The sequence below is a fragment of the Saccopteryx leptura genome, chromosome 8 (assembly GCF_036850995.1).
Source record: "Saccopteryx leptura isolate mSacLep1 chromosome 8, mSacLep1_pri_phased_curated, whole genome shotgun sequence".
NCBI classification, from domain to species: Eukaryota; Metazoa; Chordata; class Mammalia; order Chiroptera; family Emballonuridae; genus Saccopteryx; species Saccopteryx leptura.
Genome location: NC_089510.1, coordinates 8088273 through 8638989, shown reverse-complemented (window position 1 = coordinate 8638989; position 550717 = coordinate 8088273). Strand labels below are relative to the sequence as shown.

The following is a 550717-nucleotide window of genomic DNA, read 5'->3' as shown; positions in this document are numbered from 1 at the left end:
ATGAGAAGCAATGAATGAACAACTAAGGTGCTGCATATCTCCCTCCCTCAAAAATAAATAAATAAATAAATAAATAAATAAGTACATACATACAGGGTTGGACAAAAGTAGGTTTATAGGTGTTCCTTTGGAGAACAATACAGTATTTAATAAATAGTAATATTTTAAAAACTGTGTTTTCTTACAACCGTAAACCTACTTTTGCCCCCTCGTATTAGTCTTCCAGTTCAGAGGTCCCCCCAGAATGTATTTCTTTAATTTGTATAAGTGAACTTAATTATAATTTGGGGCCTCTGTCCTGCTAGATGTTCTACTAACTTCTGCTGGAGTGTCTGTCCCCGCCCGGCCCCCCTGCTCCGTCAGGGCTGCCGGCGGTGCCTCCACACTGCGCTTTGGTGTCGCTGATGCCGGCGGTGCCTCCACGCCCTGCTTTGGTGTCGCTGATGCCGGCGGTGCCTCCACGCAGCGCTTTGGTGTCGCTGATGCCGGCGGTGCCTCCACGCCCTGCTTTGGTGTTGCTGATGCCGGCGGTGCCTCCACACCGCGCTTTGGTGTCGCTGATGCCGGCGGTGCCTCCACGCAGCGCTTTGGTGTCGCTGATGCCGGCGGTGCCTCCACGCCGCGCTTTGGGGTCGCTGATCTGAGCCCATCAGGGCTGCACGTGCGCCTCCCCTCCCTGCAGCCTGCTCTGGACCTTGGGGCTTTATTCTGAGAAGAGCCCTCCTTCCCCCGTGCTTTTCAGAAAAGTATTCATCTCTCGTCTCAAATTTTGGTTTCAACAATGGTTTAGACTTCTGAAAATAAAAGCCAGGAAGAGAATGACAATAATACCCACCTCAGAAGGTTCTTCTGAAGGTTTAAATGAGTTCTGTATGAAATGCTTACTGACTACAGTGCCGGTCACACCAGACATTGATGCATTGTTTTAGGGTGTGTTTACATATACGTTTTTCTTGTTTTACTTGTGTGATTTATGACATACAGAATAAGGGACAGAACTTATAATAACTTACAAATAAGCAGGGCTGATGATACTGGTTTATGCCCAACGGGCATAGGAATTCTACTACAGGCTGTCCCTGAGTTCTGAATGAGATAGGCTCTGTAGGTTTGAAAACATTTAAGTGCATATATGCACAGAAAGGTAAAAATAAATACTATGGTGAGACAAACAGCTGTCTAAGCTGCAATCACTAGGTAAATGTACCTGTTCCAACTTATGTACAAATTCAGCTAAAGAATACAGAAGCTGTCTCGTCTGGAACTCGAGGCCTGCCTCCTAACCTCCATCCAAGCATGTAGGCACTGACTTGCATGCTTGATTGTGTGCACTGACTTGGACAGTATATTCTTGCCAGGAGAGAACTCCCATTTTGTCTCGGCATCAGTGAGAATCCAGCCTACCTCTTACAACTGTGCACATCTGACGGCTGGAAACATTCTGCAGAGACTAGCTTCGGGCTCTGTTTCTTTGAAATCTTGTTTCCTCCCACAGCCACACGCCCAGAACAAGGCGCTGCACTCACCCTCATACCTGGCTCTGAAGCTTTGTTTCACGGTCAGTCAGCCTGGTGGACAGAGGAACGTTACTGGAAGCCACCCCTACCCTGGGGTGGTTGTAAAACACTCCCAAATACTCCCTGAACCCAAATTAAGTGTAATCCCACCTTGCCGTCTCATTAGCCAGATCCAGAAAGTTCCCACAGATGCTGAATGGCACCTGACGTGCAGGAAACATGGTGAGAGAGGCATCTGAGTGGAAAGAAACAGCCAGGTTCATTGGTTAAAACATCACTTACTTTAAAAATTTTTCAAAAAAAAATATGACTGTGTAAAGTCATGTTTAGGAGCCCTCCAAGGACCTTGAGAGATGTCTGTACAGGTGAGGGGCCCTGAAGCTTCGCCTTGGTTAGTTTTGTGGTAAATCACAAGAATGGCGTGATTCTTCACGGAAAGGACCCAGGACGGTGTCTGACACAGTCAGTGAGTGTCTGCCATTGGTGGCAGCAGGAGGCAGTGGGGTGGGGGCGAGGTCTTGCGCAGACCTTGGCCCCGGGGGCCCTCTCCAGCTCCCCGGCCTTCTCTGCCCTTCCCTGGCTTGCTCTGCACCCGGGAAGCTGCCCCTTGCGTTCCCTCTTACAGACGGGTGAGTAGGAGGAAAGAGAGACCGGATGCTCATGAGGCCTCCAGCCCCTCTCCCCGCTGTGTTCTTATGGTTCTGACCCAGAGCGGGCGGCTGCCGCTCCTGGTGGGTGGCACCCCCTCCAGGGCTACAGGGCTTGGTGGTCCCAGGAGGACCACGCCCCCTTTTGTTCTCATCAGGCCCAAACAGAGTCTGTGTCGGTCAGCCCCTGGGTGCCCCCTACCCCTTGTCAGTTCCACTAACCTGTCTGCGCCTCTGTAACGAGCCCCTTTATCGTAAACCCTTTCCATCCGTCCTTTCGAGTGGGCTGTGTCCTGCTGGAGGCCCCACGGGTGCGTGGGTCTGACCACAGATACGGCGCCCCTCTGTCTGTCATTTGTGGCCGCATCACCTTCTCTTTCTCGTGACGTCCTGAGATAAAAGGTGTTGCTTATTTTCTTCTGCACAGTGAGTCCTGAAACATGTGCTGCTAACGTCATTCCCCCCTCTCGTTGGGCCAGTATAACGCTGTAGGAGGGATTCGTCTGGCACGGGGAACAGTTCTGCGCGTGGACCCAGCAGTTCATTTCCCCTGGGGGTGACACGGCTCTCCGAGCATTCAGCCTCTCTTTAAAATTTCTCCATCTCCGTATGTGTTTATGTAACCACTTAGCTCCGTCCTGTCCGGGGCAGCTCTAGGGAAATTTGCCGCACTCGTTGGAAGTTGAATCCTCCTATCCTGTTACATAAGCGGCAAGCCTGACCCCATTCAGCTGCCACGAGAGTCCCTGGAGGGACAGTCAGTGCGAGCGGCTTTCCAGTCCGGAGATCCTTCTCCGGCCCTGAGTCCCTTCAGGGCTGCTCCCAGCTGCACACGGGGCTATTTTTCAAAAGGAATATAGTTTTTATTTTTTGTTTGTTTGTTTTTTGTCTACCCTTAAGAAACCCTGGAGCTGGCTCTGAGCAGTGTTTCTGAGAGCGGGGAGGCACGCAGGAAGACCCCGCGGCCCCGGCTTGTGTCTGGGGGAGACAGGCGAGGTTGAGCGGACACAGCAGGGGCCCACGCCGTCTCCTTCCCACGGCCGGTGGCAGGCGAGGGCGTCAGGTACCCCCTCTCCAGGTGGGCCCCGGCCAGGCCCCTCTGTAACAAGACCGCCTCTGAGAAGCACTCGGGGCTCTCTTGCCACCTGAGGGGCACGGCCCCCCGCGGAGGAGCAGTATTCCCTGAGTGTTCCCGGGAAGCTCCTGCCAGAATCCGTCCTGGGCATCACTGCCGAGCTCCCTCCTCCTTCCGCCGGGATTGGGTGCGCGCCTGTGATGAGGGAGGCCCCGCGCCAGTGGCTAAAGGTGCTGCGCCAACGTGACCAAGTCCTTAGCCTCATGAGCGTACTTCTCCTAGCAGAGACGGCAAGGGAAGAGGTACCTCCATCCAGACAGACATATATATTGTCATGTTAGTGTTCTGTGCTCCATGATAGTGTTACAAAGTCAATTTATCACAACCCATAAATACCTTAATAATATCGGTACCCAGAAAATAACGAATGGAGCAGGCCCGAGGCTGCTGTGCTTAGAAAGGTTGCTGGCCGGGTCAGCCCTTAGCCGTGTCCGGGAACTGGAGTGACGCACAGTTGACAGCCAAGGAAGTGATGGAGCGGCGCCCCTGCCTGCACCGTGTGAACACCTGCTCTGCCTCCGGGAGCCCGGGATCTGGCTGCGTATTAGGCAGAGGGTAGACGCTCCATGTCTGCTGAGCTTCCCTGAAAGAAGAGTGTTCACACATGATGACACGGTTCATTGAGGGAACAGGGAAGTGCGTCCTCGGGGAGCCCGTTGGGAAAGGCCTCCCAGAAGCCTGGCTTTCTCCAGACTCCCTCATAGGTGTGCCTTTGCCCTCTGCCCACATCGCTTTGTATCTGTTCACCAGAATCAGTCCTAGCCGGGGGTGTGACTGTTTGCTGAGTCCCGTGAACTAGCGAGGGTCGTCTGGGGACCTGTGACGCAGTGGGGAACTCCAGAATGTCTAGAAATGAGGGGATTAAGGAGGAGGCCATCCAATGAAAAGATGTTGAGGGTGGGGTAAAAATTGGGATGGGTCTCAAAAAAAGCTATTATTTAAAACAAATACAAAATAACAAACAAACAAAAAACTAGGGTAACACCTAAGAGATATTTTAAGGGGAAGCTCACAGCCCCTCAGCTAAGAGGCATTCTGGCGTTGGCATATGGCAGCCACAATTTGTTCTCCCTGGATGAGTCAGTCAGCTCCCTGAGGGCGGGGAATGGCGAGATCTTGCACCGTCCTGCTCAGGGAAGGTCGCTTAGTACAATGATGAGGTGAACAAAATCTAACTTACAAAATTTTTCAATGTTACACGGGCTCAGAGAGCTTAGCAGAGGGCCATATAACCTGCCAGTGGTTGAAGAAAGTTTTAAACCTCTCGATTTGTTTTATGTGTGTGTGTGTGTAAGTGCACACGCGTGCTCGCACGCACACAAAACAGACCTGGCTTTGAGGCCTAGTGGTGCCCTGTTACGTTTACACGGAGCTTAGCTAACAAAAGGAATGGATGACTGGGGCACCACTGCCCACTTACTTGACACAGACCTTTTATCAATGTCACCCCATTAAAATTAATTAAAAAAAAAAAATATATATATATATAAACGCCTGGATTCCAGCAGCGGGATGGAGGGTGTGGGTGGGAATGGGCGTGTTTCCCCTCACCCCCAGGATTTGTGGCACCAACAGAGAGATTCACAGATGGGGCCCCAGGACCAGCTCCCAAGGCAGCTGGAAGGAAGAGAGGGTCTGATTTCCAGCCCAGCTTCCTGGGTCCGGAGCTGGGGTTACCCTTCTTGCTTTATTCCTCACTTTCCCTTCTGTAATGCTTCACTTTCTCTCTGTCTCAGTGCTTTCGAACACCTCCCTTCCTCTCTTCTCTCTCTTTCTAATTCCATTCTTTCCCTTTGTCTCTTAATGCTCACCTCTTTCTCGGTAACATCTTCTCCATGCACGCGTTGACCCTCCCCTTGGCGAGGCTCTGGCCCCTACCTTGCGCTTTGAGCTTCCCTGAAACATGGGCCAGAATGAGCACTTCCAGTCCGATGAGAAAGAAAACCCCCTGTGGTCAGAGCCTTCTTGAGCCGAGTATTACCTTCCTCCTGCTGTTAAAACTCCAGGAATGTACAGAAGATGACACAAAAGTTCGCCTGAGGTCTCTAGATGGTTAGGGCCTTAGAGATTACAGTGACACACGCTTTTTCACTAGGGCTATATTTTTAGCGATAGTATGTGCCATGCCTAAAGATAGTGTTGCCCTGTGCCCTGGTAAACGCTCTGCATATCTGCACCTGTGCCCTCAGGGTAGAGAAAGATCCCTCAGACATGCAGATGGACATCACTGAGGATTCCCAACCTCCAGCCTGAGCGAGGCCCTGAGGCCACTCAATAACCCTTGTGACAGGTCCTCAAAGAACCTCCTCCCTTCCAACCCAGTAACTCTGACAACCCTTCGCCACGTTCCTTGAGGTCTTTACTCTGAACTCACAGTTCTCACATTGAGAGCATGACTCATTCTCTACTTAATTAAGAAAGATGTTCGGCATAAGGATTTGACCTTACAAATTTACCTTTTCCCATCATTTTCTCCTCTCCACCATTCTTGGGAATAAAGAATTGCTTTTTCAGTTAGAGCCAGCCCCTCGCCTATACATCTCTGGCATCGTCTTCTATGTATTAATTAGGCTCTCTCTTAAACCTACATCACCAATTTTTCTCCTTTCTACTGGCTCTTTGCATGCAATCCATAAACAGGCTCCAAGACTTCCTTCTGCAAAGAGCAATCTCTTTTGGCCCTTTTCACCTCCCATAGCCTTTGGCTACTGTTCAGATTGCTGCTGCCTTTTCTAGCCAAGTCTCCGGAGAGAGAAAAATTCTCTTGCTTTCCCGTTTGCTCACCTGCCATGCACTCCTCTCAGCCCTGAGGTCTCACTTCTACTATCCATCCCCCTGCTGGAAAGGATTCTGGCAGAGATCTCTAGTGTTCTTCATGTGGACAAGCCCAATAGGCACTTTTCTTTTCTTTCTCTTTAAAAAAAAAATTCTTTTTTTATTAAGTGAGAGGTGGGCAGGCAGAGAGACTGCTGCATTTGCCCTGACTGGGATTCACCTGGCAAGCTCCCTACCAGGTGATGCTTGTACCTATTTGGGGCTGCTGCTCTGTTGCTCAGCAACTGAGCTATTTTAACACCTGAAGTGAGGCCATGGTGCCATCCTTAGTGCCTGGGGCCAACTTGCTCGAACCATTCAAGGCATGTCTGCAGGAGGGGTAGGGGAGGGAAAGAGAGAGACAGAGAGAGGGAGGGGTGGAGAAGCAGATGGTTGCTTCTCCTGTGTGCCCTAACCAGGATTCGAACCGGGGACATCCACATGCTGGGCCAATGTTCTACCACTGAGCCAACCGGCCAGGGCCAGCCAATAGGCACTTTTCAATCCATATCTTATTATAGCACTCTATAGTGCTGAACACTGTTGAACCTCTCATTCTTGCAATTTCTTGGCAGCGAGGACATTTCTGGTTTCTTTCCATGTCTCTGACTGTGCTTCTTGGACTCTCTATGGGACCTCTTACTTTATTTACTTTGTCAGTTGGGAATTAATAACTCAAGTATCTATCGGGGCCAGACAAGTAATATAAACAAATGAAGCAAGTATATGAAAGAGCAGCACCGGAGTCATGATTAATGGGAGTCGACACGCGCCGTAGTGTTACAAAGCGGGGGGCGGCAGAGGCCGTAAAGAACTGGAGAACATGTATCCCATTTTAAAGAGGAAGCTGCTGCTCCATTTGGGCTGAATGTTGCCTTTTGAAAATGCAAGCCCAGTGGGTCCAGGACTCCTGATTTTAAGGGAATCCGGAAATCTTCCATTTCAGGTGAAATTTGCTGATTTTTACATGTTGGCAAAAAGTTGAAATTTGGCTGTACCAACCGAAGGACCCATGCTGAACTTGTAGGTAAAATCTGCCTTCAAGATCGGTGCTCCTCACAGTTGTCCGCTGGTTCCCACGGCTATTTCTTTACGTACTTTTCTCAGACTTGCTCATCTGGTCCCACAGTTCTCACTCCTACTGAGGAACAAAGGCGCCATCTCCCAACCTGGTCTCTCCTGTGACAAACCCACTCTCCTGCACAAATCCAATTATTTTTTTGGACATTAAAATTGCATACTGAATAAGCAGTTTATTTTCCGTATATTCAAACTTGAACTCATGGAGCCGTCCCCTCCACCCTCTCAGATGACTGTATCACCTCCTGCTGGCCCTCCGGTGCAGCCTTCTCGTAGTTACTCTGGAATCTTTGTTACCGCTGGTCCCTGTCACTCACGGCTCTCCACAGCCAAGGCCGCCAATTATACCCAGTACAATGCTGGACCCGCTCCCTCCTTCTACCACTGTCCCCGTTTACACCCTCAACACCTCTTACTGGACCGACCACCTGAGACTGCTAAGTATTCCCAGCCCATTTGCTTTGCCCCCAGACTAACCATCAGAAAAATGTACTCTTTCTACTGGGGCCAGAGTGATAAAGGCAAATCTGATTACTCTCCCATCTTCTTGAAACACATCAGGGTTCCCCAGCGCCTGCTGAGTCAAGCCCACAGTGGAGAGCGAGGTTTGCAGCGCCCTCACCCCCCTTGCCTGGGTCTTGGTGCTCCAGCGTTGCCCAGTAACCTGTAGCCTACCCTCTCCCACTCCACGCTTCCTGTCTCCTTGACTCCGCCCTTTCCGGCTCCCACACGCTTCCCAGGACTCTCTGATTCTTACTGAATATTCAAATGGCTTCTCTTTCTGGGACCTCTTCCTTGAATTTCCAGTTTAGGTCGAGAGGGCCTCACCTGGGCAGCCATGACCACTGTGTTTCTATGTCGTCATTCTTCCTACATCACGTGGGAATGACGGGTACGGGCGGGTGTCTCCTCCCTCTAGCCCGCAAGCTGCCCTAGGGTAGAAATCACACCCTGAGCCATTTGTATTCTCTGCCCCCACCTTAGCATCTAATGCAATTCTTGGCACCCGGCGGTGACTCAGTAAAACATCACTAAACGAAACTAAACATCACTAAACGTCCCTCGGCTGAGGGACGGGGAGCAGCAATCGTGGCACTTGGTGATAAGAAAATTTCCAGGGATCAGAAAGAAGGGTGAGATTCTGCGCCAGACTGGCGAGGAGTTTCGCGGATGTGTGCAGTGGTGAAAGCCCAAGAAGGAAACAGAGCCGCGTGGCCGTTCACCGGGACCCCAGGCGGTGGGGGGACAGCCTCGGCGGGCGGAGGAGACAGACGCAGTCGTGGGCTGCAGCAGTTGTGTCCCCGTGTCCAGTTCAGAGGAGGAGGTTGTTCTACTGTCTTCCATCTCGGCCACCCCCACCGCCTAAGCGCTGTGTCCGGGTCTGGGTGCCACATGCTCGCCTGACCGCACGGAGCGCTGGGAACCGGCGTGGCCATGAGTCCAAAGCCCTTCGTGTCACGGAAGGGGGTGTCGGGTCTCAAAAAAGAGTGAGTGGAACCCTGGGTGGCCCATGGGAACGCGGGAAGGATCCTCACTCGAGAGCAGAAGTACCCAGCTCACGCGGCACCGGAGAACAGAACTGGGGCGCGTCAAGGCAAGTGACCTGGGCGCACGCGGCGATCCCGGGTCAGGGACGGAGGGCTGGGAATCGGGCCTGTCCAGACAGTGCGGAACTGCTTCGCCGAGCAGTAAGTTCCCGTCCCCAAGACTGCCAAGTGCTTCAGGGTTGCCGACTGCTTCGGGTGACAGCCTGGACCGGTGACCAGTCGGTGACCTTCCAAACTAAGAGCCTGGAATTCTGTGGGGCCAGAGAAACCATCTCTCATCCTGAGGAGAAGTGTAAAGCCCTTTTCTCGAGTGAAGATGGTGGAGAGACAAAAGAGCTGTCGTTCCATTCCAGCCGTTCGGAACCCTTCCTGGGACACTGTCCCTTCCACCGGAAGGCTGACCGCAAGCACCCTGGAGCCTCTGGTCATGTTCTCCCACTGTCCTCGGACTTGAGTCTCCATCCTTCGGTCACTCCCAGTTTGTCTGGTGCCCCCCCCCCCCCCATGCCGGTGGGGCTGCAGGAGTCTGAGGAACTTCCCGGGGGCCAGGGATGGCTCCGGAAGGCCACGGAAGTGTGAGTGACTTTCCGGTGACGAGAGGCTGACCTGTCCTTCATCAGGGCCTCTGCTGTTTGGAACCGGGTAGGAGAGAACTTCTTCAGAGAGGCAACAGCATATCTTTCTTTTAAGTTAACACCCTCCCATAGGAGAGGGGAGTCTTGGAGAGTCCCACTCTTAAAAATACAAGAATAGCCCTGGCTGGTTGGCTCAGTGGTAGAGCGTCGGCCTGGCGTGCGGGGGACCCGGGTTCGATTCCCGGCCAGGGCACATAGGAGAAGCACCCATCTGCTTCTCCACCCCTCCCCTTCTCCTTCCTCTCTGTCTCTCTCTTCCCCTCCCACAGCGAGGCTCCATTGGAGCAAAGATGGCCCGGGCGCTGGGGATGGCTCCTTGGCCTCTGCCCCAGGCGCTAGAGTGGCTCTGGTCGCGACAGAGTGACGCCCCAGAGGGGCAGAGCATCACCCCCTGGTGGGCAGAGTGTCGCCCCCTGGTGGGCATGCCGGGTGGATCCTGGTCGGGCGCATGCGGGAGTCTGTCTGACTGTCTATCCCCTTTTCCAGCTTCAGAAAAATACGAAAAATAAAAATACAAGAATAATAGACAAAGCATAAAGATAAGAGAGCATATGTCAGTGCAGCGGGACTAGAGTTCACCCCTCAGACGTGATCCGGAGCTGGAGGTAAACTTCCATCACAGGAGGATGTTGCGAGAACCTGGAGCCAGGCAGCTTCTTCCTGGCTGTGATTCCCATCGTCCCTTGTCTATTTGCTCTTGTGACAACTCATGGACCACTGGAATCCTGCAGTTGGTCTTGTAGGCAGAGGGGCAACCCCAGGGGACAGCGCTCCCAGGGGGAGAAGCAGCCAGGCCCCTGGGGGCTTCATCCTGGAAGGTGGGTTCCTCAAGTGGCCTTCCTGCCTGGTCCGGATTCTAGTCAGCTCCTGCGAACTGATCATCACGAACACTGCGGACCCCATTGTCCCCTGGCTGCCACCAGCCCTCTGCCATCCTGTCCTCTAACCCTGTCCCCCCACCACACACACACACACACACACACACACACACACACACACACACACCAGGCCCTGAACTGCTGCTGTGGAAACCTTAGGAGTCCGCTGAACTGAATCACTGTCAGTTTTATCATGGTCTCCACAGAGGCGGCTTCCTTCAGCCCTCATATGTCCTCACCCTAGTTGTTTCCTCTAATCATTCACTGGGGCCCCAACTCCCCTCCCAGGGGACCACACCTCCCACTTTAATAAGACTACTCTACTGCAGCGGTTCCATCCACAGTCAGCTCCCCTTCGGGACCACCCCCTGTTTACAGAGGGAGTGTTCTCTCAGGTCTAAGAAGAAATTCTTTCCCTAGGCCAGGGGTCGGGAACCTATCTATGGCTCGCAAGCCTGATGTGGCTCTTTTGATGGCTGCATCTGGCTCGCAGACAAATCTTTAATAAAACAAATAATAATGTTAAAAATATAAAACATTCTCGCCCTGGCCGGTTGGCTCAGTGGTAGAGCATCGGCCTGGCGTGCAGGAGTCCCGGGTTCGATTCCCATCCAGGGCACACAGGAGAAGCGCCCATTTGCTTCTCCACCCCTCCCCCTCTCCTTCCTCTCTGTCTCTCTCTTCCCCTCCTGCAGCCAAGGCTCCATTGGAGCAAAGCTGGCCCTGGCGCTGAGGATGGCTCCATGGCCTCTGCCTCAGGCGCTAGAATGGCTCTGGTTGTAACAGAGCAACACCCCAGATGGGCAGAGCATCACCCCCTGGTGGGCATGCCAGGTGGATCCAGGTCGGGCGCATGCGGGAGTCTGTCTGACTGCCTCCCCGTTTCCAACTTCAGAAAAATACAAAAATATATATATATAAAACATTCTCATGTATTACATTCCATTCATTTCCTACCGCTCATATTCATGGTTGCGGGTGGCTGGAGCCAATCACAGCTATCCTTTGGGACAACGCCAAATTTTTATTGGATAATGCCTAACGTACATGGGTCGTTGTGAGGTCAGGAAGTAAACTTCCCTCCTTTTAATCAAGTAGTCAGCTGGCTAATTGCAGAAACCCTTTTGATGAAGAAGATGGCTAAAAGAAAAAAAGATGAGGAGTATCATACTTTTCAGCAGGAATGGACAGAGGAATTCGCCTTTGTGGAGAGAGCAGGTTCTGCAGTGTGTCTAATATGCAATGATAAAATTGCATCAATGAAACGGTCAAATATAAAGCAGCACTTCGACACATGCCATACTACATTTGCATCGAAATATCCAGTTGGGGACAGCAGGAAGAAAGCATGTCAAGAGCTACTGTGCAGAGTGCAAGCTAGTCAGCAGCAACTCCATGTTTGGACCCAACAAGGTGACTGGAATTCGGCTAGCTTTGCTGGTGCTTTAGCAATTGTGAGAAACAAAAAGCCATTCACAGATGGGGAGTATGCCAAAACATTCATGCTTGATGTTGCCAATGAACTTTTTTGATGACTTTTCGGATAAAGAGAAGATAATCAAACAAATAAAAGACATGCCTCTGTCAGCAAGAACTGTTCACGATCGTACCATCATGATGGTAAATCAAATTGAGGCAACACAAGTGAAGGACATAAATGCAGCACCATTCTTTTCTCTCGCTTTGGATGAGTCAACAGACGTAAGCCATTTATCCCAGCTCAGCGTGATTACAAGGTATGCTGTTGGTGACACACTACGTGAGGAAAGTCTTGCTGTTTTGCCTATGAAAGAGACAAGAGGGGAGGATTTATTCAAGTCTTTCACTGAGTTCGTTAAAGAAAAAAATCTACTGATGGATAAACTTATTTCGGTGTATACTGATGGTGCTCCGTGCATGGTGGAGAAAAACAGAGGATTCATAGCAGTTCTTCATGAACATAAAAAGAGACCCATCCTAAGTTTTCACTGCATCCAACAGGAGGCGCTTTGTGCTCAGATGTGTGGCGAGCAGCTTGGTGAGGTGATGTCGCTGGTCATTCGGGTGGTCAACTTTATTGTTGCCCAAGCTTTAAATGATCGCCAGTTTAAAACACTGCTAAATGAAGTTGGGAATAATTATTCTGGTCTGCTTCTGCACAGCAATGTGTGTTGGTTGTCAAGAGGGAAGGTGCTCAGCCATTTCGCGGCTTGCCTGAGTGAAATCCGGACTTTTCTTGAAATGAAAAACGTTGAGCATCCTGAGTTAGCTAACACTGAGTGGCTCCTGAAATTCTATCTCGTGGACATGACTGAACATCTGAACCAGCTCAATGTGAAAATGCAAGGTGTTGGAAATACAGTCTTATCCTTTCAACAAACAGTGTTTGCATTTGAAAACAAGCTGGAACTCTTCGTTACCGCTGACATTGAAACAGGTCGTTTACTACACTTTGAAGAACTGGGAGAGTTTAAAGATGCATGCACAGCAAGTGACCCTGCTCAACATCTTGATCTCCAGCAGCTAGTAGACTTCACTCACATCTAATCTCCTGCAGTCATTTAAAGCATGCTTTGGAGAATTTCGTGAGCGCATTCGTCTTTTTAAGTTCATCACCCATCTACATGAGTGTGCAGTGGACAGCACCGACCTGAGTTACATCCCCGGTGTCTCCGTCAGAGATTTTGAGCTACAAGCTGCTGACCTGAAGGCCTCACACATGTGGGTGAATAAGTTCAAGTCACTGAATGAAGATTTGGAAAGACTTGCACAACAGCAAGCAGAGTTGGTGAGCAAACACAAGTGGGGAGAAATGAAAAAACTTCAACCTGTGGACCAGCTGATTGTCAGAACTTGGAACATGCTTCCCGTCACATACCACACACTGTAGCATGTGAGTATTGCTGTACTGACAATGTTTGGCTCTATGTATGCATGTGAGCAGTCTTTCTCATATCTAAAGAACGTTAAGACCAACCTACGATCACATTTAACAGATGGAAGTCCTAATGCCTGCATGAAGCTTAACCTCACCACGTAACAACCAGACCACAAAGCCATCAGCAAAACTATGCAGCACCAGAAGTCACATGAATGGTGAGAAGTACTTTATTCATCATTGGTTAGCAACAGCATAACAACATTATTAAAAAGAATTCAGAGACTTATTGTACTTTAAAAGTGTTGGTCTTACATAAAATGCACACATTTACTTGTATTTAGTGTTAAACATTCTGTATGGCTCTCATGGAATTACATTTTTAAATATGTGGCATTCATGGCTCTCTCAGCCAAAAAGGTTCCCAACCCTGTCCTAGGCTCTTGATTTAGACTCCTCTTGTCAGTTACCCTCCTCAACTCTGACTTCTGTCTTCAAATCCAGTTCTGTAGCCTTACTTGTCCACAGGACACGTGTGCTGGTGAGTCCCCTGACTCTGCATGTCCCAAACAGAACTTTTCACTCATTACAACCCTCCTCCAACATCACTGTTATCGTCACCATCATCAACACCATCACCATCACCAACACCATCACCAACACCATCACCAACACCATCACCAACACCAGCACCATCACCATCACCATCACCAACACCAACACCATCACCAACACCAGCACCATCACCAACACCATCACCATCACCAACACCATCACCAACACCATCACCATCACCAACACCATCACCACCACCAACACCATCACCATCACCAACGCCAACACCATCACCATCGCCAACACCATCACCATCACCAACACCATCACCACCACCAATGCCATCACCATCACCAACACCAACACCATCACCATCACCAACACCATCACCATCACCAACACCATCACCATCATCATCACCAACACCAACACCATCACCATCATCATCACCAACACCATCACCATCACCAACACCATCACCACCACCAACGCCATCACCATCACCAACACCAACACCATCACCAACACCATCACCATCATCATCACCAACACCAACACCATCACCATCACCAACACCATCACCAACACCAACACCATCACCATCACCAGCCCATTTCCTCACAGGCCTCTGTCCCTTGGAGTCATCTGGTCACCATGAGTGATGAGTATGACACATGCCAGGAGCACAGCTGAGTTGGGGCTCCCCGTGGTCCGGGCAGCTGAACCACGGGCAGCTTCCCTCCCAACTTCTGGTAATTGACAAAAAATATAAGGCTAGTTGGGGTAAGTAGACAGGGGGAGGCAAAAGCATGTTTACAGTTGTGAGTATGCAAAACACAGTTTATTCTTGTATTATTATTTATTAATTACTGCATTATTTTCCACACAAACAATGGTGAACCCACGTTTGCCCCACCCTGTGATGCTGGTATTCTTTTATGTGAACTAAACGTGGTCCAAACTTGAACATCAATTCCATTCAGCTTCAGAGCCAGAGTTCTTGCTGGTCTGGCTCCCTGAGACTTTCCACCAGAATTTAGGACAGCTCTTGACACGTGGCCTGCACTCAAATATCTGTTAATGGACAAGTAAATGAATGACTAAATTTGACATCAGAGTCTTTAAGAAAATTGTTTTTTAACTGATGTTAGAGAGAGGGGAAGGGAGAGAGACAAACAAAAGCATGATCTGTTCCCACATGTGCCCTGACCAGGGATCGAACCCACAACTTTTGTGTATTTAGAAGGATGCTCTAACCAACCGAGCTATCCAGCCAGGGCAAAGCAAAGCATTTTTAAAACAAACATTAACTGTTACAAACTCATGAGTAGGCTCCAAGTTTAATTTTATGTTTTATGGAGAGTGCCTAGAAGATTTCTAGTCTGCTAAATTTAAATATAAATACTCTTATGGGATTTTTTTTCTTTATGAATAGAGGCACTGATGAATAAATTTTGATTAGACTAATACTTTGTTCACAGCTACAAAAGGTTAGGAATTTTCTGGTCTGTCACAAAGGATTGTTAGGATTGAGTCTAAACCCGTTTTGTAAAGCCAGGGATTACTAATCAGCACTTGTTTTTTGGAGGTTTTTTTTTTTAGCCCTTGTTAGTAACTGTTCATTTGGCAAAATGCCAATGTGGTTCATCACATCCTGGTTTCCTAAATCTCTATGTTTTTAACAAGAGCTTCACTTCCTGGGCTAAGCTGCTCCACAGTGTTCGATAACTGAGGCATACAGAATGAGTTTACAGAGGAACGAGGTATTTCCTGACCAGGTGACCGGAAACGTGTAGCTGTCGGCAGGAGTACTTCATGCGGTCCAGCAGGCAGACTCCGGTGCCGGTGCCGAGAGGGGGGCTTGGCCGGAAGTCGCGTCCACGGTCCTCAAACTCCTTCAGCATTTGCCTTTGTTGAGGCCAATGTGGGACAGTGAAACTGATTTCGAACTTTTGCATTAATCAGAAATCTCATTATTTTTCTCCTTGGTTAACCTAATAATAAGGACATATTGTAAATTTACATTTTAAAATTTCTGCTAATAAATACTGCTTCATTAGTTTCTTAAGTTAAGGTTTTGTGACCTCCCTCCCTCCCTCCCTCCCTCCCTCCCTCCTTCCTTCCTTCCTTCCTTCCTTCCTTCCTTCCTTCCTTCCTTCCTTCCTTCCTTCCTAGCTCTTCCATTAAAAGAGTTGCAAATTGCTGAAAGGTCAACATGATGGAAGATGCTAGCTTAGGGAAAAGCAATATTCTCTGCCTTGGAGAGATGTTTTAAAGGTTAATCCAAATGATTTGTGAGAGTGTTTAGTACAGTGTTTGGTACAAAGGTTAATAAAGTTTAGAGGGCCTGACCAGGTGGTGGCGCAGTGGATAGAGCATCGGACTGGGACACAGAGGATCCAGGTTTGAAACCCCGAAGTTGCCAGCTTGAGTATGGGATCATCTGGTTTGAGCAAGGCTCACCAGCTTGAGCCCAGGGTTGCTGGCTTGAGCAAGGGGTCACTCGCTCTGCTGTAACCCCCTGGTCGAGGCATACATGAGAAAGCAATCAATAAGCAACTAAGGTGCCACAACGAAGAATTGATGCTTCTCATCTCTCTCCTTCCTGTCTGTCCCTGTCTGTCCCTCTCTCTGTCTCTGTCACACACACAAAATAAAGTTTAGAGCAGGGATCCCCAAACTTTTTACACAGGGGGCCAGTTCACTGTCCCACAGATCATTGGAGGGCCAGACTATAAAAAAAACTATGAACAAATCCCTATGCACACTGCACAGATCTTATTTTAAAGTAAAAAAAACAAAACGGGAACAAATACAATATTTAAAATAAAGAACAAGTAAATTTAAATCAACAAACTGACCAGTATTTCAATGGGAACTATGCTCCTCTCACTGACCACCAATGAAAGAGGTGCCCCTTCCGGAAGTGCGGCGGGGGCCGGATAAATGGCCTCAGGGGGCCGCATGTGGCCTATGGGCCGTAGTTTGGGGACCCCTGGTTTAGAGGAAGGAAAAGAAGGAAGGAAGGGAGGGAAAGAGGGAGGGAGGGCGGGAGGAGGGAAAGAGGAAGGGAGGGAGGGAGGCACTTGGTTAAAAGCAGGTTTACCAGATGTCTTTGGTTTGCCTCTCTCAGCTCTCCACCTTACTTTTCCGCTTCCCCAGAGTCTCCATCCTGTCCTTAGTCTGGAGGCTGGCCCACAGGGACTCCTGGCTTCCCTTCGTTTTGGCCAATAGGAAGCCCCAGTGGGGGTCTGGGAGGTGGGATGAGGGGGAGGTCCCTTAGGCTGGTTGCCTTTCTTCACCAGAGCTTGCTGTTCCCCTCCAGGCAGCCTCCTCCACACACTCTCCTCCTGGGCTCTGACACCGGCATCCTCCCCCTGTCTCTTTGGGACTAAGTGGTGTGGTATTCTGATTTATAATAAGAAATATACAGTTGGTCTGCCTTTGTTTCTGGCGCAGAACTCCCAAAACCCTTGAAATTCCTTAACTGCTGAGAAAGATAAAGGTATCTTGTGTTTTGTTAATGAAGAGACATTTGGAAAACCCGGAGGTAGTCTAAGAATGAGGGCTGGCGGCCAGGGAAGCCAACCAGTACCTGGGGGATTGGAACTGACCTGGGGAGGGGGAGGGGCTGCAGATTGAGTTCAGTCACCATTGGCCAATGATTTAATCAAGCATTTAATGAAGCTCTGACCACTAAATATATAATGAAACCTCCATAAAAAAATAAAATAAAAAGATGGGAGTCCAGAGAGCTTGTAGGTCAGAGAACCAGAACCCTTCCCTTGCCACGGCTGCCGGCCCCAAACCACGGGGACAGACCCTCTTGGGTTCAGAAGCGCATCCCAGGTATCTCTTCATCCAGCTGTTGACTTGTATCCTGCAGTAACCTTAGTAGTGAACCAGCAATCTAATGAACAAACTGGTTTCCTGAGCTCTGTGAGTCACTCAAGCAAATTAATCAAACCAAGGGATGGGTCTTGGCAGCCTCTGATTTATATCCCGTCATCCAGAGACACAGGTGACAACCTGGACTTAGAATAGAATCGGCACCGGAAGTGAAGGACATTGTTGTGAGACTGAGCTCTGTGATAACTGATACTATCTCTGAGTAGAAAGAGTCAGAATCGAGTTAACTTGTAGGACACCCAGCTGGTACCTAACAATTGCGTCGTGGTGTAGAGGGGAAAACCCCACCGCTGGAATTGGCATCAAAACCCCAAGGAGGCAACAGCTCCACGGCTGCTCACTCCCTGTTTTGGCACTGTCCTCTGTGGTTCCCCGCTGCATCCTGCCCACAGTTTTGCAAACAGCCGTCTTGTAAACGAACTCTTGATGAATCATTCTAACCGGGGCTTACCATTTGTTCCTGTTGAACCCTGCGGCTACAGTGAGTCGCTGGATGTTCCAGAAATATTCTTTACCCTATCCTCCCTCCTGACACACACACACACACACACACACACACACACTTTGTACCCTCAGGGACAGCTCTCTGGAGGACTGTAGTTGGGTTTAGCCAATGGGAGCCACCGTCAGGAGACACGATGGACTGTTTATTCCCTGCCCGGCTTTGCTTTAGAGATTGTATCCCTCTGTTTCAAACCACAGCGGCTGCCAGGCAACCCCTTTCCCAGAGCTCAGCTCTTACCGGGCCCATCATCTGGCCCTTCTAACTCTGTGGATGGTAACAGCTCCTCGGTGTGGCTCCTCCTGGGTGCTCAGCCATTGCTGGTTGGTTCCCTTAACTCCGGCCCATCTTTGTAGAATAACCCTTCCATTAAACTCTCAGTTACTCCTGAGGTCACTGAGTGAGTCCTCTGTTCCCTGCCGGGACCCTGACAGAGAGAGTGGGTTTTAAGACTTTGTGGCATTCAATGCAGATTGGAGTTCTATTCACTGCCAGCGATTTGTTTTTAAAGAAGTCTTAGTAAAGCTATGAGGTTGTGTAAATTCAGATACGTGGCAAAGACGATGTTTCCCTGTTGTCCACCCTTCTTCTCTCAAGATAGTTAAGTTCACAGAACAGAAAACAAACAAACAAACCAGGCATTAACTGGCTCTTTGCCCAGGGTGGACAGGGTGTGTCGTCAGGGAGCGGGAAAGGTGACAGTACAGGAATGTTAAACGCTTGCACCTGGAGAACCAGGCCCTGCGTCGTGAATCCACAGCCCGTAGCAAACAGAACGGTAGACCTTCAACTAGAGAGCGCGTTTGTACTAAAGAACATCGCATAGATTCACACTCCGAAGGACCAGAATGAGTGACATCTCCCTCCTGGAAATTCAGTAAGTCAATGACCTCCGTGGGAGGGAGCGTGAGTTTCTCAGTTTAGAGCAGGGGTCTCAAACTCGCGGCCTGCGGGCCGCATGCGGCCCGCTGAACAATTTTGTGCAACCCGCAGACTAATCCACGAAGTTCAAAATATTTTGGATAAAATTAAGTAAGCCTAGGGGCCTACTTGTATTTTTCATTTCTCTAGCATCCTAGCTAGAGATTAGCTTAGTTAACAGCAGTTGTGATGCGAACTACAGTTTCTGGTCGTTTTGTGACACTGAGTAAACTGCATGTACGATTGTGCTTGTTGTACTGATTTTTTTTTGTTTTCAACTGCAGTGAGAAAAGTGTTGCATAACAGTTGCCTTTTGTAGACCTAGTGCGGCCCGCCCAACGGCTGTTGACCTAGTGCGGCCCGCCGATCTTGCTCTGCGGCCCACATGCTGAGTTGAGTTTGAGACCCCTGGTTTAGAGTCTGGGAGCTGGGGGCCGGGAGGAACAAACAGGAGCAGCAGAAGCACACATCAGAGCTCCCCGGCCCGTGACCCCTAGGACAGGCCAAGTGAGAAAACCTGCTCTGTATTTAACAAATTCCAGAGGACATCACCTGTCCCTGCTGACCACCATCGCTTAACAAGTCGGTGCGATGCCACTTCGACTGGGAGCCCGCTCTGTAGGAAGCAGGGTATTGTGGATAAAAATAATGAATGAGCATGTTAGACGACTACACAGATGACTCCAAATCAGAGGACTGTGATGGTTGCCCAAGGAGACCTCTCACGGTATAACCAACACGGGGGGCTCGGGAGAATGGTGGCGGTCCTGCCGCATCCTTTAATCTAGCATTGACTCCTCAGGCTGCTGTTTAAACCCAGTCCCATTTCATTTCTAAGAAGAGATGGGTAACAGCTCTTCCTATCGTCTGTGGAATTGCATCTGAAAGGGTCATTTAACTCTGACGTCACCTCTCTGGTCTAAATCCTCCCTGCCACTCCGGCATTATCTCGATGCCGGGTCTTCTAGCCTACAGGCATATTTCTCTGGCACATCCCGAGAGGCACTGGAAGCTTTGAGTGGAGGTGCCCGCGTTTCTGTGTGACGGAGGGTAAGGACCAGAGCTCATTACAGCTCCGCATGGCAGGGGTGCTTCCTGGTCACTTCAGCTACCGACGCAGGGAACTGTAACACTTCTAGGCTCCCACTGGGCTAAATGCAAGAGCTTATTTGTGGCCAAAGGCAAAGAGCCCGAGACTACAGCGACTCCAGGCACTGCCTGACTGCCCGTAAGTCTAAGAGAATCTGTGCAGCCCGTTCACTGCACGGAGAGGGGGAATTTCTCTCTGTGGCTTATAGACTCAAGTTGAAACTTAAGCTGGTATGGCGGCCAAACAACAGTCTGGATGGGGGCTTGTTACCTGGGCGTGTCCACTCTGGACACTGAGCTCTAGACTGTCTGTCCAGTCAAGATACCCACCTACCACCTGGCCAGTGGTGTAGGTGCAGTGGGTAGACTGTCACCCTGGGGTGCTGAGGTCCCCAGTTCAAAACTCCCAAGGTTGCTGACTTGAACCTAAGGTCACTGGCTCGACTTGATCCCCATAGTCAAGGCACATGTGAGAAGTAATTAGTGAACAACTTAAATAAAACAAGTATGAGTCGATTCTTCCTATTTCTCTCTCCCTCCTTTCCCTCTCCTTTCCTGTCTCTCTCTCTAAGAAAAAAAAAAAAAAAGAAGACATCCACCTACAAAACCTCATCCAGAGGGGTCCTTAACTTGGGAACTGATGGAGATGGCACGAGATGGGGACTGGAGTCAGCTCTGGGATGAGAGCTCTCCAAAGCATCTTAGATAACACAGGGTTATATTCAGCTAAAGCTGAAGGGTGGTTGTTTTCTGAGTCTCTAGTTGATCCTCATTAAACTGGTAACAACTTTAGTGTCCGTCTGCCTGCTCCTCACTCTTTGATTCCTGTGTACCTCTGCAGGGACGCTCACTTTTTACCTCCGGCTTTTATTATTCTTGCAGATAGTTTTTAGTTTCTGACCATCAGCCTCAGGGATGGCTGGTTTTAGGCAAATGTGTTTCTGGACCTCCTGGGGTATGCAGTTCCCAGTGGGATTGCATTATTCGGGGCTGTAACAGGGGAGGGGGAGAGGGTGAATTAAACATCTTTTGGGGTGGGTCAAACTCTTTTTTTAATTTATTAGTTGTTAGAGAGAAAGGAGGGGAAAGAGAGAGAGAGACACACACATCAGCTTGTTGTCCCACCTACTTCAGCACTCATTGGTTGACTCCTGTATGTGCTCTGACTGGAGATGGAATCTGCAACCTTGGCGTATCATGACGATGCTCTAACCAACTGCACTACCTGGCCAGGACCCAAACTCTTGATTAAACTCTCTAGAGTGGGCTCTGAAAATAAGTCTCCCATTGCACAGGTGTTCGGTTGCCATGGCACTGTTTGTGTAACACCTTCAGCATCTTCTCTGGGTGACAGTGGTTCAGACGTTAAGCATGAGTCAGAGACCTCGCCAGCTGATGCCACTTGTTTTGCTGACTCTCTCTCCCTCCCACCGTGCATCCTGTTTTCTGGCCACGGCCACGTTCTGAACCTGCTCCTCATGCATTGTTCCTTCTGGTGAATAAATAAGTAAACCTCCTCAGTTTGACTTCCCGGTAGATATCTACTCATCAAGGTCTGTGAGTCCTTCCCCAACTCCCTGGGGAAGTGAGTTTGTCCCCTCCCTGCATTCTCATCTCATAATGCACACACTCCCTCTTCCACCGCACTTCGCGTGTGGAATTATAATAATAGTTATTTGTCTGTCTCCTTCCCCACCCCTGTGAGATCCTTGAGGCTAGCAGTGGTGGTTTATTCAGTTAGGTGTTCACAGTGCCCAGCCTGCAGCCTAGCTTGTTTTTATCAAATGAACCATGGTCAGGCGGGCAAGAGTTCCCGGAAATCCTAGTGCAATAAGTTCCCCCTGACCTTGAGTGCAATCCAGAGATTCTGTATCAGGATCCTTCAAGCTTCCACAGGACGTGGTTGCTGATTCCATGCCTGCGTAGGTAGCATCATACGATCGTGATGACACGTCTTTGATAAAAGATACGTGGTTTCCTCTGATTGGCGCATTCCTCCCCATGCCCACACCAACCCAGCCAGCTCCAAGGACCTCAGCTTCCTCAATCATTACACTGCATAATAATGGTCTTTTCATTGAACTTACTGTCTCCCGCTAAACTGTGTATCCAGGAAGACAGGATATGTGTCAGTTATGTTCATCATGGTATCCTTAGTCTTTCAGGATGCCTCGTGTGCAGTCCTTGCTAAATACATATATATTTTTTTGTATTTTTCCAAAGTTAGAAAGAGGGAAGCAGTCTGACAGACTTCCGCATGCGCCCTACCAGGATCCACCCAGCATGCCCACCAGGGGGCGATGCTCTGCCCATCTGCAGCATTGCTCTGTTACAGCCAGAGCCATTCTAGCGTCTGAGTCAGAGGCCATGGAGCCATCCTCAGCTCCTGGGCCAACTCTGCTCCCGTGGAGGCTCGGCTGCGTGAGGGGAAGAGGGAGATAGAGAGGAAGGAGAGGGGGAAGAGTGGAGAAGCAGATGGTTGCTTCTCCTGTGTACCCTGACTGGAAATCGAACCCGGGACTTCCATATGCCAGGCCAATGCTCTACCACTGAGCCAACTGGCCAGGGCCACTAAATATTTTTTGAGTGGACAGATGAGTGAATAAAGTGAGCTCCCAGTGTTGGCTCAATTGGGTATCTTTAAGAAAAGGGTAGCTAAATATTATCCAGTGGAGTTTCAATACCATAGTGCCAGCCTCTCTGAAAGTTAGCGGAGGGAGGCAGGTGAACAGATAAATTTGGAAAGGCTTTAGAACCTTGTCATAAAAAAGGCATTAGTCAGTGTAGATGACTGTAGCCAACCCTGAAGAAAATCTCCCTGCTGGCTTTGACATACTTACGTGAGAGCTCTTCTCACAATGATCTCAATGAGTCATTTGTGCTGCATCACACACCTTCGTGGGCAGGATGTCCTCTCAAAGCAGCTCTGAGAGTCACGGAGGAGCTCAGATGGGGTGACGCTGAGCCCTCGCTGAGGACACTGCTCCGTGAGACAGTGACCGAAGGGGAAACTTTCTCTGTCGCTACATCCCACAGAAGATGGTTGCCTTTCATTTGGCCACAGTCATTTCAGACTGAAAGGTTCTGAGCAGGCAATCAGAGAAATAATACAAATGGCTGATGCATGTCAGAAAACTGCTCCTTCCTTTTTTTTATTTTTATTTTTTTTGCCTGATAGGCAAAAAATTAGAAAGATTTCTGATAAATGGTATTATGAATGCTAATATCACTGCAGCAAGATGTGAGGAAATGGGCTCTCTCATCCCCTGTGTGGAGACACCATAGATTGGGACAGGCTTTTTATGGAGACCAATTTTGAAAACATCAAGATTCAAACTTGAATGGGCATATATTTTTTTTACCCAGTAATTTCACCTATAGGAATCTATCCTACTGATATACTCGCCTGGGATGGCTCCATGTATGCATGAAAATATTTACTTTCGCAACTTCCTTTCCGGGCAGTCATGTGACTTTGTGATTTACATGGAAAGAGCTGAAGCTTTGTGCACAGACCGACTGAGCTAAAAAGAGAGGAGCCTGGGAAGATCTGGGCTTGTGCATTGGGGTGAGGGCGGGGGTGGGCGTGGGAGCCGCGAGGAGTTTTAGGGAGTATTCCCTGTAGAAGGAAGAGCCACCTTCTGGACAGCCGAGGAATGAGTTAACAATGAAATCAGGGAAGAAATCAAACGATACCTTAAAACAAATAAAAATAAGAACACAACAGCCCCAAATCTGCAGGACACAGCAATAACAGTCCTGAGAGGGAAACTGATTGCATTGCAGGCCTACCGAAAAAAACAACAACAAGAACAATCTCAAATAAACAGTATAACTTTACACTTACAGGAAGTAGAAAAAGGAAAACAGACAAAGGCACATGTAGAAGAAGAAAGCAAACAATAAAGACCAGAGCAGAAATAAATGAGAATACAAAACAAATCAGGGAAACCAAGTTCTTTGAAAAGATAAGCAAGCCAGATGTGGCAAACTTTTCATCAGACTCATCAAAAAGAGAGAGAGAAAGAGAGAGAAAGAGAGACTGTAACTAAATAAAATCAGAAATGAAAGAGAAGAAACTACGAACACCCCAGAAACACAAAGTATTGTAAGAAAACATCATGAACAACCAGATGCCAACAAATTGGACATTCAAGATGAAATGAATAAATTCCTAGAAATATAACCTTCCAAAACAAAACCGGGAAGAATCAGAAAATCTGAATAAACTGATTACAACTAACGAAATTGAAGCAGTAGTCAAAATAACTTGCAACAAACGGAAGTCCTAAACTGAATAGCTTCACAGGTAAACTTTACCAAACATTCAAAGAACAACTAAAAAATATTCTTCTCAAACTATTCCAAAATATTAAAGAGGAGGGTAGACTCCCAAGCGCACTTTCTGAGGCCAGCGTTATGCCAATTCCAAAACCAGATAAAGACACTACAAGAAAGAAAATTATAGGTCTATATCCCTGATGAACATAGATGCTAAAATCCTCAACTGAGTATTAGCAAACCAGGTCCAGCAATACATTACAAAGATCGTACACTATAATCAAGTGGGATTTATTTCAGGGACGCAAGATTGGTACAGTATCTGCAAATCAGTAATTGTCAAATACCAAATAAACAAAATGAAGAGTAAAAGTCACATGATCATATTAATAGATGCAGAAAAATCATTTGATGAAATCCTAGTACCCATTTATGATTTAAAAACTCTCAGCAAAGTGGGAATAGAGGGAAATCACCGCGACGTAATAAAAGCCGCAGATGACAAACGCACAACCAACAGCCTATTCAGTGAGTAAAGAGAAAAAGTGTTTTCCTTAAGGTCAGGAATAAGACAATGACGTCCACTTTCACCACTTCATTCAACGTAGTATTGTAAGTCTGAGCCACAGCAGTCAGACAGAAAGAAAAAATAAAAGGCATCCAAATTGAAAAGGAAGAAGAAATACTGTCATTATTTGCAGGTGACATGATACTGTATGTAGAGAACACGAAAGATTCCAACAGAAAAGTCCTAGAACTGATGAGTTCAGTAAAGTAGAAGGATTCAAAAGAAATATCTAGAAATCAGTGGCCCTTTTAAACACCAATAATGAACTATCAGAAAAGGGAACTAGGAAAACAATACCAGTCACAATTGCATCCAAAGAATGAAATACCTAGCAATAAATTTAACCAAGGATGTAACAGATTTGTATTGGAAAATTATAAGACATCAAAGAAAGAAACTAAAGAGGTACAAATAAGTGGAAGCATATACTATGTTTATGAATAAAAAGCATTAACATCATAAAAATGTTCATGTTACCAAAAGCAACCTATAGATTCTACACAATTCTTATCAAGATACCAATGGCATATTTCACAGAACTAGAACAAATATTCCGAAAATGTATGTGCAACCACAAAAGACCCAAGTAACAACAGCAGTCTTGAGAAATACCAGAGTTGGAAGAATCATGCTACCTGATAGCAAAGTATGCTACAAGGTCATAGTAACCCAAACAGCAGAGTACTGGCATAAAAACAGAGATACAGAAAAACAGGATGAAATAGAAACCCCAGAAATAAATCTATGCCTTTAAGGTTAATTAATACTTAACAAAGAAGACAAGAATGTATAATGGGTAAAGATAGTCTATTCAATAAATGATGTTGGGAAAATTGGACAGATACATGAAAAAATAAAACTAGACCACCTTCGTACACCACACACAAAGATAAACTCAAATGGATTAAAGACTTAAATATAAGACTTGAAACCACAAACATCCTAGAAGAAAACCAGCAGTAAAATCTTGAACATATTTCCTCTGGCAAGAGATACAGAAGAAGAAATATACAAAAGAAAAAATAAACAAATGGGACTACTTCAAACTAAAAACTTTTACACAGCGAAGGAAACCATCAACAAAATGAAAAAACAGCCCACTGAATGGAAGGATGTATTCGCCAATGATGTACATGATAAGGAGTTAATATCTAAAATTTATAAAGAATTTATACAACTCAACATAAAAAACAAACAAACAATCCAATTAAAAACATAAGCAGGCCCTGGCCGGTTGGCTCAGCGGTAGAGCGTCGGCCTGGCGTGCGGGGGACCCGGGTTCGATTCCCGGCCAGGGCACATAGGAGAGGCGCCCATTTGCTTCTCCATCCCCACCCCCTCTCCTTCCTCTCTGTCTCTCTCTTCCCCTCCCGCAGCCGAGGCTCCATTGGAGCAGAGATGGCCTGGGCGCTGGGGATGGCTCCTTGGCATCTGCCCCAGGCACTGGAGTGGCTCTGGTCGCGGCAGAGCGACGCCCTGGAGGGGCAGAGCATTGCCCCCTGGTGGGCAGAGCATCGCCCCTGGTGGGTGTGCCGGATGGATCCTGGTCGGGCGCATGCGGGAGTCTGTCTGACTGTCTCTCCCCGTTTCCAGCTTCAGAGAAATAAAAAAAAAAACAAAAAAAAAACCAAACAAACAAAAAAAACATAAGCAAAGGACCCGAATAGACACTTCTTTAAAGAGGACATAGTTGGCCAATAGACACATGAAAAGACGCTTAACAACACTAATTCTCAGAGAAATACAAATTGAAACCACAGTGAGATATCATCTCACACCTATCAGATCGGCTATTTTCAGTACATCAATGAACAAGTGTTGACAAGGATGTGGAGAAAAGGGAACCCTCATGCACTGTTGGTGGGAATGCAGACTGTTACAGCCACTGTGGAAAGCCGTGTGGAGTTTCCTCAAATTTTAAAAATTGAATTGTCTTATGACTCAGAGATTCCATTTCTGGGAATATATCCAAAGAAACCTGAAACACTGATTCAAAGAAATATATGCATCTGTATGTTCATTGCAGTGTTATTTACAATAGCCAAAAACAAGAAGCAGCTAAATACCCTTCAGTAGATGAATGGATAAAAAAGCTGTGGTACATTTACACAATGGAATACTACACAGCCATAAAAAAGAGAGAGAGAAAGAAGAAAAGAAAATATCTTACCTTTTGAGACAGAATGGATAGACCTAGAGAGTATTATACTAAATGAAATAAGCCAGTCAGAGAAAGACATGTGCAATATAATTTTATTCATGTATAGAATCTAATGGAAAAATAAACAAGCAAAACAGAAACAGGCTCATAGGTACAGAGAAGAGACAACCGCGGTCAGAGGGGAGGGATTTGGGAGCCCTTGGTGAAAAAGGTGAGGGGATTAAGAAAAAAACCCCAAAACTCATAGACACAGACAACAGTATGATGATGAGCAGAGGGATGGGGGTGGGGGAGGGAGAAGAAGGTAGAGGGGGATGGGCGGTGATGGAGGAGACTTGACTTGGGGCGGTGAACACACACAATGCAATCTACAGAGGATGTGTTATAGAATTGTACCTTGAAACCTATATAATTTTATTAACCAATGTCACCCCAATAAATAAAATAGAAAAAGGAAATAAAAATGGTCTCCCTTGCTCATAGATTGTACTTTCCATTTTCTAGCAAGATTTTTTTTTTTTTTTGTGACAGAGTCAGAGACAGAGAGAGACAGAGAGAGGGACAGGCAGACAGGAAGGGAGAGAGATGAGATGCATCAATTCTTCATTGCACCACCTTAGTTGTTCATTGATTGCTTTCTCATATGTGCCTTGACCAGGGGGCTATAGCAGACCGAGTGACCCCTTGCTCAAGCCGGCGACCTTGGGCTCAAGCTTCTGAGCCTTGCTCAAACCAGATGAGCCCACACTTAAGCTGGCGACCTTGGGGTTTTGAACCTGGGTCCTCTGCGTCCCAGTCCAACACTCTATTCACTCTGCCACCACCTGGCCAGGCTCTAGCAAGATTTTTAAAATCAATGTTTGATTGAATTCTTTATTTTTTCTTATTGGTTTGATAATTTTTCTGTCCTGACCATTTTATTTTCCTTTGTTTATCTGAAAATTCTGTTTGTTTTGTTTGTTTGTTTTTTAGTATGCTGACACCTTCTCAACTCCCGTGCTCTTAAGACATTTTCTCTAGTACCTGAAAGCTGGCTGACAATTATCCCCACAAGATGAACCGTGAGCTAGTCCTGCCGCTCGGCCCTCCTCGCCCCTCTGTTCTTCCGGGCGGCCTTGGCAGCGCTGGGTCCTGCCCCACCCCACTCCCCAAGGTCCTGGACTGGCTGAAATTCTTCAACACTTTCATTTGCAAAAATGAAATAGCCTTTGCAGCATTCTGTCCTAAAGCCTTTTTTTTTTTAAACACTTACATTACACGTCCCCAGAGGGTCTTTCATCCCATTAATTGATACTTATCCAATACTGCATGTCAGGCACAGTTTAAGAAGTTTATTTGTGTTATCTCACTTAATTTTTACAGCTCTGTGAGGCAGGGACTGTCGTTATCCACACTTTATAGAGACTGAAGCCCGTGCAGCCTGGATTAGGTAGAGGCAGAGGTTCAAACCCAAGGGTCACCGGGGAGGTGGAGCCTGCGGTCCAGGCTCTGGCTGTGGGAGTACTACTACCTGGGAACTTGGGGGAAGGGTGCGAAGAGGGACAGTTATAAGGTGACGGGAAATGATTTGGCTTTAGGTGGTGGATATACAACATAATTGACTATTCAAATAATGGACTGATGTTTGCCTGAAATCTATGTACACTTATTGACCAATGTCACCCTGTTAAAATTAATTTTCTTTTCTTTTTTTTTTTTTTTTTTTTTGTATTTTTCTGAAGCTGGAAACGGGGAGAGACAGTCAGACAGACTCCCGCATGCGCCCGACTGGGATCCACCCAGCACGCCCACCAGGGGCGACGCTCTGCCCACCAGGGGGCGATGCTCTGCCCCTCCGGGGCATCGCTCTGCCGCGACCAGAGCCACTCTAGCGCCTGGGGCAGAGGCTAAGGAGCCATCCCCAGCGCCGGGGCCATCTTTGCTCCAATGGAGCCTTGGCTGCGGGAGGAGAGACAGAGAGGAAGGAGGGGGGGGGGTGGAGAAGCAAATGGGCGCTTCTCCTATGTGCCCTGGCCGGGAATCGAACCCGGGTCCCCTGCATGCCAGGCCGACGCTCTACCGCTGAGCCAACCGGCCAGGGCTAAATTAATTTTCTAAAAAAGAAAAAGAAAAAAAAAGACTCTCTGAGCTGCATTCCAGATGGGCTGAGCTGGAATCTGCATTTTCACAAGAGTCTCAGGAGAGTCACTTTCAAGTTGAGCACCACAGTTCTCTGCCTTAGGGCATGTAGATTACACAGGATCTTCATGCTCTGAGCTCAGGCACCCTGTAAGCACACTGGCTGCCCAGTCTGGTGAATGAGGACCAGGAGAGACTGGGTTCTTGGGCTGCCAGTTTCTCCTTAGCTGTCTTAGCTGTCTACACAGCCAATGGGAAGTACTGTGAGAGTCTTAGTCCTTTTCTTCTGTAAGAAAGTTTGGTTCTGTTTTTCTGTCTAGAAGCACGCACAGTTGTTCTTTTTCTCGTTAAAGGTCGGGAATTTTAGCAAGCTGTGTCTAAACATGTATGTTTGCTCATCAGTCACTTCTGGAACTCGCTGAGACCTTTCCATTTGCAGATTCAGAGTTTTATTCATTGCAGGAAAATGGTCTCCTAATTTGTTTAATTATTGCCTCTTCTCCATCTGTTCCTTCATCTCCTCTGGAGCACCTATTGTCTGCTGGTTAGGTGCCCTTGATGCGCCCTTCCAAGTCTCTTACGTCTTCCCCAATGATTTCCTGGTCTTTCATTTTTTCTGTTTTGAGGTCATTGTTCAGTTTGATTAGTCAGACCATTAGCGACTCTCCTCCAATTTATCTACTGGATTGTTTAGCTGGGAGGTCGTGCTTTTAGCTTCAGAAAGTGTGGTATGGATGTGTGTGTGTGTTTGATTACTTGTATCTCAAAGCACTCTTCTTTGATCAATTTTTCATCTGCCTCTTTGAGAAGCTTGACTTCATTGGATGTGTGTTCTGGGTGACGTGAGTGGTCTTTCTCTCTCTGTTTGCTAGACCACCTTAAAAAAAAACAAGAGGCACTCAGGTAAGGTGACTAATCGTCCTCCTTTAGGGAGGACAGTTCTTCTTTTGTAAGTTCCGTTCTCCCTTGAAAAGTGTCCTCCTACATGTCCTCCTTTCTGATATTGGAAGACTAATCTTAAATGTACGTATTTGATTGATGCAGAGTCCATCCATTGCATGTAATGTGACATATTTGCATCTAAATGAGTACTTTTTCCTTACAATTATTATTAAAAATTAATAGGCATGTAAGCATAATTACAATATAAAATATTACAAATGTTTTTATTATGCATTTATCATATTGTAGTGTATTATTGTTGCAATGAATAAAATGTTTCTTTTATTTAGGATATTGTTTTCTTCAATTTATTTTTGTCCTCCTTTTCATTGTAAAAAAGTTGGTCACCTTAGCTCTGGTCCAGTCCCTGGGGCCGTGTCTGGTTTGGGGTAGTCGTCAGGGAAACAGTCCTATAGGTGGTGAAAGATGGAGCAGTCTTTCCTCCAGTGAGGCTGCAGTCCAGTAGCCAATAGACCGCCGCCCCCCGCCCCCCAGTGAGCTGGGAACTCTGCCCACTGGGTCAATCTCCACTAGGTCTCCTGGGGACCAAGGACACAGGGCACACTTACAGGGGACTGAAGTCATTGCCCCTGAGGGTGACAGGTCTCTGAGGTTAAGGTCTTCACAGGATTCCCTACTTTGCACGAAGGTCCCGGGGCGGTGACCATGAGGAGGAAGAATTCTCCTGTTGGCCTCACCAGTCCCCAGAGTATAAAGTTGTCTTTGTGGGAACTTTTACAGAACTTTGTAAAACTCCGGAGATGTGAACAGATTGGAGTTGAGGCGTAGAGAAGAAGTGAGCCCTGCTCTCTTCCCTCAGCCGCCCACAGTCACCCCTTGCGCTTTGCCCTGTTTCTCATGGCCAAAATACCAGAAATAACTACAAATGGAGGATGACTGCATATTTTATAGACACCCATATACAACATGCTGCACAATCAAGCGCTGAAAGGGATATGTAGAATGATGTGCGTGATCCATAATACAAAGGGAAAATATGGGTCTTCGAATTACCCATTCCTCCAAGAAGTCCTGCTGGCCTTTATTGGAGAATGGTGTTCGCAACCAAGATCTTAACGAGGCATGGTTTTTTTCTAAAGTGTGGAGGAAAATTCCCAGCTTCATTTGGCTTCTCCCCCGCTGAGCCAACCGCCAATTATCAACGTTGTTTAGCTCATCCTCTGCTACCTGGCGTCTTGCAAATTTACCCTTTACAGGAGCTTCTCCTCTTTGTTTCTCCTCAATAAATTTAGATTTTTCAAATTGCATTGGAAGAAAGAAATCTTTTTTTCCCCTTTATATTGTGAATTCCGAGAAACTAAGAATTTACTTTAGCATGTATACCCAGTATCTTTAGGTGTCCTAGTATGTTAAATTTTAACTGTTTTTTTACTCATCATTAATTTATTGAGTGGAAAATAAAATGATATAGGTTTCAGATGTACAGCTCTACAAAACATCATCTGTATATTGTATTCTGTGTTCACCGCCCCAAGTCGAGAATTTTTCGGTGACCATTTATCTCTTCTTTGCCCTCCTCTACCTCCCCTCTCCCACTCCCTTTCCCTCTGGTAATCACCATACTGTTGTCTTCTCTGTGGAGTTTTTGCTATTTTTATTTTTTGCTTAATCCATTCCCTTTTTTCACCCAGTCCCCACCATTCCCCTCTAACAGCGGTCAGTCTCTCCTTTGTGTCTATGAGTTTGTTTCTATTTAGTTTGTTTGTTCGTATTTTTTTTTTTTTGTATTTTTCTGAAGCTGGAAACGGGGAGGCAGTCAGACAGACTCCCGCATGTGCCCGACCGGGATCCACCCGGCACGCCAACCAGGGGGCGATGCTCTGCCCCTCCGGGGCATCGCTCTGTTGCGACCAGAGCCACTCTAGCGCCTGGGGCAGAGGCCAAGGAGCCATCCCCAGCCCCCGGGCCAACTTTGCTCCAATGGAGCCTCAGCTGTGGGAGGGGAGGAGAGAGACAGAGAGAGGAAGGAGAGGGGGAGGGGTGGAGAAGCAGATGGGCACCTCTCCTGTGTGCCCTGGCCGGGAATCGAACCCGGGACTTCCACACGCCAGGCTGATGCTCTACCACCAAGCCAACCAGCCAAGGCCTTTTTGTTCATATTATGCATTGCGTTTCACATATGAGTGAAACCATATGGTACTTGTCTTTCTCTGACTGGTTTATTTCACTCAGCATAATCCTCTCCAGGTCCATCCATGCTTTCTCAAAGGTAAGATGTCCTTTTTTTTTTTTTTTTTTTTTTATGGCCAACTAGTATTCCATTGTTTAAATGGACCACAGTTTTTTTATCCACTTATCTATTGATAGAGACTTGGCCGCTTCCAAATCTTGGCTACTGTAAACAATGCTGCAGTGAACATAGGGATGCATATATTCTTTTGAATTAATGTTTCAGATTTCTTAGGATATCGTTTCAGAAATAGGACTGCTAGTCAAAGGGCAGTTCCATTTTTAAAATTTTGAGACAGAGCAGTAGACAGAGCATTGACCTGAGACACTAAAGTCCTCAGGTGGAAACGCCAAGGTGGCCAGCTTGAGCATGTGTTCATTGGCTTGAGCATGGGCTCATCAGCACGATCCCAAGGTCACTGGCTGGAGCAAGGGGTCACTGGCTCAGTCAAGGCAGTTTTCTAGGAGTTTCTACATTTCTTCCAGATTATTTGATTTGTTGGCATACAGTTGTTCATAATATTTTCTTACAATTCTTTGTATTTCTGTGGTGTCAGTTGTGACTTCTCTTCTTTCATTTCGGACTTTATTTATGTGGGTCTTCTCTCTTTTTTTCTTGATGAGTCTGGTTAAAGGTTTGTTGCGCTTGTTTATCTTTTCAAATAATCAGCTCTTGGCTTCTCTGAGCTTTTGTATTGTTTTTAGACTATTTCATTTATTTCTGCTCTGATCTTTATCATTTGCTTTCTTCTACTGACTTTGGGCTTTACTTCTTGTTCTAGTTCCTTTAAGTATAAATTTAGATTATTTGAAAATTCTCTTGTTTTTTTTTTTGTTTGTTTTTGTTTTGTTTTGTTTTGTTTTTTTGAAGAAAGCCTGCAATTCAATCAATGCCCCTCTTAGGACTACTTTTGCTATGTCCCATAGATTTTGGGCTGTGTTCTCATTTTTATTTATTTCAAGGTATTTTTGGATTTCTTCCTTGATCTCATTGCTAGCCCATTCATTGTTTAGTTAGTAACATGCTATTTAGCCTCCAAGTCTTTATGTGTTTTTTTAGTTTGTTTCTTATGATTGAATTCTCATTTCATACGTTTATGGTCAGAAAAGATGCTTGATATGATTTCAATCTTCTTAAATTTATTGAGGCTTATTTTGTGTCCTACCATGTGGTCTATCCTATAAAATGTTTCATGTGCACTTGAAAAGAATGCTACTTTGTGGTAAGATGCTCTGAACGTAATTAAATCCATCTGACCTAGTTTCATTTAAGGCTGCTGTTTCTTTGTCGATTTTCTATCTTGGAAATCTATTTATTGATGTCAGTGTTAAAATCCCCTACTATGAATGTATTACTGTCAATATCTTCCTTTATCCTCATCAAAATGTGCTTTACATATTTAAGTACTCCTATGGTGCATATATCATGTTTACAAGGGTAATATTCTCTTGTTGAATTGTTCCCTTTATCATTATTTAGTCTCCTCCTTTGTCTCTAATTGTAGCCTTGGTCTTAAAGTCTATTTTTGTCTGATATAAGTATTGCTACCCCACCTTGTTTTAATTGCTAGGTGCATGAAATATCTTTTTTTATCACTTTACTTTTAGTCTGTGTGTGTCTTTCATCTCCAGATGGATATCTTATAGACAGCTTTTATGGGGTTTGTTTTCTTATATATTTAGCTACCCCATGTCTTTTGATTGTAGCATTTAAGCCATTTACATTTATAGTGATTGATAAGTACTTATTTGTTTCCATTTTATTCTTTGCAACTATGTTCTTGTGGGGTTTTCTCCCTTTTTCTTGTTCTTAAAGATGACCCTTTAAGATTTCTTATAACACTGGTTTGGTGTAAATAACTCCTTTAGCTTTTTCTTGTCTTAGAAGTCCCAGTACAGTCTTTCCATTTCAAATGATAGCCTTTCTGGGTAAAGTTGTCTTGGTTGTAGGTCCTTGCTTTTTATCACTTTGAATATTTCGTGACAACCTTTTCTGGCCTGAAGTGTTTCCTTTGAGAAGTCAGCTGACAGTCTTAGGGGAGCTCCCTTGTAGGTAACCTACTGTCTTTCTCTTGCTGCTTTTAAGATTACTTCTTTGTCTTTAGCTTTTGCCATTTTAATGATGATGTGTGTTGGTGCGGGCCTGTTTTGGTATCTTGTCAGGGACTCTGTGCTGCCTAAATTTGTGTGTCTTTTTTTTCCCTCACTAGTTTTGGAAAGTTTTCAATCATTATTTCTTCAAATAGGTCCTTCATTCCTTGCTTTCTCTCTTCTCCTTCTGGTACCTGTAGGAGGTAGATGTTGTTATCCTTTATGTTGTCCTAAAAGTGGCTTAAGGCATCTTCATTTTTAAAAAATTGTAATTCTGTTTGCTTCTTTGATTGTTTTCTGCTACCTTGTTTTCCGATTGCTGAAAGATTCTCTGCTTCATCTAATCTACTCTTTATTCCTTCTAGCGTAGTCTTGATTTCAGATATTGTATTCTTCATTTCTCTCTGTTTCCTTTTTATAGGTATATATGTCCTTTTTTAGGCTGTTGAAGTTCTCGCTAAATTCCTTGAGCATCATTAGAATCGTTCTTTGAACTCTGGATCTGGTAAGTTACTGACTTTTTTTCACTTTGCTCTTTATCTGGAGATCCCTCCTGTTCTTTCATTCGGGGTATGTTTCTTTGTCTCCCTGTTTGGCTGTCTCTTGGTGTGCTTTTTCCCCCCCTATGTATTGGGTAGATCTGCTATGTTGGCCTTGTGTAATAGGTGTGCTGTGTAACCCAGTGGCAAAATCTCCTGGATCACCTGAGCTGGGTGCTCCAGCGATGTCCCTTGTGAGGGTTATGTGGGCCCTCCTGTTGTCATTGAGTCTTGATTGCTATTGGCCCATTTGTGCCTGGGATCAATCACCTGAGCTGGGTGCTCCAGCGACGTCCCTTGTGAGGGTTATGTGGGCCCTCCTGTTGTCATTGAGTCTTGATTGCTATTGGCCCATTTGTGCCTGGGATCAATCCTCAGCCAGGGGTCCCCAAACTTTTTACACAGGGGACCAGTTCACTGTCCCTCAGACCGTTGGAGGGCTGCCACATACAGTGCTCCTCTCACTGACCACCAATGAAAGAGGTGCCCCTTCTGGAAGTGCGGCGGGGGCCAGATAAATGGCCTCAGGGTGGACGCATGCGGCCCGCGGGCCATAGTTTGGGGATGCCTGCCTCAGGCTGTCTGTGAGTTTGACGCCGATCATAATACACAAGGTACTGTGTGGGTGCTGATCACATGAGGCAGAGTTCACCCCTGGAGGGCCTGGTGCCTGCATGGATCTTCCTCTGGATGTGTTGTTTGTGAGTATGACCAGACCCTGCACTGATGTTGTCTAAAGCTAGCCATTGAGTGTGTTGGTTTGGGCGCCTCTTGGGAGGAACCTGGTGCAGGTCAATGTCAGAGACTGCTTATGGCTGGTCCTGGGCAACCTTTTTGGAGCTACAAAGTGATCCCTACTTTGTGTCCTCTTCTGCTGGGCCTGGGAGTGTGTGGGAATGACCAAGCTGCACACCAAAATTGATTTCCACCAGCACCATGCCTGGGGACAGGTAAGTAAAAGGCCCCAGGTACCCCAAGATCTGCTTCCACCTGCCTCTTCCTGCCAGCTGCTCATGAGGCTCAGCCACTGAAAGACCCTCTGGTGGCATTCAAGTTACACAAAGTAGGTTCTCAGGGAGTCACCAGGTATGGAAAAGTGGTGTTCACCAAAGTGCTACAGGTTTCACCTTGGTGCCAGGGCTGTGTCTGAGGCCGCGCAGCATAATTCCAGGGTGCCAGGGATCTAGCTGCCAGGAGCCCACAAACCTTTGCAGTGGGGCCGTGTCTCCGGGAGTCACCGGGGAGGCCAGCAGAGTGCGTCAGGCCCCAACAGACCGCGATCTGGCCGTGTGAAGGGAGGGCTCTGCACCAGTTGGGCACGAGCGGGGAAAAACGGTTCCAGCCTAGAGCCACGCAACGCGTTCTGTCCCAGAGTCGGCCTGCACCTCCCGGAGAGCTGGAGCTCAGCAGGCGGCAGCTGCCTGGAGCCCGGAGGGTGAGGCTCATGGAGAGGTGAGCAGATGGCCCCCACCGCAGAGCCACACAGCTCAGTCACTGACACCCCCTGAGTCTGCCTGGCCCAAGCAGCTGACACCTCCGCAGGGCGTGAGCTTCACAGTGTGATATGACAGCGAATCTGGAGGGTGGGGCTATTGCTCCCCCCCCCCCCCCCCCCGCCCCGGCTGATGCCAGAAGGAGGGTATTCTCTACCCAAGAAAGATGGCGTCTGCAGTGTGGGAGAATGGCTCAGCACAGGGTCCTGGCGGCTGTCTCTTCAGCTTTCTCCCCAGAACCACAAACCCCAGTTTCTCCTCACACGACTTTAGTTCGCTTTTCCCTTCCTCCACCAGAGCCTGGAATGAGTGGCTGTAGATGAGAATCGGTGTGCTGGCCCTTTAAAAGGGCGCCTATGTCTCTGGCAGACTTCCATTCCTCCCTCCATTCCTCCCTGGTAGACAGAACTGCTGCTGATTTTCACAGCCAGATGTTATATGGGAGCCTCTTCCTGGTTCTGGTGCTCTGAGCTGGGGAGCCCAGCTGGGGGCCCCTGCTGAGGGTTGAGACTCCACACTCCCCAGCAGAAGCTTTGCAGCCCAGCTATGCCTGCAGGACCTCAGCTGGCGCCCACGGGGCCGGGGCCAGCCCTCTTGCTTCTCTGCCCTTCCTACCTGCCTTGATGTGGCTTCTTCTGTAAATCCTCAGTTATAAGGCTTTTCTGTTCAGCTAGTCTCAGTTCATTATCCTGGCTAACTCCTCCATATTATAGTTGTACTTCCAGTCTGGTCCTAGGAGGAGGTGAGTGTAATTTCTAGCAACTCTGTGGCCATCTCAGAGCTCCAAAAATTCTTATTTTGACAGTTAAATAAGGTTATCAGAGTATAGCGAATTAACACGTCACTTTTGGAAAAATCTAAGGCATCAAGGAGAAGATTGGGCATTACAGAAATCCATTTGTATTTCCTGTCAAATGTATCACCAATTTGCTTCAGATTTCCTGTGGAGAGCAGAAATAAACGCATCCCATCCTGCTCCTGTGATTGCATGGGGGCAGTCTGACTTGGTTAAGATGGAGATCCCTATCTTAGAATTTTTTAGTTTATAGCTCCTAAAAATAGCATGTTGAAAGTTAACCCGTTAAACCAAAAGCAAGCAGAAAAGGGCTGAAAGAATAGTCCTCACAATGATGAGACGTCTGCTGTTAGGTTGGAGAGTAAGTTCTATATCAGCGGTCCGTGCCCATCCTGGCATCCACTGCCGCGCCTGGCACAGGGTGCCCGGGGCGCAGACATTCTTATGGGACTTCCTCCGTGAAACCACCACGAACGTGTCGTTTCCTGTGTCGATCCCCACAACCTGCTCCCTTCCCTTTTCCCAGGCGAAGAGTCTTTGCCCTCCTTCTACTCCACGAGGACTCTCCTGTCCCTTCCCCGTTACCCCGCCGGCCCCTCCCAGGGCTGCTCTCCAGCTGCGGAGCCATGGGGCTTCGGGGTTGCCTCACAGCCTCTTCCCCTCATTCTGACATGCCCTCAGTTCCCACCTCCTTCCTGAAACGGAAGCAGAGGAACTAGAATTGGGAAACATATTCCCAGCAAGTATCTCTCACAGTTTACCTTGATTCAAGTTGCAAAAAGAAATACCGTAGTACAAGGTGAAGATAGTATAGCCTACCCTCAGTGAGAACTGGATCTCTTTTCTCATCAGAACCGAAGCAGGTGGGACCATGCGTATACGGGGCTATAAAAAGGCTTTGGCATCTGTAGCACTGGGTTTGAATCGGAACCCAATCACTGACTACCTGTGGGATCATGCGCAAATTATGTACCTCTCTAAGCTAGTTTTTCTTACTCATAAAATTGAAATAATGCCCGGCCAGTGGTGGCACAGTGGATAGCGCGTCGACTTGACATGCTGAGGACCCGGGTTTGAAAGTGAGAGGTTGCCAGCCTGAGCATGGGCTCACTGGCTTGAGCAAAGGGTCCCCGGCTTGAGCATGTAATCATAGATATGACCCCATGGTGGCTGGCTTGAGCCCAAAAGCCACTGGCTTGTAGCCCAAGGTTGCTGGCTTGAGCAAGGGGTCACTGGGTCAGCTGGAGCCCCCACTCGTGTTCAAGGCACATATGAGAAAACAATCAATGAACAACTGAGGTGCGACAACTATGAGTTGATGCTTCTCATCTCTCTCCCTTCCTGTCTCTCTATCTCTCTTTTTCACACAAAATAATAATAAATAATCATAATTAACAATAGTGATAACATTCTATCTCACAGTGTGGTTGTAGAATTGGCTATTTAAGTCATATGATAAGAGCTAATTCTTTCCTCCTTCTCCTTCCTAAGAAATTATGCATGAGAGAAAAGTTTCTCACAGGTTACCCAATCTTTGACACTACTCTTCAGCCTACTGTTTCTTTCTAGTGTGGTTATGGGAGTCACAGACAGATAACAACCATCCGTGTTTTGGGTGAGGAAACTGTGATCCATAGCAGGGCTGTGACTTGACTAGGTCGGGCCCTAGAAGACCAGGATCTAATTCCAGAAGTCTTCTAATTCATTCATGGGATATTTATGGATAATCTGTCACATGTCACATGTCACACTAGGCACCAGGAGTATAGAACTAGAAAAGGTATAGAGTTCAGAATCTTCTAAGAGAGATAAACACATTCAACAAACCATAATATGATGTTAAGTGTGGTAATATTCTTCCTGTCAAAGAAATTTAAGGGCTCAGGGCTGCGTTCGTGCCAGTATGTGGATGTGAAAAGCAATTGATTTTGTTAAAGAGGCTCCAGAATGCTTCAGGTTAAACCCTAATGGAATGGAAGTGACTTATTATAGAATTCCCCCTCACCCTAAAGCCTCACCCCATCATTCATTTACTTGTTAATCCAACAGACATTTATAGAAAACCCACTGTGTATGTGACATCATGCATGCAACCAGGGTTACAGAGATGAACACAATAAGATTGTGGCCTTGAAAATCAAGAATTAAAGAAATGTAAGTTGACAGCTTTCTGGATCTTTGATATGTTTACATTTTAAAGAAAGCTTATGCCTGGCCTGTGGTGGCACAGTGGATATAGCATCAACCTGGAATGCTGAGGTCACTGGTTTGAAACCCTGGGCTTGCCTGGGCTGGACACACACAACAAGCAAGCAATTAATACCTAGAGTAAAGCAACTAGGAGTTGATACTTCTTGTTCCCCCACCGCCTCTGAAAAATCAATCAATAACAAAAAAATCTAAAAAAAAAAATAAAAAAAGAAAGCATAGGAGTAGTCTAAGCTTAAATGTAACATTTTAACACAGATACTTTTAAAAAGTACTGCAATTAGAACCTTATTACTTCAACTACAGGGTGAGAGAGCAAAGGTAGGTTTACAGTTGTTAGTAGGAAAATAATACAATAATTAATAACTAACAAGAATAAACTCCGTGTTTTGCATACTTACAGCTGTAAACATGCTTTTGCCCCACCCTGCACAGGAAGTCCTCACTTAGCATTATTGATAGGTTCTTGGAACTCTGGCAAAATGACATATAACAAAACCGGTATCACCATAGTTTATATACACAAGAGTTAAGCTCCTAAGGTATCTTTTCAACAATATAATGAAACAACATTCAACAAAACATTATTCGAGGACCTGCTACATAGATCTTTGCTATAGAGAAATCTTTAAAATGCAGGATAAAAAGGATGAATCTTATGACTTGGTCAAGATTCATATTTGCTCCTTAGCAGTCTGAATTGCCACGGCTGAGAATTGATTTCTAATGCATGTCAACATCATTGCAGCTGACTTTCAAACCTCAAACCTTTCCTCTGACCCTGAAATGATAAACTTGACAAATGCATGTGCATATTATATATATTATAGACATAACTTTTCACCAAGTCATACTAACACAACTAAATTCACCACTGTTAAAATACAGTTGCAGTTATCAAACTAATGTTACAACAAAATCAATACCTATTGAATGGGGTTTTCTTTTGTTTTTTTTTCTTGCATCTTCTAAACCATTTTCCCTTAAAATAAGCCAACCTCTCAAATGCTAGGGTGTTAGTGTCAGCACATAACAGAACTGATGGACTAATCAATTTTTTGCTTCTTAGCATTATCTGCAGGGCCTAGATAAGCATTATTTATTCATTTTCATTTGGAGCCAGCCTCGAGGAACTTTACCGAAGGGATGTGAGAACTATTTTATTTCTATAAATACCTTCTGGTAGTGGGTGTAGCATACAGGAGAGAAGGGTGGCTTGCAAAGATTTATAATGACCTCAATTACAATACTTCGAAAAGGAAGTAGAAGGCCCTGGCCGGTTGGCTCAGCGGTGGAGCGTCGGCCTGGTGTGCGGGGGACCCGGGTTCGATTCCTGGCCAGGGCACATAGGAGAAGCGCCCATTTGCTTCTCCACGCCCCCCTCCTTCCTCTCTGTCTCTCTCTTCCCCTCCTGCAGCCAAGGCTCCATTGGAGCAAAGATGGCCCGGGTGCTGGGGATGGCTCCTTGGCCTCTGCCCCAGGTGCTAGAGTGGCTCTGGTTGAGGCAGAGCGACGCCCCGGAGGGGCAGAGCATCGCCCCCTGGTGGGCAGAGCGTCGCCCCTGGTGGGCGTGCCGGGTGGATCCCGGTCGGGCGCATGCAGGAGTCTGTCTGACTGTCTCTCCCCGTTTCCAGCTTCAGAAAAATACAAAAAAACAAAAAAAAAAAAAAAAAACCACACACAAAAAAAAAAAGAAAAAAAGAAAAGGAAGTAGAGAGAATACTGAATCTTCCGTTGATGACTTTCCTCCACGCCTTGTTTAAATCTTTTCCCCCCCAAAACATTGCTGGTATTGAGTAGACAGAAGAAAGGTCTGTGCTCTTTTTCTAAGTTTCTTTTTACAATATCAAGTGGTCTGCAATGGATGCTAAAACCATAAAAACAATTTGTGATAAAAAAAAATTAAAAAAAAGAAAAGAAAGTGCTTTTAGAGCACAGTGTCCTCATACAGTGTTTCTGCCACTGAATCCGAAATCACCCATTCAAGTCAGGACGCCTCTCCACCCCAAAAGAACACCACAGCACGTGCGAAGCGTGGATTTTACAGACCGTACAGTTTTGATACAGAAACTGGTGGTGTTTGTTAGCAATAACATCTTTTCTAAAGTGTAATCACAGGAAAGTCCTTCTTAGGTAAACGCCCCAGGGAATGGCAACCGTGGATTGCCTCGTACAAAAGGTCTTTCCCGAAAGGTCAACTCCACTTTCACTATAAAGTGCGGAGAGTTATTTCTAGAGAGTCGTTCAAAAGTGGTGAGGCATACACCACAGCACCTTTTCCTTCCTTTAGTTTGTAAGTACAGAGTCACCTGTAAAAGTCACATACCTCTTCTTGAGGTTTGTACATAAAGGCCAAGTGGGGCCACTGCCCTCCGATCAAGCTCTATCAGCGATACTTGCACTATGGAAATGGGAGCGTGGATCACTGGTATCTCTTCACATACTCTGTTCATCTCAGTGCTCTATAATGCCACACAGCATGTCCTATTATAAAAAAAAAAAAAAGGAAAAAAAAAGAAGGTGATATTATTCCTGTTGTAAAATACAGTTGTTGACAATTACCTCTCTTCTCTTCTTGCAGCTCAAATTCTCCTCCCTCTACCTTCCTTGTATTGCTATTTCTGCCTCACATGCATTCCACTGAATGTCTGGGGGTAGCAGAAAATATCTCCGTCAATACCGGAAAAGGAGATTCTTCCCGGGGTTGGTGGTATGTTAATGCACTCCACTAATCACAGCTGTTGGTGTAATTCTCTCGTGCATATTAGGGTAGCAGAATTAGTTAAAGTAGAATAAAGTTGGCATCCTTCTGTGCCAGCTAACAGCATTTGGAAAGATTTATGCCTTATCTAACGAGGCTTCCTACCCTGATTGCTTATAAAATCCCATCTTTTTTAACAGAAACTGCTACCCCAGATCATATGGTCTTTATAGACTTGATTTATTTTTTATTTTTTGGCCCCCAAACCAACAAGATATTTTCTCTTAAGCTGAACCACCTCGTGACACATTATAACAAGCCAGTGTGATGTGCGTGCTATTATGCTCTCGAGATGTGAGCAGGCAGGTTCCATATCTGAATTGTGTTCTCAGAGCCCTGCCACCTCGGGAACAATGAACCCAGAGCAAATACTTGGTACCTTTTTTCCCTCTCCAACGGAAAAAAGGAATTCAAGTCGACTGGGCCCGGTGTTCCCATGAGGCCTTCCGAACGATGTGTGGGAACCTCCCTGCCCCAGCCTGGGCCTCCCGCCCCTCAGAAAACCCCACTCTTCTGCCCCCATCTCGAGCCCTGACTGAGCCTCTCACTTCTGCGTCCTCACCCTCAAAGCCACACCTCTGCTGACCCCTTCCAGAGGGTCCGAGCACCTCCTCACCCACCAGAGACTTGAATTCTGTGGGAATAGTAAGCTTCCCAGCTTGTGACCACTGGGAGCAGCAGACGTCCACTCTTTTCTGGCCACTCTGGAGCCAGCGGGATCCTCCTTTCCTTCCAGGCCCTGGCCGGTTGGCTCAGTGGATAGAGCATTGGCCTGGCATGCAGACATCCCAGGGTTGATTTCCAATCAGAAGACACATGAGAAGCAACCATCTGCTTCTCTTCCCTCTCCCTTCTTTCTCTCTTCTCCTGAAGCCAGTGGCTCGGTTGGTCTGATCATCAGCCCTGGGCTCGGCTGATCGAAGTGTCCGCCCCAGACAGGGGTTGATGGGTAAATCCCAGTCAGGGTGCATGCAGGAGTCTGCCTCTCTATCTCTCTTCATCTTACTTAAAAAAAAAAAAAAAAAAAAAGGTTTAATTTACAAAATAGTCACAGTAAGATATTAACAACAATAACTAATAATAAAAGAGAACAAGGGTAACAATATACTGTAATAAAAGTTATATGAATATTATATCTCTCTCTTTCTCTCTCTCCCCCTCCCTGGTAACTAATCTGGTCACCGAGATGGCTTCTAAGTGACTAATGGATGGGTCACATGTCCAGTGTGACTACGCTGGACTGAGAGAGGGCTCATACCCCAGCCAGGATGCAATGAGATTCTTCCCCTTACTTGGAATAGCACACCATTACAACTTATGAATTGTTTCTTTCTGGAATTTTCCATTTAATGTTTCTGAACCATGGTTGACTGTGGGTAATTAAAACCATGGAAAGCAAACCTGGGATAAGGGGAAATCCCTGTATGTGCCTCTCTCTGGCTTGGGCCACAAAAAGCTTTCACACTTAATGTCCATGTCTTTCCCCCTTTAACTGCGTGGAGACCCCCGAGTGGCCTTGGAGAGAACTTCTGGAACACACCAGAGGCACAAGCAGAGAGCAGCGGGCGTTCTCTGTGGGAAAAGCTGCCCAGCCAGGAACACCGCGTCAGCCCCTGATATGGGTGCGGGGGCGGGACTTCTGCTGCGTTAAGCCAATGGGCTTTGGAGTTCACTCGCTCCAGCAGCTCAGCAGTTGCCATAAGGAACATCCCTTGTAGGAAGCACCTTCCTGGCTGCACTTGACGCACTGCCACCCCCCCCCCCCCCCCCGCCAGGGTCACAAATCATGAATTTCCCTTTTCACCTCAGCTACTCTCTGACCCATAGCTTCGACTCCTTTTATATTTTTCTTCCACTAAACTCATCTGGAAAATCCCTGACTTTGTTCAAATCTGGTTATCCACATTTCCACCTTTCTGCCCAGAGGGCTGGAGCTGCTGAAAAGTCCCAGACCTCGACCCCGACCCTGACCCTGACCCCAACCCAGACCCCAAATCCGACCCTGACCTGACCCCAACCCCACGGCAGGCAGTAGCCTGGGCAGACCTCAGGGCCACCAGAGTCCTGCTGCTGTTCGTTAGCCACCTCCCTTGTGCCCTGCTCTCCCCAAGCCTCTGACTCTGCCCAGCGCCAGCCCAGTAGTGTGCCACCCGGCTCCCATAGCGTCCTCCGTCCATCCCACCCCCCACCCCCGCCTCCGTGGAAGAACCAGACCACCCTCCCTCCGCGGCACATCCCTTCATGGTGCGCGTTCCTCCCCCTCTAGCCTTCTAGGCTCCTTGTCTTGAGCAAAGTCCTTCTTCTGTGGCTACAAGCATCCCTTCTCTGCGATCTTCACCGTTAGCACTGCGCGCACGCACGCGCGCGCACACACACCCTGTTGTTCTCACCATCCATCCCAACCTTTACGATCCCCTCCTTCCCGTCCCAGACACACTTCCTCAAAGAGGGCTTTACCTGGAATGCTGTGCCATGCAGGTCAAATTTGTCCTGTTTTGTTTTGTTTTTAATCCCAGAAAGTTTCAAAACTTGAATATGACACACGCCAAGCACTTTACTGACACCCCCGCCCCCCAGTGAAGTGATGTGTGGCACACCCTGCTGTAGCCTATATACAAATACTCCGCTATTTTATATAACGGACTTGAGGGGCCTGGGACACCCCCCCCCCCCCGTGGATACTGTGGGATAGCTGTAGCAGCAAAGTTATTATTATTATTATTTTAATTCATTTTAGAGAGAAGTGGGGTAAGGAGCAGGAAGAATCAACTCCCATATGTGCCTTGACCTGACCGGGAAAGCCTGGGGTTTTGAACCGGTGACCTCAGCGTTCCAGGTCAACGCTTTACACTCTGCGCCGCCACAGGTCAGGCAGCAAGCCTGACGCAGACAGACTTAATAAGCAGGTGCACTGGAGTGTGTCTCTGGACGCCTGCAGCTGGTTGGGTGGGAGAAGCGGAGGTCTGAGGGGCGACAGGTTTATTGCAAACTCTTTAGAAATAATTGTTTTTTTAAATCTATTCACATTCAGGTAAACATTGATAAGTCTGAAAATAAGCATGTAAAAAAACCCACAAAGCCAAGTACACGGGGCCTTTCTCTCCTCAGTCTCTCAACCTTCTGGGATTCTCAGTCTTCGTATTACGTCCACTGTCATCAAGAGACACAGACTTCTAAGTGGCACCAACAGGATCGAGAAGGAGGGTGGAAATCACCATGCACGTGTTCATTTCTCTTCTTTTTATCCTGTCTCATAAGTAAAAAAATCATTGTTATTATGGCTGAGTGGGTAGTAGTGGCTTGTATCTCCATGTCTAATTTCATAAATATGTGCTTCAATTAGCTTTTGCAAATGAAATAACTAAATCCTCCCTCAGTTTTCTGTTTGAGAAGAACCATTAATCTGGAAAGCAAATAAAAAGAAATTAATTTTAGTGGCTAATGTATGTTTTCCCAAAACGAGATTATTAATATACTGTATTTCCCCATGAATAAGACGCACACTTTTTCAAAAAGCTTGGGGTCTAAAAACTGGGTGCGTCTTAGACAGTGGTTGTAGATTTTTTACTTTCATTTCCCGCTTTTTCGCACTTGTTTTTGTGCTCATTGTTGAAGACAGTGATTCGTCATCAGACACAGACAAGGACAAGCTAATAGATGGGAGTTTTGACAGGGATGAGGAGTTGTATGAATTTTATGATGAATAAAATGAGTTCAATAACTTTATGTAATACTTTTTTCCCTCAAATTTTGGGTCCCCAAAATTAAGGTGCGTCTTCTACATGGGGAAATACGTCAGCTTTATATAGAAACTATAAGACCCCCAAGTCTTGTTTTCTCTCTTCCTGAGCTGGTTCTTTTGTGCAGCATATCTGAGGGTCAACGTCAAGTAAAGTCGGAGAATCATTCAAGAAGAGGATGTGATTTTTTTTTTCACCCATTCTCTTTTTGTTCTAAAGACTAAGAACACTCTAATCCTCCCTAAGTAGTCTGGCTCGAGGACTACACCTTTTCCGGCAGTTTCAAGAAAGCAAAGTGCAATCAAAGCCCGTTTAATGGAACTGTTTAGGGGATGAGTAATTCTGGTTAATTAAATTTCCTGGTTAACTAAAAATTAACCCAACACCCTTTGTTCAAATCTTTTCCTAGAAAACAATCTTTCTAAACTGCATTAGACCCTTTAACACCTTAGGAAATATAGGATAGTTAATGTAATTGAATCTTTGAAGATCGAAGTCCTCGCAGAGCCCCCAGGAAGATCATCATGAACATAAATACTCACTGTACTGCGTGGTAGCTGCAGACAGTCTAGAAGATTGTGTTGAATGGATAATCAGCTCAAGATAGAATCTGAAAGGAAGTGTGTATGTGTTACACATCACATGTATTCCATTTGTCTGTGTACCTTTGTGCTTTTCTCCTGAAATCAAAAGTAAACAATAACCAAGTGTCCGGGTTAATTGATTTAAGTCAATTTGGGTGTTTTTGTTTGCTCACAATTAGATTTTTCAAGACCGCTCTAACAGGATCATGGTGTGGTGCCCCATATTATACAAAGTTATGACATGGTTGTAAAAAAGGTCCCTTTTGCCTTGACCTTTGCTGTTTCAGCTTATAAAAAACCAATATAACAATATTACAGACAGTGTAAAACTACAGCTCTTTTCAGCTCTACACATTTCTGTCTAGTCTTCACCATATACATACAGATTTCTGCAAAGCTGTGATTGTAGCCCAGTTTTGATATCTCGCATTATAAGAGACACATTCAGTGTTGCCCCACAGTCTTCATAGTCATTCGTTTGTTTAATCACTTATTCAACAAATATTAATTGACTGCCTAAAATGTGCCATGCCCTGTTCTAGGTGCTGGGTACCTAGCAGAGAACAAAAAGGACAAAGATCTCCACCTTCTAGAAGCTTACATTATTGCAGAGTATTGTTGTAAATATCTGCATACTTCCTTTTGCTTTTGATATATTTTCATGCTTGTTGGTGATGCCCTTCAGCCTCAGAACTGAAGGGCTCTTGTGTTGCCTCTGCCATGTTCTCTATGGGAACTAGCTCTTTAGGCTAGGTTATTAGGATGCTGTAAACTCACTCACTCTGAGGTGAAAAAAATAATAGCAGCTAGCAAAGCACTTACTTAGTTCTTAACCCTGGGCTAGCAGGGTGCTACGCACTTGCGTAGCATTCCGATTGCACAACAACCCTATATGAGACAAACACTATTAACAGCCCCATTTTTCAGAAGAGGAAATAAGGCAGAGTTGAACAAAGATAGAAACAGCATGTTTGAGGAACACTGAAACAATGCTACTGACAAATAATAATAGTGGAATCTCACTTCACTTGAGCTGTCATTTTGTCCCAAGTAGTATTTTGAGTTTAACTTATTTAATTCTCAGAAAAATCTTATTTTTAAAATGAGGATAAAACTAAGGCACAAATTAGTAAGTAACCTGTCAAAAGTCGCACAGTTTGTTAATGGTAGGGGTAGGGTGTGAACTCTGGCAGTCCTGCAGATCATAGACTCCCAGTTACTTGCCTCTCACCAAGTACTATTTTAGTGCCTTATTCTTCCAGAGGCTGTTTGTATTATAAGAGTGGAAAGGAAAACTGTTGCACCTCTCACATATAACTCCTGAAGAAGGAAATTGGGATCCTTTTCCATTGACAGCATCATTTGGACTCTGCTGTTTTTACCCCAAGGACAATTTGACCAAATCACTAGCAGACATTAGACTTGTGAGAAATAATCAACTGACAACAGCTAATGTTTCTCACAAATAAAATTTATTACAAAAGCAAAAACTTGCTGAGAATTTATCATCCTGGTAATAATGAAAACTAAAAGTTGGTATGGAAAATCAGACTCATTGAAATCCTCAACACAAAATAAAACTCCAGACATTAATCCTTCTTAAAAACATTTGGACATGTCCAATTTGACCCCAATAAAATTGGAATTAGTTAAAATGAGGGCAACAAAAGAAAGCCCAAGGTTGCAAAAATATAATCAGTAGAAGTTGATATGCACAGCTTGACTGGTGAATCTAATTTCCGTTGAAAATTCGTTTTTCTTTTATTCAGTGAGAGGAGTGGAGGCAGAGAGATAGACTCCCACATGCACCCCTACTGAGATCCACCCAGCAAGCCTGCTAGGGGGCAATACACTGCCCATCTGGGGCATTGCTCTGTTGCTCAGCAACTGAGCTCTTCTTAGCACCTGAGGTGGAGACCATGGAGCTATCCTCAGTGCCTGGGGCCAACATGCTACCATTGAGCCATGGCTGTAGGAGGGGAAGAAAGAGAGATAGAGAGAGAAGCGAGAGGGGCAGGGGTGGAGAAACAGATGGGTGCTTCTCCTGTGTGCCCTGACCGGGAGTCAAATTCTGGATATCCACATGCTGTGCTGATGCTCTACCACTGAGCTAACCAGCCAGGGAGAAAATTCTACATAAAGAAAAACTAATCCCAATGAAAATAATTTTAATAAGATGAAAGTGGAAGTATAAAACAAAAATAGAAATAGCTTCAGTACAATGCACAAGAAATTGATCAAGGACTTAAATCATCATAATGACACATGCCCTGGAAAACTTATATCAACTCGTTCAAGATGAAAATTAATTAATTTGAATGCCATTGTGAAGACAATATCTTATTCATGCATCCTGAGACAAAACGCTCTTAGTGTCCAATGGTGAAAGCCCACCATCCTATAGGAAACATACCGGGGCAAAGAAATGAGCTTGTTAGTGTCTACCCAGAACCCATTCCCTCTTTTCTGTTCGGCTATCCACTGCCAATAGCTTATGTTATACATCATTTTAAATCAATTTAGTTCTTTTAAACATTCTGTAGAATTTACTTTGAACCTCTAACTTAACTTGGCATTTAGACTTCGAAGCAATAAATAAACATTTATTGATCATCTACTATCTGCTTCTGCTTTGTTAGCAGCTGTGGGCATTCATCCAAGAAGACCCAAGCCTTGATTTCAAGGAACACAAAACAGAATGAGAGAACAGAGACTCCTGATGGCATAATAAAGAATAGGTACAAGAGAATATGTGATCTATAATAAATGAGCAGCGATTCAGGGCTGGGAAAACACCATTTCTTTTTTTTTTTTTTTTTTTTGTATTTTTCTGAAGCTGGAAACGGGGAGAGACAGTCAGACAGACTCCCGCATGCGCCCGACCGGGATCCACCCGGCACGCCCACCAGGGGCGACACTCTACCCACCAGGGGGCGATGCTCTGCTCCTCCGGGGGCGTCGCTCTGTTGTGACCAGAGCCACTCTAGTGCCTGGGGCAGAGGCCAAAGAGCCATCCTCAGCTCCCGGGCCATCTTTGCTCCAATGGAGCCTCGCTGCAGGAGGGGAAGAGAGAGACAAAGAGGAAGGAGAGGGGGAGGGGTCGAGAAGCAGATGGGCGCTTCTCCTGTGTTCCCTGGCCGGGAATCGAACCCGGGACTTCTGCACGCCAGGCCGACGCTCTACCACTGAGCCAACCGGCCAGGGCGAAAACACCATTTCTAATGGCCGCTCAACACTAGGCATGGGGCTGAACATTAAGTAGGCATTCGGCAGGTGACTGCCGAAGAGGTCAGTGTTTGGAATGCTTTGGTTTGGAAAGCTGAATAGGATTTCTATCACAGAAATGGAGGAGGAGCTTTTGAGGAGAAGGAGGCAAGGGTCCAAATGAAATGCTCTCTTAGCACTTCGCCTTTTGTTGCAGCGTCGCCATTGCATTGTTCATACTTGGATAGATAGCTGTCTCTTCCAGCAGACCCACGCTGAAGGCAGGCACGATGTCTTACTTATTTTTTGAAACCCCAGCATTTACCCTAACACCAGTGTCACGATGGGCACTCAATAAACACTTGGCTAAACTAATAAAAGATTGAATGAGTAAATAAACAAATAGAAAAGCCCAAAGGACACTCCAGGGTGAGTGAGGTAACGAGTAGGGGGTGGAAGGTGAACTAATCTGGAGGCTGTTGCCTGTCAGTCGACACTGGACTTTGTTCTGCAGATAATGGAAAAGCATGGTTGATTTTCAGCATGGTGTTGAGGTGAGCCTGCTAACAGCAGCAGCAGCCCTCATTGACGGGACAACATGCTTTGTGTGTTACCGTATTTCCCCATGCATAGGACGCTCCCAGGTATAAGACACACCTTAATTTGGGGGCCTGAAGTTTGGGAGGGGAAAATGTATTATGTAATGTTACTGAGAGCAAGTTTTATTCATCATAAAATTCATACAACTCCTCATCACTGTCAAAACTCCCATCCATGAGCTTGTCCTCATCTGTGTCTGATGACGAATCACTGTCTTCAACAATGAGCACAAAAACAAGTGCGAAAAAGTAAGAAATGCACGTAAAAAATTCTACAACCACTGTATGAGACGCACCCAGTTTATAGACCCCAAATTTTTTGAAAAAGTGTGAGTCTTAAACATGGGGAAATATGGTAACTTGTCTAACCCTCATCATTCTAAGCATTTGGTGATATTAACTCCATTCGTATGAGTTACGAATCTCTGAGGCTAGGAAAACTATTTTGAATCACACGGTTAGCAAGTGGCCTAGCCAAGGCTGACCATTGTGTTTCATTTCCATTCCCATGTCTCCCACCGTGGCACAGTGCCCCCCTTGGAGTTTCACTGTTGGTGGCAGGGTACACCAACTGGTCAACACTTGGACTGTTTACAGCTCTTACACTTGAGTCTCTGAAATATAAAAATGCAGGTTTGTCATTGTGTGACTCAAGCAGAGATTGAGTGATGAAGAGAGATACATGTCTCCTTGTCATGCGCTTTCAACAGCATCTCTCCCAAGCCTGGAACCTCTCTCGGATGAATTGTTCGGAATACAGGGACACAGAAGTGATCTGTCTGTTATTACTAGATCAAGTGTAGCTTCATCTCTGTTTCCTATTAATTATTCTCCATCAGATAACTCAAAGAAGTGTCAGGTTTTGCTTAATGAACTCAAAAGGAAAATTTCTGTTCCCTCACCTCTTATGACCTTATATAATTATCTGAATATTTGCATTTAGTATTTGACAAATGTTAATATCAACTGTTGCGTGTTCATGATAGAAAAGCCACTAACTCTTTCCATCTTCAGAAAAACGGTCCACTGTAAATTAATTTTGACTCATTTTAGTAGCAGCGATAAGACAATATTTGTTAACTATTCCAGTAGCTATTAATTGCATCTTGACACACAAAAAATTACTTTATAATTCAGTCTTTATTTTCTGGTTGCCTGAAATAACATCTCCAGTAGGTAAGGCCTTTCTTTCATCAAGAAATTACCGCCAGATATTCTGTTCTAATGCCACCTTATTTCCTTCAGAGCAGATTTTAGTAGACTTGTGGAAGATTCGCAATCCAATGTCTGTCTACTGCTGACGTACCAAGAGCAATAAATGACCTTTTTCTCTTGGTGGGCGATTAAGTGTCACAGTACAGCTGTGCTATTTCATAATCACCAGCCCAAATCACTGAATGAGTTCCCTGACAGTAGGAGAGATCTTTCTACTACATAGGAGGAATTGAGGCGAAGAAAACCAGCCTTTCAGAGCTTCATGCCACAGAAGGACCCTGACTGTTGTCTTCCTCAGTGACCGTTGACTTTCCATCAAGGTTGAATTACTGCTTAGCTGACTGGGTCTGGGAGGAAGAGTCTAAAATCCAAATGCTGGTTGAAGAGCCCAACCTATGGAAAAAGGCACTGATTCAACTGGACAATCATAGGTGAGGGCGTATAGGTTTGGTTTATTTTAAATGGAGAGTGATTGAATCTTTTGATCTCCTAGTGATCAAGACATATTCTAGGGAAAACTGTCATGTTTGGGGCGCCTTCCGGCCTGACGATTCAGGAGAACTCCTCCTCTCTAATTCCACCTTCTCGTTCCATCTGTTTCGAATGGAAAACCGACCCTAATCATCTGCAATGGTGGAGGTTGGTGCTTTCTGTCAGTTTCTAATATTCTGAGGGAACTGTGGTTCCTTAAAAAAGTTAAATAATAAAGTTAGGGATATTTCTCACTGAACGTTCATCTCTGTGGCTTATCAGTTGTGACCCACAAGCGCTTCACGTTGGACCAGCTGCGTTTGGCGTTGCCTTTAAACGTCTTCGACTCTGGACGCAGGCTCTGTTCGCTGAGACCTTGGTCCTTAGTGCGTCCCTGCATCAGCCTGCCCTGGGGCTTGTTACAAATGTAGAAACTCGGCCCTGGCCGGTTGGCTCAGCAGTAGAGCGTCGGCCTGGCGTGCGGGGGACCCGGGTGCGATTCCCGGCCAGGGCACATAGGAGAAGCGCCCATTTGCTTCTCCACTCCCCCCTTCTTCCTCTCTGTCTCTCTCTTCCCCTCCTGCAGCCAAGGCTCCATTGGAGCAAAGATGGCCCAGGCGCTGGGGATGGCTCCTTGGCCTCTGCCCCAGGCGATAGAGTGGCTCTGGTCGTGGCAGAGCAACGCCCCAGAGGGGCAGAGCATCGCCCCCTGGTGGGCAGAGTGTTGCCCCTGGTGGGCGTGCCGGGTGGATCCCGGTTGGGTGCATGTGGGAGTCTGTCTGACTGTCTCTCCCCGTTTCCAGCTTCAGAAAAATACAAAAAAACCCCAACAACCCAAAAAAACCCCCAAAAAACAAATGTAGAAACTCCAACCTACTCCATCAGATTTTGCTTTTTTTTTTTGTATTTTTCTGAAGTTGGAAACTGGGAGGCAGTCAGACAGACTCCTGCATGCGCCCCACCGGGATCCACTCGGCACGCCCACCAGGGGGAGATGCTCTGCCCATCTGGGGCGTCGCTCCGTTGCGACCAGAGCCATTCTAGTGCCTGAGGTAGAGGCCATGGAGCCATCCTTAGCACTCGGGCCAACTTTGCTCTGATGGAGCCTCAGCTGCAGGAGGGGAAGAGAGAGACAGAGAGGAAGGAGGGGGGAGGGGTGGAGAAGCAGATGGGCGCCTCTCCTGTGTGCCCTGGCCGGGAATCGAACCCAGGACTCCTGCATGCCAGGCCGACGCTCTACCACTGACCCAACTGGCCAGGGCCAGATTTTGCTTTTTAACTGGATTGCCAGGTAAGTCATTTGAACATTAGATTTTGAGAAGTACTGCCCAGAGAGAGGGTGTGGAAGGAATGTTCCCGGGCATTTGAGGGAACATCCAGACTCACTAGGAGGAAGATTTAGGGGAGGGAGGAAAGGAAGGATGGAACACTAGCATGCAAACCGGGAGGAAAAGTTTCTCAGAAGCCCAGAAGGGACATTCAATAAGGACACGCTTAGACCCTGATGTCAAATACTGCCGAAAGCGTAGGGAGGGTATCTCTGCAGAATCCTACTGGATTTGGCATGACACAGGTTCTTGGAGCAGAAGAGGAAGCCAGATTGCAGAAAAGTTTAATCAGGAAATAGTGGCTGCAAGGTCTGACCTGCTTGAGACGTCTGACAGCTTTGGCGTTGAAAAGAGGTTAGAGAAACCGCTTTGGGAGTTAAGAGCAGCTGGTGAAGGCAAAAAGCAAGGCAGGGATGAGGGAGTGATCGGAGATGCACACTGCAGAATAACCCTGTGGATGCTGGTGGAGGCGGAATTCACAGCACAGGGAGCCTCTCACGGGAGGAGGACCCGTCCTCCTGGAACGGAGGGAAGGGACTGGGAATAGATGAGGAGTCTTATGCCATGTGAACATGTGAACAGGAGGGGATCCCACAGCTGAGAACTGATAAGAGAACCTAGAGAAGGGTGACAAGATAATGTTTTTTGGTTTTTTATAAAACTCTTATAGTGATGAAGTGAATCTTTTCATTCCTCTACTTGCGATTACTGCCTATCTTTCATAAACAGTATAATGGGTGAGTTGATTAGATTTCCGGGTTTGGGATTTAATAGGTTGGGAGCTATTGCATTACGGCTGGTCCACGCTGGGTGTGAGCCAGAATCCAGCGCTCCCTGGATCCAAAGCAGCTCAGTTCATTCTACATGTCAGGTATTCCCTCCTCACATTCCAACAGTTTCATGTCTGACCCTCCAGTCTCCTGATCTGGAGTCTTCAAACTCTCCGTCATCCCCGACTGACGGAGCCAGTGACCATTTTCCAAGGATTTTCTCCCTGCCTTTATGCCAATTTGAAAACAGAGACACCACCTCACACCTGCTAGATTGGCTATTATCAACAAGACAGGTAATAACAAATGTTGGAGAGGCTGTGGAGAGAAAGAAACCCTCATTCACTGCTGGTGGGAATGCAAGTTAGAACAACCATTATGGAAGAAAGTATGGTGGTTTCTCAATAAATTAAGAATAGAACTTCTGTATGACCCAGCAATCTCTCTGCTGAATATCTACCCCCCAAAACTCAAAAACACTGGTACGTAAAGACACATGCAGCCCCATGTTCGTCACAGCATTGTTCACAGTGGCCAAGACGTGGAAACAACCAAAATGTCCCTCAACAGAGTATTGGATAAAGAAGATATGGTACATATGTACAATGGAATATACTCAGCCATAAGAAATGATGCCATATTGCCATTTACGATAACATGGGTGGAACTTGAGAACATTATACTGAGTGAAATAAATAAATCAGAAAAAGCTAAGAACTATATGATTCTGTACATAGGTGGGACTTAAAACTGAGGCTCATGGACATAGATAAAAGTTAAGTGGTTACCAGAGGGAAGGGGCTGTGGGGGAGGGGATGAGGGAAGGTTATAAAGAGGGACAAATATATCGTGATGGAAAATGATTTAACCTTGGATGATGGGTACACAACATAATCAACAATTCAAATGCTATAGAGATGTTTACCTGAAACCTATGTACTCTTATTGATCAATGTCACCCTGTTAAAGTTCATTTTCTAAGTAAAACTTAAAAACTAAAAAAAGAAAAATATTGACCTTTCCCCTTTCCATAAAACTTCCTAATATATATTTAAAACAATAATATTGAGGCATAACTTATATTTAATAAAATACACCCCCTTTAAGTGAGTAGTTTGTTGAGTTTTGACAAATATCTATATTCATATTACCACCAAAACAATTAAGATATAGAATATTTTTATCATTTCAAAAGATCCCAAGGGGACCACAGGAATCTTCTATAAGTACAATCACACAATGGGCTTTCCTTTTTTTAAAAAAGGTTTGATTTGTTGCCCTGGCCGGTTGGCTCAGCGGTAGAGCGTCGGCCTAGCGTGCAGAGGACCCGGGTTCGATTCCCGGCCAGGGCACATAGGAGAAGCGCCCATTTGCTTCTCCACCCCTCCGCCACGCTTTCCTCTCTGTCTCTCTCTTCCCCTCCCGCAGCCAAGGCTCCATTGGAGCAAAGATGGCCCGGGCACTGGGGATGGCTCTGTGGACTCTACCTCAGGCGCTAGAGTGGCTCTGGTCGCAATATGGCGACGCCCAGGATGGGCAGAGCACCCCCCCCCGGGGGGGCAGAGCACCCGCCCCTGGTGGGTGTGCCGGGTGGATCCTGGTCGGGCGCATGCGGGAGTCTGTCTGACTGTCTCTCCCTGTTTCCAGCTTCAGAAAAATGAAGAAAAAGAAAAAGAAAAAAAAAAAAAAAAAGGTTTGATTTGTTGATTTTACAGAAAAGGAGGGGTTGGGAAATGAAGTACTTGCTTTACTCTAGCTGTTCACTGGTTGCTTATCTTTGATTGGAATATTTAAGCTATTTACATTCAAAGTGATTATTGATAGATACATATTTATTGTCACTTTATTCTTTATAACTATGTTCCTGTTTCTTCTTATTCTTATTTTAAAAATCCTTTAACATTTCTTATAATGCTTGTTTGGTGGTAAAAACTGCTTTAGCTTTTTCTTGGCTGAAAAGCTTTTTATTTCTCCTTCTCTTTTAAGTGATAGCCTTGCTGGGTAAAGTAGTCTTGGTTGTAGGTCCTTGCTTTGCATCACTTTGACTACTTCATGCTAATCCCTTCCAGTCTGAAAAGTTTCTGTTGAGAAATCAGCTGACAGTCTTACGGGAGCTTTCTTGTAGGTAACTAACACCTTTCTCTACTGCTTGTAAGATTTTCTCTTTGTCTTTAAACTTGGCCATTTAAATTATGATGTGTCTTGGTGTGGGCCTCTTTGGATTTATCTTGTTTGGAACTCTCTGTGCTTCCTGGATTTGTGTGTCTTTTTCCTTCACCAGGTTAGAAATATTTTTAGTCATTATTTACTCAAAGAGGTCCTCGATCCCTTGTTCTCTCTCTTCTCCTTCTGGTTTTCCTATGATGGTGGATGTTGTTTTGCTTCATGTGGCCCCAAAGATCACTTAAGATATACTCATATTTTAAAATTCTTTTTTCTTTTTCTTTTTTAAAAAACATTTCTTGGCCCTGGCCGGTTGGCTCAGCGGTAGAGCATCGGCCTGGCGTGTGGGGGACCTGGGTTCGATTCCCGGCCAGGGCACACAGGAGAGGCGCCCATCTGCTTCTCCACCCCCCCTCCTTCCTCTCTGTCTCTCTCTTCCCCTCCTGCAGCCGAGGCTCCATTGGAGCAAAGATGGCCCGGGCGCTGGGGATGGCTCCTTGGCCTCTGCCCCAGGCACTAGAGTGGCTCTGGTCGCGGCAGAGCGACGCCCCGGAGGGGCAGAGCATCACCCCCTGGTGGGCAGAGCGTCGCCCCTGGTGGGTGTGCCAGGTGGATCCCGATCGGGCGCATGCAGGAGTCTGTCTGACTGTCTCTCCCCGTTTCCAGCTTCAGAAAAATACCAAAAAAAAAAAACCCCAAACAAACAAAAAAAACATTTCTTTGTAAAATTATTTATTTATTTTATAGAGAGAGAAGAAGGGAGAGAGAGAGAGAGAGAGAGAGAGAGAGAAAGGTAGCTGTTGTCCCACTTATTTATGTATTCATTGGTTAATTCTTGTATGTGCCTGACAACGGATCAAATTCACAACCTGGATGTACCAGGACAATGCTCTAATCCAATGTTTTTCAACCAGTGGTCTGCAGACCAGTGCTGATCCACCAGAAATTTCTTGTCAATCTGCAAAAGAGTTAACCATCCTGATGTTGTATGAAGATTATTGAGTTTATCATCATTGGGTCTATAAACTTCATACAACATCAGGGTGGTTAACTCTTTTGGAGACTGGTGAGGATCAGCACAAAATTTCTGGGAGACCAGCACCAGTCCATGGACTGGCAGTTGAAAAATACTGCTCTAAACAACTGAACAGAAGAAATCTCCAGAAAAAGAGCTAAACAAAGTACAAGCAAGTGATTTACCAGATACAGAGTTCAAAAAAATGTTTGTAAGGATGCTCAAGGAACTTAGTGAGAAATCCAACAGTATATAAAAAGGACATAGGGGCCCTGGCCGGTTGTCTCAGTGGTCGAGTGTCAGCCTGGCGTGTGGATGTCTGGGGTTTGATTCCTGGCCAGGGCACACAGGAGGAGCATCCATCTGCTTCTCCACCTCTCCTCTTGCTTCTCTCTCTCTTTCTCTTCTCTTCTCCTCCTGCAGCCAAGGCTTGATTAGAGCAAGCTTGGTAGCTTCAAGCTACCCAGCCACGGTTGACACATTTTTTTCTTTTTGCTGCTGTGATGGGTATTTTCTGCTATTTTGTCTTCCAAATTCCTGATCTGATATTCTGCTTTATCTAATCTACTCTTTATTCCTCTTATTGTATTCTATATTTCAGACATTGTATTCTTTATTTTTGACTGGTTCTTTTTTATAGTTTCTATATCCTTTTTTTTTTTTTTTTTTTTACATTTAGTGAGAGGAGGGAAGGCAGAGACAGACTCCTGCATGCACCCTGACCAGGATCCACCCAGCAAGCCCACTAGGGGGTGATGCTCTGCCCATATGGGGCCCTTGCTCTGTTGCAACCAGAGCCACCTGAGGTGGGGGCCGTGGAGCCATCCTCAGTGCCTGGGGCCAACTTGCTCTAATCAAGCCTTGGCTGCGGGAGGAGAAGAGAAGAGAAAGAGAGAGAGAAGCAAGAGGAGAGGTGGAGAAGCAGATGGATGCTCCTCCTGTGTGCCCTGGCCAGGAATCAAACCCCAGACATCCACACGCCAGGCTGACACTCGACCACTGAGACAACCGGCCAGGGCCCCTATGTCCTTTTTATATACTGTTGGATTTCTCACTAAGTTCCTTGAGCATCCTTACAAACATTTTTTTGAACTCTGTATCTGGTAAATCACTTGCTTGTACTTTGTTTAGCTCTTTTTCTGGAGATTTCTTCTGTTCTTTCATTTAGGGCATGTTTAATTGTTTCCCCATTTTGGCTGCTTCTTTGTGTTTGTTTCTATGTATTAGGTAGATCTGCTATTTCTCCTTGTCTTGGTAGGGTGACCTATATAATAGGTGTGCTGTGGGTTGTTCCCAGTCTCCCTGATCATGTGAGCTGGGTGCTCCAGAAATGTCCCTTGTGTGGGTTATGCGAGTCCTTCTTTTGTAAATGAGTGTCGATTGCGATTGGCCAGTTCATTTATGGAGCCCACCCCCTCAGGCTGGCTGAGTGTGCGGATCGGATCGACGCCACCTAGAGCGTAGGAGCTGCAGTGCAGGTGCTGACCGCAGGAAGTGGTATTTGCCTCAGTAGGGTCTGATGCCTGCCGAGATCTTTGGATATGTTGCTGTGGAAGCTAATCTGACCCTGCTCTGATATTGTCTAAAGTAGGCAACTGGGTGTGTTGGTTCTGGGTCTTCTTGGAAGGAACTCCGGTGCAGGTTGAGATCAGACACTGCCTGTGACTGGCCCTGGACAACCTGTTTGGAACTACAAAGTGACCCACAGTTTGTGGCTGCCTCTGCTCAGTCTGGGTGTGCATGGGAAGAAGCAGGCTGGACACCAAGGCTGGCTTTTACCAACATCAGGCCCCAAGGTAAGTCAGCAAAAGTCCGAAGGCACCATAAAATCTATTTCTGCCTGCTTCCACCTGTTTCCACCTGCCCCTGCCTGCTAGCGGCCTGTTACGCTCAGTCACTGAAACAGCCTCTGGCAGTGCTTGAAATACAGGAGGTACGTTCTCAGTAAGTCACCAGGCACTGGAAAGCGATGTTCACCAGATTGATACAAGTTCAAACTCGCTGTCCGTGCTGGGTCTGAGGCCACGCAGCAAATGTCCCAGGGTACACCAAGACTAGCAGCTGCCCACGGTGTGCTCCTACACTTTTGTAGGGGCAGGGTTTCAGGCAGTTGTCATGGTGAGGCCAGCAGTTTACCAGGCCCAAAGAGACCAAGAGCTCCGCACTGGCCTGGCTTGCGAAGAAAAAACAGCTCCCATCCTAGAGCCGTACAGCTCAGTCTGTTGAAGATCCTTCTAGTAGCCCAATCTAAGTAGGGCAGGGCCACGGGCAGTCAGGATTATGAGTCCAGTGGCTCTCTGGTGAGGGGAGATGACTGTCAGCCTTGGGGGATGATGGAGGGAATGACCCTTTGAGCAGAGCCACACAATTCAGTCTGTCCCAGATCCTGCTCAGACCTTGGCCCCGGTGGAGCCACCAGGAATCGGGAGGGTAAGACTGCCTGGGTGTCCTGAGGGAGGAGCCACTGCATTCCCCCAGGCGGAAGCCATAAGGACAGGTGTGCTCTGCCCTCGAAAATTGCGTCTGGTCTGCGGTGTGGGAGAGTGAGTCAGCACAGGGGTCCAGGCGGCTGTTCCTTCAGCTCTCTCCCCAGAGCACAAGCCTCAGTGTTTCCTCGCGTGAATCTAATCCAGTCTTCCCCTCTCTGCTGGAGCCCAGGGTGAGTGGCTGTAGATGAGATTTTGTGCATTGGAGCTTTAAGAAGGGGCCTGCGTCTGTAGCTGACTACTGTCCCTTTCTGGTGGACAGAATCCTGACTGATTTTCCCAGCCAGCTGTTATGTGGGCGCCTGTTCCTGGCTCTGGTGCTCTGAGCTGAGGATCCTGGCTTGGGGTTAAGACCCCACACTTCTCTGGGGAAACCTTTGCAGCGGAGATATCCTCCGAAATCTCAGCCACGTTCCGTGGGAGAGTGGCCAGCCCTTTTTACATTTCCACCCTCCCGACGGTCTCGATGCGGCTTCTTCTGTAAATCCTTGGTTGTAAGACTTGGTTCAGCTAGCTTTCAGCTGGTTGTTCAGGTTGATTGTTCTAGAATTCAGCCGTAGTTTCCGTTTAGACCTGAGATGAGGTGAGTTTAGCCACCTACTCCACTGCCTTTTTGAATACCCAGTCTTCTTTGGTGAAGTATTCACAAATTCAAATATTTTACCTACTTCTAATATTTTCTTACGATTAAGTTGTGAGAATTCTTTATGTATACTTGATTTCAGTCCTCTGTCAGATATAATACTACAAATATATTTGTCCAGTGTGTGTTACCTTTTCAGTTACGTAATGTCCTGAAAGAGCAGAGACTTTTAATATTGATGAAGCCTGATTTACCAGTTTTTCCTTGTGTAATTTGTATTTTGTGTGTGCTATCTAACAAGTCTTTGCCTACTCCAAGATGGAGAAGATTTTTCTCCTGTAAAACTGCCTCGTACTTAACCTGACTGCAGCTTCGCTTTGCGATATTAAACCACATTAACTTCCTTGTAGTAGATTTTCTTTATCACTCCTCTTCTTCCTATCTCTTAACCACGGACATTTCCAAGCCATCTCTCCCTTTGATAATCAAAGAATATTTGGAAAACAAAAGAAGTGCAGTAATTATAGTAATAATAGCAACAGTCTACAGTGCCGTACCTACCTACCATATTCTAGCTCTATGGTGGTGGGACATGATGGTTAGGAGTTCCATCCAGGAAGTCAGGCTGCCTGGGCTAGACTTCTGTTTCCAGCACCTTCTCATTGCATGGTCTTGGATAGTGTTTCACTCGGTGAAAACTTACAAAACCCAATACCAGTAAGATTTTTGGTAAAGAATACAGAGCAAAAGGATCAGAAAAAAATATGTGCATCTTCAAAGCACTGGGACTCGTATGGAGTGTCTCTGCCCACAGAAGACTCTTTGAGTCTCAGGGCCCAAGACCTTCTCATGGGGGCCTGAGTAGCTTAGGCATTTCATGCTACAAAATCTGCCATGGCAACTAAACCTCTGGACCCAACAATAAAAGCAGATGTACACCATCAGACAGTATTAGTGTAAACCAATCAGACAAGCCAGCAGGGTACGGTCCATTGCTCCCGGTGTATATAACAAAATCATTAATTGTTAACACAAAGGACTCTCCAAGGGCTACATTCCTGGGATGGCCAACGGTCAGTCATGGTTCCCTTGGAGAAAGCAAGCTGTTAGCAGCCACACAGCTGTGTTCATCTTTCCTCACAAGCAGCCTCACTTTATCACCTGTAAAATGGGACAATACATGTCCTTCCTTCACAGGGTTGCTGTGCAAATTAAATGAGATTATACATGTAAAGCTTTCAGCATTGTTTTTAGAACCTTGTTATCGCTCGGTAACTATTGGCTATTATGAATAATAAGCATTTCCTCTTCTGTCATATAAGGATGGCAGTGCTTGTTTCATTGCCCGTGGCGAGAATAAAATGCAGGTCTAGTAGGTGGAGGGTTTAGCCCTCAGATCTAGAGGCCCTTAGGTCCCCACTAATCTCGGTGCCTCCTGTAACCCCATTATCCAGAAGCAATCAGAATGAATATTTTCTCATCCACGACTTTTACAATTAACTTACACTGCTTTTTCAATAAGCAGTGAAAAAAAAGTCACACTTTTTTTTTTCTCCAAAGTATACACACAGAATTGTCCTCTGGGTGGATGATGACGGCAGGATCCATGGCAATGCGACCTTGAAGAGTTGGGTAGGTCACCGTAGTGCTGGGAGGTGTACGGCTCTTACAGCCCCGTGAAATGAGGCCGTCACTCAGCTTCCCCGCCTCCCTGGGGCCAGGCAGGGCTGCGGCTTGTAAGACTGGGCTCTGTGAACATGGACCCCTTAGCTTTCACGCCTTCGGCCACCACACAGTTCCTCCCTCTGGCGCAGCAAACACAACGCCAGGCACGGTGGCACCACACCGGCAGAGTCCCTGCCCTGTGGCCCCCGCTTTCCCCGTATTTCATGTGAGAACGCTCACTTTACATTCAGTGCCTTTGCATTCCTGACCCTGTTTTAAGCATTCACCTTGTTGGGTACAGTTGGAACTGAATGAATGGCTCTGGTCTTTTTCTTCATCGTTTTCCTCTTCCCTGGTTGAAGTCATACTGTATTCAATATTTTATACTTATTTTCTCCACCACTCCTAGACCCAATCTTGATAATGGTTTGTAAGTAGTTTTCTGTGTCATTAGACGTTTTTCATAAATATTTAGGTGGTTTTGCTGCAGCTGAGCAGGAAAACTTTGGGCTCATGTGGTACCCTCTTGACCCGGAGGCATCCCGCTTTTGTAAACTGCACTCCACAGGGGAAAATGCAGTATGCATCGTCCCTATACGAAGACGTATGAACCCCTGAAGCAGAAGTTCCATGAAACACCCTTACTACATGCTATGCACTCTGCTAGATCTTTAATTCATTTGTTTTAATGTTGGTCAAACATACCAGGGGAAATGGGTTACTACTCTTAATGTTCTTGGATTCCCAAAGTTGGGTGACTGAGAGTTGGTACCTCTCTTTCTCTTCTCTGCTCCCACACTCCGTCTGTCTGCTGGCTTGCCGCGGAAGTGGAGCCTGAGATGCAGGTTATTTATCTGGGCAGTGGAATCCGGAAACAGGGCAGAAATGAGAAGGAAAGGCTGAAGCAAGGAGTGCTACTGCGCCGGTTGCGGCTGAGGGTGACTGGGGCTCCCTCCTACGGGGAGCCTCTGGAGAACAGGTCGAGCTCCCTCCGAACGGCTCCCACAGAGGACGGGAGTCTGCGACATGCGTCCCCTGACGCCCGCCCTCCATTAGCTGCGTGAGTCTACCCCACTTCCCCACGTGGCTGCAGAAACATGGAGAGAGGGAGCGTGGGCCCCGGGACGGGGCGGTCGCTGTGCATAGACGCCCCCGCTGAGACCCCAGTGGGGCGAGAGCGTGTGGGCCGAGCACGCGGAGCAGCTGCTCTCCCTCCGAGCAGGCGCGGGCAGCAGCAGGCGGCGTGTCCCCGGGGCACCGTGTCCTCCTCCTGACCTAGGCAGCCCGGCTCAGGGCCCTGCTACCGCGGCAGACGGGCACAACCCGCACAACTCACTCCTCCGGCCTGGGCTCTTCGCACATAAACGTCATTTAGAAAAGTCTTCTGCCCTTCTCAGCCAAACTATTTTCTGGCCGTAGACTCAGATAAAAATCGAATTTCAGTTGTGGCTAGAAATGTCTTCCGGATCAGAGGGCACCTACTCATTGCATGGATGCCCCTCATTGCTGCCGCGGGTGGGGGTGGGGGTGGGGATATCGAGGTACATGGGAATAGCCCGAAAACTAGTTCCAAAATCTTCGGTCTCTCACTTGAATCTTGCTTTCCAAGTATTCATAATACAGGGTGGGTATGCTCTAATTTATTGATAAACTTTCCTAAAATCGGATATTTAGTGTTTCCATTCTCTCAGCATCAAAAATAATATTGTTACAAACATCATTGTGCATGATGCTTTGTCTGAGTTTCCTGTTGTTTTACCAAGAGAGATAAGTCAAGGCGGGAAGAGAGAGTTCAAGAGTCTGAAAACTGTAAAAGCTTTTCATCCATGTTTACCCGTTGCTTTCCAAAAAGTGTGGATTTAACATATTTATACTCTCACCAGTCATGTGTGTGTGTTGGGCAATCTTAAAACATTTTTAAAAAATTCTCAATGTTGAAGATTTAGAAAGCATGGAAAAGTGTAAATCATCCTAGTAAATAAATAACCCACAAGCCTGAGACAGCCACTACTAACATTTTAATATATTTTAGTCTTTTTCATTCATATACAGTGTGTCCGTAAAGTCATGGTGCACTTTTAACCGGTCACAGGAAAGCAACAAAAGACGATAGAAATGTGAAATCTGCACCAAATAAAAGGATAACCCTCCTAGTTTCTGTAGGATGATGTGGCAGCATGTGCGCATGCGCAGATAATGACGTAACACCGTGTATACAGTGGGGAGCAGCCCACGGCCATGCCAGTCAAGATGTGGACGGTACAGAGGAAAGTTCAGTGTGTTCTGTGGCTCGCTAAATTTGAATCCGTGACCAAAGTGCAACATGAATATCGGTGCGTTTATAACGAAGCGCCACCACATAGGAATAACATTATTCGGTGGGATAAGCAGTTGAAGGAAACCGGCAGTTTGGTGGAGAAACCCCGTTCTGGTAGGCCATCAGTCAGGGATAAGTCTGTATACGGGATAGCTACCTAAGGAGCCCTAAAAAATCTGTGCATGAGCCCACATCAAACTGCACTGAATAGGTATGAAACTGGGAGAGTTTTCCTTTTATTTGGTGCAGATTTCACATTTCCATCATCTTTTGTTGCTTTCCTGGTGACCAGTCAAAAGTGCACCATGACCTTACGGACACCCTGTATAATGTAAGAGAGTGTATAATTTAGAACACAATTGAATGTACCACATATAGAGTTTTGTATTCTAGCTTTCTTGTTTAAAGTCACAGTCTATTTTTCAGAAAAATGATTTCAAATGGTTGCAAAATGTTTCACCTGTGTCAGTTAGGAATCGTGTTCAGCTGCTATGAACAGAGTCTGACTAGCATAAATATACGATGGTTTATTTTTTCTCAGGTAATGAGACATCTGAATAGGAGCAGTGGATGGCTTTGTTACAGTGGTTCAAGAATGTCTGAACTGCAGTCACTGTAATTCTCCTGGCTTTTTCCTCATTGTTCCCAAGTGGCTTCTGGAACTCAAGCCATCATGTTAGTTATCGGAACAGCTGGGTCCAGGCAGCGATCCAGACAGTGGGAAGTCCCACCCAAGGACATCTGCTTATAGCTTATTGGCCACCCTTATCTTCAAGGAAGGCTGTGAAATGTAGTATTTTTGAGCTAAGGACACTTCCTGGCCGCAATAATACAGGGTCTTGTTAATGACAAGGAAGAGGAGAGTGGCTATTGGGCAGCCAGCGATCTGTGCCACAGCATTCTATGGGTGCCATATTTTATTCAACCAATCTCCTGGGGAGGAGTATTTCGTTTTTTTTCTTAATTTTTGCCATTGACCAATCGCCTTGGTAAGCATCTTTACCCAAACATCTTTATATCTCCGATTATTTCCTTGTGATAAATCCCCAGATGGAATTAATAAATCAAATCTTGGAATGCAAAATTGCTTTCCAGAAAGGTTCTGCCAATTTACACTCTTCCCAGCGACATACAAAACCGTTGGGCAGTCATTATGAGAATCATTCATTGAATACTTGCTTTCCGTCCAACTCCAGATGGTCCCTTGCGATTCTTTTTTTGAATATTAATATCACTCACAAATGTTAGAAAATGTAATCAGTCCTTGAATAGAATATGTCAAAGTGGCAATTGCTAAGCAGTAGTGGGTCTTCTATTTAATTAAATGTAGACCAGGAGAAAATGTCCTTGGAGATGGAGCCTGCAAGGTGACACACAGTTAGACTTGTATGTTCTTATATTTCGATTTTTGAAGAAGTCCCAAAAGTGTTTTTGATACCAATAAGGACATGGGGCCACAGGAGAAAGGGTGACAAGGAAAAGACCTATCTGAGAACCTCTCAAGAAATCTAAATCAATTTAGGATCTTTAAAGTTTAATATTAAAAGCTAATATGGAAGATACGAATCTGAACACAGCTGTAGCTATTCTGCAAACCAATGCAATTCTGGCGAAGTTTGGACGCTCCATCTCCTGAGTTGCCCTCTAATGGAACTACTGTGAGCAGAAACAACATGGCTAAGTCGCGGAGCCAGATTCCTGCACAGACACGAGCTGGAGCCAAAGTCTGCGATCTTTATTGGCGCATAAGTCAGTATGTTCTCAAAAGTTTACACTTCAAATGAATTTCTGGTAAATTAAATTGAAAATGTAGCCCTGGCTGGTAGAGCAGTGGATGGAGCATTGTCCTGGAGCACACGGGTCGCTGGTTCGATCCTGGGGTCACCGGCCTGATCCCAAGGTCACCGGTTAGAGCCCCAGTTGGGTCACACATGAGAAGAAATCAATGGGTTGTACAGCTAGGTGGAACAAGAAGTTGATGCTTCTCTCTTTCCTTTCCCTTCCCACCTCCCTTCCTCTCTCTCAAAAAAAGGGAAGAAAGGAAGGCAGGGAGGGAGGAAGAAAGGAAGGAAAAGAGGAAGGAAGGAAGGAAGGAAGGAAGGAAGGAAGGAAGGAAGGAAGGAAGGAAGGAAGGAAGGAAGGAAGGAAGGAAGGAAGGAGGGAGGGAGGGAGGGAGGGAGGGAGGGAGGGAGGGAGGGAGGGAGGGGAGGAGGGAAGGAGAAAGGGAGGGAGGAAAAAGAATGGGAAGGAAAGGGAAGGGATGAGAAGGGAAGAGAGGGAAGGAAGGGCAGGGCAGGGCAAAGGCACTGTGAGACTAAGTGAAAAGAACTCACAGTAACCTCCACTCAGTTAGTGTAGTAAAGGTAAGAAGCAACAGCAGCAAATTCTCTCGTAAAGATCACTTTTTAAATAAGAATAATCACCCAATTGTTCATATTTTGAGAGTTTGATCTGTACTTCAGGTTTCTTTAAAGCAAGTCAAGTGTAAAGCCAGTAGGCACGGCCACCATCACAGCAGCCCAGCCCATGCAGGTTCGCATTGGATTCGGACAGTCGGCAAAGAAACAGCAGAGCCAAAAGCTGGTGGGCCATCATTTTCATTCTAGCTTGCACCCGGTGGGCAAGTAAAAAACACACACTGGGCTCCAAAACCCACTCACATTCAGTGCTCACAAAGCTACTGACTTATCCGAGTTTCCTAGAATCAAAGGTTTCTAGCTCACTAGCCTTATTCACCTCTGTTCCCCATCTCCTTCCCTCTCCTTGCACAAACTCTGCACAAACTGGCTTCTCACTCAACACTCCACCATCTTGGCTGCTTCTCCTGGCCACATGGCCTCTTTCTGCTCTCCTCTCTGCTCTCTCCTCTAATGATAATCTCAGGAACCAAGAGCAAGTTCCCGTTCTGCCCCTATTTTATAGTGTAGAAATCCAAACCTTTAATCCAATATACAAAATAGGGAAGTCTCTAATACAAAGTCACCTATCTGAGGCATGATGGGATTGTACCACCCCACATCAAAAAGGGTGGGAAAGGCTTAATCCCAAAACCAAGCCCCAGGCTACAAGGATTCTGCCTGCCCACAGCCTGCCCCCAACACACATTAATATCACCTGGGCAACGGCCTCCACGTGGGCAGCGCCATCTTTAACAAAGTGAGCATAATATATTTTATCTGCCCAACAATCCACCCCTATGCTCACTTTACTACCCACAATCTACACCACTGGCATCCCTGTGCAAGGAAATGAGGCACATTACACAAATTACAACAGCTTTCCATTCTGTCAAAATTTCCATGGTCTTTACCCTCTCTTGTTCAAGCAAAAATGAAAGCCATTGGGGGAAAAAAGTTACATTTGCATTGTGTGGTTAGATTTTATAGCCTCTGTTCTAAATAGTGCTGTGAATGGTCCCGAGAGTCCTCAGAATATCACATGCGTGGCTATTTTATGGGTAATATGGCTCAGCACTCGGGAGCAGATTTTACAGGCCACGTCTCACAGCCCAGAGCAGGGGCCAGAATTCTCTCAGGAGGGAGGAGATTAACTACACAAAGGTTCTGCCCACCTTCCCGGGCACGAGCAGTCCTGGGGCTTTAACCCTGGACCTGGCACAGAGTAGGAGGTCAAGAAATATTTGTCAAATCTTTTAAATATAGTAAACCCAAATGTATGTCTAAAGGATAGGATTAGATATGATTTTCTTTCTTTTTGCTTCTTTTTTTTTTTTTCTGAAGTTGGAAACGGGGAGGCAATCAGACAGACTCCTGCATGTGCCTGACCGGGATCCACCTGGCATGACCACCAGGGGGCGATGTTCTGCCCCTCTGGGGCGTCGCTCTGTTGCAACCAGAGCCACTCTAGCACCTGAGGCAGAGGCCATGGAGCCATCCTCAGCGCCTGGGCCAACTTTGTTCCAATGGAGCCTTGGCTGTGGGAGGGGAAGAGAGAGACAGAGAGGAAGGAGAGGGGGAGGGGTGGAGAAACAGATAGGTGCTTCTCCTGTGTGCCCTGGCTGGGAATCAAACCCGGGATTCCTGCACGCCAGGCCGACGCTCTACCACTGACCAACCAGCCAGGGCCTCTTTTTGCTTCTTTTATAGTTAATGAATTTCCTGCATAGCATAGCTGGGATATTTGTGATAAGGTAAATAAAACAAATGTATTTTCTTATAAGCCGTGCACATAGCGTTGTGTTTGGGCATTACAGTATGATTCCTGGAACATTTTTGCTAACATTTTTGAACTAGATGAGGTAGATTTTTTTTACCATACTGAATTGAGCATCTTTATTAAATATACTTAAACATTTAGTTTTTATATTTAAATTAGACATGAGGTTTGAATTCAATTTTTATTTCACAGTATAAATTAGGTAAGGAACAGAGACTAAAAGAAAATTAGTAAATGAATCAGTCAACTGAACTATAGTTTTCTGCTTAAACTAAGTCTTTATAACCAGCAATGGATGACAACAATATATGAATTCTACATTTTAGACTAATAATTTATTTATATAATTAATGATTTAGAATACCAAATTTGTTCTTTCTATTTGTGATTTTCCTGTTAAGCATTTACTTTTATTTTATCAATATTAAGAAAATTATGTAAAAAATGTAAACCAAATATATTGCATAGGGCTTAAACCAGGGGTCCCCAAACTACGGCCCACGGGCCACATGCGGCCCCCTGAGGCCATTTATCCGGTCCCCGCCGCACTTCCAGAAGGGGCACCTCTTTCATTGGTGGTCAGTGAGAGGAGCATAGTTCCCATTGAAATACTGGTCAGTTGGTTGATTTAAATTTACTTGTTCTTTATTTTAAATATTGTATTTGTTCCCATTTTGTTTTTTTTTTTACTTTAAAATAAGATCTGTGCAGTGTGCATAGGGATTTGTTCATAGTTTTTTTTATAGTCTGGCCCTCCAATGGTCTGAGGGACAGTGAACTGGCCCCCTGTGTAAAAAGTTTGGGGACTCCTGGCTTAAACATTCTCTTTGTTTGCGAGAGAGAGAGAAAGAGGGGAGACGGAGAGAGAGACAGGAAGGGAGATGAGAAGCATCAATTTGTAGCTGCATCACTTTAGTTGGTCCTTGATGGTTTCCCATACATGCCTTGACTGGGAGGCTCCAGCTGAGCCAGTGACCCCTTGCTCAAGCCAGCGACCTTGGGCTCAAGCCAGTGACCTTAGGCTCAAGCCAGTGACCTTGGGGTCATATCGACGATCCCACACTCAATCTGGTGATCCTGTACTCAAACCAGATGAGCTCTTGCTCAAGCTAGTGACCTCGGATTTGAAACCTGCAACCTCAGCGTCCACCAATCTGTACTCTGTATTTATGAGTCTGTTTCTATTTTGTTTGTTTGTTTATATAGTTCCTTAGATTCCACATGTAAGTGAAATCATATGGCATTTGTCTTTCTCTGACTTATTTCAGTTGGCATAATGCTCTCTAGCTCAATCCATGCTGTCACAAATGGTAAGATTTCATTTTTTATGACCGAGTGATAGTCCGTCACATGTATGTACCGCTTTTTAATCCACTCATCCATTGAAGGGCTCTTGGGCTGCTTCCATAACTTGGTAATTGTAAATAATGCTGCAATGAACATAGAACTGCATATACTCTTTTGAATTAGTATTTTGGGTTTCTTCACATATATCCCCGGAAATGAAATCACTGGGTCTTAAGGCAGTTATAGTTTTAATTTTTTAAGGCAACTCTGCACTATTTTCCGCAGTGGCTGTTCCAATCTGCATTCCCAACAACAGAGCGCTAGGTTTCTATTTTCTCTACACCCATGTCAACACTTGCTGTGTGTTGATTTATTGATGATAGCCATTCTGACAGGTAGGAGGTGGTATCTCATTATGGGTTTTTTGGGGTTTTTTGTAGTTTTCTGAAGTTGGAAACGGGGAGGCAGTCAGACAGACTCCTGCATGAACCCAACCGGGATCTACCCGGCATGCCCACCAGGGGGCGATGCTCTGCCCATCTGGGGCGTTGCTCTGTTGCAACCAGAGCCATTCTAGCGCCTGAGGCAGAGGCCATGGAGCCATCCTCAGCGCCCAGGCCAACTTTACTCCAATGGAGCCTTGGCTGCAGGAAGGGAAGAGAGAGACAGAGAGGAAGGAGAGGGGGAGGGGTGGAGAAGCAGATGGCTGCTTCTCCTGTGTGCCCTGGCTGGGAATCAAACCCGGGACTCCCGCACTCCAGGCTGACACTCTACCACTGAGCCAACCGGCCAGAGCCTCATTATGGTTTTAATTTGCATTTCTCTGATGATTAATGGTGTGGAGCACCTTTTCATACATCTATTGCCCAACTGTATGTCCTCTTTGGAGAAGTGTCTATCCAGGTTCTTTGCCCATATTTTAATTGGATTGCTTGTTTTTTTGGTGTTGAGTTGCATAAGTTCTTTATAAATTTTGGATATTAACCCCTTGTCATATGTATGACTAGAGAATATGTCCTCCCATTCAGTGGGTTGTCTTTAATTTTGTTGATGGTTTACTTTGCTGTGCAAAAACATTTTAGTTTGAGGTAGTCCCATTTGTTTATTTTTTCTTTTGTTTCTCTTGCCCAAGGAGAAACTTCAGTAAAAAAAAACATTACTCAGAGAAAAAGCTCTCCTTCTAGAATTTTTATAATTTTGAATCTTAATATTTAAGCCTTTATTCTTAATTTATTTATTCAGTTTATTCTCATATATGGTGTAGGGAGGTACTCTAGTTTCATTATTTTGCATGAGTCTGTCCAACTTACCCAACACCATTTATTGAATTGGCTGTCTTTACCCCATGAAATGTTCTAGCCTCCTTTGTCAAATTCATTGGCCAGAAAGGTGTGGGTTTATTTCTTAGTTCTCTATTATGTTCCATTGATCTGTACGTCTGTTTTTATGCCAATATCCTACTGTTTTGGTTACTATGGCATTGTAATTTGAAATCGGGTAGCATAACTCCTCCAACTTTGTTCTTTCTCAATATTGCTGTGGCTATTTAGGATCTTTTGTTATTCCAAATACATTTTTAAATATTTCTTCCAGTTCAGAGCAGTATACAATTGGTATCTTGGTAGGAATTGTGTTGAGTCTATATATTGCTTTTGGTAGTATGGACAATTTAATGGTATTACCTATCCATGAGCACATATATGCTTACATTTATTTGTATATTTTTAATTTTGTGTGTGTGTGTGTGACAGAGACAGAAAGAGAGACAGAGAGAGGGACAGATAGAGACAGACAGACAAGAAGGGAGAGAGATGAGAAGCATCAATTCTTTTTTTTTTTTTTTTTTCATTTTTCTGAAGCTGGAAACAGGGAGAGACAGTCAGACAGACTCCCGCATGAGCCCGACTGGGATCCACCCGGCACGCCCACCAGGGGCGGTGCTCTGCCCCCCAGGGGGCGATGCTCTGCCTATCCTGGGCGTCGCCATATTGCGACCAGAGCCACTCTAGCGCCTGAGGCAGAGGCCACAGAGCCATGCCCAGCGCCCGGGCCATCTTTGCTCCAATGGAGCCTTGGCTGCAGGAGGGGAAGAGAGAGACAGAGAGGAAAGCGCGGCAGAGGGGTGGAGAAGCAAATGGGCGCTTCTCCTATGTGCCCTGGCCGGGAATCGAACCCGGGTCCTCCGCACGCTAAGAGAAGCGTCAATTCTTTGTTGTGTCACCTTCGTTGTTCATAGATTGCTTTCTCATATGTGCCTTGACTGAGGGGTTACAGCAGAGTGAGTGACCCCTTGCTCAATCCAGTGACCTTGGGCTCAAGCCAGCGACCCTGGACCTCATGCCAGTGACTTTTGGTCTCAAGCCAGCGACCATGGGGTCATATCTATGATTCTATGCTCAAACCGGTGACCCTGTGCTCAAACCAGTGACTTTGGGGTTTTGAACCTGGGTCCTCCACATCCCAGTCCAATGCTCTATCCACTGTGCCACCACCTGGTCAGGCTCTTTTTAAATTTTTTTCTTCAATGTCTTATAATTTTCTGAGCACAGGTCTTTTACATCCCTGGTTAAATTTATTCCTAGGTATTTGTTTTATGTATTTGTAAATGAAATGGGGTTCTTAGTTTTAATTTCTAATAGTTTATTATTGGTGTAAAAAATTGCAACTGATTTCTGGATATATATTTTTTATATCCTGCTAATTTACTGAATTTGTTTAATCAGTTCTAGTTGCTTTTTTGTGGAATATTTAGGGCTCTCCATACAGAGTATCACGTCATATGCAAATAATGACAATATTACTTTTTCCTTTCCAATTTAGATGCTTTTATTTCTTCTTGTCTGATTGCTGTGGCTAGGACTCCTGTTACTTTGTTGAATAAGAGTGGTGAGACTGCCCTGTCTTATGCCTGATCTTAAGGGAAACACTGCCTCTTTGTGTTTGTTTTTATGAATTAAGTGGATCTGCCATGTTTTCTGGTCTTGGTAAGTTGACCTGAGGTAGAAGGTGTCCTGGGGCCCGGTAGCACAGTCTCCTTGACCTGAGCTGGGTGTTCTGGGAATGTGCCTAGTGTGTGTTATGTGAGCCCTCCTGTTGTACTTGAGTCTTGGTCACTATTGGCCCATTCATGCCTGGGGTCAATGTGGGGCAGATAAAATGTATTATGCTCACTTTGTTAAAGATGGTGCTGTCCACGTGGAAGCCCATCACCCAGGTGATATTAATGTGTGTCTCTGAGGGCTGTGGGCAGGCAGGATCCTTGTAGCCTGGGGCTTGGTTTTGGGACTAAGCCTTTCCCACCCTTTTTGATGTGGGGTGGTATAATCCAATTATGCCTCAGATAAGTGACTTTGTATCAGCGACTTCCTTATTTTGTATATTGGATTAAAGGTTTTGATTTCTACACTATAAAACGAGGGCAGAACAGGAGCTTGCTCTCTCTCGGTTCCTGAGATTAATATTAGAGGAGAGAGCAGAGAGGAGAGCAGAGAAAGGCCACGTGGAGGAGGCCAGGAGAAGCAGCCAAGATGGAGTGTTGAGTGAGAAGCCAGTTAGTGCAGAGTTTGTGCAGGGAGAAGGAAGGAGATGGGGAACTGAGGTGAATAAGGCTGGTGAGCTAGAAACCTTTGATTCTAGGAAACTCGGATAAGTCAGTGGCTTTGTGAGCACTGAATGTGAGTGGGTTTTGGAGCCCAGTGTGTGTTTTTACTTGCCCACCGGGTGCAAGCTAGGATTAAAGATGATGGCTGTAAAGCCAGCAGCCAGGGCCAGAGCTACCATCACAGCAGCCAGGCCCATGCAGGTTCGCATTGGATTCGGACAGTCGGTAAAGAAACAGCGGAGCCAAAAACTGATGGGTTATAGCCTTTAATCCTACCTTGCACCCGGCGGGCAAGTAAAAATACACACTGGGCTCCAAAACCCAGTCACACTCAGTGCTCACAAAGCCACTGACTTATCCGAGTTTCCTAGAATCAAAGGTTTCTAGCTCACCAGCCTTCTTCTCCTCAGTTCCCCATCTCCTTCCTTATCCCAGATACAAACTCTACACAAACTGGCATCTCACTCAGCACTCCGCCATCTTGGCTGCTTCTCCTGGCCTCCTCCACGTGGCCTCCTTTAGCTGCTGGCTCTACTCTCTCCGCTCTCTCATGCTAACCTCAGGAACCCAGAGAGCAAACTCTCGTTCCATCCCCATTTTATAGTGTAGAAATCCAAACCCTTAATCCAATATACATAATAGGGAAGTCTCTAATACAAAGTCACTTCTCTGAGGCATGATAGGATTGTACCACCTTACACCAAAAAGGGTAGGAAAGGCTTAATCCCAAAACCAAGCCCCAGGCTACAAGGATTCTGCCTGCCTTTAGCCCACCCCAACACACATTAATACCACCTGGGCAACGGCCTCTTTAACAAAGTGAGCATAATACATTTTATCTGCCCAACAATCCACCCCTATGCTCACTTTACTACCCACAATTTACATCACCAGCATTCCTGTGCAAGGAAATTAGAACATTACACAGATTACAACAGCAAAAATCATACAGTTTCAACAATTACAAAGGTACATTTCACCAGTCTCTGAGTACTTAGCCCAAAGCGCAAAATGTCCTCGGTCTTCTTTCTAGCCACGGGAAAAGCTTCCCGGGGTAGGGGAGTGCTTCCAGCAAAGCCACCCCCCACCCCCATCAGGGTATTTTACATTGTCCAAAATCCGTAATCCGAAAGTCCATCCAACAAAGGAGCCAATGCCCACTCCGGTCGTAGTCCAGGAAATCAGTCCAAGCACATGGGGCATCAGCCACCCCCCTCATTCCTGCCATCCTGGCAGGTCTTACACTGTCCCAAAGAGGGCCACATGGTAATGGTAGTCAGCATTTTCATCTCTGCTCCAGATAGCATGTCCAGCCCTATGTCCCAAAATCGCAGACCTACCGGGGCCGCAGTAGGTGCTCCTTCCAGCTGGGCTTCCATCTTCTGGAGACTGTAGATCACAACTCCAGCTCGATTATCCTCACCTTCCAAAGAGGAACTGAAAACACCAGCTCCGGCTGCTGGGCTCGAGCCTCCGTCCGCTGCCGCCTTCTGCTCTGCAGACCTTGCAGCTCCGGACCCGGCCTCCGCCTCAGCCTCAGCCCCGGCCTCCTGCCGCTGCTGGCTCTCCACAACATCCAGGGCAAGCTGCAACTCACGAACCTCTGAATCCTCCTCTAGCGTTTGCTCCATTTCCAGGCGAATCTCGAACACCTGGTTGGCCTCCTCCTCCAGCATTTCCTCCAGCTCCAGGGTCAGCATCGGTTTCTCCTGCGTTTGCTCCATCTCCTTCCACTGCTCGGTTTGCAGGTCCCGGGCAGCCTCTTCCATAGAGCTCTCAGTTTCCTCACACATGGCTGTAAAAGTCAGCCAGCCTACAATCCCCAAAAGGACAGCCATGGGGAACCATAACACTAGCCAGTCCTCTACTCCACCGCTCAAAGGCTCCTTGCCCATCTGTATCGAATCCTGCCGACTACGCCAAATGTAAAGCCAGCAGCCAGGGCCAGAGCTACCATCACAGCAGCCAGGCCCATGCAGGTTCGCATTGGATTCGGACAGTCGGTAAAGAAACAGCGGAGCCAAAAACTGATGGGCCATAGCCTTTAATCCTACCTTGCACCCGGCGGGCAAGTAAAAATACACACTGGGCTCCAAAACCCAGTCACACTCAGTGCTCACAAAGCCACTGACTTATCCGAGTTTCCTAGAATCAAAGGTTTCTAGCTCACCAGCCTTCTTCTCCTCAGTTCCCCATCTCCTTCCTTATCCCAGATACAAACTCTACACAAACTGGCATCTCACTCAGCACTCCGCCATCTTGGCTGCTTCTCCTGGCCTCCTCCACGTGGCCTCCTTCTGCTGCTGGCTCTACTCTCTCCGCTCTCTCATGCTAACCTCAGGAACCCAGAGAGCAAACTCTCGTTCCATCCCCATTTTATAGTGTAGAAATCCAAACCCTTAATCCAATATACATAATAGGGAAGTCTCTAATACAAAGTCACTTCTCTGAGGCACGATAGGATTGTACCACCTTACACCAAAAAGGGTAGGAAAGGCTTAATCCCAAAACCAAGCCCCAGGCTACAAGGATTCTGCCTGCCTTTAGCCCACCCCAACACACATTAATACCACCTGGGCAACGGCCTCTTTAACAAAGTGAGCATAATACATTTTATCTGCCCAACAATGGCCCATCAGTTTTTGGCTCCATTGTTTCTTTACCGACTGTCTGAATCCAATGCGAACCTGCATGGGCCGGGCGGCTGTGATAGTGGCCGTGGCTTCTGGCTTTACAGTCAACCCTCTCAGACTGGCTCACTCTGAGGGTCAGGCTCTACCCTGACCACAGTGTACCAGCTGTTGTGTGGCTGCTGACCTCCTAATTCATCTCAGCGGGGTCTGGTGCCTGCTGAGATCTTCCTCTGTATATTCTGCTTGTGAAGCTAACTGGATTCCACTCTGATTTTATTTTATTTTTTTACAGAGACAGAGAGTCAGAGAGAGGGATAGATAGGGACAGACAGGAATGGAGAGAGATGAGAAGCATCAATTATTAGTTTTTCGTTGTGACACCTTAGTTGTTCATTTATTGCTTTCTCATATGTGCCTTGACTGCGGGCCTTCAGCAGACCAAGTAACCCCTTGCTTGAGCCAGCAACCTTGGGTCCAAGCTGGTGAGCTTTGCTCAAACCAGATGAGCCCACGCTCAAGCTGGCGACCTCGGGGTCTCAAACCTGGGTCTTCTGCATCCCAGTCTGATGCTCTATCCACTGCGCCACTGTTGGGCAGATAAAATGTATTATGCTCACTTTGTTAAAGATGGTGCTGCCCACGTGGAGGCTGTTGCCTAGGTGATATTAATGTGTGTTGGGAGTGGGCTAAAGGCAGGCAGAATCCTTGTAGCCTGGGGCTTGGTTTTGGAATTAAGCCTTTCCCACCCATTTTGATGTGGGGTGGTACAATCCCATCATGTCTCTGATAAGTGACTTTGTATTGGAGACTTCCCTGTTTTGTATATTGGATTAAAGGTTTTGAATCTACACTATAAAGTGGGGGCAGAACAGAAGCTTGCTCTCTTGGTTCCCGAGATTAGCATTAGAGGAGAGCAGAGAAGAGAGCAGAGAAAGGCCACGTGGAGGGGGCCAGGAGAAGCAGCCAAGATGGTGAGTGCTGAGTAAGAAGCCAGTTAGTGCAGAGTTTGTGCAGGGAGAAGAATGGAGATGGGGAACAGAGGTGAATAAGGCTGGTGAGCTGGAAACCTTTGATTCTAGGAAACTCGGAGAAGTCAGTGGCTTTGTGAGCACTGAATGTGAGTGGGTTTTGGAGCCCAGTGTGTGTTTTTGCTTGCCTGCCGGGTGCAAGCTAGGATTAAAGACTATGGCCCATCAGTTTTTGGCTCCGTTGTTTCTTTACCGACTGTCTGAATCCAGTGCGAACCTGCATGGGCCGGGCTGCTGTGTTGGTGGCCCTGGCCGTGCCTCCTGGCTTTACAGCCACCGCCTGGTCAGGCTCCGCTCTGGTTTTATCTGAGGCTCAGCCACTGGGGGAGTTGGTTCTGGAGCCTCTTGGAAGGCCTCCGGTGCAGGGCAATATCAGATGCTGCTTGGGACTGGCCGGGCAGCCTTTTAGGAGCAACACAGCAACCCACAGTCTGTGGTTGCCTCTGCGGGAGGGAAGAGCTGTGCACCAGAGCTTCCGCCAGCACTGGGCCCGAGGCAAGGTCAGCAAAAGGCACTGGGCCCGAGGCAAGGTCAGCAAAAGGCACTGAGCCCGAGGCAAGGTCAGCAAAAGGCCCAGGCCCCCTGCGATCTGTCTCCACTTGCCTCCGCTTGCCAGCTGCCTGTTAGGTTCAGTCACTGAAAGAGCCTCTGGTGATACTGGAGTTGCATGAGTTAGGTAATCTGTGGGTCACCTGATAGAGTGAGTGCTGGCCACCAGATTGATACAGGTTCATATTTGTTGTCAGTACTGGTTCTGAGGCCACTCAGCAGAAGTCCCAACATATACCAAGTCTAGCTGCCATTCACTGGGTGACAGCAGACCTTTGTTGTGTAACAGGGTCTCAAGGAGTCATTACAGTGATGCCAGCAGAGCTTATCGGGCTCAGACAGACCGATATGTGGTCACGTGAAAGGATGGCTCTATGCTAGTCAGGCACGTGAAGAAAAACGGCCCCAGTTCTATAGTTACACAACTCAAGTCTTTCCCAGGTTCTGCCCAGACCTCCTTGAGAGCCTCAGCTTGGCAGGGTGGGGCATCCAGGAATCCTGAGGTTGGGCTAGTGTGTCTCTAGTGAGGAGGAGGTGCTGGTCAGGCACACAGGAAGGTGGGAGTAATGGCCCTCAACTCAGAGCAACACAACTCAGTCACTGCCACCCCCGAGTCTGCCCAGAACTCTACACCCTGGGCCCAGACAGCTGACTCCTCCCCAGGACCTGAACCTCCCAGGGTGGGGCAATAGGGAGTTGGGAGGGTGGGGCTATTGCATTCTTTCAGGCTGATGTAGTGAGGCGGGGAGTGCTCTAATCTAGGAAGTATCTTCAGTGTGGGAGAGGAGCTCAGTGCAGGAATTCTGGTGGCTGTCCCTTGAGCTCGTGCCTCAGAGCCACAGACCTCACTCTCACACAATTGTAGTCAGCTCCCCTCTCCCCTCTGCCAGAGTCCAGGGTGAGTGACCGCAAACATGCTTTTGTCATTGGCCCTTTCGGAGGGTGCCTGGGCTTCCAGCAGACTCCTGTCTCTCCCTGACCAAGAGAATCCCCACTGATTTTCATAGCCAGTTATTACGTGGATATGTCTTACCAGCTCTGGTGCCCTGGCTGCGGGCCCAGTCTGGGGTTGAGACCCTACGTTCCTTAGGAGGAAACTGCAGCTGAGAGATCCCTCTGGGTTCTCAGCTGCCTCCTGTGGGAGTGCGGCAGCACCGTTTGCATCTCTGCCCTTCCTTCCAGTCTCGGCGAGGCTTCTATAAAGACTTGTGTCAAGCCAGTAGCCACAGCCACCACCACAGCCGCCTGGCCCATGCAGGTTCGCATTTGATTCGAACAGATGGTAACGAAACAATGGAGCCGAGAACTGGTGGGCCATTAGCTTTAATCCTAGCTTGCACCCAGCAGACAAGAAATACACACAGTGGAAAAACACTTCCCTTTCCATTCAGGGCTCCCAAAGCCACTGACTTGTCCGAGTTTTCTAGAATCAAAGGTTTGTACCTCACCAGCCTTATTCACCTCTGTATCCCATCTCTTTCTCTCTGCACAGACTGCACAAACTGGCTTCTCCTTCAGAACTCCACCATCTTGGCTGCCTCTCCTCTCCTCCACGTGGCCTTTCTCTGCTCTCCTTCCTCTGCTCTCTCCTCTAATGCTAATCTCAGAAACAGAGAGAGAGCAAGCTCCAGGTCTGCCCCATTTTATAGTGTAGAAATCAAAACCTTTCATCCAATATACAAACAAGGAAGTCTCTGATACAAAGTCACTTAGGGTGGGAAAGCCTTAGTTTTAAAACTAAGCCTTGGGGTATAACGACCCTGCCTGCTTACAGCCTGTCCTCCACACCCAATGCAAACTATAAGCGAGCAAACTTATATCATATTTACAAACTTATTCGACCAACAACTTGGTTATAAGACTTTTCTGTTCAGTTAGTCTTAGGTTGGTTATTCAGGTTGATTGCTTTATATTTTAGCTGTAATTTCAGTTCCTGGGAGGAGGTGAGTGTAACATCCACCTGCCCTGTCACCATCTTGGATGCAATCCATTATAACTTTTGAATTCAACTACTGTGTATGTGTATATATATATATATATATATATATATATATATATGCGATCATTGAACTGTAAATTCCTCTATTACATCGTCACTACTATTATGATCATTTTTATTTATTATTATTATTAGCATCCATTCAGTGTATGTTTATTATGTGCCAGTCAGTATGTTAGTTGTTTTCATGTAGTTATTATCAATATAATAACTCTACTAGTTGCCTATTATTATTTCTATCTTAAGAAATTAAGGCACAAAGATTGAAGTGGCCCACCCAATATAACCCAGCTACTTGTTGAAATTCAATGAAAGAATTTGAACCCAAGCCCATATATTTCCTGATCCATATTGTAATCACTATGTTCTACTGTCTCCCAATTTCACACATTTATTTTCACACTAAGATGTAAGTTCATTGAGAGCAAGGCCTGCCTGACCAGTGGTGGCCCAGCAGTAGAGCATCGACCTGGGATGCTGAGGTCCCAGGTTAGAAATCCCAAGGTCCCTGGCTTAAGTGTGGGCTTATCGGGCTTGAGCGCAGGTTCAGCAGCTTGAGCGTAGGGTTGCTGGCTTGAATGTGGGATCATTGACATGATCCCATGGTTGCTGGCTTGAGCAAGGGGTCACTGGCTTGGCTTGAGCCCCCCCTGGCCAAGGTACATATGAGAAGCAATCAATGAACAACTAAAGTGATGCAACTATTATGAGTTTATGCTTCTCTTCTGTCTCTGCCTCAGTCTCCCTCTGTCTCTCTCTCTCCCTAAAATAAATAACTAAATAAAAAGAGCAAGAACCATGTCTTACTCACACTCTGGTGCCCAGACCCACAAGGAGGACGTGGTAGATAGTGAAATAAACTGAACTTAGGTTTGAAGTTTGGTCTCTAACTTAAGTGAAAACAACGACAAAGGCCCTGGCCGGTTGGCTCAGTGGTAGAGCGTCGGCCTGGCGTGCAGAAGTCCCGGGTTCGATTCCCGGCCAGGGCACACAGGAGAAGCGCCCATCTGCTTCTCCACCCCCCCTCCTTCCTCTCTGTCTCTCTCTTCCCCTCCCACAGCGAGGCTCCATTGGAGCAAAGATGGCCCGGGCACTGGGGATGGCTCCTTGGCCTCTACCCCAGGCGCTAGAGTGGATCTGGTCGCGGCAGAGCGACGCCCCGGAGGGGCAGAGCATCGCCCCCTGGTGGGCAGAGCTTCGCCCCTGGTGGGCGTGCTGGGTGGATCCCGGTCGGGCGCATGAGGGAGTCTGTCTGACTGTCTCTCCCCGTTTCCAGCTTCAGAAAAATACAAAAAAAAACAAACAAACAAACAACCAAAACAACAACAAAAAGCTTCACAAAACGGTTTCTTCACTAGTAATGTTCAGTTGTTGCTGATTTTCTTCCTGGTCTATATTGGTTATGAAGTTAAGTTTGTTGCCCCAGAAAGAAAATGGACAAAAGACAGAGGCAGACAATTTACAGCAACAAAAGAAAGAGAAAATGACTCTTAGCATATGAGAAGATGGTGACTTTTCCTAAAAGTAAAAGAAATGAAAATTAAAACTACAGTTGTAGAGATAAGATTTTATAATAACATCAATGAAAACAGAAGGGACGGCAAGGCCGCTGAGGAGGGGGCAGGCTAACAGGGTCCCCTCAGAGAGGTTTGGGAAGGCAGAGAATGATAAACCCCCATGGAAACGAAGCTTTTGAAACTAGCAAGTCATTTATTTGCTTTCTGACTCATCAGTCCAGCTTTTAAGGATTTCCTGTAGGAGCCTCTCCACTTCCGTTCGCTTCCTTAGCACCTGCTCTGTGATGATGGAGTGGACTCGAGTGTTCCTCCATAACGGAGAGTGTGATGCTTACCTTTGTCAGTAGAGGGCGCAGGAGGAACAGTCCAGGAGGACGGGGCCCCCGGGGGGTTCTAGGGTGCTGCGTTTTGCTTTTCCTAGCTCCCTGCTCTAGAGTCTGTTAATGGTGTGCCGTGGGAAGGGAGGGTAAAGGGGAGAAGGTGGCAGAGTCCTGGTCCCTTAGTGATCTCCCAGCCCCAGCCTCAGCCTTGAGACCAGCTTGCTGCGGACCTCCTGGTGGGGACCCCAAGCATTCCCGGGGGACCCTGACCAACTCTGTGCCTGTGCATCAGAGGGTCGTTTACTGCTCGCCCGTCAACTGTGGAAAACTGTGACCTGGGAAACCCAGCAAACTCTCCGCCATCTGGTTGCTAATACCACGCCTTCTCCAACTAGGTTTTAACCTCATTGGAAGGGTTCCTCCCTCCCCATTCTGTCCTTTCTTGAGTTCTGTCCATTAGCCCTAGGACATTCTTCAGAGCAGTGGTTGACAAACTGTGGCCTGCTGGTCACATCCAGCTCACCAACTGTTTTGTAAATAAAACTTTATTGGCACACAGCCATGTCCATTTATGAGTGTGTGGAATGACTGTGACAGAGACAGCCCGGACTACAAAGCCTAAAATATTTACCATCTGTCCCTTTTATAAAAAGGTTTGCCGAGTTTACTTTTGGAGTTCTCTTGACATCTTTATGCTATTCTCCTATCATGGTTTAATAATTTTTAAAGCTAAACATATTTAAATTGTGTGGTTTCTGTGTCCAGACTGAGAGTACCTATAGCAACACAAAAATACCTATACACAAGGTTACTGGGGTGACTTTCAGGATATAATTATTACATTTTTAAAAAGCACAAAAGTATATATAGTATGCCATATGTATAAGAAAGCTGCTTGTTATTATTATTATTCTTTAAGTGAGAGGAGGGGAGATAGAGAGAGAGACTCCTACATGTGCCCTGGCTGGGACCCACCCAGCAACCTCCCTCTGGGGCACATGCTTAAATCAGCAGAGCTATTTTTAGTGCCTGACCAACTCTGTGCCTGTGCATCAGAGGGTTGAAGTGTTTGGACCAAGTGAGCTATACTCAGCACCTGGGGCCACAATCGAGCCACTGTCTGTGGGAGAGAAAGAGGGAGAGAAGGGGGAAAGGAAGGAGTAGAGAAACAAATGGTCGCTTCTCATGTGTGCCCTGCCCAGGGAGTGAACCCAGGATGTCTGCATGCTGAGCCAACACTCTATCCACTGAACCAACCAGCCAGGGCCCAGATCTTGGTTGTTAATCACTATACTAACAGAAACTAGGGATCCTGGGATAAATGGCCGATCCTAGGGCTGGAACAGGTGAGGTACAAGATGAGCCTGGGTCATCTTATGGTGCCAGAAAACAAGGACATGCTCAAGAAATTATGGGATCATTCCAAAAAAGATAGGGAAGCTGGCTTGGAGGGGATTTCTACTGGTCAAACTGGTTGATCATGGTCATTGTGTATGTGAATATCCAACAAACGATGATGTTAGCTATGGATTTATCCATTCCTTTATTTTTTCAGCTCTTTGGCTAAGTGCCATCCCAGTGTTACTCTATTTAATCTTTACAAGAATCCCGTGAAGTAGATATTATGCTTCCATTTATATATACACGTGAGACAATGGGAGCTCAAAGAGGTTAAGTGACTTGCCCCGGTTGTTGGTGGTAAATTACAAAGCAGTTATTCAAACCCGGGATTCCAGGTCCAGCGTTTATGGCACCTTACTGTGGGCCTCCGGGCCCCTGGGGCCGGCACTGTGACCCTCAGCAGATGCTTTGGAATCAGGACACACAGCAGTAAGCTCTGAAAGGGGAGGGGGCAGAGCCTAGGAACACAGCCTGCAGCGGGATTCAGCAATTAGAAGACAATTTAAAGTGGCAACATATGCATATCTAAAGAGTTAACATTACAGTACTTCCTTAAATGTCCTTCAGTTTTATATTGTTTTCTGTTCGTCAGACTACAGGCTAGCCTCACCCATGCCCTCTATTATTATTTTCTGATACATAAATATCCTTTAAAAAATTTTAATATGCGTATGTTTTTATGTAATTATATGTTATTAAACTTTCAACTATATAGAAACATAGAGAAGAAACAAAATATTTCCAATGTTATTTTAAAAAGAAATATATGAACATGGTTAAGATATCCAAAATGTTGCTTATTTTCTTTTTCTTTTTTCTTTTTAGCAAGAGAGAGATAGGGAGAAAGATGAGAAGCATCAATTCATAGTTGTAGCACCTTAGTTGTTCATGGATTGCTTTCTCATATGTGCCTTGATGGGGGGGGGGGCTACAGCAGACCAAGTTACCCCTTACTCAAGCCAGCGACCTTGGTTTGATCCAGCAACCTTTGAACTCAAGCCAGTGACCACGGGGTCATGTCTATGACCCCACGCTCATGTCAGAAACCCTGCACTCAAGCTGGTGAGCCTGCGCTCCAGCCAGCGACCTTGGGTGTTACGGTAATGTAATGTACAGATATGATAGGCAGACTCTATCATATCTATACACATTAGATTAATTCCTGTCCAGACGTCATAGCCTTATTCACTTGCCTTAATGGATTTTAATATCACATCCTAACTTATTTCTATATATCTTCCAGATTTTTCTATGTCTTTCTATATTTAACTACTATAACATTATATTACTGTAACATCGGGGTTTCGGAGTCCCAGGTCAACACTCTTTCCACTGCGCCACCACCTGGTTGGGCTACTTTCTTCCATTTAAAAAATATTTGTGTTATTGGAATGTGCAGCCAATCACATTCCTGTTTAGCAGCTATAAGGAATTCCCTTGTAAGGGTGTTATGGGTCCTTATGTGTATGTGCATATGTTTGTGTGGATGTGTGTGTGTGTGTGTGTGCGCACGCGCGTGCACAACTGCTCCCTCCTACTGGTGACTGGGTGTGTCTGTCGCCTGAGTTTATTATACGCTCCTGAAAGTACAAGTAACATGTCGGGTTGACTTTCAACTCTCAGCATCTTCACAAAGGAACTCGAGTTAGTGTTTACCGAGACATAACTTTTATTGGCTCATAACATGTTCTTTATATATGAGGAGCAGTGGCAAAGAGCAGAGGCTCAGACTCCCGGGGGACAAATCATACCTGTACAACTTACTGTGAGGTTTTGGACAGTTCTTGGGAAAGTTCCTTGGCTCCGTGGCCTGTTTGCTCACTGTAATGGGGAGAGAGATTGACAGCTCAAGCCCAGCCAGGCTCCCTTGCCAAGAACCAGAGAAAGGGTTGGGGGTCACGTGACTGATTGGGGGCGTCCCGGTAGGGAGAGACCCGGGACAGGGCAGGGCTAAGTCAGGAAGTGGTCTCAACAGGGTCTAGCTTCCGTCTGATCCACAGGGAGCTCATCAGTTGGACCACAAAGCACAAAGTTAGTTCCACCTTAAGGCAAGGGACTAGCTTTTTACACCCTGTGTCCCTTGGTCATTGGCTGGCCGGAGTCACCCAGGGCTGTCCTACAGTGTAATCCCCTAGAGCAGCTCCTGTTGAGCTGCAGGCTTTTCTCTGGAGGAAATGGAGTGCTGTAAACCGTTAGTAACCAAGGCTCACAGCAGCTGGGTGTGGGCGCACCTGCCTGCTAAAGAGATGAGGGGACCATCACCTCCCAGGGCCATTGCCGGGGGTAATATTCAGGGGTGGGATTCAGCCGGGTGGCGCCGGTTCGTTCGGCAGAAACGAGACCTAATTTTCTGTTGATTTCAGCGAACCAGTGGTTAAAATGGCACTTTCGGTCCTGGCCTGTTGGCTCAGCGGTAGAGCGTCGGCCTGGTGTGCGGGGGACCCGGGTTCGATTCCCGGCCAGGGCACATAGGAGAAGCGCCCATTTGCTTCTCCACCCCCCCCCCCTTCCTCTCTGTCTCTCTCTTCCCCTCCCGCAGCCAAGGCTCCATTGGAGCAAAGATGGCCCGGGCGCTGGGGATGGCTCCTTGGCCTCTGCCCCAGGCGCTAGAGTGGCTCTGGTCGCGGCAGAGCCACGCCCCGGAGGGGCAGAGCATCGCCCCCTGGTGGGCAGAGCGTTGCCCCTGGTGGGCGTGCCGGGTGGATCCTGGTCGGGCACATGCGGGAGTCTGTCTGACTGTCTCTCCCCGTTTCCAGCTTCAGAAAAATACAAAAAAAAAAAAAAAATGGCACTTTTCATCGGGGTTCTCTCTCAGGTGGACGCTGGGCAGCTGCCCAGTGTAGACATCACACATGGACATTCCTCACTCTTTTTTTTTTTAATTAATTTATTTTTTTTAAGTTGGATTTTTCTTTTACGTAGTATTTTTTTTATTATTATTAATTTTAATGCAGTGACATTGATAAATCAGGGTACATAGGTTCAGAGAAAACATCTCCAGATTATTTTGACATTTGATTATGCTGCATACCCCTCACCCAAAGTCCAACTGTCTTCCGTCACCTTCCTCACTCTTGTTTAACGTTCGTCTGCACAACGTGCATTCGAAGCGCCCAGAGTCACGTTCATTCTCCGTGGGTGAGAAAATGCAAGTGAGGGCGCCGATCCAGAAGCGGCATGGAGCTGTCTTAACAGTTTTATTGCTTGTTGTCAGGCATTAATATTATTTCATTACTCTTTGAAAACTTTTTTTTTTATAACATAATCTAGTTTTGTGTATCTCTTGTCTTATTTAAGTATGAAATAATAAACTACCTTCTGGGATATCTTTTTTTAATACTTAAAACGGTCATGAGGGCAGAAAACCGGTTGTTAAATGATTTGAATCCCTCCACTGATAATATTACCCCCCAAAAGGCACTTAGAACAGGTAATATGTATTGAGTGCTTAAACCAAGCCTGGTTCTAAGGGCTTTGCCCTGAGAAACCTGTACAATATAAAATAAACCCTCACACGTCAGCTAATGTTATCACCTCAGGTAAGGGCAGACTTCCTAACACGTGGTAGGCGCTGACATCTGAGGGGTGGGTCACATGTTCAGCGCAGACGGTCTCCTCGCCCCTGCGATTCGCCTCTCCGCTCCCCACTGTCTTTGTTCTGTTAGACGTCAGCGCTGCGGCTTGGACCTCGTGTGTCCTGTGCGTGCTGACTTCACATGACACATTTCAGCTGCTTGAAGAACGTCCATACTTCTGTTTTTACTGTCATGCAAGGGGCACCTGAGTGAAATTGGAGGAGGACCCGGGAGTGGCCTGGCCTGCTTGCTGATCACCCCCACCCCGGCGCGGTGATTCCTGAGGACGAGGGGAGGGGAGCATGAACAAGTGTTTCTGGTACCTGTGTGCATAGTTAGGGCCCATCGGAATCGTGCAGAGCGCTCCCTTGTCAGTGGCTGACCGCAGGGGGCTAAGCTGCAGAGCTGCAGGAGCCACCTATGTGTGCCTATTGGCTCTGCTTCTGGTGCAGGCCCATGGGCAGGGCAGGGCAGGCCCTCGGGCCGGGAGGGAGGGACAGGGGGCACCAGGTCGGTTCCAGAGGCCTCCAGACCTCCCACTGTGATGATAGGGACCCTGCAGGGAAAGTTGGTGCCTGCCATAGAGCCACACAGCCCGGGCTCAGGAGTCAGAGAAGCTGCCGGGGGTGGGGCAGCTGGAGGAGCCCAGGCCTGGGAGGAAGGCTCCGGGTTCCTGGGAGTCGCCAACCATTGTTAAGAGAAACAGAGAAGGAAGGCGGGAAGGACGCAGATTGGTCAGGAGAGGCTGGGCTGAGCTGTGGCAACCACCCCAAACTCCAGGGGACTAACACTACATCTCTCACTCACTCCTGGCGCCCTTCACAGGGCAGAGGTCAGGGCTCTGCTCCTCCGAGCATCTCAGGGCCAGCCTGATGGCACCGCCACCGTCTTGGGGCCACCCCGCCGGGTGTGGCGGATGGTTAAGGCGGTGGTCCAGCTGGGATCCCACCCCCTCCCGCCACCAGCACCGGGTCCCCTTGCTGTGTAACCCACTCATCACAGAAGAAGGAAAGCGAGCCCTGAAGTGTCTCACTTCTGCAATTAAACTTGAGTGACACTTGTTACTTCTCACCACAATTCGTTGGCCACAACCAGTCATATGACAACACCCCACTGTAGAGAGGCACAAAGTGATTCCCTATCAGGTACACAGAGGGCAGAATATCCAGAGAGAACCCCTGACTCCCAGAGAGACGGGGTAGGGACACAGAGTGCTGTCCCCTCAGGACCTCGGAGAATAAATGACAAGGACCCAAACTATCCCAGAGTCTCCCCTGATGCCTCATCCTACACTCAGACAATGCACGGCTGTCCCTACAGCACTGGTTCCTGAGGACGAACTCCTGGCCCCAAGCCTTCATTTCCTCCTCAGCACCCGCAGAATAAACTATCATATAAACGCCCTTTGCTGTGGTCCTTCCCGATGCTGCTCTCACTGAGCCCACAGAGCGTTCGGGCGGGTCAGGTTTGCTAGGGGGACAGGTGGTACAGAGCTTCCCAGGGGCCACAGGGAAAAAGTAAGGGGTCCCTTTGGGGAAAAAAGGCCTGTGGTCTCGGTCCAGCACCAGTGCCTGCGTGCGGCCCTGTGCTTGCCGCTGCGAAGGGCCTGGGGGGGCTGGATCCCCTGCCAGGGCGCCGACTACAAAGATCCAAAAGAGTTCAACAAGATCCTGCGGCTCAAGAAGCCTTGTTCCGGGACGTGGGGGTTGGAAAGGGTGGGGAGAGAGAGGGCCTCCCTTCAGAGGGAGCCAGCCTGCTCGCTGCACGGCTGGCCGTGATATCAGGGTCAGCGGTAGCTCAGGCTTGGGCCCAGCTGAGCGACTTTGGTGCAGTGTGCTTTGGGAAGATATGGGCGGGAAATGACACTGGGCATTAATGATGGCAAAGGGGGCGGCTGTGCCTTCGCCCGGGTGGGAGGTGGCCCACAGGCCCGCGGAGCAGTGGCGCAGGTGGAGAGGAAAGTGGGCGTGCCCAGGCAGCCAGGGAGCTGGGCTTCTGGGGCCACAAGGGGCCACTCTGATGGTGTCCGGAGGTAATTTATTCCTCTGTCCAGGAGCTCCTGGACACCTACTAGTCAGGTAGCAAACAAAATGGACCAAGGCCCTGGCATCGTGGAACTTAGGTGCCAACGGGAGAGACTGGCAAACGACAATGTGACATATACGTAAATATTCAATAATTGCAAAGAGAGGAAGGTGCTTCCAGACGATAAAAACGTACACGCACGCTTTTTTCCTATTTACGATTTTAATGTATAAGGTGAGATGCTTTGCATGTCTCCGCCTGAGTCAGAGCAGGATTACATTAGTATGACCCTGACTTTACTACTAGGCTATTGAAGCTGGGAGATCTTCAAGGCCATCTGCTGCCACAACTTCTGTAGACTCCACGGGCCTTGACCGTAAGGAGTGACAACAGGTCTTCGGTCGATGGGGAGAAGGGAGTAGGCTGAGACTGAGGAGGGGCCAGGGGATTCATGATGTTGTCCTCAAGGTGGAGATACGAAGTCACCATTGCAGTGACTGAAGGGACAGTTGAAACCTTGTCCTAGTCCAGGCAGGCACTGGAGTCCAGAGTTCCACTCAGGCAGATACACCGGGAACCGTGGTGACAAACGGTGGAGCGTCGTGGATCTAACGAGGTCTCTCCCGGGAGAAGGAGGACCATCTCGACGGCGGCTGCCCACAGAAGAGTCCAGTAATCTGGAGTGTGGGCAAGGGCTGGGGAGGTCGTCAGGGACCCCTTCATTTAGTGCCTATTTGTTAAGGCCCTACTATGTGACAGGCTCTGTGCTGCGTGTTAGGAATACGGGGATAAACTGTCAAGGACCCTTCCCTTCTGGGGCTTCTGTTCCACTAGGTCTCAGCCCAGAGAGCCGTAGAAGTGGAGCACGTTCAGGTGGTAGAGACTGGTCACATATTCTGGGTGGCATCTGCAGTTTGGGGGGGCCCGTTGAGAGATGCTGGGAACTCTGTGGGGGTAAAGGGTCGAGGCGGAGGGTGAGGATGGCCTCGTCCTGACGCCATCAGAACTGATTTATATCCACTCAGAGAAAGAGTGGCGATGTATCTGCAGAGAGGCTGAACGGCAAGCTATCCTTGGCTGAACGGGGTGGGGGTGGTCGTCAGAGTCCCCCCAGAGTCCCTGCATATTAGCGCTGCTCCAGCACCCCCCCCCCGAGCCAGCAGCCAATGAGAAGGAGTCAGACACTCAGCCCGAGTCCCCCTACGAGCCCCCACACCCCCCAAATCCATTGCAGGAATGTTCTTAGACGAGGTGACTGCATTCTGCTGCTTCGGTTCTTAACCCTTGGCTCCTTGTGGGATTTAGCTTGTCCTTATTTTCAGACTCTTTAGGCCTTTGATTATTTGGGATAAAATTCCTACCCCGAATAGTCTTGGCTCCAGTCCTTCATGTCCGCCCAACTGCCCCTGCATCCTGGTCAAACCCACATCAGCAACCTTTGAGAGAGGCCTGATGATTTTGTCATGAACCCATGTCTCCAGGGGCAAGTCTGTTGCTATGGCAACATGGATGATGTATCAGGCACAGGCTGTCACTCAGCTTTGGGACTCTGAGGGCTCCGGGAGGGGAGCAACAGCCTCCTGAGGGAGATGACAACCCTTGTGGGCCAATTACCAGAGGGGAGCACAGAAGGCCTCCCTCACCTGCCCCGGGGGGCCTGTGGCCCACGGTCCCTCCTCCGCCACCACCTCTATCCTCTCCCCCTGCCCCCCTCTCCCCGGAGCTCTGGAAGGAATCGGAGACATTGCCAGGTTTCATTATGCAGCTCGGAACCTGCATCTTCATCTCCAGAGGAGCCGAAAGGATGACACGTCTCTCTTCTTGCCCAGTTGAGGATGTGGGAAGATGGTGTCCCCTCTCGGGCACCCTGGCCGTCCCTCAGGGAAGGTAACGCTGCTTCCTGTCCTCAGAGAGACTTGGGGATCAGATCCATCACGCCTCGTGGTGCCGTTTGCGTGGGTCGAGGTCTGAAGTGTAAGCTCTACCCCCACGCCCATTCGGTCACTAGATCCACTTCCACAGTCATCCTCACGAAGCTTCGTGCATCCTTCCGCCTCCGCCTTCCACCCCCCCCCCTCCTCGTTCTTTTCCACCCGGGCCTGTAACTAGCAGATGGCCCTCCCCCAGTTCCTGCTGCAGCCCACCCTTCCCTCCCGCCTGGTGGAGTGCCCTCCGCCTTCCCTGAGGGCGTTGCTTCTCAGGTGCTAACCATACGCATCCCTACACTTCTCTTACCCACTTTCCCGTTTTCCAGAGACGGTGGGGACCTCGCTCCTTTCCTCAAGCCTCCGGTTTCTCTGCTCAGGGAAGTTGTTAGAGGCACGATTGGAGCTCTCAGATAGGAGCACCCTCGGCCTCCTGAGTGTGTCTGCACCTGCCCTGTGGGTGCTGCTCTCTGTTCCAGCAGCAGAGCTGTCCTACATCCCATCTAAGGACAGTCCCCTCCTGCTGCCCACGAACCTCACACTGTCCACTATGGCTTGTTTCCTAACTGTATAGTCAATCGTTTATTTGTGTGTGTGTGTGTGTGTGTGTGTGTGTGTGCGCGCGTGCATGTGTGTGTGACAGAGACAGAGAGACAGAGAGAGGGACAGAGAGGGACAGACAGACTGGAAGGGAGAGAAATGAGAAGCATCAATTTTTCATTGCGGCACCTTAGTTGTTCATTGATTGCTTTCTCATATGTGCCTTGACCGTGGGGCTACAGCAGACCGAGTGACCCCTTGCTCGAGCCAGCGACCTTGGGTCCAAGCTGGTGAGCTTTGCTTAAACCAGATGAGCCCACACTCAAACTGGCGACCTTGGGGTTTCGAACCTGGGTCCTCCACATCCCAGTCCAACGATCTATCTACCGCGCCACCGCCTGGTCAGGTTCAATCTTTTCTTTTCTTTTTTTTTTTTTTTCTCACCTGAACCTTTCCATTTTTATTTATACATTTCACATTTCTCTCATTTGTAACATTCATAATCCACTTCCAGTTATTACTTGACCTTTCTTCCTACCGACACAGGTCAAATTCGGGAGAGAGCTGTCTGACCTGATTTCTGTGCATCCCAACCTCCGTCCCCCCCAGTCCGCCCCCCAGTCTCACCACAGCTTCCGCTGGACCTGTGGGTTCCTCGCATCCTAAAACCAGTGCTTCAGTCTTTCTTTCTTACACATTGCCTACTTTAGTTTAAACACCGTCTCCCACTGCCTACATGATTCAGCTTTCTCCTGGCTTCCTTTCTGCCTCCCCAGCTGTTCCTTTCTATCTCTTTTGCAAACTCATTCATCTCAATTTGGCCAGTACATTGCGGAGAGACCTGACTTGTTTCAGTAACCTTTCCTCCTTCGCCTCGGACTTTCTTCCTATTTGCCTAGGCACCTCAAGTTTCTACCTGCTTCAGGCTAGACTTCTCTGGGTTCGACCCACAACACCCAATTTTCTTTCAACTTTGTAAATGTCAAATATATTAATTATTTATTGCTCTGTAACAAAGCAAAGCCTAGCACTTAAAACCACATACATTTCTTTTTTTTTTTTTAATTTTTTTTACAGAGACAGAGAGTCAGAGAGAGGGATAGACAGGGACAGACAGACAGGAACAGAGATGAGAAGCATCAATCATCAGTTTTTCGTTGCGCATTGTGACACCTTAGTTGTTCATTGATTGCTTTCTCATATGTGCCTTGACCGTGGGCCTTCAGCAGACCGAGTGACCCCTTGCTCGAGCCAGCAACCTTGGGTCCAAGCTGGTGAGCTTTTGCTCAAACCAGATGAGCCTGCGCTCAAGCTGGTGACCTTGGGGTCTCGAACAAGGGTCCTTCCACATCTCAGTCCAACACTCTATCTACTGCGCCACCGCCTGGTCAGGCAAAACCACATACATTTCTGATCTCCTAGTCTCTGTGGGTCAGGAGTCCAGGTGGGGCGAAGGGAGACCCTCTGGCGCAGGGTCCCTCGGGGGCTGCAGACAAGGTGCTGGCTGGGGCTGTGGTCATGTCAGGGCTTCCGTGCAGAGGACCCGCTTCTGAGACCACTCAGGTGGCTGTGGGTGGGTGTCATGTCTGCACAGGCTGCTGCTCGGAGACATCAGTTCTTTACGCCCGGGCCTCTTACCAGGGCTACCTGCAGCATGGAGGCTTGCTTCTCTAGAGCGAGGGAGGGGTCAGAGGGGACTGGGTGGGGGAGGGGAAGATGGGAGTCAAAGCTTCTGTATAAGGTCATCTCAGAAGGAACATCCCGTTACTTCTGCTCTGCTCTATTCATTAGATGCAAGACGCACACTCACCCGAGGGGAGGGATCGCAGGTGTATGTGGACACCAGGAGTCGGAGTCACGGGAGCCATTGTGGGGGCTGCCTGCTCCATGACCTCACATTCACCATTGTGCCCAAAATTAGACTCGTGCCCCACCCCACCCCCACCCCAGAACCAAGGCTTCGCTCTCTCAGGGACTGACGCCGCCACAGCTCCTGTTCTGCAGCCCAGAAACTTGCAGTCATTCCGGACTCTCTTGTCAGTCTCATTCCCACCCACCCCCCATACCTGCTCATAACTAAATTCTGTCGCTTTATTTCTCAAATATGACCCAAGTCTGCTCGTTTCTCTCCACCCCTACAGCCACCACCCGTCCATCAGGGGCCAGCACCATTTCCTGCTCGGACTTGCAGTCACCTGCCAACGGGTCCTCCCTCACCTCCTCTGACCACTTTCCGCCCAATATGCACTCGGTGTTGCAGACACAGTGATCTCTTCACCATATCCATCTAACTGCGACCCTCTTCTGTGTAAAAACCATCGCATGGTTTCCCACTCCCTACTAGATACGGACAAAACTCCCCGATAACCTCCACGCTTCCGCCCAGTCCGGCCCCTCGGCCTCCCAGCCTCCCCTCACACCTGGTCCGCCTCCCAGCCTCCCCTCACACCTGGTCCGCTTCACCCAGCCTCCCCTCACACCTGGTCCGCCTCCCAGCCTCCCCTCACACCTGGTCCGCTTCACCCAGCCTCCCCTCACACCTGGTCCGCTTCGCCCAGCCTCCCCTCACACCTGGTCTGCTTCACCCAGCCTCCCCTCACACCTGGTTCGCTTCCCAGCCTCCCCTCACACCTGGTCCGCTTCACCCAGCCTCCCCTCACACCTGGTCCGCTTCACCCAGCCTCCCCTCACACCTGGTCCGCTTCACCCAGCCTCCCCTCACACCTGGTCCGCCTCCCAGCCTCCCCTCACACCTGGTCCGCCTCCCAGCCTCCCCTCACACCTGGTCCGCTTCACCCAGCCTCCCCTCACACCTGGTCCGCCTCCCAGCCTCCCCTCACACCTGGTCCGCTTCACCCAGCCTCCCCTCACACCTGGTCCGCCTCCCAGCCTCCCCTCACACCTGGGCCGCCTCCCAGCCTCCCCTCACACCTGGTCCGCCTCCCAGCCTCCCCTCACACCTGGTCCGCTTCACCCAGCCTCCCCTCACACCTGGTCCCCTCACACCTGGTCCCCTCACACCTGGTCCGCCTCCCAGCCTCCCCTCACACCTGGTCCCCTCACACCTGGTCCGCTTCACCCAGCCTCCCCTCACACCTGGTCCGCCTCCCAGCCTCCCCTCACACCTGGTCCGCTTCACCCAGCCTCCCCTCACACCTGGTCCGCCTCCCAGCCTCCCCTCACACCTGGGCCGCCTCCCAGCCTCCCCTCACACCTGGTCCGCTTCACCCAGCCTCCCCTCACACCTGGTCCGCCTCCCAGCCTCCCCTCACACCTGGTCCGCTTCACCCAGCCTCCCCTCACACCTGGTCCGCTTCGCCCAGCCTCCCCTCACACCTGGTCCGCCTCCCAGCCTCCCCTCACACCTGGTCCGCTTCGCCCAGCCTCCCCTCACACCTGGTCCGCTTCACCCAGCCTCCCCTCACACCTGGTCCGCTTCACTCTTCCCTCCAGGTCCGCGGGCTTGCTCTCAGTCCCACCAGCCACAGGGTTTCGGCACAGCTTGTTCCTGCTTAGACCGTTTTTGCTCCCCTTTTGGCCTAATTTTTATGTTTTAGACAATTAGCTCAAGCATTGATTCCACAAGAATCCCTTTCTAAGACCTCAGGGACTCATATCCTTCTTCTCAAAGCTCTTGTCACACCTGCAGTTTTCTCCCAGTTTGTGTGATTATCTTGCCTGTGTTCTTTAAGTACCAACAACTGAGAGTCACAGCACTGCTGGAACCCCAGCATTTAAACCACCTGGTCCCTAGCAGATGCTCAATAAACATGCTCTGAGCACATGGAATTTCTTGACCACAACTCTCCCCAGATGGGTGCAGGTCTACGTGCTAGGCCTGGTGGGAGCCGTTGCGCCAGTGTGTGATGAGATTCCACCCGCTAGCTCAGAACCCTGGGCTGAGATCCCACCCGCTAGCTCAGAACCCGGGCTGAGATCCCACCCGCTAGCTCAGAACCCGGACTGAGATCCCACCCGCTAGCTCAGAACCCGGACTGAGATCCCACCCGGTAGCTCAGAACCCGGACTGAGATCCCACCCGCTAGCTCAGAACCCTGGGCTGAGATCCCACCCGCTAGCTCAGAACCCTGGGCTGAGATCCCACCCGCTAGCCCGGAACCCTGGGCTGAGATCCCACCCGCTAGCTCAGAACCCTGGGCTGAGATCCCACCCGCTAGCCCGGAACCCTGGGCTGAGATCCCACCCGCTAGCTCAGAACCCTGGGCTGAGATCCCACCCGCTAGCTCAGAACCCTAGGCTGAGACCCCACCCGCTAGCTCAGAACCCTAGGCTGAGACCCCACCCGCTAGCTCAGAACCCTGGGCTGAGATCCCACCCGCTAGCTCAGAACCCTGGGCTGAGATCCCACCCGCTAGCTCAGAACCCTAGGCTGAGACCCCACCCGCTAGCTCAGAACCCTGGGCTGAGATCCCACCCGCTAGCTCAGAACCCTGGGCTGAGACCCCACCCGCTAGCTCAGAACCCTGGGCTGAGATCCCACCCGCTAGCCCGGAACCCTGGGCTGAGATCCCACCCGCTAGCTCGGAACCCTGGGCTGAGATCCCACCCGCTAGCTCGGAACCCTGGGCTGAGACCCCACCCGCTAGCTCAGAACGCTGGGCTGAGATCCCACCCGCTAGCTCAGAACCCTGGGCTGAGATCCCACCCGCTAGCTCAGAACCCTGGGCTGAGATCCCACCCGCTAGCTCAGAACCCTGGGCTGAGATCCCACCCGCTAGCTCAGAACCCTGGGCTGAGATCCCACCCGCTAGCTCAGAACCCGGACTGAGATCCCACCCGCTAGCTCAGAACCCTGGACTGAGATCCCACCCGGTAGCTCAGAACCCGGACTGAGATCCCACCCGCTAGCTCAGAACCCTGGACTGAGATCCCACCCGCTAGCTCAGAACCCGGACTGAGATCCCACCCGCTAGCTCAGAACCCGGACTGAGATCCCACCCGCTAGCTCAGAACCCTGGACTGAGATCCCACCCGCTAGCTCAGAACCCTGGGCTGAGACCCCACCCGCTAGCTCAGAACGCTGGGCTGAGATCCCACCCGCTAGCTCAGAACGCTGGGCTGAGATCCCACCCGCTAGCTCAGAACGCTGGGCTGAGATCCCACCCGCTAGCTCAGAACCCTGGGCTGAGCTCCCACCCGCTAGCTCAGAACGCTGGTCTGAACTCCCACCCGCTAGCCCGGAACCCTGGACTGAGATCCCACCCGGTAGCTCAGAACCCGGACTGAGATCCCACCCGCTAGCTCAGAACCCTGGGCTGAGATCCCACCCGCTGGCTCAGAACCCTGGGCTGAGATCCCACCCGCTGGCTCGGAACCCTGGGCTGAGATCCCACCCGCTGGCTCGGAACCCTGGACTGAGATCCCACCTGCTAGCTCAGAACCCTGGGCTGAGATCCCACCCGCTGGCTCGGAACCCTGGACTGAGATCCCACCCGCTGGCTCGGAACCCTGGACTGAGATCCCACCCGCTAGCTCGGAACCCGGACTGAGATCCCACCTGCTAGCTCAGAACCCTGGACTGAGATCCCACCCACTGGCTCGGAACCCTGGGCTGAGATCCCACCCGCTGGCTCGGAACCCTGGACTGAGATCCCACCCGCTAGCTCAGAACCCGGACTGAGATCCCACCTGCTAGCTCAGAACCCTGGACTGCCTGGACTCCAGGTCCAGCTCCAGGCAGGTCTCACTACAGATGACCTGCCCCAGACCACGGATCTCCGCAGCCAACCCTGCTTAACGGATCGTTGCATCCAATTCCAGTCAGAGCGTCACAGGCTTTCCGACCGAACATTCTTGCTCACTGCACCTGGCGAGGCACGGCTCCCTCTGAATGGGCTATTGAGGCTTGTTGGGGGAGAGGGCATCTATTTCCTTTTTCTGTCCTTAGGAGAGAGCCGTTATGGGTCCACCGTGGCACATAGGACGGCCTCCTTCTTTGTCTGCTGGTAATGGAGAATGTGACACTGCCCAGCAACCTTGGCCTCAGCTCCCTGTCACAGCGGGAAACGCAGGCTCTGCGGGAGCTATGGCGGCCTCACAGTGGTACCGGTATGGGGACACGTCTCACTCGGTCCCCTCTGCAGCTACTGTTTTACCCTGGCGTCAGCCACAGCTTCCCGAGGCCCCCTCTGGGGCTCCTGCACTCTTATTTAAGTAACAGGGGCAGGGGGGTTGGAAATGGCTTCCTGGTGAGAACAGCTTAGGCAGTTGCCCCACAGTGCGCCACACGCTCAGGAAGGGGCTCTAAGGAGGAGCAGGGCAAAGCATCCCCAGACGACGTCCTCAACTGACTCCCCAAATTGAGTCCAGAGCACCCCTTCCCCCAACCCCCACCCCAGTCTGCACATGACAGGAAAACCTTGATTTTCAGATCGAGGCATTTAAACTGTATATTTAAAGTCACAGGGATTCAGCATAGAGTCTTCAGCAAGAAATAATACTTTTTTGAAAGAATTATCTAATAACCTTGTGCATTCGTTTTCAAAAAGACGGGTCATTGGGTCAGGGAGGCAAGTTGGGGTATAAAGAAATTCAAAGCAGAGAAGTCACAGGCTTGGACTAAGGCGGTCGCTGAGAGATTACTGAGGCCCGGCTGGATCTGAGAGCTTTGGGCCGGAGCATGCATCAAGATCCCGAAGGACTCTCCACCAGGAAGCGGGCGACGCCTGCCCTCTCTGCACTCCGGCAGGCGTACGCCCTGCCCTCGGAGCGCCCACGCTCCCTGTCTCCCACACTCACCATGGCTGCCTCCTGCTCACCTGCTGACTTGACACACTCCTCCATCTCCACGTGCAACAGCCTCTGAGACGTGCTGTCTACAGTCAGTCCCAGCTCCCCGTACCAGCACCACCGCTGGACCCAGAGCTGTTCTCCCTCCTCTCCTGACCCCCGGACCACAGCCACCTGGTCCTGCCCTGCCTCCAGGAGACACGGGCCAGCTGGGGGTGCAGTGACAGGCAGGGAAGACCTAAGGTGAAGTTGTGGCGTCTTTGAGCAGCGGCAGCCTGGACTGGAGGGAGCAGGGGACAGAGACCGGTTGGCAAGGCTGACAGCAGAGCGGGTGGAGACGTGAGGACTGAGTGTAGCTACAGAGAGGGAGGCAGAGGGAGAGGCTTCACCACATCACCTGCGGTCAGCTCTGGCTGAGCCCAGCCCCGGTTTACCCTTCCGAAGACCTAACCGGGTGCTGCTTCTCTTCTCTCCCATCCTCTTGCTGACCATCGTGGCTGACTGACCGCATCTCTGCCGCAGGGTGGGCAGGAGAAACAAGGCAATGGGGAATCGGACTGGTAAACCGACTTTCTGGGAACCGCTCTGGGAAAGGCGCAGTGCGGAAGGTGTTGGGCAGCACTAATAAAAGGTGCTGTTATACACAGGCTCGTGCAATCGATTTGTTCCCTGCTATTCCCCAAATGCTACTGAGACCACAGAGTTGGCAGCATTAGTTTTTTTATGGCTTCTAATTTAAACTTTAGATTTAGCAAACAGATCACCAACTGCCCTTTATATGTTCAGTGGGCTGGGAAAATATCGTGGAATTTAGTGTATCATTTCAATCCTGTCAAGCTAGTTGGTGTAATATCCAGATCTGCATTCCACTTTATTTTCCATGCTTACCTGTTCCATGTGAAAAAGAAATAATCCTCTGAGAACTGAAGTATTTTTCATAACTAATAAATATAAGATTAACTGTCATCGGCTATAAACCACCCTAACAGATGATATAACTGATAGATGATGAAGACTAGAATCTTGACTAGTTAACAATAAGAAAGTAGTAACCTACTAATCACATAAGAAACGAATCTGAGGCCAGACCCGGTTAGGGGAGGGATCTGTAGACTAGGGGTCTCTCTCTCTTTCAGGAGTTGCTGGAACTGGCCAGGTAGACTGGCCTTTTGAGTGGGGGCTGCTCAGGTGGGGCTGTGACATCAGGCCACACTCAAAGGGGCACGTCTGCCTTGCCTCAACAGATTGGGGCCACACTGAAAATGTGGACCCAGCCTTTTCTAGAGAGTCTCGAAGTGACTGGGCTGGCCCCAAACAAAACAAACCTAAAAACACCTGCTTGTGGACCACCAGGAACCCCTGGTAGGAAGTAACTAATAAAGACATTGAATAGTAACCACCTGTCCGTGTACCCACCGAAGGGACCAACGAGCAGAAGTGTGGCATCTGCCCCATTCCTGCCACATGGGAGGTGACTTCTACTGTGGGGCAGTCTGAGCACACACTCCTTGGAGATTATTCGATTCCCTGTGCTGTAATGTTATGATCACCAGAAAAACTTCTGCATACTAGTTTGATTTTACAACAAACTTTAAAATGAGCCAGGGTTTGCTCTGAATAAGGGGACATCCTGGTTTCAGTCCCTGGAAAGAGCTATTCCTCTGTATCAATACAGTAGCATTCTGACTTTCTACCAAACTCTTTCTCGAGTTTGTTGAACGTGTGTTTGCCCGGTAGAGCCTTGGACAGCTCCGGGGAAGCTAACACTCTGGTTAGTAAAGCGAGATTCTGGTGCTGAAAAGCTGACTGTGTGGCCAGCAGCTGGCCTTCTTCTTCTCAACGTGGAAGGCACCGTTTTGTAAACGGGGCAAGTCTGGCATTGGTTCAGCTTGGTAATTCAAAAGTCTCTTATCATATCTTTCGATTTTTTTAAATTTTTTTATCTTTTTTTTTTTTAGTCCCCAGAGTTCTCTCTCCATGTCCTTGACCTCCTTGACACATCCATCTGCCTCACGGCTAATTGCTCTTTGCGTGTCCACTGTCCTTGCAAGTTGTCTCTACTCTTCTTCTTTACGTCTTCAGCATTCCTTTATTTTATTTCTTTCATTACTTTTCTGTTGGTTTCATTTGGAAATGCACCTGCTTCCTCTGTGATCTTGCTAGTACCCCGTATGTTACAGGTGCTCTAGGACGGACACAAACCTCCCTTTAGAGCTGGGCGGACCCATAGGGTAGTTGCTAGCTACCACCTTTTTGAACACGTAAAATGTAGCTGGCCTGAAATGAGATGTGTCGTAAGTGTGAAATGCACACTAGATTTCTAAGACAGCAGGTAAACAGAATGTAAGGTAGTATAAATAATATATTACAACATCCATTGCATGTTGAAATGACTATATTTTGGCTAGATTAGTTTGAACAAATGCATTTTTAAAATTAAGTTCATCTATTTCTTTTTACTCTTAACAGGGTGACTAGAAAATTTACTAATACATATGCGGCTAGTGGTATAACTCTATTGTCAGGGCTGCTTTAGGGAGTCATAATGTATGTATTCTTTTTTTTTTTTTTTCATTTTTCTGAAGCTGGAAACGGGGAGGCAGTCAGACAGACTCCCGCATGCGCCCGACCAGGATCCACCCAGCATGCCCACCAGGGGCGATGCTCTGCCCCTCTGGGGCGTTGCTCTGTTGCATCCAGAGCCATTCTAGCGCCTGAGGCAGAGGCCACAGAGCCATCCACAGCGCTCGGGCCATCTTTGCTCCAATGGAGCCTCGGCTGCGGGAGGGGAAGAGAGAGACAGAGAGGAAGGAGAGGGGGAGGGGTGGAGAAGCAGATGGGCGCTTCTCCTGTGTGCCCTGGCCGGGAATTGAACCCGGGACTCCTGCATGCCAGGCCGACGGTCTACTGCTGAGCCAACCGGCCAGGGCCTATATGTATTCTTTACAGTTCTACAAGTAGCCTAAAGACTGTATTAAAAATTCCTTTGGGTTGGAATGCCCAAAATGAATACTTCGCTTCTTTTTCTCCATCCCAACCCATCTTCTCAAAGGCATGATCATTTTTCCCTTTTGTATAAAAACTAAAAGAAAGGCGGAAATTTTCTTGATTCAGAAGTAGGTCCAAAGTAAGTACATTGAAATGGAATGAAGATCTAAGGAAAACTGACGGTAAGCAAGACACCAACAGACAATCAGTTAACAAAACACAGAAGTGTCGTATATTCACCTGGACCAGCGTCAGTCCCGTGGGAAAACCCAGCAGCTTGAATCCCTCTACCTACAGGCCCCACACCGAGACCTGTTTCTTCCCACCGGAGGGGAAGTACGCTGCATACTAGAGGGAGTTGTTGGGAGTTTTGTCTCTCTCACGCCACACCTGTCTTCCAAGGTTCACTTTCGCATCTTATATGAATCAGTGTTTTTCAGCCGCTGGTCCACAGACTGGTCTTCCAGAAATACCACGTCAGTCCACGAAAGAGTCCACCACCCTGATGCTGTATGAAGAGGACAGACCCAATGATCTGAGTTGAATTCACTTACATTCAGGGTGATTTCTGCCTTATTGGTCCCTGAAATAATTCTCCTATTTTCACCGGTGCCTAAGAGTAAAAAGGTTAAAAACCACGGATGTAAATGATAATTTACAATAATGAGGGTAGGTTGGGGAATCAGAGGAATCTAGGTTTGGTCCTGGCTTTGCAACTTGCTAACTCTTGTGCTGGTTACTTTACCTCTAGAACTTCACCTGCTAATCTCTAAATTAGGGACCATAGGGTCATTCCTCCTTTCCCAATGGGGAAACACCCTGCCTCTGCTCCTAGCCATTCTCTACTCTTAGTTCTTGAAATCGGCTCTGCAAATATGATTGTGCCTTTGCCTTTTGCTAAAGAAACTGTATTCTTCACCCCAAGTCTCAGGAAAAGAGCTTTTACGTCTGACCTGCGGTGGCGCAGTGGATAAAATGTCGACTTGGAACGCTGAGGTCTCCAGTTCAAATCCCTGGGCTTGCCTGGTCAGGGCACATATGAGAGTTGATGCTTCCTGCTCCTCCCCCCTTCTCTCTCTCCCTTTCTAAAATAAGTAAATAAAACCGTTTTTTTAAAAAAGAGCTTCTTAGAAGACAAGTGCTTGGGCACTTGACATTTGCCCACTGGCCCAGACTGGAGAACGTTCTAGGGAACGGAGTGCGGCTTGGCAGGCAAGGAGATTAGGCTGGGGAGAAAATGCCCGCACAAGAGTATTTGCAGACAAGACATCTGTGTGTTTGCTGCAGTCCAAACACAGGGAGAGGCCAGCCACGAGCCATCTTAAAGGGGCTTCGCTCAAGAGCACAAAAGGGGCCTCATCTGAGAGGGAGCTCCTGAAGGCCAGGGCTTGCGGGGGTGGGGGGGGCGTCATCAGGTAGGGAGGTCACTGAGTGGTCTTTGAGGAGCCCTCGGATCTGACCGCGGAAAAGGGTCAGCTTTTAAACACTTGTCAACTCACAGAAGCAGCCCTGGAGAATTAATTTCACATTTGGGGGACAAAATCCCATATGCTTAAAATGATTTATAATTCCTCCTTCTCCCACCTCACCCCCCCCCCCCCCGGGAGCTGCACTAAACTTCCCCAGGTGTCTGGACTCATCCCCTCTTGCTAGGCTGAGCTCTAGGCTGGGAGCCGTGGGGGGAGCCCAGGGTTTTCTCCAAGAAATCCTGTTCTGTGCAAACTGTTTGCAGGCCCAAGGACAGGAGCTGTCATTAGCCTGGTGAAGATCAGATGCTCCTTATAGGGACCGGAGGAAATGAGACTCACTTCTCAACAAGAATCTGTGCTTAGCAACCATGTCACCCAGCCCCGCTGTGGGAAATCGAAGCGCAGCCCAGAATGCCCACTGGCGGTAGGCAGCTTAAAGATCAACTCAGGGGCGGAAGGGGGGAGGGCAAGAGGGTATGACAGGGGTGGGGAGACAAGACTGTTCTGTGTGGCGTATTTGAATGCACGCCAAGAAAATAATGAGGTGTTAAAAGAAGAGAATAAAAAATATGTGCTAGGAAGACTGAGAAAATGAACATTCATCCCGTCCCGCAGGCATCTGGGGGAGGCTTCATGGAGCCCAGACCCGGACTGCACTGTACCCCTATCGCCAGGTGGCTGCCCGAAAATGAAGGCCTGGGAACTCCCTATTTGGAAATAGGACCGGGAGCTAACTGGGATGAGGGATTAAGGAAAACAGTTGCACTGGTGGCCCGGAAGGGGGTGGGTGGGCTGGATTGTAAAGAGCACAACAATGTCAGGGTGAGGGAGCAACATGCCCATGGGAAGGCGTGTGGTGAAAAACAGTTTTGAGGAATTAAATGGTATTTGAGTGTATTACAGCTCTTTCTCTCCCTTAATGTTAAGAAGGCTAAAGAGTCCACGCCAGACTGTCTCAAAACAAGGGGGGACTTAAGAAAGTTAGGAAGGAGACCAATACAGGGAAAGCTATCCCCATCCCTTTTTCCCAAGCCCTAGAGACTCATGAACACATTTTGATTTTAAAATAAACCCTTTATAGTTAGCTAAGAATTTGAGTGATTCAACAGTTTTTCCTTCGTGGAGGCCAGGGGGAAGTTGTTCCTAGGTATACAAGAGAAGACTTGAGGTTATATCTTCCATCAGACGAGGGTATTAGCACAAAATATCCCCAAAGTATCATTAGTGATCCACACACGTATCCACCCAGCCATCTTCCATCTGATAGCAGCGAACAAACATTTTTTTTTTTTTTTGAGTGCCGATCGTGTGCCAGGTTCCATGGTCTGCCCAGGCTGAACAATGATGAACACTGTTCTCTCCAGTGGATGTCAATATATTGGGGGAGGGAAAGATAAAACAGGAATGGTAAAACTTTGATAACTGTCACAGCTGGGAGATGACTACTTGGGGGGGGGGTCATTCGAGCATTTCTTCTGCTTTTTGTTACGTTTGATAATTTTCCTAATAAAGTTAGATAACTTTTTTTTTTCCCCTCACGGAAGGAAGCTAGATCTGACCGATGGCTGCCACAGGGGCAAGTTCAGCTTAAAGGGTACACCCAGGGTATTGGCGGAAGACAAGTCCTCAGTGCAGTGTGCAGCAAGTGGACCGGAAACGCCTCCAGGTGGAGGATACCTGCCCTCTACGAGTACTTGCCCACACTGAGTCAATATGCCAAAAACCACAGGTGTGACTCGGCCTCAGGAGGTGTTGGTAGGTGTAATAGGTCAAGGTAAGGAGTGAGGAACTAGCCTCTACCACATTGCCATGGCCTTATCAACAGAGGTAAAACATTCAGATTTAGCCAACATCTCCTGCACACCTACTATGTGCCAAGCACTGTACAAAGTCCTTGGATTAGACCTAGCACCAGCTTGGAGAGCAGAGAACCGGGAGCCCAGAAATTCCTCTAGGTGTGGGGAAAGAGCCAGTCAGGCAAGGGCAGTTCGGGAACCCCATCCTTCCAATCCAAGTCCTGGAGAATAGGTCAGAAACTTTGGATCTGGCAACGTGGCCTTGAGCAAGTCACTGGGCCTCCCTGAGCTGACTCAGTTTCTCCATCTATACGAAAGGTACAGTAAAACCTTGCACGGTTTCTTTTAAGGGTCACAGACCTTTACTGTCAAGATCCTGGAACCATGCGAGGGCTCCGTAAGTGGCAGCCATCATTCTTGGCCGAGTGCGGGCTCATCCAGCCGGGCGCGCCTCCCGCAGGGTCCCTTGGGACAGGCCGGTTCCGCCCCCGCAGCTCCGGGCTCGCAGCGCTCGCGGCAGGTGGCCCAGCATCTCTGTGCCCACGCCCGGGAGCCCGCGGGGAGCGCGGGCGTGCTGGAGGACTGAGGTCTCCCCTGGAGGGTCTCCTCCCTCCCTCCGCACAGCCGGCGCAGGTGAGATTTTCGGCCCAGGCCACGGGGACAGCGACCTTAGGGGAGTGCGAGGCGGAAGGCGCTGGCCGCGGCCGGGAGCGGGGTCCTGAGGGGCGTCCCTCCCCTCGCCCACATTCACCCCGAGGCCGGTCCCGGCGCCCAGGCCCGCGGGCGGCGCGCGCTGCGGCTGCGAAAACCCGGAGCGGCGGATCGGAGCGCGCTCGCACCAACTCCTCCGCGGTCCGGCCGCCGAGCTGGGCATGCTCAGTGCGGCCGGCGCGCCGCCGTCCGCCAACTCGGAAGCTCGCGCTCCCGGGCGGTGGGGGCGAGAACGCCGGCGGCGGCGAGCCGGCGTCGTCCGCCGCCCCCAGACAGCGGCAAACTTCGCGGCGTCCCCGGGGCTCGCTCGGACCATACCGATACCTTACAAATAAAATCAAATCCGATCCCCCCATCCCAACCCGAATCATGGAGGCTGCGGCCGCTGGAGTGCCGCCGCCGGCCCCTGCCCACTAGCCGGGGACCAACAGGTAAACCGTTGGGGAGGGGAGAGGGAGGTGGGAGGAGGAGCGGCGGCCCGGGGGGGCCCGAGACGCCTGCTAGCTGGCTGCCCCCGGGGCGCTCACCGCCAGCCCTCCTCACCCCTCTTCCCCAGCCCCTGGAGGGGCAGCAAAGGGTTAAGTCGGCCCCGCGCCACCGTGAGCACGGCCCCCTCCAGCCGCCGCTATCGCCAGCTGCGCGACTCGGCGCCTGCCCGGAGCCGCCGATGCGCCACCCGAGCCCAGCGGGCGTCTAGGAGGTGTCCGCCGCTCCCTCTCCGTCCGCATCCCTGCCTCCCCCATCCCCGCCGGGCCGCTCTCTCTCTGCCCCGGCCGGCTCGGCGCCCAGGTGGCGGGGTCTGCGGGGCGCGTGGCGGCGGCGAAGGATCCTTGCCGAAGAAAAGGGGCGGGGGCGGGCCGCTTCGCGGCCTCTGCTTCGGGCCGCAGGGCCACCCTGGCCTGGGGCAAGCACTTGGGTCACCCTGCTGGGCGCCGAGAAAAGTTTTTTGTCGTCCCCCCCCCCCCCGCGCCCCTCCCCCATCCCCTGCCCTGCGTCCTGCTGGGGTGGGTTAGGGTCCATTGGTTTAAAAAGTCACACGTCCCCATCAGCAGCTCCTTCCCCTTAGGGCAGGGGAGGGTGGGGGGGTGGCTGGAAGCAGGCGCCGCGGGGAACCCGGGCGAACGTCTAGTCCCTTCGCCGCCGCCGCCACCGGAGCGGTGCGTCCTGGGGCTCCAGCGCAGCCTGGTGCCCGCCGAAGGCTGTCCTCATCAGTGCGTGTCTGCGTGGCTGGCAGCGGCAGCATCCAACCTGCTTTATTCCTTTCTGCAGCGCCACGGCGAGCGAGCGCGCAAGGAGGGGGAGAGCGGGAGTCTGTCTGCAAAGTGCTGCTCCCTGGTGCTCAGAGGCGGCGGCTCCAGCTCCAACTCTCATTCATTTCGCCGGTTAACATGAGAGATCATGGCCGCCTTCGGGCTTCTCAGCTATGAGCAGAGACCGCTGAAACGCCCCCGGCTCGGGCCGCCCGATGTCTACCCGCAGGACCCCAAGCAGAAGGAGGTAAGAGCGCCGGCGGCCTCCTCGGCAGCCGGGGCCGCGCTCCGCAGCGCTGACCCGGGGCCAAGTTGGCCCAGCGGGCATCGGCGGCGCTTCTGGGGAAAGGTCGGGGAGGGAACCGGCGGCGGGGGCTGGGCTGGGGCTGGGGGACCCCCGGCGGCGGAGAGCGAGCGGCTGTCAGTTCCCGCGCTCCACCCGGGCGCTTGCTCTTCGGGTGCAGGGTCGCTTGTCGGTGAGTGGGCCTTGCACGGCATTGCTGGGCGCTTCATCGTGTTCTTCTTTCGTGTCCCTCCAGGTCGCTCTCCCCGGCTTCTGCCTGCTTTATTTTTCTTTGCGCCGCTTCTGTAAATCCTCATAAACTTTTTGGAAAATGTTGGAATGCGATACATCCGACATGGGTCTCGTGTTTTGCGCTAGCTGAGCAGGGACTGTGTGTGTGTGTGTGTGTGTGTGTGTGTGCGCGCGCGCGCGCGTGTGTGTCGGGGTTGGGGCTTTTCTGTTCAGAATTTCCAGTTGGAGTGAAGTCGTTTTTATTGAGGTGATAAATATTGAGCACTTTGAACGTACTTCTTTCTGTATCCCCCCCGTCCCCTTTAAAGATCAATATTAAGGGGAAACACTGATTTCCTCCCTAGAGGCGATTGGCTTAATTGCTGGAGACTGTTTGAGACTGTTTGTATATGTAAAAGCAGTCGGGTTACCTTGGAAGGGAACAGGTCTCCGGATCACTTTTTTCTTTGAATGAAATTAATTGGAGAAACCTTGACTGGTGCACTGGGTATACTATCTTCAATGGCTCGAGTAACCATGGCATTTCGTAGCCATGTGTGTGTTTGTCACTAGTTAACAAGTAATTATATAACAACTCTCCAGTTATAACGAACGATCACCCTTGGCTACACAATTTGCCCAGGGATTTGCCTCTCTTTTTTTTTTAAAGATCACCTGCTACCGGGCTGTGCTCTCTGAAACGGCCAGTTGCAACCCGCCCACCCTCTGTTTTTTTCAGCTAAATGCGAAGTGAGCATATTTCAGAATTTCTCTTTCTAGGAATCTAAAAACCCTCTATTATAAAAGTTTACAGGTCCACTGACATCACACAAAGGGCTTTGTAAAGAAGGCAAGGAGGAGCCCTTCAGACTTCCCCTTTGATAAATGTATCTAATTCAGTCATAGATACAGAACGTTCTGGTCCAACTGTGTGGTTAATAATGTTTCTGAAAAATAAGGAGTGACAACTTCTTGTAGAGAACGTCTGAGCGTCCAGAGGGTAATTCAGATCGAACTAACTGACAAGGGCTCACTGGTGGTTCTCAGTGGAGGCTTAACACGAAGGTAGGAGTTTGGAGAGATTTTTCAGAATTCTCTCCTACCCATTGTTCTTGACGCAGAATAAAGTTAATTGTTAAGGACTGCAAGTAACATGTGAAGGACCAAGTGTAAAGAAAGTTAATAACTTAAGAATTAGTGGCAGGAAATTTTTCTTCTTTAAAAAAATTTTTTTGATTGTTTATTGATTTTAGAGAGAGAGGAAGGGAATGAGAGCAAGAGAAACATTGATTTGGTTGTTCCAGCCATCTCCACCTTCACTGGTTGGCTTCTCCTGCATGTGACCTGACCTGGAAACAGAAACCGTGACCCTGGCTCGTGGGGAGGGTGCTGCCGCCACTGAGCTGCCCAGCCAGAGCGTGGCAGGAAATTCTGCAGGTTTTGTTTGAGACAGCTACACTGATTGGCAGCTCTGTATCATTTTGTAATTAATGTCTTGCTACATCTTTCTAGGTGGCAATGTCACTGATAGCGTCATCCTAGTTAAGGGACAGTAGCCCGGGATGCCATGTGCCCATTCATTTCTCAGGGTGACATTCATTCAGAATTGGGGCCTCTATGATTCTGGAAAAAATAACTTGGGAATTTAGGCTCTTACAACATTTTATGGAGTCCTAAAGCTGGAAATGACTTTGGAGGCTACTTTTTATAACTTTCTCTTGATAAAGTGAAACTGAGGCCCAGGAAAAGGGGACCTGACTTAATCGAGGTGGGTGGTAACTAGGCAGAGGAGTTGGACCACCAAACCAGTCTTTCTGTCAAGACTGGTCCTGTGTTCAGGGTGACTTATACTAAATTGTGCTGTTCTGAAGTTGTTCCCTTTCCCCCAAGGCAGCCACATTTTTATCTCTCTGGAGCAGAGTCAGAGTTCCGTGTGACTGTCGCCAAATTTGAGTACAATATGGAGTAGGTGCTGGGCTGTTCCTGGGCGGTGGCTGCTAAGCAGTGTTCCTCCAAGCCTCCGTGATTTACGTATTGCCTCAGAACTTCTACCCTACCTCGGGAGCGCCTGTTCTTTTAGTCTACTGTTTTCTTTAAATTAACTTTTAAGGACCTCTTTATGTCTCATGTATACACATGAAGTCATGGATGTGATGTGATAAATGTATCATCTGTATAAAATATAAAATTTTTATCATGTATATAATTTAAAATTTTTATTTACTTGATATTACACATGCACACATGATTATATGTACTAAAATTGGACCATGATATTAAGACTTAAAAACATTCAGCTGGGCACCTAAAACCATCATTCATTCCATCAGAGATCTGTGTCACACAGGCAGGAGACGTTGATTTATGGGAAAGTGTGGACTCGCCGGCTGGGCACATCTGGGTATGGAATCTGATTCAGTCTATTTGTGGTTGTTCGCCTTAGGCAGCATACGTACAGAACTCCTCATTTGTAAGTTAGAATTGTGCTTTCCAGAAATATTTGAGAATCGGGTACTGAATTAGCATTATTTTGTGTGAGAAAAACCATCCTGTTAAAAGGTATTTTTGTTACTGTATCTGTAACTTTTTTTTTTTTTACTTAAAAATGTTTTTTTCTATTGATTTGAGAGAGAAGGGGAGGCATCAACTTGTTCCACTTAGTTGTGCATTCTTTGATTGCTTCTCATACATGTCCTGACCTGGGATCTAACGGCGACCTTGGCATGCTGGGACGATGCTTTATTCACCGAGCCGCCTGGCCAGGGCTGGTAGCTGTAACTTTTCATTGTTGTTAGCCAGTGCCAATAGTGTTCTGGAAAGCAGCTCCCAGGGGATAGGACGGGACCCTTGAATGTAGACCCGTTGCAGAGAAGTGTCAGGGGAGGGGAGAGCTGGATGCTTCAACCTGCTGATGAATTAATTGTAATCACGGAGAGTGTGGTGGGACGAGCACTGTGCAGACTTCATCACATATTGTGTTATAATATTTTGCCCTCTGGAAACAGACTGTCCTTAAGCTTTGAAATCAGGGAATCAGAAAACTAGGAGTCATCCTGGATTCCTTCTTCTCCCTTACACCCCATCATATAGCTGTGAGGATATGTGGTCTAGTCTAGTTCCCAAACATATTCCCAGTCTGTTCACTGCTCCCTAGATTCACCAGTATGCTTGACTCCCTTTCTGCTGCAGGCTGACTTTTCTCTGCCCCAGGACTCTTACACGTCCTGCTCTGTCTGCCTGTCGACCTGCACCATTCCACCCTAATCTTCTCACTGTAGCCTGTGGTCAGGAGGGTGAGGCTCTGGACCAGTCTGCCTGGGTTCAGATCCTGGCTCTCTGTTCACATTCTCCTGCCCCCCCCCCCCCCCCCCCCCCCGTGTCTCAGTATCCCTTCCTGTAGAACGGTGCTGGGAATTCTGCCTGCTCCACAGGGCTGTTGAGAGATTATCTGGGTAGTACTTGTAAAGCACGTAGTCTGTAGTCCGGTGTGGAGTCAGGCCCCAAATATTTGCTGTTGTAAACCACTATCAGGCCGGCTTCCTCTTCATCATTCAGGTGTCAGCCCAGTGACCGCCTGAGAGGCCTTTCTAGTGTAAGTATATACTTTGTGAATGCGTTTATTTGCCTGTTGCCACTGGCCACTAAAGGGTCAATTTCAAGGATGAGAGCTGTTTCAGGAATCACCGAAGTACCTGGCACCTAGTGTGGTCAGCTCCTGGGATACAAGGGCATGAATACTTGGAACGTATGGAGGTGGGAGTGAATGAATAGAAAGAAAAAAACCCGGTGACTGACAGGCATCAGGGCAAGTCTAGGGTAAGGCAGAAAGTATCCTTGATCTCCACCTCAAAGGCTACAAGGCTGAAAGTGAAATTAAACTCTAGAAGTAAGAAGGAGGAGTTTTCCCTGGAGAAGAGGCCTAAGCAGCTGAATAGTAAATATTTTCAGGAAATCGAGTTAGTTAGAAGGATAGGTGGGGGCAGTAGTGAGAGTCCAGGCCAGGAGCCACGGCACCCCAGCAGCGGCGTCCGGGGCAGGATGGTCTAGTGTGCAGTGCAAGCTGCCCAAGGACACACATGGCGTGCCTTGGGGAGGGGGGGGAGGGGGAATGAGGTGGCGGCAGTCGTGGAGGAAGTAGGGTGTGGATAACCCAGCACAGATGTAGGGCTCTGAGGAGCAGACGGCTGGGTTTTGCAGATTCAGTAGGTCCAAGGTGGGCTCCATAACCTGCATTTCTAACGAGATGGCAGGTGACCTGATGCAGTGGATCTGGGCCCCACCTGGAGGACCCTGACCCAGAGAGAAGACGCCCAGCTCTGCCGGGCCTGGGGAGTCCCGCCAGTGCGGGCAGGCAGGGTTAAACACCTGAGTCTGGCGGACGGGCGTGGTAGTGCTTTGGTTTGGCATGCCGCTCAGCCATGGTTGGGTGGGCTCTCCCCAGAAGATGTGCCCCCCTGTTAACTCAGATCTAAGCGCATGAGTCAGGAAGTCTCAGTCCCCTCCAATGGCTTTTTGTCACAGTTGGAATAAGTACAGACTCTTACCTGGCCTACCAGCCTGGCCCCTGCTCACTTCCACAACCACTGCCGGCAGCCGGACCACCTGGCTTCGAGTTCTGGCTCCATCCCTTCCCGCCGGTCTGACTGAGAGCTCCCCTGTGGCATGGGGCTGTTGGGAAGACGAGATGAGATCTGGACCGTGCCTGGCACACAGACAGTGACGAGTACGGGACAACCACTATTAGTATACCCCTGCCCCACAGCCACTGCACACACACTCCCCTGCTCAGTGGTCCCAGGGCTTTCTGTTGTATTCCTAACAACACCCGCAAGACCCTGCCCTTGGTCATCTGGCCTCTGGACCTTGAGTCACCCTTTCCTGACTTGCTCATCTCCGTCCTGGCCAAGTGGTGGGGCCGTTGGTCACCTCTCTTTTCTTCCAGCACATCCAGCTCTCTTGTGTCCGCCCAGGTTCCTGTCACTTGCTGTTCCTGCAGCCGTGTTTTCTGTCGTTTGGCTCGTGGGTCCCCCCCCCCCCCGTCTTCCCTGTCCTCGCTCGTTCATTTGCCTTGTCAGTGTGTTTCGTAGTGCTTGTCACTGTGTTTGAAAGTCCACTCCGCGGGTGGGGCCGCGCGGGAGTGGGGCCTGTCCACGGTGTCCGGCTGTGAACTGCTAAGTGCCTGGGTTAGTGTGGGTGCTCAGGACACAGTTGCGGGAGAAATGAAGGAAATGCAGAAAGAACCCTGACCGAGCCGTTGTATTTGGAGCATTTAGCTGTCCAGCCCAGTGCGTATTTTACGTTGGCAGAGACTGTTCTTAGCATCTAAAACTCTTAAACATTAAACCTTATTTTAGAGACAGCTGAGGAGGTGGGGGGAGCGCAGATGAAAACTTGTTTCTTTACTGTCTTTGAGGGGGAGGATGTTGATCAAGTCGCCTGGGAGGGGGGCCAGGTTGGCCAGTTGCCTGGGGCACCAAGACAGGTGGCTGGGGAGAAAGTCCCCTGAGAGGAATTGGTCCCATCAGGACCGGCCTGGGTATCAGTGTTCGTTCCTGGAGGGGCATCTGCATATTTAATCCCCGTTTAATGAGTCTCTGAGGCCGGAATCCAAGAGGAGGCAGAGCAGCAGGTCTGAGGCCCGCTGCAGGGAAGCGCCACTGCCCAAACTTTGTGGTCAAGTTGGGGGAACTCAGGTGGTTGTCATTGCCCAGGCACGGGCCAACTAGTATCGCTTGTGCAGTAAGCCAGTCAGAGAAAGACAGGTATCGTACGCTCCTGCTTACATGTGGAATCTAATGAACAAAATGAAATGACAAATGAAATAGAGGAAAAAAAATGCAGATACTGTGCCTGACCTCCACCCCTTCACCTGCGTTGTCAGAGTTTCTGGGGAGGAGGCTGAGGAATCTGCATTTAAAACAAGCTTTCTGGGTGGTTCTAATCACAGTGTGAGAACCATTGCTTTAACTTGTGGCTTTATCTGTCGGAAACCTTGGAGAGCAGTCCCCCGTGCTTTGTCCTCCTCACTATTGGACGTTTCAGATTCTTTAGAGAAATACACTGTTCACAGTACTGGTGTCTTTTGGTACAAAATAGTGCAAATGAGTTCAGCGGCTTTGCCCCCGGAAGTTTTGCTCTAACGGGTTCCCAGCAGGGTCTTGTTTTCTGTCAGCTGTACACGGTTTGTGGCGGAATCGAATTCTCTGCCTTGGTCTTGAAATATCCATGGCTCCCTCCTGCATGCACTTGGCTAAACTGGGACACAGGGGAGCACTCTTGTTGTGTCCCATGGGGATATTCTTTGAACTTGTTTTGGGCAGCAGAGTTTTATGTTTGACTCTGAGTCTGAGTCTCAACTGGGTACTTTGGGGCCTCAATCAGAGCTGTTCATTTGGGGTACAGCCACCATGCTTCCTTCAGTCTTTTGGATATTTGGCTTGGGCTGGCATCCGTGGAGATGAACGCGGCCCTTTGGGAAGCGGAGGGACCAGGAAGCAAGGTCTGGCAGGCAGACTGCGTTGGCTGAGGACTAAGGGAGGGGAAGAGGCAGAGTTTGAGGATGTTTAGTTAATCCAGTTAGCTGTCCTCTTGTGGGTGTGTGCGTGTGTGCGTATCCGTGGAAACGAACCAGAAGTGGGAGAATGCAGTCAGTGGAAGTAGAAGACTGCTCAAGGTTTGTGAGGTATTTAATGGGCTTCTGAACCCCACGTGTTAGGCTTCCTGATGGACTTGGCAGGGGCTGGGGAAGTTGCAGGCGTCCATGAGGAGAGTGAGCGCGTTAACAGTTCTCTCCGGTTGTGATGTCCACGGAGCCGTGCAGGGAGGAGAGGGCTGACTCAGCCCGCAGCAAAGCCGCCCCGGGGCCTGAGTGGGGACCGCCCCAGGGACAGGCCTGCCTCCCACATGGTCCTCCCGGAGAACGGAAGTGGAAGTTTTTCATTGTCTCCAGATCGTTCCCGAAGCTGAGTAATGGCAACAGCAGAGTTCATCATACCAACATCCAACCTGTTTCTCTGTGTTTGGGGAAATTTACATAATAAAGGAAATGTCATTGTGTTATAAAACAGCAAGATTTCTTTTTTTTTTCCCAAGTGAATGTAGAGGAGATGAGGCAGACTCCTGCATGTGTCCCCACTGGGATCTAGCTGGCAACTCCCATCTGGGACCATGCTATGCCCATCGGAGGCCACTTGCAATGGAGCTATTTTTAGTACCTGAGGCAGAGGCTCAAGGGAGCCATTCTCAGTGCCTGGGGCCGATGCACTTGAATCAGTCAAGCCATGGCTGTAAGAGGGGAGAAGAGAGAGAGAGTGAGCCAAAGAGACAAGGGCAGAGGGAGGGGTGGAGAAGCACACCTTCTGTGTGCCCTGACCGGGAATCGAACCTGGGACCCCCACATGCCGGGTCGACACTCTACTGTTGAGCCAGGGCCAAAGCAGCATGATTTCTACTTAAAAAATATACAGGGTGGAGCCAAAGTTTACAGTTGTGAGTACAGGAGACACACGAAACAGTTTATTCTTGTATTGTTATTTATTAACTGTTGTATTATTTTCCATATGAATTGTAAACCTACTTTTGCCCCATCTGTATGTCTGTATAATCTGGAAGGATTATCACCCACGTGCAAACAGTTATCTCTTGAGGATGGGATTAGGCGTGATTTTTATTTTTATTTTTTTGTGCTACTCTGTTTTCCAAGCTGTAACAATAACCGTGTACTGCTGTTGTCATTGGAAGAAAGAACTTAGATTAGTTAGGCAACTTTGCCTGAGGACTGGGTCTTTGTTGTTCGTTCCAAACCAAGCCGGAGCCCCCTCTGGTGGACGGGTGGACGCGCGGGCAGGGGCCTTGCAGGATGCAGGTACAGACACGTAGGCACCGGATGCTGCGAGGGTGTGGGAAGGTGGGGGTGGGGCTCTTCTGGGAGCCTTTCAGCTCTGCACTGTGCAGGATGCGTTGGCGTGCGGGTCCTTTTCCTCACCTGTGAGCTGAGCGATCATTACCGAATCATCTGTCTTAAGTGCAAAGGAGCACTGTAAATTTATGTTATTACCAAATGCGAAGTGTGCAGTCAGCGATGTGCTGGCGTGGGCTCATCCCAGCTGCGTATTAAAATTTCAGGAATTTGGTGAGCTGATTAATGTTATGTTGGTGGCTTGAAATCTGAGATATAATGGGAGTATTTACACCAAGGACATTGGCAAATGCTAGCTAGTTATAAAACACTGGCCAGCACACCCTGCCTCTAGTTGCTTGTAGCAGACACGTGGCTGGCTGCTTCACCATCATTCTTATTCCACGTTTCTCTTAGCCACTTCCCACCAAAGAGGTTTTTTGTTTGTTTGTTTTAAAGCCAGCTCCTCTTTCTTTCCTAGCCTTTCTTGCATCTTGGAGCGAGCAGATGACTGACTTCTGACTAAAGACATTTAGTGGAAATTTACTACAGGACTTCTGGCCAAGAATTATAGCTCCTTAGTTTCCTGTCTTTGGAAAAAGAAGCCAGCGGGTGAGCTAGTGGGAGCTAGGGCCCCCTCTGTGTGGCCATGAAGCAACAGGTCAACCCCGGAGGAGGCAGCTGAGTGGCTTTGTGAAATGGCTCGAGCTGCTGAGCTGACCTCAGGACCGCCTCTCCTGGGCTGCTTGTCCAGTGACCCAGTGACGTCCAGTGGTTTGCGCTGCTGTGCGATCAGCTGTCAGCCTCTTGTAGCCGAAAGCATTCTCCTGTCGTCATGGTGCTTCCCGCTCAAATGTGGGCACCCTCCTGTCATCACACGTGAGCAAGCCGCTTTTTTCAGAGACGGTCCATTTCCAGAACTCCCTTGCTCTGGAGAGCACAGCAGGAGACACAGTGCCTGGGCCGCGTCCCAGGCCGCCCTGCAGACCCGCCCAGCGCCTCTCAGGTGCCCAGGGGAAGCGGACCTGGCTCCTTTGTTCGTTTGCGCTGTTGGCAGAGAGAGCTGCAGTGGGGAGGCCGGCTCTGTTCTGTCTGGAGAGGGCAGTCCTGTGGGTCCGTACCGTTTTAGGGGGAAGCCAGGTCTGTTTCGAGCTAGAATGAAATTTAGGGGTATTCCAACTTTGTCATTCAATACAGAAGGAAATGGCATCCCCGAGAGGTGAGGGTGACTTGTCACAGCAGATGTGGGCCAAGCACCTGTGTGCCCTGACCTGTTCTGCAGCCTGGCGTGGCCTCCCCTGTGTCCACAGCTTTCGCTGCCGTCAGCACCCTGTGCTGCCCGTGTCGCCTCTGTGAGCGCTGGGCACTGTTCAGCTCACCGCCTGATCTTCTCTGAGCTGTGTGGCGTGTCCTGGACAGAGGGGCGGGTACTCGGGAAGCTCAGGCATTCTGGTCTTTGTGGGTTTCGGTGGGCTCGCTCTGGCATGGGCCTTTGTGGGCTGTGTGTGTTGGGGGGTGGCGTTCCTATCGAGTTTTCGTTTCATTGGTTGAGATTCTCTGTTACTCACAGGTAACTTTCTTGGGGTGCAAACATGTCAGCTGTGCCAGTTGCCCACTTCCCGGGGCGCAGTCCTCACGAGGCATTCTGTGTAAATGGCTCCCCTTCCTTGTGCAGTGTTGTGATCTCAAGAAGAGGAGGAAAAAATCAGCCTCTGGGTTTTGTTTTCCATGTTTTGAGCGAAACATTACTCTATATGTCTAGATATCTATGTCTACATGTACATCTGTCTGTCTGTTTGCTAAAGAAAGTCATTCAACCAATATTACTGAGCACCGTGTAAGCCCTCTGCCGGCTGTGGCTTCATGATCACAGGGCCCAAGACTTTTATTTTCTGCTGTTTGCATGGATTTGAGCACAGTGCCTGACCCGTACTCAGGACTCAGAATTTCTTCTGTGAGTGAATGTAAGAGTAACGGAATGCTAGGAGCATCGGATGTGGCCCTCGGCCCCCAGAGACTTCCTTATAGAGCGGTGGCTTCCTTCCGGGTAGATGCAGCCCCCACACACATACATTAGAACTAACTGTGTGTGTGTGTGTGTGGGGGGGGGGGTGTGCACGTGCGTGCGTGTGGGTGTGCACATGCGTGCGTGCGTGCCTGTGAGCACGCACATGCGTGTGGGCATGTGTGTGTGTCTGTGGGCACGCACATGCGTGCGGGCGTGCATGCGTGCGTGCGGGTGTGAACATGCATGCGGGCGTGCGTGTGTGTCTGTGGGCACGCACATGTGTGCGGGCGTGCATGCGTGCGTGCGTGTGGGTGTGCACATGCGTGCGTGCATGCGTGTGTGTCTGTGAGCACGCACATGCGTGCGGGCGTGCGTGTGTGTCTGTGTGGGCAAGCACGCTGCCACTGGTGTGTGGTTGGTAGACGCCAGGCCCTCTAGCCTGTCCAGGGCTGTCGGCAGCCGGCCACAACAGAGGTTTATCTGGCCTCAGATGTCAGTCGTTGCAAGGCTGAGACACCTGGTGTGGAGGGAGCGAGCCCCTCGCGAGCAGGGACTGGGGCGTTTCAGGGGTTCTGGAAGAAGAGTGTACAGGAGCGGAGGCCACAGCGGGGTGTGGCTCGGTTTTGGGCGGGACCTAGCGGAGGAGGGGACTTCTGAGTCTGGGACTCGGAGGGTATGTAGGAGTGGATGGGGCCGAGAATGTGGGAGAAGGCTCGTTCTGGGAAAGGAACCAGCACGGCAAAGGGTCCCAGGCCCCGAGGGACGTGGAAGGCACTCTGGGCTGTGGGCCTGAGGCACAGGTGGGGTGTGCACGTGCCCCCGAACTGGGCTGGGGTGGCAGAGAAGGGGGCGCAGGTTGTGGGACCCTGTGTGCTCTGTGAGGCGTATGGATGCTGTGGTAGATAGAGGCCCTGTGTGGTCCCCACGAACTCCCTCTGCATATCTGTGTGCAGCCAGCTCTCCTCCTCCCCCTCAGCCAGAACAACATGTAACAGACTACAGACCTCCATGTGAGAATCCAGGCATTAAAGAGAGTTGCGAAAATGGAAAACAATTTTCACTATTTTGTTTGGAAAAACGATTATTGTTCATTACAAAATTATTTTTAACTTTAAAAAAAAAGATTTTATTTATTGATTTTAGAGAGGGTGTTAGGTTAAGGGAATGAGATTTTGTGTGTGTATGTATTTTTCTGAAGTGAGAAGAGGAGAGGAAGAGAGACAGACTCCCACATGCGCCCAACTGGGATCCACCTGGCATGCCCACCAGGGGGCAATGCTCCGCCCATCTGGGGCGATGCTCTGTTGCAACAGTAGCCATTCTAGCACCTGAGGTGGAGGCCATGGAGCCGTCCTCAGCCCCCCGGGCCAACTTTGCTCCAATGGAGCCTTTGCTGCGGGAGGGGAAGAGAGAGACAGAGAGGAAGGAGAGGAGGAGGGCTGGAGAAGCAGATGGGCACTTCTCCTGTGTGCCCTGGCCGGGAATCGAACCCGGGACTTCTACACACTGGGTCGACGCTGTACCACTGAGCCAACCAGCCGGGGCCAAGGGAATGCGATTTTAGATGACTGAGGTCACTGTTTGAGGCGACCATGGATCTGAGGGTTATGCTGTGGCAAAGACTGACTAGCTATGTGGGCACTGGCGTTCCAGGCTTGGTGGTCGGTGTGTTAGTTTCTGGTGGCTTCCATGACAAGTAACCACAGCCCAGGAGGCTTAAAATGATGGAAATTTATTCTTGCGCAGTGCTGGAGACCAGCAGTCAAAGTATCTGTAGGGTCTAGGGTCACACTCCCCTGGAGGCTCTAGGGGGAGAATTCTTCCTTTCCTGTTCCTCTTTCCACCTGTGCCTCTGGGGGACACAGGTGTTGCCTGGCTTCTCTGTGGCCACAGCGGTCTGTCGCCTGCCTCCATCTTCACGTGGCTGTTCTTCCCAGTGACTCGTAGGGACACTTGTTACTGGACTGAGCGCCCACCTGGATAAGCTAGGATGCTTTCCTCTCAAATCTGGAAAAACCCTTTTTCAAATAAAGCCACGTTTACAGGTTCCAGGGTTTGCTGTGGACCTCCTTCTGGGGTCCATGTTTTGGCCTGTGGGCGTTGGGAAACTTGGGGAGGAGAGGAGGAGACTTGAGAGAGGTTATTTGGATGGTGGTCCTGTTCATAGAACACAGCCAGGTCTTTAAAATTGTCTGTGGGGTGATGGGAACTAGTGAGGGAGGGGTCAGTTCTCCCGAGGGATGAGAACGATCTTCGGAATGGTGGGTGTTGTCCAGGTGGGAAGGACACAGGGATGGGAAACAGGACAGCATCGTCAGAGGCATGGCGCCAAGTTCAATAAAACCAAGAGTATGCTGAGTCTGTGACCTTGGACGTGTGTACAGGTTTTGGGGACAGTTGAGGGAGAGGGATGTCTGCTTGGTCCTGGGGTCAGGGGACCAGGACCCAAGGGGAGTGATGCTGTTTTGAGGGTGTGTCCTGGGTCGCTGCCTCCGGGGAAGAGGGGAGACGGACTGAGGTGGGGCTCTGTTTACCTTGAACTTTGTGCAGGAATTCCCAGAGTCCCTTTGAACGTGCAGGGATTTTCCTCAGCGGGAGTCAACTGCCTTCAGCCTCCATGCAGGGGCCACAGCTCCGCGATGCGAAGGCTGTCTTGTCGATTAAAACCCAGTAGAATTTGCTGCCACTAATGAGGTTGTGGAGATTGGGACCATTGAAGGCTCTGCCCGCCGTGCAGAATGAAGAAAAATGTGTTTTTCTGAAGTGGTGTTGGAATTTTTTTTTTTTTTTTTTTTTTTTTTTTTTTTATTTTCTGAAGCTGGAAGCGGGGAGAGACAGTCAGACAGACCCCCGCATGCGCCCGACCGGGATCCACCCGGCACGCCCACCAGGGGCGATGCTCTGCCCACCAGGGGGCGATGCTCTGCCCCTCCGGGGCGTCGCTCTGCCGTGACCAGAGCCACTCTAGCACCTGGGGCAGAGGCCAAGGAGCCATCCCCAGCGCCCGGGCCATCTTTGCTCCAATGGAGCCTTGGCTGCGGGAGGGGAAGAGAGAGACAGAGAGGAAGGAGGGGGTGGGGGTGGAGAAGCAAATGGGCGCTTCTCCTATGTGCCCTGGCCGGGAATCAAACCCGGGTCCCCCGCACGCCAGGCTGACGCTCTACCGCTGAGCCAACCGGCCAGGGCCTGGTGTTGGAATTTTTTGCTAAGATTCTGGTTTACGTAAAGATACAAGGTTCCATCGGAACTATGTCCAAGACAGAGCTAAATAATTTACCTTTCTCCTGAGTTCTACGAGGAAGTTAATATTGACGTTGCTCAGTTTTTTGTTCCTGTTTTTTTTGTTTGGTGTGTGTGTGTGTGTGTGTGTTTAAGCTCCCCACAGTGCTATATTAGTAGACAGTATGGAAAATGTTTTCCGGATCAGAGCTGTTTTTACTCTTTGGTCAGTTTTAGACTAAAGGTCAACTCCTTCTTGAAAGAAAAAAATCATGAATTAGAGACACGGTTTACATTTCTCCTACTCACATGAGATCTACTTTTAAGTCATCACTCAATAATCGAAATGTTTTTGAAGTTATATTTTCATTTCTCAGTACTTGATATCTGCGTGCCTCCCCCACGGTGCTGCGGGGGTGTAGAAAAGAAATAGGATCCTATCTGTCCCCTCTAGAGCAGTGTTTCTGAAACTATCTGTGGTGAAGGAGTTTTCTTTTTAATACTAATTTCCAGTCGGTTGCACTGGTGTAAATATATGAGAACGTGAATTATTAGAAACATGAAATGCCGATGGAACACAGGGGCCAGAGTCTGTAAGCGCTCACGTCGGCTTGTAAGCGCTCACGTCGGCTTGTAAGCGCTCACGTCGGCTTGTAAGCGCCCACGTCGGCTTGTAAGCGCCCACGTCGGCTTGTAAGCGCTCACGTCGGCTTGGGCAGTTCTTCCGGTGGGTGGGGTAAGGGTTCCCGGTCACAGTCTGAGTAGCGCTGCTCTAGAAATGCACATCTGGTCTCTGACACACACAAAACAATTTAGAAAATGACTAGTGTATTAGTTTTATAATGGAGGAATAATAAACATTCAGCACGGTGTATAAATGCCTCTTTTTACCATGACAGCTGATGTTGACTGGGTTGCTTGGTCTGAATGTTTTCTATTTTTTTTGCGGGGGGGGGGGAATTTGTTGTTTTGATGTTTTTAGAGAGAGAGAGAGAGAGACAGAGACAGAGAGGCAGGGACAGACAAACAGGAAGGGAGAGAGATGAGAAGCATTAATTCGTGGTTGCGGCACCTTAGTTTGCTTTCTCATATGTGCCTTGACCAGAGGGCTCCAGCTGAGCGAGTGACCCCTTGTTCAAGCCAGCGACCTTGGGCTCAAGTCAGCAACCTCGGGGTTTTGAACCTGGGTCCTCAGCGCCCCAGGTCAGTGCTCTATCCACTATGCCACCACCTGGTCAGGCTCCATGTTTGGTTTTATGCCAGCCTCACAAACACCGTTGAGGTGGGTACGATAGTCTCCTTTCTACAGATGAAGAAACTGAGGCACGAGAAGGGGGTTACTTGACTTGCCCCAGGTCATTCAGGTGCTGACTGATGGGGCTGGAGTTGGACCTGGAGGGCTGAGCCCCTGCTGGAGCCGTTCCCCTGTGGGTGTGCTGAGGCTCACGGTGCTGGGTGAGGTCAGAAAGGAGAAGGCTGGAATACTTGGAGTTTCACCAGAGGCTGGAGGCTGTGGGGGGCAGGGTCTGAGTGAGTGGGGACCTGTTGCCCCCTTTCTTAGTAAAACGCTGTGAGGAAGGCAGGCCCAGTGAGGCCTGGGGAGAGGGCGGGGGTGCACAGGTCAGGCTCGGAGCCCCAGCAGCAGGGGTGTGCGGGCAGTGGTGAGCGCATGAGGCTCTGCCATCAGATTGATCTCCCTAGCTCTTGTCTAATAAACCCAGTGCGCTGAGAGGGAGCCCAGGGGGCGGCGAGGGCGGGGCTGCGGTAACCAACGCCCGAAGGAAAAGGAGCCGACCGATCAGGCTTTAAACAGGGCTGGGAAGAGTGGGAGCCATGTCCCCCTGGCCCGTGGCGCGAAGGAAAGGAAGAGAGGACTGTGGGAAATGCTCTGACTTGGTCGCTGTTCAGCCAAGAGGGTTGGCGCTGCCCAGAGGACCCCAGGCACACACATTTCTGGGCCCCGGATTTAGAGGTCTGACCACGCATCCAGGGCGGCTGGATCGCTGAGTTGGGAGAAGTGTGTGGGCTCCCTCCCTATTCGCCCCGTGACTTCCGGCGCGGACTGGTGTGGAGAGCTTGTGGCAGAAAGGGTCATGTGCCTTTGGGTTATTCCGCTTGTCCGTGCCCTCCGTGGGCCGCCTTGGTGGCGGCTCATGGCAGAGTGGCTGGCTGAGCCTGCGGCGGGCTCCTGAAAATAGAGAGGGTGAGACCTGTTCGCAGAGGTGGGCGCACACTCTGCACTTTCGGAGGCAGCCTAAGGGACATCTGTCTTCTTGGCTCAGAGTTGTAGGGTCAGCCTGTTTTCAGATGAATTAACTAAAACAAATGTACAAACTTGCTGCTACCACCACCAACAAAAAAGGAGACATTCCCAATTTCCATTCTCCCTCTCCCTCTCCTAAGGAGGCGGGGTTCTGCGTTTTTACCTGTTTTTCCTGCGCCCGCTTTATCCTTATCACCCAGCATGTTTTATTTTTTTATGAATGTGCAGTTTTTTTTGTTTTTTTGTGGAAGTCGCACAGCATGCCTTTCTGCAGGCCTGTGCCAAACGTGGGGGCCCAGCGGAGCGGGTCAGGGATGGAATTCGACGGGGGTGGGCGGAGGTCAAAGGATAAAGAGAAGGGACCAGGGCAGGGCAGGGTGAGGGTGTCACTTCCCGGGCAGTGAACTTCAGAGGACGGAAGCGTGGCTTGTGTAAGTGTTTCCTGTGCCCTTGGATCACCCAGCACAGTGGCAGGGAGTTAGTGCTCAGTGAAAAACATGACTAACAGGAAGAGTTTACATGGCATGCGACCATAGTGCCAGCATTGTGTGGGACAGGGGCTTACCTGGGCGGTGGGGGCTCTCAGGAGAAAGCCACCTGCTGAGGCAGCCTGCAGTCACATTCCGGGCGGGGTAAGGGGCAAGCCAGCGGACGCCCTGGGTCCTCCCTCCTGCTTTGTGACGATGGGGCTCGGGAAGCTCAGTGCTTTTCTCTGCCAGTTTTCCTGCAGTCCTTCTGAGAGCCACGTCCAGAGGCTGAAGAGCGGAAGCTGACGGGCCTTTGAAGGCGGTTTGAATATGAATTAATGGGATGCGATAATTTAGATAAGAGTGGCACAGATGCTGTGACAGTATATTTGGATGTCATTTGAAGGCAAGTCTCTCCCAGTTTACAGTGGGGAGGACGGGCTGGCTGTCTCACCCACCCACCACTGACCGGTGGGGTGAGGGAGGTTATGGGGTGCGGGGGTTGGCCTGACTGACAGCGTGGCACCCTCAGTTCATTGGCCAGTCACGTGTGCACAGTCTGGGCCTGTGTGTGCAGTTACAGTGATGGGGACAGCCCCAGTTCTGAAGTACGTAGTGTGTGCCAGTGTTGTGCTCGGGGGCCTCACCTGTGATTTCCACATACTCTTTACAGTAAGCGCGTGTGAGTGGGGGCGTCTCCATCTTGCAGAAAAGGAGGCAGCCAGGATTCCAGTGTAGGTTTGTTGGGGCCACACTGAACCACGGGGCGAGGCTGGTCGGGGCCACGCCGGACCACGGGGCGAGGGCGGTCGGGGCCACGCCGGACCACGGGGCAAGGCTGGTCGGGGCCACGCCGGACCACGGGGCGAGGGCGGTCGGGGCCACTCCACACCACGGGGCGAGGGCGGTCGGGGCCACGCCGGACCACGGGGCGAGGCTGGTCGGGGCCACGCCGGACCACGGGGCGAGGCTGGTCGGGGCCACGCCGGACCACGGGGCGAGGGCGGTCGGGGCCACGCCGGACCACGGGGCGAGGCTGGTCGGGGCCACGCCGGACCACGGGGCGAGGGCGGTCGGGGCCACGCCGGACCACGGGGCGAGGGCGGTCGGGGCCACTCCGGACCACGGGGCGAGGCTGGTCGGGGCCACGCCGGACCACGGGGCGAGGGCCGTCGGGGCCACGCCGGACCACAGTGTAGTTTTGTTGGTGCCACACTGAACTCCTCAAAGATCTTGCTGCATGGAGAGTACACTGGACCTACTGGGGTGTGGTTCTCCCATGCCCCTTAAGCATTTCACTCTGCCCACCTCTCAGCCTCAGTTTCTCACCCTGCACAATGGGGGCCACTTGGCTCTTATGAGGACGGCATGCATGTGCTGCTTAAGGCCAGCGTGTGGGATTATCGTTACTGTGAGTTTCTCTTTTTCTCTTTTTGCCTGCTTCTCAGGACAGGTGTGAGGACAGGACTGGTTTTGTGTTTTGTGTTGAGTTCATATCCTTTTGGTTCCGGCTTCATCCCCATCATTAGAGATTGATGGCCTGCTGGTGTGGTTTGGACAGGGCTGATATTAATAGCTGTGTAGATGAGCTGAGTTTCACATGTGGCTTTGATGCAAATGTGGCCCTGGGGGAGGGGGGGAAGGAGGAGGGAGAGGGGGAGGAGGGGGAGTCCTGTCTTCCCCCAGGTCAGTCTGGCCCATGCCCCTGGCCGTCCTCAGGAGGGCCTCCCTCTTCCTTTATCCGTGAGTGACACCTGCCTTAGAAGGGATGCAGGTGGAAGCGTCTCCCTGCCGCTGCCGCTGCCGTGCGGCTGGGTGTCAGCTGGCACAGAGCCGGGCTGCTGCTCCCCGCTGGGCGCTCTGCAGAGACGGGCCTCTTGCCTCCGCTGCCCTGTGGCCCGGCCCTGATTCCAGCGGCTGGCCTTGCTCTGAGGGCAGAGCAGAGCTTCCCTTTCCACCTCCCCTGCACGTGTGTTTTCATTTCCCAGGGCTGCCGTGACCAAACACCACAAACCGGATGGCGGAAAATCGTGGAAATGCGTAGCCGCACAGTTCTGGAGGGAACAGCCCAGTCCCAGGGCGGGGCCACACCTGGCAGGCTCAGAGGCGGGGCCACACCTGGCAGGCTCAGAGGCGGGGCCACACCTGGCAGGCTCAGAGGCGGGGCCACACCTGGCAGGCTCAGAGGCGGGGCCTTCCCTAGCGGCTCCAGCTCTGCAGGCCCTGAGCTTGGGCGCATCCTTCCTGCCTCTGCTGCTGTCTTCCCTCCTGTGGCTTCTCCCCCAGTAAGGGCACCAGCCGTATTGGATTGGCACTCGCCCACGTTCAGTGTGACTTCCGCTTGGGGATGTCTGTAGAGACCCTGTTTCCAGATAAGGATGCCTGCAGAGGTGCACGGGTCAGGACTGGGCTGCACTGGCGGCCTGCGACCCTGTGCCCCTCAGCTTTCCTTCCTGTGCCCTGGGTTTGTCTAGTGTGGCACCTTGCCTCTGGGTCCTCTCCTGTGTTCTTGGAAACGCCACACTCCTAGCCGTTGCCGCCTCCTCTTGTCACTGTCCCCTGTTGCGGGCAGTGGATCCTCTGCTCAGATCTCAGGCTACCCCAGGACCCCCCTCCCCTCCTCCCTCCCCCACGCTCCCCCCACTGCGTCCTGTGTGCTCACTGTCCCCCTCACGTCCGCTCTGCCTCTGCTCCTTCCCGCCTGGCAGCTGCCCTCGTGACCACACTGGGACCCTCTCGGGTCCTGAGTGACAGCGCGTCCCCAGCAGCACTGGCTCCTGTCGCCCTCTGGGGGTGCGGAGGGCCCTAGCTCGGCGGCTGGGGCCCCGCACTCCTGGCTCCCTCTCCCCTCTCTGGCTGCCGTCGTGGTCTCCTCTGAAGGCTTTTTTCCCTCTACCTGGTTGTGACCTCACTATTACATTGTTTTCTGGATCTGTCCTGGACCCTGTCCCCTCTCCCTTCAACCTGTCCCCAGACCCCAGTTCCGGCCATGCCAGTGACGCACAGCTGTGTGGCTTCAGCCCAGCGGACTTCTCTGCACTCTGGGCGTGTGTGTCCGAGTGCCTGTAAGAAACATCTTGTTCTGTTTGCCTGCTGCCTCAAGCTCCCATTTAGCACTGAACTTGCGATCTTCCCTCCCCTCCCCACCCCCTCCCCAGCACTGCTGTACCCTGTCTTCAGCTGTCACCGTCCCAGAAACGTGGGGGACGTCCTTGACAACCTCACTCTCCGTCGTTCCATCTAACATGTCAGTTCAAGCCCTGTTGAGTGGCCCTCATAAAGATCCCTCCGTACACCCCCTGTTCTCCCCCTCTGTCACCACCACCTCGATCTTACCCGCCATCCCCCCACCTCCTGACTCACAGAGAGCCTGCTCACTGGTCCCTGTCCCCTTGCCCAAGTCTCCCCTCGAGCCTGACCCTCCTCCCGTCCTCTGTTCACACTGCAGACAGATTCAAGGTGGGCGATGTCATCCCTCTGCGTGAAAACACTATACTGTTCTTATGACAAGGACAGAAGTCCTCCCCTTGGTCCATGACCTTGCGCGGTCTGTCCCCACCCTCTGCTCCGCCTCCTCTCACACCTGCCCGCCTTCCGCTCCTGCTGCGAGAGCAGCCTTTCCTTGGTTTTCCCAGCCCTGTCGCCTCGACACGCGCTCTGCCCGTCTGTCCTCACGTGAGGGACACGCGTGCCGTGATGGCGGAGCTCTGACGTCCCGAGGTCCACCTGACCGTGTTCGCACGGCCTCTCCGGCCCTCGCCTGCTCGCTGCTGGCGCGGTACATTTCCCATCTCCTGGCAGCTTACCTGTCTTCATATTTAAAGCAATCAGGGAGTTGGATTTGCAGTTTTTATCCATTCTGAGAATCCCTGTCTCTTAATTGGAATCTTTGTCCATTAACATTTAGTTATTGACATACATTAAATACAGACAGTTGGGTTTAGATACATCATTTTACTATTTGTTGTATCATTTTACTATTTGTTTAAACTATTTTAATGTCCCTCTTGATGCTTTTGTTCCACCTCTTTATGTGGTGGTTTTTCTGGGATAACTTTTGGAGTTGCAGTGCACATCCCTAGTTTCCCAGTCTTCTGCGAGTTCATACTGTGTTACTTGATGTGAAATGTTGGCTTTGACCTTTAAGGGTCTTCCCCCGGCCTTGGTTGACTACTGACTCCGAGCTCAGCTCAGAGGTCACTTCAGGAAATCCTTGCTTGACGTCTCAGACCAGGTGAGGCCCCCGGTCAGTGCACTCTGACTGGGGGTGGGGTGGGGTGTGCTCCCTCTTGGGGCATCGCTCACCCTCGCGGTCTGCGCACTGCGGAGTCCCCGGTACTGAGCACAGGGCTGTCTGCTTGGTTGTCTGCTGCTTGAATGAAGGGGAGCCCTGGCCTGTGGTCGGAGGAAGGCGCAGGATTTTATGATGGTCTTAGTACTATGTAAGGCTGCGAGGTCGGAAAGACAGTGGATGTAGGAAGGAGTGTCAGAGTCAAGTAGATTAAATGCAAGTTAAAATATAAAACTAAAGAGTAGCTCTATGTTTGTGTAACAGTAGCCACCCTGTAGAAGAGCATCTTGTGGGCCAGGCCCTGAGCTAAATAAACTCTTTGTACGTTTTATCTCATGTAATCTCAGCCCTGTGAGTTATTCTTGTCTCATTCCAAAGGCAGCGCCTGAGCTTTAGAGAGGTCATCACCGCGTGTCCCGTCCCAGGTGAGGGCTGTGCGCTCGCACTGGGGTCCCTGCGGTCCTAAGACTAGAACAGGAGCAAGGCTGGGAAGCAAAGCTTAACCGTCCGAGGCCTTGAATGCCTGTCCCAGGTAATGGGGTTTGATCCGGGCCAGGTGGGAGGAGGCTCACAGATGTCACTGAGGGTCTGAAACCGGTATGTCGAGACTTCTGTTCCTTATCCCCTTCTGGAAATGCAAAAAAATAGTGTGAATCCCTCTCAGGCTTTTGAAAAGGGGCGTGCAGGGAAGAAAACGCATTTCAGGAAGATTCGTTTGGGGGCCCCGGGCAGGCTGGGTCCAGGCGCAAGTCTGAGAGAGGAAGGGCAGTGTGTGAGGAGCGGCAGCCACAGGCCGGGAGATGGCTGTTGTATTTTAAGGGAAGGATACATGTGAGGCCTGTTTTGAGAGGAGTATGGGCGGAATTGGTTAATGATGAGGTGTGAGGAGAGACAGGCTATTTCCTTATCCTCTGGGTCATTTATCTCTGCTCACTCCTAAGTGCTGCCTGCAGATCATTAACTGTATCCACGAGGGGGGTTATCGTAGCCTCTTTTCTCAAATTGGGATCCGCAGACCCACGGGGATCTGAACGGATGTTCTATTCAGGGAGAGGAAAAATAGTTACAAAGCTGTTTTCTAAAGTTCCGTTCTTTGGGGGAAGACCCTAGCCAGCACAGCCTGCCTGACATAACGCACAGACAGACATTTTCTCCTTCTGCGGTCTTGTCATCCCTGGTGGACATTCCCCTTCTGGTCACTGGCAGGTACTGAGTTGGTTTGTTAGACTGAGTCAGTGACTGAGTCCGTTCAGTGTCTGTGCCCTGCTCTGCGTGGGAGGTGAGTGCGGAGGAGGTTCGGCGGGCGTGTGTGCCCCTGTGTGTGCGTGTGTGCCCCTGTGTGTGCGTGTGTGCCCCTGTGTGTGCCCCTGTGTGTGTGTGTGCCCCTGTGTGTGTGTGTGCATGTGCACTCCTGGCCTGCTTTTCTGATGGTCACTGAACATTGTGCCGAACTGACCTTTTTTTTTTCCCCCTTAAGTGAGAAAGAGCTTAACCAGTTTCCAAACTAGCATCAAAATGTTTTCACTTTTCCTGAGGAAACACTTTATTGAAATTAAAAGATTGCTTTGAAAGAGTTCCAAAACATGAGATCATTCTCTCAAGTTCAAGCTAAATGCATGAGATTTATGGATGCATTTGGAGTTCACCCAGAGTACCGGGGGTCTATTGTATCCAGTATTGAAGATGAGAATGCACAGTGAACAGGGCCCTTCCATGTGGACATGGGCCAGTTTCTAGGCTTTGGTTTGCTTTTGACTCGGGGCACCCGGCTCCCTAAAAAATGCTTTAAGGCTTGTTATTTTAGTTAAAACCAATGACAAGAGGCACGAGAGTCCTCGTTGACTCCGTGTTGAGGTTCCCTTAGGATCGATTCTGTTTTCCTCTGGCAGCTGTAGCCACGGCCAGGACGGGAATGCATCTCCTCAGCTGGCACTGCCTCTCTGCTAACTGAACACCAGGTCTTGCACATGGTGTCCAACCTTCCCTGGGTGCATGTGTTAATGCTGCACAGATACATGTAACACTTCTTGAGTTCATTATCGTTCCTTCCCCTCCCCAACAGCTATTAAAGATACTCCTTTTCCTCCACATGTTATACAGCAGGAACATTTTAAACCTGTAATAAGGGGTCCTTTGGCTGGAAAAGGTTTGGCACTGCTGGTCTAGTGCCCGGAACACGGGTCTAGGAATGAGACTCTGATTAAGAGCTGGGTGTGCCCCAAGTTCTCAAGGGTTTTAGTTTTCTCACCTTTGCAGATAGGCAGAGTGGCAGCTGCTGGTTCTGTCTCTAAGGACCATTGGACCAGGCAGGGGTAGTGGAACGGGTTGAAATAATCTCTGTGAGGAGCACTGTAGGCATTTTGGTGGTCAGCCTCTTTTATTTAGAAAATCTTCGCAGAGGTTTGTGAAAAGGTAGACTGGGGCATATTAGCATCTTAGGGATTTGAGCAAAAATCAATGCCAGTCGGGCAACGCAAAGCCCGGTGCGGTCAGAGCACTCCACTGCCCGGCCCAGGAGCGACGTGTACAGCACAGAGGTGGATGGAAGCAGAGCAGGAAGTGAGTGGTTGGAGCTTAAACCCTGGTTGACGGTCTGTGATTTGCTGTCTGTGTGTCTGGCGTTTTGTAGCACCAGGCCCACTTCAGTCAGATGGCCTGCTTGTTGAGTTAATTTAGCAATTCCCCATTTTGGTGACCCTCTTATACATGAGACATCGGCCAGCAGTGGCATCAGTGCCACTCTGTCACCACCAGACTTCAGTCGCTCTTTTCTCGTTGTGAAACTCACAGGTTACGATGCCGTTGATGAAAGAAGTGTTTTTGCTGTTTATCCTGGTTTTCATCCCGTTTCTGTTTCTCCTGAGTGCATGGAGACCATCTGATGTGTTGCTGATGGCTGCAAACATGCGTTTAAAATCTTTCAGAGAACACGGCGCTCCAGGGAGACTGTGCCGATGACTGCTGGGGGGGTGATATACCGACAGGCGGAAGCCTGCTTCGTAGCCAGGGCCCTCGTGAGCCAAACCAAGAATGTGCCCGGTGAGGTACCAGCCGGAATTAGTGAGGTACCAGCCGGAATTAGCCACTCGGCTTGTCTGATAAAATGTTCTGTTTGTGTTTCTGCAGTCCCAGAGGTGTTCATGCAGGGCCACAGGAGGCATTGCTGCAGCGCGGACGCCTCCCTGGGCAGGGAACCAGTGTTCCAAGGCAATTGTATTTCAAACCGCGTGGCAAGCGGGCCTGCGGACTGCTGTGCTGCCGTGGCCTTTGCAGCCGGCTCAGCCGTGGCGGCCAGAGTCAGGGCTGGGCCTCTCACGGTCTGTTTGTCTGTCCCAACTCCAGTGCCGGGAAGAAGGGACTGTCTCCGTGACCCCATCCAGAGGCTCGGGTTGCTGTCTGCGGTAACCTCCTTTCTGGCCGACAGCGTCCGCACGAGGGAGTGGACCAGGGCTGAGCGGCGGAGGGGTTGGAAGGGGCGGGGGAGCGGCAGATACAGCGAGAGCGCCTTGCCCTGTCCTCCATCCGCTGCCCAGCACAGGGACCATGACCAACCCCCACACGGACACGAACAGGAGCAGCCAGGAGGTCACTCCCTCTGAGTATCAGCATACCAGTAAAAAATACACCCTGTTGTTTTGGGGGAGATATGGTGTCATCAAATATTGGAAGACCCCCTAAGTTCACAGACCTGACAGCCCGCTGCCGCTGGTCTGATTTGCACTGCCGGTGTCTCTTCTGTAGGTGCTCAGCGGGTCTGGTGTTCCCATCCCGGGGTTGGGTTAAACCGAGACGCGGCCTGGGGGCGTGTGGATTCAGTGTTTTAACTTCAGAAAGGAGACCTGCGGAGCAGCTGAGGCATGCAGTGGGCGTTTGGGATTCTGGGGGAAGTCTGCGCCCGTGGACTAAGCGGCCTCTCCCTTCAGGGTACTGATTCTGCTTTAGATCGACAGGTCCAGCAGTTAAGTTTCCTCCAGTCACTGTTGTTTGTGAAATCCCAACTAAAGTGTCGTCTTCCCACGTTTTCACAGAGAGAAAGTGGGTAGCAAGTAGGCAAAAGAGATCAAAGTTTCATTTTGGAGGTGAAGGTTGTGATTCATGATCTCGGGAGAGCTGTTCACCTCGAGACATTGTCTTCTGGGGAGGAATCTCCCGGTCAGTTTGAACTTGACGTCTCTGGCTCTGCGTGTTAAGAGGCCGGAGAGGTGGACCCGAGGTTCAAGTCCCGCAGTTTGGCTGCTGCCGGGTAGTGAGGAGGACCTGGTCTGCTCTCTTCCGGCCAGGCTCCAGGGCGGTCTGTCGTAGGCTTTTTCAGAAGAGCTCCTCTCCAGGGTTCACGCTGTGGAAGGTTCCACTTTCTGTAGGAGGGGAGGTCCCAGAAAGCTTCCTTTACCTGGTGGAAGTGGACTTTGACACAATGCATTGATACAGCTTTACAGCACTGAGCCGTGTCAGAATTTATGAGTACAGAGAAAACACGTGGTTGTGTCCTCAGAGGCATAGGTCTTCCTGTTCCCATTTTGTCTTTTTATTTATTTATTTATTTATTTATTACAGAGACAGAGAGTGAGTCAGAGAGAGGGATAGACAGGGACAGACAGACAGGAGTGGAGAGAGATGAGAAGCATCAATCATTAGTTTTTCATTGCGTGTTGCAACACCTTAGTTGTTCATTGATTGCTTTCTCATATGTGCCTTGACCGCGGGCCTTCAGCAGACCGAGCAACCCCTTGCTGGAGCCAGCAACCTTGGGCTCAAGCTGGTGGGCTTTTGATCAAGCCAGATGAGCCCACGCTCAAGCTGGCGACCTCGGGGTCTCGAACCTGGGTCCTCTGCATCCCAGTCCGACGCTCTATCCACTGTGCCACTGCCTGGTCAGGCCTGTTCCCATTTTGTAAGCTGTTATTCATGCTCTACCAGAGGTGTTGATTTAATCGCCACCAAAACCAGTGGCAGAACTTTGGGCCAGGCTGGTTGATTCAGTTCATTTAGCCAGCTTTACTTCTGTTACCATATGTCTGTTCAACTCTTCCAGATGACTGAGGGTGGTAAGGACCATGGTAACACCATTGTGTCAGCTGCACCTTATTTAATTAATATGTCCAGTAAAATGAGTTTTCCTATCACTGTAGATTTTCTGGGGCTACCCCAATAAGGAAATGTATTTTCCAGAAATTTCTTAGCCCTGTTTGTGGTATCAGCCTTCCTGCCCGGGAGTGCTTCAGTCCATCCTGAGAACGTACAGACTATTCCACGGGCATTGATGACCCACGAGGAAGGCAGTTGAGTGGAATCAGTTTGTAAGTGTTCCGATGGCCCAGTAGGTGGTGGGAATGCTCTAATTAATACTTTGGTGGTCTTTTGCAGACAAGTCAGACATGGGTTGCAAACCACTTTTGGAGCAGTCACTGCACCAGACACTTTTTCGTAATTTGGACCATTTCGTCCATCCGTGATGAGCTGCAGAATGTAGAGATAATTAATGGCATTTTTTAAAGACTCGGGAAGAACTCTCTGGGTCCCTAGTGAGTCCTTGTTTAGTGCAGGCTGGGGAAAAAGTAGGTTTTTAGAGTTGTTTGTATGGAAAGCAATACAATAATTGATAAGTAGTAATACAAGAACAAACTGCTTCACGGCCTCACAACTAGAGCCCACGTTTGCTGTACCCTGTTACACGTGAGACCGCCGTTGGTCCCAACGTTGTTGCTGCAGCTCAGGGGCCTGATTATGCCTTTTATAGAAATTGTCAGAAATGGTTTGGTTGGAGCCAGTCGCATGGAGTTTAAGCTGCATGTTGGCAGTTTCAGTGCTGGCTGCTGGAGGTGGAAGTCAGCGGGGGCGTTTCCCTGACACTCGAGGTCTGTTTTCCTTGTAGGAGCTTTTTAATTTTAATGCTTGTGATTTGGTTAGGCAACAGAATGCCAAAAAGCAGTTCATTAACTTGGGGCCCTTTAAAAAAAAATTTTTTTTTTCTTATTTGTTGATTTTAGCAAGAGAGGAAGGGAGAGAGAGACAGAGACAGGAACAGGGATTTGTTCCCGTAAGTGCCCTGAGCGGGGATTGAACTGCGAATCTTTGTGCTTTGGGACAATGCTGTAGCCGACTGAGCATCTGGTCAGGGCAACTTGGGGTCCATTTCTGATTGGGGTTCTGCTAGAGGTGAGGAACGCCAATCAAAACAGAAGTTTCTACAGCATGGCCAAGTCGCAGACCACCCAGAGACACACCTGCTGTGGACACAGGTGCTGGCTGGTTTTCCTGTGGGGAGCGGAGGAGCTCGAGGGAGGACCCCTCGCAGGCGGTGGAGCAGACCTACTCCGGGGGCGTGTCGCCCCTTCCCGGAGCTCAGCCGAGAGGTCACAGCGCGTCCTGCGTGAGCCTTCCCGCCTCCGTTCTTAGCGTGGACGGAGAGTATCCAATCTGGATTTTCTAACAGTGCCCATAAGTCAGCGTGAGGGTCAGTGACCGGGACACCACGTCTGCTGTTTACGGTGATCTTTCCCATTGTCAGGCAAGGTGGCCGGCGGGCAGGTTACAGCGCTGAAGATGGGTTGGAAGGCCTCGTGGGGGCAGCTTACTGCCGCACTCTTCCAGCCCCCTCAGTGCTTCCTACTCATTCTGGTAATCAGGGTTAGAGACCCCTCCCTGTGGAAAAGGTCGGGACTGCTAGGAGAGGTTGGGGGGCATTCTTTCTTCCAGTGCCCGGCTGTTCAGTGGAGGCAGATGTTTCGGGGCACAGTATTTCCTGAGGGGTGGACATCGAGGTTCTGACTTGAAATGGTATGAGGAGGTCCTCTCGGACCCTGGAGCTGTTGTAACCGCAGGGCCATGACTTTATCGGTTTTGTGAATTTAATCTTGTTCCAAGGTTATGTTCAGAATGCTCAGCCGAGGCTGTAACTTCTGCAGGAGGGGGCTGCCTCCCAGTTGGACTTGGATCGCTGCTTAGTTTGCGCTGCAACCCAGTAACGAGTTAAGGAAGTCAGGGCACTTGTTTGTGCCTACGTTGATTTAATAAAAGAAGTCCAGAATGTTTCACAAAAAGGGTTTCCAATTCTTCTGTTTTAGTTTTTTGTATTTTCTTAAGTGAGAAGCAGGGAGGCAGAGACAGACTCCCGCATGTGCCTGATGGGATCCACCCGGCATACCCACGGGGGGGTGATGCTCTGCCCATCTGGGGCGTTGCTCTGTTGCAACTGGAGCCATTCTAGTGCTTGAGGCACAGGCCATGGAGCCATCTTCAGCGTCTGGGCCAACTTTGCTCCAATGGAGCCTTGGCTGCGGGAGGGGAAGAGAGAGACAGAGAGGAAGGAGAGGGGAAGGGGTGACTGGGAATCAAACCCAGGACATTCCCCGCCGGGCCGACACTCTACCACTGAGCCACCCGGCCAGGGCAGGGTTTCCAGTCTTGTCTTCCTCTTTTGTTTGTTTGCAAGATTGAAATGGGCCAGCCAGTATTTTGAGGAAATAACCTCATCAATACTTTCGAGTGAGTCGGCTAATTTTCTCGTGTGTTCTGGGCCATCCCTGGCAGAGTGATGATTATGTGGGTCTCAACAGCCACTCTTGGGCTTTTCTCATTGGGTTTCAGCCGTCCGCATTTGAGCATCGCCAGGTCCCACTGTCATATGAATGAATTGGTAGAGATCTGGGAGTCCTGGGTTGGAAACTCCAATCCTCATAAAACTTTTGAATTTGGAAAATCTTTGACGGCTCCAGGTTTGGCCTTTGACCATGGAAAAAACATGGTTGAGCCTGGTATTCCAGCAGACGACCTCCCTTTAAAAGGCATTTTTTAAACCTCTAGCTCATCTTCAGTGAGGAGACGGTTGAGGGAAGGTTTTCACAGGTTCCAGTATTTTGGGAGAGGGAGGTGAGGGGAAGGAGCAGTTGGGGCAACGGACACTTTTAGATTCATGATCAGCTTGTTGTTTGAGTTTTCATCTGCCTTGTAAAGACTCTTTTAAAGAGGCACTTTTTTTATTCATTTAATTTCTTAGGAGCTTCCACATACCAAGAAATATTAAAAAATGCACCCCACTGTTTTGGGGGAAGTATGACCCGTTTTTCTCCCTCCAGAGCACCTCATAGATTGACAAGCCTACCTAGGTGACAGGTCCCTGCTTGGCCGCCGTAGCTCCGGACTGTCTTTGGTAAGGTTAACCGCCAAGTTCAGAAAAATACGGGTTCTGGGGCCGTAACTGTTCTACGTATTCTTAGCTGGGGTCCCAGGTGGAGGGGTCCCAGGTGGAGGAGTACCAGGTGGAGGGGTCCCAGGTGGAGGGGTCCCAGGTGGAGGGGTCCCAGGTGGACGGGTCCCAGGTGGAGGGGTCCCAGGTGGATGGGTCCCAGGTGGACGGGTCCCAGGTGGAGGGGTCTCAGGTGGACGGGTCCCAGGTGGACGGGTCCCAGGTGGAGGGGTCCCAGGTGGAGGGGTCTCAGGTGGACGGGTCCCAGGTGGACGGGTCCCAGGTGGACGGGTCCCAGGTTGTCTGGCGTCAGAGGAATTGGTTTGTCTCTTTATTTCCTACTTGTTACTGGAGGCCTTGCGCTGGACCCAGTCTAACTTAAACCTGTAATGAACCCAGTCCGACCTCAGAACCAGTGCGGGTTCTAACTTGGACCCAGTCCAGTTTAAGTCGGCTGACCTCCGACCCAGTCTGATGGCAGAAGTGCTCACATAAATTCGGGGCGCTCCTTTGAGTGCAACGGTTTTGGATCTCAGCCCCCTGCTGTGCTCGGAAGCAGCGAGAGGGGCGTGGCTCAGCGCTCAGTAGGCAGCCTCACCCGGCTGCCGCTCCTTGCTCCTGGGGCCCTTGAGGGTCTCCTTTGGGCCTCATTTCTATCCGATGTGTTGAAAGATAAACTGAGACACAGTAGACATATTAGCACCTCCGGAACTCACTTGAGCAGGAGCAGCGTTAGGTCAGGCACAGCACACGGAGGGCTTCGGAGCTCCCGTTGTCCGGAGCTGGGGAAGACCACAGGGAGAAGGCACGAGCACAGTAAGGAGAGTATTGGCTGTGGCTTCAGCTTGTGATTGGCCGGCCGTCCTTTGGACTGGCTTTCGTAACCTTGCGGCAAAACATGGCTTAGCTTGCTTTGCTTATGTAGGTGCCACGACATTAGAGCCGCCTTGGTCTAAGGCCTCCTTGTTGAATTAATTTAACCACCCGATGGAACTACAGACTCCAGAGTCGTGAGGCAGTGGTTCAGCATATGCTGATTATGTTAAGTATTCAAACAGGTTGTCATTCACTTACTGATTCTTTCCACAGTTGCTTATTGCATGCCTGTGTGTGCTGTGTGTCGGGTCCCGGGCACAGCTCTCTGAGCTTGACCTGCGTCTGTGAACGACGTCAAGATCTTTGGGCTCACAGACTTCCTTCTGGGGGAGGGAAGCAGACAGTGCATGCTGTAAGTCAGTTACAGGCTGTGTTCGCTGATCAGTGCTACGGGATATTGGCGATGAAGGGTGAGCCGTGTGTGTTAAAGCAGGGCATCAGAATTTCTCACTGAGAATGTGAAATTTGAGCAAAGCCCTAGGTGGTTGTGGAGCTGCCCAGTGGATGCCACGCGGAAGAGCAGTCAGGTGAGGGGACAGACTCCGCAGTGACCCTGAGGCTCGAGAGCACCTGGCTGGCACGCCAGAGGACTGGCAGTGAGAACGGAGAACCACGTGGTTGGTTTGGGGTAGAGTGGGCAAAGCGGAGTGTGGTTACGAACTTGGTCAGAAAGGTATTAGGCGCCCGGTCACATGGGGACTCCTAGGACATCATAGGGCCCTTGCTTCTACTCTGAGTTGGGGAGTTAAGGTAGGTTTTGAACAGGAGTGACATACTCTCTCATAGTTTAAATGCCCTGTGGCTGCTGTGTTGAAAATGGTCTTCAGGGGTCAAGGGTGGAAGCAAGGGGGGAACCGGATAGGATCCCAGCTAGGAGCCATAGCAACACCCCAACATGAGAGGCTGGTGGCCCGACCTGGGGAGCTAGTGAGTAGTGGCCAGATGCTGGATGCATTTTCGTGGGATTTAGAATGCAAGGTTTAAAAGTTGTCAGAATTCAAGGCTCCCAAGAGCGCTGTGTGAATGTTGTTTGAGGAAAATCTGACAGATGTGTACATGGTTCCATGTTTTCCTTCTGGGGATGTGTGTGGGTGCGTGTGGGTGTGCGTGAGTGTGTGCGTGCGGGTGTGCGTGAGTGTGCGTGCGGGTGTGCGCGAGTGTGCGTGTGTGCGCGCGCGGGTGTGCGTGTGTGTGCGCGTGCAGGTGTGCGTGAGTGTGCGTGTGGGTGTGCTTGAGTGTGCGCGTGCGGGTGTGCGTGAGTGTGTGCGTGTGTGTGCGCGCGCGGGTGTGCGTGAGTGTGCGTGTGGGTGTGCGTGTGTGTGTGCGTGTGGGTGTGCGTGTGTGTGCGCGCGCGGGTGTGCGTGAGTGTGTGCGTGCATGCGTGCAGGGCATGTCCCTCCAGGCCAGTGGTTAGCAGTCACATACAGTAAGCAGCTAGCTGAGCTGGTGTTCGTGCAGAATAGAAAAGTAAGCACTACCTTCCAACTGGTCCTAGAAGCCACACCCATTTCCTCTTGATTAAGCAGGAATACGTTTTGAGTAAAAACACATGCTGTTCCTCAATTAATGCTTCTTGTAACCCTCTGACGGTAAATGGAAGCTCAGGGTTTCGTTTTCTCATTCCACTCCTCACGATCCCATTTGCTTCCCTCCCTGCTCAGACTCCGAGACCGCGGGAATTCCGTCGTGCAGTTCTGCCCTAGATTTTCAAATAATTAATTTGAAGATGCGGTAGCCAGTGTGAGACGTCTTCTAATATGCATGCAGTTCATTTTCTGTGCAGATCGTGACTTAGTCGTCTTCCGTGCTTGGAGGACTCTTGATGAGATGAAGGCAGAGCATGCTTCCTGTCCTGGGGTCAGGTGTGAGCTCGCCGGAGGGGGGCTCCCCAGGGGGTCAGGCAGAGTCCGCACAGGGAAGTGGCGTTACAGGCACGTCTCCAGCTGACCTCAGTCCTCAGCCAGGGTGACCACTCACGTGCTTCTGTGTCGTGAACTCTTTCGTTCTAATGCTTCCTGCCTACTCAGAGCAGTGATTTTGGTCAGTTTATTATTATTACTTTTCTTTGTTTTATACTTGGAGCAGTTACTTCCAAGGAATAAGTGTATGCGGTCATTCTTGTGCTGTGGACACCATTCCCTGAATGGTTCTTGAGACTGGACTGTTTCTTGGCTTGGAGCAAAAAGTAGCTTCATTTATTCAAACCTTTCCCTTCTATATTTTCGAGTCTGTATTTTAGGAACTTCTGGATCTAGTTCTATAACTCAGTAATCTGGGCAGGGCAAGCTTTTTTATTTTTATTTTTCTTAAAGCCCAGGCTATTTTTGATGAGTTGTGACCTTGGGAAGAAAAGTTCCTGCATTTATCTAGTAAGAGATCTTTTTAAGGAGCGTATGAGTTATAGCCATGTATTTTTAGACTACGTTTTCATGTGGCATGTGTACTTTGGTGGCACGGTGTCAGGGAAATTTCTCTTCTTAGTCGAGGCTTGGGAAGATGGTATTTCAGTGTTGGCTCTGGCCATGTGCTGTCACTGGCCTCGTGAGCCTCACCCTTCTCATCTGTAAATGGGCACAAAGTGACCCACCAACCACCTACTACAGAATTGGGAAAGGTCAAGTGAGCCAGGATGTATGGAAGAACTTCGCAAGCTCTGCACGTCCCTGTGGTTGCAGGCCATTGTGTTGTGTTGCCAATCACAAAGCTTGTGCCCAGGAACCTTGCGTTTCTGTCTTGAACTTGCTATGGGGTCTTGGGTAAGTTCAGTGAACCAGTTTCCTTGAATATAAAATAGGGGTGCACATGGGGCTGGCGAGGAAGGAAGAGTCGAACTGGGAGCCCCCTAGGAGCAATTCTGGTTTTAAAATTCTACGAGTTTATGTATTTACGTGTAGGGAAATTTTTTATTATCCCCCCCAACTTACTAGCTAAAAATTTTCTGACTTACAGAAGAATGAAAAGAATTGTATAATGAACAGCCATATATCCTACAGCTAGAATCAACAGTTGTCAAACATTTTGTCACATTCGCATTCTTTCTCTCTACACATTTATTCATTGGTCTTTTTTGTTTTAGATGAGAGGAGGGGAGATAGTGGGGCAGACTCCCACGTGTGCCCTGACCGAGATCCATCTGGCAACCCCGTCTTGGGCCGATGCTCAAGTCCGAACTGTTTTTAGTGCCTGAGGCTGATGCACTCAGATCAGCCGAGCGATCCTCAGTGCCAGGACCACACTCAAAACAATGGAACCACTGGCTATGGGAGGGGAAGAGAGAGAAAAGGGGGAGGGGAGAGGAGAAGCAGATGGCCGCTTCTCCTATGTGCCCTGACTGGGAATTGAACCTAGGATGTCCATATGTCGGGCCCATGCTCCACTGAGCCACCTGCCAGGGCCACATTTATCCAATGGTTTTTAAACTTCAATTTCTGCTTTCTTTGGTGTGTGTTCAATTGTTCTCTCCTACAGAGTGTAGCAGAGTTAGTTGTTGTATAGGGTTAAGTTGGAGCTTTTACGCCCTTGTGATTGATCAGTTTCTTCTCTCGCACAGGATGAACTGACCGCTGTCAATGTGAAGCAAGGCTTCAACAACCAGCCCGCCTTTACCGGGGATGAACATGGCTCAGCCAGAAACATTGTCATCAACCCGTCGAAGGTACGCTCACTGTCTGTGTCCCAGAACTTCTGGAAAAGTGTGTGCAGGTGACACCGTTGGTAGTTCATGATGACGAATCACTGTTACTTCAGCCTCAGTCCACATTTAGATTCTCCCAGGTATCCCATACGCCGTCCGGTCCTGGGGTCGCGTCAGGCGTCAACCATTGCCTCGATGGTCCTGGCTCTGGGGTCTCCTTTCCTGCCACACAGGACTGCCCTCCAGCGTCCCTCCTTTTGTCTTCATTTTTTGGAAGAAGGCTTGTAGGACTGCCATTTTAGAAGAGTCCAGTCCAGTTATTTGTCTTATATTCTAGTTCTTTATTCTAGATTTGTCTCGTTATCTCATGACAGGATTGAGGTTGAATGCTTTTGGCAAGAAGATGATGTTACGTCTCATCAGAAGACACACAATGCCAGTCTGCCCTGTTATCAGTGATACCCAGTGTGATCACTTAAGGTGGCACCTGCTGTTTCTTTACATTGTCAAGTAGCCATCTTTTCCTTGTAGCAGCCTCAATACGGTGATACCTGGAGACCATGTGAATATTCTGTTCTCTATAAAACTTTATCATGTGATTTTAGCATGAATTGGTGATCCCTGCCGAAGGGTTTGTTTTTGCCAGATGTATGCAGAATGCTGGTTTTCGAGTGATTATTCCTCAGACCTTTACTACTTGGCATGCTTTTGAAAAGGACACCCCATGTTTTTAGCATCACTTTTAACCCCTGGACTCTTTTTAAAATTCTGATGTGTTATTTCCATTTCTCTTTCTGATGCTCGGATTGCCTTGCATTTGCCAGCGGGGGTGCCTTTAACCTGTCCTCTTCCTCACATACCCCACACTTTGGACACAGTGACGTGCTCCAGGCTCGTGCTCCGCCCCCACCGCAGCCCAGGTCTGGACGCGTGGCACAGCCTTTGCTCCTGGGGTATCGTCACTGCCAGCCTTTCGCCGCGGATACAGATGGGAAACATGTTTAGATGTTTTTCTTCCCTCCCTCCCTCCCTCCTCCATCAGTTGTAACTCAATCCCTCCAGGTTTTTTCTTTTTTCTGTCTCATCTTTGTATCTTCTTTCTCCCAGAATGAGAATCCTGCATCTCAGCAATGTCAATGTATGTATTCATTTACTCTCCTGCAAGACACATAAAAACGTTTCAGAATAAACCGTGTCAGTGTCTCAACAACAAAATTACTATGTAAAATTTTCCATCTTTCTGCGGTCCTTTTTGTCCAGAAGCTGACTTTGATTGAGGGTATCCAGTTAGCTGGAGCCCGCAGTCCCTGCCGGTTACTAGTCCGCCCCGCAGTCACCCACGTCTTCGTCCCTGCCACGTGACGGCCGCCGCCCCTCTCCGCTCCGTCCACGTGACGGCCGCCCCTCTCCGCTCCGTCCACGTGACGGCCGCTCCTCTCCGCTCGGTCCACGTGACGGCCGCTCCTCTCCGCTCCGTCCACGTGACGGCTGCCGCTCCTCTCTGCTCCGTCCACGTGACGGCTGCTCCTCTCCTCTCCGCTCCGTCCACGTGACGGCCGCTCCTCTCCGCTCCGTCCACGTGACGGCCGCTCCTCTCCGCTCCGTCCACGTGGTGGCCGCTCCTCTCCGCTCCGTCCACGTGACGGCAGCTCCTCTCCGCTCCGTCCACGTGGCGGCCGCTCCTCTCCGCTCCGTCCACGTGACGGCGGCCGCTCCTCTCCGCTCCGTCCACGTGACGGCCGCTCCTCTCCGCTCCGTCCACGTGACGGCTGCCGTTCCTCTCCGCTCCGTCCACGTGACGGCCGCTCCTCTCCGCTCCGTCCACGTGACGGCTGCCGTTCCTCTCCGCTCCGTCCACGTGACGGCCGCTCCTCTCCGCTCCGTCCACGTGACGGCCGCGCCGCTCCGCTCCGTCCACGTGACGGCCGCTCCTCTCCGCTCCGTCCACGTGACGGCCGCTCCTCTCCGCTCCGTCCATGTGACGGCCGCTCCTCTCCGCTCTGTCCTGGCCAAGGACTCCTGGCCAGCGGAGCGGCTGCGGCCGGCCGTGCCCGTGATGGCGGGCGCGCCCATCGAGCGGGTCCAGCTACTGCCGCGGGGGCCGCGGGTCGGGAGGGAGATGACCGCAGACAAGCAGTGCAGGGGCATTAGGGACTGCCTGGTTCCCGTGTCCCCAAGGAGCAGGGAGTCCTGTCCCCCTGGCGTGGTGACAGGCCAGGGTCGTCAGATCTCTCCCCACCCAGCTTTGCCTTCAGACAAATATTAATACATGGAGAAGCTCTTCCTGGGTGGCGTGGACGGGAGGACCCGGTTCTGGAGCACTTTGCAGGGACTCCGGCACCAGGCGGTGCTGTTGGGCCGCCTCCTGTGTTCTGCGGCCGCTCTCGGTTCTGCCCGTGTGGGTCTCGCAGCGGGTGTGGGCGGAGCTGGAGCTGAGAGGAGTGAAGGCCTCGGTGACGGCCTGGCTGAGGTCAGAAAACCCGGTGGGGTCGGAGGCCTGGCCTGGGCCGAGCTTCCCCGGGCTTCCCCGTGTCTGTGCAGGGCGTCCTGACCCGCCGAGCGGCCGCTGCAGCACCTGGGACACTGCGGAGGGCGTGCGTCCCGGTCCCAGAGGACCAGCGTCTTCCTCAGCTGCACGGTGGCCCAGTCCGTCCTGGCGGCGGTGGCGCTGGGTTGGCTTCCTTTCCGTGTGACGCTGTTTGTCCTGCACAACGATGCGGGGTGGGTGCAGAGGAGCTGGTGTGTACAGGGCACGCTTGGCTGCCGGGGCAGATGCTCGTGTGCAGGAGGCAGAGCCTTTTCTCAGGGGCGCAGGGCCCGTGTTCCCTGAGGCCCGGCGCGGCTTTTGTGCTTGTCTTGTTTGAGGAGGTCAAGAAGTTCACGTCAATGATTTCCTGCCCCCACCCCGCCCGGGAGCAGGCATGTTGTATTATATGGCACACTTGAGCATTCTTGGCAGACCGTTGGCTCTTTATCGACAGCAACTCTTGACTGGTTGACAGTGGAAGCAGTAATACTCATCTGACCGGTTTCTTCTTAAAGCCGTTCCCATGATGACAGTGGGACTCGGTTACGGTTTTATTTCAGTCACTCCTGATAAACCACAAATTGAAGAGCTAAAAAAAATGTCAGGAATAAAAAAGTATACTGTCAGAATGTTGTGTTAAAATTTTTCTTGACTTAAAAATAAATTTCCTTGAATTAAATTTTTTTTTCTGGGGTCTGGCCAGCTGGCTTAGTGGATCGAATGTCAGCCTGGTGTGTGGGCATCCAAATGTCCCAGGTTTGATCCCTGGTCAGGGTACACAGGAGAAATGACCATCTGCTTCTCTCCCACCCACTTATCTCCCTCCTCCCCTCCTGCAGCTAGTGGCTCAGTTGGTTTGAGTATCAGCCCTGGGTGCTTAAGATAGTTTGGTTGGTCTGAGCATCGGCCCCAGATGGGGGTTGCTGTGTGGATGCTGGTTGGGGCACATGTGGGAGTCTGTCTCACTATCTCTTCTCTCACTTAAAATAAATAATTTTTTCTGTGCAGTTGTGTTAATAATTAGATACTTAGATTGAATGCTTTGTTTCTGTTTATATTCTTTGAAGGTTTGATTTTTCAGTTATTTCTGTTTTTGACTTATTTCTATTTTACAAATATTAAAATACTTTTATTAAATTGAAACCATCATACATACAAATAGAAGTAGTCAAATAGACAAATTCCATACTTTCCCCTTCCTCCCCAGAGATATCCCATTGTTAAAGGTTTGTGTATCATTCCAGACCTTACTGTGCACATATATACACACAATCACATATGTACTTAACACTTTGCTAAATTATCAATTGAAATATTATTTAAATGATGTGAAAGAAAGTAGAAGCATCTTCTACAGGTGATCCTTTCGGCCAAACACAATGCTTTCAGTTTTGTCTTTTTTCCAATCGTGAAACTTTTTATCACTACAGCCACAATTACATATCTTGTAGTTTTGTTCTTTTTATTTTATTTTATTGTGGTAAAATACATCACGTAAAATCTACCATTGCAGCAGCATTTGAAGTGTACAGTTCTGTGGCATTAAGTGCATTCACATTGCTGTGCAACCATCACCAGCATCCGTCTTCAAGACTTTTTCATCTTCCCTAACATATACTTTTGAAATATGAAACATGTTTTGTATGTACTTACCGTTGAGGCCGAGGTATTTGTATTTATAAGAATTGATGGATAGGTAACGTTTCATCATTTATATTCTATAATGGACCGAAGCTGCGAGCACATACAACTAGCTGTTGCCAGTTTTTTACGGTTACTAATAAAGAGGTGGTGGTTGTAGTTGAATATATAGCTTTTGTTCTTTAGGATAAATTCATAGGAGAATATTGCTTCCCCAGAAGGTGCATTCATCTTCTAGAGCTGCCGTAAGGAAAGACCAAAGACGTGGTGGCTAAAATGACAGAAATGTGATTTTTTTTTTTCTGAGAACATTTTATTTTCTCACAGTTCTCGAGGCTGGGAGTCCAAAATTGAAGTGCCAGCAGGTCCGGTTCCTCCCGAGGCCTCTCTCCTTGGTGTGCACATGCTGCCTGCCCTCTTTCTCTCTTCTGACAGTCCTTCCACCGTGTCCGTGCATCTCTGGGGTGGCCTCCCCTCTCTATAGGGACACTGGCCCTATCGGCTTATTTAACACATCTGCCTCTTTAAAGGCCCTGTCTGCAAAGACTGGCAGGGCTCCACATCTGAATTTTGGGAATACACGGTTTAGTTTGTAACAGAGAAGATGCATGTTTTAGGCTTCTTCATTTGAACTGCCAGATAGTTCTCAATTGTATCAAGTTTTATGTCAATTTAAATAACAAGGAATAGAAATATCACCCATGACAACTTCTGCTGCTGTCACCTTCCCTGTGAAATTGACTCAAGGTATCAATTCTCAGAGGGGAATTTGATCTTATAAATATTAAACTATATGAACTATAGTGTGTAGCCCTTAAACTTTTCACAATTTTTTTATCGAGTAAATTATTTTTAAAATAGATTTGGAGGGATGGGAACAAGTTGGAAATTAAACCTTCTCTCTCATACCTTGTCCGAGAGCATACAAATTGGTATAAACCTTGTGGGGAGGGGGGCTGTCTCGCAATATTGATTAAAATGCAAGAATTTGGAAATCGGAATTCTGGAGCTTTATGTGAAAGCTAATCACTGTCCCTGTATGAAATAATAAATAGGGAAGGCTGTTCATTTTAAGGGGATTGGTAAGAGCAGAAGTTTGGAACGAGCACTCCAGCTGTCCATCAGCAGGCGCTTGATTCAGTAAAGCGTGGACCCTCCATGCAGCAGTGTTGTGTCCATAGACACGGAGGGGGAGCTCTTCATATGCAGATGTGGAAGGCTCTCAGACCTGTGCTCATTGTGCAGGAGGAAGTATACATATGAAAAGGAGAAAAATGATTCGCTCCCGTTTGTTTGTGCATATTCACATAAAGAAACACTGGAAAGTCTTAAACTAATCCTGTTTTTTACCTGAAGGTAGGCGTTATGACTTGGGAATGAGGCTCTTGATTGATTGATTTTTTTATCTTGGAATACCGTGAGTGTATACTGTTGTTACAATAAAATTAAAGGTGTGATTATGTTTTGATTTTTTGGGGGGGTCCTAATGTACATTTTATTCTCTCTGGCTGTTTTGGAAATGTTGGCTTTGTTTGGAGTGTGCAGTTCACCAGGTTTGTTAGGAGGTAAAGCCCATGTAATACAGTCACTGTATTCTGTTGCTGTCAAGGACATAGAAGAGAGTATAATTGTAAAACAGGTTTCTCTGACTAGTTTACTCGTTTTTCTTCTTCTTCTTTTCCCAGTGAGAGGAGGGGAGATAGAGAGACAGACTCCTGCATGTGCCCTGACCATGATCCACTCGGCAACCCCATCTGGGGCTGATGGCTCTGCCCATCTGGGGCCATTCTTGCAACTGAGCTATTTTTAGCACCTGATGCTGAGGCTCCCTGGAGCCATCCTTGGGGCCTAGAGCTGATATGCTCGAACCAATCGAGCCATGGCTGTGGGAGGAGAAGGGGACGGGGGTGGGGGGTGGGGAGGAGCAGGAAGCATCAACTCCCGTATGTGCCTTGACTGGGCAAGCCCAGGGTTTTGAACCAGCAACCTCAACATTCCAGGTAGATGCTTTTATCCACTGTGCCACCACAGGTCAGGCAAGAAACCTATTTACTCTTATTGATCGATGTCACCCTGTTAAATTTAATTTTCCGAATTAAATTTAAAAAAGATTTTAAAAATTGCATCACGTTATTATAGAATTTCCAGGGAATGACATGTGATATTTTGATAGGACTCTTGGAAATTCCAATGAGATTTTTGTTTTTGTTTTTTTGTTTTTTTGACAGAGAGAGAGGGAGAGATAGGGACAGGTAGACAGGAAGGGAGAGAGATGAGAAGCATCAGTTCTTTGTTATGGCATTTTAGTTCATTGCTTGCTTCCTCATATGTGCCTTGACTGGGGGGGGGGGATTACAGGAGAGCTAGTTACCCCTTGCTCAAGCCAGTGACCTTGGGCTCAAGCCAGTGACCTTGGGCACAAGCCAGTGACCTTGGGCTCAAGCCAGTGACCTTGGGCTTCAAGCCAGTGATCTTGGGGTCACGTCTATGATCCCACACTCAAGCCAGCGACCCCTCAATCAAGCTGGTGAGCTGTGCTGAAGCTGGTGAGCCCACACTCAAGCTGGTGACCTCGGAGTTTCAAACCTGAGTCCTCTGCATCCTAGTTTGACGCTCTATCCACTGTGCCACCAGCTGGTCAGGCGGTTTTATTTTAATGGATTCATTTAATTTTTAAATATTGCGTTGTCTCCTTCCTTACTGTCTTTCCGTCCTCCGTCCTCTCTTATTTTGGTTGAGGTGAAAAGGCGGCCGTTGCCACTGGGCTGCTGTGCTGCTGGGCTCCGTGCAGAGCAAACAGCAGCTTTCTCTTGAAACTCTTGTTCTCCCATGATTGGCAGCCCAATCAAAAATACTGAATATTTAATTTAATTGACTCTTGTAATTTTCCATTTAAATCAATTAAATTTCTCCAGATTCTTTTTAAAAAGCACTGAGTGTAAATACAGAGTTTTCCTTCCCAAAAATACATGCTATTAAGATGAAACAAGAGAAAATGATTATTAGGGTAGATGCCTCACTCACTGGGCTTTCTCTGCAACACCTCTCAGGAAGAAGATTCCCTCCGAGGAGCCGAAGGGGAGAGTGGAGCCCTTTCTCTTGACATTTATTCAGGACGTAATTAATTTGATCTTACCAGAGATTTTCAGAGGCTCTTCTTCTTCTTTTTTTGGGTGAAGTACTGTTAATCGCGGAACAGAGGTGCTGTGGGATTTCTGCGTTAAGTCAGATTAAAGAAATCACCGCTCTTGATTTCAAGGACTTAAGGTGCCGTTTTATTTTCTGACGGGCCGTCTGAAGATTTTCAGCTAACATGTAAAGAATGAAATACCGACATACACTCCTGACATACTTCCTGTCTTTAAACCTCCTCTCTCTCTTTTCCGTTGTCTCCTCAGATTGGAGCTTATTTTAGCAGCATCTTAGCCGAGAAGCTGAGGCTGAACACCTTCCAGGACACGGGGAAGAAGAAGCCACAAGTGAACGCGAAAGATAATTACTGGCTGGTCACGCCCCGGTCGCAGAGCGCCATCCACAGCTGGTTCTCCGACCTGGCGGGAAATAAACCACTTGCAGTTTTGGCAAAAAAGGTATTAAAATTTTTTCTTACCTTGTGTTAACGACGGCCTTTTATAGACATGAAGATGTTTGAAGTGACGTTTGAAAGTGTATTTCTTTTCTCCCCGATTGTCTCCAGAGCTCAGCGCCCAGGGGCGGGTACACTGTACCAGGTGTGTGCCCCTCGTTGTGCCCTGGACAGCCATAGACCTAAATGTGCCACACTGCAAGTGGTTTTTGTGCACAAGCTTTTAAAATCAGAAACAGGCAACGCGACTTCATTTCCCTTGCGTTTCCAGCGATCTTAGCCCAGGATGTCCGAGGTGTCTGTGGAAATCCTTGCTGTATGTTACTTCCATGCCTTGAAACCAGGTCTCTTTTCTAACAAGCAGGAGATAGTGACAGGTGATTCCGTGTGCACTTGAAAAACTTCTTTGGAAAAGTTTAGAGCAACATGGGCAAGTTTGCTTAGAGCTCCTGGCTTTTTTGGGGGGGGTGGGGGGGAAAGAGATGAGAGGGAGGATTCTCTTAACTCTTTGCCTTTGGTCATTTTCCTCAAATGGGAAGTAACACATAGATTGAACAATCTTAATATAAAATGCCTTTTGAACTCGAGACGAGGGCTAGAAACGTCCCTGTGAGCCTTGATCTCTTATTTCTTGCTCACCTTTCAAATAATACGACAGCACTTTCTTATCCCCTGAAACCCTTTAGTTCCAGGCGGGGTGGGGTGGCATCTTCTCCTGATTCTGAGTTTCCGTCGCCCGGCTTTGTGCAGGCCCCGCTCAGGGGAGAGCTCCTTTGTGTATTTGCTCGTTTCTTTGAAAAGAGGGCCGGTAGCTGCCATTGCCTTTACTTCGCTGTAGTTTCATTGTGTGGCGTTGCCTTTCATAGATTTGCGGGGTTAAAGGCAACCAAGTCCGTGGGAAGCGCAGTAGGCGGCCCGAGGCCTCCTGTCTCAGCCCAGGTGGGGCCACGTGGCATTTCTTGCCCAGTGATGACCCTGTCCCACGCGGGCCCACCGTGGCCTGTGAAAGGTATCCGGAGGCCACACAAGTCAGAGGGCACCCATCGCTGTTTGTGGGCTTTCTAACAGCAGTCCGTATCCTCCACGCTGGTTAGTACTTTCAGCTCCCATGTGGGCAGCCTGATAGCTTCCTTGTTAGGCTTTCCTTTTTAAAATAAGCTTTTGGAATGCATTTTGTGGACACTTCCTGAAAGGGAGTGCCTGCGAGGAGCCGATGCCCTTGCCTGAGGGGTGTAGTGGTCTCATCTCTAGGAGGGCGGTGCATTATGGTCTGGTGTATTAGCCACTGTTCTTCTCTCTTTATTAGGAGCTGCCTCTGGCCAAGTCAGGTGTTCCTCAGGTAAGCCCTGATGTTATTTATTTTTGCAAAGTTAAAGATGTGTTCTCTATAAAACCATTGACTGTGCCTTGAATTATTCTTTTCTTGGGCATTTCTGAAGTTTGTCCCCTCCCTCCCCCTCCCCTCTTCAGCATACCATCTTCTTGATGTGGAGAAATCTCTTGCTGAGTCGTGTAAAAGATTACACTTTCTGTGGGTTCTTCATATTAGAAAGCTTAAGTGTTTCTTTAATTTTGGTATTGACCTTTGCGATGGCTTAATGCAGAAGACCTTCATTTTCCTGCTGAGATCCTGAGTCATCTTCTGGCTTTGATGGAGAGTTCAGAATAGTTCCCTGTATGGGACGGGTTTCTAGTCCTGGCTTCCTGTTACTAGAGAGCCCCAGGCGCCCACGTGTGTAGCTGCAGAGAGGTCGAGCAGTGCCCTGCAGAGGGCCCTTAACTCAGTCGCGGGCATAGCTGGGTTTGGAGAAGGGGGCTTCTGGCCCCTGGCGATATCCTAGCTATTGAACAGTTCACTAGGTATCACGTGTTCACATCAGGGGACTTGGATTAACGTGGTCCATGGGATTTCCTTTCGTCTGCATCCCTGCTTCGGAACAGAGGATGCGGATGGTGTGTGCATCCGAGGGGAAAGGTGAGCCAGGGGTGGAAAAGCATCGCAGGCTAGGTATCTCCGTTTCCTCTTGGCACTTACACACGGCTCGGGCTTGATTTGGACACCAGACAGCCACCAGGGATTGCTTGGGTTCAGCTACCCGGGGACGTCAGGCGATTTCTTCCCTGAAGATAGAATCCGTCACTGTAGGGAAGTCATACTTCAGTCAGGACAGACATTTCCCTCCGGAGTTGGCCCAAACCGTCAATTTGACAAAACCATCACTGTGTGTCTTTTCCTGAGTTGAGTAACTTTCTTCACATATGTTCTTCTGAACTCCAGAGCCCTTGACTTGGGCCAGCCCTTGGCTAGGGCTCCGGCCCAGGTGCAGTGAGCTAAGCGAGAGGTTCACCTTCTGCTGCCCGTCCGGGACCTGTGGCTGGGTTTTGTTTGCTATTCCGTCCGAACATTTCACATAGTCAGAAGGTTTGTCTCCCCCTGTCAGTCGCTGTTAAAAAAAAATCCTCTAGGCATCTACTAAAGATATTGTTAGGAATGTTTCTTTGGAGATGCTAATTTTACTTTTTGCATCTGCCTATCTTTCCTGGCCTTGGTATCATACAATCTTTTGATATATCTGATTAAGAGGCATCCTGACCTTGACTGCGGAACCCGAACTCCCTGACTCCGAGCTCTGTTCTCCCCGATACCACATGGAGGTGGAGCGCAGCACCTCGGGTCTTTGTTGGGTATTTAAATCTGTGCTTTTCTTACCCCTGGCTACAACGACAGGAACTCCAGAGCCCCGTACTCCACCAAAAGATGTGGGTCGGAAGCTCAATTTTCCAGTTTTCCTGTTAAAATTTTATCGCTGCGGTTATGGCTTTGGCCCACGTGACCTTCGTGACCCTTTCTGTCAGGGGTGGACGGTGTCACTGCCTCTTTCACGGGGGCTGTGCTGTAGAGTCAGCACCCAGGCGGGGACTCTGTGGTCAGAGGTCTGTTCCATTGCCCGTGGGATACAGCACGTGGACACACTGCTTCTCGGGGCCACCAGCCGGCTCCTTCCTCCGCTGCTGGAGCAGCCTGGCATTTCCTGGGTGAGAACCGGGTGATTTCCAGTGAAACCAGGTGACAGTGCTTTGGCTTATTAAAAAAAATAACCCACTGATCTTTTAAATCTGGGATCACGCTTTTGTACCAAATATGTGGATAGTCAAATTTTATAACACATGTACAACTAAGCGTGGATTTGGTTAACTAAGAGAGAAATGCTGTGTTATATGAATCTGTTACCTGATTTGAAGCCTTGCTTTCCAACTCAGGATCGAATAAGAGTGTGGGGCGTGGAGCCTAAGGCTGTAGATGGCCGTGGCTGTGGGCCCTTAGGGGTGGCTGTGGGCCCTTAGGGGAGGCTGTAGATGGCCGTGGCTGAGGGCCCTTAGGGGAGACTATAGATGGCCGTGGCTGTGGGCCCTTAGGGGTGGCTGTGGGCCCTTAGGGGAGACTATAGATGGCCGTGGCTGTGGGCCCTTAGGGGAGGCTGTAGATGGCTGTGGCTGTGGGCCCTTAGGGGAGGCTGTAGATGGCTGTGGCTGTGGGCCCTTAGGGGTGGCTGTGGGCCCTTAGGGGAGGCTGAGGGCCCTTAGGGGAGGCTGTGGGCCCTTAGGGGTGGCTGTGGGCCCTTAGGGGAGGCTGTGGGCCCTTAGGGGAGGCTGTGGGCCCTTAGGGGAGGCTGAGGGCCCTTAGGGGAGGCTGTAGATGGCCGTGGCTGTGGGCCCTTAGGGGAGGCTGAGGGCCCTTAGGGGAGGCTGTGGGCCCTTAGGGGAGGCTGTGGGCCCTTAGGGGTGGCTGTGGGCCCTTAGGGGAGGCTGTGGGCCCTTAGGGGTGGCTGTGGGCCCTTAGGGGAGGCTGTGGGCCCTTAGGGGTGGCTGTGGGCCCTTAGGGGAGGCTGTGGGCCCTTAGGGGAGGCTGTGGGCCCTTAGGGGAGGCTGTAGATGGCTGTGGGCCCTTAGGGGAGGCTGTAGATGGCTGAGGGCCCTTAGGGGAGGCTGTGGGCCCTTAGGGGAGGCTGTGGGCCCTTAGGGGTGGTTGTGGGCCCTTAGGGGAGGCTGTGGGCCCTTAGGGGAGGCTGTAGATGGCTGTGGGCCCTTAGGGGAGGCTGTAGATGGCTGAGGGCCCTTAGGGGAGGCTGTGGGCCCTTAGGGGAGGCTGTGGGCCCTTAGGGGTGGTTGTGGGCCCTTAGGGGAGGCTGTGGGCCCTTAGGGGAGGCTTTAGATGGCTGTGGGCCCTTAGGGGAGGGTCAAGTCCATGGCTTGGAAACACTTTGGCTGGCATGGAGAGATCTTTGGAATTGTCACTGTAAGACAAATTGCTGTACTTTTGACACATGTCGTTCTTTTGCTTTGCCCTTCGAACCGGACCAGGTTGGTGGTTGTCACATGGATAAATGAAGAGCCTGGTGGGACGGGTTGGACTGAGGGGCTGGTGTGGGGGACGGGGCGGGGAGGCACTCGTCCCGCCGCTGGGGGTGCACCTGCTGCCCCTGTCCCTGCCTCTGTCCTGCTGTGTCACAGCCAGCAGACTCTTTGTCCAGCCCGCTTGTATTCAGAAATGGGGTAGATGATCCGTAGATGAGGGAGCTCGGTTTAGGATGTTTATGAGGAATTCTAAAAGAGTGCGTTAACTCTTTGAAGCCGGGTGGTGCTGCTTGGGATGACTAATTTGCTAAATAGTCCCTCTGTGGTCCAGAGGAAGCAGTTAGCTGCCCCAAGTGCCTACTTTCCATCAGTGAATTAATTACCCGGCTATTTCTAGCTCAGGGTTTATTAGGCAGATTCCCTGATTCATCATTTTAGCTTTTATTTTAAATTTCAGGCTAAAGGCACTTTTTAGCAGCTTTGTGGAAGTTGTTCATTCTCACGAAATGGTGCAGTTGAAAAGCTTTATACAGAAAGGTGTTCTTGGATGAATTGTAGAGTTGGGCAGCTTTTCAACGTGACCTGTCCCTCCCAGGGTTGAGATGAACTCGGAGCACTGTCATGCGATTATTTTTTCTGTTTTGTTGCTCTGATGGGTAGCTTTCAGCATGTGGGAATTTGCAGATAATTTGTTTTTATAAGAAAACACAGCTGATAAAACTGTTGCCGATGTGCTAACATGGTTTCTGTCATTTTTTCTCTTAGTGAAAATTTGCATAAAATCTATTAAGGAGATACTTTTTTAAAAAAGGGTATCCTTTCTTAGAACTAGCAGAAGTAACAGTCTCTTTGGCCTAGCAGTGCACATAGTACGCGATTGTTATAAATATGTTATTTCCTTTCCAGGTTCCCATCCTTAGTAAAAAAGAAGACGTTTTTGCATATTTAGCTAAATATTCAGTGCCAATGGTCCGAGCAACGTGGCTGATCAAGATGACTTGTGCCTATTATTCTGCTTTCTCTGAAGCGAAAATGAAGAAACGCCAGTCGACGGACCCCAACCTGGGTAAGCGAGACAGTGGGCCGTGGTGTGTGTGTGGCTGTCGCCTACACCCTCTGCACACGGCCCAGCGAGGGGAGTGCTGGGGGGTCATAGTGAGGATGGAGAGGCTGTTCCCCCACACCCAGCCCCGGAACCCTGACCCCATCAGCAGGCCCCGTTGACGTCACCTCGGCCGTGCCCTGCACCCGAGGACTTTTTGCAACCACGGTTGTTGAAGTGCTGGTTCAAGCCGCCAGCCTCTCTCGGCCGGATGCCGTGACAGCTTCCTAGCTGGTGTCCCCGCTTCCACACGTGTTCCTCCGCCATTGCCACACTGACCACTGAGCCTGCGTCAGAGCCCTTCACACCCCTATCTATGGCTTCACCACCGTGTCTTACTGCAGCAGGAGGCACAGCCAGGATCTCCCTGTGGCCGTGGAGGCCGTCCCTGCTCCGCCCCCGCTCCGCCCCCGCTCCCGGAGAAGTTCCGGCCGGCTGCCTGCCTTCTCTCGCCCCCTCCTTTCCCGGGAGTCTGCATCGGCTTATCCCTGTGCCCGGGCTGCTCTGGAGGGCTTTTCTGTGCCTGCTCTGCCCTGAGGCCCTGGCTCAAGTGTCCCTTCCTCGGCAGCCTTTCTGTGGACCCCTCTCTGAAGAGCACTTCCTGTCTCCCCCCACCCCCACCCAGTGACGGCCTCACGGGTTGCTGTTTACTTCACAGCACATTGCACTCTGAAATTATCTTTGTGTCTGTCATTCCCCCGGCGTACACCTGTGCGCATGTACGGGCGCGCGCGCGCGTACATGCACCCTCGGTCATGGTAGGTATTTGTTGAATGAACTGAGGGAAGGTATTTTTAGCCACAGCCTTCACCCTCTTGGTGATTAGACAGCGACTCCTTGAGGCGACGCTAAAACATGCTTTATAAAAGGCCTGTTGCCACATTAGCAGTGTGCAGAGTTATATACAGAGAGGTGCCCGTTTAACAATAGGGTTACAAGCAGGTTCCTATGAAATGAAAGCGCGCTTATGATTTTGTACAGGAGGACCCAACTCGGAAGCTCTGAGGAGCAGGGACAGCCGGGTGTCCTGCGATCAGGCAGGGTCTTCGAGAAGCGGCAGGCGGGGCTGTGATATGGCTCTGAGAGCATAAAAACAACAATTCAAAACAAAACAAAACATGAATTTTATGGCTGTCACTTTGAGGGTTAGCATATCTCCTGTATTAAAACAAACAAGCAAAAATGAACTCCAGTGAAGAAAACACCCCGTGTGAGTGAGTGTGTTGTGTGTGCGTGTGAGTGAGTGTGAGTGTCTAGGTGAAGCTGGGGCGGTCACGCCTGCTGACAGTGGCTGTCTTTGAGTGTGGTTCTCACGGTCCTCAGTTATGCTGCGCTGAGTTTAATTTTTTTCATCAGCTTCTTATTTCCTCGTCTACTTATTTAATTGGGGGACACAAGAAGTGCCCCCTTTTTATTACTAAAGATATGCTCTCATTTCTGTATTTTCAAATGGGGCTGCAGAAGATGCAGGATTTGAGTTCCTCTTCTCCGTGTTGGTTCTCCTTCCTGAGCTCGCCTTCATTCACACATGTGCACACACACACACGCTCACACGCATGTGCACACGCACACGCTCATATATGCAGTTCTTGTTCCGTGTCTGCCTCTCGACACTGACGGCCTCTGTGGCTCTCCCCCGCGGCCCTCCTGTCCGCTGCTCGCCAGCCTCCTGTACTTGCATGACGGGTAGGCTCCTGAAGCCTAAGGCACAGCGGGTGCTCATCCTGGCACCTCCGGCCCGGCCTTTGCTCCTCCCGCAGGCTCCCCTCGCAGCAGACCTTGGTGTCTCGTCCCCGGGTGGGCGGAGGGAGAAGCCCTCCCCGGGTGGGCGGAGGGAGAAGCCGCGTGTGTTGTCGCCCTGGGCTTTTCTCCTTCTTCCGGAGCGCAGCGTTCAGTCCTGCGGCCGTCCTGCGAGCTTCGCTTTCAGAGTGCGGCCAGCAGCTGACGGTGTGTCCCTCCGCCCACCGCAGCCATGCTGGCCCCCAGTCCCAGCCCTCCACCGCCCTTTCTCGTGTCGTCACGGGGCCAGTGGCCCATCTGGGCCCCATTCTCGCTTCTCTAATGACGGCTTTCTACTTTGTCACTAACATGTCAGCGAGGCCATACTCCTGTGCTCAGAGTCCTCCTTGTCTCACTCAGATTTCTACATCAGCCGACAGCAGCGACAGCAGTGAGCTGCGGCACACTGTGGCCTCAGGGCCTTGGCCTGTGCTATGCTCGCTCCCACCCACAGCCACACCCATGGATGGCCGCTGTGCCCTCCCTGCTCTGCCAGCAGCTCTGATGGCACCTCCTCTGGGAAGCCTTCCCGGACCTGTCTCTGTCACCTTGTCTTCTTGCCCTGCTTTAGTTTTTGTAACAGCTCCTTTATGTTTTTTTTTGTTGTTTTTTTTTTTGTTTTTTTGAGGAGAGACAGACAGACAGGAAGGGAGAGAGATGAGAAGCATCAACTTGTAGTTGCATCCCTTTAGTTGCTCATTGATTGCTTTCTCACATGTGCCTTGACTGGAGGGCCCCAGTTGAACCAGTGACCCATTGCTTAAGCCAGCAACATTTGGGTTCAAGCTGGTGACCCCACACTCAAGCCGCATGAGCCCACACTCAAGCTGGCGACCTCAGGGTTCTGAACCTGGGACCTCAGCGTCCCACATCGATGCTCTATCCTGGTCAGGCTCATAAGAGCTCTTAATACCATCTCATGTTCCACTTGAATTAATTGGTGATCGCTTATCTCCACCCTCTCCCAGCTATAATGTTTCTCGTGAGAAACATTAGATTTGTTGAGTGCTGGATCCTGTAAGACAGCGCCTGGCATACAGAAGGCGCTCAGCAATCTGAGAGAAGTAAATGACTACTTAGGCCTGAGGGGCGCGCGTGTGTGTGCATGTGTGTGTGTGCGTGTGTGTGCGCGCACGTATGTGTGTGCGTGTGTGTGCGCGCGCGTGCGTGTGTGTGCATGTGTGCTAGTGTGTGTGTGTGTGTGCGTGTGTGTGTGTGTGCGTGTGTGCATGCGCGCCGTTTGCCCCCGTTCATAATCCTGGGAACTTCAGCCCCCGCTGTGTTGGAGAGTTGACTCCTCCAGCCTTCAGATTCTCTTCATATGCTTTTGTAACTTGTTCCTGTCACTGTTTTCCTCGATGCTTAGTTTAATCTGATTTTAACTGTCACAGAAAAGCAAAAAAGGGTGATTGTGCAGGAATGAGTCTGCCAAATGGAACATAAAACAATTCTGGGACAAATAAACGTTTGACAGGCCCTTATCATTTGTGCAGAATGCGTGTGGACGGAGTTGTCGGGGATCCCAGATGCGAGTGTATCCCCAGGACCACATGCTTTCCTCCACCAAATAGACGGAGGGAAGCCTCGCTCCAGTTTCTAGCGAGCATCATGGACTTTCTGTGAGACTCATTACATCTGCCCTTCATTTTCTTCCCAGTGTAACCAGTTGGTATTTTGATGGGGTTACTTTCTGCCCCACAAACCTGAAATTTCTACTGTTTGCACATCCACAGTGGATGGTGGGTTAGATTCACCCACTAGGTTGCATTTTTTTTCTCCCTATAAACCACATAACATGATTCTGTGTTTTGACTCGGTTTATTTACAGAGTGTTACAGTTCATAGGTCTCTATAGTTATTCATGTTTATTAAGAAGTGTGAATTTTTGCCTGGCCTGTGGTGGCACAGTAGATCAAGTGTCGGCCTAGAACACTGAAGTCGCGGGTTCGAAACCCTAGGCTTGCCTGGTCAAGGCACATATGGGAGTTGATGCTTCTTGCCCCTTCTCTCTCTCTCTTCTCTCTAAAATGAATAATAAGTAAAAAAAAAATTAAAAAAAAATAAAAAGTGTGAATTTTCAATCCATGAAAGTCAAGTGCCTACTACTATACAACATCTCGTGGTAGAGTAGAAAAGCTTTGACCTAAACAGTGTTTAAGGCTAAAACTAGAAGTATTTCTAAGATGCAGGCGTGTCTGGGGTCCAGCCCTGGCCTCTCAGTCCAGCATCTCCTCGAGCTTTGGGCCTCCCGTTCCAGGGCTGCCCCTCGGGGTCTGCGGGTCTCTAGTCGCTGTGGACAGTGGTCTTTTCAATCTTGACCCACAATCTATACTGCCTTTTTTATTTTTATTTTTTAGGTGAGAGGAAGGGGGGATAGTGAGGCAGACTCCCACATGCATCTGGCAACCCCATCTTGGGCTAGTGCTTGAGTACAGAGATATTTTTAGTGCCTGAGGCTGACTCCCTCAGACCAACCGAGGAATCTTCCACGCCTGGGGCCACTTTCAAACCAGCCAGAGCCACTGGCTGTGGAGAGGAAGAGGAGAGAAAGGGGAGAGGGACAGGGGAGAAGCAAATGGTCAGTTTCTCTGTGTGCCCTGACCGAGAATCGAACCTATGACCTCCACCCGCCAGCTGACGCTCTACCACTGAGTCACTGGCCAGGGACCCATATTGCCTTTCTTTTCATGTCTTTTTTTAGTCTGTTTTACATCTGTAACAGTTCTTCTGCTTAAAGAGAACAGAGCAGTTGTTTTGTAGACTGTCCCTTGGTTTGCGTTTGTCAGTTCCTCGTCATTAGATTCAGGTGACGACGCCCTTTTTGCTAGGAATGCCGGGAAGCAGTGCTGGAGGAGTCTCAGTAGATCGTGTCCCGTGGTCTCTGGTCTCCATACTGGTGGTGACATTGTGATCATTTAAGTGAGGTGGTGCCTCCCAGATCTCTCCACAGCAAAGTTGCTATTTTATCTTTCTAACTAATAAGTAACTGAGCTACATAAGTATCCGGTTCATCCCCTGACATGTGTTTTTGAAATGCAGGAGTAGCATACTATCCATCCTATATGAAATCACATGCTTTGGAATATCTTGGTTTACTGTGGGCCTGCTGCCCCTGAGAGCCTCCCCCTTTCCGCCTGTCCTCAGCGCCTTCAGCTTCTGTAAGCAAGGTGAGCGGGCGGTGCGTGTGGAAGCACTGGGCTGCGCAGACGTAGCTACAATGTAGTGAGTTTCACTCTCCCCCCAAACAGTACAGCCAGGCAACTGCACACGTATCTATGGGTTGAGTTGGATTCCAGTGCATACATTTCAGAAGATTAACTTGCAGTCGTAGGTTCCGTGTTCTGGCTTTAATCATGGAAAGGATCACTCCGCACATTTGGGGCAAGATTAACTGTCGGTGTCACCCTTTTCTGGTGTTGGTTTTATGATTGGGTTGTTTTGGTGATTGTTCTTAGGATTTGTGAAGTTTTTATTTTATTATGTATATATACATATATATAGATATATATATAGATATGTATGTATGTATATGGATATGTATGTATATATATTATTCTTTGTAATAGGAACATGTTTCATTTTCAGTTCCCATACTAGAGCACGGCTGTTTGATTTTACTGAAGAGAGTTTCTCCTGAAGTTAAGTGGGCTGACTGCAACAAGAGGTGTGTAAGTTCTTGAAACGTAGCGACACAGAATGCTCACTGTCACTGTGTAGCTCAGAGGGGTTGCCGCCCGGGGAGCTGGCAGTCGGCAGACACACCGCAGCGTGTCCCAGCAGTGCAGGGCGGGGTCCAGGCTGAGGGGTGAGGTTTTGTGTAATGTCAAGGAGGGTAAAGAAATATTTGACTTGGGTGAATTCTAACACCAGGGCAGAGATTTTAAAATAGAAGTGAATTAGGGAAGTGTGCAGGAAGAAGCTGTAGTTTTTAGACCTTGTGGGACCTAAAAAAAAAAAACCCACTCAGGAACTTGGTGAGAGAGATTCTTTGTTCACAGATGAGGAGGCTGGTGTGTGGATGGTGTGTGGAACCTCGCCATCTAGTCTCTGAGGCCTGTTCAGATATTGAGCTGGTCTGGGGGTGGGGAGAGGCAGAATGCAGCTGTTAGCCCTTCCTTCCTTCCCCGACCTTTGGAAGGCTGGGATATAGGCCCTAGGGCTAAGAGTGAGATAAATAAACTGCAATGGGCGTCCCAGGGAACTTGGGAAGTCCAGGGAGAGACCCACAGGAGCAGTGACCAGTGACGTCCGAGTAGCTTGGAAGAAGAGCCATTTCTTCCCAGGAGGAGAGCGTTGGGGGTGTTGTGCTAGGAGAGGCATTTCTGTCAGGACAGAATTGGGGTCATCAGGTAGTCTGACCAGGAGTGGAGCTGCCAGGACCCCCCAGCTCAGGCATCAGTGACCCGTGGGCGGCCACAGGAGGCTGTGGCTCCGGTGGGATGTGCGAGTTCTGGGCGCTGACAACGGGGGCCGCAGGGAGCCTCTTAGGACCACTGGTGTTTCAGTAGGCCCTCAGTTTCTTGTCTGAAATGAGGGTGGGTGACGGGCCCTGTTAAGTATGAAATGAGTCAGTACTTGTGAAGTGTTCACAGCTGCCTGGCCCACCGTAAACGGCCCGTGACTGGAGACTGTTAACAGCACGCTCGCGTCCCCACCGGGGCCACTGTCCCGGCCAGCCAGCTCTTCCCGTTCTGTGCACTGCGTCGGGAGCCTGGTAGACGTGCTCTGTAGCCATCAGCAGAGCCTCGCAGCGTGCGTTTTATTTTGTTTCCTGTGTGAGAGACTCGAGCCTTGGACTCGAGCCTTGGACTTGGGCTTGGACTTGGGCTTGGACTTGAGGTGGCTGGCCGGCACAGGGAGGTGGACTCCCTCGGGGCTGTTTGCTCTTTCCTGCCAGTGACGTGTTTGCTGGGCTGTGTGCGTGTGGTGGGCCCGGGCCCCTGGAGGCAGAAGCATTGCTCGCTGCGGCTGCGGGATGTGGGGGCTGTAGGTGGGCCTGGAGGTCAGGACTCTGGTTCTCAGGAGGACCGGGGAAGGCAGAGTGCCACGCAGGCCCGGGGGCCGGATACCTGAGCAAACGGGAAGGATGAAATTGTTTATAAGGGGAGCAGCCCGAATTCTGGTTGGAACTGTTGGGTCCTCAATCTGGTGAGGAGTGACAAGATGTATCGTGGGTGTGAGGTCTCATTTGGGCGACCCAGAGAGATCAGAAGAAGTTAAAATGCTTCCTGGTTCCACTGCCCGGGACCCGGTCTGCTCACCCGTGTACCCCGGGGTTTCGCTGGGTTGGCGGTTAGAGTTGGACGAGAGCCTTCTTGGTTGATTGTAGTCTTGGAAGCACTGTCCTTATCTATCCCCTCCCTGCCCCGCCCCCCAATACAAAGAAACAGCTACCCTTCCTGCACCACGGGTAGTTAATTTGCGACATATTCACTGAGCCATTTGGACTGCAAAAATAAACCCTGCTGAACACACCATTGACAGTCTGGGCTCTTATCTGAGCCAACCAGCTACTTTCAGTTTGGGTCCTAGCTTTTTTTGATTCCAGGCACAAGTGAAGATTGCCACCACTTGTATCTCATTTGTTGTAAAACATGTCTGCCTTGCATGCCATAGAAATAACTCTGAAGATTGGACGGAGTGCTTGTCTAAGTGTAATTTAAATTCATGCTTTACCTAGGCAGGAAAATTGGGTTTTAATTGAGGGGGTAACTGGCTGTCTGTTAAAGAGCATTCTCCATCAAGAAGGGAACAGGGACCGTGGGTGAGTGGGCCCGCAGCTGTCCCGACCCCAGCCGCTTTCCCTCGGAAGTGTTGGCATTCACGGAGCCACGCCCGAAACCGCGGTAGCATGGGCGACGGCTAACTACTGACGTTCTTCTGTAAAAATAGGCTTTCTTTTATCAGCCGTGATAAATCATAACCCGTTCTAGAAAAAGGCTGAGTCAATGCTAAACGCATTTTTCTTTAATTATCAATCTTCACAGTGAGAATTGCTGTAATTGCACCTTTACTGTGGGAAAAATGAGTTTCTCTATTTTTTAAAAAACTTCTCTTTGGTCATTGTTACGGGTCCGTGAGTTTTTATTGATTCGGTATTCTACGTTAAGTGACACGTGTTGTTCGTTTTGGTGCACATTGTCCCAAACAGAGGTGGCCAGTGGGAGACACGGCAGGCTCTCCTGTGTCCTTTCGCTGTGACACTGTTTACCTGGCGTCTGTTTGCTGCTTGGCACAGGAGGGTGGCCAGGCGCCCCTTGCACGATTTCTGCCTCAGGTCCTCAGTCGGCCATCTCTCTAGGGACCCTGCTTCTTCTGGTGTCTTGACAGCCAGATCTGGATGCCGAAAGCGCCATTGCTCTCAGGGTGCACGGCACCTTGTCCTGTCAGTGGGCGGGTGGAGACTCACACTGCATGTGTGCCCGTGCATGTGGGAGTTTATAATCCTGTTATTATTCATTTCCTTTGAATTATTGGGGTGACATTGGTTGGCAAACCCACACAAATTTCAAGTGTACAACTCAGTCAAACATCACCGGCATACTACACTGTGTGCCCATTGTCCCAAGCAAAGTCTCCGCCTCCATCTTCACTGCCTTTGCCCACCTCCACCTCCCCTCACCCCGTTCCCGCTGGCTCTCACCACACTGTTGTGTGTATGTGTATGTTGTGTGTGTGTGTGTGTGTGTGTGTGTGTGCGCACGCGCTTAATCCCTTCACCTTTTCACCCAGCCCTCCACCCCCTCCCATCCGACAGCTGTCAGTCTGTTCTCTGTGTCTATGAGTCTATTTCTATTTTGTCTGCTACTTTATTTTGTTCATTAGATTCCATATATAAGTGAGAACACCCATCATGTACTTGTTTTTCTCTGACTGGCCTGTTTCACTTAGCATGATACTCTCCAGGTTTATCCGTGCTGTTGCAAAGATAAGATTTTCTTTTTCCCTCCCTTTCTTCTATGGCCAAATACTATTCCATTGTGTAAATGTACCACAGTTTTTTTTTGTTTTGTTTTGTTTACCCACTCATCCACTGATGGGCACTTGATCTATTTCCAGATCTTGGCTACTGTAAATACCACTTCAGTGAACATGGGGTGATTATATTCTTTTGAATTAGTGTTTTGAGTTTCTTCAAATATATTCCCAGAAGTGAAAATTAAAAAACTTTTTTTTTAATTTATTGAGGAAACTCCATACTGTTTTTCACAGTGGCTGCACCAGTCTGCATTCCCACCAATAGTACACAAGGATTCCCTTTTCTCCACATCCATGCCAACACTTGTTTGTTGATTTGTTGATAGCCATTCTGACATGGCTCTATTAGAGCCAGCTGGCCCGGGCACTGAGGACGGCTCCATGGCCTCTGCCTCAGGTGCTAAAGTGGCTCCGGTTGCAGCGGAGCAACACCTCAGATGGGCAGAGCATCACCCCCTGGTGGGCATGCGGGGTGGATCCCGGTCAGAGCGCATGCGGGAGTCTGTTTCTGCCTCCCCACTTCTCACTAAATAAAAAGAAACATCATTCAGACCTCATTCATCATGGAATTAAATGCCCATGCAAAGTGTAAAAAGAAAATGTTAATTTATTTTGCTGTGCCAGGGCCCGGAGCTTTCTGCGGCGGCCTGCGTAGCAGGAGCAGGAAGAGGGGTGTGCTGTGAAGTGCCCGCTGTCACGATTCAGGCAGCGGCCTGCAGGCAGGGTCTCCTCCGATCTGGCCCTCGTGCCTGCACCTCCAGCAGGTCCCGGGTGAGGGTGGTCCTGGCCTTTGTGCCCAGGGCTCAGGAGAGCACCGGGGCGTGTCCTCGGTAGGGCTGCGGTCGCAGGCCTGCTGTCTGGCTAGACGAGTTAGTGTCTTTCTCTGGCTTCCCTCTCCCTGGGCAGTACCACCCACGGCATGGTCTCCGATGGGGACGGCGGTGGGGACTTGTCCTAAGGGGTTCATGAAAGGTACCAGTGTCATATTTGTCAAAATAATGTCCCCGTTATTCATGCTGGGAATATCTCACCATGGGCAAGCCTCACTTGGGTTTCTGCAGAAGCTGGAAAGACCGAGAACCTTCCTGGAGGACAGCATGGTGGTGATCTCAAACCGCTGACAAGGTCTGGGGCCCCTGCGGCCGGGCTTGGTGTGGGCCCCTCCACGAGGAGGAAGCCCCCAGGCTGTCCTTGTGCCAGGAAGCTGGTCGTGTGACTGACGTGTGGAAAAGAAATTCTTGTTCAAGGGGCTAAAATTGGATTCTGTGGTTGCCCAGAGCCTGGCCGTCAGAGGCATGGATGGGGTTGATAGGGAGAAAGACACCTAGAAACAAACCCCCTGATGAGCGGTGAGCGTTGTCTACACTGGAGCGGAACAGGAACTGGGGACTCGACAGCAAGAGGGGGGGGAGACCAAGGAGAGTCAAATACTCTTCTCCTCAGGCCTCAGACGCCGCCGGGGCCTGCAGGCAGGGCGGGGCAGTAAGGAGTGGCCGCTCTGCGGGGGGCACAAGCCCCTCTGCCCCTGCCAGCCCCCACCCCCCGTGTCAGCTCTTCTTGCCCGCTCTCTGCCTGAGATTGCCACCCTGGCCACTCTGGTCTCTGTTTACCTTGAAATCCTCACGCGTGAACTGTCACAATCGTGCGGTTATCTGTACATCCCGAAGAGTGGCACTTGTCCTTTCGGGGGCGTGTGTTTCCTCTCCTCCCTCGGCTGTGTCATTCACCCTGTGAACTGAAGGCCCTGTGGTCAGCTCCTGACCTCTCTCAGGCTCCTGCCCTGGCTTTCACCCTTCCCTCGAGCTGGAGAGGGAGAGACGGGCTCGGCCAGACGTCTCCCTTAGCCACCTGCGTGCTCCACCTGGACAGACTCACCTGTGCTCCTTACCGGCCTTCCTGGGTGTGGCCGGTGAGACCCTGCCTTGCCCGCCTTCCCTCCGTGGGCCGCTGCCCGCCAGCCCTCTCAGTGATGCAGCTTTGCTTCCTCCTGGCACACATCACAGCTCTCAGAACGTTACATATCACTTCATTCTCAAAACAGCCCTGTAGGCCAAGTACACTTACCAGCCTGTTTATAGACAAGCAGCTGAGGCACCCGGGGGCAGAACGAGCTGCCCAGGACCCCACAGCTGGCTGGCACCTGGCGTGGGACAGGACTCGGGCCGCTGGCTGGGGCTCCTGTGGTCTTCACCACCAAGCCAGCGGCGTGCGCCCGGGCTCAGGAGGGGGCGGGGCGCCCCATGAGCGCACAGTGACGTTCTTCCCTGCAGAGTAAAGCTGCCTGCCCCTGGGACCGTGTCTGCTGGACATGTCCACTGAACCTGCTAGGAAACGGTCCCCACACCACGGCCTCACCCTGACCCTTCTTCCGGCCGTGGGACCCGTGTGTCCACCTGTTTGCCGTGACTGTGCAGTACCCCACGTTCAGGGGATCAACTCCGAGCTCAGGACCAGGAAGCCGACGTTCGCGTGCTGGGTCGTCTCCGTGTCGACCCTGGTTGTGACATTATGTGCTGCGGTTTTACAAGATGGTAGCCTTTGGGAAAAGTCAGTCAAAAGTTGGTCAGAGGTATGTGGGATCTCTCTGTGCTGTTCTCTACAATGGCATGGGTCTCTGTAATTATCTCCAAATAAGAAGCTTAGTTAGAACAAAAAGCTAATGAAACCTGACGTAGTGGAGGCAGCCGGTTTGGCCTCCTTCCTCCCCCGTGTGCTGCCTCTGTCCCACCTCGCAGTGCACGGCCCACGGACCCGGGAGTGCCCAGCCCTCCGTTTCCTCCTCTTCAGAACCAGGACGGGTCTGTTCCGCCCGCTCCTCTTCTGTTCCCGCCTCCGTGGGCTCGCCGCTGCACGGGGCAGCCTCCTTGTCATTTGTCTCCCAGACAGCTTTCCCCAGAGTCTGAATTTACATACCTGATTTCTTTGCCTAAAATCCTTTTGTGGCTTGTAACCATTTGTGATTAAAAAGACCAAACACCATAGCTTGTCATTGCCTGTGTTTGTCTTCAGGCATCTGGTTATAAAAGCAGGTTTCTAGACCCCTTGCCAGCTACCGGGTTGAAACCTCTGAGTCGTAGCGCCCTCTGGTGACCATTGTGCATACTAGCGTCTGAGGACCTCCGGCCCTGGCCGCCTCCCTAGCCTCACTGGGGACCCTTTCCCCCGCTCTGCTCTGCCTTCCTCCCTGCTGGCTGCATTGTCTGTGGACCTCCTTGGTACCAGCCCTCAAGACGGGGCTGAAATGCCCCCCTTGCTTCCTCTCGGGGTCCCATGATGAGTCAAAGCACTAATCACATTGCTGGCAGTGTCTGTGTCCCTGTGTGCCTCCTCCGCTCAGGGACGCACGGCCCCAGCTGGGGACTGCTCTCTCCTCAGCTGTGAGCCCCAAGCCCCAGGAGAGCACTGGCCCCACAGTAGGCATTTAATGCTTGGTGCTGAATACCCATGGTTAGGCTGTCTTGAGTGGTCACCGGGTGATAGATCTCCAAGTAACAGTCACTAGAGTCATCGCTCAATAAGTAAAACCAGAGAGGTGGCCAGTTCAGAGTAACGCGGCTACTGGTCCGCACAGAAACAGACACTCAGTATTCGCCAGTAAACTCCAGCGTTCTCCAGGCTGTCCTGTGTTAGAGAGTCTTTTTTCTTTTAAGCATTAAAAAAATGCTTCGGTCATTTATTTATGCCACCACATTCTCACCGGTGCCAGCAGCTGTCAACACCTTCCCTGGACAGGCTGGTCTTACTAAGTGACCACTCAGCAGAAGACGCGCTGGCCAGTGGGCTGACCGTGGTCTCCGTGCACGGAGGCGGCAGTTGCAGTTTGGGCTGTTCTGTGTCCAGGCTGCTGGTCAGCCTCCTGACCACCCCTGCCCTTCCCCCAGGGCGCAGTGGCTGGATGGGGGATTTCGGGTTTTCATAGAATACAACTGATGAACTTCCAAAGTCTTTTATTATGGACATCTCAAACACAGACACGTGTGGAGGATTGTAATCAGGTCCGCTGACCCTTCGCCTGGTTTAACCGTGAGCTCCTAGCCACGCGTGTTTCTACCCTTCACACTCCTCCCTGCTCCCCGGCCCCTCAGAGGCCTGTGGTGTACAGTGAATTACTGTTGGTCAGTGTGGAATGGCCTGTTACTTCATGAAGTGCAAATGCTTTCTTACCAGTGGTAAAGTATTTTAAGGAAACATTTTTTTAAAATGTTGTAACAGCTTACAAAGATATAATCCGCCTGCTTTAAAATTCATTTAAAATGTACAATTAAGTGGTTTTTAGTGTGCTTAGAGTTGTGAAACCATCACCATATTTTAAAAAATTTTCATCACCTTTACAAGAAATCTTGTAGGCTCTGGTCAGGTGGCTCAGTGGATAAAGCATCGTCCTGGCCCGTCGAGGTCGTGGGTACAATTCCCAGTCAGAGCACATGTGAGAAGCAATAAATGAGTACACAACTTAGTGAGACAACTAAGTGGAACAGGGAATTGATGCTTCTCTCTCTCCTTCCCCCTCCCCCTTTTTCTCCCCTCCCCCTCTCTCCCCTCCCCCTTTCTCCCTGCCCCCTCTCTCACCTCCCCCCTCCCTCCATCGCTTCCTCCTGCTTCTCCTTCCTTGCCCCCCCCCAATCAGTGGAAAAATTAATCTTATAGCCATTAGCAGTTTCTCTTCACTTCTAGGCAGTGTAAATAGCATTATAGATTTGCCTTGGACATTTCATATAAATGGAGTCATAAAACATTTGGTTCTTTGAAACTGGCTTCTTTCGTTGGCACAATGTCTCCAATGTTCAACCATGTTGTAGAATGTCAGTCTGCATGGTGTCCATGGTGTGCACGTGACGCATTTTATCTGTCCATTCGTCAGTGGATTGCTTTCACCTTTTGGCTGTTATGACATATGCTGCTACAAATATTTGTTTACAGCAGGGGTCCCCAAACATTTTACACAGGGGGCCAGTTCACTGTCCCTCAGACCGTTGGAGGGCCAGACTATAAAAAAAAACTATGAATAAATCCCTATGCACACTGCACATATCTTATTTTAAAGTAAAAAAACAAAACGGGAACAAATACAATATTTAAAATAAAGAACAAGTAAATTTAAATCAACAAACTGACCAGTATTTCAATGGGAACTATGCTCCTCTCACTGACCACCAATGAAAGAGGTGCCCCTTCCGGAAGTGCAGCGGGGGCCGGATAAATGACCTCAGGGGGCCGCATGCGGCCCGCGGGGCCGTAGTTTGGGGACCCCTGGTTTACAGGTTTGTGTGTGACTGTGTGTTTTCATTTTCCTTGGTATGTAACTAGTTGTGGGATTGGTGGGTTCTATGGTAACTCTGTTTAATCTTTTGAGGAACTGCCAACCTTTTCCACAGTGGCTACGTAGTGTAATTTCTCCCAGCAGTGACTGAGAAATTCTCATTTGTATGCGTTCACCAACACTTGTTATTATCTGTCTTTCTGTTTATAGCTGTCCTACTGGTATCCCGTTGTGGTTTTGCTTTGCATTTTCCTAATGACTAACGAGATTGAGCATCTTTTCATGTGCTTATTGGCCATTTGTATATCTTCTTTGGAGAAATGTCCGTTCAGACCCTTTGCCCATTTAAAAAATTGGGTTATTTTGGTGTTCATTATTTATCATAGATCTGAGTCCCTTATTAAATATATGACTTGCAAATATTTTCTTTCAATTAACAGATTGGCTTTTTTCTTTGTTGATGGTATCCTTTGATAAAGAAAACATTTTAACAACAAGAATGTGAGGAAAGTAGTAGAAAACCTTTCAGGTATTCTTACTGAGTGTTCAGAATGGCATGTTACATGGATTGCGATTTTCTCTCCCGTTCAGTCTGCACCAGAGCCAGGCTGGGTAAATCCTCTGAATCCTGCAGCTTTGTGCAGCAGGCTGTTCTCACCGTGCAGAGGCGGGGACCTTTTGTTGTGGTGGTGCAGCCTTAGAAGGAATCTCCCCTGGTGGCTTTGAGACAGGTTTTCTTGAGGAGGGCGTCATCTTTGACTTAACGTGCTGGAGCAAATGGGTCTACAGAAAGGTGTGTGTGTCAGTCTCTGGACGTGGTGGGAGCTGTTAAAAAAAATGATCACTGTTCTATTTATTTTACAGAGCGGGTTCCCCACTGGCTTTGATATCAGGAAAAAAATGTAGCTAGGGAAATGAACCTTCATACTGTGTGTGTGTGTGTGTGTGTGTGTGTGTATGTATTTACTGCAAGTTTATTAAAAAAATAATTGGAAGTTCAGTATTTGCATGGGCCTTTGTAACACACTGATTAATAGGTGCTTCGGGTTGAGTTGGTATAATAAACACAGTGTATTAGAGAGAGAGTTTGGCATATTCCCTGTAGGGTGTTTGAAGCCTTCAAGGTATATATGCAGCCTGACTAGGCGGTGGCGCAGTGGATAAAGCATCAGACCCCGACGTCGCCACCTTGAGTGCAGGCTCATCTGGTTTGAGCAAAAGCTCACCAGCTTGGACCCAAGGTCGCTGGCTCGAGCAAGGGGTTACTCGGTTTGCTGAAGGCCCGCGGTCAAGGCACATATGAGAAAGCAATCAATGAACAACTAAGGTGTTGCAACACGCAATGAAAAGCTAATGATTGATGCTTCTCATCTCTCCTTTCCTGTCTATCCCTCTCTCTGACTCTCTCTGTTTCTGAAAAAAAAACAAAAAAAAAACACACCAAAAAACATAAAAAAAAAAGGTATATATGCAATGATGAATTTAAACTGGAAAGCAGAGATGTTTGTATGTAGACTTGAGAGGCAGAATGATTGGGAGGAACTTGATTTAGTTTTTTGGGAGAACCTTGGGGTGCATTGATTCAAGTCAGTACTTGATGGTTGACTATGTGAGGCATAGTTTTGTGGGGATGAAAGAGAGACATAGAGGAAATTCTATTTTTTTTTTCTTTATTTTTCTTTATTGATTTTAGGGAGAGAGAGAGAGAGGAAAATCAGGAACATCGATCTATTCCTGTATGTTCCCTGACCGGGGATCGAACGGGCAACCTCTATGTCAGGCGTCCCCAAACTACGGCCTATGGACTGCATGCGGCCCCCTGAGGCCATTTATCCGGCCCCCCGCCACACTTCCGGAAGGGGCACCTCTTTCATTGGTGGTCAGTCAGAGGAGCACTGTATGTGGCGGCCCTCCAACGGTCTGAGGGACAGTGAACTGGCCCCCTGTGTAAAAAGTTTGGGGACCTCTGCTTTATGCTTTGGGATGATGCTCTAACCAACCGAGCTATCTGGCCAGGGCAGGAAATCCTAATCTATCAGAGACAAGAGAGAGAGATGCCCGCTAGGTGGTAGGGTGGTCTCCAGGGACTAGAGAAGGCTCCATGTCGGATGTGACATTGAATTCTTACACGTGAACGCAGGTGCGTAGGGAAGGTATCGTGGGTGGAGGCTGCATCGTGGGCCTGAGTCAGAAAGGACCGTGAGCTAGTGGAGTGTGTAGTGCTCGGTGGCAGAGTTTTACAGGACTCGGATTCCTAGCTAAGGAGGTTGGCCTTACTGCATCAAGGGTTGCTGACCTGTGGAAGGGTTTGGAACCAGAAAGGTGACATTGTTGTGGCAGCCCTCCCTCAGGCCATTATGTTTGTGTTGGCAGCTCAGGTCTGGCAGAGGCTGGGACTGACGTCATCGACGGCGAGCGCTGTCCTCTGTCCTCTGCCAGCGAGGGCCTGGCCTTTAGTTTTCTTTCTAAACCCTTTTCATCCTGATGATGACGACAGCCAGCGACCAGCTTATTGATCAGTTTCTGCATTACGTCCTGGGTGCCAGGTGACTCGTGCTTACAGTCGCTTGGATGGTGTGCGTATTGATCCCTGCGGTAGAGCTGAGGGGGGTGAGACTCAGCAGAGTTGGGCGCGTCCTCCAGGTCGCGGGGCTCAGTGACAGAGATGTGGGTTCAGGGCCATCCTGTTGCCGGTTCACTCTCCCAGTTCCGCTAACGCGGCCTCTCTTGCCCCTCCGTTGATGGGGCGCTGGGGGCACCTTCTCCGTGAGCGTGAGCCTTGCTGCGTTTGGGGGCTCTGTGTTTGCCCCCAGGGTGGGTGTCCTCCCCGCTGAGCTTCCAGTCCCCTTACTGATACCACAGGGATCAGTATCGCAGGCCCAGAATGCAACCAGCACTCCTCTGCGCCCCTCCCCCACCCGTTATGCGTCTGTGCTTTGTGTCTTCACGTACCAGAGTGGGCGTCCCACACCTGGGCTAGCCGCATAACCACGGGGAAGCCTACGGTGCCTGGATGTGGATGATGGTTGGTCGAGCTGCACGACCTCGTTTGGGGGTCTCGGCGGTCACAGAGAAGGGGTGGCGGCTGCGGGGTGCCTGGGTGCCGGGAGAGCCTTCTCCAAAGGACCGGGCATGCTCGGCAGCCCTGACCCCTCTCGCAGTGACACCCGAGCCCAGGCACTGCCTGGTAACCCGGTGTCGCCGACCCGAAACCCTCCTGCGCGCCCAGGGACGACGCGTGGCCCCTTCCTTCCAGGCGCTGGGGTTCGGAACCACCCCGTTTCCAGGGTCGCCTCCTTGGCCTCTTGCTGCATCTTTCTCCCTTTGAATCCCACCCGCCACCCGTCTTCCCTGTGCGCCTGACGCATTCCCGTTTTCTTTTGCCTCCGGGAACTGGGTCCCCCACTGGAGACCAGTTAAGCCTGCACCCGCCGGTGGGCTGGAGCGCTGGCCTTGGCGGAAGCTCCGAGGGAGCTGGATTTTACGTTCAGGGCTGAGACAGCCGCCCGTCCTCCCCCGGCCCCTCCCCCGGCCCCTCCCCCGGCCCCTCCCCCGTGCTCCCTCTTGGCTGCCATGCTCAGTAAGCGCGCAGGGCCAGCGAGTCCTCGTACTTGTCAGGAGCTCGGCGCTATGGACATCTGTTATCTTTGTTTTAGGTTTCTAGTGAAACTTTTGTGTGCATCCTAATTTGTTTATACTAGTGCACTCTGGACTGTCTTATGTCTCAGACCTCTGAATCTGTCTGCTTGATCTGAACACTTAATGTTGCCTGAATACACTTAAAATTAAAATACACTACTAAGGGCTGCGTTTGAATTCTGTGCCAAGCCTGGCCTGTGGTGGTGCAGTGGATAAAGCGTCAACCTGGAATGCTGAGGTTGCCGGTTCAAAACCCTGCAGTTGTCCGGTCAAGGCACATATGGCAGTTGATGCTTCCTACTCCTTCCCCCTTCTCTCTCTCTTTCTCTCTCTCTCTTCTCTAAAATAAATAAAATTCTTAAAAATATATTAAAAATAAAGAATTCCATGTCAGTTCCAAAAGGAGTTGAAATTGTGGACTGTTATACTCAGCAAGTTTATTTTGTTTTAAAGGCATGCATATGTTAATGTATATAACATTCAAGCACAGAAAGGAAGCTGTATATTGAAATATTGAATCATTCTGAGATGGGATTCTAGCTCTTACTCTGTTTTTACACTTGCACCGTACACTTTCTACAGCGACCATATACATTTTCTATATTAAAAAGTAAAACCTGAAAAAGAAAATATACTGTTGACAAAGTTAGGGGTGTGTTATTTTTAGCCTTTAAAAAAAAAGATTTTATTTATTTATTTTATAAATATAGGAGAGAGATAGAGGGAGAAGGGGGGAGGAGCAGGAAGCATCAACTCCCATATGTGCCTTGACCAGGCAAGCCCGGGGTTTCGAACCGGTGACCTCAGTCAGCATTTCACGTTGATGCTGTATCCGCTGCGCCACCACAGGTCAGGCTATTTTTAGTATTCAGTGGGAATACTGAGACGAGTACCCTACTGAGAGTGAGCTACTAACAAGGCTTGGCCCACGGAAGCTAGGATTTGGATCATTGTTATTTTATTTATTTTTTTGCTTATTAAAGCTAAGCTAAACCCATCTCGTCTGATAGCTGGCATTTTGCTTTGTTGAACAAGTGAGTGTCATGAGACCCGGGGCCCCAGAGGGTTGCTGGCATCGAGGGTCTACTCTCTTTAGTCAGCACGGCTCCAGGTGCCACTGTCAGGGAATTTCATGGTATTCACCACAGGAATACCCAGGCGCTCGTCTCGGACGTGCTGAGGGTCCGTGCTCTATTTTGTCAGCGCGGCTCCCGTGACAACAAGGCAGGAGAACACACTGGCGAGGCTGCGGGAGACGGCATTGGTGTGGAACTGTTTCAGCTGGATACTTTCTTGGGAAGCGCTCTTTGGCGAATCCTTGGGGAAGTTTGCCTGGTGAGCGTGCAGTTATGTTTCTATCCACGGAATGGGCTGCAGTCGGCGTCTCATCCCTCGTGGTTGCCAGAGGCAACGTGCTGATTTAATCTGTGCCCCTGTGGCGGACATTTTTGAATAATTTCATTGATTTTTTTGTTTTTATGCTACTTTCTCTATATCCGTCACAGTTCCCTGCCTTTCGTTCTGCCCGCTGTTGCTGACGGCATTTCGAGGCATCCTGTGTGGGTTGAGGATGGTGGGATGATCGAAGGTCCTGGTGGTTGTCTGAGAAGACAGCCATGCTTGGCTCGTGTCCCTGGCTGGTGCTGGGGGTTGTGCAGGTCCCGATGCTGTCACGGGCCAGCCCTCTCACAGACCCACCAAGACAGAACAGATCTTAATTAGGAATGTCTGAGACTTGGCTTGGACCCTGAGAGACGTACCGTGTGAGGGCTGCACTCGGGGCTTTTGGATTCTCTGGGTGTAGACTTGACGTCGCCTGGACGCTTACCGCATTATTTCCTGCCCGAGCCTTTGATATTTTTGCGACACTGACTATGGTTTAACACAGAGGGTCCCCGATGCACCAAATTGAATCTGAGCGTAGCTGTCTTCTCCCAGATAAGGGGCCTTTTCCACTGGTCAGCTGGCTGGACCCGTGCCGGCGTGGGGGGCAGGTGGGTACGCTGGTGTGTGTCACCTCAGGGCTTCGGGCGGGGTGTGCCTTTCTGAACAGCTCACGTGCAAAAGCCATTTTCATGTCACGGGTGTTTGTTTTGTAAGCACATCCTTAAGATGATCAGAAAGCAGGGGAGGAAATGTTAATTCTTACACCATTTTCTTTTTTAAATGCAGAGTGGACACAGATATCTACCAGGTACCTTCGAGAGCAGCTGGCCAAGATTTCCGACTTCTACCACCTGGCGTCCAGCACGGGTGAGGGCCCGGTGCCCGTGCCCCCGGATGTGGAGCAGGCCATGCGGCAGTGGGAGTACAACGAGAGGCTGGCCTTCCACATGTTCCAGGTGACCGTCCCCAGGCAGCGGCTGCCAGCGGCCTTCTGGGGGCGAGCAAATTCCTTCTGTTTCTTTTCTGGGGGGTTCAAGTGGCTCTTTCTATGAACCACTACATTCAAAGAAAGCAGTCTGACAGTTCTCACCCTGACCTGGATACGAGGGAACACCTTCAGCCCCCCCCCCCCAGATGACAGGTTGTCATACACGCGGACGAGACGGCAGCTCTTTTTAAGGCTGTTAACTTTGTAATTGCACTATTGCATGGAATCCTTTCAAACCATTTATTTTGCAAAAATTGGATGTAGTCATTAACAACAAAAATCTTTGTGCGGACGTCTCAGCGTAGATCTCCTTTCGAGTTGAGCTCTTCCAAGATAGGGCACCTTAACGGGGCTCGGCTGCAGGTTGAGAACGCAGTGGAGCGGGCGGGGCGGGCACTGAGGCCCGACAGAGCTGTCACCCAGACGCGCGGACGGGAGGCGCATTGGCCAGAAGAGGGCGCCTGTGCCGTCCGCTGCCTCCTGGGTCTGTGCTCCTGGCCAGCAGCGGTGTCGCGGTGCCTTCAGCTGAACTGGACTGCTAACCTAGCCTTGTTCTCCTGACCGGAGAGGAGGGGGATGAGAAAGGATGTGTGGCTTCTGTTTTTCCCCTTTCAAAGTTTAATTGTAATTTCCAGCGTGTAAGTGATACTTTCCCCCGAGAGCTCACAGTAGGAAAAGGAAGGGCCCCTTTGAAAAGCAGCATTGTGTCAGTCATTCAGAACAGCTCTTTACAGATTCTAGCTCCACTCATTCCCGGACTCCTGCAGTGCCTGCCCTGAGCTCTGGAGCTGAGGAAGTAGTCTGCACCTTTTAAAGGGTGTCTCAGCATGCCTGCTGTCATTGGAAGGGTTTCATTATGCATCAGGAGCATGGAAATCAGTGTGTTTTTCATAGGAGGCGTTTAGGTCGTAAATTGATTGGAATCTAATTGGACCATTGATGCTAAAATTTGAAAGTTCATTCTAGTTTTGATTTGCGATATTCTGAAACGTGAGCCGATGATAGTGTTCACACGTGCAGAAACGCGCACAGACACACAGCCACCTCCGGGGCCCAGACTGCTGTGCAGTCATTGGCCATTGTGTGAAGGAAGAGTCTTTTTTTTTTTTTTAGAGCCTTGCAGTCACCATATATCTTACAGGAAGGTTATAGTATCCTACAATTTCATTGTAGGATAGAGGAGACTATTACAGGGGCATTTGATCTGATGGGATTGTCAGCTTCTGTCAGAATAATGGTATGGTGGGTATTTCTGGTCTTTATAATATCCCCTTGGCCAGTTTCCCTCCAGTGAATGTGAGTTCATACACCCCCAAGATCTAGCCGGGCACTTATGCCTTGGGAAGTCTTTTGAATTTTCTTTCTTGTAGGAATTAAATTTTGTTTTTCAATTTAGAATGAAGCTGATTACCAAAAATCAACAACAACAAAACCCCCAAACCAACCATACAAAGTACTATGAGTTCTTTTTGTTTGGAGTCTGGACTGTAACGTATGAGTTTTACTACAACAAACACGGCTGTAGTAAAATCATGCGTAAGCACGAGACCGCCAGTGCGTCTGCACTTTGGTTGGTTTTGCTCTGGCGTTGCGTTGCTGGAGCAGGTTTTACTGGAGCAGGTTTTACTGGAGCAGTTTCCTCTGTCCGTTTAGGAAGGGATGCTAGAGAAGCACGAGTACCTGACGTGGATCTTGGTTGGTTTTGCTCTGGCGTTGCGTTGCTGGAGCAGGTTTCCTCTGTCCGGTTGGTTTTGCTCTGGCGTTACGTTATTGGAGCAGGTTTTCTTTGTTCATTTTAGGAAGGGATGCTAGAGAAGCATGAATATTTGACGTGGATCCTGGACGTTTTGGAGAAGACCAGACCAATGGACGATGCTCTCCTGAAGCTCTTGTTGCCGCTAGTGCTGCAGGTACGGTACCCACAACCAGGCGCTGGTTGGCATGACGGGCAAGAAATGAATCCGATAGGAACGGTTAGGTAAGTAGAGGTTGGGAGAGAAAAAAACTATTCATTTTGAAATGGAAGGGGAAAAAATGTCTTCGTGCTACAACAGGTGACGTGACAAGAGGCTTCATAGGTTTTAGAAATTGTTCTGGCCAAGTTCATAGCTTTGTTCACATGTCCTTTTTAAGTATTCTCACCCACATTGACTCCTCCCGTCACTGAGCTCAGAAACTCAGGGTCCCTTTGCTCACATGGATTTCTATGAAAACAAAACAAACCATCTCTTTTTAAGGATACAGAGGATCTTCTACATTCATTTGACATGCTTTTGAGCCACTGATGGTAGGAACTTCTTACTGTAATGATTGGTTAAAATCTGCTTATTTTTAGGTTATCTGGATGACATTTATTAAAAAAAATAAAATTTTCTTGGAAAGGTAATACAGGCATCTGATTACTCAAACAATACAGAAGAATCTAAGGAAAAGTCACTTTGTTTCTCACCCCATACACCCTCCCAGAGACCGCCCCACGCTGGGTCCTGTGGGTCCTCCCTGAGACGGCTCTCCGTGGTGTCCCCTACAGCAGCCACCAGCCAGAGGTGCCCTCCGAACTCCTGAACCGTGACAAGTGCAGATTGTTCTTAGTGATTACACACAGGTTTTAGATGTGTAATGCAGAAAAAAGAGAGCGTGTGTGTGTTTGTGTGTGTGTGTGTGTGTGTGTGTGTGTGTGTGTGTGTATATATATATATCTCAATCAAAATCTTAATGTGGGTTTTTTTTTCATATTTTTCTTAAGTGAGAAGTGGGGAGAAAGATAGACTCCCACATGCGCCCCGACTGGGATCCACCCAACAAGCCCCCTACAGGGCAATGCTCTGCCCATCTGGGGCCATTGCTTAGCAAGCGAGCTATTGTAGCGCTTGAGGCTGAGGCCATGGAGCCATCTTCAGCGCCCGGGGCCAAGTCTGCTCCAATGGATCCCTGGCTGCGGAAGGAGGAGAGAGAGACAGAGAGAGAAGGAAAGGGGGAGGGGTGGAGAAGCAGATGGGCGCTTCTCCTGTGTGCCCTGACCAAGAATCGAACCCAGGACATACACACACTGGGCCAATGCTCCACAGCTGAGCCAGTTGGCAGGGCTAAAATCTTATTGTTTTGATTACATGTTGAAACGATAGCATTTTGACTATATGAGAATGAATAAAATGTATTGTTACCTAAATTTTACCAATGGCTACTAGAAAACCTAAAATTCCATTTGTGGCTTGCAGTATGTTTTCATTAGACAGCCCTGGTCTATAAAGTACCTTTGAAGGTTTTTTTTTAAATTAAAAAAAAAAAAGTCTATTGAAACAGTTCTCTCACCACACGTGACTGAGCCTGGTGCCCTCTCGCTCCTCAGTACTCCGACGAGTTTGTGCAGTCGGCCTACCTGTCCCGCCGCCTCGCCTACTTCTGCGCCCGGCGCCTCGCCTTGCTCCTGAGCGACAGCCCCGGCCTCCTGGCCGCCCACTCGCCCCACGTGATGATCGGAGCGAACAGCGCCGGCGGCCCCGGCGTGCCCGGCCCCGGCATGAGCCCCGTGCAGCTGGCCTTCTCGGACTTCCTCTCCTGTGCCCAGCACGGCCCCCTGGTTTACGGACTTAGCTGCATGCTGCAGGTGAGTCCCGCGCCGTGCTGCCTGGCCTTCTGCTTTGGCGTCGGGACCCAGGAGGTAGGAACGGCGTCCTCGGCGCTCACGTCCCCGCGCTGGGGCACGCCTGAGACAAGGTGTTTACAGGTTGAAATGTCACGATTTTATTTCCTTATGTTAAGTCATGCCAGGAGGTCAGTTGCTTTATCCTAGAAGAAAGTTATTGTAGTAGTTCTCCATCGGGGCCGCTTAGTAGGTCAGAGACGAGAAATCCCGACGGCCTCGTAGACGGAGCCACTGTGTCACTGCCCCTGGAAGGGCAGCTCCCGCGGCGGCATCGGCGGCTTCCTCTGTCTCCATCTTGGGTTGGTTGCCTCTCCTTCCTGTCCTTAAACCCAAACAGTTCACCACGCCCTGCTCTGCGCCCAGGGTCACTGCCGCTGCAGCAGGGGCCGGTGGTCGGGCCAGTCCCGTCAGGAGTGACAGACAGCCTGCCCCCCGGAACTCTTGGGTTGGCGTTCAGGTCACATTTCCAGGGCTCTTCTGTGTCCTGCTGTTGGCTAAGGCCTTGGGACCCGGCCTGGCCTTGGAGACAGGGTCCCCACTCTGGCAGAGTTGGCAGAGTAGGAACGGGCAGTTTCTGTGCCCTCTGACAAGGGCTGGTGGAGGGGTGCACAGGGAGCTAACGCAGTCGAGAAGTAGAATTTCTGGTCCCACCTAGAAATCAGGGAAGCTTCCTGAAGGAAGTGGTTCTGACTGGTGCTGACGATACGAGTTTAAAAAAAAAAAAAGAGAGGGGCTCAGAGTGTTCCTGGCAGAGCTGACAGCACGGGCCGAGACCAGAGGGCTGATGGGTCCTTTGTGTGCAGGTTGGAATTAATGGGACTGGGAGTTATTAATGGGACAAGAAGTACTAATGGGACTGGGAGTATTAATGGGACAAGAAGTATTAATGGGACTGGGAGTATTAATGGGGCAAGAAGTATTAATGGGACTGGGAGCATTAATGGGACAAGAAGTATTAATGGGACTGGGAGTATTAATGGGACTGGGAGTATTAATAGGACTGGGAGTATTAATCTGTTGGGGGTCAGGGCACGGAAGTCCCCTGTGTGCCTTATGACTGGGATGTCCCTGAGGGGTTTTGTGCAGGGAAGTCACAGTCAGTTGTGTGGGTTGGCTACATTGTCGTAGTGACAGCAGGGGGATGACTTGTGGGGGGACAGACAGAGACAGGGCGAAGAAATGAGCTTGGGAGTGTCGAGGGGAGTTCAGCTTTGGACAACTCGATCCCTTCGGGTCTCCGAGCGGGTATTTTCAAGATACTACATGGCTGACTCTCAGGAGCGGGGGACACCCAGCCAGCGTGTGGACTTGAGTTGCTCGGGGCCATTTGGCTGGTGTCTGGGAGGGGGTGAGGTGGCCTAAAGAATGACCAGTGAGGGGGGGACCCTGGACCTGGGGCACGAGGGGTAAGAGCCGGCAGAGGGAGCTTCACAGAGGGGACCAGGACAGTTTGGCCAGGCTGGAGGGAGCACAGGCAGAGAATATTATTTAGAAACAGAGATGACGAGAATAAGAATAATGCTGTCGTCTGTTATATATAGTAATAGCACGTCTTATGCTCCAGCCTCTGTTCTAAGCCATCCTGTGTATTAAGTCGTTCTTTCTCAGAACCATCCTCCTATGAGATAGGAACCTCTATTATGTTTGCAGCCCTAATAAGGCAGTGGTGGCCTGGGTCACACCTCAGGTACGTGGCAAGGCTGGAATTCAAACCCAGGCGGTCTGGACCTAGCGTCCACCCTCTTAACAGTGGCGCTAGGCTGCTTTTCTAGGTACTGTGCGAAGTTTCAAAGAGGAGTTAGTAGTGGGCAGTGCCCAGTGGAATAGGAAAGTCTGGTAGGAAGGTGGCTGAACTTGTCCTTGGCAACATGGCGGTGTCAGTGAAGGTGGGGAGGTTGGTGCGAAGCCAGGTTGAGGTGGGTTGACTGGTGATTCTGAGTGAGGTGAGACAATGCTCCTGGGATTTCGGGAAATGTGTCTGTGAAGGGAAGAGAGAAATTGCAGCTGGGTGAATAGAGGTTTTTTTTAACTTGTTTTTCGACAGGTAGATTTGAACATAATTGTAAGCTCGGCAGCCTAGTGGAGGGGGGGCTGAGAGGAGCAGTGGGGTGGGGGGGGCGGTGTTCCAGGTCGGAGCCCCGGGCGTGGGAGGCTTTGGGGTTGGGGACGCAGGGAAGAGCTCCGGCGTGGGCAGAGACGGGAGCCTGGCACCGCTGACGGGACGTGGGTAGGGGTGGGCGCCCGTGGGGACAGCTGCCTCGGAGGGTCAGAGACTCGACGGTCTTCCTGCCTGCCACTTGGCCGCCACAAGCACGTCTCCTGGACCTCAGACTCGAGTGTTTTCATTTTTTAGTTCACTTTTTAGGGGAATAAAAGGAAAGAAATGTTGCCTTAATTCTCTGAGCTCTCTTCATTTGCTTTTGAGGGGCATGAGAGCGTCACTGTGAAGACATGTCCTTGAAAATCCGTTCAGACTCGATTTCCGCCTCTGTTCTGCCCGGTCAGTGACTTGGACCGTGAGGCTCTGTCCCCCGGTGTGAATGGGGGACGATGACAGCTCTTAGTTATCACGTGACAGGGCTAAGGCTTTGAGGACAGAAAGCACCAGATCGGTGCTCAGTGCAGAGTAAGTGACTAAGTGTGAGCTGTCGTGTGCAGTTTGCATGTGGGTGGCAGCAGGGTGAGCGTGGTAGTTCCCAGCGTGTGTGCGGACATCTGCGTGGGCCTCTCTGTCCCATGGTCCCGTTGTGCAGCTGGGAATGACAGTGCCTCCCTCGGGGCTGCTGTGACACGTAGTGGGCTGGTCGTAGCGGTGGCCCCGTGCATGCCGAGGGTGAGCAGGACAGGTCTGGAAGCGGCCGGGCCCCGTGCACTGAGGGTGAGCAGAACAGGTCTGGAAGCGGCCGGGCCCCGTGCACTGAGGGTGACAGGACAGGTCTGGAGGCGGCTGGGCCCCGTGCACTGAGGGTGACAGGACAGGTCTGGAGGCGGCTGGGCCCCGTGCACTGAGGGTGAGCAGGACAGGTCTGGAGGCGGCTGGGCCCCGTGCACTGAGGGTGACAGAACGGGTCTGGAGGCGGCCGGGCCCCGTGCACTGAGGTTGACAGGACAGGTCTGGAAGCGGCCGGGCCCCGTGCACTGAGGGTGACAGGACAGGTCTGGAGGCGGCTGGGCCCCGTGCACTGAGGTTGACAGGACAGGTCTGGAGGCGGCCGGGCCCCGTGCACTGAGGGTGACAGGACAGGTCTGGAGGCGGCTGGGCCCCGTGCACTGAGGTTGACAGGACAGGTCTGGAAGCGGCCGGGCCCCGTGCACTGAGGTTGAGCAGGACAGGTCTGGAGGCGGCTGGGCCCCGTGCACTGAGGTTGACAGGACAGGTCTGGAAGCGGCCGGGCCCCGTGCACTGAGGTTGAGCAGGACAGGTCTGGAGGCGGCTGGGCCCCGTGCACTGAGGGTGACAGGACAGGTCTGGAGGCGGCTGGGCCCCGTGCACTGAGGGTGACAGGACAGGTCTGGAGGCGGCTGGGCCCCGTGCACTGAGGGTGACAGGACAGGTCTGGAGGCGGCCGGGCCCCGTGCACTGAGGGTGACAGGACAGGTCTGGAGGCGGCTGGGCCCCGTGCACTGAGGGTGAGCAGGACAGGTCTGGAGGCGGCTGGGCCCCGTGCACTGAGGGTGACAGGACAGGTCTGGAGGCGGCTGGGCCCCGTGCACTGAGGGTGACAGGACAGGTCTGGAGGCGGCTGGGCCCCGTGCACTGAGGGTGACAGGACAGGTCTGGAGGCGGCCGGGCCCCGTGCACTGAGGGTGACAGGACAGGTCTGGAAGCGGCTGGGCCCCGTGCACTGAGGTTGAGCAGGACAGGTCTGGAGACGGCCGGGCCCCGTGCACTGAGGGTGACAGGACAGGTCTGGAGGCGGCCGGGCCCCGTGCACTGAGGGTGACAGGACGGGTCTGGAGGCGGCCGGGCCCCGTGCACTGAGGTTGAGCAGGACAGGTCTGGAGGCGGCCGGGCCCCGTGCACTGAGGGTGACAGGACAGGTCTGGAAGCGGCCGGGCCCCGTGCACTGAGGGTGACAGGACAGGTCTGGAGGCGGCCGGGCCCCGTGCACTGAGGGTGACAGGACAGGTCTGGAAGCGGCTGGGCCCCGTGCACTGAGGGTGACAGGACAGGTCTGGAGGCGGCTGGGCCCCGTGCACTGAGGGTGACAGGACAGGTCTGGAAGTGGCCGGGCCCCGTGCACTGAGGGTGACAGAACGGGTCTGGAAGCGGCTCGGCCCGGACTGCCAAGCCACCACCTGCGGGCCAGACGCAGCCGAGCTGCGACCGCCTCGAGTTTTCAGCGAGCTCGTAGTGCACACAAAAGAGGAGACTGTGTGACAGGAACTAGAGACGGCCTGAAAAGCTCAACCCTTTATTGTCTGGCTTTTCATAGAAAATATTTGCCGACTGCTCAGCCCAGCTGCGGCCTGCCCAGCGTGATGAAGTGACTCACTGTGCCATTATTTCAAATATTAAAAAATTTTTTTCTTTTTGGAGTTCATGACTTTAGAAATTGCATATTTGACCTCATTTTTTTTTAAATTTCATGGAAAGAATTGTTTTAAGCGATGATGACTTCATTTTTATTAAGATTCCTAGGTTTTCTGTGCTAGAGAATCCCTCAGTAGCTGCACTTCCCCCCTTTCTAGTTAATAACGCTGTCTTAGAGTTGTCTTGCGCTCGAGAAGCTGAGATGGGGTCGGACATTCAGACCGAGCCTCGCTGGTGAGAAGCTCCTCACGCCGACAAGGCGTCAGCTCTGCCCCTGAGCCGGTCGTCCTTCCCCTCTCAGCCCTCCGATGCCCCTGCTTTGTTTCCAGACCGTCACTCTCTGTTGCCCAAGTGCCTTGGTGTGGAATTACTCCACCAACGACCACCGGAGCGCGACGCCAGGCTCGCCGCTGGACCTGCTGCCCGTGGCGCCCTCCCGGCTCCCCATGCCCGGCGGGAGCTCGCCCTTCAACCAGCAGGTGGGCGCTCCCTCGTGCCGGTCGGCCGGGGTGCTCGTTCTGGGGCGGCATCGGCATGGCGGGCTGTACACCCTCCCAGGCTTGGGAGCCACCGCCCGCTCTCTGCCTTCTCTCCGGGTGGCCTTGGGGGGGGGGGTCCAGCCTCTCGGAGCCTGAACCGCACAGGTCACGGTCACAGTGCCCCCTCGCCTCGCACCCCCCTGCGGGCAGTTCCTGCAGAGGACTCTCTCTCGCCCGGACGGTGGTGGTGGTGCAGGTTCTGCGTGGCCGCACCTCTCAGTCGTGGTTGGGATGCTTAGTCACTACATGTTTTTGTTAATGCTGGCTCACTTGGTTCAAAGACTTAAGAAACCTGAGACAAAGAATGGTGACCGATGTTTAGAATATGGTCCCTGGGTTTTGCCAGGCAGCCTTAAGTTAATACACATGGCTGGTGGCTTTCGTAGGGAGAAGAACGGCTCACAGGTAACATTTGGAACTGTCACCTCTGTAGATGAGGTCCTAAAAGGTTTTGTTGGCAAGCAGTTATTTTTGTGAGCATTTTTTACCATGTTGAAAACTGGCATCGATTCAGCCCTTGTAAACTTTAACTGCCCCGTGGGCAGCAGGCTGACTGAATTCCCTGTGCCGCGGTCAAGACCGTGGTTCACCATAGTACGCGCTGTTCACGGGGAAGGATCTGCACATACGGACAAGCACCAGGCTTTCCACGCATGGGGTCATAGGAAGGGGTTGTTTTTCAGGTTCGGGCGAGGATTTACGAGGCGGAGCAGCAGATAAAGCAGAGAGGCCGTGCGGTGGAAGTCCGGTGGTCTTTCGACAAGTGCCAGGAGTCGACGGCAGGTACGGACGCAGCGCTGCTGGAGGGGGCTTTCTGTGCCGTGCTCCGACTCCGTAAACCTGTCCGCGTGCCGGTAAGGGTGTTTGGGGCGGAGCCACCTCTTGAGCTCTGAGGACGTCCTCTAGTTGATGCCCGTGGATCCTGGCTGGCTGGGGCGTCAGGTCTGTTCTTTTATCTGTCTGTCTGTTTTGGCGACGCGTCTGTGCTGAGAATGGTTTCTCACGATTCCTCTTGTGCCCGTGACAGTGCTTCTGCACTGTGCTGCTCTGGCTCCGTGTGGCCCCTCACCGCACGCCTCCTTTCCGCTTCCAGGGGTGACCATCAGCCGGGTGCTGCACACGCTGGAGGTGCTGGACCGACACTGCTTCGACCGGACGGACTCCAGCAACTCCATGGAGACGCTCTATCACAAGATTTTCTGGGCGCACCAAAACAAGGACAACCAAGAGGTAGCGCTTTCTTCCTCTTTCCCTCTCGGTAGCATGTCTTCTTCTTTCTCCAGTCAGGGGCTTTTGCCAGAGCCTTTCCTGTGACGCGGACTCCCTCATGCAGGGTCTTCACCCTGAAAGCTCTCTGCCGTAGGACTAACATGCCCCCCCCATCTGTGAAAATGAAGTGTCCGTTGTGCTGGTTTACCTAGGGATCGTGACTGGAAGCATCTTCTTTGTCTTTTTCTCATCATTTCCCATCATGTAAGTTTTAGCAGGAAATCCTCCTTCTAGTGATTGGACTTTATATGGTGGTTCGGATTTACGTTAGGGGGACTAGATTTAGCGCATCAGAAAGCAGTGAGTGAGTACTTGTGGTTACAATCTTTGAAAAATCTGTAGACAGTGTATTCTACAGGATTCTCCAGAGACACAGAACCAGTAAGAGAAAAGTGATATATGTATTTACATTTATTTATATATCTATATGAGGGAGAGTATTTGCAGTCCTTCGCTGAGTCACGCTTTTTCAGACAGTGCCAGACTGTGTATATGACGGTGGTCCCATGAGATCATGATGGAGCTGAACAAGTGTTAAGAACCTCGTGACACTGTGGCCATCGTACTGTCATCACACAATGCGTCACGCCCACCTTTGTGGTGATGCCGGTGGAAACACTCACGTACGAGTACAGCACAGAAGTACAGCACGTTGATACGGGATAGGGACGATGATATGACTGTGTTACCGGTTTCTGTATTTACTATCCTTTTTATTGTCATTCTGGAGTGTGGTCTTTCGACTGCCAAGAAAAGCTTGCTGTGAAGCAGTGTGCCACGTGCAGCGGCAGCAGCCTCACGCGGCCCGGGGTTACCGTGTCTGGCTTGCCTCATTGTCTCCTGTGCCTGGTTTCGTCTCAGGTTGGTTTGTACGGTCCCATGTGCACAGGCCGCAGCCGGGCACGGTCGCCTGGGTGGGCAGTAGGCTGGCCGCCGGGTCGGCAGATGTGCGCTCTGTGGTGTTCGCGTGACGACAGGCTTGCCTGCTGGTGCGTTTCTCAGAACACATCCTCGCCATTCAGCGGGTGACGCTGTGTTTTAAGGAGTCGGCTCACGTGGTCATGGGGTCGGCAGACCTGAAGTGTGCAGGGCAGGCAGCAGGTCGGGCATCCGGGGGAGGAGAGCTGATGGTGCAACCTGGGTCTGAAGTCACCCTGGAGGCAGAATCCCTCTTTCCTGAGGGCGACTCACAGCTCCTCTGAAGGCCTTTAACTGATGGAGTGAGGCCCACTCATGTTATGGAGGATAATTTCTTTTTTTTTTTTTTTACAGAGACAGAGAGAGAGAGAGTCAGAGAGAGGGATAGACAGGGACAGACAGACAGGAACGGAGAGAGATAAGAAGCATCAATCATCAGTTTTTTGTTGCGACACCTTAGTTGTTCATTGATTGCTTTCTCATATGTGCCTTGACCACGGGCCTTCAGCAGACCGAGTGACCCCTTGCTCAAGTCAGAGACCTTGGGTCCAAACTGGTGAGCTTTTTGCTCAAGCCAGATGAGCCCACGCTCAAGCTGGCGACCTCGCGGTCTCGAACCTGGGTCCTCCGCATCCCAGTCCGACGCTCTATCCACTGTGCCACCACCTGGTCAGGCGAGGATAATTTCTTGTCTGCTGATTTAAATGTTATTCCCAGCAGCATTTAAATTGGAGTTTGACCAAAAAACTGAGTGGCATAGCCTAGCCAAGCTGACATGTGACATTGACCATGGCAAGTAATTTTTATCATGTGCTTCCCTAGCAAGAGACTGTTTCATTACTGAACTGACTGATAAAAATAGTATTTTCAATTATTTATTTTTTTTCAACTCTAATTTTGGGAGAAATGAAAAGTTTGTGCGTCCCCTTTACAATAGAAAGCGCCCACGCTGTGTCCGGTTGAGTAAGGCACCGGGAATTCAGAGGTGCGTCTTCAGGGGCGGTACCCACCGCCAAGCACCGTCTTAGTTAGCTGACTATAGAATCTCTGGTGTTCACACCAGCCCTTGGAAATGCGTATGTGGAAAGAAGAGCTAAAACACAAAGCCACCGCCACAGCCTCTTGTTATCCTACCTCCATGTGAGCTTTCTTCAGATTGTTTCTCTTTGTGAAATATCTGTGAGTCAGCACTCCACTTCTCAAAGATGAGGTTCGAGACCGTTGATGCGGATAAGATATGAGAATGTTGAGAGCGAGTGTGGTGGCTAACTCATGTGAACCCAAGTAGACATGCTCCAGGGCTTCGGGAGAGCGATCTGGTCACAGAATCTACATCGTTCTCTGCTTATCGACACAGGAGAGAGTGTCCCTGTGTTCTGTTTTGGGGTGGACACCTTGGAGTCTGTCTTTTACATTCACGGCGTGCTTTTGGGTCCCTAACCTGCTGGCTCTAAATGTTGAGTAAAAGACTCGAGTTTGGCCTCGCCTGCACAAGCCTCTGCAGTTTTGTGGTTGGTGTGATCATGTAACTTTCTAGTGAATGAAATGGCCGACTTCAGAATGCTGTGTATGCCTCATTCACCCGCAGAGACTTAACGTTACTCACGGGCACCCTAGAGAGAAGACCGTGAGTGTCTCAGCAAGGGAAGAAATCAGGTTTGATGTTTCTGAATAAAATTATATTAGCAGGTTCTCTCTCTCAAGCACAATTGTCTCCAAGGCGGCTGCTTGGCATAGCCATCGGGGTGCAAGGAGGAAGGATAAGAACTTCTATTTAGGTTGCGTTTTAAAACAGCCTGCCCCCTTAAGCAGTTCTGTTTTGTCTTAAGTTTGATAAGGAACATAATTGTTATGGTAGTATCCATATAGGAATAAGTATGTCTACAGTGAGAGTGTTTATTTAATAAGAAAATGCTGAGCCGCTGCGGAGTGTGAGTAATGTTTGGAGATCCCAGCTGGAAGAAGCTTCCTCTAGTGAGGGGCTTCGCCCAGAATGCAGTAAGTGCGCCCACCACTGGAGGGCAGCACGCGCTCAGGGCTAGAGTCCTGGGTGCTCTAGAACCCGCACACTCCATGGGAAGGAAAATGCCAGGGTTGCCCATTTTGGAGTAAGTATGTTGCATGTTGACTCAACTTCGGAAAGATTTAATGTGAGTGAATGGTTACTTTGTGGTTACTATTTTGTTTAAGGAGTAAGACAAAAACTACATTTTAACCGTAAGTTAGACTAGTCCCTTTTTCTTAATAATTGGTCAGAAAGAATAACTAGATAGAACCTTCTGAAACATTTAACATGAAATGACTTTTTATGCCATGGCCCTGGTGTCTATTTGTGTGCCTGTGTATCAGTGTATGTGAGTGTATGCATGCGGTTATGTGAGTATGTGCCTGTGTATCAGCGTATGTGAGTGTATGCATGCGGTTATGTGAGTATGTGCCTGTGTATCAGTGTATGTGAGTATATGCCTGTGGTTATGTGAGTGTGTGCCTGTGTATCAGTGTATGTGAGTATATGCATGCGGTTATGTGAGTATGTGCCTGTGTATCAGTGTATGGGAGTATATGCATGTGGTTATGTGAATATGTGCCTGTGTATCAGTGTATGTGAGTATATGCATGTGGTTATGTGAGTATGTGCCTGTGTATCAGTGTATGGGAGTATATGCATGCGGTTATGTGAGTATGTGCCTGTGTATCAGTGTATGTGAGTATATGCATGTGGTTATGTGAGTATGTGCCTGTGTATCAGCGTATGTGAGTGTATGCATGTGGTTATGTGAGTATGATCCTGTGTATCAGTGTATGTGAGTGTATGCATGCGGTTATGTGAGTGTGTGCCTGTGTATCAGTGTATGTGAGTATATGCATGTGTATCAGTGTATGTGAGTGTATGCATGCGGTTATGTGAGTGTGTGCCTGTGTATCAGTGTATGTGAGTGTATGCATGTGGTTATGTGAGTATGATCCTGTGTATCAGTGTATGTGATTGTATGCATGCGGTTATGTGAGTATGTGCCTGTGTATCAGTGTATGTGAGTATATGCATGTGTATCAGTGTATGTGAGTGTATGCATGCGGTTATGTGAGTATGTGCCTGTGTATCAGTGTATGTGAGTGTATGCATGTGGTTATGTGAGTATGATCCTGTGTATCAGTGTATGTGAGTGTATGCATGTGGTTATGTGAGTATGTACCTGTGTATCAGTGTATGTGAGTATATGCATGTGGTTATGTGAGTATGTGCCTGTGTATCAGTGTATGTGAGTATATGCATGTGGTTATGTGAGTATGTACCTGTGTATCAGTGTATGTGAGTATATGCATGCGGTTATGTGAGTATGTACCTGTGTATCAGTGTATGTGAGTATATGCATGCGGTTATGTGAGTGTGTGCCTGTGTATCAGTGTATGTGAGTATATGCATGTGGTTATGTGAGTGTGTCCGTGTGTATCAGTGTATGGGAGTATATGCATGCAGTTATGTGAGTGTGTGCCTGTGTATCAGTGTATGTGAGTATATGCATGCGGTTATGTGAGTGTGTACCTGTGTATCAGTGTATGTGAGTATATGCATGTGGTTATGTGAGTGTGTGCCTGTGTATCAGTGTATGTGAGTATATGCATGCGGTTATGTGAGTATGTGCCTGTGTATCAGTGTATGGGAGTATATGCATGTGGTTATGTGAATATGTGCCTGTGTATCAGTGTATGTGAGTATATGCATGTGGTTATGTGAGTATGTGCCTGTGTATCAGTGTATGGGAGTATATGCATGCGGTTATGTGAGTATGTGCCTGTGTATCAGTGTATGTGAGTATATGCATGTGGTTATGTGAGTATGTGCCTGTGTATCAGCGTATGTGAGTGTATGCATGTGGTTATGTGAGTATGATCCTGTGTATCAGTGTATGTGAGTGTATGCATGCGGTTATGTGAGTGTGTGCCTGTGTATCAGTGTATGTGAGTATATGCATGTGTATCAGTGTATGTGAGTGTATGCATGCGGTTATGTGAGTGTGTGCCTGTGTATCAGTGTATGTGAGTGTATGCATGTGGTTATGTGAGTATGATCCTGTGTATCAGTGTATGTGATTGTATGCATGCGGTTATGTGAGTATGTGCCTGTGTATCAGTGTATGTGAGTATATGCATGTGTATCAGTGTATGTGAGTGTATGCATGCGGTTATGTGAGTATGTGCCTGTGTATCAGTGTATGTGAGTGTATGCATGTGGTTATGTGAGTATGATCCTGTGTATCAGTGTATGTGAGTGTATGCATGTGGTTATGTGAGTATGTACCTGTGTATCAGTGTATGTGAGTATATGCATGTGGTTATGTGAGTATGTGCCTGTGTATCAGTGTATGTGAGTATATGCATGTGGTTATGTGAGTATGTACCTGTGTATCAGTGTATGTGAGTATATGCATGCGGTTATGTGAGTGTGTACCTGTGTATCAGTGTATGTGAGTATATGCATGTGGTTATGTGAGTGTGTGCCTGTGTATCAGTGTATGTGAGTATATGCATGTGGTTATGTGAGTGTGTCCGTGTGTATCAGTGTATGGGAGTATATGCATGCAGTTATGTGAGTGTGTGCCTGTGTATCAGTGTATGTGAGTATATGCATGCGGTTATGTGAGTGTGTACCTGTGTATCAGTGTATGTGAGTATATGCATGTGGTTATGTGAGTGTGTGCCTGTGTATCAGTGTATGTGAGTATATGCATGCGGTTATGGGAGTGTGTACCTGTGTATTAGTGTATGTGAGTGTATGCATGCGGTGCGGTTATGTGAGTATGTGCCTGTGTATCAGTGTATGTGAGTATATGCATGTGGTTATGTGAGTGTATGCCTGTGTATCAGTGTATGTGAGTATATGCATGTGGTTATGTGAGTATGTACCTGTGTATCAGTGTATGTGAGTATATGCATGTGGTTATGTGAGTATGTACCTGTGTATCAGTGTATGTGAGTATATGCATGTGGTTATGTGAGTATGTGCCTGTGTATCAGTGTATGTGAGTGTATGCATGTGGTTATGTGAGTATGTTCCTGTGTATCAGTGTATGTGAGTATATGCATGTGGTTATGTGAGTATGTGCCTGTGTATCAGTAGTGTATGTGAGTATATGCATGTGGTTATGTGAGTATGTGCCTGTGTATCAGTGTATGTGAGTATATGCATGTGGTTATGTGAGTGTATGCCTGTGTATCAGTGTATGTGAGTATATGCATGTGGTTATGTGAGTGTATGCCTGTGTATCAGTGTATGTGAGTATATGCATGTGGTTATGTGAGTGTGTGCCTATGTATCAGTGTATGTGAGTGTATGCATGTGGTTATGTGAGTATGTGCCTGTGTATCAGTGTATGTGAGTATATGCATGTGGTTATGTGAGTGTATGCCTGTGTATCAGTGTATGTGAGTATATGCATGTGGTTATGTGAGTGTATGCCTGTGTATCAGTGTATGTGAGTATATGCATGCGGTTATGTGAGTATGAGCCTGTGTATCAGTGTATGTGAGTATATGCATGTGGTTATGTGAGTATGTGCCTGTGTATCAGTGTATGTGAGTATATGCATGTGGTTATGTGAGTGTGTGCCTGTGTATCAGTGTATGTGAGTGTATGCATGTGGTTATGTGAGTATGTGCCTGTGTATCAGTGTATGTGAGTATATGCATGTGGTTATGTGAGTGTGTGCCTGTGTATCAGTGTATGTGAGTATATGCATGTGGTTATGTGAGTGTATGCCTGTGTATCAGTGTATGTGAGTATATGCATGTGGTTATGTGAGTGTATGCCTGTGTATCAGTGTATGTGAGTATATGCATGTGGTTATGTGAGTGTATGCCTGTGTATCAGTGTATGTGAGTATATGCATGCGGTTATGTGAGTATGAGCCTGTGTATCAGTGTATGTGAGTATATGCATGCGGTTATGTGAGTATGTGCCTGTGTATCAGTGTATGTGAGTATATGCATGTGGTTATGTGAGTGTGTGCCTGTGTATCAGTGTATGTGAGTGTATGCATGTGGTTATGTGAGTATGTGCCTGTGTATCAGTGTATGTGAGTATATGCATGTGGTTATGTGAGTGTGTGCCTGTGTATCAGTGTATGTGAGTATATGCATGTGGTTATGTGAGTGTATGCCTGTGTATCAGTGTATGTGAGTATATGCATGTGGTTATATGAGTGTATGCCTGTGTATCAGTGTATGTGAGTATATGCATGCGGTTATGTGAGTATGAGTCTGTGTATCAGTGTATGTGAGTGTATGCATGTGGTTATGTGAGTGTGTGCCTGTGTATCAGTGTATGGGAGTGCATGCATGCGGTTATGTGAGTATGAGCCTGTGTATCAGTGTATGGGAGTGTATGCATGCGGTTATGTGAGTATGAGCCTGTGGATCAGTGTATGGGAGTACATGCATGCGGTTATGTGAGTATGAGCCTGTGTATCAGTGTATGGGAGTGTATGCATGCGGTTATGTGAGTATGTGCCTGTGTATCAGTGTATGTGAGTATATGCATGTGGTTGGCACTGTCTCCTCCCTGGGTTTACTCTTCGCAGAGTTTGCTCTTTACTTTTCTTTTTCCTTTTTTTTCCTTCCCTTTCCTTTCGTCCTTCCTTCCTCCCCTCCCTCCTTTTCTTTCTTTCCTTCTTATTCAGTGAGAGGAGGAGAGGCAGAGAGACAGACTTCTGCATGCACCCAGACCAGAATCCACTGGGCAAGCCCCTCAGCCCCACCCATCCAGGGCATTGCTCTGTTGCTCAGCAACCAAGCTCTTAGCACCTGAGTGGAGGCCATGGAACCATCCTAAATGCCTGGGACCAACTCACTCCAATCTAGCCATAGCTGTAGGAGGGGAGGAGAAAGAGGGAGACAGAGAATGGGAAGGGGGAGGTTGAAGAAGCTGATGGGCGCTTCTCCTGTGTGCCGTGACCGGGAATCGAACCCAGGACATCCACATGCTGGGCTGATGCTCTACTACTGAGCCAAACCATCAGGGTGGGTTTGCTGTTTTCTTGACTTGAGTCACTGCATATTTTTGGAATTCATGGAGCTGCACTGACTCTGCTCAGCTGTGTGACCTTGAACTGGTCACTGGTGGGCTCTGTGCCTTAGTTTCCATGCTGAGCTGCACAGAGCACTTTGTCCACTGCTGAGGAGGCATAAGCACTTGCAGAATTGTGAAGCACTATGTAAGTGCAGGTAAAATTGCTATTGTTAATAATAATAACTATTATTAGGATTATTTTAGAAGAACCAATATAGTAATCTGTTAGAAATTTTAATCTGTGATCAGGAAGCGTTGCAGAGCGCTGTGGGGCGCATTTAGAAACGGATCTCACTTCTTTAAGGTGGACTTCCCCTTTCTGCTTCGACGGCAACGTGACAAGTCAGCGTGGCCACGTGAGCAGCCTCTGCTGAAGCTGTGTTCAGGGCCACCGGGGCCCGTAGGGCCTAGCCTCTTTCGCTTGCGTCTGTTTGGGGAACTTGACCTTCACTTTCCGCGATTCCCTTTTCTGTGGAACTGCAGAGGGAAAGCGCTGTTCCCCCCACTGTCTCGTGGGGGGAGGCAGCGGTGCAGGTGGACGAGGGGTCAGAGGTTAAGGTGTGTTGCATAAAGTCTCAGTATCCAGTGAACAAGCCCCTGAAAACAGTGATGCGTGGAGGAGGGACTCGAGGCCTGGGTCCTGCCCTGCGGTCAGACTGCGGTCACGGGAGTGACAGGGGCAGCTGACACTGTGCCCAGGACCGGGCGGGCAGGCCTGTGCCATGCTGTCACTCACTGCACATGGGATGCCTGTGCCTTTCTCCTCCCCCTCCCCTCCCCTGTCCTTCTCCTTCCCCCTCTCTTCCCTGCTGCCCCCAAATCCTCGGCCACTGCTCCTGTGTCAGGGCTTAGGTACTAGTGGAACGGAGTGAAAATGCAAATCTCAAAACCTTTAATGTTTATTCTAGATCTGTGCTGCTTGGTTTTCTTTTAGTGGAGTGTGAGAAGTGGAAACGGCAATGCTTATTAGGATGGGGCCGTGTCACATGCCGGCGGACGGGCTGGGAGCTGGTGGCGGGCTGCTGTGTGCGGGCCCGCGGGGGCCAGGGGGACTGAGGGGCCCAGAGATGGGCATGCCTTTTAGGAACGTGTGCCCTCTCTCGGATTCTGCTTGGGATTGCAGAACCACTGCTATCTGATCATCCAGAGTTCTGAGAGAACTTGGACATCAAGTTTTGTCTGTAAACTTTGTCAACCGTACAATGCTCTGGCGGCCGTGTTTGCTGAGATGCCTGTCGCAGTCCAACCCTGGTATGAGTTTCATACCACATTTACTCGCTTAATTTGCCGGTTTAGTATTTGAGGACCATTTCTCCTCTCGGGGATGGAGGCAGAGAGGTCGGCATCCATGAGTGGGGTGCGAGGGCCCCCTGATTCCAAACCTGAGTGAGTCTCACTTGGGACCTCAGCTCTGTGCAGCAAGTGTCCCCTCCACCCTCCGGAGCCCTGGGACTTCCTTCCTCTTGGCATCTCTCCTTGGCTGCAGGCGGGAGGGGACAAGCAGCTGGCTCCTCGGGTGCTGGGGGATGTGGGCAGAAGGTGGCAGGAAGAGCTGCCTTCTCACTTCTCTCTCTGGTGTCCCCCCCGGGGGGGGGCATTCTCCTGAGTCCCTGAGAAAGCTGAACCAGCTGCCCCGGGCAGAACAGCTGCGACCTGTGGGTTTCTTCTTTCCCTGCGATTAAGTGACACAACCACACGCCCAGACCCTGAAAACCTACGTGTTTGTTTGTGTTTGTTCTGTGATTAGAATATTCGCAAAGCAGACTGTGAGCCACCGTGATGATCGGAATGGGAGTCCGAAGTCCCCAGCCCGTGCCCGACTCTCACTCTGGTGCAGCCTCCAGAGTGGCTGGGACCCCGTCTGAGCCCGCGACCCTAGGGCGAGCTCTCGGGTTCCCTGCCTGCTGTGCTTGTCCGTCTGTCTCCTGCAAGCCTGCCGTCCGCATGTCGGGCTGCTACTTCTGCTCCGGAGCATGGCCAGCCCCAGCCAGCAGACCGCGCCGGGCTCACATACGGGTCCTGAGGAGATGCTGAGGAGATTTGTGTTTTGGGGCTCATAAAAGTGCTGTTTGGCAGTGAACTAGATGGGGAGACCCCTCTTAGATTCAGCCTGGAAGGCGGGGAGGGAGTGTGGGGTGAAACCTGTATGGAATGTCGGCTTCACTGCGGCTGCCCATGCGGGTGGGTGTGCGGGAGACGGCGGCAGGGGCAGGTGAGGGCGCTCAGCTCTGAAACCCGCAGGTTCATTGTGGCCAGTTCACTTCTTTCTTCATTGTATCCGCTGCGCCACCACAGGCCTGGTTTCTTCATTTGTGAAAGGACACAGTCTCTCTCTTGAAGTGACAGTGACATGAGATTATAGGACCTGGATATAAACCCTAGCTGCTGTGATGACGGATGATGTAGTCTGGAGAGACGGAGGGAATGTGGTCCCTCAGGGCTACTGTACACGCTCGCTCCCCCAGTACACACAGCAGCCATCAGACATGGAGAGACGGAGGGAATGTGGTCCCTCAGGGCTACTGTACACGCTCGCTCCCCCAGTACACACAGCAGCCATCAGACATGGAGAGACGGAGGGAATGTGGTCCCTCAGGGCTACTGTACACGCTCGCTCCCCCAGTACACACAGCAGCCATCAGACATGGAGGGACGCAGGGAATGTCCCTCAGGGCTACTGTACACGCTCGCTCCCCCAGTACACACAGCAGCCATCAGACATGTAGGGACGCAGGGAATGTGGTCCCTCAGGGCTACTGTACACGCTCGCTCCCCCAGTACACACAGCAGCCATCAGACATGTAGGGACGCAGGGAATGTGGTCCCTCAGGGCTACTGTACACGCTCGCTCCCCCAGTACACACAGCAGCCATCAGACATGTAGGGACGCAGGGAATGTGGTCCCTCAGGGCTACTGTACACGCTCGCTCCCCCAGTACACACAGCAGCCATCAGACATGTAGGGACGCAGGGAATGTGGTCCCTCAGGGCTACTGTACACGCTCGCTCCCCCAGTACACACAGCAGCCATCAGACATGGAGGGACGCAGGGAATGTCCCTCAGGGCTACTGTACACACAGCAGCCATCAGACATGGAGAGACGGAGGGAATGTGGTCCCTCAGGGCTACTGTACACGCTCGCTCCCCCCAATACACACAGCAGCCATCAGACATGGAGGGACGGAGGGAATGTCCCTCAGGGCTACTGTACACGCTCGCTCCCCTAGTACACACAGCAGTCATCAGACATGGAGAGACGGAGGGAATGTGGTCCCTCAGGGCTACTGTACACGCTCGCTCCCCCAGTACACACAGCAGCCATCAGACATGTAGGGACGCAGGGAATGTCCCTCAGGGCTACTGTACACGCTCGCTCCCCCAGTACACACAGCAGCCATCAGACATGTAGGGACGCAGGGAATGTGGTCCCTCAGGGCTACTGTACACGCTCGCTCCCCCAGTACACACAGCAGTCATCAGACATGGAGGGACGGAGGGAAAGTGGTCCCTCAGGGCTACTGTACACGCTCGCTCCCCCAGTACACACAGCAGCCATCAGACATGGAGGGATGCAGGGAATGTGGTCCCTCAGGGCTACTGTACACGCTCGCTCCCCCAGTACACACAGCAGCCATCAGACATGGAGGGACGGAGGGAATGTCCCTCAGGGCTACTGTACACGCTCGCTCCCCCAGTACACACAGCAGCCATCAGACATGTAGGGACGCAGGGAATGTGGTCCCTCAGGGCTACTGTACACGCTCGCTCCCCCAGTACACACAGCAGCCATCAGACATGGAGAGACGTAGGGAATGTGGTCCCTCAGGGCTACTGTACACGCTCGCTCCCCCAGTACACACAGCAGCCATCAGACATGGAGGGACGGAGGGAATGTGGTCTCTCAGGGCTACTGTACACGCTCGCTCCCCCAGTACACACAGCAGCCATCAGACATGGAGGGACGGAGGGAATGTGGTCCCTCAGGGCTACTGTACACGCTCGCTCCCCCAGTACACACAGCAGCCATCAGACATGGAGGGACGCAGGGAATGTGGTCCCTCAGGGCTACTGTACACGCTCGCTCCCCCAGTACACACAGCAGCCATCAGACATGGAGGGACGGAGGGAATGTGGTCTCTCAGGGCTACTGTACACGCTCGCTCCCCCAGTACACACAGCAGCCATCAGACATGGAGGGACGGAGGGAATGTGGTCCCTCAGGGCTACTGTACACGCTCGCTCCCCCAGTACACACAGCAGCCATCAGACATGGAGGGACGCAGGGAATGTGGTCCCTCAGGGCTACTGTACACGCTCGCTCCCCCAGTACACACAGCAGCCATCAGACATGGAGGGACGGAGGGAATGTGGTCCCTCAGGGCTACTGTACACGCTCGCTCCCCCAGTACACACAGCAGCCATCAGACATGGAGGGACGGAGGGAATGTCCCTCAGGGCTACTGTACACGCTCGCTCCCCCAGTACACACAGCAGCCATCAGACATGGAGGGACGCAGGGAATGTGGTCCCTCAGGGCTACTGTACACGCTCGCTCCCCCAGTACACACAGCAGCCATCAGACATGGAGGGACGGAGGGAATGTCCCTCAGGGCTACTGTACACGCTCGCTCCCCCAGTACACACAGCAGCCATCAGACAATCTGCAAATCCATGAAGTGCAGCCAGGAGCTGTCAGGCTTTTTACCCTCTTGGATTTTCACAAAGGCTCTCACCCTCGGTAGGGGAGCCAGAAGACGGGGTTGGCCCAGCTAAGGTGAGGTGGCCACAATGCCATGTTGTAAAAGAGTCATGCTCATTTCAGTGCTGAGGGGTTTTTTCTTCATTTTTATTTTTATTTTTTCCCCTTCTTTAACAAGTGAGGGGAAGGGAGAAAGAAACACAGACTCCACATGCACCTTGACCAGGATCCACTTGGCAAGCCACTTACTAGGCTATGCCCATCTGGGGCTGCTGCTCACAACTGAGCTATTTTTAGCACCTGGACCAATGCGCTGGAACCATTCAAGCCATGGCTGCAGGAGGGGAAGGGAGAGAAGGGGGAGGGGTGGGGAAGCAGATGGTCACTTCTTCTGTGTGCCCTGACCGGGAATCAACCTGGGATATCCACACACTGGGCTGACGCTCTACTGCTGAGCAAACTGGCCAGGGCCCTAAATAATATTTAAGTTAGAAGTCCAAACCTTTGAGTTCCCGTGGTCTGGCCTTTGTGGTACAGCACAGACCTGAGGCCAGCTCAGGCCTGGGTTCAAATCCTGGCTTTTTTGCCGAGTAGCTGAGCAGCCTCAGACCAGCTGCTTGCCTCCCTCAGCATCCTTCTGTCTCTCCAGCGACCTCCAAAGACAGTCCACTTTGTGTGGTAGCACGGATCAACAGTAAGTGCACACTGTTATCTTCTTGGCTGGGTAAATGGTTGTCAAGTCCATAGAGCCCAGCACCATCTTTTAGAAATTCATATTTCCCTTGTTCTCAGCTGTATGTTTACTTTGTTATTTGTAAAAGGCAAGCAGTACAGTTAATTGCAGCATACAGCAATGGCTTTAGGAAATTATGTCGAATGTTTTCTTCTCAGAATTGTAGACGTGGTACTTTTCTAGGACTTTCAGAGGGATTGGCTTGGTGATTATAATTTATCTCATGTCTGACTCTGGTTAGCATGCAGTCAGTTGTATGTTTCTCAAAACTGTTTCCCCCTTTGTATTAAATGCTGATTTAGCAGAGGGAGAGCAAACTTGTTCTTTGGTCCAGTGAGTGCAAATGGATGGCAATTAGTTGATACAAATGCTCAGAGGAATGGTTTTAATTTTGTTTTCTATTTCTTTTCTTCTCAGAACGGTACTATTTTTAACTGCTGCTTTGGAAAAAAATAAAAGGAAGTCTTTTTTTGCTTTCATGGCTTGTGTTTTGTTTGAAGACTTAAAGGCCAACCACATTGATTCTGAGGGTGTGATACTAGGGGGAACTGGCCCCTTCCCCATAAAAAACCAGCCACTGCCAAATATCTTTTGGAAATGTACATATGAAAACATTAATATATATATGTAAATAAAGGCTTTTCAAAAATGAATACTATTTATAGTTATATAATAAGTCTGTGAGCTTGTGGTTAGCAATTTTGGGCTAATTCCTTTATATGGTGATTCTGTTAGAATTACTGCTTGTGACTGCGTTCAACAGGCTTCTGCCCTGTGGCACTTCAGACCAGTATTTAACTTGTGCACACTCGTGAAGAGTCACCCAGATTTCCGGGATGTGCCTCACGCTGCAGACCTTATGGCTGCTGATCTCACGACTTATGTACGATTCCACATTATTTACTGGTGCTGCTGTATGAATAATGTTTTTGTCCTCATATGACCATTTTGTTTAAAGCTGACAAAGAGTGATTAATTATATTTATAAACATTTCCTTTTAGTCTCAGATTAAATAGCTATTGAAGAGCCTTATTCAGTATCTGATCTCCAGTCAAGTTTGCTGCTGACAGTAATGAGTCACTGGTATTTCCTTTTCCCTTTTAGGGTATTGTTTTGTAAAGTAGGTGGTATATGTAAAAATTCCTTATTTTATTTTTTATTTTTATATTTATGTATTTATTTATTTATTAATGTGAGAGAGGGGAGACAGTGAGGCAGACTCCTAAATGCACCCTGACCGAAATCCACCCAACAGCCCCATCTGGGGCCGATGCTCAAGTACTGAGCTATTTTTAGCATTTGAGGCTGATGTGCTCCTATGGAGCTATCTTCAGTGCCTGGGGCCATGCCCTAATCAATCAAGTCACTAGCTGCAGGAGGGGGAGTGGGAAGGGGGTGAGAAGCAGATGGTTGCTTCTCATGTGTGCCCTGACCGGGAATTGAACCTGGGATTTCCTTACGCTGGGTCAATGCCCTATCCACGAAGCCACCAGCCAGGGAATTCCTTTTCTTAAAATGGTAAACAATCTCACCAAGTATCCTCTAATTCCAAAGAAAGTCTGCCTCAGATATAGTTGCCACTTATTTTTCTGTTTATTAAAGAATACAAGACCTGTGGTTATAACCTTTCTATGTAGATACCATTCAGTTATTGATGTAAGAATTAAATTAGGCTTTATCTACTGGGTTTGTGCCACCCTCCCCCAGGAAACAAAAATGTGACACATTCCCCTGATGATGAAGAATTGCATCACATTTGGAATATCTTTACCCTACATCAGGGGTCCCCAAACTACGGCCCGCAGACCGCATGCGGCCCCCTGAGGTTATTTATCTGGCCCCCGCCGCACTTCCAGAAGGGGCACCGCTTTCATTGGTGGTCAGTGAGAGGAGCACAGGATGCGGAGAACTGTATATGGCAGCACCGCAAAGCGCGGAGTCACTCACGTACAGTACCACTTCCAGTGACACGGGACGCATGCGTCACGGCTCCAGAAGCACGTCATATCACTTGTTACGCCTAGCAGTGACAATATGGAACCTGACATTGACCATCTCATTAGCCAAAAGCAGGCCCATAGTTCCCATTGAAATACTGGTCAGTTTGTTGATTTATATTTACTTGGTCTTTATTTTAAATATTGTATTTGTTCCCGTTTTGTTTTTTCACTTTAAAATAAGATACGTGCAGTGTGCACAGGGATTTGTTCATAGTTTTTTTTTATAGTCCAGCCCTCCAACGGTCTGAGGGATAGTGAACTGGCCCCCTGTGTAAAATGTTTGGGGACCCCTGCCCTACATGTAGATAGCACCCTTAATGATGATTTTTTTCAGTGGAATTAATGATTTCAGTATTTTACCACTACAGATGTGGCCCAGGTTCATGAGGCCAGATGAACAATGCTCTTATTTAAGGGACCTTATTGATTTTTCAGTTTTGTGCTTATTTATGCTCACTTGTTCTCATTATAGAAGTTATTCCTCCTTGTGATTGTTATACACACAGAACATGAATACATTCTTTTTTTTTCCTTCTGACCTTCTCTTCTCTGCGTTCACTTGTAAGCCTCTGCTGTCTCCCTTTCTTATTTATGTGCCTTCACTAGGTAATGAAATAGCACCATTTGTGTGAAGAAGAATAGATACAAGAACACCACGACCCCCACACAACTTCTCATACTTCACGGGACCCCCACACAACTTCTCGTACTTCACGGGACCCCCACACAACTTCTCATACTGCACGGGACCCCCACACAACTTCTCGTACTTCACGGGACCCCCACACAACTTCTCATACTTCACGGCTGCAGGCACGCGCTTTCGCCGGTGCGGACATTTTTCTCCCTGTAAGGTCCCTCTGCTCCTGTTTGATTTGACCCACTGTGCTCTCTGTCCCTTTTCAGAAGGAGTTCTGTCATTTCCTGGGGCTGGACGGGAGTGTTCTGGTGGCGTGCTTCTCGATGCCCGGGGCCCTCACAGCTCTTTCCTGCAAGAGAAGCTTCCTTGGGCTGTATTCTCGGAGACTGACTTATTGGAGCAAATAGTATGCACTTTTAAGACTTTGGTTCTGTAACAGAAATTACAGCCAGTTTTTGTTCCTACGGCGTAATCTGTGAGACTCTACATCTGGTGCCTAGGAGAGGGTGTGGCAATAGCAGGGCCTCAGTACGTATTATTGAATGAATTAGTGGTCACTGTGTTTGAAGATAGATTTTAAACTGTATTAACTTGTCATGGGCACAATTAATAGGAATACAGGAAAAATTCAGTGATTATTTATTTTTTTGAGAGAGAGAGAGAGAGACAGACAGGAAGGGAGAGAGATGAGAAGCATCAACTTATAGTTGTGGCACCTTAGTTGTTCATTGATTGCTTTCTCATATGTGCCTTGACCTCAGTGGGGGGGCTGCAGCTGAGCCAGTGACCCCTTGCTCAAGCCTGCGACCATGGGGTCATGTCAATGACCCTATGCTCAAGCTGTTGAGCCCGCACTCAAGCTGGCGACCTCAGAGTTTTGAACCTGGGACCTCAGTGTCCCAGGTTGATGCTCTATCTGCTGCGCTACCACTGGTCAGTCAGGCTGTGATAAAATTTTGAAAACTCAGTCTTTTAGCAGAATTTTCCTCTGATTTTTATTAAATCACTGAATTTCTAGTAATTACAAATTGAGACTCTGACTGCAGGTGGACCGCAGGTGGTCTCAGGTTTAGCTCCTGTGAGCCAGGCCCACGATGCCCACCTCCTGTGTGACAGGGACGGGCTGACGGGCGGCTCAGCAGGCCCCCCCTCCCTGTCAGACATCCCCTTGCCCACCGACCGGGCGGCTCAGTGTGCCTCCCTCCCCCCGTCAGATGTCCCCTTGCTGACCGACCCGGGGGCTCAGCGTGCCTCCTCCCCCGTCAGACGTCCCCTTGCTGACCGACCCGGGGGCTCAGCAGGCCCCCCCTGTCAGATGTCCCCTTGCTGACCGACCCGGGGGCTCAGCGTGCCTCCCCCCCCCCCCCCCGTCAGATGTCCCCTTGCTGACCGACCCGGGGGCTCAGTGTGCCTCCTCCCCCATCAGACGTCCCCTTGCTGACCGACCCGGGGGCTCAGCAGGCCCCCCCTGTCAGATGTCCCCTTGCTGACCGACCCGGGGGCTCAGCGTGCCTCCCCCCCCCCCCCCGTCAGATGTCCCCTTGCTGACCGACCCGGGGGCTCAGTGTGCCTCCTCCCCCCGTCAGATGTCCCCTTGCTGACCGACCCGGGGGCTCAGCGTGCCTCCTCCCCCCGTCAGACGTCCCCTTGCTGACCGACCCGGGGGCTCAGCAGGCCCCCCCCCCCGTCAGACGTCCCCTTGCTGACCGACCCGGGGGCTCAGCGTGCCTCCCTCCCCCCCCGTCAGACGTCCCCTTGCTGACCGACCCGGGGGCTCAGCGTGCCTCCTCCCCCCGTCAGATGTCCCCTTGCTGACCGACCCGGGGGCTCAGCGTGCCTCCCCCCCACCCCCCCGTCAGATGTCCCCTTGCTGACCGACCCGGGGGCTCAGTGTGCCTCCTCCCCCCGTCAGATGTCCCCTTGCTGACCGACCCGGGGGCTCAGCGTGCCTCCTCCCCCCGTCAGACGTCCCCTTGCTGACCGACCCGGGGGCTCAGCGTGCCTCCCCCCCACCCCCCCGTCAGACGTCCCCTTGCTGACCGACCCGGGGGCTCAGCGTGCCTCCCCCCCACCCCCCCGTCAGACGTCCCCTTGCTGACCGACCCGGGGGCTCAGCGTGCCTCCCCCCCACCCCCCCGTCAGACGTCCCCTTGCTGACCGACCCGGGGGCTCAGCGTGCCTCCCCCCCCCCGTCAGACGTCCCCTTGCTGATCGACCCGGGGGCTCAGCGTGCCTCCCCCCCCCCCCCCCGTCAGACGTCCCCTTGCTGACCGACCCGGGGGCTCAGCGTGCCTCCTCCCCCCGTCAGACGTCCCCTTGCTGACCGACCCGGGGGCTCAGCGTGCCTCCCCCCCCCGTCAGACGTCCCCTTGCTGACCGACCCGGGGGCTCAGCGTGCCTCCCCCGTCAGACGTCCCCTTGCTGACCGACCCGGGGGCTCAGCGTGCCTCCTCCCCCCGTCAGACGTCCCCTTGCTGACCGACCCGGGGGCTCAGCGTGCCCTCCCCCCCCCCCCCCCCCCCCACCGTCTGACGTCCCTTCGCTTTACGACTAGTTGTCTTTCCTACTCCAAGCTGAACTTTTTGAGGAAAAGGGCCAGATCTTTTAAACTTCTGTTTCCCAGCCCGTACCTTCTCATGGGTACTTTGTAAGTGTTCTTGGAAGTGAATTGACTCCTTCCTACGACTTGTTTTCAATTACATTACTCCAGTGTTTGTAGCTGGATGTGTTTGAAAGAAGTTTTTTCCTTTATTTGTTATTTTCTATACATCTCTGTGCCAAACAGAGCCAGTGACTTAAATTGGGTAAGTCAACTGTTTATCCTTTTGTTGCACATTTTTCAACCGATTTATATGATGCAGAGGAAAGTAAAAACTTGTATAAATGAGGGTATGATGCATGTTAGTTACTAGATTCATTTATCAAAAACTGGTGGCAGTATTTTTAAGGTACCTTGTTTTGTTTTCTTTAATATTCTGAATGTAAACAAGTGGTGCTTCACTGGACTGACTTTTATATTTTTACTTGTCTGGATTAGGTCAAATCCAGGCATGGATTTCTCTCAGTTTGCTTTCTTTTTTAAATGTTATGTTCAATCTTTGTATATTTTAATTGAATTATTTCTCTTGTTTTAAAATTGAGACCCAGATCTCCTTTTGAAATGTCTGCCCCAGATAACGACATTCTTATGTTTGTTTTGAGTCAATGTATTTTTAATGAAATTTAGCCTAAGGTGTGGACAAATCTTGGGATTAACTGATTTTTATGACCTGAATTGTTGACTAGTGTCTGAAAGCTGATAAGGATTCTTATCCTCGGATTCTTGGATGTCTTCTCAGAGTTCACAGACCTGAAATGTGCTAAAAATGTGTGTGTGTCTGAACACACACAGACATACACAAAGTTTGGCAAAAGTAGGTTTATAGTTGCGAGTACGCAAAGCACAGTTTACTCTTGTATTATTGTTTATTCTTGTGTGATGCATTTTCCATATGAACAACTGTAAACCTACTTTGCCCCCTCCCCGCCCTCCCCGTGTAGTCTTCCAGGGGATGTGCTTATAGCTCTCATCATCATAACTGAGCTGGTGGATTCTAGAACGTTAAGAATATCTCATATAGTATGTAAGTACAAACACTGTCTCGTTCTCTTGGCCTAGAGCTTACACAGCTGGGCAGATATTAGAAACTTGCAGTTGACGTCCCATTGGTTGGCATGGATCTTCTAAGAAGAAAGGCGGACTGCATAGGAGGATGGTCCTCTGCCGCCGTGCCCTCTCCTGTCACTTGGGCCCCTGGGACTCCTCCTTAGGCCTCTCCTGGCCAGTCCCTGGTGCCCATGGCTCGGCCCCGGCAGCGTCCACTCATAGTTCTGGTGCCGTGCTGAGTCCTGCATGGACCCGGGCTACTGTCCTTGGTTAACTGTGTCCGCTTTTAATTTTTGTTTCATCTTGAGAGTTTTTTTAATTTATTGTGTTTACTTAGATTCTAGTGTCTCCCCGATTGCATCCCCCCGCCCCCTTATTCCCTCAACATCTCCCTCCCCCTCCCCATAATGCCCTCCCCCCTTCCCTTCAGGTTTAATTCTGTTCCTCAGTTCACATTGTTCCTTGGATTCCTCTAATGAGTGAGGTCATATGATATTTTTCTTTCTCTGCCTGGCTTATTTCACTCAACATAATAGTTTCCAGGTCCATCCGTGCCTTTTGTCCCAGCCATCCCACTCTTAGGAACATCTCCCAAGAACACCATGTCCCTGATTCCTCTTGAGAGTTGTGGTGTCGTGTTTTTACGTTTGCTGTTTCTAGCGCAGGGGGCCTCCCCCCACCCCCACCCTCGGTCTCTCCCCGTTCCTCCCGGACGGGGCCGTCCGTCCGGTGACTGGAGAGAAGCTGTCACTGGGCCCGCGGGGTCCGCAGTGGCGTGGAGGGCTCGAGGGCTCGGGCTTGGTCACGCTCGTCTTGGTATGCAGTGGTCCGTCTCGCTCTCCGTCTGCGTTAGAAATCGAGTTCTGGAGGGAGGATGGGGCCAGGTTCTGATCCTGTGTAAGTGCTGGCTCAGGACATTCTGATTCTCCTGGAATTGACCCAGTTTCCCGTTCTAAGTAAGTGGTTTCCTTCCTGATGACTCAAGTTTTACTCTTTATAATGTATATTTCAATCACAAAAGATTTTCTAAGATGACTAGAATGTTATATAGCAAAGCTTTCAAGCCTTAGATACTGCACTGCCCTCTCTCCCGGATGCCCACCAGTGCCCACTCCGTTTGATCTGGCTGGTACTCGTTTCTCCCGGTCACTAGGTGGCGCCTAACGACGAGGCGGTGGTGACGCTGCTGTGCGAATGGGCCGTGAGCTGTAAGCGGTCGGGCAAGCACAGGGCCATGGCCGTGGCCAAGCTCCTGGAGAAGAGGCAGGCGGAGATCGAGGCCGAGGTAAGGTGTTCTTCCTACTTGCTGAACGCCTCATTCCAAAGTAACGTTTTGGGAAGAATTCTTTCTTCTTATCCTCATGATGCTATTTGTTTTTCTTCTGAAGGAAAAAGTAAGAATGTTCAAATCCACCTAAGCACTTCATAGTAGGCTCCTTCTAAGTGAATGAAGCCAAGAGTTTATATGTATATATTGGACTAACTTGTCATCATCTTTTTATTTTTCTTAAGTGAGAAGCAGGGAGACAGTCAGACAGATTCCTGCATGCACCCTACTGGGATCCACCCGGCATGCCCACCAGGGAGCGATGCTCTGCCCATCTGGGGCATCGCTCTGTTGCAACCAGAGCCATTCTAGCACCTGAGGCAGAGGCCATGGAGCCATCCTCAGCACCCAGCCAACTTGCTCTGACTGAGCAGTGGCTGTGGGGGATGAGGGGTCATTATCTTTTAAAATAAAACTTTAATATTTAACTAAAGACAAAGAACTCTCCCTTTGTGAGGTTAAGATACCTACATTCACACATGTACATATATTATATGTGTATATATTTATATGTTATGAGTTTTAAAGTTACATTATATTTTAGTGGAACCAGAAATACTTTGTGCCTATGAGATTATAGAGACCAATGTGTACTATTATTTGTGATTGTGTTTTGGCCCACGAGAAAGCAGTTAGAGCCTCAGGGATAGATTATAAAGGGAAAAGCAAAGCTAACTTCATAATCATTAGCTTTCATCGAAGGGAGATTTTTCAGTGGGCCTTCTTTTGTGCCTGTGAGATTCAGCGGGGACGGCCGGAGAGGTTGTGAGTGGCCTGACCACCCTGCCATCGCTCACATGGACACTGGCGGGGACTCCCAGCCTGTCTCTCTGCAGAATTGCGTCTTCGCACAGTGGAAGCAGATGCATCATCCCCTTGCTGAGCTGCGCGACGGCTCCTGCCGCGGGGCGTGCGCAGAGCCTCCCAGGAGCTGCCCCGGCCGCCATTCCCGCCGTGCCTGCCCCGGACACACAGCTGCGGCCACCTCGGTCTCCCTGTCCCCCCATCATACCAGACTCACTGTGCTCTCCGGGCTGTTGCTCTTCCTGTTCCTGCTGGTGGCACGCTCTGCTCCCCAGTTTTTACATGGCCTGTCCTTTCCACCGTTCCTGTTTCAGAAAGTGTCACTTTCTTTGTAACATTCCGAGCTCAACACGTGTCACCTCATCAGGAGGTTCTTCCTGCGCCACCGTATCTGCAGAGACTGGCCGCCAGCACCCGCAGTCCCCCTTCTCACATCACTGTTTTCCTCTCCGCACTGGCCACTGCCTTCCTCTGTGCCTCTCTGTGCCTGCCTCCTCTGGAATGTCAGCCTGACCCTGGGGACCTTGCCCACCCTGTGCTGGGGCCCTGGCACTCAGAACAGCGCTCGGTGCATAGTAGATGCTCAGCAAATGCTGCACGAAGGGATGAGCACTTAGCTGGGTCTCTCTCACTGATCACGCACCTGCTTCCTGTGAAGCTATTAGAACATGGAACGGAGATTATTTTCATTGACGTCTCTGTTGGGAAAGCACTGTTCACCAGATAGAAAATGTCGTGTCGTTGAAATTGAGGCTTGAAGATAGCCATGTTAAGGGATAAAACGTGAGCCTGTTTTGCTATGTGCAAATTAGGAAGTGTTTCATTGCTTTTTTCCTACACATTTATGAATAGCTATAGGCTATTCTACTCCAGGGAATTGCAATGACCAAGCTTTCGTAAAGTTGAATTTCTGGTTTCATTGTTGCTTCTGGATTGTTGTGATTCCATCCTTCCCCACTGTGTCCCGGAACACACACACACACACACACCACTTTCAGAAGAGATTCACACGTAGGTTACCATGTAATTTTAATAGGTGTAAGTGTATTATTTCAGAGATGTTTATGATAATTGATTTCTAATAAACATCGTCCATTTTTGAAATTTGACATTTGTAAAAGGAGCTATCTTAGAGAAATAATATAGTAATATCTTTAGATAATTGATAGATAATTGATTTCTAATAAACATAGTCCATTTTTGAAATTTGACATTTGTAAAAGGAGGCTATCTTAGAGAAATAATCAATATAGTAATATCTTAACGATGAAAGGGATATCAAAAATAATAGAAGCAAGGATCTGATTGCTTCTAAAGTGTTTCTTTTCTGGTCTTCTAGTCAGTTCGGTCTTTAGGGTGCACAGCTGCACAGCTTCTGTAGATGTGTTTCATGAACTGTGGAGACTCCTGGCATCCTCCTGGCGGATGTGATGACTAAGGAAGAGAAGCTACTGGAGAAATGACCTTAGCTTTCCCATTCGACCCTGCTCTTCCCACTCACACGTGTCAGAGTCCCCGCCTGACGAAAACACACGGAAATCAAACTCAGGGATACCCGCCCAGGCCTTTCTTGGGAGAAATACAGTTAAACATGAGCTACTTAAAATTGAAGACAAGCGCAATTTATTTTTAGCAATTTGCACAAGGATAATGAGTACTTTATTTTGTATTGTGTTGTATCATATATTCAGTGTTTAGAAGTCACATAAATATTGCTTCTCTTAGGGGTGTTTGAAATTATTGAATTGCTCTGGGGTAGTTTCCTTAACTTGTAGAGATTATATTTACTTTACACGGCCCACAAAGATATACAGGAATTTATCTAGGAACTTAAATAAATGTTAATTAAGAAAACACATTCGTGACCCATTGTGACTCTACTTGTCCTTTTTAATTAACTGTGTGTGTTTATTTTTAATCTTAGAGATGTGGGGAATCAGAGGTCTTAGATGAGAAGGAGTCCATCTCTTCAGTGTCTCTTGCTGGATCTAGTTTGCCTGTTTTCCAGAATGTTCTGCTAAGGTTTTTAGATACACAGGCCCCCTCATTGTGTAAGTAAAGCTCTTTGCTTCTAGATCTTAAATAAGAGAATGGTCCTTTTTTAAAGAACTGAGTCTTCATCTTTTTTTTCCCTTATTTGTATCTTCTCAAAAGTTCCTGTCGATAATTATAACGTATATTTTACTGAGTTAAAAATTGTGGCATGTTTTCAATGGAAACTTCCATGCAATTTTAAAATCGGGTGAGCTTCAAAGGCTTAACATTTTGTAGAGTTTAAAAAACAAAGCATCCCTTCCTTTATATTTAGTGGGCTAGCTTCCTCTTTCTAGATCTTTCTTACCAAAGTAAAGAAGTAAGGTCTTGTGATGTTTCCGTGTATTATGTTTTTGGACTTTCTCTTTTTCAAACCTTTTTCTGAATTTCTTATTTTCTAACTTTAGATCTGACACCGTGGGGTGGGGTGCATGGATGAAGCAATAGTATTTCCTAACCAGGTCCTAGAAACAAGGAGATGATTTGTCAAGATGGTTGGCTGCTTGCCAGCTCTCCTGGCTGTTCCTGTCCTCTCTCGTTCCGTAGTTGGTGGGAAGTTGAGGGTTTGGGGCATAAACAGCCACACAGTAGGTTTATACTGCGTGTGGGTGCCCACTTTAAAAAAAGTCATTTGTGTGAGCTAAGTGGGCTGGATCTTCCTCAGAGGCCTTTATATGCCGAAGTGCAGCAGGGCGGCCCTAGGAGAGATTACGATGGAAGAACAGAAAAATGGCAAAAGGGGGGGAAAATGGAGGTGGGGCCCTGGCCAGTTGGCTCAGTGGTAGAGTGTCAGCCCAGCGTGTGGAAGTCCTGGGTTCTATTCCTGGCCAGGGCACACAGGAGAAGCACCCATCTGCTTCTCCATCCTTCCCCCTCTCCTTCCTCTCTTTCTCTCTCCTCTCCCCCCACAGCCAAGGCTTCATTGAAGTCAAGTTGGCCCGGGCACTGAGGATGGCTCCATGGCCTCCGCCTCAGGCACTAGAATGGCTCAGGCCACAATGAAGCGGTGGCCCAGATGGGCAGAGCATCGCCCTCTGGTGGGCATGCCGGGTGGATCCAGTCAGGTGCATGCGGGAGTCTGCCTGCCTCCCAGCTCTAACTTCGGGGGGAAAAAAAGAATGGAGGTGGGGAGAGGGGAGCTGTTTTATAGAGAAGAAAGAGGTAAAGCAGCAAGAAATAGAACTGCTTCCAGTTCCTCTGAGAAGGGCCCCGTTTGGACTGAGTGAGGCCTGGAGGTGGCGGTCTTAGTTACTTGATGGCTGGTCTAGGCTAGAGGAGGGGACAGAGCTGGAGTCAGGCTTGGGGTTGGAGTGTGGGAGCACTAACGAAGCATGGGAGGTGAAGTGGGAAAAGGAAAAGACAGAGGAGATAGGAATAGGTGGTCGGCAGTGGAAAGGAGCTGCTCTGTCTTGTCCCTGCTCTCCTCACCCTTTCCCCCCTGTTCTGTTTCTGCACCTTTGCTCTGCGTCCCGTCTGCTGTCACAGGAAGCTGTGTTGTTGCTCTGTGTAGAGGTCGCCGTCATTGGATTTGGTGGTGGTGAAAGCCTACGTCTAGGCTTAAGGTTTAGGGAACTGAGTTAATGTTCCTGGGTCCTCTTGTGTTTGAGTGTGACCGGGCCAGGCACCGAGCTTTGCAGGGTTAGTCTTAACATTTTGTAACCTCTCAAAGTATAGATACAAAGTTACAATATTAAAAGTTATGAATTTAAAAAAGCCAGAATAACTCCTGTTTGTGCCCTTTTAATTGCATTTTCCTTTTTCTGTTCAGTGGGTCCCATTCACTTTTTTTTTTAATACCATTTGGTGGTTCTGTGTGAAATCTCCTTTGAAAAAGTGCACAGCGTGCTCCACAGATACACAGACACACTCAAACTATAAAAAACAGTTAAGAGGCCCTTACGGGGTAACCTGGTTGGTTAGTGTTGTCCCAGTGCACCAAGCTGGCAGGCTCTATCCCTGGTCAGGGCACACAGAGGAGTTAGCCAGTGAGTACAGGAATAAATTGAACACAAATCAATGTTCTGCATTCTGTCTCCAAAATCAATTAAAAAACAAAAATAAAAGAAACAGTCATGAGCAATTTTAATAGTAAAGCCAGAGGACAGATTAGGCCATTATTTTTAAACCTGAAATTTTATGTGTTTATATTATGATATCCATTTGCCAAGGACCAATATCCTAAAACGTGAGATTGTACTTATCATACTCGATAGTATCTTTTTTTTATTATTATTTTTTTTATTTTTTATTTAAGAGAAGCAGGGGAGGGAGAGAGAGAGAGACAGGAGCATCGAGTTGCCCCTGTGTGTGCCCTGACCAGGGAATCCACTGGCACCTCCACACCCCAGGATGACACTCCAGGATGACACTCCGGAGCTGTCCACCAGGGCTTCACTTTCATTGATTTTCAGAGACACAGAGGAGGGGAGAGACGGGGGAGGGGACGGGGGAGGACACGGGGGAGGGGACGGGGGAGGACACGGGGGAGGGGACGGGGGAGGGGACGGGGGAGGACACGGGGGAGGGGGGTCATTTGTTGTTTCACTCAGTCGTGCATTTTTCGGTTGCTTCCTGTGTGTGCCCTGACTGAGGATCAAACCCAGAATGGCCATAGGCAGGGAGGCGGCTCTATCCACTGAGCCAGCCAGCCAGGACCAGTGTTTTTCAGTGACAGCAGGACAGTCAAACCTGTGTCATTTCTGTACTAAACAACAGTGCCACATAGTAAATTTTCCAGTAATCTTTTATTTTATTAAAAAAACTATACAAAATGGTGAAAATGTTGTTAAGCCTAATGGATATTTTTAAAAATTAATTTATTTTTGTTCACGGGGTCAGGGGACTGAACCCCTGACTGAATTGTTTCTCTGTAGCCGACCCGAACAGTGAATGTGAAAAGGTGGAGTTCGTGAACCTGGTGCTGCTCTTCTGCGAGTTCATCCGGCACGAAGTCTTCTCGCACGACGCGTACATGTGCACCCTCATATCGCGTGGGGACCTGTCCGTCACCGCCTCCACGCGGCCGCGGTCGCCGGCGGGAGGGAACACAGACGAACACTATCCGAAGGACCATGAGGTGGCCATGGAGGTAGGGCCCTGGGCGCCTGCGCCTGCTGCCCCCTGCCCTCCCCGCCTGCCCCTCCTCCTGCCCACCCCATCCCTGTCCACCCCCCTCCCCCCTCCCCCCTCCCCCTGCCCCCTCCCCCTGCCCGCCCCATCCTACCCCCTCCCCACCTCTCCTCTCCATGCCTGCCCGCCACCCCTTCCCCTGTCTCCACCCCACCCCTCCCCTCCCCCTGCCCTATCCCCTGCTGGCCCCCTCCCCTGCTGGCCCCCTCCCCTGCTGGCCCCCTCCTCCCCCCTCCCCCCACCCCGCCACTCCCCCACTCCACTGGGGACCTGCTTTTGGAAGGACAATTCTGTGGTAGAAGGGTGACCGCTTTTTAATTGTGTTCCCTTTGTTGTAAAGCTCAATAACCTTGACGCCCCACTCAAAACACCATTGGACTCATTTACGTCTTCCAGACTTTTCTTTTGGATACTGTAAAACGATGGCTGAAAAGATCTGACAAGCCGTGCAATTTTTCTTTGGATTGGAATGAAATTCCAGGTTTATGTATTTCCAATCCCAGTTTTACTTTGACATCGTGCCTCAGAATTGGACTTGTTTGGGCCCTGAAGTACCGGCTCAGTTTTCATTATAAGGAACCCCTTCCCTGGTGCCTGTTGTTTGTTCATTATTATTATTATTATTATTATTATTATTAGTGAGAGGAGGGGAGGAAGAGATGCCAGCATGCACCCCAAATGTGATCCACCCAACATGCCCACTAGAGGGCGATGCTCTGCCCATCTGGGCCACTGGTTGCAACCCGTGCCATTTTTAACCCCTGAGGCAGAGGCCATGGAGCCATCTTCAGTGCCCGGGCCAACTTTGCTCGCATGGAGCCTTGGCTGCGGGAGGGGAAGAGAGGAGGAGAGAGAGAGAGAGAAGCGAGAGGGGGAAGGGTGGAGAAACAGATGGTCGTTTCTCCTATGTGCCCTGATTGGGAGGAGTTGAACCTGGGACATCCACACTTCCGACTGATGCTCTACCACTGAGCCAACCGGCCAGGGCCATGTTGTTCATTATTCATTAACTCTCTTAGACGTCCTGGGAAATTCTGTTCCCTTCATTCATCATAGGCTCATTTCAATTGATTAAAAATTTAATATTTATTTTTGAAATGTTTTAAAATTGTTTTTTTCAACAAATTATGCTGTGATTATGACTTTGTAATTTTCTGCCAGTTTCTGATATTTTTGACATTGCTCCAGATACTTATGGAAATTTTCAAGGCAAAAAAATCCCCATGAAATTGGTGATGGGAAATAGTAGAAAATGGTGGAAGATTATGATGATTCCTTAAAAATAAAGCCTCATATTGGTTCTGTAAGAGTTTAAACATATTTTTTTTAAAAAACAGTGGCTTTATTTGTAATTTAAAAATCTGACATTAGAATTGCATACATTGGTTCATTGTTTATACTGTTAAGATTTGGTGACTAAATGGTACAGGAATTTTTTAAAAATTATTTATTTAATGTGTAATTACTTTTGTTTCTGAATTTGTCCACAGTAGAAGTTCTGTAGGGTAGAAAAACTAAAATTACTTTATCTCTTCAGGCTTTTTCTGTGTTTCCTATGTTTTTTCTTTTAATTCTTGGAGATCAAGGTATCTGGTATCTTGGAGATACACCCTGATTTTTCTTACCAAGAGCAGTTGGTGAGCATGTGACTGGGAATAGCCCAGAGAAGGAATTATGGTCAGTTCGTTTGTATCAGAAACTTTGTATGCTCTTCCCTGAAAATATCACAGGAGTTAAATCGGTCTCATTATGATGATGAAGCGGAGCGTGACTTTTCAGAGCAATGTATGTCCTAAAACTTCTTTATTTTGGGGGGGAAAACACTAGGAGGAGGAAATAGGACGTGGGACAGTTAATGGTGTTACTGTCATATTTCAGCTTTGGTTCCTTAAATGAACTACAAAATTTACAATGTGACTTTCCTTGGCAGTTACCGCACATGGGCAGTGACTCAGGAACTACTAATATTTTTGATGAGTAGACAAGGGTGACTTTAAAACTGACTTTGGTTTAGAATTTCCAGTAGTCTCAACCTTCGAATTCTTATTTACTATTAACTCTTCCTCCCACCTCTCCCCTATTTGCCCCCATCCTACTGTTTCTTTCTCAGGCACTGGGGTGACTTGTGTACCTGCGATGTACCTGTGCTCCTACCCTGTTCTGCCCTATAGGACAGTTACTCCTCTCTGCGGTTGAGAGAGCAGTTGCCTTCGGGTCACCGGCGGTGTGGGCCGCGCCGCCTTCCGGGTCACCCGCGGTGTGGGCCGCGCCGCCTTCCGGGTCACCCGCGGTGTGGGCCGCGCCGCCTTCCGGGTCACCCGCAGTGTGGGCCGCGCTGCCTTCCGGGTCTTCCTCGGTGTGGGCCGCGCTACCTTCCGGGTCACCCGCAATGTGGGCCGCGCCGCCTTCTGGGTCTTCCTCGGTGTGGGCCGCGCTACCTTCCGGGTCACCCGCAGTGTGGGCCGCGCTGCCTTCCGGGTCTTCCTCGGTGTGGGCCGCGCTACCTTCCGGGTCACCCGCAATGTGGGCCGCGCTGCCTTCCGGGTCTTCCTCGGTGTGGGCCGCGCTACCTTCCGGGTCACCCGCAATGTGGGCCGCGCCGCCTTCCGGGTCACCCGCGGTGTGGGCCGCGCTGCCTGCTTTGGAAATGATGCCACTCCTGTCTGCCTCGCTGTCTGTGACTCTTCTGTTCGTTTTGAGATCATCACCTCTTAGGAATAAAGGAGTGTAGTAGTTTCATCAAGACAGTTCATGCTGTTTGCTGTGTATGTGTAGCTTCTGAATAATAGCTTTCCTGGCTCTGGATTTGCTATACGTTGTTTGATTTTAGGTATAATTGTGTTCTCCTACATCAGTCTTGAAGAGTAACTCTTTATAAAGAGTACCGTGCGAGGTACAGACTAAAACCTCTGTGTCTGTTCATTGGCTTTATTAGCTAATTATTTCCTGTATGTGTTCGTGTAGGAAACGGAGCTCTATGAGGAACACACTTCCCTAGAAGTCTGGTTTTCTCTCTGGTCCTGCAGGAAGTGTGGCTGTCACTGTCTCATCTTCAAAACAGGATGACGGTGACAGCTTCCTAGGGATCTCAAGTGGATAGAAATGAACAGAATTTCCATCTGTGTTTGCTCAGTGGTTAAATAAGGAGGAGATTGTTACTGTGTGAGTGTCCCGAGTGTATTTGAGGCTGGCGTGCAGTGGTGGTTGGGGTCCTGTCCTTTACAATCTCCCACGTTTGTTTTACACGACTTAGATTTTTTCTCCCATGCCTGGAGAGCCCTGTGAGAATGCCAACCCTTCCTTGGGCAGAAGACTGTTGGTGAACGGCGAGAAGGTGCTGAAGAGAGAAAAGCCGAGAGAGTTAATTTTCCCGTCTAATTACGAGCTCCTGCGGCACCTGCAGTATGCAACACACTTCCCCGTCCCTCTGGTGAGTACTGCTCCCGGCCACCGGCCATTTCATTCTAGGAGTACTAGCCGGTGATGGTTCCACGACTTGCCCGAGTGATACACGGATAGCAGGTGAGTGCTGGCGTTCATCGCTGCTTGTGTAATAATTCTGACCACAAGGCGTATGTACTGATGTCGTTCAAATCTGCGGTGTGATACTGCTGGCTGACAAGACTTAACAGAATTTCCTATAATAGTGTCCTTCTATAAGGAGCATTTGAGTCATTGCCAGTAATGTCAAAATCGGTTTTCCTGCTTCAATTTGAAACTTGTGTATCGAGGAGCACTTGGGTGCGCTGTGTGGTGGCGGGTATTTTTGGTAGTATGCAGAGGAGTAACAATGTTGGGGCACAGGAAAGATGAATAAGAAAGGAGGACACAGATGTCTGTGAAATGATGAGCATTGCAGCTAAGTGCAGGAACCAGGTAAAAACCCAGCTGCCCACTGCACAGTGACACGGTGGACTTTCCTGGGTCTCTGCCTCTCCAGAAGGAGGTGTTGGAAAGGAGAGAGCACGTTGGATTGAGAAGTGGGTGAGGGCTTCATGGAAGAGGTTGTGTGAGGGGGACTCGGATTGTGACAGCCTGTGACGGCTGAAGCCGGAACTGGATAGCACGTGGGAAATACCGGGAAGTATTAGTATGTCACTCTCAAAGAGTGAGTGTTCAATTCTTAAGAGAAACAAGTTTTTTGGTAATAGTAATGAAGATTAAGCCAAGATCTGTCAATGTTTTAATTCTTATTTTCACTATCATTTTCTTTAGAATTTTAAGTTTGATTTTTAAGAGTAATTTTCATTGAAGACTATTATTTTAATAAAAATGTAATTGTGAAGTATATAGCATTTCTTGGATGTCTTTGAATAGTTTTGATGTGCAAAGTAAATATTTTCTGACATTTGTCTGTTTGCTTATTTCTTGGTTATTTAGGAATTTCCTGTGAAATCACTACTATACACATGTATTTTTTTTCCTTATTTCAATTAAGAATGCTTTTTATGTGTTAATTCTTCTATGCCCAGGGTATGTCAGATGTTGCCATAAGTTTTTCTTGTTTACCACTGGCTGAATATATCAACATTTTAAAGCTGTTATCTATAAGTATCACTCATTTCTAATAAAATGCAACCATCTCACATTGACTTAGGGCAGCAGAAGGAGTAGCCTGGTATTGTAGAGCTGTAGCCTGAAGAATGTGTGAATGAACTGTCATGATATCAGGGATTTGTTTTAAAATAGAGTCCACAGGAGGGGTGGGTCGTCGACATCTGGACTTAGCCGGCAGCGCTGCGTGGCTGTCAGTTTCCCAGTTCTGACGAAGGGGCTGTGGTTCTGTAAGACGTTCATGTGGGGGGCAAACTTGGGTTCTCTGTACTCTATGTGTATCTTCCTTATAAATTGTATATTGCTTCAAAATAAAACATGTTTATTTTAGAAAAGAAAGAAAAGCGGGGAGGGGAAATGAAGTGAATATGGCAGAATGCTGGCCGTGGTGGAAGCTGGTTGAGGGTCCAGGGTGAGCAGGGCCTTGCAGGCCGCCCTCTCCCGCGTGTCCGTCCCGGGTCAGGGCCGGCGCCTCCCAGGCGTGGACGTCTCTCTTCCTCCTCACGTGGTCTTTCGCTGGGCACTGAGTATTCTAAAGACTGCCCGCTTCCTTGGAGGAGAGGACGTGAATGATTTTTAATGGCTAAGTCTCAGGATGGATTATGTCATAATTCAACACTGTCATAATCGTCAAAAGAACTAGAAAATCGGTGAGGGAAGGGTAGACTTAGTAACCTTCATCGTCAGTTGCCACCCCCCCGCCCCCCCCACCTCCCCGTTACCGGGAGAGTAATTTAGAATAAGCCCTCAGTAAAGGGAAAGAGAAGCATATAATAATATAACATTGACATTAGGAATGCTAAGACGTCTGGTTCTCTTCCTTACTGAAAATAAGGAAAGTCTGACTAACTTATCAGGCCTGTGAGGAGAATATAAGAATATGATTTTTTTTTTTTTTAAAAAAAGCCTGTTTTTACCCTTCTAAGATGCGGCTCTTGTGAGTGAACAGCAAGGAAGACTAAGGGGGCCTTGACCCAGAGCTTCTGAAAATGAACTGGTTTCATGTGTGCTCTCACAGGAATAGTGTCTCGATCTGCCCATCAGTAAGAACGTGCTCTAGACTGCCAACAAGCACGGGTTCCAGGGCACAGGACCCTGTCAGTGTCAGGTAGGTGATGCCAGGGGGGCTCCTGTCATTACCACCAGCTGGCGAGGATCTGTGCAGCACTTCACCACATTGTGAGTGTAACGGGCACTTTTCTGTGTGCATTTTCTCCTTGATCATTCTCTTTAAATTCAGAGACTGTATTTGTGAAATTGTGGACAGTTGCTGCTTTGGGTCAAATAATTCTCAGTGCATATCTGAAAAGAGGTCTGGAATCAAGCTTGTTTTGTGAGCTTCCAGGAACACAGTCTGTTAATTACTGCCACTAATGTGGACGGATTACCAGTTGTTTCCATAGGAGCTTTTACTACTTAGATGGAAAAAGCCCTTCAGAATCTCCTGTGTGCTTATCTGAATTTTCCAGTCGTCTTTCCTCTAAATTAGTCTTTTTCTTTCACCATCTGTTGAATTCTTTCTGCATGACTGGCAGTAGGTAAGATCAAAGGGTGTGGCCCTGAGGTCTGACTCAGCCACACTTGAACCTGCGGCCTGGGTCGGACTCCTCTTCGGGATCTGAGTGGCACCAGTCGGTCTAGCTCCGCTGGCATCCTGCCAGGGCCTCGCTGTGTGTGTGTGTGTGTGTGTGTGCGTGTGTATGTGTGTGTGTGTGTAGTCAGCGCCTCTGTTTTTAGACCATCTGACTGGCACTGTTTTTCCATACCTTTAATGTGAGTTTCTAGTTCCAAAACAGTAGCGCGGGCGGGCCGTTAGTATAATCTGACAGCTCCCCTTGAAAATGATACAGAGTCTATTTTATATTGCTACAAAAGAAAAATAAGAAACCCCTGGATTGGTCATTGCAAATAGAAAATCTTGACTGTCTTTGAAGTGGTGAGTGAAAAGTAAATCAGGCCCGGGAGGTCTCAGGAAAGAATAGGCTGGCTTTCATTTTTAAGTGAGCTCAGGGCTTTCCATTGTGTGGCTGAAGAGCTTCCTGACTGCTTAGGGAGTGTATGCATATCCCTGAGACAGTGAGGGTGTTAAGGGCTCTGATGCCCCCAGTCAGAAATCTGCATATAACTTTGGAGTCCCCCAGAATTTAGCCTTTAATAGCCCACTATTGACTAGAAGTCTTATTGATAACATCAATAATTGATTCATACATATCTCATATGTTATATGCATTATACACTGTATTCTTATAATGAACAAAGTTAGAGAAAAGAAAAGGTTATTGAGAAAATCACAAGGAAGTAAAAATGCATTTACAGTACTAGACATATTTATTGTAAAAAATTTGCGTGTAAGGGGGACCCATGCAGTTCAACTGTCTGAGGGTCACCTTATTTTGCATATTTATATCAAGAAGCTAGTGCCAGTATTTAAATGAACACGTCACAAATACCTGTGTTTGTGTCATGGAAGTCATTTGGATTTCAAGGATAGTGCAAGGTTTTATGTTGGTCCAACAAGAACTTTTAGTTTTTTTGGTACAAATATTTAGCTTATGGAGCATGAAACCACCAAGGAGCACTGCTTGGTTTGCATTTAAAAACGTTTTCCCAGCCAAGTGGGCCACAGTTGCTGGCCATCCATATTTTTACATTCTGAAGCCCTCTTATTTCTTCTTTTTCCCTTTTCCCAGTTGTTTTGTATTTGTTGTCCAGGAGGGAGGAAGTTATAAAGTTATAGCATAATCCCAGAGTCTATGCACCGTTTTCGCAACGTGATGTTTTGCTTTGAGCCCTGCTCTCCTTGCGTGAAGCCAAAGTCTCGGTGACCTTTAAGCGGAATGCTCTGGAGAGGTGGTAGCACAGGAGGGGGTCGAAGCACAGGTTCGACACGGCCAGGAGCAGCGTGGCCTCCTTGGCTCTGAAGAGCGAGATCCTCGTGGGGCAGTCCGAGATGACCTCGGTCTGGCTGAGGGTGTACGGGATCCGCACGACGTGGTAGGGAACGAAGCAGACGATGTAGGCTGTCGTCACTAAAAGGATGTGGAGGAGAGCAGTTTTCACGTTGGAATAGTTTTCATTATCTCTGTTCCTGTGGAGTTGTCGAATGACAAGGCAGTTGGATATTAAAATGATGGCTGAGAAATTTAAAAATATAGCGATGCAGATGAAGTTTGTTAGCAAGTGCCAGTTCCTTCCGAGCTCCGTTTTGAATTCCACGCATCCCACCTGCGGCTTTTCCTCGACGTCTTGGATGGGAATCACCATGTTCGGCACCATTATGAGGAGGACCATGACCCACACGACGGCCGAGATCATTTTGGCAAATCCAGGTTCTTGTATTCGATAGATCTTGTAGCTGTGCGTCAGCTGCAGGCAGCGGTCCATGCTGACAAAGGCCAGGAAGATGATTGACAGGTACATGTTGATGTAGAGGAGGCAGGCGGTCACCTGGCAGTGGAATATCCTCAGCTTCCAGGGCGCCACGCCCAAGTCCACGACGATTTTCACGGGTAGTGCCAGAGTGAGCAGGAGGTCGGCCGTCAGCAGGTTGACTAAGTATATGCTTACACACCGATGAACCGTGCTCCTCTGAACGAACGCCCAGATGGTGAAACCACTTCCGATGATTCCGATGAGGAAAACGAGGTAAAAGAAATAGCTGAACGGCTCCAGGTCCCTGTACACGGGGCAGGCGATGGAACTGTTTGTCATCTTGTGGGAGAGGAAGGGAGAGGACTCTCCTCCAAAAAAAATAATAATAATAATTCTTTTTTTTTTAAAGAATCTGTTAAAAAAGAAGGGAAGGGAGGTTAGTATTGAAAATTAGAAAACAGTTTCTTTAAAATATTCGCACTCACAGTATCACAGTTAGTCACACTCTTTCTAGTTCTTAGGTGTTTGCTGGTGAACTTACTAGATCATGTGGACGGGTGGGAACATCTTAGATTACGAGGAAACCTGGGCTTTCCACAGTCTGATTTTGTGTTTTCAGAAATCCCACGTGGGTTTGCTTCTGGAAGGGATAGTTTGGCATCACCGTTTGCATGCTGCTTGCGCTTGTTACCAATTGGTTGGGAGGTTGGTTTGCAGAGGAGATAAGCAAACTGACATTCTGAGAAACAGCGGGAGGAAACTGGGTGAAGTGGCTGCTTGTGGCTGAGCCTGAAGCGCTCTCATTCAGCGAGGCTCCTGGCTCTCTCCTTTCAGAGGTGGGCAGACTGCTCAGAGGGAGGCAGCCCGCCTGCGGGCTGGCCAGCAGTGACCAGACTGGGCGGACATTTCAAAGAAAGCATTTTAATTAAAAGTAGGCCCTTGACTGTCTAACCGACTAGAACATTTTCACAATCAAAAAAGGTTATTTTTCTTTTTAGCAGAATGACTTGAAGGATTAGAATCTGGTCTAGAATTGATGCTTATGACTTCCCTTTCCCGGCCCGGGTTCACAAAGGTGCCAACTGGCGCCGCCCGCTGGGGTAGGCTGCAGCCATGCGTGCCCTGTGCGCACCTAAGACATGGCCAGTCTAGACTCGTGTATTGTCAATGTGAAATGCACACTGGGTTTCAAATATTTAGTACAAAATGTATTATTTTAGATAGTATAAGTAAAAAAAATAGTACAGTAGTAAAATTGTATTAGTTTATACAAGTAATACAACAGTTAGTAAAACATCTCAATATTTTTATACTGAGCATGTGTCAAAATATTTTTGATGTAATAGGTTAAATATGTTATTAAAAAATTAATTTGTTGGTCCTGGCTGATTGACTCAGCGGTAGAGCGTTGGCCTAGTGTGTGGAAGTCCCAGGTTCAATTCCCAGCCAGGACACACAGGAGAAGCGCCCATCTGCTTCTCCACCCCTCCCCCTCTCCTTTCTCTCTGTCTCTCTCTTCCCCTCCCGCAGCCAAGGCTCCATTGGAGCAAAGTTGACCCGGGTGCTGAGGATGGCTCCATGGCCACTGCCCCAGGTGCTAGAGTGGCTCTGGTTGCCAGGGAGCAACACCCCAGATGGGCAGAGCATCGCTCCCTGGTGAGCATGCCCGGTGGATCCCGGTTGGGCGCATGTGGGAGTCTGTTCATCTGCTTCTCACTTCGGAAAAATACAAAAAAAAATTAATCTGTCATCTTTCTTTTTGCTGTTTTAAATGCACCTGCTAGATAATTTTAAGTGCCTGTGTGGTTTGCATTACATCTCTGTTGAGCAATGCTTGTATAGGTGTTTCTGTGTTCTCAGTATTTTTGAGACATTTCACCAAGAATATATTTTATAAAGCTTCTAGAACAAGGAGGTATGACGTCAGTAACAAAACTCTCGAAGAGAAGCTCAGTTTGTTATATATTGTATTAGTATTGAAACATCTAACGTTAACACGTGTTTGTTTCTTTTTTCTTTTTTCTTTTTCCTCTTTCACTGTGGTTTTGAGGTAGTCAGTCCCAGAAGTAGAAGACACAGCCTTAGAACCACGGTGGCCCCACCCTGTCCTGTCCCCTCCTGGTGTGGGCTGGGGGAGGTGTGGAAGCGCAGGGTAAACAGAGGGGCTTCATTCATTTCCATCCTTTGACCTGGTGTGGGCTGGGGGAGGTGTGTAAGCGCAGGGTAAACAGAGGGGCTTCATTCATTTCTACCCTTTGACCTAGTGCCCTCAGACTTACACTGTCACGGCCGCAGCGGCTACATCCGGCGGTGCTTGATGGCTCTCTCCTCAGGCATAGTCAATACCTTTCTTTTGTTTAAACAGATAATTTTTTTTCCCAGGAAAAAAACATGTCATATTTTCCCATGTATAAGACACACCTTAATTTTGGGGCCTGACATTTGGAAAAAAAAAAGTATTACATAAAGTGATTGAACTCCAGTTTCATTCACCATAAAATTCACACAACTCCTCATCACTGTTAAAACTCCCATCCATTAGCTTGTCCTCATCTGTGTCCAATGACGAATCACTGTCTTCAACAATGAGCGCAAAAACAAGCGTGAAAAGGCGGGAAATGCAAGTAAAATATCTACAAGCACTGTATGAGACACACCCAGTTTTTAGACCCCAAATTTTTCAAAAAAAGGTGTGTTTTATACATGGGGAAATACAGGTGTATAGTTTTCTAATTGTAGTAAGTATAGTGGCCAAGAAGGCCAAATAAGTCCATTCACTTAAACATCCCTTTAAAAAAATTTTTAATCAAAGCCAACATCTTCTGAAGCCTTTCTGAATCTTAATTCTTCTAATTATTAAGGGGTCCGTGTGTGCATCTGGGATGAAATGGTCTGCAAGCGTGTTGATGAGCAGGTGTACATACGTCTGTCCAGGTGGGTGTCGTTGGGAGGGCACAGACATCCTTCCCCTCTGCCTGCCCGAGAGAGGCCTTCTGGCTCCGTGAATGGTGGTGGTCTGTACTGAGCTCAGCGACAACAACTCAGCACTATGTGTCTGGCACTGTGCTAGTGGACTTAACGTCTACTTATTTAACTTCCATCGTTCCTATTCTGTAGGTGGTGTTATCCCTGTTTTACAGACGACAACTTGGAGACACAACCAGGTTAAATTAAGTAACACCGGAGGCTATGTGTATGTATATCTGGATATAGAGCTAGGATTCCAACCCGGACCATCTGACCTCAGAAGCTGTGTTCAAAACCACCCCAAAAGTCTGCCTCCATCACGATCATCATAGTAATAATAATAATGATGACGGTGATGGTGATGATGATTCTTATTATAGCAGCCAACCTTTACTAAGTGCGTACTATGTGGCAGGAACTACTTTTGAAGCAATTTCCATTCTTAATATTTTTTTTCTACATACTAATAAAAATTCTGGGCTTCACGCATTTTGATGTTTATTTTGCAATATGTATGTGTATGTGTATGTTTATGTGTATATGTATGTGTATGTGTATATGTATGTGTATGTGTATATGTATGTGTATGTGTATATGTATATGTGTTTGTGTATATGTATGTGTATATGTATATGTATATGTGTTTGTGTATATGTATGTGTATATGTATGTGTATGTGTTTGTGTTTGTGTATGTGTATGTGTATGTGTATATGTATGTGTATGTGTATATGTATGTGTATATGTATATGTGTATGTGTATGTGTATATGTATATGTATATGTGTTTGTGTATATGTATGTGTATATGTATGTGTTTGTGTATGTGTATGTGTATGTGTATGTGTATATGTGTATGTGTATGTGTATATGTATATGTGTTTGTGTATATGTATGTGTATGTGTATGTGTATATGTATATGTATATGTGTTTGTGTATATGTATGTGTATATGTATATGTATGTGTATGTGTTTGTGTATGTGTATGTGTATGTGTATATGTATATGTACATGTGTTTGTGTATATGTTTGTGTATATGTATGTATATGTGTTTGTGTATATGTATGTGTATGTGTATGTGTTTGTGTATGTGTATGTGTATATGTATATGTACATGTGTTTGTGTATATGTATGTGTTTGTGTATATGTATGTGTATATGTATGTGTATGTGTATATGTACATGTGTTTGTGTATATGTATGTGTATATGTATGTGTTTGTGTATGTGTATGTGTATGTGTATATGTATATGTACATGTGTTTGTGTATATGTATGTGTTTGTGTATATGTATGTGTATATGTATGTGTATGTGTATGTGTATATGTACATGTGTTTATGTATATGTATGTGTATATGTATGTGTATGTGTATGTGTATGTGTATGTGTATGTGTATGTATATATTTAAAAACCAAACCCAGCTGGTGTCCTGTCAGTCTGGCCTCCTCTACTCTCCAGCTCCCGTGGCCCAGTCCCCACGTCCCCACACCACCTCCGCTGTCTTGGTCCCGCCTCCCTCCTTGAGATCGGTGGGCCCTCTGCCGTCCTGCGAGCTGTTTCTTTCAGCCTTTGCACTTCTGGTTGGGGTAGAATTCGGGGATCGCAGGCCTGTGAGGTTGGAGGGAACCTTGACTGACGTCATCTAGGTCAGTCCTCAGGTCAGCAGAGGAAACTGGTCTGGTCCTGGGCCCCTCCGGGTCTCACAGCTCGTCAGCGCAGGCTGGGACCCGACCTTGTGGACCGCTGCCTGGGCTGTCTGCCCGTCCCTTCCTGGGCCCGAGTCCCGCCTGTCCGCAGTGCCTGCAGAGGCGCTTGCCCTCGGAAGTCTACCCAGGCTTCCCCGACGTCCTCACGACGCTGATTTTTCAAAGGTCCCGTTTCTCTGCACCGCGGTGTCCGGAGCGTCCGTTCCTCCCTGGGCCACACTCTGTGCTGGTGCCAGCTGAGCCTCTCCGCCCACCTCTGCCCACTGTCCGTGGACACAGGGGCTAGGGTTTGGGATTCTGCTCTTGTATTTATTTCAAATGTCACATAATAATAACAACAACATGATATTCTGCAATTTTTAGTGCCCAATGCTCAGCTGCTCATAGAATTATATAATAAATCCTCCTTTTATGAAAGAATGTGTGGTAAACAGAAGGATTCGAGAATGATTTGTATTGATCAATTAATATTCTCTGTAACTGACCTTGTGGACCACCCCTGGGTAGTTATTTAAAAGTAGACAGTAAGTGTATTTATTCGATAATGCTTTAGAAGTGTGTATATAGTATCTTGCAATAGGTTTTCACGAACCTCAAATTGCAACAAAAACCAAACCTTCATTTTTGGTTATGTCATTTCCAGGTTAAATGATACTATAATAACGTCTGTGCTCTCTGTCATGCATTGGAAAACTAAATACTTGATAACATGTTTTGTCGACCATTTACTGGCCTGTGGAAATTTGAGGTATCAAGAGCCACTCCAGCGAAATCAAGATTCCAAGTGTCTCCTTTGCTTGGAGTGAGTGCCCATTGTTTAGAAAATAAACAAACACTCTCTCTCTCTCTCTCTCTCTCTCTCTCTCTATATATATATATATATATATTTATATATAAATTATATATATAAATATATATATATAATTTTTTTTATGGAAGTCACCATGGAATTTTTTGAAATTATCTATCATAATGGTGTAGAAGAAAGTCATTTTAAGAGTCATTTTGCCCTGTTGTAAAGACCAACATTGCCTTTATTTATCCAGCTACAAAATTGAGTTACTGAATAATTATCTTAGCCTGTAAGTAAGTGTTCAGTCTTGTACGGAGTACGCAGTCGTTAGAACAGACGGGGTCTTCAGATAGAAGACTTACAGTCTAGTTTACAGGGAGAATCCAGATAGAAGACTGTTACAGTCTAGTTTACAGGGAGAATCCAGATAGAAGACTGTTACAGTCTAGTTTATAGGGAGAATCCAGATAGAAGACTGTTACAGTCTAGTTTACAGGGAGAATCCAGATAGAAGACTGTTACAGTCTAGTGTACAGGGAGAATCCAGATAGAAGACTGTTACAGTCTAGTGTACAGGGAGAATCCAGATAGAAGACTGTTACAGTCTAGTGTACAGGGAGAATCCAGATAGAAGACTGTTACAGTCTAGTTTACAGGGAGAATCCAGATAGAAGACTGTTACAGTCTAGTTTATAGGGAGAATCCAGATAGAAGACTGTTACAGTCTAGTTTACAGGGAGAATCCAGATAGAAGACTGTTACAGTCTAGTGTACAGGGAGAATCCAGATAGAAGACTGTTACAGTCTAGTTTATAGGGAGAATCCAGATAGAAGACTGTTACAGTCTAGTGTACAGGGAGAATCCAGATAGAAGACTGTTACAATATAGTTTACAGGGAGAATCCACTCAGCTTAATAACCGGCGCCCTTTTCTCCAGCAACCTTCCTACGTGTTGTTGTTTCCAGTGACATGGGTTAAACACTGGACACGGTGGATTCCCTTCCAGGGAAAGACACCGGGATATAGTAAGTATTAAAAGCACCTACCTGGGGTCTGTTCTCGAGCCTCGGCTCCCTCCCGGCCTCAGAGCAGCTCCAGCAGCTGTGCGCTGCAGCAGGGCACCCGCCTGCGGGGCTGCTGCTCTACTAAAAATTTCCTTTCCTTTTGTGTGGTTTTTAAAATGTTGCATATTGACGTAGATGAAACTGTGGTTTGCAAATAGTTTAACTGTATGCAAGTCTCCTAAAGAAGTTCTTTCCAAATCTGTCTGTACTTGAAGCAATTCAGACTCATCTCGTCTAATTCTAGAGGGAAGCTATTTGTCCACTGTAGTACTTAGCTATTTTTTTTAAATACTCAAGCTGTGTTTCCATTGTAATGATTTTAAAGAATATCAATGTTTTGTTTTGTTTTTGCCTCGAAAGGGGTTATGAGTTAAAGATACTAGGTGTTCCAGTAACATTTCTTTATTTCTACAAACTGATACTCATCAGGCCTTCAGAGTTAAATCTTAAAAAATCTGTTGCAGTTTGGATCCTGCTGGAGACATCTGTTAATAAACAAACAAGCAAAAAAAGATGTGATTTAACATAGCCTGATAAAGCACTGTATATTTTATTTCTCTTTATTCTTTTTTGTTCATTGTAGAAAAATCTGGAAATAGAAATAGAACAGGTAAATCATTATGCAGAGAGATAACTATTGTTAACATTTTTAGCAAGTGCATCTAAAATTTTTTCTGTGTGATACACACCCACTTAAAAATGTTACTGTATTGCACGTACTGTTTCATGGTTTGTACTTTTCTCATTCAGGAATGTACTGGATCTGTTTTTCTCAGAGTAGACCTGCAAGGACTCTTGTCAGTTTGGGCCCAGACCGCTTAATGAATTGAGACAGGTATTGAGTCATTATTAGATTGTCTGTCACGATGCATGTATTTGTTTGGGTCGTCGTTCGTCCTGCCCGTGGGCGAGCACACATTCACGGAGTGTCGAAGGGAGCCCCGCATGGCCAGGGACCTGACAAAATGCCGCGCTCTCATCTGCGTCACCAGTGAGGTTATGCTTCTTGCGTGAGGGTAGCTTTTATAAAGAAGAAGAGCTTATGTTTGAAGCATATTTTGGGAGTCCTACGTCTGCCGGCACAAAGGTGACCTGTATGGTGAGACGGGTGCCTGGTCGCTGTGGTCCCGTCTCTTGGATTGAGTCTTTGGTTTGTTCGGTAGGCGCTTTGGTTTCATGTCTTTTTCTCCTGACAATTCTTAGTCGGTTTTCCAGATAATTAGAAAAAAGTCAGAAGGATCCTCTCCAGAATGTAAAATTGAATCCCTTTGGGTATTCCCTTTTAAAAAGAAAAATCTCTGGAAAGACTGAGTGGGAAATGACAAGCCAGAGGGAAGGAGTTTAGGGAGAGTCTAAGGGAACTTCTGAACCAACGCAGCGGAGGATGCTGACGGCGGCGAAGTAGCCGTCTGTTTCAGATCTGCTGTTCCCCCAAACTGTCATGATTATTTTTATTTTGCAAAAGAAGGTTTTTTTTTGTTTTTTATTTTTTTTAAAAATACACATACCCACTTATAAATTAAAAGGAGAAAACCCCAAATCTTCCTCAGACTTTGAGTTTTGATGAGAGCCGTGTTAACTTGCATCATGATAGTGTTAGGAAGCAGCCTGTCTCTTAAGATTGGTGTGCATCGTCGTGGGGCAGGGCTCACTGACACGCAGGTGGGAACAGACGAGCCAGGGACTGCGCACCCAGAGCTGACCTCCTGAGGGATGGGCGGGGCGGGGGCGGGGGCGGGTCCGGCCAGGCGGAGGGTCCGGCCAGGCGGAGGGTCCGGCCAGGCGGAGGGTCCGGCCAGGCGGAGGGTCCGGCCAGGCGGAGGGGGAGGGTCCGGCCAGGCGGAGGGGCCGGCCGGGCGGAGTTGGCTGCCACCCCACTGAGTGGTGGGCGGCTTGAACGTGGTGCGGTGCCAAGGAACACTGACCTGAGAAGGTTTTCGAGAAAGCTTCCCTTTCCTTTTTTTTAGGTTGGCATGTTATGATGTCTGCTTCCACCTTTACCTTGAGGGTGTGTAGACTGAGTGAAGGACATTCAGCTGTTGTTACAATCCTCCCGTGGCCAGTCGTCGTGTCTGGATCGCTAGACTGAGGAGCCGAGACGTCCTATTCTCAGTGTCCGTTTCCTCTGGAGTGGTGAGAAACCACTCTCTTCATAGTGAAACTGAACCGTGCTCGTCCTTCTGAGAATGCGTTTCAGGCAACCTGGCGGGTTGTGGAAGTTCATGCACAGTGGGAACATGCATTTTGGGGCTATGGTCCCTGTTTTTGTGTTTGTTATTAACAGGCGTTCCACTTGAATTTCCACAAGTCATTATTTTTCTGTTGCATTAGGACAAATGTTTTTCAGATTGTATCTGGTTAGTGTTCTAGGAAATTACACATCATCACTAACCCGGTATTTCAGAAACCCCAGGGGGAAGAAGTGGGCTGAAGTTATTTTTTCCTTATCTTGGTCATGGCGATACTTAGTAGAAATGATGCATTAGTAACTTAAATGGGTATTTTGTGTGTTTGAAGTAAAAACTGAAGCCAAATGGCCTCATGAATTGAGAAAGAAAACCTTTTCCTTATAGTTAACCTCTGCTGTCCACTCAAATCATGCTTTTGGTTTTATTGGATACAGATGCCAAACAACAGTATTTCAGTAGAAGTATCATTTTTAATGTTCAACATTATTAAAACTTGCCTTTTAAACATGGGATGGTAGTCCCGTGGAACTCCTGATGAGGGCCAGTGAGTGTTGGGTGGGAGGCCACTACCACTGCCAGACACGCCTGAGAGCTTCCTTTCCTGGAGAGCTTCCTTTCCTGGAGAACCCCGCGGCCTGTAGGAGACTCCTCGCTGGCAGCTGACAGTTGACTCCAGCGTCTGATGGACCCTGCACTGGCCGGTGCCTCCCTCGTAGCACGACAGTGTTGGGCAGAAACCATGGTTACAAAGGAGGCCAGCAGGGCAGCCCTGGCCCCTCCCGTGCTGTCACTTCAATGTTCGCATCGACTCAAATGTGAGGCAGTCTTCCATGTTGCCCCTGCAGAATTTGCAGTCCGGGATGCTCTGAACTCACAGCAGTTTGCATTCTGAAACTTTTGACGATCTGAGCTCAGAGGGCTATTCCTTGGTCAGTTTGAATGCTGGTGGTCAAAACTGCTCTCTAGCAGCTTGTATGGCTCCGGCCCAGCCTCCTCTCTGGGGCCTCTGGGCTTATGGTTTGTGTTTTGAAAATTGTTGTGTTTTTTTTTTGAGCACCTAATCCCCTTTCCCACCTGGATTAGTCCAAAGGCGTTTTTTCCTGACTCTGAGATTAGTAGCTTCAAATTTGTGAGTGATGGACGTGCTCGGACAGTCGTTTTAAAGTAGGGCGTGCACGCAGAGCTTCTGAGATGCCGGTCTCTGCAGGGTCTGAGCGCTGCAGCAGCTGTCACTTCTGTAATGCCAGAGGGTGGGAACTGGAGCATGCTGCGGGCAGCGTGTCTGCGCGCTCTTGGGACGGGACGCCGGCCGTGAGACGGCTGAGCGCTGGAGCGTGCTGCGGGCAGCGTGTCCGCGCGCTGAGACGGCCGAGCACTGGAGCGTGCTGCGGGTAGCGTGTCCGCGCGCTAAGACGGCCGAGCACTGGAGCGTGCTGCGGGTAGCGTGTCCGCGCGCTCTCGGGACGGGACGCCGGCTGTGAGACGGCCGAGCACTGGAGCGTGCTGCGGGCAGCGTGTCCGCGCGCTCTCGGGACGGGACGCCGGCTGTGGGACGGCTGAGCACTGGAGCGTGCTGCGGGCAGCGTGTCCGCGCGCTCTCGGGACGGGACGCTGGCTGTGAGACGGCTGAGCAGGCTCCCCCATTCTCCTCGCCCTGCCTTTTGGTTTTCTGCATTTTTATTGATTGTACAGTGTTTTTTGAGTCAACATAGAGTCCATTTTACTTTTCCATTGTGAGGTGTGACTGCTATGGTTATAAAATAATAAAGGGAAATCCTTAAAAAAACGCACCTTTAAAGTTTATCTTCTTAGTTTTTAGTCACTGAGTTCATTTTTTTTCCTTTTCCACCTCAGTTGTTGTGGTCCACTTTTAATAAAGTTCTGAGTAACCCATTTTCAGAGCTCAGAACACATTTCGTTAACTCCGTTGTTCCTTTCCAGGAGAAAAAGTCCTTTGGAGAAAGATTCTTTGTGTTGCCGTGTAAAGCTTTGGTTTTTGATGAAGAAAAATTCTCACAACAAATATTTAATGACTGCAGGCTGCCTCCTTCGCTCCCATCCTAGTGAATGTTTTTGTGACTTTCAGAAGGTCACCGTGTTGGAGGGGTGACAGGGACTATGCAGACACTGCAGGGACACACATTTTCTCCTGGCTGTTAGGACCTGTGGCATCCAGACAGTGCCTGAGGCTGGGTACAGTGGTGCTTCTGAGACGGGGGGAACGGTGTCCTGCTCGGGCACGACAGGTGGCTGGGCTGCGGGGAGTGTGTTTGGGGGCTCTCGGGCAGTCTGGGCATTTAGAGCATCCGAGCAGGACCTGTGTGAGGACAAGGAGGAGACAAAGTCCTGGATCCATCTGGTCAACCCCGGAGGCGTTGCTGAGTAAGGGGGGAGAGCTCGGGAAGGCTACGAGGGAGGAGCGGTCGGTCCTGCAGCTGGGTGCCCCTGTGGCGTTGGAGCAGGTGGTGTGGGGGAAGGTGAAAGACAGGACACCCGGAGAGGATGGTGCTGTCACCGAGGAGAGAGGCAGTGAGGGTCTGAAAGGGAGGTGGGCAGAGGTGGGCAGTTGGCACCCAGGGCAGAGGGGAGATCGTGTCCTGCGACAGGAGGGAGCGGCCGGTGTTTCCATCCTGCGAGGGGAGGTCGCGGAGAGAGAAGGGGCTTATTGGCTGGCTGTCTTCAGTGCCATCTCGTTACTTGCTATAGCAGAGACTGCTGTTGACCCCTTCCCAGTCAGTATCAAACACTCCTCAGTGCTTTCCCAGTCACACCGGGGCGTCTTGCACGTCCCTTTGTAAACACTAAAGGAGCTCTTGTTTTAATAGCATTGATGAAAACACTGGGTTTCCTACTGAAAAATAGCTTTTTATTCACCTAGATGCTTTCATCATGTTAAACAAATGAGAAAATACATTTTTTTAATGATATGAAGTTGAAATTGGCTTTTAGTTTACAGACAAAATGAGGATTAACTTGTCATTTCAGTCAGATGTCAGATACCTGGTATTTCAGAAAGTGGAGGGTTTAAAGTAGAACAAAAATGATGAACACCTTGGAACAAGCTGCAAATTACACGTAGAACATCTTCTAACTTAGAAAAAGGATTGCCAAGAGCCTGTTTTAAGTAGTGTGAGGTATTGTGCGGAGACGGTAGGGCCGTCATTCGGTCCGCCTTTGTCAGGGCCTGGAATGACAGGCAGGCAAGCCCGGGGACTGGGCCCTGTGCTTCGAGGGAGGCTGGGCAGAGCCCCGCCCACTGCGGTCTGGGAGGGGCGGGCAGAGAGCGTGGCTCTGGGCTTCCCCGGACTACTGCTCCATGAATGGAACAAGATGGCCCTGACCCTGAGTCCTCATTGCAGGTCCCTGTGCTTCGAGGGGGGCTGAGCAGAGCCCCGCCCACTGCCGTCTGGGAGGGGCGGGCAGAGAGCGTGGCTCTGGGCTTCCCCGGACTGCTGCTCCATGAATGGAACAAGATGGCCCTGACCCTGAGTCCTCATTGCAGGTCCCCAAAACACTGAGGGTCTTTTTTTTTTTTAAACGAGAGAGAAAGACAAAAAAGGAGAGATGAGAAGCATCAACTCATAGTTGTGGCACCTCAGTTCATTGATTGTTTCTCACACATGCCTTGACTGGGGGGCTACGGCAGACTGAGTGACCCCTTGATCAAGCCATTGACCTTGGGCTTAAGCCAGTGACCCTGGGCTTCAAGCCTAGCAACCTTAGAGCTCGAACCAGCGACCATAAGATGTCTATGACCCCGTGCTCAAGCTGGCGACCCTGCGTTCAAGCAAGCGATGTTGGTGTTTTGAACCAGGGACCTCAGCGTCCTGGGTAGGTAGGTGCTCTGTCCACTGTGTCACACCACAGGTAGGCTGTAGATAAGGTTTTGGAGGTGGGGTGAGGTGGCTTGGGAGAAGGCCTTAAGGTTGGTCATGAGTCATAGAATTATTCAGCAAGGTCCTTCAAAATGTAACAAGTCGTCCCATAAACTCTATTAGGGCAAGTGCTTTTCCTGTATTTTGTTGTTGAGACAAGCCTGTTTTTATGACCCTCTTCCCATGCCGTCGGCCAGCCTGTACTGGAGGTGGGAGGTGGGAATGGGGTAACTTCTGCCATTTCCTCTCAACCTTGAAACCTTGTTTCATGGAATAATTTGTTTCTTTTCTGTAGCCAGTTCATAAATAAGGTTTAAAAATATATTTACTACTGGTCAAATAATAGAACACTTAATCATTTTGTACAAACAGTACTATGAAATGGTTAAAGCATTTTAAAAAGGTGCATATGAGAAAGGAAAGCTACATTTTGTTAAAGTGGTTTTTTTGAGGTCTGTCTTGTCATGTGATGGAAGTGTGCGTGCCATTGATCACCTACAGGGAGCAGGTGACCAAAAGGAAGCAGTGGCTTTGACTGTCAAAGACCAATTGGTATCGGTTCTCTCCCACCACAAGCACGCTAACCCTCACAGCGCTGTTAACCCAAAGGACAGCCTGTGTCACTTTTGGGGTGGGGGTGTTTGTAACTATGATAATATTATCTCTTGGTGTTACAGATGTTTTCTCCAGAATCTGTTAAGGATTTAGGTGAGTTAAGGACTGGAACTACTGGCACACTCGTGACTACATGCGAGAGAAGCACAGCTTAGTGAAAATGTGTTTCCTAGAGTTCCTGGATTCCTTTTTTAGCTGAAGCCAACGTATCACAACATTCTCATTTGTAGGTAGCAAAGAAATATACTTAAAATAGTGCTTATGCAATGGAAGAGATGTATTGGCTGACAAACCCGGGAGCCCAGAGTTGTGGGTGTGGCTTTACTTGGGGTTGGGGCTTTACTCTAGAGGAAGGCGGGGTTTATACCACTTGCATGGTGTTGGTTTCAACTCTCCCAGAGAGCCGTAGGCTTTCCCTTTGTGGTAGCAAAAAATGAAAGCAGCACTTCTAGACTTGACAGGTTGACAGTAGGCCCTCTAGAGAATTTCTTCAGAAATTTGGGGCTTGCTCTCATTGGGTCATATTTCATCTCAACTTGTGGCCTGTGGGATTGGACATGCTGATTATCGGTTATGGCCTGACCCTGATGTTGGGGGCAGGATGGGCTCTAGGAGAGAATATGGTCAAGAACAGGGAAAGGTGAATTTCCCTAAGGAGTATTTTTACTGTGATTGCTGAGAAAAGAGAGTATGGCAGCTGAGGAGTAACCAACAAATGAGCGTTATGGATGGTAACATTTCGTAAGAGACAATTGCAGGGTTCAGGCATCTATGCAGGTGGCCTTCATGTGTAATCTTTTTACATGATTGTGATTTCTTTATTTCTTAAAGTAGAGGAGGGGAGATCACGAGACAGACTCCCATATGTGCCCGGACTGGGATCCACCCAGCAACCCCATCTGGGACCAATGCTCAAGTACCAAGCTATATTTAGCACCTGGGGCTGATGCCTCGGACCATCCCAGCTATCCTCAGTGCCTGGGCTGATGCTCAACCAATCAAGCCGCTGGATGTGAGAGGAGGAGAGGGAGAAAAGAGGGAGAAAAAGGGAAAGAGAAGCAGATGGTTGCTTCTCCTGTGTGCCCTGAGCAGGAATCGAACCTGAAACGTCCATATGCTGGGCCAAAGCTCTACCCACTGAGCCAGCTGGCCAGGGCAATTTCTTTGTTTCTTGATTCTTGTCTCAAATGTTTCCTTTGTAAAGATACTTTGGGCTATTTTTGTAGAGCTTGTTGAATCAAGTAGGCATCCTCATGGATCCTCAGTTTAGTTAAAGAGAACATAAGGATTCCTAGTAGTAAAGGTTTTTTATCTCTCTTGGTATTTCTCACTCCTGGCTCACTCTTCTCTCTTTTTAAATTTTTTTCAAGTGAGAGGAGGAGAGATAGACTCCCGCATGCGCCCCAACAGGGATCCACCTGGCAACCCATCTGAGGCCGATGCTCTGCCCATCTGAGCTATTTTTAGCACTTGAGGCAGAGCCATCCCCAGAGCTGAGGTGATATACTTAAATCAGTCAAAACATGCCTGCAGGAGGGGAAGACAGACAGACAGACAGAGAAGGAGGATGGGGGGGGGTGGAGAAGCAGATGGTCACTTCTGTGTGCCTTGACTGGGAATTAAACCTGGGTCACCCACACGCTGGGCTGACGCTCTACCACTGAGCCAACTGGCCAGGGCCAGTCCCTCTCCTCTTTAATAGGCCCTCTTTTCCAGTTTCTTACCACCAGGTGTCCATTGCCTTCCTCGCCACACAAGCACCTGTGTCTGTATAAGCCCCAGGGGACAGCCTGAGAAGACCTGCAGCTTTATCTACAGAAGGACCTGGGAGGTATTCCCGTTTCCTACCTGCACTGGTGGTGCCGGGACCTCCAAGGAGACTGAGTGCAGCCATGGTTGCCAGTGCCCTGCCCCTCCCTTCCTTGTGGTAGTGCTAGTAACCGTGGTAACCCTTGTTATCACCTCTTGCTTCAGAGCATCCTTATCTGCACTGCAGGCTGTTCCCTGAGAAGCCTCCCCTTTTGTTTTGCCAATAGGTTGCAGCTCAGTGGTGCAGAGAGACATTGCTCAGGCAATCTCTTCTCTTTTCTACTTTCCTTTTCTCCCGTGGCCCAGGAGGGGCCTTTAAAACACTAGCATTTAGTGATGTGTCCTGGCCAGTGGAAATGGTGAAGAATAAATACGGTTTCTTTTGCAAACATATTTAGTCCAACAGATAGAGCTAGCTTATATTTTTTGCCTATCATGTTTACAGTACGCTGGTGATGTTGTGGGTTTTTTTGACCCAGAGTTGGGAGCAGGGAGCTTTTTACATGGGTAAAAAGTGGACACGGGGTATAAAACCTTTCCCACCTCTTCTCTAACTTAAAGTGTGTTTTCTGAGTTTTGTTCTAAATCTGATGAGGTCCTCACGTATTGTGATGTGTATTTTGAACACTCAGCAGTAAATGGAATTTACAGGTCCTTATTCACATGCATGACAGAGTGTATCAAAGAAACCCCCTCGTGTCTTACTGTCAGAAAATCTGGTAATGCCTTTTCATGTTTTCATTATTTAAAAAGAAATGGAGACTATTAAAAATAATTTCTTTATTGGTACATATACAGTAAAGAATGAAATAGATATAAACATTGCATACAAAAGTATTTGACAAGAACTTTGAGAGATGGGCTGGCTGTCTTATAGCCCATGAACAGCAGACAAAGAATCGTTGGTGGCTCATAGCCAGCAAATTTGCCTGTGTCTGCACATGTCAATTCACTTGTTTCTCAGAGACTGGGATGTGTACATCTGCACTTTATATATAACTTCTCACTATAATTTCAGATTTTTTTTTATCAAGTCTAGTAGCTTTCTGTGGAAACCTTTTCCTCTACCCCTAGAGAGAAATGTATATTTCCAGCCTGAGAGAGAGAGAGAGAGAAAGAAGGAGAGAGTGAGCCTGTGTGTGTGTGTGTGTGTGTGTGTGTGTGTGTGTCCCTGTCATCCACTTTTCTGCCCACATCATTGACCAGGGGAGTTGCTGGCACACCTGGCGATACCCAGCATCCCTCAGTAGAGTCCACCTGTAAAAATATCCTAACACCAGAGCGCCAGGCTCATTAAGTGGCTAAACAAACCCTTGTGGTGACTGTATTTAAAATGTATTTTATATCAATCACAAAATACTACCAGAAAAAAAAAGTACATTCTTTATTGCCAAGTATGTAATTTGTATCTTCTTGTCTTTGAAATGCTGTGAGATAAATCAGAAGGGGATTTTTATGTGATTTTCCGGACGTCTGATTTCTCCTCCTTCAAACTGGAGAGAACTTGGCGCTCTCACTACAAACAGCTTCCCATGCCCGCCTTTAAGTTGGTCTTTAGTGATCTGGGTGAAAAAATTTCCTTAACTTCCTAACTTAATTCTTGCATTTAGAGAGGGAAGACACACCTGTGATTGCCTTCTGTTTTCTTATTTGTATTTAAAAGTTCTACACTCCCTGACCACATTAGTGATGAGACATTTAAACCTTCTATTTTGACATAATTGAAAAATGTACGTGTTATTTTTTCCTTTGATATTGCAGAAGAGTATGGAAATGTCTACTTTAATTTATTCTTGTACTAAGTCGGCTAGTAAATGCTCAGAGAGGATAAGTGTTGTCACGGCCGTCTTCCTCACTCACCGCTCTCCTCTCGTAACTGAAGATGTCCCACGTGCATGCCGGGCCCTTGTGCGGAAGGCGGCGGGGAGTCACAGCGTGTCTGTGCTTTCCTGCATTGCGTTTTCCCTCCTGGTTCTGGAAGTGTCTGAGTCATGCTGTGCCTTCCGTGGGACGCGCAGTTTCTTACACAGGACTTCCCGGAACGGCTGGCACAGGAAGAAGTAGATGATGGGGTCCAGGCACACGTTTGCGGCCGACAGCAGCAGAGTGAACTCCTTCACGTGGAGCAGGGTCTCCCTGGAGCGGCAGCTGTAGTGCGCCCCCGTCTGGCTCTGCGTGTAGGAGATCCTGGCTATGTGGTAGGGCACGAAGCAGACGAAGAACACCAACATGATGCTGAAGATGTTGCGGCTCGATTTCCTCTTGACCGCGATGGAGTTCCTCCGGGACTTGAGGTGGGACTTGAAGATCTTCCTGGTGATGGCCGTGTAGAAGACCACCAGCAGGAGGAGCACGAGCCAGAAGATGCCCACGAAGATGTAGTTGGACGCTTTGTGCCACTTGAGCCCCAGTTCGTTTTTCAGCTCCATGCATCGGACCCGCGTGACGTCCCTGACGCTCCGGTCGGTCAGGATGATGTTGGGCACGGCGAGGAGCAGCATGAGCGCCCACACCGCCACCGACAGGAGCTTGCTGCCCGGCACGGACTGGACGGCGGAGCTCAGCAGGGGCCTCACGATCTTGCAGTACCTGTCGGAGCCGATGAGCCCGAAGAAGGCGATGCTGACGTACATGCTGATGTAGAAGAGCACGGCGGAGGCGCGGCACACGAACACGCCCAGCTGCCAGGGGCCCAGGCCCGAGTCGCTGAGGATCTTGAAGGGGAAGGTCAGGCTCATCAGGAAGTCGGCGACCACGATGTTCTTGAGGTAGACGATGAAGCTCTTCGAGCTGGGCACGTGGACGAAGACCCAGCCGGACACGCCGTTGAGCAGGACTCCCGTGGCGAAGACCACCAGGTACAGCGCGGGGACGATCTGCCGCGTGATGACGGTGTTGTGGGGGCAGGGCTCCGCGGGAGGCTGCGCGGTGCTGGAGTTCATCGTTCCGCGGCGTCCGAAGGGGGGGCCTGGGGAACAATGTCAGAGTCAGTCAGGGCACTCGTGGCCTCCAGCTAACCGCCAAGTGACCACCAACTGCCAAGCGACACAGCGAAAGGCAGAGAGTATGCTCAAACCGCTGGGTCGTGACTTAGTCTGTTGTACGCTAGGCACCCCTCCCTCCTTACCTCTATTATTATTTTTTTTTAAGGGAAACAGTACTCAGATGACAGGAAAGAAGAATTAGACCTGTAGGTGACAAGGAGAGCAGCACGTCCCCTAAAATGACGGCGCTTCCCTGTAAAATTCTAGAATTCTAGATCTAGGCTCATCTACTCACTTAATAGAGTCTCACAGGGCAAGAAAACTGTGAAAACAGAGAGTCTGTCTCATTTTTATTCAGAACTTTAAGACAGTAGCTTAAGAGCTGTTGGTGCAGACCTCCCACGTGAGAGAGCCTGTTCTCCATGCATTCCGGGCGTGGTGCAACGTCTTACACGCACACGTCCTCATGCAACCAGCGTTCTCGATGGGCATTCTGGGTACTCCCTTTCAAAATAGAGCTTTTCTGTACCCCCTCCCTCCGTTGAAAAATTGATTGGCAATCTTTTTATGAATTGGAAAAGAAACACAAGTGGTAAAAGTGCCTTAAACATGCCAAGAAGTGCGTCCAGAAGTACCGTCTGGGTCTGCACTGTTCTGTGTGGCAGCCGCCAGCCTCGCGGGGCTGCAGGGCACTTGAGTGGTGGCCCGTCCAGGTGGCAATGTGGCGTGAGCATGAAACGCACTGGATTTTATAGACTTAGTACAAAAATGGGAAAGTACAATATCTTAATGTTTTTCATGTTGATTATATTTGAAATAATATTTTAGAAATATACTGCATTAAACAAAATATATTCGTCATCTTAATTTTATTTTTTAAGAAGATGGCTATTAGAAAAGTTGAAATTATGTGTGTGGCTTGTATCATATAATATTTTATTGGACAACAGTATTTTCAATATTACCTAGAACCTTCTTTTGTTAAGGAATCCTGCATGTTCTTTGCTGATGTTAGACATAGATACATAGGGGCACAGGGAAGGTTAGAACTGTTCTGAAAGGTTTTTGGATACATCAAAGCAAATACTTATTGCCCATCGTGTATGTCATAACATCCTGCTTAAAGCCCTTCAGCGGTAGGTCCTCGCTCTCAGAATGAAGTTCTGACTCTAACTCTGAGCCCCCTTCACGGTCTCATCCCTGCGTCCTCCGCCCCCAGCCGTGTTCCTGCCGTCCTGAACTCTTCTCACTCCTTGTAGGCGCCGTGATTTCTCTTATTTTGGACCTTCATGCTGAAAGAAGTGTGAAAAAAAAGAGCTATCTTACCGCGTCTACAGCAAGTGAGGCCAAGTTTGTATATTGAGACCAAAAGGCAGGAACATGTGTTGGATGAAAAATGGGGCAAGATGATGAGGTGTGTATCCCTTTGACCTTGAAACGTTCACCCAGTGCCCTCTCCTTACCTTTGGGATAAAGATGGCTTAATGCCCCGATTCTGGGACCTGCTAGAACTTCAACAAATCATTTCAAAACTGGAAGAAATGCTGATTTTATACCATAGCATAAAAACAAATAAGCACCGAGTGAATCAGAAAGAGAACAAAGAATGTCTCGGTGTGGTCCAGTAACCCTCTCTCCTGCCTGGTCCCAAGCTGTCATTTGACCGACTATTTCTGAGCTGCTTGCCCCAGCCCATTAAAGATAAAAGACAGGCAGAGGGAAGGAAAGCAAAACAAAACAGAAATAAATAAGTAAGTAAAAAAGAAAAAGGAAAAGGACCTCTGGATGATGATCAACCAAAAAAGTGGGCGGGCCAGCCTGGGGGGTGGGGCATGTAGCCAGCCCTGCCCAGCGTATTTAATTCTGAGAGTCTGTCTGAATTTCTATAGCGGAAGTGGTCTTTCTATTAACTGTGAGCCTTCAGGGAGGCAAGCACTGCTCCCCAAAGATCTCTGTATGTGACAGAACCTTTTAAAAAGGACATGCTAACAGTGTATGTCCTCAGCTCCTCTTCAGTGGGACTCTGCCTTGTCCACCAACGCAGGGGAGAGAAAGAAGGGAAGGCCCGGAGGCGTGAAGTGTCTTCGTCTCTGTGCACCTTGACTTGGGGTCTTTGGTGACATAGTTAAAGAGCATGGTAGAATGGGATTCATGAGCTCGAAGGACAGCTGTTAATAAGAACGTATGGATTACTTGCTCTCAGGTTTTTTTGCACAGCTAGACTCGTTCCGAGGTAGGTGGTGAGTGCACCTGTGCAGTGTAAGGTCTCCAGATGTTCTGCCTGAAGTGTTTCAGTTGTAGAGAACTCCATGGAGCCGTAGGGCTCCCTCTGTGAGCAGAACTTAGTTGATTCAGGGCCATTCAAAGCAATGCTCACCCCAGAAATGCATCCAGCTTCATAAAACCAAGCTGAGCTCATTACTCGTCCTCCGAGTATGGCAGGGACCTGTCTTCCTCTCCCGTGTGGGCCACCTTCCACCATTCTAATGGTGTGCTGTAATTCTGCTTTCTCTGAAGGAGGGAAACTGTGCCTTTATGACATTATGATGAAATGATTAAAGCTCGTGATGACACTAGAGGGTTTTTTCAATCACCTTTAAAATTATTCTGTATGAAGTTTCTTCTCAGTGAAGTTAGCCCAGTGAATGCTTGTCATCTTGGAAGTGGCCAAGTGTTTCTTTACTAAAGATCTTATGCTGTAGGAGGAAATGGAAGAATTATGTGGACACCATCATGTCTTCATGAGAGAAGTGTGTATGGTGGCAGTGTAATTACTTCTGAGATTCAGCTTGTAAAATTGAAACATGTCAGCATGTGTGCTGCTGTTTTACTGTACTGGTCTTGGTCATCAATATTAATGATTATTGATTTGGTATTGGCATGAATTTTTTTTTTTTAAGCAAGTGAACTAGAAAGAGAAGGACAGACAGACAGGAAGAGAGAGAGATGAGAAGCATCAATTCTTCATGTGGCACCTTAGTTCATTGATTGCTTTCTCATACTTGCCTTGATGAGGGGGGCACAGCCCAGCCAGTGACCCCTTGCTCAAGTCAGTTACCTTTGAGCTCAAGCCAGCGACCCTGAGCTCAAACTGAGAGCTCGGGTTTCAAACCTGGGTCCTCAGCATCCCAGGCCAAAACTCTACCCACTGGTCTCCCACCTGGCCAGGTGGTATGAATTCTTGTGGAAAACTTACATATTCTTTACTTGAGAGTGTTGGACATGAGGTTTAGTTACTGGTTTATTCCCCCCCCCCTGTGGAAGCAGATGCTGACATCAGTACATTGAATTACTGAAGTTAACAATTGATTATTTTAGCTCAGGGTTTTTTGTTCTTTATTTTTTAAACCTTCACACTATTGACATCTTGGCCCAGAGAGTTCTTTGCTGTGGAGGACTGCCCTGACTGCCCTTGCTTTAGGCACTGTAGGATGCTTAGTCGAGCCCCTGGCTTCTGTTACTAGATAGAAGTTGTGACAGAATGTCTCCAGACATTGCCACATGTCCTGTGGGAGACCACATCACACAGTCTGCGTGCTTTTCTTAAGCTGGGCTGCGGACACCAGAGAGCTTCCTCTTTGACCAAAGCATAAGCCCAGCTCCGTCTGGACTGCCAGGTGTCCTTCCTGGGCTCTCCTTTTCTGACTCTGGGCAGTGCGTTAGTATGCCCAGACTGAGCCTTAACTTGAATTTACAGCCACTTTCCTTAAAACACCTTAGCAAACACAAGACTGGCACCGTCTAGCTTGGATCTGTCTTCAGTTCTAGTGGCTGTACAGGTGCATCATGGGAGCGGCTGGCGGAGGGTGAGGAGGCGAGTGGCACAGGCACAGACTTTTGGCGCGCGGCCTGTCACTAGCCGCTGTACCAAGAACTGCACCTGGATTGTCAGGACGGTTTCACGGTGATTTTTTTTTTGTCTACAATTTTTGGTATAGCCCGGGGCTTACCCAGCTTGGCAGTGCTGACACATTTTTGGTTGCTGGTTTTCTGTGGGGGAACCGGCTTGTGCTTCGTTTGGCTGCATCCCTGGCTCTGGCCAGTAGGTGGCAGCAGCGCCCCGTGATCTGTGACAGCCAAAGACGTCTGCAGACGGTTCTGAAGGCTCCCAGGTTGAGAACTGGAATAGACCCTGAGTGGCCGGTGTATTTGATATCATTTTGATAAAGAGTCAGCCCTTGTAACAGTGCTGAACCTTAACTGTACTTTGAGTAACTCGTGGGCAGTAGGTAATTCCGATGCTGAGGCTCTGCGTGCCGCCCCGTTGGAGTGACGGGCAGAGAGTGCGGCAGCCTGGAAGGCGTGCGTGTTGGATGCAGAGGACCTCAGTTAGACGGTGGCTCAGTGTCTTACTACCCGCGCTACTGGGATGTTCCTGAGGATCTCTGTGTTTCACTTTTTACGTCTCTAGCCTGAGGGGTGTAGTAGTTGCCGCATCATGGGGTTCCTGTTCCAGTGAGAATCACAGACCCCGTGCCCGGCGGGGTGTGACTCAGGAGCCCTGGGGACTCAGTGAGGGACTCATGCAGTCGGATAACCAGATGTCCCCGGAAGGGTCGGTCTGCCAGGACTTCTCAGTGAGGGACTCAGATGCACTCGGATAACCAGACGTCCCCAGGAGTGTCAGTCTGCCAGGACCTCCCTGGGCAGGCCCCTCACAGGCCAGCAGATGCCCACATTTCTTTTAGGCTGGTGTTCTGCACTGTCACTCAGGGCTGCAGGGGGCACAGCTCTTGCCCTGTCCTTCAGACCTTGGGGAGTCCGGACAGCAGAGCTCCCGTGGGGGAGGGGAAGGCTGTTTCCTGTGGTCCCTGCGTTCCAGTCACAGAAGTGGCCCTCAGCCAGGGGAGCCCGTGTGAAGTCCTGTCCAGCAATGCCATGCAATCCCGAACCTTTGGTTGGAGAGGTTAAAGCTGCAGAACTCGCATCTTCAGAGCTTTGGGAACTGCTTCCTGTCTCTGTCTGGAATCAGGTTGAGCCACTTGGATTTCTGACTGTTTTTCCAGGCTGTTCTTTAGCAGCATTGGAATACATGCTCCTGGTCCCTGGGGCCAGGCAGAGAAATGCACCTCTGACCTCTGACCTCCTTCTGCCTCCTGGGATGGCAGGCAGCACTCGAGTCTCCAGATCTTGGGGCTTAGAGCTTTAGCGGTGTCCCTGTGCCGTGGGGACAGGGACGTGCTCATTTCTGAGAACCCCGCAGCTTTCGCTACTAAGCTGAATGTGAGCCACCTGTGTGTGTCCGGCTCCAGGCTTGCATGGCCAAGGAAGAGAAGAGAAATATTCAGGACTTGGGGGTGGGGTGGGGATACTGCAGACGGGTGATTTTCATGCACTTTAAAACCTAATTTTTTTTTTAAATTTCCTACCTGTTGGAGGACTCAGTAACTTTTGATTTTGATAAAATAATTGTGGCAATAACTTACACAGGGCAGTTCTCTAAGTGGATTTGTATTTTGGTAGACGCAGCAGGTGACAACAAAGCAAATGTATTCATTTCACAACGAGTAGGACTTAAATGCAAAAGGCACATTTTTTGCAGCTTAAAGATGGTGCTCAGAGCACGTGTGAAAGCAAAGACCTTTGCTTTGTGTGACTCCCGAGCCCACAGCTTGTCCAGGGTGCACGTCCTTCTCAAACCGTCCCATTTCACGTGGGTCGTATGCAAGTTTTTTCCAATAGACGCAGCCAGCCTTTGCATGCAGGGGTTTCACATCAGTGGGTTCCCACAGCCATGGGTTTCAGTCAGCCGCCGGGGGAAAGCAGTATTTTCACATTCCTAGCCCTGGTTTTCAACCATGGACTGAAAATAGGTTTTTGATCTGCAGTTGGTTGAATCCACAGACGTGAAGGGTCAGCTGTAGTTACTGGTGAACCACAGGTCATGTATACATTGTCAACAACCCCCACATTGTTCAAGGGCCAGCTGTAGGTACTGGTGAACCACAGGTCATGTATACATTGTAACACCCCCACATTGTTCAAGGGTCAGCTGTAGGTACTGGTGAACCACAGGTCATGTATACATTGTCAACAACCCCCACATTGTTCAAGGGCCAGCTGTAGGTACTGGTGAACCACAGGTCATGTATACATTGTCACACCCCCACATTGTTCAAGGGTCAGCTGTAGGTACTGGTGAACCACAGGTCATGTATACATTGTCAACAACCCCCACATTGTTCAAGGGCCAGCTGTAGGTACTGGTGAACCACAGGTCATGTATACATTGTCACACCCCCACATTGTTCAAGGGTCAGCTGTAGGTACTGGTGAACCACAGGTCATGTATACATTGTCAACAACCCCCACATTGTTCAAGGGCCAGCTGTAGGTACTGGTGAACCACAGGTCATGTATACATTGTCAACAACCCCCACATTGTTCAAGGGCCAGCTGTAGGTACTGGTGAACCACAGGTCATGTATACATTGTCAACAACCCCCACATTGTTCAAGGGCCAGCTGTAGGTACTGGTGAACCACAGGTCATGTATACATTGTAACACCCCCACATTGTTCAAGGGTCAGCTGTAGGTACTGGTGAACCACAGGTCATGTATACATTGTAACACCCCCACATTGTTCAAGGGCCAGCTGTAGTTACTGGTGAACCACAGGTCATGTATACATTGTCAACACCCCCACATTGTTCAAGAAGGGCCAGCTGTATTTCATTTTCCACAGATTTCAGGGCGGGTCAGGCAGGGACATTGTCAGAGTGTCATCTTAGTTCCTGCTGTGCCCATGGGAGCTATTAAATGCCATTTCTTAATTGCTTCCTGCGTAATGTCTGTCTTACAAGTCGGGATGACCGTACGCCTTTCTGCCTCTGCCACGTGTGGCACTGTCAGGGTCACCACTTGCTTGGACCAGGACCAGGACCAGGGACAGTTTTGTTTCACTCCATGATTCTTTTCAATTTATTTTTTAATGTACCTTATACCGACTTTCTTCTAATGTTTTGTCTTACAGTATTGCTTTCCTTTTTTGTACTTGCCGTATCTCTGTCAGGGACCGTTTCCCTTACAGGGATAACCTTGTACAGCCCTTAATAAAGCGGTAAGCACCCAGTATCTGTGAACTTGCTCAAGCCCTTTCCGAACTTAAATAACAAAAGTTTAAAAAGTACACGAAAAAGTGACAATTCCCATTGTCAGCGTCCTCTTCCTGTTTCTGAGTGTCACTCCCACTAAGCGGAGCCGAACCGGGGCTCCCTGGAGAAGCAGCTGACGGCCCAGAGGAAGTCCCGGGCGAGGGGCCGCCCCTTGTGAGCAAGAAGAAGGGAGCGCTGAGACCAGCGGGGAAGCGTCAAGACAGGACTCGGACCCATGTCTGCAGTCGCCGATTCGGACGTCCACAAGAGTGACAGCAACAGATGAAATGACTTTGAAGAACAAACCAAATTCAGGAAGTGGATAATGATAGTAAAAACATGATTTACAGACGGGAGGGAGAAGGGGGCAGTGCTCTCCTACAGGAGAAGGACAGCTAGGAAGTGCGGAAGGGGAGGAGCCTTCCACAGTCGCCATTGGCAACGTGGGTGTAACAAGTGATCCAGGCAGCGTTGCCCTGTGAGAAAGCCTTGTGGTGGAAGGCTGTGAGAGAACAGGGGAGTCCAGCACAGGAGGACCCCTCCCAGGTCGTCTTTAATAATAAAGAAAACACTCTCCCATGTCAGCAGGGGTATCGAATGGCCATACTTATCAACAAGGAGATCACGTGGCATTTCCGTGCCCCCTGACGTGATTTACTCGGATGTACACAATGTACCATCAGAAAGCTAATCACGGATCAACAATCGGACAGATTCAGAATGTGAGACAGCCTATAAAACCACCAGCCTAGACTCTAAGAAAATCAAGTTCGTGAAAAGCGAGCAGTTGTACTGGGGTGGGAGGGAGCAGGTGCAGGTCAGAGGAGGCCCGCGAGAAATCCCATGAGCTGTGGGTGGTGGCGGGAGCACGGGAGAGGCTATGGAAACGGTTTTGGGACAGTTGTTCGGATTTGAATTCAGACTATATTCAATAGCATTGATGAGTTGATCTTTCTAGGCACGATATTGGTGTGGTTGAAGAGGAGACCCTTCATTCCTCAGATGCATATTGAAGTATTGGGGAGGGAAGGGTCACGGTGGTCTACAGCAAGGGTCAGGAACCTCTCTGGCTGAGAGAGCCGTGAACGCCACGTATTTTAAAATGTAATTCCGTGAGAGCCATACAACGACCCGTGTACGTTACGCATTATCCAAAAATTTGGTTTTGTCCCGGAGGACAGCTGTGATTGGCTCCAGCCACCTGCAACCATGAACATGAGCAGTAGGAAATGAATGGATTGTAATACATGAGAATGTTTTATATTTTTAACATTTTTTTTTAATTAAAGATTTGTCTGCAAGCCAGATGCAGCCGTCAAAAGAGCCACATCTGGCTCACGAGCCATAGGTTCCCGACCCCTGGTCTACAACTTGTTTTCAGACAGTTCTGTGAAAGAAAGTATAAGTGTGTAATATATACTTGTGTAGACATGCACTTTTGTGCTGATCTATTACAGTACTACGCGTACCTGTGTGTGTGTGTGTGTGTGTATGTGTGTTTTGAGGGAAGGGCCCCGAGCTCAGGGCCTGACACACAGCAAATGCTACCTGCCCCTCAGACCTCTCTGCTCCCCTCCACACCTTTTCTTAGTCACCTCAGGGCGCTTTTCTGCCTGTCCTTAAACTGGCCTTTCCTGTTCTGTTCTTGGCCATCATCTTGACTCATTTTCCCTTTTCTCCTACACCGAAGCAGTCTTTGTTTAGGACAGTGTTTGAAACCATTGTCTGTTAAACAGGTGCTTCCTTCCCCCTATGGGGCATTGGGCATTCTCCAGCACCTGCCATCAGGCAGTGTGCTTGGTGTCGGGGAGCCTACCCTCTCGGAGCTTGGAGGCTGGGGGTTCGGGCTCCCAGGCAGCCTTACCCCCTTGCCTGCCCCGTGCCCCGCTCGCTCACTGCCCCCCTCCCCAGCCAGGTTACTTCACCTCCCAGGTTTGGCTCACCGCCAGCCAGCTAGTTGTGCCTGGTGAGCCACCTCCATGTCTGTCCTTTTTGCTACCCTCGTCCCCTTGTATAGGGTACCTGCTCCTCACTGGGGACTTTGCCCTGTACCATGCATGGGCATTGCTAGTTTTTCAAAAGCTTCTCTCTCTCTTTCTTTCTCTGTCTCTCTCTCTTTTACATGAGAGAGAGTCAGAGACAGAGAGAGGGACAGATAGGGACAGAGAGGAAGGAAGAGGGATGACAAGCATTAATTCTTTGTTGCGGCACCTTAATTATTCATTGATTGCTTTCTGATATGTGCCTTGACCAGGGGGCTACAGCAGAGTGAATGAACCCTTGCTCAAGCCAGCGAACTTTCAGCTCAAGCCAGTGACCTTACACCCAAGCCAGCAACTTTGGGAATAAGCCAGCAACCATGGGTTCATGTCTATGATTCCGTGCTCGAGCCAGCAATCCTGAGCTCAAGCCGGTGACCTCAGGGTTTTGAATCTAGGTCCTCTGTGTCCCAGACAAACACTCTGTCCACCGTTTCACTGTCTGGTTAGGCAAATTTTTTCTCTTTTTTTGATATTTGATACTTTGAAAAGAATTTAACATAAGCTAAAGCACAATAAAAAGAACACAGGCCCGGAGCCCCCTCCCACCCTTGCAAAAGTGGTAACCATGTTTTGAATTTTGTGTTTTGCATTTCCTCCCTTTGAAAACAAATGCTGTTGATCCCTGTGCACACACACACATTGTAAAAATTGCTCATGCTGAATGTGGGCTTCCAGGGCTCTTTAGAAATTCCCTGCTCAGCATGTTTCTAAAGTGTATCACTCTGTAGAAGGAGTCAGAACGATTTGGAGAAGAGAAACGAACGTTCACTCTCCCTGCCGCTGAGCGTTTTGGCTCCTAGGAGTATGCCCTAGAAAACTCACAAAAGCGTATCAAGACCACATACACAGGTTCTCACAGAGACACTGTAATAGCAAAAATGTGGATATAGCTCACATGATTATCAACAGGAGAATGGATTAAAAAAGAACTCATTTCATGACAGTTTTTTTGGCGGTAAAAATGAATGGACCACAGCTGTGCACTTTTAAGTCTGCCTGTCGTCCTGATGGGACAGAAGCAGCCCCCTTTCATAGTCAGGGAAGCTGAAGGCGGAAGAGCTTGTCCACAGTGTCGCAACTAGTATGTTACAGAACTCAGATCGGAAGGCAGGTCACGTCCTTCGAAAGCCTTAACTGCTAGAGAACGTTTCTTGTTGAAAAGACTTGTGTTTATTAGCTGGTCTCTTCTGCACAGAGAGAGGAGCTCTGTTCCCACCTGACCCAGCCTGTGGTCCACGGGAGGAGTTGTGTGAGTGTCTGCGAGTGGCCTAGCCCCTCCTTCGTTTACTCAGCAAGGAAGCGGGGCCGGGGGCTTCGTGGCTTGAGCCAGCGTCTGAGGTTGCAGTCGGAGCACCTGGGCGTGGAACCCCACTCTTCCAGGCCCCACAGGGGCGTCTACCTGCTGTGCTCTTCCTGTGGGGTCCTGTGCCCCTGCCAGTCGGTGGCTGCAGAGGCCTGGCCGGCGGGTTGTCAGCGTGACTTCACTGTCTGATCCTGCTCCCAGGGTCCTACCCAGGTGCCGGCGCCCATCACATGAAGCCGTCCAGCCTGGCGCAGTGCAAGCTGTCTCATCTCCGACATGACTCAGTGGTGGGAAAAGTCAGGTGTGTCTGTGTGTGTGGAGGGGGGCGGGGAAGATATTTCTGTGCTTGCAAGTGAATCTGTAGTAATTGAAGATGATTGTGCTTAGCTAGTTTGGTCCCATGGAAGAAAAAATAAAAATAAGACCAAACGCTTCCCTGCCAGCTCTCCCCTGAGCTCGTCCCTGTCTGCCATCCCTGCTGGCAGAGCGGAGCGGGTACTGTCTCTGTCCCGACGGGTCACAGAGGGCTGTTGACGAGGGTCTGCACAGGGGACCAGCGGGCTTTGTCGAGCACTGCTAGGAACAGCAGGCCTACCCAGGGGACTTTGCGTTCAGCTGTTGCCATGGTGTTCTTGAAGCCTGAGTGTCTGCGAAGATGTGAAACACACTTCATGGGGGGGGGGGGCTTGGAGTCCTGGCCTCTGTCTGTGGTTGTCTGTCTCCAGCATCTTAGTGTGGTTGCCTCATATTGGTCCCTGTTAAAATGTCACCTTCCCGGTGACAGAGGACAATCTGACTTTGGGTGATGGGTATGCAACATAATTGAACGACAAGATAACCTGGACATGTTATCTTTGAATATATGTATCCTGATTTATTGATGTTGCCCCATTAAAAAAATAAAATTATAAAAAAAAAAATGTCACCTTCCCCGTTCACGACATCGGCAGCCAAGCCTCTACCCAGCCCTTCTCAACCTCTCACCGTCTTTTTATGTTCTTCATACCTGTGACATTATTTAAAATTGTATTTGTTTTCAAACGTACTTCTCCCATCACCACCCATCCCCTCTTTCTTGCCGGGCATGTGGTAGAATTTCAGTAGATACTGATTGAATTGATGAATGAAATTCTCTGCAGCTTTGGTCAAGATAAGGACTCGATTTACTTAACTGTCAAATGACCAGTCTATTTAGGATTTCTAGAACTTTACAAAGTCTATGTGTGTAATAGGTTAAAATATATCGATATCTTTTTAAATCTTTGGTACATAAAATTGGATTAACCATAATCTTTTGACTTATTCTTAGGATGTCAAGTTGATGCAAGGTTGATGGTAAAATTTCTTACTTTATATTTTTTTTATTTTTATTTTTTTTCATTTTTCTGAAGCTGGAAACAGGGAGAGGCAGTCAGACAGACTCCCGCATGCGCCCGACCGGGATCCACCCGGCACGCCCACCAGGGGCGACGCTCTGCCCACCAGGGGGCGATGCTCTGCCCATCCTGGGCGTCGCATGTTGCGACCAGAGCCACTCTAGCGCCTGAGGCAGAGGCCACAGAGCCATCCCCAGTGCCCGGGCCATCTTTGCTCCAATGGAGCCTTGGCTGCAGGAGGGGAAGAGAGAGACAGAGAGGAAAGCACGGCGGAAGGGTGGAGAAGCAAATGGGCGCTTCTCCTGTGTGCCCTGGCCGGGAATCGAACCCGGGTCCTCCGCACACTAGGCCAACGCTCTACCACTGAGCCAACCGGCCAGGGCTGAATTTCTTACTTTATTACTATTATTATTTTTTTGAGAAAGACAAGAAGGGAGAGAGATAAGTATCAGTTCATAGTTGCTTCACTTTAGTTGTTCATGGATTGCTTCTCATACGTGCCTTGACCAGGGGGCTCAGGCCAACCCGTGACCCCTTGCTCAAGCCAGCAACTTTGGATTCAAGCCAGTGACCTATAGCAGCGGTTCTCAACCTGTGGGTCGCCACCCTGGCGGGGGTCGAATGATGAAAACACAGGGGTCGCAACCCACAGGTTGAGAACCGCTGACCTATAGGATCATGTTGATGACCCCACACTCAAGCTGGTGACCTCAGGATTTCAAACTTGGGACCTCAGCGTCCCAGGTTTACGCTCTATCCACTGCGCTACCATCGGTCAGGCTATTTTATTATTTTTAATCACATTAATACTTCCCTTCAAACTCTGTAACTGAAACAAAAGCCAAAGCTTTGACAGTAATAAGCTACATGTCACTGAATGTTCAGTCTTCCCTCCCCCACGCCGTCTCTCTGCCCGGAATCACATTTCTTCATTCTCTTGCTGTCCTGTTTTCTGTTGTTTTGTGATATCCAAACGTATTGCTAAAAGTGTACGTGTGCATGTTTGTATGGACGTGTGCATGTTTGTATGGACGTGTGTGCATGTTTGTATGTACGTGTACATGTTTATATGTACGTGTGCATGTTTATATGGACGTGTGCATGTTTTTATGGACGTGTGTGCATGTTTATATGGACGTGTGCATGTTTATATGTATGTGTGTGCATGTTTATATGTATGTGTACATGATTGTGTGTATGCACGTGCATGTTTGTATGTACGTGTGTGCACGTTTGTATGCACGTGTGTGCACGTTTGTATGTACATGTGTGCATGAACTGTGACTTTCAGAAAGCGCTGTGTCTGACCTTTCAGGGGTTAGGTCCATTGTACCACGTGTCTTCCATTTTGTCAGGTGTTGCTGTAACCCATTTGTTTTGGTGAGTGTGACATTCCATTGTCTGACCATACCACAGTCCACTCGCTCAGTTTCCTGTGTTTGGGATGTTTCCTGGTCACAAGTATGCCCTTGTAAACCATGCTCAGACATAGATACCTTATTGTCTCTTGTTGAACATGTGAGTTTCTTATGGGTGTAAAGCTAGGTTAGGTTGCTGAATCAAAGGGTGTATGAATGTTAACCTATAGGAAACAAAGCCAAATTATTTTCCAAAATAGTTTCACCAATTTATACTCCTGTCAGTAATGAGTAATAAGCCTATGGACAAATCTCCATATTTTGCATTAAAATTTTTGCTTGGAAATGTTATTACATTGTTTTGATTTGCATTGTTATGGTAATTGATGATATAGACATCTCTTCATAGCCTGACCAGGCGGTGGCACAGTGGATAGAGCGTCGGACTGGGATGCAGAGGACCCGGGTTCATAACCCCAAGGTCGCCAGCTTGAGCGCGGGCTCATCTGGTTTGAGGAAAAGCCCACCAGCTTGAACCCAAGGTCACTGGCTCCAGCAAGGGGTCACTCAGTCTGCTGAAGGCCCGCGGTCAAGGCACGTATGAGAAAGCAATCAGTGAACAACTAAGGTGTTGCAATGTGCAATGAAAAACTAATGATTGATGCTTCTCATCTCTCTCTGTTCCTGTCTGTCTGTTCCTGTCTATCCCTCTCTTTGACTCTCTCTCTGTCTCTGTAAAAAATAAAATTAAAAAAAAAAAGTTAGACATCTCTTCATATAAAAATTGTTTACTTCCATGAAATGTCTCATATTTTGCTTATTTTTCTAATGGGTTGTTTGTAGTATTATTGATTTGTGGAAATTCTTCAAATAACGTTGATATCTGCTTTGTTGGCTATATGTGTGGCGAATAACATCTCCCAGATTGTCATTTGTCATTTCATTTTTTTTTTTTTTTTGTATTTTTCTGAAGCTGGAAACCGGGAGAGACAGTCAGACAGACTCCCACATGCGCCCGACCGGGATCCACCCGGCACACCCACCAGGGGGCGACGCTCTGCCCACCAGGGGGCGATGCTCTGCCCACCAGGGGGCGACGCTCTGCCCTTCCCGGGCGTCGCCATGTTGCGACCAGAGCCACTCTAGCGCCTGGGGCAGAGGCCAAGGAGCCATCCCCAGCGCCCGGGCCATCTTTGCTCCAATGGAGCCTCGGCTGCGGGAGGGGAAGAGAGAGACAGAGAGGAAGGAGAGGGGAAGGGGTGGAGAAGCAGATGGGCGCTTCTCCTGTGTGCCCTGGCCGGGAATCAAACCCGGGACATCTGCACGCCAGGCCGACGCTCTACCACTGAGCCAACCGGCCAGGGCCTGTCATTTCATTTTTAAAAGTATATTTTGATAACCAGGAGTTACTTATTTTAATGTAGCCAAATGAGTGCTTTTTGTATCAAAAGAAAATTTCCCTATGTCACAGTCTAAAATTATGGTTCTCACAACACAGTCAGGAACCATGGGGGTTCTTGACACCCTTTCAGGGGCCTTCACGTCTGGGAAAACAGAGTATTTTCCAGCACTGAGACTGAGATCAGCGCCAGGATTCCTGCAGTGTTTCTGTATCACATCATGAAAAGTGTCTGCCCTTCAAAGTTGTGCAGGAGTGCACAACTCTGAATGACCAGTGTCTATATCAGGGGTCCCCAAACTTTTTACACAGGGGGCCAGTTTACTGTCCCTCAGACCGTTGGAGGGCCGGACTATAAAGAAAACTATGAACAAATCCCTATGCACACTGCACATATCTTATTTTAAAGTAAAAAAAACAGAACGAAAACAAATACAATATTTTAAATAAAGAACAAGTAAATTTAAATCAACAAACTGACCAGTATTTCAATGGGAACTATGCTCCTCTCACTGACCACCAATGAAAGAGGTGCCCCTTCTGGAAGTGCGGTGGGGGCCGGATAAATGGCCTCAGGGGGCCGCATGCGGCCCGCGGGCCGTAGTTTGGGGACCCCTGGTCTATATGATGCTGTAAAATCTAGCATGGGTAAAAGTGTCATTTGAAGATCATGTCAGACTAAAGCTTATTTTTTGTTTGTTTTTAAATTTTATTTGTTGATTTCAGAGAGAGGAAGGGACAGAGAGAGAGAGAAACATTGATCTGTCCTTGTCTGTGCCCTGACTGGGGGATTGAACCTGCAACCTTTGCATATCAGGATGATGCTGTAATCAAGCTATCAGGACAGGGCAGATGAAGGGATTTTAATATAAAAGAAACAAAATCATTGATAAGGGTTTAGATTCTACATTGCGGCTCATCTCGAAGAAACTGTCACTTGCTGAGCTTTGGTGTGGCACCAAAGAGGAAGACCCGGAAGGCGGTTGGAATGCCGCTTCCTGTTCCTGGCGTGCGTGTGAAGGAGACTAGATTGTCTTCAGTGTACCTTGACCAAAACGACACCCACAACAGCTGGAATGTAGACCTGGCCGGGTGCTCAGTGGATAAAAGCACCGTCTCGGCCTACCGAGGCTGTGGATCCGGTAGCCCTGGCCGGGTGCTCAGTGGATAAAAGCACCGTCTCGGCCTACCGAGGCTGTGGATCCGGTAACCCTGGCCGGGTGCTCAGTGGATAAAAGCACCATCTCGGCCTACCGAGGCTGTGGATCCGGTCCCGGGTCAGGGCACACGCGAGAAACAGTGAGTGCACAACTAAGTGGATGCCTCTCTCTCTCTCTCTCTCTCTCTCGTTCTTCCTCTCCCTCCCTGCCTTTCCTCTTTCTCTCTCTAAAATTAAAAAGAAAAAGAAGGGATTGAGTATAGATAGAAGTGGATATGAGAATATCTCTAAGGCCAGTTGTTAAAGAGATACGTAAAAACATAGAATGGTATCATATTTGTAACTAAAATGGTTTTCTTAAAATATAATAATTTTTCATAAAAATGTGTTATTCTTGTTAAACTTGGATGCTATTATTTAAGCCCATTAAAATACGTACTTTATAAATTTTACAATTGTAATTTCTAATAAGTGTTGCTAGATATAACCTAACAGAGGCAGGAACCCCTGGGCCCCTCAGTGATGTGAAAGGGAGCTTGAGGCCAGAAGTTTGAGAATTCCTGGCTACAGCCTATTTCAGTGTATTTTCCATTAAGATTTTGGGGGGTTAGTTTGCTTTTTTCAATATATTAGCCCTTCCTCTGCACATGCACTGGGCCGTCTGTGGACTGAAAATACCAGACAGGGACTGACAACGATTGTGAAGAGTAATTCAATTTGAAAAAATGTAAAACTCCCAACTCTTACAGATCAGATAGCTTTCATTTTTTCTTGAGGTTTTTGTTTTTTATAAGGTTGCCTGGTTATCCATCTATCCACCAAACATGTGAATTAAGCAAATAACCTTCATTTCTTTCTCCACCTCCTTCTGCATAGAACCACCGTGGGCCCAGGTCTCTGGCCTCACTCGCTGTCAGGCCCCTGTCTGGCCAGGAGGGACGGACCTGCTTGTGCACAGTGTGGGTCACTTAGGGTAGCAGGCACTCAGGGGGCGTGTTGATAGATACTTGCATGCTGGCACGACGCCCAGCTTTCTGTTGGTGTGATAGGAGCTAAACTGGGAGAAGTATCCATTTCCCCTCACTTTACAATTTCTTTTTTGGCCCCATCAGTGTCAGATTTTAACTCAGAAGTTTTTCTGGGTGTGGGATTTTACCATTGCCAGTACTGCTTCTAACTAAGTCTCTAGCAAGGATGGGGAAGGGAATTCCATCTTCACTGTGTAGCTGCTGTGTGCTAGGGACTAGCATGCATATTATATCTTAGTAGCTCTTTGGGATAATAGCTTTCTTATGATGTTTTCTAAAAGAAGAGGAAGGTCAAAGAGGCAAAGAAAACTAAAAAACAAAACAAAACAGAATGAAGCTGGGTGTCACAATAGATTCAAACTCAGCTGTTTATCTGCAAAGTCCCGCCTTTTCCTCCGCACAAGATCGCCTCTATAAAAATCTGAGCCGCGGTAATACTGACTCTTACATCCAGTGTGATTATTGCCACTGTTGTGTAAACAGCTCGTTAAGGGGCAGAGCAGTCTTGTGTACCCTAGCATCTCCAACTGGTGTTGGTATAAAAGTCACAGTTTTTATTGGGCACATCCCTCCGGAGGTCAGAAACAAGACGGGGCACTAGCTGTGAGACCGGACCACTCTTCCCCAAATACCACCCTTGGCCTTTCTTAGCTGAGTTACTTTGCTGGAGTCACTGAACCTCTCTGGACCGTGGTCTCCTCATCTGTAAAATAGAGGCAATCACGGGTCTTTCTCAATATAAGTTGGCTGCTGGACCCCCCCCCCCCATTTTGATAGCAGTATTTGTGCAAAGGCTTTGAAAGCAGAGGACTGTCCCAATGGGGTTAATTAGAAGTCCTGGATCTTGCCATCATAAGAAAACTATGTAAATCGTCATGATTAGTGTTCTCTTTACCTCTTGATTTTGGGGCTGACATTTGAGACTATGACTTTTTTTGTTAGGTTGAGTTGAATGAAATTGCTGATGTTTGACTTTATCTACAAAAAAAAAAGGCTCTTTTATAGGGTTAATGCTAATACTACACATTTCATAGTTATTAGTAGAATTAAACATGAATGGTTAGAAAAAAAAATCTGTAGGATTGTACCAAAGGGCTCTTGTCGTAAGAAAGTAAGCCTAGGTCTTGGCTCTTTTTCCAGAACAAACTTTTACTGTGGATTTTCTCTCCGGGCTATCTCGAGGACACATGGCAATGCCCAGCGCCAGTGAAGTGTTCTGTGCCGAAAAACCACTCAAGGCGATGAAGCCTCTTTTCCTAGAATTGGGGGGGGGGGTGATGGGTGATGTGGAGAGTTGGCTAGAGCAGAAAGAGACACCGAAAATGCCAGTCTGTTCATTTTCATTGCGTTAACTGTGAGATCTGTCTGTATGTAAATGTCTGTATGTCAGCGTGTCTTTTTTGGAGAGTTATTTTCTTCTGTGCATGTTTTCTTTATATTTAACAATTTTTGAATTTATTGGGGTGACGTGGCTTAATAAAATTATACAGGTTTCAGGAGTACAGTTCTGCAGCGCATCCTCTGTATATTGTATCGTGTGCCCACTGCCCCAGTCACGTCTCCTTCCATCAGCCTCCCCCCCCGCCCCTCCTGCAGTCCCCACACTGTTGTCTATATGTCTTTTTTCTTTGCTTAATTCCGTCACCATTTTTACCCACCCCCCACCCCATCCCCTCTGACAGCTGTCAGTCTGTTCTCCGCGTCTGTGAATCTATTTCTATTTTTGCTTGTTTATTTTATCAGATTCCACATATAAGTGAAATCATATTGTACTTGTCTTTGGCCGGCTTATTTCACTTAGGAGAATGCCTTCTTTAGGGAGGATGGGTGAGAAAGTTAGTAGGTATAGAAATGAACTGAACTTGAGGTTGTGGTTTCTTCACTGTTAGAGTCATTTGTTAAGAAGAGTCACAGCTTGTAAAAAAATGCTAAATTTAGTGGTTTTTAAATTTTTTTCATGACAGAAGGTGAGGTTCTTGTGGTTGATAAATAACCTTCTAAAACTCTGTCTTTCTCTAAAAATGGGGTTCTTTAAAAAATATTTTTTGTTGTGACTGGAAAATAAATTCGAGTGGATTCTGAGCATAAATTAAGTTGTTCAATTACCTATTAGTCTCGATTTTTATGGAACTGACTATTCAGTTTCTAGAAAAACAAACAATAAGACAAGCTCACAAATTATGTTCTTGGTCCTTGCTATCCACAAATTAGAACTAAAATGCTTTCAGTGCTTGATATTTAAATGTTTGTCAAATCTCAGAGGAAGAAATCAGAAGTTAAGTATCAAGAACATGGAAATCAAAACCTAAGACATTAGCAAAAGCTGACAAACAGCTGCCGGGCGGCTTATTCCCAGCGTCTTCCCTTTTCCAACCCGTGTGACTCACCATCAGACGCACGCCGGCAGCCCAGGCTCGGAGCGACTCAGGCAAGGCTTTGAATGCTTCCCTGCGTGAAGTGTTCCATGTCTGGTTTCAGTTTTTAGTGAGGTTGTGGCCTTTTGTGCTCTTAAACCAAGCCTTCTGGTTTTCTTCCTTTTTTTCCCCCTCTAGCATTTTGGTTTTTTATTGGACTGCCTCAGCCCTGAGGGTTACGTCACAGCCCAGCTGTATCGGGCTTCTTATCGTTTGCAAAACTGATTTTAACTGACTGTTCACATAGATACAGTCCTCTCTTATATTTTACAGGCAATATGTTTGTTAATTTTTCTTTTCTTAAGTAGGAGTTTTCTAAAACGTAATGCAGAAGCCCACGGTGGGGGGGAAGCCTGCTTCTTGCAATTAAAAACAGTATTTACAGGGAAAAGTTCATGTCCTCTTTGAAGTTAGGGAGGAGTCTAATCTCACCTGTAAATCAGTCTCCTTGTCATTCCATCCATTAAAAAAAAATTAGGATGTTAAAAGCACAAAAAGCCATTTTGCATTCAAATCACAAACGTTCGTTCAGCATGCTCTGCATTAGGTGGACTTTTCTTACTTACCAAGTTTTCAAGTCTCTGTGATCTCTGCAGGCAGGAGCGGGTCAGCGACTGAGTGTAACGTGATGTTGAGGGAGATGTGCTTTGCTTTCTGCCTGGGCTGCTTGTGTTGACGGATGGAAATGCTGCATTAGCTCTCAAACCAAAACATTGAAAGCACTCCGCGAAATGTTGACATCGTGCCAGTGGTTGGAATGTCAAGTACTACAGACGGCCTCTTTGGAGCCCAGCTCGACGCGGTGCTTGTATACGCTGGACGGATCTGCTGCGTGTGTAGGGTCACAGCTGATGGGGGTCTGGCCGAGCTGTCACTGGGCTGACAGTGGGTGCCAGAGGAGGGAGTGGCCCCTTAGGTGCTGAGAGGAGGGAGTGGCCCCGAAGGAGGGCTCCCGCTGTGGGAGGCTGGACCAGTCGGTTCCCATGCCTGGCTGTGACCTCTTCCTGTGAAGCTGCTGTAAGAATAGCTTCTGTATTTATCGGGAAGTTATTTCGAGCCGTAATTCACACGGCTTCAATGAACTCCTTGAAACTTGTTGGAAACCCAAAAAATATTTGAGAGTAAAAGAGACCAGAGCCTGTCCCTGGTGTTTCAGCACCAGGGAAAGAAGTGCGTGTGTGTTGGGGGTCACCTGAGAGCCGTGGTCAGCGTAGGGCAAGGTGCCGGTCAGAGGAGGAGGAGGAGGAGGAGGAGGACTGCAAGGCCCCAAGGCTGTTCTGGGTGGACTTGGTCCGTTCCAGCTGTGGTTCGGACATGTTCCTCTTGAATTGGTGCTTTGGGGACTCCTGATCTTCCTTCGGGTCAAGCGCTCTGTGTGACTCCAAGTTCCTGGATTCCTTTTTATTTAACAAACTGTTGCCAGCACTCTGTACTCTTATCACCTGGCACTCCGGGTTCACGCACTTGGAATTCGTCCCTCAAGAGGAAGGGCACGGTGCCTGTGCTGTTTACTTCGAGGTCACCCAGTGTTGGGCCTGTCTCATCACCTGGACCTGTTCTACCAGCTGCTCGCCCTGCGTATTGGGGTAGCTCACTCACTCTCAGTCATGCTTGTTACCATTAGCACACAGAATAAAACCCCTCAGAACTTCCCCCTGACCGTGAGCTCCTCTTGTTTGACGCCCTCGTCTGCTGGTAATCCGAGCTATGAACCACTGCATTCTCCTCCCCAGTCTCCTGCACTCCTATCCAGTCAGTCACCAAAACCGGGTGGTTTTTTAACGCCAGAGTTTTTCTGGTCTATGATTTCCTCCAAACCCAGGTCATTTCCTGCCCTCGCTCCCTGCCTCCAGTCTGTTCCCACTCAGGGCCTGCGCTCCGGCCACCCTCAGGAGGGGTCCCTCTAAAGTACAGCATGGCCATGTCCTTTTTGTGGGTCTTTGTCACCTACAAGATTAGCTGATGCTGTTACATCAGGCAGACTGGTGTGGTGTGATTTGACACTGTTCACCTTCTGCCATAACGTGCCTTGAATTTTATGTTAACAGTAGCACTGACTTGTTTGAATTTCTTGCAAGTATCAATAGTTCCTGCCTCCGTGCTTGGGTTGTGCCTTGTCCTCTGCCTGGACTCCCTCCCTCGGCTAATTCTCTTCTTTCATCTGGTTCGTCCTGAGTTTAAACTGTATTTCTAGAATGTCAGCCATTCATGTACTCGCTTCTCACTTTTTTATTTATTATATCCACATACATCAGTTCTGTTTATATCTGACTTTTGTTTACATGGAGTCATCTTAAAAATGAAATGTTTAGCTTCAGCCTAAGCAAAAAAAGGTTTGAAAGTATTTTATGTGTCTCAGCAGTTAATCAACCAAGTAACACGTATTTGTCACCTTCTGTAGGAAGGTGCTCTGGGGCTTGGGGCCCGAGGGGTAGCCCAAGGTATGTAACCAGTGTTTTTGAATGATCTGTTCTCTGTCTCTCTCTCCTAGACTGGGAACTGTTGAAGACAGGAGCACTGTCTTGTCAAATTTATTTAACTGAAAGGAGAGATACAGAGACAGACTCCTGCATGTGCCCTGACCAGGATCCATCTGGCAAGCCCCCTAAGAGGTGGTGCTCTGCTCATCTGGGGCCCGTTGCTCTATTGCCTAGCAACTGAGCTACTTTTAGCACCTGAAGTGAAAGGCATGGGGCCATCCTTAGCACCAGGAGCCAACTTGCTCGAACTAATTGAACCATGGCTGTGGAAGAGAGAGAGAGAGAGAGAGAAGGGGAGGGGGAGGGGTAGAGAAGCAGATGGTCACTTCTCCTGTGTGCCCTGACTGGGAATCGAACCCCGGACATCCACACGCTGGGCCAATGCTCTACCACTACGCCAACCAGCCAGGGCCTGTTTTTGTCAATTTTTGATCTTCAGAGCCTACCAGAGCCACCTTCACTCGTAGAATTAAAATAATACGAAAGTAAAGATGTGTTGATTTCTTAATGTTCTAAGTTTTACTTATGACACTTGGTTGCTTTCATAAATGAGACTCTTAAATATTGATAAAGAGCAGAGTAAAAGTTAATAAACTCACTTTTTATTTTGGAAAGCTTATGATCCATGATATAAAAATAAACTTTTTAAAATAAATATGCAGTTTGATATGCAGGAATCTGTTTGTTTGTAATGCTGTAACTGCTAGAAGTAGCTCAGATACAAGGAAACCTTGAGTCAGACGTGAATGTGTTCATCGAAGTCAGTACCTGGGCTTGTGCAGATCAAACTTGGTTCAGTCTCACTGAGTTAAGTAATGATGGTAATATGGAAAGTAGCAAATATTATGCAGGAATGCCAAAGGGGAAAAATAGTTTTTAACGGAACATGTGCGTTCACAATGGCGTTCCATCTTGTGAGCTGGAGGAGAGCTACGGGAATAATGAGAAAGTGCGTGGACAGAGCCCGCCGGCACGAAGCTAGAGGGTGCAGACGGCGGCGGCCGGGCGGGGACCCCGCGCAATGACATAGTGTTCGTCTCTGGGACTGAAGAGTGTGCGATGCAGCACAGGCCAGGTCAGCCAGGAACGGGGTGTTCCTATAAATGAGATAGTTTCAGAGGCACCCCTTTTCTTACTGTACTGACGGTTATCTCTGTCGTGTTGCATTGTGCCTGAAACCACGAGCTCCCTCCCAGCCCTGCCCACTCTCTCCCGCTGACGTGGGGCCGCGGCACAAGCGCGCTGAGTGCAGTGTTCTCCACCGTGTCCTGTGTCCAGACGCACCTGCCTCTGTCCTCGCGCCCCCAGCCTCTGGCGGATTGTTGCCTCTGGTGCGTCCGGAACCCGGCGAGGACGCTCCGCTCCTGGCTCTGCTCCTTGTCTTCCCCTGAGCAGTGCGTGGCTTGTCCCCTGAACCCCTCCCGTGCTGCTCCCTGTCCTCCCCTGAGCAGTGCGTGGCTTGTCCCCCTGAACCCCTCCCGTGCTGCTCCCTGTCCTCCCCTGAGCAGTGCGTGGCTTGTCCCCTGAACCCCTCCCGTGCTGCTCCCTGTCCTCCCCTGAGCAGTGCGTGGCTTGTCCCCTGAACCCCTCCCGTGCTGCTCCCTGTCTTCCCCTGAGCAGTGCGTGGCTTGTCCCTCCGAATCCCTCCCGTGCTGACTGTGAGTTCTGATCCTGCTTTGGGGGGATGGTGGGTCTTGTGCGAGTTACTCCCAGTTCTGTTGTTCATGTTGCCACTTGGTGTGTTGGGCAGGAGGGCGGGTGGTTTTCTGCTCCTCCGTCGCCCGAGAGTGCCAGGCTGCCCGACTGTCTTCCTGGGCTGGCACGTTACCCCTTCCCTTAGCAGTCCATTGGCGCCCGGATTAATGAGTGAGGACCTTCACTATTTTCTCTGCTGCTTTTTCTAGCCCAAGAAATTTAGACATCCTTCCAATTTTGATTTCTTTGTATTAGTCATTCAAATTAAACTAATTTAAAATTTTTATCGAAGTCACACACCTGTGTCTTTGAAGACACCAAACAAGGATGTGAAACTTAGGATGAACTTAGCCATGCCGCCTTTTCCCTGTGTCCAGGGGCCATCTCTTGCACGTTTTAGCGATTATTTTTAGGGTGTCAACCCCTATATTCATACATAACCGATGTTTCTTGGCTTTCAGAAGTGTCTGTTGACTTCTTTTTGTGGAAAAATGAAGATGTAGATCCCTTAACCCTCCACATCTCTCTTTGCCTAGATCCGTGGTCAGCAAACTCATTAGTCAACAGAGCCAAATATCAACAGGACAACGATTGAAATTTCTTTTGAGAGCCAGATTTTTTAAACTTAAACTATATAGGTAGGTACATTGTTATTAACTTAATTAGGGCACTCCTAAGCTGACCAAAGGGCCGCACTCAAGGGGTCAAAGAGCCACCTGTGACTCGCGAGCTGCAGTTTGCCGACCACTGGCCTAGATGATTACTCGGATCGTTGAGTGAGGATCCCTTGCTTGTATAGTTAGTGCTATGCAGTTATTATTTACAGCCGAGGCTCCTTACTGGTACTGGATTGTGATGCCTCAGCCTCCTCGGGTGACCAGGAGGAACTGAGCCCTCTGGTCTGATGGGGACAGGCTTCTCTCTGGTCACAGCTGCTCAGTGTTCCGTTCACAGTTAAGATATGTAAACACGCTCTGTAAATATTAGCTCTTATTATCACTTTAATGTTATAATTTGAGCCAAACCTCATTTTGTCCACTTCTTAGTTGTGTGTGTAGAATAAATCTGGAAGTACTTTGCCAGCAGCTGCGCTTACAGACGTTTATGAAGTCCAGGTGTGTGTTCACAGAACTTGTGCCGAGTAGAGTTCTCAGCCCTGCCCCTCGACGGGCAGACCAAGTGTGTGTTGACAGATTCTTATTAATACTTTTCTGTTAGGTTTCTCTGGAGGGCCCTTCTGTTTATGAGGTTGGGAATGTTGCTTTTAGCAGCTTGCAGTGACTGTCTCCAGAAAGTCACATCTACACTTCCAGAGCTGTGTCTTTTATTCCTGTCTTTCTCGTTGAAACTTACATGCTACCGGAAGGAAGCCGAAGTCAATCCTGATTCTGCGCTTGGCCACATGCTCGCAGTTTTCCCGGAAGCCTTACGCTATCCTTGATGAGCAGGGCCCCTGATTTTATTCATTTAGAAATGCAGACAATCACTGAGAAGATAAAAACATCTGCGTCATGAATAGGCAGGCAGGGGATTGGCTGGTGGAGACTGTTGGGGGCAGTTTCACATCAGTATAAGCAATTTGAGAAAAGAGCTAACCGCCCAGTCACGGGGTGCAGGCGGAAGACCGTGCCTCTCATTTGTTCATCAAAGTACTATTTTGGGGGGTCATCTGATTGGTAACCCTCATGTGTGAGAGAGTGACTTATTTATCCACCTGAACTTCCATTGTAGATGCGAAGGGGCGTGCAGCCGAGAGCAAGTTGCGGCAGTTGAGTATCGCGCAGCGGAGGGGCGGGAGTGTGAACAAACGCACACCCTGCTGTAGCTGAGGTGCTGCCAGGTGTCTTCCGTCCGTCGGTCTGTCTGTAACTAATCCACAGCCTTTCGGTCTTCCCCTGGGGGTCTCGGGCAGTCCACCAGAGCCTGAGCCTGCCCCCGACATGAGACCTTTGGCCGCTTTTGGCCGGAGATTCATGCAAGACAAAATGAAGAAAACAATTACAGCACACTGTCTACTGCAGTGTGGAGCTGGAATCGGGGTTAGAGGATCTGTGGTTTTTCTTTTCTTTTCTTTTTTTTTGCAATGAACTCTGCATCATGTTTTTAGAGTTACATTTGGAACAAAAGTGTGCTCTGCCTGTTAGCAGCCTGGGGACCTTGGCTGGTTCTGCAATCTCTCTAAGTTTCCGTTTTCCACCTGCGAAGAGAGGGCTGCCTCTGGTGTTACTTACTCCACTGAAGTCTGGAAAGTGTCAGGGGAGCCGAGTGCGTTGTCTGTCTGCGGTGCTCAGCCCTCGTAGGGGTTAGTAAGTGACAGGGGAGCCGAGTGCGTTGTCTGTCTGAGGTGCTCAGCCCTCGTAGGGGTTAGTAAGTGTCAGGGGAGCCGAGTGCATTGTCTGTCTGAGGTGCTCAGCCCTCGTAGGGGTTAGAAAGTGTCAGGGGAGCCGAGTGCGTTGTCTGTCTGAGGTGCTCAGCCCTCGTAGGGGTTAGAAAGTGTCAGGGGAGCCGAGTGCGTTGTCTGTCTGAGGTGCTCAGCCCTCGTAGGGGTTAGAAAGTGTCAGGGGAGCCGAGTGCGTTGTCTGTCTGCAGTGCTCAGCCCTCGTAGGGGTTAGTAAGTGTCAGGGGAGCCGAGTGCGTTGTCTGTCTGAGGTGCTCAGCCCTCGTAGGGGTTAGTAAGTGTCAGGGGAGCCGAGTGCGTTGTCTGTCTGAGGTGCTCAGCCCTCGTAGGGGTTAGTAAGTGTCAGGGGAGCCGAGCGTTGTCTGTCTGCCGTGCTCAGCCCTCGTAGGGGTTAGAAAGTGTCAGGGGAGCCGAGTGCGTTGTCTGTCTGAGGTGCTCAGCCCTCGTAGGGGTTAGTAAGTGACAGGGGCTCGTGTTGGTATAACCACAGGCTCGCTGTTGCTGTGTAATCTCGAGATGGGATTATTACTGAATATATGGTAGATACAGAGTGCCCTGCCTTGCAGTTTTAGTTAATGCTGATTTTTATAAAAGCATTCCAGTTTGAGGAGGTTTCAGGCTCAGTCACGATGGCTGTGGGGAGGCTCTGGCAGGTCACCCAGCCCGCTGTACGTAACCCCGGAGCAGTAGTTACAAAGTATTGGCATGCCTCTCAGGAGGAAGTGTGCAGTGTAGCCGGGTGCATTCAGACCCGGGAAGATGGGCGCACATCCGGGGGTTGCTCTTCCGCCAAGCTTCTGCGGACCCCTAGGTGAGGATGCTGGCTTCTCCTGTCGCGCCCCTGGTCCCTGGTTCTGCTCGGTCTCCGCAGGGAGAGTGGGTGAGCACACTTCCTCTCTGTTCACTGTTGTCAGTTTGAGAAGTGTTTAGGGTCTTGCTCTTTATTTTTTATTGGTAGACAAAAATGTGTGGTCCTGAAATCCCTCTCCACGTGCAGAACTCACATCTGACTGCTGTCCCGTGGCAGAGGCCAGAGCTTACCATGCTGTCGGCCCTTCTAGCACCGTCTGGATGAAGAGCTCTCTTAGTGAGGCCGGGACGTGCCACATCACAGTGAAGGAGAAACGTGTCTCTTTAGGTAAGGAGAAAAAAGTTCACACGAGTGGAACATCCCGTAAATATTCAGTCAGAGCAGCTGACCGGTCATATTCCTTACTTTGTTGTTGTGGGAAATGACAGAGGGTTTTCTTGTTCTTGTTGTTTTTTTGTAATGGGCCGACGGGGGGAAAATGTTTGACTTAGCTAAGTGATCTCTTGTCATTTGCCATCCCAGTAACCCTTATCCGCTTTGCATACGAAGTGTGTGCTATTTTCCGAGAGGCAGGGCGCTTACCCTGCCGTCGGGGACACTGAGTTTCACAAAACAAAACGAAAAGCAGCACATGATGACAGCTGCTCCTGAACTCTCAGCCATGGTGTGGTTTGAGGAGGAAACATTGCAGACATTCTGGCCCCACGTTTTCTCAGAACCGTTTGGGATGGTTTTCCCGTGACCCGGCCCGAAAGGCGTCTGTGTCAGATCCTCCCCTGCAGACCTTACTCTGCGGCTTCAGGCTAATCCTCCTCCTCACGGGATGCCAGTTGGCACATTGTAGTTAGTCTAAATGTTTATAGGATCGAGTCTTCGAGGCAGTTGAAACATTTGTTGACCTTGTGGTCCTGGTGGGGAGTGTGAGAGACAGTTTGTCTGATTGGCTGAAAGTAATGTCTCCGGAGTCATTACTTAGCATTGCCTTACTTAGCATGTTGGCTGTGTGTTTTGGGGCTTGTTACTTAACCTTTCTGTGCCTCAGCATTCTCTTCCTAAGGATGATACAAAAACAAGGATGATAGCTACTTAAATATTTCTCTGAGTTCCTGGCCCTTAGATGAGAATTAATGTTGCCTGCCATAAGTATTATTTTATTGATGGAAATAACAAGTGAAGGAAACCTGCATTGTAGGGGTTTCTCATTGCCTCTGGAAGATACTGATTGCCTAGAGAACACACGGTTTCGAAATGGAGCTTCCTGGTCCTTACGGATCTGCCTTTTATCATCATTTTCCCTGGCCTGTGTTCAGACTATTTTTCTAAGGGACATTGGTGTAGATGAGATTCACACAAATATTTGAATTTCAAATCTCTTTCCCCGTGCTACAGAAGTTGAACGGTAATTGATAGTGGCCATGCCCTTCTCATCGTTCCTCTGTCGCTGGCTCTAGGCACTTTGTGTGGAGATAACATAAGAGTCAGTTTGTGCCTGACCAGGCGGTGGCGCAGTGGATAGAGCATAGGACTGGGATGCGGAGGACCCAGGTTCGAGACCCAGAAGTCGCCAGCTTGAGCACAGGCTCACCAGCTTGAGAGCGGGGTTGCTGGGTTGGGTGTGGGGTCATAGACATGACCTCATGGTTGCTGGCTTGAGCTCAAGGTCGCTGGCTTGAGCAAGGGTCACTTAGTCTGCTGTAGCCCCCTGGTCAAGGCACATATAAGAAAACCATCACTGAACAACTAAGGAGCTGCAACAAAGAGCCACCACAAAGAATTGATGCTTCTCATCTCCCCCTTCCTTTCTGTCTGTCCCTATCTGTCCCTCTCTCTGTCTCTGTCACAAAAAAAAAAAAAAAAAGAGTTTGGCTTCAAGGTCAAAGTTTCTGGCATGAAGCTCTATTTATTTTCTAGAAAAGAAAAGAGTTAGTGAGGGTGCAGCTCCGGTGTTCATCCGCTTCAGTCTGTGGGTCTTGTGGCACTCTGAGGCGTGTGCAGGCCGGCTGTCGGGACTCGTGTTCATTCAGCCTGTGGGTCTGTGGCACTCTGAGGCGTGTGCAGGCCGGCTGTCGGGACTCGTGGTCATTCAGTCTGTGGGTCTGTGGCGTGTGCAGGCCGGCTGTCGGGACTCGTGGTCATTCAGTCTGTGGGTCTGTGGCACTCTGAGGCGTGTGCAGGCCGGCTGTCGGGACTCAGGTTCATTCAGAGGACAGGTGAGGCCACCCCGAGATGGGCTGGAAAGATCTGGGTGCTACGTGGTCAGTAGCTCAGGGGCGACATCAAGCGCTCCGACCCTCACCACCCATTAGTTCTGTCTGTGGGCCTGTTGTGAAGTGAGCATTGTCAGTATGCCCCGGCCCGGGTGCTGCGTACATGCAGACAAAGCAGAGCAGGTTTGTGCTGCAGTTTTGAAGGAGAAGAATAAGGTTAAATTCCTCAGCCACCGCCTCTTGGAGCACAGGAAGGAGAATTTTCACTTTCTCAGCTGCTTCTACAGTGACTGCTAGCTCTCCCGAGCGATCATGCATGCTGGGGACATTGGGAAGCTTTTATTTCTATCTTTGTTCATTTTAGATCTAGCATCGAATGCTGCTGTGCTTGGGCCCCTTAGCATCTTTTAGGGCAGGTGTGTGCTTCTGCCGACCGTGAGGTAGGGGAGAGGCGAGCAGGGCGCAGGTGGGTCTGGGCCGCTGGTCTCCCAGCTTCCCCCCTCTCGCTGGGACCTGGTGCTGGAAACGGCCTCTCCATGATGGGGCTGCCGCGTGGAACAGCTGAGACGGTGCACACGGACTGCACATAGCGTGCGGCACAAACGCTGGCTGGGAATACCAGTATTCTAGTATTACGGCATCTCTGTCCATTTCTTCACTTTGAGAGAACTGTATTCTGCGCCCACCCTGCCCCTTGCTAGGCGTCTCTTAGAACAAGACTTCAGCGTCCCGGTTCCTGGAGCCTCCAGCGGCCGGTACCTGTGTCCCAAGGCTGCACTGTCATTGGAGGTTGTACAGATAGGGTCCGGACGTCCGATGGCGGTGGTACGGTGTGGGAGACTGGGAGAGAGCGGGCAGGAGTGGGTGGACAGCGAGGATGGAGATGGTAGTGTGAGGGGACGCTTTCTACTGAAGTGCTCAGTGGCTCATTCCTTCCTCAGTTTGAATGAGAGTTGACTCAGAAGTTGATCTAAGATCCTGTCCTCCTCAAACATTTCAGGCTTTCTCTCGTAGTTCTTAGTGTCTCTCTGAAGTGTTTGTCCAGACTCTCGCTCTAGCAACAGGTCCTAAAAGTGTGTGTATGTTTTGTTTTGTTCTGAGTGGCAGAGCAATGGAACCCATTTTTTCTATTGAAACCTTAAACAGAACCCTGATGGGTGAAACAGATGAAGGGGTCCCTCCGAACTCAGAGAGACACCGACAGCGGCTGCCCCCACCCCATCCCTGCCTGTTGCCCCCCAAAGTCTGTGGTTCCCTGTGGCTAAGGAAGACAGTCTGAAATCACATCGATTTAGAACTGGGGTCTAGAATAAGCTTGTCCTGCCTCTTGCGACTACGGGCTTCGCGGATATTTTAGTCATCGAGTCAGTGGGACTCCACTTGTTTGTTTTCGCTGCCGTGGTCTTCGCCTGAGGAGACCTATCCAGAAACACTGTGAAGACCGATGTCAGAGTTTATGCCTATGTTGTAGGAGTTTTGTGGTTTCTGGGCTCGCGTTTAGGAATTTAATCTGTTTTGAATTTGTTTGCATGTCGCTGTCCAGTTTACCCAGCACAAGTAACCTGAGTGTCCATTATAAACGGATCAAGATGTGATTTATATACACACATACACACATATATAAATATAGTAAAATATATTCATATAATATGTAATGAAATATTAATATATGTAAAGATGTGCTATACATAAGGAAATATTATATATACTGAAATAGGTATATAACATATAATAAGATATATATATATATCATGTATATATTAAAATATTACTCAGCCATAAAAAGTAAATGAAATTTTGCCATTTGTGACAACATGTTTGGCCTTAGGGGGTATTATGCTAAGTGGAGTAAATCAGACAGAGAAGGACAAATATCATGTGATCTTACTTATATGTGGACTCTAGAAAAAAAAATGAACAAAAAATTAAACAGAAACAGACTGAAAGTCATAGAGACCAAATGGATGGTTTCAGAGAGGAGGAGTGTAGGGGGAAAAGCAAAAAAGGTAGAAGGGAATAATAGATACAGATTTCCAGTTAGTTATAAAATCAGTAAGTTATGGGACGTAACATACAGCATAGAGGATATAGTCGTTATTGTAACAACCTTGTATGGTGTCAGATGGTGACTAGACTTATTATGGTGACCACTTTGTTATGTATATAAATATTGAATAACTATGTTGTACATTTGAAACTAATATAGTATTGTATATTAACTGTATTTTTAGTAAAAAATAAAGTTATATCTAGAACAGCAAACAAGAAAGGAAAACCCTGATGAATTGACAGAAGTTGATGGAGACCCTGGATTACTAGGAGGATGTTGCTGCTTGGATATGGGTCCTTTCCTTTCGGAAATTACAATATAAGGACATACAGCAGCAGGGTGACAAGCAGTTAATTCACACCTGGGCTTCCTTTCTGCATAGAAACCTCCTGGACCATTCGCGGTCTGTTGGTGTGGCGCCGGCAGGCCTGTGTGTGGCTGTGCCTGGACCAAGAGGCCGGATTTCAGCCTGGCCTGTGGTGGCGCAGCAGATAAGGTGCTGACCTGGAATGCTGGGATTGCCAGTTCGAGCCCCGGGCTTGCCAGGCCAAGGCACATACGAGAGGCAACTATGAATTGATGCTTCCTGCGCCCCCCTCCCTGACTTTCTCTCTCTCCTCTCTCTAAAAATCAATGAATAGAGTCTTGAAATAAAAACAAACAAACAAAAAAAGCAAAAGAAAATAAAAGGGAAAAAAAACATTTCCCTTTTACCCCAAGCACCTGAGACCCTTCCAGGGACAATGTGAGATACTTTCTGGGTCAGATATCTTGATAGGCTAGAGCAGGGGTCTCAAACTCAACTCAGCATGTGGGCCGCAGAGCAAGATCACAGCCGTTCGGCGGGCCACACTAGGTCTACAAAAGGCAACTGTTACGCAACACTTTTCTCACTGCAGTTGAAAACAAAAAAAAATCAGTACAACAAGCACAATCGTACATGCAGTTTACTCAGTGTCACAAAACGACCAGAAACTGTAGTTCGCATCACAACTGCTGTTAACTAAGCTAATATCTAGCGAGGATGCTAGAGAAATGAAAAATACAAGTAGGCCCCTAGGCTTACTTAATTTTATCCCAAATATTTTGAACTTCGTGGATTAGTCTGCGGGTTGCACAAAATTGTTCCGCGGGCCGCACGCAGCCTGCGGGCCACAAGTTTGAGACCCCTGGGCTAGAGTATTTAAGGATGAGACAGGCTCCAGGACTCCAGACTGTCTGGTAACTTTATATTCAGTGCTGTGTTTGAAATGTTCTCCATTGGTGTTCCCCTTTGGTGGCTTAGTTAGATGTTTCTGAGGTGGGCCTAGGACAGAGAGAGAGCCACCGGGCCCGTCAGTTATCCACCTGCAGGCCCAGGGCTGGAGAGGCAGCGGAGCTAACGGTGGACGCAGCCCCTGAAGTGTGTGGCTTTTCCATGGAAGATGGTGCTGTCTTGTTTTATAGGCTCTTGGCAGGTGCATGTGTATGCTTTATGCAAATGACTTCTATTTTTTGGATGATGATACTTATTTCTCTTACTGACATATATACTTATGAATACCTAAGCATAATTATATACACATATTATCAATAATACATCAAATAAGTTTATGCCCCCATACTTGGCAGTGCCTAGGCACGGAGGGACATGGCTGGAAGGTTCACATGAGCACATGAGGTGTTTCACCTGTTTAACTCCTTTTGTTTGTGTCTGATTAGTTAGAGTCCTTGGGCCCGGGGCCCACAGCCCTGAGAACGGAGCCGTCTGTGCGGAGGGGACGTCTGGCTACCCTTCAGGCATCGGCTCGGCTCTGGATCTGTGCCATTTTCTCCTTGCCTTGAAGACGTGAGGGGGAGCTTTCTGATCTGAATGGCACTGCCCCAGGAAGTACTTTGGAAAAGATATTCTTGACCAAAGGCCTAGCCCGCACAGGTGGATAGGGGGACCTTGTATTGTTATTTAAGCAGAGACCCTGTTGAGAGTGAGAAGGGGCATTAGTGAAAACTGCATAAACTGGGACCACCGGAGTGAACTAGGTCTGTCCCGGGCAACGGGGACACAGTTCCCACTAAAAGAGGTGCACTCTGAATCGCTTGACCTTGCGAGCATGCGCCGTCTTCCGAAATCTCAGGGTGTGCCTGAACCTGCCGGGCTCCCCGAGTCTCTCTCTGTAGTGGATGCCGCCGTGATGTGGGGTTGCCGTCTGCTGTGAGCCAGTTTATTGAGCACCTACTGTGCACAGACCCTCCGCTCTAGTCTTTAGGATGCGTCTCCCCGCCGCCACTTAAAAGAGCTCAGTGCTTTTCCCGGCAGACTTCCTGGCTTACAGCTCAGCCCCAATGTTTTCTTTCTTTTCCTGGTCTGTTCTTCTCTGTTCTAATTCTGGTTCCTTCATGATGCCCCTGACTAATTCATCCTGTTCTCTCCCTTCTGCGATCCCTAGATGTTAATTCTAAGTCATTGAGACCCAAATCCCTGTTTTGTTACATGATAAATGTTCCACATTTGTAAGCACTTTAGGGGGAGCTCAGACATTTTTCGTTTTTTGGTTATTCCAGCATCCAGCTGGCTGCAGGGTCCCCACTGTGTTAGTGTGTGTGGCTGGGAGACCACATGGGAGTGGGGATGGGGTTTAACGAGTGTGGCTGGGGGATCACATGGGAGTGGGGGTGGGGTTTAACGAGTGTGGCTGGGGGATCACATGGGAGTGGGGGTGGGGTTTAACGAGTGTGGCTGGGAGATCACATGGGAGTGGGGGTGGGGTTTAACGAGTGTGGCTGGGAGACCACATGGGAATGGGGGTGGGGTTTAACGAGTGTGGCTGGGAGACCACATGGGAATGGGGGTGGGGTTTAACGAGTGTGGCTGGGAGATCACATGGGAGTGGGGGTGGGGTTTAACGACGCACAGCGTGCTTTAAGCCTAAGAACAATGGGGCCTATCCAAATTAGTGGACGTGGTGTTTGGAAATGGTGAAAGGCTCCAAACCTCATCTTATCTAGCTTAAACCTGCTTGTGTAAGAGTTGATATTACCAGAACGCATAGTGAACGTATGTTTACCTCTTACTTCTTAACGTAGCTCTACTAACATACGTATAAAACTAGTTTTTAATGACAGTTTACTTAATAAGGACAACTCAGTACTGATGAACTTTATCCCTAGTGATCACTTTCCTGCATATAGAGGCATTAGGACCTAGTCTTAAAAGTGTAATACACTTCTTGTCTGTCTAAATGACTAATTATTTCCCCTATGCAGAAGAGCATTCCAGCCGCAGCTGTGCTAAGACAGCTACAACAAACTCAGTGTTTGTACCCCGAGGGCACCACACCCCTTACCCTGGCCTTCCTTTCTCCCCAGACTCCCCAGAGTTCTGTAAGGTCCTGGATGTTTCTGGGCCCCTTACAGTCGAGCATTGTCTGGTGGTCCCTATGTGTTCATGAGATACATCGGCTTTGATTCTTCTGATGGGAGCAGAGATATGTTTTCTTTGTACATTGAATTCTGAAACAACAGAGAGGTGGAGTTTTCAAAACTACATTATATTCTCTCTCAGCCTCATTTGAAAATGCCTGAGAGATTAGGGAGGTGTCTTGCATGTATGAACGTTGGAGAGAGACCCCCCAAAAGAACGGCGCGGCTGGTGTGGTGTAGGGATACGGCAGACACTGAAGCAGTAACTCCCTAGCGTGCAATGGACAAACGGCCATTAGTTTTCCTGCGTGGCTTCCATTAGGGGGGTTGGTTGCTTGCCTTAAGGAAAAAGCTATAATGCTTTTTACATAATTCCTTAAGCCACTGGTTCTCAAAGCGGATCCTGCACCTAGACCAGTGGCGTCAGCTGAGAACATGCTAGAAATACAAAGCCTCAAGGATTACCCTAGACCACCCCCATCTACCCCCAAAACATAGAAAGTGTGAGAGTGGCCCAGGACACAGGTTTTAACAAACAGGTGAAAGTTTGAGAATCACTATTAAACCAACAATTTGTAGCAGTTTAAAGATGTCAAGATCTTTCAGAATTTGAGGAAAGCCAGAAGGCTAGAAAAATGTACACATTTTATACGGTAGTGGGGGGTTTGGGAACCCCTGACTAAGTACTCGGCTATAAACTACGCATTTTAACTTTCCAGATTTTATCCTATTAGAATCATTAGATTCTAAGGCACATGCCAGTGTTTGTTTTGAGAATTTGATTATTCATTTTTATTGTTAATTTTTAATTTATTATATTTACATGGATTCAAGTGTCCCACTGAATATAACTCCCTCACCCCCTTGTGTCCCTTTTTATACCCCCTTGTCCCTCCTCCCAATAGCTCCCTCCCCCCTGATTATTATTCATTTTTAGTAGCATGTGTAGCCTCTGCCTGTGGTTTGCCCCCAACTGTTTTCGTGGAGAGCTCACGCCCTGAGATGTCTCCAGACATGGATCCCGGGCCCTGAGGAATGTCACATGGCCCTTGCGGGGTGGTCCTGACCCCCACTCTCTCAGCCATCGAGTTGACATGGTGGACACTGGCGGTCTCCAACCCAGCCGGGAGGGCGGGACAGGAACTCAGTGGACATTGCTTTACTTTAAACAACTTAATTTAAAGGAAAAAAATTACTGAGGAATGCATGAGAAAATTAGAAAACATAGAAAAGTGAAAAGAAGAAAGTAAAGGTCTGGAAAATGTATCCTTGGGAAAGCAGTTATTCTGTTGTAAATGGAAAAATAAGAGGCAGAGGAAAGAGCCTCTTGGTGACTTTGACGCCAGAGGGGAATTTATGCCTCCTCGTCATGCACTACGATAGTAATAGCGATAATTATGCCTAACATTTGCTGTGTTTTTATAAGACACCGGCTATTTTTCTAAATTCCTTATTTATATTAACTCATTAAAACCTGATTGCTAGCCTGACCAGGAGATGGCACAGTGGATGGAGCTTTGGCCTGAGATGCTGAGGACCCAGGTTTGAAACCCCGAGGTCACTGGCTTGAGTGTGGGCTCATCCAGCTTGAGCACGGGCTTTCTGGCTTGAGTGGGGGGTCATAGACATGATTCATGGTCACTGGCTTGAAGCCCAAGGTCGCTGGCTTGAGCAAGGGACACTGGCTCGGCTGGAGCCCCCCAGTCAAGGTACATATGAGAAAGCAATCAATGAACAACTAAGGCAGTGCAACTATGAGTTGATGCTCCTCATCTCTCTCCCTTACTTTCTGTCCCTCTTTCCTCTCTCTCTTTTGCTGAACAAACAAAAAAACAAAAACAAATTGCTAGTGTATAAGTACTGTTCATTTACACCAGTTCAATAGGGATCGTGAGGCACAGAGTGGTTAGGCATCTTGCCCAAGGTCACACAGCTAGTAAGGATTTAAGTTGAGGTGGGGAGAGGTTACAGCTCTGTCTTAAACTTGGACCCTCTGCTGGCCCTCTAAGATGATGACACTGCTGTGAATTATTGCTGGTGGAGGTGGCAGTAGGGGGGAGGAGACAGACCTGTGCATGAAGGCGTTGGGGCCGGGGGAACAGGAGGGGGACATTTCTGCACTGGTCATGTGGGTGTAGAGACAGACGAACAAGTCAGGGCTGTGCACAGCTCTGTGCTTCCAGGATAAAGCAGAGCCCTTTGGTGGTTTGGCTTATCATTATCAGCTTCACTCTGCAGTATCTCCCATTCCTTTGTCATCGACATGCGGAACCGCTAAGGAAGGTCTGCTGACTGGAGCCTTCCTGGTTTGTCTTAAAATGATGAGCACTGTTTCATTGTAAACTGGATAACATGACACTTCCTGTGCCGAATGTTCAGACACAGCTGGAGCCCGAGGGAAGTGTGCACACATGGCACTCGCAACGTGCCGCTGTGGGGAGGGCCAACAGCACTGCGGTCTCGCTGATCCCAAATGACATTTGTTTGAAAAGTTGCCTTGTACTTTGGTCTTGGGTTTAATGTCATCTTGGGTCATAACTTTCCAAAATGTCACGAGCCTTGCATGTTTCATCATTAATTTAATTTTCCTTAAAATTATTTCCCAGAACACTAAGTGGAAAGTTTTTTCTTTAATGTTATTTGGAAGGAAGAATCCAAGAGCCAGTTTACATAATACACTAATACACTCCGTGAGTAAGGACTTCCCTCTAAGGGGTGAGTGAACATAGAGGTTAAGAAAGTGGGCTACAGGGTTGGAATTCCTTCATTCAAATCCAAGTTTACATAATACACTAATACACTCCGTGAGTAAGGACTCACCTCTGAGGGATGAGTGAACATAGAGGTTAGGAAAGTGGGCTACAGGGTTGGAATTCCTTCATTCAAATCCTGCCTCCCCCACTTACCAGCTGTTTGAGTCTGGCTAAAAGATGTAATTCATCTATTAGTTGGGAATAAGTGTACCATAGGACTTTCGCAAATTCTCAGTGAGAAGTTACAAGCACTAGCGCACTGTGTGACGTGTGGAACGCCCGCAGGAAATGTTAGGTGCTGGACAGGCAGGGGAGTGGGAAGCGTCCCTGCTCCCAAAGCCCACTCAGCTAGCAGCGGCACATCCAGGCCACTTTCCCACGGCAGGTGTGAAAGCCCTCCCTCTTTCTTCAGAGGATTGCATGCCATCTTATTGAGGGAAAGAATCGTGATGGAATGATTTCCCTGCTAGTGGATATTCGGATTCTTTCCTGTTTCCCTCATCGTTATAAACACTGTGTTCTCTTGCTTTCTCACTTTCTCCTACTTTCCCCTCAAAACTTGGAAGGCGGTGTTTTGAGGTTGGTCTTCGTTATCACTGCTGTAATTTTTTCTAACGCGCTTTCGGTGGGGCACCACGAAGAGGTTGTGCTCACTTAGAAGAAAACTAAATGATTATTGGAAATGCTGTCCTATACACTGAGGAAATGAAGTCTTTCCTGAGGGCAGTAGGAGCCTGTGTTGTGGGATAAGAAAGAGGAAACTGCCTACGAACTTCTATTGGAAACTTCTTGCGGCCTTTTTAGGTTTATCAACTAATAACCCTAAACTCATTAGTCGATGCATAGTTGTGTAAAGTGCACATAACCCCATTATGGAGAGTTTTTCATTTATATTTGATGGTTTGATGGGCTGCCTTTCTCCCTGAAATTGTTTCTCCGCAATTGCAGTTTGTGTATTTAAAAGGAGGAGCCCCCCCCCCCCAGTCTCTTCTCAGCCATCTGTAAGAGGGGCTTGGTACTCCTTTGTTCCAACCCCCTGGGGGAGGTGGGGAGAGGGAAAGAAGTCCCTCTGCACTTAGCGCTCCCGCCGGCTTTCAGGCCACGCCCCTGCCCCTTTTCTGGGCTTCTTGGCCCCACCCCACTTCGGGCGGGCTCTGTCCCGCTGCGCCCCTGTCTGCTGCAGCTGTGTTGGCCTCTTGCTGTTGTTCCTCCTCCAACTTATCAAACCCATCTTTCACTTAAAGTCACAGAACATATTGAAGATGTTAAGTGAGGACTTAATGTAATTGGGTTTCCTTTGATAGCCTCAATTTCCAAGGCATTCAGAACCCTGGATTAAAACGAGAACATGAACTTGTCAGTGTGAAAATGTAAGCAAATTTGTGAAGTATTTGAACTTCTCCTAGAATGTATCTGGAAATCCCGAACATAAGACACTTGGGCTCATGCTCACAGTACCAGCGAGTGGGAAGCAGTTTGTTGCTGACAGACTGAACATAACATTAAACATCAAACAAAGGTTGCCTAGACTCAAGTTAAAATCATGTTTGTTCAAGAGCACTTATTGTATAATAGCATAATTCCTTTTTGCTTTTTGATTGCATTTTTGATTTTCACATTAGTCTTAGCTCTGTGCCCCGAGGGAGGGGTCCGGAAGGGGGTTACTGCATGTTATTTTCCTTGAATATTCTTCTGTATTCTAATATTTTGAAGGTTTTAAGTAAATGAAGGAGTGAAGGATCTGTTTCATGAACAAACCAGTGGGAAGGAATTCCAGCCCTAGGAGAGAATCTTTGGGACTGAGTGGCTTGGCACAGGGAAAAAGACAGCAAGCCGCATATTGAGGCTATCAAAGGAAACCCAATTACATTAAGTCTGGTGAGAGGAAAGTCAAGAGTCAGGACCAAAAATGCTGCAGAATTTTCTGAAGGAAAAGCTCTCTTCTCCCATGCAGGGAGTGGTGTGCTCAGGCCCCCACCACCATGCCAGAGAATTCTGTAACCTCTATAAACTCACTCCTTACACGAAATCAGTCTAAATCTCTTATGGGGAGCTTTCAGTGTGGTTTCAAGTGGATTTTAGGGGAAATTGGGATTTATACTTCTCAGCTAATATTGGTGAGTTATTTCGATGCTATAAAGTATAAGATAACTTTTCTAATTAAATATTGTCTGGGTAGCTCATTCTAGAATGAACTCCTTGCATTATAGTGTTTCGTACATTCTTGAAATGAAATGTTAATTTGGACTATTATTGGAACTATTAACTAAACACTTTATGAAACATAAGGCTTAAGATAGGGCTTACTGGGAAGGTTTTGTTTTTTATATTTTTCTATTTTTTGACTTTCGAGTGTGGAAGAATTGTGCATTTAGGAAGACAAAAAAAATAATGCCTAGCTATTAAGGAAATGGGGACCAATGAAATACTGAGAAAAGGAATTTAAATGCATAACTTAATCAGATTCAAGTAGCTAGATGCAAAGCCTTCTTTTCTCTTTAAAGAGAAACAATATGACATTGATACAGTACTTTCTTATCTTCTATATTGCCTTACATAAATTTTAAGCAACTATTGGTCATTATTTCCAAGAAATGCTAGCTGTGAATCTGAGTAATTATTAAAAATAGAGCCATGTGCAAGCTACAAGCCAGTACATACCTTCTTGTTCAGGTGTAAATACATTGTTTCCCTGTGGCGGGTCCTCTGCTGTGTTGACAGTTTAGCACTCAGGCAGAGTAGTAAGGAAGGAACCTTGCTGGACAAATGAGCACCTTTGGCTCAGCACTGTCAGGGAAGCAGAGCCACAATACAGCCCTTCAGGTAAGTCTCCTCATTTCTTAGTATTTTGGTTGTTGTATCAGCTGTAATCCTCAGCACTTACAAAATTCTCTGTGGTCATAGTGAATATATTAAATTCCCCAAACCCCAATAAAATGGAAGAGATTATTTTTACTCTTCTGAGTCTTGTGCTTTTTAGGAAAATCTCAAGGAAATAGCTGGAAATGCTCCATCTTAAGATGCGTTAGCCTTTATCTAAACAGCGAGAATAATTCTCTTTTATGTTTTGAGTGGACCTGCTTTCCAGAAATATTAGTAAATATTTTTAGTGTCATCTAGATCTTGTAAAATAATGCAAATTGTTTAGACATTTAGGAAATATGTCCCCTGAGTGTAGTATTTTTTTTAGCATTTACTATTTATTTTAAAGGTGGTTATTAACAGAGCTGCTGTGACGGACTGTTTTTATAGAGTCTAATTCATTAAGGAAAATTTGGTTTATACTAATAACATGGTAATTGTTCTGATGTGGTAATTGTTCTGATATATAGTCAGATAAGGAAATGATTGTGAGTGAACTGGTCTATTTTCTCTGCTGGGGTAAGCTGCTGTTTGTACAGAAATCAAAACTTCGGGTTAGCCCCGCCCTAGCCTGAAGCTTATCATAGAGCAGGGCCATCCCGTGAGTGCTAGGTGAATGCCTTTGTGTTGCTCCATGGGGTCACATTTATGACTTCACTTCTGTTCGGTTTGCTAAACAGGATGCTACCACGACTGCACACGGGCCCTTCTTAGACTTTTAGAACGCCTTTCTTTTGACCTCTGAGGCGTCTGTGAGTGAGTCAGCAGTGTTCAGAGCCCTGGCCTGCTGCCTAGGTCCGCTGCCAGATGAGATGGGGGGTCAGAGGAGGTACCTGAGTCCAGATGAGTCTCTTCCTGAGTAGGAAACTGAAAACACTACAGGTTTCAGAGGAAAACATAGACCATCTTCCCAACCTTAGAGCCAATAGTTTCTTAGAGCAGTGTTTTTCAACCAGTGTGCCGCGGCACACTAGTGTGCCATGAGACATGGTCAGGTGTGCCATGGGGAAATTAAACATGGGTCCCCAAACTACGGCCCGTGTGCCAGATACGGCCCGTGGAGGCTATTTATCCCGCCCGCCACCAGCCGCCTCCATCCGAACATAAACATTCCCCTCACAATCCCTCCAGCTATCAGCGACAGGAAGGGTGGAGGCACAGGGAACGCTCACTGACCAATCACCTTCTAGGATTCAGCCCGACCACTAGCGATGAACCAATAGTAGGCCGCCTCTCATCCACACCCAGGAAGGTCCCTGCTGGGGCTGCCGCACACTTGTCATTGTGTGGCCGTGGTAAGTAGTTGAAGCTGCTACTCCTCCCCATGGTCCCAATTTCTAATCCTGGTCAGGACTGGAGGTAAATGTTGCCACCACTAGATGAAGCCTCAGCCTCAGCTGGTTATGTCTATCCTGATGGTGTATATAGATATTTGACCTTTTTCTTTTTAAAAGAGGCCCCCGCAGAAGGTGATATACAATGCATCACAATGTTATCTATATTGTATATGGCCTCCTGAAGGATCATCTTCTTAAAGAGCTCAAATCTCTATATACACAATCAAAACAGACAGAACCAAGGCCCCTGCACCCAGCTGACCATGGGATTTGAACCCACAACTTCAGGGAGAACTCTAATATTTATCAGAATCCTTACCTAGAAAGCAAACTTCTCAATCTGACAGTAGAGATGCTCTGAGGACTTATGATGTTACACAAGTACCCAACATTTTCTAAAATTGATTTTGTCCAGTCTCTATATAGAGAGAGTATTTGCCAAATTGATTTGAACCCACAACCTTGATGAAAGCTCCAGTATCTATTAGCGGGACTGTATATATAAGGGGATACATGGGACTGTATATATGAGGGGTTACATGGGACTATATATATGAGGGGTTACATGGGACTGTATATATGAGGTTACATGGGACTGTATATATGAGGGGATGTTATGTGGGACTGAATTTATAAGGGGATGTTACGTGGGACTGTATTTATAAGGGGATGTTATGTGGGACTGTATTTATAAAGGGATGTTAGTGGGACTGTATATATGAGGGGATTATCCTTTTTTATTTAACTTTTTTTTTTAATAAATGTAATTTATTTAAACTTTAAATAAATTCTTACAGTTAGAGTGTCATTTTGTGTCATTTTGGTAGGTGGTGTGCCCCAGGATTTTGTAAATGTAAAAAATGTGCCGTGGCTCAAAAAAGGTTGAAAATCACTGTCTTAGAGTACAAAATGCACTCACCATAAAATTAAAAATTAATAACTTGTACCTTATCAGAATTTAAAATTCCAGTTTTTATTAGTTATTAAGAAAGTGAAAGGTAAGCCACAAGTTGGGAGGAAATATTCACAATACATCTCTCTTTTAAAGGACGTAGACTATCTAAAGAACTGTCAGAACTATAAAAAAATACAAAAAGCTCAATTTTTAAAAATGGCTGGGCCCTGGCCGGTTTGCTCAGCGGTAGAGCGTCGGCCTAGCGTGCGGAGGACCCTGGTTCGATTCCCGGCCAGGGCACACAGGAGAAGCGCCCATTTGCTTCTCCACCCCTCCGCTGCGCTTTCCTCTCTGTCTCTCTCTTCCCCTCCCGCAGCCAAGGCTCCATTGGAGCAAAGATGGCCCGGGCGCTGGGGATGGCTCTGTGGCCTCTGCCTCAGGCGCTAGAGTGGCTCTGGTCGCAACATGGCGACGCCCAGGATGGGCAGAGCGTCGCCCCCTGGTTGGCGTGCCGGGTGAATCCCGGTCGGGCGCATGCGGGAGTCTGTCTATCTCTCCCTGTTTCCAGCTTCAGAAAAAAAAAATGAGAAAAAAAAATGGCTGAAAAATATGAACAGTTTACAAAAGATGTTTGACCAAAGAACCACATGGAAAATGCTTAGAATCATTATGTAACAAGGAAATGCAAATTAAAATGGTGAGCTATTACTTCGTACCCATGAGAGTGTAAAACAAAGACGAAAACAGAAACACTGACAATACTGACCTTTGACAGGGAAAGGGAACAGTTAACACTTGCGTACATTTTTGGTTGGTGTGTTAAGTAATCAGTCCACTTCGGACAGTGGGTGCTAACTTCTTAACTAGGCTGAACATGTAGCTTGCAACCTCAACCTTATTTAGATCTTAGGTGTTTATCTAGAAGAAATGAAAGCCTGTGTCCACTAAAAGACTTTTATTAGAATGTTCATAGCCAGTTTAGTCATCACAGCCAAAAACTGGGAATGACTCAAATATTCATCAGCAGATTTAAATGAGTAAACAAATTGTATATACTTAATGGTGGTATACTTATAGATTTCCACAGTGATCATTAATGGTGGTATACTTACAGATTTCCACAGTGATCAAGAGACATGGGGCATGCCAACAATAAGGGTAAATCTCAAAAACAGTATGTCGAGCAAAAAGAAGTCAGACACACACACACACACACACACACACACAAAAGTCAGACACAAAAGGGGTATATGCTGTGCGGTCCTATTTATATGCAGTTCTACTCTGGGTGAGACTAAGCTCTAGGGACAGAAATCAGGCATGTGGATGCCGATGGCTACAAAGGAACACAAGGGAACTTTTGTGAAGGAAATGTATTAATTGGAGTGGTAGTTACATGATGTCAGAACTCATTGAATTTACATTTAAAATCTCCCCCCTCTTTGTTGTATAGAGTTTATACCCGAGCCTGAAGTGGGGGAAAGTTAAGAGCACACCCCTAGCCTTGGAGCAGGAAGAATGTGAGCAGACGGGCAGCAGATCATAAACTCCCTGTTAAGCGGTGGAGACATTGGAGAGAGATGGCAGGGCTGGCAGGGCGTGTGCACCACGTGGACACGCAGAAAAAGGCGGGTCACACGGGACAGGCTTTCTGGGCAAGAGGTTTTTTGTGTTGTGTTTTGAATATGGAAGTTGATGAATGTTGTCAGAGGTTGGTCACTGGAAGGGAAATGTTTCAAATAAGGTCAAGTTGAGGGGTCAGGATAAAAGAAGACGTGCTCTGGGGGTTAATAAATACGTTCGTTGAAGTCGTTTCGGTACCCAGCGCATCACTCCTCACTCGTCCGTAGCTGTGTCATTTTCCGCTTTGAAGACTCTGCCCCGTTGCCTCGAGCCCACTGGCGCCGTGGTTTTTACAGACTCTGCTGTCTTCGTGCTCCATCAGGGTGGTTAGCGGATCCGGTCCGCGGACCGGGGCTGAAAACCCTGCACTAGAGGCACCGGCACCGCCTTCTTTCCTTGTTCGGAGCTCCGACTTGAACGCCAGAGTGTAGCCATTATTATTATTATTATTTATTACTATTGCTCAGATTATATCCTATATGTGAAGTGTGTATCTTCTGAGAAAGTGTTTCCTGGGGGAAGTTAGCTCCGCCTCCACTGCCACAACTAAAGTGCGGAGTCACCAGTCCCAGGCTGGTTACCCAGCTCGGGTTCCAGTTCCGGCTGGAGGTTTGATAGGCAGCTGGCTGTGCAGGAGAGGGGTGGGGCCTGTGGGAGTGCGGATCTGCCCTGGAGCCCCCCCCCCCCCCCCCCCCCCCCCGCACTATGTTCCAGATGTTAGGGTACCTACTACGGCAGTTCTACTTAGCCAGGCTTTTCTGCTTTTCCCCAGAGGAGTAAGCTGAGCGGGCAGGTGAAGTGACAAGCTGGAGTTTGAATACATCTTTTTGGCTCTCCCTGTTCTTGTCATCAACCACTGTCCTGTGTGACTGAGAAATGAGATGAGCATGGTGATGACTTCGGTAACACTGGTTTTGCTCTTAGGCCAGTCATTTGGGGGGGAGGGGGCACTTCATCCGTATTAGTTCATTTCATTTCCAGGATAAGCGATGGAAATGAGTCCCAGGCAGGGATGAACTCACCAAGGTTGTCACAGAGGGAGTGGTGTGGAGGCAGGTTTGGAAACCAGACGGTCTGATTCCAGAACGCAGGCCCTTGGCTTGTTGCTCTCACGCTGTATCACTTGGCTTGGGCAAGGAAGGTCTGGTTGTGCCCCTCAGTGAGAGCCTGGCACCCCCTCTGGTTAGGTGGGACAGGAGTGCATTCAGACGGAAACCAGTGGGGCGGGGTATTGCTTCCACAGCGGGTTTCTTTTGCTGAGATCCTCTTTTTTGCCCCCCATCCAGCAGACGCTCGTGGAGAAACTCCACTGTGCCATTTCCTTGCTAGGCCGGGACGGACTCGGTTCCTGGGAGGACTCGAGAGTCGAGGTCTGGGTCTTGGTTATTTTTACTCGCGTGGCTTCTCAAGTATTTAAAAAAGTATTTCAAATGTCTCCTACGACTTGAGCTAAACTAACAAACTGGACGTGGCCAGCAGTGGGGTGAATTTATGGTCTACAAAGAAAAACTGTGCAGAACTTGAACCCACAGAACCTCTACTCAGAAAGGCCTGGCTACAGCCTAACCCAACGACTAGGCAGTAAGCGTACATTATGTACTTCACGTTAAAATGTTTTCAGTTAAATAAGTTACTTTGAGGAGATATTTATCCTTTTCTAAAAATACTTCGGAATCTTTTTTTTTTTTTTTTTTTTTTTTGGAGGGGGGCGGTGGAACTGACCAGTGACTTGCCTCAGTGGCCCCGTGATGAGGACTGCTTCAGTGTTCAAACTCTTAGACTCAGTGACAACAGGGACGGTTCATCTGAGTCCTGGGATGTCTTTTCATCTCAGAACACACCCTTTCCCTTCCTATTTTCACTTCCATAAAGATGGTTCTCGCAGAGATATTTATAGTGGGGAAAGAGGCCGGGAGATCCTGTGCGTATCACAGGCAGGCACTTCCAGGCGCCAGGCAGGGGAGACGACGAGCACAGCGGTGCAACTCCTAAGACCCTTCACTGAACTTAGTGTTGTTTCCCATATTCCCCTTGGCCCTCAGTACACGCAGAGCTGTCGGCTCCTAACTAGGGCTCGGTTAAGAATTTGTGCCAAATCAGTAAGTGTTGGTTGACTTCTGATGAGAATAGGATCCCTTCCTCATTTCTACAAAGAAAATAAAAATGTAATCTATTAAGTTATAATATGCCCAAAGATGGTTCTTATAACTAAGTATCATTTCTTAGAGAAGGAAGGTGAAACACAAAGGTTTGTCTTGGCATTGGTTAGAAAGCAGGTTTCCTGACATCGGGTGCAGCTGCATGCATAGTGTCCCTGACGTCTAGCATCATGGCTGCCACATGGTTAAACAATCCGTGTTTGCTGAACAAACGGACGAATGAACGAACAAATGAATAAAACGCCTCTAGAATGAAGCTGAGATTTCATTCATCCTTTGTAGTAGGATGGACATGCTCCTTAGGTGAAGCCTCCTGTGAGCTCACCTGCCAATCTTTGACCTAAGGGCTGAACTCACTGTGAAGGCCCTATAAGCAGCAGGTTAGTCCTACCTTTCCAGCCAGGTAGCTCTCCTGCAATAATAATAATAATAATAATAATAATAATGATGATGCTAAAGCTAACACATTGCACGTCTGCCTGGTGCGAGTCACTCCCGTCGTCAGTGACGTGGTGAAGATGAGCGTGTGTGGGCCTGGAAGTCCGAGACTCAGATTCCTCTCCCCAGGGACCGCACCACAGTGGACACAGTTGACCCTTGAACAACACAGGGGTTAGGGACACTGACCGTCCCCCTCCTGTAGTTGGAAATCTGCATGTAACTTCTGACTCCCCAAAAGCTTAGCTACGAGATACCTGCTGTTGACTAGAAGCAATACCAGTAACATGAACAGTCAGGTAACTCATCTTTTGTGTGTATGATATGCAGTATTCTTAAAACGAGGTAAGCTAAAATAAGAAAATGTTATTAAGAAAATTATAGGGAGGACAAAGCACACTTACTGTATTTATTGAAAAAAATTGCATATGAGTAGACCTATACACTTGAAACCGGTGTTGTTCAAGAATCGACTGTAATTTCCTTTGGGCCAAGCCTGAGCAGCTAGATAGCTGATCTTTTTCTCTCTTCTTTGAGATCCTAACTTCCAACAGCAGATGTTCTATAATTGAGCAGAAGCCACCTCTCCTCTCTGATCTGAAAGATGCTTGGTCAGAACATATCGAAGGCCTTTGATGTTTTCCAGAAACAGCAGATGGAAGACTTCAATGAAGAGTGAAAAGGCAGTAATTTAATTTAGGGGGCATGAAGACAAAGATTTCAAAGGAATTGAAAATAGATGAGACCCAAAAGCATATGACCACTATTTCACTTTGCCTTTAAATGAACAGGTGGATTGAGAAGCTTTGTGGCAAACTTGGTTTTTCTGTGAATTAACAGAACCAAGTTATGAATATAACAATAAGACTAGTAAGTTTCCTACTGGGTTTCTGCTTTTCCAGTGTGCTAGTCAGGAAAAGAAAACTCCCTTAGAGGAACCAGAAGATTTTAGAAAGAGGATTTTAAAGACTCGATGGAGGAGAATTCATCCCATGTGCTACTCAGTAAGCTGGGAATTAAAACTAGATTGTATATAGTTTGTCAGCAGGTCCTTGTTTGTAAAGATATAGGATAGGCTACCTCTATTGAAATTAGTGTGTCCAGGCATGCTCCCTAGATTTTTATGAGGCAATACATCTTTTAGCATTCAGGGACGCTACGGGTTCGTGACTAGATATAACAGCAAGAGTTGAAGCTAGTTTGCAACTCTAAGCAGTAACTGGAATCCAACCAGTGAACCCCCTTTGTAGCATTCAGTCTGAACTGTAAGGATGACCGCATAATTTATTATCCAACCCAGGACACTTTGAGCTAGAAGGGAGGACTCTATTGTATGTCCTACAGCGGGCGAAAACTGGACCAGACGCAGGATGTAGACGCACCTGACCCAGTTCAGAACTGAATGTGCAACAATTCTGATAGAGGGCTTGATAAAGCACAGATTGCTGGGCTCCACCCCCGAAGTTTCAGGGTCAGTAGGTCTGGGGTCAGAGGCGCACGTCTAACAGGTTCAGTGGTGGTGTTGGTGCCCGTGTCTGGGCGTCTCGCTGAGAAAGAACCAGTGCTCCACCTGAGCCGGCTTGGCACTCTTTTACTGATGATGTCGTTTTCAGTTGGAAGAAACTCCTTATTGTCCGGCTCTCCCCCGCTAGACAGCAAGTGAGGCAGGCTAGCCTTGAGGAGGATGGGAGAGGAAGCTCTTATTGTCCGGCTCTCCCCCACTAGACAGCAAGTGAGGCTAGCCTTGAGGAGGATGGGAGAGGAAGCTCTTATTGTCCGGCTCTCCCCCGCTAGACAGCAAGTGAGGCTAGCCTTGAGGAGGATGGGAGAGGAAGTGAAGGTGGGAGAGGAAGCTCTTGTTGGCTGCACCCTGTGTCTCTCTGGACGGGTCTGTTCTCGGTTTTCCAGAGACTGCTCACAGGGAGGCTGAGACAGCTCACCTGGTTCCACCCTGACTTTCAGGGAGATGCTGAAACCAGAAGGGAGTGAATGTGACCTCCGGTTTCTTGCCATAGAGACTTAGGCTTAGGGAAGCCTCAATACCTGAATTCACTTCAGAGGTATTTTATAGAGTTAACGCTGTCTGGGCAACAGTATTCTTCTGTTCAGCCATGGACTTCGGAAGCATCGTAGATCTAATTGAAAATCCCCCCCCCTCCCATCAGAAGGAACTTGACGGGCCTCTCAGAGGCTGGATCTGGAGTGCTCTGCTGCCTGGTGGACCCACTTGCTGTTTCCATGTGTCTCCGTGCCCTCAAGTCTCCTGGTTTTAGAGACTTCCTTTTCCTACTACTCTTCCTCCCTTGTATTCTGGTTGAAAGATATCAGGGGATAATTATAATTTTATGTTTTTACTTTAACTCGCACCCCCCAATGTTATGTACGTGACACTAGACCGAACATTTTTATAGCGGAACTTAGAAATACTACCCTATAAACACATGATTGGGGATGAAAGTAATAGAAGAGGCTGGAAGGACATCCTGATTGCGGGAGGGGCGGCGGGGAGGGAGGCTGGGCTGCCCAGGCTGGGCCAGGGAGCCGGGAGCCGGGGGGGGGGGGGCGGCGGGGAGGGAGGCTGGGCTGCCCAGGCTGGGCCAGGGAGCCGGGGGGGGGGGGGGGGGGGGGGGGGGGGAGGGGCGGCGGGGAGGGAGGCGGGGCTGCCCAGGCTGGGCCAGGGAGCCGGGAGCCGGGGGGGGGGGGGGGGGGGGGGGGCGGCGGGGAGGGAGGCTGGGCTGCCCAGGCTGGGCCAGGGAGCCGGGCCCCTGGCGCGGGCGCAGTGCCTTCCTGAGCTCAGGAGGCACCCCCCCCATGAGACCAGCTGGTGGCCTGGTCCTGGTGGTGTGCCTTCTACCTGCCGGGAAACGGGCCCTGTAACTTCCCCACATCCTGCCCACTTCCCCTTCTGAGTCTTTATGCTTTGAGTGTTTTCCTTACAAAGCTGTAACAGCACCTGCTGTTTGTTGTTGCGTGTATGTGTGTGACCAGTGTGCGGCTGCATGTGTGTGTGCATACTTTTATGTGTGTATTTTTAGATTTTGTGATGTATAAAATCTATTTGTATGATCACAAGTCATAAAATCTGTTATTTTGATATTTTATGGTGAGGACATTATGTTTGCTTATTTTTTAACTTATTAATATCTAGGTTTTTGGTGCCGAAATGGTCTTCAAGTCTGTATGTTTCTTAAAATAAAATTTTTTTTCAATTACAGTTGACATACGTTACATATTTTTTGCATGTAATACATAGTAATTAACATGTAATTTACAAAGTGATCAGGCCTCTAAGTCTAGTACCCATTTCCCATCGTACACAATCATGCAAACCATGCTGCATTTTCTGTGCCAGTGTGACCTTTAATTCACTTTCTCTGTAGGATAAGTTGTCCTTAAAAAATATTTCTGGACGAAATGGATTGCCTAAGAGTGGTTGACTATGCTGACAGGGTGGAGCTGTCCTAATTCCCATGCATAATTTAAATTTATAATGTTTAAAGTATAGCTCAGAAGCCATCAATCATAGTAAGTAACATATGAACTCAGATGTTTGCTATGTATAGGATAGATGTTTTTGCAGCTTATAATTCCCTTTAAAGGTAAATAAATAACTTATTTGGTCATTGAAGGGTTAACGTATCCCAATAACAACAAAGATAAAGAAGCTTTTTACCTATATAGAATATGTACAAGTAGATATTAACTAGATATTTTTGCACACATGCAATTTTAAACAAAAGCATGTTCATAAGGACATGTTCAAATATTGTTGTAATAATGTAGTATTTAGAGGCAATTTAGATGCACATTTACAAGCTTTTGATATGTTTGTCCTGGATGAATACCTTATAAGCATTTTCTTTGCTATCTCTTCATCACAGATCTATTTTGACACCCACAGTTGGAAATCATAAATAATCATCACCAATAAAATTTCAGGTTTGGATCCCAGAATCCACATGAGCAGATATAAGACCATAACCACTGATTTCAGTTCTGAAACAAAAAGTGAGAGAAGGGGGACAGTCCAGGGTTCCTCAGCACCGCCGCCGCTCGGCTCGGACGTCCCCTTGTCCACGTGCACGCCCTGCGCATGCCCCGCGCACGCCCCGCGCACACACGCTCAGCCACGCACACGCCCCGCGCGCACACGCTCAGCCACGCACACGCTCAGCCATGCCCAGGACAAGCGGCCCCCTTACCTGCCTCTAGCCCTTCACCTGCAGGTCGGTCAGGCGGCACTCATGTCGGAATGTCCCGCTGTGGTTGTGGTTGTACACAGAGTTCTTGCTCGTCTTCTAGAACAAATGAAATCAGGAACTTGGCAGAAGCCACGAGATAGTGGGTTGAGTTATCACGGCCGAGTTGGCCAACTAGAACGTACTCAAGGCTGGGACGTGGAAGGAAGAAGGAAGAGAGATGGTTAGATCGCGGGGAGGGGGTCAGGCGAGTTTCTTTTCTTCAGTGATACACTTCCTTGAAACTTTCTACTACTTTTTCCCATCTTTGCGTCAGCTAGCAAATAAACAGCCAGGCAACGTCCTAAATGTGTTTTCTTTTAAAACGTTGCCATTGCCAACTTGGACATGTGGTTAGAGGTGGAGAGCTGATAGTGGGTAACTGAGGTGGGTGAGGCGTGGTTCTCACAGAACACCCTCCTGAGAGGAAGCTGTGAGCAGTCACGTGGTCTAGCATGTCTGCAGACGGGGGGGGGGGTGATGGGGGCTGATGGGGGTTACCTGGAAATGTGGAATTGCAGTTTGAGTAAGGAGGCCTTGTGCCACCGCTGGCCACAGGTGCTAGATTAGAGATGCTGCTCTCGTTGGATTTATTTCCGCATGAATTTTTCCTTATTTGAACATTCCAGACAAAAAAATCATGAGGAGGACTTCAGATAAACTCATCACGTGTGAATCTCTGGCTCTGTTCGTGCTGCTTATGTTAATTGTTTTGAAAGCGAGAGTCAGGACCCCTTCCTCTTTTTTAGTTACTTTCAGATTCTGTCCAGTACTTTGTGGATGTCCTGCAGAGTGCTTCTGGGTCCCTGCCGTTGAGTAGGAGTGTGCACTTAGCTTTGAGGGGCTCGCAGTGTGTGACGTGTGACTCAGGACCAGACAAGGACCAGGTAAGAAGGAGAACCGCTCGGAGAAGCTCTCCTGAGTCCCCTGCCCTCAGGTCTGCTCCCTCAGGTTGTGCCGTTGCCAAATTCTGGGCTAACGGCTGAACTCGGGAAGTTCAGTGCGGCTTAAAAACATATTGAAGTTATAATAATTGGTAGAGTTTATTCATATGCTTATGAGACTGCCTGCCAGTGTCCTAGACCCTTATGTGTGCCTACTGTGTAGTGGGCAGTGTCCAGACCCTGAAGGTGTAGTAGTGACTAAACCAGGCCCTGTCCCGTCCCTCAAGAAGTGCGTTTTCTTACTTTGTGTCTCACAAACCTAGTGGTCACTGCTGGTCTATTCCCTAGACTCAGCAGAGGTCCCGATGGACCCACAGCTGGCTCAGAGAGGCTCCCAGGGGTTCCTTCAGGGCCCACGTGGTCCGCGTGGCTGCTCGGACAGGTGGGGCAGAGAACACTAGTGTGCACACAGTGGCTTGCTGGTTTCAGCTACAGTGAGACGGGCAGGTGAAGAGACACAAGGCCAGATGCCAGGATGAGCCACCAGAGCCTCGTTATTCCCAGGGCACATTCCAGAGTCCTCTACACGTCAACATGCAGATTAAACGGGTCATGTGGCAGGACCACTGGTCTCCAAGTTGCGGCTCTCTCGGCTTGCGTGGCCTATAGCAGGAGGCGCTGTTTATTCTGACGGTCTCAGAGACACCCGTTAATCTTCCCCAGGGTCCGCCTGTGCTCCTGCCTTCCCCACGGGGTGCTCCGCGGGCTGCTGACGTGTGACTGGGGAGGGAGCGAGTTCCTTCCCTGGAGCTGTTTTCCTCTTGGCACCAGGAGTTGCGAAGTCCAAAGCCAAAGGGATAGCCTGTGGGGTCCATGGTTTTCAGCCTTTTTCCACGTGGAGATAGGTGAAAATAGGAAAACTGTTCAGGAACCGCTAAGGCAGAACTCACCCTGAGCCTAAGCGGATTTGACTAAGATCACTGGTCTGTCATCTTCACGCAGCATCAGGGGAGTTCACTCCTTCGGGGACTGGCACGAAATTCTGGTGGACAGGTCTGCGGACGATGGTTGATAAACGCTGTTACAGGTGGTCAGCTGATGGCACATGGTCCAGGTAAGTGAGGTAGAGCCTCTGTGAGCCCTTCAGGGCGTGAGGCGTTAGGGAAGCTCAAGGCCCACCCAGCGAGAGCTTGTTTGGCAAGCCAGTGTGATCAGAGCCCGAGGGCAGAGTGTGTGTTTAGTTGTTCTAAACACTTCATGTGTTTTAAGGCACCAGGCTCTCACAACAGCCGCACGAGCTGGGCGAGTTTCACAACCATCACCTCCCCTACATCCTTATTAACAGTTGAGGAAACTGAGGCACGGAGCTCTGAGGTTCGGCAGCACAGCCCCTGGAGCCGTGGCACTCCGGAGCAGCCCGAGCCGTGCTCTGCGTGTGCGGGTGGCATCTGAATCAGACGCTGTCCTCGCTGGTGGACGCCTGACGTCTGTGCGCCAGGACAGAACCTGACCGAGCAGAGCGTCTGGCTTGCGGGAAGTCCGTCTGTGGCCTCTTTCTTGTGGTTATGTTGGAAGTAGTGGGGCGGGAATGACGGAGGGGACAGCCAGGGGACTGGGAGGTCACCTGCAAGGAATGGTTCAGAACACAGCTGTGTGTGCTCTCACGCGTGTGAGCTCTCACGCGTGTGAGCAAGGAGCGCTTTCTGTGCATTGTCTCCTTTTGCATCCGGTCTACACAGGAACCGTCTGAGGGGCAGCTGTTTCAGTTTTTACAGATGAGAGGCTAAAGCTTAAAGTTTATCACAGTTGCCCAGACTGGACTTGGGAGCTGGTCTTTAGCTTCAGAGTTGAGTAGTCCTTCCCCGGTCTAGTGACTCACTCACTCTTCAAACCAGACGAACAGTGAGCCCTAGCTCATTGGTGCATCGAGCATCTGAGAGTCGGTTCCACGAGGCTAGTCCTTGTTTGGGAACACGAGGAAAGTGTATTTTCTCATAGAGAGATGCTGATTCTGTTCTGTGTGGTTCAGACACAGAAAGCTCTAGTCTGAGGTGCAGAGTGGGGAAAGGGTGTTGATGGCAGGCAGAGGAAGTGGGGCAGGTGACAAGGATGAGAAATGTCAGGGCAAGCGGTGGTCAGTGGCTGCGGCTGCACTGGCTTTGGACTTGGGGAAGGTGAATAGGCACGTATCCGAGACCTTGGTGAATCATCTGTTCATCTTGTGTTCTCAAGGCTACAGGTCTCAACACAGGGTGTTGGCCCTGGAGTTTTGGGCCATAGGGCCGTTCTGACAGGGCACCAGGGGCAACCCTCCGTGATTGGGAGACTGTTAAGTACCTGGGACTGCTGCCTCTTCCTCCTCCTCTGGGCCTCTGGCTAGTCTTCCACAACCCCTGCTTCCCTGGGGACTCTCTTTTAAGGTCATTGTTTATACCTGGCTGGCCATCAGCATCACCGAGAAGCTTTGAAAATGCACAGTTCAAGACCCTATGTCACATGAACTGAATCAGAGTCCTTGTTTTTGTGTTTTTTGTTTTGGCGCAGAAATCGATCTTTTCAAAAGCATCTGGGTAGTTCAGAAATGCAGCCGGCCGGGTGTGAGCGTCCCTGCGTCTCTGTTTTGGAACCTCTGATCTTACAACGCTCGGAGGAGCTTTCGCCCGCTGGGTGGACGCCCTGCCTTGCAGCCCACTTTGCTCAGCTTACCCCACTGCCTGGGCACCGTGTCAGCTGCCGCCACAGCTTCACACAGCGGAGCAGACCTGGGCCTGGGAGCGGGGAGGTTGATGATCGAGTATTAGAAGGTGGTTTGATGAGAAGAGAGGTCAGTAGAGAGACCTAGAGGGAAAGGCCAGAGTGGCCGCAGATTAGATAAAACCCAAAGAGGAAGGAAGGATGTCAAAAGGGGCTCGTGCACCAAACAGTGAAGTCTGACTTCTCCCGAGGCATCTAGCTCTGCCTTTCAGACTGTCTGATCTCGTTGGCTTTTCCCGCCACTGGGTGCCGATGAACGACACAGGATAGCTGCTTCCACCCTGTCTGCCGATGAACGACACAGGATAGCTGCTTCCACCCTGTCTGCCGATGAACAACACAGGATAGCTGCTTCCCCCCTGTCTGCCGATGAACGACCCAAGATAGCTGTTTCCACGCTGTCTGCCGATGAACCACCCAGGATAGCTGCTTCCACCCTGTCTGCCAATGAACGACACAGGATAGCTGCTTCCACCCTGTCTGCCGATGAACGACACAGGATAGCTGCTTCCACCCTGTCTGCCGATGAACGACACAGGATAGCTGCTTCCACCCTGTCTGCGTCACTCCCTCCTCTTAGCAGCAAAGTCTTGGGGGTGGAGTCTCTTGATGCACCTCACGCTGTCACCCAGCTTTGGAAAACTGACCCCCGTTGTCCCACTCTGTGGACACAGGGAAACATGGGTGGACATACTTGTGAGGAACCCAGACACATTTCAATGTGGGTTTTAAAATCGGCCCTTCTAACATTTTGTATTTTCTTGAGGCTTATGCTGGGCATTTGGCAGCGGCGCTTAAATGTGAAGATGAGCTTGTACACGTGTTTCTCTATTAGAATCGGAAATAAGCAGCGATGATGTTTGCAGAAGTGTTTTATCCTGACAAGCTATTTGTCGATCACATCTCCTTGTATTTTTTAAATGAAATGTTTTCTTTAGCAACATAACCCAGCTTTAGTGAATAATAAATAATAAAATGATGGTGATGATGGTAAAATAACAAACCAAGTAATTAAAAAATTTTAAACATAGTAGACTTGTTTCCCACTTTCACGATTCTTCCTCTCAAAAAAGAGGAAAAAGCTAAAATAATCAGTGTTCTGTGTTCTTTATTCCTGTGATGTTTCAATTTTTGCTAAATAGTGCTGTGTTTCCTCAACCCCTTCCTTTTTAATCTTGTTACCGCTTAGATGAAAGTGCTTGGGTTTGGTCCTGATTAATCTGTTCCCGAGAGAACCCTCTGCTCCCCCGGATGTGACTGCCGCCCCGCCCACGTGCAGACAGATACACATGTTTCATTCCAGGCGGGACTCAGCCTTGTCCATAACAAAGCCGGTTCTATATAAACACCCCTGTGTATTCATACCACCAGCAGAGTGAGTTTAACACACATAATCCCCTGGTATGTCTGTTCCTGTTTCCAGTCACTTTTCAACCAGCCTGTCATCAACTGCCCTTCAAAGCTGGCGTTCTCCTTGGTGTTCTGGAAATGTTCTCACTTGTTCCTTACCGCAAATCATTTTTAAAGTAAGGACAAAAACAACTTCTTGTCATTGATGTATACCGGACTCCCCCTGCATGCTTCCCGGGACAGTGAGCCACACTAGTGCCCTGCTTTCCCTCTGCTGCCTCCTGCTGATTCACGCTAGCCTGTAAAGGTGCACCTTGTTCATTTTTCATGAGTCTGTAGTATTCTATACTGTATTTAATCAGCCCCGACTGCTGGACATGTTGATAGATAGGAACAGTTTCTTTTTTTTTTTTTTTTTTTTGTATTTTTCTGAAGCTGGAAACGGGGAGAGACAGTCAGACAGACTCCCACATGCGCCCGACCGGGATCCACCCATCACGCCCACCAGGGGGTGACGCTCTGCCCACCAGGGGGCGATGCTCTGCCCCTCCGGGCTGTCGCTCTGCCGCGACCAGAGCCACTCTAGCGCCTGGGGCAGAGGCCAGGGAGCCATCCCCAGCGCACGGGCCATCCCCGCTCCAATGGAGCCTCGGCTGCGGGAGGGGAAGAGAGAGACAGAGAGGAAGGGGGGGGAGGGGTGGAGAAGCAGATGGGTGCTTCTCCCATGTGCCCTGGCCGGGAATCAAACCCGGGACCCCTGCACGCCAGGCTGACGCTCTACCACTGAGCCAACCGGCCAGGGCCAGGAACAGTTTCTTTTTATTAACGTGGATATATTGCCTGACCAGGTGGTGGCACAGTGGATAGAGTGTTGGACTGGGATGCAGAGGACCCAGGTTCGAGACCCCGAGGTCACCAGCTTGAGCACAAGCTCATCTGGTTTGAGCAAAGCTCACCAGCTTGGACCCAAGGTCTCTGGCTAGAGCAAGGGGTTACTCGTCCTGCTGAAGGCCCGCGGTCAAGGCACATAATGGAAGGCAATCAATGAACAACTAAGGTGTTGCAATGCACAACGAAAAACTAATGATTGATGGTTCTCATCTCTCCGTTCCTGTCTGTCTGTCCCTGTCTGTCCCTCTCTCTGACTCTCTCTCTGTCTCTGTAAAAAAAACACCCCAAATTGGATTTATTGGGGTGGCTCTGGCTATTAAAATGATATGGTTTCAATTCTGTGGTGTATACTTCTATTTCATCTATATATGGTATTTCCATGAGTTTATGTTAAGCATGGGGTCTATTTACTGGGCTATACTATGAAAAAAAAAAGGTTTGCTGGCAAGTGGTGTGTGTGTGTGTGTGTGTGTGTGTGTGTGTGTGTGTGTGTGTGTTTTGGGGGGCATGGCTGCAGACAAGATTCCACTGGACATTGGGACATATATGTGGATGAGAAAACAGGATTTTAGTACAGGCCTAATGTAAACGTTGTAGGAAGGCACAGGGCTACTGAAAGGGTGTGGGCGTGGCCGTGGCCCTCTGAAGGATCTGTGGAGGGGCTGGTGTCTGAAGTGGTTCTTACATAATGGCGCCATTATTTCTGGGGCGGTTTAAAGTCCCCCTGGGATTAAGAGAATGGTGTGAGCAAAAGTAAGCTGGGAGGAGCCCACAGAGGCTGGGCAGGGTGTGCCTCCCGCGGAGGGTCCCCGTCTCTGTGCGGAGGAGTTCCTGATGGGGGCGCCCCCGCGCAGCGAGTCGTGAAGTCACCGGAGATGACTTCAGAAGCGGATGCCGGCGCGAGAGTGTGGAGTGCGGGCAGGCGTTGTGTTTCTCCGTGGGGTGTGTTGGTTCAGTGCGAGGCCAGTGCATTGAATGAAGAGTGGAGGAGGGTGGCACGGATTATGTATTAAACATACTATTGTAAAATGGTGCTCTTTTTTTTTTAACTTCTGGAAACGAGTGACAAGCACAGGAATTCATTGGCAGTTATGTGCTTATCTTTACTTGAGAATTATAATGGGGAAACAAATGTCTGGTACAAAGTCTCCACCTTCTGGTAGACTGACAGAGTAACGGTTCATAGAATGAATTGAGGGCAGGGGGAGAGAAGCAGGTGGTCGCTTCTCCTGTGTGCCCTGATTGGGGATTGAACACCGGATGTTCGTAGGCTAGGTTGATGATGCTGTATCCACTGAGCCTACTGGCCAGAGCTATTTTTTTTAAAAGTGACATGTCCCTTCTTCTCAAAAAAAAAAAAAAAAAAAAAAAAAAAAAATGAATTGATATACGCAGTATCTATACAGTGTGAATCCAGCTTACAGAACCTCACTTTGGCATAGGCACTAACACTGAGTTAGGAGTTCAATACCTAACCCATCTAGTTGGAAATATTCAAACAGATTTTTTTTTGTATTTTTCTGAAGCTGGAAACGGGGAGAGACAGTCAGACAGACTCCCGCATGTGCCCGACCGGGATCCACCTGGCACGCCCACCAGGGGCGATGCTCTGCCCACCTGGGGGCGATGCTCTGCCCCTCCAGGGCATCGCTCTGCCACGACCAGAGCCACTCTAGTACCTGGGGCAGAGGCCAAGGAGCCATTCCCAGCGCCTGGGCCATCTCTGCTCCAATGGAACCTTGGCTGCGGGAGGGGAAGAGAGAGACAGAGAGGAAGGAGGGGGGGATGGAGAAGCAAATGGGCGCTTCTCCTATGTGCCCTGGCCGGGAATCGAACCCGGGTCCCCTGCACGCCAGGCCGACGCTCTACCGCTGAGCCAACCGGCCAGGGCCCAAACAGATTTTTTGTGTTGCTTGGATTGGATTTAACCGTTAGAATAAAAAGAAATCTATTTCAGTTGATGTTACTGGCCGCAAATCAGAATTGAGAGCTTTGTTACAAACCCAGAAACTTGAGTGCACATATTTCCTCTTTTTTGTGTGTTTTTTGGGGAAAGATGCCGAGGAAGCAGAAGAGGCCTCGGAACCTATGCAGGAGACCATGTATGCAGGAGATTATGTATGCGGGAGACCATGTATGCGGGAGACCATGTATGCGGGAGACCGTGTATGCGGGAGACCGTGTATGCGGGAGACGGTGTATGCGGGAGACCGTGTATGCGGGAGACCGTGTATGCAGGAGATCGTGTATGCGGGAGACCGTGTATGCAGGAGACCATGTATGCAGGAGATCATGTCTCATCTTCCGTGTGCTCTTGAGACTTGGTTCCAGCAGCAGTCACTCTCTCCAGAAGTGTCCTGATGCTGTGCTGGACCCAGTCTTCTCCCCACATGGACTGTTTCTGCCCCCTGCCCCCAGCATGGGGTGGCTGTCCTTCTTGGCTTTTTTTGGTATTCCCTGTGCCTACTGCCTGTGGCAGCTTCTCAGAAAGGTTTGTTGAGTGACTGTGTTAGCAGTATAAGGGAGAGCAAGAGACTCTTCCTTGCCGTGTGCTCTGGTCCTGTGGTTCAAGATGTGTGAGATGGTGGAATTCATGTGAGAACAAGGACTGAATAGTTCTAACACAGTAATGTTATCCCAGGGGCATTGAATTGTCTGATCGATTGTGTCTGCACACGGCCGAGCTCTGAGCTCCTGACCCGCGCCCTGATTCCGTTTAGGGCAGGTCGCTTAGGGGAAACCGCACTGCTTTGTCAGACCGTTGACTTACTGAGCGCTCCAGCCTGCTCAGCTGTTCGGTCCCTCGTTAGAGCACGCTAGAAAAACTGGTCTTATTGATAAGAGTGTGGTGGTTACGGGGGGAGAGAGGGGAAAGGGAGAGGGAAAGGGGGAGGGGGAGGGGCACAAAGAAAACTAGATAGAAGGTGACAGAGGACAATCTGACTTTGGGTGATGGGTATGCAACATAATTGAATGACAAGATAACCTGGACTTGTTATCTTTGAATATATGTATCCTGATTTATTGATGTTGCCCCATTAAAAAAATAAAATTAGTAAAAAAAAAAAAAGAAGAAAAACTGGTCTTGAGAAATCACTGAGAGACGCTTGAGCTGGAATGAGACTTAAGAATGTAGAGAATGACTTCATTTTCATTAGATCAACTTTCCCAGAGTGGCTCTGATAAACAGACGCTGCTCCTGCTGCAGGGCGTGTGGGAGGAGCCCAGGCCAGGGCCTGGGGAGGGCTTTGTGGGGTTGGGGACTTCCGGGAACTTCAGGGAGGTTAACTGAAGTCAGAGTCTCATGCAGTTTCTCCTTTGTTTTAAACCCCAAGAGGCAGCCACACAGACCTGAGAGCTGTGGAATCTGTCCTGGTCCAGCAAACAGATGTTAGCTAAGCACACGTGGTTTGGACTTCCGCATTTTGTGTGGGTTGTCTGGTTGTCCTTGGCAACTTAGTTTCCTTGGCGGCCTGATTGACAAATCCTCTGTGGTTTTAGGCAGTTAGTGCTGCGAAGAACTCATGTCTCTTCTGTGCACAGCATGAGACCAGCAGGGGTTGTGCGGCCATTTGGTGTGGACCAGCTGGCCTAGTCAGACGACGACTCAGCCAGGTCCAGTGTCACTTTCAGTCCTCGCACAGGCTGTTCCAGGAAGGGTCTGTGTCATGGAGGTGGGTTGATGGAGGTCTGTGGTGACGCCCCGTGACATCATCGCGGCAGAAAGGCTGAATTTGGACCCAGATTTTCGAGCAGGGCAGGGTCTCACCAGCCTTTCAGGTGCATCCCATCCCAGACTCCTGTCCTGGGCTGCCTGGGTGACCCCCTCGCGCCCACCCCACCACGTGGCGGGCGACCCACCAGCGCCCACATGTGGCTCCGCCTCCTGACCAGCTTATTTGCTTAGCTGTCTCCATTCTCCATGGAGGCCTATGCCTCGGAGGAGGAAAGGGCAGATGCAGCCTCTGTCTCTAAAATCTGTCAAAATCATACCATGAGAAATCAGACACTTAGCAGTTAATGACATGAAGAATAACCGTGGTGGTTTCGTGTGGAGAAAAGAAAGCATTTAAGTTGGAATTGAGATTGAGCCTTACTTTCTCCAGGAAGCAAAACCAGACAAAAATATTCAGTCTGGGTGGGCTCGGTTCTTTCTTGTGGCTTTAAACAGAACCACTAGCAAATGGCACTGACCTGCAAAGCATTCTCTGCGCTCCCAGGAAGCCGCCGTTGGAGGCTGGTGCTGCGTAGCTGCCAGCCCAGCGTCCAGGGGCTCCCGGCTGCGTCGGGAAGCTGGGGGGAGGAGCCTCCATGGGGGGCTTCCCCCCGGTGAAGGGGCTGGATTCCTTGAGTTCTTTGTCCTTGTCCCAAGGTGCTTATTTAAGGAGGTAGCACTACTGCAACGTGGACAGCTGTGATTATGTATGTGCTGTGAGAATGGGGGGGCACAGGTCAACTCTGGTTTCCCATGTCTGGCCCACTGTACACTGGTGGTACCCACTCAGTGACACTTTCACTCTCAAAAGTGTCCAGGTTGATAATGAATTACACGGTCGTCCTAAGTGTAAGGGAATAAAATGATCAAATATGCCGGATTGACTGACTTAAATTAATGACCTCTCAATGGTACCATCTTTGACGTTTAGCCCAGCCTTTTCCACAGGGAGTGATGTCATTATTTGCGTTAACAGCACCTGGTAACATCAATTGTTAGCCAGGCTTTTGGCAGTATCGGTTATACCCCCAGGGACGCCTTGCGTTTCCTTGAGCCTCAGTCAGAACCGGAGCTCCTGGAGCCGCATCGCCTGAGTCCGGACCCCAACGGTGGTTCGTGACCTCGGCAGAGGACTGGCTCTTCCTTTCCACCCTGAGGCAGTGCTCCTGCTTCCTCGGGGCTTTGTCTGGGGGTGGAGTGGGTGGACACACCCCGGACCTGAGCACAGAGCTCAAACCTCAGCTGTTTTCATTTCATTAGAGAACAAGCAGTCAGCATTAAAAAGCTCTGGAAGAGAATGTGCGAGGGCTGGGAGGGAGCAGACGTGGACCTCCAGCAGTGGTCCCGGGGTTTAGGGTCGTGGCAGCCCGTGGGTTCCCTCCTCTCAGCATGACACACAGTGAGAGGTGGGGTCCCGCTCTGTGCTACGCCCAAGTCCACGCCCACCCGGGAGACCTCCCAGCCTGGCCCTGGGCAGGGCAGAGGCCTGGCTGGTTCACCATTTCTCAGGGCACATGGGCAGGTGAGGTGCAGGGTGGCTAATGGGGTGGCGGGGTAGAGGGGTGCGTAGAGTGACGTGGATTTCCAGTCAGTGCCTGGGTGGATGATGGTGCCGTCGACTTAAGTTCAGGGTAAGGAGTCTGCTTGGATTGGGGTTGGGAGAGGAAGCGATGTAGTCCAGGTAACAGCACGGACTCCCTGGCTTCATAACCTGCCGCCCTCACGTCGCTTCCCGGCCATGTTCCCCTGGCTAGTGTGTCTCAGTTTTCCCACCTGTGAAATGGGAATAATATCGGGATGCATCCTTCATAGGATTGTGTGGACTAACAAGTTTACTTATGTTAAATGCTTGGGATAGTGACTGGTAAGTACTACATAAGATTTGATTATCATTTAATTATCTTTGTCTGTTTTTCCCCATAATTTCAAGGGTATCAGTGAGGTATATAGCTGTCTTTCATTTATTCATTTATTTTAGAGAGAGAGGAGACAGAGAGAAAGAGATGGGGGACAGAAAGCATCAACTCCCATTTGTGCCTTGACTAGGCAAGCCCAGGGTTTCAAACCGGTGACCTCAGCGTTCCAGGTCGACGCTGTACCCACGGTGCCACCACAGGTCAGGCTGTGGCTGCCTTTCAAATGACATTTGTGGGAAGCATGTTAAACTTTAGAGCAGGTAACTAATGAAGCTTGTATATCAACTTTATAGAAATTTCTTACTCTGTTTACAGTTTTTATGATTATAGAGAGGTGGGAATAAAAGTTTTTTGCCTTATGGTTTATTCATTTCTGGTTAATGGCATACCCCACACCAAATTTATCTAGGCCTTACTGAATTAGAGGCTTGGGTTCTGTATTGCTTGAAGCCTTGGACATATTCTTCTGTCTGCAGATGGTTCAGAAACCTAGATCAGCGTTCTCAGTGTAGTCCCCAGCGGAGAGTTTGTTATATCTGGAATATTTTTTTTGCCCAATATTTGGTGGATGAAGGATATCTTGGAAATTATGAGGCAGTCTTGTACAAGCGAGAACTGTCCCATGCTTCTCATAGAAGCAGCTCATTGAACTTTACCATGAGATAAAAACTTGTTTATAAATATCTAAGCCCAAGTATCCATGATGGCAGTGGAGTCGGAGGGAGCTACACCCACCTCCTCCCAGGACTGGACTGGAATTACAACTGAAGTATAGAGTAATCATCCTGAAGAACCAGCTGAGGACTGGCTGACGAGAAGCCTTATAACCAAGGATTTACAGAAGCAGCTGCATCGAGATGGGCAGGAAAGGGCCCGCCCTGCTGCCACATTCCAGAGGGATAGCTCAGCTGTTGTGGGGGGAGAACTGGGGTTCCCCTGATCAGTGTGGAGTCCAAACCACACGCTGTGCTCCCCAACCCAGAGCACCAGAGCCAGGAAGAGGTGCCCACATAACATCTGGCTGTGAAAGCAGTGGCGTTTCTGTCCCCTAGGGAGACATGGAGTCACAGAGACACAGGCACCCTCTTAAAGGGCCAACCTTACAGAATCTCATGTGCGGCCACTCACCCTGGGGCTCTGGAGGTGGAGGCAGAGTGGAGTAGAGCCGCATCGGGGCTCAGGTTGGAGGCTCTGGGGAGACAGCTGGAGGGACAGCTGTGACCCCCGAGCTGAGTCAGCTCCCCTCCCTGCAGGTGCCATCTTTCTCGGCTGGGGCACTCCCCTCCATGGGGCATAAGCCTGGGAGAAAGCACGGCCCCACCCCGTGGAGCTAATGCCCTGCTGAGGAGGGCGGTTAGAGGCGTTTTCAGTGGCTGAGCCCAACAGGCAGCCGGCAGGCAGAGGCAGGCTGAGGCAGATCTCGGGTGCCTGGGGACTTTTGCTGACTGCCCTTGGGCCCGGTCTGGTTAAATCTGGCCTTGGTGCACAGCGTGGCCCTTCTTGCACATACCCAGGCCCAGCAGAGGTAGCTTCAAACTGTGGAATGCTTCTGGCTCGCACCACGTTGCCCAGGACCAGTCACGGGCGGTGCCTTACATGGGCGTGCACCAGCGTCCTTCCTCAGAGGCCTAGGAGGCCCAGAGCCAACACGCCCAGTGGCCGGCTTCAGACAACATCAGAGCAGGATCCGAGAAGCATCACAAGCAGCCTGTCCAGAGAGAGCTCAGCAGGCACGAAACCCCACAGAGGCGGATTCCACTCGGTGCGGTCAGCACCTGCACAGCAGCCACTCACGTGCTGCAGTTGGTAGAGCCTCACAGCCAGCCAGCCTGGGGGGCGACCCCATGCATGAGCAGGCCGCAGTAATCAGTCAGGCCTCAATTACAGTAGGAGCACCCACACAGTACGCACAGGGGACGCTACTGGAGCGCCCAGCATCGGTGATTATGGAGACAGTAGTCCTGGAGCCCACAGGACACCAACTACATAAGGCCACCCTGTGAGGACAGGGAGTCATAGCTGGTCTATCTAACACACAGGAACGAACACAGAGAGGCAGCCAAGATGGGGAGACACAGAAACAGACCTCAAATGACAGAACAGGAGAAGTCTCAAGTAAAAGAGCTAAATGGAATGGAGGCAAGGGGTTTATCAGATACAGAGTTCAAAGTAATGGGTATAAGGATGCTTCATGAACTTAGTGAGAACCACAACTGCGTGAAAAAAAGGTCATGGAAACCATAAGAAATAACCAGTCAGAAACAAAGAACACGGTCTCTCTCAGCAGCAGTACACAGTAGGTTGGATGAAAAAGAGGACTGGATCAGTGATTTGGAAGACGAGGTTTAAAATAAACACCAAATCAGAAGAATTAAGCCTGACCAGGCAGTGGCGCAGTGGATAGAGCGTCAGACCAGGATGCTGAGGACCCAGGTTTGAGACCCTGAGATTACCAGCTTGAGCGCAGGCTCATCTGGCTTGAGCAAAAAGCTCACCAGCTTGGACCCAAGGTCGCTGGTTTGAGCAAGGGTCACTTGGTCTGCTGAAGGCCCGCAGTCAAGGCACATATGAGAAAGCAATCAATGAGCAACTAAGGTGTCGCAACAAAAAACTGATGATTGTTGCTTCTCATCTCTCTCTGTTCCTGTCTGTCTGTCCCTATCTCTCCCTCTCTCTGACTCGCTCTCTGTCCCTGTAAAAAAAAAAAAATGAAGAAGAAGAAGAGCTAAGAGAAAAAGAAATTTAAAAGAAAAAGGAGATTTTAAGGGCCCTTTGGAACAATATGAAGTATAACAACATCTGCAACATTAGGGGTACAGGAAGGAGAAGAGAAAGAGTAAGGGATTGAGGACCTTTTTGAAGAAATAATGACAGAAAATTTCTCTCATCTGCTGAAGGAAAAAGACACACAAGTCCAAGAAGTGCAGTTCCAAGTGATGCACCCAAGGAGGCCCCACCACGACGCATCACAATTAAAACAGTGAAGGCTAAAGACAAAGCAACTCTATTTATTTACTTATTTAAGCAACAGTAGGGGAGATACAGAGACAAGACTCCATTGGGCCCCAACCAGGATCCACCTGGCAACCCCCATCTGGGGCCAGTGCTCTACCCATCTTGGGCTGCTTGCAACCAAGCTATTTTTAGTGGCTGAGGCAGAGGCTTGATGGAGCCATCCTCAGCACCCGGGGCCAATGTGCTCGAATCGATTGAGCCATGACTGCAGAAGGAGAAGAGAGAGAGAGAGAGAAAGAGAGAGAGAAGCAAGAGGGGAAGGAGTGGAGAAGCAACATCTTGCTCTGTGGCCAAAAACCACAAGTGTTTCCCTTAAGATCAGGAAAAAGACAGGGATGTCCGTTTTCACCACTCTTACTCAGCATAGTACTGGAAGTCCTAGTCACAGCAGTCAGACAACAAGAAGAAATAAAAGGCATTCCAGTTGGAAAGGAAGAAATAAAACTTATTATTTACAGATGGCGTGATATTGTATATAGAGGACCTTAAAAGTTCCACTAAAAAACTGCTAGAGCTGATAGATGAATTTGGCAAAGTATCAGTATACCAAATAAATATCCAGAATCAGTTCCATTTTAATACACCAATAATAAACTATCAGAAAGGGAAACTAAGAAATCAATTGCATTTCAGTTGCTTCAAAAATAATAAAATACTCAAGAATAAATTTAACCAAGGATTTAAAAAACCTATAGTTGGGAAATTATAAGACACTGAAGAAGATATTGAAGAAAGTACAAATAAGTGGAAGCATATATCATGTTTATGGATAGAAAGAATTAGTATCTTAAAAATATCTGAACTATGAAGAGCAATCTATAGATTCAGCACAATTCCTATGAAGATACCAATGGCATATTTCACAAAACTACAACAAATAGTCCAAAAATTTATATGGAACCACAAAAGACCCGGAATAGCAACAGTGATCTTGAGAAAGAAGAACAAAGTTGGAGGAATTACACTACCTGATATTAAATGATACTAGAAGGCCATAGTAATCACAACAGCATGGTACTGGCATAAACACAGACATATAGATCAATGGAACAGGATAGAGAGCCCAGAAATAAACTCATACCTTTATAATAAATTAATATTTGACAGAGGAGGTAATGACATACAGTGGAGTAAAGAGAGTCTATCCAACAAATGGTGTTGGGAAAATTGGATAGATACGTGCAAAAAAAAGAGGGGGGGGGACTAGACCACCTTCTTACACCATAAACACGAACGAAATCAAGTGGCTTAAAGACTTAAATGTTAGAATCGGGACCATGAAAATCATAGAAAAAAACATAGGCAGTAAAATCTCAGACATTTCTCAGCAATATTTTTTTCTGACATATCTCCTTGGGCAGGGGAAACAAATAAATGGGACTACATCAAACTAAAAAGCTTTGCACAGCAAAGCAAACTTTCAACAAAATGAAAATGCTGCCCACTGAATGGGAGAACACATTTGCCAATACACCTGATAAGGGTTAATATTCAAAATTTTTAAAGAACTTAACTCAACAGCAGAGATACAAAGAATCCAATTAAAAAATGGGCAAACGACCCAAATAGACGTTTCTCTGAAGAGGACATACAGGTGGCCAATAGACAGATGAAAAGATGTTCAACGTCACTAATCATCAAAGAAATGCAAGTTAAAAGTATGATGAGATAATCACGTCACACCTGTCAGAATGGCTCTCATCAATAAACCAGCCAACAACAAGTGCTGATGAGGGTGTGGAGAAAAGGGAACCCTTCTGCTCTGTTGGTGGGAATGCAGACTGGTACAGCCACTGCAGAAAGCAGTGTGGATTTACCTCAGATAATTAAAAGTGGAACTGCCTTATGACCCGCAGTTTCACTTCTGGGAATATATCCAGAGAAACCCAAAACACTAATTCAAAAGAATATATGCTCCGCTTTGTTCACTGCAGTGTATTCACAACATCCAAGATCCAGAAGCAGCCAAGTGCCCACCCGTCGATGAGTGGATAAAAATGCTGTGGTGTACTTACACAGTGGAATACTATTTGGGTGTAAAAAAAGAAGGAACTCTTATCCTTTGTTACAGCATGGATGGACCTGGAGACATTATGCTTCGTGAATAAGCCAGTCAGAGATAGACAAGTGCCGTATGGTTTCACTCATGTGGAATCTAATGAACTATTATAACAAGCAACATGGAAACAGATTCCTAGGCAGACAGCTGTTGGGGCAGGCGGATGAGAGTAGGGGTGGTGGAGGGATTGGGCAAAGTGAGGAAAAACTCATGGACATGGACATACCCCGGCGGAGGAGGGGATGAGGAATAATTGGTGACGGACTGAGAATTGACTGGGTTTGGTTGGGTTGTGAAGCACCAAGCTAGGTGATTCCAAGTTTAGATAGGATATGCCTGATACTCATTTCCTATGTACTTATTCATTCTTTTCATTGTGGTGACACTTCTCTAGCTGCACAAAATAACATCAAAATTTAAAGACACATGATATGGTTTGAAAAACACATATAAGTATTGGAAGTCGATAGACGGCTTCAATACTGAAGTATTGAAAATATTTTGGTTTAGGTTAGTAGTAACAAGATGAAGCACAGAAAATAATGTTTAAGACTATTTAAAATAGTTACTAGATTAAGGGGCTGAGTGAAGTTTGTCCTCAATCTGTCAGCCCTCGTTTTACATGGTCCGTGTGGGTCTGCATGTGTGTCTTTGTCAGTGTGTCAGAGCTGGAAAGTTTTGTTTATAACATTAAATCTACACTTAGACTTGGAGGCTCCAGAAATCTGGTGACTGCTCTGAAGCCTCTTGCTAAGCAAGGTGACTCAGTTAGACACGCGGCTCTTTTCTAAGAGTTCCTGTGCAGACCGACCAGAATGCAGCCAATGGATATCGGTTATTCAAAGAGAAATGGGCCACTTGACTTGTATTAAGAATGTTGACTGTGAAGCTCTTTAGAGATAAAGATACTTCCAGTTTATTTCCATATTTTGGGTTTCCAAACGAGGAGGGAAAAGGATGTGTGGTCTAAAATTCGTAATACACCATTTTTATAATTTTAGATTAAGTCTTATCTCATTATTGCAGTTTATAAAAATAAAAAAACTTTAAGAATATTCAAAACAAGTCCTGGCCGGTTGGTGCAGTGGTAGAGCGTTGGCGCAGCATGTGGAAGTCCCGGATTCTATTCCCGGTCAGGACACACAGAAGAAGTGACCATCTGCTTCTCCACCCCTCCCCCTCTCCTTTCTCTCTATCTCTCTCTCCCCCTCCTGCAACCATGGCTAGGTTGGAAGAAGTTGATCTGGGCACTGAGGATGGTTCCATGCCCTCGCCTCAGGTGCTAAAATAGCTCAGTTGCTGAGCAATGGAGCAAGGGCAGAGCATCGCCACATAGGGAGATAGACGAGTGGATCCCAGTTGGGATGCATGCAGGAGTCTGTCTCTCTCACTCCCCACCTCTCACTTAAGAAAAAAAAAGAATATTCAAAACAAAAGTTGGCATTTGAATCCCATAAGTTTTTTGATAACTAAAACTTTTTTTTTTTTTAATAGAGACAGAGAGAGAGTCAGAGAGAGGGATAGATAAGGACAGACAGACAGGAACAGAGAGAGATGAGAAGCATCAATCATCAGTTTTTCATTGCGACACCTTAGTTGTTCATTGATTGCTTTCTCATATGTGCCTTGACCATGGACCTTCAGCAGACTGAGTAACCCCTTGCTCGAGCCAGTGACCTTGGGTCCCAGCTGGTGAGCTTTTGCTCAAACCAGATGAGCCCGCGCTCAAACTGGCAACCTCGGGGTCTCGAACCTGGGTCCTCGGCATCCCAGTCCGATGCTCTATCCACTGCGCCACCGCCTGGTCAGGCTGATAACTAAAACTTTTAACACAATCTTATTTCCTGCTCTTCAATACTAATACATGTTTCTTGCATACTTTTGAATCTGTAGATATAATTTATATTTTCATGTATGTGAATTAGGAAAGAGGAGTCAGTAATTCGTAGCATTTCCCCATGAAATTGGAGACTAAAAGTTTTTGTTCTTTTTACATCCATAAGATAACTTTATGTAGGTCTTAATTATTCTTTCTTTCTTTCTTTCTTTTTTTTTTTTTTACAGAGACAGACAGAGTCAGAGAGAGGGATAGATAGGGACAGACAGACAGGAATGGAGAGAGATGAGAAGCATCAATCATCAGTTTTTCGTGCTGTTGCGACACCTGAGTTGTTCATTGATTGCTTTCTCATATGTGCCTTGACCGTGGGCCTTCAGCAGACCAAGTAACCTCTTACTTACTCTAGCCAGCGACCTTGGGTCCAAGCTGGGTTGAGCTTTACTCAAACCAGATGAGCCCACGCTCAAGCTGGTGACCTGGGGGTCTCGAACCTGGGTCCTCCTCATCCCAGTCCGACGCTCTATCCCCTGTGCCACTGCCTGGTCAGGCTAGGTCTTAATTATTCTTTCCAAACATTTGCATCTTATGTTTCTCCAGGTAGCTCCGTGACTGCTGTGTGTGTGTGTGTGTGTGTGTGTGTGTGTGTGTGTGCATATGCGTGTATACATGTGTACTACACATTAAGCAGCAGGAAGATTGGGGAAGGGCTTGGCCTTGTAGGACGCGACTCCTTTTCTTCACGTGTTTCATGAACTTGACCACAAGATGGCGGTGGAGGGCGAGGGGGGTGTGCTAACTATTGTGCATCTACGAGATGCTTACATTTCGTTGAAATTTGAAAAAGTTTGATCTTAAGAAATATTTACTTTTAGAATTGACTTAAGGATATTTAAAGATGACTTTAAATGTCACATTGAGCACAATGCTTTATTTTTTACATGGTGAAGTGCCTAGAAAGTATTGATTTGTTAACTGTCTTCTTGTGGTGTTTAGTCTGCGGAAAATATCTGTTTATAAGATTTAAGGGAGCCCAAAGTTTTATTCTCTTTTTTTTCTTAATATATTACATTTATTTTTTTTCCTTAGTATATGACGTTTCTCTGTTGATATAATAAAATTTCTTTATGTTTAGGCTGTACTCTCTTGGGCTCACACACAATTTTGCCTTATCTATTTAGTCTAAATTTATGGATTTTTCTAGTTACCATTCCCATAAAGCTTTAGTTGAGAAAAACAATACTAGTATACTATAGTATTTGGAAATAAAATAAAATTGTATGGATAGTATAATGTAAAAAGAGATTAGTAAGGTATACACTGAAAAATTTTCTACACGTCACTTTTCTTTGAATGTCAGTTTTAGAAAGAATAGGAAAAAAAATTTTTTGAAGTTGTCTGAATATGTTTTTTATGTTCCTCATGTGCATAAAGGAAAAATAACTATGTTATTTATTACGGCCTGAGACGATCCTGAAATGCTGACTATAATCCAAAAGCTCCATGTAAGAAATTTTAGATTTCAGGTTATTTCCAAAGTATCAGTTAATTAAAATTTTCTTCAATACCAATGTAGTATTTTGTATTAACTTCCAACACTAACACAATATTTAATATTATTCCTATTGGTGACATTTTACTCAGGTAATTAATTTATTCTTGGTTGACCAGGATAAATCACTTTTGAGAACTCAATGTGGGTGTTGACACAACACATGAACTGTATGATTTTGATGTTTCTTGTACACAACATTTTTTAACTAATGGCAGTGCCCTTTCTGTTTTTCCTAAGTCAATGTTTTAAGATGTCCCATTAGTACAATAATGTAATTTCCGAGAATAAAGCACTATATAGCATTAAATGGGCTCACTATACAGTGATTTGATTTCTACATTAAAATGGGATTGAAACATCTTAAAGATCTCTCAGAGTCGAGGTCTGGGTGGGAGTTGAGGTAGAGAAGTGTTTGGTACATTCCTGAGAGTTCAATGGAGCCATGTGATGCTATTAGAGATGGCAGAGTCTCAGTTTTGGGGTTCTCAGTGCTTGTACACCCACATGTGCATATTTGTACACGTGCAGTCTCACAGTGAAGCGGGCAGTACACTTCTGAGGTAACTGACGGAGCTGTGACGCCGTGGAGAGAAGGGGACAGCGTGAGGACATGTCATACCATGGGTACGTCCCCGGCACAGTGCTGTTCCTCCAGGTCACATGGGGTAGCTGTTACCCACTGAGCCTGGTCGGAGGGGGAGGGCGGAGCAGGGACTCGGCCTCTCAGAGTCTGTTCACAGTGGCTGGAGTACATGCAAGATGGCTGTCTACACCTGGCTGCCGGCACACCACTGGGGGAGGGAGCGGCAGCCATTCCGGTGACACAGTGAAGTGTCTGTGTTCACGCACTGGCGCTCCTGGGATCTGTGGAGTTGGGACCCCGATGGGGAGAGAGGGGTGTTTCGGTAGAGCTCCTCAGATTGTTCTTTTCACCCCTCCACTGCCAGCCCTCTGGCAGAGCCGACTCACCCGCTGGACACTCAGCAGCACCCCCGTCCTGTTCTCGCGCTCCCCGAGGGTTCTCCTGTGTCTCTGCGTCCTACCCACTCCTGTGCCCTCATTTCTGCTCACTTTACCATTTTAGAATTTTGCAGAGTTTCAGAGAGTCTGCATAAAGTATTATGCTTCCATATACAGGGGCGTTCTTTGTCTCTGTTACCCATGATGCCGTTCTGCCGGCAGGCATGCCTCCCCCACTGCGCCGTGTCCCTGCTCCGCGCCCCACTCCTCACCCGGTGTCAGCATTGCACCGGGTGCTTGGGCAACGCCCCAGCTGCCGAAGGCTTCAGGAAGGAACAAGGGCCCACAGGTTTATCTTCAAGAAGGACAAAAGGATTGAAAAGGTCATTTATATTTTTGACACTTGATTATAACCTATCCTTCAACTAAAGGTTATCTTTTAAATGCATGATATCATTGTGAAAGGTGGGATAAAGCTTAAAGGGAAGACTATTTTACCAATAATTGTTCTAAAATGAAGGCTATTAAGTGGCTTTTTGATAAGCTACACGCACTCGATTGTTAGCCAAGCTTCCAGGGTCTCCCCACTTGAGGACTTAAATGCAGAATAGGTGTATAATAACGGCCAGTGTAAGCCCACAGTGTTCTGTCCCAATACTCGGTCATACTTTCTTCCTCTACAAGGGCCTAAATTTAAAATCAGCTCATTGAATTCAGTGTTTCAAACACATTGCTTGGAAATACGGTTGAGACTCTGTCTGGTTGGCTCAGTGGTAGAGCATTGGCCCGGCGTGTGGAAGTCCTGGGTTCGATTCCCGGCCAGGGTACACAGGAGAAATTCCCATCTGCTTCTCCACCCCTCCCCCTCTCCTTTCTCTCTGTCTCTCTCTTCCCCTCCCGCAGCCAAGGCTCCACTGGAGCAAAGTTGGCCCGGGCCCTGAGGATGGCTCCATGGCCTCCACCTCAGGTGCTAGAATGGCCCTGGTTGCAGCAGAGCAATGCCTCAGATGGGCAGAGCATCGCCCCCTGGTGGGCATGCTCGGAGGATCCTGGTCAGGTGCATGCGGGAGTCTGTCTGCTGCCTCCCCCCATCCCACCCTGCCCCCCTCACCCTGCTTCTCACTTCAGAAAAATACAAAGAAAAAAAGACAAATATGGTTGAACCTCCTCTCACCCAACCTCACATTACATAAGTTTGTTTGTTTAATATGCATACGACATCTATGAACGCAGCAAGAAACAATGGCCAAGAGTCCTCCGTATTCACAGATGGACTGCCCCTGTCCCTGCCCCAGCTCCTGTCTCTGTCCCTGTCCCTGCCCCTGTCCCTGTCCCTGCCCCATAGGCCTCGTAATCGGCATTCACTCAGTTATCTAAATGATAAGTATTAGAAACAGCATTTTCTTTCCCTCATCATGAACTTCCAGACTGGATAAGAGTTCTGTTCTCTGTACTTTTTGTTCTCCCTGGAGTGACTCCCAAGCAGGAGCCTTCCTGGGAGACGGCCACTGTGCCTGACCTCACTGGGGCTTCTCTGCCCCTGCCCCTGTCCCTGTCCCTGCCCCTGTCCCTGCCCCAGCTCCTGTCCCTGCCCCTGTCCCTGCCCCTGCCCCTGCCCCTGCCCCTGTCCCTGTCCCTGCCCCAGTCCCTGCCCCAGTCCCTGCCCCTGTCCCTGTCTCTGCCCCTGCCCCTTTCCCTGCCCCAGTCCCTGTCCCTGTCCCTGCCCCAGTCCCTGTCCCTGCCCCTGTCCCTGTCTCTGCCCCTGCCCCTTTCCCTGCCCCAGCTCCTGTCTCTGTCCCTGTCCCTGTCCCAGCTCCTGCCCCTGCCCCAGCTGCTGTCCCTGTCCCTGCCCCTGCCCCTGCCCCAGCTCCTGCCCTTGTTCCTCCCATTGTCTCTGCCCCCGTCCCTGCCCCTGTTGTTGTCCCCACCCCTTCAGCCCAGAGTCACAAGCCCCGCCACTCAACCACACCCTACCTCTCCGTCTCACTTTTTGGTCTGCCTTAATGTTTCTCAGACTTTCAAATGACATGCAGATGCTGCACCATTTGAGTTCTCCATTTATGCCTGTTTTGACGGGCTGAAGCAAGGGTAGTCAAAAGAAACATTTATTTACAGTTTATACACGTTGATTTCACCAGCAAGGGAAGGCTCGGGGCCCTGCACCCTACACGTCGGTGTAGTCGTAGTAGATGCGGACCTCCGACCGCCTGACGCTCTGCAGCGACCTGATGCTTTCGCTCCTGGTGCGGATGTTCGACTTCTTGAACAGCCGCCTTGAGAACGACCGGCACATGAAGAAGTAAATGATTGGATCCAGGCAGACGTTGCACGCGGACAAGAAAAGGGTCATTTCTTTGCAGTAGTACAGGATTTTGTGTGCAGACTCGTCTAAGTGCTTGTCTAGGTGGCTGAAGGTGAAGGGCATTCTGCACAGGTGGTAGGGCAGGAAGCAGGTGAAGAACACGGCCACCACCACTCGGATGCTCTGGTTGTGCTTCCTCTTGCGGCTCGACTGGCTGATGAACTGCCTGCTGGACCTGTGGATGTACCGGGAGATGGCGATGTAGCACCCGATCAGGATCGCCAGCACGGCCACGAACAGGCAGCTGTTGACGTAGACGACCGCGTGGTGCCACCTGACCCCCAGGGGGCTCTTCAGCGCCTGGCAGTCGTGCATGTTGTCGGCCGTCGGCGGGACGTCGGTCAGGATGATGTTGGGCAGGGACAGGACCGCTGTGACCCCCCAGACGCACACAGACAGCACCTTGGTGAAGGTGAGGCTGTACATGCGCGAGTCCCCAAATGGCTTGACCACCTTCAGGTAGCGGTCGATGCTGATGAGCCCGAGGAACACGATGGACGTGTACATGTTGCCGTAGAACAGCACGGACGTGTACCGGCAGAGCACGGCCTTGAAGTACCACGGCCCGAGGCCCGCGTCGTGGACGATCCGGAACGGGAAGGTCAGCGTCATGATGAGGTCGGCCACCACGATGTTCTTCAGATAGAAGATGAAGCTGGTCTTGTTTCTGATGTGGAAGAAGATCCACACAGCCAGGCCGTTGAGCAGGAGGCTGGCCACGAACACGACGAGGTAGAGCACCGGCAGGACGATGGTGTCGAACTCGCTGGGCGCCGTGGCGTTCCTCCCGGCGGCCTGGCTGGCGTTGCTCGGAGTGGGGCCCTGGCCTTGCAGCTCGCCATCTGCAGGAGAAGTGGACACGTCAGGCCCTGTCTCGCAAGCAGGCCACGGCCCCCGGCTCCCTGGCGGGCTGAGCCATCACTGTTCTGAGCGAGTTTTGAAAGCGTCTTTTGTGACGTGAAGAGTCAGTCTTGGTGCAGTGTTAACGTTCTGCGGCTGAAGGACCGCTGGTCTCAGCCCTGTCTGCCCCCCCCCCCGGCCCTGAAGGACCGGTGGTCTCAGCCCTGTCTGCCCCCCCCCACCGGCCCTGAAGGACCAGTGGTCTCAGCCCTGTCTGCCCCCGCCACCGGCCCTGTAGTCCCTTGAGTACAGTGTGAGAGTTCTGGTTCTCTGTGCTAACCTTTTGAAAAATGCAGATGACTATGTTAGTGAAAGTTATCTTGAATTTTAATTCAGTGTTTGATAGCATTACCAATAGAATCAATAAAATCTGGAGGCAGAAAATGAAGATTTCATATAATGGGAAAATAAAATGGCCAGCACATAATGCTATGTGCTATATGTAGTCTTTGTATGTAGTCTTTGGCATGCTCTATGAAATCTCTCTCTCTCTCTCTCTCTGTGTGTTTTAAGTTGTTTAGTCATCAAGAATTGACTAGTAAAACTAGTGGCTCATTTGGATTTTTTTCTTTTGCCCGTGACTTTCTTATAGTACTTAAAAAGCTTTAGGGACTGGTTTGAGGAATGAAAATAGTTGTTTTCAGTGTTTTAGTTTATTATTATCAAGGAGGACGACTTGTTAAAAGAGTTGTAGGCCAGACTGGTTTTCCCCGGATGGGAGGAGGGTTGGGACGCTGGGGGGGGGGGGGGTAGGACGTACAAACTGGTGGTGACGTAATTGTCCCAGGGATGTAGAGTTAGCAAAGGCAGTGCCGCCCAGTAGTGTGTTAGCTGTGTGTGGTACCAGTGGTGACGTAATTGTCCCAGGGATGTAGAGTTCACGAAGGCGGTGCCGCCCAGTAGTGTGTTAGCTGTGTGTGGTACCAGTGGTGACGTAATTGTCCCAGGGATGTAGAGTTAGCAAAGGCAGTGCCGCCCAGTAGTGTGTTAGCTGTGTGTGGTACCAGTGGTGACGTAATTGTCCCAGGGATGTAGAGTTAGCAAAGGCAGTGCCGCCCAGTAGTGTGTTAGCTGTGTGTGGTACCAGCGGGCACTATAGTAATTGCGGGGATAACTGTGTAAGTTACACCAGTGTCTAACCGCTAAGTTGCACACCCAAAACTAAACTGACATCGGACGTCAGCTGTAATTGAGGAACGTCAATAAAGTAGCCGTGGGCTGCTGGTACCTGTTTCATTTACTAGACTTTACCTCTTGCATGTAGAATATGTACTCTGTAACCTTTTACTTTTGGGGGATGTTTTTGGATTTTAGTTCAACATGTTGTTGAAGACGTGTACTATACCACCCACGCCATGACGGAAATGGTTCATGAGCGTGGATTCTGTGGGCGCCACGGAAGGGGCCGCTGGGGTGTCCCGGTGCAGGGTCTGACTGGTGGGCAGCGCCAGCTCAGGGCTCTGAACCCGCCACCACCTGCTTGCGCCTGCCGCGGACCGCTGCCCACCGGTAACAGCGTGGTAAGGATACTGAGAAAGCCCGTTCCCCGGGGTGGGGGCGGGAGGGGCGTCTCTGAAGAATGAATGCCTCTGGCTGTGGGGGCTCCTGACGGGTCGGAACCTGCCCTTTCTCACTGCAGCCGGACTCCCCGACTTCACCCCATGCCCCCTGCTGCCCCCCAGGGCGGACCTGCGCACACAGCCCGCGAGCCCTGCCTGCCGCAGGTCTCACGGGCAAATCTCGGCCATGCAGTTGCGTTGTGTGCCATCTGCCCTAGTTGAAGACCAGGGAAGGGACACGATTTTAAAGGTGCAAGGGAGGCCATTTCTGAGTTCTCACTTGTCCGTAATGCATAGTGCCTGCCATGCTTACAGCTGTGCTTTGGAATGATTCTAGTCCAGAGGTCACAGCGGGAACGTGTCCCTGTTTCTCCACCGGACAGGACTGCAGGGTGTATGCTGTTGTTAGTTCCCTTCTTTCAAGAAAGGAAACGGGGAAGTTCTGGTGATTATAATCCAAAAACAGGTTCTTAAATTGCTGCCTGAGATGAAAGCGTGAGCTCCTCCCGTTCACTCTTGCCTCTTTCTACATAATTCGGTCCCTTTCATTCCCTGCTACAAGTGCTTTTAAAAACTGGTTTTCCTGGCTTAAATATCTTTACACAGGCTCGTAATGTATACCTGAGCTAGCCTGCGAGGACGATGCCCATAGTATCGTTAAGCTTTACGAGTCCAGGTGCCTGATTCAGCCGTCCCCTGTGTTCCTGTGGCCGGAACAGGTCCGTCCAGCCTGTTTTGATATAAGGGGGTGTGACAGTGTTGGCGGCTTCCACACAGGGTCCACGCCAGCACCCAGTGCCGTGAGAAGCTGCCAAAGATGTGCAGTTGTACCTGGGTGAAGCTAGCTACTCAGGTTAACTTTAAACCACTAGCAGTCACTGTGTCTAACCCAGAATACAGCCCTCAGGAAAATGGAGGGAGGAGACGGTAAGTCTTAATCAGGGTGAGGGTCCAGCTGAGGGACCTATGCCGAAAAGGGGCAGCTGCCTCATCTGAAACGGTAGCTGTGCTTGAAACGGGTCGACGTGTGGCTCCCACAGCGTTGCAGATGCAGATAGGAAGGGACACTAACTGGGGCGTGCGAGGCCTGGGCTCTCAGACCTTGCTGCTCACTTACTGGGTCCAGTCTGCGTATCTGGCGCGGAATGGGAGACCCGCACACCCCTAGTTGCTTAAGCAGTGTGTGCAAGTTCTGTGTGTCATTATAGCGTTTCAAAGGTTTTTTTTTGGGGGGGGGGGTTTCTTGTTTTTTTTTTTTTTTTTTTTTTTTTAATTTTTCTGAAGCTGGAAACAGGGAGAGACAGTCAGACAGACTCCCGCATGCGCCCGACCGGGATCCACCCGGCACGCCCACCATGGGGCGACGCTCTGCCCACCAGGGGGCGATGCTCTGCCCATCCTGGGCGTCGCCATGTTGCGACCAGAGCCAGTCTAGTGCCTGAGGCAGAGGCCACAGAGCCATCCCCAGCGCCCGGGCCATCTTTGCTCCAATGGAGCCTTGGCTGCGGGAGGGGAAGAGAGAGACAGAGAGGAAAGTGTGGCGGAGGGGTGGAGAAGCAAATGGGCGCTTCTCCTGTGTGCCCTGGCCGGGAATCGAACCCGGGTCCTCCGCACGCTAGGCCGATGCTCTACCGCTGAGCCAACCGGCCAGGGCGCGTTTCAAAGTTTTAATTGTATAAACAAGCGTTCTTATTAAGTGCCAATGTACTGATTAATTATGGATGGTATTATTTTTTAAAGATCTTATTTATTGATTTTACAGAGAGAGGAGGGGGAGGAGTGAGAAGTATCAGCTCATAGTTGCTTCACTTTAGTCATTCATTGCTTGCTTCTTGTATGTGCCTTGACCGGGCAAGTCCAGGGTTTCGATCCAGCGACCTCAGCGTTCCCGGTGGGCGCTCAGTCCCCTGTGCCACCACAGGCCAGGCTCAATTACGGGTATTATTAAAAACAGAGTCTTCAGTCAGAATGCTAAAAGTAATCCTTCCGTGTACTGCGTCCCATGAAGGGTGAGTGCCCAGCACAGGTGTCCTCGCTCCCCAGTGGGTACTGAAATGCTGTGGGGCTCAGACAGTCTGGTGGTCAGCTTCTTGGCTGTGTGACCTCACAGTGTCAGCTTCCTTGCTGGGGGTATGGGATTAACATTTCAGATACAGGACTTCTGACTTCCGTGGGGTAGGCATGGGCCTGGTCGTCCTTCACTCACAAATTCCACGTGTACAGCAACAGCTTACGTTATTGAAGTCTGTTTGGGTCATTCTTAGGGAATGAGCAAATAGAGAGAAAAGTGTGGTTTCTACAAAGCAGGAAGAGCCATGTAGGGGTTGCTGTGGGAAACTCCAAACAACTTAGAGAGAGTTTCGTCTGAATGTCTTTAGAGCTGAGTCTGTGGGATTCTGGTCTGCACACCATACCCTAGCCCCTTCTCCTCCTCTGCCATCGCCCTCGGTTTCCCCAGGCTCCGGGTGTGCCCACAGTGTTTTCTGTACCGTTTCTGCTCAGGTGCGATGGCCATTGAAAGGGAGTGACTTGCATGGCCTGTGGTGGTGCCGTGGGTAAAACATTCAACCGGGAATCCTGGGGTCATTGGCTCGAATCCCTGGGCTTGCTCAGTCAAGGCACATACCGGAAGAACTACTATGAGTTGATACTTCCTGCTCCTCCTCACCCCCCTTTCTCTGTCTCTCTCCTCTCTCTGAAAAGCAATAAATAAAACCTTGATTAAAAAAAGTGAATGGCTTCCTTCTCCCAGGCCATTTTATCGTGCTGTTCTTTGCCGTCAATGAAGAATGTGGCCAGGTTAGGGGACATTTTTCATGTCTGGTAACTTGGTGTGATTCAATTAAGAAAAACCGGAAGCTGTTTTTCCGGTGTCAAGGCTGTTTTCTCCACGGAACGTGTTTATTAGGGTGTTTATTAGGGTGTTATTTCCTGTATCACTGAGTGCAGACTTCGCAGAGTGATGATCGGGGCTCGATTTCTGTGTTACCCTCCCCCCTGCCCTCCCTCTCCCAGCTCCTCTGAAATTCACAAAGGCAGTGACATATGCACCCCTGTTCCATAGTGAATCATCATTTTGTGCCTGGATGTGTGTGCGAGTAGTGTGTGGCGTGTGTGTTGGGGGTCTGTGTGTAATGGAAGCTGTACGTCTGTGTGGAGAAGGCAAGGACTTTGCAGCCAGACAGAGCACTAACCACCCCTGGCTCCTGTGTCAGACGGTGTATGATGGGTACTTTCATCCTTGCAGAAGGTCCTGTTGGACACTGCTGGTGTCGTCACTTTGTGACTTTGTAACATGGAGTAACGTTGCTGGACCTTCTGCAAGTTAAATGTTCTGCAGACATCTCGTGCACAGTCACTAGGACTAAGCAGGGGCTCGCTCTCTAACTCAGGTGCGAACTGCAGTTTGTCTCGTGAGTAGCAGTCATGCAGTGGATGGTGGAAAGAATGAGGAACAGCCTGAGTCCTTTTGCTTTTGGCGAAGCTGCATTATTGCTCATCGGGGCGTGTCACTCTGGCACAAAGTGTGGAAGGTATTTAACAGTATGCCACTGCTCTTCCTGCCAGATGGGAATGAAATACTGAAGTCGTACAAATTACAGGGCATCTCCTGTCACGGCACAGCTATCCTTGTGTGGTCATCTCGTAACTAGTTACCTGATCAAGTAGGCAGGTGTTGCCCTTGGCCCCCTGGGGAGCCTTAGTGAGTGGGTACTTTAGTTAGGTATAAAAATCTTCCTCATGTTATTAATTTAGTCTTGTTCTCTTAGAGACGGTCTCTAGATGAAGCAAAGCTTAAAATGAAGTGATAGTAAGTTATGTTCACCTCAGTGATGCCATCCTGCCTGTTTGCTGGTGTGTGTGTGTGTGTGTGTGTGTGTGTGTGTGTGTTTCTTACTGAGAGGCAAGGCTAAATGCTGGTTTATTTTGTTAGTTGGTTCGATGGCCGATAAAACTTCCAAATTGCCACATAGTACACGTAATAGATGTGGATCAAGGACAGTGCTCCGTGCATTGTCCCCTGTGGCATACCTGGTAATTTCGCAAGGGTCAGGTTGAGCCCCATTCTTTGGTTGTGATGGTCTGTCAGCAGAAATCCGTGTCAGGAAACACTCGGGGACGGTTGAGGCAAGGGCTCAGCATAGGTTATTCCTGGTTTAATTTCTGGGTTAAAAAAGAAAAAAGAAAATGCAACAGTTGGAAAGGAGTTTGAATAGACAATATTTTGATCATTCCAGTTAAATACACATATGCATGCCACTGTGATTCAGCAAATGTATTCTCTTTGAATGGGAACAGCTTTGCCACACAAGAGTTGTTCGTTTTGGTGTCCTCATTCAGCCTGCCACGAAGCACGAGCCATTTCTGCGTGAGCGTGCCAATCTGAATGCCGCTGTGCGGCTGTGGGAAAGTTACTCAACCGCTCTGACCCAGTGCCCTCATCTCTGAAGTGACAAGGTTGATCATCTTGCTCTAGGGCTGTAGTCGGGATTATCTGAGATAGCCCATCAGGCACTTACAGACCCTGGGCCCAAGGGGCCGCTCAGGACGTGTCAGTTTATGTCTTCCTATTCCCCCCATGCGGACCTGAGCATATATGACAGGACCTTGTGCAATTGGACATTGTTCAAAATACTTTTAGAAAACTGGCCCTCATATATGGAAGAGTGTTATACGCTCAGGTGCATTCAGCACCCTGTTCCTGTAATCTCTGGGGTTCCACTCGGTCTTTACTTGACCAGGTGTGTGCCCTCCATCACACGACCTGCCCTTTCTGGAACTGGACTTTCGAGACTGCCAGGCTTTAGAGAACTGCTGTCAGGATTCAGATTTATGTGAGCTTCTGTGTTTTCTTCTCCGACATCACTGTCCATTAAGAATTTAATATCATTTGAGTGTTGGTCTGTATTTCTTCATGATAACTGCCATATTTCTCCATATATAAGATGCACCATTTTTCAAAAAATTTGGGGCCTAAAAACTGGGTGCGTCTTATACAGTGGTTGTAGATTTTTTTTTTTTACTTGCATTTCCCGCTTGTTTTTGTGCTCATTGTTGAAGACAGTGATTTGTCATCAGACACAGATAAGGACAAGCTAATGGATGGGAGTTTTGACAGGGTGAGGAGTTGTATGAATTTTATGATGAATAAAACTTGAGTTCAATAACTTGATGTAATACTTTTTTTTTTTTTTCAAATTTCGGGCCCCAAAATTAAGGTGTGTCATATATGAGGGTGTCTTAATACATGAGGAAATACATTATATTCCACTCAGACTCAGAAGTTTGAAATTGGGCAGATAGTGTTTATCTGAATGACTGGTATGTGATTTTGGCTACGTACCTTAACTTTTCCAAGCTTCGGATTTCTCAACATTTTTACAAAGATTTACAGATCAGGCCCTGGCCGGTTGGCTCAGTAGTAGAGCATCGGCCTGGTGTGTGGATGTTCCTGGTTTGATTTCAGTCAGGGCACACAGGATAGGTGACCATATGCTTCTTCACCCCTTCACCTCCCCTTTCTCTCTTTCTATCTCTCTTTCCTTCCCGTAGCCATGGCTTGATTGGTTCGAGCACATCAACTCTGGGTGCTGAGGATGGCTCTGTGGAGCTTCCGCCTCAGGCGCTAAAAGTAGCTTGGATGCAAGCATGGCCCCAGATGGGCAGAGCATTGGCCCCAGACCGGGGTTACAGGGTGGATCCCATTTGGGTCACATGTGGGAATCTGTCTCTCTACCTCCCCTCCTCTCATTTGGAAAAAGAAAAAGAAAAAAAAAGATTAATAGGCTCTGGCCAGTTGGCTCAGCGTTAGAGCATCAGCCTGGCCTGTGGAAGTCCCAGGTTCGATTCCCGGCCAGGGCACACAGGAGAAACACCCATCTGCTTCTCTACCCTTCCCCCTCTCCTTCTTCTCTTTCTCTTCCCCTCCTGCAGCCAAGGCTCCATTGGAGCAAAGTTGGCCTGGGCACTGAGGATGGCTCCATGGCCTCTGCCTCAGGTGCTAGAATGGCTCTGGCAGCAATGGAGCAACAGCCCAGATGGGCAGAGCATCGCCCCCTGGTGGGCGTGCCAGGTGGATCCTAGTCAGGCGCATGCAGGAGTCTGTCTGCCACCCACCCACGTCTCACTTCAGAAAAATACAAACAAACAAAAAGATTAACAGATCATATGATGCTGAATAATGTAAAACACGACCCCCCCCTACACACATACCTCCTCAACAGTCATGTCTATTTCCTGGTTTCTGGCTTCCCTAGATATTGATCAGAGAGAGAAGGAACCTGGGAACTGTTTAGGAGAGTGTGCTGCAAAGGCAGACGTGCTTCTGGAAGGGTTTGCTGTGGGGGAGTCACATGGTTCCTCGTGAAATGAAACCACATGAGACTCCCACTGGTGTTGCTCACGTCCCACCCAGCTGCCAGGGGACCTCGAGTAACCTCGTCCCCTCCAAGGTCAAAGCACTTTCAGGCTGGCGTAAGCAGTTGCAGTTACTGAGTCGGCAGAGAAGGAGCACTTTGGAGGCAAAAGTGTATTTCAGAACCGGGCAGCCAGGGCGGGAGGCACTTCCGGTTTTTCTGTCACCTCGTCTGTCTCTTCTGTTCCCTGGGGTCACGTGAAATTTAGGTGCTAGATCTGGGGTTTGGCAACAGATGGAAAACCTTGTTTCTGAATTTTCCGTGACTCCCCCCGCCCCCAAGTTATATAGTATTTTTTGAGAGTTTAGATATTCTGTCTGTGCCTCACTTTCGGTGGCTGCAGTATGTGGTGCGTAGCGGGTATTCAGAAGGCATTTTGTCGTTAATGGCAATGGTTAGGGTATGTACAGCCCCTCTGTTTGGGGGCCAGTGTCCCAGCACTTCCTAAAAATAAAACCAGGAGGCAAAACCCGATTTTTCTTTTATTAATTAAAGCCATCTGGGAGAATGATTGAGGCAATTAATTTTCTAAATTTCTTCTTAATGATCCTTAAATTTCAGGTGAGACTGGGCGTGGTCAGGGAGGTATGGCCATAAACACATCCTTGGATTTCTGTAGATTTTATTTGAATGCAGCCTCTCATGGAAAGGTTTCAAAGTGTTTACTAACAAACACAGCTTGAACTGGGTGCCTCTCTGTTCCCAAGTTATGTGGTTTTTCTCCTCTTGGCTTCACTCACACCTTACTTGATGCCAGGACTCCAGTGGGCTTGTGCCACCGGAAGGGAAGCAGTGCCCAGAAGGGGGTGAGCCACAGGCAGCCGTGAGAGAGGGCGAAGACTGGCAGCCATTAAGGATGACGTGGAAAATAGCCTGGGAGAAAACATTTGCACATCGCATCTCTTTTCCAAATGAGGAGATAGACAGCCTCCCGTATGCACCCTGACTGAGATCCACTCAGCAGCCCCCATCTGTGGCTGATATGCTGCCCATCTGGGGCCATGTTCACAACCAAGCTACTTTTAGCACCTGAGGCAGAGGCACCATGGAGCCATCCTCAATGCCCGGGACCAACTTGCTTGAACCAATCAAACCATGACTGTGGGAGGAGAAATGAGAGAGAGAGAGAGAGAAGGGGGAGAGGAGGGATGGAGAAACAGATGGTCGCTTCTCCTGTGTGCCCTGACCGGGACTGGAACCCGGGACTTCTGCACGCTGGACTGATGCTCTACCACTGAGCCAACTGGCCAAAGCTGCATATCACACTTCTGATAAAGAATTTATATTCAGAATATGCATACAAAGAACTCCCTAAGAAAACAACCCAAGTTCAAAAACATAGTCTACAGATTTGTATAACATTTCATCAACAAACATGACAAAATGCTCAACGTCATTAGTTATTAGGGAAATTCAAGTGAAAACCACAGTGAGATACCATTTTACACCTACCAGAATGGCTGTAAATTAAACAATAACAAGTGTTGCCAAGGACACGGAAAAATGGGAACCTTATACATTGCTAGTGGAATTTTATAATGATGTGGCCACTTATTTATTATTTTATTTATTGACTTTTAGAGAGTGAGGAATGGAGAGAGAAAGAGAGACATCAACCTGTTGTTCCATCTGTCCATGCATCATTGATAGTGCCCCGACCAGGGACCGAACCCGCAAGCTCCAACCAAGCGCCACTGGGCCCTTCCTGGCCACTCTAAAAACAGTTTGGGAGTTTCTTAAGAAGTTAAACTCGGCCCTGGCCGGTTGGCTCAGTGGTAGAGCGTCGGCCTGGTGTGCGGGAGTCCCGAGTTTGATTCCTGGCCAGGACACACAGGAGAGGCGCCCATCTGCTTCTCCACCCCTCCCCCTCTCCTTCCTCTCTGTCTCTCTCTTCCCCTCCCACAGCCAGGGCTCCATTGGAGCGGGGTTGGCCTGGGCACTGAGGATGGCTCTGTGGCCTCTGCCTCAGGCGCTGGAGTGGCTCTGGCTGAAACGGAGCGATGCCCCAGATGGGCAGAGCATCGCCCCCTGGTGGGCATGCCGGGTGGATCCCAGTCGGCGCATGCGGGAGTCTGTCTGACTGCCTCCCTGTTTCCAACTTCAGAAAAATACACACACACACAAAAAAAAAAAAAAAAAGAAAAAAAGAAGTTTAACTCAAATTTGTCTTATGACCAAGCAGTTTCACTCCTACTACCCTACCCAAGAGAAACGAAAACATGCCTATGAAAAGACTCATACAAATGTTTATAGTAGCATTATTTGTAATGCTCAAAGTAGAATTAACTCAAATGTCAACCAATGATGGATAAACAGAATGCATTGTAGTCATAAATAGAATCCTACTCAGCAATAAAAAGGAATGAAATGCAGCTATAATATGCATGAACCTCTAAAAAATATTTTGCAAGATAAAGACTCAGTACAGAGGATCACAAACCATTCATATGAAATGTCCAGAAAGGGCAAGTCTGCAGAGGCCGAGAGCAGGTCAGCGTTGGCCTGGCTGGACGCAGGGTGGGCGTACTGTGGGGGTGTGGAAGACGCCCCGCCCGGGTGGGAGAAACTGGGTCATGGTGATGGCTGCAGAGTCCTAAACATTTACTGCAGTCACTGAATTGTACACTGAACGCGGATAACCATCATGGTATGTAAATTATAATTCAATAAAGTTAAAAAGGCAAAAAAGGACACAGAACAGAAACAAGAGTAGAAAGAGGCTAGCAATTCACTATGCTACAATGGATGAGTCCTCGAGACTAAGAGTAAAGGTCATTGCAAGAAGACCCCCTGGCCCCTGCTAGAGAAGGGAACAGAGGCCAGGGACAGTTAGCGAGCGCGCCCCTCATGAAGCAGGAGAGTGGCACTGTGTAGTGATATGTATGACTCGTCAACAATGCTTTTCTTTTAGAATTGGGTGATGATTTGTACTGTTGGGGATCCATGTTTCCTTTTTTTTTTCCTTTTTTTTTATATTGAGAGGAGAGGAGGCAGAGACAGGCTCCCGCATTCACCCCGACCCCTGGCTGGGATCTACCCAGGAAGCCATCTACCAGGCAATGCTCTGCCCATCTGGGGCCACTGTGCATGAGGTGAGGGCATGGAGCCATCCTCAGCACCCAGGGCCACCTGAGGCCAACTTGCTCCAATGGAGCCATGGCTGCGGGGGTGGGGGAAGGGCGAGAAAGAAGCAGATGGTCACCTCTGCTGGGGGTCCTGACCAGGACTGGAACCCAGGACATCCACACACCAGGCTGACCCTCTACCACTCAGCCAACTGGCCAGGGCCCCCGGTTTCTTAATTCTCGTGGAAATTTTGTGGAAGGGTTGGGATTTAACTAGTTCAAACATGATACACGGATTTTCTGGGATCAGATTTGGTAGCTGAATTTGAGAAATGAGACGTTTATATTCTCCTCTGCTGGCTTCTGAGAATTTCCTCTTGCCTTCATCATCTCATTTCTTTACCACTCCCCCCCCCCCTTTTTTTTTGACAGGGACAGAGAAAGAGTCAGAGAGAGGGATAGATAGGGACAGACAGACAGGAACGGAGAGAGATGAGAAGCATCAATCATTAGTTTTTTGTTGCAGAACCTTTATTGTTCATTGATTGCTTTCTCATATGTGCCTTGACCAGGGGACTACAGCAAACTGAATGACCCCTTGCTCGAGCCAGCGACGTTGGGTCCAAGCTGGTGAACCTTGCTCAAACAAGATGAGCCCCTGCTCAAGCTGGCAACCTCGGGGTTTTGAACCTGGGTCCTCTGCATCCAGGTCCGACGCTCTAACCACTGCGCCACTGCCCCGTCAGGCTGCTCACTTCTTTAAGTGAAATGCTTCCCTAAACTTCGGCCACAGCTCCTGATTCTTCTGTTCCCTTTATTTTAGTAGTGTTCACGCCCACGTGGACGCTGGGTGACTACCTCTCCAGCATCCCGCTCTGCCTGTCCCCAGACTTCAGCCCAGTGTGTACATCGGCGCGCTCTGGGTCGGCATCCCTCACACTCACCACCTCTAACCGACGGCGTTTCCCCCTCTGCAGCAGAACCCGCTTTCCTTCCCTCCCTGTGGATGCGCTCTTTCCTCACCTCTTGGTTGAAAGAGTTCAAACCTCCGTACGTGCTCTGCTGGGTCCTTGTCTCTCTCTCTCTCTCTCTTTTTTTTTTTTTTAATTTTTTTAAAATTCATTTTAGAGAGGAGAGGGAGAGGCAGAGAGAGAGAGAAGGGAGGAGGAGCTGGAAGCATCAACTCCCGTATGTGCCTTGACCAGGCAAGCCCAGGGTTTCGAACCGGCGACCTCAGCATTTCCAGGTCGACGCTTTATCCACTGCGCCACCACAGGTCAGGCCAGTCCTTGTCTCTTGCCTGGTCGTCTGGCAGTCACTCTCCTTGTCTTTCTCGTTCCCCTCCTGCTGCTCCTCCCCCTGGCTGAGTCCCCGTCTTGCTCTTCCCTCCGCCGTCTCCCAGGCTGAGGCCCTCCTGGTCTCGTGTGCTGGCCGCAGGGTCGGCCTCCTCTCTGGTCTTTCCGCCTCTTGCTCCATTCCTTCCTTCCAAATCTCACCTGCTTCTTGTGGCTGGAGTCCTCTTTCTGAATAACCCGTGTAGTCCTGCCTTCTTTTGCTCCCTACCCTGGGTTACTCCATGGTAGGGAAACTCTTTTCTTTTTCTAATTGAACTTATTGGGCTGACACTGGTTAACATGATTGCACAGGCGTCAGGTGCCCCATTCTGCAACACGTCTCTAGACACCGTGTTGCGTGTTCACCCGCTCCCCGCCAAGTTGCATCCCTGCTGGCAGGGAAGTTCTTGAGTTTCAATTACTAATCAAATATAAGGAGTTATTTTTATAGTGTTGAAGGTCATGGGGTGTGGAAGCCAAAAGATGCTGAATTCTGATTAAAAGTTGGCAATAGACTTTGGGGAAATCTGCCTATCCCATAACTAATCTTTTGGATCATGGGGACAATAACACCTACCCTGTAGCAGCCTTACGAGGCTCAGTGAGAACATGCATTGATAAGTACTCTGTGAGTGTTAGTTGTAGCTCGTCTTGCTTTCATTAACCTCTGCCTAAATGACACTCAAGATCATTGCCGCCTGGTTGGAACTCGCAGCATGTACCCGACTGGCCGCCTCTCGGGGCGTGCCTGGCGTTCAACCCCTGCTCCTCTTCCGTCTGCTTCTGCTCCCGAGGGACGTCCCTTTCTCCCCCCTTTCCCTGTCCTGAAGCCTGTGGGCTCGGCCAGCCACGATCTGAGCTGTCCCATAAGGTGTCCTGAGCGTCAGCTCACGGGCCAGGCTCCAGGGTGCGTGTCTGCCCTCAAGGAGGTTGCGGTCAGGTTGAGGTGCAGAAGGAAACCGGTGGCTGAGTGCAGAGGGAGGTGTTTGGGAGCCCCCGGGAGGGGAAGCAGGGGTCCCAGAGGCTCCGCTCCGTGTGGCAGCGGGGCAGCTGGGTTGTGACACGTGTGCAGAAGGTCCGGTGGGAAGGGACACGTGGAAATGCCGAGCGTGGGGAAGGGACACGTGGAGGTACCGAGCGTGGGGAAGGGACACGTGGAAGTGCCGAGCGTGGGGGAGGGACACGTGGAGGTGCCGAGCGTGGGGGAGGGACACGTGGAGGTGCCGAGCGTGGGGGAGGGACACGTGGAGGTGCCGAGCGTGGGGGAGGGGCGCGTGGAGATGCCGAGCGTGGGGAAGGGGCGCGTGGAGATGCCGAGTGTGGCCAAAGATGAGATGCGGGGATCTGCTCGTGAGATGATGGTGGCACATCTCATGGAGAAAGGTGACACACTGGCAGCTCTAGAGGAGTTAGTGCTGAGGGAGGGGGAGGGGCATGGGGCTGCCCTGCGTGTGGCAGTGGGGGGTGGCACAAGGGGACAAGCCCATCAGAGGAGGGATTGTTGATTTCAGAATGCCTGTCTGTCCGGGGGGGACGTCCACCAGGTCACTGAGGGTAGTGGTCTGGAGCCTGTGGCAGCGCCCCTGGCTGGTGGGGGGGGTGACTTCAGAGTCCACAGAAGATGAGAGGTCTGAGAGCTGGGAGGCTAATGTCATGGGAACCTGCAGAGAGCCTAAGCGATGAGAAGGATGAGGAGTGGTGACTGGCTCGATCCTGCAGGGAAGTCAGGTGACACGGGACGGGAACAAGCCACTGAATGGGAGTCAGCAGCAAAAAGGGCATCGTTCATCTGTGCCCGGGCTGCATGTGTATGTCATGTGTGCCGTGTGTCACGTGTGCTGCATGTGCTGTGTGTGCTGCGTGTGCCGTGTGTGCTTGTGTGCTGGGTGGGGGGGGGCGAGGCAGGGCCGCAGCAGAGGGCTGATGACACAGGGCCGAGGAATGCTGGTGAGGTGAGGAAGTAAGGGAGAGATTTCAGATAACTCAAAAAAAACCATGCTGGCCCTGGCCAGTTGGCTCAGCGGTAGAGCGTTGGCCCGGTGTGTGGAAGTCCCAGGATCATTTCACAGCCAGGGCACACAAGAGAAGTGCCCATCTGCTTCTCCACCCCTTCGCCTCTCGCTTCTCTCTCTCTCCTCTCTCTAAAATGAATAGAAAATTTTTAAAAAATTAAAAAAAAACATGCTTGTGATGGGAAGAGGCTGAAGAACACATAGGAACCATGGAAGGCTTTGTTAGGCTTCTCATTTAACGCTTTGTATTTAAAACGACATATTACTGGCTTGGCTTAAGAAAACAGAGAAACACTTGCCCGTACTCCTAGCCGAGCACGGCGGCGTTGGGCGGCACGCTGGGCTCCAGCCCCAGCCCTGTCCCCGTCACCCTCTGGCTCTCTGACCTCCCGTGTCCCCATGTATCAGATGATACGGCGACGCGTCCGTTATCGTACGTGGACGGAACAGAAGGCTGAGGCTAAAACGAGAATGTCCGCGAGGCAGCTGGCACGGCTTCCCAGCCGGGCTGGGCCGTGTGTTCTTGCGCATTTCCCAGGTGCACGATGGAGTTTTGTCTGGGGGCCGACGGGCAGCACAGGCTGAGAGGGTCCCTGCCTCCCGGTCTGCGGCCTCAGCTGCGCCCCGAGGAGCCTCTTGGCCGATGTTCCCGCCCGGAGGCCTGCCCTCCCGCCCAGCCGTCCCTGAGCCTCTGCCCGCTGCCCCTCTCCGCCAGGGCTCCGGGGCTCTGGGCTCCGGGCTCCCGGGCTCCGGGCTCCCGGGCCATGTACTGCAGGGCAGCTGCGCGTCCCCCGCGTGTCCCCGCGCCTGCTGGGTGTCGGTGTCGCAACGGGGATTGCCTCAGCAGCGTGCTGGGCGGGGTCCCAGGCCCCGTGCCCGGGCGGGAATCCTGTCCTGCCCCCTCCTGCTCCCGGCAGAGAGCTGACGAAGCCGCCCAAGAATGTGATGTCTGCGGTAGGCCCAGGCCTCACAGCCATTCCTGGGGTCAGATGGTATCGCTGCTCAGAGACCTGATTGGTTGCTGTTCTTTTTCTTTTCTTTTTTTCCCCAGCTACTCATTGATATCATTCTTTGACTATTTTATTAACTGAGTTGCTATGTTGTTGGTTGTAAGATGTTTCTATAAATGAGGATGGTGGGAAAGGATTAACATGTTCTCGGTGTTTACTTAGACCTTAAACTTGGTGCCTGATGTCTCCAGTAACTCTCAGAGCGGACCTGTGCCCTAGGTGTTCTGCCCCCCCCCCCCCCCAGGTGGGAAGACGCAAGGTTCCGACGCTTTAATTACTTGCCCTGAGTCACACAGCAAGGAATGGGTCGAGTCAGGGCTCCTAACAGATCTGGTCTAAAGGGAACCTGCACTTTCTGCTGTACTGCCCTGCGGTCAAAGAATGCAGCCCTCCTGCCGGGGGTTCACCTTGGAAGGCAGGAAGTGGGAGGGGGGCAGAGGGGCAGCGGGTTTGTCTTCCTTGAAGCTCCTGCGGGAGCTGCTGGTCTTCTAAACTAGAGACCTAGATCTGTTTGGCCTGACAATGTAAGGAAATTTCACACGAGAATTGAGATTCGAGTCCTGCCCGGAACCTTCAGCTGCGCCCACACTGCGCACAGACAGGCCAGCGGCGTTCACTGCCTCTCCCGGGGGGCCGTGTGCTCCCGCCTGCCGCTCACGGGACTCCTCGCCCTGAGTGCTACCTGCCTGGCCCTGCAGATACTTGATTTTGCCAACTTGCTGTTTATCACTGCATCTTGTATGGCTACATGTAAACTACCAAATGTTCTCCTTATTTATAAATGTATCTTTTCTTCCTCCTCCTCTGTCCCCTCCTGACCAGCTTCTGACTTGTCTTGCTTCAGTGACTGTCACTTAACATTCTTTACAAATGATTTTCCTGGTACTCATGGTGACGCTCCCCAACCCCCTGCCCAGATGGTGGCAGGAGATCGTGTCTAGTTCACGCCTGCGAGTTGTCATCAGTTGTCACCATGGCACTTTCTCTTCTGCGCCCTGTGCCCTGCGGCATTCACGTGCGCACCCTCCCGGCCCTGTGGGTACACCGCTGTTACGGAGGGAGAACTGAGATCCCGGGCTGCAAGCCAGGAAAGGTTGATCAGCCTGTGGAATAAGGAAGGGCTGGAACCCAGGGTGCTGAGTGCCCCAGCTCTGCTGGTCCCCAGGAGGGGCAGGGGGAAGACCAGGGGAAGCCTTGACATCCAGGGCCCCTAAACTGCTCCCTCTGGCACGCAGCCATGATTTTACCATTCCCTGGGCCGATCCCAACACTGGTGGGGGCCACCTGTGCCCCAGGGGAAACTCCCCGGTCAGCACGAAGCCAGCAGGTGTGCCCGCCAGGCCTGTAGCAATGCCTCCATCCCCCCGGCTTCCCCGGGAGCCCTGCAAGGTCCGAAAGCTCCATTACCAGAGGGGAAACTCCCCGGTCAGCACGAAGCCAGCAGGTGTGCCCGCCAGGCCTGTAGCAATGCCTCCATCCCCCCGGCTTCCCCGGGAGCCCTGCAAAGTCCGAAAGCTCGGTTACCAGAGGTACAGGTCTCCCTCCCCCCATGCAGTGGGGCACCGGCTTCCGACAGATTTCAAGGGGGGCGGGGGCGGTGGTTCTCAAACGACAGACTTGTGGTCTCTTCCCTCTCCTGCTGTCCTCCGCATCCCAGTCTGTTCTCTAGGAGCTCACAGCCAGTGATGAGAGTCAGGTCTGTGGGTTTTCTGTCGTCACTTTCTTACAGAAAAGTTACACCAAACTGCTAAACTGCTAGCAGCTAGAGCCTGTGGTTAGTGACAGGTCACATTGCTGTGGTCCTTAAACTTCCCAGGTGTCACAGAGCCATCCGAGCCACGATTTCTGGTGAAAGGTACAGCCTGCCTCGCGTTTTGCAATCACCTGTCACCTAAGAATCTTTCTCAGTAGGAGCCTGAGAGAGAGAAGGAGGGAGGGAGGGAGAGAGGGAGGGAGGGAGGGAGGGAGGGAGTGTGTGTGTGTGTGTGTGCCAGCCCTATTAAGTAAGATACAGCTCTGCTGAAGGGCTTGGGAAAGAACGAAGTTGCCTCACTGGTACAACTCACTGCGTTCTGTGATGGAATTAGGTCACTGCATTCTTGGGCTCCCTGAGTGCGTGCTTGCAGTCACACCGCAGGGTGTTGGATGCGAAGCTCAGGCCTTCATTCAGGTTTTTCAGGTACTGCCCTAGAGCCCTCTTTTCAAAGGTCTGCCTCCTATAGCCTACAATGCGCATGTTTTGGTTCATCTTTATTTAAATTTAACTTTTTTTCCGTGACCTCTGATTCCTTGTTTATGTGTATACATATATATGGGGTGATACACACTGGGTTATAAGTCCCTGCAAGGTTGTGTCTGACGCTTCTTTCTAACTTGAAGCCCAAACCCGGTTATTCCCTTCATACAGGGAAAGAGCCCCGGTGAGATGGGATGGCTTCCCGCCATGCACAGACGGGAGCGGCAACGCCAGCCCGTCCGCCCGGTCTTTGTGACCAGGAAGCAGCTGCCCCTCTGCCGAGCTGCTTGCCTCGTTCAGGGGACCCTCACCGGCAGCTGGCCGGGCTCCAAGGCCTCAGTTCAGTGGGTGCTCAGCTTTTGACTCAAGTCTGTGACCCTGGGCAGAGTGTTCTACCCTCGGAGCTTAAGCAGGCTGGTTGGCGAAGTGAGGAAAATTATGGCCTCGCTCCCAGAGGTGCTGTGAGAATCTGGTAAGATGGTGTAGATGAAGTCAGTTGTATCTTGCAAGTGCTACAATAATATAAAGGTGTAATTCCTGGCATATATATTTTTTTCCACTTAATAATAAGTCTTACTACTCATAGTCATTGTACAGTAAATGTGTGTTTTTATGTTCTCTTTAGGCAAAGCCTAATTTATACAGAGCTAAATTCTGAAGGGGCTGGTCAGGGGGGGGGCTTGCAGTCCCCGCAGCCAGAATAGTGGCTTTGGGTGTCTGTGTTCTAAACCAGATACACAGGGGTGGGCAGAGGTGGTTTGCAGCTGAACTGTGACATCCTTTTGAGTTAAAAAAGCTATTGCAATAACCATAACATCTGTTTCTTTTTCCCAAAAAAACTGTCAACCTACTTTTGCCCACCCCTGTATGTTGAGTGACTGCTGGTTCTTTGAACAAATTTCTCAGAATTCGAGGCCCCAGGGAAAGTGTTTAGTTGTTTGGTGACCATTATCAGACAGGAAGAGTGCTGTCACAGGCTTGCAGAGATGCGCCTCCTTGCTTTGGAGTGGCCGCGCATGCCTGAAGCGTTGTATTTGGGAGAAGGAATTTCTCTTCACGGCGATGGTGGTGGTCACCTTCACCACTCAGGTGAGGTCCCTCTGTGGCTGTCTGAGCTGTGTGAGGGGCTGGGTACACGTCTCTCCCAATAGAACTGTGTCCGATTTGCTCCTCTTATTTCTTCAAATCACAGTTCAAACAAACTGTAATGCTACTAAAATTAATGAAGCAAAGCTGGGACCAAAGAGATAAACCTTCCTTTAGTTTCATCTCTGCATTGGTAATTTAAAAATCCTCTCATGAGGCCTTCAGTACTAGTGAACGTTTCATCATTTTAATCAACACCAAACCTTCACGGTGTCTCATTTCCTCTTTTCATAAAAATAAGAAATAGGTGCTCTGCCCCACTCATGTGTAGTAAAAAGATCTGGCCTGACCAGGCGGTGGTGCCGTGGCTACAGCAGGGGTCGGGAACCTATGGCTCACGAGACAAACCTTTAAAATAATAACATTAAAAATATAAAACATTCTCATGTATTACAATCCATTCATTTCCTACCGCTCATGTTCATGGTTGTGGATGGCTGGAGCCAATCACAGCTGTCCTCTGGGACAACACCAAATTTTTATTGGATAATGTATAATGTACATGGGTCGTTGTATGGCTCTCATGGAATTACATTTTAAAATATGTGTTGTTCATGGCTCTCTCAGCCAAAAAGGTTCCTAACCCCTGGGCTAGAGTGTCAACCTGGGATTGCTGAGGACCCATCTAGGTTTGAAACCCTGAGGTCTCTGGCTTGAGCACAGGCTCACCAGCTTGAGCATGGGGTCATAGACATGACCCGATGGTCGCTGACTTGAAGGCCAAGGTCGCTGGCTTAAGCCCAAAGTTGCTGATTTGAGCAAGGGGCCACTGGCCCAGCTGGAGCCCCCCGGTGAAGGCACATCCGAAAAGCAATCAATAAACAACTAAAATGCTGCAGCTACGGGTCGATGTTTCTCATCTCTCCCTTCCGTACTCCCTGTCAGTCTGTCTATTTCTCTCCCTCAAAAAAAAAAAGAAAAGGGTTTGGAATCACTTAGAATTCATTTCATGTAAGAGATTTATGTCTATGCACAATATATAACATTTTCTTTAAAGTTAATTCCTGCTATCAACTTCATTGGCATTAATCATCTTATTGTTAAAACAGTGCTTCTCAAACTTAATGGGATTATTTGAATCAAAATGCTTCTGGATTGATGTATGAGGATGGTAACTTGCTCAGCGAGGAGGAGCAGTAGCCAGTGTTTGTATTCTTGTTCCCCACGTGTCTCTCTCCTGCCTGTCACATTTCCTTATGGAACATTCCCCTGGACGCCGGCTCCCCGTCCTGCACAGGCCACAGCTCCGGCCTCCGCTCGGGCAGCCTCGTGACCTGACCTCCGGTCTCCCTGCCCACTGCCCAGCTCCCCGTCCTGCACAGGCCACAGCTCCGGCCTCCGCTCGGGCAGCCTCCCCTCGGGCAGCCTCGTGACCCGACCTCCGGTCTCCCTGCCCTCCGGTCTCCCTGCCCACTGCCCAGCTCCCCGTCCTGCACAGGCCACAGCTCCGGCCTCCGCTCGGGCAGCCTCCCCTCGGGTATCCTCGTGACCTGACCGCCGGTCTCCCTGCCCACTGCCCAGCTCCCGCCTCCTGCCCTGGCCTCTCTGTCCACCGAGCCCTGCTGTCCTGGAACTCCATCTCCCACTGCTCTGCCTGTTCTCGGCAGAGCGGGGTTTCCCGGTGCCCGGCGGACTGCCTGGCTGCCCGCACCCCCAGCTGCATGGCACTGCCCTGGTCTGCCGGCTGCCGAGCCCCTGCCTCTCCCGTCTCGAGTCCAGCACAGGAGCCCCTGCCTCTCCCGTCTCGAGTCCAGCACAGGAGCCCCTGCCTCTCCCGTCTCGAGTCCAGCACAGGAGCCCCTGCCTCTCCCGTCTCGAGTCCAGCACAGGAGCCCCTGCCTCTCCCGTCTCGAGTCTGCTGAGCCCCTGCCTCTCCTGTCTCGAGTCCAGCACAGGAGCTCCACGCAGAGGGAGCTCAGAGAGCAGGGGGCTTACTCTTGGGCTCCCGTGGATGGCTGAACTTGGTGGGCATCTATTCACCCCCACCCCCACCCCCGAGTATCCTCTCTGCCTTCTGAAGTGGAAAACACAGTTCTGGAAGGTCTGAGAAAGAAGGAGCTGTTCTTGGTCGTGTGTAGACATGGCCAGAGACCAGACACGGGCCGTGGGACATTTCGGGAGAGCCCACTGTGAGCTGTGCTCCACGCACGACTCCATAGGGAACGTCAGCGAGGACAGCGAGCCCGGTGTAGGGGGAAGGTCAACAGGACCAGCCTGCCAGTGGAATACAGCTGACAGCTCAGCATCTGAGGGGACGTCAGGAGGGCTGGGGCCGCGGAGATGTGGGGAGGGTCCCCCACCCCAGGCTCTGTTTGCCATACAGGTCGGTGGGCATATTGCCACCAGAGCATTTGACTCACAAGAGCAATCGATTTTTAGGTGAAGTCACATGGATTTTAAATTCTGGTTTAGTTTTGTTAAAACAGTGGGCGGAGCAAACAAAGCTCTCTGGGGGGTTCCATTTTCTACCCCTCGTTTCACTGTGGGGCGCGCCCAGTGTCGCCTCTGGGCTTCAGCCTCTACCTCGTGTGCCCTGGGCCTGCTCCAGACCTCCGCCTCATTTTGACTCATTTCCCCTCACTTTGGTGTATTCCTTTCTCCCCATATCGATAAGCTTGGAAGACAAGCTTTGGAATAATTTATAGGATTTTAGAACTCAGTGGCATTGCCTGTAATTTGGGACGAAGACTCCTTCAAACGCTCTGGACTCCCCTTCCCGGGCGCGGATGTGCCAGGCTGACCCACAGGGAGGTGCTTTCGTGGGTGGACACGGTGTCTCCATGCGGCTCATCCTGCGGGTGTAGCCCTCGGGCAGTTTTCACGATCAGAATCGGGTCTACTGGGAGGAAGGCTGCAGAGATCTTCGAGTCATTGTCGAGGAACAGTGTGGGGTGAAAATATTTAAAGGGTGCCCCGACGTGGACCCCTGCGTTTTCGCACCTGCCCCATCGGTCGCTCTGCCTGGACCGAGGTGAGGAGTTGAGCTGGACCCTCCAGGCGTTCAGTCCTTCTCAGGAGGCCTGCTCTCGGGGTATTCAGCACAACTGCAATTTTCCGCGTGACAACTCATGAGAGAAAGGTCTTTGAAATGTACATATTGAGGCTAATGTTCCTCTCTGCCTGCCCCTGATACCAAAGCTGAATCACTGTGCCTGCTTGTCTTCCTGGTGGAATGTTGACATGAGGTAGATCCATCAACAGATAGGAACTGGGGCATTCGTTGGACATCGAATGGGTAGGAGTTACGCCTTTGCTGAACTCACCTCTGACATAGCTTTTCATTTTCCGCCACTGGTTTTTCCCCCAGGCTTTGTTTTTTTCTTGTTTTTAAATTCATTTGAACTTACTTTGTATTAAGCATCTCTGTAAACTACCTTACATCTTTTTTGGGATGGGGAGCTAGGCAGGGTCTAAACAAATAGCCCTGTGGATACATTGGAGAGAGTGCTTGTCTGGTGTGAATGCATCTGGCTTGTAATTCATGGGAGAGGAGAGAGAGGCAGTGTGGGGAATGCCCCCGCCCCGGTCTCCTGATGGGGAGACAGTGAGGGGCAGAGGGCCTCGCTCTGCCACCCTGGTTGCCAGATTACCATGTTGCTGAGAATACCTCCCAGGAGCTAGAAGGAATGGGGAGGCCGTCAGCAAGGGGGGTGTCCCGTGGCCCTTACCCACCGGGCGCCTTCAGTGTGGAGCACTCACACTGGTTTCTGCACTGGCCGGTGGAGTCTGTCTGACTTGCAGTTTCATATAAGCTGTGACCTATCGACCAGTGTGCCTTCGTAAGGGTTGGCTGCATATCTGAGAGTCCTTATTTCTGGACCTTAGAATGAAAAATAGAGATGATACTTGTAGTATTATACTGTTGTTTGCAACACGAAATTAAAACGAATGTTTTAGAGTAAAGGGAATATTGATGTTTAACATAAATTCCTGTTTTGTTTACCCAACAGTGGCCATACTGTGCTAATACATTGACTGGCAGTTTGCTTTTGTGGTGACATCCACTACTCTAGCACTCATTCATGTTGCTACGTAAAATGTGGGTACTACATAGTGTTGAAACAAAACTTTATCTTATTTATTTATTCTTTTATTAAGTGAGAGGCAGAGACAGACTCCCACATGCGCCCTAAGATGGATCCACCCAGCAAGTCCCTACCAGGCGATGTTCTGTCTGGGCTACTGCTCTGTTGCTCAGCAACCAAGCTATTTCAGCGCCTGAGGCAAGGCCATGGAGCCATCCTCAGCGCCCAGGGCCAAGTTCGCTCCAGTGGAGCCTTGGCTGCGGGAGGGAAAGAGTGAGAGACAGAAAAGGCGAGAGTAGCTCTACCACTGAGCAAACTAGCCAGGGCCTCAGAACTTGATCTTATTTAAAGTTTTCATTGTTCAGGTCTTTAAAATGCTGGTTGAAACAATGGAAAAACAATTGTACCTGTGGTTGTTAAGGATCGTGTGTTATTGTGAGCCATGAGTAGCCACCTGTACTCAGGCACAAGATGAAGGACTGTCCTCTTTATAAACCCATCTGGTGAATAATTAACTTTGCAGCCGTTCCAGATTGTCTTTTCCCAGTTTGTCTAGATTGTTTTCAGAAGCCCTCTGGTGGTTTATCATTGGGACCATCTGAGTCTGGCCTGTGGCCGGCCCCGCGGTGCCAGCTGGCGCCCTGGCGTGATGTTCCCGGGTCTCTTCTCTCCCCTTCGCACCTGAGCGCTGTAGCGCAGTGACTCCCACGCGGTCTCGTGTTACAGGTTCTCTTTCTTCAGCTAGGTGACAAGGTCCTTGGCAGCGCAGGGACCTTAGAGTGACTGTGACCTGCTGTCTGCTGTGAGTACTGGCTCTGCGTTGGGAGCAGCCGTGACCTGGGTCTCTTTCGCCGAGGGTGCCCTCCCGACTCGGGGTTCCCCTCTACGCCGTGTCCCTGGAGGGAGGCTTCCATGGCTGAAAGCCACTGATGTCTGTACCCTAAGCGCACGTAGAGGCTACAGGCAAGCCTTTCTGTGGCAGCTGGACAGGCCGTGTTTCTATCTTGTTAGGTACAACAGCAACAACATTAGTCAGAGTGAGGGTTCAGCAAATGCTGCCTAGTGTTACCGTTTTCCTAGGACTATTCTAAATTATTCAGATATATTTTAATTGAATAATAGGACGTAGGCCTCAAACTGCCGATCTGTCAGTTACGTGGGCGGGTGACCTCACCCCCTAGGCCTCGGTTCCTCTTCTCTAAGACACTCATCGTTGGATCTGTTTGAGGATTGAACGGGGTCTTACTGCAGTATTACTTCACTCAGTCCTCACAGGTCTTTTTCTGGAGCTTGACATGTAGTAAAAACTCAGTATTTGTAGTTGATACCTGAGTGGTAGTAAGAATTAGTAGCCCCCCTTTTCAAGTGAAGACACTGAGGCTTGCAGAGGCTCCTTCAGCAGACATGTGCTCCTGCTTCCCGAGAGCTAGCGCTCGCCCAGGTTAGTGCACCGGCAGGGGCGGGGCCTGGCGGCACACAGGTCCCCCGGCCGGCCGGCTGCCCAGGGCTGCTCCCTTCTGCCTGTCTACACACGGCATCGTCATGCCGATCACTGCCTGCCGTCTCCTTTGGGACGGCTGGGAAGCAGTCCCAACCTGCCTGCAGGGCACAGTGCTCCCAAGGCAGCTTGTCTAATGCCATCAGCTAGTCCAGTGAATAAATCACAGATCTATATAATTTTACCCATTAAACTGGCCCCACAAAAGAGGTCACTACCAGCAAACAGTTGACTCAACACAGAGCCTTGGAAAGGGTGACTAAGAGCATGGTTGACTGCAGGCAGTCATGGTTCCAGGTCAGAGCGCCGTGTCACGCTGTGTACCCCCTAAGTCTCCGCTTGCTCAGCTGTAAAGCGCGGGGAAAGCAAGTATGCACCTTAAGGTTGTGTGAGAGTTTTGCTTCACTTTAAATAATATATGTTAACATATTCAGTAATCTTGGACATGTATTAAACTATCAATGTGTGTTAATAATTGTTGCTTTAGCATTAAGGCTAGAAGGACAGTTTGTGCCTTGTGAATTCTAATATATCAGAAAAAAATAATTTAAGTAGTTACTTTTTCCTTTGAAAATAACAGGTATTATTAGTGTTAGAAATTGCCTTACAAGCAAAATTTTGGACTCATTGATATGAATGACTTTAGTGCTCTTCTCTAAATGCATTTCAGTGTAAATTTTCTCATGTCTGGTTAGTAAGAGTGTTGATGAAAGATGGAATATGCTAATTAGGTATGAGGTGGAGGCCAGACGGGCTGGTCTGCCCGTGTTCGCCATGTGAGGAGGTAGAGAGCTTAGAAACCCGGCCAGGTCAGAGAGGAGCCCGGCTTTCACCGCCGGCCTCCAGCAGGGCTCACCTCCGTGTCCGCCCACATGACTCGTCTCGCTCACAGTTTGATCTCCCGGCCATGGTGCCTCTGCTCTCCCCCCGCTGCAGACGTTCACCGTGTGGAGCTGCAGCTGGCCTCTGCGTGGGTATTAATGGAAGTCTTTCCACCAGAGGAAGTGGAGCAAACCCTGTTCATCTCCACCGTGCAGTGGAAGAATCTGCAACCTGGAGAGGTCGAGGGGTAGCTGGCTGGTGACAGAAACGGGGAGGACCAGTTCTCGCCACCATCTTTGGCTTTATCCCGTGTCCCCTCCAGCATTTCGGTGTTTGGTCCCAGTCTTGAGAGTTCTTGATAACTGACCCTAGTGCCTCAGGGCCGCGCCCGAGGCCCTCTCCTGCCCGTGCAGTCGAGGCCCCTTCCTTCGCTCTGAGGGAAGGCCGTGCGCTCGCTCCGGGGAAGTGAGAGGCTTGCCCAGGCCCCACTGATGACTTCTGAGACAGTCGGCACACACGCCCTGCTCCTCTGGCTGTGAGTCCTGGGCTTTCTGCCCTCAACCAGCTACTGCCCAGAGACGGCGGGTGCTCCCAGGGATTCCACAGAGAGGTCGCCGCGCTCCTGTCCTGCCTTCCTCACCGGCCCCGTTTGGGGCTTGCAGGGCGGCTCATGCATCTTCCTAGTGTCTCTTAGTTTAGAGGCATACGTGAAAAATCAAATGGCTATTCTCGCCTCCCCAATTTAAAATTTCTGCAGCATTTTCTCATAATACAGTATGACATTTCTTGTTGTTGTCCTTAAAGGAAGTGAAACCCTTAGATAGCGAGGGAGGAAGAAAAGCAGGCCAGCGCTGAAGCGCACAGACACCACGCGCCTACATGCAGACACCACTCAGAGCCTGCCTTCCCCGGCCCCGGCCCCTGTCCCTCTCAGCACGCTGTCTGCGCTGGGAAACCTTCTCCTCATTCTCCACGTGAACCAGGCGCAGTTTTCTGACTGACTACGTTTTCCCTCTAGGCTGCACTCTTACACGTGGTGTTCAGCGATCTAACTGCTCCGGCAGCCGCTTAGCCCGAGCCCACTCATACCTGGGTTGCTTTTCAGGGAGGTTTTGGAAACAGTAAACTCACGCAGGGTTCTGCTGAAGGACTAAGGACACATCTGCTGAATGCCTAAATTCAAGGGGGGAAGCGGAACCGCAGAGTGGCAGAAAGAGTCATGAAACAGACACCACCGAGCCGGGCTGGCTCCTGCCCGACCCCCGCTCTGTGTGATAGTATAGAAACAGACCCTTTGCTCTTCGTTTTGCTAGTACATTGGAGCCTTTCATTAGAAAGGAAGTTGTTGCTCATCATGGTCATGTCCCTGACGTGAAAGTAGGTTTGGCTTGATCATGATACGAAGTTCTGGAGTGGGCAGATCTTAACTAATCACTCAAAACCCCGTTCTGCCTGCGGCTCGCCTGTCTTTCCAAGTCCTCCCTGTGACGCAGAGAACGCAGTGCCCTGCTTGCTGCTCGTTTCCCCAGGGAAGCGAAGCCTTCCCTACGACTGACTGGCAGACAGAGCTGAACCGCTCCTGAGCCGTTCGTTTGTCGGCGGCCGGGCATTCTACCCGGGCCCAGCCGACATGTTTTAACACGATCACTGGAGGATTGAGAGTGAGGACTGCCCTGTTCTTCAGGGTGCAGTGAAAAGACCGAGATTCTTTTATCAAAACGAGGCAATCGAGATAGAAAAATCTGTTTTCCTCCTCAGGTCTCCTCTCTCAAAATAAGATGTAAGGGGAGGACTATGAAACAAATACCAGTTTGGGGTCTTGGGAAGCACGACGATAAGGAGCTTTGGGTCTGACTCATCTAATAAAGTGCGCAGGATAAAACAAATTCACTTCACAAATGATTTCCCAAACATCATCTCCACGTCCGCGGACGCAGGCCCCACCTGACACCCTCTGCCTGCCTGACTCGGCAGAGGCGACGCCCTACGGGGGCATAATGCCCCCCACCCCCCACCCCCGTCTCGGAGAGGGCTGCCTCCCGGGGGACCTACATAGCCCATTCAGTGAGCCTTCCATTCCCTACTTTTCTTCAGACCTTGGGTTTCAGACGAAGTGCACTTAGGCTCAGTCAGTGCCGCGTCCCACCAACCACAGCTTTTAAGGCAATTAAAGAAAAAGGCTTTTTGGTTACCTCTCATTGCGGTGGCTGGCTGTCCATTCACCTGTGGCCGGCGTCTCCAAGTTGAAACAGGCGTCTCCGCTCCAAGTGAGAACAAGCCTTGAAACTAAGGTCGGCAGGGATGTGGCTTTTCTGGTGAACCAAGAAAAATAAGCATTTTTCTCCCCTGCCAGAGAAGGCCTGTGGCTCTCTCCTGCCTCGCGAGGTCCCGTGGGCCACCCTCGCAGTCTCCTGCTCAGGGACAACTGGAGCGACTTGCTCCCTCCAGGGTCAGTGACTCACATGGAGGAGCAGGAGAGCTCTGGAGACGAGGAAGGCACTTCCTGAACCTGCAGAAGGCAGGCGGTGAGTCACCTGCAGGAGCCCAGCGGGCTGGCCCCGGAATGCCCCAGGACTCTCCCAGGAGGAGGGGTGCAGTCTCAGGCTGGACCCCACTCAGTCAGACCCCGCCTAGAGTTCCTCCTCTTCTTCCTTTCTATTGGGGGGGGCTCTTCCTATTACTAATTAAAAATATGTGTTTACAGCCTTTTTGATAAATTTTAGCTAAAAGGAATCAAAATATGTTTTATGAAAGACAAATCTTGATTTTGTTGTCCATATTATTTAAAGACTAAAAGTACATGTTTATATTAGTAATTGATAACTTTGGGACCCTGTAGTCTTATGCAAGAATCGGATGAAATCTATAGACCTATTTTCACAAATACACAAGTATAAATGTTCAGAATGTTTTAAATAAAGTTATTTATGGGGTGAGTTCACTGGATCTTTTGCATTGCACTCTTTGGGTGTGTGTGTGTGTGTGTGTGTGTGTGTGTGTGTTTGTGTGTGTGGAGGGGGACATCAGTCCTATCTTTATGAAAGAGATTTAGAAAGAGTCTGTGCCTGGCAGCCCAGGGGGCAGGTGCTGGCCAGAAAGGTGGGGTGGGCTCCAGGCCCCGGGGGTTCCCAGGCACCCCGGGAGGGGCCAAGGGGCCCAGGTCCTGGCAGCAGCTGCGGAGATGCCTCAGGGTGAGCGCTCAGGTACTGGGGGGGGGGCTCAGCTGGTTCTGCAAGGGTGACAGGGTAGCTGGGTTGGCCTGGACTCTCCCTGAGGCCACCTGCTTGTCCTCCTGGGTCATCTGCTGGTCCTGAGCCTGCTTGTGGCCTTCCACGGTGACCTCTCCACTGTCAGGCGACTTACTCTCATCATCAGTCTCATCCCTGTCCCTCACATCCTCCTCCTTCGGTCCTCTTCACCGTCCTCGTCACGTCCTCAGCCCCTCTTCCTCGCTGTCCGCATGCTCAAAGGCCAGCCTGCCAGGAGGGGCCGGGCTGTTCTTTCTCTGTGACGCTCCGGAGCCAGGCCCGGGGCTGCCGTTCCTTCTGCCAGGGCGGTGTCTCCTCCGCGGGGTCGGTCTGGTTAAACCAGAGCCTCGGTCACATGGGGGAGAGTGAGGGACACGGGGACGTGGCTCACAGACGCGCCGGGGGCCACAGCCGACAGTGGCCCGACGCGCTCAAACTTCATTCTAAAACACAAGACAGCTTGTTCATTCTTCTTTTAACAAAATCTTCCCGTGAGGTTAAATTTATATAATCAGATCCCTTTTTCTTATTTATAATTAATTTTAGAACTTTCAGATGAAAGTCTCCAAAAGATTCCAAGAGTTTCTTGAATGCAGCATTCAAACAAATGAGTAAAAAGTAAAAATACAATTTCCTGACATGGAATCAAAACCTTTCACCATCATGGAGGGCAATAAATGAAAATAATAATCAAAGAGGGAAACTTTTTAGAATGTAGCAAGCTATCAATAATAGTTTTACTTAGTGTTTGTTTATGCCTTAAGGAAATAATGTGTGTGTAGTTTGTTTTATTTTAACTCTTTGTGTAGAGAAACAAATGTGTTTAAATACCAATAGTTGAATATCAAAACCGTGTTTCTTCTCTTGCCTTTTCCTAAACAGACACAAACAGAAAACCACAGTTTGAATGATTTTTCGTTCTGTTCTTTTTCGTGTGGATTTGGCACGTTGTGTGTGAGGAGCTAGCTAGCCCTAGGAAGGTCTCTGAAGAGAAATGAGCTGTCTTAGAAGAACTGGCCGATGTGCAAACAGTCCTTCATTTCAGTCTGACCGCGCTCTGTGCCGTTGACTGCTTTCCCGTGGATTTTGCTCTTAGCATTTGAAGGCGGCCCATTCGAAGGTGGTGGCATGCCGACCCTTTGAAAGACTTGTCTTTATCTTGTGATCGCGTGTCACTGTGATCCACAAATGAGTGACATCCTGCTCTTAATGTGAATCCTAACTGCCAAGTCTTTAAAAGCATCAATTCGGAGGGAGGGAACCTCCCTGGTAGCTCTTGTAAAGGATGCTGAGCAGAGACCTCGGGGAGTTCTGAGGCTCGTGGCCCCCAGTTCTCAGTGCCGTGTATAGAGTCGTCTCAGGGAGCTGGCTTGGACACATATTTCACAAGCTTCTGTTAAACGAACAAAAGCAGTCTGTTATCTGCCTTAAGTTTTAATGCTTGGGTTGACTTGTCCTCTTGGGGTCAACTTCTTATATACTGATCTCTCACATCATAGAAAATCCCTTGTTATGGAACTGCTGAAAATGTTTTTGATATTCTTCCCTATTTTGAATTTGAAGGAAAACTGTGTTGATAATTTAGGATTGTATTACCTGATTTTGAGAGCCTTTTAAAACGACCCTGAGAAAAGGCCGGTGTGTGAATAGATTACGGTCGACCTTGACAAGTTTAAAGGACCTGGAGTTTGAAGAAGCACCTTGACTTTCTATGTGTTGTTTTTTTCTACAAAGGTCTCCTCCTGGAGGAAGGAGCTGGCGTTCCGTCATCAGTGCCGTTAGCCGGAGGGCTACAGGTAGAATAGGCTTTTCCCTCCTTAATAGAACAGTGGGCTTGTCATCCTTAAAAGTTTCTGTGATCCGTGATGCAAATTAAGTCTAGTAGTGAAAAAGTTAACAGGAGGCGTATGCATCCAGAGTCTCAAGCTGGGGCTTGTTGAAGCCGGTTTTACTTAACATTCTAAAGGGAAACATTCTAAAGGGAAACATAGTACACGTTTAGTCACGAAGAAAGTATAACGCTTTGATGAAAGGCACAGCTAAAACCAGCTCATGGCTTTATTGTTCAAATTACTGAAAGGTTAACCTGCAAAGAATTTTTGTCCTGCTGATTTTTTATAGCAAGTCTCACATTTCAGAAAAGCCACAGGAGACTTTACAACAGTAATTATCTTGTCTTTCGTTGGAAGATCCTATTAAATGCAGGGAAGCTCCTTTAATAACATTGTTTAGCCATTACAAACCCCAAGTTTATTTTGAATACAGGACAGCATTCTGGATATGTGTGTGTGCTTCTCTACCACTATAATGTTTAAACAGTTTTTTTTTTTAATTTTTTTTGTATTTTTCTGAAGCTGGAAATGGGGAGAGACAGTCAGACAGACTCCCGCATGCACCCGACCGGAATCCACCCGGCACGCCCACCAGGGGGCGACGCTCTGCCCACCAGGGGGCGATGCTCTGCCCCTCCAGGGCGTCGCTCTGTCGCGACCAGAGCCACTCTAGCGCCTGGGGCAGAGGCCAGGGAGCCATCCCCAGTGCGCCCGGGACATCTTTGCTCCAATGGAGCCTCGCTGTGGGAGGGGAAGAGAGAGACAGAGAGGAAGGAGAGGGGGAGGGGTGGAGAAGCAGATGGGTGCTTCTCCTGTGTGGGGAGGGGTGGAGAAGCAGATGGGTGCTTCTCCTGTGTGCCCTGGCCAGGAATCGAACCCGGGACTTCTGCACGCCAGGCCGACGCTCTACCACTGAGCCAACCGGCCAGGGCCTAAACAGTTTTTTTTTTAATTACAGATGTTTTTTTTCCTGCCATTGTTAAAGATGTTGAACCTTCACACAAGTTAAAAGTAATCCTTCAAGTAAACTGGATCTAGACTCACAGATAGTTTCTCCCACGTTCCCACATGTACACGCCCACGTTGGGGACCTAGCTGAAGTTGCAGCAGTTGGGGTGAGTGCTTCCTTCCTAACTGCTTCGGCGTGGGTCACAGGATTCACGGTGAAACAGTAATACTTTTAAACATTCCATCTTCATTAAAATTTTAACAACTTCCCAATAATACCCTTTAGAGTTACTTTGTTGGTGTGGAATCCAGCCAGTGGTCACATATTGCATTTGGTTTTCCTGTCTTTTTAGACTTATTTATTCTTTAGAACAATCTCACTGCTTTAAAAAAAAGAAAGAAAGAGAAGGAGAGAGGGAGGGAGGGAGGGAGGAAGGGAGGGAGGGAGGGAGGGAAAAATATTTTCTTTATTCTCCTTGGCTTTTAAAAATTGCGTGGCTCTATATCTGCTAGGTCCGTCCTGTGGGACCTGCAGTTAGGGGATGCTTTCCAATGGTTCTGAGGCAGTTTGTGTGTATTAGCCTAAAGTCATTTCAAAGTTAAGTGTGAATCTCTACAATCTTGCTTTGGACAGAAGCTTTGCCTCATGGATCACTAATGACAAAGTCTGTAGATCCAAACTCACCTTTTCCCCCCTGGTATATTGGATGACTTATTCAACTGTCTTTGCTTCAGTGTTCTGTAAAACAAGGATTCTGGTTTAATCACAGAAATTTAGATGGGAATCTCATAACCTTATTGATTTTTCAAAGTATATTCTTAAAGAGACTGAAGCACGCACAGAAAGGATGTGTTTGCAAGGTCTTACATGGAATGAACAGGAGGTAATATTATTGGAAAGTCTAACTCCTGGAATGAACCCTGTTTCTACTTCCCACCATTTTAGTGGGAGTCATTGGCAAATGTATTACCAAGGTTTTCCCTGGTCCTGCAGTCATTTCTCCCTTGCATACGGCCTCTTCCTCCTTCCTGATGTTGTTTGGCTTCTCTGCATTGATAGGGGTCTGTGCACGATAGCCCCCCCTCCAGTGTCGGTAGGTATAGCATTTGTATCATCTTCATCTTTCTCTGTCACAGTGTTCTCAGATGGATTCATTTCTTATTAAAGGAAAATGCACATGTAGAGGGCCCCCCAGGCCTCTGTAGTTCACTGATTCGTTGTTACACAGCAAAGCCAAGCGGGGATCCCACTGAAACATAGCTCACGAGGCTTCCTTGAACGCCATGTTTTTCGCACATAGCCAGACCATACGACAAGCATGGTAGTATAATCCTCTCCAGGTCTCACCGGTCCACCTCTCTGCGCAAGAAAGTCACTCTAATTGGGGCTCACATGCAACAGCTGAGAATTTGTGCCGAGTGTAATTATTACAAACCCTTTAATGTTCCCTCGCCGAGATTGGTATCTTCAGTCCCTGTGCTGGAATTACTGTGTTTAATCTGTCATTTGGAATGATTTGTATCTATCAGGTCTTCTTTGCACTTAGCTTTTTCTGGTCTGAGAACTTCATGGGTAGTGGCTGATTAAAGAGGAGGGTGGTTTGAGATTGAGTCTGGAGATAAGCCACCTCTCTCTGCCTCCTGTTCCCCTCTCGGTCCTCTGTCCTGTGCAGGGCTACCCCTCCTCACTCTGGAGATCTCGCTGGTGACAGGCAGCGCTGGCTGCGATAGGAGCCCAGTAATGGGCCAGGTGGACGCCCGTGTGGACCTCAGCCTCTCCACTTGGTAGCTTTTGCTTTTTCTTTTTTTTTACTTTGGGCACATCATTAATATGTCTGAGCCTCAATTTCTTCTCCTGAAAAATAGGCATGAAAACGGCTACCTTGTATGATTGTAAAACTTAGAGGAGATGATGTGCAGAGTAGTTAGTAAGCTACTCAGTGAACTGTGGCTTTGGTTTGGTTTGGTTTGGTTTGGTCAGAAGGCAGAAGGAGAGTGAGTAAGGGGGTGTCTGTCTGAATGTAAAGTGAGAATGATTAAAAATTGAAAATACTTCCTAACTAAAAAGTCAAGGTAAGTCTATAATATTGTGGTAGCCCTTAGTAAGTTTTTGGATGTCTTTTAATGGTGACCCGGTGATTGCTTGAAATACTTTTATGTTCTTTCACTATAAATTTCTCTTCTGAAAAGAAGGAGACTAGGACTAGCTTATTCCAGACTATCTGAAATTGTGGGGAAGAATAAAATCTGAGGCCAGGCTCTGCAGCGGGGGGAGGGGGGAGTCTCAGCCAGGCCACTGCATTCAGGTTGATGTTTCATTCACTTGGAGCTCAGGCATTAGGCATTTTTTAGTTGCAGAGTTAAATAGAATAAAAATGATAAAATCACAGAGTAATATGATACATTATCGGGGAATAAATTTGATGCAAAAAGCTAATATTTTTTAAAAGCTAAAAGGTATTCAGGTATACATCAGATGAAATTTCTGAAGATGACTACAAATCCGTAAGTTACATGCATTTAATATTTAAGCTTAATTTAAAAAAAAAATAAAGGTAAGCATTTTATTACTATGCCCCAGGGTATATACATTTGTGTTATTACCAAAGTGGCAAAAGTTCACATGCTGAGTGAGGTATGGAATTTTTTTCAAAGCACTGCTTGACCTACTTACTGTAAGTCTTGAATGCAGCTTCCTTTCTGCGTTACATTCTTGCTTGTGTCTTTCCTCTTTGTCATCCCCACCGCCCGTGTTTTCAGCTCACGTCGCAGCCACGTTGCGTCCCATATCCTCCCCACCCCCTTTTGCTATAAATACTTATACCAGAATGGGTAGGGGGCTGGGAATCGGAAACCCAGGTGATGTGGCGGCTGCAATGTCGGCACACCCACTTTCTGACCCAAGCCAGTTTCTCCTGGTCGTGTGGCTCCTCCCCCCGTTGGGTCTGCACCCCTGCCCTGTTGGCTCCCTCACACAGCACGTTAAGGCTGCGCTGCATGGGAAGCAGGGGAAGGAACGCTGCACCTGCTCTTAGACACCCTCAGGAAAAGCCAGTGCTGCAGCTGCTGTTTTTGTCCTTGGGGCTTGTGTGAGCTGACTTGTCCTTTACGGCAAGATGAGAGTGGCTGGTGTCCCCTCACTTCCCGCCTGCTTCTTCAAGTTACCCCTGACCTCAGAGCTGTGCATTCAGCACACGTGACCTTTCCGGAGGGTGTGGTTCCGGTGCAGATTGCTTTCTCCTGAAACCGGTCCTGCTCCTGGGTTTCCAGTGCCTCGGATCTGCTGCTGCTCGTTTTAGTTCACAGTCCCACCCCGCCTCAGTCCCCTCACCCCCCCCCCCCCGCCTTCCTGGAACCTCTCCTTGCAGCAGTGTTCCCTTTGAGTGCTTGGTTCTCTCCTTACGGGTTCAGGCACACTTCCATTTCCTGCGAGCCCTTCCTCAGTTTCCCCATTTGCAGTTAGCTACCTTTTCCTCTGAGCGGCCATGGTGAGTTAGTTATGTCTCTCCCTCATACCGCTCACCACATTTGAGTTCATTAGGGTCTGCGTGCATGAGCAGGTATGGCTTCCAGAGAGGCCAAGCGGTCTGTGCTCAAGCGTTTGGGATCTTGCTCCTCTCGGGAACTGTCAGTGCTGGAGGGTCCCCCAAGGTACTCATGGGGTCCACGATCGAACTGTCCGTACCCCTGAGGTTCTTGAAGCTCACTTGTGTTGAGGCCTCCGTCTCCTAGTATTGCAGTGAAAAATGGAAAGGGAGTAACCCTTGTGCAGCACGCAGCAAGCAGCACAGTGCCTGCCATAGGGCCAGCGTTCAGTGCGCAAGTGCACGCCGTGGGGGCGGGGCCAGGGCCTGGGAGGAGCTTCTGCGTCCGGGTCGGGCCAATGAGCGATGAGCTGTTTGTACCGAGCCAGGTGGGGCTCACACAGGAATACTGCATTGTTTCTGTGGGGCCAGGGAATATGGAGGTGGCCACGGACGTTTGAAAATCACAGAAAGTATAGGAGACTGGACTTACGACTTCTCCTGAGAACGTGAGGTCTAGCTTGTGAAAACCGTGTTGAAGAAGCTGGGCTCAGAAGCAAGAGTTTGGATTAGAGTCCTCGCCCTGTACACAGGCTCCCTGCCCTCGCTGTTTCTCAGCCTCTTCCGTTCTGAAATGGGGACAGCAGTGGCATGTCATAGACTTCCTGGTAATACTAAGCGGGACAATGTGGTTAAAGCCCTTGGCACAGTGAGTAGTAGGTGGTCTTGCTTCTGGTCAGCCCCCTAAACTCCAAATCCTTCCTGTGCCAACAGCTGGCCCTGAATAATAGATGTCCCCAGAGTGGGGTGTGAACTTTTAAAGTCGTCACGGTCCTTGCCATGGCCTGTCACCTGGTGTCTGCCCCACTCTTTTAATAACAATTTTGTTTGTTCCCTATTGACAGCGGACCCCACCCACTCTTGGACATCCACGTCCAAGATTTCTGGGCTGTGAGTCAGTCTTCACGCAAGAACAAACCTCAAGGAACATTTTATTTTAACATGTGGCCCAGATTGATAGCATCAGCATCCCCCCGGAAACTTGTCCCGGGGCCTTACCCCCGACCTGCTGAGTCTGAAACCCTGGGGGTGGGCCGCGCCAGGCCTCTTAAAACGCCCTCCGGACGGTCCTGGACCAGCTCAAGTTTGAGAACTGCTGCTTTGAACACCAGTGTTCTGTATTCATCCTGCCTGCCCCTGTGGGTTTCCGTGTGAAACTGAGAAAGTTGTGTTTTGTGTGTGGGCACTTGAAACGGTTTGTGAATTCCACACTTCCCTTAGTGGAGCTGCTGGCTCCTACCCACGCGCTTCCCTTGGTGCTGTGGGTTAGCGGGTTCTCCCCTAGGGAGGCTTTGTTCTGTGAAGAGCCCCTGTGAAAGTTGATCTTGTAATTTGCTGGAGAAATACAGTTTACCTGGGGGTGACAGTCATTCTTAGAAAGTTATGGAAGGATCTGCTTTTTTAAATGGACATGAAATATATGCAGGCCTGGGTTTAATAAGATCAAAAGGCTCTTTTATAGATTCTAATTGGTGATGACTTGACCTCAGCTTTCTAACTTCTGTGATTTGGGAGCTCACTGTGCTAGTCTGCTTCGTCCTCCCCCACTGACAGTACTTATTCTTGGTTTCTCAAGAATTCTTCATTATGGGGCAATACCCTTTGACCCTTCACCTGCCCCGGGGCCCTTCAGAAGGCCTCACCCAGGAAAAGTAGTTACATTTAGCTTTTAGCTAAAGCTCTTAGTTGTGCTCTAAGCTCACACACTATATCAAAGCTAGATTTTTTTCTTTTTTCTTTTTTTTTTTTTGGACTCTTTTCTCGGTGTCATTCATGGCTGTGGTATAGCATTCTGTTCTACCACTGTTCTAGAATTTGCTATCTGTGATTGCCAGTTTGGGAAGCTCTTCTCAAATGGTTGTTTTGTGTTCTGTGTGATTTTTAAGATGGCTTTCATATGCCTCTTCTTAAGTTCTTATTAGATTATTTTTTTCTACACTCTGATTTTGATCATAATGTTATTGATAGAATTAAATATTTGTATTTATGGAGGACAGATTTGCTATGGAAATGTTGTTATCTTGAGAGAGCTTTGTGAAAACTGTATCCTTTATCTAGACGCAGTTATTTGTAACAGCGTTAGCGTGTGCCCCTCCCCGCCCGCCCCCCTCCCCGCCCCGTAAACGTGAAGTGGACTGAGTGAGACCGCTCGCCGTTATCGTGGTTTACTGCTTTTCTCTGAGAGAATGAGAATCATGTTCAAGGACTTGCTGAAAGGAGAGATTCAGGGACTGTAATATGCTGCAGCCGCACGTCTTACTTCACCGGAACCAGCGAGTGCATCGCTGAGCATTTGTCAGTAGCTCTAAAACAGAGTGTGACACGAGCCCCCACGGAGCCACGCGCTGTGGAGTCGTCCTGCGTCCTCCTCACGAACATTCACTAAAGAGCCCGGGAGTGCCCCCCGCCCCGTGCCGGGGCCCCGTGTTCACGCCACGCGCTGTGTACCTCCTCACGAGCATTCACTAGAGAGCCCGGGAGTGCCCCCCGCCCCGTGCCGGGGCCCCGTGTTCACGCCACGCGCTGTGTACCTCCTCACGAGCATTCACTAGAGAGCCCGGGAGTGCCCCCCGCCCCATGCCGGGGCCCCGTGTTCACGCCACGCGCTGTGGAGTCGTCCTGCGTCCCCTCACAAGCACTCACTAGAGAGCCCGGGAGTGCCCCCCGCCCCGTGCCGGGGCCCCGTGTTCACGCCACCACAAGGCGACTGAAAAGAGCTTGAGCTCTCAACAGATTTATATCATTTTCCGATAATAAAATTGTCAGTGAGAATTGACTTGCCCTTTGCTTTTCTAGTCTGTACAAATAAAACCAGTCTGGCTTATTTGTTAAATATTTATTGGTTGCACAATGAGACACAGCCTCGGCCCTCAGAAGTGTGTGTAGGCGTTAAATAAGTAAAAGAGTAGGTGCGTGTGAGAACACGTCATCACCGAGCAGGGCAAGAAGCCCAGTAACGGAGGCATGACCGGGGTGGGGGTAGTGGGGTGTGAGGTGGGGGGTCTGGCCACCCGAGATTTCATGGACTGCGGGTTGGCAATGTAGGGTTTCATGGGTGGGTCAGAGGTAAAGGTACACGTGCCATGGCACAGGGACAGAAAGGAGCGTGGCACACTCCTGCAGTGACACATTTGCACGAGGGGGTCAAGTTCCGGGGACAGGAGTGCAGGTGGGGGCAATGCTGGAAAGGTTGGCAGGCTCTGGGCTTTCAGGGCCCTGGGTACCTAGAAAGAGGCCTGAGGCGTGCCCCTCGGGGATGGGGTGGGAGCTGGAAGCCCACTGCAAAGAGGCCCGAGGCTCGCCCCTCGGGGACGGGGTGGGAGCTGGAAGCCCACTGCAAAGAGGCCCGAGGCTCGCCCCTCGGGGATGGGGTGGGAGCTGGAAGCCCACTGCAAAGAGGCCCAAGGCTCGCCCCTCGGGGACGGGGTGGGAGCTGGAAGCCCACTGCAAAGAGGCCCGAGGCTCGCCCCTCGGGGACGGGGTGGGAGCTGGAAACCCACTGCAAAGAGGCCCGAGGCTCGCCCCTCGGGGATGGGGTGGGAGCTGGAAGCCCACTGCAAAGAGGCCCGAGGCTCGCCCCTCGGGGACGGGGTGGGAGCTGGAAGCCCACTGCAAAGAGGCCCGAGGCTCGCCCCTCGGGGACGGGGTGGGAGCTGGAAGCCCACTGCAAAGAGGCCCGAGGCTCACCCCTCGGGGACGGGGTGGGAGCTGGAAGCCCACTGCAAAGAGGCCCGAGGCGCACCCCCCGGGGACGGGGTGGGAGCTGGAAGCCCACTGCAGAGAGGCCCGAGGCGCGCCCCCCGGGGACGGGGTGGGAGCTGGAAGCCCACTGCAGAGAGGCCCGAGGCGCGCCCCCCGGGGACGGGGTGGGAGCTGGAAGCCCACTGCAAAGAGGCCCGAGGCTCACCCCTCGGGGACGGGGTGGGAGCTGGAAGCCCACTGCAAAGAGGCCCAAGGCGCACCCCCCGGGGACGGGGTGGGAGCTGGAAGCCCACTGCAGACGCAGGACTTTCCTCTGCGTTTTCCCAGGAGCGCTAAGTCAGCCTCCGGACACCAGGTAACCCCTTTGTAGTCGGGGTTTTTGTTTGTTTGTTTGTTTTAAACCATGAAGGTATCCAGGATAAACTATGGAGGTAAATAAGTACAAGTAGGGCTCCCTTCTTTGGAAAATATCCCAGTATGGATATTATTGGTTGTGGGTCAGCAGTTCCATCTGTATCTGCACCAAGAATAGCATCATACTGACATATCCTATTTAAAACATTTGTAACCCAAGGTCTTTAGGGGGAGGATTATGGGATTTACCAAGGGGGGGAAAATGACACGTTTTGTGTCTTCAAAGCATGTTTTCCTTTGAGAAAGCCTACCCATCTTTGGGGGCTGTAGTCAAGAATACAGCGACCTCGTAAAGGGCATCTTGACCGCAGGGCCCCGCCACAGACACTGGGAGAAGTGATTCCTTTAACCAGTGAGGTGGCGCACCCAGGCAGGCTTCCCTCAGCAGCCGGCATAGTCAACCACCACTAGAGTATTTCTGGGCAGAGGGGGAGTTCTAAGAAAGAATAATATGGTATTCATTCTTGCCCTTGAACTGTACACACTTGGTCTGTAAGCAAGTGTAGCAATATATTGATAGTATTCTATGTGACTTACCAGCGGTGCTTGTGCCTCCTGTGGTGCAAGAGGTTCTTGTAAATGTGAAGGAGAGGCTCCTTCAGCAGGGTTTTCAGCGGCCTTTCGACCACCTTCAGCGCCCTGGATGGGTGGGATGTAGCATCCCTTTCAACCCCTAGACTTCAGCTTTCACTGAAGAACTTTCAAGGTGTGTGGTGGGTTTTTTAATTAAATCAACAAGTATCAACATTTTGGAATACAAAATCGGTAGTGTTGTGTGAATTATGTGTCATAAAAGAATGTGAGAAGGCGTTTTGGAGGGGAAGTTTTCACACACCCACGTTCTTTTATCCGCAGTAAATCTTTCCCAAAATGTTGTGAATGTTCTCGAAAAGGTGACCTCTAGTGGCCGTCTGCTTTCTGTTGCATTCTCTTAATGATACTTCCTTCCGTTTATGAACAGATACATGGAGTTAAATTTTATATAATCCTTTCTGTACATCAGGATAACAATGTCAGAAAGCATTTGTTTTCATCCTTCTTTATTGCTTACATGTAACTTCCAAAGAGAGTGTCTTTGGAGATCTAGTCCATAAATAAAAGTTATCAGGCTAGGGTTATATTTTCTGTCTGACTGGTGAAATTGCCCTGAATGGGTGCCGTGGACTTTCTCCCTCTCATACATAATAGCCGTCTTGTGAATTTTTTGCATAAAAAGATATATATTAAGGGATCCATGCAAATGTTGGTTGTTGCCAAAAGGAGAGTTGTTTCTTTAGCTAGAAACAGTTGATTCTGCAGCCTGCAGCTGGCCGTGCTGCCGGTCTGGCTGTGCGTGTAGGGGACTCGGGCGAAGTGGAAGGGCGCGAAGCAGAGGAAGAAGACAGCCACGACGAGGAAGACCTTGCCCTCCAGCTTCCGGCTGCCCCTGCTGTCCTTGCTCTTCGACTTCCGGTACGAGTCGTACACTTTTTTGGCGATCACCCCGTAAAACAGGAGCATGAGGGCCAGCGTGGTCCAGAAGATGACCTGGCACATGTAAGTGACCCCTTGGTGCCACTGCAGCCCCAGGGGCCCCTTCAGGGAGGCGCACTTCCTCACAGAGGACGGCGTCGCTGCCTTGTCGCTCAGGACGACGTTCGGCAGGGAGACGAGGGACAGGAGGGTCCAGACCAGGGCCGACACCGTCTTCGCAAAGGCCGGTTTCTGCACGGAGAACTTCCCGAAAGGCCTGACGATCTTGAGGAACCTGTCCAGGGCGACGAGGCCCAGCAGGACGATGCCCGCGTACATGGTCACGTAGAAGATGACCGCGGAGTAACGGCACACGAAGGCCCTGAGCTGCCAGGGGCCCAGGCGCGCGTCGGAGAGGATCTTCAGCGGCAGCGTCAGCGTCATGATCAGGTCGGCCACCAGCATGTTTTTGAGGTAGACGATGAAGGTGGAGGAGCTGGGGATGTGGACGAACACCCACAGGGCCAGCGTGTTCAGCAAGATGCCGGCAAAGAACACGGCCGTGTAGGCGGCCGGGAACAGCAGCTGGGCCACCCGTGTGTCCCGCGGGCACCGCTCAGACCCGTTGAAGCCCTTCGCCTCCGTGGCGTTCATGATTTCCAGCGTCAGCTGTCCCCAGGAAACACATACACAGAGTAAAACAAACTGCTACTTAAAAACGGAAGACCAAAACTTACTTTAGGTTTGTAGCCTATTAACACCTGATGTATCGACATCAGCTCATCCGGTGGCTCAGTTGAGAAGGCACACATTTCTGACTAGCATTCTTAGAGTACATGACACGTTTTTTTAGTCCTTGTCACTGTGCCATTTGTTTCACACCGTTATGAAATCTGATTAACAGACCCCACATCATTCACAAGTGTTACTTCTACCGTGGCAGTAAAACAGGAAACCCCATTTAAGAAGTAATAATTCATGTCAGATTGCTGTACGTTATATAATTCCCCACGCCATAATCTGTGGTTTAGAATGTTAACCTTCCAGCCTTTCTCCCTGTAGAGCCTGCCTTTGTAAGCAAGCACACTTACAGTAGAAGTTGCAGTTCACCTGCGTTGGGGCGGACACTCGGCTCCGTCTTCCGAGCGGGGCAGTCACAGGCCAGCCTGCAAGGAGCATGAGAAGCAAGTGTCCTTCTTTCTTGTACCCGGTTTCCTTCCTCATTTCACGGGTGTGACGTGATCCCTTGGGCTCTCTTCACATGCAGGCCATTGGAGCATTTTCTGAGAAGAGACCTCTTTGACAGCTCATGTGCTGTGACTCGCATAAACTAGCTGCTGTTAAATTTTCTCAGCAGTAATTTTCCTGAAGCTTCATCCCCTTCACTCACTTGCTTAGTGCAGTTTTCAGGGCGTCTTGTAGTTAGTGAGGCAGAAAGGTAAAGAAAATAGCCCCAAATTACAGCCAGGGATCGGAGTTGACTCCGAAATCACAGAAATAGAATCATCATCCGCACCCCTGTAGTGTTTGCCCCCAGAAGTTTGTGTTCGGTGTGATGGTCTGTGTGTAAACATTTATCTCAGTCCTATGCTCTTTCGATCTCTGAGAGAGAAAATGACATACTTGCTACAAGTTAAGGGCCAATAGACCCAGTTTTTTTGAGTCAGAATCCCACATCCACCAATGATTGGGTTCTAGATTAGAGACTGATAATTTAGTGGCCCTGGACCACAGTACATTCACCTGTGTAGTGGGTTTAATAATAGCGTATACATCTCATAGCCTTGCTCAGAGGATGAAATGAGAGCCTACAATAGTGCTGGCTGTATAAAAATGTACTAAAAATGTTAATCACTCACTACTGTGGTGTTTAAGTTATAGATTTAAATGGAGGTATAAAATCTCACTAGTTAGAAAACCATTTTTGAAAACCTTACCTGTTTTTGATGTTATATAAATATACGAAGTGCTAAAGACTTAAGGAATGTCATCAATCAGTCTTGGGCCAAGATCTATCCATTCTCTTCTTTAAATTCTCTTCAAGTTTGAAAGACTGTAATAGCTGCCTTTGTACAGACAGAAGCTGTGACAGAGTTGTTTTCTTGCCAGATAGGTGAGAGGAAAGGGGAAATTTAGAGATCTTATGAGAGAATTTGGAGTTCTCTGTGGTGAGTTTCACTTCATATTTTTTTTATAAAAGTTTTACCACAGAGTTGGAGTAGACTGTAGGGTTGGGTGTTGATCGAGAATTTTTCGATTACTTGGCTTGGGTTTCTGAAATAAAATTCCATAACCCACTGGACATTTTTAAGCACGAAGCAATGGGATGCCTGATGAGTTTAGTTGAATCTACCCAACGGTGATACAGTTTAAAAAATATGTGTTTGACTCAAATTGATTTTTGGAAATATAGATACTGGATTTCATTAATGTAATGGAGCACAATTTAAACATACCATATTTCCCCATGTATAAGACGCACCCTTTTTTGAAAAATTCAAGGTCTAAAGATTGCGTGCGTCTTATTACAGGGGTTGTAGCATTTCATTTTTTTTTTTTTTAATCTTTTTTTTTTTTTTTCTGAAGCTGGAAACGGGGAGAGACAGACAGACTCCCGCATGCGCCTGACCAGGATCCACCCGGCACGCCCACCAGGGGCGATGCTCTGCCCACCAGGGGGCGATGCTCTGCCCCTCCAGGGCGTTGCTCTGCCGCAACCAGAGCCACTCTAGCGCCTGGGGCAGAGGCCAAGGAGCCATCCCCAGCGCCCGGGCCATCTTTGCTCCAATGGAGCCTTGGCTGCGGGAGGGGAAGAGAGAGACAGAGAGAAAGGAGGGGGGGGTGGAGAAGCAAATGGGTGCTTCTCCTATGTGCCCTGGCCGGGAATCGAACCCGGGTGCCCCGCATGCCAGGCTGACGCTCTACCGCTGAGCCAACCGGCCAGGTGTAGCATTTCAAATGCCATAGATGGAGCTGAGGACGAGGCAATAGAGGAAGACAGTGATTCGTCATCAGACACAGATGAGGACAAGCTCATGGATAGGAGTTGTGACAGTGATGAGGAGTTGTATGAGTTTTATGATAAATAAAACTTGAGTTCAATAAGTTTATGTAATATATTTTTTTTCAAATTTCGGGCCCCCAAATTAAGGTGCATCTTATACATGGGGAAATATAGTATATGCTTTTTTGTGTGTGTGTGTGTGTGTATTATTCTGAAGTTAGAAGCAATCAGAGGCAGTCAGACAGACTCCTGCATGCGCCCGACCGGGATCCACCTGGCATACCCACCAGGGGGCGATGCTCTGCCCATCTGGGGCGTTGCTCCGTTGAGGCCGGAGCCATTCTAGCTCCTTAGGTGGAGGCCATGGAGCCATCCTCAGTGCCCAGGCCAACTTTGCTCCAGTGGAGCCTTGGCTGCGGGAGAGGAAGAGAGAGACAGAAAGGAGAGGGGGAGGGGTGGAGAAGCAGATGGGCGCTTCTCCTGTGTGCCCTGGCCAGAAATTGAACCCAGGACTTCCTACCGCTAAGCCAACTGGCCAGGGCCACAGTATGTGCTTTTGTTTGCTTCAGTAGAGAATAACAACAAGCAAACATTTATTTTTATTTTTTAAGTAGAGGGATTTGACCTACATAATTAAATGTAAATTTCCCAACAGGTTTCAAATCCATTACCTCAGGCGTCCCCAAACTACGGCCCGCGGGCTGCATGCGGCCCCCTGAGGCCATTTATCTGGCCCCCAGCCACACTTCCGGAAGGGGCACCTCTTTCATTGGTGGTCAGTGAGAGGAGCACTGTATGTGGCAGTCCTCCAACGGTCTGAGGGACAGTGAACTGGCCCCCTGTGTAAAAAGTTTGGGGACCCCTGAAGGTTTGGAATAGTTTCAATTCAAACAGGGAAATGCTGTACGAGGTAATTTCATAATGTGAAAACTGGAAACTCAAACATTTCAAAATGCCAAAGTGTGAGAAACTTTCAAAAGAGGAACTCAAATAGTGTCCATTTCTAAAGTTAAGGAAGCTTACTCTCTTTCAAATGTGGTAGGTTTCAAAATGTTTCATCATAGTAACATATTCAACAGGTCACTCAGTATTGTATGTTCATGTGCTTACCATGTATCAGTTGTCCTTCTCTTTGTTCTCCTCAGTTGTCCCTGGGGGAGGTCTCTTGCCCTTGATAGTCTGGTGTCTCTGAGCTGCTGCCCCTCACAGCAGATGTGAGCATTTGCTTAGGAGTTAGAGCTCCTGGGTGCAATTCTTTATTCTAACTCTTACTTTTCCTGTGACCCTAGGCGAATTATTTATACTCTCCATGAAACCATTGACTCCTCTTTACATGAAAATAAATGATAGTATCAGCTTTATTGTGTTATAAAGGGAATAAAATGGGTGAACATTCACCAAGTGTGGAGGAGGATGCCTGTGACATTTGTTAGTATGTTTTTTTTTTATATTTAGTGAGAGGAGGGGAGGCAGAGACAGACTTCCACATGCGCCCCGACCAGGATCCACCCGGCAAGCCCTTGAGGGGGCAATGTTCTGCCCATCTGGCTCCTTACTCCATTGCTCAGCAATGGAGCTCTTCTTAGCGCCTGAGGCAGAGGCCATGGAGCCATCCTCAGTGCTTGGGACCAACTCACTCCAATCAAGCCATAGCTTCAGGAGAGGAAGAGACAGAAAGAGAGAGAGAAAGAAAGAGAGAGAAATATGAGAGGGGGAGGGGTGGAGAAGCAGATGGGCGCTTCTTCTGTGTACTCTGACTGGGAATCGAACCCGGGACATGTGTACACAGGGCCAACACTCTACCACTGACCCAACCGGCCAGGGCTTGTTTTGTTTTTTTTCTTTTTTTGTTTTTTTTTTTAAGATTTTATTTATTGATTTTACAGAGAAAGGAGAGAGAGGTTGGGAGTACAAGAATTACAGTTGCTTTACTTTAGTTCATTGCTTGCTTGTTGCATGTGCCTTGACCGGGCAAGCCCAGGGTTTCAAACTAGTGGCCTCAGCATTCCAGGACCATGCTCTGTCCACTGCGCCACCACAGGCCAGGCTGTCAGCACGCTTTCTGTTCAGTGAAATGGAAAGGAAAGTGGGACATTGTGTAGAACTGCTGGAATATCTCATGAAAGACAAGGGAAGAAGCAAAGATGCTGAGTGAAGGGCCCAGAACCGAGGTGCCTGCCAAATGGGATGAAACAAAACATTTAAAATCCTGTTGGGCTCCAAGGAAATAATAGTAAAAAATTGTAACATTACACCAGCTATGCTGTTCTATGTGACATATGATCTTTCTTAATTCCTACAACAGTACTCAGAGGTGGGTCTCGCTCTACAGACAAGAAAATAGAAGTGCAGAAGTTAAGCAGTTGGCTCCAAATCAAGCAGCCCGGGCCCCCTGCAAATATTCCCACCCAGTCTGGGTTCCCCAGCCCGTACTCAGAACCTGCCTCCCTCTCCTGACTGTCGGAAGGCGCACAGATAAGTTGAATGTGAAATCATTTGCCAAATTCTGGAGCTTTTGAGCTGGGTATAACCAACTGATGAGTGAGGTGCCTTAAAGTGAGGTGCCAGGGTGAAAACAGAAACTGGTTCAAAGCAGTATGATCAGGAAAGAGTTGAAGATATAACAGAAGTTAGGAGTCTGCAGAATGGGAATAAGCTACTTTTATCATTGGTAGTCTCCTTCGGGATTTTCCTTTGGATCAGAGATCGCAGTCTGAAGGTTCCTGTCGATGTGGTAACCAGTCCCATATAAATAATATGTGAGACGATGAGGAAGTGTTTGCTTTCATTCGGAATGCAAGTCCGAAGGGGAACTCCTGCACTCACAGAAGAGCCTGTTACTTCCCGTCAGAGTATACCATGGTACTTTCTCAGGTTAGATGAAATAGTTTTAAAAATTCCACACTGGATTGACCACGAGTGGTAATAATAAACTTAAGTTATGCAATTTAACATCAAATGTAGCGATCTGTGCCTATTATTAAATTCAACATTATAAAGTCTATACATCTAACTAGGAGCAAGGAATCAATTCACAATATCTGAAACATATTTGCGTGAATATCCAGTTACATATTTTTATTGCAAAAGTTTAAAGAATTCAAATACAGGCATGCATGTAGTAGGAATTGAAAGTTAATCCTCCTCACGTGTAAATGGCGAGGAAGTATATGAATTTACATTTATTGATATTGGGTCTTTCATTTCATGTTAGTGAATGATGACTTCTCTCATTTTTAAAAGATGTTAAACTGTGTAGTTATCATAGTTTAGCTGTTACTGATGGGCATCTTTCCCCATTCTTTTCTCATTAAAAACAGTACTAGAGAGCACGCACGTGTCCATATGTTTTTGTGCGTTCTGACATATTTATAGTAAGTTTCCTAGCAGTGGAATGCTGGATCAAAAACTACGCATCAAGTGTAGAATGCTAATTTCAGATAACTTTCCAGAAAGATTGTGCCAGTTTACGGCCTCGCTGAGTGGAATTCTACAACACCGCTATTAAACATCTTTTAAATCAATTCTAAACGTATAGGTGCCAAAAAGCCATGTCATTTAAGAATATATTGATTTGCTTATTAGTGGTATATAGCTTTTTATATTTTTATTGTCTATTTGTATTTCTCCCAGAAATTTATTTTTCAAGCCCCTTTTTCATGTCTTAAGAAGTTGGGCTGTTTCTTATATATATACACTTTTTTAAAAAGATTTTATTTATTGGTTTTTAGAAGGGGAGAGAAAGGGGGGAGGGGGATAGGAAGTGGAAGCATCAACTGTTAGTTGCTTCTCGTATGTGCGTTGACTGGGCAAGCACGGGGTTACGAACAGGTGACCTCAGCGTTCCAAGTCGATGCTTTATCCACTGTGTCACCACAGGTCAAGCATCTCTCTCTTTCCTTACTGACTCGTAAGTGTATTTCCACTGTTCGGTTCCCATTGGCGTCATTGTGCCCCCACTGAGGGCAGGACCGGCAGCCACGGTCACCTGAGTCAGCCCCTAGAACCCGCCCTTGTTTGCAGTGCGGAGCTGCTGACTCAGCCTGGTGCGTGAAGACTGGGCATTGCACTGTGTGAGGGGTTTCCTCCCATTTGTAAAGTTCTCGCCCGGGGCTTGTCAGTCTTCTTTTCTAAAGCACCGGTTCGTGAGCATTTAGGTTTTGCCACCCTATCCTCTCCAGCTCAACTCCGTACTCAGTAACCCAGTTGCTGCTGCAGGGAACTGGCCAGACATAAAACCCGGCTGGGCGCGGCTGTGTCCTCATAAGCCTCGTTATGGACACGGAAACTTGAATTTCATATCACTCGAATGCAACACGAGCTTTTTGACTCTTGATTTTTATCCCTGCAAACATTTGGAAGGGTGAAAGCCGTTCTTAGGCCACAGACAGTGGGCTCGACCCGGCGGGCAGGCTGCGGGTGCCGCCCCTACCTTAGACTGCTTCCAAGAGAGCCCCTGGGGGACACCGCCCATCACCAGCACCGCAGGACTGCGGGCCACGAGGGCGGGTGCCGCCCCTGCCTTAGACTGCTTCCGAGAGAGCCCCTGGGGGACACCGCCCATCACCAGCACCGCAGGACTGCGGGCCACGAGGGCGGGTGCCGCCCCTGCCTTAGACTGCTTCCGAGAGAGCCCTGGGAGACCCCGCCCGTCACCAGCATCGCAGGACTGCGGGCCACGAGGGCTGTGGCAACGGTCCATTGTGTCTGTCTCATTTTTGAACTTGATGACTTCTGGAGTGCAGCCTACAAAACTTCGCTTACTTTTTGTTTTTTAAAGTTATTGTGAAATGTGGGATATATTGTGTGTATTAAAATTCCTGAGCTGGAGATAGTGACGTGCTCTGTGTATAATGCACACTCCATAGTTACTGATCTCTCAGTCTGTCTGGAGGGGGTTCAGTTTGATATTTGATATAGGAGTACATCCTGTCTAACGTCTTTGAAAAAGAATTTCCAATAAAGTGTGATTTAGAGTTCAATTAAACTTTTTATATTATATATAAAAACATAAGTAGTTTCAAACACTTTAGTTTTTTTGTTTGTTTTTGGGTTTTGGTTTTTTTGCAAAAGTACCATCATACCATTAGCGTTCCTGGTTTCCCTTCTCTTGTGAAAGTTGTCATCTCGGTGAAAAGGAAAGATGATTCGGGTCAGTCTTTGCCCACCCTGCGGTCTCTCCGCAGGCACTGCATGCGGTCCTGGCACTGGGGTGGGTTCAGCTTAACCCACTCTTGACCCCGCCTTGGGTGGATGGAGGGGTGGATCGGTCAGATATGTGAGCTCTCGTTTCTCTTCCGGCTCAGAGGCCCTCGTGTTCTTACAGAACATACACACGTGTGTACGTGCCATCAGAGCAAACTGCCTTGGTCTGCGTGGCCCGGACAGCTGCTGTCCCAGCGGGACGCGGGGCACTCATGTGTTGTGACCCTGTCTGGGTGCATCTCTGCTGACACCCCGTGCTCGCCGGTAGCAGTGCCGGAGAAGGAAGTGAAGCTGCTGGAGACCAGACCCATGGAGAGAGTTAAATGAATTTGGTTTTGTACTGAAATTCCGCTCCACAGAACTCACGGGGGGCTTGGAGGCGATCCATTGTTATCGAAGTTCAGTGAACTTCTTTCTGCGGCTGCTCGCCCTCTCTTACTGTCTCCGAGAGTACAGACAGCCACCGGGACCCCTGCCTTCTGCTTGAGCATCACCCCTGAGGGGCAGAGACCAGATACATGAGGTCAGACTCACAGTGTGTCGTGTATACTGCTTATACAGAAAATAGTGGAATCAGTCACTTGTTTGGAATCAGACATTTTAAGTCTGACCTGTTTTGTTTTGTTTTTATTTACATATGATCTAATTGATGTGAGATGTCACCTTCAGAAGAGACTTTTCCCTTGGCTTGGCCTGTGGTGGCGCAGTGGATAAAGCGTTGACCTGGAACGCTGAGGTCGCCAGTTCGAATCCCTGGGCTTGCCCGGTCAAGGCACACATAAGGAGCAACTACTATGAGATGATGCTCCCTGCTCCTCCCTTCCCTGTTCCTGTCTCTCCTCTCTCTCTAAAGAAATCAATAAATAAAATCCTAAAAAAAAAGAGAGAGAGAGAGACTTTTCCCAATATTGTGTCATAAAACAAGCAGTGTGTTGGCAGCTTTTCTTTCTTAAATGGGTCTGGTATTTGATGTGGGGTAGACAGGGGTGAGTCATGGGCTCCAATGTCTTTGAATAAAAGATTTCCAACAAAGTACGATTTAGCATTTAATGTAGAGTTTGTTATATACACAAATAACAAACAGGTAAGTCCAAACATTTTAATCACTTTCCTATCGGTAGCTATGCTGTGCAAATGCATAATTATATTTAATGTTTTTCTCACCATGGGAAATGGTATTCACCCAAGTTGCATGTAGTTTCTAGAAGCTAGTTGATAAAAGGAAGTCAGTGATGGTGTTGTGTTTACTAAAGTTGTCAAAATATTAGTAAAACTGATTTCTCTAGTGTTAAGGCAGTGTGTTTGTTTGTACTAGATTGTCAGAAAAATAACCCTTCTATTTCAATAGCTTCATTTGCTCTTCTACACTTTGTATGGAAAAGGTTTTTCCATACAACTGTATATTAATGAACATTAAAAAAAAGGACTCAGTCCACTCTGTTACCATTTCAGTTAGTATAAATCCTTTAGGTCTTTGCTAATAAGTAAAAGTTAGTAGTTACTATTCTTTGTGTGTACCCTGTACTTAAATTTTTATAATGATTATCATAATAAGTCAGCATTTGGTTAGGGGTCTAGGATTCTATGCATTTTAGTAAGTATCATTTTTGGTCAGGAGACTTAATAAGACTTATCATCCTTCAGTTGATTATATATCATAGATTGATTATAACATTGTGATCAATAATGTATTTTTAAAAATTACAGTAGGTATTACTATATTGTTACCCATTTTGCCAAAACTCTAACGAATTCTTGAATTCTGTTTAGTTTTTTGCACGCCGCATGGTGATTGGATACAGTTTGTTTTTTTTCTCCACAGCTACATGTTCGTTCCTTTTTCTACATTTTACGATAGCTTTTGATACTGGAAGAGTAAGTGAAAATCACTTCTGTAGTCTTCTGTTGGTTCAAGAGTCACTGTTACTAACTCAGCTTTTTAGTCAGTATTAGTATTTTCACATAGTGTTTTTCCTCTTAGGAGTTCCAAATACTAGTAGATAGACTGCGACTTCAGCTTGTTTACATCGGAGTCTCCTCGCTTGGGTCGCCTCCATCCTGCCCTTTCCTCCTGTTCTCGTGGGGCGCAGACGTGGCAGAGTTGGGGCACCTCAGCATGCTCATCAAGGAATTTTTGAAGGACGTGCAAAGGAAGAAGTAGATGAAGGGATCGAGGCAGGCGTTTAAGGACGTCAGCCAGAGCGTGCTCTCCTTCACGTAGAACAGGGTGTTCTCGGCCGAACAGTCGAAGACGTCCCGGGTCTGGCTGAGGGTGTAGGGAATCCGGGCGAAGTGGAAGGGGACAAAACAAATAAAAAACACAGCGATGATGATGAAGACTTTGACGTTCACCTTCTTCCTGGGGACTTTGCCTGCACCCCTGGTTCTTACATATGACCTGTAGAGTTCTTTCGTAATGAGCGTGTAACATACAATGACAATTAAAAAATTAATCCAGAAAATGACTTGACAGATATAGTTGACAATCTCATGCCAGACCAAGCCAAACTCTGATTTGAGGAAAGAGCACTTCTTCACGTTCTTGTCCTTGGGCCTCTTGTTGGTCAGAATCATGTTCGGCAAAGAGAGCAAGAACATGAACGCCCAGAGCACCGCAGAGAGGATCTTAGCCCCCAGGAGGTTGCCGGGGCTGGAGGTTTTAAACGGCCTGGTGGTCTTCTGGTAGCGGTCGACCGTGATCAGTCCCAGGAAGGAGATGCTGATGTACATGGTGAAGTAAAAGACGACGGAGGTCACCTGGCACACGAAAGCCCTCAGGGGGCCCGTGCCCAGCTTGGCGTCGCTGAGGATTTTGAATGGGAAAGTCAGGATCATGAGAAGGTCGGAAATGACCGTGTTCTTCAGAAAGATAATGAAATTGGATTTGCTGCGGATTTGGAAGAAAATCCTCATCGCCAGGCTGTTTGTGATGAGTCCGATGAAAAACAGGACCGTGTAGAGGAGCGGGAAGAGGACCTGGGTGATCTTGTAATCCCGGGTGCACGGGCTGCTGCTGCTGTTGCCCGAGGAGGTGAGGTTGTCCATGGCTGCGTCTCTCCTCTGATGCCTGTGGGGGCGAGTTGGGGAGGAGGTTATATTTGGTCCCAGATTCGCTCTTACCTCCGTGTCTAACTTGTTAGAGAGCCTTCTTTAAAAACCAGGGTTTCTGATCGTCTGAGTGGCAACCAGTAAGAATACAGAAAACTGCATCTTATAATTATTTCATCGGGCAGATACTCTGTCTGCAGCTAAGTATAAAATGGTCAGCATTACATGAAGGGGGTGCTTTGTATTTCTGACTTGTTGGCTGTTTGCCTCTCATAGAGCATTTCTGATCCTAGACACGAACACACGTGTATTTCTGTACAAAAGAAAGAAGGACGTGGACGTGGGTGGTGGTGGGGGGGCTGCTTGGCTCCGCGCCAGCCTCATCTTCATGCCTTCTACCTTTTTTTGCTTCTATCCACTTTTTTCTACGCCATACCTATTCCTGGACTTCCTTTACTCTAGTGGCGCCATCAAAGAGTTCTAAGGAGAAATGACTGATAATTGCCCATTTGAATTAAATAAGTAAAGTACTGAATCAGAAAGAAAATTTCCTGTTATAATTGAAAGCTATGACTGCCTCTGTATTTCATTCGAAAGTCAGCCTCACAGGGACCCGTTCTTTAGCTCCAAATATAATGATGAAGGACCAGAACCACGTCCCGGTCTGATTCCACAGGTTATTGTACCCAACAGGCAGTTAGAAAACAAACGAGCAGACACACACACACACACACACACGCACACGCACGCACACACGCACGCTCACGCACACACACACAACTGATAGTTAACTTGTATGTATTCTCCGGCATCTAAGTTCTGAAATTTAAAGTGCAATTTGTAATACTTGCATTTCATTAAAGACAGTGGAATTGACTTCATAAAATAGCATTCCTAAATATAATACACAGTGCTGTTAAAGTACAAATATCTAAAAAGTTTTCTAAAAGCTTCCATGTAAAAAACTTCAATAGCACAAATAAAGGGAGAACTAAATCCTCCCAAGTCAACCGAATTATTATTTTTTCTCCATCCTTTGGTTACCGAAATTAAAACAATTAAGATTCATGTTGGCACAATGGTAGTAGCTTCAGTTTTCAACTTCTCCTTACTTCTGACCTGTTTAACCTAAAACAGACAAACCGGAAACAGGGTTTAATTGATGCAGATCACCGACGGTAACTGTCCTTGCTACTGTTACTTGCTCTTGGTTGTATATTCTTTAATAGTTTTTAAAATTCTCCTTTTGGGAATACTCATTTTGCATAGGCTGTAGCTTATTTAACAAGTATTCTTGATATTATTGAGAATTTCAGCTCTCCCTCTATTTAAATCTCATTTTACACTCAAGGTAAAATACCTAAGTCCGTTTCTATTATATTTCAGTGCTCTGCATAAATTTTTTAAATAAACTTAATGGTTATCTCTAACACCATTATTGCGGCTTTTATTTTCATTTCTATCCCAAGTGAGCGCTTGCATTGATATGGTTATTAAGGATTTCTAATTTTAAGAAAACTTGAAAAAATTTCCATAGACATCATAGTGTTAATATGTATATTTGTCAAGGACATCTGATCTAAGGTTACCTGGTTATTCTGTTGATGCTGAAGGGTGTGCGTGTTTCCTGTAAGGGGTAGTTAATTCTGCCTGCAGACAGGCCTCTGGCGTTTTCCTTTTTAATGTCTTAGCTCCGCCGTTACTCTTTAAGGTAGAGAAGTTGCTGAGTGTCCGTCAGGCAATCTTGAGGGTTCTAGAGAGAAACAGAGCAAAAGAGGAAGAGAGGACTTGGCCATCAGAAATTACCTTTAAACGCTGCAGACTCGAAGCTCTGCAGACACTGGGTTTCCGCTCGGCCACTTTTATGACTTCTGCTTTTATTTTTCTGGTAAATGCGGGGCAGGTTGGGTAAAAAGTCATCTTTTAAAAAGCAATTTAAAATCTTGCGGCTTTTTACTGAAACCTGCCATATAGTTGATGCTGGATGAGTTCTTTGGGGTATTTCCCATGCAAAAGATAAATCTGAGCCCTCTGAAGTCGGCTTCCTGGAGAAAGTCGCAAGCTTTCTTAGATGGTTGTTTACCTGTAAACCTAATGTCCTGAACCCCGGGTCATACCTTACGCTGTAACACGTAATTATATTAACTCCAAATGTGTGCTTGTTAGGGAGGGTAAGTCTTTTGTTCTTTGTGGGTTTTTTTCTGGTTAATAATGTCATTATTTTAAATCTGTATTTGATCAGCTTTTTCTAGGCGAAACAGCTTCCTCCCATCATAAATCCTAGGATTCCAAAATTACATTAGAAAGAAAACCAGTTGTATTCTTTGCCAGACTATTACCTCAAGTGTCCTTTATACTCTCTTTGAACAGAATTTACAGAGAACAGGATTTTTTTTTCTTTCAACATAGCTTTTGGTTTTGGGGAAATATATCATTAAATTCAGGAATTCTGAAATCACTCTTACCTTAATACAAATATTGTGTGTGTGCATGTGCATGGACACAGATGTTTCTAACTGTGCTCTCTGTTGCCAGAGAACCATTTGGGTGGATCTGTGCCTTTGTCATAGACACGTTGCAGCTATTTCTTTCCTCTGAGAGGTGTGTGCGTCTCTCTGCGTTTGTTGATCTTCAGCGATGGCTCTCCAAGCGCAGAGCAGCGGGGACGCCTCACCTGGGCCGTCCTGGGAAATGCACGTTCTTGAGCACCAAACCAGCCCCGAGGAGGCAGAAACCCTGGGTGCACCCTCCTCTGTATTTTAATGAGACGTCCATGTGCTCCTCGTGCACGCTGACATTTGCGGAGCGCTGATTTAAACTGACAGGAGTTTTGTTGGCATTAAGAATTTGAAACCAAGCTGTGAATTTGAGTTACATTATTCAGAAATGTCAGTTAATGATCCTGATTTGTTAGTCATCCAGAGGCGTCAGTTTGATATTAAACTCTTGGAAAAGTAGGTTTTAGGTTATTTTTATTTTAAAAATTGACTCTTGCGATAAACAAATCTTATTGTTGATTTGGAGACACAAAATTATACTTCGACAGAACTCTTCTGCTATGTACACTTCAGAATAAGACCAGCCAGTGTTTGATTTCTTAGTTGTCATGAGTCAGCTCATTTTACGATCTCAGCTACTCTCGGAAGTAGATGCTCTATTGTGTCTGTTCTCTGGATGAGCGAGGCCGAGAGTTAGAGACCCAATTCCGACCCACGCTGTCTGGTCCAGAGCCTGCATTTGTAATTACTGTGCGCTATTGCGAAGTGTTCCCCACCTCACAGTCTCCACGCCACCTACCCTACTGCCCACACTGAGGCGGGAGTGAGAGCGAGTGCCGGGAGCAGCACGGCCACACTTCTCTCAGGAACACAGGAGTCGTACCGGCCTCTGCAGCAAACTGTAAACCCTAACCACCTACCCTACTGCCCACACTGAGGCGGGAGTGAGAGCGAGTGCCAGGAGCGGCACGGCCACGCTTCTCTCAGGAACACAGGAGTCGTACAAGCCTCTACAGCAAACTGTAAACCCTAACCACCTACCCTACTGCTCACACTGAGGCGGGGAGTGAGAGCGAGTGCCGGGAGCAGCACGGCCACACTTCTCTCAGGAACACAGGAGTCGTACTGGCCTCTGCAGCAAACTGTAAACCCTAAAGGATGTCTCTGAATTATTTCTAAGGTCTAGAGATGAGACAAGACTAGTGAGGAAAAAACCATCACTGTTTTCAACAAATTGTGTTGTAATTACAGGAGCACTAATTCAGGATACTTAAATCATATACTTGATTGAGAATTTATATTTCCAAATTCCTAGAAGGCTATGAATAGGGATTTGAAGGGTACAGTAAAGACTCCAGGTCTTGATCTGAATGAACTTTTTCTTTCCTCTGGTTTCAACTCAACTGCACCTGTCGGTGAAACTTCTCTGATAACAAACATTTTCTTGTTGGAAGATGACTGACTGCCAATTAATTACCCATTGAGATCACTTGACTATGAAAGTGACTAAAATCTGTTAAGTCAGAGTTGTCTCAGGTTATAGAATTATATTGTCCTATGAATAGAACTGGAGTAAGTTGTGCACTTACTTATTACTCTCATTAATAAACAACAATACATGAAGTTTGTAATTGTATGTATTACTTTTGGGACCATGAGGAGGTTCTATTGATTTGGTTATTTTCAATGACTGGGACGACTTAGAATAATAAACTTATACCCCAGAATTTTTACATGCAAGTGATTTAATTGATTTTTTGTTTTGCCAAGTTTGCCAAAGGTTGTCTGCATACCTGAAAATATTTGCTTGAATGAGATTACTCTGAAGCCAGAGGCCCGTGTCCTGACATGGTAGAACTGTGGTCCCTTCAGAACCAGATTGTGGCAGGAGGGGGATGGAGAGGTCATTAAACCATCTGATTGCCTCTCAGGCTATTTCAGTTTTAACACGGTTTGTAAATGTGCTCATTTTGACCTTCCTGAATGATTTGATTGAATACCTCTATTTTAAGTTTACTAATGTCACCTGGCTTGGCTTTTCCTGTTAGAGGATAGAAATTTAGGTTAGATAAAAGATGAATTCCTAAGTCAGGAGTCTCAGACATTGGGGTTTAGTAGAAGAGGGTGCTAATTCTGCTGATCCAATTATATGTCTATTCTGGTCTTGAGTGTTTGTGCTTGAAAACAGAGGACTAGTATTACCCAGTTAAACATCTTAACATCAGCTATGCTCCTAGGATGCATTGAGTTTGTTGGATAAAGGCCTCATTTTAACCATACCGTGGACTGTAAGTTATTTTAGAATGAAGATTTCCTATACAAATCAAAGGGGCTTCCTATTTTTTTTGTGAGACAGACTCATACATGTGCCCTGACTGGGATCCACCCAGCAACCCTCGCCTGTGGCCACTGCTTGAATCAACCAAGCTATTTTTAGTGCCTGAAACTGATGCTTGAGCTAACTGGGCCATCCTCGGTGCCAGGGTCCTACACGCAAACTAGTTCTCTGTGTGCCCTGACTAGGAATCGATTCTGGGACGTCCATATGCTGGGCTGATGATCTATCCATTTAGCAAACCATCTAGGGCCTCTTAATTTCTTGACTTAAAGAAACATTCACTCCAGTTCAGGTGATGTTACTAATGAGAAGAAGCTACTTGTTTCTGTTCCTGCAACTCAGCCTCCCTGTATAAGTGCATACCTGTTCCTCCACCCAGCCCCAGGCTTGTGACATGCTATTTTTATTTGAAATTATTTTATTCTAAACAGAATAGTGTGGTACGTTGAAGAATTCAGCCTCAAAAATATTGTTTGAAAGACACTTTTTATAGTTCTTTATGGATGAACTAAAATAAAAACCTTATGGAAATTTATTATTATTTTTTTAAAGTGGCTTTTACTACTTTTTTGAAGATGATGTAGACTGGGTTTGCATTTAAATACTTAAATTAAAGAGTGTTGGGGAGGTTGGAATGCTTTATTTTGTTGCATCAGAAAGAGAACTGCATCGACATCGATTTCTTGTTAGCATTTGGGAGGAAAGGAAGTGCATTCAGAGGGCGTTCTTAACTCCCTTTGAAAAGAACATTAAATTATTCATTTTAAAATTCTACAACTGTTAGGTCACTGTGGAAATATCAGGAAACATGAAGAAGGAGGGCACTTAGCCCTGAGGACCTAGTCACCATGATTACATCCTTGTGAACACACACATTTTAGCAACCTTTCTAATCACTTATTTTGCACTAGAGCTTAGCTAGAAGACCGAGCCGTGAGCTAATCACTCATATTAAAGAAGTAAGGGTGGCTCAGAGCTGACTTGAAGTTCATTAACTTCAGTTCCTTCTAAGGGTTTTTGGGTCCAGAGACCTATCTTAATTTCTGTGGTGTACAGGCCTTCCAGGGTTTGGGCACACATCCTCCTAGTTCCTTACCAATGAAGTCTTTGTGATGTTCGTTATCTGGAGAAAGAAAGGAATTGATCTGGAGATTTCCGGAACTCGGTTTACAGGGGAGATGAACCGTTCCACACAGGACAGCCGTGGGCTGACCGTGCACGGGTGACCACACATCTGTGGCTGTCCAGTGGAGTCTTTCTCAGCTAAACAAATGGGTCCTTCAAGGAATAAATAATAGAATAATTCTTTGGTACTGATCTCCAATCATTAATACTACTTACAACTATGCATTTGAGGGTGTTTTAATTCCCAGTCAAAAGAGTGGATACCTTTGGGAATATGTGGTCTATTTTATTAGGTTGCTTTAATGCTCACGTAATACAAATGGCGACTTGAAAACTTGTACATTTTCTACAGAAAACTGGCATAAACCGCCCTCGTAGGCCAGCGATTTCAGCCTTTTCCATTTCACGGCACATATAAACTACGAACATTCTGCAGCACACCGGAAAATGTATTTTTTGCTGATCTGACCAAAATAAAATAATAGGAACAGTTTTGATTCATTCACCCTGGATGGCTATTGTTGTTTTGGCTGTTGTGATTTTTTTTTTTTTTTTTTTTTTGACAATCTAAGGGAAAAGAGATCCATGCCCCTGACTAAACAGTCAGGTATTGCATGTTTTAAAGTCTTTTGGCACCCCGTTTGAAAGTTGCTGCCGTAGGCTACTGATGAGGAGTCGCTTGTAGAAGTCTTTGTTGTCCCATTTCAGAGACCGGTAGGAAAGAGCAGTCGTGGTTTTCCCAGCCCTGTGCACGACCAGCAGCCAGGGCCGCCTTCGCTCCGTGCAGACTCACCGATGTCCAGCTGGGTACACGCCGCTCTTGCTCCCAGCCCTGTGCACGACCAGCAGGCAGGGCGGCCTTCGCTCCGTGCAGACTCTCCGATGTCCAGCTGGGTACACGCTGCTCTTGCTCCCAGCCCCGTGCACGACCAGCAGGCAGGGCCACCTTCGCTCCGTGCAGACTCACCCATGTCCAGCTGGGTACACGCCGCTCTTGCTCCCAGCCCTGTGCACGACCAGCAGGCAGGGCCGCCTTCGCTCCGTGCAGACTCACCCATGTCCAGCTGGGTACACGCCGCTCTTGCTCCCAGCCCCGTGCACGACCAGCAGCCAGGGCCGCCTTCGCTCCGTGCAGACTCACCGATGTCCAGCTGGGTACACGCCGCTCTTGCTCCCAGCCCCGTGCACGACCAGCAGGCAGGGCGGCCTTCGCTCCGTGCAGACTCTCCCATGTCCAGCTGGGTACACGCCGCTCTTGCTCCCAGCCCTGTGCACGACCAGCAGCCAGGGCGGCCTTCGCTCCGTGCAGACTCACCCATGTCCAGCTGGGTACACGCCGCTCTTGCTTCTTCAGTTCCAGCCCCGTCCCAACACACAACTTGGCTTCTGGCTCAGCTCCCTGAGCGCATCGGGCCCGTGAACTGATACGATGCAAGCTTCTCCCCAGCCCTCACGTCTGCACCTTCAGATTTCCCTGCATTTTTTATCAATTTCCCTTGTTGTCCCTTGTTGTCCCTGGGGTTAAGTAGAAAGAGGTGCCAGTCTTTCTTAACAAGTTAATCCAGACAACACTGTTGTGTTGTTTTATCAGTTAATCAGTCATCCGCCCTGCAATCGGATTTCCTCAATGGAGACTCGACGTGGGACATAGCTTGGAAACAAGAGGTCGCCGCCCATGATCCCAATACAAATTTCTCTTTCCTCGCAAGCTGGCGTTCCTCCTACCCAGTTACTAGAAACCGGGTGACTCGTTTCACCATCTGCTCTGACTTCAGCTCCCCATTTCCTGCTCTCTGCCCCACTGCTGGAGAGAAACTTCTCTTTTGAGGTTCACACAGTTCTGTTTTGTTTTGAAATAAACAAATCAGAGAGGCCACACCCATTGTTCCGTCTCTAACTGCATTTGATACTGTTGATTACTGCCATTATTGTGTGGCCTCCTGACTTATCTTATTAATTAGGGAAAGCGCACGTACATCCGGTGATGGCTGACTTGTCCTCTGCACTGTCTCATCCCTCTTTGCCCCCCGCCAAGAGAGTGTGGGGTTTCACGCCCCTCCCAGTCACACATTGCTCTTATCTCTCTTTAAAGTGGTCATTAGTCTCCATGGCAACCGCCCACTCTGCCTGCCCCGCAGACCCCTCCCACTAGAGGCGAGTCCCGGAGCTCCCTGCCCTGACCGGCTTTCTCCCAGCATGCTCTGCTCCTGCTCCTCCTGGAGTCCAGTCAGATGAGCATCGCCTCAGATGTGTGATTCTTTCTGAACTTTCTCAGGCACCTCTTGATTTTGCACCTTAGTTTTTATTCCCACCACTAAGATCCGACTTACACCCTGCAGCTCTCTTGCTCTGTCTCTGCCCTTCATTTCTCCTCTTTAGTTTTTGTCAGCCCTTACCAGCCTAAGTTTCCTACAAAACTAGTTTTTATTTTTATTTTTTGTCTTCATTCTATCCTGATCTTATAGTCATGGTGTTCTTCCATTAGTGCACTTACTTACTCATTATTTTGTATTTTAATTAATATTCAGTGCCCATTAAGAATATAAGTGTGAGGCCCTGGCCAGGTAGCTCAGTTGGTTAGAGCAGTGGTCCCCAACCCCTGGGCCGCAGACCGGTACCGGTCCGTGGGCCATTTGGTACCGGTCTGCAGAGAAAGAATAAATAACTTACATTATTTCCGTTTTATTTATATTTAAGTCTGAACGATGTTTTATTTTTTTAAAATGACCAGATTAAAAAAAAAAAGACCAGATTCTCTCTGTTACATCCAAGACTCACTCTTGACACTTGTCTCAGTCATGTGATACATTTATCTGTCCCACCCTAAAGGCCGGTCCGTGAAAATATTTTCTGACATTAAACTGGCCCATGGCCCAAAAAAGGTTGGGGACCCCTGGGTTACAGCGTTGTCCCAATACGCCAAGGTTGCAGGTTTGATCCCTAGCCAGGGCACATACAAGAAGTGACCAATAAATTCATGAATAAATGGAACAGCACGTTAAATGTCTCTCTCGCCTCTCTCTCCCCCCCCTCTTCCTCTCCGTCTCTCTCTTCCTGTCCCTCCTTCCCTTCCTTGCTCTCTCTGAAATCAATCAACAAAATAATTTAGAAAGGATATAAATGTGAATACAAGAGACTGGGGTTCTCCCTCACAAACTAGACAGCCTAGCGGGGAAGGCAGACTTTAAACAAACACCTAGAAAATAAGGGACTGATCCTGTGATAAATGTTCCGCACTTCCTGCCGCCCCGACCCCCGCCTTCCCCGTGGTGAAGCCCTCACTAGAGCGGGGTGTGGAGTGAGGGATCTGAGGGCGCGGCCATTTACAGCCCGTCCACAAGGGACACCACGGCTGCCGAGAGAGGGCTGCAGGTGGCAGGAGGAAGGAAGAGCCCCGGCGTGTTTGGGGGATGTGGAGAAACGGGGCGCAGTGCGAGTGTGGGTGTGTGGGAGAGAGAAGTGGGGGTGTAGGGACAGGAACGGGTGGCCGCAGGCGCTGCCCACTGTGCCACAGAGTGTTCCACGTTCTCCACCTCAGTTCCTCTCGCAGAAACAGACAGGGTGGGAGCTCTTAGGTCATTTTTCCGAGGGCGACTCTGAGGCTCAGAAAGGCTCCCGGTCCAGGGCCGTGGAGCCGGGCTGAGAACAGTCCCAGCTCTCTGACCCCGGCTCGGGCTACGGCTGGAGCCCCAGCCCCCGTGCGTGTGAGGGGCGCAGGGATCTTTGCAGGGCACCCGCTCTCACCGTCTGCAGAGGCTGAGCCTGTGACCCGGGTCTGCACCCCTGGAGGTCAAGGAGACGCCTACCACCCGGCATTGTCCTCAGGCTCGCGCGCCTTGTCTTGCTGTAAGCAGGTAGATGCTCTAGGAAGCCAATGTTCAGTAACTTTGCTGACACCTCCCCATCGTGCCTCCCTCAGAAGTTTACATTGGAACCCTTTGACAATGGGTGACGTGTCCCTTCACCATGCCAGGGCACAGGACTGGCGCCTCCTGGTTACGAACAGGTTTCTCGGTGCCCTCCTGTTCCGTTTACAAGGTTTACCTGTGCACACCACACCAGACAAAAAGGTGTGTCAACAACGCTGTGTGACAGCAAAGACCGGAAACTGACAGGAAGCTCGGTCATTCATATGTGCAGCCAGGGGTAGGGGTCCCTACCTGTGTTGACTTTACGCTGTGGTTTGCACAAAAGTCTTTGGAGCAGTTGGATAGTCAGAATATATCAATACTAAGTAGCAATAGCTTCTGGGGATATAATAGAAAAGGAACCAGCACGCAGAGAAGAGGGGCCTTGAATGCATGTCTGTGAGAGAGACAGAAGGACAGAAAGAGACGAGAGGAATGTGACAGGCAGAGAACAGGTTATTACTCCAAGACCCCAGCGGCCAAAGGCTACTTTGTGCAGCGTGCACATGGGGGACCCTCCAAATTAAACACTGCGCTTCTCCAAGAGGCCAGGATCCCGGTCTTTTTCACAGCCACTACTCCCTGGGACCACGACATCATTTGTGTTTTCTGGGAGATGTTCCTCTCTCGTGCGGGCTCTTTAGGGTCCGCGGCTGTTCAGGAAGGGCAGCACCTCGCACGGGCAAATGTGGAGACACAATAAGAAAAGAAAATGGACCAAAATAAGGAGCTGGGAGTTAGTCCCAGAGAAACGGAAGAGTGGGAGATCCGAGAGAGAACCCGAGATGGACAGATCAGGAGCAGATGGAAGAGAGAACACGCCCTGGACTGTGGAATAACCCACGGTGGCTCAGGAATGCGTTCAGCAGTGCGTACTGGTTGCTGCTTTGCTGTGTCTAAATACTTTCCCTTCCCATGTGGGAGGAATCCTGCTGAGCGCACCGTCTGCGGGCAGGGGTGGGGGCTGGCCCAGAAGAGCAAGGTCGTGTCAGACGGAGCTGGCCTTGCGTTTCCAGCCCCTCACCTCACCTCGAGGGAGACCCGCGCGCTACATTATTTTGTTTGGAAACACATTGGATGTAAATGGAGCATTTTTATAAAAGTACTTGAGGATCCTAGGAAGATTATTTTTTTTATCTAAATATGAAATATTTAATGATGCCATGTACAGAAAACCAAACTGACTAAGAAGTAACATTTTCCTTAAGGGGAGAGTACAGCTAGATAGTGCATAACATCATGTGAAGCTAGCCCAGTGCTCACATCTTTCACAGTGAGAAGTTTTCCGACATTCGGCACTTACTCTGTAGGGTTCGCCCACATCAGCTGCTTCTAGTGAGACTTCAGGCCTGATGACACGGCTGACACGTTGTTTTCACTCTAGCAGGTTCCAAACTGGAAAAACCAGGTGTCGCCAGCGGAGGTGGAGGTGGAGGTGAATGGGAAGGCGGGCGGGGTGTGCCACCCCTCCAGCCGGCCGGGCGGTGCTGTGGTCAGCGCCCTTGACGGACAGCAGACACGGCCCTCTCCCTGCCACCAAGGGTTTCAACGTGCATTTTCTGTTTTCCAGGACGAATCTTCAAGTCATGAATGTAACCAGCGCACAATCCTTCTCTACGGCGTGGGCAAGGAGCGCGACGAAGCCAGGCATCAGCTCAAGAAGATTACCAAAGATATTCTGAAAATCCTCAACAAGAAGAGCACCGCGGAGACGGGGGGTAAAGAGCCAGAGCGCGTCCTCCCATGGTGCTGCCCGTGTCTTCCCTCCCAGCACAGCCTTTATCACATGGGGACAGGGCGCTGTCCCCGGGCCGTTTCCCCTCCTGGGTGACTGTCACATCGAAATATGAATAAGCACTTTGAGAACTTCGGGCCACGGTTCCATTTATAGTCATCCTGGCATTAAAATAGCACACAGTTCTAGAGATAGGTCTGGGTAGCTTTTATTTTCTATTCTTTTATTTTTTTATACTTCCCGAATTTTCCCCAGCAGTCTAACATGAAGTATTGAAGATCATGAGTTGGAAACCCCTTGTTCTGGAAGAGGTTCCCTTCTTTACCTCCCTTTTTCACGTTTGCACTTTGCTGGAGGACCTCATGGTGGCATGAGAACTGAAAATCGCGCCAGTGCCTGTCGTTGGCGATGCTTGCTCTCATTACCCGGGAGAACCATGTCGTAGGTCACGGTGGCCACCCAGGCCACATGATTTCAGGCAGAGAAGAAGAGCGGGTCTTTGCTGTACAGTGCCTTCTCTCCGGGTCTTTGCTGTACAATGCCTTCTCTCCGGGTCTTTGCTGTACAGTGCCTTCTCTACGGGTCTTTGCTGTACAGTGCCTTCTCTACGGGTCTTTGCTGTACAGTGCCTTCTCTCCGGGTCTTTGCTGTACAGTGCCTTCTCTACGGGTCTTTGCTGTACAGTGCCTTCTCTACGGGTCTTTGCTGTACAGTGCCTTCTCTACGGGTCTTTGCTGTACAGTGCCTTCTCTACGTGGAGTGCTCTTTCCCCGGCTCTCGACATGGTTTGTACAGTGAAGCCAGGCCTTCTTATTAGGTCACCACATTGCATAATTGAAATTTCGTAATTATCCACTTCACATTTGCCTAATTACTCTTTTCAAGATTTGTTTACTTTATTAAGCAGTCATATGATTCAAACTATGATATCATTATATATACACCACCACCACCAGCGATGTTTTATTTCTCTAGTACTTGCATTATATCAAGGAGGAGAAGTTGGCACCTTCCCTCTGCACACACCACACTTCCTGTGCACGGGGTCGGCCCCCTCTAGGAAGCCTACTTTGTTGTTCAGTGCACACTAAACACTCCAGTAGGAACCTCCCCGCAGGGGCCCGGTAGGCCTTCACCGGATGGGTTCCTGGGTGAATTGCTCCAGTCTCTCCCTGCTAGATCTTCCCCGCAGGAAAGCAGAGATAGAACCTGTGTGGACAGCCCCCCTTCCTCTCTGTCGCTAGAGGGGTGCAGGTGGCAAGGCGCAAGGGCAGCAGGCTTCGCTCTGATGTGATGTGTGGGTGTGTGAAGGGCAGGTTAATCCTGAGAGCACACACAGTAGAAAGTCACCTCCCTGTGGTTTGCATCACATACCCTAACTCCCTCCTGCTGCAAGTTAAGGACCTCACAGGCCACCAGCGCCCTGCGGGAGGCCTCCAGAGTCTTGAGAGGGAAATGAAACCCTGCTGTTGTTGGCCTGTCATTGCTTGAGCTTGGAAAGGACAGAGCTGCTCTAAGAAGTACGGTTGACCCGTCCTTTGCAGTGGGTCTCGTGTAGACGCCCTGCAAGTAGAGAACAGAAACTGTTGAACTCATTTCTTGTATTCTTGAAAAGAGGGTGGACACACTCTCTTTTAAAAGGTTCAGTAATAACATTTTTTTAACTCTAAGTTAATTTTAGAGAGTCTTTCCAGGTCTCGTGGAATTGATGGTTTTCGGAGACTGCGAGGGGTGCAAAGAAGAAGGAAGCAATACGACGCCTTTTTTGTTGAGTCGACTTCCTTCCTGCACAAGGTGTTTCCAGGGCCAGACCAGAGTCTGTGCTATCTTTGTGTCAGTCTCTAAATAGGCACGTCTTGCTCATGAACTCACAAAACTGTGGTTCCATGCTGCATTTTGAGGTATCAGTAATAGAAACACCTCTGTCAAGAGGCATCTTCAAAGGGGGCTTTTGTCTTTCCCTCATTTTAGATAAAATTCCTCAACCAGAAATATTTTAATCTGGGGATGGAGTTGGCTTGCCTTCTGATAGTCTACATGTAAGTCACTACTTAAAACCTAGTGTGCTCACCTGAGCTGGCTAACTATCCTTCAGATTAATGGAAACTTGCCCCCTCTTGTTGCCAAAAATGAGGACTGGTAAGGCAGGAAAACAGAGCTTGTGGAAGCATGTGTGTGATTTCTGGCTCCATATAAAAATATTTTTGTGTGTGTATTTTTCTGAAGTGAGAAACAGGGAGGAAGAGAGACAGACTCCTGCATGCACCTGACCTGGATCCACCCAGCATGCCCACTAGTGGACAATGTTCTGCCCATCTGGGGCGTTGCTCCATTGCAGCGGAAGCCATTCTAGCACCTTAGGCGGAGCCCATGGAGCCATCCCCAGCGCCCGGGGCCAACTTTGCTCCAATGGAGCCTTGGCTGCGGGAGGGGAAGAGAGAGACAGAGAGGAAGGAGAGGGGGAAGGGTGGAGAAGCAAGCAGGTGGGTGCTTCTCCTGTGTGCCCTGGCTGTAAGTCGAACCTGGGACTGGCACACACTGGGCCAACACTCTACCACTGAGCCAACCGGCCAGGGCAAAAATATGATTTTGAGGAACTCGTTAAAGGTGTTCTCATAGCAACCAATCCTTACTGAGGAGTATTTATAACCTAAAGCTTATACGACATTTCCTATTCTACATTTATATCTTTGGTTTTCAATGGCACGTCTTTTGGAAATATTCCTGAAGTTTACTAAAGTAGAAGGCCAAAACATCTCGGATTTAAAGATTTCAAAAAAATTTAAAAAAGCACAAGCAAAATTAAGCAACTAAAGAATAATATGTATTATGAAAGCAAATTAACATAAACAGATGAGGAAAATTATGATTATTGTTATTCACCTATCATTAAAGTATTCCATTAAGAACCACCCCTAATTTTTATATTTTTCTTTGAAAGTAAATATAAATTGCCAGGAATCAATTGCATCTTTTTTATAAGAGATTTTAAGAAGTTAGCTATATGTAAGTAAATAGAGCCTATTAGCACAAACACACAAAAAGATGCATTTGTGAGTTCTCATGAGGAATCTACTTCCTCATATCTGCTATTTTTGTTTGTGTTTTTACTTTGGTCCTAGGAAGGACTAAATAATTATGTTAGCTTCTGTTTTGAAGCACATTGTACTCAGGGCTGTTGATGTAAGCTTTTAGCCTCGGATCAGCGATGTTATTAGTAAATGGAAATTTCAAAACCTAGATATTTTAAATATGCTCATGGCATGTGAGCAGCTAATAGGTTTGATGAACTTAGTTCCCATTCTTTGTGTTATCGTTGGTGTTACTTGATAAAAGTGGCACAGTCTGGTGTCTTATGTTGCTCAACATCTTTGATTCTGATTGACTCTGGTCTCGAGGTTACTGTAGTTTGTTTTTTTAGGAAATGAGGGCAGCACAGCCTGGATTTTTGGGGGAGGAGGGGGTGGTGGTGAGGGCTTCAACTATAATTGCTTATTGTTGAACGAGAAGTATCCTTTCTTCTAATGTTACTTTTTAACACCATTACATTTGGCATTAACAAAATCTTTTTGAGTTCAGGGAACTCTTTCTTGTATCTTTAATAGAGATGTGTAATAACCTCTTTGTTCTCTGAAATTAAACTTTTCCAGATAAGATGTGAGGGATTAGGCGAGAACATTCAAACAAACAAAAACGACCTCAGACAGGAGACAGTGTGGTGATGACCAGAGGGGGGGGGGGGCAGGTGGAAGGGGGGGCGTGAGTAGTACTGCTCTCGTCACATCACCTTTGACCTCTTAGAATCGTGGTGCTGGAAATGGCCTTGAGATCGTTTAATCCAGCCTCTCCTTTGTGTTTTTGATTTGTCTTTGTAAATACATGCATTAAGAAATATTTGAAAACAGGATCTAATAACTTTTGAATGTCCTTCTTTAAACTCTTGGGAAAAACAGGAGTCCCTCTGAGGTAGCAGTATTTCTAAAACAAATATTTTATTTATTTCCAAACTTCTCCATTCTTTATTGATGTGTAGCACTTCCCCGTTAATGTGGGGCAGTTTCATTCTTTTCCACCCCGAAAAAAGTTAGGAATCCTGTGGATTTCTTTTTTTCTTTCTTTCTTTCTTTTTTTTTTTCTTTTCTTTTCTTTTCTTTTTTCTTTTCTTTTCTTTTTTTTACACATTAAATTGGGGAAAATAGGACAGTTAGTCTCCTGAGGATGCTGGTGAAGCTTCCTATTCCATCACAATGAGCCTGGGTGACTTTTCCCCCCTTTTCATTGTTGTGATAATTCTATTTCAAAAGTGAGTTCCTTAGAAATGTTCACGGAGGTGCTTCTCATAGCAGCCCAAACCTAAAAACCACTCACTGTAATAAAGAGATAAATGATGATTTGGTTGAACACTGGAATACTGTACAAAAGTGAGAATTACTCATTTTTAGGACAAATTAAAATTGCAGTGATATGGATTAATCTCAGAAACACACTGTTGAGGGAAAGCCCAGATATTAGATGCAGATATTGTGTGGATCTATTTGTACCAGGTTCCTAGGTGGCGATAGGGTTCTAACTTGTTCCCCGGGGAGGGAGGAGTGACCGGAGGGGGCCTCATGCAGTCCCGGGGGTCTGACGTGTGAGTTAGTGATTTGAGTTTCATTACATAAGTGTACTGATTTTGTAGGAATTCGTAGAGTTTGTGCACTTTTTCATATGTTTGTTATATTTCAATAAAAACGGTAACACTGGAAAGTCGAGAGCTTCTGTTGAATGGAAAAGAACGTGTCTGCTGCGTGTTTCCTAGCTGGAGACGAAGGACAGAAAGCCAGGAAGAGCAAACAGGAAGCGTTCCCAACGCTGGAGACTGTGTTCCACAAGCTGCAGCTCCTGTCCTACTTTGATCAGCATCAAGTCACGTCTCAGGTAGCCACTGAAAGCTGTTTGTTATACATTTAGGATATATTTCCTTAAGAACCTTTCATGCAATGTATGTTTCCGGCCTTGGTTTTAGAAATATGTTTTTTAGACATATTTGGAAGCATCTCAAACTATTGACTAGTTCTGTTCAAGCATCCAGTTGTCTTCCTCAGAAGAATGAACTTTTATTATGAAAATATTTTTACCTTATGGTAATAATCAACATTATTTAAGTATCCCTAATGCAATACTTATGTGATTACATTATGGTCCAACATTGGTATTAAAAGGGATGAATCTTTTGATGACAAATAAAATACTATACAAATATCTGTTCTATTTTACAAATCCACTGATATTCAAATAGGTATTATCTGGAAATTAATACTTATAATTGTTCTACCTTTAGGATAGTTAGGTCTAGATCTTAATGACAACTTGGCTTATTTCTTCAAATCATAGTTGTAGTAAGAAAGTCAGTTTTCCCATGGTTTTGGTTTCTGTATAAATATGCTTGAAACGACCCAATAAAAAATGAGACGAAGAGCCTGACCTGTGGTGGCACAGTGGATAAGGTGTCGACCTGGAACACTGAGGTCGCGGGTTCAGAACCCTGGGCTTGCCCGGCCAAGGCACATATAAAAACCAACCAGTGAATAGCTAGAGTGAAGCAGCTACTTCTTGTTCCCTGTGCCCCGTCTCTGTAAAATCAATAAAAATAAAATCTTTTTTAAAAAGTGGGGAGAGGAGCTGACCAGACACTTCTCCCAAGAAGACATACAAATGGCCAATAGATATATGAAAAGATGCTCATCTTTGCTAGCTATTCAAGAAATGCAAATCAAAACTACAATGAGATACTACCTCACACTGTTAGATGGGCTATTATCAACAAGACAGGTAATAAGTGTTGGAGAGGCTGTGGAGAAAAAAGAACCCTCATTCACTGCTGGTGGGAATGTAAAGTAGTACAACCACTATGGAAGAAAGTATGGTGGTTCCTCAAAAAATTAAGAATAGAACTACCATATGACCCAGCATTCTCTAAAGGCACATGCACTTCATGTTCATCACATCATTATTCACAGTGGCCAAGACATGGAAACAACCAAAGTGTCCCTTGAGAGAATACTAGATAAAGAAGAAGTGGCACATATATACAGTGGAATACTACTCAGCTGTAAGAAATGATGGCATTGTGCCATCTGTGATGACATGGGTAGACCTTGAGAACACTGTACTGAGTGAAATAAGTAAATCAGAAAAAGCTAAGAACTGTATGATTTCACACATGGATGGGATATGAAAATGAAGACGTATGGACATAGATAAAGTGAAGTGGTTACCAGTTGGAAGGGCCGTGGGGGGGGGTAAAGAGGGACATGCTGATGGAAAATGATTTGACTTTGGGTGACGGGCACACAACACAATCAACAGTTCAAATGCTATAGAAACATTTACCTGAAACTTGTGTACTATTATTAATCAATGTCACCTTGTTAAACTTAATTTTTTAAATAAATTTTTAAAAAGAATAACTGGAAAAAACAAACTTTCAAAGTTGAATCACATATAAATTCAAATATCTTAAAAAATAGTTGAAATAATGTAGTGAGTAAAAATTGTTTTGAACACCGGTCTCACAGACCCTGTCCTTGGCTCGCACAGATCTCCAACAACGTGCTGGAGCAGATCACAAGCTTTGCGTCCGGGACGTCCTATCACCTGCCGCTGGCGCACCACGTTCAGCTCACCTTTGACCTCATGGAGCCGGCCCTGAACATCAATGGGCTGATCGACTTCGCAATACAGGTGCCAAGGGGACCTGCTTCTCGCCCTGTTGGGAAAGCGAGCCTACCAGGCATCCCACGATGTAAAACGGCCGCTCAGTGCATTTCTGAGTGATTGCAACATTCTGAGTCAACAGCATTCGGCTAGCATTTTAACTGCAGCTGTGTTCACAGTCTTCACTTAAATAATTATAATACTGTCCTAGAGTATATAATAGTCATTTAAAAATATGAGTGTTTTGAGGGTATTCTTTTGTCTTTTGTTACTTTGCTTAGGGAAAAGTGAAAGTTCATTTGCTGTTTATAATATATATATACTATACATACACATATACATACATATATAAAAAACTATATATTAGATTAGTAGCAAAAAAATGAAATCTCATAATTTGATTTGTTCTATATTTTGTATGTATATGCTTGAGTTTCTTTGTAAACTGATGTTATTAGTAAATAGAAATGGAAGTTGGTTTCTATTTCTTATTCTGTTGGAGGTGTTAGCTTTGTTAATAATAAGAAAATAATGATTAGTAATCTGTTTTATTAAAAAGAAGAGGAAAAGGAGAATAAAAGTGTGAGAGGTGGATGTTTTCTGGAATTGATCAGTCTAGAACTTCGGGCCTTCGTAAAGTTTTGGTGACTATTTCAATATTGGGTACTTTCTGCTTGCATCTACCAGGATGTCTCTACAGAGAGAACTCCGTAACACGGTAAAGGTTTAAAGACCAAAAAAACCCCAAAACCATTTTAATTCACTGGGATGTGTTTTCTGAGACTTGTTGTATATGTGTAGGTCCCAGGGCAGGATAAGGGGCAAGATCAAGTATTGGTAGAATGACTCAATATATGCATGGGGTTTTTTAAAGAAAAATGTTTCCTGTTTGCTTTGGCAGCTGCATTTTCACTCTGTCTTTTCTCTCGCAGCTGCTCAACGAGCTGAGTGTTGTGGAGGCCGAGCTGCTGCTGAAGTCGTCCAGCCTGGCGGGCAGCTACACCACGGGGCTCTGCGTCTGCATCGTGGCTGTGCTCAGGCGCTACCACAGCTGTCTGATCCTCAGTCCCGACCAGACAGCCCAGGTGTTTGAAGGGTGGGTATCTGCAACGTCCTTACTGTGTTTCACATCCTATTATATACAATTCGTGATGAAGAGAAAAAATGGTACTGATACTTATTTCAGTAGACCAGTATGACATACCGCATTTCCCCTTGTACATAACGCACCCATCTTCGGAAAATTTGGGGTCTAAAACTGGGTGAATCTCAAACAGTGGTTGTGGCATTTCCAATGCCATCGATGGAACTGAGGACCAGGCAGTCTATGAAGACAGTGATTCGTCATCAGACAGAGGAGGACAAGCTAATGGATGGGAGTTTTGACAGTTTGAATTTTATGATGAATAAAACTTGAGTTCCATAACTTTATGCAATACATTTTTTTCCAAATTTCAGGCCCCAAAATTAAGATGCGTCTTATACATGGGAGCGTCTTATACATGGGGAAATATAGTAATTAACGAGTACTTTTGCAAGAAAACATATACCACAGAAGGAGTTCTATGCATGAAAAAAGTAAAATCTTTTATTAAAGTGAGATTCCTTTCTCCCTTTCTCTCTTCCTTCCTGCCTTCCTCCCCTCCCCCTAGTTTCTACAGATAGAAGCCTTTTGTTCTTAGCCCCCTGGCCACCTGTGCTGCCCAGCGTCAAGGCAGTGGTGCACAGGGGACAGCTCCTTCTGTTCATGTCATTTCAGTGCATACTCACAGACTCCAACACCAAGGAAGCTTGGCGTGCACTGTCATCCTAGAGATTTACTTCTGTACCTTCCTTTTTTAAAGTTAATCATGCTGTCTTTGATAAGACAATCTAGAACAAGTGACTTTCTTGATTCTTAGTCTTTTTTGGTTTGTGTGGATTGTGGGCTTAGGTTTTCTCTGCGACTACTAGTGGGCTAAACAGGTACCTACGACCATCCCCACAGAGGCTGAGGCTACAGGGACCAGAGAAGTAGAATGAGCTCAACAAACACTATACTAAGCTCCTTTTACTCCTCTTCTAGGCTTTATAGTAACTAAAAAACAACAACGTGTTTTCTTTTTTTTCCACTTTCCTCCTGCCCTCAGAAGCAGCCTGGGCTTCTTTGGCTCACAGGACTCCTGTTTGTGACCTAGTCCCTGCAGTCAGTTTGTACTCTGTGCTACAGTGACACCATTTACCAGCAGCTTTTTGGAAAGGAAATTCTATCACATTAATTGTACCCATAGATTATTAAGTGAAATCTGAAATATTCCAGACAGTTTTAAATGTGAGAAAATGAACAGGTTAGAATTCAGGAAGGAGAAGACTGTTTAGTCACCCTTAACTATCCTGTAAGGTGGAATAATTAACACCATTTTACAAGTCAGGAAACTGAAACTCAGGAAGTGTTTGGTGAACTGTTATTCCCAACATCACACAGATAAATAAATCTCCCAGATTGCTAAAGGGCTCTTAAACTAGGAGCTCATTCATATAATTTAATTTATGCCATACTTTTTAAATCGCATGGAACCCATTAGCTGATCATGAAATGAATAGAGTAGGTTTTGACAAGTATTTTTTTTAAGTCAGTGAAAGGAGGGGAGACAGACTCCCACAGGCACCCTGAACGGGTTCCGCCTGGCAAGCTCACTAGGGGGCGATGCTCTGCCTATCTGGGGCATTGTTTTGTTGCTCAGCAACTAAGCTCTCCTTAGCGGCTGATGTTGAAGCCATGGAGGCATCCCCAGTACCTGGGGCCAACTCACTCCAATTGAGCTATGGCTGCAGGAGGGGGGAGAGAGACCGAGAGAGAGAGAAGCAAGAGGGGGAGTGGGGGGGAGTAGGCGGACACTTCTCCTGTGTGCCCTGACTGGGAATCGAGCCCAGGACATCCACACTCCAGGCTGATGCTCTACCACTGAGCCATCTGGCCAATGTCCAACAAGTATTTTGTTTTTATTTTGAAATTTCAGTATTATTTATTTTGACATTTTAAATTTATGTTTTCTATTAAATGTTGATAAAATCATATTTCATATTAAATTTATATTTTTACTTTATTGTACATAGTAGGGGTAACTATTTTACCCACACTATTATTTTTTCTGTACTTGTATGAGTGAATATACTAGATCTCAATGTAAACTGTTTTTCTTACCTGTAGCAAGTGAAAAAAATTGAGACATCAACTATTATACAGTGGATGCCTAACACATTCTTAGTAAATGTTTATTTATGAAATAATTCTTTGTGGTTTAGGCTATGTCTGGAATTTTTTTTCTGTTTATATATAGTAGTTAACCAGTTGAATCCTTTTTGGGTAATTGAGTGACACTTTTGCTGTAATTCGATAATTGACAGCTTTCCCTGCTTCCTGGTGGCCCCATCTGCTGATGCAGTTTCACAGGATTTGGGATGCCGCCTTGCCACTTCCTCACACACTCTCCCGGGTTCCACTGCTGGTTTTGTGTCTCCTTCCTGGCCTTGGCATCCCAGGCTCCCTCTGGCTTTGCCGTGCCCCTGAATAGTGGAGTGAGCTCTGGCCTGGGAGTACGGGGACCTGAGTCTCCTCTTGGAGCTGCTGTGAGCTAGCTCTGTGCCTGTGAGCAGGTTACTTGACCTTTCTGAGCCTTTGACCCCTCTTTGTAAAATGGAGAAGATGAATCAGATGATTTTTAAAAGCCCGTTTTTGGCTTCGATAACCTGAGCCGTCTATAACACTATTGTAGGCTGAACCTGTAGCAGTACAAGATGACAGTGGAACCAGACGTACAAGTAGGTAGAGTAGATGGATGGAGTGTTCTTCTTCTGGCTGTATGAATTCTTGTATTGTATGAAGTGTGGCCAAAGAGAACATCGTTACAGTTTGAGGAAAATGGCTCAGTTTGTGGTATGGATGGTTCTTTTGAATCGAAAGACTTCTAGGGAATGTCATTACAAGGGGGGGAGGGTCAAGTCTTCTGTAAGCTAAACTAAAATAAATTTGATTCTAGTTTGGATAAATGAGGGGGATGTGACCTCAGACTATGAATTCACCAGGTTTACGTGAGAACCAGCTCATGTTTTAAAAAATGGGATTTCCAAGATTTACTGATTAAGAATTGCTACTTCACACAGAAGCAGATTTGGGGAATCTTTGACAATTCCCTGAAGCTGTGAATCTTTTTACTGAAGAGAGACTCTGTACTAGTCACACCTTAATTGATGTATTCACCATCTCTATCTTCTGTACGGAGGAATTTTTATTGTTTCTTGTTAATGGCATTTTTGAAGATTTTTTTTTAATCTAGTATTTTAATAGCATCACAGATTAATAATTCACTCAATTATTTACTATTGCTATAATGATCATTGTCCAACAATCTGATATCTTTTTTCTTGCGTGAGTAATAAGTGGATGTATTCTTGCGGTAGAAGAGTCGGTCAGCGACCCTTGTATCAGCCAGTGAGCCTCTCGCTGTCTCTCGCTTCCTCCGCAGGCTGTGCGGGGTGGTAAAGCATGTCGTGAACCCCTCGGAATGCTCTTCTCCTGAGAGATGCATCCTAGCCTACCTCTATGACCTCTACGTGTCCTGTAGCCACCTCAGAAGTAAATTCGGAGACCTCTTCAGGTGGGTAGAAGAAAATCAAAAGAGCAGGAGGAGGATTATGCCTGTGTGTGTTCGTGACTGACCCAACACTGTCGTCCCGTTTTCATAAAGAAAGTGAATCATCATTCTCTCGGCCAGGGTTCCCCGAGTTACCTTTCCTTGTAGCTACACCGCTCAGTGCCCATTACTGCGCATGTGCAGCAGCTGTGGCTGCGCTGTGAGATACCCTGGAGCGAGCACGCTCTGTTCTGCGCCTGCTCACCTGCTCTGCGTCCCCGCCGCCCTGCCCACCTGTTTCCCGCGGGACTCTGACTCCCTGCCGTCCTCCGCATCTTAGCACTTGCTGCCCCCACAGGTAGACAGTTGCTGGACAATACATACTCTTATTTCATGCTGTTTTGAGGAAACTTAGATGTTTAATTGTAGGAGGCAGTACTAGCTGGCAAAATGAACGTAGAAGTAGGAGGAGGTAAGGAGAGCGTGTCCGGGGCACTTTTCCTTGCTCCCCTGTATCTAGCATCCAGGTGGGTTGTCAATCCCGTTAGCTCTCCCTCCAGGTATATCTAGGCTCCGCCCACTCTGCCCTGCTCCGCTGTGGACATCTCTTGTTAGACTACAGTGGGGATCTCCTCCCTGGTTTCTGTGTTTGTCTCCTTGACTCTGTGGAGCAGATTATCAACATATCTACTAAAGTCATCCATTTAAAACAAGAATAATGCAGTTTTCCAGTGGCTTCTCATAAACTTAGAATAAAGATCCCCAGAGCCCTGCCTGACCACCGGTGGCACAGTGGATAGAGCGTTGACCTGGAACACTGAAGACCTCGGTTCCCCCAGGTCATCGGCTTGAGCGCAGGTCACTGGCTTAAGCCCAAAGGTCGCTGGCTTGAAGCCCAAGGTCACTGGCTTGAGCAAGGGGTCACTGGCTCTCCTGGAGCCCCTCTCCCTCACCCCCCATCAAAGCATGTGTGAGAAGCAATCTGAACAACTGCAGTGACACAACTACAAGTTGATGCTTCTCATCTGTCTCCTCCTCTCTCTCTCCCTTCCTGTCATTCTCTCTTTCAAATCAATAAAAGAAAAATTCCCCAAAGAACTTCCCTAGCCTTCAAGATCTACTGGATCTGATTTCCTCTTCTCCGCCTGTCCCTCTGCTCCATCCCAACAGTGCGGACCTCCTGCCTGGTCCTGACACTCCGGGCACCTGTCTCGGGGGTTTTGCTCTTGCTGTCACCTCTCTTGTGTGTTTTTCGTTATTTGCACGCTCACGTCCAAGTTCATTCACAGCTCTCTCTCCCTGGCCACCCTGTTTTAAATAGCATCCCCTTCCCCTACTCTCTGTCATTCTTTGAGCCTTCACACTTGCTAACTGCAGTCCATTATAGATGTCTTTATAATGTCTCTTCTTCCCAGAACGTAAGCTTCACAAAAGTAGAAGCTTTTTCTGTTTTCTTCACTGCTGTAACCGGTGCCTGGAAGAGTGTCTGGCCCATTGTAGGCACTGCAAAAAATATCTATTGCATAACAGTAACATACAAAAAATATCATGGTAGATATAATGGTATTGATAAGGGAAAATGGTGAAAGTATGTCTGTGAAATGAATGAGCTTTCAAAATGACCCTTTATAGAGCATTTGAGTGAGTCTTAGGAAACATCTTTCCCCAGAAATGATGTAATAATAGTAAGAATGCCCTGTATTCATTCTGCTGTTTCTTTACAGAGAGCTTTCAGTTTCAGCTTATGGTTTTCAGAGAGCTTTCTCATACACGATTCAGTTTATGCAACAGCCTTGGGCTTAATAATAGCCAACTTGCCAAGAAAGCCCCAGGAGCCTGTGTGACCCCTGCTGGTCCTGCAGGGTAGTGCAAGTATGTTACCCGACTCAGTTCAAGCCATGTACCCAGGATGTGTGGGGATCCAGGAGCCCCACAATGCACTGCGGGGCCACGTGGGCCCTCGATGACAGAAGTGGGAGAGAGATGCCGCTGTCCCTGGAAACCTGGGAGTCAGGCTTCCTTTGCAGTTTGGGGTGAAGAAACGTGGTCAAACAACAGCTAGGTATGCAGAGATTTCTGTTAGCACACTGATGAGCCAGTTGTAATCATCGGATCTGAATCACCTTCTGGAAGGCTGTTCCAGAGGCATGTGTGGGGGACACAGCGCACTGTTCACGCCTGCCACTGCTGAGCCCCCACGTGTGCCCATCGCTGTGCCGGGCCGTGTCCACCAAGATCACTACTCCTCCCGCCACCCCAGGAAGTAACAGGTGATCATTCCTCATCATGAGTAAATGAACGATGAAACTCAGAGTTGCACATTCGTCCTCTCGGCCGGCTTGAGTGTGTTGCTTTCACTACTCCCTCAGGTTTTTTTCTGATACATGCAATTTCAGAAGGAAAATTCTGGAGTTATTTTCTTAATTCCACATGTGCCTGCGGCAGAGAATGGTTGGGAATTTGAGACTGACCTAGGTAGCAGCTCACTTTTTATTGAAACACAGAAGCTCCCTTGGAAAGAGTTAATAAATGAAACAGGAAGTCTAGGAATGAAGGATAAGGAGACTTCCCCGTGAGCCACAGAGAAAAACTCCACAGTCCAGGCTGCAGGCCAGAGAAGCAACTCAATAGAAGTCACTATACTGAGAGAAAAATAGGGACTGAATCTTAGGAAAATTAAGAAAGGAATGCAGCATTCTCTTGGTTTCTAAGAACAGGAATGAACGGCTTGTTAAGCAGGACTAAGTAGGACGTTGAATAAAATAGAGATAATACTTCACTATTTGCAGACATTTGTTTCATGTAGCACTCAAGTTTGTTCAGAGGTGGAGGACACCAGGGATGTGGTGTTACGGAGGAGCCAGGAAGAGCAATGTGTTTCTGTTTCATTATTAGTGGGGAAATGAGACAAATTAGGAACTATTGCTAAGTGAGAAAGAAGGAAAAGATGTGCAGGAAGTTAGCCAGAGTAGTTAAGACAGAAAAAAGGGAGGTTTTAAAAGCACTGAGGACTATATAATGTTCATCGTTTCAAACAGATCATGCCCAGACTGCAAATTTGTATCCTTCTCAGTGACCACTAAGAAGTCTTTACATAAATCATCTGGAAAGAATGATAATGTAGAACAGCCTTTGTCAACAGCCAATCTGCGGGCCGGTTATGTAGGATCATACACAGCGGGGTGATTAATTCTTCCGTGGACCGGCAGTTGAAAAACACGGGTCTAAACCTTTTCTTTCTTTCTTTTTTCTTTCTTTCTTTCTTTCTTTCTTTTTCTTTCTTTCTTTCTTTCTTTCTTTCTTTCTTTCTTTCTTTCTTTCTTTCTTTCTTTCTTTCTTTTCTTTCTTTCTTTCTTTCTAATTTTAGAGAGAGAGGAAAGAAGAGAGAGACAGACAGGAACATTGATCTGTTCCTGTAGGTGCCCAGACCAGAGACTGAACTAGCAACCTCTGTGCTTCGGGGCGACGCTCTAACCAACCGAGCTTTCCGGCCAGGGCTCCTTTTTTATTCTTAAGTCATAACACTTGCAGCTACTTTTCAGAGACAGTTATTAGAAGCCTTAGTAAGTTCTTTTTATTTTTGAAGCATATAAACTACAGAAAAGATGTAGAAAGTAATTAAGATTAGTCACCAAGTGTCTTATTATTGATCTGTTCTTCAACCCATTCAGCGACTATTTATGGACCAACTGCTCCATTCCAGGCGCAGTGCTCAGCGCTCAACACTCATCATTAAGAAATCGGGATCAAGGCCCTGGCCGGTTGGCTCAGTGGTAGAGCGTCGGCCTGGCGTGCGGGGGACCTGGGTTCGATTCCCGGCCAGGGCACACAGGAGAAGTGCCCATTTGCTTCTCCACCCCTCCCCCTCTCCTTCCTCTCTGTCTCTCTCTTCCCCTCCCGCAGCCAAGGCTCCATTGGAGCAAAGATGGCCCGGGCGCTGGGGATGGCTCCTTGGCCTCTGCCCCAGGCGCTAGAGTGGCTCTGGTTGCGGCAGAGCGACGCCCCGGAGGGGCAGAGCATCGCCCCCTGGTGGGGAGAGCGTCGCCCCTTGGTGGGCGTGCCGGGTGGATCCCGGTCGGGTGCATGCGGGAGTCTGTCTGACTGTCTCTCCCCATTTCCAGCTTCAGAAAAAATACAAAAAAAAAAAAAAGAAATCGGGATCAAGGACTCACATCGTGAGTCTTTTCTAGGAACACATCCCAGTTGCTGCCCTTCCATCTCTCCTCAAGTGAACTGACATTCTAGTTATGCTCATTTTGTTCTAAACTCTTGGTCTTGTCACCTCAGTAGTGCCTGTTCAAAAGTGAAGCAGACCATATACAACAGCGTGATGCCTGCCAACTCGAACCTGCGGTGGGACCCGGACTTCATGACGGACTTCATCGAGAACCCGGCCGCCCGCAGCGTCAACTACTCCGTGCTGGGCAAGATCCTCAGCGACAACGCGGCCAACCGCTACAGCTTCGTCTGCAACACCCTCATGAACGTGTGCATGGGCCACCAGGACGCCGGCAGGTGGGCGGTGCTGCCGGGCTCGGCCCCGGGCCCGGGAGCTGCTCGGTGCTGCTCGGAAGTGAACGTCCTTAGTCACTGCCTGAGCTGACAGTGGGTGTGTGTATGTGTATGTGTCTATACGTGTGTATGTATTCTCCCATTCCTGAGTCTACCTCTGCTCTGCACTGTTATTTCCTTAACCTAAGAGACAAAAACATGTACAGTAAGACTGCAAATAACAAATTACCTATATTCTGAAAACACTGTAGCTAGGCCTACATAAAATACAGTTTCTTTAATTTTTTTTTATGCTCTTAAAACAGCGGTTCTCAACCTGTGGGTCGCGACCACGGCGGGGTTGCCTAAAGCCATCGGAAAATACATAATGCATATCAGGTATTTACATTCCGAACCATAACTGTAGCAAAATTACAGTTATGAAGTAGCCAGCAAAATTATTTTTTGGTTTGGGGTCACTGCAACATGAGGAACTGTATTGCGGGGTCACAGCATTAGAAAGGTTGAGAATCACTGTCTTAAAAGGTGATTGGCTAGGTCAGATTTGTTCACAGAAGGGGATGTAGGCTAACTGACATCTGTACAGATGACTGTGTGTTGCTCACCAGCGCTGCACAGTAGAAAACAGTGACGGTCGCTTCCTTTTACTCCCTGCTCCAGATCCTGCGAGGTTACTTGTCAAGGGAGTGTTTATTATATCCTTGAGTATAAGAAATGAATGACTTGTTTGATGATAGAGAGTGTGATAACGTGTGTTCATTAAGTACCATATTTCCCTTTGTCTAAGACGCACCTTAATTTTGGAGCTCGAAATTTGAAATAAAATGTATTACATAAAGTGATTGAACTCAAATTTTATTCATCATAAAATTCATACAACTCCTCATCACTGTCAAAACTCCAATCCATGAGCTTGTCCTCATCTGTGTCTGATGATGAATCACTCTCTTCATAGACTGCTTCGTCCTCAGCTCCATCTCTGGCATTTGAAATGCCACAACCACTGTATAAGACGCACTCAGTTTTAGACCCCAAATTTTTTTAAAAATGGCGCGTCTTATAGATGGGGAGATACGGTATGTCGCATGTGAGTATTTCTTTTTTTGACTTTCTACTACATGTATTCTTTTTCTTTCTAGGATTAATGACATAGCCAATTTCTCCTCCGAGCTGACGGCCTGCTGCCCTGCTCTTAGCTCAGAGTGGCTGGGAGTTCTGAAGGCTCTCTGTTGTTCTTCCAATCACGTGTGGGGGTTTAATGATGTACTTTGCACTGTAGATGTAAGTGTCCTTTTTTCACTTAAAAACTCAACTACAATTAAATGTTTAGTTAGCGAGGGCCCTGGCCGGTTAGCTCAGTTGGTTAGAGCATCATCCCAATGGGCAATGGTTGTGGGATTGATCCCGGGTCAGGGCACATACAAGAATCAACCAATGAGGGCCCTGGCCGGTTGGCTCAGCGGTAGAGCGTCGGCCTAGCGTGCGGAGGACCCGGGTTCAATTCCCGGCCAGGGCACATAGGAGAAGCGCTCATTTGCTTCTCCACCCCTCCGCCGCGCTTTCCTCTCTGTCTCTCTCTTCCCCTCCCGCAGCCAAGGCTCCATTGGAGCAAAGATGGCCCGGGCGCTGGGCATGGCTCTGTGGCCTCTACCTCAGGCGCTAGAGTGGCTCTGGTCGCAATATGGTGACGCCCAGGATGGGCAGAGCATCGCCCCCTGGGAGGCAGAGCACCGCCCCTGGTGGGCGTGCCGGGTGGATCCCGGTCGGGCGCATGCGGGAGTCTGTCTGACTGTCTCTCCCTGTTTCCAGCTTCAGAAAAATGAAAAAAAAAAAAAAAAGAGTCAACCAATGAATGCATGAATAAGTAGAACAAGAAATCCATCTCTCTCTCTCTCCCTCTCTCCTTTCTTACCCGTTCCTCTCTCTCTCTCTCTCTCTAAAATCAATATATTAGAAATAAATAAATATTTAGTTAGAAATTTTTTTAATTGACTCAACCTTTTATTAGAAATGTAAAGTCTCATTTCCTTCTCTCTCCAAAAGCGGTACGCCAGCGTGTGACTGGCTCTCTAGTGCTGTGTGAGCAAGGCCAGGCTCAGACTCAGGGGGGCGTCCGGTCTTGCTCAGTGACTGGATGGAAGTGATGAGGAAATGCCCATCACAGATCACACATTGCCTCGAATAGCGTGTTGCGTGCATGATATGGGAACTTCTTAAAAGCCCATCTCGAAGATTTTTTGCCTGTCCCTTCTTGGTGTAATCTAGGTTGTATGTTAACATATCTTACATCTGGAACAGTTTTATACACATCAAAAACTACCTCCCAGTTGAAGATGAACTTCCCGGTCCTGATATCTCAAGACCGAGTTGGACCTCCCTACCCCATTCACTGACTCCCTAAGGTGTTATACTTATAGAACTCCTCCTGTGTCCTGCTTGTCTAGCCAGACAGGGCAGCTGTTTTTATCTTTAACAGTGCTGCTCAACCTCTCAGTTGTCTCTGTGACACTGTACCTCTGCTTTGTTCGCTCATCTGTAAAACTGGAACTAATAGTAGTGTGAACCTCGGGATGTTGTGCTGTTAAACGAGGTGACCCTTGTGGATCTCTAACCAGAGCCTCTGGCATGTCCTACAGCTCAATACAAAGGCTGCTAGTATGAGTGTTCTTATCGTCATCATTATTATCAGTTATTAATGTTTTTTCTGCCAAAGTCTTGTGAGATCTATAAAGATAGAGGTTTTACTATGAATGAATTACCTTTTCTTCCTCTTTGCTCACTTTCTTTTTAAAATTCAGGAGTCAGTTGTAGATGGTCAGAGTCCTTTTTAAAAGTAACTTAATTATATTAAAGACTCATTATTTGTCACCCCCGAAAAGAACTGCAAAAACATTACAGAGGCTTGTTTTGCAATTAGTGTGACCTCTGGGGGGGGGGGTACGCTTACTAATGGTGACTCTAGAATGACAGGCCATACTGAATTTTGCAGAAAAGTTTGATTTCTGCCACCATCTTTTAGAGATGTTGATTTTTCCTTTTTGCTGTTTTCCTTTTCAACCATACGTACCCCAGGTACAGCTCGATGTCTTCTCACAGTATTGGGGTGTGGGTTAGCCTCGGTCTCCATCCCGCAAAGTAGAAACGGGCCTAGAGGGTAGTCATCCCCATACGCTGTCCTTTGATGCGCTTGGGGGTTTGAGACCGTAGTGGTGTTGCCCACATTCTCTTAGAGATGAATCTTAGCTGTTACTTAAGAGGGTGTTAGGTATTAAAACATGTCAATGTTTTTCTTAAAGGTGAGTGACCTTTCATTCCATGATTCATTAGCTACTTTCATTGCTATTCTGATAGCACGACAGTGTTTCTCCCTGGAGGACGTCGTGCAGCACGTGGCACTGCCCTCTCTCCTCGCAGCAGGTGAGGTCATCCTGGGCGGCACTTGTTACTCGGCTGTGGTATTGGGTGGGATGGTTTCTAACTGATAAAACACAGTGAGAGTGGTATTTAAGGGTCCGTGCTTTGGGCAGTGGTGTGGTGTCCAGGGAAAGGTGGTAGGACTGTAAATTTTGTCCTGTATAAAGTAATGGGAGCCCTGGCTGGTTAGCTCAGTGGTAGAGCATCAGTAGCATGTGGATGTCTCAGCTTGGATTCCCCGTCAGGCCACACAGGAGAAGCAACCATCTGTTTTGCCCCCTTTCCCCCCTTCACTTTCTTTCTCTCTCCTGCTCTTACAGCCATAGCTCAATTGGTTCAAGCGAGTTGGCCCTGAGCACTGAGAATGACTCAGTGGAGCCTCTGCCTCAGGCACCAAAAATAGCTTGGTTGCCAAGCAATGGCCCCCGATGGGCAGAGCATCACCAGTGGGGGGTTTGCCAGGTGGATCCCTGTAGGGGCACATGTGGGAGTCTGTCTCTCTGTATCCCTTCCTCTCATTTAAAAAATAAAGTAATGGGAGTCTCCATGAATTTTAGTATCTATGTTTGAGAAAGCCCATATACTCAAGTTTCTCAGAAAAATGTAGCCCGTGCCTTACTTTTTACCATCGGGCATTTATTTAAATTGTCACAGAGAGTTTACTTAATGGAAAACCTAAAGACACACTCTTGAACGTATTGAAAAACCTGCTCTTAAACCTCTTCTCTCCTAGCCTGCGGAGACGCGGATGCCGAGCCCGGGGCGAGAATGACGTGCCGGCTCCTGCTCCACCTCTTCCGAGCTCCTCAGGCCTGCTTGTTACCCCAGGCAACCGGTGAGCTGGCAGCCTCGTGACCCCTGACGACGTTTGCATTTGCAGCGCTCAGTCCTAACATGGCCAAGCAGACTGCCTTCTCCGCAGTTTCCTTCCTGAGTTCGGTGGGCCCGCTCCGGGGCGATGCCAGGGTGCGGTGATGTCACCTGGAGGGGCTGCCAGCACCTTTCATTTATGTAAGGGCAGGATGTATTGAGAAATTCAAATCCAGAGTCAGGAAACAATAAAAATGCTTCTGCTCGTGGGCCAAGCTGTGCTGGTGGGCAGCGCGGCCCTCTAACAAACTGTGCGTGTTGGTATGAACCACGCCATGGCGACATTGGGCGGGGGTGACTCACTTAATTCTTTCCCTGAGGTGCGAGGGGCGCAGGTAGGGAATCGAGGGACGTTAGCAAAGTCTGTTCCTGAAGAACATTTCCGTGGTGGGGTGTGTGTGTGTGTGTGTGAGAGAGAGAGAGAGAGAGAGAGAGAGAGAGAGAGAGTGAGTGGCGGTCAGCGGAGGTGGGTGGACATCCTAGCAGGGTTTCTGACACATCTCTCTGAGCAGCAAAGGCATTATTTTAATCATGAAAAGGAAAGGTTAAGTAAGGAGGGCTGGCAGCGCTCCTCAGGGACTCCGCAGAGCGTCACTTGGAGCCGGCTAATGGCAATTACGTGCCCACAGCCTAACCCGGAAAAGCCCCACGGACTGTAAATGGTTAGAAAAGACTGTCAGTGGTGGTGGTGAGAGGGTTAAGGGTCTGTTGTTCCCACAGGTAAACCTTTCCCCGGAATCAGATCGTCCTGCGATAGACACCTCCTAGCTGCTGCGCACAACAGCATCGAAGTGGGAGCCGTGTTTGCTGTTTTAAAAGCAATTATGATGCTTGGTAAGACTACCCTGACACTCCGCTGCTTAATCACCAGGCGTTTAACTCTTATCCGATATTATTTAAAAATGTGTGTTGTTGCTGTTGTTGTTCTGGAAAAATGAGTTGGCTTTCCCCAAGTCCAAATGCCACTGGACTCCACGAGGTCTGTCCCTGACCTACAAGACTGGTGGAGCTGAAATAGAATACTTCCGGGGGTGAGGGGTGGAGGCAGTGGTGTTTGTACTGCACGCTGTCTCATTCTGAGCTCGTGTGGATCCTCAGACCTCCTGGGTCGTTCTGCCTTTGTTTGGTGGCATAAGTCTCACTTTGTGGTGGACACAGCAGATTGGATGACCTAACTAAAGGTTTAAATTTCATGTTTTATGCCAGGAGTAAAACACCAGAAAATAATTGGGTTTAAATCTTAAGTGTTTCTGCTTTCATTGTGACCCTAAACTAGTTTATATCCCTGTACCTTAGTTTCTTTCATCAATCAGGTGATAATTGCATTGAGGTTGATCTTACTGAGCAATCAGTGTTAGATATCGCCTTTTTTTTTTCATGTAATTTATAATGTACAAGATCTCTTTTGTATTCTTACTGGTATATTTCCTCCTGGGGGAAGTAGCTGTGCTGCCTTTTCTGTTCATTTGCACAGCAGCTCCTTAGGACGCTTTCATTCTGTAAATCGGGAGAATGGTGGGACACCTTGAATTCACACCGTAATTCCAGCTTTGGATGCCTCCTTTTGTCCTTCACGACACAAAAGTCATCTCTTATGTTCTGAGGGAGCCCCGTCCAGAGCAGAAAGCACTGCTTGGATAGGCATAGTCTTTGATGGGTCCCAAGGAACTTGTTTGAGGACGTACCCTATTCCTTTAACTCCTGCTCGGGAAGCATTGTTTGGTGAGGACAAGGAAGGAAATTGGGGTTTTCATAAAACAAAGGATTAAAGTCTCATCTAAAACTATCTACATCTACTGTGTACACACGTATATGATGGTTCTATTAAGTGCCCATGAGTTGATACATATGTATATATACTGTGTACACACGTATATGATGGTTCTATTAAGTGCCCATGAGTTGATACATATGTATATATACTGTGTACACACGTGTATGATGGTTCTATTAAATGCCCATGAGTTGATACATAGTATATATACTGTGTACACTCGTGTATGATGGTTCTATTAAGTGCCCATGAGTTGATACATATGTATATATACTGTGTACACACATGTATAATGGTTCTATTAAGTGCCCATGAGTTGATACATATGTATATATACTGTGTACACACATGTATGATGGTTCTATTAAATGCCCATGAGTTGTGTGGCATAAAGAGAAAGGCAGAGTCACGTGGAGGGCTGCCCCTTCGCCCACGCTCGGGAACATCTCGTATCACACAGCCGACACTGAATGGCCATCTGAGTAAGTAAGAGTCCCGTTCTGCAATGATGCTTGAAAGGTAAGGTCCGTTCTGCTTAGTCAATAAAGGTAGAGACCATTAAGTCAGGAACTCACATTTGTGCTGTGGTGTCTAAAGTTCACCAGAGAAGCTAAATGGAAGATTGTCCGTAAACTCATGTTGGATGTGTGACTGCATCAGTGACAGACGTTTTAATGGCAGGAGCCAAGATGAGTGTCCTCTAGACAGTGTCCCTTTGATTTGAAGGACAGGTTTGATCCCGATTAAAACGGGCCAGTCTCTTCAGTAAACCCAGCTGACGATGGTCCATTTTTCTTTGACGGCTTCGCCTTGACCTGTTTAACTGGCCTGCGCTCTTGGTCAATGCTGCAGCTTTCTGAGCATTGGAAGGTTCTGAGTCCGAGAAGTTGGGATTCGGCTGGCGGGGTGTTGGCAGAGCCTCGGGCCAGGCTGTCTCGAGGCCTCTCTCTGTTCTGCTGTCTGTACAGCTGCAGAAGGCTCCGGCACAACCTCCAAGCCATCTGAACGTCTCCACTGATTCGAGGCTCTCTCCTGGTCCGGGGCCAGCAGAGATGTTTCTTTGGTTCTGTTTTGGCTTATGTTTCCATTTCTGTATCTCACTTGCTGTCGCCAGTGTTCTCTCAGGTCTGGTCCACCCGCACCTGGTTTGAGTTCAGCAGAGAGAACTGTTGTATAGAGTTTGGTTTCTAAATTCAGTAGTAGTTGAACATAAGGTGTGAAAATAGTTCGTATCACCTAAGGTTGGAGAAAGCATGCTAAATTGTGATCCGTGCACAATTGGTGTTCCCTCTGCTTCTAAGGAGCTCTGTCGAATCGAATCAACTCCTGCGGGCGAAGGGAAGTTGGTAGTTTTTGTGTGCATATTTGAATGAGAAATGAATGATAACATATTGTAAGGTACTGATGAGTTGAAATGTATTTTTATTCCTCTCCTCCTTTTAATGATTTGGTAAGGAAATATTCAGTAGGTGGTTGTGATTTTTCAGATTTTTTTTTTCCAGCAGAGCCAAAGCTTTTTCTTGGCTGACCTGCGGGTTTTCCGAGACTTTCTGCATGATGGGCTTGGTTCTGTGTGGTGTGGCAGCGAGGGCCGCTGTCTACTCGCTGGTGGGCTCCAGGGGGTTTTCTCTCTCGAGGCCCCAGATCCTGCGGCGAAACGGGCGGAAGTGTGGAGGCTCTGTGCTCTTATGGCAGTCCTTATTACCAGATTATTCTTTCACCTTCAAAATTTGGCAGTTCGTGACTTTCCCAGTGAGAGAAGATTTCTCTCATTTCTGGATATTTAGCCGTTCTGCACAAGTTTCTCACTAGAACTTTCTTCTCTTTTCTTTTTTTTCTTTTTTTGTATTTTCTGAAGTTGGAAACGGGGAGGCAGTCAGACTCCCGCATGCGCCCGACTGGGATCCACCCGGCATGCCCACCAGGGGGCGATGCTCTGCCCATCCGGGGCGTTGCTCTGTTGCAACCAGAGCCATTCTAGCACCTGAGGCAGAGGCCACAGAGCCATCCTCAGTGCCCGGGCCAACTTCGCTCCAATGAAGCCTCAGTTGCGGGAGGGGAAGAGAGAGAGAGAGAGAAAGGAAGGAGAGGGGGAGGAGTGGTGAAGCAGATGGGCGCTTCTCCTGTGTGCCCTGGCTGGGAATTGAACCCGGGACTCCTGCATGCCAGGCCAACGCTTACCACTGAGCCAACTGGCCAGGACCTCTTTTCTTTTTTTTTAAATAAGGGAGGCACTTCCCTTAGCTTCCTTTTAGTTGAGTGTATTAGAGACTGAGAGGTGGATGACGTGCTCTGGCAGCGTCTAGGGAGAGGACCATGGAGGACATGGCTTATTCGGCGAAGGCCCCGTTTTCCAGGGTCTCCTTTGCACACACTGCCCTTCTCCATCCCAGGGAAGTGAGTCCTCTGGTCAGGGAGCTGATAGGAAGGTGGGCTAAGGCAAAACTCTTCTCTTGACCTGTGGCTAGAAAGTAAGTCACTGTGAGAGAAGAAGTGGAAGAGGGACATCTAAGAGGGGTGAGTGACCCATTTTTTTTTCTTGTCTATATAAGTCAAATGGATTTGAACAGAATTCGTGCTTGACATGTTGGTGAAATCCGTGTTCTGTGATTATTAAGTGTAATTCATAACGGCCTTTCCAAGTTTGGTGAAAACATACTTAATTCTGTAAGCAAAGTAAGGATGGAGCCTTGAGCCTGCTTTTCCCGTGTCTGACGGAACTCCTCTGGTTCCCAGGTTCAGCCTCTGACTCGCTCTCTTCGCTGCAGGACAGCCGTGCGGTCCTGGTGCCACCCCTGTACCGCAGTTTTTGCTCCGGAAGACGCACTTTTTCCCCCCTAAACGTGGAGGGGGAAATGCCCGTGCGTCTTATGGAGTGAAAAATATGGTATTTTATTAATTATTTTACCACACCATTCGGTTCAGAATATTATTTTTCTTATTTTCCTCCTTAAAACCCTAGGTGTGTCTTATGGTCAGGTGCGTCTTGTAGAACGAAAAATACGGTGTATAATTTACGTCCCGGAGAGCTTGCCTCGTCTGCTTCTCAGGTACTCGGCAGCGTTTTGAACTTGTGTGATGTTGGCTTTGTGATTCTGTTATATTTAGGAGACGCCAAAATGGGCAGTAACAGCGTCAGCTCTTTAAAGAGTGATGACTTCACCGTGCGGGGCTTACGGCGTGATGGGGGTGCTGACGACATCTGGACCACCTCACAGAATTCCAAATCCTGCGCGAAAAGCATTTCCATAGAAACCGCCAACTTAAGAGAATACGCCCGATACGTCCTGAGGACCATCTGTCAGCAGGTATTCTCCCGGTCTCCTCGGCCTTGAGCTTTGAATGTGAAGCTGTTCTTGTGGAGGGAGATTCTTATTGTTCTGTAAAACGTGTACATAGCTCATCCTTTTTTTCTTCCTGCTAACTTTGTTTTGAAATCATTTCAAATTTGCTGAAAAGACTTGTTGCAATAATAATAAAGAAAAAAAACTCTAGCATAGCCTTTATATAGATTCACTTTTAACATTTTGCCACATTTGTTTTATAATTCTATTTGGTGTGTAAAATGTAGATGCATATACTAAAAAAAATTTTTTTTCAGAACCATTTGAGAGTAGTTGGCATACATTTTTATTTTTTACTTTTTAAGACTTCAGTGTTTATTAACATAAGCAAAATTAAAAGTCAGGGAATTTAGCATTGGTACAGCAATTCCTTCTCACCTAGAGGCCACATTCCAGTGTTGTCAGTTGTCCCAATAATATTGGATTTGTCTGAAGTTTCCTGTCGATTAGCCTCAGATTATGCATTCCTGGCCGGGACACTACAGAAGTCATGTGTTCTTCTCGGGTGATCACACCTGAAGACACGTGGTGCCCATCCGCACCTCGCGGGTGATGTTAATTCTGAGCAGAGTGTCTCCACTGTATGATTTCAAGATTTCTCTATTTTTTTTCCTTGCAATTAATGAGCTATCTTTGGGGAGACACTTTAAGACAGTGCAGATATCCTCATCAGACTTTCTCACCTCCCGTGTAACATCCATTCTGATTCTTTTCTAACCAGTTTCACCATGACTGTCGCAGAATGATGGTTTTCTCCACACTCCTCCGCTATCTCCACACTTCCCTAAGGAAGAGCCTAGCATTACTTATTTTCCCTTGTTTACATTTGTTTATCTTCCATTTAGATTATCATTTACTGTCCTTAGTTATTTTGATGTTCAACTTGTCCCAGATTTGTCCAGTGGAAATCTTTTCATGCTGGCTCTTGTGTTATTTTGACATTCCTTTATTCATTTGTTTGTTTGTTTACCCTTCCTGGCTCCTTTTGTACTTTCTCTGCCCCAGACCTAGAATTACTCGTTCCTCCAAAGAACGCTGGTTCTATTTAGCAGAGGATGGTATTTAGAAGCCAAGATCAGGGTGCTGTGGGTGTTCATTCCTTCTAGGCCTGTTCAGCAGACAAAGCCAAGGGGATACAACTACACACATAAGTGTGTGTGTGACTCATGGGTTGATACTGACACCTTTCATCTCAGTCCAGCCTCACGACGTTCTGTGTGCTCCCCATTCCACAGCAGTCGTGCCTCCTCCACAGGGGGAACCCTGCTCCAATAACAGGAGCCCCTGTACTCACTTGCTTACTTCAGCAGTGCACCTGTAATAGCTTCAGAGTCGCTATACCTATCCCACCAGGAAAAACAAGCCTACTGAAAGGACTGGAAGGTTTGTTTATAGTTAGTTCTTCCTTAAGGGTTTACAGTATTGTGTTTAAAAAGTCATTTGAACTTTCTCCTTCAAGCAGTGAGGACGTCTACTCACTTGAAAAGGGATTGGTTTTGTTTCTGTTTACATTCAGTTCAGACTTCTTCCCCCTCCCGCTCCCCGCCGCCCTATCTTTAGAGTAGGATGCTTGCACAAGTCAAGGATGCAGGAAGGTGTACTCAGAGATGTGTCCTGTCTTTAGAGTAGGATGCTTGCACAAGTCAAGGATGCAGGAAGGTGTACTCAGAGATGTGTCCTGTCTTTAGAGTAGGATGCTTGCACAAGTCAAGGATGCAGGAAGGTGTACTCAGAGATGTGTCCTGTCTTTAGAGTAGGATGCTTGCACAAGTCAAGGATGCAGGAAGGTACACTCAGAGATGTGTCCTGTCTTTAGAGTAGGATGCTTGCACAAGTCAAGGATGCAGGAAGGTGTACTCAGAGATGTGTCCTGTCTTTAGAGTAGGATGCTTGCACAAGTCAAGGATGCAGGAAGGTGTACTCAGAGATGTGTCCTGTCTTTAGAGTAGGATGCTTGCACAAGTCAAGGATGCAGGAAGGTGTACTCAGAGATGTGTCCTGTCTTTAGAGTAGGATGCTTGCACAAGTCAAGGATGCAGGAAGGTGTACTCAGAGATGTGTCCTGTCTTTAGAGTAGGATGCTTGCACAAGTCAAGGATGCAGGAAGGTACACTCAGAGATGTGCCCTATCTTTAGAGTAGGATGCTTCCACAAGTCAAGTATGCAGGAAGGTACACTCAGAGATGTGTCCTGTCTTTAGAGTAGGATGCTTGCACAAGTCAAGGATGCAGGAAGGTGTACTCAGAGATGTGTCCTGTCTTTAGAGTAGGATGCTTGCACAAGTCAAGGATGCAGGAAGGTACACTCAGAGATGTGTCCTGTCTTTAGAGTAGGATGCTTGCACAAGTCAAGGATGCAGGAAGGTACACTCAGAGATGTGTCCTATCTTTAGAGTAGGATGCTTCCACAAGTCAAGTATGCAGGAAGGTACACTCAGAGATGTGTCCTGTCTTTAGAGTAGGATGCTTCCACAAGTCAAGGATGCAGGAAGGTATACTCAGAGATGTGTCCTGTCTTTTGCCTCTCCCTGCCTTCAGTGATCAGTTTCATTATTTTTCTGGTGTAACGTTTCTTGTGGTTTTTTTTATTATTATTTCTCCTTTCTTATTAACAGAATCATGGCATACTATATATACTCTTTTTCACTTTCCTGATATTGACAGGGTCATGTTTTTGTTAGGGTATATTTTAACCACGGTAAAAGTTAACTAAGTAGTTACATAGATATTAAGAGGGTATTGAGCTGTACATTGGTTCCCAATTGTGAGGGCACATTAGAATTACCTGGGAAGTTAAAACGGTTTTTTTGATGCCTTCAAACAGTGACTGATATTTGGTCCCACCACCTAAAATCGACCTACATGATTTGATGTAGGGCCTGGGGTTTGGGATGTTAACAAGCTCCTTGGATGATCTGAACAGACAACCAGCATTGACCCACTGGTGTAGTGGGTACAAAACAGCTTTCCTTTGAAACAGATCGGGTTCAGATGGGGTTTGGGGAGAGTTGATGACTTCTTACCTCACTTAATATGAGTTTTCTCTGGAAAAATGATGAAGAAAAAGTAATAGGAGTTTAAATTGGTAGAAACTCTCTGAAGGTCAATCAGCCGTAACGCTCAGTAGCCTTAAATTTTTGCTATACTCCTTGACCCAGCAGTTGCACTTCTCTGAAATTGTCCTAAGGAAATAATTATACAGAGAATAGATGTGCACAAATACTTGTTTACAATAATAGCAAGATGGAAGACAGTTTTCTAAATGATATACTGTGCTCTATTCAGTAGACTGTAGTCTAATGCATCCCATAAAAATGGCAGACATACAGACTCGGTGCCCTTACACAGCAAGCTAGAAAACCTGGTCACAGAGCAGTCCCTAGCGCAAGAACTCGTTTTCCAGTTGAAAACACATACCAGGATTTCCCCCACTCTCCTTAGCTTTCTTTGCTTTCCTTGCCTTTTCTTTGCATACCTGCTGATTAAAATTTTCTTCAGCCTGGACTTCACTTTGCATTTTTAAGAAGTTCAAATATGGGCCCTGGCTGGTTGGCTCAGCGGTAGAGCGTCGGCCTAGCGTGCGGAGGACCCGGGTTCGATTCCCGGCCAGGGCACACAGGAGAAGCGCCCATTTGCTTCTCCACCCCTCCGCCGCGCTTTCCTCTCTGTCTCTCTCTTCTCCTCCCGCAGCCAAGGCTCCATTGGAGCAAAGATGGCCCGGGCGCTGGGGATGGCTCCTTGGCCTCTGCCCCAGGCGCTAGAGTGGCTCTGGTCGCAATATGGCGACGCCCAGGATGGGCAGAGCATCGCCCCCTGGTGGGCAGAGCGCCGCCCCATGGTGGGCGTGCCGGGTGGATCCCGGTCGGGCGCATGCGGGAGTCTGTCTGACTGTCTCTCCCTGTTTCCAGCTTCAGAAAAATGAAAAAAAAAAAAAAAAAAAAAAAAAAAAAGAAGTTCAAATATGAGACATTTTGTTTTTTCGACTTTTGCTACCACGCTTGTGTGTGTGATATTTTATTAATTGGAAGATTCCTGTCTGCTTTATATTCCATTGTGTGTCGTGACCTTAGTATGTGTTACGTGAGCAGACAGAAAGTCTCTGCCCACCAGCCTAACTGCTGTGTTCTTTTTAGGAATGGGTAGGAGAACATTGCTTAAAGGAACCTGAACGATTATGCACAGACAAAGAACTTATATTGGACCCTGTGCTGTCCAATATGCAAGCACAGAAACTCTTGCAGCTCATCTGTTACCCGCATGACATTAAAGAGTGTCCCGAGGGGGACAACCTGCAGAGACAGCACATTAAGCGCATTCTTCAGGTGAGTGACAATAATGTCAAGATCACGTTTCTGTCGTTGGACACGTTCTTTTCATTACGACCAAAAGTATTGCCTCTTTCTGTCCTTGCTAAGGGAGTCTTCTCAACTGATTCAGTCAATTCAGATTTTTCCTCTCCCAATTTTCTCTTCCGTGTTACCGCCACACTCTATTGTTGGCTAACTATGAGTTCATACAGCCGCTGCGTGCGTAGATCCAGGAAAAATAAGCTTTGTGGAGGGACAGTGTTAAGTGTCTTATTCTAAAAGTATCCAGGTCATCTTGGTTAGATGAATAGATTTTTACAGAATACATGGTTATCTGTCTTATTTCTAGAGCACATCTGAGTGAGGCACGTTATTTTAATGTTGCTATTTATTTCTTTGTGTTCACAATGAATACGGGTAATAGGCTTGGAAACCTTTTGATCCACATACCCACTACCTGAGAGTAGAGTGTTCCTGTGAAACCTTTCGTAAGCCAAAGGGTGTCAAGTGAAGCAGCAGCGGCCATTCATTCTTCTGGGAAAATGTTTGCCTATTCCCGGAACCGAAATGTAATGCACGCATGTCTTTGTTTCATTTACCGCCATAGAGATGCTTAATTATGTTGGTTTTACTCTAAGTGGAGCACTCTTACAAGCTCTCTTAGGCTTTTCTGATGCCTGAGGACATGCCTTGCTAACAGATGTGCAAAGTAAACTGAGAAAAACCACAGGAGCTCACAGGCACGGTGCAAAGCCACGACAGCTGGATGCGGAGGCTAAGCGTGGTCCCGAGGAAGGAGCTGAGTGGGCCTCTCTGGCCGCTGGGGGGGCGCTGCTGGTCACAGCCCCTCCCTGCACAGCAGACGCTGACCTCTGCGTGCGCCCTCTCCGGGTTCTTTGTTAGCAAGACGGGCACTGCGCATGCAGGTCTTTCATAAAGAGGGAAGTGGCTGGACACATATTTTGAAAAGCGAGGATATACCTATTGATCCCTTGACTGCATATGATTTCTCTATTCTTTCTTAAGATAGGGAATGCAGCAAGGAATTACTGTATTTTACGACATGCTCAGTGCTCCTATGGTCTTATTTCCATTTCCCCAGAATCTCGAGCAGTGGACGCTGAGGCAGTCCTGGCTAGAGCTTCAGTTAATGATCAAACAGTGCTTGAAAGACCCAGTGAGTATATCTGAAAAGCATGTATATATATGAGGTGTTATGAAAAGCCAAAAAAAAAACTGTTGACGTCTGAGGAGAAAAGGAAAATGTGTGTGTGCGAGTTTTCTCTCGTCTGACACTAGGGCTCTAGTTCGGTGGCTGAAATGAACAACTTACTGGACAATATTGCCAAGGCAACCATAGAGGTGTTCCAGCAGTCGGCCGACCTGAACAACAACTCCTCCAGCTCTGCCGTGGGGCTCTTCAACCCAGGCGGGGCCGGGGGCGCGGACACCGGGAGCGCCAGACCCAACGGAATAAAGACGTTCCTGAGGTATTTTCCCTGTGGTTCTCTTAGCCTGTCGTTACACTTGCACCCGTCATGGTGTGTGTTATTTGCGTAATGCAGTATTTGTTTTTCCCCTAAAACTGCCAGAATGTGAAGAACATAATTACTCATGTCGACTATCATTATTTAATGATATGTGAAAGGGTAATGCTGTGAGGTGGATGGTCTCTTAGTGTTCTAAATACACTGCTCACGAAACTAGGGGACCAGGGAACCTGCAGACACTCCAGCACTCTCAGCCTTTTGTACAGCGCATTTTCACCCATGAAATAAAGTTGGTTTTGCATCTCATTTGCATAATTGAACAACTTTGTTTGACCTGTCATTTGGTTTTTGTTTTTTTTTTAATTTTTCCAAAGTTAGAAGCGGGGAGGCAGTCAGACAGATTCTCGCATGCTCCCAACTGGGATCCACCCGGCATGCCTACCAGGGAGTGATGCTCTGCCCATCTGGGGTGTTGCTTCGTTGAGGCCGGAGCCATTCTAGAGTCTGAGGCGGAGGCCATGGAGCCATCCTTAGCACCCGGGGCCAGCTTTGCTCCAATGGAGCGTTGGCTGCGGGAGGGGAAGAGAGAGACAGAGAGGAAGGAGAGGGGGAGGGGTGGAGAAGCAGATGGGCGCCTCTCCTGTGTGCCCTGGCTGGGAATCGAACCCAGGACTTCCACACGCTGGGCCGATGCTCTACCACTGAGCCAGTCGGCCAGGGCCTTCATTTGCTTTTCTGATGTTCTTGTTTAATAAAATAAAAATCAAATGCTTCTATTTTTTTATTGCTTCATATTTACTTTGAAATATCCCCTAATTTTTGTGAGCAGTATATTAAGTCAGTCAGGCCGGACCCCTGGGAACCACAGCTGACATTCAGGATGGATTCTTTTCCTTAGTGTCCCCTGAGGCTACTGTGTTCTGTGGTGTTCATTCTATAGGAAACACTTTTTCTGCCTTCTGTCCTGCCAGGCAGTTTTGCATAAATGATAACCCTGGAAGACAGATCAACCTGGATTTCACCAATTGGGTGTAAAGTTTATCCAGTGAATTCTAAAACTTGACCAACCGGTTATCAGTATGCTTACACATAATCAGAACGTCTGCTACCTTCACGCTGATAGAACACAGTATTGCTCGCTACACAAGAGGACTGTTACTAATCAGAGAGCCAGGATCATGGAAACACTCTTTCATGGATTAAAAAATAAAGTTTAGTTACAGTATCCCCAAGGACCCCATCTTTTATTGCCTTCTGTGAGCATGAGTGGGAAATGTGTGCCGATGTCTGGTGCTTAGCCGAGGAGTGACCGTGTAGAGATGAAAGGGCAGTGTATCTTAGAATTATCAGTATGTCTTGTGCATCGAAGTCCGCCACCGGCATTTCTGTTACGACCGTGAGGGCAGAGGGAAAGGCCGCCCGGTTGGCTGTAACGCGTGTTTCTGATTTTAGTTCCTCTGAACGCAGGGGCGTGTGGCTGGTGGCCCCCCTGATCGCCAGGCTGCCGACGTCCGTGCAGGGACGAGTGCTGAAGGCCGCTGGGGAGGAGCTGGAGAAGGGGCAGCACCTGGGCTCATCCTCGAAGAAGGAGAGAGACCGGCAGAAGCAGAAAAGGTGAGGCTGGGGGCTGGGTCTGCCTCGGCCTCTATGGGACGTCCGGCTCTCCACACGTGCGCGGCCGCTGTGCCCCGAGCCTGCTGAAATTCCGTTTGAGGTTGAAAATATTCCTAAAGACTTCCGGAATATGTATAATGTTTGTTACGTGAGTTCTCAGTTCTGCCCGCGTGCACAGATCACGGTGCCACTACTGAAAACGCTGACTCGGTGGCTCTGCGTCCCACTGACTGGATTGTGGTGCCACTCGGCCCCGGTGGTACCCTTTCAGTTACTTTTCTTTTTATTACTTAGGCATTTATGTTTAAAACACACAATTATTTCTAGTTCTGTCTTATTGGACCCTGACATAGTTACTAATATTTTTAGCATTACGGTTCTTGTTCTAGATTGGACATTAAAACTTCTCAGCCACGGAAGTTGAAAGTTTTCTTAATTTAGGGTATGCCCTAGAAAAGATTTCAAATAATAGTATTTGAAAACTGATGATGTTTCTGAGAAAGTCCAAAACCGCACTGGAATGTGAAAATATGATGAATTTAACACCATGGGATAAAGGGAAATAATGATAATTTCTTCTATTTAAAAAAAAAAAAATTGAACATAGAGGTTTCTTTCCCCCTAACTAATAATGTTTTGGTAGCTGCCATTGATTGAGGTCTTAGAAAATGCAAGCCCCTGTATAACGTTTATCTCAGACATCCTTGAACTTCCAAAATCTCGCAGCAATCACGTGGCGACTGGAGCTCTCATTCTGCCCTTTTTACAGATGGGAAAACTGAGGCACTGAAGGTTAAGTAACTGCCCTGAGGTCACACAGCTAAGAAGTTAGAAAGCTGGGGTTTAGCCCTGGGTGGGTGGTCTGGCTTCTGAGCCTGCACTCTTAACAGAAGTCCTGTGGGTGGAGACCTCGCTTCCCTTGTCGTGTCCCGCCTCCTGATTGTGTCGTCATGTTTGCAGCATGAATTAACAAACTGGGTGACTCAACCTCATTCTCAAAGTTTATCGGCGATTGGGGGACTGCCCGTACGCTGCCCCGCTGGCCGCAGAGAGGGCCGAGGGCGGACGGGGCTTCCCAGCGGCCTCGCCCTGGTCAGGGTCTCTGTCCCGCTGGTGGGAAGCATCGCCAATGGAAATATATAGTTTGGCATCAATTGCAATTGAAATTTTTCTTTCTGGTGTAACAATTACTTTATCAGGGTGACTTGTCAGTCATTCTCTAATTATTGATGAAACCTTAGTGGGATTTTTGCCAAATGTCTTCGGACCTCTTGACAAGGCAGGGCTGTGGGGTGGGGGCAGCAGGTCACGAGCAAGCTCTCCGCTCTTGGGGTCCTCTGACCTCCTAGCTCTACCATGAGAGACCCCACCGTTTGGTCTGGAGAAAGGTGCTGAAAAATGAAACTAGCACACAATCCGATCAGCCTGGACCCTATAAAAAGAGTTCTATAAGCGAGGGATTATTGTTTAAATTTTTCCATTGATTTGAAAGAGAGAAAGGGAGAGAATCGGAGGAGAGAAACATCAACTAGTTCTACTTAGTAGTTCCACTTTTCTTTTTCTTTAGTTGCATACTCATTGGTTGCTTCTCATATGTGCCCAGACCGGGGATCAAACCCGCAACCTCAGCACTCCGGATGTCACTCTATCCACTGAGCCACCCAGCCAGGGCCAGAGAAGAATTTTTTAATTTTTTAACTTACTCTGCATACAAAGTGATATTGCTGCTGATGTGTATTTAATATGCAGCTTACTGATGTAAAACACTCCTCTTGTCCCTGCCCGCCCCTCGCACACTCATTTGCAGTATGAACGCGTGCTGGTTTGGGAATGCCTTCAATACTAAGTTATTTAGAAGCATGACAGTCACTTTTAATGTCATCAGTTAGGGATACGTTTAACTCTCCATTTTCTAATAGTGAAATGGAGTCAATAAGCCGAGGGCAAGAAGTCAGTGTTGCACAGGAAACAGTCCGTCCCCTTCTCTCTAACTGGAGCTGCTGTCCCCCTTCCTTTGTAGCATGTCTCTTCTGAGTCAGCGGCCCTTCCTCTCTCTGGTCCTCACCTGCCTTAAGGGACAGGACGAACAGCGAGAAGGTCTCCTAACATCTCTCCAGAATCAAGTTAATCAGGTAAAGTACAGCCAAGCATTAAGCCAGGCAAGTATTTTTCTAATGGCTTTGTTTTCCTTTCAGATACGGAGATTAAACTAATCAGGGCGCTGCCCCATGATTTGATTAGAGGCAGGGGGCACAGCCCACGCCCTGCTCTCCTACCTGAGCAGTCTGGTCACCGCAGGATTAACAATTTTATATTAATTATGCATCAGATAAATGTCTACTATACGAGTCACATTTTGCAGACCACACATACCTGTGCCGTATCTGCTCCTCTCCTGACCCTGACTCTGGGGAGAGGCCCCGGAGCAGTGCGTGTTGCAGTCGTCATGGCAACGAGAGGGAGCAGGAAGGGCCCAGGCCCCGCACCCTCCCGGGCAGGGTCTCAGCCTGAGCCCTACAGGTTCAGGAACGCGAGTTTATTTCACTGCCGGAGCCAGACCCATGCCGGTCAAGTCAAGTGCGCAGGACGCTCCTTCGTGAACCCAAAGGCATTTTGGTTCTTTTATAAGGAACACGGGATTCACCTTCCCACCCAGCAGGCTCTTGACACTTGCGTACCCTGTACCACAGGGAAACTGGTGACCTCGTTAGAGACGGGGGAACGTGGAACTGAGCAGAGTGGGTGGCTGTGTGATGCTCCCTCCTGCCGCAGAGCCTAGCGGAGCCTCCTGGGCTCCTGTAGTTCTAGGACACCGTCACTTTCCCTTGCATGCCACTCGATGCGATGAACGGGACACCCACTTGGTGCTCCCATTTTCTCGCTAACTTTTTAGAGATGAGAAATCTATTCTCTATACAGCAGCCCGTATAAATCAATAAGTCACATATTTCTTTGGTGCCCAAAATGCTGCAGTGATTCTTACTGCCCCCAGAATAGAAATTTGCAGTCTGGGCTTGGACGGCCGTCCGTGATTTGGGGCTGGCTCTCACTTCTATCTGGCTTTCCTGACCACACACACACACACACACACACACACACACACACACGCCATCCGTGATTTGAGGCTGGCTCTCACTTCTATCTGGCTTTCCTGACCACACACACACACACACACGCACACACACACACACACACGCACACACACCACCACCACCACCACCACCACCCCCCCCCCCCCCCGCCCTTTCCACCGCGGCCACGTGGCTGTTCCCTGAGCTCGCCCAGCAGGTTCTTGTAGCACCTCTGCATCTCTACTTCCTGCCACCTGGAAGGCTTTCCTCTCAGATGTGGTCACTCCCTCACTTCCTCAGGTCTCTGCTCAGATGTCACCTCCTCGGGGGCCCTCCCTGATTACTCTCTAAAACCAGGACTGCGGCCCTTCTCCATCCTCGTGCCTGGCTCGCACGGCGCGTTCTGCCTGGTCTGTTAGCGCTTGCCCCGCCCCTTGAACGTGAGCTCCGTGAGGCTGTGCCTGGTTGGCTGTCTCACCCTGTGACGCACGTCAGCCTGGGAGCGACCCCGCCTTCTGACGTCCGACAGCTGCGGGCAGCCTTCTCCCCTCACCGCGCCCTGTGCCCACAGTCAACTTGGGGCTCCTTCCAGCTCTCTGAAGATGATTCTCAGTAGTTGCTGCCCTGTTTCAGAGCATGGCAATGTGGGGTTTGGGGGATGGATTGTTTTTGCTCATGTCATTTGATTCTGGGGTGTTGCCTTTCCTAAGAATACCTTCCCTTTCCCAACATTAGTGAGAATCCATGAAGGAAGCTCTCACTTTATACGTTGATATGCCGCTCAACTGATGTCCATATTGTCATATTGTTCAAAACAGTATGAATTATCTTTATCAAAGAGATCAAGGCTATAAAATAGCAAGATTCCACTTCAAGAGGACACTGAAATAATACATTTGCTGAAGTTTACAGTGCATCTCTAGAAATGTAACACAGAGCTGACATAAGATGTAATTTTTTCTGTCCAATACTTATCTTTATAAGACCAATAAAATGGTGTACAGTTGACCATTGAATAACATGGGGGTATGGGGCACCAACCCCCCCACACACAATAAAAAAATTCGTGTAACTTTTGCTTTCTCAAAACTTTGGTCATCCCTTGGTATCTGCAGGAGATTTGTTCTAGGACCTCCCCCCCCCCCCCCGAAACCAGAAGCCCCGATAGAGTGGGTCGTTATCAGACAGACAGAGCGGCGTTACAGCCGGCCTTCGCCACCCGCCAATTTCTGACCTCGGTTCAAAACCGCTGCTGCTCAGCTGTGAAACCTGGGCTTTTACTGAAAAGACATCTGCATACAAGAGGCCTGCACAGTGCAAGCCCATGTTGTTCAAGGGTCAGCTGTATTTAAAAACAATCTGTATTTTTGTCTAACTTGATGGTCCTCTAAAATGTGTTCTGAGACTTGTCACTGCGTGAGTAATTAGAGGAGATCTTCCACACCCAGCGAGGAAGGTAGTGACGGAGAGCGAGGCAGGTTTCTGTCTGCGCGCTGGAAGGGGAGGGAAGTGGTATATTTTGTTTGTTTAGTGGAAGTTATGGAGGTGACCTTGGTTAGTAAAGTTACGCGGCGTTCAGGTGTCCAGTTCTACAACGCAGAGTCTACACCATATTGTGTGTCCCTTGCCCCCCCCCCGCCCCCACGTCCAGTCTCTGTCCATCTGTCTGTCCCCCATGCCCTCCTCGACCAGCCTGGAAGTCACCACGCTGTTGTCCATGTCTATGAGTCCATGAGTTTTTTTTCCTCTTTTTTGATACTGTTTTGCTCAATCCCCCCACCCCCACCCCCTCAGCTGCTCTCGATGATTCTGCCTCTGTTTACCTGAGAAGTACCAATATGATTTCACTCATATGTGGAATCTACTGAACAAAAAACTGTTTTGCTGGCCCTGGCTAGCTGGCTCAGTGGTAGAGCGTTGGCCTGGCATGCAGGAGTCCTGGGTTCGATTCCCGGCCGGGGCACACAGGAGAAGCACCCATCTGCTTCTCCACCCCTCCCCCTCTCCTTCCTCTCTGTCTCTCTTTTTCCCTCCCACAGCCGAGGCTCCACTGGAGCAAAGTTGGCCCGGGCGCTGAGGATGGCTCCATGGCCTCTGCCTCAGGCGCTAGAATGGCTCTGGTTGCAACAGAGCGACGCCCCGGAGGGGCAGAGCATCGCCCCCTGGTGGGCGTGCCGGGTGGATCCCGGTCGGGTGCATGCGGGAGTCTGTCTGACTGCCTCCCCATTTCCAACTTAAGAAAAATACAAAAAAAAAAAAAGAAGCTTAATTTAACTTTAAATATGAAAAATAATTTTAACAGGATAAACATTTTTTTCAATTGTCTGACTTAGATCCTAAGTAACTGGAGAGAAGAGCGGTACCAAGATGACACCAAAGCACGGCAGATGATGCACGAAGCGTTGCAACTCCGCCTGAACTTGGTAAGGCGTCCCCAGCGCCGTCCTCGCGCTAAGCTTATCTGCACAGCTGGCCAGGCGGGCGGCGGGCACCAGGCTTCGTACGAGGCGCGACCCTCTGCTGTGTGCGCTCGGTGGCTGCCTCCCTGTCCCTCCCACCTGCGGCTTCCCCAGCCACTGTCCTTCCCGTCTGGCTTGACTCCGGGGCCTCCGCAGCTCTTCTGGGCAGAGATCTGCCTTCTGCAGCCCACACCCCGGGGAACCTCCCCCTTCTGCTGTGTGCTCGGAGGTCTTAGAGGGCTCTTATCTTGAGATGCATGTTAGTTAGCTTTTACTGTACTTATTTTAAAACCATGTCAAAATGACAAGATGACATTTCAGTCAAAATTGCATCAGACTTCCCATCAAATTCATTGTAAAAAGAAACCCCACATGGAAGGTGTACCGAAATTTAAAATTCCTCGCACATTGGACACTCCTTTGAATTTTTCTCTTCCCACTAGACACGCCGCACTGCAGGCTGGTTGGGAGGTGGCTTGTCTGACACGTGGCGGTTGACTTGAACTTAATTCCCACCCAGGGATGAATGGATCGGGGGGCGGGGTGGGGGAGCCTCCTGTTCATCATTACTTCTGCGTTACTGGGTTATTTCCAAGTGTTACAGCGACACAGGCTTAGACTGAATAGGAATGATAACACTAAGTTGTAGATAATTGGGTTATGTGGTTTGACCTATTCAGATTTAATTAGACTAAAAATTCCGTATAAAACTGGGTGTACTGCATTAAAATTAATTAAAAAACAACAACTGGGTATACTGACAGTTCAGGAATAACAGAAAGCTAATTATACTGGTTTATAGTAGTAGTTTCATGTGGATTTTCTAAGAGGAGGGTCATCGCCCCTAACCCTGTGCATTCTCGGGGTCAGCTGTCAACTGTCACTCATACTGTTGATGTGCTCACCCTCAGTAATCTCTACTTTTTCTTGGGGATTTTTTTTTGTCTTAATTAACTGAAATTTGGCTACATAAAGTGATGGGTTGGTCTTTTTCTCTTTAACACAATGCAGATCTTTTTTTATCGTGTTTTTTGTGCGCTAGGTAGGAGGAATGTTTGACACGGTCCAGAGGAGCACCCAGTGGACAACGGACTGGGCCCTCCTCCTGCTGCAGATCATTACTTCTGGGACCGTGGACATGCACACTAACAAGTACGTATCTGTCCTTGGGCCTTGACCTTGCCGCGTGCCCCCGGGCAGCGCCTCTGCTGCCCGCACTGGCGGCAAAGCCTGCCACATCCTCTTTCCTCAGCTACCGTGAAAAATCCTGTGCCCTAAATAAAAATTAGTTCATGAGGATCTTGGTTTTGCTTTAAAGGTGAAGGTAATTATTTTCTGTTCCCTCTTAGTGAATTATTCACAACAGTTCTTGACATGCTGGGTGTATTAATCAACGGAACATTAGCCTCTGACCTGTCCAGTGCATCCCCAGGGGGGTCTGAAGAGAATAAACGTGCATACATGAATTTAGTAAAGAAACTGAAGGTAAGTTTGTGACCCACTTTTATTATGAGCGCATTTTATCTCATTGACTACTCATTAAATGTTATTTGTTGCATTCACGTTGATTTAATTGTGATTAATTTGCTATTTGCTTTACCTGAGCTCACTAGTACCCCAAAGTCATAACCATACAGCTTGATGATTTCTCTTTAAAAGAATTTATACACATAAAACATGTTTTATTTCACTTGAGGAACTTTAGAAATGCGTAACCAAATCTCTGACCAAAATGCCAACATTAGATTTGGGATAAACTTGCGCTTGGACTGGCACATGCATTTGAAAAAGAATCACTTGTATTGATATTTCTAAACCCAACGCGTTTTGCTAACCACTAACACAATCTTTGAGATACACTGTAAATAAACAGCATAGGAAAGCAATCAATGTATCAAGCACCTTATGATAAAACAACCGCTGATTACCTTGTGCTCTGACCCTGGCTGGAGAAGGTGTCCGTGCTGCTGCTCCCGCCTTCTGCTTACAGTCGCTGCCCTGGGTTTTTGTCATTTCAGCACTGTGCTGTTTGTTGTGTAACAAGGGTGCTTTAATGTGTGTTCTATTTTCTGCCTAAAATGAAGAAATGAAACATACCACTCTAATTGAGAGCTGCCGTAGACCATGTTCGGAGTTGAAGAACATTCTGACTCAGAGAAAGGAAATGTTTCATAAGGGGACTTCCTTCTGGGTAACTTTTGCCTTCGTTGTAATTTCTGTTCCACTTTCTCTCCCTCTCTCTCTCCTTTTTAGAAAGAGCTAGGAGACAAGCGGTCAGAAAGTATTGACAAAGTCCGACAGCTGCTACCTTTGCCGATACAGACCTGTGATGTCATCACTTGTGAACCTATGGGCTCCTTGATTGACACAAAGGGAAACAAAATTGCTGGATTTGACTCCATAGATAAAAAACAGGCAAGAGTAAATGTTTGTTTCTCGTATATATAAAGACATAAACTGGACAGAAATGAAATGCATCTTCTGGTTTTTCTGTAAAGCACGGAAGATATCTTAATTTCACAATTTCCTCACTTTTAAAGGCGTATTTTAATCATTTAAGTGTGATGGTTATTGGCATTGTCACAGAACAAGTCAAACCTTTCAAGATCTTCATTTAACACTGTACTTGTGACTTTCTTAAATATACCAAAAGAAAACTAATTGAAAACCTTAGTGTAAAAAAAATAATGCAAAGGTCAGGTCTGATTTTACTTCTGAATTGGCAACAGAATATGTTTAGAGAAGGCAATTTTTTTTTATAAATAAATTTTTATTTTAATGGGGTGACATCAATAAATCAGGGTACATATATTCAAAGAAAACATTTCCAGGTTATCTTGTCATTTAGTTCTGTTGCATACCCATCATCCAAAGAGAGATCGTCCTCCGTCACCCTCTATCCAGTTTTCTTTGTACCCCTCCCCCTCCCCCTCTCCCTCCTCCCCTCCCCCCACCCCCCGTAACCACCCCACTCCTGTCCATGTCTCTTAGTCTCGTTTTTATGTCCCACCAATGTATGGAATCCTGCAGTTCTTTTTTTTTTTTTTTGATTCACTTATTTCACTCCGCATAATGTTATCAAGATTCCACCATTCTGCTGTAAGTGATTCAATGTCATCATTTCTTCTAGCTGAATAGTATACCATGGTGTATATGTGCCCCATCTTCTTTATCCAGTCTTCTATTTTTTTTTTTACAGTGATTAAAAGCCTTTAAGCAAACTCTTGGCCAATACAGCAAGAATCCATAAAAGAGTAGTGTCCTTAAGATGTTCACCAAATCCAAGTTGGCCCCAACACCATGCCAAATCCCTGAAAAATGCAACCCAACCACAGTTCAGTCTGTTAGGAGCTGTCACAGGGAGCAGGAGTTCAGGAAAAGTCCACATCCAGGAAAAGTCCTCATGGCACTGGAATTGTTGTCACCATTCTATACTTTGCAGCTCACGTCCAAGTCCCAATGACTGCTGCTTCTAGCTGGTAATGATTCAGGTAGACTGGAAAAGCCATTTGCAGCATGCGTGGATATGGAGCTTCTGTTCTCCTCTGCCTGGAGAGATGAGACCGGGTTGCTTTTCCCTGGAGCTCTGCGACTGTGGCATGGTAAAGAGAACCTTGGGATACACTAAGCTGAATGGCAAAGGTAGATTCATAATAGAAGTTGACAAAAGGGGGAAAGAGAGCTATAAATTAGGAGTAGGTCCCAGCCTGAAATATGAGTGGGGCATTGAGGTAGGAGGGATAAAGGAAACACTATATATTAAGCATAGCAGCAGAAAATAGGACTATCAACACCCACAACAGAGATCTTTAAGGGAAGAATAAAAAACCTGACTATTCAGGCAAAACATAGTTAAGTGGCCCTTGTGCGAATGAGATCAGTTTACCTGCTTCTTGGAAGAAATACCATAGGCTCGTCCACAGTGTCGTAGATAGGGCCGACGACCCTGGGCACCTTCAGCCTTCAAAGGCAAACCCCAGCATTCTGGGCAAGGTTAGGTCATAGGTGGCTGGAGCAGGGCTGGAAGAGACTGAACCCTCCCTTAGAGGAGCGAGGGGAAAGCCCACCTTCCAGTGTCCCTGTTTGCCCACAGCAGAGGCATGTAAGCCTGGCAGGCTTTAGCTCAATGACCTTAGAGAAGGCAATTTTTATGGAGAAGTCTTTACATAGTAAACTATTTTGAGTCAAAAATGTTTAAAGTGATGATACTTTATTTCCTTACCAATTAAACAATATTTAACAAACACTTGATTTTGTATAAGATATTAAGGAAGGTGTTCGATAATACAAGAGTGGTCGGTAGAGAGCCACAGTGTGGTGAGACCTGTGTGTCACGGTGAGAGTGTTCGGGTCCCTGAGAAGGAGCCGTCACTATCACAAGAGAAGAAGGTAGTTAGAGCAGTGTCCCCGGGAGAGGTGACACTGCCATCATTTTTGAAGGACTCAGTTATCTGGGAGGTGTGGCAAGGGGCAGGGCTGACGCAGAGACAGGAGGAGTGCGAGTGCGCTCACAGGAGGAACGCCTGTGGCAGTCATTCGAGGACCTGCCCTGCCCACAGGGGCCGGCGCACTGGCACAGAGAGAAGAGGCTAGAACCCCGGGCCTGGGCATGGCAGGCTGGGTCCGCAGTGCCGGTGGGCTCCAGTGGTGAGACCTTGAGAAGCCATTTGGCGATGTGGTCTTGGCCCTAGCAGAGACGTCTCACCTCGAGACATTAGAACACAGTGTTTAGAGGCACTGAGCCCGGCTGTGGGTGCGGCCCCTGGTGGGACAGCCGTGCGGAGAAGAGCGGGAGAGCTCGTGCTCATGGAGCCCCGAGTAGTTACTTTTGGGGTCACGGTGAAGACAAGTGTTTTCAAACTGCCACGCCAGGGAAAGTACCAGAGGGACATCACCTATTAATGTTAAAACATAGACTTTTTTTTTTCTTTTGTATTTTTCTGAAGCTGGAAACGGGGAGAGACAGTCAGACAGACTCCCGCATGTGCCCAACCCGGATCCACCCGGCACGCCCACCAGGGGGCGATGCTCTGCCCACCAGGGGGCGATGCTCTGCCCCTCCGGGGCGTTGCTCTGCCGTGATCAGAGCCACTCTAGCGCCTGGGGCAGAGGCCAAGGAGCCATCCCCAGTGCCCAGGCCATCCCTGCTCCAATGGAGCCTTGGCTGCAGGAGGGGAAGAGAGAGACAGAGAGGAAGGAGGGGGGTGGGGTGGAGAAGCAAATGGGTGCTTCTCCTATGTGCCCTGGCCGGGAATCGAACCCGGGTCCCCCACACGCCAGGCCGACGCTCTACCGCTGAGCCAACCGGCCAGGGCCAAAACATAGACTTTTTATTTTCAGAAACAAAATAAGATTTTCTCTTCTGCACTCAGGAGTGATACACTTGAATTGAAGGACTTTATTTCTACCTGTTGGTCTGGGTTAATGCCGTAATAATATGACTTAGCTATTCAGCGACCAGCGTATTAAGTATCATGGTCGTTCCCTTTTGGATCAAGTCCATACGTGTTTGGATTAAAGTTCACTGGAGCCTAATTAGAGGCTGAATGTACCTTGACAGTTAAGTTTGGTTTTATCCTAAAAACAAAAATTAGATTCCAAAGGTTTGTAACTGATTGTAATTTCATGCAGTCATATCAACTTTGCAGCGTTTCTTAGCAATTATTTTTTTTTTCCTAAAAAAGCACTAAATGAAAAAAAATGGCTCTCTATGGTAAAGTACACTGGAACCACAGAACGGAATTTGAGGGTGTGGGTGCTGGTCGCTGCTGCCCAGTGATCTGTCTGTACCCCAGGACGGGGTAGGCTTGTCTGCTGTGTGCTAAGCCTCTCTCTGAGATCACCCCAACCCCCACCCCACCCCCCGGCCACACACAGCGTCCTCAGAATGCATGTCCCAAGCCAGCCTGGCCTCCGATCAGGAAAAGATCTGAGCGCGTGGTAACGGAGTGTCATTTCGCCACAGGGTCTCCAGGTGTCCACAAAGCAGAAGGTGTCCCCGTGGGACCTGTTTGAGGGTCAGAAGAACCCAGCCCCTCTGTCCTGGGCCTGGTTCGGGACCGTCCGCATGGACCGGAAGGTGATCAAGTACGAGGAGCAGCACCACCTGCTGCTGTACCACACGCACCCCACGCCAAAGCCCCGTACCTACTACCTCGAGCCACTGCCCCTGCCCCCCGAGGAGGAGGAGGAGGAGCCCGCCTCGCCCGTTTCTCAGGAACCAGAGAGGAAATCAGCGGAGCTGTCAGAGCAGGGAAAAACCACAACCGACGAGGAGAAGAAAACAAAGGGAAGAAAGCGCAAGACCAAGTCGAGCTCACGAGTGGACGTAAGCACGCGAGCACTGAGCGCAGGCCTCGCTGGTGTCCGGGTGGCGCCCTGCAAAGGCTGCTGAAGCAGTGGGGGCCTAGTGCCTAGAATTACCCCGATTCACAGAGTCGGAGTTCCAGCCCTAGTGCGTAGAATTACCCCGATTCACAGAGTCGGAGTTCCAGCCCTAGTGCGTAGAATTATCCCCATTCACAGAGTCAGAGTTCCAGCCCTAGTGCGTAGAATTACCCCGATTCACAGAGTCGGAGTTCCAGCCCTAGTGCGTAGAATTATCCCCATTCACAGAGTCGGAGTTCCAGCCCTAGTGCCTAGAATTACCCCGATTCACAGAGTCGGAGTTCCAGCCCTAGTGCGTAGAATTACCCCCATTCACAGAGTCGGAGTTCCAGCCCTAGTGCGTAGAATTACCCCGATTCACAGAGTCGGAGTTCCAGCCCTAGTGCGTAGAATTACCCCGATTCACAGAGTCGGAGTTCCAGCCCTAGTGCGTAGAATTACCCCCATTCACAGAGTCGGAGTTCCAGCCCTAGTGCGTAGAATTACCCCCATTCACAGAGTCGGAGTTCCAGCCCTAGTGCGTAGAATTATCCCCATTCACAGAGTCGGAGTTTCAGCCCTAGTGCGTAGAATTATCCCCATTCACAGAGTCGGAGTTCCAGCCCTAGTGCGTAGAATTACCCCGATTCACAGAGTCCGAGTTCCAGCCCTAGTGCGTAGAATTATCCCGATTCACAGAGTCGGAGTTCCAGCCCTAGTGCGTAGAATTACCCCCATTCACAGAGTCAGATTCCAGCCCTAGTGCGTAGAATTATCCCGATTCACAGAGTCGGAGTTCCAGCCCTAGTGCGTAGAATTATCCCCATTCACAGAGTCAGATTCCAGCCCTAGTGCGTAGAATTACCCCGATTCACAGAGTCGGAGTTCCAGCCCTAGTGCGTAGAATTACCCCCATTCACAGAGTCGGAGTTCCAGCCCTAGTGCGTAGAATTATCCCGATTCACAGAGTCGGAGTTCCAGCCCTAGTGCGTAGAATTATCCCCATTCACAGAGTCGGAGTTCCAGCCCTAGTGCGTAGAATTATCCCCATTCACAGAGTCGGAGTTCCAGCCCTAGTGCGTAGAATTACCCCGATTCACAGAGTCCGAGTTCCAGCCCTAGTGCGTAGAATTATCCCGATTCACAGAGTCGGAGTTCCAGCCCTAGTGCGTAGAATTACCCCGATTCACAGAGTCGGAGTTCCAGCCCTAGTGCGTAGAATTACCCCCATTCACAGAGTCGGAGTTCTAGGCCTAGTGCGTAGAATTACCCCGATTCACAGAGTCGGAGTTCCAGGCCTAGTGCGTAGAATTACCCCGATTCACAGAGTCGGAGTTCCAGCCCTAGTGCGTAGAATTACCCCCATTCACAGAGTCCGAGTTCCAGCCCTAGTGCGTAGAATTACCCCGATTCACAGAGTCGGAGTTCCAGCCCTAGTGCGTAGAATTACCCCGATTCACAGAGTCAGAGTTCCAGCCCTAGTGCGTAGAATTACCCCGATTCACAGAGTCGGAGTTCCAGGCCTAGTGCCTAGAATTACCCCCATTCACAGAGTCGGAGTTCCAGCCCTAGTGCGTAGAATTACCCCGATTCACAGAGTCCGAGTTCCAGCCCTAGTGCGTAGAATTACCCCGATTCACAGAAACGGAGTTCCAGGCCTAGTGCCTAGAATTACCCCCATTCACAGAGTCGGAGTTCCAGCCCTAGTGCGTAGAATTACCCCGATTCACAGAGTCGGAGTTCCAGCCCTAGTGCGTAGAATTACCCCGATTCACAGAGTCGGAGTTCCAGCCCTAGTGCGTAGAATTACCTCGATTCACAGAGTCGGAGTTCCAGCCCTAGTGCGTAGAATTATCCCGATTCACAGAGTCGGAGTTCCAGCCCTAGTGCGTAGAATTACCCCCATTCACAGAGTCGGAGTTCCAGCCCTAGTGCGTAGAATTACCTCGATTCACAGAGTCGGAGTTCCAGCCCTAGTGCGTAGAATTATCCCGATTCACAGAGTCGGAGTTCCAGGCCTAGTGCCTAGAATTACCCCCATTCACAGAGTCAGAGTTCCAGCCCTAGTGCGTAGAATTACCCCGATTCACAGAGTCGGAGTTCCAGCCCTAGTGCGTAGAATTACCTCGATTCACAGAGTCGGAGTTCCAGCCCTAGTGCATAGAATTATCCCGATTCACAGAGTCGGAGTTCCAGCCCTAGTGCGTAGAATTATCCCGATTCACAGAGTCGGAGTTCCAGCCCTAGTGCGTAGAATTATCCCCATTCACAGAGTCGGAGTTTCAGCCCTAGTGCGTAGAATTATCCCCATTCACAGAGTCGGAGTTCCAGCCCTAGTGCGTAGAATTACCCCGATTCACAGAGTCGGAGTTCCAGCCCTAGTGCGTAGAATTACCCCCATTCACAGAGTCGGAGTTCCAGGCCTAGTGCGTAGAATTACCCCGATTCACAGAGTCGGAGTTCCAGGCCTAGTGCGTAGAATTACCCCGATTCACAGAGTCGGAGTTCCAGCCCTATTGCCTAGAATTACCCCGATTCACAGAGTCGGAGTTCCAGCCCTAGTGTGTAGAATTATCCCCATTCACAGAGTCGGAGTTCCAGCCCTAGTGCGTAGAATTATCCCCATTCACAGAGTCGGAGTTCCAGCCCTAGTGTGTAGAATTACCCCCATTCACAGAGTCGGAGTTCCAGCCCTAGTGCGTAGAATTACCCCGATTCACAGAGTCGGAGTTCCAGCCCTAGTGCGTAGAATTATCCCCATTCACAGAGTCCGAGTTCCAGCCCTAGTGCGTAGAATTACCCCCATTCACAGAGTCGGAGTTCCAGCCCTAGTGCGTAGAATTACCCCGATTCACAGAGTCGGAGTTCCAGCCCTAGTGCGTAGAATTACCCCGATTCACAGAGTCGGAGTTCCAGCCCTAGTGCCTAGAATTACCCCGATTCACAGAGTCCGAGTTCCAGCCCTAGTGCGTAGAATTACCCCGATTCACAGAGTCGGAGTTCCAGGCCTAGTGCCTAGAATTACCCCCATTCACAGAGTCAGAGTTCCAGCCCTAGTGCGTAGAATTACCCCGATTCACAGAGTCGGAGTTCCAGCCCTAGTGCGTAGAATTACCCCGATTCACAGAGTCGGAGTTCCAGGCCTAGTGCCTAGAATTACCCCCATTCACAGAGTCGGAGTTCCAGCCCTAGTGCCTAGAATTACCCCCATTCACAGAGTCAGAGTTCCAGCCCTAGTGCGTAGAATTATCCGGATTCACAGAGTCGGAGTTCCAGCCCTAGTGCGTAGAATTACCCCCATTCACAGAGTCGGAGTTCCAGCCCTAGTGCCTAGAATTACCCCGATTCACAGAGTCGGAGTTCCAGCCCTAGTGCGTAGAATTATCCCGATTCACAGAGTCGGAGTTCCAGCCCTAGTGCGTAGAATTATCCCGATTCACAGACTCGGAGTTCCAGCTTTGGGTTTTTCTTCCTGTCCTTTTTGTAACTGTTTAATTTTAGGCTTCTGCGATGAATAATACTTAATATTTCAGTGCCTCATAATTTCTCAAATTTGAAACTTCAATTTTTCAAACCTATAAAATTTCATCCTCTTACATATTTTTATTGTAAACTGTGTCTGAGACAGCTATTATAGTTTGGGCAGTTGATATCTGTAGTATAGTAAAATAATAATTTTAAAAAACTACTTGCTTTTCCCCAGATAAACCTCCGTCTGATGCACTGGAGGGTGTTTCTGAGATTTCCTATTTGCCATTCCACCTTGTTTCTTTACTCTATTTTCAGATATTATAAAAGATAAACATAGCTTAACCCAGTTTCACTTCCTGCTTGCCTACTAGCCTTCCCTACTTAGAGCAACATTTTCTTTAGAGCAACAGAAATCTATGAGATGGTCATTTAGACAGAGCTTTCTAGAGCTTACAGAAGTAGTTTATAAAATATCTTTCCATTTAACCTCACCTGGAAAATCCTTGAGAGGCAACTGGAGACATTTTCCTCTGAAATTCAAGGGTGCTCTTGCTAGGCAGTGGAAACACTACTCACAATTTAGTGTATAGACATGATTATTTAGTGTTCACCTATGTCAAAGCCGAGCTAAGTCTTTTTCTCTCTGATAGCTTGGTGATGATGATTCTTCTAGAAACGAGCACCATCATGTCTGGATGTCACTTGAATGTCGGTGACATCTTTTCATCTAGTCTTCCTCCCATCATTCCTCTGTCTTGAAAGGGTTGCTCAAGGAGGTTCAGACTGCCACTCCCTGAAATCTGGGTCTCTGAGCCTGTCCAGCCACCCGGGTGGTTTTTTGTTTTTGTTCTTTTCAGATGCAAAAGATCTAGAATGCATCTCATCTCATTCCCCAAGTGAGTGGGCAGGTCCTGTCTCCTCCCGTGCTCCTCCCGAGGCCGCCCCTTCCCAGTACAATGGGGTGCAGGTTTTATTTCTCTGAACCTGTATTCTTCCTGCATCCTGAGGGCTAGACTGGAGGAGGGGTGGTGGGGGAGTAGAGACATTCAGGTGGGACCCTTAGCTCACAGGGCTGCTGTAAGGAAGGGAAGCCTGGAGCAGGAGGGGGGGGGGGTGTTTACGGGATGGGGGATGGGGCGGAGTCTGCTACACAGTGTGGTCTTGAAAAGTGGGAATGAGATGCTGCCCAGGCCAGGGACTGGTTCTGAAGTATGGTGGGCCTTCCAGCATGAGTCTGGTTCAGACCGCGGTCTCAGGAAGGGGGGCTTCATGACTAAAGATGTTCTTTCAGCTGTGGTTGGTAGTCAGTATGATATTTTAAATGTGCCCTCGCTATTTTAAAAACAAAGCTTAGAAAAGATTTATTTTCCCCTATTTCTTCCGCTGTAACCAAGGACTTTGAATTAAGGAAACGTGAGAACTTTAAACGGGTGTTTCGCACCCCCCCCCCCCAGGGGTGGCCTTAGCTGCCGGGTTGGCAGTTGTCTTGAACAATGAGATAGGACGAACTTGGGTTCGTTCTCTGTGTGGTGTGTGGAGATAAGTAACTTTCTGTTTTGACTTTATGTTGAAGGAGTATCCACAGAGCAACCTGTACCGAGTGCCTCCTAATTACTCACCCATTTCCTCCCAGATGATGCACCAGCCACAGTCTGCCTTGTGGGGCTACAACCTCATGGGGCAGCCCCAGCAGCCCGGCTTTTTCCTGCCCAGCCAGCCTCTTCCTCCAGGTACGTGAAGAGGGCCCCTCTGGTCCCAAGAGCTGAGACGGGGCCGCGTTCTTGCCCGGGGCTTTCCTTGCTGTTAACCTGAGCCGCCACCAAACTGGGAAGTTCCCAGAGCCCAGTGCTCAGCTGACGTTTCTGTAATTCTCTCTGTACGACATGTATTTTCTTCTTCTAAAATAAGGTTTCAGTTATGAGCCCATGTGCTTGATTTTGGAATTTCTATCCAGTGCTGGAAGGAAATTAGCTGCTGATGAAAATCTTCAGCCCTAACATACAAAGTTGATCCAAGTCTTATGTTAGGAAAATTAAAGGGAAGTAAATCTAGTCTAATCTTTTTAAAAAGTGTCCCTTGCCTGACCAGGCGGTGGCGCAGTGGATAGGGCGTCGGACTGGGATGCGGAGGACCCAGATTTGAGACCCCGAGGTCACCAGCTTGAGTGCGGGCTCATCTGGTTTGAGCAAAGCTCACCAGCTTGGACCCAAGGTCGCTGGCTCAAGCAAGGGGTTACTCGGTCTGCTGAAGGCCCACAGTCAAGGCACATATGAGAAAGCAATCAATGAACAACTAAGGTGTCGCAACGAAAAACTGATGTTTGATGCTTCTCATCTCTCGCTGTTCCTGTCTGTCCCTATCTATCCCTCTCTCTGACTCTCTGTCCCTGGAGAAAAAAAACAGTGTCCCTTGTCTAGTATAAAATGAGCCAATTAAGTTTTTATGAATTAGTTCCAATCTTGCTTCAACAAAAGTAACCTTGCCACGTTACTCAGATAGCCTTTCCATTTCTTTTGAAATGATCCTCAAATGCTTCTTACTTCATAAATCATACTGCTGATTGTGGTTTTGAGTATGTAAAAGAATGTTTTTTGAATGAACAGCTTTGAAATGTTTGTTTCCATCATATCTACTTTTATAAAAATAAAACATTTTCTGTGATGTATTTATATAGAAATTTTCTTACTTATGTACATTACAGAATGTAGACCATGTGGTGAATTGAAGGATTCAGCAAAGTTGAATTTTCTATCCCCTGAACTCTTAAAGGCATTTGACAAATAACATATGCAAAGTGTTAAGGATTTTCTTTGGTTTCTTAATAATTGCTATACTCAACATTTCTTGTTTATTTCTAGCCTTCAAAGAAAAGGTGTGTTTTATCTTTAGAATCGAGGTATTTGACGTCTCCAAGCATTTCAAGCTTCTAAAGCATTTTCCTGCCTCTCTCCTGTGAGACAGATATTTTGTTTTACCAGAGTAAAGAAGCTTAAATACCTGGAGCTTCAAATTTGTTTACAATTACAGAAGGGTTTCTATGCCTGGCGTAGGACACTTGGTAACACCTTCCTGAGGGCCTTGGGTGGTAACTTAAAGCCCCCTGATTCCCCAAGGATGCCCACAGCGCTGTGTCGGTCCAAGCGGGCCCCCGGGCAGTCGTTCAGATACTGGGGTTCCCTCCTACCCGCCCCCGGCCCGCCCTCTGGGAACTGTGCAGGTTACGTCTAGGGTGTTCTCCACTCAGTGGCCTGAAGTGAGGCTCAGGGGCTAGGCTTCTGCTCCTTGATCAAGTCAGGAAGACCTGCGGTGGCAGCATGTGTAGAAAGCCCTCCCCTTTTGGTCGCGTTGGCAGGTGGCTCCAGACTGGACCCCGCGGGCTCCTTTGTCCCCAGCAACACCAAGCAGGCGCTGTCGAACCTGCTGCAGCGGCGCTCGGGCGCCGTCATGCAGCCGCCGACCCTGCACGCCATCACGTCGCAGCAGCAGCTGATTCAGATGAAGCTCCTGCAGCAGCAGCAGCAACAGCAGCAGCAGCAGCAACAGCGGCTGCTCCGGCAGGCCCAGGCCCGGCCCTTCCCGCAGGTGCGTCTGCGCCTAGAGCTCCCGGTGGGCGTGGGCGTGGGCTGGGGGCGCGGGGGCGGGGGCGGGCACATCTCTCTCGCACAGGTGTGTAAAATGCTTTCCTCCCTTGCCTTTTGGTGTTGTCATCAATCAGATACGAACCCGGAACGGTTGGGTTCATTCAGAGTAGCCGTAAGGCAGAAAGGGGCGCTGGAGTCTATCAGGAGCAGCAGGACTTGCTTTCTTGAACTGACCTTTTCTGAGCTCACTCGGCCTTTTAACCAGCCCCGTGTTCTGTAGTGTGTTGGCCCTGCTTTCCTGTACTGCTGTCAGTTCACTGCTATGAGGTTGTGTCTCTAAGGCCCTGACGTTACTTACGTTTCCGCCTGCAGTGCCCTGGGCAGGCTCTTATTTTTATGGAATATTTGATGAAGTGTATAGCGGTCAAAGAATACATTACAGATAACTGTCAGTACATTCATATCTTTAAATTCTTGTTTGTATTATTTCTGTTTTTACACCCTATAACCCATGATCTTCAGCTTTTTATTGATTTTTTTATCTTATTTTTATTAATTTTAATGCAGTGACATTGATAAATCAGGGTACATATGTTCTGAGAAAACATCTCCAGATTATTTTGACATCTGATTATATTGCATACCCCTCACCCAAAGCCACGTTGTCTTCGGATCTTCAGCTTTTTATTTTTTTGTTTTTTTTTTTTTTTTTTTTTTTTTTTTTTTTTTTTTTTCATTTTTCTGAAGCTGGAAACAGGGAGAGACAGTCAGACAGACTCCCGCATGCGCCCGACCGGGATCCACCCGGCACGCCCACCATGGGGCGGCGCTCTGCCCACCAGGGGGCGATGCTCTGCCCATCCTGGGCGTCGCCATATTGCGACCAGAGCCACTCTAGCGCCTGGGGCAGAGGCCAAGGAGCCATCCCCAGCGCCCGGGCCATCTTTGCTCCAATGGAGCCTTGGCTGCGGGAGGGGAAGAGAGAGACAGAGAGGAAAGCGCGGCGGAGGGGTGGAGAAGCAAATGGGCGCTTCTCCTGTGTGCCCTGGCCGGGAATCGAACCCGGGTCCTCCGCACGCTAGGCCGACGCTCTACCGCTGAGCCAACCGGCCAGGGCCGGATCTTCAGCTTTTTAGACAGCAGTTCCTGTTTAACGAAGCAATGGCAGGAGTCCCACAGAACTTAGTACAGACTCACGAAGCCTACAAAGCCGTAAAAATCTTGGAAGTAAAAAGGAGGAGGGGGAGATTGTGACTGCTTTTTCTAGTTTCTACGTACTTTTTCTTAAAGGGCACTGCGATGACGGTGACAGTGATAATGACAGTGTTTGTACGCAGCTGTCGCTGCCGGAGCACTTGCTATGGGCCAGCACCGGCCAGGCCCTCAGGGATGTGGAGGCTTAGATCGCGCAGCACGCCTGGGAGTTAGGCGTCTGTAATGATCCTGGAGGAAGTCGCCAGTCCCCAGGTGTACCCTGCTGTAAGGAAAAAAAGAAACACAAACTTTTGAAATTTGCAAGAAATGCTGATGCTTTAAAAAACACTCCGTGTTTTGCGTAACTTCCTATGGATGTCTCCATTGTGTGACTGAGGGTCCTCCTGCGTTTGTCCCCTAAGTGATTGTGAGGTGTTGAGCGGTCAGACTCCCTAAGCGTCAGGTAAAATGGGCCTAAGTTGCTTCTTAACACAGAAATGATGAAGATTTGGTTAAAATATTTAAAAAGCTTTGGTTTGCTTAAGTAAGCATGCTTTTGAGCCATTTAAATCTCAGCGGGATTTTAGCTTGGGTAACCATCCCACTAAAATGAACTTAACCCCCTTTTAAAGCCATTTCAGCCTAAGTAAAACTTGCCTCCCAATAAGTTTATTTTTTCACGTCTACCTGTCTATCACAAGGTATAATTTACCTTAGTAATAGCCCACTTTCCCCACTTTCAAGCCATTGCTGCCTAGATTCAGTTTTGAATTGATCTGAGTGGTTCCTAGTACTGGGGGAAAGCTCGCTGTGTTTATAGGTAAACACACCCGTCCTGAAGAGGTGACTTCCTCTTGGAAACCATGGCATGAAATTCCCCCTACAGCAATTTTTTTCAAAAGGGAAATTTGATAAAATAGTGTGCGTGTAGTCAAAGGGATCCTTGCATGTTTGGAGAAGGCAGGCTTCTGACCTAAGACGGACCTGAGGCCCCCTTCCCTCACACGCGCCCCCCCCAGAAATGCCCAGCTCACTGTTGCCTCCTGTAGCACCAGAGATGCACACACTCCCCCCCAGAAATGCCCAGCTCACTGTTGCTGTCCTCCTGTAGCACCAGAGATGCACACGCTCCCCTCCCCCCAGAAATGCCCAGCTCACTGTTGCTGTCCTTCTGTAGCACCAGAGATGCACACGCTCCCCCCCCCCCCCGAAATGCCCAGCTCACTGTTGCTGTCCTTCTGTGGCACCAGAGATGCACTGCTTGTACAACTAGGAATTAACTGGTAGTTCAGTCTTTCTCTGATTCTCTGTACCACCTCTGTCCCAATACTGGATTTTTCTCTTTTTTATTTCTTCTTTCTTTTCTTCTTTTGCCTTTTGAGAAATCAGAGGTCCCTTCTTCAAGTAGTAAAAGATCAACTTTGTAGTACTTACTGATTATACACTGCTTACAAAAATTAGGGGATATTTTATTGCTTCATATTCATTATGAAATATCCCCTAATTTTTGTGAGCAGTTTGCAATACCTCCTTCTCCTCCTCCCCATCTATATTTTTTTTAACAGTTGAAACTTGTTTTAGAGTTTCTGAAGTGCTCTCATAAGCAAATCTATTTTTTTGTTTGTTTTCTCAATCACCATTGTTAAAATGCTGGAGAATTGAGCTAATGGTGTCCTCATAAGGAAGAGGACCGCACACGTGGTGCAGCCGTCCACTGGAGCGGGCGGTCCTGCGTGGAGGCATGGAGGTGGTGTGTGGCATCTGTCTGCACCTGGGAGGATCTCTCCTCGTAGGTCATGTGCAAGGTGCTGCTGTGCCTGCAGCCAGCTGGAGACGGTCCTGTGGGAGAGAGCGATCCTTGTGCTAACAACGGAAAATCTAGAATAAAACCAGAATTACATGGAATGTAACTAATTTTTGGCAGGAACATTTTCACAGGTTAGAGGCCGACACAAAATGTGATTCTCTCTAGCAACATAAGAAATTTTATGTTTCTTTCCATTTTTGGCTTATAGGGAAAATGACACCAGTATTATTTTTTCTTCTTATCCTCGTAATATTCTAATTACAGAAATCCATTTTCTTAAATGTAACAAATGTGTTAGAGAATTTCCACTTATCTTAAGACTGATCTTGCAATTTTAACAGATGCTTTTAAAAATTAACTAGTTTCTCCAAGCCTCAGGATAGGACTGCTCTCCAGGCCAGTGGCCTGTGGCCCACTTGGTCCCTGCGTCTCTAGTGGTCTGGGTATTATCCACCAGCTCATCTGACAGCTGTCCCTCTGAGTGCTTCCAGAAACGGCTCCGGCCTGGACCTGCTGTGGTTGTTGGAAAACCTTGGTGGGCAGGGAGGACATAAACTCCTGCTTTCTGGTTGTATCTCAGAACTTGCGGAGTTTCCCTGAGCCTCTTCCGTCTAAGGAGAGGTGATGCATGGAGCCATCCTCTAGTCTTAGCTGGTGTGCGATGACTTTGCAGATGCCATTCTAAAACCACTGATTCTGCTGCAGAAGCTGGGTATCAGCTTCATTGGCCATGGAATTTTCTGTTATAAACCATCTTGTATTTGCTCAGGAATGTATTAAGACATTAGTATAGTGGCTGGGAAACAGGTGCTAATAGCATGGATATTAGGTATCTTTAATCAGATTAGTTGACATAATGCTTGTTATATAACCAAGTGTATTTTCTTATAGCTTTAGTGTAGTGTATATCAACATGCACACATTTGGGCAAGAAAACTTGTTTTCATTCTTAGTTCCAGTTTTCATCTGATTACTCTTCCTGCCTTACTCTGTGTCCCTGTTACAGTGGGTCTCAGTGCAGTGATTACGTTACCTTTCCGTGCCTCAGAGTCTCGTCTGTAAAGTGGAGCTAATGCAATATTTACCTTATAGGGTTCTTGTGAAATTAATTACTTAATTCATTTAACAGCTCTTAGAACAGTGGCTGGCTCATAGTAAGTGCTCAGAAAATATTAACTGCCATAGTTACTCTCACTGTTTTATTGGTATTATTTTATGGTTGTAGTATTTTGGAGAAAATACCTATCACATAAAAATAACCTTTATTTTCTCAAACATGTTAAGGATAAAAGAGAATAAAAGCACACTAAAGGCTTCCCTTGTATAATTACATTAATCATCCTGAAAAAGATTGGTGCTTAGTGACCAATAAAAAGAAATCTTATATAGAGTTTTTCCTCGTAGCCATTTTGGTTTCTTAGACCAGTATGTTTTTACTGTCTAAGTGCTGCGATACACACTTTAGGGGGGCTCATTCCAACTTCAGTATTGAGAATATCACTTTTATTTTCTATATAGCCTATGAGAACTATCACAAAATATAGGGTATCGGTTATAACATTGCAGAATGCTGCTTAAATTGTGTACTAGTCACCTTTTCTGTATCCAGTACTTTTCCTCCAGCCAAAAGGACCCCCACCATATCAGTCTCCTGGGGAACAGGCTTTTTCGCACAGGAAAGGGACAATTTTATGCCTTGGCTTACAGCAGGGGTCCCCAAACTACGGCCCCCTGAGGCCATTTATCCGGCCCCCGCCGCACTTCCAGAAGGGGCACCTCTTTCATTGGTGGTCAGTGAGAGAAGCATAGTTCCCATTGAAATACTGGTCAGTTTGTTGATTTAAATTTACTTGTTCTGGGTCTTTTAAATATTGTATTTGTTCCCGTTTTGTTGTTGTTGTTTTTTTACTTTAAAATAAGATATGTGCAGTGTGCATAGGGATTTGTTCATAGTCCAGCCCTCCAATGGTCTGAGGGACAGTGAACTGGCCCCCTGTGTAAAAAGTTTGGGGACCCCTGGCTTACAGTATCACTTTTTCCCGATTTCTCCCCTTTGATGCGCAAAATCATTTTGTGTGACAATCAATGCCAGACAGTTGAAGACTCCAAAGAAAGACAAATGTATGTTTAGCTTAAATTGATGGAGACAAATTTGAAAGGAAGCAATTGGTTACAGACTTCAGATAATAATTCAGAAGCATTTCCAGGACGGCAAAGAGGAAGATTTCTGACAGCACACAGAAACAATGTGCCCAGTTACAGCTAGTGGTTACTTGTAATTTATCACCCATGGGGCAGGTGCCAATCATTCCTGTGCGTCCAAATAAAGGCATTAGGTAACTCACTGAACAAACACAGCGGCTGAGTCAACCTCCCAGAGCTGCCAGCTCCTGGGCAACAGTGATGCCGTAACTTCCTAACACATGCCTCTTGGATTGATGAAGCCATTTAAGGCGATTAACCGAGCTTTTTGTCTGGCAACGGATCTCCTCCCCTACGGCTGTGGTATCACCTTGGAACAGCTTGTTTCCTTCCTCTGCCCCCTCCCTCCTGCTCCTTCTTGCACAGTGTATTCCAGATGTGCAGGTGAGAGTAGAACCTAACACAGGAAACTCCGATCTCCCTACCGCCTCATTTTATTAAAAATGTTCTGCCGTATTTGGTCTAGATAATTAAAAAAAATAATTTTATGGTGAGGCACCCTGTCTCCTCATTTCTGTTGTATCCTGTAAAGAGGTAACCGTCGTGAATTTAGTGCTTTTCTTATGAATGTTCTTATACTTGCATCTTTTTCCGTTCACTGACATAAACATCGAATGGATTACTTTCACATTTGACACTACCATCTCCCATGTATTATTGTATTGTTTCCCGACTTTGTGTTTCGACTAATGTTGATTTACAGCAACTTTGTTACACTTTTATTCATCTGTTCGTTCTGGTTGGATGCCATTCCATTATGAATACGAACATTTATCCATTCTCCTATTGGGTGTCATTTAAGTTATTTCCAGTGATTTCTAACTCTTCACAGTGCTACAGTAAACATTTTTATATATTTCTTCCGTGTTTGGAGAATTCTAGGGTTTGTTCTGGGAAGTGGAAATGCCAATTTGATTTCCAAAGTGATAGTGATTCCCGTAAGTCATGAGCGTTTTCCTTTCTCAGCATCCTCACCGACCCTTGAAATGGTCCAACCTTACTTGTCTCATTCAGAGCATGTGAAATGGTATCGCATTATGACATTTTAATTTGTATTTCTTAGCTACCTGTGAGTTTAGGCATTTTTTTTTTATAACTTTACTAGCTATTCAGTTTCTCCCATCTATAATTTTTCTAATTATATAATATAATTTTATCATATTTCAAAATAATTTGACTTTTATTTGATAACAGTAGGCAAACTAGTCTTGTTGAAACAGATCTTGAGTTTTGACATTGTCTTTAATGCATGTTACTCATAGAATGTAATTTATAAACATCTCAGTGACAAGAAATGCACGTAGGAGGAGAAAACCACCAAACTAGTAAATCTGTCCGAAACCCTTTGATTCTGTTCCTTGGATGGAAACCCCATCCGGGAAGTGGGGTGTTTGCTCACTCCTTATTATCTGGTATTTCTCTGTTTGTCTGAATAATAAGGAAGGTGCTAATTTTATTTGCTGAAATTGTGATTAGGCAACTATAATGATCTATAAGATGGTGTGCACAGCTTGATGGGGGGGGGGGGTGAGAGCTGTCCACTAACACGTAGGCGGGTGTCAGACTTAAAGACAAATCCGCAGATACAGAGAATCGTGTGCCTTCCCCCAGAATGGTGAGAACAGGTATCATTTGCTTGGGGAATTCCTCCTATAATTTCCAGTCCTTAGCATACTAAAATACTGTCTCTCTTTGGGTTGAGAATCCTTTGCCTCGTTTCTGTCTCTGAAACTCAGTGAACATAAAATGTTTAGCGGCTCAGGCACAATGTCACTTAGACGCTGTTGATAAGAATGATTAAACTGGGAATTTCCCCTGAGCATTTCATTCTGTTTTCTAAATCGGATTCCCTGTCAATGTGTGAACGCTGGCGGTGCTGTAAATATCTGCTGTCTGTTTTGGTTGATGGAATGTGTGGTGAGCCCGATGTTCTGTTTACAGTTTCATTCACTGGGACCAGAGCTCTCTAGTGACAGGCAGTCCCCGAGTTATGGATGAGACAGGCTCTGTAGGTTTGTTCGTAAGCTGAGTTTGTCTGTAAGTTGGAACAAGTGTGTTTACCTATTAAATGCAACTTAGACAGATGTTTGTCTTAGCGTGGTATTTATTTTTACCTTTCCTTGTTGTACAGACTTAAACATGTTCAAACCTACAGAGCCTGTCTCGTCCGTAGCCCAGGGACTGCCTGTCATCCTCCAGTAATTTGTGGCCTGCTGACTGCCCCCTTTATGTCTTGTCCATTCAGTGTGACCTGAACGTCCCGAGCTGTCCCGCTGGCTCTAGGCCAGAGAGGACGCAGGCTCCTGGGTGTCTGCTGGGGAACCGATGGCCCTTCGCTGCAGGGAGCATCAGTGTGTGCCCTCTCCTCTACTTCTTTTGTGTCACCGTTTAACCTCCCGCTGTGACCGTTCATAACGTGAATATTACCATATTGCTTTTCAGCGTCCCCGACCATGGTGGTGTCGTTGGGCATATGAAATAATCAGACCTCTGTCGGGCCCGGGTTGACACTGACCTGAAGTGAACTGTGTCGTGTGTGTTCTGCTACCCAGTCACCAGGCTGAGAAATCTTATCTGTCCTGTCTGCTGTTCTCTCACTGTCCCCTTCTGTAGGACTTCTGTCACTCTGCGGTCTCCCTTCTGGAAGACTTTGACAACATAATGGTAACACCCCTGCCGTCATTCCTTTTTCTTTCTTTCTTCCTTTTTTTTTTTTAAGTAAACTTTTAAAGCATTACTCTTTGAACATCCATATGAGAAGCGGGTTCTTCTCTAGCTGGTAATGATTCTAGTCTTCATTTCACCGTTCCTCACTTGGTGTACGTTTCAGACCGTAACACAAACTCATGAATGCCTTGACCATGTGTGATCGAGCGGCACCTCTCTCTGTAAGCTCTCCGCTTGGACTGCCTCATTGAGCTCCATCGTCTGTGTGTCTGGTGTGGACGCCGGGGGACGCTCGCGGCCCGCGCTGGGGGAGCGCAGCCCCGTCTGTGCCCCTGCGCCTCGGTGCCGGCTCCGAGCGCGTCCGCCCCGCCCCCGCGCCTCTCTCCGTGGCGGCTCCCATCAGCAGTGGAGGACCGCATGGCATGCTGACTCACAGGCCGGTGCAAGAAAACGGAAACTGTGGTTGTGAAACGTGCCCTTCCCATCACATCCCACTTGCCGGCTGTTCCAGACCTCTCGACACAGAGCATCATTTCCGTTTTCTTCCCAGTGCGGAGAGTGTGTCCTTTCAAGCATAGGCCTTGTGCATGCGTGTCCCGAGACCCCCCTCTCCTGCTTTGCCTGGGCTAGCTAAGAGTGCATGTTTTGCGTTAAATTACTTATAGGTTTCTGTATCAGGTAGCCAACTTACAACATAAACCCAAGAAGCATTAGAATAAAAAAGAGCACACATCTCAGATGTGAATGTAAGTCAACTTGTTTCACTGCCAGTTTAATGGGGATGATTTTCTGTACCTTGGTGAAAATATCCTTAACTTCATATCTAAGCTTTGAAAATATTGACGTGATTAAATACTTGTTATACAGGCAATTTCTTTAAGTTATTTCTGCAAGGAAAGTTTGGAGACTATTCTGAAAATCACTTTTTCTATCAACTTTTGACACTTGGTATTATTGTAGAGAGAGCAGGTGAGGTTTTTATTTGTTTCAAAACTTGAATTATATACATTATCAAATTTAAAACTATTCTGGAGGTAGTTTATATTTATTGTTCAGATGATAATGTAATTCAGATAGGAAACAATTTATACCAATCATTGGTTTTACTTTTAAAAAAGTAGACAAAATATTTTGTTGAGTGTTTAAAGTCAGAAGGGTCTATAATTTCTGTATTTGATCAAATTAATAGAAATATGTACATATATCTTTGCATTACTTTTCACCATTCTTACTGCCCTTCAGTATTCTCCAATATTAGAAATTTAATGCATATACTCAACCAGTCATTATAGGCATTATTTATGGACATGGTAATAGAATATACAGTATTGTGAAAGTTCATTTTATATGAGATGTGGGGTTTTTTTAGAATGAATCCAGCTGTTACTGTTTAGTTCAGCTGTTACTCTTACTGTTAATTGATTTTCAACCATTTATACTTGATGTGAAAGCTTTATAAGAGAATTGAGCCTAACTGGTCATCAAGATCTCTTGTGATTATAGAATTTTCTCTGTTGTCTCAGATCAGATCACCCAGCATGGCACGAAGCCCATCGTTTCTGAGTCACGTCGTGTGGTTTAAGCTTTGAGCACCACGACTCCGCACCTGCCAAGCTCACGTTACAAACAAAGCTCTTTTTGCTGGATGACTCATAAAACACTACCCACTGGTTTTCATTGAGTAGCTTTTATTATTATTCCTAAATCAGCAGTTTCAGAACCGGAGTCACAAACTCCATTGTTGTTTTAGGTATAGCTTGTCCCCCTACTTGTAACCCTTAGACACTATTGAAAAGTTACTAATTACAGATTTGGAAATAAATGCATCACTAGTGAATAGAGAGGCTAGAAACTTTTTGATTCTGTAATGCTTCTGTCTGCTGGTTGGTGCACGAGCAGTTCTCCTTCAGAAGGAGATTTCACATTTGCCCCATTGGCTGAGGGAATGCTGATGAACAGAGCAGACCTCAGAAGAACGAATATTATGTCTGAGGATGATTTGTCAAATGTGTAACTTTTACTAGATAGATGTGTTAACTTCAAGTGTTCCAAAGGGCCTCTGGGTCAGCATCGCTCCGGGCTCAGCTACTTCTCTTCCCTAATTATACGTAAGCAGTAGAGAAAATTGTTCTTTTGAAAGGCCAGGAAAATGAGTCAGTTTTGAACAGCACCGCTTTTTTTTAGAAGTTTTCAGGAAGTGGAACTTTTTGAAAATATAGTGGATTTATATTTCCTACATAAGGCAAACCCAAAGCGAAGTATAGAAAGGCACACTAGAGAGGCCACGTGTAGACACTCACCTCAGGTGACAGTGTCGAGGGCGGCCTGTGTGATTCTCGGAATTTCCCCACTAACCATGGAGTATTCATTCCCTTAGCACGGGGAAGCTGGGCGCCTGAGCGTGGGAGGCGGAGCCAGGGCGCAGATGTGTATTTTCTCTCTCAGTGATGGGCTTGGAGTCATATGGCACCTGGCCAGGCACACACATTTTGTCAAAGCACAGCCTCCTGGATTGTTTGCACCATCAAAATAGGAAATGAATGTTGCCCTGATTGTTTCAGTTAAACAGAATAAATTAAAGGGGCTGGGGGGGGTGGCGGAGTGAACCAGTCTCTAGATATTTATGCAGCTAGAAAGAAGTAGGCATTTGAATACTAGATGCCAAAAATTAAATTTAAAAAATGAGTTTTTAAATCAAAAGATGGTACTAAAAAAATACGGAGCAATCGGAAGGCACTTGGTAGACTAACTTATGCTTGATTAAAAATAACATAAAAGGAGATTTTCCAAAAGTAACAGATGAATGAATTATTTATAACTAAAGTGACCGTGTCTCCCAGTTTGCCTGCCATGATCCCGCTGGCCCCTGCTGTCCTGGCCTGTCCCAGTGTGGATGATCAGTCCCTTCTCGATCAAATGCAGTAAAACCACCCCCACCAACACCAAAAACCTTTTATTAAATATGAATCCTTAGTTCCCTTGCTTATTCCTTGCACGTTATGATCCTTGTTGAGCATTTGTGAGATCTTTCAAGTTACTAAGGGACTTCCTCATTCTTTTCCCCAGCAAGCTGAAATGTTTCTGCAAACTGAAATAACGCGTTCCTGGCTTTATTCTGGGGAAACCAGAGACCAGTAGGGGCCATTTCAGTTGAGTGGAAGGGACTGGGGTAATTTCCAGAACAGTGCAGGGCAACATCTGATGAAGAGCTACTCACAGAGCATTTAGAGAATGTTAGCCAGCTGGGGTGTTTGTGATTCCCTCAGGGAAGACTTTGCAGAGCAGAATTATTACCTACGGTGCTTAGAGTAGGTGCAGGTGGGAACACACTGTGTTCACAAATGAAGAGGTAACCTTTAGACAGTGGTTGAGAACGCATGATTTTTGGAATGTAAAAACTAATTTGAAATTTTTTATCCTTTTCTCCTTGCTTCTTTGGAAGTTATGGTGCTTTTTCCTTGAATGTTAATTTAGTGGGTTTTAAATCTTTTTGTTTTTTTTTTTTGTTTTTTTTTTGTTTTTTTTTTTTGAGAGAGAGAGAGTCAGAGACAGACAGGAAGACAGAAAGATGAGAAGCATCAACTCGTAGTTGTGGCACGTTTTAGTTGTTCATTGATTGCTTCTCATGTGTGCCCTTGACGGGGGGGGGGGGGGGATGCAGCTGAGCCAGTGACCCCTTGCTCAAGCCAGCCACCTTGAGCTTCAAGCCAGTGACCATGTGTTGGAATCCACGAGAGTCCGAAAAACCAGAGCAACAGGCTTTATTGGAAGGAAGAAAGGAACCCTGCTGGGCACTTCTTCCGGGGAGAAGAGCCGCAGTACAAGCTAGGGAGATGAGTTTATAGGATTAAAAGGAGTGTTGAGTCAAAGTCCTGGTATGCTTCCTTCTGCAGTTTTATGATACCGGCTTCTTGGAACGCTTCTCCTCGGAGCGGCCGACCAGCTTCCTAGAACTTTTCTGTTTCAGGGGCGATAGTCCAGTAAGTAAGGGTGGGGTCAGATAGACAAGCGGAACAGCAAAGGGCAGCCTGGAAGTCCTGATGAATTCATGTGTCTATCACCATGGGGTCATGTCTGTGATCCCACACTCACGCCGGTGACCTCGGGGCTTTGAACCTGGCTTCTCAGCGTCCCAGGTCGACACTATCCACCGCACCACTGCCTGGTCAGGCATCATTCTTAATTCATATTTTTTAATCTCCACAATCCCCATTTTTTTTAAAGGAAAGTTTATTTTATTTTTTTTATAAAGATTTTATTCATTATAGAGAGGGGAGAGAGAGAGAAGGGGGGAGGAGCGGAAAGCATCAACTCCCATATGTGCCTTGACCAGGCAAGCCCAGGGTTTTGAACTAGCAACCTCAGCGTTTCCAGGTTGACCCTTTATCCACTGTGCCACCACAGGTCAGGCAAAGATTGTAGCCTAGTAATTCAGATACTTACCTTATTAGTCTAGTTTTTCCCCACGTGTAGGTCATAGTTTGTTTCATAAGGTTGTCAATAAGCAAAGAAACAGTAGAGTTATATCTGTTGTATGAGTCAGCGTGCTGCAGTCACACACGAATCCTGTTTCCCTTCGAGCCAAAACACGGCGCGGTGTCCTAGTCTGCGGATGGACGTCAAGATGCCAACCCACATAGAAATAATCTATTTTTCTTCATCTCTGTAAAAATGATAATGTGCATGTACTTGTCCCCACAGAGAAGCACAACATCATGTCCCAGGGACCTCATTCGATGCTGTCAGGGAGCGCTGAGGAGTGGCATTTAGATCTGGTTGAATTAGTGACTCCTTAGCACAGTGTTTAAAAAAACCAGATGCCATTTGGATACTTTGGGGCAATAGTTGTAGGCTCCCAAGGGCCACACTGCCATGACATGGGTTCTCATAGAGGGAATTGGGGCAATTTTTCTTAGACAGAAGCAGATAGAGATCTAATTGCACTTCAGTTAATCAGCTGCAGGCTAAAGGTATGTTACCGGTACCCTGTTTTGGAAAGTGAGATGCTTGCTGAGGGTGTTATGTACAGATACAACAATAGATACTCTCAGAAGTTGGTGTTTGGCCCATGGATGGATGGGTAGGCACCCTAGAGAAGGCTGGCGTTCTTCAGTGCCCCTTGCGATTTTATGTGGGGATCGGAGAAAGGCTTTACTCTCTGGAGTATATGATTTATTTCAATATTTTTAAATAAGTCTCAGTAGAGATGTTCCTTTTGCTTATTTATTGGAGTGAGTTTAAGAGGCTATGGATGTCTAACTAATGTGCACCAAATGAGGTTTTGAATATTTTCATTCTTGGTGTCACATACAGAAACATCTCATCTTGGTGGACAGAGTCCTGGACTGAGCAGTCAGACTCCCTGAGTTCAGTTCAGATAACGGCTTGGCCAGGTCTGGCTGAGCAAACTCACTGAGCTGCTTACATGCTTTGAAGCCGGGCTTCTCCTCACCGAGGACACGGGGATGATGCCCCCTTCTGAGGTCCCGTCAGGCAACAGGGAGAAGAGCAAGAAGCCCAGTCCCGGCATATAATAGATACTTAATAAATCCTAAGTTATATGGTTGTCCCTCTCTCCCTGTTACAAATATCTATACTGCTTTCTAAGAAGATGAAAATGTTTTATATTACTATAACTTAGCACTTTAAAAAAAAGAAGACATCCATTATATAAAACAATAGTAAAATATCCTAGAACACACCCCGTTCTTTATCATTAGTCTTGAAAGTCCTCTATTACTAAGTCCTGAAAGACCCTAGGGATGGTATGGTCCGAAGTCGGACCTCTTCCTGTGGCTAATGCTGCAAGCTCTCGACGCCAAACATAACCCGCATACTGATTTTAGGAAGATACTTACTTTCCTAAAGCAAAAATGTATTAGATGAAGACAGTTGAACAGATATTAATTGGTTCTATTTTATATTGTACTTGGTTAGAGTTGTATTTGCTGTTAATTTATAAATTTGTATTGATTATCTATTAGTTGATTATTAGAGTCATAGGAGATACCAAATTCATCCATTGAATACATAGCTAAATAGGCATATTTTAGGTCACTAGAAAGAAACTTTGTTAAGATGTTATGAAGTTGATATGTGGCCTTTGGATGTCCCACACATGCTCTTTTCTGATAGGCACAGGGTGGTGTGGCTCTGTGGTTTCAGATGTCACAGTCAGGGCCTCATGACCATACTCTAGAGCAGGGGTCTCAAACTCAACTCAGCATGTGGGCCACAAAGCAAGATCACAGCCATTCGGCGGGCCACACTAGGTCTACAAAAGGCAACTGTTACGCAACACTTTTCTCACTGCAGTTGAAAACAGTCTGCGGGCCACACAAAATTGTTTGGCGGGCCGCATGCGGCCCGCGGGCCACGAGTTTGAGACCCCTGCTCTAGAGTGACATCGGTGCCCTGCGGGACACAGGAACAGTCTCGACCTCTCTCATGAGCAGACCATCGGGGTTGGTAGCTTGTATCTATGTCTATGTGCTCTATCATTGGGGGCATCTGTCTTCTTTCTTGGGAAGACATAGTAAGCTCAACAGTCTCTAGTCACATAGGAAATTGGTGAGAAATCACATTTAATGCAGTTTGGAAACCTGCAAGTTGTGTATTCACATAATGACGTTTGGGGTCATGGGTCATGGGGGTGGGTGGCTGGGAGCTTGTGTCAAGCCCTCGCTGTTGTGATCAAGACTTGGCCTTGGCTTTGTTTTCCAGGGCCAGCCAGGGGACCAGGCTGCTCTCTTTGCTGCACAAGTACGGCCCGCCCCTCAGCCCCCCCAGTACCCAGGGCTGCAGCAAGCACAGGTACCCACATTGGCTTCACAGATGCTGTGAGGGGCGGGGCGGGGCGGGGGGCTTGGTCTCTTTATTTGAAGTGGGCAACCAAGTTAATAGGGTGTCAACTCCATGATGGGGTCTAGAACTTAATTACTCCTTCTGCTGATAGATTGTAAGTATGACATTTCAAAAGAAGCATTACCAGTGATTACTGAACAAGTCTCAGGACTAATGAATTTAGAGAACACACAACATTTTGGAAATTCTTGAATTGGCAACACAGATAAATCCAAACTTCTGTCAATGATGACTGTAGGTATTGAAATGCCAACGTACTTATGTTATAATATACATGATGTAAGACATGATTGAATGTATCACATTCAAAAATAGCTTCAAAGAGGAGTCTGGTACAGCAGGAAGATACTGGCTCTGGAATCAGACCTGGCAAGACCCTTGGCAGCCTCCTGGCTGCGTCACACCGTGCAAGTCGCTCTGATCTCAGCTCCCTTCCCCATGACGGCGAGGGGGCACTGCGAGCATTTAAGACCCGTGCGCTGTGTGTGCTCTGCTGCCCGGGCGCACAGCAGCTGCCCCACAGACTGGACTTGCCTCAGTGTAAAGTGGGCCTGGGGCTGTTTTCTTCTAATACTTTTGTTTTTCCTGTATCCGTATACTTTCACTCTGTACCCCACCCCCTACCCATAATCAGGAGCCGGGATGTCGGCAAGACAGCCCGGTGGGGCGAGGAGTTGATAGTGTGTCCACAGCTGCCAGGAGAGCCAGGGGGGCCTTCCCAGGCACTGAGCCCCACAGCATGGCTCCATCCGAGCTGCCTGCTGGAAGCCCCTTATCCATTATTGCTCCGTCTTCCAGGTCAGAGCCCACTGCACGACCTTAAAATGTGTGCTCTGAGGGTTTGAACGGCAGTCCTGTTGGACCGTAATCAGCATTCTAGTCTAGGAAGTACAGACAGTGACCCAGCAGGACCTCAGGGTGTTCATTTACACTAGATACCAAGATTTAGAGACATAGTCACGTGGGCGTGAATATTGCGTGGGGAACTAAGAATCGGACGATTGGTCCCGCGCTGAAATGGGTTACAGTCCAACCAGGACTGACGGACTTTGAGTAGTCATCAGTTACATCCTTACTCTGGGAAGGTAGGAATTATTTTATTTGGGTTTTTTTTTATAACTCGTAGTTGCTGCAGGCACATTCATCAGATTCAAGGGGATGTGGTCACCTGTGAGGAAAGTGTACGCCATTGTTTTCACTTACATGAGCAGGGGGTAGCTCTTCTGAGTAATTTTGAGATGACGTAATGACAGTTGGGACCTCTGAACGCTGATGTTGTCTGTTCATAAAAGGTACAAACACTTGACTCTAAGAATCAAGCTGTGTTTCAAAATGAGCACCTGACCCTTAAAACTAATCTCTTAACGAATGAGGCTTCTTTTTTTAATGTGTTTTTTTTTCAGTTGTGTTTTCTGGTACATCATTCTATAACCAGTCCCTGTAGCTCTCTGCCTCCATGGCTGACCTCTTCATAACTTACGTTGTGAGCATATCTGAGAGTGGTGGGTTTCAGGGGGCTCCTGCTGGTTTGTTCATCCCCCGAGTGTCTTAGCAGTAGAGAGCGTGCTGAATGAAAACATTTCCTCTGTTCCTTGTGCCGCCCGCAGACCATGCCCCAGGGCTACACGATGTACGGCGCGCAGGTGCCGCTGCAGCAGAGCCCGCAGCAGCCGGCCGGCGGCGTGGTCCTGTCCCCCGGCTACAGCTCCAGGGCCCACGCGGCCGCGCACTCCAGCCCCGCGCTCGTGGAGCGGCTCCGGCAGATGCAGCAGCCCCCGAGCGGCTATGTGCAGCAGCAGGCGTCGGCGTACCTGCAGCCCTTGACTGGCTCTCAGAGGTGACCTGCTAGACACTGTTCTTGGTGACGCTCCTTCCGGGCGTGCCACTTTGTGTTGTTTTCCTGGACTTGTATATCCACGTGTGATTTGCATCAGGTCATCTTATTTTTAGGAGCACCGAGATAGAGATTTTTTTTTTATTATTAAGTGAGAGGCAGGGAGGCAGAGAGACAGACTCCCGCATGCGCCCTAACCAGATCCACCCAGCAAGCTCCCTATGAGGCGATGCTCTGCCCATCTTGGGCCGTTGCTCTGTAACGGAGCTATTTTAGTGCCTGAGGTGAGACCATGGTACCATCCTCAGCACCCAGAGCCAACTAGCTCGAATGAGCCATGGCTGCAGGAGGGGGAAGGTGGAGAAGCAGATGGGCCCTTCTCCTCTGTGCCGTGGCCAGGAGTCAAACACGGAACTTCCACACATTGGGCCAAAGCTCTACCGCTAAGCCAACTGGACAGAACCCCTGATAGAGATTCAAAATAAGCAATTGGCCATCTTGTTTATTTCATTCAGGGGCCCTCTAATTTGATTCACATCTTCCACAGTATGGGTGTAATATATTTAGATGATATCACTACATTAGTTCTAGTGTGCTTTCTTTTCCCCTCTTTTCAAAAAGGTTTTTTGGCTAAAAATGTTTAAATAAAAAAAAATGTTGCTGTGGTCAAATGGCTCAGTTGGTTAGAGTATCATCCCAAAGCACAGAGCTTGCAGGTTCAGCCCCCAGTCACGGCACTTATTGGAGCAGCTCGATGTTCCTGTCTCTCTCCATTCCTCTCTCGCTAAAATCAATAAATAAAAATTGAAAAATAAAAATGTTGAAGCAGTGCCTTACTAGAATATGTTGATCAAAGCCAGAAAGTTGATGATTACAGCTGTGCACGGTGCCTGTCAGACTTTTGTGAAACCTTCATTTTTACCATTCTCCCTTCAGGCATGGTTGGCAAAGCTGGGTTGTGAAAGACCTATTTTCAGTTCTTGCTTCGATCAGACAGACCCCTTAGGCATATTGGAGAACTTCGCTGTCCATTATGGTAGCCATCAGCCGCATGTAGCTATGTAATTTTAGACCAAGTTAAATTAAAAACTTAGTTCCTCAGTCCAGTGGCCCGTAGCCAGGGGGGCCAGCCTCGGAGATGTGTGGCCAGTATAATCACACAGCTTGCCATGTTAGAAGGGCCCACATTTGATTTAATACTCTGTTGTCACCCTCTTGAACTTCTAATCTTTTTGATTGATTGATTTTTAGAGAGAGAGAGAGAGAAGGACTCATTTGTCGTTCAACTTAGCTGCGCGTTCATTGGTTGCTTCCCATTTGTGCCCTGACCAGGGATCGAACCCGGATCCTTGGTGTTTCGGGACGATGCTCTGACTGAGCTAACTGGTGAGGGGCAAAATTCTAATTTTTGATCAGTAAGACTTGCAGTTTTACTTTGCACTGAGACCTAAAAACCATACAGCTCGTCCTGGTGGCTGGTGGCTGGTGGACAGTGCAGGTCTAGACCAGGTCAGTCCTCCTGGAAAGTTCTGTGGGGTGGTGCTGATCTGGAAGAACTAAGTTTCGTGGAGAATTTTGTGGGATATTGGAGAGCAGCTTCGCATTATGGTTGCATGTCAACTCCAAGTAATCACGGTTTGGAAAGTTGGCAAGGATATTGGCGGCACATTTGGGAAAATAAAATTGGAAAACATGCCTTCTATTCAGTATTTTTCTAATAACTGGTCGCATTGCCTATTGCCTAGTAATTGGAACTTTAAAGCCCAAGAGTCCTGGATTTGAATCCTGCCTGTGCCACTTGCTGTCTGAGCGCCTTTGGTACCTCATTTCTCTAGCTCTCCGCTGAGTCGGTTCTAGAGGGGGCAGGACGAGAGCCCTGATCTCAGAGGGCTGCCGTGGTGACATCACACCTTTCAGACTTCTGCCACACTGCCTACTCCGGAACTAGGCTCAGTTCATGCCACTTAGTACCAAAAACTGTTAAGTTTTTTAAAAAGTAAATTATACATGATTGCAGTTTTTTCTTAAGTAGTAAGCATGCTTGTTTGTTTTATTTCCAAGTGATCCCATCTGTTCCTGGGAATCCAAATTATCTTGATCACTGGCCTTTGTTGCATCTGAATTGTACGAGTAATTGTTGAACACAGTCATTTCTCCTTTAGTCTGTGCCATGTGCTTGCTCGTGGCACCAATGACAACCTGGCGGCCTGCTTGGGTCTGAGACGAGGTGTGCTCTTCTCTCCCAGGCTGAACCATCAGTCCCTTCAGCAGAGCCCTCTGATAGGCGGAGGGGTCGACACCGTCCTGACTCCCGTGCACCCGAACCTGCCTTCCGTGCCGCTGCCCCAGGACCCGATGAGGCCCCGACAGCCACAGGTGCGCCAGCCACAGAGGCCCCCGCAGGTACCGGGCTGGGAGGGGAGGGCGCCACGCGGCAGGCCCTCGGCTATCCCGAGAAATCACCGGCACGTCAGGCTTGCGTTGCCGATTCCCAGGAACCCTTGAGTATCTGACAGCAGGACTGAAGGTGGCGTGATTCCGTGTCCGCCTGGCCGGGGTTTCCCTCCCTCTGGGCACCCGGCAGGCGGAGGGTCCCTCCCCCTCCCCCAGGTTCACAGTAGCCCGATGCCTCGTTTCGGTAGCGTAAGCCTCAGCTCACTCCGTCACTGTGGAACTAGAGGTCATGCAATTTGAATGTGGAATTTCTTAACGTGTGTTTCAAAAACAAAAACAAACAAAAAAAGCTGTCTGGAGCTTTCATCAGATTTCTAGAGGGGTCTGTCATCCAAAGAAGTTTCTGGAGCGCCTCTGGGCTGTGCGAAGTTGCTGGCAGCATCTAAGAGGACTATCGCAAAGGGACAGTTCATCTGGACTCTGACAGAGTCAGGAGAGCTAGCCTTTATTATAGGAAAAGAACGCGAGTCTTCTAGCAACAGGGTCCCTCCCCTCAGGACATTCTTGTCCTGTGTCGCTGGGTGGGAGACCGCCTGATGAGTCTGTCCAGTGTCCTCGAGTCTGACCAGAGTCCAGCCTGAGGTGATTGTCACTGTGTATTTTACCAAGAGAGAAACAAGCACCAGAGAAGGGGACTCTCGCGGAGCCGGGGTCCCGTGGGGCGTCCCCTCGGCGTGAGGTCGGCGAGGAAGAAAGCCTGCCCAGCAGAAAGGGGCGAGAGAGACCCTGCCCGTCTCAGTCAAGGGCTGAGCATCCACGTTTCCCTCGGTTTAGAAGTTTATCTTTTCAAATAACTGAGAAAAGTTATTGCATTATTATTTACTACTTTCTATCTTACATTGGTGTTTTTTCTTTATTTTTTAAGACTGCAAATTTTGAGAACCTTTCTTATTAAGCCGATAGGCACTTTTGACCCCAATTAGCATAACACGTCCATCTAGTAATTTTTTTTCATTAACAACACATTCCCTAGAGATAAGAAGTGATTGGCTTTCACATCAGGTTGAGGCTTAACTCCGTTCTCAGTGACCTCGTCCATAGAGGAACAGATGAATAACTATGAAGCTGGGTTGATTCCTTTTTCTTGGAAGAGTTCGCAGAGCGCCACACGGAAAACTGGCCCCATATTGTAAGCACCGTGTTGCTAGTCCAGCTGGCAGTGTGCAGGTGGGGAGAGACCCCGCCCAGGTCTCTGCGTGGGCTCCGCAGCCATGGGCGTTGTCGCTGAGGGGGAGGTGCCGTCTGGCAACAGCTGGTCACTGCCTTGCCCGAGAGGGGACAGATAGGTTAGAGGGTTGCATGCAGACCACGCTGGGAAAGGCAGAGAAGTCTGGTGGGTTGTCACCAAGATGGAAGTGTCTGGGCGAGGAAGCTAGCAAGGTTGTTGAGACAGACCACCTATTCGTGTTTTCCTGTGTTCTCTCTGTTTCTTCGGTGACTTGGAAGTGTTTTCCGGGAATTAGGTATCTGAGCTGACTTTGTCACAGACACATTTTATGATATTCTCATAAATTATGCCAGAACTTCCCATGTCCACAGCTTCCCTGTTTTTTTTTTAAAGAAAAAAAAATTGTATCTCCAAGAGTTCTTCAAGACCTCCCCTTCCTCCACTCTTTCCTCCTCCTCTGTCTTCATTTCCATGTTTATCTTCCTTGAAAACAGTCCTCATCTCCAGGAGTTGGCCCAGCTGTCACAGGGCTTGGGGAGCTAGCTCCTGAGCCGTGTGTGTCTAGCCGGGTGGTAGGAGACGGGGTGAACTGTATGCAGGGGGCATGGCGAGAAGGGAGTAGCACAGCAGATACCGAGGCTGTCCCGAGGCAGCGCGGGCCGCGTGGGCCAGGAGTGCTGGGACGCCCGAGGAGAGGACGAGGTCCCTGGGGTCCGAGCAGTCCAGGAAGGCTCCCGGCAGGCAGGGTTAGGCCTTGCCCTTGAAACAGCAACAATGTTGGGCAAGGCAGCAACAGAGGAGCCATTGTCTGTTCTTTCTGTCGCAACAATGTAATTCAGCACGAGGCGGCCGGGCAGAGGAGGCTGGGATGTGAGCCCCTCTGCTTGAGTATGTAACCCTCTCTCTTTCTTCCTAGATGCAGCAGGCCCCCCAGCCGCAGCCGTCCGCGCAGCCCCCGAGTCAGACCCTCAGTCTGCAGACAGTGCAGCCGCAGCAGCCTCTGGTAAGGCCGCCGCTCTGACGCCGGACACGGGGCCCCTGTCTTTCCCGTCTGTCTCCGTTTCCCATGCCTCAGAGTATCGTTAAAAATTAAAACAGCCCGAGGACACCCTCGCGGTCTCCCCAGCACTGAGCGGAGTGGGACTGCGTTGACGTCGGGTTCAATAGGTTAGTTTTTATAGAAAGCTATAAGGAAATATTTAGGGTTCAGTAGGTTGTACCATTTTTCGTCTTCAAGTTTTTCCAGACATCCCTACGGACTAAAATATTTATATTCAGACACAAAGAGGTTTTTTTTGTTTTTTTTTTTTCATTTTTCTGAAGCTGGAAACAGGGAGAGACAGTCAGACAGACTCCCGCATGTGCCCGACCGGGATCCACCCGGCACGCCCACCAGGGGCGACGCTCTGCCCACCAGGGGGCGATGCTCTGCCCATCCTGAGCATCGCCATGTTGCGACCAGAGCCACTCTAGCGCCTGAGGCAGAGGCCACAGAGCCATCCCCAGCGCCCGGGCCATCTTTGCTCCAATGGAGCCTTGGCTGCGGGAGGGGAAGAGAGAGACAGAGAGGAAGGAGAGGGGGAGGGGTGGAGAAGCAAATGGGCGCTTCTCCTGTGTGCCCTGGCCGGGAATCGAACCCGGGTCCTCCGCACGCTAGGCCGACGCTCTACCGCTGAGCCAACCGGCCAGGGCCAAAGAGGTTTTTTTTTATTTCTAAATAATGTTAAAATAATTTACTATAGCTATGTAAAGAAGATGATCTCACTTGGAATTTTTAGTATAATCTCAAAAAGAAAAACATGAGAGCACTTTCTGAAATATTATTTTTCTGGATGTAAAAGAACTACTGGTTTCACTGTCTGTTCCTCTCTCTGACTCTCTCTGTCTCTGTCAAAAAAAGAAAAAGAAATACTGGTTCCAGCATGTGCTACCAGAACTTTCAGGTAATTCATAGCTGTGTAGTTTACTTCTCTAGCTTTGTAAACCAGATTTTTTTTTTTTCTTTTTCTGAAGCTGGAAACGGGGAGAGACAGTCAGACAGACCCCCGCATGCGCCCGACCGGGATCCACCCGGCACGCCCACCAGGGGGCAACGCTCTGCCCACCAGGGGGCAACGCTCTGCCCCTCTGGGGCGTTGCTCTGCCGCGACCAGAGCCACTCTAGCGCCTGGGGCAGAGGCCAAGGAGCCATCCCCAGTGCCCGGGCCATCCTTGCTCCAATGGAGCCTCGGCTGCAGGAGGGGAAGAGAGAGACAGAGAGGAAAGCGTGGCGGAGGGGTGGAGAAGCAAATGGGCGCTTCTCCTATGTGCCCTGGCCGGGAATCGAACCCAGGTCCCCCGCACGCCAGGCCGACGCTCTACCACTGAGCCAACCGGCCAGGGCCTGTAAACCAGATTTTGAAATGAGGTGTGCATAGCAGCATCAGTGAACATTTTCCAAACCTCAGTAATTTGCTATACTTTTACAGATGCCATGTACCTGCTTTTTTATTGACCTACTATTTTTCTTTAAATTGCTTCTTTTTCTATTTATTTATTTATTTATTAAGTTATTTTCTTTTTTTTTTTTTCTTTTCCAAGTGAGAGGAGGGTAGATAGACAGACAGACTCCCTGATGCACCCCTACCAGGATCCACCTGACAACCCCCGTCTGGGGCCAATGCTCTGCCCATCTGGGGCCATGCTTACAAACAAGCTATTTTTAGCACCTGAGGCAGAGGCTCCAAGGAGCCCTCCTCAGTGCCCTGGTCCGACGCTCTGGAACCAATCAAGTCGTGGCTGCAGGAAGGGATGAGAGGGATTGAGAGAGAGGGGAGGGGGTGAGGGAGGGGTGCAGAAGCTAATGGTAGCTTCTCCTGTGTGCTCTGAACAGGAATCAAACCCAGGATATCCACACACCGGCCAACGCTCTACCACTGAGCCAACCAGCCAGGGCTCTCTTTTTCTATTTATGTAAATGTATTCTAAAAGGGAACATTTTATCATTACTGTCAATGGTCACGTCATTTGCTCCATAGCGGAAATACCTGTGAAAACATACACTCTGAAGGCAGTTGAGCAACGTGAGTTGTGTGCGTGAGGACTACCTAGGAGGAGCTGGCTGCCCGACACGCCTTACACTTTGAGAAACTGGTCTCTTTTCAGAATAGTATTTGAATGTGGATGGTTTCACGACTTGTAATACAGAAGGGACAGTATGGCCAGTATAGTAAGTACATCAGGAGGGATCCGAGTTGTTAGGTGGTCAAGGTCTGGTCACGCACAAGGAGGACTGCTAAGGGGACGTGGCCGACCAGAATAGAACATTCCACATTCATTTGACAAGCCTCAGCTTTGGTCAGTTTGATCTCCATTTTCAAGGAAATTCTTCTTTATCATGAATCTAGTTTTTTTAAGCTCTGATTTTTTTTTAATGCATCTTTTTTTATTAATCCACCTTCCAAACCCTTTCCAAGCAGAGCAATATAGAAACCTTCACCTGTCTGTAGCAGGGGCTGGCTGACGGTTCCTTACACTCGGGGAAGGCAGTCCTGTGGCTGGGATACTGCCACCTGACTTCTGCCTAAGAACAAGATACAACTCATCATTTTGGAATAATTTCAATCTAACAGAAGACTTACAAGAATAATACAAAGTATTGCCATAAACGAGTCACCCAGATTCACTAATTATTAACATTTCACCACATTTGTTTTATTATTCTCTATCTCTACACACATAGACACTTTCTTTCTCATCTGTACACTTGAGTAAATTGCATGTTTATGCCCCTTGACTCCAAATACTTCAGTGTGTTTTCAACAACAAGGATAGTCTCCTACAAATCTTGGTACCATTAAGATCAGGAACTTGGTAACATTGATGGAGTACTACTATCTATACATCTTTTGCAAATTGTGCCAATTGCACTAATAATAGCAACAGTGTCCTTCATTGCAGGTATTTTCCTGATCCCGGGTCACACTTTGCATTTAGCTTTTATGTATGTTGCAGTTCAGCTTTTTGTTTGTTTTTTTGTCTTCACAACATTACATTGAATTTTTTTTTGAGGTGACTGGGCTTTTGTAGAAAGTTACTCAGTTTGATTTGTCTGATGTTTCCTCATGATTAGCTTCAGATTATCTATTTCTGGCAGAAATAGAGGTGACATTGTGTCTTTCTCAGTGTATCGTATCAGGATAAACATTATCGGTGATATTGCTTTAGTTTCTGTGTTTAGTTGATCCAATAGATTTCTTAACTGTAAAGTTATTGATTTGCCTATTATAAATAATAAATAACTCATGGGGATGTTTGATATAACCTAATTTATTCTTATACTCATTAGATTTCACCCACTCGTGTGAATATTATAAATTAAAATTTTAAATTATAAAGCATAAATTAAAATTATTCTTGCCTAAATCCCTTTTTACGTGGCAGGGGCAGATGATGATTTGGTAACTCTTATTTTTTCTGCATTTAATAATTGGTATTCTAGTTTAAATAAGAGTTTTCTTTTCTTACAGATTTGTCTGTCTGTCCCTAAGTTGTGTTTTAAATATCAAGCCTAACTTCTGATTCTTTGAATTTAAAATGAGCAACCACTGAGAATACTTTAAATATTTCCTCCGGTTTTACCCAGTATTCTGGAATCCTTCAATTAGATTAAATTTGGCAATTTAGTAGTTCACTTCCCACTAGGTATATTGGTATATGAGGCAGGCAGAGAGCTGACGGTTGCCCTTAGCTTTTGTTTCTGCATACAAGTATTCTGGCGGTACTTGGACAGAGGGCCAAGAGATACAGATCTCGTCAGGTTGACTATTTAGAGTATTTCATGTTGACTGGCAAATCCTTAGCCTTTTTGTTCGTTCTAATTTAAAACAAAGACTTAGCTGTAATGCTCACATTAGCAGCACAGATTATAAGAAAAACAGGGAGGGGGTAAATATAACTATACCTTTTCAGAGATTTAATGCAAATTCACAAATGAGCACTTAACTAACAATTATAAGGAACCCATTAATTTGAAAATTATAACTTTCTTGGCTAGCCATTTCTAATATGGAAATGGTTACATAATACCTACTTTAATAACAACAGAAAAATCAAACATTAAATGTAGGATTGATTTTATTACTTTTGAGTATATAACATTATGGCATTGTACATTTTTAGCTGTTTCTTAACCTTTGATTTATATATGTAAATAAATATATAGGAAATGTGGACATATTTGTGGCTCACATAAAATTTATATATACATTTATATAGAATTTATTTCTATTTAATCTATATATTTTTATGTACTTAAAAAAATCTATCTACTTAGTCACACAGATGTGTAACTGCCATCTTAAGAGTGTTTGCTTTTCAAAAATGTTGACTTTAATTTATAGGTACATGTCTTTATAAAATAGTAATTTTAACAAAAAATTGAATTGGATTGACATCTGAAATTAAGCAGACATTAACACTATTTTCATTAATCTTTCTCTTTTACCCTTTATCCTTGATTATTAAACATTATTTTAGTTAGTTTATAATGTAGCCCTGACCAGATAGCTCGGTTGGTCAGAGCATGGTCCTGATATGCAAAGGTTGCAGGTTCGATCCCTGGTCAGGACACATATAGAAACAGATCGATGTTTCTGTCTCTCTCTCCTACTTCCTCTCTCTCTAAAATGAGTAACTTTTAAAAATAATAATGTAATATGTGGGATATGTATAAAATATTAAGGATATAAAATTATTTTTATTCTTAATCATGGTACATAAACGAATATTAATATCAGGTACCTGAAATACATAGTTATTTTGTATATTAAAAAATATATTTGATTCGATCACAAAGTTAAATTTATAGGGCTAGGGAGGATTTCTCTTTAAACTGAATGATAATTTGAAGTAGAGGATCAGGTTATGCAGAATTTAAAGGAGACTGTCCACTTCACACTAGAATTAAAGCATATTTCAGAAAATTTGATATCTTTTTACTCATCTAATAGTTTCATAAATAATAAATTTATTGTGTGGGAAAAATAGATGTCAAACTTGTTCAATTTTGACTTCTAAGAGAGTGTTGACGCTTTCAGTGTTTTCAGTGCGGTAAGTGGTATTTCACTTACTAGCTACAATGTTTCTATCCCAGGGATTCAGCTGGTTGCTAGCTAGAGCACATTAATCGAATTTCCCTGTTGTGCTAGTAGAAGAGTAATCCTGGAGAAACAAACATTCCATTTCAGCATTCTTACTGAGAGTAAAATCCACAGTAGACTTTTACGGCTTTGTTGTTTAAGCTGCAGTTTCCTTTAAACGCTGCCTTGAGCACACGTCCCATTTTGACAGCGCACTATATTGCTCTAGGCAGCCATCATTTTTAGGAAGGCAGAAACTGGACGTGGCTTAAGTCTGAGGGTGGCTAGGGAATCTGACCTACCACTCAGGGCTGTAGATTTCGGGTCCTTTAGGATAAGAAGTTAGGAGGATGTCAGTGATCTTGTTTTTAATATGAGTATAATTCGTTTTTTTAAGTACCCTTTCATTCTGCACATACTTTTAGGTGATCAGTGTTGTCTGCAGGATTGTGAGGTCAGGCCCTGTGAAGTTGGGGCACTGTATTGCTAGCACTCTGCTGTTCCCTGTTTGACCAGCGCACCGGCTCTTGAGCATTTAGATTATTGCCAATTTAAAAAAAATTTTATTTAGAAAATTACATTTAATGGGGTGACATTGATCATGAAGAGTACATAAATGGCACTTCTAGGGTTATTAATATATGTTCTGTTCCTCTTTTTTTTATCTTGCCTTCTCACAATAAAAGAAAATAGAAGTAATAGAAGTATATAAGTGTAAGGAGAAAAAGTTATCTCTCAGTGTCTATCTTTAGAACAATAGCACAAAGCCTCAGTAGTATGAGGAAGACTTTTCTATTTCCTTTTATCATTTGGTATTGTTCTTTGCGAGTCCCATGCCTTGTAAATGCCCGCATTACTTTTTTATTATAAACACCTCCAGCATCCCCAGGGCTCGTCACTGGCCGTTCGGCGCCTTTGCGCAGGCCCGTTCCCTCGCAGAGGCGGAGCGGGGGGCTGGCCGTGGAAGGAAGCCAGGTCTGACTCATCTCGGGTTCTGACTCACGCAGTCTCAGGGAGAAGTGGTGGCAGGAACACGGCCACCACCCTCCCCGTGACTTGCCCTGCCACTATCTGGTGACATCCTCAGTATGACCCGTGGCTGCCAGCTCTCACCAGAAGTCACGGAGCACACCAGTGAGGTGCCAGGCACGCCGTCCGCGCCCAGGTGGCTTAGAGCAGCACCGTGAATGAAAAGTAACGGAAGAGCGAGGGGGGTTGGATTCGTTGGCTAAGGCTGCTGTAAACGAGTGCCACACACTGGGTGGCATCAGCGGCAGAAATGCACTGTCTCTCGGTCTGGAGGCTGGAAGTCCAAGACCAGAGGGTCAGCAGAGTTGGTTCCGTTTGAGGGCTGGGACAGAGAAATGGGTCCCGTGCCTCTCCTCTAGCATCTGGTGACTTACTGACAGTCTGGGACATCCGTTGGCTTCCAGAAACATCACCCCGATCTCCGCCTTCTTCTCATGGTGCGCTCACTACAAAGGTGTTTGTGCTGGAATCTCCCTCTGTCACAAGGACACCGGTCCCATTGGATCGAGTCTTACCCTAACAGCCTCTTTTTAACTGGATTACTTCTGTAAAGATCCTGTCTCCAAACGAGGTCATTCTGAGGTGCTGAGGGTTAAGGACGCTGCCCTGACTTTTGGAGGGCGATACAATTCAGCCCACACCAGGTCAAGAAGTGCGAGGGAGTTCGATGCTGTGAACCCCCGGAGGCATCAGGGTTCATTCGCTGCTCGTTGACGGCTCCCTTGTCCATCTGCTCTGTTGTTGACATGAGCCGCTGGGACAGGTGGGATAGTGGTCGTGAGCACTCATGTAGGCAGGCCAGTCACTGCTGTAAAGAGTGTACCTGGGAGTCAAAGCCGAGAGCAGAGTGGGCACCGTTTCAGGAAGGGTCGCCAGTGACCAGAGCGGGAAGGCGTCAGGGAAGCTCCTGCTCACACATGAAGTCCGGGGTTGGCTTCCGATCGGGCAGTGTTGTTGTTTGCTGACTTAAGTCACTTTCCTGTGAAAGACGAGTCTGGCAAGAGCGACAGTGCCTTTGTGGGAGTGCTGCGTTCTAGAGCGACGGTGCCTTTGTGGGAGTGCTGCGTTCTAGAGCGACGGTGCCTTTGTGGGAATGCTGTGTTCCAGAGCGACGGTGCCTTTGTGGGAATGCTGTGTTCTAGAGCGACGGTGCCTTTGTGGGAATGCTGTGTTCAAGAGCGACGGTGCCTTTGTGGGAATGCTGTGTTCAAGAGCGACGGTGCCTTTGTGGGAATACTGTGTTCTAGAGCGACGGTGCCTTTGTGGGAATGCTGTGTTCTAGAGCGAAGGTGCCTTTGTGGGAATGCTGTGTTCTAGAGCGGCAGTGCCTTTGTGGGAATGCTGTGTTCAAGAGTGACGGTGCCTTTGTGGGAATACTGTGTTTTTTTTTTCTTTTTGAAAGGAGATGTAATATTTATAGAAAGAAGTTGTGGAAGATATTCTCAGATTTTTGTTAAAGGGCAGATACATTAGACCAGGAGTCTGGAACCTTTTTGGCTGAGAGAGCCATGAACGCCACATATTTAAAAATGTAATTCCGGGAGAGCCATACAACGACTCATGTAGGTTACGTATTATCCAATAAAAATTTGGTGTTGTCCCGGAGGACAGCTGTGATTGGCTCCAGCCACCCGCAACCATGAACATGAGTGGTAGGAAATGAATGGATTGTAATACATGAGAATGTTTTATATTTTTAACATTTTTTTATTAAAGATTTGTCTGCGAGCCAGATGCAGCCATCAAAAGAGCTACATCTGGTTCGTGAGCCATAGGTTCCTGACCCCTGCATTATACCTATATCTGTACATTTAAACTAAAAAACTGACAGTGTACAGATAAAAATAGAGTGCGTGCAAGTTACTCTTTAACTTGCAAGTAAAGACGGACTAAATACGCTGAAGTGCGTGCCCGCTGGCGCCCGTCTGAGGTTGGCAAGCTCTGTGCTTTGTCGAGCGGTGGCAGCCAGAGCCCTGCACAGCCCCTGCCCTTAGGAAGCTCGGGACCCACGTGCACCTGTCCTGCTGCACCTGGTTGATAATGAAGGCACCGGCAGGGGGCTGCGGGCGCAGGAGCCTGGTTCGCTCCTCGCGTGCCCGAGGGAGTAGCAGACACCCGGAGCCGACGGCTGAGGGCTGGCTGTGTTCTTAGGGAGGCGCAGGGCAGGGTAAGACGGGAGGAAGGGTGTCCTGGGAGGATTGACATCTGCAGAGGCCCAGAGGTGGAGAGACCACGACCCACTCCTGCGTGGATCGAGTCCACTAAAGCCTGCGTCACACGTCAGCAGGGACAATTCAGCATACACAGATGGCGATGTTAGAACCCCTCGCAAACCTCAGCTGACCTGTTTATTGACCTATTTTGGTAAATTAAAAGTGGCAGCTCTCAGGCCCTGGCAGGTTGGCTCAGTGGTGGAGCGTCGGCCTGGTGTGCAGGAGTCCCGGGTTCGAATTCTGGCCAGGGCACACAGGAGAAGCACCCATCTGCTTCTCCACCCCTCCCCCTCTCCTTCCTCTGTCTCTCTCTTCCCTTCCCGCAGCCGAGGCTCCATTGGAGCAAAGATGGCCCGGGTGCTGAGGATGGCTCCTTGGCCTCTGCCTCAGACACTAGACTGGCTCTGGATGCAACAGAGCAATGCCCCAGATGGGCAGAGCATCGCCCCCTGGTGGGCATGCCAGGTGGATCCCAGCCGGGCACATGCGGGAGTCTGTCTGCCTGCCTCCCCGTTTCCAACTTCAGAAAAATACAAAAAAAAAAAAAAAAGTTGCAGCTCTCGTGACAGGTGATTCCAAAATCTAGTCAAGCATCAGATCACCTGTGGGAACCCTTTTAAAAATACAGATTTTTTTTTCAGCATATTCGCCCCAGAAATTCTAATTCAGGAAGTCTGGGGAGGAGCCTAGGAGGACGCTGGCCACTCTTTACATCTCCCCTGATGATCTGCGCTTCCTCGGCCACGGACAGGGCCCAGTTTTTTGCAGGAGACATTCTGGGACTTCATTTGAAATGCTCAGCAGTGAGGTTTCAGTGGGGAGCTGGTAGCACCCCTTTCTTCCCTTGGAGTAGGTGTTCCAGGGCCCGAGGAAATTGCATGTGTAGTCCTCTCTCTCTCTTCTGGGTGTGGAGAGAGGGACAGGAACATCGAGCTGCTCCTGCACGGGCTCTGATGGCGGAATCGAACCAACCACCTCCGTGCTTTGGGACAATACTCCAGCCAGCCGGATTCCAGCCAGGGCTTAATTTTTATTGATTTTTAGGGGGAGCGGGAGGGTGAAGGAAGCATTCATTTGTTGCTCCACGCAGTCGTGCACTCTTTGGCTGCTCCCCGTGCACCCTGACCGGCAACAGAACCCACAACCTCCTCCTTTCGGAGCGACGAGCTCAACCGCCTGCGCTGACCGCCCGGGTGCGCGCATGCGCAGTCTCCCGCCTGCACCTCATGCGCTGTGCAAACCGAAGCCAGACTGAGCGGCTGGGCGTTGGGAGGAGCGCGCGGAAAGGCCACCGCCGAGAGCACCGTAGAGTCGCTCCAGCCCACGGATCTCCTCGGGGGAGACCCAAGTTCTTGACCTCAAAAGCCCTTCACATTCAGAAGCTGTGGAACCAGAGGGCTTCTGTATGTCTATCCATATTTATTGCATTAGAAATTAAAACAAATGTTAAACATCTTTGGTAATTCTAAAATAAACTCATTACCTATGAACAGGAACAACGATTTTATGCAAAGTAGGTGTATATTTCAAAATAAAAAATTAGAATGAGATTGTTTTACCTTTTTGAGGCAGTTTGTTGCGATGTCACACATTATGTGTCCTCTGGGAAACTGCCTTTTGTACTCATCCAAGAATGAGTGAAGAAAAGCAAATAATTTCTTAGTTTTGTGAAAGTGGTTTTGACCTGTGGCTCACCCGAGAGAACCGCGGGTCCCTCCAGGGATATTGTCTGTGAAGGCCGCGGGCAGACCACCCAGCACGGCCCGGCATCCACACGCACCGAGGGTGCCCACGTTCCTGCACCCCGGTGTGCACGCCGCTGCCTGGCGCCTGGCCACCGCCTCAGCTCCTCAGAGGAAAGCCCCTGAGAGGAGATCGGGACAGTGTTGCGTTCTAAGGATTACTCGATTTGAAGCAGACTTCAAATGAACACAGAGAAGGCAGCTGTTTGTCGAATGAACAAATGTTATACGGCATTGTGTCCCATAATCGGCTAAGAATAGCCATCTTGGCAGGTGACCATTTGGAATCAGTGATCATGTCCAAATCAATCAATATTCGGAAGCTAGCATTCCAAATAAGGAGAGCACTGGATCGTGGGCAGGATCGTGGGCTCTGGACCCGGAAAGCTTAGTCTGAAGCTGCAGGGATGATGGGCAGGTGACAGCCCTCGGGGCCTCAGTCCCCGCCCGCCGCTGTAAGCTGAGAGTGAGGACGTCAGTGGTTCCTTATCTTCATTTCCAAAATTCAGGCGCCTGTGAAAATGGAAGCTTCGTTTACAACTCATTGGATAGCTAAACCTGACCCGAGGAATGGGACACTGAAGCTGACCTGAACGGACTCGAAGCTCTTTTTATTTATTTTACCGGATACGACTCTGTGTGTGTTTTGCGCCAAAGATATAAATGTGTGATTGTGGGCTACTGTCCTAGACCTCGCTTGGTCTGTGTGTTACCAATGCTTCATAGTGAATCACACAGGTACTGAATTGCAAAACACAAGCTTGGGCCCGGATTTTGTCTAAGAGCTCGAGGGTGGGAATTCCCATGTCGGGGTTGGAGGGGCTACTGTACACCTGGGGTGTCCAGAACACTGCCTGCCCACAGAGCCATATTAGCTCCTGTTAAATAAGTGGGATTTTATTTCCAAGGAAGCAGAGAAACCGCTGAAAAAAAACCACCTCGTATTTTATGAACATTATCATATCAGTGAAAGATGAATTTCTGTCCCCCCCCACCTTCATTCTGGCAGTCGGGGGAGAAATGGGAGGCTACCCACTTCCTTCCGTGTACCAGGGAAATGGTAACGTGGGAGGGGCGGGACTGGCTTGTTGCCGGGCAGGTGTGGGAACCGGTGCCCATCAGTCAGTCATTCCTGCATGCCTGGTACTGCTGGGTACAAGGGCTGGGTGAACAGGTAAGCCCCAGCCTCCACCCCTCACCACTCCCGGGCTACTGGGAGGGGAGCAGTTGAACCAGGTGCTGTGCCAAATATTCATCTCGAACAGAACCAACCCAGTAACGCCCTGTAAGCAGGGTTTGCCAGGTAAATTGAGCTTTAGGTAAACAATAATTCTAAAATTACATGTGAAATGATTGCACGGGATGTACTTACACTACATGCGATGTTTGTCCTAGGCAATATTTGGGACATACTTAGAACCAAAAAAATGAAGGAAAAAAAGTGTTGTTTCTCTGAACCTGACATTTAACTGGGTGGTCTCTATTTTCCTTTGCTGAATCGGGCAACCTTAACGATAATCCTGGGCTATGTGCAGCCCTGTTGGCAAGCTCTAAGGAGGAAACACATGTTTCACTCATGGTGGGTAATTGAGTTTTTAAAGCAAGACGTGTTTAGCAGAGGTTACGGGCAGGGTTACAGACAGGGTTAAGGGAAGCCAGGGATGATGAAAGGCCTAAGGCCGGAGTGGTTACTACCCCAGGCTCTTTGGGGCAAGAAGAGGGAAAGAAATGGACAGGAGCAGCCCCCTGCCCAGAGAGGCGGGTGTTCCTTCAGCAGAGACCCATTGTGAAGGAAACTGGCAAAACCCACAGAACGGGACTGCGCTTCCTCCCCACTCAGCCCCTGCCCTGCGGTCCCCAGGGAGTGCCCCTCGCCACCTAGAGGTCAGAAGGCAAGGGGGACATCCTGGTGAGCAGGACTCTGGGGGGAGGAGGCACAGGGTCTGTGGGGGAGGGTGAGAAACAGTGGGAGGTGTCAGGACACTTCCTGTGTTGAGTTAGGAGCCAGGTGGAATGAGGAGGAGATGGCGAGAATGGAGCAAGGAAGGGAAGGACTGTGTGAGTCCGAAATTTGAAGGTCAAGGAGAAAGCGCAGCAGATGGTTTTCATCAGAAGTCATTTTGCTTCTCCCAGACAGTGTTTTCCCTCTGTAGGAAAACCAGCACATTCCTCGTAGCAACCGGAGGGGTCATGCCATGTGGCATTGGCACGGCCCCAGAGGTGAGCTCCTGCCTGCTCAGGGTCTGCTTACCTGGCCCCGGCCAGCTGCTGGCCGTGCTGGACCTTCCTCCGTCAAGGGGCAGGACAGGGTCGACAAGGAGTCTAGACAGTGGGGCCCCGCGCACAGCCCTGTCTCCACTCCCGTGAGGGCCTGGGGTGCTAAAATCCTGGGCCCGCAAGCTTGCATTTTGCCAGTGAAAATGGTTTGTGGTGATACTGTGTTACGAGCCGGTTGTTGGAAGGACAGTCTCGACGATGGTTCGAGTTTACGACGCTCACTCCCATAAAAACTTAGAAAAGCTGAGACGTGAGCATGCGGCTTGTGGTGTTAGCACTGTGTATGGACCACGTGGGCAAGCTGGTTTGGTTGTGAGGTGGAAGAGCACGCAGTCACGCGGCCTGCCTGAGGGAGTTGGTGTCCCCCAGTGTTACCCACGCCGTTTGGGACTCTTCAAAGCGCAAGTGGCCTATTTGTGTTAGGCTAGGCCGGGTATGTTTTGACTTGCGCCAGAATTCGGTTCTGTCACTGTCGTAGGAACAGAACTGTGTCGTAACCCGAGGACCCCTGGGTAGCAAGGCTGTTTGAACCCCGGCCCACTGGTGGCATGTGGACCCTTTCCTGGGGACTCTTCAAATAAATGCCTGCAGCCACCTGGAGAGGGGTCTGAAATGGCCTGGGCACTTCCGGTGCTCACCGGATGGGCACCAGGATGTGGGTGGAAACTAGTGAACGTGCCCCGGGCAGGGCACCTCTGTCCTCATGCACCTGACAGTCCATGCAGGCTGTCTGAGCCTGGGCTGACCGCCCTCTCTCCTGTTACTGTCCCAGGGGTCACTGTGGGTCACTGTCGCGCCTGTCCCCGGGGTCACTGTCGCGCCTGTCCCCGGGGTCACTGTCGCGCCTGTCCCCGGGGTCACTGTCACACCTATCCCCGGGGGTCACTGTCGCTCCTGTCCCCGGGGTCACTGTCGCGCCTGTCCCCGGGGTCACTGTCGCGCCTGTCCCCGGGGGTCACTGTCGCGCCTGTCCCGGGGACACTGTCGCGCCTGTCCCCGGGGACACTGTCGCGCCTGTCCCCGGGGGTCACTGTCGCGCCTGTCCCCGGGGACACTGTCGCGCCTGTCCCGGGGGACACTGTCGCTCCTGTCCCCGGGGACACTGCCGCACCTGTCCCCGGGGTCACTGTCGCGCCTGTCCCCGGGGTCACTGTCGCGCCTGTCCCGGGGACACTGTCGCGCCTGTCCCCAGGGAAACTGTCGCTCCTGTCCCCGGGGGTCACTGTCGCTCCTGTCCCCGGGGACACTGTCGCTCCTGTCCCGGGGGTCACTGCCGCTCCTGTCCCCGGGGACACTGTCGCACCTGTTCCCGGGGACACTGCCGCTCCTGTCCCCGGGGACACTGCCGCTCCTGTTCCCGGGGACACTGCCGCTCCTGTCCCCGGGACACTGCCGCTCCTGTCCCCGGGGACACTGCCGCTCCTGTTCCCGGGGTCACTGTCGCACCTGTCCCGGGGACACTGTCGCTCCTGTCCCCAGGGAAACTGTCGCTCCTGTCCCCGGGGGTCACTGTCGCTCCTGTCCCCGGGGACACTGTCGCACCTGTCCCGGGGGACACTGCCGCTCCTGTCCCCGGGGACACTGTCGCACCTGTTCCCGGGGACACTGCCGCTCCTGTCCCCGGGACACTGCCGCTCCTGTCCCGGTGGACACTGCCGCTCCTGTCCCCGGGGACACTGCCGCTCCTGTTCCCGGGACACTGCCGCTCCTGTCCCCGGAGGTCACTGTCGCGCCTGTCCCCGGGTCACTGTCGCGCCTGTCCCCGGGGACACTGTCGCTCCTGTCCCGGGGTCACTGTCGCTCCTGTCCCCGGGGTCACTGTTGCTCCTGTCCCTGGTGTCACTGTCGCTCCTGCTCACGGGGCAGCTGGCTGACCCTGGGGTCACTGCCACTCCTGTCCCCAGGGTCACTGCAGCTCCTGTCCCCTGGGTCACTGTGGTTCCTGTCCCCTGGGTCACTGTGGCTCCTGTGTGGGGCCGCCGGCTGACCGCCCTCTCTCCCACGCTGACCCCGGTTCACTGTGGCTCCTGTATGGGGCCGCCGGCTGACCGCCCTCTCTCCCATGCTGACCCCGGGTCACTGTGGCTCCCGCCCGCGGGGCCGCCGGCTGACCGCCCTCTCTCCCACGCTGACCCCGGGTCACTGTGGCTCCCGCCCGCGGGGCCGCCGGCTGACCGCCCTCTCTCCCACGCTGACCCCGGGTCACTGTGGCTCCCGCCCGCGGGGCCGCCGGCTGACCGCCCTCTCTCCCATGCTGACCCCGGGTCACTGTGGCTCCCGCCCGCGGGGCCGCCGGCTGACCGCCCTCTCTCCCACGCTGACCCCGGGTCACTGTGGCTCCTGTGTGGGGCCGCCGGCTGACCGCCCTCTCTCCCACGCTGACCCCGGGTCACTGTGGCTCCTGTGTGGGGCCGCCGGCTGACCGCCCTCTCTCCCACGCTGACCCCGGGTCACTGTGGCTCCTGTGTGGGGCCGCCGGCTGACCGCCCTCTCTCCCATGCTGACCCCGGGTCACTGTGGTTCCCGCCCGCGGGGCCGCCGGCTGACCGCCCTCTCTCCCACGCTGACCCCGGGTCACTGTGGCTCCCGCCCGCGGGGCCGCCGGCTGACCGCCCTCTCTCCCACGCTGACCCCGGGTCACTGTGGCTCCCGCCCGCGGGGCCGCCGGCTGACCGCCCTCTCTCCCACGCTGACCCCGGGTCACTGTGGCTCCCGCCCGCGGGGCCGCCGGCTGACCGCCCTCTCTCCCACGCTGACCCCGGGTCACTGTGGCTCCCGCCCGCGGGGCCGCCGGCTGACCGCCCTCTCTCCCATGCTGACCCCGGGTCACTGTGGCTCCCGCCCGCGGGGCCGCCGGCTGACCGCCCTCTCTCCCACGCTGACCCCGGGTCACTGTGGCTCCTGTGTGGGGCCGCCGGCTGACCGCCCTCTCTCCCACGCTGACCCCGGGTCACTGTGGCTCCCGCCTGTGGGGCCGCCGGCTGACCGCCCTCTCTCCCACGCTGACCCCAGGTCACTGTGGCTCCTGTGTGGGGCCGCCGGCTGACCGCCCTCTCTCCCATGCTGACCCCGGGTCACTGTGGTTCCCGCCCGCGGGGCCGCCGGCTGACCGCCCTCTCTCCCACGCTGACCCCGGGTCACTGTGGCTCCTGTATGGGGCCGCCGGCTGACCGCCCTCTCTCCCACGCTGACCCCGGGTCACTGTGGCTCCCGCCCGCGGGGCCGCCGGCTGACCGCCCTCTCTCCCACGCTGACCCCGGGTCACTGTGGCTCCCGCCCGCGGGGCCGCCGGCTGACCGCCCTCTCTCCCACGCTGACCCTGGGTCACTGTGGCTCTCGCCCGCGGGGCCGCCGGCTGACCGCCCTCTCTCCCACGCTGACCCCGGGTCACTGTGGCTCTCGCCCGTGGGGCCGCCGGCTGACCGCCCTCTCTCCCACGCTGACCCCGGGTCACTGTGGCTCCCGCCCGCGGGGCCGCTGGCTGACCGCCCTCTCCTGTCCGTTGCAGTTTCCCCGGCAAGGCCTGCAGCAGACTCAGCAGCAGCAGCAGACGGCCGCCCTGGTCCGGCAGCTCCAGAAGCAGCTTTCTAGTAAGTACCCCCCCACCCCCACCGCCCAACGGACAGCTTCTGGGAGGGTCAAAGCCAGCGGGCAGGCGAGCCAGGCCGGGCGGCCACTCACCCCTGCCCTGTCTTCCTCACCGCCTTGGACAATCTTGGGTTTTCTTCTGGGTGTTTTCATTTTGTTCTGATTTGGTTCGGTTTTGGTTTCAATGTTGCTTTTCCTAAAAAAGCCCCAATCTTTTTTTTTCCTTTTGAGTTTGGGCAAGATGTTCACTCCACCTGAACCGGGAAATGTTTCTTTCCATTTGGGGGCCCCCTGTGGAGCGGCAGGTGCCCCTTCTGTGAAACCGGAAGGGTCAGAGGACAGCGCGGCTGATGTCTGCAGGTTTACTGCTGGGGGAGTGAAGCGGCCTCCCAGAGGTCAGAGAGCTCCCGGCCAGCGTTAGACTGTCTCCTGGTCTCCGGGGCTGGGGCTGTTCTTACCACTGCACCACCCTACCCTCCCGATAACTCGGGCACTCAGACCTGCACCATAACAGGCGGCGCTCGTGCCCGCGGCCTGGCCTGCTGCGCGCTGTGCCGCCTCTAGGGTGCGCCCCGTCTGGTCACCAGCGGTGTGGCTCTGTGAGTCACAGGGCAGGGAGGGCTCCTAGGAGTGGGAGCCCGCTGGTGCCAGGAACGTTGGCCCGGAAGCCGGGAGACGGCTCTTCTGGTGCCCGCTCTGCCAGCGTCATCTGGACCGCGTCCCTCCTGGTCGGTGAGGCGATGCCCCAGAGTCGCAGTTCCTCCGGGTCCCGGGTCCTGCCTGCGCTGCTCTGGGTGCGGTGTTCAGGGCAGCGGTCCTGAAGGTGGTCACGCAGCTCCCAGGGTGTCCCGAGGAGAGGCGCCCGGTTCTGACCCGGTTCTGACCCGGTTCTGGCAGCGTGGTTTCAGTCTTCGTTTCCTGTCCCCCTCCCCTCCCTCGTGTCTCGACCAGGGCATAACCAACATCTTTTTCTTTTTTCTTTACAATATTGTCCTCTTATAACCTCATTTAAGTTCAGTTAAATCATGTACATCAGTATTTCCCAACTACGGTTTAATAGCTGTACCAACTACAAAGCGACTACGTATGTGGTTAAGACGCCCTTGTTTCAGTAATTCTCGAGTTCGTAGTTTTACACGGCCAAAGAAACAACAGAATGTTAAGGGCGAGACAGCGTGTTTATATTTTAGAGGTTTTTTCCTAGTGTTTAGAAATATAGTATGTACCTGTGGTCTTCATGTAGCACTCCCTACATAGAGACACATCTGCTCTTGTTTCCTGTTTCCAGAGCTCATGAAATGCAGCTTTTCTTTTTTAAACCATCGTTTATGGAGCTCTTTTCTTGGACCCAGGCACACTGTGACTTTACACGTGTTAATTCACTTAGTCCCTAAACCGCCCCATGAGATTAGATGTTATCACTGTCTCAGTCTTACAGATGAGGAAACAGTTTAGCACATGGACGTTGACTCATTGGCCCAAGGTTATTCAGCTAGGAGCAAGCGGCAGAGCTGGGACTTGAACCGGGAACCCAGCATCAGGCAGACTGCGCCTCAGTGCACTTAACCTCACCGCGCTTCACAGGCTTACAGATTGCAGGCCAGACCCTGCACCACAGGGCCCGCTGTGGGGCGGTGGTCCGGGACCGAGCCTGCAGTGTCCCCGCGGACACACACACTGCTGCTGGCAGCGACACCAGCCAACTTGGCTGAAAAATGACAAGTAAGCCGAGTGCCCACTGCACACCTCCAGGGGGCGCCTTTCCTGTGATACCCATGTGAATGGTCCCATCAGAGTTATTCAAGCAGGAGCTGTGTCTAATCCTGTTTCTTTTTTCCTTTTGTACCTACTGGCTCTTGGTGTGTGTGTGTGTGTGTGTGCGCGTGCGCGTGTCCACTGTGCACAGGCACACACTGAGACAGCACATACAAGTGGCTCTTGCACTTGCGTACACTCTTGCATGATTCTCTTTTGACCCCTTGCAGAAAATGACCCTGTTTCAAGCTACTTTTCTTGCCTCTTATAATGTCCGTGTTAAGGCAGATCCGTTGGCGTGCCTTCATAGGAATTTTGAGAACTTGCAATGTTTTTGTGATACTTAGTTTTTTTGAATGTCAGTATTGGGCTGTGCCTCCGTTCAGAGACGGAGACCAATGACCCCGCCCCCAGGGTGGCCCTCTGGTGGAGGCGGCCTGCTGCAGGATGAACTCAGCTGCCCGCCTCCACCCCACCGTGGGGTCTCCAGGCCGGCGCCCTGCTCTCTCAGGCCAGCACTGGGCACAGTGACAGGAGGGTCCCATCTCTCCGTGGCATGATTTCACCCCCACAGTTTCATTCGGATTTATTTTTCTCCTTAGGTAACCAGCCCCAGCAAGGAGTGACTCCCTACGGGCATCCTCCGCACTTCTGACCCGGCAGGAGGACCAGACGGGCCGTTTTACCTGCGCACTGAGAAGCAGCTCAGATTTCCTGCGTCAGTCAGCCGTCTCTAGACACGCCCCGTGCTCTGTTTCTCTGAAGGTTTCTTATGGTTTATGCTACACTGCGTACAAAGGCGTTAAAAAAAAAAGCAAAAGGAGGAGGCGTGGTTTGGTTTTTGTCGTTTTCGGCATTAAAATAGGTTGGAAAGTGTGGATCCAGAAAGAGTTTGGTAGCGGACTTTTTGAAATGGTGCTTTTTTTTTTTTTTGGAATCCGTAGTTACAGAAAGAATGAATGACGGTGGATATAAAATATTTACATATTCATGAAGGAAGGGTTTATTTCCTTTTCTATTTCAAACTGTGCCGGACCAAACTGCTGATCTGAAAGGCGTGTCAGTTCTTGACGGAAAAGCCACCTGTTGATCCCGCTCTCACCTTTGACGGTGAAATGGACGTTTCTTTGCATCGCTCTAGTTTGAAATGTTTGTAATCCCATGAGCACTTTAAAAACTTTGTTCTTATTTATGTAGGATTTTTCTTCGCTTGGTTGTGGTCAGCAGGTGCTGACACAGATTGTCGCTCAGTACTTGCAGATCTTAGGCCGAGTTGGTACTTGAACCAGGGCTTCTGTGAGCGCCACCCTGAGACGTGCAGGAGCCTGTTAGAAGTAGCTCTACGCAGATGTGTTTTCGGTGGGAAGGTCAATGACCACAGTCCCTGTGAAGGGCCAGTGTGTAAATTCCAAAGTTCCCGAGCGAACCACAGTGGAATTGTTCCAATTATTTATTGCCAGATTTGGCAAAAAATGACTGTGTCCAGTTTGGGTTCTCCTGACTCTTATGCCAACTGGAGGGGAAAATATATATATATGTATATATATAAAATCTCGCAGCTGGCCTGAGATTCCACACTGCTCAAACTTGACGAGGTTTTCAGGGAATCTGGCCCCCATGTCCAGAAGGCTCTGGTTTTCATAAAAGATGTACTTGCTGTTTATTTTGTATGGTAAGTATTTGCTATTTTGAATTTAATTATTAACGTTGGTGTCAGTCTTGGTTGTGTATTGCATATACTGTATTTATAAATTGGTGCAAAAAGCACAAGTAAAGTAAATTATACATCAAATTTATTATAAAGAAATAGTAACTATTTTAACTTTGTTCAAGTATGTGGTAATTTGCTCCTATTAGAGTAAAAAAAAAAAATACAGTAAATTATTATCAGTTTGTGTAACTTAAGAGTATTCCATATAATATTTTTTTAGATTTAGATGCATAAAATTTTGAATGTGAAAACCGCAGGGCATTCTGAAACACATGTGGGCATCTTGTCCCATGTTCTGTTGTTAACTCCTATTCTTCTGCCATATGATCCTACACATCACATAGTCACGCATACTGTGAATAGATGCGTCTGTAATGAGCAAATCATGTAGAACTACTTTTTCTTTCCCTCAGTGTAACTAGTGCAACTTCAGTAGACCATCTCTTTTGCAAAGCATTATATAAACAATTTGTATCTTCCTAGGTGAGTTACTCATTGCACAGTTGACTCATGCATACAACCTCAGACACGTGTCCGCTTACTTTGCTGGGGCAGCATCCATGGGAACCGCTTTGTACACTGTGAACCTGTCGTTCCAGCCTGCTCATTTCCTGTTTACTCTAGGCTGGAAAAGACTTTGCCAAAACATTAAAGACCATTCTTTTCACTAAATTCACATATCCTATCTGCTTTCAGAAGAAGCACCTTTACACTTCAGCTGGTTTTGCATATCAGGAATTTGGGTTTGTTTTTGTTTTTCCCTCACAAGAGGCTCCTGTCGAGTTCAGGAAGTTGTTTTTCTTCAGGTTGCTACATCCATAGAATGACGGCCTTGGCCAAACAACAGAATTGGGAACATTGCGCCTAGTGAGTGAGTCATGTTTCATCCCCATTGTGGTTTTCTTTCTTTTCAAGAATGATTGGTATCTTTTTAAGTCAGTTTGCAGTTTGAACCATCTATTTTTTGTAGCTCAGTGTTGCAGCACAGCAGTAACACTGTTGCAAAGATGAGTGTTAGAGTAGCAGCGCTTTTGTGTGCACTTCCTAGTTTTCAGAAGTGAGTGGGCTCAGTTGATTACCTTGCACACAAAGCTGTGAGGGGTGCATTCTTTTGTTGTGTTTCCCTCTCTTTTGGGGGTGAGGAAGCTCAGTCGTGGGGGGCCACAGAGATTCCAGGGACAGTTGAGGGAAAACCTACCGCTGGCTTTCCCCTGCGTATAAAGACCACAGCGGAAAATTTTAATCTAGTACTTATCGTATTACACTTAATCCTCTATCCTAAAAGGTTTCTTTTTTTTTTTTTTTTTTTTTAAGCAAATGCATTAATCACAAGGGAAAGCCCTGTTTTTAACAAAAACTAGTGATTTGCTTCATGAAAGAGAGAGAGGGCATTATCTTAGGATAAATCAAAGTTCCCATCCCTTAACTGTAAGACTTGGAAGCAGAACAGAGCTGGACACAAGAAGCCCTTGGACGTACCTGTTTGTTTACACCCTGAGCCTGTTTCTAACCGAGTGGCATTTGTCCTTTTACTTTCTCCTCTTGGCCCGGAAGTAGAGGAAGATCACGGTTAGGATGAGCATCCTCCGACTTCCTGCGGCCGGCCGGCCCCAGGATCCCACCGTCCGAGAGAGGGGCCCACTGGACGCTGGTGGAAGGGGGCCTCAATGAAGTGAGCACCCTGTACTTAGGTCTCAGGTGATTGGCAGGGGCCGATGTAGCACTCGGTTCTGTGTCCTGAGACAGCTCAGCCAGACCAAGGGCTTTCTCCTCTCCTTCCCTTACTAAGGCTCCTCTATCTAGTTCTTCTCAAGTGAGAGATGACTTTTCAGACAGAGGCTGGAGGAATTACACTGGAGAATCCCAGCCTCTGAGATGAGAGAAGATGTGTCATAATGTTCCCCAAAGTAATTCAGGTTGAATCAAGCACGTAATATAAGCGAACTCAGAAAATTACAAAGGCAACGTTTTGTGTAGGGTGGAAGGAGTTTTAAGGATGGTGAAACTTCCTTGTATAATTAGGTCTAGAGTCCCATCCCCGCCCACCCCAGGATCACCACTTAAAGACAGACTGCCCGAGGCCATGGTTCTTCCTCGGAAACCTTTCCTTAGATTTTACAAGTACGGGTGTTAAGTTGCTTTTTGACATGTGGAAAAGTTAGCCTTGAGATTTACGTGCACTCACAGAAACCATCCTTGTGTTCCCCGACACTGGGAATTTCCGGTGTGCGCAGTACGGCGAGTCATAAACCAGTTCAGTGCTAATTTTCTCTGTGCTTTTGGTAAAATACGTATAAAACCAACCACAAGATATTTAGACGTCAGAATGGCAAACTTAGGTCCAGACTGCACATTTCGTCCTCTCCATCGTCTGTCATCGTCGGTGTCGGTGCCGTGCTGGTGACGCAGACAGAGGGACGCGGGACACCGGGATCGAAAGAGAAGGTCCGTTCAGTGAAGGGGTTGGGGACGTGAGCCATTTGTTGTTTTATAGCGGACAGTTTCCTCTTAATGTTCATTGTTATTTGTTGCCAAAAATAAAAAGTGCCTTAAAAGTTTGTTTTGAGATCCATTAAAAGAATCAGTTATCAGTTCACAATGCATTTATTTACAAGTCTTTATTTATTTATTTTTGCATGTCCATGATAAATTTAATATTGTAAATGTATTCAGATTCATTTACACGCCTGTGGCTGCCTTTGATTAAAGTTCTTCCAAAAAACAAAACAAAACAAAAAAAGTAACAAAGCTGTCCAGATGTTGACTCTGTTTGAAAGAATCTGGTTTCCCGTGTCAGATGACTTGCACGTAAGTTGTTGCAAAATCACTACCCAGTGTGTTCTTGGCTGTGCACCTGTAGGTCCCAGAGTCCGAGGTCTGGGGGTTCGGGATGACGAGGGCGCCCTGTGGCCGGACAGGCCCGGTTCCGCGGGTCCCCCCCTGGTTGGCCACCGAGAGCAGGGCGTGGTCAGGCGTCTGCCATGTGATCTCCGGCTTGGGGGCCCCCAGGGCCACACAGGGCAGCTGGACGGCTGCCCCGGTCCTCGCGAGGATGCTCCTCGGGGGGCGGTTGGTGATTCGGGGCGGGTAGGCGACAACCATCACCGGCACAGTGATCCGCGCGCGGCCAACGCTGTTGTGAGCCGTACAGACGTAGTTCCCTCTGTCGTGGGCCGTCGCTTCCCTGAGGACCAAGGTGCCGTTTCCGTGCAGGAGGAACTTCCCGCTGACCCGAGGCCTGTCCATGACGTAACCGCTGGGCACGGTCCACTGGACACTTGGCTTCGGGCTCCCATCAGACACGCAGTGCAATGACAGGGCTTCCCCGCTGACGCCGTACACGGTCCCCAGCGCATTCGTAAGGATAACCGGCTTCCGGCCGATTTCTAGCACAATTAATTTCTCGATGTAGCCGACTTTATTTCTTGCCCCACACCGATATTTTCCCGCCTCCTCCCGGGTCGTTCTGTGAATCAAGAGAGAGCCGTTGCTCGCCCTCCGATACGGGGCGTGCGGCGGTCCACTGGGCAACCGCGTGCCGTCTGGTAAAATCCAGATGACCTCAGGGGGCGGGTTTCCGTCCACGGAGCAGTTCAGTGCGGTGGGCTTTCCAAGCTGGGTAACTATTTTTTCATTGAATGGATTCCGGAAGGTTGGTCTTCTCAGCATCTCCAGAACTTCCAGCCGGACCACCAGCAGGCTCTCCCCGCCCTCGTTGCGAGCCACACAGACGAACTCGGCCGAGTCTGAGGGCCTCACGTTCCTGATTTCCAAGGTCCCGTTCTTGTGGACCGAGATCCTGCCCCCGTAGTAGGGGGCCGTGAGGAGAACGTTGTCGGGCATGACCCACGTGATCTGAGGAGCTGGCCACCCCTCGGCCCTGCAGTCCAGGTGTTTCTTGGAATGCCTCACGGCGGTGGCTCTAACGACAGTTCTGTTCGTATGCAGACCGTTGATGAGCGGAGGCTGGGCGACCACTTCCAGCTTGTACACTTTGGTGTCGTCCCCACTGGGGTTTCGGGCCACACATAGGTACTCGCCAGAGTCGAGCAGCTGGACCTTGCTGATGGACAGAGACCCGTTGGCGTGAAAGGTGTACCTGTCCTTTGAGAAGGAGATCATGTCATTGGAAGGCAGCAACCAAAATATCTTCGGTGCGGGCTCCCCGACAACCTCGCAGTCAAGGACGGCCGTGTCCCCAGCCCTGGCCCTCCTGTTGGCCCGGGACCTCTGCTTGATCCGCGCGGCCGCTGTGAGGACGGTCAGATGGACCTTCATTTCGTCCTTCCCGAGGGTGTTCTGGGCGTAGCAAGTGTAATCGCCTTCCTCCGCCGTCCCCACCTGGCCGAAGTACAGGGTCCCGTTGTCGAAGAGGGTGTACCTCCCGGGGCCCGGGCCGCCGTCATCGGCTTGCATGGCCTTGCTGACCATCGTCCCGTCGGGCAGGCCCCACGAGATCTGGGGCGCCGGCGAGCCGGAGGCCTTGCAGTCGACTCGGAAGTCCTTCCCGTGAAACACCTGCTTTTGGAAATGCGGCTTGTGATCAATGGTGGCCGGCTTCAGCTTCAGGCGGACGTGCAGCAGGGCCAGATCCTCCCCGAGTCTGCTTCTCGCCACACACAGGTAGTCGCCGCCATCCCTCTCTGTTACGGAGCCGATGGCCAGGGACCCGTTGGGGTAGACCTGGACCCGGCGGCCCATCCTGGGAAGGGAAGAGACTGGTTAGAGTGGACAGAGGTCGGCACGGGGTGGGGGGGCGCAGACTCTGTCTCACGCTGGGTCAGCTTCACGGACATTTCCTTAAATCCTTGCAGTCAAATTAACACCGGTACAGCTTAGTTACTGTCTTCGAGGCCTCTTACCGAAAGATGAAATGAATTAAATACAATAGGTATAATTTAGTGCAAATAAGTAGTATTTCTCAGTAGGACAGCTAATGAATCTCCTTTCTATGTGAATTTTCTTAAAAATTATAATGGTGAGGAGAATGCTGGAAATATTGGAGTCTTAGACACATGATTTCCTTGACCATTTCAGATATCAAAGGATCATTCTGTAATATGTCAGTAAATAATTTGCAGACTTATTAGAACTAAGATGCCAGCTTATTCTTTTTTTTTTTTTCTGTATTTTTCTGAAGCTGGAAATGGGGAGAAACAGTCAGACAGACTCCCGCATGCGCCCGACCGGGATCCACCCGGCACGCCCACCAGGGGCGACACTCTGCCCACCAGGGGGCGATGCTCTGCCCCTCCAGAGCGTCGCTCTGTTGCGACCAGAGCCACTCTAGCGCCTGGGGCAGAGGCCAAGGAGCCATCCCCAGCGCCCGGGCCATCTTTGCTCCAATGGAGCCTCGGCTGCGGGAGGGGAAGAGAGAGACAGAGAGGAAGGAGGGGGGGAGGGGTGGAGAAGCAGATGGGCGCTTCTCCTGTGTGCCCTGGCTGGGAATCGAACCCGGGACTCCTGCACGCCAGGCCGACGCTCTACCACTGAGCCAACCGGCCAGGGCCGCCAGCTTATTCTTTTTAAGGGAGATATTAGCAACAAAACATCTAGCGTTACGTGGTTAGAAAATAAGTCCTTCTTTGTTGTGAAGAGAGAAAATGCCAGTGGAAGGCTGGCTGGGAGCTTGCTGTAGCATGTGCCCCGAGTGAGGGGCTATGAAGTGACTGGTCCCTGCATTCTGTTGAACTGCATGGAACACCCTCCCCTCGACCCAAGCAGCTACACAGCTGCCGTTACCACAGTCAACCACCAGATGGCAGACCATTCCCGCTAAAACTAAACCTAGCTGAGTTTTTCAGAAAGATCAGTGGAAATTTGAGTAGATGCTAAAAACATGGTCAAGAACACCCCTAGGTGAAAAATCTGTTTTCCTTCTGATTTTTTTTTCTTTTTTTGGCAACATGAGCTAAGCAGGCAGGTTAAACTGGAGAGAAAAGTGTGGACAGCTTTTCACAGCCTAACTGCTAACCAAGTCAAACAGCCTCGAGCCGTTTTTTTTTTCTTCTCCAGCAAACATCATAAAAATGTATGGAGAGTATTATAGTAAAATGTTACAAAACAAGCCGGTGTTTTGTTTTGTTTTAATATTTCAGGTACGGAAGAAACTTTTCTAGTATGTAAACCAAGATAAACCCATAATCAAGGTAGTAGAGACAGCCAGGAGCTGGGCATTTACTCTGAAATCTTCAAGTCGTCCCCGCTCTCCGGCTTTAAGAATGAATAAAGAGACTTTGTAACCTAGCTCCCCTCCCAGGACTGGTTCTGGGACCCCCCCCACCCCCCAGCTGCGTGCCACCTGCTGTTCTGTGGGCCAGAGCCTTTGCAAAGGGTCCTCGCCCTTGGCTGCACATTAAAATCAGTCGTGTACTATGAAATTACACATGCCTGGATCCCACTTCTGGAGTTTCTGGCTCAAATGGTGTGGAACGTGGCCTTGACCTTTGGACTCTTCGTTTTCTAAGCTGACTGTCCTGTGCAGCCCGGTCTGAGCACCACGCCCTGCAGTCGGAGTTCCGGGCACGCCCTCACCGCCTGAGTTAGAATTATGTGGGACTGAATTTAAGAGGCATCGTCGGGTGCCTTGGGACTTATTTAACTGGTTTAATTGCACAAAAGAGAATTACCTGAAGGTGCAAAAAAAATGCTGAGATGATATTAATTGCAAAATATGACGAAGCACTGAACATATTTGATGGCTATACAGGTAGTAAACGTTATTTCTAAAGTTTACGTTTCATACCTCGGTATTTTTTCATTTTAAATCTAATTTCAGTTAACATTAGGTCAAGTAATTTTGATGGCTTATTTGAAAAACCTGCAAGTAAGCACTCTCGTTTTTTTGAATTAATGATCACAAGTTATATTCATTGACATTTAATACCAACTTGTAGTGTGACGCTAAAAAAAAAAATCTAGTCAACTTAGCAGGAATAGAGATTTATATCTATTGATTGTGTTAAGTGTGTCCTGCATGGCGTTTTCTGTTCATAAAAAGCAAATATATAAAGTGTACTTATCCCCATCTTTTTTGTCATATTAATAGAAAATCATTGTATAGTCATGCAAATGGAAAAAATTAGTAAGTCATACACTATAATTATTACTTTTCAAAGATGACTTGAACTATACAGGAAACCAGATGAAGGTCAGTGTTAACACGCCTGTAACAACATGGTAGAGAAGCAGGTGAGTCTAACATCAGAGTGCTGGAGGTCTCGCCTGAGTCCCCTTTGGGGGGTCTTAATGCTGTCACTCACCAAGAGCTTCGCAGTGTTAAGAGGGAAGCTGTTAAGGACAGCTTTTACTAAAGTTTAGTGTTCACTAGGAGACTTGGAAGAGTGAGACAACAGAGTGCCTCTCTCCAGAACCTGACTGAAGTGAAAAAATTCTCTTTTGATCAAGAGATTAGGAATGCATGTACACAGTTACCATTTTAAAACTGTCACAACTATGAGCACAGATGAGATTTTTGTTCTGATTCTAACTACTTTTTTAAACATTTACAAAAAAATTTTTTTGAGACTTGATTCATTTTAGAGAAAGGAGAGAGAGAGAGAGAGAAGGGGGGAGGAGCAGGAAACATCTACTCTCATATGTGCCTTGACCGGGCAAGCCCAGGGTTTCAAACCAGTAACCTCAGCATTCCAGGTCGACGCTTGAACCACTGCGCCACCACAGGTCAGGCCTGATTCTAACTATTTAAACTCAGTAAGAAGCCAGCCTTTAGCGTTAGGCATGTGAGAACCATGGTTGTAGATAGCGTCTTGTTTTCTATCCATGAGGACTCCTCAGGGAGGGTCACGTGTCCGTGCAGGGTCTGGGTTGACGACAGCCGTGCTCTCGGCGGTGTCACTGGTGTCACTGGGCCACTCCGTTTCAGAAGGTGCCCAGCCGAGCAGATAAAGAGGACAGTCTCCACACAGAGCTGTGGCTTACCTGTGCCATCGGTCGACGACAGCCTTGGACGGCAGCCTCCACATTATTTGGGGTTTGGGTTCGCCAGTGGCTGAGCAGTTCAGTAGTAACTTGTCCCCAAAATTCACCTCATTCCATGTCTGAGAGGCCAGTTCTATCCTGGGGACGGTCTCCCGCTCTTCCACGGTGAGGACAACCACCCTTCGGTCCGAGCCCGTGGAGCTGGTAGCAATGCATTCGTAAGTGCCCCGGTCGGAGGAGGCTACGTCCCTTATGTGCAGCGTCCCGTTTGAAAAGACGAACACGTTGGAGTCGGTTACCTGGAACGGTTTCACTTGGCTGCCGTCGGGGAGAGCCCAGCGCACGCTGGGCTGCGGGGTCCCCTGGGCGGTGCAGGGCAGGCTCAGGCTTCCCCCTCGGGTCCCCGCCACGACCTGCCTCTTCTGCTCTAGAATGACAGGCGGGGCGGCGATGACCTGCAGCTTCACCAGCAGCGAGTCCCGGCCGGCCGAGTTGCTGGCCACGCATCTGTAAAAGCCCCGGTCGTAAACGGTGAGGTTGCGGATGACCAGCGTCCCGTCGGCCGTCACCAGGGCCTGCCCGCTCCCTGGCAGGGACTCCGAGACCACCGTTTGGTTGGCGAGAACCCAGGAGACCACGGGCCTCGGCCTGCCGTCAGCTGTGCACCGCAGCTCGGCGGTGCCTCCAGAGTGGACGGTGACCTCCTTGGCGTGTCCCCCCAGGATCCGGGCGGGATAGGAGACCACCGACAGGGTGACCAGAAGGTGCTCTCGGCCCAAGGGGTTGGAGGCGGAGCACAGGTACTGTCCGCGGTCCTGAAGGCCCACCCTCCGGATGGACAGGGTGCCGTTGGCGAGCACCTGGAACCGGCCGTCCTGCTCCCTCGCGGACAGATCCAGCCCTGAGGAGAAAGATACGGGCGGCCATCGGTCATCAGAGCTCACACAGAAAGCACTCACCGTTCTCGTGAAGGTCTCAACAGGAAAACTATCTTTCTGTGAGGCTACCTACCAGAACAGACAGGTTTCAATGAGGACAGCTAGTCTTCACACTGCTAAAACTATTTCTGGATTGGTTTTTGTTTGTTTTTTTTAATCCCCATAACTTTAATTTAAAAGCCCAGTGGTTCAACAAAATGGTAGTTACTTCTTTTTCAACCACATATCCTTGGATTTACTTTCAAAGCATTTCAAATATATATATATATATATATATATATATATATATATATATATTCTACATATACTCTTAATATATATCATATATATATTCTTAACATATATTTTAAAAGCCTTCTAATGAGCAAGAAAGTCATGCAGCAAATGTCGAGTGAGGACACGAACAGTTTCCAAATCTCAGGGAACCTGGAAATGGCGCTGACTCTGGAAGTGGAGCCTGGGAGCTCAGTCCTCTCCCTTGCTTTCTAACCAAAGCAGACAAGCGTTCAGATACCTGATGAGACTCTGGCCCAGTGGATGGTGGGCAGGGGACGTCCCACGGCCTCGCAGGGAAGAAAGGCGTCCGAGTTAGCCGGGACCGTAAAACTTGCCGCCTTCCCTCCAACTATTCTGGGCCTTTCGAACAGATTCCCGGACGAAGGCTCCGAGGGGCGGGGCTCAGAGGGTGTTTCCCGAACCGGCGTCTCATCAGAGCCACTCTTCATCACGGTCTCCCGTGGATCCCAGTCTGACGCCCGCGCGGTGCCCCCCGGTGAGCCTGGGCCGGGCAGCAGGCTCCCTCCTGGCCTCCTGCCTTTCCGAGCCACCTCTGGGCGGGACGTTCGCCAGGAGTGGCTTTCTGCCGCGCGGGGAGGAGTCCACTGAGGACGCTGCGGCCTCACTGTGGTTCGCGCCGGCACACGTGACAGCCGGGAGTCCACAGCGTCCGCAGCGTCCGCCGTTCTGGTGGCGGACTTGGCGTTGGGAGATGTGGCCGCCTCCGCTGGGAACTGCCGTGGGCTAGCGCTGTCCCTTGACGGTGCTGGAGGCTCGGACGGGGTTCTTGGTACCATCCAGGAAACGGGAGCTGCCGCGTTGTGGGTGACGGCGCTTGGGTTACGCGGGGGAGGGGAGGTGGGGACGGGCACTGGAGTGGCACTGCCGCTCGGGAATGGTGGCGTGGCTGAGTGTCTGATGGTCGTGATCCTCGCGGTGGTCCCCTGGTATCGTGTGCTGGACGACGTGGTTTCAGAAGCCACCAGGCTCCCCGAGGCCTGAGCAGTCTCTTGGGGGGGTTCTGCAATTGCCTCTGACCTCGGACGTGTTCCTGGATGCCGATCGGTGGTGCCGGACATCCTGGCGGTGTTTTCTAGGGGGACGCGGAGGAAAGCAGAGACGCTGGGCTCGGCGGGGGGTTCTGCGGCGTCTGGAGTGGGAAGCGTCACAGCAGGGCGGGAGGTGACTTCCAGACTCTGGCCGGGGGAGCTGGTCGGGGCACTCCTGCTCCGCGGCTCCTGTTTGCTCTGCGCTCTGCGTGTCCCGGGTCCGGCTGGGTTACCGGGGACGACAGGTGCGGGGGCCGGAGGCGGGGGTGTCGGCGTGGCCGTGCGCATCCACGTGAAGGTCGTTCTTGCCTCCTCGCTCGAGCTACTAGGAAGCGTGGGGGAGGTGGGAGGGAAGGGCGGCTCCCTCGCTGCGGGGGGACGTCCAGGACTGTGGGGTTCGGCGGCATCGCGGTGAGCTGGAGCCCGCGTTAGAGAGGGACTTGTGGGTGAAGCAGGAGACACCTGGGGAAGCCCTGTGGCTGTGTGCTCTTGTGAACCAGATTTCTGCTGCTCCTTCAACCTCTCTGCTTGGATACGGTTACTGGCAAAGATCTGATGCCAGGGAGTGTGCCTTCTTGAAGATCTTGTGATGGCTGCCGTGGTAGCCCTGGACGGTTCGGCAGGACCTGGAAGGGGCGGCGGAGCCATTGACTCTCTGTCCGTGTCACTCGTGTCAGACACGCGTGGGCGAGCGAGAGTTGCTCTGTATGTTTCTCCCGTCGTCACAGATGTCGGAGCACGCGTCATGACCCAACCCGTCGGGATCGCTTGGGTACTTTCGGCGCTGAAGTGTTTTACCGTGGGTGTTGTTTTCTCAGTGTCTCCGTCTGGTTTGTTATCAGATGGTAACGATGGAGTATAGACTAGCGTGGTGGACGCTTCTGCTGTGACCCGGACAGTGTCAGCTCTGGGGAGGGTGACGGGGAAGGGGCTTGGAGAGGACAGGGCTGCTCCGGCCGTGCTGGGCCTCTCCCTCGGGGAGCAGGACGGGCACGCCACCCCGAGCTCTGGGGCCGAGAGCGCGGCGGCGCCTCCCCGGGGTGTCGGCCTCACGAAGCCGTCTCTGTGCCGCGGGAAGACCGGAGTTCTGTACGGGCCGATGACTCGCCCCCTTCCCCAAGCTTTCCTGCGTCTGCCGAGGCGTCTGGACGGCGGGCTGTGGGCTGTGCTGTTTCTGGGATTCTGTAGCTGGGACTGAGCAGCACTGTGTGGGCCCGTAGGGAGCCATGAGGCGCTGAGCCTTTGGGTAAGGTGAGCATGGAAGTGATTGCTTCTGGGGTCACTGCCTCCTGCTACAGGGGTCTGGTGACCAGCCGAGCCTCTTTCTGATGCTAAGAATAGATCAGCTTTGCTGTCAGCTCCACTGAGCACTTGGGTATTGACAGCTCTGACCACCACCCCCGCTGTGATTGGGGGCACGCTTTGCAGACCCTCTCTTCTCTCCCCGATGCCGTCAGCCTCCTGAAATCGAGTGGCCGCAGGGAGTCGAACGACAGTGGGTGCGTGTTGGCCATGTGCGTCTTGCATTTTGCTTGATGGGGTTGGGCTCACGGTCTTTGACGTGGCTGTCGTTTTAACAGTAGCCGATAGTTCAACATCTGTTGGTTTTTCAGGTGGCAGTACATGCGGACTGACATCTGGAGAGACGTTGGTTTCAGTAGTGACAGTGGCCGTGGGGCTAGAGGATGCTTTCCCGGAATCAGCAGGCCCTGTCCTTGCCCGACCACTGGGGAGCTTAGTGGCCAGGACCATAAACCCCTCGTCCGGAGGGAGCATGCCTGAAGCATCCGCTTCCTCGCTGGGTATTTTCGGGAGTTGGGTGACTGGTGGTGGTGGCCTCGCTGTGGTATTGTCTTCCTTCTGTGGCACAGTTTTCTTTTTAGCTTTCTCCAGAAGCGCTGCCCAGTGTTGTGGGTCGATCCTCCGGGCAGAGGGAGGGAACAGCATCCTGTGTTCCCTAAAACGTCGGTTTGTCGAATCTCCACGCTGCCGGGGCCTTAGCGCCCGATAGGTGTGCTTCTTGCCGGTGCTCGAGGCCCGGCTTCTGGCCGCACCTCCCAGCGGAGCAGACGGCAGGGGCCGGGGGGCTGGCGGGTCCTGCAGGCGCACCCTGGCCTTGGGCTCGTCAAACCCAGATCCATCTGTTTCTACATTAGGATCGACTGGGCTCGGCCGTTTTACTTTGACTGAAACTCGGTTAACCAAAACGTCGACCCCGGACGGGTTGGCCACAATACAGTGATAATAGCCCTGGTCTTCCGGGGTGACCTGTAATATTCTCAGGGTGCCGTTAAAAATCTGCTTCTCTCCCGAAGACTGATCGAGCACCGTGTTTCCCAGGAGGACCCAGCTGACAGAGGCGTCCGGGATGCCGGTGGAATGGCATGGGAGGTCAAGCGTGTCACCGGCGAAGGCTGTGTGATGAGCCCCGTTTTCGTGACCGGGTTCTATGCCGGGCTCCACCACGGTGACCCGGTAGGTGAGAACATCCGCATCCGCGCCGTTGGTGCAGATGCAGCTGTACACGCCCGTGTCGGAACTGTCGGCCGTCTGGAGTTCCAGCGACCCACCTTCGTCTATCAGGACTCGTCCGTCCTCGCTGACGTAAGGGGCTCTCACTTGACTCCCGTCAGCTAGCAGCCACTCGAAACGCGGGGCGGGGTCGCCCTGGCCGGGGCAGGCCAGGTCAAGCGTCCCCCCGACCAGAACGGTGCGTTGCAGCCTCGTCTTGTCGTCCCGGGGAATCATGGTCCACGGCTGTCCCGCGGGCCCCGTCCCGGCCCTGGGCAGAGTGACCTGAGTGGCACTGGAGTAGCGGATCTGCAGGGCGCCGAGCGTGGTGGCGGTTCTGTTCAGCTGCAAGGAGACGCGGTCCTGCAGCAGCCAAGGAGGGTCCGCGCGCAGGGCGGCCTCGACGCGGGTGAAGGTGTCCTCGGGCCGAGCGGCCACCTGTCGGTACTGGTAGCCGAGCTGCGGTGTGTCCGCCAGCAGGGGGCCCCGCTCCAGCCTCAGGGGAGAGTCGCTGTACGCAGCCAGGATCCGCCACGCCGGCTGAATGGGGCTGTCGTCTATGTCGCACGTCAGAGATGTAGCAAACGAGGCGGTGAGCCGGATGTGGTCACTGTCCTCCGTGGAGGCCGCGGACGGCGTCCCCCAGGGCTTCTGGATCCTGCAGACCACGTGAGCCGCGTTCCCCGACTGGTCTGTCATGTTCACAGCGAGGGAGCCAAAGGGCACCATGAAATGTTGGGGAGAGATGGACCCGGAACGGCTGTCGTGCAGAACGGGCAGGCTCTTCCGTTTCAGAGACGGGTCGATGGCTGGCTTGGTGCACAGGAAAGCTGTCCCCGGGACTGTGGCTAAGGGCTTGCCTTCGGCGGTCCTGGGGTTCGTGCAGAGTGGACACTGCTGAGGACCGGAGGGGCTTCTGTCCTTTTTGCATTTGACTACATCTAGGAAAAATGACAACTGGGTTATTACCCGTTGTGAGCTCTTTATGCATTAAAATTTGAACTGTTTGAAGAAATAGCTTCTGCTAGAATTTGAAACAATTTGAAAATTTTAGCGTTTCATAGAAAGTTTCCTACTTTTTTTTGGTCTTTGTGTTGGTTTCTAAAAAACATCCTGTCTAACCACCCTGGCTGGTTGGCTCAGTGGTAGAGTGTCGGTCCGGCATGCGGATGTCCCGGGTTTGATTCTGCACCATTTGCTTCTCCCCGTCCCCTTCTCTCTCTCTCTCTCTCTCTCTCTCTCTCTTCCCCTCTCCTGCAGCCATGGCTTGATGTTTCAAGCACATTGGCCCCAGGTGCTGAGGATAGCTTCATGACCTGCACCTGAAGCACTAAAAAAAATAACTCAGTTGCCAAGCAATGGAGCAACAGCACAGACCAGCAGAACATTGCCCCCTAGTGGGCTTGCTGGGTGGATCCCAGTCAGGGCACAGACAGGAGTCTCTCTGCCTCCCCTCCTCTCATTTAATAAAAATAAAAAGTGAAAAAAACAAAAAGAGCCCTGGCCGGTTGGCTCAGTGCCCATCTGCTTCTCCACCCCTCCCCCTCTTCCTTCCTCTCTGTCTCTCTCTTCCCCTCCCACAGCCAAGGCTCCATTGGAGCAAAGTTGGCCCTGGGCATTGAGGATGGTTCCCTGGCCTCTGCCTCAGGCGCTAGAATGGCTCCGGTTGCAGCAGAGCATCACCCCAGATGGACAGAGCATCGCCCCCTGGTGGGCATGCCGGGTGGATCCCAGTCGGGCATATGTGGGTGTCTGTCTGTCTGCCTCCCCACTTCTCACTTTAGAAAAATACAAAAACAAACAAACAAACAATCAAACCTATTAGCTATGTATCCTCTCATAATATTATATTCTTAGGCACAAGAATTTTTGTCTGTCTTATGGGAAATGCCTGATATATATGTGATACTTGATAAATATTAGTTGAGTGAAGAGTTTCCTTATCTGGGGAAACAGAATAACAGGCATATATTTATATTTGTCACTTTTTATTAACAGTGATTTAGTTCTATTTGTTCATTTTAATTTTCTGAGTCAAAGAACTTCATTGTCCTTTAAAAGATAACCTAGTTGAGCCTGACCAGGCAGTGGCACAGTGGATAGAGCATCAGACTGGGATGTGGAGGACCCAGGTTCAAAACCTCAAGGTCACCAGCTTGAGTGCGGACTCATCTGGTTTGAGCAAAGCTCACCAGCTTGAGTCCAAGGTCATTGACTTGAGCAAGGGGTCACTCTGTCTGCTGTACCCCCCCCCCCCCCGTCAAGGCACATAAGAGAAAGCAATCAATGAACAACTAAGGTGCCACAACGAAGAATTGATGCTTCTCATCTCTCTCCCTTCCTGTCTATCTGTTCTTCTCTGTCTCCCTGTCACACACACCAAAAAAAAGGTAACCTAGTTGACAAGCTGTCATTTATAAGTCCTTGGATGGCACTTAAAAACCCATGAGCCAAGGCCCTGGCTGGTTGGCTCAGTGGTAGAACGTCGGCCTGGCGTGCGGGAGTCCCGGGTTTAAAAGGCGAAAGATTTATGCGATCTGAAGAGAAACCAGAGTATAAGTCTCGGGTTTGATTCCTGGCCAGGGCACACAGGAGAAGCGCCCATCTGCTTCTCCACCCCTCCCCCTCTCCTTCCTCTCTGTCTCTCTCTTCCCCTCTCACAGCCGAGGCTCCATTGGACCAAAGTTGGCCCGGGTGCTGAGAATGGCTCTATGGCCTCTGCCTCAGGTGCTAGAGTGGCTCTGGTTGCAACAGAGCAACACCCCAGACGAGCAGAGCATCACCCCCTGGTGGGCATGCCGAGTGGATCCCGGTCAGGTGCATGCGGAAGTCTGTCTGACTGCCTCCCCGTTTCCAACTTCAGAAAAGTACAAAAAAAACCACAAAAACCCATGAGCCAAAAGAACAGTTATTAAATGGCCAGATATCCTGACCTGATTTAGCTTATTGTAGGTGTGGAAAGAGGAGTGAGGGAGGTAGTGAGGCAGAGAGAACCAAGGAGGAGGTGGTGAGGGTGTGCTCGGACAGGGAGGGCGACTGAGCAGCGAGTGAAGGAAGACACAGTCTGACTTTGGGACCTGGTCTGACTGGGGTATGCATGGGCTCATTGGAGGAGGGTCAGGCTTAAGGAGGGAGAACTGTCCCCAGGCTGTGGGACAGCCCTGTAAAGGGCGGACACTGGTGAAATCTGACGCCTGGAGGAATGGCACTAGGAATAGCCTAAGCCTTTCCAAGTCACAGACACCCCCTCTTGCATGTGCCCCCACATCACCTACCTGGCCGTTGATAAAGACCACTGTGGTCAGCCTTTGGAAAAGGCCCAGTCACTGAAATGCTTGGTAAGAGGTACCGGGTTTTACTTCACACCAAACACAGCCGGGACTCTGCACTGTCCATGGAGTAGCTCCTGTCTCGTGCCTCAGCACGGCAGTTAGAAGAGGGCTCTACTTAGATCACGTTTGCCAGAGTGGCTGGATGGGGACCTATCTTCTTCCCACATCCATGCACAGGTCCTCTCAAAGGCTTATGGAAGTCCCTCTGAGCAAGGACTCAAAACCCTTCGGTACTAGCCCTGGCCGGTTGGCTCAATGGTAGAGCGTCAGCCTGGCGTGCAGAAGTCCCAGGTTCAATTCCTGGCCAGGGCACACAGGAGAAGCGCCCATCTGCTTCTCCACCCCTCCTCCTCTCCTTCCTCTCTGTCTCTCTCTTCCCCTCCTGCAGCGAGGCTCCATTGGAGCAAGGATGGCCCGGGTGCTGGGGATGGCTCCTTGGCCTCTGCCCCAGGCACTAGAGTGGCTCTGGTCACAACAGAGTGATGCCCCGGAGGGGCAGAGCGTCGCCCCCTGGTGGGCAGAGCGTTGCCCCTGGTGGGCGTGCCGGGTGGATCCCGGTCGGGCGCATGCGGGAGTCTGTCTGACTGTCTCTCCCCATTTCCAGCTTCAGAAAAATACAAAAAAAAAAAACCCTTTGGTAGGTCCTTGAGTGTGACAGATAAATGCCACATCGATCTGGGTACTCGGCTTTCTTCGGGAAATGTTGGAGTCTAAGCCCATGCCGAGCGGGGAGCGGGCTAGCCAGACAGCCTCTGAGCACGCCCCCGGGGCTCCCCTCAGTCCCTGCCTGCCAGCCGCTGTGCCCCTTACCTGCTAACAGTGCCGGGGCTCAGACCTTGCCGTAGCAGAGAACAGGGCGGCCCTCGGCTTGACTGCAGCTGGTCACAGAATTAGGTGCACCACGTGGTGTGCTGGCACCCGGACCGGAGTCAGCAGGCAAGTGTTTTGTCTCGGATGCAAATCGGATTATGTCACTTCCGTTCTCTGTATCTCTCTAGGTGCCAGTGACAACGACCTGCTTCCCGTGCCCTCCTCTGTCGTGCCCTGTCGGGCTCTGGCATGTGCTGTTGCGTCCACTCCCCCTGCACCTGCTGTCTGGCACGCCCCTTTGTCACTGCCCAAGCCCCACAGCCTCAGGGCCCAGCCAGGACAGCACTCTTCCAGCCGGGGTGCCAGGTTTACATCCTGATGCCCCCCACTCCCCCCGTGTATCCTCTCCTACCCCCCATCCCCCACGGCGAGGAGGGTGTGTCTATAGTGTGTCTTCCCGCAAGGCTGCAGGCCCCGTGCTCAGCCGATGGATGCCATGTACGGACGTCGGGAGGGAGGGGGGCAGGCCTACTTCTACGACCCTGTTTGTTCATAAACTGAGCGAGGTCTTACACTGGGAAGTGTTTTCTGGGAGCAGCCAAGCCTGTCAGTCTTGTTAGACTTACCTCCACACTTGCAGATGCTGTCATATTCATTGATGTTCTCTCTTCAGTTGAGTTCCACGCCCTGTAGGCACTACCCATGTGAGATCTGCCACTTAAAAACATTTTCACGAAGATCACACTATGTTTTGACAAGAAGTTATTATGTATGCAAAAGAGTGGAAACAGCAGCAGCGGCAGGACAGATATTGAATATTTGTAAGACAAACACGTATCAGAGAAATGGCCACGAATCCGTATTTTCTAGACAAGCCACTCCAGGAGCCCTTGGGAACCTCAGAATGGAAGAACACAGTAGATGAAGCGCTGTTACGTTGGACCACCGAGACGCATGCAGAAAAAACACAAAGACTGCCCCTCACACTCCAGGTGAGGCATGGGGAAGCACAAGAAACTGTCACACCTCAGGAAATGCATGAAAAAAAATTTCAAAGCACAAGTTGATGTGACTGATTCCTGAGTGTTGTAGGATCATCATGGAAGCATCACAGTCAAAGGGAGAACACTTGCTTATTTGGATATGACTTAAAGAGATGAACTCTAATGGGTTTGGCTAATATATATATATATAGAGAGAGATATAGATATAGATATATAGATAGGATATGACTTAAAGAGATGAACCCTAATGGGTTTGGCTAATATATATAATATATATATATATATAATCAGTATATAGGATACACACACACACACACGTTTGGATACATATTGAGACCACTGGTGGGTGGGAGACCTTTGTATTCACCATCAGAATGGCCACCTGACTGATCCAAGCTGCGTTTAACAAAAGTGATTGAGGACCTACTATGTCTTAGGCACATTCTGGGGGCGAAGGATAGATAAATTAGGCTTAGGAAAAGGCAACAGACTCAAATACTCATAATAACACGTTCATTCCAGAGCAGAGAGGAGGTGGTGACCTGATTTCCACAGGGAAGGAAAAGGACTCCTCACAGCCGGATGTTCTCAACTGTGTATGTGTTGGGAGAGGCAGGGCGGCTGGCGCTGGCTGGCTGGGGGCCTGGTGCCAGGCCAGTTTCTTTTTTTTTTTTCTTTTTTTGTATTTTTCTGAAGCCGGAAACGGGTAGAGACCGTCAGACAGACTCCCGCATGCGCCCGACCGGGATCCACCCGGCACGCCCACCAGGGGGCGACGCTCTGCCCACCAGGGGGCGATGCTCTGCCCCTCCAGGGCATCGCTCTGTTGCAACCAGAGCCACTCTAGCGCCTGGGGCAGAAGCCAAGGAGCCATCCCCAGCGCCCGGGCCATCTTTGCTCCAATAGAGCCTCGCTGCGGGAGGGGAAGAGAGAGACAGAGAAGAAGGAGGGGGGGGGAGAAGCAGATGGGCGCTTCTCCTGTGTGCCCTGGCCGGGAAGCGAACCCAGGACTTCTGCACGCCAGGCCGATGCTCTACCACTGAGCCAACCGGCCAGGGCCCAGGCCAGTTTCACAAGGCAGGCAGGCGCAGCTCTGCAAGTGCAGCCCTGGGAAGGGTCAGGGCGGGGCAGCTGAGCCACGTGCATCTGGGATTGCTGGGTCGCTGAGAGTCGCAAAGGAAGGAAGAGGCTAATGCGCTGGCTGGAAGCTCGGGCGCTGGCCGCTGGGCCGGGGTAAAGGGCCAGGCGGTCAAGGTTGTCGGTTTTGTGGAGCACAGGTCTCAGATGCAGCGACTCGACCATGCCCCTGTAGCACCATAGCAGCCCCAGAGGCTTTGTGACAACGAGGCATGGCTGCGTGCGTCCCAGCAAAACTCTCCGTGAGAACTGGGTGAGCACCGGGGGCGGCGGGCGGGCTGCCGCTGGCCCGTCCCCGGACTCCAGGACACACACAGCTGACGTCTGCCCGTGACCTTCTACCTGAGGAACTTGTACCTGCTAACAGAATCTATACCAGCCGAATTTGGCTTGCCAGCGCATGTAATTAGTAAAATGGCAAGTTTCTACACCTCGTAGACACGGAACACAACCACTGCCTCTCTGGGTAGACATTACTTTTCCTGGCGGTTCATCTTCTTTCTTTCCTTCCTCCCTGTCCACTTCCCCAGACACGTCTTCTCTCCCTCTGCACACCATCCTCCCCCGTGACTCAGCTCCCAGCCCCAGGAAACACCAGGCTCACCCCTCCCTTATTTATCATGCCACGGGACAGTGTGGGTACCTCCCGCCACCCACTGCCATCTGCTCATGGAGTTGCATTCAGGTGTGGTCACCTGAATTCAAGCTGGCTCAAATTAAACACTAGCCCGGGCACTTTCTGGCTGGGATCCCGCATGATCCCTAAGAAGCATCTCGGTGGGAAACTGCGTTCAAAATCCTTCCCTGTAAAATCTTCCTCTTTTTAAAGGATGATAATGCAAACATTTTAGCCTCGCATTCAGCCCTGCCGCCGATTGGTTTCAAAACACCTTCCCGGTCTCTACCTGCCGAATGCCAGGTCAGCTGGGCTGTTCATGGCCCTGGTCACGAAACTTATTATACCTGCCTTTCTGTTCAAAGCAGATTCCCCACCCCAAATGCCTGTTAGAAAAAGACCTGGACTTTGGGGCCTCTGCTTTTCGATTTTTGTAGCTTGTGTGACCCGGATGGTAAAGAAAATACCGGTAACATTTGTTTACAGAGTGGCTTACGTTGTCGCATACATTGTGCCAGGCACTTTGCACGTGTTATATTAATTATTCTTTCCAGTTATCATTATTCCTGGGTGACAGGTGAGAAAGCGGAGGCCTAAAGGGTCTCCATGGCTCAGCCAAGACACCTAACCTCTCTCGGCCTCAGTTTCTCCGCCTGTCACCTGAGGGTCATCGCGAGCAGGAACTGGCAAGCATCCGGCACAACGTCGAGCACAGACTGAGAGCCTCACCTCCCTGCCTCTTTCCGCCTTGCCCCTTCTCTTCCTGTCGGTGTCACCTGTTACACCCCAGCCCGGTGTCTCTCCTTTTCTGTCGGAGAGGGACTTCTGCTGACTTTGAGCTCCTGGAGAACTAAATCTTCAGGATGAGTATCGGATGTTTTTCATTCACAGCCTGGTTGTCTTAATTTTATGGGTTTAGCACATTGACCGACAAGAGTCTAAACTCCTGGAAAGCAAAGATGATAACGACTGGCCTAATATACTTCACAATGTTCAGTTAATTTTTTTTTATTAACTTTTGACTAGTTACATTAACTGACTACATACATACACACATATATGTATATGATTATATATATATGATATATATATATATATATAAGGTCTACCGGAAAGTTCTGTCCGTTTTTGGAATAAAACAAAATACAAATTTTTCTTACCGTCAATAAACTTTATTAAATAATATATTTCCACACCAATCCTATCTTCCGAATATGGTCCGAAATGGTTTCATGAGCTGAATTAAGCCTGTCTGCGATCTCCGATGTTGTCAGAAAAGGATCTTGCTCCAACATGGTCTTAACAACATCGTCATCGATCAAAGATGGTCGCCCAGAACAAGGCTTATCAGAAAGGTCGAAATCACCTGTTTCGAATTTTTCGAACCATCTTCTGCATGTCCTATCAGAAACTGTACCTTCACCAAACACTTTCAATAAATTTCTACATGCTTCTGTAGCATTTCTTCCTTGTTGAAATTTGTATACAATACAGTGGCGTAAATGAACTTTATCAGTAGCCATGGGTACACTATCGCTTCGCACGCGCCAAATAAACGTGCTTACGTGTTGAAACTTGTTGTGATAAAACGGACAGAACTTTCCAGTAGACCTTATATATAAGGTCTACACACACACACATATATGCACACTATATATAAATATTTATATATTTCACAGTAGTAACTTGAAACCATCTCCACTTTTCTCAAGCTTCCAACCTTGACCCCTTCCGGCCACCTCCCTCAGTCACCCCTCCCACAACTTCATGAAGGAGGACACACCGTCAGCGGTCTACCTCACAAGACCTAGGGGTGCGCCCGCCTCTGGGCCCACCCCGTCCGCCTCTCTCCTCCTACCCCCTAAGGAAAATCCCTCCAGCGACAGCTGGATCTCCCGTCCCCCCAGCTTCTCAGGGGACTCGCTCTGTTGATGATCCGCCCCCTCCTGCGAAGTCGCCACCTTCTCAACCACCTCCTCTCACCTTGAGCACGCTCGGGCCTCTGTCCTGTTTGTGCACATCTGTCTGGCTGCCACCTTCCTCCCGCACTTCAAGCCGAACCTCTCCAGAGAGCGAACTGTGCCCCTGCTCCCCATCCCACATCCCTCCCCACAGGGCAGTCTGGCTCCTGGCATTCTTTCCAAAGTAACCAACCATCCCCCTTTGATGGCAAAATCAAGGGGTTCCTTTCTGTCATTATCATAAGGACTTAATTTAAATAACTTAATCAGGATTTAATAATTTTTTTATTATTAAGTGAGAGACAGAGAGGAAAACAAAGAGGCTCCCGCATGTGCCCTGACCCAGGTCCACTGGGCAAGCCCCCTACAGGGCAATGCTTTGGCTATTTGGGGCTACTGCTCCACTGCTTGGCAACTGAGCTATTTTAGTGCCTGAGGCAAAACCATGGAGCCATCCTCAGTTCCCCGGGGCCAACTTGCTCGAACCTTTCAAGCCATGGCTACAGGAGGAGAAGAGAAAAGAGAGAGAGAGAGAGAGAGAGAGAGAGAGAGAGAGAGGGAGGAGGGGTGGGGGAGGGGTAGAGAAGCAGATGGTCACTTCTCCTGTGTGCCCTGACTAGGAATGGAACCCAGGACTTCCACACACCATGCTGACGCTCCACCACTGAGCCAACCAGCCAGGGCCAGGTTTTAATAATTAACAGTGCAGTTAGTTGTTTGCCCGTTTTCCCCATAAGAACATAAGCTCCACGTAGGCAGGGACCGTATCTGTGTTATTTGTTCTTGGATCCCTATGCTCTCCATGGGCTCCTATATACAGGTTTACAACTACTGGTTCACCGAAAGAACCTGGCATTCTTCATGATCAATTCTGCTTTCCTCATCAAAGAACACTTCATACTCCGTTTGCTCATCTGTAACCCACTAGAAGTGTGTATCTCCACCGCCTGGCATGGAACCTTAAATAGAGCTTCAAAAATTATATACTGACCGAACGGCTGGAGGGAAGATAAGCAGAGGGCAGGGTGTTTATGGCTCAGGGTTTGGGGACGAAAAAACATACATACATTTCTTAATTCCTAATTTTACCAAAAACGAGGTGTGCTGATTGGATAGCTGACCTTTGAAACAATGAGCAATTAATTCATGAGTGAATAAAGAGAATTTGTTATCACCGAACTATTATTTAGACTCTCCCCCCCCCCCCCCCCACCTAAATCACTTTGGCCTCCTCACTTACGGGTAAAGCACCTCCGGGCAGGTGGCTCCCATTGCATTAGGACAAAGAAATAAACAACATAGATACCTGGCTTCTCCCGAATCCAGTCAGACAACCATTTTAAATGACAGTCACAGGTCCAGGGGTTCCCGTGAAGGTAGAGGCTTTCCAGATCCGGCATGTAGGAGACCAGCTCTTGAGGGAGGGAGCTCAGAAAGTTATCGGACAAGTGCAGGTACTTAATGAACGATGTTTTAAATATCTGGAGGTAGCGCAGAGAGACAAACGTGTCTGGGTGGAGCTTCGTGAGCCGATTTCCTTCCAAGTGCACCAGTCGGAGAAAGGGGAGGCCGTGAAACACCTCTGGGTTTATGAACTCGATGTTGTTGTGGTCCATATGCAACCGTGTTAAGCTCTTAAGGCCGTAGAAAGTATCCTTCTGAAGTCTTCGCACTTTGTTATAGCTCATTTTTAAGACCTAACGATAAAAAGATTTATTTTGTCAAAGGGATGGTCACAAAAGGGAAAAGCATATCAATAAAATATATGCTGAGATGCCTGTGACACAGTGGGTGTACCTTGTTTCAGTTCTGATTCAAGCAGAGTAGTTGCAAATGTGAGTACTGTGATTGTAACTGATTTTGAATTAAAATTAAAATAATTTGTGACTAGTTCAATGGTGTTGGGGGGTTCTTCAAGTTCTTCTCCAGTTACTAGTTCAACATACTTTCTCTCCCAAAAAGAAAAGACAAAGAAATGCTAGTAAAAACAATGGTTTCTCACAATTTTTCCTAATCTGTTATCTCTGTGGAGAGTGCTTTTGTGGAATGCCAAATTCCCTAATAAGCAAAGAAAAATTTAGCTGGCAACATAGAAGAGCTTTGGCCGCAGTCTTACCTGGGAGTACCATCTCAAACTCAGTGGTCCTCAATATCTACTCAAAACTTGGTCAAGGCCCTGGCCAGTTAGTTGGCTCAGCGGTAGAACGTCAGCCCAGCGTGTGGAAGTCCTGGGTTCAATTCCCGGCCAGGGCACACAGGGGAAGCGCCCCTCTGCTTCTCCACCCTTCCCCCTCTCCTTTCTCTCTATCTCTCTCTTCCCCTCCCGCAGCCAAGGTTCCACTGGAGCAAAGTTGGCTCGGGCGCTGAGGACAGCTCCATGGCCTCCACCTCAGGTGCTAGAATGGCTCCAGTTGCAGTGGAGCAACACCCCAGATGGGCAGAGCATCACCCCCTGGTGGGCATGCTGGGTGGATCCCGGTCAGGTGCATGCGGGAGTCTGTCTGCCTCCCCGCTTCTGACTTCAGAAATATACACACACACAAAAAAAACAAAAACCTCAGTCAAGAGTATAGTGTGCAGAGAATTTCATGGAGGATATGTATGCCATCTAGTCCTCTGAACACAGATATTCCAAATAAAGCCTGAGTAAAGCCAATGGGCAGCATCCTGGTTCTACGGCTTTACTACGTCTCGGTGTGATGTCTGAGGCTCTACACACCTCGGCATTTTATCTTTTATAAGGATATCAATGGATTAATTTATTTTATTGCCCTGTATTTTATTCAGAGCTTTGAGAGACAGATTGATTTAACGTCAGATGTGGTTGTGTTCTTCCTGAACAGTAGTTTTATTAATTTTTATTTATAAAGAATTAATAGACACCGTGACTTGTGAGCTTCTCGGAAGCCTCACCCCCTCCTCAATAACAGCAGACATACTGATCTACGTGTCTGCCTTTCACCGCGCTCCCTCTGTTCTTACCCTTCCATACATATCGCCTTTACTTCCTACCCACTGGAGCGATAATTCTTAAAGAGTGTATGACACATTCTTGGAAGTCTCCACAACTTAAAAATGTTTTTTGAACAAGGCAGGGGAATAATGAAATAAGTAAATAAAGTGAAGCTAAAACAGTATATCGCTGTATAGAAAGCTAACTTCCAAGACAGCAATTGTTTTTAGGAACTACATATGGGTCCCAGCTGTCCATGCCTAGAAGTAATCCTTAAGGATTAAATTTTAAAGGATTAGTAATCACTAAGTATTAATTTTTTTTTTTTTTTTTACCAGCCTGAGGTATGAGAAAACTTGCCTCAGATTTATTTTTTATTATTCTAATTTCCACCCACTGTTGCATTTAAAAAGAAACCAACCGGTTCTGTGACATTGTCCCTTGATGTCTACTTCTCAATTAGAGCTGTTGGCTTTTGGATGCTGTAGGAACAGGCAGTTTCTGGAGGAACCTCTGAGCTCGCCCACCTGCCCCTACCCGGCCAAGTCTCACCTGCAAGGCCTGCAAATCCGAGAAGGTCCTGGCGGGCACCGTGTGAATGCCGTTGCTGTGGAGCATGAGCAACTCCAACTTACTCAGGCCAGAAAAGTCTGTTTCTGTCAATCTGACCAAGCTGTTGTACCTGCAATAAAAATGGCATCCTTGGCTTAAACAAAAACTATCAATTAACATTCAAGTGTCAAAGCAGAACCCACGCACGCACACACCCCCTCCCCACACCCCAGTGCCACTCTTGTTTTACGTGCGCTCTAGGGAGATAATCTAATGCTTGAAATATTATTGAAATGCAGCAGAGGCTGCCCAGCGATCTGTCCTCCCTCCACCATTGCAGTGTCGGGTGCAATCAGGTCGTTTACCCTCCTGGAACGTGTCCCATTCCATCTCTTTCCTGTGCTGCGGCTGTGCGCTCCCGTTCCTTCCTACGGAATGCCACGACCCCACCCCGTCTGTGGGGACACACTGCATTTCAGCCTGTTCTTTTACTACATGTCCTAGTGGAGTTCATTATCATACAGTACTGGTTGAGAACCAGGTGCCTGAGTTCATAATCATGGGCAAGCGATTTGGATTCAGAGCCAAGAGTTGTTTTTCGTTTGTTTGTTTGTTTGTTTGTGGGGCAATCCCTCAAGAAGGGAACAGGACGCGGGCCCCCACGCACCCTAAGTTGATCCGCTCCACGTCGGGCGGGATGCTGGCGGGGATGGCGGTCAGGTACCGGAACGTGCAGTGCACCTCCGTGGGCACGTAGCAGGCGCAGCGGCGAGGGCAGGCCTCGCCCCCCGGGGTGGCCGCCAGGCAGATGGCCGCCAAGGAGACCAGCACGCGGCTCATTCCGCTCCCTTTCCCTCGCGTTCTGGAAACCATCACAACCAGGAGTGAAAACTGTGGTCTGAACAAAATCCCACTACAACCTCACACAGCAGCCCTGGTAATCTCGGAGAGCTTCCTGAGGAGTCATCAGTGGCCAGTAATATTTTTCCTTTTTTTTTACAACTTTTTTAGTAAAACTTACTCTGGACAAAGCCATAGTGTGTGCTGGCCTCACACGGAGCTTTGTGATCAAGTGGGGTGCTTTCTGTTGTGAAAATTCCTTCACAGCTTTCCACTTGTTCATAAAAAGCAGCATACCCTATTGCTCAGGGATTCATTAAAACGAGAAAATTAAGACCATAATAAAGATACTGTGCCAACGGAAATACATAAGGCTTCGTGTCCTGTTTATACTTTCGTTCTTTTAGACTAACTTTAAACAATGATTCTAAACCTAATACCTGTGCATGATAGAAAATTTGGAAGCTGTAAAGAAATAGGAAAAAAATAAAATTTCTTATATTTCCACCACCTAAATATAATCATTAACATTTTGCTACATACTTTCCAGCCTTTTATACATACACCGCTCACAAAAATGAGGGGACCAGGGAACGTGCGGATACGCCAGGGGTCTCAGCCTTTTGTAGGGCACATTTGCACCAATGAAATCAAAGTTGGTTTCGCATCTCATTTGCATAATCAAACAACTTTCTTTGGTCGTTTGCTTTTCTGGTGTTCTTGTTTAATAAAAAAAAAAATCAGGCCCTGGCCGGTTGGCTCAGCGGTAGAGCGTTGGCCTGGTGTGCGGGGGACCCAGGTTCGATTCCCGGCCAGGGCACATAGGAGAAGCGCCCATTTGCTTCTCCACCCACCCCCCTCCTTCCTCTCTGTCTCTCTCTTCCCCTCCTGCAGCCAAGGCTCCATTGGAGCAAAGATGGCCCGGGCGCTGAGGATGGCTCCTTGGCCTCTGCCCCAGGCGCTAGAGTGGCTCTGGTCGTGGCAGAGCGATGCCCCGGAGGGGCAGAGCATCGCCCCCTGGTAGGCAGAGCGTCGCCCCTGGTGGGCATGCCGGGTGGATCCCAGTTGGGCGCATGCGGGAGTCTGTCTGACTGTCTCTCCCCGTTTCCAGCTTCAGAAAAATACAAAAAAAAATTTTTTTAAAAATCAAATGCTTCTTTTTTTTATTGCTTCATATTCATTTTGAAATATCCCCTAATTTCTGTGAGCAGTATATATTATTGTGTATATATATTTCTGTGTATATGTGTGCATACCAAACTAAATTTTGTCATATTTATCATTAAATTTATAATATAAGGTAGGGCAAGAGTAGGTTTACAGTTGTGAATACACAAAACACGGAGTTTATTCTTGTATTGTTTTGTATTAACTATTGTTAATACAAACAACTGTAGACCTACTTTTGTTCCATCCTGTACTTGTGTTTTCATTTTATTAAACCTCCTTCAAAGCCATTTTTACGAGCTAGAATAATCCATTGGAAGGGTGAATAAATCTCTTTCTAATGTATCCTTAAACCTTGTCCAAAAAGGCACACGCTGAGCCAACCGGCCAGGGCCTCTCTGTAACGCATCTTTTGGAGTCTGCCAGCAACCGTCAGCTGGTCACGAACTATCTAAGCAACAACATGGATGGTGAATTACTTGTATCTGCCTGTCGATGTAAAGATGATGGGATCATTATTAGAATGTGGCAGAAATTAAAATTGAATGCAAGACTAATCACAGGACCGCCTTTGTTTGATTACAAACATGATAAACGGCTGTGTCTGACCGGAGACATTTCCATCTTCTTTTCATTAAATGAGCACGGAAAGTAGCAGCAGGGCGCAGAGGAGTCTCCTATTCAGCTAGGAAACAGGAGTGGGCATGCCCATGGGAGGGCTATGTAAACGAGAATCAACAATGTAAAAAAACAGGGATAGTGGAGGCATGGTCTGCACACCGAAGAGGAATACAGTGAAATAGAAATTGACAATACCTGAGCTCTTCTGTCCTGGTCCTGAGTCCTCTCCTGACACCCGCAGAGACAGAACATCTTTCCAGGAATTGCAACATTGTATCCCAACCTGAGCCAGGTGTGCTCCCAGAGAGAGCCAGTGGCTCAGTCTTTCTGGCTTGCAGCTGGGGAGGAACGCCCTGGAGACACTTCCGGAGGCTCCTGTTTCTCAATCGCCAGTCTAGGCACCCCGTCCGCTAGAAATTTCCAGCCGTCTGTGAAAGAGTGAATTCACCCCCTAGATGCTGTATGAAGAGGACAGACCCAGTGATCATAGTCGAATTCACTTAGGCTCAGGGTGAGTTCTGCCTTAGCGGTCCCTGAAATAATTCTCCTATTCTCACCCGTCCCTGAGTGTAAAAAGGTTGAAAATTACTCTGTTAGCCGGTTCCTTTATTATAGTTGTTGTTCAGAAACAAAAAGCAAAGTGGAGATTTTTAAATGTCTGTTCTCCTCCCTCAACTTTAATTCTCCTTAAGAGCTCATTTAAAAAGAACTGTTTTTATACTGCTCCATTCGACCCCCTGGTCCCAGGAGTTTCTCCTCAGTTTGTCTTTGGGGACTAACCTGCCCTGAGCACAGCCAGAAGAGTCCCAGCCGCTGATAAATCTCTGCTCAGAGTGTGTCTTTTGCCCCCGGCGGCAGTCATTGAAAAAGTGACTTTGCCCAATTTTCTTTCTGCTCCTCCCTCTCCGGGACTGCCGCGCGCACCCCCAACGCCGCTCCCTGCGAGCCCCTGGCCGCGCGTCTGTCCCCGTCGCGGGAAAGCAGTGGCGGAGCCGCTCACCTCCGCGCAGGTGACCCGTGGGCTCGGGCGCGCGCAGCGTCCGCCGCTCAGCAGCCTGGGTCGCGGGACCTGGCGGAGCCGAGGGTACGGAGGCGGGGCTGGAGTGGGGTGACGTCGACTTGTGTGTCTGGGGGCGTCGCCGGGGCCCGCGGCACCAGGATGGGTAACGCGCGACCCTCCCGCTCTCGGTCGCTGACAGGATCGCTGCCACCGCGTTTCCATGATTTCCAGTTCCCGGGATTTCTCCGGACGGGGCGGCGGGGTCACGGCAGTGACAGTGGTGGCGCGTCCATGCCCAGGGTGTCCTCCTCCACCTGTTGACAGATGGGTCTTTGGGTGCAAGGTGTGCTTTAATCACCACGCGCTGTCCTCCCTGAAATGGCTCCCGGTTCTGTGGCTCCCTGAAGTGTTTTATTGCATTTATTGGGATGACATTGGTCAATAAGTTCTATAGGTTTCAGATATACAAGCCTGTAATACATCGTCTGTATGTGGTATTGTGTGCTCACCACCCCAAGTCAAGCTTCCTTCCATCACCATTTACTCCCCTTTCACCCTCTTCTGCCTCCTCCCACCCTCCCCTCTGGGAATCACCACACTTGCCGATGTCCATGAGGTTTGTTGTGCTTTGTTTTATTTTTGCTTAACCCCTTCATTCTTTTCAGGGAGCCCCCAACCCCCCTCCTCTCTGACAGCTGTGAGTCTGTTCTGCGTGTCTCCCAGTCTGTTTCTGTTTTGTCTATCATTTATATTGTTCTTAAGGTGCCACGTGGCAGTGAAATCACATAGAATTTGTTTTTCTCTAACTTACCTAGCCTCACACTCTCTAGATCCATCCATGCTGTCACAGATGCTAAGATTTCATTCCTTTTTTATTTTAATGAAAGGAAGGGAGATAAGGATTTTATTCTTTCTATGGCCAAGTAATACTCCATTGCATATATCCATATGTACCACTTTTTTTATCCACTCGTCTATTGAAGGGTATTTGGGTTGCTCCTGTAGTTTGGTTATTATAAATAATGCTGCAGTGAACATAGGGGTGCATGTATGCTTTTCAATTAGTGTTTTGGATTTCTTCAGATAAATTCCTAGAAATGAAATCACTGGATCATGAGGCAGTTATATTTTTAACTTTTTTTTTTTTTTTTTTTTTTGTATTTTTCTGAAGTTAGAAACGGGGAGGCAGAGACAGACTCCCTCATGCACTGGACCAGGATCCACCTGGCATGCCCACCAGGGGGCGATGCTCTGCCCATCTGGGCCGTTGCTCCCTTGCAACCAAACCCATTCTAGCACCTGAGGCGGAGGCCATGGAGCCGTCCTCAGCGCCCGGGCCAACTTTGCTCCAATGGAGCCTTGGCTGCAGAAAGGGAAAAGAGAGACAAAGAGAAAGGAGAGGGGGAGGGGTGGAGAAGCAGATGGGCACTTTGTGTGCCCTGGCCGGAAATCGAACCCGGGACTTCCACACACCAGGCCGATGCTCTACCACTAAGCCAGCTGGCCAGGGCCTATTACTTTTTTATGGCAACTGTTTCCTACAGTAACTGCATCAGTCTGGATTCCCACCAACAATGCACACAGGTTCCCTTTTCTCCACACCCTCCTCAGCAGTTGTTGTTTGTGGATTTGTTAAGGATAGCCATTGTGATAGTTGTGAGGTAATAGTGTGGTGTTCATTTGCATATCTGTGACTAAGTGACGTTGAGCATCTTTTCATGTCTACTGGGCATCTGTATTCCTTTTTGGAAAAGTGTCTATTCAGATCCTTTGCCCATTTTTTAATTGAGCGGTTTGGGTTTTTGTTTGTTTGTTTGGTGTTGAGCTTTGTAAATTCTTTATAAGTTCCCTGAATTTCTTTCTGAAGGCAGAGAACTAGCGAAGAAAACCTGTGATAACTGCTGTTTGGGTTTTTTCTGTCTGGCCCGACTGGAGAAGCCTCTCTTGGGAAAGAGGTTATCAGAGAACTGGGTAGAATACGTTTCTGTTTGGGTTGCATTTCTCTCCCATAACCCCCCTCACCCCCCCCCAGCCCCGTCCATGAAGATGGCCCCCAGGAGCTCCCCGAGCACCTCAGTCCTTGTGCCCTTGTAGACAGGGCTCCCCATACACTGAATTAATACACAGTGCCTCGTAACACTGAATTAATAGCATTAAAATGACCCTTCACTCCCTCTAGTTACATTCTATTTAAGCTTTTGCTGAGAATCTGGAAGGAATGTTTTAGGGCGGCGGTTCTCAGGGGGTGGTCCTGGGACCAGCAGCATCAGCCTCGCTCTGGACTTGGTTAGAAATGCAAATGCTCTGGCTCCATCCCAGACCCACCGAATCAGAAATTGCAGGGGTGGGTTTAGGGGTCTGTGTGTTCACAAGCCTTCCGGATGGTTCCCAGCAGCTACATTTTGAGAATTGCTGGTTTAGGGGGAAAACTTCTTATAATGAAACAGCCCGTGGTGGGCTTCAGCCGGTTTGCACCAATTCGGCAGAACCAATACCTAATTTTTTGTTGAGTTCAGTGAACTGGTAGTTACAATGGCACTTGTCATCAGGGTTCTCTCTAAGGTGGGCGCCTGGGCAGCTGCCCAGTGTGGAAATCATAAATTTACATCCCTTGCTTTTTTTTTTTTTACGTTCATCTGCACAACCTCGTATTCTAAGCGCCTATCGTCATGGTCATTCCGTCCATGGGGGGAAAAACATTGCAAGTGAGGACGCCAATCAAGAAGCAATATGGAAATATCTTAAATAACAGTTTTATTGTTTTTTGTCAGGTATTATTTAATATTTTTTCATTAATATTTTAAAACTTTTTATAATCTAGTTTTGTGTACCTCTTTTATTGTTCTTATTTAAGTATTAAATACATAAAATAATAAACCACCTTTTGGAATATCTTTTTTCATACTTAAATGGTCATTAGGGCAGAGAACCAGTTTTTTAAATTATTTGAATTCCACCACTGAAAGCAGCTCGTATTTATTGAGGCTTTCCTCTGCGACAAGAGTATTATAAACATTTTATAAATACCAACTCATTTAAACCCTATTCCACCACCAAAAAACCTAAAAGGAGGATAGTCATGCTGTCTTCATTTTACAGGTGAAATACATAAAGGTACGTTAGTGACCCCAGGTCACCGAAGCTTGTAGGTCAGGAAGCCAGTGTGATTCAAACCCGGGCAGCTCAGCTCTCCAATCTGGACAGTTGCCCACAGAGCTGTGCTGCCTCATATCAGAGTCCCATCTCCAGCAGCCAAGTGATTTATAGTTAGTAATACGCAGGTTGGTGATGCAAATAGAATCGCACAATCAGTGACTCAGCTAGAAGCACGTGGGATAAGAACACGCTCTTTAGCTCTGCAGAGCTGACTTGGTTTTAAGCCAAAAATTTACATGTGATACCCAAACTTGGACGCTTGCTCTGGAAATATGACATATTTGTGGAGTCTGTGGTATCCAGTTTTTCGTTCACAGCTCTTTGGCAACCGACCTCCTGGTTCATGTTCTTTAGTCAATTTCTAACCAAGACTCCTGCGAGAATGAGACCCAGAAAGACGTCTGTGACATGTTACACTTCTTGTTTTCTCAGGAGTGTTACCCGGGTCTTTTTTTCCCCTGTCAGTTGAAAAAAAAAAACAAACAAAAAAAAACCTCTTAGGATTTTTTGCTTGTTTTAAGACTATTTATGAGGAGTATTCTACAACTGCTTTGTGCCAAAGCACTTCTCCTTGTTTCCTATTTACTGTCTTACTGTTGACTCTGCTTTCCAAATGACCAGAAACTTGAAAGGCCAGTTGTCACTAATTCTAGTTAATTCTAGTTCAATGTGTCCTATTTATTAATGTCTACAATTTCATTCATAGTTGGCGCATGAGGTACCAAAGGTTTCAGATATGTTGCTTCATTGTCATAAATTTTTTCTGAGGCAGGTGCCAAAACTGGCCCAGGTGACAATGCTGAGGATAAAGGGTGTTAAGTGACTCAGAGCCAGAATGCAAAATTGAATTGAGTTTAAACAGCAAGGCCCCTGCTCTTAAACCCTATATTTCTCAGACCCTGTTTACATTTACACGGTTGTCAAGTGTGAAGGGTCCCCAGCAAGTGAAAGATTCAAGTATGATCATTCCCTTTTCTAACCATACTCAATAATGCAACTGGTTTTCAACAAGTCACTTTCCTATTTGAATGCGGCCTTATTTAATTTTTATAAGAAACATTGCTGCGGTCCGGCCACAACAAGTCTATTCTGGGGTCTCGAATTGGAAAAGGTATGAAATTGAATAAATGATAGATAGAGACTTAAAGATATATATTCTACATATAGAAGGGTTCAGGGGGATGGCACGGTAAACATTCTCTACTGTTCCTCAGCCATAACATGGCTGCTCCCCAAGACACCTCTGTCTTTATTCAGGGAAAAAACGTGGTCCATTAGCAATTCAGTTGTTTCCAAGGCAACTCAAAGACAACCCCCACCATACCATTCAAATCTAACTTTACACCAATAAGAAACTAGCTTCCAGCCTTTTCTGGAGAACATGGCTGGGACAAGCAAAAATCAAGCATGGCTCTTTGTTAAGTAGGCAGATGAGGTGGGGGGTTAGGCCCAGCACCTCTGAACCCCAAGATATCCAGATTGTAAAAATACCCTGTTTATATTTCGGTCCTTAACAGACCCCCCCCTTCTGTATTTTTTAAAGCTTCAATTCGTGTGTTGTGATTCATACTTATCTGAATTCCCATGTTCTGATTTGGAGGCAGACTGGAAAAATATAAAATAAACAACAAAATTAAAATAGCCAATGCTAACAGATACTATAACAAGTGTCCTAATACAATGTTGTGATTAAAGCCTATTAGATTATCAAGCAAAGTCTTAACTAATACAACGGGATCTAAAATAAAATTCTTACAGTCTTAAATGTTCTTAAGATGTTAATATAATTTCACCAAGTCCGTGTTGACACCATCACCGCTTCACGTTATTTGTAAATGTAACCCAACCCCACTTCAGCCTGAGAACTGTCCCAAGGAGCAGGAGTCACACACATTCAGGAAAATTCCACAAGGCACTGGAGTTGTGATCACATTTCCACACTTTGCAGCTAGAGTCCAAGTCACAATGACCACTGCTTCTAGTTGACAATGATTCAGGTAGACTGGAAAAGCCACCTGCAGCACATATGAGATGGAGCTTCTGTTTTCTTTAAACTGGAGAGGTGGACCCAGGGTGCCTTTCCTTGGAGTTCTGCAACAGTGACGTGGTGAAGAGAATCATGGGATACACTATGCTGGGTGGCAGAGGTAAATTCGTCTAAATTAGAAGCAGGTCTCAGCCTAAAATAGGCATGGGGCATTGAGGCAAGAAGAATAAAGAAGACACTATATATTAAACAAAGCAGCAGAAAATAAGACTATTAACACCCACAACAGAGATCTTCGAGGGGTGAATAAAAACCTGAATATTCAGACAAAGCATAGTAAGTGGCTCTTGTGTCCATAAGAAATGAGAGCAGTTTACCTGCTACTTGGAAGAAATACTCTAGGCTTGTCCACAGAGACATGAGATGGAGCCGATGGCCCTGGGCACCTTTAGCCTTCAGTGGCAAGTCCCAGCAGGCTGGGCAAGGTCAGGTCACAGGTGGCTGGAGCAGGGCTGGAAGAGACTGAACCCTCCCTTAGAGGAGCGAGGGGGCAGCTTACCTTCCAGTGTCCCTTTATCTCACAGCAAAGGTAAGGCTTTGGTGGGGGCCAAGAAGCCTGGCAGGCTTTAGCTCAATGACCTTCCTTTCCACTCTTGAAGCAGGGCCCTGATGGAGTTCTATGAGGCCCCTTCAGGGTGTTGGAGCCTTTAAAGGCGTATGCCAAGAGCTGGTATTTTGCCTGATCTCTTTTGGGCTCTGTCTGCCTTTTCTGTTCCTCTTGGTCATTATAGATCTTAAAAGCCATGCTCAGAAGATCTCGCTGAGGGGTTTGAGGGTCCTCATCTGCCTATATAAACTTTTTCCATATATCTGGAGGTAATTGGAAAAAAACAAAACAGCATTATTAGCTGGATCAAATAAAAGAGGGTAGAAGTTTGCAGGAGAAAGAGGTTTGGTGTCTCCTGTAAGATTCCAGAGTCTCTCAGCTGCTGAATAACTCTGTACATCAGCATTCAAAAGAAATTTTTTAAAGTAAAAAGCATGATAAAAAAGATTTGCAGGAGTTCCAGGATATGACTCCCCCCCTTTTTTTTATTATTTACAATTAACTTTTTTATTTTTATTTTTTGTATTTTTCTGAAGCTGGAAACGGGGAGAGACAGTCAGAAAGACTCCTGCATGCGCCCGACCGGGATCCACCTGGCACGCCCACCAGGGGCGACGCTCTGCCCACCAGGGGGCGATGCTCTGCCCCTCTGGGGCATCGCTCTGCCACATCCAGAGCCACTCTAGCACCTGGTGCAGAGGCCAAGAAGCCATCCACAGCGCACGGGCCATCTTTGCTCCAATGGAGCCTTGGCTGCGGGAGGGGAAGAGAGACACAGAGAGGAAGGAAGGGGGGGTGGAGAAGCAAATGGGCGCTTCTCCTATGTGCCCTGGCCGGGAATCAAACCCGGGTCCCCCACACGCCAGGCCAACACTCTACCACTGAGCCAACCGGCCAGGGCCTACAATTAACTTTTAAGCATTTGTTGAGCACACTTTATAATACCTTGACTTCAAAGATTGTAAGAAATACTTGTCTTTATGTTAACTTCTAACAAAATATAGTAAATGCATTTTTAAGCAATATTCTTATACTTATCAAAACATTTTTACCCTATTAATTAACAGGCAATTTAAAGAGTATATTAAAGCTGGAAAATTCCAGTGTGACTTTTGTTATCTTCCTATATTAAGCAAATCCACCCTGTTTCAAGCTTTGTAGCCTTCAGCTTGCAGTTCTGAAGCTTGGAGCAGTTTGGCCAGATTAGCAAGTCTTTAGGATCCACATTCCATTTTATTTAAATTTAAATGAGTGTAATTTACTTATTCTAATTAAAATTAAAAATTTGTAAGGATGATATCATTTTATTTTTTCAATATTAGAGCCAGCATTTCCAATTTTTGCATGCAAGAACTTAACTTAGGCCTTAAAAAATTACATTTAGACAACATTAAACAAAGACTAAACAGAAACAAGAATTACACAAATCAAGAGTGAAACCCGGGATTTTAGAGATTAGAACATGGCCTGCTTGATCTTTATGCAGGGCTATTTTAATAGGAATGTAATAAGGATAAGAAACTAAACAGAACTCTCTCTCGAAAAATCTCAAGACGGCCGTATGAGATCTCTGTTTAGCCATATCCAAACATGTGTTCCCTTCGCCCTCTTTCCAGGCATGGAACAGAAAAGAAATAAAATGATAGTTTAGAGAAAGTTAGAGAATAACAAGAAAAATCTGTAATTTTTCCAAAATCTTAAGTCTTTTTATTTACTAAAGAAAATCAGATAATAATACAACTTTAAAAAACATCTGAGTCTTCTAAATATTCTTAAATTCTAATAGCCCGAAGCTGTGTAAGTAGCCAAGGAGAAGCTTGTTCAGCCGAGCCTCTAAGAATATTAAAAAGTGGTTTTAGTTCCCCAGTAGTTAATTTCAAGGAAGGTCTAAGCCAATTAATGTCTCCTAATAATTTCTGGAAATCGTTTAAAGTTTTCAAATGATCTGTTCTGATTTCTAATTTTTGTGGACAAATTTGTTGTCCCTCAATAATTTGTCCTAAATAAGAGAAAGGCAAATATTGTTGTACCTTTTCAGGAGCTATATAAAGTCCTGATTCTTTCAAAGAATGTTCTAGTTGTTGCAAAATAGTCAGCACAGTGTCTTTATCTGGATGAGCGATAAGAATATCATCCACATAATGAATTATGTGCACTTCAGGGTGTTGCCTTTGTCCTGGAGAGAGAGCTTGAGCAACATGTTTTTGGCACAAGGTAGGACTGTTAGTCATACCTAAGGCAAACTCTCCACTGGCATCGCTCTTAATTCGCTGGAAATTAAGCGAATGCAAACGCTTGCAGCTTAATTCGCTGGAAATTAAGCGAATGCAAATGCTTGCAATCATGAGGGCTTAAAGGAATAGTAAAAAAGCAATCCTTTAAGTCAATAATTACAAGGTGAAAATTCCATGGAATAGCAGAAGGAGAAGGGAGTCCTAGCTGGAGAGGGCTCATAATTTCCATAGTCTTATTTATTGCTCTCAAATCTTGTAATAGCCTCCAGTTTCCTGATTTCTTTTTAATAACAAATATAGCCGTATTCCATGGGCTATTAGAAGGTTCAATGTGCCCAAGCTGTAAGTGCTCTTGTACCAATTGAGCAGCTGCCCTAAGTTTCTCCTGAGAAAGGGGCCATTGGTCTACCCATACAGGATTATCTGATTTCCAAGTAATTGGGTCTGCATAATGCATTATTGGGGTAGCAGGAGTTACCAAGGCCCCTATGCTAAATTTTGATACCCTAATCCATGCCTTCTGGAATTGGGTGCGATTTCTATGCAGGTGAGAATTCTCCACTGTTATTTCCCTAGTCCTTTAGTGGGCAAAAAACCCTGATCAAGCATTTGAGCACTGACTAAACTATTAGGACTAACAAGCAACGCACCTATACTTTTCAAAACATCTCTACCCCACAAATTAACTGGCAATCCAGGGAGCACATAAGGCTGAAAAAGTCCAGAATGACCTTCTTAATCTTCCTGTTGTAAAAAACTAGAGCTTTGTTGAGGGGATTTACTCTGCCTTGTACCTTGTAATTCTGTGACTGCTGCATAAGTGGGCCAGGAAGGGGCCAGTGTAGCTTAGCAACAACAGATACATCAGCTCCAGTATCTAAAAGTCCTTTAAATTTACGCCCTTGTATTGTTAGTTCCATTTCAGGGCATTCCTGACCTATTTTTTGAATCCAATAGGCAGCATCAGTGGAGCCAAATCCTCGATTCTCTCAGGGTCCCTTTTGCAGTGTTTGGCCCTGTCTTAAAAGAGGTAAAAGGATTAATTGAGCAATTTTCATGACAGGGGAGATAGTGACTATATCAGAGTGTGAGCCATTACTTTAATTTCCTCTGTATAATCTGAATCTATTACTCCAGGGAGTACAAAAATTTCTCTCATAGTTAAACTACTTCTGCCTAACAAGTGTCCTACTGTGTTACTAGGAAGTGGCCCAAAAATTCCAGTGGGTATAGCTTGAGGTCCCATCTCTGGAGTTAATATGAATTGGGAGGTGGGACTGAGGTCCAGTCCTGCACTGCCTGTTGTTGCCTGGGACAGCTGGGCAATGTTTGGCCTGCTGGAATCAGTATTTGCTGAGGAAACACCGACATTGCCCCTATTGTTTGATGGGGCCGGAAAGGACCCCATTGTCTGTTTCCCTGAATTACATGCCCTTCAGTAGTATATTTAGACTTGTACTCATTCGCCCAATGTTTCCCTTTTTTACAGCGTGGGCAGAGGTCCGGAGTTTTAGGAGCTGGCTGCCCTGGAAGGGGAGGCTGAGACTGACATCAGGGTCAGTAGGGCAACTGTTAGCAAAATGTCCCACACCCCCGCACTGGAAACAAGGTCTATGAGCAGCAGTACTTTCCTGACCTTCCTTTTTTCATTTGTTTTGCCTTTTATCAAAATACCCTGGAATTCTTGCCTTAACGTCTGTGGTAAAAGCAAGACCTTGCATGTATGAAGATCCAACATCGGCACATATTCTGATACAATCCCCTATATCTCCCTTCTTGCGGTGAGGCCGATGTGCAGCCTGACAAGCTGACTGGCATTCTCATATGCTAACCCAGGGGTCAGGAACCTGTGGCTCGCGAGCCAGATGTGGCTCTTTTCACGGCTGCATCTGGCTTGCAGAAAAATCTTTAATAAAAATAATAATAACGTTAAAAATATGAAACATTCTCATGTATTACAATCCATTCATTTCCTACCGCTCATGTTCATGGTTGCGGGTGGCTGGAGCCAATCACAGCTGTCCTCCGGGACAACACCAAATTTTTATTGGATAATGTGTAACGTACACAGGTTGTTGTATGGCTCTCACAGAATTACATTTTACAATATGTGGTGTTCATGGCTCTCTCAGCCAAAAGTTTCCCGACCCCTGTGCTAACTGCTTTATTAAAGTATTTCCTACCTTTTTATCCTCTACTATTCTTTTGACTGTTTGAATTAGCCATGAAACAAATTCTTGATATTGCTCATGGGGACCTTGCCTAATATTGCTGAATTCCTCCATTTCTTCCCCTGCATCTCGAGCCTGATCCCAAGCTTGTTGGAGCCGGGATCTCCAAGGGTCCGAGACAAAGACCTTGGGAGCAGAGGGCGGCGGAGGCGCAGAGTTTAAAATGGCCACAGCCGCGGTGTTCTCATCTCCCGAGTTATCCTCAGACTCCAGTTGTTCTCATATTTACATTCCTCTGTTTCTACCTCATACTGATCAAATAACTTTTTCTCAAATAAAAACATTTGTACAAAGAGAAAAAGGTCCCTCACTTTTGAACCTATCTGTCCCATGGTTATTTACTCCCAAATTACTTTATTACTATACTCCCCCCACACACTCTACTTAAAGCTTCACTCTCTAAAAGCTTTATACTTACTTCGTGTGCTCACTTCTGGGGGGGTTCCATGACCTCTCCTCTCTCCCTTATTCGATGGCCACAGATATGGGCGCCAATTGTCGCGGTCTAGCCGCGACAAGTCTATTAGGGGGTCTCGAGTGGGAAAAGGTATGGAATTGAATAATTGATAGAGACTTAAAGATATATATACACACACACGCGCGCGCGCACACACACACACACACACACACACACACACACACACACACAGGTTCAGGAGGACGCCACGGCAGTCTCTACTGTTCCTTAGCCGTAACATGGCTGTTCCCCAAGATCCATCCGTCTTTATTCAGGGAAAAACGTGGTCCATTAGCAATTCAGTTGTTTCCAAGGCAACTCAAAGACAACCCCCACCATACCATTCAAATCTAACTTTACACCAATAAGAAACTAGCTTCCAGCCTCTTCCAGAGAACATGACTGGGACGAGTGAGAATCAGGTGTAGCTCTTTGTTAACTAGGCAGGTGAGGTGGGGGGTTGGGCCCAACACCGCTGTCCTCGAGATATCCAGATTGTAAAAATACCCTGTTTATATTTCGGTCCCCAACAAAACATGTCAAAAACAACAATCATTTTATAGGAAAAGAGTCTAAGGTTGATGAGCCGTGTCATCTGCCAAGACCTCACAGTTGGGCAAAAGAACTTGGGGTCAATCAGAGCTCCTGAACAGGATTCCTCATTCACCTCGACTTTCAGCACGGTTTGTCATTTCAATCACCTCTCACTGGAGTTCTCTAATATTTTCCTTTAAATCACTCTGCTCTCCTTTTCACTGACTTCTCCTGCACAAAGTATCAGTGAGTTCGCAGGCTGGCTGTGTTTCTAGTGAACATGACCATGAATAGAGAGCCCCGTGCCTTCTCCGTCGCCTACGGGAACTTACCTCTGCCTTCCTCTCTGTCATTGACATCGACATCATCCTGTCCGGTGTTCACATGCTTTCTGCTCCTCATCTTTGACACGACAACCAGGCCACTTCCCACCTACCCCCAAAGCAGAACACTTAACACCAGCAGACCAAACTGAAGAATTTACAGATCATGTCTCACCTGACAAGCATGACAAAACATGAATTCTAAGACTCACTCGGATGCATGTTAACACATAAGCCTACGCCCAGCTATCTGAGCCCGGGTTGTTGTTACATAGATTTTAAAATAAGGGACAATTGTTACCAGTTTCCAGTGCCCATAATTATCATACCTCTTGATCAGTTAATGAAGCAACAAGTCATCCGCTTGTAGTGATTCCAACCGCAGTGAAGCCGACCTAAAATCCGTGCCACCCCTTCTAAGTTACAGCCTACGAGGGCAGTGAGTGCTAAGTGCCTGCAGAGAACAGTGCAGAGAGAGGAGGGAGGGAGACATCAGTCAGTCACCATCAGCCCTGCTCCGCTAGAACCCCTCTCGGCAGGTCACACTGCAGCCCCTGAGGCACTGACACCTCCTGAACCCTTCGCATGCTGACCTCTCACCCTTCAGTCATTCAGAACACCACATACGGGCACCGTCTAGGATGCTTGGAGACAGCTTGAAGCCAATGAGCGATCTTTTTACAAATCCACAGACTCCAGATTATGGGAACTAGAAAACCTACTTAAGAGCCGATTGCAGAGCCTAGCCTCAAGGTGACAAGTGACAGCACTGAGGGTAAAGAAAGAGGTTAGAGAGACAAAGGCATTGGGCACCGGAACTTTCCACAGTGTAGACAGGGAATAAACGGGGAATGGCGGATATATCTTACACTTCTGGTTGGTGGCTTCCGGGAATCCTGGGAAAACCAGGTCTGAAGCGGATAAAAGTGAGAACCCCCACAGGTGTGGCCTGAGAGAAGGCCAGGATGGAAGCCACGTGATGATGACTAAGTAGCCACAGTTTAGACCAGGGGTCCCCAAACTATGGCCCGCGGGCCGCATGCGGCCCCCTGAGGCCATTTATCTGGCCCCGCCACACTTCCAGAAGGGGCATCTCTTTCATTGGTGGTCAGTGAAAGGGGCATAGTTCCCATTGAAATACTGGTCAGTTTGTTGATTTAAACTTATTTGTTCTTTATTTTAAATATTGTATTTGTTCCTGTTTTGTTTTTTTACTTTAAAATAAGATATGTGCAGTGTGCATAGGGATTTGTTCATAGGTGTTTTTTTTTATAGTCTAGCCCTCCAACAGTCTGAGGGACAGTGAACTGGCCCCCTGTGTAAAAAGTTTGGGGACCCCTGGTTTAGACATCGATGTCGGGGGGTAGCCCTGCTGACCTCAGCTTGATACTGTGGTCACTGTGAGTGCTGCATGTTGCTTTTGTAACAACTACTGGCTGTGTCCCAGGCTGCGATTGGTGAATATTTGCAGAAATCATCGTGATGTGTTAAGCACGGGCAGTAGAAACACGGCAGAGGTCTGGGCACACCCCCAGTCCCTTTGCATTTACATATGTAATGCATTTTCAGGTACATTGCAGAACCACCTTCAGATAAACTGCAGGGATTTCTTAGGGGTGGGGTGTCTTGGATTTTTTAGGACTTGTTTTACATACATCATAATTCACGAAAGATATGGAAGTTTTCCTTTTATTTCTTATGTTAAGTCACTGAATATGGTTGTAAATATAGATATTAGACATTTGTCTCTGGGAATAAGCTATAGATGCGTTAGAAAATAACAGAAGAACAAAGATTTGTGTTTTTCAGAGACCGCCGATCGATCGTCACAGAGGAGGGACTGTCGTCCCCACCCCTGTAGGGGCGTTACTCGGTGCCCTGGGAGAACTGGCCGGGACAGTGCCGTGGACAGTCTGCGGTGTTAGACCGGCCTCAGCGAGCTCTTTCTGCAAAGGACGGTGTAGTGAGTGTATTAGGCTTCGGGCACTAGAGGGTCTCATGTCACAAGTGCTTCCTGTAGAGAAAGCGTCACTATGGAGAAAGCAAACATGGACGAGTGTAAATGAGTGAGCATGGCAGTGTTCCAATAAAACCTTACTTATAATCACTGGAATTTCTATTTCATATCATTTTATTGTGATACAAAATATTATCCTTCTGATTTTATTTTATTTTTTTACCATTTAAAAATATAAAAATAGGCCCTGGCTGGCTGGCTCAGTGGTAGAGCATTGGCTTGCCGTGCAGGAGTCCCGGGTTCGATTCCCGGCCAGGGCACACAGGAGAAGCGCCCATCTGCTTCTCCACCCCTCCCCCTCTCCTTCCTCTCTGTCTCTCTCTTCTCCTCCCGCAGCTGAGGCTCCATTGGAGCAAAGTTGGCCCGGGCGCTGAGGATGGCTCTGTGGCCTCTGCCTCAGGTGCTAGAATGGCTCTGGATGCAACAGAGCAATGACCCAGATGGGCAGAGTATTACCCCCTGGTGGGCATGCCGGGTGGATCCCGGGCAGGCGTATGCGGGAAGTCTGTCTGACTGCCTTCCCGTTTCCAACTTCAGAAAAAAATACCAAAAAAATTTTAAAAAAATATAAAAATACACTCCTGGCTCACAGAGCACACAAAAGCAGCCAGGGCGCTGGATTTGTATATGATTTGCCTACCCCTGCTTCAGAGCTAGGCATCCCCACTATGACCTCTGTCCTGGGGACATGATCTGGACACTGCCATTCAGTGTCACATTAAATTGTGATATGGCATGTCCAATGAGAAAGGGAAAAGTTTGAGGGTTATTTTTCATTTCAAAATCCAGAATGAAATGTCCAAACATGCTATAAGAGAGTTCTCTCCAGTAGTCAAAAGCGACTCTAGCTGGACCACGGCGCTCCGTCTTTGCGCGGTATTCCGTGACAGTCTTGCGGGAATACCACAGAGCTGTATTCCAGCATCGCCAAGACTCTGGCATGGTGCCTGACCAGGTGGTGGCGCAGTGGATAGAGCGTCAGACTGGGATGCAGAGGACCCGGGTTCAAGACCCCAAGGTGACCAGCTTGAGCTCGGGCTCATCTGGTTTGAGCAAAAACTCACCAGCTTGAACCTAAGGCCGCTGGCCCCAGCAAGGGGTTACTCGGTCTGCTGAAGGCCCGCGGTCAAGGCACATATGAGAAAGCAATCAATGAACAACTAAGGTGTTGTAACACGCAATGAAAAACTGATGATTGATGCTTCTTATCTCTCTCCGTTCCTGTCTGTCTGTCCCTATCTATCCCTCTCTCTGACTCTCTCTCTGTCTCTGTAAAAAATAAATTAATAAATAAATAAATAAAATTTTTAAAAAAATTAAAAAAAAAAAAGACTCTGGCATGGTGCGTAAGGGATGACTAACTGGGCAGATAATTTAAAATTCTATAGTTCGCAATCCATGCCCTGTTCCTTCTTGTCGGAATCTTTTATTTAGGAACGGGAGGATTTACCTCTGAGCGTCATGAGAAAACTTAATCAAGTTCCAGTGCTCTATAAGAATCACTCGTTTTGCATGTGGGAAGAATGCCAAGCCCTGAAGGATGAGAGCACAGTGCAGGCACACCCTCAGGGACTTGGAAAGGGTGCGACAGGGGAGATTTCAGCAGTAGGATAAAGTCCTGGAGACAGCTTTGCTGAGATAAAATAAAGCCCTTTCGTGTGAAATTAAATTGATATGAACTTGGGGAACATTCCCCCTTAACCAAAAATATCCAGAGTACCACTAGTCAAATTACCAAGAGGAAGTATTTTAATTCCTTATAATCTCCCAACACCTGAGCAAGCCATCAGAAAATTAATCTTGAAAATACCATGTGGCTTATTTTTCTGTTAACCCTGATTTAAGTGAGGAAAGTTATACCTGCAAATACAAAGCAGCAAGACTTCTCCAATTCAAGTAGACCCAGCCAAAGCAACCCTGGTTGCAGAGACTGAAAAGTGTGGAAAGGGCTGACGTTGAAAAATCATAGATCAACTTTTCTTTCCTGTACAGGAGTTAAGTACCAAACCAGAAGGAAAGGAGGATGTCGGTGGTTCGTCAGCTGGGATAAAACTCCCCGTGTCTGAATGAGAAGCGTGGCTGGAAGCTGGGGGCACTGCTACGTATATTTTAAACCAGTTTCGCCTGACCTGTGGTGGCGCAGTGGATAAAGCGTCAACCTGGAAATGCTGAGGTTGCCGGTTCAAAACCCTGTGCTTGCCTGGTCAAGGCACATATGGGAGTTGATGCTCCCTTCTCCTCACCCCCTTCTCTCTCCCTGTCTCTCTCTCTCCTCTCTCTCTCTCTCTCTCTCTCTCCTTTCTAAAATTAATAAAAAAATTAAAACCAGTTTCTTCCTTCTGGTTCATGTGAAAACAGGAAATTTTATATGATGTTTAAAAAAGGTTTACATTCTGCCTTTTTTATAGTTTTAACCCTATTTATTGTCCACCAAGGAATATCACTGAGTGAAAATAGAACGGCTCACTGTTTAAAGCTAAATTCTCCACTTAACAAACACAATATATGACACTGTATATGTGTGTGTGTATATGTATACATATAAGTATATATGGATACATGTGTATGCACACACACAACAGATACAGTATATAAGAACCTCCTGACTAATCTCATGGTCGTGTACACAGAACAACTCACCAGCTAGCATAAGCTTAAACATTCTCCCCCAAGGTAAAAACATAGAACAGAGCTCTTCTTGTTAGCACCAATCGTTTTTCTTTTTTAACTAGGAACTGAGAACTCTGAAAATATAGCTCATAAATAAGTCACTTTCTAACAACATTGGGCATACCAAAAATATATCTACAGAGTGACTTCAGTGTCTGGAACCCTATCAATTACCATATTTCCCCATGTATAAGATGCTCCCATGTATAAGACGTTCCCATGTATAAGATGTTCCCATGTATAAGACACACCTTAATTTTGGGGCCCAAAATTTGGAAAAAAAAATGTATTACGTAAAGTTATTGAACTCAAGTTTTATTCATCATAAAACTCGTACAACTCCTCATCACTGTCAAAACTCCCATCCATTAGCTTGTCCTCATCTGTCTGATGACGAATCACTGTCTTCATAGAATGCCTCATTCTCAGTTCCATCTATGGCATTGGAAATGCCACAACCACTGTATAAGACGCACCCAGTTTTTAGACCCCAAATTTTTCAGAAAAGGGTGCATCTTATACATGGGGAAATACAGTTCCATAATGACTGTAACTTGCATCTTACACTTCCATGCAAACATCTCTCTGAACAAACTCTGTACTAACTGGCCTCTCCTTCAGCACGTCACCATCTTGGTTGCTTCTCCTCTGCAATACTAATTGGCATCTCCAGTCTACAGCAGGTAGCATACCTATGCAAGAAGTCATCTTGTGAAAAGCTCCCTGAAATTACCACACCTACATAGACATGCATACCTAATTGACCATGCATGAAGGAACATATCCTTTTATGGTGCCTAAGTATTGAAAAAACCACACCTCTTTATTGTTGATGTGCAGATCATATAATAATATAAAAATAAAATAAGAATTATGTTTGGTATTCTCAGCAAATTAAATAGACTTGATATTTTGGTAAATTTCCTTTCTCTTTTTAAAATGTATTTGTTTTTAGAATAGTGACATCATATTGTATGTTATGCCTTTATAAACTGACCATGGATTATGACTATTGGCACACATTTTACATTCATCATGGGTCATGTGTAAGGCCAGTAGCTACGGCCACCATCACAGCCACCTGGCACATGCAGGTTCGCACTTGATTCAGACAGACGGTAATGAAACAACAGAGCCAAGAACTGGTGGGCCATTACCTTTAATCCTAGCTTGTACCCCGTGGGCAAGAAATACACACAGCGGGAAAACACTTCCCTTTCCATTCAGGGCTCCTAAAGCCACTGACTCAACTGAGTATTCCTAGAATCAAAGGCTCCACCAGCCTTATTCACCTCTGTTCCCCACCTCCTTCTCTCTGCACAAACTCTGTACTAACTGGCTTCTCCTTCAGCACGTCACCATCTTGGCTGCTTCTCCTCTGCAATACTGATTTCAGGAAGTGAGTGAGAGCCCCTGGTCTGATCCATTTTATAGTGTAGAAATCAAAACCTTTTAATCCAGTATACAAACAAGGAAGTCTCTGATACGAAGTCACTTATCTGAGGCATAAATGGGATTCCTTATGAGAGTGCACCACCCCACATCATGCAATCAGTCAAGGGTGTGGGGAAAAGCTTAGTGTTAAAACTAAGCCTCAGGCTATAATGACCCTGCCTGCTTACAGCCTGTCCCCCACACCCAATGCAAACTATAAGCAAGCAAACATATACATCATATTTACAAACTTATTTGACTGACATCGTGTTTCAGATTGGTACCTTTATTAGCAGCTTGTTTTTGTGTTCCTGCAATAAGTGAGGCCCCGTGCAAGGCCCTGGCACACGGGGGTGAGTAACACTGATGTGATGTCGTCACAGTATATATCCAGTGGTTGGCAGCAGCTAAACGGCAGCTGGTGCTGGATGGGTGGGGTCAGACCCGACCTTGATGAAGCAACCTCAGTACTTGAGTTCTGGCCAGGAAAGAATTCAGAGCCAGGATTCAGACGGGAAGAAATGAGCTTTGTAAAGCCAGTGGCCACGGCCAGGGCCACCATCCCAGCAGCCCAGCCCTTGCAGGTTTGCATTGGATTTGAATAGTCGGTAAAGAAACAATGGAGCCAAAAACTGATGGGCCATAATTTTTAATCCTAGCTTGCACCCAGCGGGCAAGTAAAAACACACACTGGGCTCCAAAACCCACTCACATTCAGTGCTCACAAAGCTACTGACTTATCCGAGTTTCCTAGAATCAAAGGTTTCTAGCTCACCAACCTTATTCACCTCTGTTCCCCATCTCCTTCCTTCTCCCTTCACAAACTGGCCTCTCACTCAGCACTCCGCCATCTTGGCTGCTTCTCCTGGCCTCCTCCACGTGGCCTCTCTCTACTCTCTGCTCTCTAATGCTAATCTCAGGAACCAAGAGAGCAAGCTTCCGTTCTGCCCCCATTTTATAGTGTAGATTCATAACCTTTAATCCAATATACAAAATAGAGAAGTCTCTAATACAAAGTCACTTATCTGGGGCATGATGGGATTGTACCACCCTATATCAAAAAGGGTGGGAAAGGCTTAATCCCAAAACCAAGCCCCAGACTACAAGGATTCTGCCTGCCCATAGCCTGCCCCCAACACACATTAATATCACTTGGGCAATGGCCTCCACGTGGGCAGCGCCATCTTTAACAAAGTGAGAATAATATATTTTATCTGCCCAACAAGCTAAACAAGTTACAGAGGTAAAGGATGGGCCCTTGCTGCTTGCGGGGGGGGGGGGAGAGGGAGGGGGAGAGGGAGGGACAGAGAGAGAGGGAGAGAAAGAGAGAGGGCGAGGGAGAGGGGGGAAAGAGAAAGAGGAAGAGAGAAAGAGGGAGGGAGAGAGAGAGCGAGGGAGAGAGAGGGAGGGAGAGAGAGAGAGGGAGGGAGGGAAAGAGGGAGGGAGAGAGAGAGGGAGAGAAGGAGAATGTACCTGGGGGGCAGAGGAAGGGAGTGGGGGTGGTGATGGGTGTGTGTGGCTGTGTTTGGGTGTGGTCCCAGGTGGCAGGGGTGCTGGGTCCTCTGTCCTAAGGGCTTTCACGGGCAAGGATTTTGGGACAGGTTCCCCAACAGGAGTTAAATCAGCTCTCCAGGCGTCTCCTTCCCGAGGCCCATCAGTCACTGCAGCTGGTTCTAATGTGAGCCATGGCGTCCCTTGTCTGATTCTGATGCTTTTTGTTGGGCCTGGGGCTCACACACAACGGAGGCTGCAGGGAACACAGCTGGGTTCGGCTTGCTCACTGGTTCCCCAGGCTGCAAGCACTTGGCAGGATTAGCACAGGAGACGTGGCTGTCTGTGTGTGCAGCCTCCAGAGGCTATGGGTCCTTTCCCTCCACGCTTGGGTCCCCTGCCCGCCACCCCGAGGGGCGGTTTTCCTGCTTGCTCACCTGTCGCTGCCAGAAGAGCTTCTCCCTGCCTGTTTGCTCGCCTACCCGTGTGAGAATCGAACACACAGGAACTGCCCGGTGTCTTCCAGCTCCACAGTTCCTCTGCCATCTGCCCGAATCCAATGGGAACCCGCCCGGCCACTACCACCGGCCCCACACCAGGCAGGGAGGGCAGGACTCAGCGTAGACCGGTGTGCACAGACTCACACCATCGTCCCTGCTGTGCTCCTGTCTGTCTGACTGCCGACCACAGGGGGAGAGAAGGTGGGCATTATAAAAGAAGAGAAATTGGGGAGTGTAATAGATGTGATTAAAAGTAAATTGGATATTACTATATATAGGGATAGCTAGTGTGGGTCAGATAAGTTTGTAAATATGATGTATATGTTTGCTCGCTTATAGTTTGCATTGGATGTGGGGGACAGGCTATAAGCAGGCAGGGTCATTATAGCCTAAGGCTTAGTTGTTAAGATTAAGCCTTTCCCACCCTTTTAATACTAAGATCTTCTCAACACTAAGCTTTTCCCCACAGCCTTGACTGTTGCATGATGTAGGGTGGTGCACTCTTATGAGGAATCCCATTTATGCCTCAGATAAGTGGCTTTGTATCAGAGACTTCCTTATTTGTATACTGGCTTAAAGGCTTCAATTTCTACACTCTAAAATAAGGGAGATCTGGGGCTCTGTCTCTCGGGGTTCCTGAAATTGACACTGCAGAGGAGAAGCAGCCAAGATGGCAGAGTGCTGAAGGAGAAGCCAGTTTGTGCAGAGTTTGTGCAGAGAGAAGGAGATGGGGAACAGAGGTGAATAAGTCTGGTGAGCTAGAAACCTTTGATTCTAGGAAACTCGGATAAGTCAGTAGCTTTGTGAGCACTGAATGAGTGGGTTTTGGAGCCCAGTGTGTGTTTTTACTTGCCTGCTGGGTGCAAGCTAGGATTAAAGATGATGGCCCACCAGTTCTTGGCTCCGTTGTTTCATTACCGTCTGTCTGATTCAAACCAGAACCTGCATTGGCTGGGCGGCTGTGATGGTGGCCACGGCTACTGGCCATACGGCTAGGAAACCTGTTTTACATAAATGGTTTGGGAGAGTCCTCCAAGGAGGTGGCACTTAAACTTAGAGTCAAAAAGATGAGAAAGATTTAGACACACAAAAATCCAAGAGAACAGTTGTAAAGCCAGAAGCCAGGGCCAGGGCCACCATCACAGCCGCCTGGCCAGTGCAGGTTCGCATTGGATTCGGACAGTCGGTAAAGAAACCATGGAGCCAAAAACTGGTGGGCCATAGTCTTTAATTCTAGCTTGCACCCGGCGGGCAAGTAAAAATACACACTGGGCTCCAAAACCCAGTCACACTCAGTGCTCACAAAGCCACTGACTTATCCGAGTTTCCTAGAATCAAAGGTTTCTAGCTCACCAGCCTTATTCTCCTCAGTTCCCCATCTCCTTCCTTCTCCCTGATACAAACTCTACACAAACTGGCATCTCACTCAGCACTCCACCATCTTAGCTGCTTCTCCTGGCCTCCTCCACGTGGCCTCCTTCTGCTGCTGGCTCTACTCTCTCCGCTCTCTCATGCTAACCTCAGGAACCAAGAGCGCAAACTCTCGTTCCATCCCCATTTTATAGTGTAGAAATCCAAACCCTTAATCCAATATACATAATAGGGAAGTCTCTAATACAAAGTCACTTCTCTGAGGCATGATAGGATTGTACCACCTCACACCAAAAAGGGTGGGACAGGCTTAATCCCAAAACCAAGCCCCAGGCTACAAGGATTCTGCCTGCCTTTAGCCCACCCCAACACACATTAATACCACCTGGGCAACGGCCTCTTTAACAAAGTGAGCATAATACATTTTATCTGCCCAACAATCCACCCCTATGCTCACTTTACTACCCACAATTTACATCACCAGCATTCCTGTGCAAGGAAATTAGAACATTACACAGATTACAATAGCAAAAATCATACAGTTTCAACAATTACAAAGGTACACTTCACCAGTCTCTGAGCACTTTGCCCAAAGCGCAAAATGTCCTCGGCCTTCTTTCTAGCCACGGGAAAAAACTTCCTGGGGCAGGGGAGTGCTTCTAACAAAGCCACCCCCCACCCCCATCAGGGTATTTCACATTGTCCAAAATCCATAATCCGTAAGTCCATCCAACAAAGGAGCCAATGCCCACTCCGGTCGTAGTCCAGGAAATCAGTCCATGCACATGGGGCGTCAGCCACCCCCCTCATCCCTGCCATCCTCGCAGGTCTTACACTGTCCCAAAGAGGGGCACGTGGCAATGGCAGTCAGCATTTCCATCTCTGCTCCGGAAAGCATGTCCTGCCATATTTCCCAAAATCGCAGACCTACCGGGGCCGCAGTAGGTGCTCCTTCCAGCTGCGCTTTCACCTTCCGGAGACTGCGGATTGCAACTCCAGCCCAATTCTCTTCATCCTCCAAAGAGGTACTGGAAACATCAGCTCCTGCTGCCGGGCTCGAACCCTGGGCTGCCGCCACCTTCTGCTCTGCAGACCTTGCAGCTCCAGACCCGGCCTCAGCTTCAGCCTCAGCTTCAGCCTCAGCCTCAGCCCCGGCCTCCTGCCGCTGCTGGCTCTCTGCAACATCCAGGGCAAGCTGCAACTCACGAACCTCTGAATCCTCCTCCAGCGTTTGCTCCATTTCCAGGCGAATCTCGAACACCTGGTTGGCCTCCTCCTCCAGCATTTCCTCCAGCTCCAGGGTCAGCATCGGTTTCTCCTGCGTTTGCTCTAGCTCCTTCCACTGCTCGGTTTGCAGGTCCCGGGCAACCTCTTCCACAGAGCTCTCAGTTTCCTCACGCATGGCTGTAAAAGTCAGCCAGCCTACAATCCCCAAAAGGACAGCCATGGGGAACCCTAACAGCAGCCAGTCCTCTACTCCACCACTCAAAGGCTCCTTGCCGATCTGTATCAAATCCTGCCGACTACGCCAAATGTAAAGCCAGAAGCCAGGGCCAGGGCCACCATCACAGCCGCCTGGCCAGTGCAGGTTCGCATTGGATTCGGACAGTCGGTAAAGAAACAGCGGAGCCAAAAACTGGTGGGCCATAGTCTTTAATTCTAGCTTGCACCCGGCGGGCAAGTAAAAATACACACTGGGCTCCAAAACCCAGTCACACTCAGTGCTCACAAAGCCACTGACTTATCCGAGTTTCCTAGAATCAAAGGTTTCTAGCTCACCAGCCTTATTCTCCTCAGTTCCCCATCTCCTTCCTTCTCCCTGATACAAACTCTACACAAACTGGCATCTCACTCAGCACTCCACCATCTTAGCTGCTTCTCCTGGCCTCCTCCACGTGGCCTCCTTCTGCTGCTGGCTCTACTCTCTCTGCTCTCTCATGCTAACCTCAGGAACCAAGAGGGCAAACTCTCGTTCCATCCCCATTTTATAGTGTAGAAATCCAAACCCTTAATCCAATATACATAATAGGGAAGTCTCTAATACAAAGTCACTTCTCTGAGGCATGATAGGATTGTACCACCTCACACCAAAAAGGGTGGGACAGGCTTAATCCCAAAACCAAGCCCCAGGCTACAAGGATTCTGCCTGCCTTTAGCCCACCCCAACACACATTAATACCACCTGGGCAACGGCCTCTTTAACAAAGTGAGCATAATACATTTTATCTGCCCAACAATAGTGATTCCAGAAGAAAGTTCAGGAAGGTCACGGGGAAGAGCTTGGAGAGGCCCAAGAACTGGCATAAAGCAGGCGGTAGGGGCTCCAGTGGTGAAGGGACCGTGGGTCAGGCTACGCTGGGTGGGCACACGGAGTCAGGTTTAGCTGCATCTTGAAGGCCAAGGTAAGGAGCTGGGTGATGGGCGGGCGCGGAGGGACAGGAAATCGCTAAGGGATTTGTTGGGCAGATAAAATGTACTATGCTCACTTTGTTAAAAATAGGCACTGCCCATGTGAGGCCCTCGCCCAGGTGATATTAATGTGTGTTGAGAATCCTTGTAGCCTGGGGCTTGGTTTTGGGATTAAGCCTTTCCCACCCTTTTTTGATGTGGGGTGGTACAATCCAATCATGCCTCAGAGAAGTGACTTTGTATTAGAGACTTCCCTATTTTGTATATTGGATTAAGAGTTTGGATTTCTACACTATAAAATAGGGAAGGAGCGGGAGTTTGCTCTCTTGGTTCCTGAGATTAGCATGAGAGAGCAGAGAAAGTAGAGCCAGCAGCAGAAGGAGGCCATGTGGAGGAGGCCAGGAGAAGCAGCCAAGATGGCGGAGTGCTGAGTGAGATGCCAGTTTGTGTAGAGTTTGTATCTGGGATAAGGAAGGAGATGGGGAACTGAGGAGAATAAGGCTGGTGAGCTAGAAACCTTTGATTCTAGGAAACTCGGATAAGTCAGTAGCTTTGTGAGCACTGAATGTGACTGGGTTTTGGAGCCCAGTGTGTATTTTTACTTGCCCGCCGGGTGCAAGCTAGAATTAAAGACTATGGCCCATCAGTTTCTGGCTCCGCTGTTTCTTTACCGACTGTCCGAATCCAATGCGAACCTGCATGGCCCGGGCGGCTGCTTTGATAGTGGCCTTGGCTGTGGCTCCTGGCTTTACAGGATTTTAAATGGAAAGACTTAGTGGGTAGATGCTTTCAAGATCCTGCAGCTGTTTAATGGCTGTGATTGAGGGAAGTAGGGACACAGAGACAGTTTAGGAGGCTTTCTACTAGTTTAGGAAAGGAGGCCTGGTGGTGAGAGTCGAGTCGGTAAAAAGTGGAAGGATTCAAGATACATTTTATAGGCAGCCTAGGTCTTCCTGATGAATGAGTGGGGTGTGGGCATGAAGGGAGTGTGACGTCAAGGCTGACTCCCCGGCTGCTTCTGCTAAAGCAGCTGTGTACACTGTGAGTGGGAGGGGTGGTGTCGGGAGCCGATCCACAACTGCTGGCTGACAAGGTCACAGCAGGAGAAGACCCACAACTGCTGGCTGACAAGGTCACAGCAGGAGAAGACCCACAACTGCTGGCTGACAAGGTCACAGCAGAAGAAGACCAAAAACTGCTGATTGACAAAGTCACAGCAGAGAAGACCAATGGCTGCGGGGTGACAAAGTCACCACAAAGGAAAGGCACAACGATACTCCTCCCTTTGACTTTTTAAATTAATCTGGCCTTATATCCCCCCTTTTCTGGGTGTGTGCTATTATTTGTGGCACAGGGATAATAATACCGTGCTTTCCCTGTAGATTTGTAGTGATTTCTTTGGAAATGAGACAGAGGGTGTGAGTTCCACAGAAAAGCCTGCAAGCCCCTTGAACTGGGCTCATAGACATAAGAGGCTGGCTATGATATCCCTCGTAAAGGGTTAAGTTTGTAGGAGAATTCCTTCTTAATCATGTTAAAAAGAATAGATTGTGACTTGTGAATGGGTAGGAGGCAGTGGCTGTGCACAGAGCACCCTTAGGCCTTCACTTAACATTTTTCCTCCCTAGCCTTTTCATGTGATAAGTAGAGAAACATTCCTTTCTTCTTTGATCTGCAAATAGTGGTATATTCTGAGAAGAATAGAGTCAGAACTTAACTAGTGTTTAAATATAATAAATAAGTAATATTTGATTAGACAATAGTATCTTAGGTAGGTATAGTAGGATGGCCCATTGTGTGGCCTAGGATGAGAGCGTAGTCAGCAAGAAAAGAATGTTTTACTAAGAGAATTGTCTTTTGACTAAAGGCAATTGCTAGGCTTTCTCAATGAGATGTTCTCATGAGATTTAAAAATGTAGGGAAATCCATGGAATGTCTTGTGTTGCTGCTGGGCTATCTTGCAAGTGCACTCTGCATATCTTTGGGTGAAAGCTATTCTTAATGTTATGTTAATTTCTTTAGAGGCAAGCCTTTTAGAACTAATACTCTAAAAGCTTTTACTGATGTTGTTATTGCTATTCAAGTTATTTTGTATTTTGAATGATTTGCTACCTGACTTGTGACTCATAGATGTAAATGAACTGTTATCCGGAAACATGAAAACATAGTGAAACAAAAGCAATAATTAACACCATGTGATTGTAACTCGGTGTGCGTGTATAAAAAGGGAGCTATACTAGCATTTGGTAGAGATGCCTGGCAGTAAATGCTAACCGGAGAATAAAGAGAAAGAAAAGAATTCGGCTCTCTCACTCCATTTTCGCCGACGCCGTCTCCTCCTGTGGGACCCCTGGATCCCCCCCAGGGCTGGACCCCGGCAGGGCGGGACTTGGGAGATAAGAGTGATGGGATGAAAACGTCACTTTGGATATGGAGAGAAAGTCTTCAGACATTCCAAGAGCAAGATCAGATGAGCAGTTGAGTGTATAAGCCTGATCTCTGGATGGGGGGACAGGCGATGGAGATTTACACTTATTGTCGGCAGTAACGGAGGCCCTTTAGCAGCGGCGGAGCAGGTAAACCAGGGAAGAGCACTATGACAACGCCCTGTAGAACTCCCAACGATTTAGAGCAGTGGTAGTCAACCTGGTCCCTACCGCCCCCTAGTGGTAGTCAACCTGGTCCCTACCGCCCACTAGGGGGCGCTCCAGCTTCCATGGTGGGCGGTAGCAGAACAACCAAAATATAAATAAAAAGATAGATTTAACTATAGTAAGTTGTTTATAAAGATTTATTCTGCCAAACTTAGCGAAAATCTGACGTAAGTACTTGGTAAGTAATTATTATTATATGCTTTAACTTGCTGTAACTCTGCTTTATAAATTTTATAAAGAAAAGTTACTTCCCTACTTTATAAATCACCATTACTGTGGAACTCGATGGGCAGTTAGAAAATTTTACTCCTAACAGAGATACAAAAGTGGGCGGTAGGTATAAAAAGGTTGACTAACCCTGATTTAGAGGTTGAAGAGATATTGTGATACTGACCTGGTACACCTCACATTATTGACTTTTGCATTTAGATCCCACATTCTGCTACATTAAAGCTCTCTCATTAATTCTAGTGCTTTTTGGAGTCTGTCATATTTTCTGTGGAGGTAATTATATTGTTTGAAAAAAAAAATCATTTTGCTTCCTTATTTCTAACCATTATACTAACCATCGCCTTCTAATTTTCCTTGTCTTACTGAAGAGGCTAGGAGCTTCAGTACAATAATAACGGAAGGTTGTCTAAAGCTTCACTATTTAATATAATTGCTATAGGTATTTGGAAGCTACATTCTTTTTTTTTTTTTTTTTTTTTTTTTTTTTTTGTATTTTTCTGAAGTTGGAAACGGGGAGACAGTCAGACAGACTCCTGCATGCACCCGACCGGGATCCACCCGGCATGCCCACCAGGGGGTGATGCTCTGCCCATCTGGGGCGTCGCTCTGCCGCAATCAGAGCCATTCTAGCGCCTGAGGCAGAGGCCACAGAGCCATCCTCAGTGCCCGGGCCAACCCCGCTCCAATGGAGCCTTGGCTGCGGGAGGGGAAGAGAGAGACAGAGAGGAAGGAGAGGGGGAGGGGTGGAGAAACAGATGGGTGCCTCTCCTGTGTGCCCTGGCTGGGAATCGAACCCGGGACTCCTACACGCCAGGCCAATGCTGTACCACTGAGCCAACCAGCCAGGGCGGAAGCTACATTCTTTAGGTTAAGAACTTCTCTATTTTCAGTTTGCTAGGTATCTTTTGTTATTTTATTTTTCTAAACTTTTGAAATTAAAGGAGAACATAGAAAAGTGCTCTGCGGTAGTGTGCTTGCATCTCCTAAAGATAATGTTTGCATCCAGGTACCCAGAGCTGGTGAATGTTGTCTCATTTGGAAAAATGTGTCCTTGCAAACATGATGAAGTTAAGGATCTTGAGATGAGATTATCCTGGATGATCCAGGGGGCCCTAAATGTCACTGCAACTGGCTCCTTAAGGCAGAGGCAAAGGGAGATCAGCTACCTACAGAGCAGGGGACGGGAAGACGGAGGCAGAGATTGGAGTGATGCGGCCTCAAGCCAAGGCACGCCAGCGGGCCCCAGAAGCTGAAGAGGCAGGGAATACATTTTGCCCGAGAGGCTCTGGAGGAAGTGCAGGCCTGCCCACACCTTAATTTCAGATTTCTAACCTGTACAACCATTAAGAGAACCCATTTCTGTAGCAGCCTTAGGCAACCAATACATGCACAAACCAATAGGTAAAGCTTAATGGATTATCAGAACGCTAATAATAATAACTCCCATCTAATCGGAAAAGTCGCCAACACCCTGTGAGCTCGTCATTCTTCTCCTCACCACAACCTCCCCTATTATCCCTAAAGGTAATCATTATCTGGACTGCTGTAACCATACTTTATTCATGGTTAACTTGAATAGAAACTTGAAACTTTATTAACTTTAAAACTTGAAACCATTAATAACTTATTCGTGGTTAAACTGTTTTAAACTTTGAATGAGTAATAACTTCGACTGTAATCTTTTGTATGGCTTCCCCACCCCCCAACCCCCAGTATTAAAATATGAGTTTTGCTCATGTGGCTCTGATTAGCTATAGTTTGCTCACTTTCGTTATAGAATGAAACCATTGAGACCCTGCACCACAACCCCTGCCTCGTGGCTTCAAACTGCTGACTCGCAGAAACCGCGCGATGATAAATGTTGGCTGTTTTACGCCCCTATGTACTGGGAGGTAATTTATTACATGGCAAAAGAGGGCTAAAACTAAGAGAGCGTGATAAAGAAAAGAAACAGAATTTATAGTGTTCTGCCCCTAAGTTATCACTGAGGTCTAGTAACATGCTTCATAAAAGACACTCAGCAAGAAACGCTGAGAATTTTCTAACCTCGTAGCTTTCGGGTACCACATCCGCAACTTAGCTTCTCCAGAATAAGTTACAAAGTTTTATTTCTTGGAAAAAGGTCCAAAAATCCCAGGTTCTCAAAAGTATTCTTTTGGTTGATGTAAAAATACTAGTTTGACTTCAATTCTAAAATGCCGTATTTTGTGAACATAAGCAAAAAAGAGAAAAGATAACTTAGCCAGAATTTTCTAAACTTAGTTAACTTTTTCTATTAAGTAGAGAGAAAGATGGGGCGGGTGAGGGGTGGAAGAGAGCATGTCCAAAAAGCCCAGGCCCATCTGGAATGAGACTGGTTTCAGGTTCCATTGAAATATTAACTGCCTACAACATCATCACGAAGGCAAGCTTACTAATTCAAGTAACCAAAAACTTGGAACTTTTTTGTTTTTTTACTCTGCATTCTTCAGTGATGGCTTTGCAATTTATTTATGGAAAATTGGGGCTAATCTTATGAGCAGATAATGTAAATATGATTCAGGGTTACTTCTCTATTTTATTCAGCATCTTACTAATCGGGTCTTGACTTTAACCTGCGTTTGACTAGACTGAAGAGATTATCCTTTAATATCAAAAAATACTGAAAACTTAACCTTATTTTCACAGATTCTACGCAAAGTCCAGCTAACTTTACTGACACCTTAATGGTGATGAAGTCCTTTGTGCCTCTGTCAAACACACGTGCCAGGACTTGACATGTTAACACGTGCAAAATGCGATAACAAGCAGGGTTTGCCTAACAATTGTATTTTCTTTTAGGCAGCGCCACTAAGTCGTAACCACACTGTAAGGTCAAATATGCCCCATGTCCCTCAGCAGTCTTCTGGGGAGGGCTTCACACTCTTCGTAATTCAACAGTGGCTTTTTGAGAAGCAGAGAGAATGGGTTGAGAGCACACCCCGTGTGTGCACGGGGGAGGTAGCACATCCTCCGGGTCTGACAACACTTGACCGTCACGTGCAAGAAAACTATCAGTGCTCGTGTTGAAGTTTGCTTGGAAAATAGAAATGACATTCATTGTTTCCATCACAGTTTACAACTTCCCTAAGTGTTTTCGCTTTTTTTTTTTTCAAGTGAATCTTACTCTCGGAGCGTAACAGACTTAGGACATGTCACTCCAAAGTTGCTGCCTGTGCAATTTAGAAGTTCTGATCGAAAGGGAAAACTTGCTGTGCTCCAAGTAGCAAATCCTAAGTGTCCACTTGTGTAACGCAGGTCAGCTGCAAAATGAAACCAGCAGGAAAAACGACTGTAAGAAAACCAAACAGGGACCTTTGGAAGCAAGCTTGTTATGACTGTGCATATGCTCCACTCTGAGTATCAATGAATATTCATGACCTGTTCAATAGAAACGAGTCAAGTGTAGACACGGGGGCACATAAGCAGCACCAGCGGGTCCGCATTATCCACGGCAATGTTGAAGGAAAGTGCAGGAGTTATTGAGGCTGACAAGTAACCCACGAAGCTAATTCTCGCTGTGTTTCCCAGCAGACCTACCCTCAGGCCAATCACAAGCGGGCCAGATGACTAATTTCATATTCACCCCTTTTCATCCCCCCTGTCTACCCATAGCTGGAGACAGTCCCATGGAGCAAAATGGCCAAAAGGCCTCCAGCCAGAGAAAAACAAGAGCAGCGCAGCCAAAGATTGTGGATTACTCACAAACTGGATACTTAACCACCAAATAATGTATTTTTCCTGGAAACGGTAAGCAGTGTTTTGACAAAATATCACATGTGTGTATATATGTGTATGAATGTATATATACATATATGTGTGTATGTGTGTGTGTATATATTTATATATATATATCTCTTCTCCCACTTCCTACTGCAGCTACACTAGGCTGAGTAGGATCACCCAAGTTTTGTCTTCTGCTGATCTTAAAGTTGTTCTGTGTTGAGAGTTGGTGGATTATTACATATTGCATACCTCTATAAAAACCACAGGCCAGTATCAGCCTATGGTTAAGTTTTAGTGTGATGCACATGTCAAAGCCATAATTATGTGACCATAATTATGTGACTCCTGAGACCATAATAACAAAGACCCGGTGAAATACTTGGACTATATGGCCTTTCTAGAAGCAGTCTTCCCCATTGAGTGGCAGGACAAATTCCTCGTTGGCTGCTATGCATGTTTCCAGGAAGGTAGGGATTATTTGAAAGTCACATAGTCCTTGGCAGCTCAATATGATATTTAGGATATATTTGACAGAAGAAGCTATAGGACTAAACAGCTAAATGAAAAATTCAGACCATATTTTAATGTTTGGAGGGAAATGAACTCAAAGCAGGTAGGTGTCTCAGAGGCGAAATGAAGTTATGGCTGGGTAAAATGGGGTGAAACTTTTTCCCCCACAAATACCTTATTCCTTTTTTATATAATTTAAAAGCATATCTTTTTTTTCTGATTTTAAAATCAATACATACTCGTTATTAAAAACTCATAAAATAGAAGCATATAAAGAAACAAATTTAAATCTTCCCGAATGCAACCCTTCCCGGAAACCTCCTTCCAGATCGCCACTGTCACCGTCCTGATGCAGGTCCCAACAGTCTCCTCCGATGGGTGGAGACACATTCTTTATGACTCTCATCTTTGCATATAGTCAGTATACTCAGACTCGAGTATACTGATTATTTCAAATCCGACAGCTCTGTTTCACTCAATAGAGACCAGTTCTCAGAATAGTTCAAGAATTGGTTCAAGAATGGGCGGCTAAAGTAGACATTTTGGTGCACGCGGCATTTGTTGTTAGTCAGATTTTATTTGGAGATATCATATTTTTCAAGTCAACTGTTTATTTTTCGAATTCCTGCATATGCAAAGAACCCTAGGATGGCTAAAGCAACAACAAGGGAGTGAATTTCCTTTTGTACAGGTTTTCCTGCATACCTGCCGATAATTAGACATTTGCTTGAGTGAGAAAAAGCACATGGTATTTAGGCTATGTATTTCACTTTGATGATTCATCTTGTAGAAAGAATCTGGCAGCAAAAGCATCATACCCCAAACAATGTCTTCATTTTATTTGATTTTAAAAAGCTTGCCCGAGGCTGCCGTGGGTTTTTTGCTAAAAGGTCATGCTGACAGGGAATCGTGCAAAAGCACACATTTAAAATACTTACTTTAGTGACATCAGTTTGGACAGGTGGGGACCTCGGTGAATTAGTTTCTGCAATGCAAAACATGTGGCTAGGCTCTGGCTGGTTGGCTCAGGGGTAGAGTGTTGGCCTGGAGTGTGGATGTCCTGTGGGGTGTGGATGTCCTGGGTTTGATTCCCAGTCAGGACACACAGGAGAAGCAACCATCTGCTTCTCCACCCCTCCCCCTGTCACTTCTCTCTCTTTCTCTTCCCCTCTTGCTGCCATGGCTCCATTGGGGAGAATTGGCCCTGGACACTGAGGATGGCCCCATGGCCTCCACCTCAGGTGCTAAGAAGAGCTCAGTTGCTGAGCAACAGAACAATTCCCCAGATGGGCAGAGCATTGCCCCCTAGTAGGCTTGCTGGGTGGATCCCAGTCAGGGCACATACAGGAGGGGTCTGTCTCTGCCTCCTGTCCTCTCACTGAATTTAAAAAACAAAACAAACAAACCACATGGCACTGCACAGTCTTTTTAAGGACCCAGGAAACTGATTTTCCTTCCTCCCCTGCCCCCAGTTCTCATTGATAACAATGAAGGGTTATAATTGAGTTTTCACAGTTTTCTAAGTTCTTTGAGGCCAGAGAGTGTGTCTTCCATATCCATGGAACTCTCAGCAAGCTCTCTATAAACCAGGTGGTTGGTTGCAGAGTGGATTCCTAATTATCACTTTTATTTTAGTAAGTAATTTTTGGTTTCTTTGGCACCATGTCCAGCTCTTTACGTCCGTTTTCTTAGCTCATTCTCCCAAACAGGTGCCATCGTCCCATTTCACAGATGAAAACATCAAGGCTCAAAAGAGCAGTGATAACCGATGACTCCAAAGCTTAGTGGTTATAACGAAGAATTCTTTCCCCCGATGTGACTTGTCCATCACACATTTGCAGGTGTCCTCCATGCATCTTTTCTCTAGTCCTCAGCCTTAGGAAGCAGTTCCTATCATGGCTGTTGTCAGACTCATGGCCGTGATTAAGAGATTACAGCAGATCTTGAATTGCTTCTTACAGGTTCTGTCCCTGTGGTTTCGGTTCATATATCACTGGTCAAGAGAAGTTACAGCGCCCTGGCCGGTTGGCTCAACGGTAGAGCGTCGGCCTAGCGTGCGGAGGACTCGGGTTCGATTCCCGGCCAGGGCACACAGGAGAAGCGCCCATTTGCTTCTCCACCCCTCCGCCGCGCTTTCCTCTCTGTCTCTCTCTTCCCCTCCCGCAGCCAAGGCTCCATTGGAGCAAAGATGGCCCGGGCGCTGGGGATGGCTCCTCGGCCTCTGCCCCAGGCGCTAGAGTGGCTCTGGTCGCAACATGGCGACGCCCAGGATGGGCAGAGCATCGCCCCCTGGTGGGCAGAGCGTCGCCCCTGGTGGGCGTGCCGGGTGGATCCCGGTCGGGCGCATGCGGGAGTCTGTCTGACTGTCTCTCCCTGTTTCCAGCTTCAGAAAAATGAAAAAAAAAAAAAAAAAATGAAAAAAAATAATAATAAAAAAAAAAAAAAAAAAAAGAGAGAAGTTACAGCAAGACCATGCCTGGTTTCAAGGAAGTGTGGGTGTATAATCCTCCCAAGGAGACGACCAGAGAGAAGGGGGAATGAGCCTTTTTTTTTTTTTTTTTACAGAGACAGAGAGAGAGTCAGAGAGAGGGATAGACAGGGAATGACAGACAGGAACGGAGAGAGATGAGAAGCATCAATCATCAGTTTTTCATTGCGACACCTTAGTTGTCCATTGATTGCTTTCTCATATGTGCCTTGACTGAGGGCCTTCAGCAGACCAAGTAACCCCTTGTTTGAGCCAGCGACCTTGGGTCCAAGCTGGTGAGCTTTGCTCAAACCAGATGAGCCCGTGCTCAAGCTGGCGACCTCATGGTCTCGAACCTGGGTCCTCCGCATCCCAGTCCGATGCTCTATCCACTGCGCCACCGCCTGGTCAGGCGGGAATGGACCTTTTAAATAAGAATATGAGGCCCTGGCCAGTTGGCTCAGTGGTGGAGCGTCGGCCTGGCGTGCAGAAGTCCCAGGTTCGATTCCTGGCCAGGGCACACAGGAGAGGCACCCATCTGCTTCTCCACCCCTCCCCCTCTCCTTCCTCTCTGTCTCTCTCTTCCCCTCCTGCAGCCAAGGCTCCATTGGAGCAAAGTTTGCCCAGGCGCTGAGGATGCTCTGTGGCCTCTGCCTCAGGCGCTAGAGTGGCTCTGGTTGCAACAGAGCGATGCCCTGGATGGGCAGAGCATCGCCCCCTGGTGGGCATGCCGGGTGGATCCTGGTCGGGCGCATGCAGGAGTCTGTCTGACTGCCTTCCTGTTTCTGGCTTCAGAAAAATACAAAAAAAAAAAAGAATATGATCTATCTGTGACAAAAACTGATCTGACTACAAGCCTCTGGCTAAGAGCAAAGAAAAGATCTCTGACCGGAAATGCCAGGGCTGCTTACTTCTGTGTAGATGACCCAAGAGGCAATTTGAGGCCTTTTTTGTAAATTTGCTTTTGTTTTCTTCTTAGCTTTGTCTCATGCACCTTGGTCTTCACTTCTGTTACAGAGTAAGACTTGAATTCCTGCTTATTCACACGCTGCACAAGTTATTAACCTCTACTGCGCTTGTCAAATAGCTTCTCTGAGCTGTGCTTTTTTTTTAATAATCTGTAAAATAGCGATCATCATGATTCCTACATTCCATGATTAGAGATATTGAAAATAATACACTTAGTCTAATGCCTGGTATGCAGAAGGTATTGAAAAAAATAGTATGAAATATTATTATCCTTCAAGGAACTACTGACAATAAGGTAATCACCAGGAAATGGATTGCTCCTACGTATGATAGGAGAGAGTATTCCTCAAACGTGAAATCTAAGAATGTTATCCCCCCCCCCCACCCCCCAAACCCCCCCCCCCCCCCATGTGCGGTCTGTGGACCTCCCTTGTTTTGATGACCAACTACAAGATTAGTGGTTTGTTCAAAGTGTTGAAGATGGTGGATGGATAGATAGATGATAGATAAAATTTTAGATATGCTGCACAATGCAAGGTTTTTATAGACTAACAGAAATTACTATATACCTATAGGTTAAAAGAAAAAACAAATAAACAAAATGATAATCTGTACCTCAGAAATCGTTAACCAAGTCCTCATAGGAACATTGAGTGTCTGTGTAGATAAAAAAATTTGAAAAGTACATGTTTGTAAACATATTCCATGGACCTTTTTACATACATTGTTTACGTTTATACAACTCTAACATTGCTTTTTGGGGGAGAAATAACCAAACAGCTCTCTTTGTCTCTTGCCAGTAGAGTTACACAATAAAATTAAAAAGTTCAGCATTTGTTTTTCAACTTGCTTCTCTTCGGTCCTTCTCTAGTTTAAACCAAAGAGCCCAGATTGGACTCATCACTCCTTACAGACCTAAACACTGCAGAGAGAGTGGGAAATTACTCCCGAGGTCTCCTCTGTGCCATATATCCAGCCACATGACTATGTGGACAACACTGGCCTTGTCTAAGCGTTTGCGTGAACCCTGTGACTCTCCATAGTTATGTCTCTGTGACACCCAGTAATTTTTTTTTTATCTGCAAAGTGTCAAACAATAAGATTTATCAGTTTTCATTTCATTGCATATTTAGAATTCATGACTGGGCCAGAAGTCTTCTATATAGCAACAAGTACAAATTCAGAAGAATAATTAACATTTTGTACGTAAATCCATCTTTATCTAAAAATATCAATTCTCTGGGAGTTTAGAGAAAGTTGTGGGCTCAAGTATAAGGGAAGGTGGGTAGGGAGAAAAATCTACATGGTTAACACTTGTATTTCGTCACTCTTGGTCTAATATTTTGGCAAAGCATTCTCAGTGTCTCAACTCCACTAAAAAATACACACACACACACACACACACACAAGTAAACAAAAACTGTCTCCATATATTTTGTCATACTTGCCTCCTGTTTGCATCTGAACCTCAATGAAGAGAAATCTAGAGCATGAAACATTCATTTCAAACTATTCTGTGCAGTGTCCCAATTCTCCATTTTAATGGTGACATTATGAAGCTACTCTAGATTAACACTATTTTTCCTATTGCTTCAAATATTTTGAACCTTGAAATAAGAAGACTTCTAGTCTGCAGTATTGGCAAGCTTGGTGGTTTGGACCAGCCCTCTTATTTAAAAAAAAAAAGAAAAAAAGCTCAAATAAATTATTAAAATAATGCTTTTTAAGAGCTAGAAAGCCCTGACAGCACAGCAAAGACCTACCAGCCAAAAACTGAAGGGAAACAGGAACCCAGCTGGAGGAGTAAGAAAATCTGCGAGCTGCTTTTGTCCTGAGGGTTTCTGTGACTTTAACACATTGAAATTTTCAGCTTGAAAGCCTCTTTAGCGACGGGGATAGAAATTAAACGCTCGCGTCTGACTGAGGTTGAAGCAGGGCAGACTCTCTGCAACATGAGCAGGGACTGCAGCATCGCTCCGAGAGAAAATCGGAAGTAGACTAGCCCTCCCATGACCTTGCAGCCTGAGATCATATCGCCGGGGAAAGAATTTGAAGCTCGGAACAGGAAACCAGGGGCCCCAGGCTGACAGTACAGAAGCAGGGACAGATCTTCTCCAGGGGAAGAAACCTTTATCTCAAGTCCCAAAATATCCCTTAAATAAGTTTGCAAGTATGATGAACATGATGAAAGAGACCTAAGCTCCCTGGGAAATCAGACCCCAGGAGTGGGAACAAGCAGAATCCATAGATGCCTACTTAACGGGCTTCCAACGTCAAAAACACCAGTCACAGAGGTTACATATGGTTCAAGGTGGCGACGTAGGGAGAGTCTAAATGTATCTCCTCGCAGGCACACGCCAAATCTACAGCTACACACAGAACTACTTCCTACGAAAGAAACCCCCAAACAAGCTAAGAGACTCCTACATATCGGGCAAGTAAGACAAACCCACCGTGACATGGGTAGGAGGGTCTGAGACAATATAGCCATAAATCCCCCCTGAACACGGCAATCCGTGAGGAGGGAATTCATGTTTTCTGAGGACTGAAGAATTTGATCCCCATATCTAGCATCCTACTTTTAAGACCTGAATCTGAGAGGCAGGTTCCCAAAATATCTAGTTTTAAAAGGCAATGGAGGCCCTGGCCAGTTGGCTCAGTGGTAGAGCGTCGGCCTGGCGTGCAAGGGGTCCCGGGTTCGATTCCCGGCCAGGGCACACAGGAGAGGCGCCCATCTGCTTCTCCACCCCCCCTCCTTCCTCTCTGTCTCTCTCTTCCCCTCCCGCAGCGAAACTCCATTGGAGCAAAGATGGCCCGGGCGCTGGGGATGGCTCCTTGGCCTCTACCCCAGGCGCTAGAGTGGCTCTGGTCGCAGCAGAGCGAGGCCCCGGAGGGGCAGAGCATCGTCCCCTGGTGGGCAGAGCGTCGCGCCCTGATGGGCGTGCTGGGTGGATCCCGGTCGGGCGCATGCGGGAGTCTGTCTGACTGTCTCTCCTCGTTTCCAGCTTCGGAAAAATACAAAAAAAAAAAAAAAAAGGCAATGGAGCTTGTGTCCCCAAGACCCACAGGCTGTAGCAAAGTGAGAAACAGTTCTTAAAAAGCCCCTGCAAAGGCCTTGGCTGGTTGGCTCAGTGGTAGAGCCTTGGCCTGGCGTGTGGAAGTTCTGAGTTCTGCGTGCAATTTCCCGGTCAGGGCACACAGGAGAAGCACCCATCTGCTTCTCCACCCCTCCCCCTCTTCTTTCTCTCTGTCTCTCTCTTCCCCTCCCGCAGCCAAGGCTCCATTGGAGCAAGGTTGGCCCAGGCACTGAGGGTGGCTCTGTGGCCTCTGCCTCAGGCACTAGAATGGCTCTGGTTGCAAGGGAACAATGTCCCAGATGGGCAGAGCATCGCCCCCTGGTGGGCATGCCGGGTGGATCTCAGTCGGGCGCATGTGGGGAGTCCATCAGACTATCTCCCAGCTTTTAACTTTGGAAAAATACAAAAATTAAATAAAAAAAAAAAGCCCCTGCAAAGTCACCTGGCTACCCTCCAGGGCCCAGAACGAAGGCAGCTGACACTAACCCAGTCTTTCTATAAAAGAGGCCTGTTTGCTTATCTTAAAGCTTCAGCTGGAGGGGCAGTCACACAATTTCACACACATCTGGGGACCTACTGAAACACTTTCCACAGACAGCTGAGGCTGACCGGTGCCGCTCTGCACTCCCCCCTGCCTTGCTCCAGGCAGCCGGAATCTCCCAGAAAGGAGCTGGCTTACACATCTGGTGTCCTGATTTCATGACATCCCTTGATCACATGTCACTGGTAGCCACTGGGGTTTATCTTCACAGGTTCCACAGGATTGTAACAAGTGGAGAAAAAGAGCCTTCCAGGACATGGTACAGAGAGAGTAGATGAAAATGCACCCCCAGTTTTCTGTGAAAGGGACCTCTTGCCTTATCTTAAAGTTTGGACATGAGGGGTAGACTTCTAATTAAATACACGTTCAGGGGCTTAATGAAATCCTCTCCAGAAACGAGAGAGTTGGGTAGCATCCTGGTGCTCTCCTTCTGCCCACGCCAGGTCACTGGTGTTTCTGGAAAAGAACCCAGATCTAGGATGTCCAGAGAGTTCCAAATAAGATGAGTGTAAAGAGACCCCAACCAAGACACATTGTAATTAAAATGTCAATGGGTAAAGACACGGGGAGAACATTAAAAGTAGCAAGAAAAGAATAATAACTTGTTACATACAAAGGAATGCCCATAAGGTGAACAGCAGATCTTTCAGCAGAAGCTTTGCAAGCTGGATGGAAGTGTGGCACAATATATTCAAAGTGCTGAAAGAAAAACACTGCCAAGCAAGTCCGCTCTAACCGGCCAAACTTGTTCAGAACTGGAAGAGAAAGAAGTGTTTTACAGACAAGTAAAAGCTAAAGGAATTCGTCGCTAGCTTGGCCTTATAAGAAATGTTAAAGGTAACTTGGGGTGGTGAACACCCAATATAATATACAGGTGATGTGTTACAGAATTATATACCTGAAACTTATGTAATTGTATTAACCAAGGTCACCCCAATAAACTCAATAAAAAAATAAATGTGAGAGGAACTTCATTAAATAGTAACAGGAAAACATGAAAGTATAAATATCACCAATAAGGTAGATATTCAAACAGTTCAGACTCATCGGATGATGGAAAGGTGGTTGGCTAATCACTTGCAAAGACAGTGTGAAGGGTAAGAAACAAGCAGCAAAGGTAGTTACAATAATTTGTTAGTAGATACATAAGATGAAAAGATACAAATAGTGACATTAAAAACGTAAAATTTGGGTGGAGGCAGTCAAAACATAGAGCTTTAGAATGCATTTGAACGTAAGTTGTTATCAACTTAAAACAGACTTTTATAAATTATTTTAGGTAGCCTCATGGTAACTACAAAGCAAAAACCTATGACAGGTTCACAACAGAAAAGAGAAATGAATGTGAACACAGGACTACAGAAAATCAGCCACATCGTAAAGGAGGAGAGCAGGAGAAGAGAGAAAGAAACAAAGAAATTACAAATAGCCAGAAAGCAATTACAAAATGGCAATAAGTCCATACCTATCAATAATTACTTTAAAAGTAAGTGGATTACATTCTTTAATCAAATGACATGAAGTGTCTAAATGGATAAAAAAACAAAAATGTGACATCTAGATGCTGCCTACAAGATCCTCACTTCAGAAGTAGGAGCACGCACAGACGGAAAGTGAAGGGATCAAGAGAGATTCTATGCAAATGAAAATCCACAGAAAGGTGGGGTAGCCATCCTCACACCAGACAAAACAGACTTGAAGACAAAGATTGTCCTAAGAGAAAAAGAAGGTGACTATATAATGATAAAGAGAGTTAATCCCAGGGGTCCCCAAACTTTTTACACAGGGGGCCAGTTCACTGTCCCTCAGACCGTGGGAGGGCCGGACTATAAAAAAAACAACTATGAACAAATCCCTATGCACACTGCACATATCTTATTTTAAAGTAACAAAAAAAAAAAAAAAAAAAATACAATATTTAAAATAAAGAACAAGTAGATTTAAATCAACAAACTGACCAGTATTTCAATGGGAACTGTGGGCCTGCTTTTGGCTAATGAGATGGTTGATGTCTGGTTCCCTATTTGTCACTGCTAGCCCTAAGAAGTGATATGACGCGCTTCCGGAGCCATGACGCTTGCGTCCCACATCATCGGAAGTGGGACTACTATATGTGAGCGACGCTGCCACATACAGTACTCCAGGATGCATCCGCATCCTGTTCTCCTCTCACTGACCACCAATGAAAGAGGTGCCCCTTCCGGAAGTGCGGCGGGGGCCAGATAAATGGCCTCAGGGGGCCGCAGTTTGGGGACCCCTAGTCAATCCAATGGAAGATACAACATTTGTAAACACTTATGCATCTAAAATAGCAGCACCTAAGCAAATATTAACAGACCTAAGTGGAGAAACAGACAGCAATACAATAATACAGAGTAGCGGAGATTAATATCCCACTTTCATCAATGGATAGGTCATACAGTCAATAAACAAACATTGTCCTTAAATAACATGTTAGACACAATTGATTGAACAGATGTTTACAGAATATTCCATCCAAAAGCGATAAATTACACATTATTTTCAAGGATATAGAACATTCTCCAGGATAGATCATATGTTAAGCCACAAAACAAGTCTTAAAATATTTAAGGAGGTTGAAATCGTATCAAGCATCTTTTCTGACCACAACAGGCACAAGCACTTCTTTTTCTCCACATTTTTTTTTTTTTTTGCCAGCAATTGTTATTTCTTATCCTTTGATGATAGCCATTCTACCAGGTATGAGGTGGGATCTCATTGTGGTTTCGATTTGCATTTTTGTGATGATTACTGACATTGAACACCTTTTGAGTTATCTGTTGGTCTATCTGCAATGTCTTTGGAAAATGTCTATTCAGATCCTCTGCCTATTTTTTAATTGAATTGTTTTTATTTTTCTTATTGGGTTACATGAGTTTTTTTTTAATGGGGTGACACTGATAAATCAGGGTACATATGTTCAGAGAAAACATCTCCAGGTTATCTTGTCATTCCATTATATTGCATACCCATCACCCAAAGTCAGATTGTCCTCCGTCACCTTCTATCTGGTTTTCTTTGTGCCCCTCCCCTCCCCCACCCCCTCTCTCTTCTTCCTCGCCCCCGCCCCTCCACACCACCCCCCCGTTACCATCACATTCTTGTCCATGTCTCTGAGTCTCATTTTTATGCCCCATCTATGTATGGAATCATATAGTTCTTAGTTTTTTCTGATTTACTTATTTCACTCCGTATAATGTTATCAAGGTCCATCCATGTTATTGTAAATGATCCGATGTCATCATTTCTTGTGGCTGAGTAGTATTCCATAGTATATATGTACCAAAGCCTTTTAATCCACTTGTCCACTGACGGACACTTGGGCTGTTTCCAGGTCTTCGCTATTGTGAACAATGCTGCCATAAACATGGGGGTGCATTTCTCCTTTTGGAACAGTTCTATGGTGTTCTTGGGGTATATTCCTAAAAGTGGGATAGCTGGGTCAAAAGGCAGTTCGATTTTTAATTTTTTTTTTTTTTTTTGTATTTTTCTGAAGCTGGAAACGGGGAGAGACAGTCAGACAGACTCCCGCATGCACCCAACCGGGATCCACCCGGCATGCCCACCAGGGGCGACGCTCTGCCCACCAGAGGGCGATGCTCTGCCCCTCCAGGGTGTCGCTCTGCCGCAACCAGAGCCACTCTAGCACCTGGGGCAGAGGCCACAGAGCCATCCCCAGCGCCTGGGCCATCTTTGCTCCAATGGAGCCTTGGCTACGGGAGGGGAAGAGAGAGACAGAGAGGAAGGGGGGGAGGGTGGGGGGTGGAGAAGCAAATGGGCGCTTCTCCTGTGTGCCCTGGCCGGGAATCGAACCCGGGTCCCCCGCACGCCATCGATTTTTAATTTTTTGAGAAATCTTCACACTGTTTTCCACAGAGGCTGTACCAGTCTGCATTCCCACCAGCAGTGCAGGAGGGTTCCCTTTTCTCCACATCCTCACCAGCACTAATTCTGTGTTGTTTTGTTGATGAGCGCCATTCTGACTGGTGTGAGGTGATATCTCATTGTGGTTTTAATTTGCATTTCTCTAATGATTAGTGATGTTGAGCATTTTTTCATTTGTCTATTGGCAATCTGTATATCCTCTTTGGAGAAGTGTCTATTCATTTCTTTTGCCCATTTTTTGACTGAATTGTTTGTCTTCCGGGTGTTAAATTTTGGTTATTAACTGGGTTATATGAGTTTTTGAATATTATTCTGGATACTAACCCCTTAACTTATATATATATATATATATATATATATATATATATATATATATATATGATATGCAAATATTCCCCCCTTTCATAGCGAACTTGTTTTGGCGTCAGACTTGGAGCAGAGAAGGGGCCGCGTGCTGACCTATGATGACTGTCTCCCCCTTCTCAGCTCATGTTTCTCATAAACACAGGAATGAAAAAACTTAACACATTCGCACTGGGACCTACCGAATTTACTAAATCTTACTAAGAATGGATCTATCTATATAAAAAGATAACTTTTTCATCATTTTTTTACTTTTTAACCCCTTTTTTATAAATTCTAAAAAGCATAACTCAAAAAATGTAACATAAAAATGTTTTTTAATGTCAGAATAAATTTAATTTTGTCATATTTATGTCATTTAATTACATAAAAGCAAGCTTGGACTTTATATTTTTTCTTTAATATTTGATTTATTATAACATATTTCTCAGAAATTTGTATATAGTGCACCTACAATTATTTGTAAGATTTTAAATGCGCTCCGACTTCCAAAAGTTTGAGAACCACTGATAGATTTTGTTGTTGCCAACTAGTCCTGTCCAAATGTTTTATGTCTTAGAACAGTGGCTTTATTATTTGTTTGTTTTCTTGTTTATTTTAAGTTAGAGGAGAGGAGATAGTGAGACAGACTCCCTCATGTGCCCCAACCAAGATCCACCTGGCAACCCCATCTAAGGCCAGTGCTTGAATCAACCGAGCTATTTTTAGCACCTGAGGCTGACTCTCAGACCAACCAAACTATCCTCAGCACTCAGAGCTGACACTCAAAACAATTAAGCCACTGGCTATGGGAGGGGAAGAGGAAGAGAAGAGGGAGAATGAGGGGGATAGAGGCAGATGGTTGCTTCTCTGTCTGCCCTGACTGGGAATCGAACCTGGGACTTCCACACGCCTGGCTGACACTCTATCCCCTGAGCCACTGGCCAGGGTGCTTTATTAAATGTTTTATAAAATGTTGCAGAGGTCATAATCATTAACACAATTTCCCAAACTGTGTTTAATTGGTCCAGTTTGTTAAGCGTATCTTGGACAGGAGAGTACATACCAAAATTATAAAAGTCATCCTATTGCAGCTTAGGAGAATAAAAGAGAATTTGCTTCTCAGACATATAAAGCAGGCTAATAAGACATTAAAGAATTTCCTTCCTCTATGGGAAGCTGCATCCATCGGTAGAAAATCCGGTTAAATAAAAACTGTTCTGTTTCCGCACTCAAGAGAGCCCCGTGCGCTGGTTTGAGACGGGCAGTGATGGCAAATTACTTCTTCGGGTCCAACACAGCAGATTTTCATTTCTTCCCTTCCGTTCCTCTTCTATATTTGCTTCCTTATTTCTTTTCTTTTTAGTATCAGATAAAGTGGTCTTTTGAGCAGTAGCATTTTTATGCTGAAACAGGTACTCTTTATAATGCCTCTTTTAAATCCCTGCATTATAGTTTAAGACAGCCATTGCCATTTTAGGCACCTATCATATGCGCGTATTAGAAGCAGCTTTTCCCCTGACACGCCCTCGTGTAGTTCAGAGAGGTCCTTCTGAGGCCGCGTTGCAGAGCAAGGCTCAGCTGTACGCCCAGATTGTGCATTTGGGTTCTAAGTTAGTTGCTGTTTCGGATCCAGAGAGCCACAAGGAAGACTTTATGGAAGATTTATTTGTTTAAGATAGAGTAGCAACCGAGTTTCTAAACCCTATCAGTTTTCTATTGCTGCATAATAAATTACCACAAAGTTAGCTGGCTAAAACAACACAAATCTATGACGTCAGAGTCGGTGGGTCAGGAATTGGACACATTCCAGCTAGATTCTCTGCTAAGGGCTGGAACCAGCCAGCTGGGCTCTCACCTGGAAGCGTGGTCAGGGAAAGGTTTGCTTCCCAATCCACTCCGGGCGCTGGCAGAACTGTTGCTGTGGTTACAGCACAAAGTCTTCGTTTTCTTCCTGGTGGTTTGGGGCCCAAATATAGCTCCTAGATGCTGTTCTCACACTCTCACCCTTTTCTTTTTTTTAAACAAAAAGATTTTATTTATTGATTTTAGAAAGAGATGGGGGAAAGGAGTGGGAAGAATCAAGTCGCAGTAGTTGTTTCTCGTATGAGCCTTGACCGGGCAAGTCTGGGATTTCTAACCGGCGACCCTCAGTGTGCCAGGTAGATGCTTTATCCACTGCGCCACCACAGGTCAGGCTCACTCACCCTCTAATTTCTTCCTTCAGGAAGAGCCCACTCCCTTTTGCAAGCTCACTGGATGAGGACTGGCCCACCAAGGATAATCTCCCTCCTGATAAAGTGAAAATAAACTCATTTGGGGACCTGATTGTATCTGCAAAATCCCAAAGTAACCTAATTACACGTGAGCCATTCATCGTATTCTCAGCCTCCTCCACTCCCAAGGGAAGGGGATAACACGGAGCGTATGTATCAGGGGAAGAACCTTGGGGGTCACAGAATTCTTCCTGTCATGCCTGTTCTAACTCTTCGCTGCTCCAAGGGCCCTAGTGACCTGAGTACCTTAGTATCAAGGAGTGCAATACCTAGTCCATGACCACAGCGCTCTGAGTGTAACATATGACAGAAGTCAAAGGGAAAAGTTTGAGTTAAATATTAAAGAGGGCCTGACCAGGCGGTGGCGCAGTGGATAGAGCATCGGACTGGGATGCAGAGGTCACCAGCTTGAGCGCGGGCTCATCTGGTTTGAGCAAAGCTCACCAGCTTGGACCCAAGGTCGCTGGCTCAAGCAAGGGGTTACTCAGTCTGCTGAAGGCCCGCAGTCAAGGCACATATGAGAAAGCAATCAATGAACAACTAAGGTGTCCAACGAAAAACTGATGATTGATGCTTCTCATCTCTCTCTGTTCCTGTCTGTCTGTTCCTATAGCCCTCTCTCTGACTCTCTCTTTGTCCCTGTAAAATAAATAAATAAATAAATAAATAAATAATTTTAAAAAATGTTAAAGAGGGACCTGGCTGTTGGCTCAGTGGCAGAGAGTTGGCCCAGTGTGTAGATGTCCCGGGTTCGATTCCCAGTCAGGGCACACAGGAGAAGCATCCATCTGTTTCTCCACACTTCTCTCCTCTCTCTCTCTCTCTCTCTCTCTCTCTCACTCCCCCTCCAAGGTCCCACATAGCTTCTCTTTTCTTTTCTTTTTTTCTTTTTTTCTGAAGCTGGAAACGGGGAGAGACAGTCAGACAGACTCCTGCATACGCCTGACCGGGATCCATCCGGCACGCCCACCAGGGGCAACGCTCTGCCTACCAGGGGGCGATGCTCTGCCCCTCTGGGGTGTCGCTCCGCTGCGACCAGAGCCACTCTAGCACCTGGGGCAGAGGCCAAGGAGCCATCCCCAGTGCCCGGGCCATCCCCGCTCCAGTGGAGCCTTGGCTGCGGGAGGGGAAGAGAGAGACAGAGAGGAAGGAGAGGGGGCGGAGAAGCAAATGGACGCTTCTCCTGTGTGCCCTGGCCGGGAATCGAACCCGGGTCCCCCGCACGCCAGGCCGATGCTCTACCACTGAGCCAACCGGCCAGGGCCCCACATAGCTTCTTGTTTGCCTTACTTTGCCTTTCTTGTTCTCATTAAAAATATTTTTTTTTATAACTTTGTCAATATATTGGTCATTACTTTGAAATTATCAATTGATACTGAAATATACTCAGTTCAAATTAATGCTTTAATCTTAATATAATATAGATTATTTTTTAAGTTACAGGAGGGGAGAAAGACAGACTCCCACATGAATCCAAACCAGGATCCCCACCTGGCAGCCCACCTTGGGCCAATGCTCGAGTATTGAACTATTTTTAGTGCCTAAGGCTGATGCCTTGTATCAACCAAGCTATCCTCAGCACCTGAGGCTGATGCTCAGACCAACCGAGCCACTGGCTGCAGGAGGGGAAGGGGGAGAGGAGGGGGAGAGGGTGTGGGAGAGAAGCAGAGACGGTTGCTTCTCTTGTGTGCCCTGACTGGGGATTGAACTTAGGACGTCCATAAACTGGGCCAATGCTCTATCCATGGAGCCAACTGGCCAGGGCCTTAGAAAAATTTTATATTGTGTTATCTTTTTAGTACCTTTTAAAACTTTGAAGTCTCTTCAAGATAAGTTCATAGCATCTACCCCCATAGACATTGTTACTGCAGTTTATCTGTTAATTTTTTCTACATAAGTTCCGTAGACTTCTAGTTCCTCTAATATTAAAAAAAAAAAGATTCTTGTCATTTCTGTCCTTAATGTTCTTTCTCATTGATCTCCTTTTTCTCCCCTTTTTGGAAACTTTTCCTTCCAGGTTTACTTTAGTCTTCTTCCTTTCCTTCATTCTCATCACCCTGCTTACCCCAAACGTGGTTGTCCTCATTTTCACGGTCGCCCAGACCTGCTGGAAGCCCCGCCTCCCGCCTCCTGCATCAGACGCTTCGGTGGAGACGTGCGCGTCGCTGTGGCCGCCATCGTGACCCCCGTGTAAATGTGTGTGAAGGGGCAAGCACGCGGGTGAAGAGGGAGCAGAGTCCAGTGGCGGGACTTGCTTGCTCTTGCTGACCTGAACCAAATCCTGTACAGACTTGGCCTTTCTAAGCTTCGGTAGGATTTATAGAAAAGATTAAAAAAAAAAAAAATAGCATCACTCTATCCAGTTGACTGCAAAGACTCCAGACTCCAGAAGAGTCACTTTCCCCTTTGGAAGCTTGTCTCTGTCAAGCTTCTCTCGGATGGAAATGTCAGGAAGCTCCGTCCAACCTGGCATAGCCAAGTAAGATTGTCATAGCTCTTAGCTGGATGGGCCTGCGTGATTCCCCCGGGGGCGGGGCTCACGTTGCTCCATGCTGCTTCCACGCTCAGACAGGCAATCTCTCATCGCAACGTGGTGGCGAGGGTGTTCGTGCCCAGTGAGAAATTAAACCTTAGACTCTGGATAACGGCTTTTCTACGTAACAGCAAAATGGAAGATACTTGAATGTCCCCATAAATGCCTCAGGGCTTAAGATACCTACTGAGTCACCTTACATGGGATGTGCCCAATAAAAATGTCAAATATTCATCTGGTCCTTTATCACTCAGTTAAATCTCAATATTAATTGACCCAGAAAAACATGATTTCTAAGTGAAAGAAAAGGCAAGTGAATGAGGAGGAAGGGGAGGATGAAGATTGTTTTAGTGAGCTGGGTTGGGATTTTATCACTAGTAATTATTAACAAACGTATGACCTGAGCAATTATTTGGTCTTTTTTTTTTTTTTTTGTATTTTTCTGAAGTTGGAAACGGGTAGGCAGTCAGACAGACTCCCACATGCGCCTGACCGGGATCCACCTGGCATGCCCACCAGGGGGTGATGCTCTGCCCATCTGGGACGTTGCTCTGTTGCAACCAGAGCCATTCTAGCACCTGAGGCAGAGGCCATAGAGCCGTCCTCAGCGCCTGGGCCAACTTTGCTCCAATGGAGCCTTGGCTGCAGGAGGGGAAGAGAGAGACAGAGAGGAAGGAGAGGGGGAGGAGTGGAGAAGCAGATGGGCGCTTCTCCTGTGTGCCCTGACCGGGAATCGAACCCGGGACTCCTGCACGCCAGGCCGACGCTCTACGACTGAGCCAACGGGCCAGGGCTATTTGGTCTTTTTGAGCCTCAGTTTTTTTCAGCGTGGGGGAAACACTCATGGGGTGCTTTTCTCCTAGTGTCATGGTGGGTCAATGCAATGATGTCATTGGTTGAGCTCTTTACACAGCATGTGGAATATAGAAAGCTCTTATTAATTAACCTATTAATCCTAGCATTAATAGATTAATATATTTGCCAATAAATATATTAGCCCTGATGTTATCATTAGTGCTGAACCTAACCCATAATAGGCTCTCCGAAACATTTGTTTCCTGGCTTTTACTCTGTTCATTCTTCTCATTGGCTGCAGCTGTTGGTTTTATTCTATCAGTTTGTTCTATTCAGGGACTGACCCAGGTTTTATGGGACCAAATGTTCATAGAGTTCTGAGGACCTTTTAAGAGAATGCCAACATTATGAATAAAAATTGTGTACAAAAGTTAGTATTTATAATTGGAGAGAAAAGGTACAATAATCCACAAGTATATAAACCATGGCTACTCTTGCTATAAACATCACAAATCTAGAGAATAATACTTTTGTCTTAGTAAATAAACTTCTCACACAGCTCTGTTACTTATTCCCAGCCCTCATCCCCACCCCACGGTTTCTGTTTGTATTTTCCCTGGTTGACTCAGCCTATCACAGCCGTTTCATGTTTTTGATGGAGAGAGGAGAAAAACAATCTAGTCTTTCCTTAGGATGATGGGTCCAGGTTTACTTTCCATGACTGATGGTTTAGGAAGCTGAGTTCAGCTTGCCCGCCCCCTGCTGGTGACGCCACACGTGCAACTCCAGTCCTTGTCTGTCTGTTCAGACAGCAGTATTTTCGGGGGCAAACCCTTAGATAATTGTAGCCCTTTGATTTCTATCTGAGTCTTTCTTGCTGTTTTCTGTCCCACCCGCAGCACTGGCTTTGGGGGGAAGGCAGAGGGGCGAGTGGTATGAAATCAGGCATTGACCTTCCAGAGGGGAGCAGGGCAGAACCTCGTTGGTATCCTTCTGAGAGTCCGAGGGAGACTTTACAAGGTCCCCAAGACAGGGCTCTGCTGGGCCCGGTGGGTGTGGAGAAGTGGGCTGGCAGCCTGTCGACCTCTGTGGACCTGGGACCACCACACAGGCAGAGAGGATGAGCCCCAGCCTGAGGCTGCTGGCTCCTCTGTGTGTAGGGTTTATTTAGCAAATAAAAATATAGAATGCGTGATCTTTGGAACATATTTAAACTAAAAACATTTATTCTTTATCTGAAATTCAAGTTGAATCGAGCATCCTGTATGTTATTTGGCAACCCCTCCAGCGATGCCCTGAGTGACAGCTTTGGAAGGGGTCCAGGCGAGTAAGGTGCCCTAGAACTAAAGCGCGGTAGCATCACTTTAAACCCGCCCTCTGATTCTAGCGTAAGGCTTAACCTTTGTTCCTGTTAAATGAAACTGTGAATCGGAAGGCTCTCATTTGAAACAGAAGCTCCAAAAATGTTTCTCTGTACGTTCCCCTTTTAAATTCATTTTTGCTCGGTTTGGCTCATTATTCCAGGGTGTCGCTGTGTTGCAAGTCTTCATTCTGTACGGCCTCACATTAACCACCCTGCTAGCTGTGGACGGCCCTTACATTTGATCAGCGTGTGATCAGCTAGTCTCTTTAACATTGCTAAGGATGGCAAGACTGTCCTGCTGGATTCTACCGCATTTAAAACAGCAGGCTGAAGAAGGTCTAGAGCAGGGGTCTCAAACTCAACTCAGCATGTGGGCAGCAGAGCAAGATCACAGCCGTTCGGCGGGCCGCACTAGGTCTACAAAAGGCAACTGTTACGCAACACTTTTCTCACTGCAGTTGAAAACAAAAAAAAAAATCAGTACAACAAGCACAATCGTACATGCAGTTTACTCAGTGTCACAAAACGACCAGAAACTGTAGTTCGCATCACAACTGCTGTTAACTAAGCTAATATCTAGCTAGGATGCTAGAGAAATGAAAAATACAAGTAATTTTATCCAAAATATTTTGAACCTCGTGAATTAGTCTGCGGACAGCACAAAATTGTTCGGCGGGCCGCATGCAGCCCGCGGGCCGCGAGTTTGAGACCCCTGGTCTAGATTCCCAAACTACAGAATTTAAATATATTCTTTGATTGGGGAAACCTTTCACAATATGAATATGTGTATCCCATCAAAACTCATCATGTTGTACACTTTAAATATAATTTCATTGGTCAATTTTACCTCAATAAACCTGGAAAAAATAAACAGTAAAAACCAACATTAAAGCAAATATCCCGTTTCTGTGGAATACGGTAAAAACGACTCTCAGTGCCGGCTGTGGCTCTCGGCTCACTGCCCCTCAGGCCGCGGCAGAAACCTGGAGAGAGCAACTCTTTCTTACGCTGTATTTAAGAAAGGAGCTTACGTATATTAGCATAAAACATGTTATTGCTTACAAAAGTGAAAATTATTTACCAGGCTCCAACCAACTGAGCTATCCAGCCAGGGTTTTATTGATTGATTGGTTTTTGGAGAGACAGAGAGGAAGGAGAGAGGGAGAGGGAGAGGGGGAAGGGACACATTCATTCATTCATTTGTGGTTCCACGCAGTCGTGCATTCATTGGTTGCTTCCTGTGTGTGCCCTGACCAGGGATCAAACCTGCAACCTTGTCCTGACGCTTAACTGACTGAGCTAACTGACCAGGGCCACAGAATTGTGTTTTTTATAAAAACAAAACATTAAAAACAAATTTATTCTTTATTTTAGCTTTTGTCCTTTCTGCCGCGAACTGGCGCGGCTAATTGTCCAGGTCCTGAGTGAGAACGGTGCAGAATGAAGAAATAAACTCGAGAGAGAAAAAAGATGGGATCGGAAGGCCTCTGCAACACCGAGATAGCTTGCAAGAGTGGAGCCAAGCCCCCCCCCCATCTGCTTTGTTCTATAGCGCAGAACCATATACAAATAAGGAAGTCTCTCATACAAAGGCACACATCTGAGGCATAAACAGGAATCCCCCCACCATGCATAAGTGAAATCAACCAACATCAGAACAAACAAAAGGTGAGAGGAAGGGCATGTACAGTACATTGCTTCTAGCACCTAAAGCAAGCAAGTGAGGTGGGGGGATGGGACCAGTACAAATACTCAGCTTCAATGCCAGTATGGAGGTGTGGGGAAAGCTTAACCTTGGGCTGAGACTTAAACTGCCAGGGCTTTGCCAGCTTGCAGACTCCCACACCTTTCCAATGACAATATTTGACTGGCTCTATTAGTATGCAGCTGACATGAGGAGGCCCTCAGGGTAGATGCTGGGAGCTAAACCATCTCAAAGGTAGTCTTTCTGCCTCCTAGGGTTCATTAGTTTTGTGTGTTTTTTTTTGCCTTGGCTCATGCACTGCCATCTTGGCCCATCAGTTATGGTGGCAGAAGGTTTGGATTGACTCAATGTTGCATGATCTATACCAAGTTAGGTAGTAAACTGTCAGCTTGGGTTGCTCTCTCTCTCTCTCTCTCTCTCTCTCTCTCTCTCCAAGGTAGAGGTAGATAGATGTTTAAGGATTTGTACGTTTCACCTGCAATCTGATGAGAACAACAGGCAATTGATTTTTGTCGAAATGAAAGAAAATGATTGAAGGGAAGGCTAAGAAGAAAGACCTACAGCCCATCCTGAGGCAAGTCTGCACCCTGAAGGTGGGAATATCATCGTTCAATTACTTCCAGCCAAGCGTTCGAGTCTCCAGCCTGCCCCCAGCCCAGCATACGCACGAGGCTGTCCTGAGACCATTTCCTAATCACTTGTGGAAATCTAGTTTACAATATTCTGTTGGTCAAATAAGTTTGTAAATATAATGTATATATATGTTTGCTCGCTTTGGGTGTGGGGGACAGACAGGCTGTAAGCTGGCATAGTCACGATAGCCTAAGGCTTAGTATTAAGACTAAGCCTTTCCCTCCCTTCTGATACTAAGATCTTCTCAAAACTAAGCTTTTCCCCACACCCTTGACTGTTGCATGATGTGGGGTGGTGCACTCTTATGAGGAGTCCCATTATGCCTCAGATAAGTGGCTTTGTATCAGAGACTTCCTTATTTGTATACTGGCCTAAAGGCTGTAATTTTCTACACTATACAGTGAGACAGATGGGGTTTTCTCTTTTGGTTCCTGCTATCAGCATTGCAGGGGCCTCCCTGATCCCTGGCCCTCTCTGGGAAAAAAAGGTTTTCTGCTTTTCCCTTAACTTCTCTTGTGGCTCGCCTGTCTTGGTGAGACACCAATAAACAGAATGGCCCACCATCCTCCGACTCCACCAATTCTTTACCGTTTGCCCGAATTCAATGAGAACCTGCATGTGAATGGCCACGATGGCGGCCCCCGGCCTTACATGTTCCTTCCTTCATTTACCAAGTCAGTAACGCTGTTAGAAACCAAGAAATGACGTCTGTTTGCAGTGACTTGTTCTTGATGAAGCCATTCTAATTTCTCATCTTCCCTGCTTCCTTTTTCTAAGTGTTCGTGCAGCCTTTTACAGAAGGATCTCTCTGAGGATGATCCTCAAGCCCTCTGATCTGTAATTCAGTAAAACTACCTTGTTTCCTTCCTGAAAACTGGAGCAACAGTTTCCACTCGGCAGTCTCCTGGCTCCTCGCCAACTTTCCACGGTTTCCTGCTGCTGACCCGCAGTGGTTCAGTAATTACAGCAGTGGTTCAGTAATTACAGCCAGATGCTCTCCCTCCTCCCCAAGAGGCAGTGCAGCCAGGCTCCGGGGTTGGAAATCGTCAGAGCTGCTAGGATTCCTCTCACAGTCTCTCTCACTTCCTGGGTTTCAAGTCCCTCTGACTGATATCTACTCCTGACTTTTATGGGTCTGTTACTTGGCAGAGATGGAAGCTCATGGGCTCTTTAATAGTTGCCGAAGTTCACACAGAGTTCCAAGTCTTTGGAAAAGCCTGTATCTAATTGTCAGATGCAGCGACCAAGTCTCATTCTGAGGCGTTACTGATAAATACACTTTATGTTCTCAGAGGTTTCTTACGATTGTGATGCTTCGCTCCTGGGACCACCAGGAGCCCAAAGACCTTGGCAGATCATTATTACTGCTTACTCATTCTTACTCTGCCAGCATATTTATTTAATAATTATGATCTAAAGCTTCAAAAGCCCATTCCTGGAGTTCTGGTTCAAGATAGCAACATAGAGGACCCTAAGATCACCCCTCCTGCAAACACACCAAACTTACAGGTGCATGCAGAGCAGTTTCTTCTGAAAGAAACTCCACACGTAGACAAGCAACTTCAACACACTAGGCAAATGAGAAAAAAAACCCACATCAGAACAGGATAGAGTGTCAGCCGGGCATGTGGACATCCGGTTTGATTCCTGGTCAGGGCACACATGAAAAGAGACCGTCTGCTTCTCTCCCCTCCCTCTCCCCCTTCTCTCTCTCTTCCTCTCTCGCAGTCAGTGGCTCCACTGGTTCGCGTGTCAGCCCCTGCCCCCAGCCGGGGTGCATGCAGGAGTCTGTCTCACTATCTCCCCTCCTCACACTTAGAAAAAGAAAGAAAGAAAAAAAAAGGCTTATTTCCTACATAGTATGAAGGGTAAACCACTATACCACATCATCATGAGGAAATGTAGGAACCCTAGGATTTTTTTTTTTTCCTGAAGTTGGAAACAGGGAGGCAGACAGACTCCTGCATGCGCCTGACATGCCCACCAGGGGGCGATGCTCTGCCCATCTGGGGCATCGCTTTGTTGCAACCAGAGCCATTCTAGTGCCTAAGGCAGAGGCCATAGAGCCATCCTCAGTGCTCGGGCCATCTTTGCTCCAATGGGGCCTTGGCTGCGGGAGGGGAAGAGAGAGACCGAGAGGAAGGAAAGGGGGAGGGGTGGAGGAGCAGATGGGCGCCTCTCCTGTGTGCCCTGGCAGGGAATCGAACCCGAGACTCCTGCACGCCAGGCCGACACTCTACCACTGAGCCAATGGGCCAGGGCCCCCTAGGATATTTTTAAAAAGGAAAGATCCCTAAAAGTTTTAGAAAGAGAAAAATGCTCCTTGAACAGAGGAATGAAAAATCAAATAGCATTAGGCTTTCCGGCAGCAAAACAAAACTGTAGGGGGCATGAGAAATATAGAGCAATGCATTTAAAATTCTGAGTGAAAATAGTTTTCACTTAGGAATTTCTACCCCACCAACTGTCACTCAGACGTGGGAGTTAAATACATAGTTGCAAACAGTCAAAATGTTTACCTCCCACGCACTCTTTCTTAAAAAGCGTTAGAGCTAGCTCTACCTGAAGATGGATGACAGGAGATACAGAAAACCCTAGGAAAGGCTCTATATTTGTTTTCAGCATCCTGAAAGTTTATGACGGTCATTGTACTCACTACACTGGGTACACTATCAATCAGAAGAATCTAATATATTTCAGTTCTTGGAAATTCTCTTGAATTGCATCAACAATGATACTTTTCCCTTTATTTTCCCCTTTCCTGGAGCTTATACTATTTAGATCTCAGACCTTCTAAACTAATCCTCTTTCTCATTTCTTACTTCTTTTTTTTAACTTTCCAGCTTTGAATAGTTCTATTCTAATTTCTGAGATATTTACTAGACTTTGTTTTCTCAATACTTACCAATTTTAATTACCAAGACATTTCTTTCAGGCAACTTTTTTTTTTTAATGTATGTCATTTCTCTTTCTTATCTATATTAGAACGTTAGTAACCATTTTTGTTTGCTTGATGTTTTCTTTTTCTTCTACTGGAATAACATGTTGCCTTCTATCTGTTTGTTCTAGTCTTCTGCTTTGATGTTGGCTTTGCTCCTTGGTTGTTTCTCCCAGTGGAGAATGCAGCACTAAAAAACGGGAGGAGTGGCTGGTCGTGGGCTTAGCGCTTGATGTCCTGAGTGGGACATTTCAATGAGGAATATCTCGGGGTGGTTATTTTTATCTTTTGTGGAGATGTGAGAAGGGGTTGGTCAGATTTTTTTTTTTTTTTTTGTATTTTTCTGAAGCTGAAAACAGGGAGACAGTCAGACAGACTCCCGCATGCGCCCGACCGGGATCCACCCAGCAAGCCCACCAGGGGTTGATGCTCTGCCCATCTGGGGTGTTGCTCTGTTGCGACCAGAGCCACTCTAGCACCTGGGGAAGAGGCCATGGAGCCATCCCCAGCGCCCGGGCCATCTTTGCGCCAATGGAGCCTCGGCTGCGGAAGAGGAAGAGAGAGACAGAGAGGAAGGAGAGGGGGAGGGGTGGAGAAGCAGATGGGAGCTTCTCCTGTGTGCCCTGACCGGGAATCGAACCCGGGACTTTCGCATGCTAGGCCGATGCTCTACCACTGAGCCAACCGGCCAGGGCCGGGGTTGGTCAGATTTTAAGAGAGTGTTTATCAACTTTCTTAGTGGAAAGGCCTAGCTGTCAGTTAAGTAGGGAGGAAGGCTGAGTGATGTTTCTACTAGACACGCTTACCTTCATCTATACATGAGGTCTCTTCTGAGAATAACCCTCCAGCTCCCAGGGGAGAGGACAATTGTTTAGCTACATGGAAGGGTAGAGGTGACCTGTGTCTAACCTAAACAGACTTCTAGTCGATCCTACTGTTTTGCCCTATCTTTCCCCTCTAGAGGCACCTGATGTCCTGAGTTCCTGTGCTTTTAAGGGTTTGTATTATGTGTTTTGTTATTTCTTTGCTTTCCTTACCTGACTTAAGATTTAGCTTTTGGTTCTTAGTTTTGCTTCTGCCAAGTCAGCCATCGCTTGCCCACCTCTCTTATAGCTTCCAAAATTTTGAGACTGTTGTTTTCTTTCCTTTTCCCTTTGTCCTTGGATGACGTGCTTTTTAAAACAGCTCTTTGATATGATTGTAATGGAATGCAGAGAGGCAGAAAAAGTCAACATATGTACTCAATCTACTGTCTTTACTGTTAAATTAAAATGTGTGTATCAATAGGATCTCTACAGTAAAATTTAATTTGTTAGCTAATCTAGATATGTCTTATTGAATTTACCTTCTTATAATATTGTTGCAATTATTTATGCTATAGATTCTTAATTCAGTTCTAAGTGAAATATTCAAATTAATAATAGCTTCCAACTGGATAAAGAAGATGTGGCACATATACACTATGGAATACTACTCAGCCATAAGAAACGATGACATCAGATCATTTACAGCAAAATGGTGGGATCTTGATAACATTATAAGGAGTGAAATAAGTAAATCAGAAAAAAACAAGAACTACATGATTCCATACATTGGTGGAACATAAAAATGAGACTAAGAGACATGGACAAGAGTGTGGTGGTTACCAGGGGTGGGGGAGGGAGGACAGGGGGAGAGTTAGGGGGAGGGGGAGGGGCACAGAGAACTAGATAGAGGGTGGCGAAGGACAATCTGACTTTGGGCGAGGGGTATGCAACATAATTTAATGACAAAATAACCTAGACATGTTTTCTTTGAATATATGTACCCTGATTTATTAATGTCATCCCATTACCATTAATAAAAATTTATTTAAAAAAAAAAAAATAATAGCTTCCAAAGGAAAAAAAATATTTGCCATGAATATATATATATATGTGTGTGTGTGTGTGTGTGTGTGTGTGTGTGTTGATCATAAGACTTTAAGAAAAACCAAAGTGTACTATACTAAGAATCTTTGAATTAAGAAAATATAGTAAATAAATATAAAATAAACAGAATGTTCAGCAATAAAGAGAAGAGGGAAAATGACTGTTAGTACTTCAGTAACAGTTTGTCCTTTATTTTGACCCTGTTAGAAGTAAGAGGAAAATAAGTAGTCATGCAATTGTACAAAACTTTGAAGTTTTGCCCCAGGTCAAACAAAATCCTGTTCCATTTTGATTTCTTCCTTCATAACTCAAGAGCGGTGACTTTGACAGTTTCTTCCTGAATTCCATCTGGTCAGACATTTGCATCTTATTTTTGTTAGCAAGCAGCTAAAAATGATGACATGTTTTGAAAACTTCTAGCATGTCTGTTACAATCTCTAACCAAGAATTTATTTTTAAGTGTCATTGTACATGTGGC

At 48.4% G+C, this 550717-nt stretch overlaps 7 protein-coding genes and 1 non-coding gene across 9 annotated transcripts; 2 read left to right on the top strand and 6 right to left on the bottom strand.

Annotated features, from left to right (window-relative positions):
• The first annotated feature begins 104840 nt into the window (after positions 1-104840).
• Positions 104841-468083, top strand: MED12L (mediator complex subunit 12L). The gene is made up of 45 exons (XM_066347273.1): positions 104841-105095; positions 105934-106161; positions 139185-139289; positions 146835-147026; positions 148329-148361; positions 152285-152444; positions 172309-172478; positions 174310-174420; positions 175860-176117; positions 181020-181169; positions 181913-182012; positions 182323-182459; positions 203356-203487; positions 206258-206384; positions 209241-209455; positions 212750-212926; positions 373144-373291; positions 378110-378228; positions 379891-380034; positions 380940-381103; positions 384513-384644; positions 388908-389135; positions 390272-390413; positions 392429-392549; positions 393280-393381; positions 394137-394250; positions 398299-398498; positions 402667-402855; positions 403943-404017; positions 404140-404330; positions 405783-405944; positions 407965-408076; positions 411349-411438; positions 412517-412626; positions 412824-412959; positions 413728-413889; positions 417440-417802; positions 422945-423041; positions 424664-424893; positions 439486-439575; positions 441234-441463; positions 443707-443863; positions 445999-446085; positions 461971-462052; positions 464408-468083. Exons 2-45 carry the CDS (start codon positions 106063-106065, stop codon positions 464458-464460), a joined length of 6396 nt encoding a protein of 2131 aa, XP_066203370.1. The 5' UTR covers positions 104841-105095; positions 105934-106062; the 3' UTR covers positions 464461-468083.
• On the bottom strand, positions 216266-224054 carry GPR171 (G protein-coupled receptor 171). Its single transcript, XM_066347259.1, has 2 exons — positions 223938-224054; positions 216266-217834 (listed from the first exon to the last, which is right to left on the bottom strand). The coding sequence occupies exon 2, from the start codon at positions 217759-217761 to the stop codon at positions 216802-216804; it is 960 nt and encodes a 319-aa protein (XP_066203356.1). The 5' UTR covers positions 217762-217834; positions 223938-224054; the 3' UTR covers positions 216266-216801.
• On the bottom strand, positions 234075-285995 carry P2RY14 (purinergic receptor P2Y14). The gene is made up of 2 exons (XM_066347434.1): positions 285911-285995; positions 234075-235411 (listed from the first exon to the last, which is right to left on the bottom strand). Exon 2 carries the CDS (start codon positions 235383-235385, stop codon positions 234372-234374), a length of 1014 nt encoding a protein of 337 aa, XP_066203531.1. The 5' UTR covers positions 235386-235411; positions 285911-285995; the 3' UTR covers positions 234075-234371.
• On the bottom strand, positions 286043-337717 carry GPR87 (G protein-coupled receptor 87). Of its 2 annotated transcripts, XR_010746805.1 has the most exons (4): positions 337460-337717; positions 315736-315867; positions 308996-310086; positions 286043-286098 (listed from the first exon to the last, which is right to left on the bottom strand). XR_010746805.1 is itself a non-coding variant. In XM_066347432.1 (3 exons), exons 2-3 carry the CDS (start codon positions 315767-315769, stop codon positions 309047-309049), a joined length of 1074 nt encoding a protein of 357 aa, XP_066203529.1. In that variant the 5' UTR covers positions 315770-315867; positions 337460-337717; the 3' UTR covers positions 308971-309046. The 2 variants fall into 2 exon arrangements, 1 of the variants encoding a protein (XP_066203529.1); XM_066347432.1 differs by lacking the exon at positions 286043-286098 and having other exon boundaries at positions 308971-310086.
• P2RY13 (purinergic receptor P2Y13) lies at positions 349019-351858 on the bottom strand. The gene is made up of 2 exons (XM_066347187.1): positions 351539-351858; positions 349019-351116 (listed from the first exon to the last, which is right to left on the bottom strand). The coding sequence occupies exon 2, from the start codon at positions 351099-351101 to the stop codon at positions 350100-350102; it is 1002 nt and encodes a 333-aa protein (XP_066203284.1). The 5' UTR covers positions 351102-351116; positions 351539-351858; the 3' UTR covers positions 349019-350099.
• Positions 359690-363455, bottom strand: P2RY12 (purinergic receptor P2Y12). Its single transcript, XM_066347604.1, has 2 exons — positions 363294-363455; positions 359690-361723 (listed from the first exon to the last, which is right to left on the bottom strand). Exon 2 carries the CDS (start codon positions 361699-361701, stop codon positions 360679-360681), a length of 1023 nt encoding a protein of 340 aa, XP_066203701.1. The 5' UTR covers positions 361702-361723; positions 363294-363455; the 3' UTR covers positions 359690-360678.
• A 142-nt stretch (positions 468084-468225) lies between the features above and the next one.
• IGSF10 (immunoglobulin superfamily member 10) lies at positions 468226-493617 on the bottom strand. Its single transcript, XM_066347366.1, has 7 exons — positions 493420-493617; positions 491264-491458; positions 490597-490726; positions 488398-488788; positions 474910-479172; positions 473458-474358; positions 468226-470218 (listed from the first exon to the last, which is right to left on the bottom strand). Exons 1-7 carry the CDS (start codon positions 493494-493496, stop codon positions 468310-468312), a joined length of 7866 nt encoding a protein of 2621 aa, XP_066203463.1. The 5' UTR covers positions 493497-493617; the 3' UTR covers positions 468226-468309.
• A 14337-nt stretch (positions 493618-507954) lies between these two features.
• Positions 507955-508030, top strand: TRNAG-GCC (transfer RNA glycine (anticodon GCC)). Its single transcript has one exon. It is a non-coding gene; the product is annotated as a tRNA-Gly (tRNA).
• The last annotated feature ends 42687 nt before the right edge of the window (positions 508031-550717 follow it).

Bases quoted from the DNA above. Each gene is read 5' to 3' on its own strand.
- MED12L (XM_066347273.1), top strand. From the start codon at position 106,063: ATGGCCGCCTTCGGGCTTCTCAGCTATGAGCAGAGACCGCTGAAACGC. The intron at 417,803-422,944 runs GTAAGCACGCGA...ATTTCCTCCCAG, and splicing joins AGTCGAGCTCACGAGTGGAC to ATGATGCACCAGCCACAGTC. The intron at 423,042-424,663 runs GTACGTGAAGAG...TCGCGTTGGCAG, and splicing joins CAGCCAGCCTCTTCCTCCAG to GTGGCTCCAGACTGGACCCC.
- GPR171 (XM_066347259.1), bottom strand. From the start codon at position 217,761: ATGACAAACAGTTCCATCGCCTGCCCCGTGTACAGGGACCTGGAGCCG.
- P2RY14 (XM_066347434.1), bottom strand. From the start codon at position 235,385: ATGAACTCCAGCACCGCGCAGCCTCCCGCGGAGCCCTGCCCCCACAAC.
- GPR87 (XM_066347432.1), bottom strand. From the start codon at position 315,769: ATGGGGCTCAACCTGACCCTTGCGAAATTACCAG. The intron at 310,087-315,735 runs GTATGCCACAGG...CTTCTCCTGCAG, and splicing joins GACCCTTGCGAAATTACCAG to ATGGCGAGCTGCAAGGCCAG.
- P2RY13 (XM_066347187.1), bottom strand. From the start codon at position 351,101: ATGAACGCCACGGAGGCGAAGGGCTTCAACGGGTCTGAGCGGTGCCCG.
- P2RY12 (XM_066347604.1), bottom strand. From the start codon at position 361,701: ATGGACAACCTCACCTCCTCGGGCAACAGCAGCAGCAGCCCGTGCACC.
- IGSF10 (XM_066347366.1), bottom strand. From the start codon at position 493,496: ATGTTGCAATTCCTGGAAAGATGTTCTGTCTCTGCGGGTGTCAGGAGA. The intron at 491,459-493,419 runs GTATTGTCAATT...GATGGTTTCCAG, and splicing joins ACCAGGACAGAAGAGCTCAG to AACGCGAGGGAAAGGGAGCG. The intron at 474,359-474,909 runs GTATCTGAACGC...CTTTCTCCTCAG, and splicing joins CTGGGCCAGAGTCTCATCAG to GGCTGGATCTGTCCGCGAGG.